The 576,716-nt window shown below is 45.6% G+C and overlaps 2 protein-coding genes across 6 annotated transcripts in view; both read right to left on the bottom strand.

The window, feature by feature from the left end:
- VPS54 (VPS54 subunit of GARP complex) overlaps positions 1 to 103,706 on the bottom strand; it is a 624,042-nt gene extending 520,336 nt beyond the window's left edge. Inside the window, exons 1-3 of one of the 2 annotated variants that reach the window (XM_078649430.1) lie at positions 103,415 to 103,706; positions 56,592 to 56,683; positions 22,819 to 22,980 (exon numbers count right to left, since the gene is read on the bottom strand). In XM_078649430.1, coding sequence (XP_078505556.1) covers positions 22,819 to 22,954 — 136 coding nt within the window. In that variant the 5' untranslated portion in view covers positions 22,955 to 22,980; positions 56,592 to 56,683; positions 103,415 to 103,706. The remainder of the gene's footprint in view (positions 1 to 22,818; positions 22,981 to 56,591; positions 56,684 to 103,414) is intronic. The other variant, XM_078649431.1, reaches the window with a different exon arrangement.
- A 180,196-nt stretch (positions 103,707 to 283,902) lies between these two features.
- On the bottom strand, positions 283,903 to 556,173 carry PELI1 (pellino E3 ubiquitin protein ligase 1). 4 transcript variants are annotated; one of them, XM_078649426.1, is made up of 8 exons: positions 556,036 to 556,173; positions 481,325 to 481,356; positions 352,635 to 352,777; positions 340,249 to 340,390; positions 320,544 to 320,645; positions 298,485 to 298,682; positions 298,201 to 298,389; positions 283,903 to 285,982 (listed from the first exon to the last, which is right to left on the bottom strand). In XM_078649426.1, the coding sequence occupies exons 3-8, from the start codon at positions 352,703 to 352,705 to the stop codon at positions 285,416 to 285,418; spliced, it is 1,269 nt and encodes a 422-aa protein (XP_078505552.1). In that variant the 5' UTR covers positions 352,706 to 352,777; positions 481,325 to 481,356; positions 556,036 to 556,173; the 3' UTR covers positions 283,903 to 285,415. The 4 variants fall into 4 exon arrangements, with proteins under 4 accessions (XP_078505552.1, XP_078505554.1, XP_078505553.1 ...); XM_078649428.1 differs by having other exon boundaries at positions 340,249 to 340,378; positions 556,036 to 556,165; XM_078649427.1 differs by lacking the exons at positions 481,325 to 481,356; positions 556,036 to 556,173 and adding an exon at positions 479,804 to 480,155.
- Between the last annotated feature and the right edge of the window lie 20,543 nt (positions 556,174 to 576,716).

Raw genomic sequence — 576,716 nt, 5'->3', positions numbered from 1 at the left:
CGTTCTTTAGCTCACTTCACCAGCCCAGTCCAGACACAGCTATATTCAAATCAGTCTTGACCCTGTGCCTCATAGGAACAGTCCAGCCCGAACTGCCAGGCCAGGTCTTCACTGGACCGGAAACAAGCATCCTTGATGTTTACAAACTGGGATGGCAAAGTGAGCTAAAGAACGATGATGGATTCAACCCATATCTGTGACTGGAGGCGAGTGTCAGAAAAGTTTCAGCATACCGTCTAGCATTTCCTTGTGTTTGCTTAGGATTGGGTAACATCTACTCAGAGGGTGAACAGTTTAGAACATAGCTGCTGCTCAATTAAATGAATAGAGATGAGCTAGGCATGGGAACACTGGTAGAAGTCCTGGCAAACTAATATGTGAGCTCACATAAGTTTCAAAAAGAAAATGTCTAGAGAATATGCAACTAAGCAACAACCTCTTCAGGGGAGAAACCACAAGGGCCATTCAAGAAATCTCCAACAAATAAGGATGTTTTTGAGTCTCCTGCGCCAGTCAAAAGATCATCATGGGTTTTAATTTTTTTTTCCTCCTTTTGAAGTGAGAAGTGGGTAATTTCCACCAATGTTTCTTCAGATTGAGCTCCTTTCTCCAAGCTGCACAAATGAGGACATAAAAAACCACCACAGGATTCCCCAACCAACCCAGTACTCACAATGCCCACTTTGCAGGTGGGAAAACTAATCTCAAATCAAAGGTTAAGGCAAAGTTAGTGTTTTCTACATTTCAGAATCTTCAGTTGCCAATATCTCAAAATGGTAACACCCTAAGAGACATCAATGCAAGGTGGCTGAAGCCACAATGGCACAGAAATGCCTAGACCCCTAAGGGTCGATTTGCAGCCAAGGGAGAGAAGGTAGCAATAAATGTAGAATCATGTACTAAAGCCCATCTAGTCAAATTCCTAGCAGGAGAATCTTCAAGAAGTAATCATATTGGTAATATCTTCAAAACCGGGTTCGAGAAGTGGCACAAACAAAAGAAAAAACAGCAGATTTAGGGACGCAGCACAAAAATATCACAAGCTAACCCTTTAAAGCAAATATATCTGTACTGGGATCTGACGCTGGCTTCATTGTAACATGCACACCTCACTACTGCGTTTTACAGAACAGTGCCTCTTCCAAAATCCGCCAATCACATATTCGTGACCTGCCCGCTTGAGCGGAAAAAGCCCAGAACAGTGTTGAACCTTGAGAAAAATGAGGAAAGCCCACACAGAAGAACTGGGTGCCAAAAATAAAGACCGCATTGGTGTGCTTAATCAGGGCAACAAATTTACAACTTGATCAGTGCTTCACAGTACATCAAAAGGATACAATGGATGCAAAGCATCATTTTCTGCTGCGAAAGACGGGAGTGGTAGCAAATGGGTTCCACTCTTTTGACTACATGGTTTTTGGACTTTTACTGTGAGCGAGTCTCACAACCAGAGTCCCACTCACTGTAAATTCATGGTAATTGGACTGAGCATGCTAACTACAAATGACAGCCTTTAAGATAAGGCTGCTGGTGTGCAACGACGGTAAGAAGCTCTATGCTTGTTACATGTGTTCACATGCATCTGTGGGTTGCATGTGTGAGTGGCCTGTTGCAGAAGTGACTCTTCAGAGATTGGTGCTGACCTGGGGTAGTGCTTTTAATGTGAGTAGGCATTCACAGTGTAGGTCTGTTGTGCTTTACTGAAAACCTGTGGTGCTTAGATTGTGCATGCGTTATAGGGGAAAATCAGCATGGAAGTATAGTCTCACTCTACGTAGGCCTACAAGATCCAGTGAGAGATCAGTCTGTGGTAAAACATGCACCCAAAGTATTAACTTTCAGGCTCCAACATTCCACATACACATCTTATGGCACTTTAAGATTTGTCATATTTACCTGGCACCTGTGAGAACTGGATTCCATGCCTTTGTTTCCTCTACTGGGCCACATTATTACCTCTGCTCCCTAGCAGAGGTATCAAAACCATTCACGCACAATAGAGCAAGTAGCAGTGCTTGACCCAGTTCCTGGGAAAATAAAGTGGCGGGTACAAAATCTGCATCGGTTAGTTTGTCACACTGCTTTTAGGCTGGGTTAGCCCAGGCCCACTGGAACAAAGGAGGAGGGCCCGACCTTTAGAACCAACACAAGAGGGGCTAGCATTTCACATTTTGGTAGGAAGGGGTCAGGCAGCTTCGTCGTCAAGGGGCAGAGCTGAGGCTCTCAGGCAAGCTCTTGCCGCAGACCACAGACAACAGGAAGTTGCCATTATGGATTGCCCCAGAATAATACAAAGGTGAAGTGTTGATGTTGCATCCTAGGATTGGCCAGGGGTGCACGGCTCCTTTCCACCCCCACTTAAAAACCTGCTCAGACAGTTGAGAAGACACTGGACCGGAAAGCGACTACAGCAGAAGGATGCCCAGCTGAAGTAGAAGTCCCCTGATGTCCTGCAAGGATTGGCTTTGACTCCAGCTGACCCCCAAAACCAGGATGGGTCTCTCCAGGGCCTGTGGTGCCAGCCCCCCACCCTTATGGCATCTGAGGAACAGCTGGGGAAAGGAATCTTCCGGGGTACCCTGGGTGGTTCCCCGAGGACTTCTGTGGACTGGACCTTGATCTGCTCACACACCAGTGCCTCTCAAGCAGCCAGGAAGCTCTAGGACCAGGGTAGCCAGAGGTACGGTGTTTTGCTGGTTAGTTGTGGAGGAGCTGTGCGAGATGTCCACACCAGCAGGATCTAACACTATGGCCCAAGCAGTGGACAGATCTAGAGCAGGGAGCCAGAAACACCCCTTTATATGCCAGGAGACTTGGACAAAATGCTCCTGGTGGCGAGGGCTGACAACCAGAAGTATAATAAGCAGAGGATCATCAAATCAGTCTGATAGGGCAAGAGATATGCCTACTTGAAGCTTTGACTCTTTTTTTAAAGAAGTGGTGCTCTGCCTGAATCCTTGAGAACACCCCCAGCATGGGCCAGGGTCCAGTGTTCGGCGCATCATTCTTTATTTAATTCATATGGAGAGGGGGTGTGATTGAGGCGCCGTCCTCAAGCCAACTTTAGGCCCTGGGGACCTCAACAACTAGGATATAGGGAAGAGGGAGGGGGAGAGAGAGCTAAAGAGAGAGAGAGGGGAGAGCCTGGCGGGTGGTCGCTACCCGGCGATAGTGCGCATGAGCGACAGCGGGAACTCCGAGTGCTCCGGAGGACCCACAGGCCACGAAAAGTCCAGTCTGTTCCTCCTGAGGCACTTGATAGTGGCGAGGGGTGGAGGATTGAGCCCCAGGGAGGCTTGATTGACATCCCCCCCAATTAGAATTGATGACTCCGGGGGTTTTATTTAGGTCCCTACGAGTAAGTTAAGGTAATCTGCCTGACCCTAAGATGGAGTCCGTATGATGGCGGTGTTGAAAGGGGGTTCAGAGAGGCTGCACAGCAGCACATCGATGTGAGTGGGGTTTTGAGGGAGACATGCGGAAACCCTATCCCACAAAATTGCAAGTAAGGGCAGCGATGCAGTAACCAACTAGAGATAACATTTTGCCTGACCCCAAGATGGCATCTGGAAAGCATTACTGAGACAGAGTGAAGACCCTGAGTTTGTGTTAAGAGTCTCTGCATCATACGGAGAAAGAGGGCGAAATCAAATGACAATTACAGTATTGGCGCGATCCTTGGGCTGAGTGATCACATTGCCCTTTTGTAAGTTTAGCAATACTGTGGCTGGCGTACTGGCCAAATGGAACAACAGGGGCAGAATTTCTCTTGCCTGACCCCAAGAAGGCTGCCACAGTGGTCTATTACCACGCTGATCATCAACTCTCACACTGATGAGATGACCCACAGACTTACTCCAAAGAAGTTTATAGGGAAGCGCATCAAGGAACGGAAAACTGGGCTGGTCAACCCAGACGTGCAGAGATGTCAGGGAACCTCTGGTAGAGGGTTGAGACTGCACATATGCAACCAAAAAGTCCACTGCCAAGGTATAAATCTACCTCTCACCCGCAGAGAAGAAACAAACACCCAAACAAGTGAGTGCTGTGATGAGGTTCAGGTTTCTATGCATAACTCCTCAACAGCCTCACGCACGCCAAAGAGGCAAGATCGATGGGTTGTCCCTCAATCTGCAGCCTTTGGAACTGTCCTTTCCCCCTCTCAACACTCTTGCCCTGGGAGTGAGCGGGATGACGAGGCGGACGGCGCTTCCCAGTAACACCGGATGCCTTCGATGGAACCATAATGATGCCCCCTGGGCGGATACCAAAACTGTTTGTACCTTCCACTGAGCCCGAGCAACCTTGGCCGATGCCCGGTGGAGCTGTCCAATGCCGCTACAGAGGAGTCTGGCTCTGATCACCCCAATGGCTGTTACCTACCCAGCGGTCCTCTGACATTGTTTTCCTCGTCTCCCCGTTTGTGTTTCCTTCCTTCCCTCCCCCTCCTCCTCCCTCTGTGATTCTTTGATTTTAATGATGTAACTATGTAACCTGTAACTCGCGGATCCTCCTGTAAAGAGCTCGGATACCTCCGGGTCTGGCCAGCGCCATATAAAAAACTTTGCAAATAAATAAAGGGGGAGAAATAAGAAAGAGTGAAATAACAGTACTTTTGCTTACTGAAAGAAAAAAGCGCTGACTGGTCAATGATTTATTGAGTGTGGTCATTGCATACCGCTGAATTGGGGTGATTAGCCCACATCACCTCCCCAGAATAGGTCTTGGACTGCTCTGTTTCACTACCCTGAGGGAGTCCAGTGCAACAATAGGATATCTGTTTACCAGTAAAAAGGAAATGGTAGATTTATTACTTTGCAACTAATAACTTAATTTTTTACAAGAGGGATTATAAAAGTCAAATTAGAAGTGAAAAAACGGCACCATTTTACAGCTCTCGGAGATTGAAAGTTGTAATCTTCAGTTGGGAAGATCTCAGATCTCGTCAGCAGATAGTCCAGTAGGTATATGCGGCTACTGCTGAGGTACATAAACTGTAGACCACGGGTGTGAATCTCTGCACTATGGAATGCAGGGATACTGGAGGAAGGAGCAGAAATACATGCCTGCATCTCCTCAGCAGATAGCCCAATGAGTGTATGCACCTGCGGTAGAGCCACATAAATTGCTTACCAAAGGTTTAAATTCCCAATAGGGCCCTGTCAAACCTTAATTAATTAGCTGTGCCTACTTACCTGGCTACTGGTTTAAAAGGCTGCTAACGAATAAAAATTTAAGTTACGTTGGCCGGAGTATATTTAAGAAATATAAAGGATGACCACTCCCCCTTCCAGAAGCAAAGTAATGTTCAATTCACAGACTAAGATTTTCAAAATTGAAACAATTTTAATTCTACTTAATCGCAACCAAATGATTGTTATTACTTAATAATCTGAAACTGCTAATAATTATCGGCAACACCAATAAGGGTGAATTCTTTTAGACATACGATCAATCTTATATAATATATATATATGGATAGAGTAACAGAAAACTCACAGAAAAGCACCCATATAAGTGTGATTGCTTTGATTTAATCATAAGAGAGTGTCACTCGAAGTGTCACACATTTGACAGTAGAACGTCACTCATACACAAGGGGGGCATTTTGAAAGCGGATCCTACCTGCCACAAGGTCCATCGCAGGGTGCTGGGGGGGCAACGCCGTCAGTTTACTCCCGCCGCCGGTGCCACCATCAAGCCCGACTGCGGTGGGGAGGAACTACGGTTCCCAGCGACCCCTGCGTCTGAATCCAGACGCCCACTTCCTGCTTTGCGCGCCCGGAGGCGCATAAACACTCGTGGCTCCCACTGAGGAGCGGGGGCATTTTGAAAGCGGATCCTACCTGCCACAAGGTCCATCGCAGGGTGCTGGGGGGGCAACGCCATCAGTTTACTCCCGCCGCGGTGCCACCATTAAGCCCGACCGCGGTGGGGAGGAACTACGGTTCCCAGCGACCCCTGCGTCTGAATCCAGACGCCCACTTCCTGCTTTGCGCGCCCGGAGGCGCATAAACACTCGTGGCTCCCTCCGCGTCGCGGACGCACGCGGACGTTGCCGGGCGGAGCCCGGGCAGAGGGCGGGCCGTCTGTGGCCGTCAGAGGCCAGAGGAGGCCGGGCCGGGCCATCCCCCTTGTTCCCGGCCAGATCCCGTGCAATGAGAAAACACTGACTGAAGGTACTTTGCCAACTGACTATATATTCCACGGGGTCATTGTTGCTCGAATCCTGATATTTGTTTGTGTTCTCATTGTTACAAGCTGTCACACTATGTCTGGCAAGGGGGTCTCTAGAAAACACTCCTTTGAGGGTGACCTGCTTAGGGGAAGAATGGACTATTATCTTAAAAGTGCTATATTGCCCATTGCCAGGGAATTGGAGAGACTAGAACGATTGCCAGTCTTGGACAGTCCACTTATTAAGGGTTCACCCTCACAGCCTGCTGATTCAGACCCGGCGATATCACTATTGGAAGAACTCAATCTAATGTGTAACACTTCGTATGCTCCTGTGAATATAGAAAATGCGTTAACACCTGTTTCAATCTCCCCCATAGCTATGAATAGTCCTGGTCCCAATCATCCTTCCCAACCAACTCAGACCTTACAGACCTTACAGGATACAACTCACCCAATATCATTTTCCCTACCCACCGCCTCTACCCAGGTGTCCTCGGTCAAAAGAAAGAGAGATAAAGCTAACCAAACGGGCAGTCAGGTCAAGAAACAAAAATTAATTCTACACCGGCCAGTACACAATACCCCAAGCACTGATACCCCGAAAGTACCTGTACAGGATTCCCTACTGCCCACGCTTGAAAAAATTATGAAATCTATTTTATCTCCATTGCTTGATAAAATAAGTAGCCTAGGGGATAGGCTCACGGGACTCGAAGAAGCAATAAAGGCTAATTCGCTACCTACAAAAACCTTGGGAGAACCAGCACAACAACAGCGCCTACCCCCTATAGAATCATTTGATTCTATTATACAAAACACAAACACCAGTAAACAAATAGCCGCCCTACCTATGAACAGCTTAACAAATTCTAAAGCAGCTATGATACCACAGCGCTCTAACCTCAGGGTTGGGCACAATAAAGAAACCCCATCTCAAAATAGATTAGTGGCCAGTCACAATACCATCCCATGTAAAACTAACCATCTTCATTTGCCTCCTGAAGCAGCTCCTATTGTGTCAGTCCTTGCAGGTATACCAGAACTCCCAAAGGGGAAACATGAAAAACAGCAGGATTTAAAGAACAAGGTAGTGTTCTGGCTAACCAAAAATAGGCCATTGCCCCCCAATATAGATGGCACTCTACTAAGCGTCAGAAGGGTGGGCTGGCTAGGACCTCTGGTAAAAAATACTGTGGGCGATTTGGTCCTTGTAAAATTCAGCAATAAATATGTCGTCCCATACCTCAAATCCTGGCAGCCGCAAATAGGCGATGGCCCTATATCGACTTGGAGTCTAAGCGATTTTTACCCTAGATCTTTATATGTCCCGTCGCACCGCTAAGTAACTCAGAGTAACTTCTGGCTAGAAGTGGTCCTGTACTGAATGGCCCCCTTTCTCCATATTTTTATTTGATTTGTCCTTTTCTGCTATCCTGTGATTAGCTGAATTCTTTTATTGATCTAATCATTTTTTCAAAATGTTCGCTAATTTCTTGTAAAATGAATTTTTTTTTTGTGTTGATGTGTATATATATATGCTGTTGCTGCTTTTATGATTTTTATTTCTTTGAAATCGAATAAAGCTAATCAAAGTCAAAGACTAAGATTTTCTAAATTGAAACAATTTTAATTCTACTTAATCGCAACCAAATGATTGTTATTACTTAATAATCTGAAACTGCTAATAATTATCGGCAACACCAATAAGGGTGAATTCTTTTAGACATACGATCAATCTTATGTGATATATATATATGGATAGAGTAACAGAAAACTCACAGAAAAGCACCCATGTAAGTGTGATTGCTTTGATTTAATCATAAGAGAGTGTCACTCGAAGTGTCACACATTTGACAGTAGAACGTCACTCATACACAACGGAAACCATAGAAATGTCACACCTAAGTAATCTGAAAACTTGGCAGGCATCAGTCTCTTGTACAACAATCTATGTTTGATTGCACAAGTATCATCGACATTTCATTATATACGGTACAATGTTAATCTGTAAAAATAATAAGGTCTAAATTACGTAGTACTGTTCCTTTGGGCCACTGTTAGAGCTTTTTTTAATTAGAAATATGTGTTTAATATTAGGAGTCATTTGCAATTGAAACGAAAATTTAAGTGATAAAACTGATTTCACGGCTAATGCTAGCTAGACTTGGACTACATCTTTATAAACATGGCTGCTGACTTTATAAAAATCATCATGTGTTTTTATTTCTCATTAACACCGCACGCAATAAAATGTGTCCCGATTGTTTTGTATAACATTGTTCTTGGGGAACTCTCTGGGGGAAACTTTTGTTACTTTCCAAGGCTCTTACTGCAGGACACTGAAATGCATTTAATCAGGACTCTCTTCTTTTTGGTCATGTAACTAGTTTGTTCTGACATCACCAGAAAACATATGGTCAGAAGGGCATATCGAAATCCATGTAGTGGTACGGTGTTGGGATGGTAGGGTCATATGATGTTTTAAAATGCTGAAATGTGATTTGTCATTTTCTATTTTGAAATTGGCCACATAAAACAGTCGAATTTGGGGGTGAGCTAGAGACTTTTTGTGCTTCTACTAGTGATGCTGGCCGATTCTGTAAGGATTTGCTGCACTTTTAGGACTTGATTTTTTTTCTCCAGATTTTGCTTAATGTTGTATGTTGAACAATCACAACAATTGAGTTCTACGAACTTTGCTTGATTCAATGAATTTTCATTTTTCAGCATTGCACTTCATATTTTATTAAACCTTCATGTTTTTTCTAAATTTACTGATCCGTAATTCACTATTGGCATGTATTCTAAATTGCTGTTTTGAAAGTAACTAGTTTGAATTAAGAGTTGGAATGACCACAACTGCCATAACATATTATAAACTATCCTTGAAAGGTAGAGTTAGATGTACACTTTTTGACTCAATGGAGCTCTGCGTACCAGCAAAGGAGAACAGTTATCACCCAGCAGGAACAAAGCCCAGACTCCAGATGTAGCTCTCACTTCGACTTAAGAAAAATAAGATAAAATACTCTGTTTGACGAGAACCAACCTGAGATGAAAATCTGCTTTTTCAGCTACTTTAAAGTGCTGCCTGGACAGAGGAACCTGGCCAAGACTGAACTCTGACCCTGCAAAATGTAACCCCAAAGAGAGCACTGTGAAAATGATAATCTTTTCCCAATCTCTCAATGAGAGAAAAATATGTTGCATGGCAGCAAAAGTGTGACGAGAACAGAGTCCAAAAACCTTTATGGTACCCGGTTATTTTCCTGTAGACCACCAAGGTGCTCATCCATCCTCTGCGACTATCGGTCCCCTTCGACTATCGGCCCCCTTAGTGGTCTCACAAACCTCGAGTTTACCAACTCTTTCCACTGCCAATGTATGGGAACCCAATGATTTAAACAACTCACAGATGCAATGGGTCACCTTGGGCTATATGATTGCTAAACGTGATATCGCACAGTTGTGGGGTGCGGAGCGGGCCCCCTCCCTTGAGGGGTGGGAAAATAATTTAGATTGGTGTATGTTCAGGGAGAAGACTACATATATTGCTAGGGGGCGCCATCGAAAATGGTCACAGATCTGGGGTCCTTGGAATAGCTACAGGGGAGAAATTTGAACGCCGCCCTTTGAGGTTGTATCTGTCGATTCCCCCTCTCCGTGAATTTCCGACATTTTTCTTGAACTTGGTTTATCCTGTCATCCCAGGACGCTTGCTCAGCTGCCGTAATTGACCCACTGTAATGTTTTATATGCTGATGTTTGTTTTAATAAAAAGAAATATATAAAAAAAAAAAAAGAAAGGCATCAAACGGTCCTGGCAGGTGTGGCAAGACAAGGGAGTTTAGGCACTAATAGCCCCTCCCAAAATTTTGGATATGGTGGGGGCAGCACTGGGGGAAGGGTCTCATTGCTGCCTTTCCTCCATCACGATTCCTCAGGTATCAGGCTAGGTAAGATGTCAGTTAGTGTACTTGATTCTCGTAACTCTTAATTGGAGGTCTCAAGTCTGGTTTCCAGTTCTTCTGAAACTTTTTTCCAGTTTTCCTATATTTCTTTCCTAGTTCCAAGAACATCTGAGAGGGCCATAACGGTATGCCACAAGCTGATGAATATTTACCATTACAAATGATGGCAATGTGGATTTCAAGGACCGTTGCCACATCCTGGAACATTCACATCTGCGTTCATTAACCAGACTTGGGGTGCCAGAACTCAGAAAAGGAAAAAATCCTTGGCATACACAGTGTGCATGGCATTTGAATTGGTATTTCGATCCAATGGGTATAGACAGGAGGACGCATGTAATAATAATCAAAATCTTTATTTAGATATAAACATATATCTTTAAAAGAAGTTACATAGTTCACAATGTACAGCGACTGTTAAAAACAAGAAGAAAGCATGTAGCAGTTAATATACGACAGTATAAAAGAAGAGGTAATCCAATCTTGGGCCTCCTTAATTCAGAACTGTTTAAAAGAAATATAAATACACAAGGCGAAAATGCTTTTCCCGTCAACCCTTTTATAAAATACCCGTTGCCCATGATGCCGTACATGCAGAACCACCATCAGTCCAATTTCAATGATAGGATTTCATTTTATCCCCCCTCAAGGTTAAAAGCTATTGTTAAGAATATCAGGATTAAAAAATAAGGGGGGGGGGGAGCGTTAGCTGGACCCGATTTGGTTAAGGTTGCGGTAGGCCAGCTGAATGAATTTTGTGAGTTTTATGTTTAAAGAGGTATTTTCGGGGTTCAAGGCCACTATGATCGCTTGCCTGCAAGATCGGACGGCCAGGTTGTCGTAATTTAGCAGCGATTAGATTAAGCATTAGCAGAAGACATCCTGTATTTAGAGACTATCTTGTCTTTTTATGGAATCCATTTTGTATTTGGCAGCCATTTTAGATGGCCATGTGCTCACCATGTACTCAGTCCTATCTTGCTGTTCTCTGCTCGGTATATTTAGCCTCTTCCTTCTACTTTGCACATGCTCAGTTGTGCTTGCAGCTGCTAATATTCTGTAACTGTCAGGATGTGCTTGCTAGCATTGGCAACACTGTTAGCTCCTCCTACTTGTCGACTGTGCATTTTCTGTATGACCATCTATGTGTGTAACTCTTCTTATGTGCACTTGTACTGCCCTTTTTAGCCCCTGTGAGGGTATATAAGAGATACTGTGGCCTTCAGTCCTCAGACCATCTCATACAGAGTGCTGCGGCTTCTGTGTGACATGGCCTCACTTGTTGTAATTTAATAAATATGTTTCTCTTGATTACAGATTCTGTGCCAACTTTTTCATGCTGCTTTAAAGGATCAGGTGTTAGTGCAAACCCCTGAGATGGGATTTTTGATTTCCCTCATTTGGCGCGCCAACTTGGGGCTCATCAGAGCGGTGTCTATCTGCAGGAGCGGTTTTTGGTCAGGAGACAGACATTTACTGAGGAAGACAAGGCAGGATTCTACTAAAGGAGGTACCAATTCTGGGGGTTCTTAGTCTCTGTAGCCCAGTCTACTTCTGATCTTACTGATTTTTAATCCTCCACATGATGGCACCCCTGACTGAGAACATTTCTGGCGTGAATATTTTAAAAGAAAAGACTGTTAGGTCATTCAAAACTTGGCAGATAGAATCTGGACGCTCGTGCTTGGTAAGAACCATTGTATGGTAATTACTGTGAGCTTATGGTAGCCAGTGACTCGCAAGGCAGTTTTAGGATACGCTTGCTGTGGCTTATGGATATGGATATGTATGGATGATCGATCATATTTATGATATGGATTATGTGATATATGCGTTGCAACACATGTAGGCAGGTAATGTGGAGATGTTTCTCCATTTATGGTTATGAGCGGCGCAATGATTAAGTGCCATTTTAGATTATGATAATGCATATTTTGCATTATGTTTGTTTGCATGCCTGTTCCAAACTCACATGTAAAATGTGTAGTTTTATGAGAGGTACCATAGTGAGATATGAATTGAATTAGCCGGCTTCCCCTAGAGGGAAAACTTAAAATAGGTTTTAGGTATGAAAACATATTTCTTCCTTGGTGAAATTTTTCCCCAGGGAATTTAAATATGCCCATAATACACATGAGGATCCTTTGTTCTGTGCAATTTTATGTATGAAGATATGCAGAGCGGTTTTTGGTGTTCTGCCAGCCTGAATTAGTGAATTGAGAGTATTTCTACTTCAGTTTTTAGAATACTGTTGAGAATAGGGTTTCTCCTTGTAAATATGACTTACAACTGGAATTTACATAGGTGGTTTGGATGCAGTCTGCGGGCTGTGTTTTGTTTCTGGCTTTAGTGTTGACCCATGGTTTAAAAGATGTGTTTAAATGTCTAGCTGGTTTGTGGGTTTTTTCCATTCATGTAACTTTTGCTTGTACATTGCGTCGTCGCTATTTACGAAACATGGCTAAAGCGCCCTGTATTGTGTGTCTTTTGTGTTTTACCCCTTTCTGTTTATGTCTGTACTGAGCTCAAATGCATTTTTGTGGTTATTTTTGATGTTTTCAGTCTGTTAAACATAATGTTAGATTAATTAATATTAGGGAAAAATTCGATAGAAATTCAGGAATGACCTATGTGATGTGCTAAACATAACTATATGTTTCTCCTTAAAGTTATAGGGTAAGGAATAGCGCACATGTACAATTGTTAAATGTTTAAGGGATAAACTTAAAATTCTTATTCACTAGGAATATTAAAGGCCTACAGCAGAAAAATGAAATGGTGTGTTTTTGTAGACAACACACTCATAGCATGTTTACTTAATATACATTGCATTAAGATGCTTACAGGCAAAACAGTTTAGCTGGAGTGAGTTTTTCTGAACTTAAAATGTGTATTCTTAAACACGCATTTCAAAGCTGGGAATGTCTGTTTTTAGTAAGGCTGCCTCCAGGGAATTTAACACTGGGTAGGGCCTGCCGTCAAGGACACAGCTGTTGTTTTCGCAGGCCATGTTTATTTAGCCAGGATTTCTTCCTTAGTTAAACGTGCAACTTTGCATTTCAGAGTGTTATTTTGAAAGCAAGGTTTACAAAAATAAGGTTAATTATTTGTATCACAGTCAGACATTTTAATTGCGATTTCCCTTCTCTTTTAGCATGTATGGCTCTGTTCCTAAAATCATTGTCCTTTTCAAACAAAAGTGGCGCGAAGTTGACGTGTATTTAAAATTGCGATTATATCCTTAGGCGAATGACTGCTCTAAAAAGATAAGCAAGGGGCAGATTTATAATAGGGATGCAGCTTGGTTTTAAGATATAGGATTATTACAAAAACGAAATATGGAGAGTAATTTTTTAATTATGACATAAAAAAATATTTTGAAAAAAAAATAAGTGCTTTTTAAAATCGTTTTTTGATATTCATAAAGCTTAATACTCATACTGTGACCTCCTAGCATTATAATTTAATTTAAGTTGTGCAGTACTGCATAATGAGGACATTTATGTATGGGACCTTCACTTGGCGCAGGCGTAAGAAGTCATTTTTTTTAAAGATTTATATGAGATATGTCTAAGTCTGATTTCTGCAATCTGTAAAGAACAATCTGAGGATGATTAATATGTAACACAAGTATAGGTTATTTATTTTTAAGTACCTCAAATTGCAAAAACGATATTGAGTTAAATAGACCATTTTAAAAGGCTTTCTTGCCATTTAAACTAGTTTTATAATGCCTTAGGCTTCAGTGAATGCATACATTCAAGTATAATACAAATGTGCACGTTTGCTTTTTCATAGCTTAGTGAGTTAATGTGCCCAGCGCAGAGGCTTATGTTTAATATCAGGGTTGAAAGTTTTGATTTCAGCGGGGCCTACTGAGCCATTTATTTATTTAAGGTTGATACAATATTGCATGGGATAGTGACACACATTTATTATGAAGCTGGTATGGTGTGTTGTTATGTTCAATAATTATTCACAGGCTCTGAGAATAAATAAATTGTAGTTCTCTAAAAGAAGTAATATATTTAAAATGTCTTTTTTTAAATAGGGTTGATTATTGCACAGACTTGCAGAGACTTATTGTCTTTGTCAGTTTCACAGTGAGGTTACAAGAAAGCTTGGTGCTCCAGCCAGATTTTGACCTTTAGGTCAGTGTGGTGGGGGCTTAGGAGTATGTGACAACAAATGGTGAAATGATTGCTTGGAAAAGCGTCACGCAAAGGAGCCATTCACGTCGACATTTGAAGAGTGCATTCCAGACACGGCTTTTTATAAACAGCAGGGCCTAACCTGGGGGGTTGGTGTAAGGGACACGCAGAGGCTGTGAAAGAGTTTTTGCTTAAGATATTTTGTACATTTACAAAAGCTGGGTGGTTCTACTTGAGATTTTGCGTGTTATGTGAAGTATTGGCTGTATGATGACACAAAGATGTGTTTTTATGACTTCTTTGAAATGAATTGTCTGTGCATTTTTATGTTTTTTGCATTTCTTCTATGAATTTTCCCTGCTTTTCCTGTGTGTCTGACGCGACACAGTAAGTTATATTTGACAGCTGATCTTCACTGACTGCTTGATCTGCTGTCAAAAGGGTGAGGATGGATTAAAAGAAGGTGTTATTTAAGTATAAGTCTGACAAAATTAAAATGGGCCCGAATGTTTTTTTTATGTTATTGGAGTGTTTATTGTGCAGAAAGTGCATGAAATGGTGTTGCATGCTATTGTGTTTTTTCTGTGCTTAGGTATACAGCAAAGTATATCTGATGGCTTGGCATGACATGTCCTATATTATGTATGTTTGTGATCCATGTTGGTGCTTTTGTAAGTTTTGCTGTGTTGTGAAGGGATGACATGACTATGTATATCCTTTGAGCAACAGTGGTTAAAACTTGTTAAGTGGTAAAACGTGCTGATACTAAATTATGATATATGATATTATTATATTGTGAGCAAGAACAGACAGCACTTCACCAAGTGCATGCCTATGTGGTTATAATATATACAGCAAAGTGTGTCACCTTTACTCACGTTACTGCTCTTTTCCCTTAAGGAAAAGGCAGCCTCACATTTATATTTCCTTGATTGGACCTAAGGAAGCAATTATAGATCTGTGACTCTTATGCAGGGTGACCTAATTTCTATATAGTATTAGTTAAATGATGTTCTGTCTTAAAAGGAAACCAGGTTTCATTTTCCCCGAGAAAGGAAGGAATGGGATCACTAGCTGAGATTACCGTAGATGGTGTAGTGGCCAGCGGTAGAGTTATAATATGTGTACTATTTTTGACTTTTTTGTATCACCCATGCTCTTGGCATTATGTCACAAACTTGACTATCACCCAAGTACTTTTTGTCCTTCCTATAGATTTTTCTTTTGCTGCTTCTCCCCTGATTGATGTCACATTGTGCCTAGTTTTTGGGGATTTTAGCTGTGTTCTAGTCCTATTTTCTTTTTCGTTTTTCTTTCACCATTTAGAGGTTTACATTTCCAGACTACAGCGATGTATCAGGTTCCTCTATAATATGTGTAATTCCCTTTTGTATGACCAAACTGGTTTTCAAAATTTCTTCAGGCCTACTCTGATGTTTTCTAGTCTGACTGTTAGGGTAGTGATAGATTATAGTAAGATCAGTTGTCCACCTCAATAGGAGATACTTTCACGTGTATTTAGTATGACAAATTCAAATGCCTATTCTAATTTGGTTTTTAGTTCTTTTTCCCTGCTGCTTTAATTTTTGGTGGGATCAGATGTGTCCTAATCATAGAAATACCAGGACTCTAGTTCTTGTCTGTTGTTTCTACATTGCTATTAGCTTTTGTATTGTATAGTCCACCTGACGCACAATTAGTCTACATGTCCCTGATAATCTGTATTATGTGATTTCTCTTTTTGAGGTGTTCTAGATAAGGAATTTAGGAACACCTGCACTTAATAATTGAGTAAAGTGTGCTTACCCCCTTAGACAATGCCACTATGTGTGAAGACATCCATTATGTAGTTGTCTACCTTTAGATGGTAGAGGGTATGCTCTCACATGGAAACCCAATTGAAGAGGCTAGAGGTGCTGTTTTACCTACTACCTTTTGTCTTTGTACTCTATGACAATGACAGTATTTTGTTTTAGATCACTATAGTCCCATGGTGTATGGCCACTCCTTTGAAGATTGCAGGCCACCTGCTTGCAAATCCCCTGCAATGAATTGTTTTTTGTATACTTGCCAATAGGTCCAGCCTGTGTTTTTCTTTACTCTCACATAGATAGATGGAAGTGGTTCTTGGGTGCCTTCCTAATATATGGGGCATCCCAAGACTAGGAAGTATTTTCTAACACTCTGTTGATAGACTGTTTCTGTGCCTTGTCTAAAGACAATTTGTTCTGTCCACCAATAGATATTTGCTGCTGTACAAACCACTACCAGAGGGGCCCGGACATCAGATTCAGCCTGGGGAGTCAGCGTCAGCACCAGTGCAGCTTGAAGCCAAAGTGAAGGTAACCAGCACAAGCATTGCTGGCAACTAGGACCTCAGTGAAGGCGGAAGCCCTGTGATTAAGTGTGTACCCCTGCCACTGTTTTGAGCGAAAGACGGGGTCACAAATCAGAAAGGAGAAATCGTGGATCATGCCTAGCTGAGAGTCACAGACCGACCAGAATGGCAAGGAGGTTTTGCTTGAGGTGACCCCTTCTGAAACAAGGGTTGCTTCAGAGATCCTAGAATCAGGCCTCTGATTTCTGGTCCTAAAGTGAATACAAGTTTGCACCTTTGTTTGTTGGTCAAGAGATACCTGGGTACACTGGATGCAAATGTGTAGCCCCAACGAATGAGCAGTGCGCCAGCAGAGCAATACAGGAGTTAGGGAAAGACTTGAGATTAGGGTTCAAGTTCTGTGTCTCTGGTGCCTGTTAGATTGAAGTGAAGAAAAGTGGTGCACTGTTTGAGACACTGGACAGGATCACTAAGAGCATTTGCCTGTTGGGTGACTGCCCTATCCTGAAAGAAGAGACTTTTTTCCTTGAAACTGGACTGTGATTCTTGAGTTGCGAGTTGTGCAGCTCCACCGTGGAAACAACAAAGAGCCTGCCTGTGAGGCTCAAACGGACACAGGGAGAAGACTCCCCCTCTGGTTGGTTGTACAGCGGCTTCAATTTCCCCAAGGACTTCCTCTTTTTTGTCAATAATGTATCCCTTTAATTGTCCCATTTTTGAAGAGCAGCCCTTTGCAGCTCTTGGTCCTAATTCCTATGGCCCTGTGTGGTCCTCCTGGTCCCAGATGTGCTTGATGTTCTAGCCATCATAAAAGGAAAATGTAACAGTCAATTGGAACATGTTTTTATTAGATATGAGCTGTTAGCTATTCTGAAATTTAAAATGAATAGTCACTGAAATGCATAGGAGCCCTGAAAATGTCTACTAGATGATTTTAGGATTTGCTTTAGCTTAGGCCAAGAAAAATTATAATTCTGTTTATAATAGTGGCCATTGCTTTCCCCTACTGTCTGTATGTTTATTATGATCCAATGCCCGTTTTTCTTGGATTCCTGCTGATACCCTTAGTGAAATGTTTAGACTGGAAAATGCTCCCCTAGCAATGAATTAGGATATTGATAAATTGTGAAATTGAATGTACAAATATTTTCTATGTTCTTACTGGATCATGGGAATGTCTTCAGCTAATGCTGAAAGGGTCGTCTGTCGTAATTTAGCAGCGATTAGATTAAGCATTAGCAGAAGACATCCTGTATTTAGAGACTATCTTGTCTTTTTATGGAATCCATTTTGTATTTGGCAGCCATTTTAGATGGCCATGTGCTCACCATGTACTCAGTCCTATCTTGCTGTTCTCTGCTCGGTATATTTAGCCTCTTCCTTCTACTTTGCACATGCTCAGTTGTGCTTGCAGCTGCTAATATTCTGTAACTGTCAGGATGTGCTTGCTAGCATTGGCAACACTGTTAGCTCCTCCTACTTGTCGACTGTGCATTTTCTGTATGACCATCTATGTGTGTAACTCTTCTTATGTGCACTTGTACTGCCCTTTTTAGCCCCTGTGAGGGTATATAAGAGATACTGTGGCCTTCAGTCCTCAGACCATCTCATACAGAGTGCTGCGGCTTCTGTGTGACATGGCCTCACTTGTTGTAATTTAATAAATATGTTTCTCTTGATTACAGATTCTGTGCCAACTTTTTCATGCTGCTTTAAAGGATCAGGTGTTAGTGCAAACCCCTGAGATGGGATTTTTGATTTCCCTCAAGGTTGTTCCAATCGGCTTTAAGTTTGGACCTGCGTTCGGAGTTAAAGGCTGGGCAGAGGCAGACCACGTGCGTCAGAGTTTCAGCTACTTTGCCACATCCTCTGCAAGTTGCGACCTCTGCCGTGCGTCGCCATGCAGATAAATCTTGCAGGAATCGCCAATTACCCATTCTAATAGCGGTAAAACTGCGTTTAAGATATAATGAGTATGTGCAGGCCAAGTAAGAGGCAGGGACTAACCGGCTGTATGAGTTTAACAGGGCACAAGCGTGGCTACATTTTGAAAAATGTGCTTTATCCATACTAAGATTTCGTTTTCACACATTTTTTAATACCCGTTTTAAAAGCTGTCTGACCGGGGTTAAGCGCCCATAGTTCGCTCGCTGAAAATTGCTGAATTGCGTCCTTGAAGAGGCGACCGAACGTTCCACCTGAGTTATTCCGGGAGATTTCTAACCAGACTAAGGATTCCAGTGTGCCTGGATCCGCCTGCCTCAGTTTATGGCAGAGGTTCAGGTATACCCCAGTGTCCGAGGCATCGTAATTCAGTAGACCCAACTCTAGTCTTATCTGAGCGGCAGAAGCGGACCTTGGCAACTGGAGGACCTTTTTATAGATTTTGGTCGTATGGCTGTTCAAGGCGGTGTTCAGTTTACCCCTGAATGTTTCCATGCCGTATGATAAGGTGGGGCCAATTTTAGCTCTCATTACTTCTAACAAGGGCATTAGAGTTGGACCTGAGAGTTTTTTAGAGAGCTTGCCTAGTGACACTGCTAAGGACGTGGCTTTAACTAAGATCTCTCGACGCTGCTTTAAGAGATTGCGTCTAGAGTCCAGATGGACACCTAGATATTTGTACGATTGGCCGATGACAAGGGGTACGTTGTTAAATGACCACCCACCGCCGGTGTAACATTTTTTGCCAAAGGGGACAACTTGCGTCTTCTTTAAATTTACCTCTAGCTGGTTCGTTTTCGTATAACTGAGCAGTTTGTCCAGGAGCCTTTGTAGCCCAACCCTCGTAAGGCTAAGTAGAACCAAGTCATCAGCATACAGTAGGTTGCTTAGCGATTGGCCTCCCACCTTTGGGAGGTGGCTATTTATCTCGTCCAAGGTTGTCGGGAGGTCAGCTATAAACACGTTCAAGAGAAGGGGGGCCAGAACACATCCCTGCTTCACGCCCCTAGTAGTCATTATTTTCCGCGAGAGATGTGTGCCGGACCCCAACTTCACCCGAACCCAGGTACGGGAGTGTAATTGGATAATGGCCTCTAACAAAGGCTCTGGAATCCGCCACTTCCTTAATTTTACCCATAAGGCAGCCCTGGGGACACTATCAAATGCTGCTTTGAAGTCGACAAAGCAGCTAAACACTGACCTGGATGTTAAAAAAGCTTTGTCGACAATGGTTGATACTACTAGCAGATTCGTCCTAGTCCCTGAGTTGACAGTGAACCCTGTTTGGGTCATCGGCATTAGGTTCTGGTCTTTTACCCATAATCTCAAGTGTTCCAAGAGTAGGCCTGCGTAATGCTCTGCCTCATTATCCAAAGGGGCGATGAGTCTATAGTTGTTGGGTGAGGCACGTGGTCCTGATTTATAAATTGGGTGGATAATGGCGCCCCGCCATGAATCAGGAATTGTGGATGTTCGCAGAGCGTAGTTGAAGAGGTTTGTTAGGGTACTTGACCAGAAGGGAATGTCCGATTTGAACAGGCTCTGTGGCAGTCCCTTAGGGCCTGGTGCACCATCGGCTCTTGCTTTTGTTATTGCTTTGGTAACCCCTTCTTGTTTCGCTTCTGGGTCCTCGTAAGCGGGGTGAGTGGACTTGGTTAGTATACTCCGCTTAATACAAGGGCCCGTATCAATATCGTTTGGGATGTTACTACCAATGAGCCCAGGATGTACAGGAGACTTAAAGTGGTCCGTTAGAAATGAGACCCAGTCTGATTCCTGGATGTTTGCAGATCCCAACATGGATGTACTGCCATTAGACCGATTGATTAGGGCCCGAAAATTTTCTGGAGTTTCTGCTCTTACTCTCCCATACCAACGTACACCAGAATTGGTTCTCGTGTAATCGTTTATCTTTTCTTCTAGCCGAATTGAACGATTTTTGGGCCATTTGATAGAGCATTAAACAGTCACTGTTCCCCGGGGATTTTGCCAATGCACGTAGGGCATTATTTCTGTGCTTCTTGAGTGACTTGGTTAGAGGTGAAATTGAAAACTGACGGGCGTGGGTTGCCCTTTGGGGATGTGATTTTGCCGGAAAGAGGTTAGTCAAGTGCGAGCAGAGCGTCGACCATGCTGCAGTAGGAGAAGCCTCTTGCTTGATTCCTTCACTTATAATGCCCATGTTTACGTGGAGGATGTCCGGGCTGATGGCTTCGCTCCACTTGATTGGCTGAGGCTTAGGCTTATGGTTATGCTGCAGGATCGCCTGAGGTAGCTGATGGAGCGCCGGCCTAACTCAGCTAGAGCTGTTGAGGGTCTGGGAAGCTTGCAATAGCCAGACACCGAGGCTCTGCTGAGGCTCTGCTGGGTCTGCTGGCTCCAATAGATCGTGAATTTCTGCCACTCCTGGGTCCCGGCTGGGCGACTGGTTGACCAATGCTGTGGTGCAGGTTTGTGGTACTTTGGCCAAGGGTTCTGCAACTCTCGCCGGTCGGCGACGCTTTAACGCTGCGGTGCAATCTTGCGGTGGCACCCCCCCCCGCTCTCTAATTAACCGACCCCAGATCACACACCAGCCAATACCTCACACCTCTCTGACCCTAACTGGGGGCTCGCTGTAAGCTGGAGTTGATGACCCAGGTGGAAGCGAGCAGCTTACTCCATGACTCAGCCGCTACCGCAGTCAATGGCCCTAGGCAGGAGCAGGCTGGCACTGTGGGCTGGTAGGTAGGAGGTAGAAAGCGGAGGGAGCAGCCCCAGAGCTGGAAAAAACAGCCGTAGCACCCCTACGGCCCTACGGCTCGACGGGCGAATGAAGCGGCGCAGGAACGCACAGCGACTGCCGGCACAGGGAAGACCGCTAAGAGCAAGACACAAGGGGGACCGAGGATAAACAGGGGTGCTGATGGTCCAAGCGGCAATGCGTGGTTCAACGTGGGTTGGCGAGGGAGGGGGACAGGGAGGCACAGACTTGCAACAGGGTCCTTCCCACACAGAGACACGCCTCTCCCCTCTCAACACCCGCACCCACACCAGAGCACACTCCAGCCGATTTACCAGATGCCTGCACTGCCACCGGAAATCCCTTCCAAGGCTCCCGGGCTGACGCGGTCCTGCACTCAAACCAGGGGAGCCGTGGGGAGCCACAGAGAGCCAAAGTTCCACTTGGTACCCGCTCGGTCTCCAGCTCCACGGCTACCTCAAGCTGCAGCACGGCTTGCTGAACGCAGCCCACCAGCCCCAACGCACATGCCTGCCTGACGTCCGGGGGAGTGACCGCAGTTTCCGTTAGTGAGGCAAGGCCAAGAACGTGATCAGGGAAAAAAAATGCGTCTGTAATGAGATGTAGGAGTACGCATGTGCTTTGTAGCAGTTGACAAAATGAAGCAAAGGATTACCGAATGGTTAAAAGCAGAGGTCAGCAATCTTGCACGTTATGCTACAGTAGTCGGATCCCTAGTAGGAGAACATTGGTGTGTACACTTTTGAAGGACAGAAGGTTGAGTAATCCTCTAAAAGGCAAATATAACCAGTTGGAGCATGTGAACAAAATGCTTGCATACAGTTGAGCACTGGGAATAATTATTTTGCACTAGAAAAGCAAATATGTTCAGAGTGGCAAACATGTCTTGTCGTATTATCTCAGTGGTGGTTTAATACGAAATGTTTTATCGGTCTCAATTTCTGCAAAATATAAAATGTATGGACTATACATGCCAAATTTGGTACCAAGTATTATGTTCTACTTCGTTAATAGCATGAGCTAACTTCCAGTATCAACCTAAGCAAAATAAAGTTTTGATAAACGGAGTACAGACAGAAATTATGGAAATCTAAGCATGTTAAAGATTTACTGACAAGAAGTGAAAATAAGAGAAACCCTATTTTATAAGATTTCAAAAGGCTATTACAGGAATTTCTCATTCACTGGAGTGCAAGGTAAAACAAAGAATGACTCATTATGACTAAACTTAGCCCACATCCAAAAACTACTTAGTTACTGTATTATTTTAGTAAGGGGTAAAACACCTGCACAACAGCTGTGCTTTTTATGGATTATAATACACTGCATTTACTTTCAAGAAAATGCACTTTGAATTCAAAATGTCAACCTACAAACTTTAGACAAAGTCAGCAATTAAGGACTGCATTGGGCTTCTAATCATGGGGGGGTCAAATTATTGACAAGTTATCTATATATGCCCACACACACCTCTTTGAAGACATTAATTACCTGTTGGCTCCTTAGGACACACATCAGGCAACGACAGCACTGATCTTAAACGTTTTCCAGAGTCAACCTCTTTTCTACAAAAATCATCTTTGTTGTTTGTGTGCGTCACTGCTGAAGAAGTGTGGCTTGAGGCCATTGCATGAACTCACCATTTGAAAAAGGCTAGAAATGAAAGAAAAAAGAAGAAAGAGTGAGACAGCAAAAATAGTAAACATTACATTAAAAGAGATTCTAGAGCTCTTAGTGTCCATTGCGAACTCCAGGAAGTGTTCAGGCGACTAATTAAAAAAGTGCTTCAAAAGTGCCTCCCTCTGCATGACCACACCACCTTGACTGCTGACTGTGCACCAATCTAATTCTCATAGATGAAACCAAAACTCCAACTGTTTACTCTACGATACAGATTTAGTGTGATTCTTGGTGCTGGGAGTGATCAGGTTGACTTAGTGTACTGGAGAATCCATTACTCACGTAGGTTTGTCTTTCTGCCATTTTGAACTCTTGGAAACAGATTGTAAAACACAATGAATCCAACGAAGAAGGCGAGCATATATGCAAAAGTCAATCTTCAATCCACTATGTCGCTAAGAACAGAATGGCCTACTTGCATCCTCTCTGGAGGTGGCATGCAGGAAATAAGGTTAGCAGGAGATAATCTGTTGACCAACATGGCTGTGCCTGCCCTGGGAATGTTCACTGGGTGGTACAGTTACCTAGGTTCAGGCAGGACAATTCAAGGTTTTAAAATACAGCTATAGTCTCACCTGGTTTTCAGACATTAGTGTGGGGCCATGTACAGTACTGGACTAGCACCCACAATGAAGTCCAATGAGGGGCTACCTAACTTTAGGGACCAGAATCTCAGATCTACTATTCCCAGCCAAAACAATTCAGTGGCCGGGGCTTCCATGGGTAAGGAGGTAGCAATGAAAACCCGAACTTCCACAGTTCCCACTAGGAACTGGACTCTATAGTAAGGGATCAACCATGACCATACAATAGCTATATCACTAAATTTAAGAGATAGTTCAAACGATTGCAGAAACAGGACAACCTTCCCCAGACAAAGGAACTTGGCCCCCTGTACCTGGTGTGTGAAGACATAAGTCCTCATGACTACTCTGAGACCAGGGAAGTGACAATATGGATAGTCGGGAATGGTTGGGTATGGGTTTGATTCTTTCTTGCATCTCTTGGTCAGCAAGGCAGCTGCCATCGCATGGCTCCTGGCCGGCACAGCAATGGTGCACAGAGTCCCCTGGAAGTTCATAGACTGCACATCTCAATTGACCAAGCGGTTCTTAGTGCTGCTTTTCAAATCTTGAAAAGTGCTCTCTCCTTCGTCACCTATTTCAGGGAATTCTTGAGCACGGAATCTCCAGTCAAACCATTCAGAAGCCTCAAGGTAGGGGATGAGGATTACACAAATCCTGAGTACAAAAGTAAGCAACATACTAAGGGTGGAGCCTCACCAGAGGAAGGCAAACTTACCCTAAAAAAAGATAGGAGATGGGAAGCCTCTGTAATCCAACAAGTAAGTCTGCTTTTGGGGAAGTGGCACTGTGCAGATGAGTATGCAGGATGTTTTGGGAACCTTGAACAAAAGAGAGCTTGCAGGGCAACCATCTAGTGCACACATGCAACTCATGCACCTGATGTGCTAGTGGAAAGCCAATGGGAAACATTATTCACACCAGTTACTGTGAAACACGTTCACACAACACATCATATGCTATTCACATAGATCCCCCTCCCCCACATGCGACAGCCACTTATAAGCAACTAGACTGATGCTCACAGGGGAAAGCAAGTAAGCAGTCTTCCATCAGGAGTACAGGTGAAAAGATCTGTGTCCCTCAATTAGAATCACACAGCCACTGCAAGATTCGAAGTGGCATGCTTCATCACAAAGTCCACTCCTCACTCTGGTTGGGGTTACACAATGTACAGCATAGGGCTCTGGGGTTACCAGGCTGATTCAAAGGGTATGGAAACTGGTGGGGGTCTATATATAGCCCAAAAGGCCAATAACAGGGCAACCCTGTAGGACACCACGGTCACCCATGTGTTCTCAGGGATAGGTTCTACACCTTGGCTGATGTCCGCATGTCAGGTGTGCTATGCGCTGAGGAAATTAAGACCCCAGGTGTCAATGCTCCAGGCCTGACGGGCAAGATTGAGATTGTACAACACCTGGCTGTCACTATCCGCTCTACCAAGCGCTCTGGCTGTAGAGTGAGACGCGCTGAGCATGCTCGACACGCGTTGTCCTCTTGTGATGGGAGGACCAGACCTCGAGAGCACCCAAGCGCGGAGGCGTGTACCAGTAATTACATTGGCCGGTGGATGAGTGGCAAGCGTTCCCGCGGCCGCGCCGTAAAGGAAAGATCAAATTAACTTTTTGGACACATATAAAGCCGCTTGAAACAGGTATAACGCAATAACGAAAAGGCCAAGAGGCCGGAGGCACTTATCTCGGCTGCTGGAGCAGCGAAGAAAGAGGAGGCAGCAACAGGAACTAAAGACTTTCAAGATGTCCCTGACACTTAATTGGACATTGACTTAATGTTGTACTGTTGACTTTTTCCAAGGGTTTTATGCGAAATAAACTCTTTGTAGTTGCTTAACATGACTGCTGTATAATAAAAAGTGAAGAAAGTTCAGCATAATCCTCGCCTTTGGTCCTAATCTAGAATCAGAATTGCTTTCATCTTGTAATCAGGAACCTAGGACTTTCAGAATCCATTGTGGATAAGCTCGGTCGAAAAATAAGCAGAATTAAGGCACTATGGTAGTGCCTAATGTCAGGCAGATCAAATCCAGAGAATTTTAGCTTGCTACTTAAAAATAGCATCTTACCTTCAGGGCGTTTAACTCATCTTAAATGTAACTGTTTTAACTTACAGTGTATAAATTGCTACAAGACAAACATAAGGAAGTCAGTACAGAAAGTTCTTGGCAACAAATGTATCTATGCAAACACAAGGAGATGATGGACGGAGCGCTGAAACTTTTCAGACACTCACCCCCAGTCACAGATATGGGTTGAATCCATCATTGATCTTTAGCTCACTTCGCCACCCCAGTTTAGAAACAGCTATACGCAAATCAGTCTTGACCCTGTGCCTCACGGGAACAGTCCAGCTCGTACTGCAAAGACATATCTTCCCTGGACCGGAAACAAGCATCCTAGGACGGGTTTCGTGCTGACAGCCCTCATCAGCCAGGCTAGCTTGAATCCAGTGGCAAAGTGAACAAGGGACCCACGTCTGGGAAAAACTCTGCCAACTTAGGGCGAACAGAGCTTTGCCACTGGATTCAAGCTATCCAGGGTGATGAAGGCTGTTAGCTTGTTTCCGGTCCAGGGAAGACATGGCTTGGCAGTTCGGGCTGGACTGATCCCATGAGGCACGGGATCAAGACTGATTTTCATATAGCTGTGTCTGAACTGGGGTGGCGAAGTGAGGTACAGAACCATGATGGATTCAACCCAGATCTGTTACTGGGGGTGAGTGTCTGAAAGGTTTCAGCGCTCCAGCTATCATCTCCTTGTGTTAACAAATGTATCTATACCATGTTGATTATGGTCCTCTAGTTGAGGCCCAGCTTATGTCATTTAGCGATAGTCAAATACATTTTCTTACATAATCTAGATGAGTTACATTAAGTCTGGGTATTTGTTTGATATTAAACCCAGGAACTTATTCTTGTCAGACTCCCAGCAAAATGGGATTTGGCTGCAATTTAATTTTTTTACCAATCTTTTTAATTTGGCATTAAAAGTATTTAATTACATTATTGATATAGCTTCAAACAACCTTCAGACTCGTTCAGAAAGAGCCTGCAGACAAATTAAAGGTTCATTCATTGTCAAGATCATATCAACTGAAAAGGAAACATTTCTATTCCTGTGAAAATAACTGAAGACAGTTGGTTTAGTCACTCAAGGTGAATTGCAAACGTTAGCCTTAATTTGGATATGCGTGTGCACATACAATGAGCTGAAGATGGAATGCGCCTTGGGCATGTTGATTAGACAAGCTAGTGCATTGTAAAATGGCAGCTGAACTTTGCTAGGCTGTATATGGAGGAAGCCTCATTACTCTTAAGGCTAGACACTGCTCAGTAACCATCAATGATTATATTTAACATCTTGTCCTCATTAAAGTCTGTAAATATACTTCAGAAACTGTGGCTTATGAAAGCCTTAGTGGTGTCTTTATTACTCAAACAATGGCAATACTCGAACAGTTTTTCGATTGACACCTGGTTGAGGCAGATATCTTCCAGATCTTTTAGAAATAACTTCACTCTTCCCTTCTAACAAATTGCACATTTAAAGAAGTATTTGGGGTTATTTTCTTGAAATATAGGACTAGCCCCATGTATTTTAACATACTTCACCACAAGGGACAGTTTATTCATACATATACATTTGTATTCGATGTCTCATCTTTGCGAGTTGAGAATTTTTTTGGACTGGAAAAGAAATTACTCTAATGACAGAGAGATCACTAGACCACTTACTGTTAGTCCCCAATTTTCATCCCTGTATCGCATCCATCCATCCCACATTCACCCCAAGACGCTTTCGAATTTTCGGCCTATCTCTTTGCTGCCTATGTTTTCAAAGATCTTGGAGAGGCACATCAACATACATCTTACCTCTCATGTGGAGACTACAGGATTCTTACACCAGTCCCAGTCGGGGTTTCGCACCCATTTCACCACTTAGACCACCCTCTTGGGGGTTACCGAGAACTTGCGTTCTCGCCTTGATCAGGGCGAAACCACGGCGCTTATTCTTTTAGATTTAAGCGCCACATTTGACACGGTTTCGCACCCTGTCCTTCTGAAAGCACTGAAGGGTGGTCGGACCTGCATTGGCTTGGTTGGCCTCTTTACTGAGTTTTCGAACATTTCAGGTTGTTTCTTCCAACTTTTCTTCTTCCGTCCGATCGTCTGCGCATGGGGTGCCTCAGGGGTCCTCACTGAGCCCTATGCTCTTTAATATCTATGTGAGGCCCCTGGCTACAATCGTGGAAAATGCTGGTCTTTTCCTTTACTCATACGGAGACGATACTCAAATTATCTACTCTCTTTCTTCGGCCAAGCTGTGTTCCCCGTCCGCTCTCAAACAGGGTCTTAGTCGAGTGGCGGAGTGGATGCAAGCAAACCTCTTAAAACTGAATGGGGACAAGACGGAGGTGGTTATTTTGGGCAAGCATAAACATCTCTGGGGCCCCCAACATTGGCCCCCGGAAATGGGCCCTCTACCCCTTCCTGTTGCGCAGGTACGAAACCTTGGTTTTGTTTTGGATGATTCGCTCTCCATGCGTCAACAAGTGGTTAGAGTGGCAGCCACCTGTTTTACCATCTTAGGGTGGCTTCGGAAAATCCTCTGGATGCTCCGGGACTCTACCAAGCGCACTGTAGTCCAGGCCCTGGTCATCTCTCGCCTGGACTATGGCAATGTGCTTTACCTTGGAGGAACTCAGGAGATCCAGAGGAAACTCCAGCTTGTTCAAAATTCTGCTGCCCGTCTCTTATGCAAAGTCCCACGGAGATCCTCCATCTCTCCATATCTCAAAGACTTACACTGGCTCCGCAGTGAAAGCCGAGTCAAATTTAAGGCCCTTTGCTTTATGTATAAGATTAAGCAGGGGTCAGCACCGGCCTATCTCCTGTCTCTCGTCCAGCAATATGTTCTTCCCCGTCCTCTCAGATCTTCATCTCAAGGGAATTGTCTGATTCCACATTTTAAATTGATGAGAATGGGCGGACGCTCCTTCTCCTGTCTGGCTCCTAAACTGTGGAATTCTCTTCCAGCTGCATTGAAATTTGAACCATCCTTGACGAAATTTCGCAGAGACCTGAAGACCTGGCTCTTCCCTCAATGATAACTTTGGACTCACTTTTGCATCACCTCTTGCGGCGCCGGGAGACCCCATTGTGGGTAGCAGTGCGCCTTATAAATGCAATTATAAATAAATAAATGAATAGCATGTGTCCGGGGACAGCCAAGTGCCCCATATACTGGTTTCTCCATTGTACAGCAAAAGTCTATACCTGCCCTCTCATCTTGCTTGTGTTGGCGGACTGGATTGTTGCAAACTCAGAGCAATGTCTCGCTTTCCAATCACAAGGCCCAATCATATCAGAGTCCTTTCCACGTGTGAGAAGCCCTCGTCATCTACTATATTTAGTAGGTCAGTTTTTGGGCTAAGATTGAGTGGTCTGCCCAGCGCAGTTCCCAGTGTATAACCAACAGTGTCCCAGAATGGTCCAAGTAACTCCAAGTGGTATGAAGGAATTCACCTTCCATCCCACCACATATAAGGCAATTGGGTCTATAATTCCTGTTAATGTTGTAGTCTTGGTGGGGGGTTCAGTACATACGATGGAAATACTTTAATTGGATCAGCTGGAACTAACCTAAGATCAAAGACTCACAAGAAGCCATCAGTGCTGCAGTCTAATTGAAATCTTCAAGGAGACGGAGATTACGTTTTTTTTTTTTTTTACTGAAGTTCTTTTTATTGATGATTACGATGAAAGACATGTACATAACAATGCTGTTTGGAGGAATTACATGCCAGTAGGAAGTTAAAGTGAGCTTTGGAGTAGCAATGTATACAGTCGCACTTTACATCCCATGATTGCGGGACTACTGCTAATACTCATAAATCTTAGTTTTAGGTAACCTCTCATGGTTCGGCAGCTTAAGCTCAGAATAGTACCGTCATATACGAACTTATATTGTAGAAATTTGGCCACATTCAGACGAGTGACACATTGTCAATGTAGCCTCCAAGGGAGTGAATTCTGGACAGATTTGCGGTTTCCAATGAGTAGGATATAAGTGTGCATGCCTGAGTTGCAGCTATGGGAAGATATGGAAAGAGTCGTGTCCTACTCCATTTAAACAGAAGACCTAAAAAACTCCAGAAGTTCTGATGAGTTCTTCATAATTACTGGTCCAGACTTTTAAGGCTGACCAACGTAGACGAGAAATTCATCAGGGAGACCTTGTCCTTATAAGACCTTTCAAAACTCTTGATAAGGCAGTCTGCCCTAATTAATTCGGAAAGGGTTCCACTGCCAGTGTCAATAATAATGGCGACAGTGGACACACCTATCTCGAGTCCCTCCAACAAGAAAGATTCAGATAGAGTCCCCCACCACCATAACCCAGGCCTGTGCTACTATGTAGAGGAGCTTAACATACAAGAAAATATGTAGGTCCAAAACCAAAGCGTTCTAATAAATAGAACAAGTACAGCCATGATAGGCTGTCAAAGGCTTTTTCAAAGTCACTTTGTATTCTGGCTGAAGGTTCCTGCAGCCGGGTGGCCATCATGACCAGGTAGTATACCCTACATATGTGATGTCTGGTTGAGGTATAAAAACTTTGATCTTTATGTACCATACAGGGAATTATGAATATCAGTCGTATAGATAAGATGTTGGCTAGTATTTTGACTTTACTATCAATCAGGGAGATCGGTCTGTAGGAGGCAGATATGTGCCGGCTTGTCAAGTTTAACCATTTGCATGCCAAGGACGTAATGGTTACCTCCTCTACTGCGGTGCTGCTGTGCCAAGGAAGTAACCATCATGTCCTCGGCAGAGCAGTCAGAAATCCCTCTGCTGTAAACAGCAGAGGGATCCCTTTTTTTCCAGCCTCTGGAGCTGGGGAAGTGCTTCCTGAAAGTGAAAGGGGTTGATCGGCTCATTTCACTTTCACTGCCTACATGCTTGCGGGGCTATCTCAGTCCCCCTGAGAGCGTAGGCAGATGGGAGAGGTATCATTGGGAAGGGAAGAATCTCCCTTTTCCCTGGTGGATCTCTGCTTGGGGGTCGTGGCAGGAGGGCCATCCCCAAGCAGGGATCCACCACTAGAAACCAAGGAGAGGAGAGAGACCCTCGGGCAGGGGCCTTTGCTCCCCCCCAAACCACTTTGGGCATTTCCAGTCTTTCTGCCCCCCCCCCCCCACTAGCCGCCAGGCATTATTTCTATTTCAATATGTAAGGTTGAAGGCTTTCCAAAATTGGCAAGCCAATGCCCCCACCGTCAAAAAATCTAAAAGGTTCAATAGCCCCTGATCCGCCCCCCAGAGAGGCAGAAAGCACACTAGGCACCAGGGATTATTTTGTTTTGAATATGTAGATGTGGGGGCTGCCCAACATGGGCATGCCAATGCCCCCACCCTCCAAAAAGCTAAAGGGACAGTCTTTCTGCTCCCCGCGGGTGGGGGAGCTGATGGGGGCAATAGTTTTGATATGGCGGTATCATTTTTATCGGGAGACGTACGGCAGTGCTGGGTGGTAGGAAATTTGTGCTTGTGCTGTGATCCCAGACAGAAATGTAAGGAAAATGTGATTTTTTTTCCTGCTAAATTATTAGGTTTGCAGAGGATTCTGGTTAGGAAAATGTTGGGGATCCACGCAAGTCACACCTCCCTGTACTCCCTCAGGTGACTAGTTTCAGAAATATATGGGTTTGGTAGGTTCCCCAGATGGCCGCCTAGCCTGGACCCAAAAACGCAGGTGCTCCTCTTTGCAAAAACAGGTCATATTGTGATACATAATTTTGATGTCTACACAATACGTTTTGGGCCCATCCCGGTCATGGGTACTTGGCCCATCCACACAAGTGAGGTACCATTTGTATCAGGAGACCTAGAGGAATGTTGAGTGGAGGAATTTTGTGTCTGCCTGGTAATCCCACAACTTTCTCACACAGAAATGTGAGGAAAATGTGATTTTTTAAAGCTAAATTTGAGGTTTGCAGGGGATTCTGGGTTAGAAAACATTGGGGATCCACGCAAGCCACACCTCCCTAGATTCCCCCTGTGGTCTTGTTTTCAGAAATGTCTGGGCTTGGTAGGTTTCCCTTGATAACTATCGAGCCCAGGACCAAATACGCAGGGGACTCCCTTGTAAAACCAGGTTGTTTGTTGATAAATAGTTTTGATGTCTCCACAATACGTTTTGGGCCATTTCCTGTTGCAGGCATTAGGCCTACTCACACAAGTGACGTACCGCTTTTAACGGCAGACGTGGGGGAATGCTGGGCGGGTGGAAGTTTGTGGCTCCCCACAGACTTCAGAACTGCCCATCACAGAAATGTGAGGAAAATGTGTTTTTTTTATGGTTTTTGCGTTTTATTGCTGTATTTCAATACGAACAAAAGGAAGGAGAACAAAAAGATTGCCAACAGTCGACCGGTCACAATTATGGGCTTACGCAGAGCCCGGATATAAAATCAAGGCATGCAACCTGTATCCTATAAATGAACGAAACCCCCAACACGCCCACCCTTCCTCCATTGAACCCTGTTCTGGGCTTGGAAAATTTCCAAATCTCTATACACCAATGCTACTCCAGGACCAGTGGCACCCCGTCCTCTGGTAACTGTAACAAGCGCAGATATCTGGAACACATGAGCTCATGGAACTCATGTGTCGATAGGGAAAAAAAGGGGAGCCAATCCTCACGAAAGTCTGTGCCTTTTCTGGTAAGTGTGTTATTTTTTCCATTCCCAGGATGTGCAATAAGCGGATTAACCAGCCCGTGTGTGTGGGAATTTGATGGGATCCTCAGTGAGCAAGGATGTTTTGCATGGTCGTACCCAATGCTATACCTATCAAACGCCCCCTCCGAGACTTCAGTGAGTAGGTCAATGAATCTGGTCCTCCCAACAAAATGTGTGCAGGAAATCTAAGTAGTGGAAACCCCAGGTGTTTGTCAATTTCATCCAGTACTTGGGTCCAGTAGTAATCAATTTGGGTACATTCCCATAGTAGGTGTACCAGTGTACCTTTCTTACCACAGCTTCTCAAGCAATCTGTGCTAGCTGGAGGGTTGATCTTGTGCATTCTCTCTGGTGTGTAATACCAGTAAATTGCCAATTTCGTGAGCATGTCTGTCAGGGCAATGTTGCTAGCAGTGTAGCGTGCTCTGTAACAGATGCCTTCACACTTCCTATTGCAGAGGGATCTGCCTATGTCTTGTTCCCATCTACCTCGTTCTGCGTTGTATGTATGTGTGTTTTGTGTATTCAGCATTTTGTACAAGTCAAAGATTATTCCCTGGTCTGTGGACTTTGACAGAAGCCATCTCTCATAAAAAGTGAGAGGTCGTTTTGCTGCATCTCTGTTGTGTGGCTGCAGGAAACAATGTTTAAGTTTTAAGTATCTTAAACGCTCTGGGATGCCATAATCTGTTTTGATTTGTTGGAACAAGAGTACCCTCTCAACATCAAAAAAGTGACCCATGGCGCGACACTCGGATTAGCTCCATGACATAAACTTTGTCTCCCCCACTCCTGGCTCAAAGTTCAGGTTGTCAAATAATGGGGTCAGAGGCGACGGGAACGTCGTGAGGTGGTATTTAATGTTGGTCTGGTCCCATGTTTGTCATTGTTGTCTGTGTGATGTCGGACACGTAAAGGCTCCGTGGTCTGTGGGCTTTTTAAGAAAGGAATTGTCATCAATGACGTACCCGCTACCGCCCGGTCCTGGAATAGCCAGTGTTTTCTGTTCGATTCCATTGTGTTTTGGTTTTTTTAACAAAGTTTGAGGTTTGTAATGGATTCTGGGTAACATAACCTAGTGAGAGCCACACAATTCACCCCAGCCTGGATTCACCAGGGTGTCTAGTTAAAAAAAATGTACAGGTTTGCTAGGTGTCCCTAAGTGCCAGCTGCGCTAGGGCTCAAAATCTACAGCTAGGCACATTACAAACAAGCATTTGCAATGCAATAGGTCACGCATTTACACGACTTTAAGCTATTGGCATTGTAAATGACAATGCCTTTTATTTATGTTTTGAAAACAAAAATAAAAAGGCATTGTTATTTTCAATGTTAATAGCTGATACTTGTTTAAATGCGAGACCTATTGCATTGCAAATGCTGGTTTCCTCTTTCAGATGAAAGCCGATGTCCACAAATATATTCCCCAAAAAGGGACAGTTCCGGTGCTTGCGCCCTGTTGCAGGTGGAGGCAAACCTCAAAGACCCCAGGAAAGTCCCATCCTTCCTCAGAAGGGAACCCTGGCATGTATGCCCCGTCCTCAGAAGGGTTCCAGTAAGACAGGGTGTCTTCTGTACTGGGTTCGTTTGAGTGTACTCAGAAAGGAGCGCGGTTTGAGTGTGGGTCCTCAAACGTCAATCGGGAGTGAGAGTGTGTGCCCTGAAACGTCAGCCATATGTTGCAGAAATATGCATCTACAGTGTGAAAGGCCCTTACAATTTTGAAATTGAATACGCCGATAAAAAAAACCTCAGTTGCTCTTACTGATATTCAGACCGTTAGTGCTACACCCTGGTCATTTGTATTACTACTATTAAAATAACACTGTGATGCATTCTCGATCTGGGGACCTCTTAGTGCTGTTTTTAACTGCCACCATTCATGTATGCTTGTTGGTCACATAAGGTTGGGAGAGTTTGTTCAGGGCTTAGTTTCAGAAGCACTTTGTGTTGTGTTAGTTTTATTTCCGTGATTGCATGAGGTGCCTTGGGGAGGCCAATGACTGTGCTGTTGGTTCCCACACGTGGGTCCAAGAGTCAAGGCTAGCATGAGTTGGGGATGACCATTAGTCATTATGACAAAAGTATACTCCCTGAACCACTCAGACAAGATCAATGTAGGACAGAGGGTGTGTTCCAAGTCCGGTAATGCGGAAGTAAAAGTCTAGCCCCGCCAGTGGACATAATGACAGCAGTTAAATTAGTTCACTCCCACTGTTTTGTGTGTAACCTGGAACTGCCTACCATATTTATCATCCTTCCCAGGCCGATAAACTAAGGAAGGATGAGCCTCGCAGCAGCATGTTATTTAACAGCAGGGCGAAAATGCCTCCTGTGGGGTGCAAAAAATAAATTGTTCAGTGTTATTCTTATTTCGGATCTCATCTTGGACAAATCGCTTGCCCCGGTCTCTCTTGAACTAAGTCGCTTGGAAAGGAATACAGAAAGATTCCTGCGTCCCATGTATCGCAGCTGTATGCCAGCTCTGTTTCTCCAAGAAACCCTCGGTACAGTATCCAGTTACAAATAGTTTTAATAAATCCTGTTCGCATATTACATGCACTTTCCACACCTGCTTAAAAGCTATGGATGAACATATTTTTGACCCAAGTTGCATATTTAAACTATTTTTGGTGCTAAAGGGTTTCACTTTTCTTTAGTTAATCAACAGAACGGGTCTTTTCTTTTTAGCCGCCCCCCTCACAAAGGTTCATGTCCTAAACAAGTACTTGCCGGAAATGGGTACAGCAGAAACTATGTGACTAGTCAAATAGTTAACGTGGGACGGGTAGGTTTTCAGTTATATATAAACAAAAATAAACTATACACGCAGCGCCGAATTTAGAAGGAATCAGTGCATAAAACAAGGTTTTTTTCTAGGATACCGAGTCTGAAATACAGACACTCCAATGCCAGAACCTCTTTTTCGACCAACCGAATATAATACACTGTAGCCGGTCAAGGCATATCCACACACTTAATTGACAATAACTCCTTCAAAAGGAACATCTTTAGGAGGTGTGAGACCCCAAGTGCTCACACATTGTACAGCCTTAACATACTCCCTCTAGCTACCCAATGCAGGCCAGAAACAAGGGAAGTAACCCCTAGAGAGAACATGCTTGACTGTACAGGCCAGGGTCTAGGTGCTATGCACACAACACAATACAAAGACACACGTACCTCCGAACAGGTGAGGCAAAAGGTGCAAAGGTAGCGATCCGATGAGCAGCCGGGGCACTCCGTGGACAGCAGCGGTGCAGTCCTTGCCCCCCCTCCTCGGGGGTGCTGCTGCCCGAGTCCTGAGAGCAGCTGCCGCCATCCCCGCTGCTGCTGTTGGACATGTTGAAGGAAGACTGGGCCCGGGAGCCACCGAGGTCCCGCTCGCGCCACCTCAGGCGCCCACCCCGTGCTCCTAGTCCTGGGTCCCTGGAGGGCATGCTGGGAGGCGGCGAAGGCCTTGGCGGAAGAGGACCCCTATTGTACACACCGGCCGGATTGCCGCAATGTAGGGCCCCAGAGCCCACGCGCTGCCGGCGGGCCGGTGGGTCTGGTTGCTGCTGGAGGGGATGTCCAAGCCCAAGTACGCCCTGGTGCACCCATCTGAGGCGGGAGTGCTGCTCTGTTTACCACCCATGTCCCTGCGCCTCGCTTCCGGCTTTCACGCCGCGAGGCTGCGGCGAGAAAGGGTTGTTTCTACAGGAACTTGCCTGTATATCTGTCAAGAAAGCACATGCTATTCCCAGTACAATAAAATATTCAGCCCACGGAGCCGTCACAAGTGCAGCGGGGGCATTGTTTGAGCACGCGAGACACTGTGTGCGTGCAAATCTGCTGTCCAGCCGCAAGCTGACATCGCCAGAGAAGAGACAGCATGAGCGTGAACATCGGCTGTTTGGGCAAGTGCACATCTCCTGTCCCCCTTCGCAAACCAAGTCGATGACAATAGATCTTGCCAAGCAGAGTAGCGCATGCGCTGCGTCGCTAGGCGAGATCTAAAAAAGGGTCCGTGTTCAGTGGAAAAATGTGATGTGCCCACGTTGCGTTTTTGCCCAGTTTTCTGTCACGGACACTTTGCCTACTCAGACAAGTGAGGTACCATTTTTAATGGTTTGTATAAACAGTAAATTATTAAAATAGGACAGCTGGCTAGGGAAAAATTCATAAAATACAGAAAATCATAAACATTATATGTAATCAATTAAAAGCACATCTGTTTCGTTTACTCAACATTTAATTTCTTTAAAAATAGGGGAAGAGAAAATACAAACATACATATTTGCACAGAAAAAATAACATCACAGTAATTATAAATGAAAAAAGGGACACAGTTCTTACACACTTTTTCTCAAAGTTCCTATCTCAAATAATATAGTTATATATATTCCCAGTTGGTGACAAACAAAATTGTCTCTACTTCAGCAATTTAAAATCAACCATATCACAATGAGTGGCAAAACGTAATCTTTTCGACGCGCGTTTCGGCGTTTCCACAAACGCCTTCTTCAGGAGCCACGAGTTTGTACTGAAACATATGTATAAAAAAGAAATATTTTACAAATAATTCATTCTATTTCAAAATATTCTAATCACATTAATTTTAACTATTAGAAAAAACATATATACATTCCCTTCTTTATCAATAGATCACCTAAAAATGCACAAGGCATAACATTTGTATGTTAAAAACCAGAAACAACTACAATTTGTTCACATTTCCCTAACTTTGCCTAGCTGTCTTTGTTGATAAACAGATAATTAAAAAAGGAGATCTCATCTCATGATAGAATTCTAGAGCAGTTGTTAGTTGAGTCTATGAGCAATGAGCAGGGGGGATGTTGAATAATTTTTATACTAACATCCTAAAGGGCCAAGATTTATTAGTGCAAAAGGCACTCAATTGCTGATATTCAAATTGCCTCAATCGGTTTTCCTTCAAAGAAATATATTGTCTCTATATTTTCTATATATTATACTTACTCAATTAAAAAGATCGATCTTCGTATAATCAGATTGCTTCATATCTATTTAGAAGGCATTCCATTTATAGTCGAACAGGGGTGGCAAATTTTTTTCTGCAATTATCAATAAAAATTGGTGTTACAAACAACGATCGTTTCAAAAATTCGGTATACAGATTTAAAACCCCTCTGTCTGGCAATCCATTGGTTCTGAATACAACCACTAGGAATATACTATCTTTTGTAAAGGTCAATAAAAGAGGACATAATATTCAGGCTCCTGTTATGTCCAAACTCTGAGAATTCCTAGCTGCCTCAGATGAAGCCAATATATCTCAACGGAGTTAGTTGCGCGAACATCATTTTAGAGCTACCTTTGAAGATAGACCGGGTCTATTCTACCAGTCATACTTTATAACGTAGGGGAAGTCTTAAAATTTTTTGATGACTAAAAGGCTCACCCTGGTAGGTTCAACAATTGTAGATCGCCTCTCTTCGATCTGTTTCTTTTCCTTTCAGCAATATCCGGTAAAAAGCTGTTGATACATTTACCAAAGTTGCTAAATAAGACTCATATAAAATGCTTGATAGTTACAGCATTGTAAGTATATCTCAGGATATTATTTTTACTTACTTTTCATATATATATTCCATTAACGTATTATATCACAGATTATAGCGTAGATATCGGACTTTACGTTCCCAGATATGGAGTAAAGTACTGTCAACTCTCTAATCTGGTTATTCCTTTATATTTCGGAATTACGCCGTTGTTTCCTGCAAAAACATAGTAACCCAGAGTCACGTTTTCTGTTATAAAAAGCGCCCATTCAAAGAACGTTTCGAACTGCTTATAGGTATCTAGAGTAACTCGGCAATTATCTATCGCGCTTCTTACCTCTAAAATGGATGTAAAGAGTCAGAAAAAGTCGAGCCGCGGGCAGGCAGGTTATAGCCGCTGGCGTCTTCCGACCGTTGAAAGCGATATCATCCGTGTACGGACAAGAAGTCCTTCTTTTAACGTATTCATGATCTGAATTGCACGTAGCTACGCACACATGTGACCCAATGAGGTCATGACGCAAGTAGTCCGAAAGAATGAGATTGGACATTTAAAGGCATATCAACAATATGTCCAATATGTAACATTTCGAGTAGACATGATTAAGGTAAACTGAACGCAGTCAGTGTAATGACATGTACGCGTCACTCACGATTCCCAAACCCTTTACATTTAAAGATTGTCAGTCCGTTACTTTTAAATTCCTAGTTCTAAATTATTTAAAGTGAGCAGATTATAAGACACGGACAGATGACATTCGTCATAAGTGACATATGTATATCTCTATTAGCTACAATAGTCTTTTAACGTATTCATAATCTGAGTTGCACGTAGCTACGCACACATGTGACCCAATGAGGTCATGACGCAAGTAGTCCGAAAAATATGAAGTTGGACATTTAAAGGCATATCAACAATATGTCCAATGTGTAACATTGCGAGTAGACGCGATTAAGGTAAAATTAACGCATTCAGTGTAATGACATGTACGCGTCACTTACGATTCCCAAACCTTTTACATCTAAAGGTTGTCAGTCCATTGCTTTTTAGTTCCTAATTCTAATCTATTTAAAGTGAGTAGATTATAAGACACGGACAGATGACATTCGTCATAAGTGCCATATATATATATCTCTATTAGCTGCAATAGTCTTCATGGACAAAGAAGTATTACATAATTTTTTTAAAACAAGGAAGCAAAGGGCCACATCATGGTGATATATCATGTATCTACTGTTTCCTTACATGATTGCGTTCTCCCAAGGGATATCGCAATTCAGCCCTTTCTTATATGTATTAAGAACAAAAATCCAGAAAACCTCCCTTTTCTTCCTAATGGCGCATCCCCCTTTACTGTCGGGAGTTCTAATTTTTTCAAGGATGCGCCATTGAAAGTCCTCGGGTTTGTGGTTTTCTTCAAGAAAGTGTTTGACCAATGGTGCTGTCACTTTTTGGGTCCTGATCGCGGACCTGTGTTCTGTTATGCGAACCTGGATGGACCTACAGGTTTCGCCGACATAACCCAGGCCACACATACATCTCAAAAAATAGATTACGTAATTCTCAGAGTTTGGACATAACAGGAGCCTGAATATTATGTCCTCTTTTATTGACCTTTACAAAAGATAGTATATTCCTAGTGGTTGTATTCAGAACCAATGGATTGCCAGACAGAGGGGTTTTAAATCTGTATACCGAATTTTTGAAACGATCGTTGTTTGTAACACCAATTTTTATTGATAATTGCAGAAAAAAATTTGACACCCCTGTTCGACTATAAATGGAATGCCTTCTAAATAGATATGAAGCAATCTGATTATACGAAGATCGATCTTTTTAATTGAGTAAGTATAATATATAGAAAATATAGAGACAATATATTTCTTTGAAGGAAAACCGATTGAGGCAATTTGAATATCAGCAATTGAGTGCCTTTTGCACTAATAAATCTTGGCCCTTTAGGATGTTAGTATAAAAATTATTCAACATCCCCCCTGCTCATTGCTCATAGACTCAACTAACAACTGCTCTAGAATTCTATCATGAGATGAGATCTCCTTTTTTAATTATCTGTTTATCAACAAAGACAGCTAGGCAAAGTTAGGGAAATGTGAACAAATTGTAGTTGTTTCTGGTTTTTAACATACGAATGTTATGCCTTGTGCATTTTTAGGTGATATATTGATAAAGAAGGGAATGTATATATGTTTTTTCTAATAGTTAAAATTAATGTGATAGAATATTTTGAAATAGAATGAATTGTTTGTAAAATATTTCTTTTTTATACATATGTTTCAGTACAAACTCATGGCTCCTGAAGAAGGCGTTTGTGGAAACGCCGAATCGCGCGTCGAAAAGATTAAGTTTTGCCACTCATTGTGATATGGTTGATTTTAAATTGCTGAAGTAGAGACAATTTTGTTTGTCACCAACTGGGAATATATATAACTATATTATTTGAGATAGGAACTTTGAGAAAAAGTGTGTAAGAACTGTGTCCCTTTTTTCATTTATAATTACTGTGATGTTATTTTTTCTGTGCAAATATGTATGTTTGTATTTTCTCTTCCCCTATTTTTAAAGAAATTAAATGTTGAGTAAACGAAACAGATGTGCTTTTAATTGATTACATATAATGTTTATGATTTTCTGTATTTTATGAATTTTTCCCTAGCCAGCTGTCCTATTTTAATAATTTACTGTTTATACAAAGTATTTGTCCCTGTCTTCTGGAACTTTTATATTCCAAATCAGGGGGTCCTTGTTTTTTGCACCAAAAAACCATTTTTAATGGTACCATTTTTAATCGGGAGACTTCGGGGAACACAGAATAGTAGAACAAGTGTTATTACCATGTGTCTTTCTATGCATTTCTGCCTTCCAAATGTAAGACAGACTAAAAAAAGGAGTAATTTTGAACAATACCCTCTAATTCACATGCTAATAACGGTACTCACAAATTCAGAAGAACAAATAACCACTGCTTCTAAACTCCATATCTTGTTTCCATTTCAGAAATACAGAATTTCCTTGATACCCATTTTTCACTCTTTATATTTTACCAACTGAATTGCTGTACACCTGGTACACAATGAAAAACCACTGCATGGTGCTAGGTGAACCTACAAGCGTCAAATATCACCGCAACCAGCAGGGTCACACGGGCGTAAAGGTATATGGCTTACAAAAATCTACCATAGTTAGAAGAAGTTAAAGGTGAAAATGTGGCCACAAATGGCTGTATTTTCAAACTAAATTTCAATATATTTTTATTTCACCTGTTACTTCCTATAGGAAAACCTTGAAGGATCTACACAAATGACCCCTTCCTGAATTCAGAATTCGGTCTACTTTTCAGAAATGTATAGCTTTCCGGGATCCATTATTGGCTTCATACCCATTCCTACCACTAACTGGTAGGAGGTTGAAAGCACAAAAAAATAGGATAGGTCCCAATAAAATGCCAAAACTGTGTTGAAAATGTTTTTTTACAAAAGTCTGCCTGTCCTGTAAGCTGATAAGATGGCGATTGTAGCACCACAAACCCTTTGTTGATACCAACAGACGCTTTCTCCTTCAGCACTTTTTTCCCAAAAACCCAACATTTAGCTGTATTTTGCCTAATTTCTCGGTCCCCTCCAGAGAAATCCACAAACTCTGGGTGACTTTAGAATTCTCAAGATGTTGGAAGAAATGGACACAAATTTTGACTTGGATACCTTATGTGGACAGAATGTTATGGGGGCCTAAGTGCGAGCTACCCCAAATAGCCAAAAAACAGCCTGGCACGGTGGGGGGTTTGGGGTGGGGGTGAGAGGGCCTAGCAGCTAAAGGGTTAAGTATGTTTGTAATGTGCATTTCTTCCAAATCCCTAGGGTGATGGCCTACAGTCCGGGCCTCTTCATAGAATTCTAGGAGAAGTTGGACTAGTATGTCTATCTGAAATTTAAAGAGCTCCAATGGGAGACCCTTGTGCCCTGAAGATTTATTAAACGAGAAGCTGGGAGATAGCTTACACTATTTCGTTCATTGTGATGGTCTCATCAAGTGCATTTTTTTGGTTGCAGGCAAGTCATGGACATTGGGGTGCTACCACAAATCCATGTAAGCTACTCGTCCATATGGATGGAAAGATTGTGTATACAGATGAGTAGTGTCGTGCTAGGGCCTTCATCATAGCATCTGGAGTCTTGTGAAGAATGTTTTCATCCTCACTTTGGGCTCTGTGTGTGTATTTATCGTTGCTTTGATTTCTTTTCGTTTGACAGTTATGTTGCAGGGTTCATAGAAACAGCAGAAAGAGGCCAGCCATATTTTCTTTGTTACATTTAGTTGAGTTTGCTTGAGTTCAAGCATGATCCCAACCACGTTACGGGTGGTTGGAGGGTGGGGTCAGGGATTTTGCCCAGCAAACGCGAGAGCCCCCGACCTCAAGGCGATTGGGTTTTTGCTTACAAATGTGTTATTCCTTTGAATGGGTAGAGTTAGAAATAACATACTTAATTTTCTAATAAGTATTTGACTGGACCTTTTTTTTATGGACAGTACTGGGTGCACTTGGAGTTATGTTGGGTTCACTCCCCTGTATCTACAATTCTCACCGAGGGAGCCTTTGAGTGCTCATCCACAGCTACCACTGGGAGTCAAGTGCACAAGAGGATAATTGGCTCAGTTGCTTAGGATCCATACTAGGTCGAGACCCGGGACATCAGGAGTAAAAGGCATCAACCACCATGTTGGACCCAGTAGCCGCGCATGCTCCCTGAAATGAGTCCTGACAGTCATCCATATACTCTTTGAATAACTCAAACCCCAGCACCAATCCCTGTGGAAGCCAGTTAGGCAGCTTATTTCGACCACACATAAGTAAGTTTACTGTATAATTTGCTATTCATCACTCATTCATTTCTCAAAGCCTACAAATGTATCTCTCAAAAAGTTATTCAACTTGTTTACATGTAACCTGTATAGTTTTATCTTAAACGTTCATTAAAGTGGAAGCAACTCACAAGCATCACAAAGAGCTTGACCCATTTCCCTGATCACTCAGTTAATGAATTTTATAAGAATTGTCGAGGTTAACTTTCCATTCTGCAACATCCCACTGCAGATCCTTTTGTTTTTGTAACAAAATGTTAATAGTTTTGAAATAAACAGTGTTTGCATTAAAAAAAATACACCCTCCTACAGTGTCCCCTCACTCCCAGCAGCACTGACCCACAGCACTAACATGATATTTAACTTTTGTAATATTTACAGAGTTCCATTGACAGTAATACGAGTCCCTTCATGGCTACGATGCACCCACTCTCAATTTCCTGGTGAGGTCTCAGGATTAGAGTTCATTCAGGGAACTCCAAGTGTTCTAGGAGATGATAGGCCAGGAATGTCACTTTAAAATCAGTCCAACAAAGGTTCCCAGACTGCAATAAAATGCTCCCTATTCTCTTGTAAATCGGGTCAAAGCATTTCCATTGCCATCAAGGACCAGAGTGTCCTGGAACATTTTGAGATATGAGGTGTTTCTGTCTTTTTCCTCTTTCACTGCCAGGAGCATCTGCGCTAGGACTACCCAATTCTTCGGATAGACTTTCCCATTTGTGACTGAAGGTTCCTGGAGAATCTACATTCTTAATGTGACTTAACATCTTCTTCGGGAAGGTTTCAACTTTTGGGAGTGATAGAGTGTGGGAACAAACATTCAAGATTTCTTAGTGTCAAGTACTAGTTACACATGATCTAGTACCATGATTCAGTCCCCTGGTCAGTACAGGATATTTACGGAATGTCTTTCTATAAACATTCACACCATTCCTGTGCAATCTAGGTTTCTAACATCTATTCCCTTTGTTACAAGTAGGGTCACCTATGGTTACCTGGCATAATTTTCAATGCTGCATAAATGTATGATAGATGGAAGCCCCATAGTGGTTTAGTAACTTTGATAGGTCATTTAAAGGTTGTTAGGTCTCAAATCCTCACCAAGTTATTCTCTAGTTAGATGGTCAAGTACCTAAATTGGAAATATCACTATTTTTCCTTAAGTCTAGGTTGCATTGCTGACAATCTTTTGGTTGATGAATAGGTTCCACAGCTAATACAATCTTCCCTAAGCCAACTTATAAACGGTTTATCATCCAAGGCTGGAGTGAAATGTGGATTGTTCTATAGTAGGGTGAAGGGATATGGGTGTCCCAGACTTTCACGAGTGGTATTATCACATCAGACAGATAGGCTACTGCAGATCTTGTCTGTTTAGGAAGCCAAAGAACCTCCCAAGGGTGTCTGCCCAGTATATGCAGTTCATTGATGGATTAATGCTATTCTCAATTGGGTAGCCATATAGAGCCTCACTACGTCAGAAAGTTCTAATCCTCCCAATCTACCACTGTATGTGGTATCCTTCTTGAGATCCAGGGTTCATAGTTTTGCCACGTAAACGTACTGCATGCCATCCGCAACTGCAGTCTATCACTTTGGGGTATCAACATGGGTAAGGCCTGAAAGAGGTAAAACTATCTGCGGAGTAGATTTACCAGACGTCAATGAGGTCCATGTCTAAGAGGCGAACTTGGATATCCTTTCTTTCTCCTGTGTATCTGTTCTGTGGATATCCGTCTAATGAGGGAGTGTAAACCAGGTTGAAATTTTCCCACCCATATTGCCTCTCCAGTGGCTCTATTCTTTAAACTTTTTTAAATATTAGATAGGTGTATTCCGTTCTGTGTATTTTGCACATAGGAAATTGTGACTTCTGTATTGTATATTTGACAGACGTTGATAGAATTAAGCCCTTCTCTTGTCCATAGCTGGCTTCGTCACTTCTATTGGCAGATGCCTGTGCAACACTACCATAATCCACCACGTTTTTGCCTTTGGGTGCAGCAAAAATCTGCATGGAGTACATTTTGTGAACATTAGACTTGAGTCTTTCAATAACAAATGAGATTTCAGTCTGCAGGCTTTGTGAGCTTTTTCACTTGGTATAACTCATCTCATTTTGTCTTTTGACTAGCGAGTTCAATCCCCTCGCATGCTGTGTTAGTGGTTCGAACCATGGAGATTCATTTTTTATTAGCCAATGTTCGTCAGAGGACTCTTTTTTTTTTTTTTTACACAAACCTTTTTTATTGGGTAAACAAAAACAGGGTAGGCCAAAACAAATGGGGACAAAGTGCAGTGCAATTCCCAGAATTTCAAACAATTTCCGTGCATTGGTACATTATTTGACATGATGTTACATTGGATCAATACTTCAAGCAAGTGTCTAATACAGTACTTCGTGATAGAGACATTATTCCTTCACATGGTCTACCAACTCTGGGGAGGTATCATCAAAGGGTGTGCATATCACCCCCTTACACATGTTCCATGCCTCCCAAATTATTGTCCATTTTTGTGGCCATCCTCTACTTTCGTATACCACCCTTTCTGCCTGCATGCACCAGTCCATATCGGACTCCCAGTAACAAAACTTGGGTTGAAGTATGCCCTTCCAGGTTCTCGCTATGTTGCGTTTCGCAACCATACAGCCGAGAGAGGCCTACACTCTCACGGTTCTTGACAGATCAGTTGCTTCCCAGATATTGAGGAGACACAAGCGGGGTGAAACATCAATGGTTTTGTGGCAGGTTGAGGACACTGCTGACGTGACCCTCCCCCAGTAGGTCTGAGAATCGGGCACTCCCACCATTGATGCAGGTATGTACCAATTTGGCTACATCCCCTGTGGCAGTCAGCGGAGCACAGGACACCCATTTTTACAAGCACTGAATTGGTGTAATAAGCTCTGTGTAGGTGTTTGACTTGGATGAGTTTAAATCGGGAGCGGATCGCCACCTCCCGGAGGAAGCTCGTCAGAGGACTCTTTTGATTTCAATATTTGAAAGCGGGGTGCTGGGATTCCGCAGTGATAGAATGTGGAATTCCAATACATGATGGAACATTGGGGAAAGACGACATTGGTTAGTGGGAGAGGCAGTTGTAGAAGTCGAGCGGGGAGAGAGGATGTATGCATGAACTCTAATAAAGCATACTTAATTACATTTCCATGTGAACGTGTCATCATTACCCACTGGTGTCAAGGTTGGGATGAATTCATTGCAAAGATTTTTTGTGTGGAAGATCATGCTCTTAAAGCAATATTCTACTGTAACTAGCTTCAAGTTCATTTGTAGGGTTATTAATTAGTTATTTAATTAATTATTTTATATTTATGTATGGATGTATGGCCCGGTCACTAATAGTCATTGAGAACTATGGAGTGTACTCTATTGTACTAGGGGTAAAGAGTGGTGTTGGGGTTCTGTAGTGATAGAATGTAGAACTCCAATACGTGTGATGGAAAGTTGGGGAAGACGACAATGGTTAGTGGGAGAGACAGTTGGAGAGGACTAATGGGGAGAGAGGATGTATGCCTGCCCTCTAATCAAACATACTTAATTACATTTCCTCATGAACGTGTCATCATTACAGAAGGCACTCTTCTTACTGTGTTGGCATATTACATAGGCCGTGGGAATTCCCCATCCTTAGAGCTAAGTTTGTTAGAAGCTACTGCAACACTAGGTATGTTTTAGCTGTAATGAAAAATATGAAGCGCTGGGTATGAATACAATCAAACTCACATCATCAGTCAATCCCTCCGGTCCCCAGTCTTTACAATGAATCCCCTAATGCATCTTACTGTGAAGCAAACAAGCACTACAATCAATTATTCTTGGCATATAATCTTAGGTATATAGTATGTTAATTTTGTTGATTTGCCTCTGCCAACTGTCCTGATGTAGATATCTTCCATCCTTTCTGAGCTGGAGTTTCATGTGTTGCTAGCCTTCAAGTTGCATATTTGTACTCGTCAATCCAAGGTATTCTCCACCATCCTCAATGATTTTGATCACTTGTTGTTTCTCATTGATCGTGCAGAGTGCGAATGGCATGCTCGTCTGTAGCTTAGATGTCTGTTTCTGAGCTCCATGGCAATTTCAGACATAGCCTTCCGCCTGGCTAATGTAGCTTGGGAGAAGTCTTGAAAGATCTATTGTGCATTTTTCCAAGGATTCCTGTGACTCCGAGAATTTCCTCTTTGGTTTCACAGGGGCTGAGATTTACCAGAAGTTCTCTTTGATGAGACTTGGGGACAAGCCTGCAAGATCCACTCTGTGTGCTCTGACTATACCAGTCTTGGAGCGACTGTCGCTGCCCTGGATGCATTTGAAAAGGTGTTTACGAAAAGATTTCACACTAGATCTTTCGATGGATTCTCTATCATTGAAGATGTGGATGATATCTATGTGTGATTTATATTCTAGAGTTTACATTTCCGCTTTATCGCCTCAATTTCGATGGATTTTAACTGCTCAGTCAATGATTTGGTAAGTTTATCTTGTATGTCTTGCAGGGAAATCATCCATCATCTTTAATCAGTCAGGGGTGGGAGGAGGGGGAGTGCAAGAGTGTGGTGATCACTTATTTTCAAGGAGGTCTTAGTGAAAGCTGGATTTTGGTTAGGAACTCAGAGTTCCAGCAAGATTTAAGGTCACGCTGGATTTTAGGCATACCTGCTTTACTCCAAGAACCTGCGATGGAAGAGCCTCTGATAAATATAGAAATGTTTTCTAGCTCGCACTTAGTAGCACAGAGGAGATTTCCTTAATCCGGCATTTTATATGCGAGTCATTCGAGGCTTAGGGTGTTGATGAGAGCCAAGCTTGCCCTGGATTCCATCAGCGTCAACAAAGTCTCTAGAGTAGGATTTGTTTTTACATCACCAACATTACATACAGAGGTCACACAGGGCAAACTACAATGCAGCCTTTGTCCTACCCAAGTCTCTGCTGGCAGTTCCCAGACAATAGAAGTATTGTTCTTTAGTTATTGTTCTTTAGTTGATTGTTACAACCAGGCTGTAAACAGGGCTTGTATTTCTGATCAAACTACAGCTTCTGGAGGCTCGAGTCTTGGTTTAATGAGCTTTATATGTTACCAATGAATGGGAAAAAGTGGGTTTCTTAATTTACCCCTGATCTGCCTCCATACTTTGTAGGCTGCTTGTACGATTTAAAATTTTTTTTTTTTTATAATAACTTGGTTTTAATAGCGTAATCAGGCAACTGTTAATATTGCTCCCCAAGACTAGTTCGAAAATAGTCAGTTTCTCTACATCGAGCATCTTTACTGGACCCCAGGAAATCAGGATATCCATATGTTGCAGCATGCAAGCCTAGCAATGACAAAGAAAGCTGGGGACTGCCCAGCCACTTCGCTGCCTTGGGAGAACTATCCATTTAGATTCCCTCCTGGGTTTCCGATACCCCCATAAAACCCTGTAGCATACCCGTTCCAGGCTCAACATCCAAGATGAGGACATTTCTAATGGGATAGTCCTGAAAACATAACACCTTAGGTAGAATCGACATCTTAAGCACATTACTCCTACTGAACAATGAAAGATGTAGATGATCCTGTCTTTCCAATTTTCTGCTAAAATTGTCGAAAATCTGAGCCATAGTCAAATCAACAATTTTAACAATGACAGCTGTAATTTGGACACATAGATAAAGAGCCTTAAAACCTACTAATGGATCTAGGCTCGGTAAATTTTCTGAGCATAAGATCTGAGTTTTATCTACATTTAGTTTGTATCCCGAACAAGCTCTGAACCGATCAGCTAAGGCCTTAATCTTCGGGAGTGCCGTACTCAGGTCCGTGGTGAGTACTGTTAGGTCTTCTGCATATGCAAATGCTCTGTACTCAAACCCACTCACTGCCACCGGTGTGATAACAGTATTTACCTCTAGTTTCCATAAAAAGAGGTCAATATATAGGGCAAATAGCAAAGAAGAACACGGGCATCCTTGCCTAGTACCCCTCATGATATCAATATCCATTGAAGGACTGCCCAGAAGAATTGCCATGAATCCCAAACGAACGCTTTCTCAGCATCGAACAGGATTACTCCTAATGGTAACTTTGTGGCCTGTACCCAGTCCAAAAGGACTATAGAGGATACCCCTAGCAACCTCTCCGAATTGGATGCCATTCCCCCGATTGACCATCCTAGGCTAGTTGAATTGATGACTCGGGTGAAATCTGGCTCACCAAATGACTGTTGTCCCCCTTACATCCTAAAGGACGTTTTCTCGGCATTACCACTTTGCATACTTCCCCTTCTTAATGAGTCACTAGCACAAGGTAGGGTTCCCATTACTTTAAAAAATGCAACGCTGGTTTCGCTCTTTAAAAAACCTGGGGCCGAGCCTGCCAATCTCTCTAATTATCGGCCTATATCCCTCCTCCCATTTGGAGCAAAGATCCTGGAAGCTCACGTGGCTAGATGTATTTCCAACTTCATCGAATCATCGGACTACCTGGAGCCTAATCAAGCCGGCTTTCGTCCGGCGCACTCAACTGAGGCCGTGATTCTTGTAGTCCGGGACACTATGAGATCTAATGCTGATAGGGGTATCCATCAGGCTCTAGTGCTCCTGGACTTGTCGGCGGCGTTCGACACGGTTGATCATACCATCTTACTGCACCGTGTCGAACAGGCTGGTCTGCGGGGCTCCGCTCTCAGCTGGGTGAACTCTTTCCTGATTGACCGCACTCAGGCAGTCAGGCTCGGGAATTTTACTGCGCCCAAATTGGTCACTACCTGCGGTGTCCCGCAAGGTTCGTCACTGTCTCCTCTCCTGTTTAATTTATATCTTAAACCCCTCTTAGACTCTTTAAAAAACAGGAAGGTCACTACTTTTAATTACGCTGACGACCTGCAGCTAATATTCTCACTGTACTCCCTGGATTCTGTCACGGAATTCCAGGCCACCATGTTGCACATCCAGCGGTGGATGGAGTTGAACCATCTAAAACTTAACCCAGGAAAGACAGAGCTGGTGCTCCCGGGCAAAAGTGCGGCCAGTTGGGGTCCCCACTTCTGGCCGTCAACAATGGGGTCACCTCCCTCTCCCTCTGTGAAAAGCCTCGGGATCACCATTAACTCAGATCTCTCTCTTAAAGGTCAGGTCGGAGCTGTGATCTCTTCCAGCTTCCATCAACTGCGCAAATTAAAAAAATGTGCCCATCTGCTTACCCACTCTGCGCTTATAGAAGTGGTGCTCACCCTGGTTTTGTCCTGTTTGCATTTCTCCAATTCTATCTACCTCGGACTACCCATATTTCTGTTTAAGCGCCTACAAATTGTCCAAAATCAAGCGGCCAGACTCATTTTTAAACATCGTAATTGGAGATCGGCAAGACCATTGCTGGCCGCCCTCCACTGGTTACCCATGGCCCAACGGGTGATATTTAAAGTAGAATGTCTGGCTTTTAAGGCCCTGCACGGGAAAAGCCCCATGTTCATTAACAGCCTGATTGCCAAGCATGAGCCCACCCGCAATCTTCGCTCAGCCCATCTCTCCCTTCTCACCTTACCCTCCTTCAAACGGAAGCGTCAGGGTGGGTGTCGATTTGCTTATCTTGCCCCGAAGGTTTGGAACACTCTTCCCTTGACGATCAGGAGTTGTACACACCTTATGGAGTTTCGGAGACCCTTGAAGATCTGGCTATTCAAGCAAGCATCCGGATAGGTTATCTGCAATCAATATTCCTCACTGCTCAGCGCCATGAAACCCATGGGTGCCCGTGCGCTTAAAAAATTCTGATTAACATAACATAACATAACAAAGGGATAATACCCAGCAGACGTGATCTGTAGTGTCTCTACCGGGAATAAACCCATTCTGACGCATTGAAACTAGAGCGATAATAATCTTGGCCAGGCAATTTGTGAATATCTTAGATCACAATAAATAAGAGATATTGCTCTGTATGAGCCTGGGCTCAATTCTGGTTTCTGTTTTTGTTTTTTTTAACACAACTATAGTGGTACTCTGCCACGAGGGAGGCACATGTCCAGTTTGAGCTTGCAGAAAGATTTGTAGCATGTCCTGTGGTAAAACCCGGGAAAATGTTCTATAAAATTCCAGAGGGATGCTATTGGGTCCAGAGGTCTTACTAGAAGCCAACAAGTGTATAGCCTCTTCCATCTCTTCCCTGTTTACTGGGGCCGCTAGCCTTTCACTTTGTTCATATGTGACCTTTGTTGTCTCAAGGGCTTCAAAAAAGTGTTTGAAGACCTCGACCCCTAATGAAGTTATTTCTTCATTATATAATTGCTTCTAGTACTATGTAAAAACACTCAGCACCCCCGGTGTTGACTCATGTACTCTGCCTAACTGATCTCTGATCTTAGGAATTCGATTGGTTACATCTTGCTGTCTTAAATGTTTTGCTAATAGCCGCCCAGTATTTTCCCCCCAACTCATAGGATTCAGTCCTATGTTGCACAAATTTCATTGCCCCCTCGGCCCCAACATATTGATAGATTTTGGATTTTAAAATTGCTATTGCCTGTTGAAACCCCTGAGTATCTTGAACCTTAGTCATTTTTCCTAGAAGTTCAATTGCTGCTGTTCTTAATTGCTCATACCATCCCCGGATCTCAACCTGCAACATCTGCTGAAGAGTGAAGCTCAGGGTTTCCCCTCGGACCCCGGCTTTAAAGGTTTTCTAAACTTGACTGAGGCCGACCCACTATTAATGTCAAAAAATTCTACCATGCACTTAGCCATGTGATCTTTGTATGCTTGATTAAATTAAAGTTTTCTCTTGAAAGTCCATGATGTTTAATCTATAGTGACTCTAACCATTGGAAATTCTAACTCCAAGGGATTATCATCTGAGAAAGCCTTTGGGAAACTCTCGAGCCTGAATTGCCCCGCTAATGTATTTGAAACAAAAAAAATAATCTAGCCTTACTAGTTTGTTATGGAGAGCTGAATAAAATGTAAAACCTGGGTTGGATACTGAACATTTATGCCAGATCTCTTCTAACCCCTGTTACCTTACCATACCTTGTAGAGCCTTAAACATCTTCAGCTTCCTGATATAGTTTATCCCCATTGAGATAGAATTGGCTATCTAAATGGATATTTAAATCTCCACAAAAGATTAAGGGGTATGGCATGATGCTAGCTCTGTGTTTAAGTAGTCCAGTACCCCAGGGTCACCTAGATTGGACCCATACACAGAACAGATCATCAGAGATGCATTACCAGTACCCAGCCCATATTCCGTGATAGCCCACCGCCCAGATTTATCTTCTCTTACACGCTTACAAGTGCCTATTCTTTTTTAGTAAAATTGCCACCCCTCTATATGTTGCCCCATGAAGAGTGCATGCTAGTATATCATACCTCAAATCTTTCAACCAAAAATCGCTTATTCCATGATATATGAGGTTCTTGGAGGCACACCAGATCAGCCTGCATGAATTGAAGGTTCTTGGCTATTTTGCCACTTCTGTTCTTTTCACTGAGGCCACAAACATTCATCGAACAAATCAGAATTTTACCATCCAATAGCCGTAATCTTTCAATACTGCACATCAGACTAATACTCTCTACAGTAACCATTTTCATGCTTCTTACAAAGCTGAGGTTGTTATGACTATCAATACTAAAGATACTGCAATATACTTCCCCCTCCCCCTCCCTACTACTCCTCTCAAACCCTTTCTCCCCTCCCCTTGAACCCACCAACTCACACAAAAAGTTGGACCAATCAGGTCCTGGGATGGAGTGTTACCCTTCTCGCCTTTCCACCCAACCATGACCCTAAAAGATAGTCTCCCTCACTGCTCCTACCCCCCCTGTGTAACAGAAGAAAGAAACACTTGCTTCTTCCCCAATCATACAACAGACTTATAGGAGAGTTTGCAAAAACTCTTTAGCCTTAATGTCTGATGTGAAACAAAATGAGGATTATCCCTCCAGACTACTTTTAGCTTAGCTGGATTCATAAGATAAACCTGAGTTCCTTTGCTCTGAAATGGTTAGATCAGCTGTTGTAACCGCCAGCGACATTCCACCGTGGAACGGCAGAAGTCAGGTCAAACAAAAAAGATATGACCGTTAAAGGAGCACTGCCGATCTGGTCACGCCCGATCAAAACTCTCCTGAAAAAGCAGAAAATTCCCGATATATATCAGGATTGCTCAAGGTTTATTCTCATCTGTTGCGGTAGACCGTTTCTGCTTAAATACCCAAGACCCTCAAGTTATTTAGTCTCAGTCTATTCTCAAAGTCTTTTAATTTCCATGGAGTGATTTTCTAGCGATGCTGTAATTTCTCTAGGTGATGGAGCCTCATTTTCCAGCATGACAACCTTATTCTCCACCTCAGTCATTTTCTCAGTAACCTCAGAACACATTTTAGAGACCTTGCGGATGGCCCCATGCATCTTCCTGCAGGCTGTCTGGACTCAACGGCTTTCCAAGTGTGTCTCTTCTCTGTTAGCCAATACTCTGACATATGGAATCAAGTGAGCCAATCTCCGCTCCTTCCTGTAGGGGTTTGCAAGTTATTGCGCCATGCCCTTCCAAAACTGGGAAGATAGAATAATCCCAGAAAAGCCCCGGAGCTCTTGTTTCATTTCTGTTTGCTTTTTCTTGTGAAGATAGTTATTTGCTCCTTTTCACTGTGGTCTGGTCCTTTGGGATATCATCTTGCTTCCCCTCTGCACTGCTGGATTCACTCTCATGACTATGACTCTCTGCATCTGACCAATCAGAGAAATTCTGATAGTGAGAAGAATTTATCCCCACACTCAGTGTCCTTCCCTTGTTTACCGCTGGATTTCCCACTGGGTGTGCCCTCCCTGCATATAAGACAAGGCGACTTATGCACCTTATGAGTCTCGGTTGAGGTCAGTTCAACTTCCCTATGCTGGGTGAAGATCTTGTCTTCCCTTCCTGGTTCCTCTGGCCCTTGTACCGCAGATCGGCATGGCAAATTTTCAGGATAAAGAGTTTTGTTCACCTCTTCTCCTGTGATTGCCAGCTAGAATTGTTCCTTGGAGAGCACTGAATCCAAATGCTGCGGGGAGCGACCCTTCGGGCCACAAATATCGCCTTCTTCGCCTTCTCCCAAAGTCCCCTGGGAGGATTGTTCAAGCACCGCAGCTGGTTTCCCAGCAGAAGCTTTTACACTATCTCTCGAGGTGCTTGGGGGCTTCTTCAATAGGTTTGACCAAGGTACCTCAGATTATATTGCAGCAGAGCCCTTCATTACGGTCCCAGGATCCACATTTACTTTAATTACAGGCTTCTTTGACAATACAACCGTTTCTGAGGGGGCGGGTCCTTCATGCCTCTGGTGGCCTTCATCTCTGCCCCCAACAGCAAGGCCGACCGCGAGGATAGCCAGTCACTGACCGAGCCGTCTCCAAACATGGTATTCCTGAAGCAGACGGGACGCAAATGCTCCAAAGAAATAGATCCGCAGTCCCAGAAGGTGCCCCTGCCCCTTCATCTCTTTTTCACAGGTAAGAAAGACCTTGTCATGGTTAGCAAGGCGGGCAGAACGGGAGAGTGCAAACAGCCGTACTCAGACGACCACTATCTTGCCAGCAATGCTCTCCACAAGGGTATCTACTGCATTTTTAGGTGAAGGGCGATAATACTGCTAAATCTCAAAGGGCAAAAAGGGAGTCCGAAACTGGAGTGCCGAATTCTCCAGCGTTGATCACTCCCCTATACCGCACACTTTTAAAAGTGTTTCCCTGTTATCTTCATTGCATAAATACCTCACTGATCAAAGCATTTTACATAAGTTTCTTTAATGGAACAAGTAATGCATAAAGCTTACATAAAAATTGTAGAGTAGATGAATGAAACATGTAAATCCTGTATGTTACAAAAACTTTGGTTCATTTACACTTATTTGACATCAGTCTCCCTAGATTCTCCTGCACAGGCATACAAACTATAACTTGGGTTGTTAATTGTAGGCTTGGGCAAACAAACAAAAAAACATGGTTTGCTGAGATTTGTGTATATTCAACAGGGATTTTGGAGCCATTTGTGAGGTTTTCTGTGCTTTTATTGCTAAAGCGACTTTTTTCTCAAGTTATGAATATACAGGGAATTATCTCAAAGATTATATTTCAAAGTAGAGATTCAATGGAAAAATATTGGAAAGGTAACATGAAAGAGCAAGGAATGCAGCAAAGAGCAAAGTTAATCTGTAAATGTTATCAGCACATTAAACCCTCCAAGTAGGTCAACACAGGACAAATCAAACCTTCATCTTGTGGAATCAATAAAATAAGTATCATTTGAGTGGATAATAGTGTATTTCCTAGGCAGGCCTAATCATATATACAGCCATTTGTGTGTGCTTTTTCAGACATCGTATCTCAGTAAAATTATTTATTTACTCATTTAGTTAATAAAGAGCTTGATAGCGTGGCAGTATATGAAGTTGGTTACTAAAGGGAGCAGTAAAAAGAAACTGAAAATTTGAGAAAGGGGTCAAATATAGATAGGTAGACTTCAAACAAAACCCAACAAAGACTCTCATATTTATTCTTAATACATATATGGGCTTTCCAGACTTGCATTATAAACAACAATCTGACAGCCAACTATAACTGCTAGTGATCTGGGAATGGTCTTGGAACTCTAAATACACGTTTTTCTTTGGTTCCATTACAACCCCATACCAGTCAATGTATTCACAGGTTACGCATGTGATAATGATTTTAACAGTTTAACAACAGCATCTTAACACCAATTTCTTGATGACAAATAAGATATGTTCCCTCCTTGGCCACTTTAACACCGGACATAAATAAAACATCATGAACTACTACCATTACATGCTACTAGCCAGTTTATTAAGGAGTATTATAATAATAATAGTAATGACTAAAAATTATACTCCTTCCCCTTCTATACATCCTTACGGATTGTGTTAAGTAAAAATAATTATTTTAGCCTATTTGCTCCATTAACATCCAAGGACTCCAGTCAATGCAGCATATCGATTTCTACTGTACTCATGTCTTCACCCACCCTGTCTTATATCCCATCTTCTCCCACTTCGGTCTCGGTCTATACAACAACCTATTTACTTGGAAGACAAATGATCATTCTGGCCAATTGAAGCGACCCCATGTGCTACTTCTTTTCACCACTTAACAGCTATGATGTTCAATTCATGAGAGCCCATGTGCTAGACTAATCTGTTGCTAAAACAAAATCACTCCGATACTTCACCATTAGGCACAGGAATGTGCCATTCAGGAACTGACACGTTTCATCCATGCCTGTAAATTCATATTACATTTGCTGTAACTATATTTTATTTCTGGAAAACTTAAAATGTATTAAGCTCAAAACAACCTTGAATGTACGGCCCCTAGAATGACACATTTTGTTTCTTTCAATTAGCTGGACATTAAGGTTCATGCACCTCTAATTTAGACTGACATCCCCCATTACACAATGGAACACGTTTTCAGGATTTAGAAGATTTAGAAGAATTGGTCTCAATCAAATATAGAGCACACCTTCCAACAACAGTAGGATTTCCCTGAACTTTCTGCACTACATAACATTTTTTGTTTATACTTCACATCATAATTATTGCACTATAAACCCTTGGTCATTATAAATGATCTTGTCAAAGTTTCAATTAAACAAACACATCAGTATATAAATAAATAACTATTTTTTAAACTGAACAGTTGTAAAAGGCTGCTAATTAATAATGTATCATCTAATTTTAAGCTACTTCTTACACAGAGGACATTCCATTAGTATTGGTTTGACTATTTTCAGAGTCTTACATCACTCAAAGTTTTGATTCCATACCTTGTGTGATCCTTTGCCTTCAATGGAACTTGTTCTTGTCTCAACTTTTTCTTACTCGAACACTGGAACTCTCAAGAACATCTTTGCATCAGCTGTTTATAAAAAACAGTAGGGATTTAATTATTATCTATTTCTTTAGTTTTCAAACCCAAACATACTTATATGGAAGTAATGCCCTGGAAAACCTGCTGCAAAGCAAAACCTATCCCACCCTCCTGTCCTGGCACAACTCCTCTGCCCCATCCCCTGAGATGGCAGCATGTACATTACTTGGATTTGTGGATCTTGATTTTAAAAATCATCAACCGATTCTTGAAAGTATATTAGAAACTAAGACTGCGTCTTAAGAATTCAAATAATGCTCAGGTGAATAGGCTCAATATTCTCACACTCAACGTATCCCTAGTTCACCTGAGAATAGGACACTCATCCCACCAGCAATCGAGCCATAAAATATTTAACATGCCCTGTGTCGCTAGTTAACTTGAGCCAAACACTAACAGAGAAAATACAAATATTTCCTGTTGCTAACTATCTTGCCGGTGGGTGGCTTTCAATTGAGCAGCTTTAGTCTCTCTGTTTGACCCACCTCAATGGTATTGGTTGCATTAATAGCGATTTTACTGTGATCTTTGAAAAGGCCAGCCAAAGTCTCTAGCTTTCAGAAATGCCTGGGGTTGCCATGGTTTCCTTCGTGCCAACAAATTCAGAACGCTAATGCTGCTGCCATTCATCAAGGAATCAGACAGGAAATTAGTTTTTTAGACGTGCTTGCACGAGATTCAGGGTACTGTATTGAATCTATACTAATATAATAAAGAGAGAGCCCAAACCTTTGAGGCGGGTAATCTCAGGAACCACAGCACCAATCACAACACCCAATAAAAGCATTGGAAAGAACAGTTGCAGCAGATGGACATAGGCTATACAGCTGGCCACCATATACATTCGAAGGGTAAAAGAACCTTAGGGGCAAAGTAGTCCCCTGTGGGCGTGGGCGTTCTGCTCGGGGCGTTCTGCTGGGGGCATGTGCGTGTGCGTTGTGCTGGGGGCGTGGCCATACAGCGATGGGCACGGCATTCGCTACGTGTCAGTACTTCCTTGTGGCCGTGTGCGTTGTGCTGGGGGCGGAAATCAGGTAAAACAAGCATTTACAGGGCTCAGTTGTGGGTATGTGGGGGCTTGGCAAACGCGACGTGTTAGTACTTCCTTGTGGCCTTGTGCGTTGTGCTGGGGGCGGAAATCTGGGGGCGGAAATCAGGTAAAACAAGCGTGTGCGTTGTGCTGGGACGGAAATCGGGTAAAACAAGCGTGTGCGTTGTGCTGGGGGCGGAAATCAGGTAAAACAAGCGTTTTCAGGGTTCCGGTTTGGGCATGTGGGGTTGTGGCCATACAGCAATCGGCGCAGCATTCAACGGGGCTCTGTTGTGGGCATGTGGGGACGTGGCCACATAGCAATCGGCGCGGCATTCAGCGGGCATTCGGCAAAAAGGGGGCGCGAAAATCCTGCAAAACAAGCGTTCACAGGACTCCGTTGTGGGCGTGTGTATACCCGGACAACGTCGGGACGGGCTGCTAGTTATTTATAAAGAGCTCATTATTACTTTTATGTAGGCCACTGAGGCACTTGCCTGCATAAACAGCATCCTACTCCATGCACGGTGTGTGGTTAGATGGGTGTTGTCTTTGTTTTGATCCTATGTGAGAAGTACATTATGGGATAAGTTCCTAACGAAACCCCTCTGGGTTACCCTGGGTCTCTATTTTTCAAATATGTCTGGAGTGGATACGTTTCACTGGGTGCCAACTGGTTCTGGGCTGAACTACTGCAACTACCCACACCACAATTATTGAGTTCCCCCGCCCCCAACCCAAATTTCTCGCTCTTTCTATTATTGATTTTTTGGCTTTTCCTATCCCAAGTGATAGTCCCACCAACACATGTGGGGGTTCCGTTTATATCATGAGATCTGTGGAAAGGTCAGGTGAAGAACTTTTGCCATTACCTACAAATTTAGCAGCTGTTCATAATAGGCATATTAGGAAAAGCGGTTTTCTTTTAACCACAATGTGGCATTTGAAAGAGATTATAGGCAGGAAAAAAGAACCAAGATCCACATAAGCCACACCACCCTGGAATCCCTGCATCACTAGTTTTCAGATTGGTCTGGGAATTATTTGTTTTTCTAGCTTCCCACCTACTAAGAGTGCGCAGAATCACTTAGCATTACAATAATCCAATGTGTTAAGGACCCCTTTCCCTAAATTCAGATTGAAGATATATTTAAATAATACGTAGATTTCTTTCATACCAAATTTTTAAGTGATGTGTGATCTGGAAAGGGAGTTTAGGGACTGAACGGGAAACTTTAAAATTAGTAACTAGTGCTGTGTGCATAAAACAGAGGAGGGTGTAAAAGACAGATTACTGATGGAAGTGTAGACCAAAAAACCATTAAAAGGACACTCAAAATTATAACTTGATTAATGGGAAATAAAAAGCACAACTGACTAAAAACAATATACTGAAAAACTGGACTGATCTAAATGATTCGATTATAAAACATTTAACTAAGAGTAGGACAGGTTGGGTGGACTGTTCGCTAATTAAATGATGTCTGAAACCGCTGGTTTGCACCAACAGTGCTTAGACAGAGCCAACTGAATTTAGTCTGCACTCAAACAGGTATAAAATATTTAAGAGACTACTATAGAGTTTTTAATAGTCACCACCCGGCTCCACCTCATAAAATAACTGTTAAACCAGTCACCCTCAGGGTGGTCTTTCCCCAATCTTTTTGCCTCCACCTTTTGCTGAATCCTTTTGTTGGCCTCAGTGTCAAAGTGAATGTGCTTTTCCCCCTAAACATGTGTGTAATTGGTGTATACCTGATTGACCTATTTAATCTACTTGTAAGTCCCTTGTAAGGTGGTATACCCCATAGGCAGGGCCTGTAAGCTGAATGCTAGTAGTGGGATGCAGCACAGATTGTGCCACTCACAGAATTACCCTTTCAAACTTGTCACAGGCTTGACACTGCCGTGTCTGTGTGTGCAGTTGACTGCCACTTCAAATGGGCATTTAATCACTTCGGGGAGTCGGACGGATGGGAGCCGTCAGACGCAGCAGTGCTCATGTGCGTCGGACACCATGGCACTGGAAATCCCTCTTGTACGGGCACCAGAAGGATTTCCTCCGCCCCCGACCCAAACAGCCTCTGGAGCTGGGTAAGAGCTCCCGAGGCTGTTTCTGTGGTTTCCCTGAGATGACTATCAGCGCACATGTTGCATAGAAACCGAAACTGAAATTAGCAGATAGGTTTCTATGCGCTCAGGGGGCTATCTCAGCTCCCCGAACCCCATAGAAAGACAGGAGAGGTATCATTGGAAAGAAAGGGGATCCACCCACTTGACACCAGGGAGGGGGGAGCAGCCCCCTGCGTAAGGGCCTTTGCTCCCCCTTAAATAAATTGGGAAAAATCATTTTTTCTGCCCCCAGCACATTAGGCACCAGGGATTTTTTTTATGTATATAGGGGTGGGCGCTGCCCAAAATGTGCAGCCAATGCCCTCAACCCCCCAAAAAAATTAAACAGTCTTTCTGCCCCTGGAGGTAAATGGGGGGCTATGGCCCTGATCTGCCCCCCCCTACCATTGAGAAGCCCAATAGGCAAGGGTCTCTCCCTTTTTTTTTAGGCACACATTTTGGCTGCTTCAGGGATATTTTTAATATCATCTACACCCAAGCTGGGGCAGAAAACCACTAGAAACCAGGGAGAGGTTGTGTGTGTGTGAACTTGAGTTTGGCTGATGGTCAGCATGTACTGACCTTTGGCTGGGATTTTGCTGCCAGACTGTGTAGACATGCACTTGGCTAATGGTGTGGGTGGACTTCGCTTGATGACGGTGTGTGTAGATTGGTGCTTGCCTGGTGGTGTGCGTGATGTAGTGCTTGGCTGGCGGTGTACGGGGGCTTATGCTTGGCTGGCTGCATGCATGGATGGTGCTTAGCTGCTGGGCTGTAGCGGGCCCCGGGCATTTCCCTGGTGGGCCACAGGGGAATGGGAAGATTTTCTGACCGTGGGAGCAGTTTTGTCACTGGGGGCAGGTTTTGCAGCAGGGGTGCAATATAGGGCCCCAGTAACAAAAGCGGGAGTGGTGCTTTTTTCTAGCACGCCTCCCGCCATCTAGGGAAACCTACCAAACCCACACATTTCTGAAAACCAGACACCCTGGGGAGTCCATGGAGGTATGGGTTGCATGGACCCCCCCTTCCCAAATTTTCTTACCCAGAATCCCCTGCAAACCTCAAATATATATAAAACAAAATAACATTTTCCTCAAATTTTTCTGAGGGAAAATTGTGGGATCACTGGGCTGACACAATTTTCCTACAATCCCAGCATTCCTCCAGGTCTCACAATAACAAGCATTGGCATAGCCAATAGGTCTCGCCTTTGGGACCTTATAAGTGTTTAGCCATGCAACAGTTAATGTTGTTGCACCAAGGATATTGTGCTGCATAGCTAAATACTTATGAGGTCCCAAAGGCCAGATCTATTGGCTATGCCAATGCTCGTTTTAATCCTAGTCTCCCTTTACCGCTCTCATCACCTGAAGTCTAAAATTACCATTGCCTCCTTTACCTCTATGCACTCCTTAACCATAAAATTGGCCTTCCCTCCCATTACTTCTACTAACCCCTAAACTAAGCCTTACCTCCTCTATCAATCCCAGACCAATATAAAGAAAAAAAGCACCCATGTCATTTAGAAGGCATGCACTTGCATGGTGCACACACATACAAAATGATGCAGGCAGCTCCATTATACGCTTTCCCATTCTTCTTTAGCTATGGTGTACAAGTTGAGGCCAAGATTTTGCCCCGGAGTTGTGTCACTTATTAGGCACAACTCCAAAGCAATATCGAATGTGTTAAATATTATAATCCGCTCAAATGTATTCATGATAGACCTACTAAACACCATGTGTGAGGTCTTAAGATCTGATGTCACTTCTTGTGATATCACTTCCTGTGAGATCAGGTGTTGTGATGCCACGACTGCATCTTACACAACAAACTCCATTTGCCTTCTCCGTCAAGAAACGTAGAAAATGTATTTCAAAATTTCGTGTGAGGAAAAGCAAAAATATAGCGCCACGCAGCGGTTATTTCAGCATCAAGTCGGTTTAATTAAAATAAGCCCACTCGGCAATAAAATGCCACATTTGTATGCTGGGTCCCGAATGTGCGCTCCTTACTGAACGTGTGTAACAGCCATGGCTTTAGTGAGGTTTATTACGGCGATATTCAAGAGTAAGGGCTTGAGAGGAGCTTCGCGCGCATCTGAGATGGCCGCGTGAGCACAGGGCTCCAGAGAACCCTCGCCGCCTCCCGCATTTATCCTGGACAATATCCTGATTTGACGGAAGATCATTGAAGACACAGCCCGGCTGATGTACTAGCAGGTTCCAGGATCAGAATCGGAATCGGACGTCGGGTCCCCGAGTTACGCCATCCTGAAGTTTGTGGCCTTCTCCATGGGACAGCCTGGGCCTTGAGTAGTGGCTTTACCCAGATTGTAATTCAACAACAACGGCTGGCGGGGATCAGTTCACAGCCTCACTTCACTTTCGGTTTCGTTTCTCCTGCACACCGTATCCGCTCTGCGGGTGAGGACTGGTCGGGCTGGCTCCTATGCCAGTTCATTGGGCTCGGAGCTAGCGACAGTTTGGCTGTGGATTCAAATTGACTCGTCTCTGCTTCTGGTATTCTTGAGGGTGAATTCTACGGAGCCATTTGGACCAGATCCCAAGCCTCCCTTCGGGGCACCTGGCTCGCCATGACGGGCAAGTCCGAGGATGAAAAACGGAAAGTCAAGACCACCTTCCGAGGAGGCTCAGCCCAGACGAATGTCATGGACCGCTACACACTTTCTAAAGGATCCCCCAGTGGCATACCTAAGACCCGGGAGGAGGCTGTCGATGATCCTGCGATGTCGGCGGACTTAACGCTGCAGGACGTAATGGGCGCCATTGCTGGTATCAAGACCTCTATTGGCCAACAGTATGAAGCCCTGGCTCTGAAGCTGGACACGGTGGCCATTGATGTCAACCTAATTAGAACTGATTTGGCCAAGACGAACGAGAGGGTGAAGTCACTTGATCTAAAGACATTCAGCCTCACAACGGATGTGTCCGACTTGCAAACAGAAGTGCGCAACCTTAGAACTGCTAATGAATTTTTTGCTCGTCGCTTGGAGGATTTTGAGGGCCGTGCCCAGCGCAACAACGTGCGTATTATTGGGGTCCCGGAAGACTCTAGTTCACTCTCTACTGATCTTCGAGTAGAAGACCTTATCCTCAATCATCTCGCACCTAAGGGCTTGAGCAAATTCTTTGCTATTGAACGTGCACACAGGGTGCCGGGGGTCAGGCAAAACCCGTTTTCCCCCCCCTTCTGATTATCGCACGAATCTTCAACTTCAGGGACCGCGACACCATCTTGCAGGCGGCACGGACAAGCGGTCCTACGCAGTTCGAGAATGCTGCTGTGAACTTTTATCCGGACTTTTCCCAGTCGGACCAGAAGCAACGAATGGGATTTCAAGGGGTGAAACGGAGGCTTAGAGACATGGAGTTGAAATACGCGATGTTGTTCCCGGCCCGACTGCGTGTTGAATACGACGATCGGACATTCTTTTTCGTCCGGCCTGAGGAAGCAAGTGATTGGCTGGATACTTTGCCCGCTCGCCGTGCTGGCCAGAACCACACTGGTGGCGCTGAGGGGGGCCTAATGGACCAAGAATGCCGATGGTGTCTGTGTCCGGAGTACTATTCACCGTGAACAGCTGTGGCTCACTGACTTCTTTGCTCGTTCCCTGCGTATCCTGGGAGGTAGCGGGGACGAAGGGACCCTTTCCTCCTCTGGGGTTTCTTTGTGTAGATTAGTTGTTGTTTTTTATTGTTAGGGCGACAGGCACACTGCAAATTGGGGTGGCTTTCGAGTCTGTGCAGGGGTGCAGGGTGGGGGGGGGGTGAGTTGTGTTGGGAACATTGGGGGGAGGCAGGGAAATGTGTTGGGGTTGTTTGTTTTTTCTTTTTCAAGGCAACAAACTATTACTATTTCGGACATTGGTGTGGTGCTCGTTCTGAGATGGGAGTTCGTCGTGGGTTTGGATGGGGGGCTGCGTAGGCGGGACCTAAAAATGGTACCTCACTCATGTGGGTAGCCCAAGTACCCGTGATGGGCAAGGGCCCAAAACGTATTGTGGAGACATCAAAATGACCCATCACAAAATGACCTGGTTTTGCAAAGTGGGGCACATAGGTTTTTGGTCCCGGGCTTTGTGGCCTTCTAGGGAACACTACCGAACCCACACATTTCTGAAAACTAGACACCATAGGGGGAGTTCAGGGAGATATGGCTTGCATGGACCCCCCCCCCACACACACACACACATTTTTTTACTCAGAATCCCTGCAAACATCAGATTTAGCTGGGGGGGGAAAAAAAATCACTTTTTCCACACATTTTGGTGAGGGATCACCGTGCCGGGACAAATGTCCTACCACACAGCATTCCCCTCAGTCTCCCGAGTAAAATGATACCTCACTTGTATGGGTGGGCCAATGGCTGGTGACTGGGAAAGGCCAAAACCTAGGAATTATGGGTATATCAAAGCAAATTCTAAGCGCTACATTTAAAAAAAAAAAAATTTGCCGATTATGCAGTGGACAGCCACACAAGTGAGGTGTCATTTTACTCAGGAGACCAAGGGGTACGCTGGGTGGTAGGACATGAGTGCCAGGACGGGGATCCCACACAAAAATGTGTGGAATAAGTGATTTGTTTCAGATAAATTTGAGGTTTGCAGGGAATTCTGGATAGGAAAATGTAGGGGATCCCTACAAGCCATACCTCCCTGGACTCCCCAGGGTGTCTAGTTTCCAGAAATGTGTGGTTTGGTAGGTTTCCCTAGATGGCCGCCGGGCCTGGGGCCAAAAACCTAGATCCCTCCTTTGCAAAACCAGGTCGTTTTGTGATAGGTAATTTTGAAGTCTTCACAACAAGTTTTGGGCCCTTGCCTGTCACGGGCCCTTGGCCCACCCACACGAGTAAGGTACAATTTTTATCAGAAGAACTGGGGGAATGCTGGGTGGTGTTAAATTTGTGTTAGTCCGGTGATCCCTCAACTTACATACACCGAAATTTGAGAAAAATGTGATTTGAGGTCTGCAGGGGATTCTGGGTAGGAAAACATTGGGGGCTACCATTTTTAATCTGGAGACTTTGGAGAATCCGGGATGGGTGGAAGTTTGAGGATCCACGTAGATTCCAGAACTTTCCATCACAGAAATGTGAGGAATTTCTTTTTCTGTTTCACAAAGTTTGAGGTTTGCAAGGGATTCTGGGTGACAGAACTAATATGAGCCACACAAGTTACCCCATCTTGGATTCCCCTGGGTTTCGAGTCTTCAAAAATGTATAGGTATGCTAGGTTTCCCTAGGTACCAGCAATGCTAGGGTTCAAAATCCACAGCAAGGCACTTAGCAAAAAAAAGTGTAATTTTTCACTGTAAAATGTGGTGTGTCCACGTTGCGTTTTGGCCCGTTTCCTGTTGCGGGCACTTGGCCAACTCACACAAGTGAGGTACCATTTTTATCTGAAGACCTTGGGGAATGCGAGGTGGGTGGAATTTTGTGGATCCACGCAGATTGCAGAACTTTTCATCACCAAAATGTGAGGAAATTGTTTTTTTTTTGTTGTTTTTTTTATAAGGTTTGAGGTTTGCAAGGAATTCTGGGTAACAGAACCTGGTGATAGCCAAACAATATTAATTAATCAATGGAGGGAGAGAGAAGCTGAGATCCACTGGGCTTCCAGGGAAGGTTACAAAATCATAAGGGAATGGATCACTTGTACCTGTATTACAACCAGGTCTGGTATATTAGCCGTCTTTAAAAAAACCTCATTCACGTACAGGCGTCGTGGAGCGGTATATCTTGATTATCCGCTTTTTGCGTGACGTGAAAGCATCATCATTGGGTCTTTTTTTTACAAAGTATGCTTTCCTCCACCCGGAGGTAGACCAATTGGTGACAACAGTAGTGACCAGAAATGTTAAAATTACCTATATCTAAGCAACGAGGAAATGTTTAATCGGTTGGAGATGGGGCAAGGTTAAAATCAGGGCAGTGCATACATAGAAAGTTACTATTCTATGGCACCTATTAGTCCATGTGAGTGGTCGACATGTTTCAGCAATTGGTTCGCCCAGATGGGTCGGGGGGCTTTTTTCGAGACAGTGCAAAACGGGTTGCCAATTGTGCAACACGCAAATGGTAGGTAAATCACTTACCCCTCCTCTCAATTGTCCGGTAACGAGTACCTGTAACTAGAAAGAGTCAGATCTCAGTGATCTAGTTTCTTGTTAGTACAAATTAGTAACAGTTTGTGCTAGAGAAATGAGGATGCTTACAGGAATTCATCTTATTGAACTAACTAGGTGTGGAAGGGGAGCACAACCTTAGCAAACTGAAAAATCGAGGACATAACACTGTTAAGGGCCTTATGTGTGTGGGATAGGGTGCTGTCATACATGTATGTGGTTGATTTGGTTACAACTGGAAACACAAGCGGGTAAGTACGTGTGCAAGGTACACCTTAATATCTGCAGGTAGCTAGATACAACATTTTACTGTGCTCGATGCGAACAATAAGTTAAGAAGTTGGTGTAGGTTTCTATGTACTGCATTGTGTCGGAAGCGCTAATAGGCTACGGTGAGAATGGTTAGGTTGGGCGACACGGATAGTGTATGAACTAAGAGGAAATAAAGACTGTTTTGATACTATGCGTTACAATTCGAATTTCGTAACAAGAGGTTGTTGAAATTATAACGGTCAACAATCTATAATACATGCGAGAGAGCGTGGGTGACCAGTCTTAGTGTCTCGTAAAAGGGCGCTGCGCCCAATGTCAATTTCAGTGCTGTTGCCACTTGGCTTGAAATCTACATGCGTATCACAGAAAGTGGCGCATAATTACCTTATGGTTCACATATCGGCTTACCAACCTGCTTTTAGATACAGAGGAAGAAGTAGTTAGCAGAAACGCGCATGGCTGCTTGCTCCTGAGGCCATCAGGCGGGTCCTCGCTGTGCAATACCAGTGGGAATCAGGTTGCAGACTTGTGCTCATTCCGTTCACGGTGACCCGGTAACGCGGGCTCGTGGTGAGCGTATTTTACTCCTGAGAGTTGATAGGCATAGTAGAGAGACTTGAGCCTTGTTTTACGATTACCTCATGTTTTTTTCTTTAGTAACGCTCTAAAATATAACACCAGTAGAGTGTAAAGTGTGGTAAGCAGAGTTGGCTCTTAATGATTTTACGTATAGGTTTTCCCACAAGTTGTCACTTGTTGACTATGTTGGGGCCTACAAGGTACTTGTTATAGGCATAGTGAAAAGACTCGGGCCTTATATAATCGCAACTTCGTGTGTCGTATAGGGTTTCACTGTGAGTTAAACAGTGATATAGTGATATAGTGACATAGTTCCAAAAGAGTGGAAGTCTCACTGGCTTATAAAACCATTGTATTATCGTGTCGCTCTCAATTGTATTTGGGCATAGAAGAATGCAGTAAATATCGTTGGTCCACATCATAATAGGATGGTATTATGTAAGTATGTTTAATTATCAGTGTGGGTCAAGAGAGGGCAGGTAAGTGAAAACCAGACAGTGTTGTGTGGCCTGAGTTCTTAATTTTTTTTTTTTTTTTTTGCAGAGCTTTATATAGGGCAAACTTGACCCGAATCGGGTATCAGAGCTCTTTACAAAACACCAGTTACGTTACATGAGGACACACATTCATTTTGGTTAGGCACGGGGAGATTAAGTGATTTGCCCAGAATCACAGGATGTTCAGCGTCATTGCCAAGACTCGAACCCAGTTACCCAGATTCGAGGTCGACAGCCCTACCCTTTAGGCCAACTCCTCTCCTACCCTCATCTTTCAGCATGATGCCATTCTTTGGCTAAAATTAGGGGTTCATAGACGCGTGCATTTGGACAGATGTGAGGTTGTGTGTATGTCTTTGTGTCTTGTCTTGTTGGCCACACTGTTATGCGATAGGAAGCCTCTATCGTGATGGCTCTCACATGGTGACTGATGTTTGTAGACAGATTCTTATTAGTTTGTATAGTAGTTAGACATATCTGATAAATTTGGGACCAATATTTAAAATGTTTAAGCAATGTAAATAGATAGTCCCAGTCAGAGTCAAACGTCTTCTGGAAATCTACCATCAGCAAAGCTTGATGGCCCAACAGATTGACAATCAGCTCTGTGGCTCTGTTGACCCTTCTAATTTTATGCGGGGTAGCTTGCCAAGCACGAGCACAAAATGATCTGGGTGAACCAGTTTCTCCATCACTTCCTATAGCCTGCTGACTAACACTTTAGCCCAAACCTTTACCACCACATTCAGAAAGGCTATCCGTCTGTATTCGTCATATTTGGTGTCTACAAGACAGAGCTTGAGAACCACTACTATGTCAGTCGCTCTAAGATCCCTGGGTGGCCTTACCTCCTCTAGGGCCACAAAAAACATCTTTAGTAAGTGAGAGCCAAATTGTGGCCACATGAGTTTCCAGAAACCTGTTCAGGCCTGGTGTTTTGACAGATGGGAGTGGCAATAAGGTTTCACCCAATTCCTCTAGAGTTACATTAGCCTCCAAGAATTCTCTGTCAGTGGAGTTCAAATAGATCACTGGGAAGTCATTAATTAATTGTTGGAAGTTTGTTCGTCTCTCATCATGATCGGAGCTATCCACTTTGAGATCATATTCTGCAAAGGTGTGTGCGATAGCCACGTTGCGTTTGACAGGTGAGTCACTGCTACTCTCAATAAAAGATATGGGTCCACCCATTGGTAGATCCAGCTACGAGTGGCCAGCCACGCCTCCTGGGCCTCTCGTGTGTGTGTTCTGTGTCCCTGCCTACCCAGACGCTCCTGTGCAGTGTCTAAGTATTGCCACCCTAGCTCTACTATACGGCATTCCAGGTCTGACACCACCTGCTGAGTAGCTCTTTTTTCTCCTAATGTAACGAATGATCTCACCTCTCAAGGTAACCCTAGAGCTTCCTAGAGGACACCCAGGGATTCGATCAATCCATAATTTTCTTGTAAGTATCTCTCCAACATACGCCGACATGACTCCCAAAACTCCCTATCCATGAACAACCGCTGGCTCGCCTTTTGGCGAATAGGCACCCAGCTAGACTGATCAACACCGGCAAATGACTACAAAAAGAAACAGACAATTCCCTTGCCAGAATTTGGACACAGAGTACTCTATGCCTTACGAGCTTGGGTATGAGGAAGTAGTTGAGGCATGAGAATGACCTATGCCCATTTGAGGAAAAGGTATAGCATTGTTCTACATGGTGATGTACCTGCCATACATCTATTAAAGACATATTATTCAGTAAGGCAGCCCAGGATTGTTGGGTGTGGTCTTGCTGAGGAGTGATCCATCTCATGGTCATTGATCCCATTGAGGTCTCCACCTATAGTCCACAGAGCCATCAGTAGTGCATGCAATCAAATTCGGATGTCAAGCGAGTGGGAGCATACACACCAATCAGGGATATCGGAGTGCCCTGCAGGGTCCCAGTCACCACAATGTATCACTCTAGTTGATCATGCCATACCTGGGTTACCATCAGCGGGACATGCTATCGGATTAAAATGGCTACGCCCCTCGATCCCATATGAAAGCTCAAGTGGTATGCCTTTGAGAATCCTTGTGGCACTAAAAAGGGCAGTGGTTATCCATCACATGTGTCTCTTGCAACAGGAGTATGTCAGGGTTGGTCCTATGCATTGACCTCAATTCTGCCCCCTTTTTAATTGGGTCTAGTAGGCCACTGATGTTCCACGAGAGAACAGCAAGTGTACCAATGGAACTGAGTTGTGGTGTGTCAGCCATTAGGTGGATGGAGTGTTGACAGAATCATCTGTGTCAGTAGTATGCGTTTGTGCACAGTGTGCAGGGCCATGTCAAATGATAATATCTGTGCCAGAAACAAATCAAAACAAAGAAACCCCCACCCCACATCCCACCCTGATAACTGTAAGTACCGGTTGTGATGCAACTAGGGGCAGTAGCCAACTGGACTAGCCGGAGATGTATACCTCCCCTTTTGTGAAACCTCCCCTTCCACACCAAACTAGAACCACACCCATAGAAAACCTGAAAAACAGCAAATAATAAAAAAAAAAAGAAAAATCAGGGTGTGAATCACCTTCCAACGCTTGTCGCTACTACGCATCATTATAGTAGGTAAACTGATACTTTAACAGTCAAGTAAGTGTGCTTCTAGCCAGAGGCTCCAGATTGTTCATAAGTGGGTCGACTGTATCAATTGCAGGCGGATGCTCTGTCTCCGCTGCCAGGGCCAACTTCCCCGCCAAGAGCCTTTCCATGTATTTCCAGGTAGGCTCTCCGATCTCTTCTTCGAGTCCTGCGTCTTGAGGCCGTGTTCCATTCTCCTGGGGCCCCCACCTCTGCCACCCCGCCCACTTCCCCTTCCACCCTCCATCTTTTACAGAGTGAGAGACTCAGCCACGCAGATTGGGTTGCTCATCCAGCCAGTTTCAGACAGCCTCTGGAATGTCAATGAAGAGGGTTGTGTCCTGAAAAATGACCTTTCATCGAGCGGGAAATAAATGCACATATTGGATGTTCGTGGCTCTCATTTTTTGTTTAACTTCCTGGAAGGATCATCTTTTCCACGGAACCTTTAAAGTGTAGTCTGGGAAAATCATCACTTGGGAGGATTGAAAGGTGAGAGTGCACAGCTGGCACAACACAGAGCACCATGTCACGGTCTGCATAGTTGAAGATGCGAGTGATAAGGGGACTTCGTGGAGAGCCAGCAGGGTGGGAGTTGCCCTACCGGAACCCAACTCTTTAGTCAGCCCGCGATGAATTTAGTCTGCACAGTGCCGTCTGCTTCCTCTGAAATGCATACAATTTGTAAGTTATTAGGTCATGATCTACTCTCCATGTCCTCCCCTGTGGCCTCTCCTTGCTTCACCACTCTTTGGAGGGATGAAAGCCAAGCCACCAGCGACTTCACCAAGACCTCAGTCTCTGACAATCTACCTTCCACCTCGGTAACTCTGTCGCTGGTGTTCCGCAAATCTTGCTAAATTCGGGATAGGTCCACTTTCAGCTCTATAGTTTTGTTCTCCATAGTGTCCTTGAGATCCTGGATAGCTTGTAGGACAGAAGCCGTATGTAACACCTCAGACACAAGCTTTCCCCCTCCCACCGCACCCGCCTCTTTTGCCGGCAGCGCGGTTTGGTGTATTTAATATTTCTTTGTTGGTCGGCTGAAGTGGAAGGCTTGTCTCGTGCTATTTTGTTAGGCCAGCATGTTTGAGCTCAGAGGTACATAGTGCATGCCTAGGGATGCTGAGTGCAGCTGCCCGGCCCAATACTGCTACTCACCTCAGTGTGGGCCACAAAGGTGCTGCCCTAGGTGGGCAAGGCAGCCCAGTCTCATATGAACACCCGCGTTAGACGTAGTCACTTTTTGGCTCGGGCTGCTGAGGGGGGAAATCAGGTCAATTCCCCAACAGGTGGCAGCGGACAGTCTCTAGTTTGGAAAACGGGGTGGGCTTCTTGCTGTGGTGCATTGCCCGTGACAGAAAGGCCACCGCTATGGCTGCGTCGCCTCAGTATATTTGTGCAGGTCAGTCAATTAGATGACGCCAGGTGCATAGGCCAATCAGCCTATACTGCGCAGTTCGAATATGCCTCAAAGTAATGCCCCCCCACCCTCGGGGAAACGTGGATGCTTTTCACCCTTCAGTTACTACTGCCAGATGGCTTTATGGGGCAATACACGGCACTCATCTCAGTTTATACATCGCCCACTCTCACACCACACTCAGGCTAGCAGCTTTAACAGTCTGTAGTCCTGTTTATTTGTCTTCATGCCAAGCAGACCGCCCAGTACTGTGTTTCTTTCAGGGGCCTCCTCCAGGCCCCAGCACGATCAAATCCTCTCTGCACAGGACCACAGACGTTGCTCCTCGTCTGACAGTATTCAGGCGTGTCCAAGAAGCTCATTCAATAAAGGCTGCTGCTCGTTTCCCCAGCAAGTGTGACTCCAGCTACAGCTAATATCAGGCCAGTCGGGGTTCCATGCACCTCACCCCACATGTGGAAAGGAGGGAGGAGGGGCTTCCCTGCCACTGACCTGCCACAGGGAGATGTCCACTCCCTCTCCACTTGTCTACCTTGCACAGGGTCTCTGAATCAGAACAGGTGTTTTAGACCAGCCGAGTACAGGCAATTTAATTTATGAGGGGGCACCGTCCAGCTATGGCCGCTCATCTCTCGCGGCCGCTGACTTCAATGGGTCAGTCTCATCGCCTCCTGCCTTGCTAACGGGAATGGGGGGGGTTCCTCGCTGTTGCCCAATGCCGCCACCAAGAGGCAACTACCCCCTTACAGGCATTACAAGGCTGACCACTTCTACGGCACTCTGCTTTCTCTCTCACCTAGGCCTAAGGCATCTGCTTCTCGCCGAGGTATTCCCGTAAGCCGAGCCTCCAGGGAGCTCACTGTTAACGCCGCTCGCAATAAGAGGATCTACCCAGGTTGTTTAAACATTGAGGATCAGCATTATTTTACGGCCCCCCACCCTGCTTTATTCTGCCCATCAAATTTAGAGTTTACCGCTGACTTGTGGTGAACTCTTTGTGATTGTATAAACTGCTGTTACAGCAGTTCATACAGAGCCATTTAAAAGTTTGGTGTGTATCGGTCATTGGTGGAACACACTTACCAAACCTTTAAAACTTTTTTATTTTCCAAAAACAAACTCCCAAAGCGGGAGAAAGGGGGGAGGGGGAATGGCCAGACAGCATGGGATTTTTCTCCCATGGTGTGTGAATCATTTATTACTTATTTTAACTGTCTCTCACGGTCAGGATATTCTAAATATTGTAAACAGCGGGTATGGTCAGATGACTTACCTCAGAGAGCCCACACTCCCTCTGAAGGTTTACGCCTCCTGAATGGATTTTACTCCGTCTGCATAAATCTAGCAGTCCATCGACTCCAAATCGGGTAGGCTGGCCGAGGCTTTGTCAGACAGGGTACTCTTGTTGCTGTTGTGATGGAGTACCCTGCCCACCACACTCTGGATTAAAACATGGTCTATGTATGGCTGAGAGCAGAAGAGAACCTAAGCATATTGCTTTTGTAAATAGGCCTTCCATGTAAAACGTTACAGGTAAAAAAAACTTGACATCTCATTTAGATTTTTCACCCACTTACATTTTTTATTTGTTTATTTCAATCAATGATTTTTTAGGGAAAAAGCGGAGCCAAATCACAAAAGTGATACTTTGCTTGATTCAATATTCGGTCTAGTTTTTAGAAATGTATGATGTTTGAAGTTCAGCCATGGGTTTTCATCTCTTTCCTTCGAAAACTGCTAACTATCAACCACAAAAATATTCAATAGTGACCATCATTTAGGAAATGGAAGTAACTGGGGAATTTTATTCCATATAGAGAAAAAGAAACCCACACTTTGCTGCACAGCACTTTCTCTCCATTTTTAGTTCAAAGCCCATCAGACAGTGCAGCAGTCTGGTCTGCTACTGACTTCTTGGGGACATTCTGAAAGCTTCCCTGGGAATGCATTCCGCCCGTTGCTTACCATTCATATGGCTTTATAACGTACATTTTCTTGTTTTCCATTTGCTGGCTTTATTTGTTTTAGACCGTCCCGCTTGTGTTTGTTCTTTCTGTGGAGCATAGCCTATTTACTGTATTCTTCCGCAAGTGCTCACTTTCTCTAAACAGGACTGTTAATCTTGTACTTGTCTTGTCACATTTGCAGTGCATTCAAAGACAGTGGTCAAATGATGAATCCACCCGATATGACATCCCACTAACCCCAAGTCAGAAACACATGGTCAGGCAGGACCTGTGACCTAGGCCTGAAGCAACTGATTGACAGATCATAGTTGGGGTGACAAGTAACCCTTAGGTAAACGTGTTAACGAGGAAACCCAGATTGATCCAATAGATTGACAGCAACACCACAGTGGTCTTTGGAGATTGGCCCCATTAAACACGTTTGGCAGGAGGAGCGTGCGTTCCCAAAACACCATAAAGTCCTGGCCGGGGTCCGACTCCCGCGTTGGCGCCTTAGCAAGTGCCGCCTGCTCTCAGCCAATCCAGACGCTGCTCCAGCATCAGCGCCAGGATTGGCTTGAGCAGTAATGCGCATGTTCTGATTAGGGCTTAACATGTTTTTGCGACCAGCCCGAACATGCGCACTAGGCTGCTCATTAGAAGAGCGGCATGGAACAACCCTCGCTCTTCTAATGAGAAGCCTAGTGTGCGCACGTTCAGGGCTGGTAGCAAAATGTTTAAGTCCTAAACAGAACATGCACACTCTTGCTGTGCGCTCCGCCGACGACCACCTGCTGGGATACGTCTTACTATCCTGTAGTGCTGCCCCGCTCCCTCCTAAGCCAACTGCCTCCGGCTCCTGTGGCCTGGGATACAGGGATTGCTGCCAGAGTTAAAGAGTGACGGCAACGCTCAGTGAGGCAACGCCCAGGCGCCCTAATGGATGCACCGCCCCTGCCCTCATCATTGAGCGGCTTGTGCTAGGAGCGGGCTAAGGTTTTTGGGACAAAATCATAATTTTTTCCTCTGTCCCTTTTTGTCTTCTATTTTCGTTATGGTTTTCAATAGATTCATTTTTCTTGATGTTGTGTTGCTGATAAATTATTACAACTGGGTTTCATGTTTAATATTATGTCTTGTTAACGTTTCTATGTGCTTATGAATAAATTGCCACATTTCATATTTGCTATTTTGCTGCTAAAATTACAATTCACAATGTTTTGAACTAATCACTGCACTTTTACAGGTTATTACTCTTCATATGCATTATTTTATGTATTGTGAAAGTTTGCTTAATGGATCTTCGTCCTAAAGCTGAGCTCGTAATTATTATTAGTTATTGCTGGCATAATCCTATGTACATATTTCCCCCCAGGTCAAAGTAGAATTTAGGATAATCTGAAAAGATTTGAGAAATTAGAAGTGCACCAAGTCCCTTAAAAGGTTCCCAACCCATCATGGAGCTGCCTTTGAACCACATGCAAACTAAATTCTCCACACAGGCTAAAAAGCTAGATACATTTTGCCGGGAATGGCACGCACACACTAAGGTGCATGCGTTCACCTGGCCAGAAGGGGGAACCTTCAACACCAACATAATAGAACACAAGATGGCACACATTCAGACCAAATATGTAGGGCAGAAAAAAACTAAAAGAGAGGCACTGTTAGAACTAAGGGCCATCTTCAAGGTGGCCTAGCCTAAAATTCTGTCCCAGAATCCGCAAGCAAGGCGTCTACACCTCCTTCACCGTGCATTGGTACAGAGGCGCTCTCTCCGATGCCGGCTAACCCAGCTGTCTTGCAATAGGTTACACCAACCTGCTGGCCGAGGGAACCGAAGTGCCCTCCACCGGGCAGTGAGCTTCTAGGGCTGGGAGGTTGCCTGACTGGCTAACCCAAGAGACTTCAGCCTCACTCCAGTTTGGTGCTAGAATCTCTCAAACCTCTCCCGTACGCTGTGTTTAGCCCACAAAAATACACTTCACGAGCGGCAGAGAACCTCATAATGGGCCTAAACACTAACACGACTAGCAATAGCGAGAAAGAGGACACCAGTCCCCTAGGAGCAACAGCAAGGGTGAAGAAGCAGCAATAGTCACACCTGAAAACCACATGACACCCAAAGACACACACACCCACCCACTACTGTCTGGCCCAGGCTGCCCTGAGGAGGACCCTGTGGTCACAATGCTGATATACAGGACACCTTACCACTTTTCCACCCCTTGAATTAAAAGGTCCAGAAGCGGCGGCAGACGTTTCTCACTTAATGCCAGAAAGCTGTGGAACATACTGTCACTCCAAATTCGGAAAGAGCCCAGTAATCTTGCCTTCCGAAAACAACTAAAACCCCTTCTGTTACCCTAATTTTTCCTCCGCCTGATCACTGGTCATGCCTAGCACTGATAGACCTCCGGGTAGCCATGCGCTTTACAAATGCCCTTTTCATTTCATTTGACTTCATTTGACAAGACACAGGGTGATGGTGTTGTGCTAACGGGAGGGGGCAGTTCCCTTATCAAACAGCACTGCAACCATGCAAGGGATCTCCAACCCAGATAGGGGGGGAAAAGGTGACGGAACAGTTGTTGTACTTTCCCTCCTCCCTGACTAGTATCTTAGGACAAGTTCTAATGTCCAAACTGAAAAGGTCAATTCAGTTTGCAGAGGAGAGGTATATAGACTACTCCTCCACTGGAGCTCCCCTCTCAGGGTACCAACCAGCAATACACTCCCACACCACACGGACGCCATCCAGGAGTCGGACCACCTTCCCGGGCAGTCCTGGAGTATACAGGAATCTTCTCTAACAATGCGAATTAGCTCGGCGGTGAGAATGCCATGCACATTACCTTTTAGTGGAGACTGCCAAAAGACGAAAAAACATTGTTAGCCAATAAGGTACACAAGGAGCAAGAGATGCGGAACCTCAACTTGTGCATGCCTGATGAGTCAGCTGAGGCCAGGTGGAGAGCCGGCCAAAGCGCATAAGGGCAATAACAGTGACAAACAGACCGCACGTACCCCTAGGATTACCAAGCTCAGTCTCCGTCGCCACTTTGGCACCTCCCGACTGAGGAAGTGGCACAGACAAGGTTGCCCGGCACTATGCCGCGCCCAAAGCCACCTACATTCTGCCGAATGCGGTACCCAAGCGAGTGCCCATTAGAGGGAACTCACAACACCCAACAAATGATACGCCACCAGAGGAAGTGCCCCTACCGGCTACATGGGTAAAGTCCGAGATCCGGGGGAGAGCAGGCCACCACCGCACCTCCCACACAATGGCCCACTAGGAAGGGCCCACTAGGAAGGGCCAAAACCAGGAGCAAGTCCAGAAAAACTCCACTAAACCGGGCACCCACAAATTGAGAAAAACCACCCCCAGGCATGAAAAGGGCACCAGCCTGAAAATGGACTCTACCGCAGAACCCCAGAGGGTTGCGGCCCAACTATTGAGGCAGAGGTCAAGAAGGCTGGCGACAGACAGACCCTAGAGAATGTTTCTACTGCCTCATGATGGGCCACTTGGCCGACCACTCCCACCTAAAGGCGTACCATGAGCGAGGATCAATAGGCCTGGGCAAGTCCCTGCAAATTCCCAATCCACAAAACCAAGCCCAGCATAACTCGAACATGCCATACATTCAGCCACAAGGAAATCAGTCAGCAGACACCACCGCAACAGCCCCTGCAAGCACAGGAGTCAGAACCACGCATGGGAGGGGTGGCTGTCTGGGGAGGCAATGACTTTTGACAATCGCCTAATCCAAATACGCAGTAAATCCAAACCCCCAATATGACACATCCACTTTGCACCAACTTCAGAAAACTCACCACAACAATAAAGACTAGTGACATGCCAACTGATCTGGGCAGCATACCCGTTTTTGGAGTTAGAACCAAGCACATTGTAATCTAGGTTTGGGTACAAGCACAATAGTTATGAAACACTTCTGTTTTTTGTCACCCTTTCTTAGGTTCCACTAAATCGTGGTAGGACCAATTGGCCAGCTACCAGTCACTTGTGGAAGGTAATACTTGTCCTTCCCCAATATGTGTAGGATAGTCTATATAGGTCCTGTTGAATTGCTAGTTTTAGCATGAAACATGTTGACCGCTAGGTAGAACACACGTCACCGGATCCTAGTACCTGTGTGTGTGCCTCCCTGCTCTGTTTTTTAATAAGGTAGCTAGCCACACTAATAAAAATCCCTGTGGACTTCCTAACCTTTTTTAATCCGCACTACTGCACTATCTTCTCACGCCTACACTTCACCTAAAACCCTCATACCCACATGCACCAACTGGCAGGAACAAAAGATCTCCGACAAAGAGCCCCTTCGCGGGTGCCAGTCAGACATTGCAGCGCCAGTCTGACGAGGAGCAGAACCCAGATGATGAAGCATGACACCTAGCTTGCTGGGTGTGTGAGGGTTTTAGTTCCGAAAGGGTGTTCCCCCCTCTTTCCACGGTTCTTGGTTCTTCCGTCTCTCCAACCTAGGGGGAACAGTGTATCCTTTTTGTTCTGACTAGTTCAGGGGCTTATACACTGGACCCCGGTAAATATCAGCCCCTCGAGTTCCCCTTTTTTGTTGTATATCGGGTAAGAAGTCCCTGATCCCCGCCAAGGGGGGCAGACCCAAATCTTCCTGGATCGAGGGAGAGAGGGGTGCCGGGAGGAAAAGAGGTTCTGTAGATTACCATCGCAGCCCCCACACATGGTGCACCGACACGCTCACCAACCGCACCCAACTTGTCGAATCGCATAACACTGTGCCTCATGAACATCGTCCATGGAAGCAATAAGCCCGATTACAGGCATTGCCACATCCGAATCACACAGGTCACAGATCACCTTTTCAACCCCCAACGGTTTGCCAAAATAAAATCAACAATACAGGAGACTTTAGGAAAGCACCCAATGACCTGCAGGAAGCAGCAATACAACAAAACTTCCAGAAAAAGGGTGTACTCAAAACACCCAACTGCATTAAAGAAAACCTTGTTACACGCCACATGGAGGAAGCAGAGGGGCATGCACGTGACCGCTGGACAGGTTGCAATTACCCACAAATACTAACTTGCAACATGCCCCCTTCCTTTCACATCGCAAATGTGTAGGTCAAAAGGTAAAGCCAAAGGTGGTGATGGACGGAGCGTTGACAATACAAGCACTCACCCCCAGTCAACTGATCTGGGTTTAATCCATCACTGTTCCTTAGCCCACTCTGCCACCCCATATCAGACATGGCCATATGCAAATCAGTCTGACCCTGTGCCTCATGGGAACAGTCCAGCCCGATCTGCCAGGCCATGCCTTCCCTGGACCGGAAACAAGCTTCCGAGGACCGGTTTCTGGCATTACATCCGTCTTCAGCCCGGCTTGCTTGAATCCAGTGGCAAAGTGAGCAAGGGACTCACGTCTGAGCATACCCTGCCAACTTATGGCGAACAAAGCAAAACCAAAGGTGGTGATGGACGGAGCGTTGACAATACAAGCACTCACCCCCAGTCAAATGATCTGGGTTTAATCCATCACTGTTCTTTAGCCCACTCTGCTACCCCAGTTCAGACATGGCCATATGCAAATCAGTCTGACCCTGTGCCTCATGGGAACAGTCCAGCCCGAACTACCAAGCCATGCCTTCCCTGGAAACAAGCTTCAGAGGACCGGTTTCTGGCATTACAGCCGTCTTCAGCCCGGCGTGCTTAAATCCAGTGGCAAAGGGGCTCACTTTTGGTTTTTCTTTGTTCGCCCTAGGTCAAAAGGTACCATCCACATTCATAAAACACCACACCCACAGAGCCGATAATGTCCATAAAATGATAGATAGTTGAAAAGAGTCATCCACAAACCCACTAAAACGCTCCCCTCTGCCAAGGCGAGGCAGGAGAACCAAAAGAACCACAAAATAAAACTCAGGCGACCTGTCATCAAAATCTCTCAAATTCCTAAAATGATGTCCAAAATAGGGCCCTCCATCCAGTACCTCGCCAAAGACTGTGTAAAGTTGATGTACTGAAATTTCTCAGTCCTTAGGGTGATCCCGCTGGTGTGTGAGTAATGTGCGACCCCACCCCCATTTGTAATGTTAAAGCTCCCTCGAGCAGTTGGCTGACGAGCCTGGGACCCCGCACCTGCGTGCCCGAGTGGTACTAAACCTGGCAATATTTGGCAGCCACCGGCAACCCCAGAACACGGCCTAATCCCTGCTGATGAGGGGTAAATACCCCGAAACACGTGTCCAGAGATGGCGAAGATAGCGAAGATAGCAGAGAATCGAAAGAAGATGCATCGCGGAACACGAACTAAACTTACCACAGTCCTTAGGGGCGATCCCACTGGTGTGTGAGTAGTGTGTGACCCCACCCCCATTTGTAATGTTAAAGCTCCCTCGAGCAGTTGGCTGACGAGTCTGCCTGGGACCCCGCACCTGCGCGCCCGAGTGGTACTAAACCTGGCAATATTTGGCAGCCACCGGCAACCCCAGAACACGGCCTAATCCCTGCTGATGAGGGGTAAATACCCCGAAACACGTGTCCAGGGATGGCGAAGATAGCAGAGAATCGAAAGAAGATGCATCGTGGAACATGAATTACACTTACCACAGTCCTTAGGGGCGATCCCGCTGGTGTGTGAGTAGTGTGCGACCCCACCCCCATTTGTAATGTCTCAAAAGGACATGCACAGGAATTTCAGAGGCTGCATAATGATGTATATTTTTCTAAAAGCTAACCTACTACCCACAGCTCTTATCCAACAGGTCTGCAATCAAGTCTTACGTGCACCACCTTCACTGCGATCCACCTCCCTCTTCAGTAGCAACCTGCGAAATCCCAACAAGGCCGGAGGATTCAAGGCAAAAAGACCATGGACTATTTTTTTATGATTTTTTTTTTTTTTTACAAACATACTCTTTACCTGTGCCAAGCAAAGATACCCCCAGACACCAGAAAACTGTAGCCGACTCCTCCAGACACCAACCCAAGACCTGCAATGTTCCAAAAGTTATGTATTGTTGCACCTTTGTACAAATCTGCTTAGCATAGGTGTGGTGGCATCCATCCGTAGCGAGAAATCTACCTAGTCACAGGAAGCCTACCTCCTCATTTCTACAGCGCTTGAATTGGGCTTTCACCCACCTCACTTACTCTGAGCTGAACACTAGTTTTCCCACACGCATTACACAGCGAAACTCTTACACAACACATGGTATCAGCACATGACCGATTTGGGTGCCCAAGCGTCGGCTAGGTTGTGCTATGTCTTCTCCCTGATATTCCATGCAGTGGGTGCAGACACATTTTACTTACTTCAAAAAATAGCTCCTGAAAAAGCAAAATGTCTTATACACCTGTACCTACGTAGGATTAGGGCCAAGATACTACCTAGTAGGGTGGAACCCCATAGAGCAGTAGTAAACGTCACCCGGCATGAGACTAACCCCACCACACTTTACAGTCTCACCAAGCCTAGCAATTTTCAAACCGAGCTAGACAGGATGCGCGGGGGGCACCATAGGGAAGGAAACGTTTGGCCCCAAATTTTCCAGAAAAGAGGTTTTTGGAGGTACCACAACCACCGCACCAGTGCACAAACCCCTCCACTCAAGCCTCCGTCTGTGGTCCCAGGCTGGCCCTTAGCGTATCTGGGGCAGTCTCCTTTAATGACAAATGGGCCCCAGGGATGGAGTTCCAGTGCAGGGCCATCTACCTCAATGAAACAAGGGAAATTAGTTTAGAAGGGAAAGATTGTATGCCAGCATAGATGCCACATGTCAGGAACTCTTGGACGCTGAGCTAGATAGGTACACATGTCTACAAGGGAAGGGGAAACCCCTAATTGTATGGAAAGTTATATTAAGTAGCGATGGCCCTTGGAGACACTGGGAAAGACAGGGGATTACTACACTGGGTCAAGTAATGGTAAAGGATGTATGTAGGCCCCTGGAACTTCTGAGGTCACGGTACTCATTACAAGGGAGTCAAGAGCTCAAGTATATACAGCTGGTAAATACAATTAAATCAAATAGGCCCTGCATAAATGTGTCCAAAGGATGTGCATTACTGGATTACATGAAGGGGGGTGGCTGTAGAATCAGGGAAATATACAGGCTATTCTTGGAAGTGCTCCCCGACGATATGGTTAAGACAGAGTCAGCTTGGGCCTCAAAACTGGGGGATCCAGATATTGACTTGGATAGAGCCATTTTAATGGATAAACGGTTCCTGCGATCTTCAAACCTAAGAGCGCAGCACTTCAAGACCCTATTTAATCTATATTACACACCGGCGAAATTATTCAATTGGGGTAAGAGGGCTGATAACAACTGCCATAGGTGTGGGAATGGGCCAGCCGATGTTATGCACATGTTTTGTAGTTGTGAAAAACTAGGGCCCATTAAAAAGGAGATTGAAGCGTTTTTAGAGGGGCTGCTAGATGCCAGAATAGATCTATCCCCGACACTTTTAATAATAGGTTGTGATGCCAAACTGGGTCTAAGTATAGAGATGGAGGCGCTCGTTTTTATATCAGTTGCTGTTTTTAGAATACTAATTGCTGCTGCCTGGAAGGATGTCGAGGCCCCAACCTTCCAAATGTGGATCTGTAGGATGCTAGGGATCCACAATATCGAGTCAGAACTGTATGCATTAAAGGGTGTTAAATCTAGAGAAATGGGGCTACGGATTTGGGCACCAGTGGCTACATGGAGGTTGTCGAGGGGTGGGGTCTCATAATGTTTTTAGGAGCCAGATTCCGATATGATTGCCATTCTCTTAATCTTTGCACCGTTTTTTTTATAATATTTTTTGCTACATTAATTGTTCTTGACTATATATCATGCGTATTTTTCCTATCTCTATATATATTATCTTGTCTAGTGTATATTGTATTGCTATGAACTTTCAATAAAAAAAAACAACAAAAAAAAAGGAAAGTTAGCCTGTATTCCTTGTGTTTCAGTGGTAAAGGAACGATCCTGCTAGGCATAAATGAAAATTGCTTAGCAATAGTGAACGTACCAGACACGCAACGGGCACCTCTGCTATGATGGATATCTATTGCCAATGTGGGAAGTTTCCCTACACTCAGCTTGCCCCCAGATGGCAGGGCATCTGCGCCCTCATAACCATGCACACCCCGACCCTGGTCATCCCTGGAGATGACCTCTCTGAGTTTTCAAACATCCGCTACAGAAGAAAACAACTCTTTTGCATAAGGCTCGAGACAATAGAACTGTTGATTATTTTGGCTGGGCTCAGTACAAGGACATTACTGTTTTCTGAAACTCAAGTAAACATAGGAGGGGTCCATACCTTTCTTCACCCTGCAAATAAAGGTGAGCACCCGCTGTTTACAAATAACGGGGTGGGAATTGCTGAAGATGATCAACAATACTGAGCTAGGCCTAAATGCTATCAAGGAAGAACTAAGAGCTATTCGCCTCATGGTGATGGAACATCGGTATGTGTTGGACTTGATGACTGCAATGGAGGGTGGGGGTGTGCCAAGATTGGTGCGTCCTGCTGTACTTTTATCCCTGGAAATGACATGGACAACGGGACGCTAACTCTTGCCATCCAAGCATTGCATCGTCTACAAGCGGACATGAAGGAGGGAGGTGCCCATGGGCAGGACTGGTTTATCAATTTGTTTTCCTGGCTCCCCGGTGGGTGACCAGACTGTGCATGTCATTGCTCCCGAATGTTATTTTTGTGCGGTTTTCCTACAAGTGGGGGTTTCTTACTGTAAAAACGCAGTCCTCAAATTAAATAGAATGCAAATAACTAGGGAGGTAGTAACAGACACAATACACATCGAATCTCAAATAATGTGACTGTCATGAAGTGTGGGGCAATTAATGTAATTGAAAATTCAACTGGGGGGATGTTAATTTTGATTAAAAAAAAAGTATTTTATTTTTTTAGTTTTTATTTTGTCAGCTGGAAGTTATTACAGAAACAGAAAACAATATACATGATATGTAAAAAAAAAATATATATATACCCATTAAATTTTACATCATTCAGAAATTATGCAATTGAACAAAGAAAAAATTAATTCTGTCAAAAAGAAAGACCTCCATATTGTCCTAAACTTTACCATTGAGCGAAGACCTCTAACTTTGGCCAATGCCTGTTCCATATCATATTTGTCTCACTAAAAGACACCAATCCATAACAGATGGCAGTTTTGGTGATATCCAGTTTCTGGCTATAATTAATCTTGCCGAAACCAGTAGTATGGAATATAAGCTATTATTCTTGAGATGTTCAGTACCATACCCCATCATGATCTCCAGAAGTGAAAGTGGAACCCCTATCCCCAACGTTTGAGAGAGAACCCTCCCAACATCCATCCAAAAAGTACTGGACACGTTACAAACATGTGTGTGATGTCAGCCACATATAATTTGCATCTGGGGCACTTTGTACGATCAGTAATCATGGTGTTATCAGCTGACCACTTAGCTATTCTCTTTGGGGTATAGTATAAAAGACACAGCGTACGGTGCTGCTGCAATCGCAGATTAGTAGAATAAACAGCCTTAGTCTATTATTCTAAAAGCTTGCGCTATAGTATTGCATGCTACTGTCTCTCCCAGCAGCCTACTCCATTGATCCGATAGTCTCCCCATGATCTATTCTAAAGCTATTTAGCCTTTTATACACCCTACTGATCAGTTTATTAGATTCTACTGCATATACAAAGTCCCATATCTCAGAATCTATTATATTTACCAATTTTACATCTTTTAAAAAATAGTCCAGAATCTGATAATATTTGAACAGCATATTATCAGGCAATTTATATTTAATCTGCAGTCCCTCAAATGAAATAAAGCCGTTGTGACCGTACAGATCCCTCAAACTTTTAACGCCACAGCTTTCCCATTTGCTGCCCGTTACATCCTGAAATATCCCTGGCAGGCCTGGGTTGTGCCACAGTGGATATTTACAATGATAGAAAGAAATATTTTTCCCCCAAGAATAATTGCACGCCATATATATATATATATATATATACATTGTCTCGTATTGTCTTAAATGTAACCCTTTTAAAGTAATTTGGGTCGTTGATTCTATACAGAAACATTCTAATCTCAGTAGATAATGTGAGCTCATGACAAAAGAGGGTACTTGCTGAGTTAATAAAACTCAGCAAACGAGTAAAACAAGCAGACCAAGAATACATTTTGAAGTCCGGAAATTCTAATCCCCCTTGCCTAAAGGGTAGTTGTAGCCGATCTATCGCTCGTTGCGCTTTCTTGTATCCCCATATAAAACTACTGAAAATTCCATCCAATCGCTTAAAAAATAAATTCGGAAACCGTAATGGAATGGAACGAAAAAAATAGAGAAAGTTAGGTAGAACCTTCATTTTTATAATATTAATTCTACCAATAATGCCTATAGGCAATGTATGCCGTTTTTTTTAAAGACTTAGCCGTTTCATTCAGTAGCTCTTCATAATTTAAAGAAAAAATTCGACCTATTTGTGCAGCTATTTTAACACCCAGATATGTGACCACGAGCAGACTCCCTGTAGAGGAGCTGTAGCTGTATAATTAAGAAGAACCTGGGTCTTATTTACATTTAGCTTATAGCCTGAAATAAAGCCAAACTTATTAGCTGCCGCTGTTATTGCTGGCAAAGCTTCTACTGGCTCTGTTGAAAAAACATCTATGTCGTCTGCATATGTTATAGCTTTAAGCGAGTTAGTTCCAGCGCCAAAAGCACGTATTTGCCGATTGTTTTGTAAAGCTTGGATAAATCGCTCTATATAAAGAGCAAATAATAAGGGTGAGAGAGGGCACCCCTGACGAGTGCCACAAAGTATTGGGAAAGCTGATGAATGCAGCCCTAAATATGTTAATTTAGCACACAGCTTATCATATAAGGCTTGTAAATTGGCCCTTATACCCGAAAGCAGACAATGTAGCCCATAGAAAGCTCCACCCCACTCGGTCAAACGCCTTCTCTGCGTCTAATAAAATCATACCGAGTGGGGTGGATCTAATATCTGCTGCATCAAAAGCAGTTACTGCCCTGCTGACATGGGCTGTTGTGTCCCTCCCTTGAATAAACCCATGCTGGTGGCAGGAGACCAGATTAAGCATTATAGGCGATGGCCGATTTGCAAGAATTTTCGCACATATTTTTACATCAGAATTTAAAAGTGAAATTGGCCTATATGAGCCACATTCCACCGATGGCTTATGTTTTTTCAGAAAAAAGATGACTTGAGTCTTATTCCATGAGTCAGGAATTGTGCCGTTATTACCAATAAACTCAATTACCTGATTGAGCGGTGCCAGCAAAACATCTTTAAAAGTCTTATAATATTCTTGGGGTATCGCATCTTCCCCTGCTGCCTTACCCGATGGTAATGCACTAATTGCCCTATCCAGTTCTTCACCTGAAATACTTTCATAAAGTAAGTCAGATGCCTCCTCCCCCATATTTTTCAGGGACCTATTCTGAATATAGCTAAGAATATCCTCTTGCTTAGGGTAAGATAATGGAGTATACAGACTTTGATAATACAGAACAAACTGTTCTAATATCTGTTGTGGTTGTTCATACAAAATACCGTTCGATGCCCTAATAGACTTTATATGAGCCTTGGCCCTGCCATCTTCTACCTTGTAAGCCACAATCTTACCAATATTCTCCCCAAATTCATATTATGTCCTACGATGTTTATTATAACTTGCTAAAACTTTTTCCCTCAATTTACTCTTCAATTTTGATCTAAGTTCAATTAGACTAAATCCCAGTTGTTCAAATTTTCCCAAATCCCTAGCCCCGCCCAAAGCTGCCTCTGCATGCTGATCTTCTGCAAACCGTATTGCCAGCATAGTCTCCTTAGCTTCTTTCCTCAAATCCTTATTTTGCTGCAAGATATATTGTTGAGTGTGGCCTCTAATAACAGCCTTACAAGTATCCCATATCACTATGGGACAGGCAGATCCTGCATTCTCCTTAAAGAAAGCTTCAAGATGTCCTCTAGCCTTGTCTACATACTCTTTGTCTAGCAATAGATACCTTGGAAACAAGAAGTTTCTGGGTGTTTTATTCTCGTCACAGATTTTTAATGTTAAAAGAATAGGGTTGTGATCTGAAGTCACTTTTGGGCATATTTCCATGTCTGTTGTCCACAAAATAGAAGCTGTGACCCAAGCCATATCTATCCGAGTATAAAGTTTGTGCGGGGCAGAATAATAAGTATAACCTGGAACCTTTGGCTATAGTGTCCGCCCCACATCCCTCATACACTGTAGTTGGCCAAGTTCTTTAATTGCAGCCCAGGTCTTTCGCATTCTATGAAATGCCCCAGCTTAGTTGTTTAAATTCCGTAATCCATAATACAATTAAAATCACCCATCACCACCCGCTCTCCCTCCCAATTCAACAATTCGACATTTATCATATCAAATATAGAAGGGTCGTCTATGTTAGGGCCATATACAACACAAAATACGTATTTTTCCCCCTTGATCATCATCTGAGCTATAGCCTACCTCCCATTTTTATCAGCCACTGTCTTAACCGTTTCTTCCATAAACGTTTTATATTTTAATATAGCCACCCCCGTATGGAAACACTTTGTGTTGTACTAACTACTACCTCGAATCCTAATTGTTTTAGCAATCCACGATCCTTATACGTAAAGTGTGTTTGTCAGCAAAACCATTTGTGCTTTATACATTTTTAATTCCTCTGCTACTAATTGCCTCTTAATCTTATTCTTCAGTCCTGCCACATTCCATGCTAAACAGTTAAACCATGCCATAGCAAAAATAACACACTACTGCCTATCGCTTCTATCTCTCATTTCAATGCCCTTTCCAACTTCTTTATTATCTTTTTTATTTCTTATTAACTTCCAGTTGACTTTTTTCATTTTTTTAAACCCCCTCCACCACCATCCCCACCCACCCCCCAAACCTCCATAAAAGGTTGACCCACCCCCCTGCATCTAAAAGGAGGAATCATCCTCTTTCAAAGCTGCCTTTGGATTGGCAGCTACCTGAGATCCAACCCCCCCGCGATAGCTCCCGATGCTCACACCCCATTCCTGACTTTTTTTTTTATACCCACTAACAAATGTTTTACCCCTAGCTGATCCTTAACAAACGCTATATCTGCCCCAAGCCCTTATTGCCTACCCCCCCCCCGAATTCTGCCATTCAAAAAACGTTCCTTCGCTTCCCTTTCAGACATAAAGAACTGTGAATGCCCTCCTCGTATTACTTTCAGGCATGCTGGTTCCTGTAAATACACTTGTGCCCCAGTATTTTTCAAGTGTGTTTGTCAGCAATACCATTTGTGCTTTATACATTTTTAATTGCTCTGCTACTAGTTGCCTCTTAATCTTATTATTCAGACCTGCCACATTCCATGCTAAACAGTTAAACCATGCCATAGCAAAAATAACACACTACTGCCTATCGCTTCTATCTCTGTCATTTCAATGCCCTTCCCAACTTCTTTATTATCTTTTTTATTTCTTATTAACTTCCAGTTGACTTTTCTCATTTTTTTAAACCCCCTCAACCACCATCCCCACCATCCCCACCCACCCCCCAAACCTCCATAGAAGGTTGACCCACCCCCCTGCATCTAGAAGGAGGAATCATCGTCTTTCAAAGCTGCCTTTGGATTGGCAGCTACCTGAGATCCAACCCCCCGCGATAGCTCCCGAAGCTCACACCCCATTCCTGACTTTTTTTTTATACCCACCAACAAATGTTTTACCCCTAGCTGATACTTAACAAACGCTATATCCGCCCCTAGCCCTTATTGCCTACCCCCCCCCCCGAATTCTGCCATTCAAAAAATGCTTCCTTCGCTTCCCTTTCAGACATAAAGAACTGTGAATGCCCTCCTCGTATTACTTTCAGGCATGCTGGTTCCTGTAAATACATTTGTGCCCCAGTATTTTTCAATGGGTCGATCAATTGTCTGAGCTACCAACGCCTGTCCATTGTTGTTCTACAAAAATCTAAAAATTATTGTAAATGAATCAACAGTAATGGGCGATCTAGGACCTGCCTTTAGAAAAACAGCTTGCCAGAGCAAAAAATTCCCAAAATAGATAAGAAATGGACATGGAAAGCGAGCATCTTGCCTTCGTTGCACAAGTGGGAGTCTATGGGCTCTTTGTATCTGACAGTCCCGAAGGTCCGGAAAAGCCCTCTGCAATATCTGTACTACGTACGCTCTAGAGTCAGACCCCTCGAGTCCTTCCGAAATCCCAAACAATTTCAAATTCTGCCTCCTTTGACGATTTTCCAAATCCTCTATCTTAAATTGCATTTTCTCCAGCATCTCATCATGTCGCTGAACCCTACTAGTTGTTTTGAGTGTTGTTTCTTCGCCTTCTGCAACTCTAGTCTGTAGATCTGTTACTTCATTTGTGAGAGTCACAACCTTTGAAGTTATCTTCTTCATTGTTTGCTGGATACCTTGATTATCAGCCCTGACTTGAGCAAAGAGTTCCTGTGTTTCCTCTCTTTGCTCGTTAAGAGATTGCAGAATTAATGCCAACATTGACTTTTTACTTACTTGGGGGTCCTCGTCCACATCGGATATCTCTCCCTCTTTCTTCCTAGCCGGTGTGCTCTCACCTTGCTGAAAGCATGCCTCTTCTGATATTTCCACAGGAGTCCCTTCAACTGAAAGTCTGAGAGCCCCACACACATCATCCACTAGGCCTGCATCCGATAGCCTAGATATCAGGGTTATAACTCCCTCTTTTGCTTGCACCCATCATCGCATAGGGCTCACAGTCCCTGAATTCTTAGATTCCGTCTTTTTCTGACTGCTAGATTGCTGACCTGACCCAGCAAGTGACTCCCTCTTCGCAGCCCTAGATGTCTTAGACTTGGACTTGACTCTTGGGTGCTTCTTCTTACCATCCAGAGGGTTTAAAATGTGCTTCTGTTTCACCCCTGTTACTGTTCCTATTGCATTCTGCAAGGAGTTTTGAGAGTTTTGTACCTTATCAACATTCTGCGGTTTAATATCATTGTCATTATTAACTATTAAAGACTCGTCCAGGAGATCTATAGCCGGAGTAGTACCACCAGTATTTTTCTTCTACTGAATTGGTAAAAGACTACCCTCTAAATCATGCCTGCTACTCGTTGCTAAACTCAAACCCTCAATCGCATCACTTCTTAAGTCCAGCGCCTCGGGTGTTAATGTTGATAGCCCTTCTTCATTTACTTTATTAAATGTATTAACATCTTCGAGTTCAGTATTAGTAGCATGTTCAGCAGTCAACTCGGTTACTATTTCAGCTTCTGGAAGAATATCTACTTCAACAAACACCTGATCCTGCCTTTCCTTACAGATGTCAGCAGAACAGTTTGTTTCCGCTCTCTTTAGGCATATACTGACTCCACTTTCACTATTTGCTTCCAAAAAGCCTAGGGACACTATGATACTACCAGCATTTGCTTCAATTGCCCCTGCCGTCATGAACAACTCCACCGACTGCTTCGTTTGCAAAAAGCGCAAAATCTGCTTCCCAAGCTTTCCAGTCCCCCTTAGTTGACCGGGAGCATCTGTTTTCTGAGTCCCATCGTTTAAATCACCCTCCACAAGGCCAGCAGCACTTACCAATCTCCGGTTCACTGCTCGGGTGCTCCTTGGCATGTTTTTGGGAGGTGCCATAGCCGCCAGGCACCAAGAAGCCTCCCGCTGTCGCAATCCACAACCGAGCGTGGACTGACAGCAAAATCCTAGCAGGGTCCGCCGAGCCGCCAAACACACAGCTACTCGGGAGTACGGCAAGCACTGAAGTCCAATTCGCGCTACTACCAGCATTCGGTAGAGATGTGTGATCACCGTACCGCGCTTGCTCCTTACTCCAGTGAGTCTCTTCTTTCAGCGGTCCGGCGTTGCTCACGGCACAGGAAGGCCGAGCGGTTAAGCATCCAGCGATAACTTTTTCAAAAAGAGGCAGTGATGGGTAGTTCAGAAGTATTAAAAAAAGAGGCACTCTAAACGCATACCATTTTTAGCGCTGAAGCCCAATTCGCGCTTGCTCCATGTGTCCGATGTGTCCGATGTGTCTCTTCTTTTCAGCGGTCCGGCGTGTCTCCCATAACACAAATGCCGAGCGGTTAAAGAGTCCAGCGATATCTTTTTCAAAAAAGGCAGTGATGGGTAGTTCAGAAGTGTTCAAAAAGAGGCACTCTAATCGCGCATCATTTTAGCAGGTATTTTCCTCGCATCTGCCTTATGTCAGCATCAAGCTTTCATTACAAAAAAACGCCTCGGGAGCTCCTCGCGTGCTGGTACTCAAAGACGGCGTCAACCCGCCATCCTTCTCCTAATATTGATAAATTCAATGTTGATGTACGCCATGATATTTGTACGTATAACAACAAACTCGCATTGCAGTTGTCGAATCCACCCGATACGACCTCCTCATCGAGTCCAAGTCAGAAATACTTGGTCAGGGCAGGCCCTGCGACCTAGGCTTGAAGCAAATGATTGACAGATCACAGGTGGGGTGACCCTCAGAAAATGCGAGAACAAGAAAACCGAGAACGATCCCACATACATGCAGCAACACCACAATGGTCTTAGGAGACTGGCCCCATTAAACACATCTGACCAGAGGAGCGCACATACCCAAGACACCATAAAGTCAGATACCACACCAAGTTAGGAACACTAAGCCAATCAGAATTCAGCATACACACTACAGGCAGTGATCATGCGCTCCCTATGCCGGACATCTGGATACATAGCCACTAGTCCACGCAAGGTCGGGACCCACCTGCATTTCTTATCAAATCACCAGATTTATGGCCCTGTGACTAGGCCCAGATTTCAGTCTCCAAAGGAATGTACAAATTGCTTTATAACGCTTCATGTAATGTAATGTATAAAAAGATGGCTGAAACCAATATGCTTTCAGACAGTCTTCAGACCACGACTCTGTTTCCTGTTCTCCCGGCTGCTGCGTTTAATTAAACCAACGGTTTCTGTTTTGCCAAACGCCTCTGGTCTTTCACTTTTTCAAAGTAAATTCATATTCAAGCAACACAAATATTTCAGAATATATAACAATTAGGAAAGCACAAATCAAACATTTGTTTTGTAATTCAAGTGTGGGGAAAAATATTTTAATACGATCAAAACAAATCAATACACGATATCATTTGTGAGCTGTATAGTTTCAGCAGTAAAGCAAAATTCCCCTTCATTCTCCTCCACTCCCCTACGCCATTCCACTCTATGCCCCGCCACTTAATGACACTCTATAACGACACTATGCAACTCCAGTCTATGCAACTCCCTCTATGCCACTTTACTACACTCTACGCTATCACACCCCTCTACTCTGTACTCTAAACCCATCCACAAAAAGACACTCCGCACCACTGTATGACCCTTATCTTGACGACGCTCCACTCGATTACATGCCCCTCTATGCTACTCCACAACACTCTACTTCACTCTTAGCCCCTCCACTCTACTCCCTACACAACATTCTATGCCACTCCACTCTATGCAACTCCCTCTACGCCACTTTACTCCACTCTATGCCACTTCACAACACTATATGCTCCTCCACTCTATGCAATTTACTCAACGCCACTTTACTATACTCGACAACACTCTATGCCACTCCACTCTACACCCCTCCAGTTTATTCCACTCTACTCCCTAGGTGAGTCTTATGGGCTTTGCCAATGCTTAATCCATATATTGGCTAATTTATCAGTGCCTTCCACTGCAAATCACAAACATTGCGTATCTTTGCGATCCAAGACGTGTGAAAGCAAATGTAGGAAAAAAAACGTTAGGGCTCAATAGCAAACATTATCAAATGAAAAAAAAAGCTCAGCATCAATAGAGGAGAAAACCCTGAGCTCAAGTGATAAGATAGATGATTACAAACTAAATTTTTCACTAAATCAGAATGATGATCAAATTGTAATGGTAGCAGGAATACAATTATGCACAATCAATGCCGCCAGAGCTCAATCTTTACAAAATAATAAAGTGGCGCATGATCACAATAGGCTCAAGGCTTTGAAAACGTCAAAACACTCACAAAACCTGAAAAAAACAGGACCAATTCACGTCAAAATGAAATTGAACAAGGAAAAAATATCAAATAAAAAGTATGTTTTGGAGTGTAAAAGCTAATATTGGATAGTTGAGCAGGCCTTACGGGTATGCATCAATTACCACACATCTCAGAATCATGATTTGCGTACAAACTCCATTTTGTGCATGAATTGAGATGTTCTAGCGACCCAAATAGGCACCTTTCTTTTTCTCTAAATACAAGACTATTGCCAAATTCACTTCAGATTTCTTAAAGCATAATAGAAAATAATAAGCTGCTTTAACATTTGAGTTATTAATCCAGAGTAATTCAATTGTGTTGATTATTATCCCCCCCCTCTAACTTCAGCCAGAAATTCGCAATAGCCCCTTTGGCTTCTTGCTGGTTGCTTCCCTAAATATTCTGGCACCATAGATCACTTCTTTATGGTGTCTGCTCTGGGTATTAACAACAATGAAAATCCTCTGCTGTGGTAATTACTCACTATAAATGGCAGTTATGGGCCAGAACGGAAGTTGCATTATGAGGGGAAAGGGCTATTAACACTTGTCAATGCACAGCAGCATGTGTGCACTTGCCCCACTAATTTCACCCTATAGATACAGATACACACTCACTGGCCCAGACCACGACATGTACTGTCCCACTGGTGTCCACTGCATCTACACTCCTCACTGATCTCCCACCAAAACAGTCTATAAAAGAAGACACACAAGAGGATTCTATTCACATCGTATATCTGCTTAGAAAGTGACATCACTTCCAGCCTTCGCCTGATTTCAAATCAACTATTCAGAGTTACCCATTACCCTGGTGGTCCCATCAAAGGATGGGAACAGACCAGGGCATTGCCGGTTAGCCCCTGTTCTACAGAAACTTAACAAGTAGGATAAAATTATGTTAATTACCAAGCATCACCACAGTGACAATTCCCACAATCATACCCAGATGTGCACAATCCAAACACATAGCATTTGCGCAACACATAGACCCAAGCTTGTAAGCACTAACTACCACACATCCAGAAACATAACAGCTAATGATCCTTAGCACTTCCTCTGCAGTAATCATTGCAAACCTCATCAACTATCACAAGCTTGACATCCTCTATCACAGAAACATGGTTAACGCCAATATCTTGGCACATTTTAGACATCCTTCTTCCAACAGGCTACAGCATTCCTTACTTGGACCATGCACATAAGAAGGAAGAAGGCGTCCGTGCCATCCATTAGTCCTCCTGGTCCTGCACCTTTGGCAAGATAGTAACACTCAACTGCACGAAGCTGCTGACATTCCATTTCCCACTCTCTGCAACTTAGAAGGCCACCTTCCATTTCATCTACAGATCTTCCGGGCAGAACAAGGAATTCACTGATAAATTCTCAGATCTCCTCACCATGTAATCCATCTGACATGCTCACATCATCCTCTTGGTTGACTTCAACCTCCCAGACAACACAAGCTAAAAAAAAAAACAACAACAAAAAAAGCCACCCTTTTTACCTTACTGATACATTTAACACAGTACAGCATGCCACACAAACAAAACAAATCAAATGCTGCTTTCTCAACTTTGCATTTTCAACATTACCAACAACCCAATGCAAATCACACATATCCCTGGAAAGGACTGACCACTTTGCCATTCCCATCTTACGGCTCAGCGTCCTACTAACAAAGCAAGGTAAACACATAGGAGAAGACCAAACCTTTGGCTCCATCACCACCTTTTCTATAGAAACCCTAATGCTTGAACTCATCTCTCTTCCTATCAACTCCACATCCGAAGCCAACATCCTTCCAAACAACTTCATACATTTTTTGGGAAGCTGTGTGACCATCCACACCCCAATCACAACATGCAGGTGGAAGACAAAGCCTTCAGCACCCTTGTACTCAAAAGACTTTGCTTACAATAAATTATCCATTTACAGACAAAAAAGACGATGTCAGAAAAACAGAAGCCCAAGGGCCTCTTGATACGAAAGTCCCTCCGCACCTCAAACCACCAAAAAGTGCAATACAATTTACCTATTCTTCAGTGGAAAAAATAATGAAGATTCAATAGCACGTCGACATTGACCCCACCAAGCCTCCTTTTTCTCTTACATAGAACCCTTTCCATAAAATCCTGCAATGCTCAGCTTTCAATGCACCGTTTCCCAGATCTCTCTGATATACTCTTCTCCCTCAAAGCCACTTTTTAGGAAGATGATGTCCTACTGTCATCCTTCATCAAAGCTCTCTCTGAGGATCCTCTCTTACTCATTCTTATCATTGTCAATGTCTCCCTCATTCATGACACCTTCCCATAAGCTCTGAAGACAGGCCAGATCCTTGCACTCCTAAAGAAATCTACACCAGACCGTGATGACCCCCAAACTACAGGAGCGTCACATGTGCCATTCATCTGCAAGATAATTCAAAAGGCAGTATATGTTCAGCTTCATCATCAAATCAACGTTAATCAGCTCCTTCACGCTGCGGAATGGAAACCATTACCTTACACATCAAAGTTGATAACCCCTCTTGACCACAGATGAAGTTGATCCCTGCCTCCTGATATTGCTAACTCTCTCAGTTGCATTCAACAGTCGAGCAATCTACTCTCATAGGTACCCTGGACTATTGAATCAATTCACAGTCAATTACCTTTACTAGTTCTCTTCCTACCTTTCCAACAGACACCAGTTTGTTCACATGGGCACCTCCAAATAACAGAAGATACATATTAACTGTGGAGTCACGCAGGGTTTGGTACTGTCTTCTGTCATCTTCACCCCTTACAGGGAGGCTCTTGATGTTCTGCTCATAGATAACAGCATCATGATTTACGAATGTGCCAATTAGACACACCTCTACGTGAAAATCTCCTCATCTACAGATATTCAACACCTCAAACACTGCGTGCACATCATCCAGACCTGAATGTCCATTGCCTACTTGAAGCTCAACCCTACCACTCCAAATTCCTGTTATTTACCAAGAACAACAAATAAACAAATAACACAAAGGAGGCTCAAAAAGATGAACAGTGACAGCTTTGAACCTTGACTTTCACCTAATGCCAAGTCACGTATATTCACCCTGAATACCAGCCTCATCCTCAAGGAACACATTGCCAAAAAACAAACCAAATGTGACTTAGTACCAGCTCTCTTTTCTAATAAAAAAGTCAATCAATTTCTTCCAGAAAGAGACTTAAAAACTGCTGTTCAAGCTCTTGATTGATTGATTGTACTCTTGCATCTGGATGGTGGAAATGGTCAACTCAATGGACTGCTAGGCTCCACACTAGCACCCTTGAGGGGCCTCCTATACACAGCAGTATGCCTCATTTAAAGCCTGGAGGAATATGATCACTCCGCACCATCCTAATGGGCCTCCATTAGCTCCTCTTCCAAGCCCACAAAATCTTCAAAGCTAGTTGCATCACTTACAAAATCATCACAATCAGCATCCCTGCTTAAGTTGAATACAACCTCGCCGTTTCTGGAACTTCCTGGCACACCTGCAGTCAGGGCCCTATCAGCCTGCATCCTAAGCAGCATAAAAAAGAAAAAAACAAGACAGTAGGCCATTTACACCTATGCACCCAGTATCTGGAACAACTTCCCTGTATACAGACGATCACCACAAAACTTCTGGAATTTTGGAAAGAGGTAAAGACCTGCCACTTTAAAAACTGCATTAACCATCCACAAACCAGCTTTCTCTTCTATTGTTAACTTTACGCAGGTCTTTCACCATGTACATAACCCTGCTGCCTTTCCGCTAGATTTGTGCTTTACAAATATCATATACATACTCTCACAAAATGTAGAATGCAACCAAAAAATAGCAATTAATGGCAGCATTCTCAGTGTTTCCATGGAGCACTCCAAGAGTTGACATTGTTGCTCCCCCCACTGCTCACCAGCAGGCATCTGACTGCCTGACACCCCAGCCTAGCATCTATCTCCTTTCATTCAAACAGTGGTTAATTTAAACTGTGTGTTTTTCATTTAAACTGTGTTGCTGTTATTTAGTCTTCTGTATTCTCCTGTCACTTAGGTTATGCTGCAACATTGTTGTTGTCTTTTGGGTCTCGCCTGAGCCAGCATGCATGCGCTGCTCCGCAATGCTTCTATTAAGGACTTCCAACTCGGACCACATGCTTGTGCGTGTTCTTTTTTTTCCCGCTCACATGCTATTGGCCTTTGCGTGCGTCTTTCTAAGAAAGACAGCACGCAATTGGCCAAAGGCGGGTGCATGTCCTGCCTTCTCTCTCCCCTGGCCTAGGGAGCTCGGGAGCGAGCAGCGGCCCCGCACTGTGCCTGCTGCATTCCTTAAATTCTTTGTAGTGCACCCGTGCACACCACTCGCACCACTCCTGGGCTTGTTATTTTTTCTTCCTAATGTGCTTTAACTATCTTTGTGTTTGTGCTTTATTTAAATGAGCTTTCACTTTTGTTCACGAGGCGCGTGCATGGGCCATCTGTTTTTTTTCTTCAGTGTTCCTAATGTGCTTTAACTAACTTTTGTGTTTGTTCTTTTTTTAATGAGCTTTCCTTTTTGTTCGTTAGCTTCACGTGCCATGGGTTGTTTTGCCCCATGAAGGGCAGCCGCCGGCTCCGAGGGTCCATCACATCTCAGAAGGCAGTCTATTATTGTTTGTTTGCTAATTCTGCCTCCCGGGCTCGATGTGCGAAGGAGCGTGCCTTTTTCTGCAGCCTCTCCGAGCTGTCCAGTCAGTCCCGCGAGGCACTGCAGTGAAGAAACCTGTTTAAATTAGAAGTAGCACAGCTAGCGCCTTGTCTTTGTAACCAGCGATGATTCAAGTCTTGCAGATTGTGAAAGAGCTGGTGTCACCGCCGAGGAGCCGAGCGGCTGTGGGAAATAAAGGTAGGCGCATCGCTAGCCTTCACTGGGCAAGAAGTGCAGCTTGATGCTTTTCGGTGAGGCATTATCACTGGTAGTTATTAAACTTTACCCAGTGCCTTGAGGTTCTAGGCAGCGCATAGAGGCACATCATTTTCCGTGTCCTCTTTGACTTTGGTAAGAATGTGTGTCACTTCTGCATGGAGGTGGTGCCAGTGACTGGCAGTCTTTAGAAGACTAATGATGCACTAGTGAATAATGGTCTTTTTATACAACTCCACTGCCAGTGTTCAGCACTGCAAGGTGCCCGGGGCTTAAATTCTGCCGGTGGTTAATTGGATGGGCACTAACACTTCGCTTTGGAGCCCGGGTCATTTTTTTTTCATGATCGGACTTTGACTCTCAGCTAGAGTGAGAAAAGCAGAAGGGGAAGACGGGATGAGTAAAAAACATAAAGGAAAACCGCGAAGAAGGAAGAAAACAGGGATGAAAAAGGTGCAAGAGAGAGATAAATAGCAAGTGAAGGGGGACACAATTTGGTATCAAGATCAGGCAAGAGGATCCACCACATAGATCGGACTGTGTTCAGGGAAATGTGTTACTGATCCTGATGTGGATGCACACAGTGTTTGCTTAAATACCCCTCACACAGCAAAAGGGTCCTTGGTGTTATGCTTCATCATAGGGGTCTTCCCGCCCCGCTGTGGGACGGGGCGTGCTACGACCTAAGACTACACAGGAGCACTGTTTTAACAATACTATGTTTAGTGATTGGGTAGTGAGAGGAGAGAACGGGAGTGAGTATGGGTAAGTGATTTAAAAAGGACCTGGCCTCATGGACTTAAAAACTTTAATAGGTCGTCGAGGCTGGACCTGTGGGAGTCAAGGTACAGTCGCATGAATTATTGAATTGTCTGAAAGTGAAATTTAACCCAATTTGCATTCCTTACTATGCACTAAAACAGCAACCGAAAAGGTGCAGGAGAGTAAAGAAGTGAGAGGTATAGTGGATCTAGGAAAATGTGACTGAATGAATCAATGAATGAAAATCTGAAAGGGTGAGTGAGTCAGTGATTGAGTGAACTGACAACTTCAGTGAGTCAACAACCAGACAACTGAGTGAGTCACTGAGAGTGGATCTGAACTAAACAACTATTCAACCTGTGAAAAAACGAAAGCACAAGTTGAACTAGAGAAAGTAAGTCACTGAATGAATGAGCTCATCACTTAATGAATTTCCAGCACCTATACGGAACCCCATCCTGCCTACCAATTGCAGTGAGCCCTGCAAAAACAGGGCCTCTATAGAGACTTGTGGACTTCATTTTCTCTGATCTCCATCAAAGTCACCGGAGATCCAAACTGCTTATCCTTTGACTATATCCTGGTTAAACCCGTACTAGGCCAATCCAATCTCTTACTGCAGTTTAGACCGGTCACCCCCTGCTTTATTGACATGAATAACACATATTAATTAGGGCCAGCTACATTGTTTTCCTAAGTGATGTAACTTTATGGGCAGATAATTCACCCAAGATGTGTGCAAATGAATCATTGCGTGTTTCCTGTCCAGGAAGGACCTGGCTTGGCAGTTCGGGATGGACTGTTCCCATAAGGCACAGGGTCAAGACTGATTTGCATATGGCTAGGTCTAAACTGGGGTGGCATGGTGAGCAAAAGAACGATGGATTTAACCCACATCTCTTGGCTGGGGGTGAATGTTTGCTTTTCCGTCCATCATTTGTGTGTCTTTTGCTTTCTTGCCATAAGTGCGTCAATATGCCCAGACGTGGGTCCGGACTCAGTGTGCCACTGGATTCAAGCTAGCCAGGCTGATGAGGGGTGATGGCCCGAAACCAATCCCAGGATGCTTGTTTCCGGACCATGTTGAATCACCATGCACCCCCAGAGGACCTTTCTCCTGCCAGTCCTGCTGCTTCACCAAAGCAACCAACAACGCCAGAGACTCCGCAAACATGACTGCTTCTCACCACGCTGACTGAGACCACCACGGCAAACCTCCAGTGCAGTCCGTTCAACGCTCGATTGCTCGGCAAACACACCACAGAGATCTGGCACAAGATCTCTTGCCTCACCACCGAAGTCATCTTGCTTACAGAGACCTGGATGAACCATTGTCACTCTCGAAGGCTAAAGGATAACACACTGGGACAGAACCAATAAAAACAGAGGTTGAATTGCCATCATCTACAAAGACACCATCCGCTGCATGACCTCCCCAGACAACTTTACCCTGATAATGGAGTATCTCAACTTTCCAACGCCACATGGATGGAAAAAAAACACCATCAGAGGCGCCCACGCTTGCAGACTACCAGGACCACACCCCAGCTTCTGCAACGCCATTACTGACCTCATAACCATTGACTCCGAGCACTACATCTTCCAAGGGTATCTCAACTTCCACCTAAATTACCCCAGCGACACCAACAAACTGACCTGCTGGAAAGCATAAGCAACACCTCATCGACCCTACCCACATCGCAGGACACATGCTCAATGCCATTTTTACGTCCAGAAACTGAGTCAAGTACAACCACGTTTCAGAGGTCCCCTGGACCGACCAGTACAGCATCCACTTAACCATCTCAGGACCAACCAACAGCATGCCCCCCAGCTCCACGTGCAGAAACAGGAAAAAGATATCAGAAGACCAATGGAACAATGCTCTCAACTCCCACTTCCCTGACATAACATTCAATCCAGATCAGGCTGTCAATAACTTCTCCCACTGAATCACAGAATTCACTAACACTATCGCCCCCGCAGGGACAGCCAAATCAAACAGCTGGTTCACCGTGGAGTTGAAATCCACCAAATGTCACTGCCAGCAACTAGAAAGGAAGTGTTGCACCAGCAAAGTGATGGGAGACCACACCATCTTCAAGACAACACTTAACCAGTAACATTGTCTCCTGAAAGAAGCAAAGAAGAACACCCTAGCAGACCACATAGAAGCCAGCACAAAGCGCAGCAATGATCTCTACGCCATTGTAAAGGAGTTCTTCTATGCCGCAGTCACAGAGAAAGACATCACCTCCTCCCAAGAACTATGCAACACCCTGGCAGACTTCTTCCATGACAAGATCTCAATCATCTATGAAAACTGCAAACCCCAATGCCCCTCGCCGCCAACAGCATCAGCCTGCTCACACCCATGAACATTAACCTCGAAATCCTGTTCATCCATTGGGACCCTCTCACTACTCAAGCCATGATTTCCATCATGAACTCCGTACACTCAGGAGCATCCAACAACCCCTGCCCCCACCACGTCTTCAACCTCGGGAGTAAGCTGATCGGAGACGAACTCAAGAAAGTCCTAAACACCTCTATCACCTGGCCTCCTTCTCAGAGAAAAGGAAACACACTAAGGTGAAGCCGCTCCTGAAGAAACCTTCTGCCAACCCAGCAGATCCGAAGAAATACCGGCCCATCTCCCTGCTTCCCTTTCCAGCAAAGGTTCTCGAGAAAGCAATCAACCAGCATCTCACTAAACTGGAACACAACAACTTCCTGGACCCTTCTCAATCTGGATTCTGAGCCAACTACAGCACCGAGACAGCCCTGACTGCAGCCACCGACCACATCTGGCATCTGGCAATCCTGGACCAAGGTGAAACAGCAGCTCTCATCCTTCTGGACCCGTCAGCCGCCTTCATTACAGACTCATATCAGATACTGATAAGCAGACTCCACCACATCGGAATCCAGGGAGATGCCCTCAAATGAATCACCTCATACCTCACCAGAAGAACCCACAGAATCTGTCTCCCACCGTTCACCTCAGAACCCAAGAGGATCATCTGTGGCATCCCCCAAGGGTCACCCCTCAGACCCACCCGCATCAACGCTTGCATGACCCCCTTGGCCAACATTGTCAGATCGCACAGACTCAACATAATCTCCTACGCCGACAACGCTCAGCTCATCCTCTTGCTGTCAGAAGACCCCTCCACCACCAGAGCCAACTTTCACGGATGTGTGGTGAACGTTGTGGAATGGATGAAGGACAAAAGCCTCAAGCTTACCTCAGGTAAGATGGAATTCCTCATCTTTGGGAACAACACCTTGCCATGAAATGAGCAAGGTGTTGAGCTTGACCCCTGCCCCACTCCAACAGACCACACCCGCAACCTCAGCATCATCCTGGACAGCGAGTTACCTATGAAAAAGCAGGTCAATGAGGTCTCATCCGTCTGCTTCCACACCCTTCCCATGCTCCACAAGAACTTCAGGTGGCACCCAGTCAACACCGGAAGGAACGTCATGCAGGCACTAGTTACCAGCAGGCTGAACTACGGAAGCACACTCAACGTAGGAATCACCACAAGCCTCCTGAAAGGACTACAGACAATACAAAACTCATGTAGACGAATCACACTCAACCGCTCCACATCACACTCCACCTCAAGTAGCTATAATGGCTCCTAATCCAGAAGAGATGCCAGTCCAAGTTGTTTACTCACGCATACAAATCACTGCACAATGAAAAACCAGCATGAATCAACCAACACCTGACCTTCCATCAACCGACCAGGCACCTACGATCCATCTCCCTCTTCCTCGCCGAAATGCCCCCCGAATCCGTTGAAGCAACAGCAGAGGAGGCTCCTTTTCACACCAGGAACGACCTTTCCCTGCACCTCAGGACAGCCTCATCACTCCAGCGATTCAGGAAAGAACTCAAGACCTGGCTGTTTGAATCAATAGATCATCACGAAACAGCTACCAAACCTGCGCGTTGTGAACCACTCAGGTGATTTGCTGCGCTCTATAAATCCCTGATTGAATGCCTGATCCTATTGCTTTTTTACATTGCAAAAGGACACAAGCTAATCATGACACTTTTAGAATCTGTATCTTAATAATTTGTCCCCACATTAAGAATAAGTCTCCAACTTTTCAAACACAAGCAGTTAACGTACATTGAACCAAAGAGCTTTATTTTGTCAATATTAACCGTTATTGAGTTTTCAGTTGAACATTTGGGTAACTGTTTAAGGAAGAACTGCAACTCCAATGATGTCCTTAATTACAATGAGCATATACTGATCATGTGCAATTATTTAACTTTGTAAGAAAGATGACCACACTGATCATTCAATGTCATTCTCGCTTTCTCCTTGATAACAATCATCATTCATGTCGGTGAAGAATTCGGCAACAGTGTCAAAATTCAATATGTATTCCCTTTACTACAGCGCTCCATAATCCACAGTAGCAAAATAACTTACTAATAGCAAACTTGAATAAAATTAAATATGAAAGTCTAAATAAGAACATGTAACGTTACTAATCTGCATAAAATATGTCTTGAGGTGCAAGACCACTACTACTTCGAGGGACAGAAAAACTACTAACACTGCAAGACTATGTTCTCATCTCCATAAGCAATAGGATGGCTGGAGTATGCAAGTTTATTTGCCCCTCATTGTTAAAGTCGCATCCTGCTTTTGTGACTCTTTGTATGCTGAATGTCCTCTCTTACATCCAAGCATTAATAAACACCTAATCTCATTACAGAGGGGTCAAGCAGACACGCCACAGTGCAAATATAACTGTATGGAGCAGCTGTAATCTTTGGCTAGGAGGGCAGTCAATAGGAGAGGTAGTAACACGGCCAGTGTCCGTGCTTGGAATCAGCAGGGTATGGCCAAAACAAGAAACAACAGGGGATCGTGAGCAAAAGAACCCACATACTTAACGTGGCGGTGAAGTTGGGGAAAGCAAGGGTTGGTGACAGTAACTAAATAAACCATATGGCACAAGCAATAAGGGTCAGCGGCGCAAGAGAAATGGGCAGCGATGAATGGAATATGGGGCAGCAGTGAAAGGGTAATAGTGTGAGCAGATAAAGGTGGTCACCAGGCGCAGTGACAGTCTACTGCCGGGGTGACAGAATACAGTGGCCGAGCTGTCATCGCCGGTGGGTCTGTGTGCAACAGCTGGCAGAACTGTGAGTCGGTAAGTGGAAGTACACGCCAGTGGCCGGCCAGTTAGAAGCCACTGTAACATCCAGGATAGGTGCCACTACTGCCTACACAACAAGCCACCCCCGCCCCCCTTGTCAAGCAGGAGATTACCGCACATGAGCCTTACCTGCAGTCTTGCCACAGAAGAGCTCCACCATAACCGTGCCTCTACACTGCTCCCAGCTTGGAAAAAACATTAATATGCGAAGACAAGAGCAGGTAATCAGAAAGCTAGTTTTAAACTGATTGACAGGCCACGGTTCGACAGTGGGAGGGTCTAGGCGGCTGTGCTTCTCAGTGAGTTTTGGGATTGGTTACAAAATAAACATACGTCCCGAAAAGACGGCCCACCCAGCTCCTAAGAAAACCTTGCGGCACCGGAAGCGAGCTACTGTAGATGCACCGGAAATGATCTCTGTGCTCCGGAAAATGATGGCCCAGCTGCACGTGAGCCGGCGCTGCTAGCTTTCATTATCCGTTTAAAGCGCTCCGAGTAAGTTCCAGTTTACGGTAGTTGTACTCTGGCTCACGAGAGAAGCCTGGCTTCCATAAAACACCAAATACCATGCAACACTGGCTGACGGCAACCTTAAGAGCTATCGGGCGATGACTGTAGTAATGTTTTGGATTGTGCTTTAACATATATGTAAATAGAACCGAGGAGCGATAGCTAGCACCCGTAAGTAGCCTCGCTGCAGAGTTCTGGGCAACCTGAAGTTGCCGAATAACCGAGACAGGGGCTCCTAAATAAAGCGCGTTCCCATAGTCCAGCCTAGATAGAATGAGGCACTGGACTATGGTTTTCTTGGTTTTTTCAGGTAGCTGAGGAAGGATTTTGCGGATTGTCTTCAGCAACCCAAAGCAAGTAGCTACTGTCTTCCTTGCCTGGGTTTTGAATGACAGCTCCGCATCCAGCCAAAATCCGAGGCTCCTAATCTCGGTCTTTGGAGTGGGCCCGGGCCCCATGCCGGAAGGCCAGAGTGTCAAGTTGTTAATTGCATAGCTGCCAAGTTTTCAGTGTCCCCGTGCGTGACCTTCTCATGTTTTTAGCGCGCTCATGTGTGTGACATCATACTACTACATTTTGTGTGACACTTTACCGGAGCAAAGGGGACAGGCAGGCAACTAGTGCCAAATTTCAGGGTGGGGGGGGCTGAAAAATATGTTGGGGGGGCTTATTCTTCCAACTAAAGACAGAGTGGCTGTAAGAAGTGGTGAACACACAACAAAAGCCTCATTTACAAGTAAATGGTATTTTAAAGACCTGTTAAGTACTCGGGTGCGGCTGCAATTAGATGCTCGCCAGACCGCGAAGCTGTCTCTGCCCGGGCTGACACACAGGATGGGGGGGGGCCTGAAGCCCCGTGAGCCCAATGGGTGTTGCGCGCCTGAAAGGGGAGAAACAGTATGAGAGGGACAGACAGCACAAGGCCAGAAAGAGAGAAGAGGTGGTACAGATCGAAGTGGACAAAGATATATGGATAGAACCCATTTGCGTGGGGGGGCAAAAGTGTGTCCATTGCATAAAGAACCGGGTAGGCGTGATTAGAAATTTTCCAGCAAATGCAACAAGAATTTTAGATTCTATTTAAGGACACTGAGGCGAGGATTATGCCTATTAATCTTTAATGCATAATTAACAGCAGCCAATGAAAAATTAAGTCACACATAAAAACACTACAAATCCCATGAGACTTTGAACCACGCCTCCTTCAAACACCAATCATATTAGTCCAATGTCTACAAAATCACTTAGCACCATCTTACTGACTCTGCACAAGCAGACTTATAAGTGAATCAAAACAGGATACAGTTCCAGCTCTCAACGGAGAGCAACTTCAAAACAACAGGTCCCAAAAGAGACAGCTTATCCATAAGGATGCGGAACGCCATCTGACCAAATTCCATATTCAGCTCTGTTTGGAATCCGTTCCTGAAATCTAAAAGAAGTTTGAGTATCATAGAACCCAAGAACCTTCTCATCTCAAGGGAGGGAAACACAACATGTCAAAATATCCAATGACATCATGGCAATTAAGAACTTTTTCTTACCTGTCCCACCGGGTGGGAGAATCCTCGCCTCTGTGTCCTTATAGAATCTAAAATTCTTGCTGCATATGCTGGAAAATGTTCTATTTTACGGCAGGACCAGAGGCTCAGATTATGCTGGTTCAAAGCTGACCAACAACAACAGAAGAAACATGTACAATTGGTTTATAATAAAATATTTTAAACAATAAGACAGACGACCAATCAGCTGCCTTAAAAATATCTTCTAACCTGGAACCCATGACAAAGGCCTTGGACGCCATAGCACCTCTAGTCGGATGAGTACCATATACAGACATATCTACACCAGCTTCAGCCATAACCCGGCGAGCTAACGTACTTGCTGAAACAGGACAAAAGGGTTTCTGAATAGATAAAAGCAAAGGTCCTAAATGGTCTGTTCTATGAGACAAAGTACATTCTTCATATGATTTTAAATGTTTTATTACACATAGTTTGTCATTATGTGGGAACGCAGAATAGTCAATTGAACGTGACATAATCTTAGTTCTTTTGGAAATAATGAATGATACACCCTGAGTTGAAAATAACCTACCTGCTAGATCTAGTGCACGAACATCTGACACTCTCTGACAGGAGATGAGACAAAAGCATACTAAGTTTTGCAGAAAGTTGTTTTTAATGTTAAATCTTTATTTTCAGGCCAAGATTCTAACAAAGACAACACAATAGAAACATCCCATAGAGTATTGTATCTGGGTTTCGGGGGGCTTGCGACCCTAATGTCTTTCAATAATTTGCAGACAACTGGATGAATTCCTGCCAGTTTCCCATCTATGTGATTATGTCCAGCAGACAGAGCAGATCTAAAATTGTTTACTGACATGTAACAAATTCCAGACTCTAGACTGGCTCAAGAAGGGTGACATACCCTGAAACCGGTCCCAGGATGCTTGTTTCCGGTCCAGGGAGGACCTGGCCTGGCAGTTCGGTCTGGACTGTTCCCATGAGGCACAGGGTCGAGTATGATTTGGTTATGGCTGGGTCCAAACTGGGGTGGCGTAGTGGGCAAAAGAACGATGGATTTAACCCAGATCTTTTGACTGGGTGAGAATGTTTGCGTTGTCAGCATTCCGTCTATCATTTGTTTGCTGTAACACTTTTCGCTCTAAGAAGGATGGTTATGTCCAGACGTGTGACCCTTGCTCACTGTGCCACTAGATTCAAGCTAGCCTGGCCGAAGAAGGGTGACATACCCTGAAACCGGTCCCATCATGCTTGTTTCCGGTCCAGGGAGGACCTGGCCTGGCAGTTCGATCTGGACTATTCCCATGAGGCACAGGGTCGAGACTGATTTGGTTATGGCTGGGTCCAAACTGGGGTGGCTTAGTGGGCAAAAGAACGATGGATTTAACCCAGATATTTTGACTAGGGGAGAATGTTTGTATTGTCAGCATTCCGTCCATCATTTGTTTGCTGTAACACTTTTCGCCCTAAGAGGGATGGGTGTGCCCAGACGTGGGTCCCTTGCTCGCTGTGCCACTGGATTCAAGCTAGCCTGGCTGAAGAAGGGTGACATACCCTGAAACCGGTCCCAGGATGCTTGTTTCTGGTCCAAGGAGGACCTGGCCTGGCAGTTCGGTCTGGACTGTTCCCATAAGGCACAGGGTCGAGACAGATTTGGTTATGGCTTGGTCCACACTGGGGTGGCGTAGTGGGCAAAAGAACAATAGATTTAACCCAGATCTTTTGACTGGGGGAAAATGTTTACATTGTCTGCATTCCGTCCATCATTTGTTTGCTGTAACACTTTTCACCCTAAGAGGGATGAGTATGCCCAGACGTGGGTCCCTTGCTCACTGTGCCACTGCATTCAAGCTAGCCTGGCTGAAGAAGGGTGACATAAACTGGTCCCAGCATGCTTGTTTCCTGTCCAGAGAGGACCTGGCCTGGCAGTTCGGTCTGGACTGTTCCCATGAGGCACAGGGTCGAGACTGATTTGGTTATGGCTGGATCCAATCTGGGGTGGCGTAGTGGGCAAAAGAACAATGGATTTAACCCAGATCTTTTGACTGAGGGAGAATGTTTGCATTGTCAGCATTCCGTCCATCATTTGTTTGCTGTAACACTTTTCGCCCTAAGAGGGATGGGTATGCCCAGACATGGGTCCCTTGCTCAGTGTGCCACTGAATTCAAGCTATCCTGGCTGAAGAAGGGTGACACACCCTGAAACCGATCCCAGGATGCTTGTTTCGGTCCAGGGAGGACCTGGCCTGGCAGTTACGGTCTGGACTGTTCCCATGAGGCACAGGGTCAAGACTGATTTGGTTATGGCTGGGTCCAAACTGGGGGGGCGTAGTGGGCAAAAGAACAATGGATTTAACCCAGATCTTTTCACTGGGGGAGAATGTTTGCTTTGTCAGCATTCCGTCCATCATTTGTTTGCTGTAACATATTCCATACTCTGCACACTCTGAGAGAAAATTCACGACATCTTTCAGATCGGCTACCACAGGATCCATCTCCTGTTGAAGGCACCATCCCACCCGATGGTTCAATGGAGCAGAATATCGTTTACGAGTGAAAGGAGCCCAAGCCTGCTGTATAAATTCGGCATATAGAAAAACCAATGTCCCAACAGGTAACAATTGAAAGGCAGTTTAGTTATGTATGCAAAGAGCATTACATTAGAAGGAAACAAGGAGGCTCAAATGGTTAGTGCATGGCTTGTAATTCACCAATTTGTTGAATTATTTACACATGGGAATACAGTTGGAAGCAGCACTGTACAAGAAAGTTCATGTGACAACCCAAAGGCACTTGGTGACAAAGTGATATATACAAGTGAAAAGTGACGACGCAAGTGATAGAGGTGAACAGCGTGAGCGTCGCAAGGTGACAAAGTTATGTACAATGGTGGCTCAATGATTAATAAGTTTTAGTCCTTTATAACACATTAAATCATAGTTATGAGCCAAACGCTATAGTGCGCTAAACAATTGTGCTGTAGTGTCCTGTTTTATATCACTGTAATAAATTCGGCAGCAGCTGATGAAAGGCCTTTAATCTGTTTATGTCTCCTGAGATTGTCCATACCATGAGTACCAGTTGGTCTTGAAGAAGGAACAGACGTGGGGACCCGACTGGTCCAGGAGTAGCTGTGGAAATACAGGCAGTTGAAAAGGTAGATCTACTGACAACTCCAGGAGCGGCGGAAACCACAATTGTGTCTTCCACACAGGAATGACCAACATCAATTATGCTGATTGACGGCAGACAGGGGCACTACTCTCTGGATCATTGTGAAGGGAGGAAAGGCGTAATTCGTCAGAGTTCCCCAAGAATGGAGAGAGACCTCTGTTCCCATCGCCAGCTGTAGAATTTGGGAAGCTGAGTGTTCAGACGCTAGGCGAAAAGATCTACGAGGCAAGGGCCTTGAATAGTCATGATATCTTGAAATATTGAAGGATGGATCTTCCAGTCGCTGAAGTCTCTCAGAAGCCCGGAATTCCAGTCCCCCCACTAAGTTGTCTTTGCCGGGAATGTATTCTGCTATGACCGTGATCTTCTGTGCTAGGTAGATATGCCAGAATTCTTGAGCTATGTTGGCTAACAGCCGGGATCTCGTCAATTCCTAGGCGATTTATGTACCGTACCGCTGACACATTGTCCATCCGGAGGAGGTTGCGTCAATTGCTCTTCAATGGTGAGATTGATTTGATGGCTAAGGAGCCAGCCAACAACTCCAGACAGTTGATGTGCATGTTCAATTCTTCTGTTGACCAGCGACTGCCGGTAGCGAAGTTTCCGCATCTTGCGCCCCATCCCCAATGACTGGCATCCGATTCGATGATTACATCGGGTAAAACTCAGAAAATAGCCTTTCCATTCTATGCCTACATGTGAGTTAGCCACCAAAGAAGCTCTCTTGTGCTTCCAGTGTCAGGGCAATGGAATGATCGTAGCTGAAATTCTATTGACAATAATGAATTTTTAGGCGTTGCAGCGCTCTGTAATGGAGGAGGCTAGTAGGCCGACAATCCTAGCTAGGGACCTCAAAGAAACCATCTGTTTCGATAATGTCATAATGTCGATTTGATTTCCCTCTTGATAGATTTTATCTTAGCTTGAGGAAGGAGTAATTGAGCTGACACTGAGTTGATCTGGAATCCCAGGAACTCTATCTGCTGAGAGGGACTCATCATAGATTTCTCTGATTTATCACAAAGCCCAGGTTTTGCAATAGAGATACTGTCCATTGTAGGTGTGTCGTTAGCGATTCTGTCCTAAAATAAGCATGTCATCTAGGTAAACGATCATGCAAACTCCCATTTCCCTTAATCATGTCACCACAGGTTTCAAGAGTTTGGTGAATACCCAAGGGGCAGAGGAGAGGCCCAAGTGTAGGTATTGATACTGGAACTACTGATCTTTCCATTGAAACTGGAGATAGCGTTGATGAGGTGGGTAGATCGTAACTGTCAGATAAGCGTCCTTTAGATCTAACGAACCATCCAATCCTGTTCTAATAACAAGTATCTCAGTAGATGGATGTCTTCCATCTTGAAGTAAAGATAGGTCACAAAGGGATTGAAAGCTCTGAGGTTTCAAACTATTCTCTGACCACCTCCTTTCTTTTGAACCAAAAAGACGTTGCTGCAAAAACCTCCTGTTTGGAGGGTTTGCTCAGCAATGGCCTGTTTTGTCAAAATATCTCTCAGCTCTGATTCTATAAAAGACTCCTCTTGTCGGGGAAAAATGGAGAGGAAGAGGGAGGAAAAGCTGGGTTGGTTGGGAGTTCAATTCTATTGGATACACTTGCTAGGTGTTCAGGACCCCTGTGTTTGAAGTGATCTTTAACCAATTGTGACCAATTGTGAATTAAATGCATCAGTCTGCCCCCCAAGGGAATCGAAGGGAGAAAAGGTTGAATCAATACCTGAGGACTGGGCATCCTTTTTGCAGAAGCCTCTGTTGACGCCTCTTGAAATGGCCCCTGAAGCCTCTGGATTGAGTTGGGTAGAAACAGGGTTAAGCCAGGTCTTGAGCATATCCCCTTCGTCTGTGGTTGTAGCCACGGTGAGGACCGTGCTGATTGAAGCAGCCAGTCCAGCGCCCTCTGCTTTGACCAGCCCTATTGACGTAAAGGTAATTACACATTTTGCGATGTCTTTCACAAAGCGGTCTCCGAACAGTTGCTCCTCTGCCAAGGGGCCAGGTTCTGAAGAAGCCAGCTCAGCTAATTGGGGGTCAATCCGTAGGAGAACCAATTTGCTTTTCTCAGAGGAAAGTGCGCAATTAGCATTGCCAAGGAGGCAAATCGCTCTTTGAATCCATCCTGCGAGGACTTCAGGGTGGATAGCTGCACCCGTCTCTTGAGCCTAAAGGGCCAGTTCTAGGAACTTGGCCAAAGGGCCAGACATATCCAAAAGTTTATCTTGGCATGCTCTCAGGGCTCTATTGATTCCCTTTTTAGGATACTTGCGGAATTTCTTAAGAAAGGTTTGCATGGACATGTCTATGTCAGGAGTGAGAGCGGTCTTGTTAGGAAGGTCTGGACGGGGACATTCAGACCTGAGGCGGGATCTGACTTCTTTGTCTAATCTTTTTCGCAGGTTGGTCTGCATATATTCAGCAATCTCTGGGGCTGGTGACCAGTCTGAAGATCTAGGTTGAACAATACTAGCTGGATCAAACGTGAATGAGGACTGAGTTGAAGGGGAAACAGGACGCTTGCGCTTCTTAGAGCGTTTACGTGGTCTTGACTCTTGGGAGGAAGAGGTACTATCAGTATCTGCGTGCTTAGTAGGGGATGGAAGGGGGAGAGAGGGTATCGGAGGGGCCAACGGGTCAGTATTATAGACATGATCCCTTGCTTTGTGCGTCACCTTAGTGTAGATGTTAACATGAGGCCAGGAATGGCTGGGGAGCTCTGAAGGTGGGAGAGGGAGGGTTGGAGGGTGTCGGGGATGGCTCTCTATCAACTAGTTTGTCAAGACGTTGGGTAATGGGGCAGAGGACAGAGCTTGGTCAAGTTTCTTATCAAGGGTTTTGTCAATCAGAATTTCCATATTTTCGTCATAATAAAAATCATCTTCGTCTTTTGGACCATAAACAGCTAGGTCATGCTCACACACCTCATAATCAGACATGGTGTAGTGAAGAGGGTACTTCCAAGATCAAAATCCCCAGAGGGAAGCCAAATTATTACAGCCCCAACACCAGTGAGGTAGGGCGTAGGTAAGGAGCAATGAACTGTGAGTCAAAAGTTCTGTACCCTAGCTCGTTCCCTAAGGTCTTAAAAGGGGGGTGAGTCCATATGCCTGGAAAGTAGCTAGAAGTTCTCAAAGGAGTTTCCCAAAATTATTTATGTCCAAACAGGATGATATTTACTCGAGGAAGTAGGGATGTCGCCGATTTAAGAAAATCTATTTTTGGCCTCGTACCGTGATCCAGAAGTTGAGGAAATACCCTGTTATCCAAGCCCAGGTGAGGCGTCACCAGCTCAGAGATCAGGAGGCTGCCGCTTGCACTCTTGCGTACAGGCTACCACGGTACGTACAAGCAACTCAATTGGGATGCTTACGCAACCTTGCTCCACGGAGGGGCCACTCCTGAGGGAACAGCGCAGCGCGTCCGACACAGCCCGCGCCCTTGAACTGCAGTTGTGGGCAGAAAATTTTCCAGGAATGAGGTGCAACATGCGCCGAAGGGGAGAAATAAATCACAGCGGGGGAAGCGGACACTATTGCGAGTATAAAAAAAACATGTTATATCGTACGTACCAAACAAATCAATGACTTCAGATAGCAATCCTAAGCATAAACATATATATCCTTCATTTTTTTGTTTGAAATATATTTTTATTGCAGATATACTATTACACATGTATGCCATTCAGCAACTTTGTAACCAACGTTTGTGGTCCTTGGAACAGAAATATTTGAAGTACACAGCCATTCAGCCCACAACCCAGGGGTCGGGCGGCAATTTTAAAAGTCTTAGCGCATGCATACGTTTCACAGTAATAGAACCAATTATGGCTGAGCGACGGAGGACTGCACCGCTTTTCTTTTCACCCCCCAAATTCCCAACAAACAAGCTAAAACTATCCCTGGAGCTATCACTAACAGTTCTACTTTGTTGCTCCCTTCAGCTCTCCCTTCCCTCCTGGTTCCCACCCCCCGAGCATGAGTGTTGGTGTGGGCGCTTACCAATCCGCTTGAAATATCTCAACTGATTTATCGCTGGGTCAGCAAAACTACGCTATAATGGTAACCATCACGCATATGTGAGATCTACCCCTCCTCCTCTGTCAGCTGGCTGTCCTTCAAGGATTGGACCATGGCCTCCCAAGACCGAGCTACCTCCAGCGCCTTCTCGTGACCTGAGCGGGTAGCCTGCCGGAGCCGCACCACACTCTCGCAACTAGCCCACTTGCAGAACTCCCCTCTCCATCTCTCAAATGACGGGCCCTTCTTCGTCTTCCAATGCCAGGTAGTTTTGCGTTTCGCCAGCAAAAGCCCTAAGTCAATAAATTTGCTGGTTACCTTGGTCTTGGCCGTGTGTTGAAACCAGTGCAGCAAGCAGGTGGCCATGTCATACTCTATGTGTCTATCTGTGATCATGTTCAGAAGCTCCCCTATTTCCTCCCAGTAGCTCCCCATGTGTGGGCAAAGCCATAGCATATGTTCTAGCTCAGTACCCTTTTCTTGACATCGCGGGCACGCTGCATTCTGGACTTGGAAGTATTTCCGGACCTTCCCCGGTGTTAGATAGGCCCTATGTAACACACAGTACTGAATTAGTTGGAAACGCGTGTTTCTCGTGCATTTCCATGCCCGTTGAAGGATTTGGGCCCAAGCGGTATCTGGTATCTGTCGACCTATAGTTGTTTCCCATTTCGCTTTAAGGGCATCCAAATGACGCATGCCCTCACGGAGCAACCGGGATTGGAGGCAGGTCACCGCCTTAACCGTGCCCGCCGCCATCACTACATATTGGCAAGCAAGGGTTTCCACTGGTTCCACATTCCCGGATTTCCAGTGCTTTTGAATCGCAGTCGTGACCGCAGCATGAAGCAAGAAGTCCCCCTCTGGTAGTCCAAACGTTTCCTGCAGCACCGAGAAAGGCACCAACTCCTGGTTCACATACAGGTCTCCCACCACCTGGACCCCCATCTGTTCCCAGTCCGCCAGCGGGGTCCAGTCCCCACTATGCGGCAGTGCTGTCAGCATGCCCAACGGTATGTCCGGTGCGTATGGGAGGGGAGTCCCTGCTCGTTTTTGCATCCTATTCCAGCAAAGTCTGAGGGTCCGTTCTTCCCCCGTCAAATCCCTCAGGTCCAGCTTTTGCTGCAGAACTATGTAGGCTTGCACATGACGAGGGATTCCCTTTCCCCATCCACTCTCCGTGCCCCGATATTCCCTCGCCACATTCTGCATTAAAACCTGCAATTGGGCCGCCAAATAATAGAGTTCAAAGTCCGGCACCCCCAGGCCCCCTTCCGACCTGGGCCTCATCAGTGTTGCCAGGGCTATGCGCCGCCTACCGCTGCCCCAAATGAAACCCCCCATCAACGACCTCAGTTCCCTGAAGATTCTCGTCGGGATCCAGATCGGCAGTGTACGAAAATAGTACAGGAGTCTGGGAAGCGCCACCATCTTAAGCAGTGCGATTCTGCCCATAACCGACAGAGGAAGCGTCGCCCAGAATTCCATGCAGTTTTTCAGAGCTCTAATACCCCGGCCCACATTACCCTCCAGTATATCTTGGTCTACATGATAAATTCGGACCCCCAAGTACGTGATACATGCTGGTTCCCACTTAATGGTACCAAGTTCAGCTGGCGGAGAGAGACTCCGTCGCACCGGAAAGAGGCATGTCTTGGACCAGTTCACCCTAAGACCGGAGACCCTCCCAAAGTTGGACAGCATAGAGGTCGCCCCGTGCAAGTCCTCTTCGGGCTCCCGGAGAGATAAAAGCAGATCATCAGCATACAACGAGATGTAGTGCGGGTCTCCCCGATGCATCAGTCCATTATAGGATCGCCCCATCCTCGCCTGTGTCGCCAGGGGTTCGATCGCCAATGCAAACAACAGGGGCGACAGCGAGCATCCCTGTCTTGTGCCTCTTTGAATCGAGTATTGGTCCAAAATCACCTCGCCCAGTCTCACCCTAGCTGTGGCCGAGGCGTACAACACCTTCGTCCATTTTACAAATCCATCACCCAGTCCGAATCTATCCAAGACTTTACAAAGGAAGGCCCACTCCAGGCTGTCAAACGCCTTCTCTATGTCCACCGAGAGCACCGCCGCAAAGCTCTCATCGGTCCGGTTATCAGCCATGACTCGAAGAAGACGGCGAATGTTCGAGGCTGTGTATCTCTTGGGGATAAAGCCCGCCTGGTCCGTGTGGACCAGCGACGTCATGTGTGGTAATAACCGGGACGCCAGTATACGGCTCAGGATTTTGTAATCCACCGACAGCATGTATAGGGGCCGATATGAGGCCACGTCCACCTCCAGCCGTCCGGGCTTCAGAAGTGGGACTATCAGGGCCTCGCGCATCGATCCCGGCAGGCGACCATCTGTCATCGCTTCTTGATAAACCTCCAACAAGGCGGGGGCCAGTACATCAATATAGTGAGCATAGAATTCGATAGGCAGCCCATCAGACCCCGGCGTCTTGTTCCTGGCCATGTGCTTAATTGCCACCTGTATTTCAGTCAGTGTGATGCCCTGACCCAACCCATCAGCATCATCTTCCTCTAAGCACGGTAGGCGGAGTTCTTCTAGATACTCCTCTATGTCCGCAATTGCTTCCCCCCTCCTGATGCTATATAGAGCTTCATAATAAGTAGCAAAGCGAGACAGCACCATCTCCTGTGAGTGGGCCAGGGCACCATCTTCCAGTGCTATCTGCATGACTGGCCCATTCCGCTGCACCGGGTCAGCCAGTTTAGTCAACAGCGTGCCAACCTTATCCCCCTCCGCATGCACTCTCGCCAGGTACTCTCTCTTGTCGAAACATCGCAACCGCTCCGTTTCAGCAGCCACTTTCTCTTTGGCCTCTAGTAGTTGCTCCTGTAAGGACGGCAACTCGGGCCTCCTCTGCTCCAGGTCTCTCAGGGTCTCGTCCGCCCTTCTTACAGCATCTATTACCGATTTCCTTGCTCCCGAGTACTTACTAATGCACAGCCCCCTGACAACCACCTTAAAGGCATCCCATTCCACTGCACTTGAGCTTGCTGTGCCCCAATTCTCCCGAAAGTAGTTGCCACTACCCTCACCCACCTCCGTCCGAAACACCTGGTCTTCCAGAGTCTCAGGGCGTAGGCGCCATGTCGGGATCGCCGTTCTCACCCTCTGCCAATCCACTGACATCAAGAGCGGGTTGTGGTCTGAGATAGTTCGAGCAAGGTACTCAGTGCGCCCTGCCATATGAGCCAACAGGGGGGAGCATAGTATAGCATCAATCCGTACATGTAGGTCATGCACAGAAGAGAAGAACGAATAGTCCCTATCATGAGGGTGCTGAGCCCGCCACACATCAATAAATCCCCAATGGTCTTGCCAATCGGATCTAGTTTTAGCTAATGCCCGAGCCGGTGCAGCCGTCAGAGGAGGGTGTGATCTATCCATGTCTACATTTGAGATAGCATTAAAATCCCCTCCCACAATGGCCGAGCCAGGCAGCATGGGGGCCAGCGTTCTAGACAGTGTATCCAGGAAACGAGCTTGCTCAGTGTTCGGGGCATATACACTACACAATACAACATCTCTTCCATATAACCTGCCCTCTACAGCTACAAAATAAACAGAACAAGATGGCTGGATAGGGAAAATTCATATCATTAGTAACAGCAACGCAGTCAATATGTACTACGTAGCCACAGTCTTATGTACTAAAACAAATTTATTTTCTTTTTATCTGGTTTTTCAAAGTTTCAAGAACACAAGGGCAAACCAAAGACTGTCACGACAGTGAATTCATGAGTACAATATCTACACATATACAAAAATACAAATATACAATATTTACAAAATGAATAAAGCACAACGAATAAGAACAAATGAAACTGACACACCAAAAACAGTGAAATAATTCAATATTCACAAATCAATTGCATGTTATATACAATGAAGAAGTTCGTGCGAAAAGCTAGGGCAAAGCCAGTCCTTGTAAATGTGAAACCAAGGGACAGGCGGAAGCAGATGGAATGGGACGCCTGCCTGCCTGACGGAGCTGTGGTTCAATATTTGTATTGGGTTGCACACCTAGGATCCCAAATGGTGGACAATTTCTTTTCCTAGATGCACCCTTTGGAGTAACCACAGGGTGGAAGTGTCGACGCGTTTCGAACCGGGCTATTAGAGGTTCTCTTCAGGACGGGGACTGGGAACAATGGTTCTGCACGTGGCAAGGAGTATGCCGTGGTGTCGGTAATTCGCAAAGGAATAGTGGTTTCTGTGGTTGGCCAAGTATAATTCTTGACGATATGCTGTCCGCCGCGCGGTACAAGCTCGGGGGGGAAGACTCACAAGCTGACTGTATTGATTTCAAAAGGCTTGGTAAGTAGCTTTATCAGAGTAGAACGTCTGATAGCGGAATCTCTCTCAGCCAGGAACACGCACAGTCTATCACATTGATAGACTGTGCGTGTTCCTGGCTGAGAGAGATTGAATCCTTGGAAACAAGTCCCGGCTGATTGAGACGCCGCCCGCCGGCTTAATATTGCCTTCCGCTATCAGATGTTCTACTCTGATAAAGCTACTTACCAAGCCTTTTGAAATCAATACAGTCAGCTTGTGAGTCTTCCCCCCCGAGCTTGTACCGCGCGGCGGACAGCATATCGTCAAGAATTATACTTGGCCAACCACAGAAACCACTATTCCTTTGCGAATTACCGACACCACGGCATACTCCTTGCCACGTGCAGAACCATTGTTCCCAGTCCCCGTCCTGAAGAGAACCTCTAATAGCCCGGTTCGAAACGCGTCGACACTTCCACCCTGTGGTTACTCCAAAGGGTGCATCTAGGAAAAGAAATTGTCCACCATTTGGGATCCTAGGTGTGCAACCCAATACAAATATTGAACCACAGCTCCGTCAGGCAGGCAGGCGTCCCATTCCATCTGCTTCCGCCTGTCCCTTGGTTTCACATTTACAAGGACTGGCTTTGCCCTAGCTTTTCGCACGAACTTCTTCATTGTATATAACATGCAATTGATTTGTGAATATTGAATTATTTCACTGTTTTTGGTGTGTCAGTTTCATTTGTTCTTATTCGTTGTGCTTTATTCATTTTGTAAATATTGTATATTTGTATTTTTGTATATGTGTAGATATTGTACTCATGAATTCACTGTCGTGACAGTCTTTGGTTTGCCCTTGTGTTCTTGAAACTTTGAAAAACCAGATAAAAAGAAAATAAATTTGTTTTAGTACATAAGACTGTGGCTACGTAGTACATATTGACTGCGTTGCTGTTACTAATGATATGAATTTTCCCTATCCAGCCATCTTGTTCTGTTTATTTTGTTGTTGAGATCCGGGCTGAGTTGATGTAGGATCCAAAACCTTTTCTGTTTTACACTCTACAGCTACAAAGCGGCCTTCCTGATCTAATACCTGTTTAGCGACCTGGAATGGGACCCCTGCCCGTATCCATATGAGTATCCCCCTGGCAAACGCAGAGTAAGCTGTGCTAAAGACTTGGCCCCTCCATCTCCATTGCAACGCCTGGCCCTCCACCTTGGTAAGATGGGTCTCCTGCAACAGAGCAATGTGCACCCCTCTTCGCAATAAATAAGCATGGACTTTATGACGTCTAGTCATAGTGTGTAGGCCTCTCACATTCCAAGTGATGCATTTCAACTCACATAACGTCCCCATCACTGTAGTTCTGCACCCCCTTCCCCACCAAAATAGCAGCGCCCACACCATTGTCAACCCTCAGGAACTCAACACCCCATAACGCCCCCTCTACCCACCCCCCCAGGACAGGACCCAAAAACTCAGACCCCATCCAAACAGTCACAACAAACACACTGTGATACCCTGCAGTAGTCACTACAGGTTGCCTTAAGGGCAATAGGGATATGGTTCAGCTCCGACGGGCAGCAACTCCCGCCCCCGCCTCCGGCCCTACAAACCCCAAACAGCAGCATGTGCGGTTATAGCAGTCTGATACGTTACCAGGGGCTCCTTCCCCTCAGAATGCAGGTCCTAGACATATTGTGTTATAGTTCGTCTACAAGTCATCCGCCGATCTTGGAGTCACCTCCGGTCCCATGGTGCTGTATACATCCGACAATTCAGCTCTTGATTGTCGTTTGTCCGTATCCGAGTCGGAACCTCTGTTCGAGTTCTCTCCCTGCGATACTGTTATTGCCGCCGTGGCCGCCAGCGCACCTTGCTTGTCCGCCGCCAGCTGCGCCTGTAGAAGGGCCTGTTGATTTTTGTTCAGTTTCCGTATATGTTGCGATTTGCGTACCCTTGGCGGCTTCGGTTGACCTCGGTCCCCCCGCCCCTGTCCCTGCGATCAGTGCCCGCCCTGTACGATTCCAGCCACGTCCAGGCTTCGTCAGAGGTCAGGAAGAAGTGGGTCGACCCATCCAGGATGATTCACAGTTTAGCTGGGAACAACAGCGAGTATTGGATGCCTTCTTCTCTTAGTTCCTTCTTTATGGCTAGAAAAGAGGCCCTATGACGCTGTACGTCCTGTGTATAATCCGGGAAAAGCGTGTCAGTGCCATTTTCCACCCGAAAGGGCCCCGTCGAGCGTGCATTCTGAATCAATAAGTCCCTATCTTTAAAATGAAGGACTCTAGCGACCACAGGTCGAGGTGGACGGCCCTGCAAGGGTGGCTTGGCCGGGACCCTGTGCGCTCGTTCTAGCGTGAAAAAAGGGGAAAGGCCCTCCGGGGCAACCTGCGTTCGGAACCAGTTCTCCAAGTATGCCACCATGTCCGACCCCTCCACTTTCTCCGGTAAGCCGACCACTCTCACGTTGTTCCGTCGATTGCGACTTTCCGCATCCTCGGTCCTCTTCTCCAGGGTCGTCAGGCACTTCAGGGCATCCTCCAATTTGCGTTCCACTGTCACCACTGCCGGCTTCAGGTCTTGAGTCACCAATTCCGTCTCTTTCACCCTGTCCACCAACTTCGAGTGGTCGGCTTTCAGGAGTCCCAGCCCCATCGCAACCTGTGATATGTCATTATGTAAGGACTCCTTGGATGCCGTAATCGCCTCCACGATTTTATCCAACCGTTCATTCAGCCTACGTTCAACTCCCGAGCCTTCATCGCTTCCTCCGCCGGCTTGTGCATCAGCCTGAGCGCCAGTATCTCCCGCTCCAGCTTTCGGTTTCATTATGGTCTATAGTAGAAGGAGGGAGAGGCGCAGGGAGACAGTAGCTGCAAAACGAACAGGAAGGCCGAACGGCGAGGTATGCATGCTCGAGAACCAGAGCTACGAGAAACAAAAAACAAAAATGAACAAAAGCTAAAAAACAGATACCATGTGATGAGGGCAGATATTAACAGCAGCAGGAAAGACCAAAAAATACAACAAAGGCAGAAAAGGAAAAGCGTCACTAATGCAAGGGGCAGATTTTAACAACAGCGGGAAAGATACAACATATACAATACAACAAATGACTGGAAAAGACAATCTGCACTACTGCAATGCGAGTGCTGAAAGGCAATGCTTGGTGAGAGAGTACAAACAGACCTAGCTGGCAGGCAGGCAGCAGGGAAACAAATGGCAGAGTCGGGAGACCTGCAGAGTGTGGGTAAGCAAGGACAAGGTTTGTTGCACAGCTGAGAAGGGCATACATAAGGACCTAAATAATTCTTCTGTCATCTGGTAACCAATTCAGAGCTACCTGCAGGAGCAACACAAAGAGCATGAAAAGAAACAAAAGTACTTTCCATAGCCTCAACGCAATTTTAAGTAAGCGAGTTTCAGAAAGCTGAGCCTCAATTGAGTGCATACTTAATTGGTGCTCTAATTATAGTTAATAGGCAGAGGGGCTGTGGGGCAGAGGGGCTATGAGTATAAGGCTGCAGCACCAGTGCTCTGTACCCTGGAGATGGCAGTCTAGGAGAAAGAACAATGTTAAGAATAATTCATGTCACTCAATACTATTACCTTACTCAAAATGGTAGCTGTCATGATACCTGTAGGGAACTAACCACTGTTATTGATTATTGGTCCCTTTTTTCAGCATGTGAGGCTCACTTTGTAATTTTCAGATCACACTTTATGGTTCAAATATCTTTATTGAATTTAAACACGCAAGTATTTCCATGTACAGTTAGCTGTCTTCAAACAAGATCGAAACAGCACCGCCAGGCAGTGCCAGCTGAGAGCGTGAGATCTGCGCTCGGGACAGTATCTTTCAATTGCCCGTACATAGAATAAAACTATAAGAATAAACGAGAAAAAAGAAAACATAAGGAACCCCTTTTCCCCAGGTACCCCCTCCCTCCTCCCGTCCAGTGCTCCCTGTCTCTTGCTAGCCCCCTATTCCTCCCCTCATCTATGCTAAGCCCTCAGAGACCTCCTTAACAGTCTGTCTTCCGAGGTTTTGTGAGGCGCAGCAGCCTAAGATATTGGGGACATGTGACTTCTCGGAATTCGGTGGCCAAGAGTGATAGAAATGGTTGCCACAGGTCATCCCTCTCCCGCCATAGTAAGTGACAGCTTCTCCATCCCGAGCACGTGCCATAATCGGCGAAGCCATCCTACAAAGGAGGGTATAGTGGGAGTATGCCAATGTGTAAGTATATTTTGAACCGCTGAGCCGAGTGCGATAGCCATCTGTCTGCCCCTGCGGGATTTTAGTGGGTAGGTTAGGGGATTAGGTAGACCTAGTAGCACATAAGCTGGGAAGCGCGGGATTTCCGTCTCGAAGTGCTTATCTATTTCATCTAACACTTGAGCCCAGTAGGACTGAATATGTAGGCATTCCCTCAATAAGTGCACCAGGTTGCCAGTCTGGCCACAGCCACGCCAACAAGTTGTCTCTCGGCTGCAGTCCATCGCATGTAATCTGTCTGGGGTATGATACCAATATGTGACAACTTTTGTGAATGTCTCCGTGAGCCCCATGTGGTATGCAGAGTGCCTGGCCCTATAGTAGATCTCCCCCCATTCTTTGTAACTGAGGGTCCTGCCCAATTCTCTTTCCCATCGCTCCCTACCGGGGTTATGAGTGTACACCAGCGTGGTCTGTAACATCTTGTATAGGTCGGAGATGAGTTTGGAATCTGTCGTGCGGGTGATGAGCCATCTTTCGTATGAGGATAAGTGTCTATCTGCGCTAGCGCGGACCTTCGGGTGTAACGCCCAATGCCTCACTTGCAGATACCTTAGTCGTTCAGTCTCTGGGAAGCCGTACTCCTACCTAAATTGGGAAAACGGAACAACCCCCTCAGCTCCATACATGTGGTACAAAAACTGGCAACCAGCAGGCCTCCAGTGTGCGAAAGCCACCCCTTCTGTGCCCGGGGTGAAGTCGGGGTTATCGACCAATGGGGTGAGGGGAGATGGGAAGGTTGTCAGGTCGTGCGCGATATTGGTGGCATCCCACACCTCAAGAGGAACACGGGTTATGTGCGAGGCATACAGGTTAGGGGGCCTGTGGGGCTTGCGCAGGAAAGGAATTTCCTGCAATGGTCGTGCCACCACCGCCTGATCTTGAAACAACCAATGTTTCTCTGATTCCCATCTGCTCCATTCACATACAGTTCGGAGCAAGCGTCACCAGTGATCTCCGCATTCGCAGCTTCCAGACATTCCAGATAAATTGGGCCAAGTCGGATTGCGTCTGGCAAATCCAACCAACGGGGGGTCGGAGAGGGAGGGTACGGAATAGGTAGAGGATCTGGGGCAAAATAGTCATTTTAACCGCCGCGATCCTGCCTAACCAAGAGAGAGGGTAGTGCTTCCACCGGCCAACCTCGCGTCCGATTTTCTCACGAAGGATGGTGTAATTGGTGGCAACCATAGCAGGGAGTGAGGAGGCCAACTGTATTCCCAGATATGGGACGGTATCCGCCGCCCATTGAATGGGGAACAGTCTCTGAAGATAGTCCCGGGTGGTAGGGGACAACGAGAGGTCCAAGGCTATCGACTTGTCCGTGTTTATTTTGAATCCGGCCACCCCAGCAAAGGCGTCCAGATCTCCCATACATGCTGGTAAGGCTGTCTTTGGGTTAGTTAGTGAGATCAGCACATCGTCAGCATATAAACTGATTTTGTGGGTATAGCCGCTGAACTTGATCCCTTCAATTGCCGGGTTCTGCCGCATTTTCTGGGCCAGGGGCTCCATATACAGGGCAAAGAGAAGGGGCGACAGTGGGCACCCCTGCCTTGTGCCCCTCTCAATGGTAAAACTAGCGGAGGTATATCCATTCAGTCTGACCGTGGCCATAGGGAATCTGTAGCAATTAAAAATAAAGGTGTGAAATTTCTCCCGTATCCCCACCCTCTCCAGTACTTGCTCCAAATAGGGCCAATGAACGCGATCAAACGCCTTTTTGGTATCTATGGCCAACATCATATATTCCCCGGGCACTCGAGTAGCTTTCTCTATAAGGTGGAGAATTTGCTTGGTGTTGTCTGATGTCTGGCGTTCACGTATAAAACCCGCCTAGTCCGGGTCAATGAGACTGGGCATATGAAGGGCTAGTCGAGTGGCCAGAATCCCTGTTTACAATTTGAGGTCAACATTGAGAAGGGAAATCGGGCGATATGCCCCGCATCTAGTTCTATCCTTCCCAGGTTTAGGGATGACTGCTATGGAGGCTCCTAAAAGGTCCCTTGGTATCGCTCCTTGTTCGTCAAAGGAGTTAAACAGACGGGTGAGAATTGGGACAAGCACCGCACAAAACGTCTTGTAGAAAATAGCGGAGAAGCCGTCCGGCCCTGGGGCCTTCGCTAACTTAAGGCGAGAAATAGCGGCGATGACCTCCTCCCTTTGGATGTTTCTTTCCAGGTATTCAGCCTGGGATGCCATCAGCGAGGGCAGGGAAACCGAGTCTAGAAAGGCAACTCCCGCAGAGCCATCCGCTGGGCTCCCAGCGTACAGAGTAGCGTAAAAATCGCTGAATTTTTCCGCAATCTCAACGTCCTCAGATACGATAGTCCCGTCAGTCCTGACTATCTCTTTGACCCCTTGTTGCTGCCGAACCTCCCGCAACCTATTGGCCAACAGGCGCCCGCACCTGTCCACCCCAGTATAGTAAGCATGTCGCAGTCGTAGGGCCGCATACTCTGCTCTATCCTGGTCGAGCACCATTAATTGGTGGCGCATAGTCTTAAGCTGTCGCCACACTCTCGGGGCTCCCGTCCTTTGGTGCATTTGCTCTAGTTCCCGAAGAAGTTGTGTAAGTTCATCGCGCTTGCGCTGGCATTCCCTGTTGTCGGCAGTCGAGAGGGTAATAAATGCCCATTGGACTGCAAGGGTCGTTTCTTGTGTTGCATTATAAGAAAGGTAGTCTGTAATGGTGTCTTGTATGTGCTTCACGACATCTGCCCTGTGTAAGAGAGTGTCCCTAAGACGCCATACCCTGGATGGGCGCGACATGGGTGGAAGGGTGGGAGTAGCGATTACCGGGGCATGGTCCGAAAGTGAGGCTACCCCCATCTCGACTTTGTTCTTAAACCCGCGTACAGAGGCCGAAGTCAGTAGATGGTTTAGTCTTGCGTAGGTCTTGTGGGCATTAGAGTAATAGGAGTATTCACTTTCCAGGGGGTGAAAACTACGCCAAAGGTCGTGGAGGCCTAAGTCATGCAGTCGCCCGAGTCCCTCTGCCGACAGTGCACCTACTTGGTGTGTGCGTTGACTGGATCTGTCCAAAAGGTTGTCAAACACCAGGTTTAAGTCGCCCCCTAGGATGATGTTACGGTCCGAAGTGGCTGTGGCTTCAGTAAGAGCGGTCTGTAGGAACTTCTCCTGGCCTTCATTTGGAGCGTATAGGGAGCCAACAGTGAACGTTAGACCGTCTAAGGCAAAGCAGTAGGCCAGAAGCCTCCCCTTAATCTCAGCACCTTTATGCAGTACCTCCCACTTAAACCACTGGGCCACCAAAATTGCCACCCCAGCTGTCTAGGTAGAGCAGGAGGAGAAGAACTTGGTGGGGAACATGCGGGACCGCAGCCTATAGAAATCGCGCGCTAGCAAATGGGTCTCCTGAAGTAAACCTAGGTCAGCCTGTGTGTTTTCTAAACAGGACAGCACCGCCCTGCGCTTTACTGGATTGCCAAGTCCCCTCACATTGAGGGTAAGAATCCTAAGGGTGGAAGCAGGCATACTCAATCATCAGCAGGGTCAGGTTTGTACCTGAGGGGCTACGCTTGGTGCCGCTAATGCAGGCAATCTCTAGACATGGGAAAGCAGCCCTTACACTCCTAGCTGCACTAGCCCTAGATAAAAAGCGAACGTGGAGCACTGGACACCCTCCCTCAACCCCCCCAACAATTCCCAAACTGCAAAACATGTATAGGAAACAAAAAAAGACAAAACCACATAGTCCATCAACCATGGTTGATCAGTGAAAGGATATCGGGGTGGTTCTCCAACAGGAATGTCCCTCCCTCCTGCCAACGGCCTGTGCCTTAGGAAATCAAACAATCGGCCCCAATATAGAGTCTAGAGTCAGCCGGGTTGGGTGCTGGGAAGATCCGTAGAAGCCGCCTCCAAAGCCAACCTCCTGCCTTCCATAACTTCTTTGGCTCGGGGTTTCCTGAGATGGCGCCTGCGGCCCTGTTGACGCAATGGGGTCTGGAACCATCAGCCTCCTCCTTAGAGTCCTCGTTCCCATCTTCCGACTCTGGCAGTTCCACTCCCAGCAACCTGCTGTCCTCCGACAGAGAAAGCAATTGGTACAGCTTATTATCCATGCGGAATAACAGTCGGAGCGGGTGGCCCCAGCTATAGGTGATGTTGCGCTGTTGGAGGTGCATAGTGATAGGTTTGAAGGTTCTCCTCTTCTGTAGGGTGAGGGCGGATAGATCTTGATAAAGTGCAGGGGATTGCCCCCGAAACTGCAGAGGCTGCAGCTGCCAGGCCTTTTGGAGGATGCCCTCTTTGGTACGAAAGTCTTGGACACAGACGAGTATATCTGGCGGCGGGGCCGACATTGCTCTTGGGAGCCCCACTCTGTGTGCCCGGTCCACTCTGAGCTCTGTCTCCAGTGGCCTGCCCAGGATATGATTGAAAAGTTCTCTGGAGTAGGAGAAGAGATCTTTCATACCCTCATCTACCCTCACCCCTCTGATGCGTATATTTTGGCGCCGGGACCTGTTTTCTAGGTCCTCGACGTGTTTGAAGGTCCACCTGTTGATCATGGATCCATAGAATCTCCTGTTGTAGGGCCGCTATCTCCACGTCTTTCCCGTCGCTTTTACCCTCCAGCTCAGCTACCCTCTCCCCAATGCCATCCACCTCTTGTCTGAACTCTCAAATCTCTGATGCCAACTCTTGCTTGAGGGCTTGAATGTCCTCTCTTAGCGCGACAAACATGGATTCGAGGAACGCCTTAGTGATGGGTTCCGACCCCTCCTCCTTCCCTGTCTTTGGGCCCTGGGACCCCATCGCTGTGGTGGAGGCCATTGGATCCGCTTGCACTTTAACAAACAAGTCTTTAATGGTCTTTTCTTTCCTGTTTCTGGAGGAGGACATGACACTCTCCGGATAAGTTCAATTAAATCGTGGAGGGAACCCCCTTGTCGCAGTCGCAAACACCCACTCGTCAGTTGACTTCCGTCGAGTACTCCTCCAGCCCCGAAGGAGGCCGTACGCCTGAGCGAACTAGGGATGTATGGGAGTCGTCGCCGGTCAAGGCCCGCAGCACCCAGGCTCCTCAAGGCTATGCCAGTTCTCGTGCCTCCAGCTAACCAGCGTTCTCACCCACCACGGTCAGGCTTCAAGAAGGGCACCGGTGGACCCAATAGGCCGCGTCACCAGAGGGCCGCACCCTGCACCGGCACATCAAGCCCATCAGATACGGCCCTCAAGCTGCGGCTGTGATTCCCGAAGTGCGCCCGCTCTCCTCCACCTCCAACACCACCACAGAGCCGCACTTCTGACCGCCAAACAGTCCTCCAGCCCCCAGCTAGGACTACATGGGGCCCCCCCACCTCCGGTCCTCCAGCCGCCCTGACCTGTAGATCAGTGAGAATCGGCACGCCAGTCTGTGCTGCAGCTCAGCCCCGCTCCGCCATCCGTAGCTCCACTCACCAGCAGTGCTGGCAGGTTCTTGCAAATGGGCTCCCCCACCGTCCTTTCCTGCCAACCGACAGGCTCGTTGATAGGCCCGTCCCCAGGTTCGCCGCTCACCAGCACTCCGGTGTGCCTTCACTCCTGCAGACTCGAGGTGCCGTCTCTGCCTCACCAAGGGCTCCAGGCCCCCCCAAGCAAGCGCCACTCTCCAGGCCCTCCGTCCGGTGACGTCTCCAATGGGCTCACTGCTGCACTCGCGCCAGGCCAGTCCCAGCAGTCTCCTCACAAAATGGCGGCTCTGCCCCATCTCTCCAGCACCGGGGGGCTGCCAATCGCTGCCACCAGACCAACACGGAGGGGGCCAGGCTCCGCCGGCGATCCTCTCCTCCCTCGAGCACACCAGGGACAGCGCGTCTCCGCGCGAGCCGCTCCCGCACCCGGCCACCTCCAGCACTCCGGGCCGTTTACAAGATGGCAGCCCGCCCGGGTGACCTGGCAGGAAGAAATACCGCCAAAAGACATTACAGAGCTTCCATTCACTGAAGCACTTTCTATTAAGTAGAAATTGTAGCCACGTAACCTCGTTCTATTAAATTTAAGGTTATTGTCAAACTTAAATAGATCTTGTTGTTGTTCTTTGTGTGGTTCATGACAGGTGATAGAAACAGTTGAACCTACAAGATAGTGATCAACCTGCGCCTAAACTATAAAGAACAGAAACAGATAGGTTAGAGCCGAATGTTCTGAGTGAAAGTAGAAGTATGTTTAGAAAGGAATTCATGGGAGTACGTTTTGGTTGGTTTACCTAAGGGACTGACAGGTTAGTACTTCAAACTGAAAAGCTGTTGTAGGAGTGTCCCCCTAAAGAATAATAGTAAAATGTGACATGTTTTCATTAAGAACAATGTTGTGTTTTGCAATAAAGTGTTCATAATATTACATATATTAATTTACAGGACACTCTGTGAGGTTTTCGATAATGTGATTGTTGTTTTATCTAATAAAATGTCAAAGCTGCAGTAACATGTTTGTAGTTTGTACTGATTTGTTTTGCATATATATATATATATATATATATATATATATATATATATATATATATATATATATATATATATATATTGTATGCGACAAAGTTTCCCACCGGATGAAGAGCACTCGAAAAAGCAGCATAAGGTTACAGCCCTTTATTCGGTTTGGCAGTGTTCAAACCGAATAAAGGGCTATGACCTTATGCTGCTTTTTCGAGTGCTACAATATATACATATATATATATATATATAGATATATATTCCAGGACACTTGACTCGGTTGAGTCAAAAAACGGCAAGCACTCCGGTATCCATTTACCAATTCTTTATTGCAAACCCCTCACCCCCGACAGACGCGTTTCGCTTTGCAGCTTCGTCAGTGTCGACACTGACGAAGCTGCAAAGCGAAACGCGTCTGTCGGGGGTGAGGGGTTTGCAATAAAGAATTGGTAAGTGGATACCTGAGTGTTTGCCGTTTTTTGACTCAACCGAGTCAAGTGTGCTGGAATCTGCAAGCGGCTCACCACCGCTGGACTTAAGCACCCGGGAATTGGAGGAGCGACGGCGGTGAAAGTCCTGTGCAACAAAAAAAAATATAAATATATATATATATATATATATATATATATATATATTTATTTATTTTCTTTAGATGTTTTATGACTGAGAGCATAACCAAGTGTAGTCTTGATAAAGAAGGTTCAAACAATATTATACCTTCGAAACGCGTCAAAGCCTGCTCACCACAAACCCAACGTTCTCAAACCTACCCCAAATTCTAATGAATTTTGACAGATTGTGGGGTTTGTGTACAGTCTTTGGTAGGGGATGTGGAAAATAATGACAAAAATGTAATGTCTTGTTGTATCTCTCTGACTGTTTTTAACGTATTATCTGTGTAACTATAGTGTTAGGTATTTCGTTTTCCTTGATGAAATGTTTTAAATTTTGTAGCCTTGTTTCAATAAAATCAAAATATTGATATATTTACTATACGTTTTTGTGCCAACACTCAGATCTATGGTATGGGATAGTGATTGCTCAGATTGAATGAAGAAAGATATTTTCTTTGGGTGAGTGGTGCTTGCATTTGTGATGAAAAAACTGTGGTAAGATTTTCAGAAATCCCCAGAGGACGCTCATTTTAGAATTTCTGTTTGAACCCTAGTCCTTTGGGTGTTAAAGGGTCCCTCTCTCTTTTTAGAAGTAAAAACAGGTATATACATTTTACACGAACGAGAGGTCCCAGATCCCCGGGTGGGATGCCCGAAGGTGCCGGGTGGATAGCATCCGGATAATCCAAGGTGTGGCAGTAATAGGAAGTAGAACAAAGTCGCTTAGGTGATTTACAGTTTCCCTGCCAATATTTTAGTGTTGATGCTATCAAACTGCCATCTGCTGAACTGGGGACTGAAACAACTTGCACACGCACAAATAAACGAAATTCGAGGGTAGGTATACAGAACATCACTCTTCTAAAATGTAAACTTTTTCTAAAATGAGCAGAGGGCGTTCAAAGCACCTGTTATTGTGAATCACATTCATGACATTGGCCTGATTGGAAGCGCCTGTTGACTTTAGTGAGAAGTGTCTCCTGGTGATGCTACATAACCGACAAAACCAGTAGAAAGATACAGACCCATCTTAAATAGTCGAAAGACACTTTTGCATAAGAAGAATCCCAAGGAACGGAGTTAACCCGTTGTGCTTTAGATCCATCTATACGGCAGCCCAAATAGGAAGTGGCATCAATTTATTTTATTTATTTTATATTCTTCTATAGCGCCTGAATAGACCCCCGAAGGGGTATCTCCGCGCTTTGCCAGTAAGAATATCCTCGGATGATTTATGGTAAGATAGAATGGTACATATTAACAGAGGGGGCTCAGTTGCTGGGGAAAAGGTGTGTTTTTAAAACCTTTCAGAAGGTCAGGTGACTGGTAAGTGATCTCATCTCCAGAGGTAAAGAGTTCCAAAGCTTTGGTCCCAGATGGGCTAGTGCTCGCCCTCCTTGTCTGGACTTTTTTATTCTGGGCACCTGCAGAAACTGCTGGTTGCCTGAGCGCAGGGTTCGTCCAGGGGCATATGGCTGGAAGATTTTGGCTAGATATTTTGGACCTTCGCCTATCACACTTTTGTGGATAGTGCACAGGGTCTTAAACTGCACTCGCCTCCGTATTGGTAACCAGTGGAGCCTGGTCAGCAGCGGGAGAGAGGGAGTCCTGGGGGGAGCATTAAGGATTACCCTTGCTGCTGTGTTTTGGATCACCTGTAACTTTTTAAACTGCCCTTCATTTGCTCCTAATAGAAGGCCGTTGCAGTAATCCACTCTGCTGATAATTAATGCCTGCACAAGTGTTTTCCTATGGCAGTCTGGCAGATAGGGAAACACTCTTCTTAGCATTCCAATGGCTCGGAAACAGGTGCTAGCCACCTGATTTACGTGGTCCTTGAAAGTGAGTGTCTGATCCAAAAGCACTCCAAGATTTTTCACCGTGCTTTTAGGGCTAGGAACAGGACCCAATTCCAAGGGCCACCATTCAGGCGTCCAATGTGCTGCTGCCTGTCCAAACAACATGACCTCCGTTTTCCCTATGTTGCATTGAAGACAGTTTGATGACATCCATGCAGATATTGCTCTCATTCCCTCTGCAAAAGATCTTTTTATTGCAGGTGTCAGGTCTTTAAAGGGAAAGAGAAGTTGGGTGTCGTCAGCGTACGACACCGGAGTAAACCCAAATGATCTTGCTAGGTTGGCCAAGGGAGCCACATACACGTTGAAGAGTGTCGGGCTTAAACAAGAACCCTGTGGCACTCCCTTATTGAGCTCCCTATAGGTTGATTTGTGGGAGCCCAGCCTAACCTCTTGAGAACGGCCTGACAGAAAACTTTCCATCCATGCCAAAGCCACACCTTCCAATCCTACATCCTTTAATCGCTCAAGAAGCACCTTGTGTGACACCGTATCAAAAGCGGCGGAGAGGTCCAACAGCACCAGAATCATAGAGCTACCTTCATCCAGTGCCATTCTGATGTTATTGGTCACCGTTTGAAGGGCTGATTCGGTGCTGTGGTTCGGCCTGAAACCAGATTGTGAATAGTCCAGGCCCTCCGTCGCTTCGAGATGTTGTGACAGATAGGTGTTCACATGCTTCTCAGCTATCTTGCTGATGTATGGCAGGAGTGAGATTGGGCGCAGGTTGGAGAGGTCGGTCCATGGGAAGGCCGCTTTCTTACGTATTGGGTTTACCACCGCCCTTTTCCAATCTGCTGGGACTTGTCCTTTAATAAGGGAGATGTTAATGACATTCTGTATGAGAGGCCCCAGGAGAGAAATCAGAGGGGGAACCATCTTGGCAGGGAGGAGGTCATTTGGAGATCCTGATTTGATAAGAGTAATAAGGTGAGAGAGCTCTGTACTTCCAATTAGAGGAAAGGATAATAGTGGATGTACATTATCCTTTAACAAAGTAGGGGATATGATCTTGTTGATATCACTTGTACTGTTATTGGCAGCCACTATTTTGTCATATATATTATTTATTTTACTCTCAAAGAAAGACGATATCTCGTCGCATAAAGTCTGTGAGAACTCATCAGAACTCTCACATGCGGCGGGTTTGACAAAGTTTTGAAGGATTTTAAAAAGCTCCTTGGGACAGTTAGCAGCTTCTTCTAGTTGTAGCATAAGGCGGTAATGTTGACTAAATATGCACTAATGTTGAAAGTTCAATCTAAATGTATTGTTGACAACATCACTTTCTTACAGACACCATGATAAATACGTTTTTGCTTGATTTCTTTGTGTGTGATTTTAAATGTTATAATATTTATTAAAATGATCAATTATAATAGCAGTTAAACAAAAGTGAACCCCAAGATGTATATCCAACACAATTTGTATCCCAATTATTAATCTAAAAAATAAGTTACGGTTCGCGGGCAGCTGGCTGTGGTTGAGTTGACAAGGACTTTTCTTTAAGAGTAAAATACCTCAGTACTTTAGTCCTTCGCCTCTGTGCCCTTGCCAGGGTCATAATCCGAGCACTGCTCATTATCACACCCTGCTACCTGCAGCCTGTGATCATAATGTAAAATAAACACAGCCTTCCTTTAACTTTAAAAAGATGTGACCCTGCGCCAGTTTAATAATGACATCAAGGCAGTGAGCTGCTCTGAAGGTGTCTAGGTACTACTGATATCTTGCAATCTTCTTATTGGAGACACCTGATTTAGTGTCATATATTTTTATTCAGCATCTATTGCGAGACTAGTGCTAATGCCCATTGCTACAATTCACCTAGTTTCGCAGTTTGGGTGATTTTTGTGTCAAGAATAACTCTGAGGGGCTTCTTTTTCATAGAAGGGGTTAATAAGAGCTTACTTTGCCAGAGTCTCGCCAATATTAAGTCATGAATATGTGAAAAGTTGTCGTTTTTAATTAACACACGTAAATAACTAATAGAAGGTTCCTCTTTGGCTTGGACTGCTTGGTGGAGATAACGCACTCCACTTGAAGTCATCAGGCTTTAATTAAACCTGCTATCCAACTTGGCCTAATCTCTCCGGATTGTCCTAGCCTGGCATTGTTCACTTTGTTTTGCCCCATGGACAACATTTCAAGCAGAATTAGGTATGAACTACTGAGCCTGCAAGATGGTCTTTATTGGAGATATTTTATTATTGTGAAATAATGACTACTAATTCTTAATGCTGCTCCACAGTTTTATGGCCCATCCGTTGATTTCAGTGTATTTAAATGTGCCATAAAAAGACTGGTAAAAAATGGTGAATACACAGTAAATTGAAACTAACTTATAGCTTCTTTTGTAAGCAATACAATCTGTTTTTCAGACACCATTGGCCATCAGCTATATATGCTGATTTAACCATGTTCAAACACTTGGGGGCGGTACACAAAAGTATTTATGGGTACAGGCAGTGGTACTACTGGAGTACTCTTTTTACGAAGCCCCTAGGCTGAATTCCCTAACAGTTCCTTATGTAGATTTTTAAAAATAGTTATCAAACTAATCTCATCCAATTGTATATGAACCCTGATTGCTAATTGGTTTGTAAGTCTATTAATTTGTTTATTTTTAATGTGTTGTGCAAATTAAATTGTATGTTGTGGTTTATTGTAAACCTTAATAAACATGTTTTTTTACAACGTCTGCTTTCCAGTTACGGTTTTACCACAGACCTGTCTGTCACTTGGAAAGTTCCCAGAAGTAAATACACTAATATATCAAGACTGGATCAATTTAAGGTGAATGATGTAGTTCAACCTTAACCTTTTCTTATGCAACTCTCCTCCCTTTTAAAAATTAACACATTCTTACCACAGGAGAAACATGCTGCTGTTGATTGCAATACGATCTAGTGTATGTAATTGCAGAGCAACCTTGCTATAGCTGTCAGTGCCAAAACACAGCATTCTAAAGTGTCATGTTCGACAAATGATAAGAAATGGCGCAGGCTTTCATTTTAATTTATGAGCATGAGAATGTGGTGGCGAATATGAAGGTATAAATTGTATGGTCACTTCAGTGACTGTAATGAAAGGAAAGAGCACAATTTACTGTCATGTAATGTTTCAAAATCTCATATCTAAATATGAAAAAGGCGAAGTAAAACATTTTTATTAACCACTTGATTCACCTTCAGGTGCATTAATAGAAGCCCTCCCGTTTTTTGCAAAAAAGAACCACTTGTATAATTTGTCATCTTTAGGACCTCATTTTTTTTTTTTTTTAAGTAATTTTTATTGTAAACACACTTTACACAGGCCAATAGTTACGCACATTTAGTATCAATCACAGTGCCACAGTCTGGTATGTCAACATCACGTGTACACAGCCTGCAGGCAATGGTTCCGCGCCCACATGCCTGGTGTTTCTTCTGCAGTAGTATTGTCTCGGATTTGTGTGTGTGCCTACTTTTCCATCCTCAACTAAGGAAACCCTGAACTCCCCCCCAACTCCCCTCCAGTTCAAAGATTCTAACCCCCCCCCTGTTCCCCCCCCCCAACCCACCATCCGCACAGGAGCCTCTTGAGGTGTACCTCTAACCTTGGACTTCAGGCTTTCCCTTCTACCGGTCCTCTTAACTCCAGTTTATTGTAATGTGCTGTTCCCGGCCACGTCTAGGTCCTCCCCATCATCCACCATTCCACTATCCCTGAGGCCTTGAACCATTACCTCCCAGGCCGTTGCTTGTTCTAGCGCACTGTCATTAGTAGTTCTGCGCGCCATCTGATATCTATGTGTGCTGTCGCTGGCCGCCCACTTCAGAAATTCGTTGTACCACCTCTTATGCGTCGGGCCCGTCCTTGCCTTCCAGTTTCTAGTTATCTCACGCTTGGCTACCATCAATCCCATATCTATGAATTTGCTTGAAAGCTTGTTTTTGGGGGTATGTGGGAACCAATGCAGGAGGCACGCCGCTGCATCATAGTCAACAGTCCGGCCCGTCACCTCGTTCATGGACCCACCCACGGACCGCCAATAGTCCGATAGGGCCGGGCACGACCAGAGCATATGCACCAGCTCTGCTCCTCCTGCCGCGCAGCGGGGGCATTTCGCATCAGTCGCGCCAAAGTATCTCAGGATTCTCCCAGGGGTCATGTATGCCCTGTGCAGTATATAATAATGAATAATTTGAAACCGAGCGTTCCTTGTGCTATTACGCGCCCTTCGCACCAGTTGTGCCCACGTCGTGTCCGGGATGGGCTTGCCCAGGTCAGTCTCCCACTTGAGTTTCAGCGCATCGAGGGGCGGCAAGTGCTCGTGGAGCATTCTGTTATATAAACAAGACACCGCTTTCACCGTTCCCGCCGCCATCATGGTGTATTGGCACGCCATGGCCGTCTCCGGCTCCGTCAATCCCAGTCCCCAGTGTTTCTGCATAGCTCTTATCACAGCTGCGTGAAGGAGATAACCCCCGCGTGGGAGATCAAATCGTTCCTGGAGGGCCAGGTACGGGAGGAGCTCCCCGTTGTCGAAAAGATCCCCTATCACCTGTATTCCCGCCTCCTCCCACTGCTGCAGGTGGGACCAATCGCCTCCATGGGGCAGGGCAGTCAACATGCCCAGTGGCATCTCCGGGGCGTAGGGGTGCGTAATCCCTGCCCGCTTCTGTGCTCGGTTCCAGCAGCGCCGAAATGTATCCTGTTCAAGGGATAAATCCCGGGCGGCGAGTTTCTGTCCTAGAGCGATGTAGGCTAGTATGTGCCGTGGCGTGCCCCGCAGTCGCCCATCTTCTGGGCCCCGGTAAACACGAGCTACCTCTTGCGTAAAGATCTGCAACTGGGCAGCGAGGTAATAGAGCTCATAATCAGGGAACGCCAAGCCTCCCTCATCTTTCGGGCGGGTGAGTGTCGCCAGCGCCACTCTACATCTGCCCGTCCCCCACAGGAAGGTAGTCAGCTGGGATCTAAGTCGACGGAAGAAGGAGCTGGGGATCCAGATCGGGAGCGTTCGAAAGTAATACAGCAGCCGCGGGAGGGCCACCATTTTTAACAGAGCTATCCTACCAGCTATGGACAGGGGAAGCGTGGCCCAGAATGCCATGCTGCCCTTCAGGCCTCTGACGCATCTCTCCACATTACCCTCGAACAAGGCCGTCGCTGTGTGATAAACGTAAACTCCAAGGTAATGGAGACAAGTCGGCTCCCAATGGAGTAGCGGTCTGTGTTCTGGGCGGGCCGCGTCCTCCTTCAATGGAAAGAGGCACGTTTTCTTCCAATTAACCCTCAGTCCCGACAGGTCGCCAAAACGTCCCAGCAATTCCTCCGCACCATCGAGCTCTATTGCGTCATTAGCAAGGAACAACAGGAGATCATCGGCGTACAGCGATATAAACTGTCGCCCGTCGCTAGCGAGCACGCCTGCGAAGTATCGCCCCCTGCGGGCTTCCACCGCCAGCGGTTCGATCGCTAATGCGAACAGTAATGGGGATAGGGAGCACCCCTGCCGGGTGCCCCTCTCTACTGGGTACTGTCGGGACACCAGGGACCCAACTCGCACTCTCGCCACTGCCGCTGTATAGAGCACTTTCGTCCAACGGATATAGCCTACGCCCAGCCCGAAGCGCTCCATGACTGCATATAAATAATCCCACTCTAGACTATCGAACGCTTTTTCTATATCGACCGAGAGGGCAAGCGGGGTTCCACTCCTCTCTCGCAGATCTTCCATAAGTCTGATAAGCCTTCTAATGTTTAACGTCGTGTTCCGGGTAGGGATAAAGCCGTTCTGGTCCACGTGGATCAGAGTGGTCATGTGCGGCAGGAGTCTCGATGCTAGAATAGAGCTTAAGATTTTATAGTCAGCTGTGAGCATCGAGAGCGGCCTATAGGAGGCCGGACTGCTGCCTTCTCTGCCAGGTTTCAGCAGCGGGATGACTATCGCTTCCCGCATCGATTGGGGGAGTCGACCCGTGGTTCCCGCTTCCTTGTACACAGCTAACAGCCGCGGCGCTAAGGCGTCCACAAATTTGCCGTAAAATTCAACGGGCAAACCATCTATACCTGGCGTCTTATTGCGGGCCATGGACTTAATAGCTCTTCTAATCTCCCCTAAGTCGATGTCTCTCCCCAAATCCTCCGCCTGCTCGTCCTCTAAGCACGGCAGGGTGAGGTCGTCCAGGAAAGCCTCTGCCTCCTTCCCTCAGTCGCCCGGGGTGCTACTATAAAGTTTCTCGTAGTATCTCTGAAAGCCGTCCACTATGGCCGACTGGGTGTAGGACAGACTTCCCTCCTCCTCGGCAATTTGCAAGATAGGGGAGCAGCGTTTCGCGGGGTTAGCAAGCCACGCCAACAAAGTGCCCGATCGGTCGCCTTCTACATGAGATCGCAGCGCGTATGCCCGATGATCATAAGCCCGTAGCCTCTCTACTTCAACCGCCACCGCTTCCCGGGCCGAGCAAACCGTTCCCTGCAGCTCCGGCCGGCCCGGTCGGTCTCTCTCCACTGCCCTCAGTTTGGCGTCTGCCCTCTCTAGGACCTGCGCAATGCACTGTCCCCTCACTACCACTTTGGAGGCGTCCCATTCCACTGCCCTAGAGGTCGCTGAACCCTCGTTATTGGCAAAGTATTGTGCCAACCCCTCCTCCAGTGCCGCCCCGAGTATCGGGTCTTCTAAAGTCTCCGGCCGGAGCCTCCAGGTTGGCACCCTAGGCTTTTCCGCCATCCAGTCTAAGTGAATTAAAAGCGGATTGTGGTCTGAGATCGTTCTCGTCAGATATTCCGACCAGGCAACCTGCGACAGCACTTCTCGTGTGCACAATATCGCGTCCAGTCTAACGTGGAGTTCATGCATCCCGGAGTAGAACGAGTAATCCCGGTCTGTTGAGTGCCGCGCCCTCCATGCATCAGTTAACCCCCAGCTCTCTTGCCAGTCCCGTCTACCCTTGGCTACACGGTGTACCGGGGAGTCTCTCAGGGGTGGGTGGGACCTATCTAATTGCACGTCCGCCATGGAGTTAAAGTCCCCTCCCATGAGTATCGGACCCACCAGGAAGTGCGCCAGCGTCCCCGATAGGTTTGCATAGAAGGTCAATTGGTCTATATTCGGGGCATATACACTGCATAGAACGATAGCCTTACCCCGCAATCTGCCCTCCACTACTACAAATCTCCCCTCTGGATCTATCAGCTGTCTAGTCATTTGAAAAGGCGTCCCCGCCCTCACCCAGATCAGAGCGCCCCTTGCGTAGGCCGAGTAAGAGGTGTGAAAAACCTGCCCCCGCCATCTCCTCTGTAACGCCACCCCTTCCTGCTTCGTAATGTGTGTCTCCTGTAAGAGCGCTATGTGGATCCCTCTCCGCTGTAGGTAGGCGTGCACTTTATGCCTGCGTTGCATCGTGTGTAGGCCCCTCACGTTCCAGGTCATGCATTTCAAAACATTCGAGTTAGCCATTGTCCCATAAGTCATGGTTCTCCTCCCCCTCCCTATATCCATTCCTGCGGAAGATGGTCCCTCCCCGTCCCCAAGCAGAACCCCCCAATTGCTCAGCCCCTAAGGAATTCAAGGTCTGTGTCTGCAAATCCCCCCCATCACCAAACCCCAACTGTGGTGTTCCCCCTCCCCCCAGAACAGGCCCCAATACCGAGATATCAGACCCCATCCAAACTCCCTTAACTCAGAACTCCCAAGTGTTTAGTTCACGGCCGTAGCCGCAAGTGCCTTAAGGGCGTGCGGAGCGAGGCCTCGCCCAAAAGGGGGCTACATGACCCAGGTCCGCTGCCATCCCCCCACTACTGAGAACAGCGCATAGCCAGTCACCCAGCGCTCATGCCTGGAATTAATACCTCCGTTAACCGGGTGAACCCCCTCAAGGCCCTCTCCCCCTACCCATCAGTCGCAAGTCAGATGTTCAGGATTTCTTCCGCTGTTTGCGGTGTCACCACCGGGTCCTTGGCACCGTGGACCCCCGACTGGTCCGACTCCGAGCCCGAGGCAGATACATGCGTCTCTGTGTCCGTGCCTCGTTTGGATTGAGAGCCCCCTTCTGTTCCAATTTCGATCACTGCTTGCAGCGCAGCCTTGCGCTCAGCCTCCGTTTGCGAAGCGGTTGGTCTCCCAGCTCCGCGACGACGCCTGCGCAGTCTTTGCGATTTGCGCGGACCCTCCGGCGCTCTTTCCCGCTCCTTTTCTCGCTCCTCTCGAACCTTGGCGCCATCCGTGCCCGCTTTGTAGGTTTCCCACCAGTCCCAAGCGTCTGCAGCCAGGTTGAAAAACATCGTTTTGTCGTCCACCACAATTCGAAGTCTGGCAGGGAATAGCAAGGAGTATTGGATGCCCTCTGTGCGTAGCTCCTTCTTGATCGTCAGAAAGGAAGCCCGCTGCTTCTGCGTCTCGAACGTGAAGTCCGGGAACAGCGTGACTTTACTGTTCGCGATTTGGAACGGGCCATCGTCCCGGGCTCTTTGCAGGAGCAGGTCCCTGTCCCTGTAGTGCAGCAGTTTAGCCACGATGGGTCTCGGTGGTAGGCCAAGTTTGGGTGGGCCGGATTGGACCCGATGCGCTCTCTCCAGGGCAAAGAAGGGCGACAGGCCCTCAGGTGCCACTACAGTTCTTAGCCAATTGTCACAGTAGGCCACCAAGTCCGTCCCCCCTTCGCTCTCCGGCAGGCCTACGATTCGCACGTTGCTGCGGCGGCTTCTATTTTCCGCGTCCTCTGCCCGTCGCTCCAATACCTGAATCCAGTCTAGAGCCTCCGTGAGTTTGCCCTCAAGAGTTTTGTGGGCAGGAGCCAGGACTTTCAGGGCCCCCTCAGTCTCTTTTACCCTGTCTTTCAATTTGTCGTGGTCGGCACGGAGCAGGCCGAGCCCTGACGCCACCTGCGCAATATCATTATGCAGCGCTTCCCTCGTTGCTGTGATGGCCTCCAGGATACGATCTTGTAGCCTCTTCAGGTCTGAGGGCTCCCCCATGTCTCCTTCCGCCGTCCCCGAGGCCGCCGCTTCCTCCTGCTTGCCTCTCGGCTTCCCCATCGTGGCCTGCGGGAGTTCTCAGGGCTCAGTCCAGCGCTCGCCCTTCACACTGCCTCTTCAGCGTCGTGCTAGCTCTCTCAAAGCAAGGTCAATCTCCCCTGTCCGGGCATCCAGCGTTTGCAGTTAGCGTCGCTGGGTAGGGGTCAGACACGGGGGGATACGGGCGTGTTGCCCCGGGCCGTGGGTGGTAGGGCACCGATGTCCTAATGTCGCCGAGATCAGGTTCACTCCCAGCGGCCGCCCGCCGCTATCCGGGGGTGAGGCTCACTAGCCCTCGTGGCGGGAGTCAGCCAGGGCCCCCCAGCTGGCAAGTACAGTCACTCCCTGGCGTGCTTGCCTCCGCCGTTAACAATCCAGGTAGTCCCCAAATGTTCGCCGCTCTCCCCCCGCCTCACTTCACCCCCCCTGTGGGCTGCTCGGTGTTACGGCTTACCGCGTAGTTCAGGGGGGGGAGGGGGGAGCGTTCAGGATCCCTCCGGCTCGCCGGGTCTCAGCCGCGCCAGTCTGGGCACAGGGTGTCCGCAGCGCACAGCGCTCTCCACGCAGCCTCCCCGGGGCTTTCACCAGCAGCCGCTTCGCTGCTCCGCGGAGCTTCTAGGAGAGGCCTCTACAGGGCCTCCGGGGGGGAGGGGGCACTTCTCCACCGGTTCCGACCCTCAGCGGGTCTCAGCTTCACCCCCAGGCGTCAGCCCTCGGTTCAAGCAGCCGGACGTTACAAGTCCGCCACTGCGGCCGCCATTTTGGGTGTTCTCCCGGCCCGGCTCTGGCTTCTCCGTGGTCCGGCGGAGGCCGGTCCTCCCAACGGCCCCCTGTCCGCTCCGCTCTCGCCCCACCAATGCCGGTGCCCGGATCGATGCTTTCCAGGCGCAGCGCTGGGCTCCCTGCAGCAGAAGACAGGATAATTGCGGGGAATAGGCGCGGAGCTCCGGGCTCACGCCGCCATCACCCTCGGCGTGCAAGCCACGCCCCCCTTTAGGACCTCATGGTAACATTTCATCTGGAATATACTTTAATTAAAAAAAAGAAATTCCACCCCACTTTCTTTGCAGGAGTGTTCTGTAAATTAGGGATTCTGCTCAGACACAGAACTGTGCACAGACACTCAGGACCTCAGTGAATTAGGGTGTGCCAAAAACTCACATTAGTACCAAAAATCCCCTACCAGACTAGCAATCAGTGGTACATTAGCTCCTCATCATATAGCAAAGAAATAAATGAATAGACAACCTAGAACATGCGACTTAGGACCATCTCAGGAATGGTGGGGAGTGAGAACACTCTTTTGTTATATTCTCATATCAGTCCACAACAGGAGTAAAAAAGAGACACGATAAGGTTAAAATATTTATTTTAACAACGTGATCTCAAGCGCGTATTTTAGTCAACATAACCATACATGTGATTAAAAATATTATGGTCAGCATGGTTACAACTCCATAAAATACAAAAGGAGGAATCATGTTACAATGATAGTGCAAACAGGTGATAAAAGCACCTAGTTTAATCATCCTCCCTATATAGGAACTATGTATTATAAAACTATAGAAGGTCTCTTGAACTTCATTAGGGGGACCCCATTTACCTGTCTGTTCAGTAAGTGTAAATTACATCAGGACCGGTTAGTCTCTCTGCATGCCTGGAATCTTCCAAGTGTGTCCAATTCTGGCAAGTGTACTATGATAAAGGCGCCAGAATCCTACACGGCTTGCAGCTGCCAAAATGTTGTGTCTAGAATATGCTACCCGGACACGCCGATAAACAGCCCCGCACGTTATAATAACCTAGGCGGTTCAGCACTCACTGTACCGACTGGGGGCACGATGTATGTCTAGAGATGTCTGACATTTCAGATCCATTTACTTAGTAACGAATAATGTAAGAGTTAATCAGGATCCCAGTCAAAAAAAGTTTTATTGACCGGGACCGCAGAGACGACATTGCTCAAGTTTGGATTACCTTTGTGACCTAATCTTCTATACAGTGCCTTGAAAAAGCCCTCGGCCAACGGGCCACTGGGTGACACACGTGTCGGCTTATGTTGTGGCTGCTGTCGGTGTTTTTTCATACACATTATCACTGATTCAATAAACAACTAAGAAATGGCAACCTTTAGCTTATGAGACAAGACTGTTGGAAATCATTATTCAGGAAATCTAAACTAAATATATGGGATACAAACCTCCAACATCAACCCAATTACCTTTTTGTAATGGCTTTTGGGTGTAGCAATTTGTGAGGCTTGTACCGTCGCTACATTGGGTCTCTATCACTGTAGCGTGATTCCCAGACTCACTCACCCTGCTAACCCATTAGGAGCAGAAAAGTCTGCTGCATAAAATTAAAGATGAGCAGAATCTTAGAATATAATATGTAGTGTCCTCACTGTATGTCGTTTGACTACACAAAACTGCTGAAGAGCTTGCTTAGTCTATAAGCATTGGTTATGTGGTTCTTGACATCTACTTCCTTTTTGATAAAAGTGTGATAATATACTGACTGCATTTGCAGTTTTCATACCGAAGTGAAGAAAATCATTTGTCAGCACTTGAGTGTTGAGCTTATTAGGAATCTTCAGAGACCAATACAGTTAATTTGATTTCTGGTGATGTTTAATTACTATTCACCCTAGCAATTTTCACTGCGAAGGCCTTTGTTCGTACCATAACACATTTTTGGGACTTAAAACACTGTGGACAAAGATGGTCAACTTCTGCCTATTCTAAGTAGGTGGGAGTAAGAAACATTGCAGCTGGAACCATAGCATCAGAAAATGAAGGACTTTAAGTCATATATCTCCTTGTCTGCTTTACGGTCAGGGTTTGGCTCGGTCTGGTTTACCTTGCGATCGAATGTTCCAACCGGATACCTCTATGTGAGATTCCCATGGGTTGGGGTGTACTTCATTTTGACCAATTGGGCAAAGTGTGATCATAAGTGATCACTGTTGACAGGGTTTCATTTTCCTGTGTTTTCTTTTAGACTTCTGGTAGTAGCAGCTTCTTAGGTTATCTTTGGGTGGTCGGTATTATTTTAAGGCTGTCACCCAGGGTGCCTTATGGCTGGTGTAATCTTCCTTTCCTTTTGCTCTATTTAAATTTTCTTTGATGTAAGTAACATGGGGCTAGTTTTCAGTTCCATGTTGTTCAATATGGATATATGGCGCACACACATATTTAGGTATAGATCTGCTGTATACAATGCGGCAAGATATGTATTAGATCTATGCAAATCTTACTATGATTTGAAGTCTGCTTCTCTCTTCACTATGGGCCAGATGTAGGTGGCTAAATACCGGTCGGTAACGCCGAAATTCGGTAAATTTCAGCGTTACCGACCGGTATTTAGTCATGTGCGATGTAGGTGACTTTAAACCTACTTGCAAAATAAGGAATCGCTAAATAGAGATTCCTTATTTTGCTCTTGCATTTAAGGAATCAGAAATACTGATTCCTTAAATGCAATGCAGGTAGCACTAAAAATAGTGCACCTCAGCCTTAAGGAATCGCTATTTAACACCAACTCCAAGTAGGCGGTAAGAAGCGATTTCCTTACAAAAAGCAATTTTTTGCTTTTTTAGGGCTCGGGCCTACGCCTCCACGAAGTGGGGGGCGGAGCTTCCGAGCTCTTATGTGTTAAAAAAAAAAGAATTCTGAAAGGGGTCCGGCTGGCACATTCTTTAGTGCGCGCCTCGTTTTTTCTGGCATCTGCCTAGTGATTCGTCTTCGCTGTGCTGTCTATTTAGTAGCCTTGACGTGATAGGCTATATTTACTTTTCGGCCGTCATTTTTTTCAGTTTCATGGCATAAAGTGTGCGGTTACGTGCCCGGCAGACTTATTAATCTTAATTAGGAGCTGTCAGAGTGCCCGTGTAATGCAATGCAGATGGTGGGAGCCCGTTCACCATTGCAGGAGCTGTCAGAGTGCCGCGTTCACGGCGGAGTTAATTGAAAGAAGTTTCCTGTAGCTTCAAGGGCAGTCACAGTACTTTTTAATAAACACGCGCAGAAGAATACATAAATCCTCAATTACCAGCTGTCCGAGGTGCCGGTAATTGAAGGCAGATGGAAATGAGATTTTAACCTTAGATTTTAGTTCAGTTCTAGTCTGGCTGTCTTCTGTTTCGAATTGCAGCTTCTTCTACAGATGTTTTGACTTTGTGTTATTTTGCAGCAACAGTGTCGTGTTTTCGTGTTGTTGGGTTAAATATTCGTATCATTAGCGTTTTTTTGTCAACTACATTTTATGTTACTATTATTGTTTTTTGCGTTGTATGCATTAGCAGAAGCTTTTTTTTACCTCTGGTCATTGGTTGTATACATTATGAGGGCAAGTCACACACAAATAAAATATCTGTACATGTTAAAGTACTGAGAATGGGTGCAGATGACTACTTTTTGGAATTTCAAACTTCTATTATATTATATTATAATTTCTATTATGTTGAAAATCTACTCCTTGTGCAGGATTGCAGGAATAATAACTGGGAATGCCAGGCCACATATCACCCCAGCTCCCATTTCTCCAATACATAATTCTACCTCAAGGTCAGCAGCTAGCTATGTGCTGGAAGGCACGCCTGCGCCCCTCCCCCCTCCATCCCAAAATGGTTGCAAGACTTGCACAGAGCCCTCACGGCCGAATAGGGCTTTTTTGGGGAGGGGGGACCAGCGGGAGGCTTGCCGTCTCGACTGGGCCCCACGCAGGCAGGACTGAGTAGCTCTTCCTATAAGACAGTCACGATTAGAAGCTAAACATTTCCCCACGCTATGTACCCAACCCTCGTGATACCCGAATTTACTAAGGATACCTCTGGTGCAATTAAGGTAACCACACTGTGATTGTGACCCCATGTCATTCTGAAGTCCCCTGCAACGGGCTGAGTGAATGGGGCGTGCAGTGACAGGGGTGGAACGAGAGTTATAATAAGGTAGAGATTTTGCTCATATCGCTCTTCCCCCGATTTTTACTTTTATTAATATGCTGAATATTGTTTCTGATGTTATAACAGATATATCAAGTAATATTGTAAAACGTGCGCAACCATCGCTGTAAGTTGTGATCACTGATGCACATATGACCGAGAAATTGCATACCGCGTGACTCCGGTACTATTACTAAACTTTTACATTGTTATACATTTGTAATGACAAGCGGAGACACTGTGCTATGTTGTTATGTCTCGTGTAATTGTATTTGTGGCGGATGCATACATTAGAAAAACTAATAAAGACAGCCCCCAAAAAGTACACTTCAGCACTGGGGAAATGATGCCCAAAGTGCAAAGGTAAATATTTTACTTTCCTGTTTTTTAAATGGAAATCCCTCCTCTCCGCATCGCCTCCAAGGTTGACCCATTCCCTCCCCATTTTCGGAAGGGAGTTACTCCAGCCCGCTACTCCGACCGTTTCCCGATCTCAAAATAGTCAGATTGAAGTTTGTGAATGCTTTCAAACATAAAACTCACAAGGCAAACCACCCCTTCGTCTATCCCCTCAACACCCCTTAAAGATAGTCACCACAGCACATTTCTTCACACTCGTGGCGGGTATATATATTCAGTGCCAAACCCGTTTACACGTGCCAAGATGCCTTTTGTGAATTCCTAGGCAGCATAGAGTACTAACCCAGCAATACAATTAACACCAAGTGGCATATTTACAAGGGGGATATCGCCACCCGAATGTCACTTTTAGCGCCGGTCTGGTGGTAATATCCTCCGTATATTACAAAGCAGCGTTAAGCCACTTAACTTGGCTTAATATCACCTTGTGAGTAGAAAGTAGAGTAGTGAGTGGAGAGTAGTGAGTAGTGAGTAGAGTAGTGAGTAGTGAGCAGAGTAGTGAGTAGTGAGTAGTGAGTGCAGAGTAGTGAGTAGTGAGTAGAGTAGTGAGTAGTGAGTAGAGTAGTGAGTAGTGAGTAGAGTAGTGAGTAGAGTAGTGAGTAGAGTAGTGAGTAGTGAGTAGAGTAGTGAGTAGTGAGTAGAGTAGTGAGTAGAAAGTAGAGTAGTGAGTAGTGAGTAGAGTAGTGAGTGGAGAGTAGTGAGTAGTGAGTAGAGTAGTGAGTGCAGAGTAGTGAGTGCAGAGTAGTGAGTAGTGAGTAGAGTAGTGAGTAGAGTAGTGAGTAGAGTAGTGAGTAGAGTATTAGAGTAGTGAGTAGAGTAGTGAGTAGAGTAGTGAGTAGAGTAGTGAGTAGTGAGTAGAGTAGTGAGTAGAGTAGTGAGTAGTGAGTGCAGAGTAGTGAGTGCAGAGTAGTGAGTAGAGTAGTGAGTAGAGTAGTGAGTAGTGAGTGCAGAGTAGTGAGTAGAGTAGTGAGTAGAGTAGAGTAGTGAGTAGGACATCACAGGCAGCAGCTGTGCAAGCTTCTTACACTCACAAGGAGACCACAGGCAGCTGAGGTGCAATCTTCTCCCACTCACAAGAACAACATCACAGGCAGCAGCAGTGCAAGCTTCTTACACTCACAAGGAGACCACAGGCAGCAGAGGTGCAAGCTTCTCACACTCACAAGAAGGACATCACAGGCAGTAACGGTGCAATATTCTCACACTCACAAGGAGATCACTGGCAGTACACACCACATGAACACACTCCATAACACATAGCAACAATACATTGGCATTTACAATGCCATTAGCTCAAACTCAAATAAATCCGAGCCCGATTGCATTTCTAATGCTTGTTTTATATGCCATGTGGCACACATCCATGTATATATTATGGGTATGGATCTATATATGTACGTTGGGCACGAACTATATACATTTGAGCATTTTTGATAATTATTTATGGCAGATTCAAATCTGCATAATTGCCATCTTTCTGTCTCTATGGGTTCTGTGCGTAGTGTGACCCTTGTGGAGGTTGTTTCATCTAATGACGTTTTCTTTAAGGACGAACTTTGAATTTCATCAGTCCTAGTACTTGGTTTGGTCTTTATGACCTTATGGTGAAGGCATTTATTCATCTGGGCTCTAATGGGGACATGTCCTGGGAGCTCTTTTTTGGATTAATTAGGACAGGTTCTTTTGAATACTTCCTTACTGGTGTAGGGAACTGTTGTTTACTTGGCATTCATTATTGCCTTTGTCTTTTCAAGTTCATGGGTTCATTTCACCCTTTAGGGGTCATGTACTACTGTCCTACTGTTGTCTTCCGACACAATTTTATTTTGCTGCCCTTGTGGCATGGTTTTTTCCAGGCCTGTAGGGTTGTTTTTAATTTCATTGCTTGTGGTCTTTGCCACAGTCTTTATAAGGAGCATGTGCTATTTTTCATCTAATTCCTACGTATGTCTGGTCTATTGGGAATTTTGTTCGGCTGGTTGTATCTGAGAACTGCTGTAGGATTAGTTCACAGACCCTCCTCCTTGTGGGTATAGCTATCTTATTTAATTCAAAAGTTAAGGAATCTGCAGCTAGATGTCTCTATCAGATGAACAAGTTACTTACCTTCAGTAACGCATTAACTAGTAGAGACTTACCGCCTGATTCATGAAAACCGAATTCTGCGAATTCTAAATTGCCATTGACAGCGAATCGCAATTTAGAATTCGCAGACCGGCATTCATCAAAATCTGCAAGAAAAAAAAGCGATTCGCACGCGGCCGCAAAAAGCGTTACCGAATTTCTAAAATCGCTGGAAAATCGCTATTTCCGTCAAAATCCGTGTAGGAATCAAAAATTAGCTAGCATTCGCGCCAAGAATTTTCAATTCTATTAAGGACACGGAGGCGAGGATTATGCTTCTCTTTCATTTACTGTAAACTCACAGCAGCCAATAAACATACAGTTTATCAAAGTTAAACTACATTAACCATCATGCTTGGCCCAAGCCACGCCTCCTTAGCCCTACAAGAGCCCTGGTAACAGTCCCAGCTTCCTCTTTCTTTGCACGAACATGCAGCATAAGTTCAGTATAAAAGTCTTATAGAAACTCCAACATGGAATAACACGGAATCACTTCCAACTTCAGAAAATCTCCAACGTGAGATAGTGGGGAACAGCGTTCCAACTGCAATCTTCAATAGTAGAGCCGTCACTCTTTTTTCTTGTCAGAACCTAGAACAAAGATAAAGAACCCGTAATGCCTGTATAAACAGAAGTAATCATAACAACGGGTGGGTAAGCATGATCATAACATGACATAGCCGGGTGGGATAATCCTCGCCTCCGTGTCCTTAATAGAATTGAAAATTCTTGGCGCGAATGCTAGCTAATTTTTGATTCTATTACAGGACCGGAGGCTTCAGATTATGCTAGTTTAACGCTGAATCAAAAACAACAGAAGTAATATCTCCCACCGGCTTATAGTAGAATTGTTTGAATGTCGACTCAGACGACCAATCAGCACAATGCATAATATCCTGAATATTTGCTCCCAATAAATATGACTTAGAAGCCATAGCACCCCTCACAGAGTGCGCCCCAAACCGTTGAACATCAACTCCCGACTCTTTCATGATAAACTTAAGCCATCTGGCAATGGTGGCAGAGGACACCGGCTTAAATGGTTTCTGCACTGCAATTAAAAGCTGCGTAACCCCAGTCGGTCTCAAGGAACGAGTACACTCCTCGTAAGCTTTCAAGCATTGGACAACACAGAGTTTAGCATTACTATGAAAGGCATTATATTCAATCATTCTAGACATAGTTTTTGTGCGGCCTGTAATAGTAAAGGAAACTCCTTCCGGAGTGAATACTCTACCTGCAATATCTAGTGCCCGCACATCCGAAGATCTCCTGCATGACGATAAACATAAAAGCATAGCGAGTTTTGCCGACAACTGCTTCCTAGAAAGCGAGTCATTAGAAGGCCAACTATCAAGTAGTTTGATAGCCATAGAAACATCCCACAGCCCCGAATACTTGGGTTTGGGAGGGTTCGCAACACGAATCCCTTTGAGGAGTTTGCACACAAGGGGGTGAACTCCCACAGGTTTCCCATCAATGTGGGAATGACCCGCGGAAATAGCAGACCGGAAGTTGTTCACCGATCTATAGGCTAAACCGCTGGTCGCCTTTTCAGACAAAAAATTTACGACATGTGAAAGGCCTGCCCCCACGGGATCCAGGTCCCGTTCCACGCACCAACATAACCATCCCTTCCAGGCTGAAGAATACCTTTTTCTCGTGGAAGGGGCCCAAGCCTGCTTGATGAATTCATTAGCCGTTCCTGAAACTCCAGGCAAACTCTTGCCTGAAAGCCTCCATGCCATCAACATGAGACGCTGTGACAGGATCAATGGATGTTGTTCCCGTAGAGGTCCCAGGAGAAGGGACTCTGACCAGGGCAACATCCTGGGAAGGTCGCAGCACATCCCCAACAAGGTCGGGAACCACGGTTGCGACTTCCAGAGAGGTGTTATCAGGATCACCTCCGCTTTCTGTTTGAGAATGTAAGACGCCACTCGTGGGATGAGAAGAAAGGGGGGAAACGCATAGTTCACTGCTCCCGTCCAGTCCTGTAGAAAGGCATCCGTTGCTGCCGCCGCTGGGTCCGGCCTCCAGCTGAAGAATCTGGGCAGCTGGCTGTTGAGCCTGGATGCAAACAAGTCGATCTGGCAAGGACCCCAGAGGTCCTGCAGCCAGTGAAACATCCGGGGAAGCAGCTGCCAATCGCTGTAATCCCTCAGGTGTCTCGAGTTCCAGTCCGCTACAACATTGGACTGACCCGGTATATATTCTGCAATAACCGTGATCTGACGGTTGAGGCAGTATTGCCAAAATTCCTTGGCTACCTGCACAAGCATGGACGATCTCGTCCCTCCCAACTTGTTTATATAGCGAACCGCCGAGACGTTGTCCATTCTGAGAAGAATGCAACACGAAGTCTGGTGCGGCGAGAGGGTTTTTATAGCGAACGATCCTGCTAGTAGTTCCAAACAATTTATGTGTAACTCTAGCTCTTGATGGGACCATCGTCCTCCTGTTGAAACAGCGCCACAGCGCGCTCCCCAACCCCAACGGCTGGCGTCGGATTCTATGACTACTTCGGGAAGAGAACCGAAAATGGCTCTGCCCGTTCCAAGCTTCTACCTGGTGCAACCACCATTGCATTTCGTCCCTGACCTCTTGTGACAACGGCACTAGGTCCGAATAGGCCAGCCCCCTCTGAAGGTGCTGTATCTTGAGACTCTGCAGGGCCCTGTAGTGAAGAGGCCCCGGGAATATCGCCTGTACTGACGACGCCAATAGACCTACTATCCTGGCGACTGTCCTGAGAGATACCATCTGACTGTTGAGGAGAGAACTGATCTCCTTCCTTATATCTTTCAGTTTCGACTTCGGAAGGCTCAACTGAGCCGTCTGTGAGCTGATCACAAACCCTAGAAAGTCCGTCACTTGCGACGGAATTAGAGCAGATTTCGTCTGATTTATCACAAATCCCAGATTCTGCAGCAACGCAACCGTTGTCTGCAGATGCTGCGACACTAGATCCGGGCTTTGAGCCATGATCAGGATGTCGTCCAGGTATATTATCAACCTTATGCCCTGTTCTCGGAGGTGCGAGACTACCGGCTTCATCACCTTGGTGAAACACCAAGGAGCCGAGGAAAGCCCGAAAGGAAGGGCCGAGTATTCGAACCATCGTCCGTTCCACTGAAATCGTAGGAATCGGCGATGGGGAGGGTAGATGGGAATAGATAGGTAGGCGTCCTTGAGATCCAAGCGGACCATCCAGTCGCCCTGCCGGAGCAGATCTGCCAACAGATGGATGCCCTCCATCTTGAAATGATTGTACACTAGGAAGTAGTTGAATTCCCTTAAATTCAACACAAGTCTGTGACCTCCTCCCTTCTTCTGAACTAGGAAGATATTGCTGCAAAACCCGTGTGGATCGTGATCGCACACCGCTATAGCATGTTTGTGAAGCAATTCTCCTATCTCGTTGTCTATAAAGGCTCTCTCTTGTTGGGAAAAATGGAGAGTCCTCGGACCTGCCGTCTGTGTAGGAGTCTGGTAGAAGTCTAGGTGAAAACCCCGTACTGTTTGTAAGACCCACGCATCCTGGGTCAGAAGAGCCCAATTGTGAACGAAGTGTCTCGTGCGACCCCCCAGTGGAAAGGCAAAACAATCGACTGTGCTCACCTGAAGAGTTCTGGGCGTGGAAGCCTGCTCTGTTGCCACCTCCTTGGAATCTGCCTCTGTTGAATCTGCCTCTGGTGGGATAGAAAGTACCACCTCTGGTCGAGTCCCAGTCTCCTCGACCTCTACCGAAATCGCCTCTGGGGGGACCTTGGTTGGCGAAGCGGCCTGGCGAGCGTCCCCGACCTCGTCCGGCCCTGTTGAAAACCTGTTGGTGGAACACCCGTTTGATTCCGGTCTGAGCTTTGTCTAGCGATGTGAAGGTCCCCACATATTTGGAGACGTCCTTCACAAAGCGATCTCCAAACAAATTACCCTCAGCTAAGGGACCCGGTTCCGCCGATGCCAATTCCGTCAAGTTTGAATCCATTCGCATAAGTAAAGATTTGCGCCGCTCTGTGGATAGCGCGCAATTGGCATTTCCTAATAAACAGATGGCCCGCTGGGTCCATCCAGCCAGGATATCGGGGTCCACGGGAACGTTTGATTCCTTGGCCTGAAGGGCCATTTCGAGGATCTTTGCCAGAGGGCCCACCACGTCCAACATTTTATCTTGGCAGCCGCGCCAGGCGCGGTCAATGCCTTTCTTGGGGTCCTTGGCGAACTTTTTCAAAAAGGTTAGAACGCTAACGTCAATTTCCGGAGTCTATGCCACCTTGTGGGCAAGGTCGGGACGAGGGCACTCCGAGCGTAGACGATTACGCACCTCTTTGTCAAACCCTTTCCTGAGGTTTTCCTGCAGGTAATCTGCCACGGCCGTGGCCGGGACCCAATCCGATGATCTGGGGTGGACTATTTCCGTAGGATTGAATGTAAATGGGGTAGTAACAATGGGGGCTGACGCCGAAGGGGCGGCCTTTTTTGCCTTTTTGTTCGGTGGAGCCTCCTCGTCCGTATCTGTGGTATCTGTACCAGTCGTGGTAGTAGTGTCAGTGTCTGTATAGTTTTGTTTGCTTTTGGGTTTGGCCCCAGTAGAATAGCCATGGTCCTGCCCCGATGTTGGCATGGGTTGCAAATCATGAACCTGCCCTGGTGCTGGTAGGGTTTGTAAAGCATCCGAATGTGGCCATTGTTCACTGCTGCCTGCCTGCGTAGCTGGTGGAGCTTTCCTAGTGGACTTATCTTTAGTGAAGCCATGTCGCTTTGCAAAATTTTCTAACTGTTTGGTAATAGGATTAAGAGCCTTCGCCAATGCTTGATGCACAGTAGAAGGCACTGTGCTCTCGACAGCCTTGTTGACTGAGGCCTGCACCGAAGCGTCCAAGGCCTCCACAATTTTATCCTCCACTGCAGCAGCCGGCTGCTCCTCGTAGGTTTCTTCCCCTGCCTCCTCATCAAAATACACCCATTCCTCCATCTTAGCACACAGTGGGTAGATACACCAAAGAATTGAGGTAGACACTAGGGGAGTAAGGAGGGGGGGTCAGCCCCACTGCACACAAAAATACACACCAATGTTTTGTACCAGACCCCCTCAGCAAAGCTGTATAAAGATTACTGCAGCCCAGGGGCGTCAGAGCCGATTAATACCTATATATGGAGCGTGTGCACCCTCCTAGTCAAGGCAACTGTTAATTACAGCCAGTTAGGCGTCTTTTCCACCAGCTCTAGCTAAAACACGGTGAAATGCGGTGGAAAAAACGAGCTCAAAACGTGTGCAGCCCAACCGAGTCCAAATCCTACTAGGAATAGCCCAATGGACGTGGCTTGGGCTGCACGCGCTTGCCGTGTGGTTCGCGGCTCTATTCGGGCGTTCGGGCGATTAGGGAGAGCCCTGCGCCTTCCTGCAGTCACCGGATGAGCCCGGCCGAGGAACAAGCAACCCGCAGGGTGGGCCGGTACAGATGCGCGAAGCACGGAGCATCGGCTCCAAGCACGAGTGCAACAGCGCTCCTAACGCGGCTGCCACCGCCGACCCTGAGGCGGGTCCCAGAGCGCGAAACGCGCGTCGCCCTGACAAAAGGGCAATTACACGGCAATATCGGCAAATAAACGGCCAAGCCGTATACAGATCACCAGAAAAGGTAAAACAAAGCAATCATGCACAAATGTCCAAATAAACTCTTGCCAATCAATAGTAGCAACATAAGAGTAATGGGAGCATAGCACTTATCTCTTGCTGTGAGCAGCAAAGAAAGAGGAAGATGGGACTGTTACCAGGGCTCTTGTAGGGCTAAGGAGGCGTGGCTTGGGCCAAGCATGATGGTTAATGTAGTTTAACTTTGATAAACTGTATGTTTATTGGCTGCTGTGAGTTTACAGTAAATGAAAGAGAAGCATAATCTGAAGCCTCCGGTCCTGTAATAGGATTGCGATATCGCTATTAGCGAGTTCGCTAAATGCGATCTCGCTAATAGCGAGATCGCTAAAACGGGAAATTGCTTTTCGAGCACAGTGATGACATCACAACCAGGAAGCAGGCAGTTCCCACCCCCATACAGAACAGTGAGGCAGATCTCGAGGCTGCATCTCACAGAGCTCCTTCCAGAACCCCTCCAAACTTCCAAATCCTCACTTTTGTGACTGCAGCAATGGCAGAGGATGCAGCACCAGGGCACAGTGACACCGGGCGCAAGCGGAAGCTCAAATTTAGTGAGCAGGAGTTGGAGCACCTGATAGAGGGATTGGTAGAAAACTACCCAAAACTATTTGGAAAGGACTCCAGGAGGGTGCCTGAAGCGGAGAAACGCCGACTGTGGCTGGGGATCGGCGCAAAAGTCAACGCTGTGGGCGTGACACACAGGTCACTTGAGGAGTTAAAAAAGAGGTGGTATGACCTCCGAGGTCGTGCCAAGGAGAGAGTGGCAGAGAGGCTGGGCGAGACCCTGGCTACTGGAGGTGGAGATCCTACAGTCCCTCCCAACACCCCCTTGGAGGACCGTGTGGAGGACACACTGGAGCCAGAGGCGTGTATAGGGGTCATCACTCTGGACTCATCCCGACCCACCCAAGACAGCCAAGGTAAGTGGCATGCGACTGCGATCCTGTCCCCAAAAGCATTGTGGGACATGTAGTCTACCAACAATGTACAAAACCCCCAATGCAGCCAGACATGTCCCAAAGTACGCAATGCCACAGCCAGTCAGGGAATGTCAGCCAGCATGCATGTAGCAACTGCACGTGCGACAGATACATGCAATTAATCTAGGTCCACTTCCCCTCACAGGTGGCGCTGACAACAACAGCAGCGACAGCGACAGGCTGCACATAGACGAGGCACCAGAGGATGCAGAGGAGGTGTCAACAGCCACACATCCTGCACCGTCAGGCGCTGCACCAATCCCTGCTGCCAGACCAGCACCATCTGCGCCAGCACCATCAGGCGCTGCACCAATCCCTGCTGCCAGACCAGCACCATCAGGCGCTGCACCATTGTCAACCGCAACACCACCACCAGCGGGACCCTCAACATCTGGTGCTGCTAGTGCGGAGACAGTGCGCACACCCACTGTGGCCAGGCAGCACAGCAGGCATGGCATGGGTCGCCAGCAGAGCACAGCACGCAGCGGCAGGAGGGGGATGGCTGTGCGCGTGCCAGGGCAGAGCATAGAGCACTGGATGCTGAGCATCCATCAACTGCAGGCCCGACGCCAAGGGGCAATGCAACTCCAGCTCCACAACATTGGCCGCAATGTAGGAAATGTGTCGGACAGGATAGAGCGGATGACAACTGCTATGGAGGCGAACACTGCGGCCATCATCTCGCAGCGCAACACCGCCCGCCGCCGCCACCGCCAGCTACTTACGCGGCTATCTGCCTACATGTGCTCGAACTATGTCATTGGTAATGCCACCTCCCAGCTCTCACGTCGGTGCCTAGCTATGCAGCTGCAGCTGGTGCAATGCTGCGAGGATGTGGCGCGAGTCTTGGAGCAGGTCACCAGTGCCGTACTGGCACTTCATCCAACCGGCCCAGCCAATGGTGGTGGGGACGACACTAGTGAGGGGGCCTCCAGTGTAACCAGCCTGTCTGCCTCACAGGTTGGTGTGCTACGCAGCAGCAGCAGACCCACTGCGGGTTCACGTGCCGTCCCAGAGGATGAGCCTGATAGGCGATTGGGTGCCGCACGCCGGAGGCGCACTTGACTTTACTGTCCATTGCCAGGGACATGCTGATAATAGAAGCATGTCCTGTGTATGATTTAGAGGAGTATGGCGCAATACTGCTCACATGTTAAGAATTGCAAAAAGTCATTATTATTGTGCCTTCAACAATAATATTTATTCTAGCATTGTACATCGGCCTCCTGTCATTATTTCCATTGGCATGCATTTGTGAATTGTGGGGTGAGGGGAGTGGGTGCACTAGAAACTGTTCATTGTGATGTGGTTGCGGCGTCTGTGTCCTTCAGCTGGATTCTCCCCGCGTGCTTGACGCACATATGCAGGTGGCCGGTCGTCCCCTTCCGACTCACTGCCAGAGATCTCTACAGGTATCCGGCGCTTGGTAGCAATGTTGTGTAGTATTGCACCCACAGCCACAATGCGGCAGCACACATCAGGACTGTAGTACATGGCCCCACCAGTCTTGTGCAGTATGCGGAATCTGCTCTTTAGTAGCCCAAATGTCCTCTCAATGCAATTCCTTGTGCGTATGTGTGCTACATTGTAACGCCGTTGCTGTGGTGTAGCAGGGTTGAGGTATGGGGTGAGGAGGTATTCACGGAGGGCGTAGCCACTGTCACCTGCATGAGAGGAGCAGAGGGTGAGTGCCTGTGCAGCACAGCTACTTCCTCACAGTGTAACATTGTGGGCCAAGTGTACTTACCAAGTAGGTGTCCTTCACCAAAGTCTCCCCTGGCCAGTCGTGTGTGGAGGCCGCTGTGCCGGAATATGAAGGAGTCATGTGTGCTCCCCGGGTACTGTGCCACTATGTCCGTGATGTATGTCTTAGCATTGCACACCATCTGGATGTTGAGGGAGTGGTAGGACTTGCGGTTGCGGTACATGTACTCCGTTTCAGCTGGTGGGCAGATGGCGATGTGGGTACAGTCAATGCATCCTATCACATGTGGGAAATGCGCAACATTGTAGAATTGATGCTTGGTCTCATCCAACTCCTGTTGGCTGGTGGGAAATTTGATGTGGTGGTGTAGCTGGGTCAGCATTGCATTTAGGAAACTCCTCAGGCAGTGGGACATGGTGGGCTGGGATATCCCCCCTGCAACAGCAACTATCCCCTGGAAGCTACCGGAGGCCAGAAGGTGCAGGCTGCACAATACCTGGACATGTGTGGGCACGGCATTGGTCCGCCTTGTTGGGTGCTGCATCAGGGGGTCAAGGTCCTGAATTAGCTTGATGATCATTGCCCCATTCAGGCGGTACTTTGCGTATATTTGCTCTCTGGTTTGGCCCAGCAGGGTGACCCGCTGGCGGAATATCCTCTCCTGGATCCTACGTCTCCTCCGTGCTGCTCGCTGTAGCCTTCGCCGCCTGACCACCATGTAGAGTCCTGGCATTGTGAGACTCCTAATGCTGCTGCTGCATCTCCGTAAGTGTGTTTGGTCAGGCCAGCACCTGTTCCTGATTGGGTAACGGTTTTTCCCCAAAAATTTTCATAGGCTTTGATGGTTACCACCTGCTTTGGGTTGTCCTTAAAATGCGCCTCGCAAATTGCAATTTACGGGTTTTTCGCAATTAGCGATTTTTCTTGAATAGCGATTGCGATTATATTGCGGTTTAGCAATATTTTTCGCTGTATCCGTGGTTCCTCGCTATTTCCGATTCGCTAATGGGCTACTGCCGGGATTCTGCGAATATTTTTGCGTATTCGTTATTCTGTGTTTGCGAATTCGCTATTTTCTTCATGAATACAGATTTTTACTATTGCGCTCGCGTTAGCTTTTTCGCAGCTATTGCGAGTGCAATTTCGGTTCATGAATCAGGCCGCTAGTCTAGCCACAGATTCCTTAACGCCCTACCCAGTCTCCTCGCTCTGTGAACGACCTGTAGAGTAAGGGTTATACCATTTTTCAGCACTGGTTTTATATACCAGTGTTCATCGTTTCATGGGGTCCATTTGATCTATCCTTATAGAACTTGACCATTCATTTCCCTTTTCTGGTTTTTGTTTCAAAGGTATATTGTTTTTCTTTTGGCCCACTGTTTCCACAGCCAGTTTCCATGGCAGCTCCGTGTTCTGGCATGGAAAGTTTCACAAAGAAACTGACGTCCACGTGCAGGAGGGGACTTATATGGCTCCACTGACATCACAACCAGAGTCGACATCATCATGGAGTCGTACAATGCTGTCCCCCGACACGCAGTGGTACAGCTGAAAAATTTACGGATCCAGTCTGACGCCTGGGGAAAATTCTAAAGTTAAGGAATCTGCGGCTAGACCACGTCTCTATTAGATAATGCGTTACTGAAGGTAAGTAACTTTTTCTTATAGACTTGTAGGACCTTTGATAATACATATGCATAATGGCAGGGGGTATGCAATATTCTGCGTATGTATGTAATAAATATTGATAATTAACAAATTTGTTTTAATTGAACATAATATAAAATACACTTTTATGCACCCTATCAATAAAACCCTTCGGTAGATTGACAGATTTTCACTTTCCCAATCCCTCAAATCTGCTTTCCCTGCCTCTTACAAAGGTCAGATATTCCCATAATCCTATTGTTTTTTGTTCAAAGTATTCAGAGAATAACAAGCTGTCATGTAAAGAAGCCTTTAAATTCTGATCAGTCGTACATCATTGTAATGAAAGGGATAGCTCTTTCTGTCAATTGACGGACACCTTGGCTGTCATAGAACTGAATCTTGACGATCTATGTAATTTGAGGGATACCTTGCTGTATGCGAACATGTATAATCATGTCATCTGAATTACAATTCTGCTGATTGCGGCCAGTGAATTCTGATTAACATGTGGCGTAGCACAGATGTCTGAGAGCTAAACCTCTATGACTAGTGCAACCTGAGGCATTGCTCCCCTACCTAAAGTCCAAACTTGTGAAATCTTCCTGAATAACTTAAGAAGTAAAAAATTCCTTAATCCCTTGTCTATCTAAAGTGCTTGGGCAAATACACCACAAATCTTTTTCAAATTGATAACATTATTACAAAACTGGTCCATTCTACTCTTTCATTGGTGGCCTCACAACATGTAAACAGACTTTTGACTGGAAAGTATATTATTCTCAGATTGGCTTCAAAAGTCTATAAAAGTGTACAGCTTTTTTCTGTGACCTTCCTAAAAATGTATTTTTTCCAATGCCTTCCAATGCAAAGCTAATGCTGGATCTACAATTTATGAAGGTGGATCTGACGTAGTTAAAATCTTTTTTGTATCTGGACAAATTGTATTCTTTCTGTCTATGCCCTGCTACAGTATTAGATGGGAATTCCCTAGTTTCCCTACTTTCCCCCTCTTCACTCCATGTGGCTATTTTTTTTATGTGTTTACTTATCCTCATCCCCCCACCCCATATAACCTGGACCATTACGTTAACATAGTGGATCTACTCTGTCGAGGAAATGGTCAGGTTGGGGTAATGGTCTCTGTCCTCTATGAAATATTTGTTTCCTGTGCACGTTATGGGTAACTCAATATTACCCTCTTGGGTGGAATTCTGCATATTATTTCTGGCGGATACTGGTAATACAGAAAAAACAAGGTAGTGGATGTGAGTGTCATCCACAACTGTGTCACTTCCTGCATTTTAGAGGAGGGAAAAAAGCAAACATGTCCACAGAAATGTAATCAAAAAAATTGCTAGGATATAATTATTGAGATCATGTATTAATTCCATAGTACCAATGGAGTGCTCAACAAAAAGTGAACACACAGTGAAACAAATGTGATACAGAGATGAGTGTGTATAGATATAAAATAAAAGGTTCCAGAATCAGGGGGATTCCAGGACAAGCACAAGTGTTGTCGTTGGGTGAATTCTGTTTATTTCTATCAGCCCTCCAGGTGGCATCGATCCCACATTGTAGAAGGAAAAAGGGGGGATGGGGGCTCAGTGGAGGTGTGGTAAAATACTTCTGATCACTAGTTTTTTGGCTAATAAAATATGAAACCGGTGTTTATGCACGGATTTCCACTCGTTTTTGCCCTTTGTTTCACCCACAGATGTTGGCTGCTGCTGGAAGGAGTAGTTTCTGTCCTGTAACTCCAGTTCTGTAGTAGGGGTATCTCTGTTATAGTCATAATCTAGTGAATAGTCCCGCCCATGTGCATGGACCCCGGAGCAATCAAAAATAATCTCTTACAGTGTCAAAAAATGCAGAAAAGCATAGACACTTAAGAGAGAATTTAAAGACAGATAATGCAGCCTAAAAAGCTACACTGTCCAGTACTTCAACTAGAAATTCCACCATAAAATCCACAAAACAGCAAAAAGCCTGTACAGATTTCCCTTGCTTTAACAGCAAACTCCCTCAGGAATGATAGAGAGAAGAACCTGGACAGACAAGACCCATAGGCTGCCATTATGTGGCTCAGAACAGGATACTGTGCCTTTAAGAGAATCTTCCAGAACCTTCTCCCAGTATCCCAGAATGCATAGCAGGTCCAACTTACTTTCAGTTCTTTTTGAAGGCGTAACACGCCAGACCTGTAGCATTCCTTAAAGGAATATGTCTCTCTCCACCGGGGAGGAGGGCGGGCGCTTATGACTATAACAGAGATACCCCTACTACAGAACTGGAGTTACAGGACAGAAACTACTCCTTCTGTAGTAGGGGATCTCTGTGCATAGTCATAATCTAGTGAATAGAATGGCAAGCCCATCCCCACACCAAAGCGGCGGTGGAGAAAAGAGAATCAACACCACTATTGTGCGAATAGATTTCGCAGCGAAGCCTGTCCAACCTGAGCATCCGCCCTAGCATCAGAGTCCAGGCAGTAATGCTTAGCAAAGGTATGAACCGACTTCCAAGTGGCCGCCTTGCTGATTTCTGCAATCGGAACACTACGGAGCAATGCTGTCGTGGCAGCCTTGCCCCGGGTGGAATGAGCCTTAGGCTTACCTCCTAAGGTCTTATTAGCTTTTTGGTAACACAATTGTATGCAGGACACAATCCACCGCGGGATGGACTGTTTAGAGGTAGCAAGACCCGTCCTGACTGATCCATAATTGATGAACAATTGGTCTGACCTACGAATATCCTTGGTTTTATCCAGATAAAATTTCAACACCCTCCTAACATCCAGGGAATGCAAAGACCTTTCCGCTGGAGAGGAAGGATTCTGAAAGAACGTAGGTAAAGTTATAGTCTGGTTGATATGAAAATCAGAAACAACCTTGGGAAGAAACTTAGGGTGAGTACGCATAACAACCTTAGCAGCATGAAATACAGTATAAGGTTCTTGGCAACACAACGCCTGAATTTCACTCACCCTGCGGGCCGATGTAATGGCCACGAGGAACGCCGCCTTCCAGGACAGGTGCTGCAACGAAGCCTTATGAACAGGTTCAAAAGGCTCCTTCATCAATCTGGACAGCACCACATTCAAGTCCCATGAAGGCGAAGGAAGCCTGACAGGAGGGAACACTTTCTTCAAGCCTTCCAAAAAATCCTTGATCACAGGGATCTGGAAGAAGGAAGTCTGTGAAGGGCATTTCCTGTAGGCAGTCAAAGCAGCCAGATGAACCTTAATGGAATGGACATTAAGGCCAGACTGCGCCAGATGTAGCAGATATGGAAGGATGACATCTTCCTTGCATGTCGTAGGCTCATAGTTCTTAGACTTGCACCAGATGCAAAACCTCTTCCACTTGTAAGCATAAGAAGTCCGAGTGGAAGGTCGCTTAGCCTCCTTCAGAATGTCCATACAATCCTCTGGGAGATTCAAATGGCCATATTGCACTATTTCAGGAGCCATGCCGCCAAACTCAAAGACGAGAGGTTGGGGTGCACCATCCGCCCCCCGAACTTCGCGAGAAGGTCCGGCCTGCACGGCAGCTTCATGTGAGGAAGGAGAGACCGGTGAAGCAGGTCCGTGAACCACCACTGTCTGGGCCATTCCGGGGCAATCAGAATCATCTTCGCCCTGGATTGGGAGAGCTTGATGAGAACCGCTGGAATCAGGGGAATGGGTGGAAAAGCGTACAGAAAGCTGTTCGACCAGTTGATCCATAACGCGTTCCCCAGCGTCCCTGGCTGGTAGTACCTGGAGGCGAAGTCTCGGCATTTGCTGTTTTCGGCGGTGGCGAACAGATCGATGTCTGGAGTGCCCCACCTTGCGAAGACTTCTCCTAGTACTTCGTCGTTTAGGACCCACACGTGGTTTTCCTGAATCAGTCTGCTCAGCTCGTCTGCCTGAACATTCTGCACACCTGGCAGATGAGTGGCCGTTATCGAGAGTCCTCGAGCCAGAAGCCAATGCCAGATCGCCTGCGCCTCCTGAGACAGAGTGCGTGATCTCGAGCCCCCCTGCTTGTTGAGGTAATACATCGTGGTCATATTGTCCGTCTGTACAAGCAGAGAGTTGGTCCGGAAGGACGGTTGAAAAGCCTTCAGCTCCAAGTGAACAGCCCTGAGTTCCAGGAAATTGATGTGGTACGTGGATTCTGACGGGGACCACTTCCCTTGAATCTGCAGGTCTCCGGAGTGCGCTCCCCAACCCAGGAGAGAAGCATCCATCACGATAGTCTGAGTGGGAATGTCCTTGTGGAAGGGAACCCCTCTGAGGAGATTCTCCGCTGAACACCACCACTTCAGAGACTGAAGAGCATGTAGAGACAGTCGTATCTTGTCGTCCCAAGATCCTCCCCTCTGGTCCCACTGATCTTCCAAGCATTCCTGCAGCGGTCTCATGTGCAGCCGCACATGCGGTGTCAGGAAGATGCAAGAGGCCATCAATCCCAGCAGAGAAGACACCGTCCTCACTGTCGTGGATGGAGTGGACATGAGAGCCTGAGCCTTCCGAAGGAGTGATAAACGTCACTCTTCCGAAGGAGACACGCTTGCTGACAGCGTATCGATGGAGGCTCCCAAGTACTGGATGCACTGGACCGGAGTCGGGACAGACTTGGACATGTTGATGTGCAACCCCAGCTTGTTCAAGATAACGCACGTCTTCTGGAAGTGTGCTTGAGCTTCCGAGAAGGAGGAGGCCTTGATCAACCAATCGTCCATGTACGGGTAGACAAACACCTTGTTCTTCCTCAGGTGTGCCGCCACCACTGCCATGCACTTCGAGAACGTCCGGGGCACAGACTTCAGCCCGAACGGAAGTACCGTGTACTGATAGTGATTGGTGCCGACTTGAAATCGCAGGAACTTCCTGTGTTTGTGTGCAATGGGCACATGGAAGTACGCATCCTGTAGGTCTATGGCGCAAAGCCAGTCTCCCCGCTGCAGCTGAGTATAAATCTGATGCAACGACAGCATGCAAACCTTTTCTCTGCGAATCCATTTGTTTGCCTGTCGCAAGTCCAGAATGGGTCTGAACTCGTTCTTGTCCTTCTTGCGGACCAGAAAGAACCGGGAGTACAGACCTCTTCCTCTTTGAGACAGAGGTACGTCTTCTATCGCCCTTTTCCTTAGAAGGATGTCGGCCTCTGCCTGGAGCTCGCGCAGTTGATACTGCGAGCTGACCGGAGGAATCGAGGGAGGAGGGCTGATGAACTGAAGACTGTATCCATTGCAAACAATATTCAGCACCCACTTGTCCTGAGTAATTTTTCTCCACTCTGCCAGAAAAAATTGAACGCTTCCCCCCACCGGAGCGGGTAACGGACGAAGGGGAAGTAACCGCTCAGGGTCGAGGCCCAGCCGGGCCCTTGTTCGCGGTAGAGGACTGCTGTCCACCTCTACCCTTCTGACGTTTCTGGAAGGGTCTTCTGTATTGCTGCTGTTGTTGCTGCTGCTGTTGTTGCCCAGAAGACTGTCCCCTTCCTCTACCCTGCGACCCGAACCGTCGTTGGAACTGGCGGTAGGGTTTCTTTTCTTTGGGCTTCTCCAAGCCCACAGCCGTCAGGGTTTCAGCCTCGGCCTTCATCCTGGCCATTTCGTCATCTGCGTGTTTCCCGAAGAGGGTGTTGCCGGAAAACGGCAGATTTGCCACTCGTTGTTGCGCTTCAGGCTTGAGCGACGTCAGCCGGAGCCAAGCATGGCGTCTCTGATTGATACCGTGGCAGTATCCATGCGCGGCCAGCAGGGAGATATCCGCCGCGGCGCTGATGGCCTGGTTCGAAACCAGCATCCCTTCCTGGACGATCTCCATGAAGTCCTCTTTCCTGTCGCGCGGGACAAGGTCCGCAAACTGTTCCATGGAATCCCACAGTGCACGGTCGTATCGTCCCAACAACGCCGAGTCACTGGAGGCCTTCATCGTCGTGGAAGACGTCCCACACGCCTTCCGTCCAGCTGAGTCAATCCAGCGGCTTTCCTTATCCGGAGGCACAGTGGAGGACGGGGAGGTAGCATGTAGTTTCCGAGCCGCCGTCACAATCAACGAATCAGGCACTGGGTCCTTCCGCAAGAAGGCCGGGTCCGACTCTGGAGCCCTGTACTTCTTGACGAGCCTGGAGGGAGCAGCTTTCACCACCGCCGGCGTAAGGAAGAGCTGTTCAGCAGGCTCAACCAGTCCTGGCACCAAGGGCAGTAGGGAGACAAGTGCTTCGTGTGCAAAGTCTCGAAGATCACAGAAGTTGTGGGCGTAGGGGCCGTCACCTTGATCCCCAACTTCGCAGCCCCTCTCAGGAGAACCTCCTGGAACGTGCCAATGTCATCTATCGGAGACACCCTCGTCTCCGGTGAATCCGACAATGTAGGCGAATATGAACGGGTCCCAGAGGCCGAACGGGACCTGGACCTATGCCTCCTATGGCGATGTCTGGATCTCGAGGAGGAACCGTGTCCACTCCTAGATCTATCTCTCCTCCCGGAGCGTGACCTCGATCTCCTGGGTCTGGGACGCTCTGCCGGCTTCCCCTGGCCGGACGTCTTGGGTTGAGGAGGAACCTTCGACTTAGGAGTCTTCTTCGGAGGTGTCGGAAGTCTGGGCATCGACACCGATCTCGGCGGAACCGGAGGAGGAACACCCGGTACCGGGGCCTGCGGTCCTGACGGAAGAGCAGGTAGAGGAGGTAATGGAGGAGGAGCCAAAGCCCTCGGAGGAGGACCTCCAGGCAAAGAAGTAGTAGGAGGCGGCTTAACAGTCTTCCTCGGGGTATACACCTCCGAGTACGCCGTTCCCGGCGAGCCACCATCCTGACCTGACTGAGGGGAGCCCCCCACAGTCCTCGGCCTGTCCTTACGACCCCCTGACGTCGACGACCGGTGTTCAGACGTCGACCGTGGTTCCTTCGACGTCGAGCGGCCCTTCGGCGTCGACCGTTCCACACGCTTCGGCGTCGACCGGCTTCTATGCCTCGACGTCGACCCCGACCAGATGGACGATCCACGAAACCTCGACGACGGGCGTTGACTCATCGACGGCGACCTCGACCGCCTCGACGACGACCTCTTCGATCGCCTCGACCTCTTCGATCGTCTCGACGTCGGCCTCTTCGATCGCCTCGACGTCGACTTCTTCAGCGCCGGAGACCTCTTCCGCCTCGACGGCGACCTCGCCTCCCTCGACGGCGGCCTCGATGACGAGGATCCCCTCGATGACGACGATGACCTCGCCCTCGACGGCGAACGGCGGTGTTGCCTCGACGGCGAGCGCCGACGCCGGGTCCTCCGATGTCGTCCACTCGACGCCGACGACGAAGAAATCGACACCGGGTTCGACGGCGGCCTGTGTAAGTCCCTCGACGTCGACGGGCGACGTTTTCTCACCCCAGAGCCCTGGGGAGACTGGGAACTGCCCGTGGACCTTCCTCTCGACGTCGTGGTCAGCGCAACCGACCCAGACGGAGACCTTGGACGTTTGCTGGACTTCCTGCCCCTGGGGAGCCCCTCAGAGGCCTCAGCATGGGCAGTAGAAGCCCCTCCAGACCCACCTCGAGCCTTCAGTCTTCTTTCTTCAAGTCCCTGAAGTCTGATCTTCCTCCTGTCCTTCAGGGTCCTGCCAGAGAAGCCTCTACAGATCACACACTCCTCTGGGATGTGGGAAGAGGGAAGGCAGAGGATACACACCTCATGGGGGTCTGACTTGGCCTTCTTCCTGGAGCACTCCGGCCATTTGTCAAATAATGCAGGCATTATGGACAACAAAAGAGTGCAGAAAACCAAGAAGAAAGTCACCAAAGTACTTTAAAAGTACACAAAATCGAATTTAGTGAAAAAACACCAACAAAACCCTTGAAAAGGGAGAGCTCAATGCTCCAGGGTCCTGCTTGCAGGAGCCGGAAAAAAGAACTGAAAGTAAGTTGGACCTGCTATGCATTCTGGGATACTGGGAGAAGGTTCTGGAAGATTCTCTTAAAGGCACAGTATCCTGTTCTGAGCCACATAATGGCAGCCTATGGGGCTTGTCTGTCCAGGTTCTTCTCTCTATCATTCCTGAGGGAGTTTGCTGTTAAAGCAAGGGAAATCTGTACAGGCTTTTTGCTGTTTTGTGGATTTTATGGTGGAATTTCTAGTTGAAGTACTGGACAGTGTAGCTTTTTAGGCTGCATTATCTGTCTTTAAATTCTCTCTTAAGTGTCTATGCTTTTCTGCATTTTTTGACACTGTAAGAGATTATTTTTGATTGCTCCGGGGTCCACGCACATGGGCGGGACTATTCACTAGATTATGACTATACACAGAGATCCCCTACTACAGAATTCTGTATTTCATAATCCCCATGTGGCTGGTTGCACTTGTAATGAGCCCCATAGGGAGTACCAGGCACTAAGAATTAGGTCCTATCTATATAAAGCTTTCTTGCTATTTCACAAAGCAGTATTGGATGATTGTGTCCACCACTATACAGACAGTTATACATTTATCTCTGCCCCATTTAACAGTAAAATCAGAAAATGCATTAATTAACAAATATAGATATGTATATACACACATAGCATAACAAAACTCACCTTACCCTTTTCACTCCTTAACTCAATGGTATGTTCAACACATTGCCTAGCTGGGGGACCTTTTCTCCAATTGTATAATACTTTCAGTTTCATGCTTCTTTTTTATATCAATAGATCCAATACCAATAGCCTGATCGGGTACAGTATTGCAATATCTCTTTTTCCTATAATATATGACATCAGTTGCACTATGTTTACACTTTTCCTGAGTTCATTCAGCAACACAGAGAAGTGATTTGCATCTAGTGGCGACCGCTACTTAACGGGGGTGGAGGGTTAAACAAAAGAAAATAAAAAAAATTAAAAGCACTTACCTGCAAGCCGGCTGCTGCCTCTCGTTCTTCTTCGTCTGCTTCCAGTGTCGGGAACCAGGAACAGGAAGCACCCAGGGCTTCCAGGCTCCCCCAGCCATATCACAATGCTGCTGATAGCAGCGTTGGGATTGGTATGAGCGCCGTGGTTCGGCGTTCAGAGAGGGACTGGGGGCCTGGGTATGTTCTTCACCCAGGCTGTAGCACAGCCTGGATGAAGAACATACAAAGTGCGCATGACTGTTTGGCCGACCCAAGAGAGCCGGCAAAACAGCCCTGCATACTTAAATGAGTGCCTTCCACTCCTCTCCTGTTAGAGCCATCCGTTCCGCGCCCCTAACCAGCTGGGCCACGAAGAAAAAAAATGACAATAACTCAATTCAATTAAAAAATTCTTTATTTCGGCCAGTTCGGCCATAAAAGAGTACAGGATAAAAAACAAGGGGAAAGGGAAGAGAAAGAAGGAATACAAGTAACATTAAAAATCATATATATACACATGGCAATATATTCATATAGGCAGAATAAAATCAATTCATCTTTCGCATATTTTAAAATAACTTCAGATTCTGGACAGTCATTCTAATGCTAGCAATAGATATCAATTAATGTACGCCGCTTGCACCACATGGCTAGCAAAAATTTGGAGAGTGCAAAAACAATAGGGCTCGATGTACTAGTTTTAAGAATTCTAAAGGCATTCAAGCAGTGTTTAAAACCCAAATTTCTGCACAATGGTGCCGCCCAATATTTTCTTGATGTGGAGTAAGCTGGGCAAAAGAAGAGAACATGAAGCTCATCTTCTATGTCGCAACTGCAGCCCGGGCAAGACTTATCTAAGGAGGCCGTCCACTTGTAGCGGCCTTCAGAGGTAAGGTGCCATGTCGCCACTGAATAAGAAGTTTTCGAGCTAAAATCGGGAAGACAACGTCCATGAAGTTCTCAAAGTAATAAGAATTTTTGAATTCTAAAAAAGAGTTGGTAAGGGTGCCTACATTAGGATCGGCAACTAGGTTTTCCAATTTCTTTCCTTTGTAGATTTTGGAAAACAATTTACGTGATACCTGACCACAGGCCCTCTCTGGATCTTCCCACATGGATTGTAAACCTATGTTTGACAGTTCATACTTCATAAATGAAAGCTAAGGGATTTTGCCTATGCATTTATAGCTAAGAATCTGTTTCAGTTCCTCCCTGTAGTTTAAAAGATCTGGGGTAGTCCATAACCTGTGCCAGAACCTTAGAGGCTTAACTTTCAACTCATTGGCAATAGGTGGCAGTCCCAAGTCTAGCCTGAGTGGTATTAGTGGGGTACTCTGAGGAAGCAACACCAATCGGCGTACAAATTTAGACTCAATGTCCCCAAAGCTCACCCCCATAGAGAGCGGCTGCCCTTGCTTGCGTCTTGTATACCTCCAGTGCAGGGCTCACTGACCTAAAGCTTGAGGAGTTTGAGACTTTTAAGATAGCACCTGACAACTGTGTGAGTTTCAAATGGGACTTCACCTCTTGTGGACCCCAAGACAAGTTTTCATGAATTAAGACACCCAAATACGTACATCGCCCAATGATGGATTTGCGCGAGTGGACGCTTGTGGGTTAAAAATCATGAATTTTGTCTTGTCGACGTTAATCTCAAGGCCTTTACTCCGACAAAAGTCCTCAAAGCCATTCAGTATCCTCTGGATCCCTATAGGAGATTTGGAGAGAATGAGGGTGTCGTCCGTGAACATAATCACCGGCACCCTCCTACCTGCAAGCCTAGGTGCATCCTTATCAGGGACGCTGTCCAGATGTGAGATCACCCCGTTGACATAGAGGCAAAACAGGGTCGGTGCCAAGACACAACCCTGTCTCACCCCCCTGCCAACGGGGAACCTTGGTGACAGCGTCCCATTCTTGCCACAGCGGACCTGGGCAAAGTTCCCCTCATGCAATCTTATGAGCAACACTAAAATCTGCTGCGGGACACCCAAATCCCGAAGAACAGCCCACAATTGCCCTCTAAGTACTAGATCAAACACGGACCGGAGGTCCACGAAGACCATGTAGAGGCTGCCACCCTCCACCTTTACCGTCTTCCAGTACAACAGGATCAGTCGGAAAATTTGGCTCATAGTGGACGTATTCCTCCTGAATCCCGCCTGGAAGGGGCTCAGTACATCGTGTTCCTCCATCCACATCAACAAGTGGTCCAAGACCAATCTCGCAAATATTTTTTGTTGTACGTCTATTAGGCTAATTGGCCTGTAGTTGACTGGGAGCAGAGGTGATCCCTTCTTAAAAAATCGGGACTATCTCTGCCCCCAGCCAAGTACTCGGAGTTTCCATTCCACTCAAAATTGCATTAAATACCACTAGGAGATAGGGGCCCCAGATTTCAGGTTGGTGTCTGAAAAGATCCCCCGGTAGTTTATCAAGTTCCGGATCTTTTCCTGTGGGGAGTTCCCCTATAACGCTTGTCACCTCCCCTAAGGTAAACTCCATGGGCTCCTGCTGATCTTCTGGGATTTGCAGATCAGATAAGCTGCAAAACGCAGATTCACCCCCATATAAGCTTTTAAAATGGGCCTCCCATACAGATGCCGCAATATGCGGCTCTATGGCGGATTTTGGTTCACCCGAACCATGATTAACCAATTACCAGAATCTGCGGGCGTCTTTTGAATCCAGGGCTTGCTTTCAAGTCATCCACCTTTCCATGTCCCATTCTTTCTTTGCATGGCCGGTGACCTCTTTATACTGCGATCCACATTCTCGGATCGCAATTCTGCTGTACCCAGCCTTGATTGCTGTAAGAAGATTACCTTTTGCTCTCCTGCATGCCGAGTTATACCAGGATGAGACAGGTTGTCTAGGCCTTCTTGTGGGTGCCTGAGGGTAGAAGACTTCAGCATGATTTTTTAACTAGATCTGAATGAATCCCACTAAGTTCACCATTAAAATCCGTTGGAAAGTCTTGGGAGATTAAAGTTTCGACCTCCAAGAGTCGTGGTAGGACTATATTATATGCTTTAGCTAAATTCTCTTCCGATCCTGCTATTCTCCCCCATTTTACCCTGCGCCTGTTACTTGTCATTGTCAGTCCAGTCACCTCGTCATCTCCTCCCCCATTGTTTTGATCTATTTCTTGTTGCCCTGGACACACCAGCTCCAGGCATAACGCATTATGGTCACTATCGGCTCTCTCGAGTACCCTGAAATCAGTAACCAACAACCACATCCGGGTTTCCACCATGATGTAATCGATTCGGGACTCATGCCCTTTCTTATTGTAAGTACACACTGACGGGCTGTCGGACGCTGAACGTCCCTTACACGCCCTAAGGGAATTATTTAATACAAGGGCTGTGATCTGAGTTGCCACCGGGGACCACACCTTGGGGCGTGGGGATTGACATTGGGGAATCGCCCAATAATCGTCCTCTCCCATAAGAGCACCTTCACTAGGTTCAAAAAACGGCTCATATTGGCAATTCACATCTCCTGCCACCAAGAGCCTATGTTCCCCGGTCAATGTACTCAAGAATTGGGATAGATCATCGATTGTGGATGACTCATGGCCCAGCCGTACTGGCCGCGAGTAGACATTCACAACCGCCAGCCAGAACCCGTTGGGCCATTTGAGCACTATACACTGCACATCCTCTGAGTATGTGAGCACGTTTTCCACCACACAACCCAGATGAAGGGCGACCCATATAGCCAGGCCCCCAGAAGGTCTTCCTCGCCCTCCCCACTTTGCAGGTACGTGAAAAGTGGCAAATCCCGCTCTTGAATGTTCCTACCTTGCCCAAGTCTCCTGATACAGACATAAGTCCATCTGGTCTACCAAGGAGCCCCACTCCGTACAGTGTAGCTTATGAGTTATGCCCACCACATTCCAGGATAATATTTTAAGTGGTTTCGGCGCAGCAGCAGCTTTAGTTGCCGCAGCACTTCCTATTGTTTCATCTGGATTTAGAGCCCCACAATTAAGTGGATCTCGATGCTGTGGCACTACACTATCCTGTGTCGCAAGCCCTTTAGCTATGTTTAGTTCCCGGGTCTGGATGAGTGAAGGGGATTTTACTGGGCTAGCCTCAGACTCTTCTACAATTTCAGTAGCCTCTTTGGGGTTCTTAAACTGTGGAATAGCCACCCTAGTCTCCCTATCCGCCTGAGGTCAATCCACCATCTCGAGGGAACTAAACCTATTCTGAGTTAGTGGGTAGTTTTGAGTGAATTGGTCTCTGTGGCCGCCCCTATTCGCCCCTCGGCCCCGCCTTTGCACCACCAGTGACCAATCCGATGCGCAATCTAAAAATACTGGCTGAGGGTAGAAGAAGGAGAGAGGATAGGGTTTGATCCTTGACCCTGCACTGTCGTGAGACCAGTTACAGATGTATTCTACTGTGCGCGGGTCCCTAAAATTGACAAGAACACAATCGCCTGTAATGTTTTTCCGACTATGACCCACCCAAGCAATCCTTCGTACCATCAATACCTCACTCCCAGCATTAAGCGGTAAGGGTCTATTGTAGTTAAGCCAGTGGGTTACTTTACTTTTTAGTGACATAAATGTTTCCTGGGCTGGGTTACTAATCTCAGGGATACCTGTGAGTACCACCACATACGGACTGGTTTCGGGCGGTAAATCAATTCTGGCCATAGCCTGAGATGTCGTATTGGATATAAACTGGCCCCCCTCTGTTGGTATCCCGGCTGAATCTATAGTGGGTATACTCAGATTGCCTGCCACTGCAGGCCCTACACTAGCTCCTACGCCCACAGTTGTCGTATAATCATTTAAAATAGGCACTCCCTTATAGTTTGGAGGTGTAGCACTGCCAGACAATCCCGTCGCTGTTCTGATTTTCCTGCGACCAGTCACTTTAGTTGCAGCCCGCTTCCTCTTATGTTTTGCCCCTCTCTGTTTTCTCCTTGGTGGATTTGCCGGAAGTTTCTCAGGCGAGGAGGGCAAAGATGGAACATCGGGGAGCGCTGTAGCCTTCTCGGTTCGGGATCCTATAATTGAAGAGATATGGTCAGCGTCCTGTGGAGCATGTACAAGGACTGGGGCGCTGGTAGAATTTACATAGTTATCATGTACAGGTATCCTAGCATCGGCAAAGTGGCCCATAGAAGATCGTTTGGCCATAGCAAGGTCCTGCGACACTCTGCGCTCCATGAGGATGATACCTTGGTTGATCACTGAATTTGCTCTGATAATGAAATTGTCTAGCTTACCAGTGATCAACCCTCTACTGGCCAATGTATTGCTCCTTGTTCCCCGAGCAGCCATATTAGTAAGTGCAAGTTCCCAGCGACAGTACTTACAATTGTGTTGGAGATAAAACGCCACAGATGAAAAAGGGATGGCCCGGTCCGGTCTCCCCCGGTCTCAAACGGGCTACAACGGGCCCGCCCTTGGCCCGGGCGCGTCCCGCAACGCAGGATGCGCAGATCGAAATATAGGGCGTAAAGGGGGCGGGAAGAGTCACCATCCTCAGGGCTGCTGGGGCTCGCAGTCCGCGCCAAAGCCAGGGAACGTCCTCAGGGGCCAAAAGCACCACCACACACCTCCGAGCGGCACACGCGGAGCGGGGGCCGCGAGGTGCTGTTTTAAAGCGTTCGGCGTAGAGGGGGCAGGAAGAGTCACCAGCCTCAGGGCTGCTGGAGCTCGCAGTCCGCGCCAAAGCTAGGGAACGTCCTCAGGGTCCAAAAGCACCACCACACACCTCCGAGTGGCTCCCGCGGAGCGGGGGCCGCGAGGCGCTTTTTTAAAGCGTCCGGCGTAGAGGGGGCGGGAAGAGTCACCAGCCTCAGGGCTGCTGGGGCTCGCAGTCCGCGCCAAAGCCAGGGAACATCCTCAGGGTTCAAAATCACCACCACACACCTCCGAGCGGCACTCGCGGAGCGGGGCCGCGAGGCGCTGTTTTAAAGCGTCCGGCGTAGAGTGGGCGGGAAGAGTCACCAGCCTCAGGGCTGCTGGGGCTCGCAGTCTGCGCCAAAGCCAGGGAACGTCCTCAGGGTCCAAAAGCACGACCACACACCTCCGAGCGTTCGTTATTAACATTTTATTTTTCCTTTTTCAATTGCTCACAGAGCAGTGGGGCAACGCTCCTCCGCCTTAGCGGAGGAGCCACCCTTGTGTGCATCATAGCTCTGAGCTTCTGATTGCTTTCCCATTGTTGCTTTTGCTAATTTAGTTGTCCTAGTGAGATGCCAATCATGTACAATAGAATAATTTCATCACATCATACTGGGCATAGGCATAATGATTTTTCAGTGTCACTGGAACTGGGTAGCCCAATATTTCATTGATGGTGTTTGAGACTTCCTTATGGAATATTCGTATGTTTCTTTCTGATTTACATAAGCCCTGCCTTATGTTCAGACTCCCTGAAGCATTCTGTATATACCAGAATATTGTTTTTAACTTCATTATGGTGTAATACTAGTTGCACAATATTTGGTAGTGGACGTTCTGATTCTACATATGATCCCACCTAAGTCAGAACACACTCTTTCTAATGGGTTCTCTGGCACTGGGCCCATTAGCACCATGTTCCTCTTTTTTTGTAAATGGCCATTTTATTTCCTATTCAGTAAGATGTTATCTCTGTGATCCTTAATATCTGGAAAAGTTGTAACAAATTTCGTGAAAGTATTGAGCATACTCATAACTGCTACTAAGTTCCTGTAACAGTAAGAAGTGCTGGGCATTAGCTTGCTGCTTCTTACAGACGGAACTCCCTTTTGCATTGATTAAAGATATTTTATATCTCCCCACAACAAGGCACAGGCCTGAAGTGACTAAAAATGTTGGGTATCGCCCCTGTTTAAAGTAGCAGAAGCTTTAAAGATTTAAGCTATTTCTCCCCAGTTTACCCTTCCTTGCAAAAATCCTAGAAAGCTGTGTAGCTGCCCAGTTCAGTCTGGCTTCAGACCAGTACATGTGCCCGAATGTCAATGCCTGTCTCGCAAAGATAAAGAAGCAGCAGCGTGACATTCCCCTAGAATTTTGACATTGCTGTGTGTCTCATAGCCAGGGCTTTGGTTTTTTGCGAGACCCTTGCCTCTTCTAACTCTCTACTATCCTTTTCAATCCAGCTAACAGATTCATGTCCTCAGCTCAAAATAATTTCATATTTCCTTATAATAAATCACCACTCCTGTTTTTTGGGTTCCGGTGTAGCGTGCTACTCACCAAAAAGCGCTTCAACGCTTCATTAGGGTTAACAAGCACTATATAGATGCAAACCATTTCCTCTTCTATTCCTCCATTGTCCTTTTTCAATCCAAATAACAGACTCACCTCCACCACCCAAATTAATTTCATATTTCCCTATACTAATTCATCACTAATCCTCTTTGTGTTCTGGAGTAGCGTGCATCTTGCCAAAAAGCAATTCAACACCTCATCGGGGTAGGAAGGGCCATATAAATGCAAATCGTTCGCTCTCTATCCCTTCACTATCCTTTTTCAATCCAAATAACAAACACACATGTCCACCGCTCATTTTTAGTATTTATTTCCCTATACTATTTCACCACTAATCCTTTTTGAGTTCCGGAGTAGCATGCTACTTGAGAAAAAGCGCTTTGACGCCCTTTCAGGGGCAGTAAGCGCTATATAAATGCAATTCCAACTCTGCGGGGCCTCACGCCTGCATACCTGTTCAAGCGCCTGGATACCCATAAGGGTGATAATAAGCGCTGTATACAGATCCCCATAAACATTTAAAACGTGTTCTGTCGTTGCTACACCACAGGCTACCACCAGATGTCAGCCTAAGACTATTATAGACAGTTCCACGAAACAAAGGAACGTCTGCCTGACCAATCTGTGTATGACCACAGGAAGTAATGTATTTCGGCTCTCGTGGCTTTGAGCAACATAGGGCTGAGGGAGTTGGCTTTGTGTCTGTAATTTGAAGTAGTTCAAGTGGTGGTTGAAGGTTACTAGGTTGAGACAGAGTGAGGGCAGAGGATGTACGTAGGTATACCTGGGCAATCTGGGTGGCTACACCACAGGGGCGCAACTAGGTCTTAATTTCGGGGGGGGCTAACATGGCAAATGAAGGGGCGTGGCTAATGTTAATCAATGGGGCGGGGCTAAAATGTCAGATAAACGGGATCGATTAATGCTCAGGTCAAGTGGAGAAAACATGCAACCCTAAAATTACCCCCTCGCAACCCAAAACCCATTACCACCCTGAACCCTGAAATCATCCACCTAGAACCCCAAACCCACGCCGATCCCTAAAATTACACCCTTACCCCCCAAAACCCATACCCACCCTGAACCCTAAAATTACCTCTGGCTCCCCAAAACCCATACCCGCACTGATCCCTAAAATTACACCCTTGCCCCCCCAAATCCATTACCACCCTGAACCCCAAAATTACCCCCAGGCACCCCAAAACCCATACCCACCCTGAACCCTAAAATTACCCCCTGGCACCCCAAAACCCATTACCACTCTGGACCCTAAAATCACCCCCTTGAAGCCCAGAAACTCATACCCGCGCTAATCCCTAAAATTACACCCTTGCCCCCCAAACCCATACCCACATTGAACCTTAAAATTACCCCTGGCACCCTAAAACCCATACCCATGCTGAACATTAAATTCTCCCCCTGGCACCCCAAAACCCTGTGGCGTCACTGGGGTTGGTGTCACCCGGTGCGGGTAACTCATGGTGTCACCCCCTCACGACTTACCGCATGGACCACCTCTGTCAGAAATGTACGGCGCTAGGTACTGTCTTACTCCCTCTAGCTCCTTCTCTCTGTCTAGCTCCCTCTCTCTGTCTTACTCCCTCTAGCTCCCTCTGGTTCCCTCTCTCTCTGTCTTACTCCCTCTAGCTCCCTCTCTCTCTCTCTTACTCCCTCTAGCCCCCTCTCTCTTACTCCCTCTAGCTCCCTCTCTCTCTCTCTTACTCCCTCTAGCTCCCTCTCCCTGTCTAGCGCCCTCTAGCTCTCTCTCACTCTGTCTTACTCCCTCTAGATCTCTCTCTCACTCTGTCTTACTCCCTCTAGATCTCTCTCTCTCTCTGTCTTGCTCCCTCTAGCTCCCTCTCTCTCTCTTACTCCCTCTAGCTCCCTCTCTCTGTCTAGCTCCATCTCTCTCTGTCTTACTCCCTCTAGCTCCCTCTGTCTCCCTCTGTCTCCCTCTCCCTTGCTCTCCCTAGCTTCCTCTCTCTCTGTCTTACTCCCTCTAGCTCCCTCTCTCTGTCTAGCTCCCTCTAGCTCTCTCTCTCTCTGTGTCTTACTCCCTCTAGCTCCCTCTCTCTCTCTGTCTAGCTCCCTCTAGCTCCCTCTCTCTGTCTAGCTCCCTCTAGCTCCCTCTCTCTCTGTCTTACTCCCTCTAGCTCCCTCTCTCTCTGTCTTACTCCCTCTAGCTCCCTCTCTCTCTGTCTAGCTCCCTCTCTCTCTCTGTCTTACTCCTTCTAGCTCCCTCTGTCTCCCTCTCTCACTGTCTTACTCCCTCTAGCTCCCTCTCTCTGTCTAGCTCCCTCTAGCTCCCTCTCTCTCTGTCTTACTCCCTCTAGCTCCCTCTCTCTGTCTAGCTCCCTCTAGCTCCCTCTCTCTCTGTATTACTCCCTCTAGCTCCCTCTCTCTCTGTCTTACTCCCTCTAGCTCCCTCTCTTTGTCTAGCTCCCTCTAGCTCCCTCTCTCTGTCTTACTCCCTCTGTCTCCCTCTCTCTGTGTCTTACTCCCTCTAGCTCCCTCTCTCTGTCTAGCTCCCTCTAGCTCCCTCTCTCTCTGTCTAGCTCCCTCTAGCTCCCTCTCTCTCTGTCTAGCTCCCTCTAGCTCCCTCTCTCTCTGTCTTACTCCCTCTAGCTCCCTCTCTCTCTGTCTTACTCCCTCTAGCTCCCTCTCTCTCTGTCTAGCTCCCTCTCTCTCTCTGTCTTACTCCTTCTAGCTCCCTCTGTCTCCCTCTCTCACTGTCTTACTCCCTCTAGCTCCCTCTCTCTGTCTAGCTCCCTCTAGCTCCCTCTCTCTCTGTCTTACTCCCTCTAGCTCCCTCTCTCTGTCTAGCTCCCTCTAGCTCCCTCTCTCTCTGTATTACTCCCTCTAGCTCCCTCTCTCTCTGTCTTACTCCCTCTAGCTCCCTCTCTCTGTCTAGCTCCCTCTAGCTCCCTCTCTCTGTCTTACTCCCTCTGTCTCCCTCTCTCTCTGTCTTACTCCCTCTAGCTCCCTCTCTCTGTCTAGCTCCCTCTAGCTCCCTCTCTCTCTGTCTTACTCCCTCTAGCTCACTCTCTCTGTCTAGCTCCCTCTAGCTCCCTCTCTCTCTGTATTACTCCCTCTAGCTCCCCTCTCTCTGTCTTACTCCCTCTAGCTCCCTCTCTCTGTCTAGCTCCCTCTAGCTCCCGCTCTCTGTCTTACTCCCTCTGTCTCCCTCTCTCACTGTCTTACTCCCTCTAGCTCCCTCTCTCTGTCTAGCTCCCTCTAGCTCCCTCTCTCTCTGTCTTACTCCCTCTAGCCCCCTCTCTCTGTCTAGCTCCCTCTAGCTCCCTCTCTCTGTCTTACTCCCTCTAGCGCCCTCTCTCTCTGTCTAGCTCCCTCTCCCTCTCTGTCTTGCTCCCTCTAGCTCCCTCTGTCTCCCTCTCTCTCTGTCTTAGTCCCTCTAGCTCCCTCTCTTCCGGTCTTTCTCACTCTAGCTCTCTCGCTCTCTGTCTTACTCCCTCTAGCTCCCTCTCTCTTTCTGTCTTACTCCTTTATCTCCCTCTCTCTCTGTCTTGCTCTCTCTAGCGCCCTCTCTCTGTATTACTCCCTCTAGCTCCCTCTGTCTCCCTCTCTCTCTTACTCCATCTGTCTTCCCTGGATTTGTATAAACAAGAGTGCGATCAACAGGTTGCACTGTAGTGAAAAGCAAGCTGAAATTTGGAACTGGTTCACTGAAAAACTGAAGACTGTGCAAGATACTGAAAAATAGGAAACCATGCACCCTCAGGTGAGCTAGGCTGCTATAGAGTTGCCTTGTGAGCAAAGAAAATTGTAGTCAAGAATTGCAGATCTCCTGCGAGACGCTGGCGAGTGTGAACAGCATGAGGAACAAGCTTGCACAGGGAGCGACAGTAAAGGTGAGAGCAGATGTGAGGCTGCAGTGCAGATTGGTGTCAGCCCATGTGTTGGTGTCACCCGGTGCGGTCCGCACCCCCCGCACCCACCTAGTGACGCCACTGCCAAAACCCATACCCACCCTGAACCCTAAAACTGCCCCCCTGCTCCCCTGACACTCGAAAACCCACACCCACCCTGAAACCTAAAATGTCCCCCCCTCACAAACCCAAAACCCATACCCGCACTGAACCCTAAAATGAACCCCATGGCACCCCAAAACCCATACCCACCCTGAATCCTAAAATTGCCCCCCTGACACCCGAAAACCCATACCCACCCTGAACCCTAAAATTAACTCCATAGCACCCCAAAACCCTTAACCACCCTAAACCTTAAAATTACACCCTGGCACCCCAAAACCCATACCCACCGTGAACCCTAAAATTGCCCCCTGACACCCGAAAACCACACCCACCCTAAACTCTAAAATGTCCACCCCCTCATACCCTAAAACTCATACCTGCCCTGAACCCTAACAACCCCATGGCCCCCTAAAACCCATTACCACCCTAAACCATAAAATTACCCCCTGGCACCCCAATTCCCATACCCACCCTGAACCCTAAAATTACCCCAGGAACCCCAAAACCCATGCCCTCCCTGAACACTAAAATTACACCTGGCACCCCAAAACCCATTACCACTCTGACCCCCAAAATTACCCCTGGAACCCTAAAATTACACCCTTGCCCAACAAAATCCATACCCACCCTGAACCCTAAAATTACCCCTGGCACCCCAAAACCCATACCCACGCTGCACCCTAATATTACCCCTGGTTCCCCAAAACCCATACCCACCCTGAAGCCTAAAATTACCCCTGGCACCCCAAAACCCACATCCACCCTGAACGCCTAAATTACCCCCTGGCCCCCATACCAGTCCTGAACCCTAAAATTGCCCCCTGGCACACCAAAACCCATTACTACCCTAAAATTATCCCTGGCACCCTAAAACCCATACCCACTCAGAATCCTACAATTACCCCCTGGCACCCCAATTCGTAACCCACCCTGAACCCTAAAATTACCCACTAGCACCCCAAAAAATGAACACTACAAACTTACACTACATATTCATATTCGGAGGGGACTCTCCTCTTTAGAGAAAGATACATGGCCCTGTTCACCATTTATCTGGTGAGGTGCGCTGTGGATGTGAATTCCCTACAAGTGCATGGACAGCAGGGGGAATGGGATGTCCAGTGCAAGTGAAGCTTTTCATTTGTAAATTAATTCCTTCTGGCGTCATAGCCCAGGGTTTGCGGTCTGTGCACTTGTATGGAATACACATCCATACAAGTGCACAGACAGCAAACCCTGGGATATGACACCAGCAGAAATTCCTTTACAAAGGAAAAGCGTCACCTGCACTGGCCAGCCCTTTCCCCCTGCTGTGTGCATCTTCCCACTCCCACCCCATGCTGAACACATCAAGTGCTTAGGTGAAATCCCTGCCTTCAGGCAAGGATATCACCTCGGCGCTAGTAAAGGAAAACAAGAGGGGGGGGGCAGGGGCTGGGGGTTTACTTGATACTGTTCAGAGGCTGGCTGGCTCGGGCTGCCGGGCCTCTCAGAATGCATCAATAACAATGACATTCTCAGCTCCGATGCGCAGTCATCTCAGTGCGTGTCAATTAGCCCGGGCTGAAGAAGACGACGGGGGGGGCTGAAGCCCGGTGAGCCCAATGGGTGTTGCGCGCCTGCTACACCACCATCTGGTTTAATTCTGCTACTCCACATATGCTAGCCAGGTTTGGAAGCCCCGCACAGAGCCAGAAGATAATCACACTACTCCCCCAACAGCATCTTCTCTTTTCAGTTTCAATTGGTGCAAAGTGAGTCTCCTGTAGGAGGGCTATGCCTACTTTTCTATTATTGAAATACTGTAAAATGTTGATATGTTTCACAAAGTTGCATAGCCCATTGACATTCAAGGATAAGTATGCAGCGGTCTGGTTTTTGCATGTCTTACATGACCCAGCTTAATAGGGCAGAAGCTTCTCCCAAATGAACGGACGAGTATACAGAAGTGTTTATGTAAATATGGAATCGAGCGGGTAGTTTGATTTAGTTGGCAACAGGATCAAGCACTAAGATCTGTGGATTTAAGTATTTATACATGGATGATTCAACTCACTCACACCGACAGACCCCCCCCCCCTTGATAGACTGCTGGAGCCTGCTAACCCCCCCCCCCCCAGCGCCTTGAGACCCTTATGGGTGAGTAGTCACGCTTAACAAACGCCTGATTGATATATTTATATGTATTGAGGAACACGAGCAGCAAGAAAAGCTATTGATGTTCAAGTCTCTGGGGTACCCTTTTCCTTTGAGCTGCAGGCCTTACTCCCCGGCCTGTCTGGCTAGAGAAGCCCTCTCCAGGGTGTTATAAAAGAGCTCGACTGGAAGAGGTGGGTATATGCAGAATGCATCAAACAGCATAGGGAAGCTTGTTCCTTAACTAGTTTTACTACATGTCATACGGTCTTTGGCGCTTTTACTATTTTTTTCTGATTCATCGTCTGGATGGGATGAATGAAAGACTAGCATACAATTGGGCTCTTTATTGGTTTATGAATGTGGTTCTACCAAGCCTGATACTCATACAAGTTGTGTATGAGGCTGTGCAGTACTGAGATGTCTTTTACTGATTTGCTTTGTTTCATGCAGCCTGATTGAGTTATGAGCGAGAGAGGAGTCCCTGTTCCTGTCAGGCTTCGATCGCTTTTCCAGAGTTTTCTCAAAGTATGAGTTAACCTTTGTTAGAATTGGGGGTCTCTGGTTGGCACAGGTGAATACTTGTGACAAGCAGGGACCCTCTCCTCTAGTCAGGGCAAGGGACTTACTCTAAAAATTAACCCCTGCTCACCCTCTAGGCAGTGTGGCGCGAGCAGACAAGGCTAAACTTCACTTATGGGTTAAGTATTTATGACCACACACAGTAATTAGATGACCCACCACAAATCGACACCAGTCTAGGTTTTCTTAAAAAATAGGTATTCTTTATGTATCAGAAAAGGCTTTGCACAAGATCCATATAACGTTTTAAATCAGGCCACAATACTTTTTAGGATTTCAAGAAGTCTTTAAAAATGCGTATTCCTTGCTGTGTGCGCAATGCGCACTCTTGTCCGACTCTCACGGGAAAACAAAGCAATGTCTGAAAGCTGGCACAGTCATTGCGGACCTTCTGACCCGAGGCGTACGCACTGGGGGTGTGACTCGTGAGGACAGTACCTTTAGTGGGTGAGGAGTCCGGCTCGTAGGCGGCGTACGGGACGCGAAGCAGACTCGGAGTGTTGGCGGCCCCTCTGCGCTGTGGTCCAGGCTCGTTGCGGCCTCACTGTGTGAGGCGTAGAGAGGGGGGGTCACAGGGAGGCGAGGCGGATGGTCCGGGTCTCTGCAGGGTCCACGATGTAGTGCGGCATTCGAGCCGTACCTTCGGTTCGGGGCTGCTTCCTGAAGCGGACAGCACAGCACGCAGCAGACAGTACGGGACGTACAGGCCGGCTCTTCAGTGCGGCGCGGCTTCAGAGGTCAGGAGCGCGGTGCGGCTGGTACGCTTCGAGCGTGTGGGCCGTACTTCGCTTTGTGGTGCGATTAGTCCATAGCGGCAGGGGCAGCGAGCGGTGCGGCTCAGACAGGGAGGAGGCGAAGCAGGATGCGGTGCGGCCCCGTTGTGATGCGGTGCGAGCTACGGCTTGTAGGAAAGCGGCGTCACATGGTGCGGGTCGGCAGTGGCACAGGCTTCAAGGCGGCAGGGTTTGCGAGGCGCACCTGGCTTACGGCTCCAGCGGTACAAGGACACAGGCAGGCCAGCAGCTCTTGGTGAAGCCAGGGGGAGATTCCAATAGTCCTGGGACTCTCTTCAGGGGGAAAGCTTACACACAAGCCCTTGGAGATTGTTTAAAAGGCACAAGTAGATAAAAGTTCCTTCAATCTTTTTCTCTCCTCTCGCAGCAAGGCACCCACCATAGACTCCCAGGTCAGACACAGTACTCCCCCTTGTAGCTTTTCCAGGTCCTTCTCGTCGAGCAGAGGTTCTTCTTGCTTCAAACAGGATCTGATTTGTTAGGAGCAGGGCTCCTATCTTTATACTGAAAATCCTTTGTTCTTTCAGGCCAGGGGGCCTGGGCCTAGTTCAGTCCAGTTTCTGAGCACTTTGTTGACATGCTGCAGGGTTCTTCTTTCAGGGAGCAGGGCAGAGACATCAGAGGCTCCGCAGGAGGTGGAGCTAGCATTGTGGTGGCAGAGCACAGCCCTATTCAGAGTCAAGGGGCACTCCTCCCACCCATCCTGGTGTAACCTTTCTATTCACCACCTGGCTGCCCAGCCTGTCTCCTGGAATTCCCCAGCCCTGTCACTCACAGAAACCAGACAGCAGATACACATAAGAGCAGAGGCGGGCTGAAATGGTTAGGCAAGCAAATACCAACTTTCGAAAAGTGGTATTTGCAAACACAGAACATTAAAATGTGGAGAAGTGTGGCTCAATGGTTAGAGCGGCAGACCCTGATGCAGAGGTCTAGCCCGGGACCAGGGTTCAATTCCCCGCCTCGGCGGGTCTTGGGCTAAAAAATTCCACGGACCTGATAATTCTCGCCTCGGTGCCTATTCCAATCATGGAGTCTCACTCTGCAACTCTGGGCAATAGCTTGCTTAATCTCCACAACGCTAAGGATGCCTGGCCTCCACCTTGGGGGTGCCCAGGAGTGGACACCTCACAGGGAAAGCCAGGATGGGTTCCACAGTGGTATTCGTACAAGCGCCTTGAGACCCTTGCGGGTGAGTAGTGCGCTATACAAGTATCAATTTACAATTTTTTTTTTTTATAAACTTTGCTAAAAGATGTATTTTATTATTCTGAGTTCAGGCATACCAAACTCGAATTTCTACCATGTTTCCTGAGCCTGATAGGATTATAGAGTGTAATAATTCCAGCAGCCCATTCTGGCCTAGGAGAACAGGTAGCCTTACAAAAGTGAAAAACGAAAATGGCTGTAATTCACTATTAGGACATGCCACACACATCAGGGCTTGTCCTACCTTAAGCTTACAATGCACCCTGCCCTTGGGCCTACCATAGGGGTGACTCACATGAAGTAAAGGGAAGGTTTAGGGGCTGGCAAGTGTGTGCACTTGCCCAGCCAGCATGACAGTACCAGACTGCACGCAGGTTCTGCAATGGCAGACCTTAGACACTTTTTACAAGGCTGCTTCTGTGGGTGGCACAACCAGTGTTGCAGGCCCACTAGCAGCATTTGGATTTACAAGCCCTGGCACTCCTGGTGCACTTTACTGGGGTCTGACAGTAAACCAAATAAGCTAATCATGGAAACCAATCACATATTCACTTTGTACAGGGAGCACTTGCACAGTAGCACTGATAGGCAGTGGCACAGTGCTCTGAGCAGCTAACACCAGCAAAACATATGAGGCACAGCAGCAAAAAGTGGAAGGGAGACTCACGCCAAGGTGCCAGGTCTAACAACCTTAATATACGGAGTCCCCACAGACAGAACTGTCAGCTGTGCTCTTCGAGAGGAAGATCCTCACCCCCTTATTTGTCTCTGGCCACTAATCTACCAGTTCAGTTTATTACGGCCTCCTCCTTTCCCAGTATAGTGCCAACGCCCTTTTGGGCCTTGGTTCACAGTTGAAGCTGCTGCCTAGGGCGGGTGGGGGTGAAGGGATGGGGGGTTGGAAATTAGGTAACAAAAAAGAAACCAATCACTTACCTCCCAGAAGGCCACCGCTGTCTCTCCTGTGTCCCCTCCTCTTCCTGGTTACTTGTGAGAAGCAGGAAGCACCAGGGCTCCTGCCCACCCCACAGCCAATCACAACTCTGCAATGCAGCATTGTGTTTGATCTGAGCGCTGTGACACAGCGCTCAGCCAGGGGCTGGAAGGATGGGCATTTTCTCTATGCAGGCTGTAATGCAACCTGCATGGAGAACAGGTAAGTGCGCATAACTGTTTTGGGCGGCCTGAGAGGGCCGACCAAACAGTCATAGCGTACGGGAGTGTTCTACCACTCCTCTGCTGCTATGCAGCCCTGCCCCGCACCCTCACGCACGCTGCCGCAGCAGGAGGACAAAATAAAATTACAATAGCGTTACGTTATTATAATTTATTTTTTCCTTTCTTTAGCTGCATTCTGGCAGTGGAGCGACGCTCCTCCGCCTTAGCGGAGGAGCCGCCACTGTTGGTTCAACTTCAGTTCCCTCTTGCCCCTGACTGACAACTCATGGGGTGTGAGCTCCTTGGCCCTCCAGCTCAGTTTGAGCCATATCTGCTACACACTGCATAGAGGCCCTCACTTCACAAGCCTCCCATAGGAAATTCAAACTCTACACCTCTTCCAACTGCACAGCAGGTTAATTTTTTCTACTGAGTACTCTGCACTGGGTAGGTTGCAGCTGTCTGGTTTGCTGAAGACATCTTGGAGACATTTAGAAAGTTGATCTTGCAATGCATTCGGCCCGTTGCTTACCATTGGCTTTGTGGTTTGTAACTCACGTTTTCTTGCTTTCCATTTCGTTCCATTGAGTTCGTACCTTCCCTTGCCCAAATTTCTTTTACAGAATGCTTCCAATTTTTCACTTTCTATAAACAGGCCTGTAAATCTTATCACATTTGTTGTGCATTCAAAGACCAAGGTCAAATGTCAGGCACTTGTTTACTTTTCTGTCTTACTTCAAAGTGAGAGGATTAATGTAACTATCGTGCTGGATACTGGGGGTAGGAAAGAGGTTTTTTCTAGCACACAAATGAATAAATGAACTCTGCAATTATTTCAGAATATATCATGATTAGCAAAACATAAACAAAGCACATTTTATTGTTATTTCTGAAGTGTGTTGGAAACAAATACTTTAAAATGATCAAAACAAATCATTGCACTAGATGATGCAATTTTCGTCCGTGCACTGTATAGTCTTATTAGTAAAACTGTATGTCTGTGCAAATGTAATGGTCATTTGAATTGAAAATGTGTTTGCCTATAATTGCAATGTGGTACCACACCATGAATACTCCACTCTACGTAACTCCACTGTACTCTGCCCCACTCAACTCTACACAACTCCTCGCCACAGCACTCAGCACTACTCCACTCTACGCCACACTAAGCCTCTCTACTCTACCCTGTACCACTCTAATGTATGCCATTGCTCTCTTTGCCACTCTAGTCTGCACCAGTGCACTGTACACAACTTCAGTCTAGGCCGCCCCAATCTACTCTGCAATAGTGTACTCTATGCCAATACATTCTACACCAAGGCACTTTACTCTGTAACACTCTACTCTATGCCCCTGTACTCTACACCAATTCACTTTATACCACTCTAATCTACTCTGCACCACTGCACTCTATACCACTTTACCCTACAACATTAAACTCTATGCTACTCCATTCTACCCTGCAGCACTCCGAAACAATCTACTCAACGCTGCTGCACTCTACGCCACTCTACTCTTTTTTTAAGTTTAGAAAGCTTTATTGAATATAATAGGCAGAGTAAAACATAAGTACAACCAAAAGATTAATAAACAATTGCAAGACAAATTGTATGAAAAAGTAAAATCCAAGCCAGAATATAAAGGCTATACAAATTACAAAAAGCATATTTGGGGATTTTTTGTTTTAGGAAGGATAAGGAAAAAGAGAAAGGAGGAAAAAGAAAGGGGAGGAAAGAGAGAGAGAGAGAAGAGGAAAGAAAGCAACATATCATATACATTCAAAGTGTAACAGTTGCAATATAGTGAATTTTCAAACAGCATGTCTGGAAAGAAAATCAGTAAGTGGGAACCATAACAAATCCTTTTCGATTAATAAAGGTAAAGTGGTGGCATAAGCACAATGAAGTCTGTGATGATGACATAGCAAATTCCACCAAGCATTATATGAGATTTTAGAAGTGTCCTTCCAGTTAGTTGTTATGATCTGAAAGGAAATAGCTATAAACAAATCTATAAACGTTCGTACAATGCATGAAACATTCCAAAGAGGTGAGGAGCCACTCAAGAAAATATGTACAATGTCAAAAGGTGTATCTGTATTTAAAATATCATTAAGCTTAGACCATACACGAGACCAAAGGGATTTAACTAGGGGGCCATAAAAAAAACTATGAAAGAAGTCACTATTAGCATGTGGGCAGGACCAACAAGTCCTGGAATCAATGAATTTAAATTTGTGAAGATCGGAACGGGTGAGAAAGAGTATTGTAGAAGAAATATAAAGTCTGTGTAGTGCTTGCAGAGCGAGAAACTGTGTGTGTTTTTAACCTGATAGAATCCCAGGTTGGGAAGGAGAATTCCTAAGTTGTTGTACAAAATCGGGGTCTGCAAGTGAGAGTCAATAGATAGAGTAAAGAAGCAAGACAGCGAGAGAGCAAGCGCTTTAGAATGTTTAAATAATGGGGTGATAAAATGTTTCGGGGGCTGACATAAACAAGTCGCAGTAAGAAATGAAAAGGGTGAGAGTTATGCCAGTTCAATTGAATTCCAAGCGGTTGAGGTAAGGCAAGGGGAGTCTGAAAGAAAAGGACAAATCTGTTTTTATGTAAAAGCGGAATGATATTGGCTAATATTAGGAAAATGAATTCCACCTAGATCTTTAGGTTGTTGAAGTCGGGACAAAGAAATCCTGGCTTTGCGATTATTCCATAAGAATTTTATAAAGATTCGAATTATGGTTCTGAAAAAAAAGAGCGGTAAAGAGATGGGAGCATGGAAAGATAAAAATTGACGATGGCGAGGAGCATCATTTTAACAGTTAAAAGTCGTCTCCACCAGGATAGAAAAAGGGGAGACCAACCATCAATGAGATTAGATAGCTTTTTCAGTATGTCTGCATGATTAATATTAATAGTTTCTCTAATAGTGTTTGCATAGAGCACACCTAAACATTTGATGTTTCTAGGATTCCATTGAAATCCAGAACCTTGAAACATGTGAGAGGCAAAATTTGTTTAAAGGTAAAACCTCAGATTTATCGATATTTAACTTGTAACCAGAAACTATAGAGTATTCATTTAGTAAGGAGAAAAGGGAAGGCAGGGAAGTAGACGGGTAGGAAATGTATAGAAGAATATCGTCAGCGTAGGCAGTATATTTAATATCAATATTCTGAAATTTAAAACCAGTATAAGAGGAGCGCCTAATTTTTTCTAGAAAAGGTTCAAATGCAAGGATGAAAAGAAGTGGGGAAAGGGGGCATTCCTGTCTGGTACCTCTGTGGAGAGAAAAGTAATTAGATTGAGAACCGTTGACCCAAATGGAAGTGGAGGGGGCAGACTATAGTAGTTGAATAAGCTAAATAATATGGAGACTAAAACCATGCCATCTTAATGCTCCAAACAAAGTCCCAGCTCACCCTATCGAATGTTTTCTCAGCATCTAATGTGATAGCTGCAACCGGAGAATCTATCTTTGAAGCAAGGTAAATGATGTTGAGAAAAGTTCTTGAATTGTCAGTGATTGATCTACCCTTAACAAACCCCGATTGGTAAATATTAATAAGATCAGGGATAACTTTATTAATGCGAATGGCAAGAATTTTAGCATAGATTTTACAATCAGTGTTAATTAAGGAGACGGGTCTATAATTTTTACACATGGAAGGATCTTTGTCTTTTTAGGTATCAAGCATAGGATTGCCGGAGTGAAAGAACCAGCAGATTTACCAGTAGTTAACAAATAATGAATCAGTGAGAGTAAATAGGGAATTAAAATTGATTTAAAGTGAAGATAAAAGCGAACGGTAAAGCCATCTGGGCCAGGAGTTTTATCCTTGGGCAACTGAGTAATAGCATTGACTATTTCTTTATCTGAAATAGGAGTATCTAGGGATGTGAGATCTATAGAAGTTTCGGGAGATTTAGGAATGGTTTGAAAAAAGGAATCAATTTGCGCAGATGACGGAATGGATTCTGGAGTGTATAGATTCTGGAGTGTATAGGGAGGTATAGTACTGAACAAAACAGTCAAGAATTACATCATTTGAAGAATGACAAACTCCCAAACTATCTTTAATAGTGATAATTTTGGATTTTTGCTTCTTAATTTTAAAAATAGTTTGCAAGAGATTTACCTGCCTTGTTCCTTCAACCATACATCTTTGCATTAAATCTGAGAAGATTATTACTGGCAGAATCCCATGAGTGTTTATTGTATTGCATTTTAGCTTTAATAAGAGAAAAAAGTGTGTCAGTGGAGTTTGTTGTGAAATATTCATGTTCAAGGTCTTTAATCTGTTTAAAGATAAGGGAAGGCTGCAAGAGCGCTTTCTTCTTCTTCTGGGATACATAAGCAGTGATAAATCCTCGTGCAGCAGCCTTAACGGCATCCCAAACAGAATGAAATTGAGGAGTAGAATGAAGATTTTTAAGGAAAAACTCGTTCATAAAGAGAGTAAATTGTTCAACAAATTGGGAATCTATGAGGAGGGAATTATTAAAGCGCCTGCGACGAGAGGTGGGAGGGGGTGAGGGGTAATCCATATCTAAAATGACAGGGGTGTGATCAGAAATGAAGATAGAGCCTATTTTTGAACTAGTCATGAATTGCAAGGCGTGTTGTGTAAGGAAAATGTAATCAATTCAGAAGTAAAATTTATGAACAGGGGAAAAGAAGGAAAATTCGAATGTATCGGGATGGAAAATTCTCCATGTGTCTATAAGGCCTCTAGAGGAAATGGCCCTATAGAGGGATTTTTGCATCTTATTAGGAACATATCTGGTTTGTGACGTACGATCTAAAAAGGGGTCCATGAGTTGGTTACAATCCCCACCTACAATTAAGCTATCAGCTGCATGTGAAGCGAGAACAGTAGAAAATGTTTTCCAAAAAGCTAAATCAATGCCATTAGGACCATAGAACATCACAAAAGGAAAGGTGTATATCATTAACAGTAGTATTTAAAAACAACCATCTACCATTTTTATCATGAAACTCATTTTGTAACTGAACATTTAACGATTTGTGAAACAAAATAACCACACCATTTTTATTATTCACTGCCGGAGAACAAAATATTTCTCCTACCCAATTTCTATGCAGTAAAGACAAATCTTGTAGTTTGAGGTGTGTTTCTTGCAACAATGCAATCTGACATTCCAATCTTGCCAAATGAGATAAAACGCGCTGTTTTTTAACAGGGTTGCGAATTCCTTTAACATTCCAGGAAATAACGCGAAGACCTTTCATGAGTACATATTAAGTAAAGGTAAGTGTAAGAATGAAGAAAGGTGAGCTAGAGAAGAGAGTAGAGAATAAATTAGCAAGGAAAGGACTGGAGAAACAAAAAGAGTAGAGAACAACCCAAGGAAAGGTATTCGTAAGAAATAATCGCAGCAGGAACAAGATAAGAGAAAAGTACAAAACCAAAGGTTGAGATAAAATAGAAGGAAAAAAGTTAGAAGAAAGTGAAGAAAAGGATAATGTTGCAAGAAAAACAATAGAGGGGAGGGAAAATGTGTGGAAGGAGCTAAAGAAGAAAATATGACAAAAAGCCAAGGGGCTTTAGTCATGACAACAAAATAAAAAAGAACAAGAAACATTTTTGAAGGGAGGGGACGGCAAAACCAGAACAGCCACACCACTGGGGGGGGCACTGAGAAACAAATATCACTAATACAAAATCAGACGAAAAGGAAGGGTAAAACATTCCAAAACGGAGAAAAAGAAAAACAATTATAACAAATGAGACACGGAAAATGGGTGCGTACCAGAGACAGGGGAACAAGTCGACCGGAGACATCAAACAAACAGACAAACGGATGGTATATGTGGGAATCTTCAGCCACAGCACTAGAAAACCTAACGGATAAAAGGAGAAATTAACAATGACAAACACCAAATGCAAAACCTAAGGATTGAAATAGAAGACATATTAAACAATCAATGTTTGCCAAGTTCCATGTGCTCCCCTCAATGTGTATGAATGAACTTCCGGAGATCAGCTGGATCCCCAAAAGAAAAAGTTCTTTCCTTATAGGTCACTTTAAAGAAACAGGGATGTATGAGGCCAAAACGGGCGTTCAAAAATTTTAATGCTGGCCGGAGGTCGAGAAATTCTTTGCGTCTGCTGGCAGTTCGTTTGGATACATCCTGACTGAAAAAAACCTTGTGACCTGACCAGTACATTTGTTTAAGTTGTTTGGCAGCAGTTAGGATTTCCATAAGATCAATCAGAGTATAACAGAAAATAGGCAATGATACCTCTTGGTTTGGTGGAGGAAAATGCATGTTGAGCCCTTAGTCTATGTGCTTTTTTAATATTAAAATCTGCTGATTTTGATAGGCCAACAATCTGCAAAACCTGAGTTTTCAGGGATGTGATCATGTCGGAGCCTTCAGAAAGTTCCGGAATACCATAAATTCGAAGATTATTGTGCTGGTTCCGATTTTCTAAATCCTCAGTAGATTTCTTAAGTTGATGAATCTCCTTGGTAAGGGTCTCAACTTTGGCTATGACATCCTGTGCGTCACACACCTTTTGGTCCACATTAGATAATCTCATATCAAGGCCGGACTATTTTTCTTCAATTCTTTGGAGGGTGGTGGTAGTGTCCGACATGAAGGGGCAGAAGAGACACAATTCGTCCATTATGTCCTCCAATGTGATGGGAAGAGGGGACTTAGTTGGAGAGGATGGGTCTTTTTTGAGGCGTTTACTGTTGTTGGCTGTAGAGTCCTTCCGACCTCCAGAAAACGTCCCGGCATTACCATGTGACTTATTAGAGAGCGCAAGATCCATGCTGAAGCTTTAAGCAAGAAAGTCCAAAACTAGGTGAGAAACACAATTACAAGTCAGCCCGAACAAAAAGCTGCGCTAAATCAAATATAGTACTCTTATAAGGGGAGCATTTTTGGAAAGCTCAGCGTGTTGTTGGTAGAATGCGCTGCATAACAGCTAAATACAGGAAGAAGCTAGTGCCAATACCATGACTGCCACAAAACTACTAACCATACTACTAATAGAGCTATGCAGAGTTAAATGCAAAGTTAAAATTGTTTATACAGTAGTATCAGCAGTAATATTGAATGGGATGCAGGGTCTTCTAGGTGTGTTCACAACAAAAGCCATGAGCTGAAGTAAAAGTGACTGTACTTGAATTAGTTCACATGCTGTGGGGAGACACCCCAGAAGAATAAGCTACAAAAGTGCACATTTGGTGATAACCGCCAAGCAAACAAGGAAATTAGGAGGATTTATTTGTATTGTGGAGGTTTTATTCTGTGCCAGTTACAATACTGGTCATTCTGAGGAGATTCACAGAGTGCCGCTGCCAGGGAGAGCAAAATGGCAGCTGCCGTATCGAGGAATGGCACGGCAATCCAAATTCCGTAGAAAACAGGTCAACGTGTCATTAGTACAAGTCAGAAACTCGCCTACTAGCTCCTGGTGGTTTTCACACTGCTAATAGAACTATACAGAATGAAATGCACAGCTAGCATTGTTCACACAGTAGCATCAGCAGTAACACTAAATGGGATGCAGAGTCCTCTAGGTGCACACACAGCAAAAGCGGAAAAAACTGAGGCAAAAGTGACTGCACCCGAATAAGACAACACGCTGTGGAGAGACACCTCAGAAGAATAAGCCACAGAGGTGCACATTTGGTGATAACCGCCAAGCAAACAAAGAGACTAGGCAAATTTACTTGTGTTGTGGAGGTCCCACTCTGTGCCAGTCACAATGCGGGTTATTCCGACGAAACACACGAAGCTCCGTTGCCAGCAGGAGCAAAATGGCGGCCACAGCATCGAGGAGTAGCAGGTCAAGCCAAATTCCAGAGAAAGCGGGTCACAGTATCGTCAATACGAGTCGGAAACTCGTCCACCAGCTCCTGGCGGTTTCTGACGAAAGCGCATATATTTATGGGCAGCTACGGCTCCGCTGAAGTGTCCCTTCATGAGGCAATGCTTCCCTGTGCTTCAGAGCTTCCTCAGGGTGCGGCCATCTTGCCGCCGCCGCGCACTTCCCACGCCACTCTACTCTTAACCACTGCACTCTAGACAATTGCACTCTGTCACTGCAGGCTAGTCAGCGTCACTGTACTCTATGCCATGACTCTCTCCACCACTGTAATCTGCACTATACTCTTCACTACTCTATGCCACTGAACTGACCCTCCATTCTGCAACACTGCAGTCTCAGCCACAGACTTCTATACCACTCTACTCTGCAATCTTCAGCACTATACTCTTCACCACTCTATGCCACTATATCCTGCAACACTCTATGCCACCACTGCTCTCTGCATCACTCAACTCTATGCCACTCAACTGTTATCTCTTCATCAGTCCACTCTACTCTATGCCACTCCAGTGTATGCCACTCTATGCGACTCCTCTCTGCCACTCCAATACATGACATTCTCTGCCACTCCATTCTACAACACTCTATTCCACTTTTCGCCATTCCACTCTACCACACTTCACACCACTCTCCTCTGCGCCACTAACTTTTAGCCATGCAGGTGTACAACATAGCTTAAACAAATTGACAAAGCCAATAGCTCTTGCATAGGCAGGAATCATTGGCTTTGCCAATGCTTGCTTCTCCAGCAAACGGGGCACCGTTATTCAAGTTTGTTGTATAATTTTGCTCAGTTTTGTTTCTCGCCCAGGGTTATTTTCATAGCCTCATTTCAGAGGAACATAGAGAGGGTGCTCAGTTCATCCTGAAATGTGAGCTTATCAAACATCGAATGAGGACAACATGGGCATCTCTGTGCTCAGAAATGCATGGTGTTTTTCTTAGTGCATTCGCTGTACCTGCATCTCCATTGATTGTGTCAATATAGAGTCCTTCTCACCTGCAGAGGCAATCCCAAATTGTCCAACTTGTTCCATGGCCAGCTCTGCCCGTCATAGAATTTTCCACCCTCCGGCAACTGTACTACAGGTAATACACTTTCTGGTGAAGCTATACACATCCTCCATATTATGCCATACTAGAACCAGAGCATAAAAAAGGATCCTACAGGCCACAATACTTCAGAATAGACTTCTTCCTGTCGCCAGCACTACTTAACATCGCCCTTTTAGGCTGATAAGAGAGAGCTTTTAGGATGCACAGTAACTCAAGACAAACCACAAATGGTCATAATCAAGTACAAACAGACCCTATCACACTCCAACATATGTCTAAGATCCAAAAATCTGGGTTTAATTGAATGTCCAACAACACTCTCTACTGAAGAGCTCCTCCTCTTCCTCCCTGTGCATAAGTCTGCCATCTAGTGGTTTAGTACAGAAGTGCTGTATAACTAAAAAAACTATTTTTCTACTCGTGGTGAGCGTCACCACGGGCAACGTCTGAATATGGTACGGACTGCAAGTCCAAAATGCCCCCTTATGCGACTATGTGCATAATTTTTATGCCACTATATATTGTATACTTATTGATTTGTGCACGAAAAGTACTGTACATGTGAATCATTCATATGTCTAAGACAAATTAGGTTTGTGTTTTATAAATGTTACAACGTTAAGTGTTTGTTTAACACTGCACCATAAAATATATACACAGCATGGTCTGATAAAAGGATTCACAGCAAGAAATGCATTTTTTGTCACAGTATTTTGATTGTTTATGACTGTTTATTTAATGTACATATGGCAGTTTTCACTAGGATATATGTATATATACATCACAAAGAAGACCACTCAGTAAAAGCGGACACAGCGGGGAGCGGAAAATCCTTGTAATTAACACCTCTTGGCATAATGCATTTCAGCATGAATTGCCTTCCTCAGATGCCTCGGACAACAGGTTATAGCCCCACCCTCCTTTTTCACTCCTGCGGCACTCCCATTTGTGGGAGTTCAGCTGTCCCCACTTCATTTGTTAAAGTCTCCACTGCAGTCTTGGGTCTTTGACTACAGTACCCAGCGTGCAACATAACCGGGTGAGTACTGCATGTGGGGACCAATGTTCCCTTGTTTGGGCGCTGTTATTCCTGGCAAAGATGGGCTTTGTTGTCGATGGTGAACCTGGGTAGGAGGGTGTCCTGGATTTCCTTAAGTCCCCAACGTCTGGCCCAGAAATATCACAAATACTGGAAAGTGAGGAGCAGTAGGGAGAACACCACAAGGAAACCAGGGGCCTTCATTGCCCATCTGGATACGAACATCTCGCGTGTCTCCAAAAGTAGAATATCGATCTATGCTGTAGGGGCTACCTTTTTAATATTTGACTATATTGATCTCCCCTCCATTGTAGTGTAGTTCCTATATTCTCAATAGGCTCTGCGCATTGGAATAATATATCCTGCAGCTTAGACGTAGGACTTAAGTTGACTAGGTCTCTGCCGAATATATTAGACTTAATTGTGAGTGCCAGCTAGCTCAGAGGTCACTAGAAACTTTCTCGAATAAACAAGAAGGGATTAGTTTCTGACAAGCATATAACATGACAACTTTGTTTCCCTAGAATGAAACGTATCTCTAGAGTCGCAGAAACAGTAGACGGCTATTTCACTCAGTCAGATGTGCATGCTTCGTTTCACCAGAGTTGCTTAGAAATAGAGAGACGAGCGTTTTCAATAAAAGTATTTATTGAACAGTCTTATTTCTTAAGCATAAGAAATGCACTGCTACAATTGAAATGTTAGTTAAGAAGTACAATGCATATAATACGAATAGTATTATAAAATAGTAATGTAAGAGCATGATATGGTTTCTAAGCCATAAACATAGAATACATAAAATGCATAAAATACATACAGTGATAAAATAGTGGCTAAAAGTACTCAACTGGTGCTTCTAAAATACGCCTACCCCGGTGTACCTAACCTAAGTCTAGTACGAGGGAGGAGTAAGTGTGGTGTAGCTTAAGTCTAGTAATTTTCTGCCAAGAATCTGTTCCAAGAATTCTCTAAGGGTCTAATCAGCTCCATACCTTGGTTTTAGAATGATAGAGGTCTTGTATCTCTCTCTCAGGACTCGATCTCCTAGCAACCTGCAAGGGTAGCCTGGAAACACCGGAGCTGGATTTCTCGGCAAGAGAAAAGACAGCGTCTTCTCAGTGCATCAGTTGGAGGGTCGGCTTCCTTCAGCACTTGCAGCAGCAGGGCATCGGGCAAGTAGTTAGTCGATTTGCTCCTAAACCACTGTGTGTTTGACTGGGTAAATGTAGGCATATTTATACTTTGAAGGTGCAGAGTTTGTTGTAAGATTGGACATACTATCGTCACTAGTGCCTCAGTTCCTTGAAAACTCCAGGAGTTCTTGGATAAATCAGTATTCAAGTAGGGGGAAGTCCCTGACTGCTGAAGGCTGGTTTTTCCAAGAAATCATTGTGGATTCTCAGAGTTTAGTGAAAGTAGCCATGCCGTATTTGGGCTGCACAGGCTAAGACTAAATAAGGCAATGATTCCTATGCCTATATAAGGACTGGGTGAATTATACCTATGTATGGGCATGAATCGGGAAAATTACACTAGGGTCCTAGATTCCCACGTAACACCCACTCCACGATTATTAAGTTCAATAACACCTAAGCACTGAACATATTTAAAGCAAAGTGTTCACAATCCCACCCCAAAATACGAATATGCATTTGAATAGGTTTGTTCACATGAAATGAATATATACTGTATGAAAAAGTTATAGGCGTCATATGAAATCAAGCAAAAAACATGAGCATATATTCTCTCATTAAATAAAACGAAAGTACATTCATCAATTGATACCTGAAATCTGTTCCATAGCATAAGTTTTTAACTGTGTTTGTATTCGAGGTTGAAGCCAAATATTGTCATTTAGGAAGTTCAAACACAAAATCTAGTTCTCTAAGAATAGTTCTACTTTAAGCAGATTACTCTGTGCCAAAAAGTTCTGTTTTTGAAAAAGTTCAAATCAGTGCATTGTTTTGAAAAAATGAAGGTCGAATTGCAGAGTTCAGGGAACGCTGTGTGAAATAATCAAAAGTTATTCTCAGGAGTTTCAGGAGAAAACATCAGATTGTCTAGGCTCGCAAAGAAACTGTCTACTGTGGTTGGTGAAAGTGGAACCACTTCTGTTAGCAGATCAAAAGAGCAGAAGTGTGGATCATCGCCGTCAGCGTTTGATGCATTAGCAATGTCCGTAGTAGATGGTACCTGTATGCCTGTAGTTTCTCGTATCTCACCCTCAGTTAGACTTGTCGGTGAGACCTCAATGAATGCCGTCATCAGAATTGGCAGCCGTTGGGGGCAACACGATGCATGAGCTGTTACTGGACCTAGCAAAGCGTCAACATCCAATGGCAGTACTGATGGAAGTGTAAGACAAAAGTCCAACACGCATTCCTGTCCGCAAAGCAGGCATCGAAGAACAGGTAAGATGCAATCTTGCCAGATTGGTCTGAACGATAGAAACCATTTTGTGTTCAGATCTCTTAAACGAGCCAAGCCAAGAAATCCTTTCAGAATATCTCATTGCAAGGAGGCATTGTTCCATGGTAGTTTCGGTGTTGCTGGTGACCGGACTTGCCATATCGGAGCAGAAGGAATAAAAATAGAATTCCTGCTACTAGTCCCAAGATGAGAGGCAGGCCGCCGAACACAGAGTGCACGAAATTTGGAAAAATGCCGAGAACTGCTTCAAATGGTGTTATCAGTCCCGAAAAAATCGTCTTAAATACATGTGCGATGCCGCTGGTATCAGACATGTTCGAGATTTGACTTAACATTTCTGCAAAATGTACTGGGCCGTTTGTTGATAATAATGCATGTATCTCTGCAGAAGACCTTGCTACTTGCAGATCATATGTTTCTCTAGACGAGGTCAGTGGCACATTGTTTTGTAAAATAATGGCTTTCATTCTGCTTAAAGTATCAATTCGGATAGAAGAGATATTCAGTGAAGGCCATAAATCCGTCTCCCTTTCTGTCTCGCTTTTTGGATACAATACTCGCATACAACAAGTGACCGTGGATGACAGTTACGAGATAACATTTTCCTGGCAACATGCCACAACAGCTGTGATCATTGAGCATAACGTAGCTGCCATTGGATAGCTGCCTGAAAATTGGTACTATCGCTGTGGAGGGGGATCCTTGCAGGTGGCATGAGAGGTTATTTGCAGAACCGTCGCAGGCTCCGTGCAAATTAATACCCTGGCACAAAAGTGTACCGCTCAGTGAGTTTTTACAATTCTTACCACTAAGGAATACTTCATGTCCCCTATTCCAACATCTGTGTGTGTATGGTAAAACCCAGGTCGACAATGTATTCTTTACCCAACCTTTCATACAGGCCCGCTGGTATATGCTCCAGACAATACTGAAACAGGAATGACGTCACTGGTATCGTAATGGTGCCATGAATTATCCTTTCAATGACAGTCTGCTCGTCTTTGTGCCAAAGAGATTTGTTTATCTGTAAGGTTAAATACAGAAAACAATGACGTGGTATTGATTAGATGCCATGGCACATAGCCTGAACGCAGATTTTGAAACGTCCAGCCCAGCAGCATGATAGAACGTAATTGAGACTGGCCATGTTGTAACATTAACAAGTCTTGTTCTATGATGTCAATGGCAGATGACACGATGTTGTCCAAAGAATTAATTCTGGAGGACAGAGTCGTTAACCCATTGTCCACTACAGAGAGGCTTCTTTCTAAATTTATACGATCAATTTCTCGTATTCTTTCTGAAGTTTCTATTTGCGTCACTTTCCATATTTCGTTGTATGCCGCATATATTCTGGCGTATATGAAACGTTTTTGCCGTGGTTTGCGAGGCCCCATTAAGAAATCTCGCAAATCATTGCTTTCTTTAAGTAAAGATAAGTGTTTTTGAATTTCTGGAAGTGTAGATTTTTTAAGCCACTCAAGGCACAGCTTCCCTTCTGTAAGTGGTTACTATCCCTGGATGTTGTCTCTGGGAATATCTTGGATTTGGCCTATTCATTTTGAAACCCTGTGTCTTGTTCAGGAATCTATCTTGACAGTTATTGGTGTCTGTGGGCCAGAGCAACCATTTTTTCCAATCAGGATTAGTTCTGTTCTGTTTAATGATATATGATACGTCTACCTCCTCTTCTGTAGCATTATCACTGTCAGATGTGGGTTTAGGTATAGACGGTTTATTTAAATCTTTTATCTTAGCTAGGCCAAGATAAGACGTCTGTTGAACAATGTCATTTAAAAACATAATTTGTTCTGGGATAGTCAGATGTGACATCATTGTAGACAGGCGTGTCTTGACAAACTGTTATTTGGGTTTCCAGAGGTATAAGTTCCATGGCTTTGTTGCATAGTCCTTCTTTTCTTACTGCAAGTTTATCAAAGGTGATAAGTCTTTCAGTTTGAACCTCTTGGATTGTAGCAAGATTTGGTCGTCTGCTACTTCTCGGGAGTCCACAGGGCTTACTACTTATTATCGGCCACATGATTGTGGTTTGACCAGGTCGATGGATACAACTCTGTTCTCCCCTTTACCAGCAAGGGGCGATAGTACTACTGATCTTGTTCCTTGGATTGCCAAGACAGGTACTGCTTTTCTGTAAGAAGGCCCAAATTCCTTCTTCACTGCGATTTTCTCTCTGACCAGATCCCCAATCTTTGGAATCCAGACAGGCCTTGCTGGGACAGGTGGTTTGTCTTCAGTGGTCGTTTGCTTCTGTATTGTATTACTCAGACTTCTTCTTGTTTCATTTAAGTCCTGTAAAACAGTCAAACGATCTTTGATATCAAAGGGTTTTTGTTCCACCACTGAAGTCTGACAATCGAGGTCTTCGATTATCATTCTAGTACCAAACACTAGTTCATACGGAGTGACTCCACCCAGAGAATTTCTTGGCAGATTGTTAAGACTACGTTGGACACTTATTAGATGTTTGACCCACCCATCACCCGAACCTTAGCTGTTATGGATTGCTTTATGTCACGGTTTTTTCTTTCCACTACCGCATTACCCTCAGGATGGAACGGACTAGAATACCGCAATGCAACGCCCAAGCTAACCATGGCCTCTTTGTAAGCTCGAGGTCTAAACGCAGGACCCTGGTCAGAATGTAGGGTGCCAATTGCGTATGTGTCGGTAAAGACTCGCAAATCCTATATAACAGTCCTGGTGTCAGCCGAGCGCTGGGGCCACTTCCAAATAAATCTTGTCCTTAGTAGATGTGGGACTGCATTTGTCCATTATGACGTTTGCAGGATAGATAGCCTAATGCTGTCTAGCAATGGTATCTGAACTGGGCTGGCTACTCTGTAGTCCGGTATCTGGTGGCTTTCGCTGCTGCGATTTCTGTTGCAGTTAGGGCAATAAGTTACGAAATTGTACACACCAACTGCCAGTCCCAGCCACCAGTACATTTTTTCTAATTTTATTATAGATTTAAAGATCCCTTGAGGTCTCAGACCCTCTCCCATATGTGCTTCGTGTACCAAAGCAGCTCTCCGATTCCTGTTTGGAATTACTCTGTCCCCCACTCAAGGGATTTGAGCAAAAGGAACGGAGTTTGCATCAATTATGTATGTATTTGTGAGTGGATAGTTTAGAGGTAACGCTGCATAGCTGCCTTCCATTGAGGTTTTTACTGCTAGTAGCGTTTCACCATCTATTATTCTTTTCGAATGAGTGATTGTAGCTACGGAAGCCGTTTGCACAGCTGCCTTCACGGCTTCATCAGCCAATGAATTCCCTGCAACGTGAACGCCATCACGCTGATGACTCAGTGTATGAATCACGCGAGTCTTTTGTAGTTCTTTCTGTAATAGAACTACTTGTTCCCAAAGCGTTTTATGCTCAATTGTGCCACCTTTTGTGTCCTTGAAACCGTTTTCAACCCAGTTCTGTAGATACTCATTGTAAGACTGGACGCAGTAATATGAATCGCACACTATGAGTATGGGGAATTCGCGATCAGTATTTTCAAGCGCCATCTTGAAAGCCTGTAGTTCAGCTCGCTGAGCTGTACAGTCTCCGAGTGATTGAGTTTTAGTGACCATAGGTCTAAATTTACCTTCGCGCCAACGACCTTTAATGATCGCGCATGCAGCACTATAAGCTTGTTTACCCCCAATTGCGGGTTGTGCTGATCCGTCTGTATATATTATACAGCCGTAATGTTCTAGAGGTAGAATTTCGGTCGGCAGAGGACATTCGTATTCGTATTGTAGGAATTCTTGTGTCTTCAAGTAGGGGTCAAAAACGTATTCAACGTCTGTTGCAGCAAGAGAATTAACCCATTGTATCCATCTCGGATGTAAAGCCTTAGCATTGGGAATGCTTGCTTTCGTCACTGCCTCTAAGGCAGGTACAGGTGTAATGATTATTATACGTTTACCCTGAGCAAGAGCTCTCTCTTTTGCTACTGCAGTTTGAACCGCTGTCAGAATTTTTTATGTTGAAGTAAACTTCATTTCAGCTTGTGTGTACAAGTCTGATTTGAATGCAATTGGTACCTTTTCTCCTTCATTAAAGGTCAGGTATGTGAATCCGCATTTGCCTGGGATGACACGGGTCACGAGATTGCGCGCATTGTTGCATGTATCTAATTGTGTTTTTGCTAACATGTCTGTTTGTACTGAACACAACATTTCTGTATGTTTCCGAGTCCAATTTGTTGGTTTGAAATCAGGTTTGATTAGTTTGTAGAGAGGTTTAACCCTTTCCTGCGTAATTTAGAACATAAGTTCTTCCAAAATTCAGGAAACCTAGAATTGACTACGTTTTTCAGCGTTTTTGGAGGTTGGAGCAGCGCACATTTCCAAGAAAGTTTGCTGCCAGGCTTTTGCCTTCACTTGACAACTCGTATCCTAAGAATAGGACGTTGAGGTGGGCAATTCGTGATTTCTTAAAATTGAATTTGTACCCCTCAGAAGCAAACCCAAGTATTATGGTGTTCACTCTTTTCAAGTGCACGTCCAAATCATCATCTGTAAGATAGATGTCATCGACATATGACAATGCCTCATCATCGTACATTTGTAGTATTTCTGTTACTCTGGCTGAAAATAACCCTGGACTATTCTTGAATCCCAGGGGGAGACGGCAAAATTGTCGCTGTGTCCCCAAGATTGAGAAAACGGTCAAGTGCCTATTTTCCGGTGCAATGTTTTGACAGAAAAACCCATTTGTAATGTCTAATGTGGTTTTATATTTTTTGCGCACAATGTTATTCATCAGTGCTGCACTATGTGAATTTTGTACTGCAAAATTTTGCAACAAGAGTTTAGGTGTCTGTAATCCAAAACTAGATGATATGAATTGTCTGGCTTGGAGACAGGAAACAAAGGATTGTTCATAGATGAGGTGCATGTTTCAATCACCCCCTGACATTCAAGTTGATCTAAGATCTCCCTGACTTGTTTTTTAGCTTCTTGCTTGACTGGATAATGCCTCAGAGCAGTAGGTTGATTTTTTTAACTGGATTTTGTGGTGAGGAGAATCCTCATCCCATCCTACGTGATTTTTATATAATGCTGGAGCTTGAGCTACTGCCCATTTCCTGGTATATGTATATTTTTTATGAATTGGAATGTGATTTGAGAAGGCTGGCATAATTATCTCTTCGCCGTGTGGGCAGTCCCTAACAACTGCAGGTGGCCAGTCTCTTTCAGCTAGAAGTATGTCATAACCCTTGGAAAGCTTGTCCCAAAAGAGAGCTTTTATTTTTCTAGTTATGTCCCCCTCCATCCGGAGTGTTACTTCATATAACTTGTGGGGTACACTAACCCTGGTGTCGGCAGTTTCAACCTGAATGCATTCATTCAAGTCCACTGTCTCCAGATGATCCTTCAGGATCTTGCGAACTATGGTCACTTCTGCTGCGCTGTCTAGCATTGTCTGAGCCCATTCCCCGTTCTTGAGTTGTGTCCTCAGAATCCTCGGCATGTCTTGATCTTTATGCTTGCTACCTTCTTTTTGGAAAATTGAGCTTTTTTACTTTGGTGAACGGGTTCTTTGTCTTTGGACTTGACACATTCTTCTTTGTGTTCTGACCATCCTCTTCTTTCCGATTTCTGCGAGGAAGTCTGAAAAGATCGAGAGGGACGTGTGTCATTATCTTGATATCTATCAGGTTTTCTTAAAGTATCCCTATTTCTAAGGTTATACCTTTTTTCAGAGGGCTCTCGTTGCGGACCTAACTCTCCTTTGGGGAGACCTTCCTCTGGACTGAGAACGCTTCTCTCTTAGAAGTGTCTGTTTACTGTTTTCCCACTTCTTTTTAGGAGTAGTGAGATTATTTTTTTATAAACATTTTTTCAGGATTCTCTGTTAGTTAATTCTGGCAAGATCAAATGGTTGCTGTCTGTTTCTTTTAATTTCTGGCGGATTGCCACTGCTGCTGCTTCACCTTTAATGTTGGCTAATAGTATAGCCGAGACCTGTTTGAAATCTTTCAGTAATTTCATACCTAGATTTAAAGCCGGTTCTGGACCGTATTCATTTTGAATCTGTCTTACAACATCTGGTATTACCGCCATGGACGGAACCCCATGTGTTTTAGTGTAGATTGAAGCAAAGACTGTGCCCCAAGTGTCACAATCCTCTATGTGTGGTGCAATCCCCATCGGTAAACAGATTGTTAGAATCCTGTGTTTCTCATGAGGTGTACTATTAGAAAATACTGCCTCTATTTCAGTAATTTTTTGTGCTAACCAGAACGGAATTTGTTCTTGTTTTGCTGGTAGTTTACCAATAACTGACTGTATAGTCTGTGGTGTGATTTTGTTTGTGTTCCCCTGGTGAGGGGTGTGCTGTGGAATTCTTACAGCTAGTTGGACTGTTAATGTCCGCATGACATTATTGAACCAATTGTCTATGTATTTTCATTAACTGTTTTAGTTGAGCTAATAATTCTGCATCTGACATTCTTTCAATGTCTGGATGTGGTGTATAGCTGGCTAGTACCGGCCATGTTGCTCCTGGTCTACCTAGTGGACCGAGCCTGGTAATGTGATTTTGATGTTGTAGGGCGCCTTTAAACCAGAGCTGATGCTCTTGGTAAGTTAATGGAATTTCAATGTCCTCGAAAGGAACGTATTCCACTGGAGGTTCCTCTGCTTTGTAGTAGTGGAACTATTGTGTTCCTGCATTTGTTGCTGGAAACTGAATCCATGAATAGAATACCTCTGTCTGCCGATATTCATGTGCCTCTATGACAAAGATTACTCTGCCACCTCTTGCTGATACCCCATTATTTATCAGTTTGTAAGTTATACTTTTCCTTACATTTACCGGGAGCAGTATAGCATCAGGGTCATTTTCTAGGACAGCATCGTCATCTAAGACCGCTTGAGCTGCTGCTGCAGCTCTCTCCAATTCGGTATCACTATCTGGCATTTTAGTCGGCCGAGAGTTTGCAGAACAAGTTTCAAGGAAACAAAGATAAGGTGCACAATATTTTGGAACACTGTATCCTTCAACGTTGAACAAACCAAAAACTAAAACATAGGATTTTTGTCCTACTCAGTTTTGGCGGATATTTAGCCTTTCACCCACTCCAGACGTCTTTTGGAGTTTTTTTGTTTTTTTTACGGGAAAAAAGGGGTCTGTGTGAAAAGCACGACTGAGTTACTCTAGTATCTAGCGTTAAATTATCGCCTTACCAAACGTTGGGCGCCATGTAGTGTAGTCCCTATATTCCCAATAGGCTCTGCGCATTGGAATAATATATCCTGCAGCTTAGACGTAGGACTTAACTCGACTAGGTCTCTGCCGAATATATTAGACTTAATTGTGAGTGCCAGCTAGCTCAGAGGTCACTGGAAACTTTCTTGAATAAACAAGAAGGGATTAGTTTCTGACAACCATATAATATGGCAACTTTATTTCCCTAGAATGAAACGTATCTCTAGAGTCGCGGAAACAGTAGAAGGCTATTTCACTCAGTCAGATGTGCATGCTTCGTTTCACCAGAGTTGCTTAGAAATAGAGAGACGGGCGTTTTCAATAAAAGTATTTATTGAACAATCTTATTTCTTAAGCACAAGAAATGCACTGCTACAATTGAAATGCTAGTTAAGAAGTACAATGCATATAATACGAATAGTATTATAAAATAGTACTGCAAGAGCATGATATGGTTTCTAAGCCATAAACATAGAATACATAAAATTTATAAAATTCATACAGTGATAAAATAGTGGCTAAAAGTACTCAACTGGTGCTTCTAAAATACGTCTACCCCGGTGTACCTAACCTAAGTCTAGTACGAGGGAGGAGTAAGTGTGGTGTAGCTTAAGTCTAGTAATTTTCTGCCAAGAATTTGTTCCAAGAATTCTCTAAGGGTCTAATCAGCTCCATACCTTGGTTTTAGAATGATAGAGGTCTTGTATCTCTCTCTCTCAGGACTCGATCTCCCAGCAACCCGCAAGGGTAGCCTGGAAACACTGGAGCTGGATTTCTCAGCAAGAGAAAAGACAGCGTCTTCTCAGTGCGTCAGTTGGAGGGTCGGCTTCCTTCGGCACTTGCAGCAGCAGGGCGTCGGGCAAGTAGTTAGTCGATCTGCTCCTAAACCACCGTGTGTTTGACTGGGCAAATGTAGGCATATTTATACTTTGAAGGTGCCGAGTTTGACGTAAGATTGGACATAATATCGTCACTAGTGCCTCAGTTCCTTGAAAACTCCAGGAGTTCTTGGATAAGTTAGTATTCAAGTAGGGGGAAGTCCCTGACTGCTGAAGGCTGTTTTTTCCAAGAAATCATTGTGGATGCTCGGAGTTTAGTGGAAGTATCCATGCCGTGTTTGGGCTGCACAGGCTAAGACTAAATAAGGCAATGATTCCTATGCCTATATAAGGACTGCGTGAATTATACCTATATATGGGCATGAATCGGAAAAATTACACTAGGGTCCTAGATTCCCACATAACACCATTACTTTAATTGGATCACTCTCCTTTGTTAGACAACTTTTAGAAGTTTGGCATTTTTATTTTACTTTAACCATTCTGTGCCTCTGTCTGTCTCTGAATACACATCTTGGTCAGGATGACAGGTTGGCTTTTTGTGCATTCACTCTAGACAGTCACACAGAAGGAGCCAAGGTGTGCCCTGTATATCTTGATGGCCCATTACCAAGCTGATGGGTCTTCTGAGCTAGAGTGATGGGAGGAGTTGACACTGACACCTGAATAGGGCTGTGCCTCTCCTCACACAAAGAAGTCCCCAACCCCTGCAGTATGCGTGGAGCTAGGGCAGGGAAAGGCATGGTCTTGTGCACTAAAAATAAAAAACAAAAACTTTTCGTTGAAGTTTCCTTACTTCAAAGGCTGAAATGGATATAAGTACTGGACCTGTGACACCACATACTCAGAACACATCAGGGTTGAGGACGTTCTATCTCGAAGAAGAACTGGATTGCTGTCAGGAGGGACTGCCACTTTGCTGTTGGCTTTGCTGTGTTGGCCTGCTGCTTCTATCCTGAGAGTGAAAGGAATGGGCTTTGCTATCTATATCCTACCTCCAAGGGCTTGAGTTGAGCTGGCCTCCTGGTAAGAAGTCTCAGGGTCATCCAAGACTTCAACTTCAGTCATCTGGACTCTGCTGCTGTAAGTCCTACTCTGTCAATGTGTGTATGTATGTATGTAAGGAATTTGTAGAGCGCAGGAATCACCCCCGTAGGGCTATCTCCGTGCTAGCATAGAAAACAGATCAGACAGGCACAAGTGGTGCCAAACCCAGTTCCTGGGCCCTTAGAAGTGATCTACGTATGTCATGAGGTTTGTGAAGGACATTTTCTGTAGGCAGTGAGAGCAGTCAAGTGGACTTGTATGGAAGAGAAATGCAAGCCAGATTTTGCCAAATGGAGAAGATAGAGAAGAATTATTATTTTTTCTCGGCAAGTAGTAGGATCTATGTTCTTGGAGGAACCACAGATGCAACATCTCTTCCACTTTAAGGCATATGCTGAACGGGTGGAAGCCATTTAGACTCTTTTCGGATGTCCATGCAGTCTTGTGGCAGATTCAAGTGACCATTCTGCTCTAGGTCAGGAGACATTTTTCTTTTTTTTTGGAAACCATTTTTATTATTTTCTCAAAATAACCGTAGGGCATACAGTAATTTTACAATGTATAGGCAGTGATCAGCATTAGTGACATGTGAATTGAGAATAAAACTGATAAGTATACATACAACCATGATAGCGGAATCACGCAGAACAGTATTATGGCTCCATCTGTTCCTGTCACCCTCACTCCGAGTCATCCTCACTCTCCAGCACCGGCGGTTCGCACAAATTACCCCTATATTCGTTCCATCCACCCCACAGTCGGACCCACTTCCGTGGACATCTCCGATTCAGGTACACAGCCCTCTCCGCCCTCATTGCGAAGTCTAAATCGCTGCACCAGTCTTTGGTCGCAGGCACCGTAGCTGATCCCCAGAGTTTGGCAAGGTTCCTTTTAGCATACATTATGCCCAGTGTCATCCAATCCTGTGTGAAGTGCGTTAAATCATTCGGTTCCCAGATATTCAGTAAACAGCACTTAGGTTCCGGAGTCACCAATACCTTTACCACCTGTGACATAGTCCTCATGACCTTGGCCCAATACTGGGCCACTAAGGGGCAATCCCAGATAGTGTGGAAGAATGACCCCTCCTCCCCACATCCCCTTAGACAATACTTGTGTGTGGCTCTTCCAATCGCGTGTAAAGTAACCCTAGTGTAATAGACACGATGCAATATCTTCAGTTGTATGAGCCTTAGTCTGGAGGGTATAGCGACTTCTCGGGGAGAAGAAAGCGCGGTCTGCCAAACTGCCTCATCTAACTCTCCCACCTCTTTGGCCCATGAGTCTTTTAATTTTAAGGTTGGGTCAGGTAAATTATTAATTATCTTGCGGTATACAAAGGAGGTCGCTTTTTTGGACATGTATTCCGTGAGAAGCCTATCCTCAAGTGGAGTGGACTCGGGCACATCATCACCAGGCCGGAGAAGTGACCCCAAGGTGTGGCGTATTTGCAGGTATTGAAATCGCTCCGTGGGAGCTAAGTCATACTGGGCCTGAAGTTGCTCAAATGTTAGAATGTTGCCCCGTATCCATAGATCCCCAACAGTGGAGATCCCAATCAGGTCCCATGCGCCAAAACCTTTAGTAGTGCACAGGTTACCCAGCCTGAGAGACGACCAAAGCGGCATCATTTGAGTAATTATGTCCGTACATTTAAGACGGGCCTGAGCCACGTACCAGAGTTTGACTGTGTGAGCCGTTGGTCCAATCAGGGCTGAGGCGCCTCTTCTATCATAGAGTGCGCCAAGCACATTCGTCTCCCCCAAATCGTACCTATCCGCTTGAAATGCCGGTTCTCCCTGAGGGGCGTGCAGCCACTGATTGATAATTTTTAGTTGGGCCGCCCAATAGTATAACTGGATATCCGGGAGGGCAATCCCTCCATCATACCAGCTCCTGACCAGTTTTTGACGAGGTATACGTGCCGGTTTGTTGCCCCAGAGGAGGCCAGAGATCAGTGCTTCTATTGACTTAAAATATTTCGAGGCGACCCAACAAGGGGTGTTCTCGAGGACGTACAGGAAGCGAGGCAATGCCATCATTTTATACAAAGCCGCTTTACCCAGAAGGGTCAGGGGCAGAGAATGCCAATGTTTAACATCTGCCCGAAAGCGATCAAGCAGAGGTTCCAAATTATGACAGAAGAAGGCGTTTTGATCAGGCGTTATCCAGATCCCTAGATACTTAAAGGGTTTGTCAGTAATTTTCAGGGGACAGTCCGTCGGAAGCCGAGGCGGTGAGCCCTTAAGGACAAACAGGACCGACTTTGACCAATTGATATTGTATCCCGAAACCCGCCCGAAAATTTCAAAAATATTAAGGAGCACAATAATGGAGCGTCTGGGGAGAGTCAAATGCAAAAGGATATCATCCGCATATAGTGATATGCGGTCTTCCCATGTTGCTGTCCAGCTGAGGCCCCTAACCATGGGGTCTCATCGGATCCAAGCAGCCAACGGCTCCAAAACCAGCGCAAAGAGCAAGGGCGACAGCGGGCACCCCTGGCGTGTGCCACGACTCAGTGAAAAATTCCTGTAAATGTGCCCGTTGGCCACCACGTGCGCCAACGGCTTAGTATAGAGAAGCTTCACCCACGCACAGAACCGATGCCCAAAGCCAAGGTGCCGGAGGACCGCGAAAAGATACGGCCATTCCACCATATCAAACGCCATCCGAGCGTCCAATGACAAAACAAATGCAGGTTCTGGGGGACTCGGTATTTGCGCCATCACTGCGTGTATCCGACGCAAATTAAGAGCGGTACTTCTGTTGGGCATGACCCCAGATTGATCCGGGTGTATTAGCGTCTCAAGATGAGGAGTAAGTCGATTTGCAATCATTTTAGCCAGAATCTTGGCCTCCGCGTTGAGTAGGGATATCGGACAATATGACGTACATTCGTCCGGCGGTTTGCCCGGTTTCGGTATTGTAATTATAGTAGCTATTCTTTGATCAAGTGGCAGCTCTCTCCTATTCAGACTGTCCTGGAACATTGCTTGGAGATATGGAACAGTGAGATCAGAGACGCGTTTATAGAATTCAATAGGGATCCCATTAGGTCCCATGGCCTTACCTGATTGTAGTGAATTGACTGCCACCAGCACTTCGTCCTTTGTGAAATCGGCTTCCAGAAGCAATGCTTCCTCATCCGATAAGGCAGTCATTTTTATGTCTTTAATGTAAGTCTGGGCCTCCTCCGTTGTTATGTGCGAGGTAGATGTGTAGACCTTTTCGTAGTAGTGAGCTAAAGTGTCTGTAATGTCTGACGGAGACGTGACTATTTCGTCTGATGAGGTACGGAGTTGCGCAATCGTCCTTTGTGCCCTTTCTTTCTTATCTAGCCATGCCAGCAGTCTGCCAGTCTTATCACCCTGTTCATAAATAGTGTGCCTAGTAGTTTGAAGTCGTAACTTGACTTCCATCTTTTGTAGTTCAGTTAGCTCACATTGTTTGAGGCGTAGATTTTGTGCTGTCTCTACAGTGGGGTCAGTCTCATGCAGCTTCTGAAGCTCCATTAGATCCGCCTCAAGAGCCTCTAGGTCGCCCTTCTGTGCCCTGAAATGGAAGAAATTGCTTGCCCTCGCAGCATCGTCTTGAAGGCCTCCCACAGTACGCTGGGGGACTGCACTGAACCTGAATTGTCCTGAAATTATTGCTTTGTGACCGTAACAACCTCTTTCCTAATCGCGGGGATCTGTAAATAACCCGGTGAAATGGGAAAAAATTGCTTACGCACTTTTATGTGAGAGGTATAGGTTAGACTAACCGGCGAGTGATCTAAGATACCCCTTGGCCGTATCTCCGTGCCAGTCAGATAGGGGAGACTGTCCGCGGAGACAAAGAAATAGTCAATGCGTGAAAGACTACCATGTACCCCCGACTGAAAAGTATAGCCACGTTCGCCGGGGTGTTTGTATCTCCATCCATCAGTAAGCCCCAATGCATTCAGGAACCCATTCATACGTGTGTTACCCGCCCCTACCGTTCTGCTTGGGTGGCGGTCAATTTCTCCATTCACTACCGAATTGAAGTCCCCCCCCCCACAATGAGTTCACCTTCTGGTAAATCCAATAAAAATGCGCTAAGAGCCGGAAAGGTCACGGAGTGGAGGGCAGGAGGAGCGTATACTGAGACAATATTGAACCGTCTTCCCTCCCATTGACACGCGATGGCAGCAAATCTCCCAAGGGTTTCCGTCCAAACCTGATGCACAATTAGGGGGAATCGTTTCCATACTAAGATACCGACCCCTCTGGAACCCGTGGAAAATTCTGAATGCGCTACCATTTGGTATCCCCATCGGTCTAGTGGCTAACAGGTCGGTCCCACCAGGTGCGTTTCTTGAAGTAATGCTATCGCCGGTGCAGCGCGTCTTATATATTGCAATACCAATCCCCGTTTAATCCTATCTCCTAGCCCATGTACATTCCAAGTAATTACAGTCAGAGGGGACACCGGGGTCATGGAGGGGGCGCCAACAGAGTCATCAGTGAACATCAATTCCGGGTTCTCCACCACCAGTACCGCAATTTTCTAAACCATTCTCACCATCACACATCTCGCCAATCTTAGCCAGCAATCGCAGCCCCAAACTGAAACTCAAAACAAAACTCAAAAACCCCCTACATTCCCGCCCCACAATACTCAAAACTACTAAACACCTTACCCGCAACTCCCGAAGGACCCCCCCCCCCCCACTCCCACTCACCTCCCTCCCTGCTCCCCTGCCTGTGGATGTAGAACGACTCACCCCCTGAAATGGCAGAGTGCCTTTACCCCCCCCCCCCCCAACCAAGCTTAATCGCAAAGGGGAACCGGGTCCCCCATCCATTGGCATTTTAAACTGTCAACAGTAAATCACAGCCCAAAAAACTGGGAGACGCCCTTGTAAAGCATCATAACATGTCTAGACATTCAATAAATCAAACACATTACACCCCGTTAGTACCCCAAAGCTAACCCCGCCTAGGGATCTTGTATAAGCAAATTCCTCTACTTCCTCCCCCTCCCACTCTACTTGCGTAATGCCAGACTGACATGTCCTGCAATCAATTGGGGAGCCGTTTCACTCTTGTTCGTCTAGGCCATTCGGTTCTGTTGCAGCTCCCTCCGCCATCATGTCGGGGTCACCACAGTTCCGTCGTCCCCCTCTGTCGCGACGATTCCCCCTCCGGTCCTCAACAGTAGTCCAGCCCTCCAGCCATTCCCAGGCCGCTACTGGTGAATCGAAGAACCAGGGTTTGCCATCCCGCTCCACTCTCAGCTTGGCCGGAAAGAGCATTGCATACTTCATGTCTCTACTCCGCAACTCCCGCTTGACTGCTTGGAAACTCCTCCTTTGCGCCTGGACTCTGGCCGTGAAGTCGGGGAAAAATGACACCTCGTAGTTATCAATTTTTAGTGGCGGGCCAGATCTGGAGCATTGCAAAATACTATCCCTATCTCTGAAATTAAAGACCCTGGCGATGATCGGGCGCGGTCGGGCCCCAGGCTTGGGCTGGCCGCCTGGCACCCTGTGTGCCCGCTCTATGGAAAAGTAGCTAGATAGCGCCTTGGGCTTTAGGTATTTAGTGACTAGGTCCTCGACATAGAGGTCAGCCGCGGGCTCCACCGTTTTCTCCAGAACGCCCAAAATCCGGATGTTGTTCCGGCGGGCCCTCCCTTCATAATCGTTCAGCTGTTGCGCCATTCTGACCTGCCGCTTCTCCATTTCCTCCATTTGACGTTGAAGCTCCGAAGTGTCATCTCGAAGTGCCGTCGTCGCTATCTTGAGTTCCTGTACTTTCTCGTTCATCTGTTTGAAGCCCGCTCGGAGCAGGGACACTTCTACTGTGACTGAGTCCACGGAGGTGCGCATTCCACCGATAGCCGCCAAGACGTCGTGAAGCGTCGGTTCCTGCTCGACTGGCCGGGTCTCCTCCGGCGTACCCTTGTCCGACCTTGGGGAGTTGCCTTTGTCTCCACCCTTGGTCCACGCAAATTTCGACAGCTGCTTCTGGGCATTGCTTCTAGAGCCCCTTCCCCCTTACGCCATTCTCTAGGCCGCCGTGTGTCAACGCACTGTCCCATAAAATATAGACGCAATGTATAAACCACTGCTCTCCAGTACTCCGCAGTAATGGAAGGGATCTTCACGGGTGGAGGGGTACCATCAGGGCAGTACCAAGTCTCGCCGGGCCTCTTATCAAGTCCCACAATTAATTCAACGCAGGCGGCAATCCACCGCGTGGTCCACAAAGTCCGGCCGCTCCCTCTCTGCCCCAAGCCGAGGAACGCCGCTAAGGTCCTGAGCGGACAGAGGAGGAGCAAAACAGCGCGCCCCACAATCAACTGCTGCACACTGGGGGGGGAAACCAATCCGGAGAGGCCCTTCCCAGGGGCCCCTCAAAGTGGTGCCGAGCCCCACAGGCGTCGGCCCAGTCAAACTCTCCGGCAGCCAGGCAATAAAAACAGGGGGGCCAAACCCAGCCTCCGCAGCGCCACTCCGCAGGGTTCCCCTACTCACTCTGCGTGCCCAGTCCCAGAGCTCACCGTTACCAAATCCGGGAAGTGTTCAGGGGGGTGTGGGGGGGGGGCCCGGGCCACATCCTCGTCACCATCGGAGCCTCTTCACCTCCCCGGCAGCAAGGGCAACAAGTCGAGTCAGTCTATAACAGTGGGGGGGGCCTCCTCTCACTGTTGCCTTCACAGCGGGGGCATCGATGAAGTCACGGTGCTCCCGCCGCACTCACTTTGCACTCGGGGGCGGGGGCCGCCCACCGCCAGCAGGCCCAGAAGCCGGGGCCTGGAGTTTAAAGGCGCCCCAGTTCAGGGCACCGTGCCCAATCTCACGTCGACGGGGGGAGGGTAGGGGGGGTCGCCTCCGCCGATCGCGGCACTTCTTCCACCGCCGCCGCTCTTTACTGGCCACCGCTGTCACCCTCCCAAGAGCGCCGCAGAACTGTAGCGTGACGGCGGGTCCGCTCGCACCCTCAGCCCGCACTTCAGACCAGCGCCGCCATCTCCGAATCGCCATCTCGGGAGCCGCCGCCTCACAGCTCCGCCGCCACAAGAGCAGGATCAGCTGCTGTCGGATCGCGCTGAAGCGGGGGGTACTCGGGCAGCTTCCTTTCCACTAATTGCGTCTATTCCTCCAAACTTGAGGGCTGTGGCATGGCTTTAGTGCCTTGGGTAGGGGAGAGCTCGGTCATTGTTGCCAGATCATTACTCTCGGCTGCTAGCCACGCCTCTCATTTTTTTTTTAAACAGACTTTGAGTTCTAAACATACATTTAATAAGGCACATCAATATTTTAAATTGGGTACATTCAAGTGTATTCTTCAATGAACTTCAGGTACATATCCAAGGTGGTCTGGAATGCCGTGCCTGTGGGCTAGGGTCCCTACCCCCGCTACCCACTTAATAAAAATTACAATTTACATCACATTCAGTCCTTCAGGGTCTCTGCTATTATCTAGGTTAGGAGCCATGCCGCTAAATTCAAAGGGGAAAGATGGAGTAGTTTCTGTCCTGTAACTCCAGTTCTGTAGTAGGGGTATCTCTGTTATAGTCATAATCTAGTGAATAGTCCCGCCCATGTGCGCGGACCCCGGAGCAATCAAAAATAATCTCTTAAGTTGTCCAAACCTGCAGAACTGCACAGACACTTAAGAGAGAATTTAAAGACAGATAATGCAGCCTATATCCACAGGCTACACTGTCCAGTACTTCGACTAGAAATTCCACCAAAAGTCCACAACCAGCACAGCCTGTCCAGGGTTTTCTTACAGAGAAAACCTTGCCTGTAACAGCAAAACCCTCTGGAATGATAGAGAGGAAGAAGTGGACAGACAAGCCCCATAGGCTGCCATTATGTGGCTCAAAACAGGATACTGTGCCTTTAAGAGAACTTTCCAGAAGCCTCACAGTATCCCAGAATGCACTGCAGGTCCCTTCCACCTTCAGTTCTTTTTGAAGGCGTAACACGCCAGACCTGTAGTATTTCTTACATGAATATGTCTCTCCACCGGGGAGGAGGGCGGGTGCTTATGACTATAACAGAGATACCCCTACTACAGAACTGGAGTTACAGGACAGAAACTACTCCTTCTGTAGTAGGGGATCTCTGTGTATAGTCATAATCTAGTGAATAGAATGGCAAGCCCATCCCCACACCAAAGCGGCGGTGGAGAAAAGAGAAATAACACCACTACTGTGCGAACAGATTTCGCAGCGAAGCCTGCCCAACCTGAGCATCTGCCCTGGCAACAGTGTCCAGACAGTAATGCTTAACAAAGGTATGGACCGAATTCCAAGTGGCTGCCCTGCAGATATCTGCAAGCGGAACACTACGGAGCAAAGCAGCCGTGGCAGCTTTGCCCCTGGTGGAATGAGCCTTAGGTTTACCCCCTAAGGTCTTATCAGCCTTTTGGTAACACAATTGTATACAGGACACAATCCACCTCGAGATGGACTGTTTAGAGGTAGCAAGACCGGTCCTGACTGATCCATAATTGATAAACAATTATTCTGACCTACGAATATCCTTGGTTTTATTCAGATAAAATTTCAACACCCTCCTAACATCCAGGGAACGCAGAGACCGTTCCGCTGGAGATGAAGGATCCTGAAAACTCGTAGGCAAAGTTATAGTCTGGTTAACATGGAAGTCCGATATAACCTTCAGAAGAACTTTTAGGGTGAGTACGCAGAACAACCTTAGCAGCATGAAATACAGTATAAGGTACCTGGCCACACAACGCCTGAATTTCCCTCACCCTGCGGGCCGATGTAATGGCCACGAGGAACGCCGCCTTCCAGGACAGGTGCTGCAATGAAGCCTTATGAATAGGTTCAAAAAGCCCATTCATCCATCAGGACAGCACCACGTTCAATTCCCATGAAGGCGAAGGAAGCCGGACAGCAGGGAACACTGTCTTCGAGCCTTCCAAAAAACACTTTGATCACAGGGACCTGAAAGAAGGAAGTCTGTGAAGGCCATGTCCTGTAGGCCGTCAGCGCAGCAAGATGAACCTCAATGCAATGGACATTAAGGCCAGATTGCGCCAGGTGTAGAAGATACGGAAGGATGACATCTTCCTTCTACGTCCGTAGGTCATAGTCCTTGAAGTTGCACCAGATGCAAAAACCTCTTCCACTTGTAAGCATAAGAAGCCCTAGTGGAAGGTCGCCTAGCCTCCTTCAGTATGTCCATACAAACTTCTGGTAGATTCAAATGGACATAACGCACTACTCAGGAGCCATGCCGCCAAACTCAAAGACGAGAGGTTGGGGTGCAACATCTGCCCCCCCGAACTTCGTGAGAAGATCCGGCCTGCACGGCAGCCGTATGTGAGGAAGGAGAGACCGGTGAAGCAGGTCCGTGAACCACCACTGGCTGGGCCATTTCAGGGCAATCAGGATCATCCGCGCCCTGGAGTGGGACAGTTTGATGAGTACCACCGGAATCAGGGGAATGGGCGGAAAAGCGTACAGACAGCTGTTCGACCAGTTAATCCATAACGCATACCCCAGCGTCCCCTGCTGGTAGTACCCGGAGGCGAAGTCTCAGCATTTGCTGCTTTCGGAGGTGGAGAACAGATCTACGTCTGGAGTCCCCCACCATGCGAAGACTTCTCCTAGTACTTCGTCGTTTATGACCCATTAGTGGTCTTCCTGAATCAGTCTGCTCAGTGCGACTGTCCGAACCTTCTGCACACCTAGCAGATGGGTAACCATGATCGTCAGTCCTCCGGCTAGAAGCCAGTGCCAGATCGCCTGCGCCTCCTGCGACAGAGTGCGCAATCTCGAACCCCCCTACTTGGTGAGGCAATACATCGTGGGCGTATTGTCCGTCTGTACAAGCAGAGATTTGGTCTGGAAGGACGTAAGAAACGCATTCAGTGCCAAGTGAACAGTTCTGAGTTCCAGGAAATTGATGTGATACGTGGACTCCAACGGGGACCACGTTCCTTGTATCCCTAAGTCTCCGGAATGTGCCCCCCCAGCCGTGGCGAGACGCATCCGTCACGATAGTGTGTGCGGGAATGTCCTTGTGAAAAGGAACCCCTCTGAGGAGATTCTCCGCCGAACACCACCACTTCAGAGACTGAAGCTCATGCAGAGACAGTCGTAACCTGTCGTCCCAAGATCCATTCCTCTGATCCCACTGATCCTCCAAGCACTCCTGCAGCGGTCTCATGTGCAGCCGTGTGTGTGGCGTGAGGAAGATACCAGAGGCCATCGACCCCAGTAGAGAAGACACCGTCCCCACTGTTGTAGATGAGCGGTCATAAGAGCCTAAGCCTTCCGAAGGAGCGATAATCATCTCTCCTCCGAAGGAGACACGCTTGCTGACAGCGTATCGATGGAGGCTCCCAAGTACTGTATGCACTGGACCGAAATCGGGACAGCCTTGGACATGTCGATGTGCAACCCCAGCTTGTTCAAAAGAACGCACGTCTTCTGGAAGCGTGCTAGAGCTTCCGAGAAAGAGGAGGCCTTGATCAACCAATCGTCCAGGTCCGGGTAGACAAACACCTCGTTTATCCTCAGGTGTGCAGCTACCACCGTCATGCACTTCGAGAATGTTCTGGGCACAGAGGGCAGCCCGACAGGCAGTACTGTGTACTGATAATGATTGGTGCCGACTCGGAATCGCCGGAAGTACGCAACCTGTCGACCTATGACAGAGCCAATCTCCCTGTTGCAGCTGAGGAGAAAACCTGATGCAACGATAGCATGCGAAATTCCTCTCTATGCGAATCCACTTGTTTGCTTGTCGCAAATCCAGAATGGACCTGAACTCCTTCTCGTCCTTCTTGCGAACCAGAGAGAACCGGGAGTACAGACCTCTTCCCCTTGAGACAGAGGCACATCTCCTATCGCCCTTTTCCTGAACAGGATATCGGCCTCCGCCTGTAGCTCGCGCAGCTGAAACTGCGAGCTGACCGGAGGAATAGCTGGAGAAGGGTTGACGAACCGAAGACTGACTTAGACCCGGCTGGCCTTTGTTCACCGAGGAGCATCAAGCTCTCCCGCGTATGCGCAAAATATACTTGTGAAGTATTAAAGGCGGTCCGGGGCCACAGACAAACCCTGGGAGGAAAAACGCCGCTAGAAAGGGAAGGAGGCCTCAAGCCGGTCTCCACGCCCCAAACCTACAGCCTTCCAAAAGTCTTGAGTCAGACTTATGCGGGCCACTCACTACCCCCATGGCAGCCCAAGGGTTGCCCAAAGAACGGGAGAGTAGAAGCACCCTGCTGAGTCGCAGGCTGCAGAGACGTCCGACGAAAACAAGTATGGCAACGTAGGACAAACCCACAATACTTGGGGGTCGGCAGGAGAGAAAACTCCGCTCCGACACCAATGCTTAGAACTGAAACCATCAGGTCTCTTGTAAGGCTTCAATCCACAATAAGATCCCTATACCTGGGACGATTAATGCATTTAACTGACATGAGTACATATCACTCAGGTTGTATTTTTCGAACATACCAGAGTGGACCCCCTACTATATATCGCAGTGGGGTATGAATTCTCTAATGTCTTATTGTCCCCATAATCTATTGTTCCAATCTAAAAAAGTGTCTAGGTCCTCAACTCAAACAATATCCAAAAAATGTCCAAAAAATGCCTGCCTTCTTCTCTGGCAGTACATATACCCACACTCAACCACATGTGCACAAAACTAAGAAAAAATGTGTGGTGGAATGGAAGGCACCTCACGGGCGAACAACCCTCGGGGATGTTGGCTGATGTTACCAACTCAATGCCCCTTTCTCATCATCGGTTGCCATTCCAATTCCAAAAGAAAACAAATTTGTTACAACACATAAAATGAAATGCGTGTGAAAGGTGCTACACAAAGAGTTTTACACCAATAACTCATAAATGTGACCAGAAGGACAGAGTGACATAAAATCAGCAGACACACCCACTCAATTACTTTATTCTTTGTATTAGTGTGAACTGATGAATTAAAAAGAGGTTGGTAGCTTAATCTCGCCTACCAGTACCTGATACCGACATGTTTCACTGCCCCAATAATTTCGGCAGATTCATCAGGGTATTCAACACTCGGTCACTGCACCAATTTTAGAACATCCTTTTTGGACACTGTTCAGTTGAGACACAAATAAAAACCCAGAGACAAACCCTGTAGTCAATCTGAATAGTTAGGTTTCCACAAGCGAGTAATGGTTACAAGTATAATTACCCCAGGCCAGCATTGACATCTCATACCGGCTGACCCAATCACACTCCGATTCATTTAAAGTCGATTGATATATCAATCTGTGGAGAGTAAAAAATGTATAGAGAACTTTTTGAATAAGAATTCAAATTAGTGCGGAAATGCTCATTTGTATCATTTGATATACACTCGTTTAGGAGCAGGGGGCAAGGAGCAACAAACACCGGATATTATCCCCCGGTAAAGCAAAGCTTCCCGGACGTATGCAGTAATAGCCTTTACTCACAAACCCAAATGCGTAGTATCATCAGAGTTTTATTTACAATTCGTAGGGCGCGGGACTCCAGAGAGAAGATCCCATCGCCTACCTACTCAATTTCTTAGACCGTCACTCGTAGCCACGTCACTGAATGTGACTGCCTACCCAACGCCCCTACTCCATGCGTCTATCTACACCTCCACTCCTCACCGTACATCGCGGTACCCGGACCATACATCATCCCAGGAACGCCGAGCATTCACTGGCGTCTGTATTTAAACCCTATTTTCCTTACACCGTTGCCGGCAATGTCCGGTCACATGTTGTATCGCGCATGCTCAGAGGGGTATATTCCTAGATGAAAAGGGAGCGCCATCTTGGAATGGTGCCGAGGCACAGATACATTACTTGACAATCAGTTCCAAGCTTTCACCCTAGAGCCGCCTTCCTACCACTGGGAACCAACCCGCATAGTTATTTAATGTATGATGTAATCAAGTATGCTATATAATTACAACTGGTTTGTTTGCCAATGAATACACGTGATAACAAGACAAGCATAAATGATATATTCATGGCGCCATCTCAAAGTGGAGTCACTAACCCAGAACTGAGGTCGGTAGTGCAGCCCTGGCGGAGCTTTTGTGTATGATGTAAATAATTACAAAAGGTCTGTTTGCCAATGAATTCGCACGATAACACGACAAGCCTAAGTACTATATTCACAGCGCCATCTCAAAATGGAGTCAATGACCCAGAAACGAGAACGGGAGTGCAACCCTGGCGGCCCTATATTTACAACCAGTCATACCTATAACAATAGTACTGGGGCAATACCCAACCCATGTGTGTGATTACGATGTTATAATTCAAAACTCTGTAGTCATGGGTAGACATTCAAAATAGAGCCAATCTTCACACATCAGAGCCTATGGGTACAACACTCTCTTGGATGGAGTTTGATAATTATATAACGTGGTAAATACCATGCAGGTGCATTCAAGACAGAAGACCACCAACGAAACACGGGAGTAACTCCGCAGCCCTTTAAATCCCTGGCCGGGCAGCAAGGAGCACCCCCATAAACTGGGTGGGGAAGAAAAGATACTATCCTCACTCCTCCCTGTAGCTGTATAACCCTTACAGATCTACTTCACTCGATTCCACTCAATAATTTCGTTTAGGCCAACGCTGTCGCTACGCTCTCTGTATATCCATCTTGCTTCCTTACTCAGCAACGCTGTTTCCATATTCTGTGGATTTCCTTTTATTACCTCTAGCACAGTCCATGTGAAATCATGTTTCTCTTTGTGGCAGTGTTGTACCAACTTGGTAGTCAGTTTACCCGCCCTGATCGTGCTAAGGTGTTCCTGGATGCGCACTTTGATTTTTCTCGTGGTTAAACCAATGTATTGGAGGCCACAGCAACATAGCAGTCTATATATCACATTCGTGGTGTTACAATTGCTAAAGTGGTTGAAAAACCACACCTTTCCTGTACTCAAGGTTACACTATTGCTCTTCTTAGTCAGGGGGCAGACCGAGCATGTCCCACAAGGATAGTGTCCCTTAGGCAAAGTAGTCAGATCTTTCTTTTGTGGCACCGGGGTGCGGGTGTGAACTAGTTTGTCTTTTAGGTTTCCTGCCCTTTTAAAAGCAAATCTGGGTGGTGGCATACGAAAGTCTTTCGTGGAGAGCAAATCCCAGTGTTTTCTAATAGACTGTCTAATTTTCGTTGCCATGGGGTCAAATGTCATAACCACCGGCAGACAGTCTCTTCTCTCCTTATTCGTATGTTCTAGTAGGGCACTCCGAGGTGTGTTTAGTGCCCTTTTTCTAGCGTTCTTAACTACTTTGCTGGGATAGCTGCGCTGCTCAAGTTTTTTTGTCAGGTCCTCTGATTGCTCCAGAAACCCACCCGTACTGGAGCAATTCCTCCTGTATCTAAGGAATTGGCCCACTGGAAGGTTATCGCTGAGGGCTCTAGGGTGGTACGAATTGTACATCAGGAGTGAGTTCCTGTCAGTGAGCTTTTGGTGCACCCTGGTATTCAGTCCACCATCCGAGCCAGACTCAATTTCCAGGTCCAGGTAAATAGCACTGGTGCGGCTATAGGTCCACGTAAATTTCAGGCTCTCGTCTTGCGAGTTGAGCCATGTCAGAAACTCCCCATGAGATTCTTTAGTGCCCGCCCAGATGCAGAGCACATCGTCTATATATCTCTTCCAGAGGCAAATGTGCCGCTGGAAGGGGTTGGTATCAGGATAGACGATGTGCTCCTCAAATCTACCCACATAAATGCATGCCAAGCTGGGGGCCATCGTGGCCCCCATAGATGTTCCAGAGGTTTGAAGGTAGATTTGGTCCTTGTATCCAAAGTAATTCCTTGTTAGTGCGAGCTCAACGCATTCCATAACGAATGATTGGGGAACATCATAGGGCCACTCGAGGTCCCCCAGTGCGCGCGCTGCTGCCACCAACGTTGCGTCCTGGGGGATGCTCGTGTACAAGGACTCAATATCGATGGTAACAAGGAACTGGGTACTTGAATCATATGGGGTCTTTTCCAGGATGTTCAACACGTCGGTTGTGTCCTTAATGAAGGACTGTTGATTCACCACCGACTCCCGAAGGAAGTAATCCGCATATTGTGAAAGGGGCTCCAACACTGATTGTATCCCCGACACAATGGGTCTGCCGGGCGGAGGGCGGGTAGGTTTGTGAATCTTCGGTAAGATATAAAAAGCCGGAGTCCTGGGGGTGTTATTCACTAGGAACTCCGCTTCTTTCACCGTTCGTCCCCGACTGCGGGTCACTCTGGGTGAGAATGTCTGCCATTGGGGTGTGGAATTGCCTCTCCCTCGGCCTCGCCCTGTGGCACCCCTCCCCCTGTTGTGGTTGGTTCTCTGACCCTGCTCTAAAAAATGACGAGAGAGGATTGGGAGGCAGTGAGAGGCCTAGAAAAAAACCTCTCGTTGACAATTAAGTCAGCGGATAAAGGGGGTGCGGTAGTGGTGCTCAACACTCAGGATTATGAGACAGAGGTGCTTCGCTTGTTGAATGTCCGCACTAACTACAAACCCCTTAGAAAAGATCCGGTGGATGAACTGCTCCAAACCATACGAGAAATGGTCAACAAAGCCAAAATTAACAAATGGATCTCGGTGAAAGAAGCGGAGTTCCTAGTGAATAACACCCCCAGGACTCCGGCTTTTTATATCTTACCGAAGATTCACAAACCTACCCGCCCTCCGCCCGGCAGACCCATTGTGTCGGGGATACAATCAGTGTTGGAGCCCCTTTCACAATATGCGGATTACTTCTTTCGGGAGTCGGTGGTGAATCAACAGTCCTTCATTAAGGACACAACCGACGTGTTGAACATCCTGGAAAAGACCCCATATGATTCAAGTACCCAGTTCCTTGTTACCATCGATATTGAGTCCTTGTACACGAGCATCCCCCAGGACGCAACGTTGGTGGCAGCAGCGCGCGCACTGGGGGACCTCGAGTGGCCCTATGATGTTCCCCAATCATTCGTTATGGAATGCGTTGAGCTCGCACTAACAAGGAATTACTTTGGATACAAGGACCAAATCTACCTTCAAACCTCTGGAACATCTATGGGGGCCACGATGGCCCCCAGCTTGGCATGCATTTATGTGGGTAGATTTGAGGAGCACATCGTCTATCCTGATACCAACCCCTTCCAGCGGCACATTTGCCTCTGGAAGAGATATATAGACGATGTGCTCTGCATCTGGGCAGGCACTGAAGAATCTCTAGGGGAGTTTCTGACATGGCTCAACTCGCAAGACGAGAGCCTGAAATTTACGTGGACCTATAGCCGCACCAGTGCTATTTACCTGGACCTGGAAATTGAGTCTGGCTCGGATGGTGGACTGAATACCAGGGTGCACCAAAAGCTCACTGACAGGAACTCACTCCTGATGTACAATTCGTACCACCCTAGAGCCCTCCGCGATAACCTTCCAGTGGGCCAATTCCTTAAATACAGGAGGAATTGCTCCAGTACGGGTGGGTTTCTGGAGCAATCAGAGGACCTGACAAAAAAACTTGAGCAGCGCAGCTATCCCAGCAAAGTAGTTAAGAACGCTAGAAAAAGGGCACTAAACACACCTCGGAGTGCCCTACTGGAACATACGAATAAGGAGAGAAGAGACTGTCTGCCGGTGGTTATGACATTTGACCCCATGGCAACGAAAATGAGACAGTCTATTAGAAAACACTGGGATTTGCTCTCCACGAAAGACTTTCGTATGCCACCACCCAGATTTGCTTTTAAAAGGGCAGGAAACCTAAAAGACAAACTAGTTCACACCCGCACCCCGGTGCCACAAAAGAAAGATCTGACTACTTTGCCTAAGGGACACTATCCTTGTGGGACATGCTCGGTCTGCCCCCTGACTAAGAAGAGCAATAGTGTAACCTTGAGTACAGGAAAGGTGTGGTTTTTCAACCACTTTAGCAATTGTAACACCACGAATGTGATATATAGACTGCTATGTTGCTGTGGCCTCCAATACATTGGTTTAACCACGAGAAAAATCAAAGTGCGCATCCAGGAACACCTTAGCACGATCAGGGCGGGTAAACTGACTACCAAGTTGGTACAACACTGCCACAAAGAGAAACATGATTTCACATGGACTGTGCTAGAGGTAATAAAAGGAAATCCACAGAATATGGAAACAGCGTTGCTGAGTAAGGAAGCAAGATGGATATACAGAGAGCGTAGCGACAGCGTTGGCCTAAACGAAATTATTGAGTGGAATCGAGTGAAGTAGATCTGTAAGGGTTATACAGCTACAGGGAGGAGTGAGGATAGTATCTTTTCTTCCCCACCCAGTTTATGGGGGTGCTCCTTGCTGCCCGGCCAGGGATTTAAAGGGCTGCGGAGTTACTCCCGTGTTTCGTTGGTGGTCTTCTGTCTTGAATGCACCTGCATGGTATTTACCACGTTATATAATTATCAAACTCCATCCAAGAGAGTGTTGTACCCATAGGCTCTGATGTGTGAAGATTGGCTCTATTTTGAATGTCTACCCATGACTACAGAGTTTTGAATTATAACATCGTAATCACACACATGGGTTGGGTATTGCCCCAGTACTATTGTTATAGGTATGACTGGTTGTAAATATAGGGCCGCCAGGGTTGCACTCCCGTTCTCGTTTCTGGGTCATTGACTCCATTTTGAGATGGCGCTGTGAATATAGTACTTAGGCTTGTCGTGTTATCGTGCGAATTCATTGGCAAACAGACCTTTTGTAATTATTTACATCATACACAAAAGCTCCGCCAGGGCTGCACTACCGACCTCAGTTCTGGGTTAGTGACTCCACTTTGAGATGGCGCCATGAATATATCATTTATGCTTGTCTTGTTATCACGTGTATTCATTGGCAAACAAACCAGTTGTAATTATATAGCATACTTGATTACATCATACATTAAATAACTATGCGGGTTGGTTCCCAGTGGTAGGAAGGCGGCTCTAGGGTGAAAGCTTGGAACTGATTGTCAAGTAACGTATCTGTGCCTCGGCACCATTCCAAGATGGCGCTCCCTTTTCATCTAGGAATATACCCCTCTGAGCATGCGCGATACAACATGTGACCGGACATTGCCGGCAACGGTGTAAGGAAAATAGGGTTTAAATACAGACGCCAGTGAATGCTCGGCGTTCCTGGGATGATGTATGGTCCGGGTACCGCGATGTACGGTGAGGAGTGGGGGTGTAGATAGACGCATGGAGTAGGGGCGTTGGGTAGGCAGTCACATTCAGTGACGTGGCTACGAGTGACGGTCTAAGAAATTGAGTAGGTAGGCGATGGGATCTTCTCTCTGGAGTCCCGCGCCCTACGAATTGTAAATAAAACTCTGATGATACTACGCATTTGGGTTTGTGAGTAAAGGCTATTACTGCATACGTCCGGGAAGCTTTGCTTTACCGGGGGATAATATCCGGTGTTTGTTGCTCCTTGCCCCCTGCTCCTAAACGAGTGTATATCAAATGATACAAATGAGCATTTCCGCACTAATTTGAATTCTTATTCAAAAAGTTCTCTATACATTTTTTACTCTCCACAGATTGATATATCAATCGACTTTAAATGAATCGGAGTGTGATTCGGTCAGCCGGTATGAGATGTCAATGCTGGCCTGGGGTAATTATACTTGTAACCATTACTCGCTTGTGGAAACCTAACTATTCAGATTGACTACAGGGTTTGTCTCTGGGTTTTTATTTGTGTCTCAACTCAACAGTGTCCAAAAAGGATGTTCTAAAATTGGTGCAGTGACCGAGTGTTGAATACCCTGATGAATCTGCCGAAATTATTGGGGCAGTGAAACATGTCGGTATCAGGTACTGGTAGGCGAGATTAAGCTACCAACCTCTTTTTAATTCATCAGTTCACACTAATACGAAGAATAAAGTAATTGAGTGGGTGTGTCTGCTGATTTTATGTCACTCTGTCCTTCTGGTCACATTTATGAGTTATTGTTGTAAAACTCTTTGTGTAGCACCTTTCACACGCATTTCATTTTATGTGTTGTAACAAATTTGTTTTCTTTTGGAATTGGAATGGCAACCGATGATGAGAAAGGGGCATTGAGTAGGTAACATCAGCCAACATCCCCGAGGGTTGTTCGCCCGTGAGGTGCCTTCCATTCCACCACACATTTTTTCTTAGTTTTGTGCACATGTGGTTGAGTGTGGGTATATGTACTGCCAGAGAAGAAGGCAGGCATTTTTTGGACATTTTTTGGATATTGTTTGAGTTGAGGACCTAGACACTTTTTTAGATTGGAACAATAGATTATGGGGACAATAAGACATTAGAGAATTCATACCCCACTGCGATATATAGTAGGGGGTCCACTCTGGTATGTTCGAAAAATACAACCTGAGCGATATGTACTCATGTCAGTTAAATGCATTAATCGTCCCAGGTATAGGGATCTTATTGTGGATTGATTGCTTAGAGTGGAGGGCGATCCCTTGTATACTTTTCCATTCCCTCTTGGCTCCTTTGTGTTTTTGCTCTTGTAAGGCTTCCCTTCTGTCTCTTGGCAGGGGAACCATAAATCGGTGAAGAAAACCCCCCCACACAGGGATCCTACCACAACCGCCCAGCAACAGCGGGCCACAGCATGACGTCTACGTGCCGCCACCCCTGCGACCAAGTCAGAAGTACATTTGAAGCCAGAACCTCCTGGCAGGTGGTAGCGGACCAAAGCTAAGTACCGCCAACCAGTTAAGAGTCGGAGAGGGACTCCCCGTACTCGAGGAAGACGCATCCCCGGCATCAAGGCACGGGGATTCGCGGATTGAGGGGCCAAAGGCCCCTGCCTAGCCGATGAGTAGGCATGCGAATACTCAAAACTAAGCAAAAAAGGACCAACGTCCCTCGCTTACACGTGGTGAGTAGCCACAGACTCCCCATCAGAAGGGTTCCTTGATGCCGGTCAACTGCTCGGCGTCGTGAGTGGACGGTGCCGGGAACACAAAGTCCCCTCCTACGAAGAGGGGCTCAACACGGAGCGAGGCCTGGAACAAGACCCAGGCCGCAAGCACCGGTAAGTGGTCCGCGGCTGCAACCCATGACGACGACTTCACTACGACGTCACCATCACTAAGACAGTGACTGTCTCTACGATAACCAACACTCCGACGTCAAAATGTCACCACGGTGGCAAACACCGAGACGCCTAGACATCCATAACCGTGACGTCTGGACCCAACGGAAGATAGCGGAGTCCAAGCGACCAATGCCCCAAAAGGAGCATCACTGCTCCCTGACGTCGAGCATCACTGCTCCCTGACGTCGAGCATCACTGCTCCATGACGTCGAGCATCCCTGCTCCATGACGTTGAGCATCCCTGCTCCATGACGTCGAGCATCACTGCTCCATGACGTCGAGCATCACTGCTCCATGACGTCGAGCATCACTGCTCCATGACGTCGAGCATCACTGCTCCATGACGTCGAGCATCACTGCCCCATCGACGTCGAGGCACCCCATCGATGTCGAGGCACCCCATCGACGTCGAGGCACTCCATCGACGTCGAGGAACCCCATCGACGTCGAGGCACTCCATCGACGTCGAGGCACTCCATCGACGTCGAGGCACCCCATCGACGTCGAGGCACCCCATCGACGTCGAGGCACTCCATCGACGTCGAGGCACTCCATCGACGTCGAGGCACTCCATCGACATCGAGGCACTCCATCGACATCGAGGCATCGAGGCATCTCCACGACGCCGAGGCATCTCCATGACGCTACACGTCCCTCAGACGTGCCTTTACCGGGGAGAACCCCAGGGGTTACACAGCATGGGACTCGGTAGAGGACCCACCCTCTCCTTACCCAGAGGCTGTAGATGCCTTCAAACTCCTCTGTTCTAAACCTGGGAGCCAAAGCTTCCCAGAAAAGAAGTCACAGAGAAGACAGGTGTCAAAAGACACAGGCAAACACAGAATACAAACCTGTGAGCTTCAGCTTTGGCCTTTAGTACAGCTGCAGACAAAGCACTTGTCAGACTAGAAGTAGTATAAGACAAGAATACTGCAGAAATTCTGCCAAAAAAACACAGCAGAATGTAGATAAAGGCCAAAGACGTCGAGTGAAGCTGTAAAAATTCAAATTTATCACAAAAATAATATAGAAAAAGCTCAAAGAAGAAGAGCTAATGCTCCAGGGTCCTGCTAGCATGAGCCGGAAAAAAGAACTGAAGGTGGAAGGGACCTGCAGTGCATTCTGGGATACTGTGAGGCTTCTGGAAAGTTCTCTTAAAGGCACAGTATCCTGTTTTGAGCTACATAATGGCAGCCTATGGGGCTTGTCTGTCCACTTCTTCCTCTCTATCATTCCAGAGGGTTTTGCTGTTACAGGCAAGGTTTTCTCTGCAAGAAAACCCTGGACAGGCTGTGCTGTTTGTGGACTTTTGGTGGAATTTCTAGTCGAAGTACTGGACAGTGTAGCCTGTGGATATAGGCTGCATTATCTGTCTTTAAATTCTCTCTTAAGTGTCTGTGCAGTTCTGCATGTTTGGACAACTTAAGAGATTATTTTTGATTGCTCCAGGGTCCGCGCACATGGGCGGGACTATTCACTAGATTATGACTATACACAGAGATCCCCTACTACAGAATGGGGTGCACCATCTGGCCTCCGAACTTGGTTAACAGGTCTGGGTGGCATGGTAACTTGAGATGTGGTGCTGTGACCGGTAAAGAAGGTCCATAAACCACCACTGACGTGGCAACACTCTCAGGATCAGTCTTGCTCTCGAGTAGGACAGCTTGAGGACTGCCGGGATCAGAGGTATTGGTGGAAAGGCATAAAGAAATTTGCCTGACCAGTCTATCCACAGGGCATTCCCCGGATTCACCGGTTGGAAGTACCCCGAAGGTGAACTCTTGCAATTTTTTGTTTCCTGCAGTGGCAAAAAGATCGAGTTTAATAGCCCCATTGCCAGCAGATGTCTTGCATGACGTCGTCGTTAAGGACCATTTTGTGATTTTACTCCAGAACACTGCTGAGTGCGTTTGTTTGCACATTTTGACCACCTGGGAGGTGGGGTTGCTGTGATCCGCAGGTTTTTGGCTATGAGCCATTTACAAATTGCCTGGGCTTTGCATGACAAAGGTCTGGACCTCGTCCTCCCCCCTTGTTTAGGTAATACATAGTGGTCGTCTTGTCCGTTTGAACAAGCAGGGAGTTGATCTTCAAAGATGGGTGAAATGCTTTCAGAGCCAGATGGACTGCTTAGAGCTCGAGGAGATTGATATCTCCTTTGGAGACCATGTGCCTTGAATTTGGAGATGATCCATGTGGGCTCCCTGGGCCATTAATAACTCATCCGTTTTATTGTTTGAGAGGAAGTCTATTGGTGGAAAGGCATCTCTTGAAGAAGATTGGTCGACGAGCACCACCATGCCAAAGATTGCTTTACATGAGAGGAAAGAATGATCTGGTCTTCCCCGTTGCCTGTCGCTTGATCCCACTTGTCTTCGAGACATTCCTGAATGGGACGCATTTGGAAGTGTGCATTTGGAGTGAAGAAAATACATGAGATCATTGAGCTGAGAAGGGAGGACACTGGCCTCCCTGTGCGACATGATGCTTTTATTGGAGAGCAACATTTCTGACGTACTGATGAAAATTCACCACCCCCTCCCCCGGGCCACTTTTGCAGGTTGTGTGTCATTGGTGACCCCAAGCATTGCGGAGTCTGAACCCATGCGGAGATCGACTTTGTGTGGTTGTTGTGAAGACCCAACCATTGAAGGACATAGCATGTCGAGTTGAAGTGTTGTTGGGCTTACTGAGAAACAGACGCCTTGATTAATCAATCATCTACATAGGGATGGAAGAAAATGTGTTGCCTCCTGAGATGGGCAGCAACTACTGCAATGCACTTCGAGAAGGTTCTGGGAGCTGACCGGAGGCTGAAAGGAAGAACCTGGTATTGGTAATGGTCTTGCCCCACTACAGACCTCAGGAACTTGCAATGTTTCTGGGCGAGACACACATGGAAATGTGCATCCTGAAGGTCTATGGAGCAAACTCAAACCCCCTGGTTTAGTTGGGGATAGATTTGATGTAATGCCAGCATCCAAAACTTCTCACCAAATCCATTTGTTGGTTATTTTTAGATAGAGAAGGGGGTCTGAATTCGTCCTCGTCTTTTTTCATCACCAGAAAGTAGCTGGCGTAGATGCCTGAGCCCCATTGTTTGTGGGAAACAACCTCAAACACATGCTTCTGTAGTAAGATGTTGACTTCCCCTTGAAGCGTATACAGATGATGGTTGGATTGTTTTGTTTGAATGGTCTCAGGCGGTTTGTGGAATCTGAGAGAATACCCATTTTGAACAATATTTAGAACACAGCCATCTTTTGTGATGTTCTGCCACTCTGCTAGAAAATAAGTGATGCCTCCCCCTACCATAGTGGGTAATGGAAGATGGGGAAGTGAAGATTCAGGGTGTGGCCCCAGGGGTGGGTTTACCCCCTTGGGCGGACTGCTGGGAAGAGGGTTCTCCGGATGGACATCACTGATGATATGGCTGCTACTGTTGTGGCTGTTGATGACTGATACCAATATGGGGTTTGAACTCTCTGAGGGCAATACATACGTTGGTAAGGCCTGTAGGCAGCCATTGATCTTTAGGTCTTTCCAGGCTGACAGCTTTAAGGGTCTCTATTTCAGGTTTCATTCGAGCCTTCTTGTCATCAGTGTGACTGCCAAAGAGGGTGGGAATCTGAAAAAGGGATAATTAAAATCATTAGCTGTGACTCTGGTTTCAACGAACTGAGACAGAGCCAGGAATGCGGTCTTCAGGCAATGCCATGGCAATTCTCATATGCCGCAAAGAGTAGTCCACTGCTGTGATGATTATTTGATTAGAAACCATAAGACCTTCATTCACAATGTCTAGGAAATCTTCTCATTTATTCCTAGGAAGATCATCTGCAAATTGTTGGATAGAGGGTGCTCTATCTTATCTACCCAGGTGTGCCATTGTACTGGCTGCTTTCATAGAAGTGGAGGTCGCATTACTAACTGTGGTGCCCACTGAGTTCAGTTTTTTGCTCTCCTTATCAGGAGGGACTGATGAAACTGGTGTTGTAGAATGCTCTTTCTTGACTGCTAAAATGACCACAGAACCAGGAGGTGGATCAAATCAGAGAAAAATAGAATCCGGCTCAGGTCGTCTATATTATTTCTGTAGCCTCGAATGTGCTGGTTTACTTGAGCCCAGCATCAGAAACGTTCCATTGCTGGCTCCAAAAGACCGGCATCAAATGGAAGCAGAGGTCTTGAGGCGGCCTACAGGTGTAGAGTTTCGAAGATAACAGATGTGGTTGATGTGGGTACCAGCATCTGTATGTTAAGCTTTGCAGCCCCTCAAACCAGAACTTCTTGAAAAGTGGTAATATCCTCCACCGAGAGATGCAAGGTGGTAGAGGATCAGAGTATTGTCCAGTAGACGAGGATGTTGAGTGCCTAGATCAATGTCTGGGTGATGTCCGAGTTCTGGACCGTGATCTATGACTGCGATGGCGAGAGCGCCTAGATGAATGTCTCGAATGAAATCCGTGATGACATGACCTATCATGCATTCTGGAGCACAATGTAGGCCTTGGTGGTGCTACAGGAGACACTGGCACTGCAAGAGGAGGTGGAGGAGGCGGCCGAGTTGGAGGCTGAGATGGCAGAGGCGAAAGAGGTGGAGGAGATGGAGAATGTGAGCACTATCGTGGAGGAAGGAGATTAGGCCTGAGTACTCTGAAGCTGGTGCGAAATAGATTCTCATTCTCCTCTGGAGTCCTCGACATCGAGATGGATTTTGACATTAACCAGTGTTGACAACTAGACGTCAACCTCCTCGACTGTGATCTCCTTCGACATCAAACTGCTCCTCAGAGAAGACGCCTCTCTCCGCCTTGATGTTGATCTTGCAGAATGTATCGACAGGACATGTCTACCTTGACTTGATGTCGATCTGCATCTCTTCCTCACCAGCAATCCAGTCCTGGACAACTAGCAAGTCTGTGCTATACCTGGTTTTGACGTCGAATCCCTTGATGTCGACAAGGAAACAGATTTTCTGGCTGGCATTCTTTTTAGACCTGCCTCAGAGGCAGATGCAAGAGCCCTGGAGGAGGACTGACCCTCTCCTCACTTCCTGCAGTGTTGGCACTGCTCAGAAACAGGTGAAGATGGAAGGCTGAGAATGCAGACATTGTGAGTGCCTGCTTTATCCCTCTTCCTACCACAGGCAGGACACTTATCAAACAGAGGAGGCATAATTCTGAAGAAAATGCCTCACATTTCTGTCAGAAAGGGCTGAAAAACAATGAAAGGATGATGAAAGACATCAAATGAAGCAAAGCAAACAAAATTTCACTACTGAATTTTGAAGAAAAAAAGCCTAAAAGGCTGAGCTCAGTTGTCCTTGATCCTGTCACCAGGTGCCGGAAAAAGAACTGAGGCAACTGCTATCTGCTAGGAATGGTGGGATACTGGTGATCTCTGAGCCCTTAAAGGAGTAGACACTGTTTTAAAGCTCACATAATGGCAGCCTATGGGGCCACACTCTCCTTCTATCCTACATCTTCTACTTTTACAAAAAAGGGCTTATGAAAGAGATTTAAGCTGTTTATGAAATTTTCACTTGAAAATTATTCATACTCTGGTATTTTAACCCTTTTGTAAATGCAAGCTGAAGAACTTCTCCAATGTAGCCAGTTTTCTAGGCTGCACAGTCTGGTCTTTACTAAGTGTTTCTGCAGGCCTTTCTGAAGAAAGGGAAACATCTACACTTAAGAAGATATTCTATGAACAATTGTTCCAGGATCCCCGTACGTGGACAGAACTATTCAAATGCTTATGACCCTCAATGGAGAATTCCTACAAGAGAATATGTTACAAAACTGATTGTCCCACCAACGCCTTTTTGTGTGTTTCTATGTCTATCCAATAGTGTCTCATGAATGTGTACTCTAAATGGTCTTGTGGCCAGCTTGCAGATGTCCTGTAGTGGACTTATCCATAAATGCTAGTGTATCCCTCTTATTCTTGGTTGAATGGCCATAGTGTTTATCTCCCATTAGATAGCATTGCTCTGTACTATCCATCTGGCAATGGTATTTTGGGTCATTTCTGTGCCCAGTGCCTGTAGGCTAATTTCTCGACCCCGAACTGGTGGCCATCAGGTCTGGGCATCCTCCCTAAACCCATGAGGAAGGCAAAAAATCTGGGTATAATGGTGGACGACAGACTGAACTTTGAGGACCAGATAAACGCCACGCCATCGGCCACCTTTCCTTCCCTTAAACTGCTAAAAAAGGTCAAACCTATCCTGCCAGAAGACAGTTTACAAACGGTCGTCTCATCCATTATCTTATCCCAGCTGGACTAATGCAAAGGCCTCTACTTAAATATCCCAGAGCGGCATCTAAATAGATTGCAGATCATGCAAATTGCGGCAGCAAGACTGGAGACAGGCACCCCCAAAAGACTACACTGGCTGCCCATTAGGAAATGGGTGCAATTTAAGTGTCTTTGTATTGTCTTTAAGGCACTACATGGTCAGGGTCCTGATTTCTTGATTCACTAGTTTCAATGGTACACTCCCAAAAGAACCTTAGGAACGACCCACTCACGAAGAAAGCCGGGGGGGGAGGGATTTGGTTGTAAAGTTTCATTACAGGTGGGGCCAAAGCATGGAATGCCCTCCCCTGGAGTTTGAGAAACTCCACTAACCTCCTTGCTTTCAGGAAACAACTCAAAACCTGGCTTTTTAATTTATAATTCTCTCCAGCTACACTTTCCGTGCTACCCTGTTCTCAGTAGAGTTGATCTACCAGCACCAGGACACCTCCGGGTAACCATGCGCTCTACAAATATAATTAGCATAACATAGGAGTGTCTCATAAAAGACTGCATTGCCTTTCTGATGTTATGGGCTTTTTACTGTTACTCTGCTTCTGGAAGAATGCTGCTAGGCTTATGGCCTGGATGACATGGAATGGTGAAACTACCTGTGGCAGGAATTTAGGATGGGTTTACATGGCACCCTCGACTTTGCTTATGTATGGTTCCTATCCTGTGAGTGCCTGCAACTCTTTTACTGGCTGTAGAGATGGAATGCTGTTTTGATGGTAAGATATCTTAAAGAAAACTCGTGTGGTGGCTCAAAGGGTGACGTCCTAAGCCCTGGCAGCAACAAATGTCTATTGTAGTCACATGATGTGAAGAAAAAGTTACTTACCTTCTGTAACTATCTTCTTGTGGTGGATACTCTCTACTTACAAATTCCTTATTGTAGTATTTTTCAGAAGCCAGACTGGATCGAGAAACCTGTAAGATAGCTCTCCTGCACCAGTATCACTAGAACAATATATGACCCTGACATAAGTTCAGTTGCACTTCAAGGCAGAGTTGAGGACCTTACATCATTTGTGGTATCAGTGCACTGCATAATCTAGATTGGCATCTTTACAGAGACCGATGACCGTCCTTCTGAATGGGGAAAAAGGTGGGATTGGTGAGGAATCTGGAGGAAGATGGATTATCCACCAGAAAGATAGTTACTAAAGGTAAGAAACCTTTTCTTCTGATGGATACTTCTACCTGCAGATTCCTCACCTTTTGAATAGATTCCCAAGGAGTACCCTCTCCAAGAGGCAGGTGTGAAGAAATGTCGAACCAAAACATCTTGGCGTGCAGAATATGCAAAATGGCCATCCCGTTTCTCCTTTGAGTCCGAACAATATTCCTTTTCAAAATTGTGAGGGAAAGTCCATGTCTCTGCTTGGCACATCTCAGCAACTGGAATGCCCCAGGCAAAAGCGGAGGTAGAAGATTTCACCTTAGTGAAATGAGTGCACAGTGCCTCAGGTGGCTCCTTCACAACGGCATAGCATATCATTTTGATCCGCAAAATTATCCAGCAGGACAAGGTCCTTTTCTGGACTGCCTTGCTCTTCCTGTTGCCACTGGATCTTACAAAAAAACTGGGCATCTGACCTTCAGTTTTTAGTGTAGTCGATGTAAAAGCTGACAGCTTGTTTTGGGTCCTAGCCATGCTAGCTCTCCTTCTCCTTGGAGGATGGCACAGAGGGTGGAAGAAAGGGAGCATAATTGACTGCTCCAGGAGAAAGGGGGTTATCACATTTGGAAAGAAGCTCCCCTTTAGCCTAAGGACCAACTTGTTCAGAAAGAAGCATGTAAACAGTGGGCTTATGCCTTTGCCTGCAATTTACTGAGACTTTGTTTTGAGGTAATTACAACCAGAACAATTGTTTTAAACTATAACAAGTGCAGCTGGCCACTGTGAAGGGGGTCAAATTGAACACCCACCCAAACAATTAGACTACATTCATTGGGGCATAACAAATGGAGTGGCTGGGTACAGATTTACAATCCCCTTCAGAAATCTATCCACTACTGATGACTTGAAGAGGGATGCCTGGGAGGCATAGGACAGCACCCACCACACACCCCTGTTAGAGTATTGAAAGCACAAACCGAAGTAGCTCAGAAAGGTTGCCTAAGACTCAACATCTTGCTCATCACACCAAGTGACAAACCTATTCCATCTCTCAAAGTACACAAGCTTGATGGTGGGACGAAGAGCTGTATGGATCAAGTCAACTTCCTCTGAAGGAGAGGAAGGGCATCTGATGTAACCACCCAATCTACAGACATGAAGGTGGGGGCTCTGGAGGTAGAGGTGCACAACCTGCCTCTCCGAATGGGAGAGAAGGTCCAACCTGAGTAGAAAGCAGATTTGGGGGGACATGGGAAGAGGCACAGGTCTGCACATCACACCCTTATAGATCAATCTGGGGCGATGAACGGGACTCTGGCCTGTCGGCCCTGGTTCAGAGAACCAACCAGACGGTTGGTGACTTTCAAATTGCTGAGGCTCTGGGTGCATCAGCATGGGGTTGGGTTAGAGAAGGTGAGACCTTACTCTTCTTTGCTTATTGACATTACACAGGGCCTTGGGTACTAGCTGAATCCTCTGTCAGTTCAAGCAGGTTGATGTGAAATACCTGCTCCTCTGAAGAACAAAGGCCTCGGATTTCCATTTTCTCCAGATGAGCACCTCATCCAAGGGTGGATGCATCTGTCACTACCCTGGTCATGGCTGGTGGAGGTTAGAATTACATCCCTAAGGACAAGTGCTTCTCCACTGACCACCAAACCTTAATTTGCAGCAGCATCTCAGAGCACAATGGTGTCCATCAGATCTCACCTCATACTGGAATCACTGCCTGTGGAGCACTACTCGTTCCAGTGTGACCAGGAGGATGCATTAAGCCAACAGATCCAGAAGGCAATTGTTAGACCTGTCAGCCCTTTGGGTGGTCCCTCCTATTAATTATTTATTTTGTCCCCTTTCTGCCTCCTAACCCTTGTCATTTTTTTTATGTCCACTGGAAATTTTTGGTGTTGTCCAGGAGGGGTTAGGTGCTGCTCTGTCCCTTTGAGTATTTTTTTTAGTTAGGCCTCATTTCCCTCATCACAATGTCGGTTACAGAATCACAAAATGGTGGCTTGTAACTGCCATAAACTTTACCTCAGGAGTTGAGGCCATGGGATTGCATGGGGGTGATTCTAGAACCTTCTGGCTGGTTCTGGTAGCCAGAGCCTAGGCTATATAAGGCCACAACCAGGGCGGCCATTTTAGTGGAGTTTGGAGTGACCAGAAGGCTGGTTAGGAACTGACACGGAGTGAGGCTATAGTGTGGGGAGGTAGACGCATTGGTTGGGGATTGACTGTCCCTTGGGCCGGCTGTTCTAACCTAATGACGTGTCCCCCTGCCTGTGGACCAAACCCTGGAGTGATTTGGTGGTGGATGTCCGACGACCTGAGAAGAACTTCTGGTCAGATGACCCTGCATTGCCCTTCTTAAGTTGTGGGCGATTGTTAGGTAGTCAAGTGGAAGGGGTGTCTAGTAACTGTCGCAAAACCTGATGCACCCTTGACCTGAGGAGAGAAGTTCTACATTGTGGAGCGGAGTAAAGTATTTAACAGAACCTAAGGTGGAACTCACCCGGAGTGTGCTGAGGTGACCGGCGGACCGCCGTTGATTCATCCTGGAGTGAGGGCCTGTGACGTGAGTACCCCGCTGCAAGAGCGAGGCGAGGGCTGGAGAGAGCGAGTCCACTGAGGTGTTTGGCGAGTTGTCGACATCGTTGCCTGGGGTGAGCCTCGGAGACGGGAGCTCTCCGCGGTGAAGGCAGAGGCTGAGGCGTATTCTTCCTGACAAGTACGTGGTTACGTCAGAGAAGGGGAGGAGAGCCGCCGGAGGTGGTCGGGCCTGGGTGGAGACTCCGTTGAGGAAAGCTGTCGTGGGAGGAGAAGCGGAAGCACTGACAAGCGTGTCTGGTGACCAGCTGTCGGAGGTGCCGAGAACAAGAAAGGAGACTGTCTTCTGTCTGAGACCCGAGTGGACACGCGTACGAACTGCCTGAGTCCCTGTTAGAACAAAGTAAGCTGGGCACTGAGTTGGTGGGCGGGGAGGATCGTCAACCAGCCTGCAATGGTGTCAGTTTCTTGGGCCTAGATAGAGTAACACACCGGCGGACATTACACCAAACCGGCTGAACTTACTTCAATCGGCGTGCCTGTCTGGCTGAACTGGCTGATTTAGGGTGTTCCTCTTCTGGGTGGAGACTGTCCTGGGACGGGGTGGAGAATCTACCAAGCACCTCATAGAACCCCATAGAGGGGAAACGGAACAGTGAAGTTTGATCAGAGATAAAACCTCTCAAAAGGGAGAGGGGGGGCCTGTGTTTACTCTGTTCTACCTAGGCCAGTGGAATTACTGTGGGAAACCAACCAAATAAGGGTACTATAGAGGAAGCTAACAAACTAAATGTACCAAATAACTAAACCTGCTTGTTTCTATCTAGTGATTTGGATGTATGGAGTAAATGTACCAGAGTAGAACTTGTGGAGAGGTGTAACAAGTAGCCGCAACCTCTAACTATTATTATCTCTGTGACCCTGAGGGTAAGGCACTGTTAGACCTGGGGTTACCAGACCTCATAGGTAGCTTGACACAGAGTAGCGAAGGCCCTTCCCAAGGCAAAAGTGTTAAGCTTGCGTCACACCCTCACAGGAGCCCAGCGTCCATCCACTCAAAAATGACACTACACCAGTTTGTAGAAAAATACGGATACCTTTTATAAAGAAATTCTCTCAGTTATCGTGTTCCTTCTGACATCAATTGTTTGAACACATCAAGCATTTCTTTTTCTGTTTGTCTGCATTGATAAAAGAACTTAACAATACATTCAGTTCAAACACCTTGTTCTATAGGCGAAGATGAATTCAATAATTCACTTAGTGTTTTAAAATTTCAGGCAGTACTTTTGTAGGTCAAATAACCTTAGCAGGAAGAAAACATTCTACATCAAATCAAAGAAGTAAGATTATGCACCACCCCAGTCTAGGGACCATTTTGCATATTCCTGTTTACAGTAACATTAGAGTATGTGAGGTCCTAGCAATTTCCAGAACTATTTTCCACTAGTAAAGTAAGATGAAGCATCAATTTCTCACAGGTTCATGTATTGGTTTTGGTAACCTGAATGGCTCTGGCTTCTGCTTAACTCTAGTAAAGAGCCAGCGGTATTTCTAGACAGGGCAGATCTCGGGGATTAGTTTGGCAGTCCTGACAATCCAAGCTCCCCTTGATCTATTCGTAAGCTTTAGATGAGGTTCCAGTAAGCTGTTCAACCACTAGGCCCAGCAGCGAGTTCGTTGTTTACATGTCCCGCTCCAGCCCCCAGATCCCTGCTTACTTGTGGTTTGAAGTCGGGTTTAAGAATTCAGATGTTACCGGCAATCGTCAGTCTCGCCATCAACTTCTGGCATATATTTCAAACCCCCTGAGCTGTGAGGCACACCCACCCTTCCGCTCTACTCGGGGCCGGAGGAGCCCTCACAGCCAGCTTGTAAAGATAAATCTGTTGTCTGTCCGGTTTCACGCCGTCGTCGCTCTGCCTCTCTCCGTCGTTGCCGAGTAACTCACTGGGCCTGCGTGAGAGGCGGGACACTGCAGCGCCGTTCCTCTGTCAGGCTTGCGCGGAATAGAGAACACTACAGGGCGGCTCCGCCTACCCGACGGTGACGTTCTTCCCTTCACTTGACCTGAGCAGGGGGAAGAACACTGCACACAGCCACGCTACCGCTGTAGGGCTCTCCTCAGTACGGCGGTCGTCTGATTGCCAATTTTCCCCCTTCTTCTTCGCAGAAATCGCAGAGTTTCACAGGAGGGCGCCCCAACTCGTGGACACGGCGCTCAACCTCTCTCCACAGCTGAGCCCCAATGGAACTGTTCCCAGGATTCTACGCCTGTCTATCTTCCCGGCGCTCCCCAGCACATGAGCTTTTGGGCAAGTAAGCGTTGTTTACAACCATTCAGATGCCCTGTCAATTCAGATGACACTGGTTAGGAAGGGAGGGTTCACTCTCCTCAAGTGGTGACGCCTGAGCTGGGTTCAGGAGGTGAATTGCCAAGGTGGGGCTAGATCTATAGGCAGGGGGGGTAACGACAGCAGGAAGAAGGCTATCCCTAAAAGAACTCGATCTCCCACAGCGCCCAATCCCCCTAACACTACAGCCTGTCCTCCAACCAGCCCAACAGTGTCCTAAAATGGCCGCCCAGGTTCTGGCCTTATATACCTTTGGTCCAGGTTACCAGAATGGGCCAGAAGGTTCTAGATCTCCCTAATATAAGTCTATGGGCCAGTCCCTGAGGTAGTCGGTTGTGGCAGTTACTAGCCACCATTTTGTGGGACTAAATTTTTCAGGAGAAAAGGGGAGACCTCTAGGCCTAAGAAGGCCTTAGAGGGTCAAGGACGCACCTAACCCCTAGGACAACACCAAAAAGTCAAGTGGACATAAAAATGGAAGGAATTGGAAGGCAGAAAGGGGACAAAAATAAATAAATAAATGCACAAGTTACTACTTGTGTAACGATATATCTGTAAGAGACATTAGTTAGTATTAGATTCCTTACCTTAGAATACCCCCAGGCGTCAGACTGGATCCGGAAATTTTTGCGTAGCAGTACCCTTGCACGTCGGTAGGCGTCGTCTGCGGCTCCGCGTCCGTCGTCGGCGTCGTGGGCGCCGTGATGACGTCGTCGGAGTACTTAGACGCCGCCTCCCCATGCTGACGTCAGTTCTTAGACACAGCTTTTCCGCACCAGAAACGCAGAGCCATGTTAAAAACCAACACTGGTGCCATTGAAACTAGGGCCCTGAAGGGGACAACCCTAACCCTAGATATTGGTTCGCAGAACGGGGAGGATGGGTGGGTCGGTAAGGAATCTAATACTAACTAATGTCTCTTACAGATATATCGTTACACAAGTAGTAAGTTGTGCATCTGAAAGAGACACGTTAGTATTAGATTCCTTACCATAGAATAGATACCCCAGCAATACCAACCCCGGTGGTGGGTCTGCGAACCAATAATCACACCAGAAAGTCCTGGAGGACGGAACGGCCAAAGAAGCCATCCCTCCGGACTTGACTGTCCAGGCAGTAGTGTCTTGCAAACGTGTGCAGCGATGCCCATGTAGCTGCCTGACAGATGTCTTGTAAGGGCACACCCCTGCCAAGGGCAGTGGTGGTCGCCGTCGCTCGAGTAGAATGAGCCCGCAGTCCAACCGGGGGCTCCTTCCTAGCCAAGGAGTAGCATGCCTGGATACACAGGATGATCCACTGGGAGATGGTCCTCTTGTGCACCGCTTTCCCCCTCTTAGCGCCCACATAACCAACAAAGAGTTGGTCATCCACCCGGAACTCGCGTGTGCGATCCAAATAGAATGAGAGCGCACGTTTTGGGTCCAGACGGTGGAGCCGCTCTTCCTCTTTAGAGGGATGCGGTGGCGGGAAGAAGGTAGGCAAGGTGATGGACTGCCCGATGTGAAAGGCCGTGACAACCTTGGGCAGGAAAGAAGGTTTGGTACGAAGCACCACTTTGTCCGGATGGACAGAAAGGAAAGGTGGAGTACAAGAAAGAGCCTGGAGCTCACCAACTCTCCTGGCAGAGGTGATGGCAACCAGGAAAGCAGTCTTCAAAGTCAGAAGGCGAAGAGGAGAAGGTGAAGGTGAAGTGGCTCAAAGGGAGCGCACATCAGGAATGTCAAAACCAGGTTCAAGTCCCACTGAGGCATCACAAACGGAACAGGAGGAAACGTGTGAGTGATGCCCTTAAGAAATCTGTTAACAATAGGGGACTTGAACAAAGAAGGCTGATCAGGTAGCCTGAGAAAGGCTGAAAGGGCAGAAAGGTAGCCCTTGATAGTGCCCAGAGCAGAGCCCTGCTGGGCAAGAGAAAGAAGGAAGAGAAGAACCTCAGAAAGAGGGGCAGAAAGAGGATCCACAGCCTTTGCTGTGCACCATGCCACAAATCTGTTCCACCTGCAGGCGTATACCGACTTTGTGGAGGGACGCCTGGCTGCCAGAATGATGTTACAGACTTCAGGAGGCAAGTCAAATGGCCTCAACTGTCGCCGCTCAATCTCCAAGCATGGAGGTGGAGACTGGACAGGTTCGGGTGGAGGACCGTCCCCTGCTGCTGCGACAGAAGGTCCTCCTGAAGAGGCAGACGAACCGGGGGATCGACTGACATACTGAGTAGCTCTGGATACCAGTACCTTCTGGCCCAGTCCGGAGCCACAAGGATGACTTGGGCCCGGTCGCGCTTGATCTTCTTCAGCACTCTGGGCAGAAGTGGTATAGGCGGAAAGGCGTACAACAGACCGCAACTCCACTCGCGACGAAAAGCGTCTCCGAGCGAGTGCCGCCTTGGAAATTCCAACGCGCAGAACCGATGACATTGCGCGTTCTCTTCGGTGGCGAATAGATCTAACCAAGGCTCTCCCCATCGCTGAAAGAGGCCTTGCGCCACGTCCGAGTTCAGACGCCATTCGTGATCCATCATGCACCGACGGCTGAGCTCGTCCGCCCTGGCGTTCAGAGAACCTGCCAGGTGTTGAGCCACCAGGGTCACGCCCTGGCGTTCCAGCCATTGCCAAAGGCGAAGAGCCTCTTGACAAAGGATCCACAACCCCACCCCGCCTTGTTTGTTGCAGTACCACATGGCGGTGGTGTTGTCCGTGAACACCTGCACTACACTCCCCCGGACAGAGGGTATGAATGCCTTTAGTGCCAGACGAATCGCCCTGAGCTCCAACAGGTTGATGTGGAGCCGGGTCTCCGCCGGAGACCAGAGGCCTCTGATCTCCGCCTCTCCCATGTGGCCTCCCCAGCCCTGGAGGGACGCGTCCATCACAACTACGTGCTCCGGTTGGGGAAGGGAGAGGGATCTGCCGCTGACCCAATCGCGGTCCGTAAGCCACCTCTGCAGCTGTCTCGCAGTGCCCTCCGAGATCAGGACGTGGTCGGATAGGTTGCCCTGATGCTGGGCCCACTGAAACTTCAGGTCCCACTGCAGAGCCCGCATCCGCCACCTGGCGTGATGCACCAGTAGGATGCAGGAGGCCATCAGCCCCAGAAGCCGCAGCGTCAACCTGACCGAAACCCGGGATAACGGCTGAAAGATGGGAATCAGAGCCTGAATATCCCGGACCCGCTGTTCAGGCGGATAAACCCGATACCGCGCCGAGTCCAGAACCGCTCCAATGAAGAGGAGCTTCTGAGAGGGACACAGGTGTGACTTCGGCACATTGATGGAGAACCCCAGCAGGTGCAGGAGGTCTGCCATCGTCTGGAGGTGGCTGACGACTGTCTGGGGCGAGCCCGCCTTCAACAACCAGTCGTCGAGGTAGGGGAAGACTGAAACCCCGAACCTGCGCAGATGAGCTGCGACCACCGCCACCACCTTCGTGAACACCCGTGGGGCGCTGGTAAGGCCGAAGGGGAGCACGGTAAACTGAAAGTGCTCGTGGCCCACCATGAACCGCAGGTAGCGCCGGTGGGCAGGCAGGACGGGGATATGAAAGTAAGCGTCCTGCAAGTCCAACGCTACCATCCAGTCTCCTGGGTCCAGGGCAGCCAGGACCTGAGCCAGTGTCAGCATCTTGAACTTCTCCTTCCGGAGGAAGCCGTTGACGTCCCGTAGGTCCAAGATAGGGCGTAGGCCCCCTTTGCCCTTCTTGGGTACCAGAAAGTAGTGGGAGTAGCAACCACACCCTACTTCTGGCCCAGGAACGCGCTCGATGGCCCCCTTGGCCAAGAGGGCCGTAACTTCCTCCTGCAGAAGTCGCAAGTGATCCCCCGATACACGGTGGTTCTGCGGTGGCATGGCTGGAGGAGTCGCCTCGAAGGGGAGGGAGTAGCCCCTTCGGACGATTTGCAGCACCCACCTGTCCGATGTGACAGTGCGCCAGTGGAGGTGGTGATGGCGAACCCTGCCCCCCACTGGCGTCACATGGGCCTGAAAGCACGGACTAGGAGGGTTTTGAGGCGGATGCTGCGGGGGAAGGTGTGGACTGACCACCTGGACGGCGGTTCCCACGGCCGCCACCGCGTTGGGTATTGCCCTGCGGTGCGTGGCTGGCGGCACGTGTGGGCGCACCCCTTCCGTGGCCACGAAAGGAGTGATAGGCAGCCGATTGCTGGCGCTGGCCCAAGAGGCCTAAGGACTTGGCCGTAGCCCTGGAGTCCTTAAAACGCTCAAGCGCATGGTCTGCCTTGTCGCCAAAGAGGCGACGGCCATCGAACGGCATGTCCATAAGCGTGTTCTGGACATCTGCCGAGAAGTTGGCGGACCTCAGCCAGGCGTGGCGTCTGACCGCCACCGTCGTTGCCATCGCTCTACCCAGCGAGTCAGTGGTATCCAGCCCACACCGGATGGAATACTTGGCTGCATCCCGGCCCTCCACAAGGGCTTGGCCGAGTTTGGCCCGTACCTCCAAAGGACACTCTGGCAGCACTTCCGCGACCTTATCCCACACAGAGTGGGTGTAACGTCCCAAGAGGCAGGCGGTGTTAGAAGACCGCAGGCAGAGGCTAAGTGATGAGAAGATCTTCTTCCCATATTGGTCATACCTCTTTGATTCCCGGTCCGGGGGGGTGGACGGGAATGCGGTCTGGGAATTGGAGGCCTGGATGACCAGGCTCTCGGGGGTAGGGTGGGAGGACAGGAAACATGGGTCGCCCGGGGCTGGGCGGTGGCGTCTGGCCACGTTCCTATCTACGGGCGAACCCGTAGCGGGCTTGGACCAAGTGCCCAACAGAACGTTGGTCAAGGCCTCATTAAAAGGCAGCAGAGGCTCGGCCAAGCTTGACTGCGGTTTAAGGACCTCAGTGAGGAGGATAGTCCTCACGGCCGCGACGGGGAGCTCAAGGCCCAAGGCTTTGGCAGCCCTCATCAGCACCACACTATAAGTTGCCCCCTCCTCCGATGCCACGGAAGGAGGGGAGACAAAACCAGTGTCTGGAGAGGTGTCCAGGCCACTGGCCTCCCCAAGGTCTCCTGTCCAGTCCTCATGAGACTGACACTCCCTGGTCAGAGGGTCCTCAGACCCTTCCCAGTCCTCTTCATCACCCATCTCCTGAAATTCAGGGTTCTCATCCAATGGAGCCTGCTCGTAGAGAGAGAACTCTCCAACCGGCGTCTGGAGCGGCACCCATCGGGGCCGTCCCGATGCCGGAACAGGAACGAAGGTGGAACCGGGGATGGCGCCGCCCGAGGCCGGCACCGGAGGCGACACCTGAGGGTCCGACGCCGGGGAGGTCGTCAGATCCACCGGCGACGAACCAGATCCCGAAGGAGGACCAGCGGCATCCTGCGGCGCCGGGCCCGAAGGCGCCAGCGGCGTCGGAACAACTGGACCCCTCGGCGCCGGGCCCAATGGCACCGGCGGTGTCGGGATAACGGGGACCTGCGGCGCCGGGCTCGAAGGCGTCGGCGGCGTCGGGGCCAAAGCACCCGACGGCGTCGGGGCCGGAGCCGCCGACCCGCTAGGGCCCCCAGACGGGTCCGCTGGGCCCGAAGGCGCCGCGGAGCCCGTCGGAGGAGAGAGTTTCCTCATGGCCATGAGGAAGCGCTCGACCTCCTCCGGCGTCGCGTTCAGCCCAGGGACCGGAGGGTGTGGAGCTGCACGCGGCGCCCGCGACTCAGACGGAGCCGCGTGGGCGGTGTCACCCGAACCCCCGGCCGCATGGGGGGAGTCCGAGGAGCGATGACGCTGCTTGGACTTCTTGTGCCTCTTACCTGACGACGACTTCGACCCGGAGGAGTGCGGCCTACTCTAGGAGCTGTGATGGCTCCGAGCCCGCGACCTGTCCCTCGACCTCCCATGGGATCGGGACCTCTCACGAGCGGGGCCAACTGCCGGAGTTCGAGGCGCCTACGGGACCGCTCCCGCCTGGCTTTCGAAGAGAGGGCCCGGCAGTCGGAGCAGGCCTTGTCGTCGTGGTCGACGCCCAAACACGACAAACAGACGCGGTGAGGATCCGTGACCGACATCAGCCGGTCACAATCGTCACGAGGTTTGAAGCCGGGCATCCCTAAAGGCACCGTGTCGGAGTCGAGAGACTCGAAATAGGATCAAAAAGGATCAAAAAAGTTAGTCAAAAAGTGACTAGGGTTACTGCTTTTTCCAGATCTGCACTTGCTGGCGCGGAAAAAAGAAGAACTGACGTCAGCACGCGGAGGCGGCGTCTAAGTACTCCGACGACGTCATCACGGCGCCCATGACGCCAACGACGGACGCGGAGCCGTAGACGACGCCTACCGACGCGCAAGGGTACTGCTACGCAAAAATTTCCGGATCCAGTCTGACGCCTGGGGATATTCTAAGGTAAGGAATCTAATACTAACGTGTCTCTTTCAGATAGGAGGGACCACCCAAAGGGCTGACAGGTCTAACACGCGTCCCCCCCAGCTGAAAGTGGGGAGAGCTACCCAACCCCTTGGGAGTTCTCATCACTAAGGCGGAAATACCTGGATAGACCGTCTGCATTGGCATGGTCCACTCCTGGTCGATGTTCCACCCGGAAGTCCATTCCCTGTAGGGAGATGGACCATCTCAACAGCTTGGGATTCTCCCCCTTCATTTGCATCAGCCAACGAAGGGGTCGATGGTCGGTCTGAACCAGGAAGTGCGAACCAAACAGGTATGGTCGCAACTTCTTCAGAGCCCATACCACTGCAAAGGCTTCCCGCTCAATTGCACTCCACTTCTGTTCCCGGAGAAGCCATCTCCTAAACAGGAAGACAACAGGTTGATCTGGACCCTCTTCATTGAGTTGCGATAACACTGCCCCAATGCCATGCTCTGATGCGTCTGTCTGGACAATGAATTCTTTGGAAAAATCCGGGGCCCTTAGAACTGGAGCAGCACACATTGCTTGTTTCAACTTATCAAAGGCTTGCTGACAAGCCTCCGACCAGACTACCCGTCGAGGTTGCTTCTTGGATGTGAGCTCAGTTAGGGGTGCCACAATAGTGCCATACCCCTTCACAAAGCGACGGTAGTAACCTGTGAGGCCCAGGAAGGCTCGGACCTCAGTTTGGGTCTTGGGGGGCTCCCAGGCCATGATAGCCTCAATCTTTGCGTGGAGGGGCTGCACCGCTCCCCTGCCCACCACGTGGCCTAGGTACACAACCGACCCCTGCCCGATCTGACATTTACTGGCCTTGATTGTCAAGCCAGCCTGTTTCAGGGCCTGAAGAACAGCTTGTAAGTGACACAAATGGTCCTCCCAACTGCTGCTGAAGACGGCTATGTCATCCAGATAAGCAGAGGAGAAAGCCTCCATTCCAGAGAGGACCTGGTTCACCAGCCGCTGAAAGGTGGCAGGGGCGTTCTTGAGCCCAAAGGGCATTACGCAGAACTGGTAGTGGCCCTCAGGCGTGGAGAAGGCTGACCTTTCCTTTGCTCCATCTGTAAGGGAGATCTGCCAGTACCCAGAACTAAGGTCAAAGGTACTCAAGTATTGGGCAGCTCCCAGACGGTCAATAAGTTCATCCGCCCTAGGGATTGGATGTGCATCAGTTTTGGTCACTGAATTCAGTCCCCGGTAATCCACACAGAACCTTAGTTCTGGAGTGGTGCCCGGTGGGGCAGCTTTTGGTACCAGAACCACCGGACTGGACCAGGGGCTGCTAGAAGGTTCAATTACTCCTAGCTCCAGCATCTTTGTAACTTCACTGTGGATGCTAGCCTTCACCTTATCTGACAGCCGGTAGGTCTTAGACTTCACTGGTGTGCTGTCTCCTGTGTCCACATCATGGGTACACAGGTGGGTCCTTCCCGGGACAAGGGAGAACAGTGAGGAGTACTGCTCCAGGACCTGGCGGCAGTCCCTCTGCTGTTCAGGAGTCAGGGATGATGAGAGAATCACTCCTTCCACCGACCCATCCTTTTCCTGAGATGAAAAAAGATCAGGGAGAGGCTCGCTTTCCGCTTCCTCTGCTCCATCAGTCACCATCATCAAGATGACCTCGGGCCTCTCGTGGTGGGGTTTGAGACGATTGGCATGAAGCACCCGTAGGGGCTGTCTGGGGGTTTTCAGATCCACTAAGTAAGTGGCCTTAGCCTTCTTCTCCATCACCTCAACTGGGCCTGTCCAGCGATCCTGGAGGGCACTAAGCTCTCCAGGTTCCATCACCCACACTTTCTGGCCAGGCTACAACTCCACAGGGTGAGCATTGTGGTCATACCACTCCTTTATCACTGCTTGGCTGGCTTCCAAGTTGTCTGAAGCTTGCTTCCACAACTTAGCCATTTGGCTCCGGAAGGCCAGCATGTAGCTCACCACATCCTGGGGAAGCTTCCTGGGAGACTTTTCCCATCCGTCTTTTACCAGGCTGAGGTGTCCACGCACAGGGTGCACGTATAGAAGCTCGAAGGGGCTGAAGCCCACTCCCTTCTGTGGAACCTCCCTGTAGGAAAACAACAGACAGGGTAGGAGGACATCCCATTTCCTCCGCAGGCTCTCAGGCAGACTTCTTATCATGCCTTTCAAGGTCTTATTGAACCTCTCCACTAGACCATTGGTCTGTGGGTGATAAGGAGTGGTAAACCGGTAGGTAACTCCACACTCCTTCCACATGGCCCGCATGTATTCTGACATGAAGTTGGTCCCCCTGTCGGACACAACCTCCTTGGGGAAACCCACTCGGGTAAAGATCCCCATCAGGGCCCTAGCCACTGCAGGTGCAGTAATGGTCCTCAGAGGAATTGCCTTTGGGTACCGTGTGGCGTGATCCACCAGTACCAGGATAAACCTGTGACCAGCTGTAGTTGGTGGATCCAATGGCCCCACAATGTCAATGCCCACCCTTTCAAAAGGGGTGCTAACGACAGGAAGTGGTTCCAGGGGAGCTTTCAGCTTCACCCCTGTTTTCCCACTGGCTTGGCAAGACACACATGTCCGACAGTACGTGTCGGATGCCACCCTCATCTGAGGCCAATAAAAGTGGGGGACAAGCCGGGCAAAGGTCTTGTCCTGTCCTAAGTGTCCTGTCAAGGGTACCTCATGAGCTAGTTCTAAAAGAAAGGCTCGGTAACGTTGTGGGACAACCAAGGCCTGTGATGAACCGTGCACGGGTGCCTTAGGCTCACTGTAGAGGAGTCCATCCTCCCAGTAAATATGGTAATTCCCAGTAACGTTCCCTGCTGCCTGGGCTTCGGCCTGTCGCCTCAGTCCCCGAAGGGTAGGGCACTCCTTCTGGCCCTTACAAAACTCCTCCCTGGTAGGCCCTCCTTCCACATGCCACTCAGCAGGGATAGGTAAATTCTCCAGGGAGACAACTTCCCCCTCTGTGGACTCCTGGTCCACCACCGCAGGTGGCCTATCTGTCTCATGGGGCGTGGAAGCCGAGGCAGGCTTCTCCTGTCCTTGGTTCTTTCCCTTTTTGGCAGCTGGCTGGGCCCTTGTTCCAGGCTCCAGTCCAAGCGAACTCCTCCTCCGGGTAGTCGCGGACCTTGTGCTAGCAGAGGCCCAGTCAGGTGTACCCAGCATCTCAGAATGAGTCTGGTATTCCACCTCCTTCCAAGCATTGTGCTCCATATCATTCCCCAACAGACAATCGACTGGCACGGCAGGGCTTACGGCAACTCACAGTGAACCTGCAACCCCTTCCCACTCAAATGGAACCTCGGCCACCGGGTAGTGGCCCAATCTGCCGTCAGCCATCGCGGCGGGGTGGAGTACATGTGGAATCACCTGCTCTGGAGACACCAGTTAACTCCTTACCATAGTCATACTGGCTCCTGTGTCTCTCAGAGCTTCCCCCTCTTTGGCCATTGATGGTGACCCATTGCCCATACTTAGTAGTATTTGAGGGCACCTGGATCTTAGGAACCATCTCCCGATCTCCCAGGGACACTAAGGTGACACCCGCCTACTCTCCCCCTTATCTAAGGGCAACTCCTCCCCGAGCACTACACTAGCTACTCCCGGGGCTTTTCCTCCAGTGGGAGGGGGTGGTCTCTTTGGGCACTTGACATCTCCCTTATAGTGTCCAACGCCACCACACAATTCAATTCAATTCATGAAGCTTTATTCGGTACATGATACATGACCATAAAAGCACATAAAAAACAGACAATCAAGACCACGATTACAAATTGTTGATTAAAACATGAATCAGAATAACAAATAAAAACAGATATCAATAGAGATACAGTCCAAATGATTAAAAAAGCATATTTTTCCTAGCGTAAATACACTTATTTAAAAAAGAGGCAGTATAAAAACAAATATAGGCGGAGTTCAAATTACACAGTAAGTTCATAGCCTGGTTAACTGTACAAACACCATATTTCAGAAACATAGGTTTCAGATAGGCAATGCGAAAGTTCGTGTACAGTTTACAAAATAATAAAAAGTGCAGAGTGCTCTGTTTAGACACTCCATCGCACAAACATGGCCCTATTGGATGTTTTTTCAGGGTTGGTAGGGCCACTAAATTATGTGCTACTCCAAACCTCAATCTTGTAAGCACATATTTATGTGACGGCCTAGTCACCATTGATAGATAAGATAGTAAACCTTCAGAGACAATAAATCTATTATAAAACTGGACGGTGGTCAAAGAACCTGCCGTTAACAACCGTTTCCTAGCTCTATAGGCCAAACATGTATTTTTCCGATCGGCTTTGGGTATCAGGCCTGCGGCACTAGGATCAATCAGGACATCAAGATTGAAGATTTCAGAATAGCAGTCAACAACATAACTTAACGAGGGAATTTTCTTATAGTGATCCAATGATAAACAGTCCTCAATAATTGTTCCATTAAAGGACTTCTCCTCCTGAATTATTATTATTATTATTGCGGGTTTATATAGCGCTAGGAATCGACTCCCGGAGGAGTATCTCCACGCTTCGACCGCTGGGGAACCCGTCCTGGCTCACCCTGAGAGATGGTCCCTGATGGGTATCTCCAAGGTGCGACCAAGCATCCCCGGCGGTCTGGGGGGGCCGTTGTGAAGATGAGGCAAGCTGATGCCCAGAGTTGCCGAGTGTGGTTTCTGACTAGAGTAGGCACCGAGGCGAGAATTATCGAGTCCGCTGACCCTGGTCCACGACCCTGCCGCGTCGGGAATCGAACCCTGGTCCCGGGCCGTTCTCTGCTTACGGGTCTGCCGCCTCTAACCAGTGAGCCACACTTCTCCAAGAAGCCAGATGGAACGCCAGATCAGGAGTGGCCTTAAAGATAATAGATCACTTAGATAACAAATGTCTAATTCCCGGTGAATCAACTCAGTTGAGGCAGTCTGGGGTAAACATAAGAGCTTTTTCAAAAAACAGTTTTCCTCCGTTTGTAAAACTTGAGAATATCTGTGACCCCACACACCTGCCCCATACAATGCTATTGTGGTGCATCTTGCCTGATAAATTTGGAGCATATCATTAGTGCGCCTATCTCCAACTTTAGCCGCAAATCTAAAAACACCATGGGCGTTTTTTGCCATTTTATTACCCACATTGTTAAATTCATCGTCCCATTTTCTGTCGCTTGAGAAGGTAATACCAAGGTAGCAAAATGTTCCCACATGTAGCACTTTTTCATGATCAATAAAAAGGAATTTGAAGATTTTTTCCAGCCCCGCAGGTCATGGTGTGCGTTTTCCCCTTATTGATAGACAGTTTCCTGTCTTGGATAAACTTACAGAATCTGTCAATTAGGCGCTGGAGCCCTAAGGGAGTTCTTGAGAGCAAAACGGCGTCATCAGCATATAGTAACACCGGTACGGAAACACCATTCATCTGGGGGGCATCAGCCATTCCATTCTTTAAAATTGCATCAACCTCATTATTAAAAAGTATAAAAAGAAGAGGGGCCAGGACACAACCCTGTCGAATCCCCCGTTTTACACTAAATTTGGGGGTGCACTCTCCTTTGGTGCCGTAACGCACACAGGTTTCAAGCTTTTCATACATCCTAGCCAAAAAGTAAACTATCCCCTCCGGGGCTCCTAGCTTCAACAAAATTGGCCATAAAATTGCATGGCTGACCATGTCAAAAGCACTGCTTAAGTCTGCAAAGCAGAGGTAAAGCAAACCTGTTTTTGCTTCAGTGTATTTGCTAATAATTAGATCTAAGTTTATACACTGGTCCATTGTGCCCCTACCCTTCCTAAAGCCATACTGGCTATCAGCCAAGATGGCCTCTTGCTCTGCCCATTCTTCTAGTCTTATTAGCATTACTCTACTCATGATCTTGACAGAGGAGTCAAGAAGAGAAATAGGGCGATAGTTTTTTACATCTGACCTACTGCCCTTCCTATGAATTGGGATGATAATAGATTCACCCCAGGTTTTAGGGGGCTCACTACAGACAGCAGCGTTAAATACGATAGTCAGGAGAGGGCTCCACAGCTCTGGGGCTGATTGGTAGACATCAATAGGGACCCCATCGGGTCCCAGGGCCTTCCCCCCCTTACTAGCATGTATTCCCTGGGCAACCTCCTGAACAGTGATATGAAGTGGTAATAAAGGCCAACTGCTAGGATTCAAAATCTCGCCACATTCAGATCCAAAAATTTTCAAAAAATGCGTGACCCAGTTTTCACTAGTGACGTTAGAGGATAGCTCAGGTATATGGTCTTCCTTAAGAAAAGGAGAGTTAACCGTGGCCCAAAAGAGTATATTATTAGATGTTTCAGACACTTGGTTTAGGGAATCCCAAGCCTCCTGCTGTAACTCGCTCTTCCTACGTTTCAGTGCTAGCTTATACAAAAGTCGGGATTTGATTATTTGGTCAGTGTCCCTAGGTTTTTTAGCAAGAGCACCCTTTAATTCTGATAGTAAGTTGGTGCATGCATGATCAAACCACCCCGGCCCATTGCGATGCTGATCTCTACTAGGTCTGGTAAACTTAACATTGATTAATCTGTTAATTTCATTAAAAGCAAATAAAACCTGAGCGGTGTTGGTCATATTATCAAATATAAGCGAAATGTCTGTCAGGCAATCCTTGACAATGGAACTGGTTAAGTCTTTAGCTTTTTCTCCCTTCCATCTCATTCTCACACCGTTTGGTCTGTGGGGTTCAATGTTAGTAATGATTCTATCATCTTCCACAGTGCACCCCCCCCCACAAAGTGCATTCTAATATAATACAATTATGATCACTAAGTGAAGTGACATCAATCCTAGGGGAGGCACAGTAGGGAATAATATTTGAAGAAACGATCACATGGTCGATTACTGAACTGGTGTAACGGTTCTTAAACGTGGGGATGGTTTGTCCATTTTCATCTTTAGAGAAACCCATAATTTCTAGGTCATAACGGCTCATGATTTTATGCAAAGTTTCTCCATATACGTTATGTTTAAAGTGTAAGTCATCTATACCAACATCATTAGTAACCCCACAAATTTTCTGGGTAGAAAACTCACATAACGGGATATTAAAATCACCCACCCAGATAAAATCGACATTCATTTCTGTACTTAGATTTTCCACAGCAATTGCCAAATTGTTAACTATTACCGTCCTGGAATTATCAAAAACATTGTTATAGTAATTTAACAACAGGATATTACGGCCCTCCTCATCAAGGAGCCAGAGAATTTGCGCGTGCACACCCACATAGGATTTGCCGTTTTATGGCAACTAATATTAGGAGACCACCTTTTGCTCTTCCCGATGCAGAACCCTGCGCCAGTAAATTATAAGAGGTAAACCCCTCATAGTTGATGTCTTCCCTGCACCAAGTTTCCTGGAAACAAATAATATCATGGGTATTCATAAAACTTATCCAGCCCAAAGCATCACCCTTAGATTTTATACCGGAGATATTCCAGCTGACGATGGTTATGCCTTTGGTGCTTTTGGAACCCCTCAAACTGGTTTTCTCCAATGGTGCTATTGTAATTGGACCATCCCCTAGACTCGGGTTTCCATTTGAGGTCTCCCCAATATCTTCATGTTAGATTTGACCAACAGGTTAGGTGCCAGGGCAATAGGCTTGTTATTAGACTCTATATCCTGACAATTAGTAGTCACACCCAACTGGGGCCCACCCGTCCAGGGGAGTCAATCATTTGCATCCAGGTTACTCAAAGCTTGATATCTATTTACTGTTGGCACTTCAAAAACTGGATGATGAATAGATGGTGGGGATATGACTATGATTATCTGGGGGTACCATGATGAGATGGCTATAAAAGTACCCAAGTGGGCGTGCACATACACTGTTCTCATCCTGGTTTAAAGAGACAGCTCTTAACAGGACGGTTGCGACGTGTTGAGGATGTTTAAAATTTACGATAAAACAGTAGCCCCTACACTTCTTCCTAGCATTACCAATCCAAGTTACCCTCCTGGTGGACAAGATTTGGTCCGAATAAGCTGGTGGAAAGCCACACTGCTTATGTAACCAGGAAACTGTTTTGTTTTTAAGGGATGCATGTGACTCGGTTTGATGCTGATTCAAAGGGGTTTCTATCGGTGGTACATTAGTTAAAACCACTGTGTAGGGAACACAATCGGGGGGGAGATTGATAGTCCCCCTGTATCTCGGTTCAAGTGAGCCCTTATTGTTCGCTGGGGATGGTAAGGTTACAGCTTGTTTTTTCTGGCTGCCTAATGGTACATTAGTAGGTGTGGGGTCTATCGGCACAGTTAACCCTACATTAGGTGGCTTTAATACTTCTTTACCTACTTCAGGGCCCTTTTCCACTACTACCCTAGGCCTCTCTGCCATATCTATATGGGTATCTAAAAGACCGCCCATCCTTTGTACTTCTGCAGTCATCAAATCAAGTTTTATTAATAGGGGGTTGATAATATTTGCAATCTGGGTATTGATGATGCTAGTCAGAAGATCAAATTGCTCGGTGTTCATTCTGACGGCTCCCTGCTTTTACCCTGGGTCTGCTCCAGCCATCATATTGTTAGGGGGTGAATCAACCTTTTTATTATTATTACGGGTACTACGGGTTCCCCCCCGTTTAACTTGAGCCTTCCTGCATGCCCTCGGTGCTCTCCGTGCCGGTGAACGCTGCACTGGCGAATCGTAGGGCACATTCTCAGAATCCTCTATAAGGTTCACTTGGTCAGGGACTGTTGTGAATAGAGTTTCGGAGTTATTAAGCAAACTGCTATTTTCAAGGGGGCACGATTGGTTAATAGGCGATGTGGGCTGTGGGGGTGATGTAGCGTGAAGACTGTCCCGACCTAAGGATAGACGTCGCTCCTTGTTTATCTTGTTAACCACTTTCACCAGATAGTTATCTAGTGTGGTTCCCACTAACGGGGTGTTTGCGGCTTTCTGTTTAGACATAATTCACCTAACGACCGTTTGTGCTCACAACTTACAAGAAGTAACAAATGCTACAAGTAAAAGATTAAAGCTATCATGAATTACTACACACTATAACAGACAATACATACAAAGTTCTTCGTAAATTTTCGCTTTGAGGGTTTAGTTGACAGAGCCAAGGTCCACGGCCCGGCCCTGCCCTGCCTCCTCCGGCCACAGACGGCCCGCCCTTTGCGCGACTCGCGGTGCGAGAGGCGTTCCTCGCTTATCAGGCGCCTCCGGGCGCGAAGGTGGCGTCAGGGACGTGACTCGGCCGCCTGGGCACCTGGGAGGTGGAGTTCAAACCCCCCGGTGGCTGCAGGCGTTGTGAGAGGCAGCCGTTCCCCTCACGGCACTTCCCCGGTCCAAGCAGCAGCAGCCGTTGCCCTCACGGTGGGTAAGTGTAAAAGTTAAATGTCCCCCTGAGCGCTCGGCGCTCCTCGCTTATCGCTCATCAGGCGCCTTCGGGCGCGAAGGTGGCGTCAGGGACGCGACTCGGCCGCCGGGGCACCTGGGAGGTGGAGTTCAAACCCCCGGTGGCTGCAGGCGTTGTGAGAGGCAGCCGTTCCCCTCACAGCGCTTCCCCGGTCCAAGCAGCAGCAGCCGTTGCCAAGTTAAATGTCCCCCACACTCAAAGCAGTGGACAACCCTTGGCTGCTGACTTTGGCCAGGAGGAGGGTTTCTGGGCGGGTTAGCCTTAGGGGTGAATCCTGTTCCCTTTCCCTGGAAATTGTTTTGGGGGCCTCTTGAAAACTCCCTCTTTTTATCTCCCCCTCTTTCTTCTGGGGGGAAGGAGGTGGAATACCGGACTCATACCGAGATGCTGGGTACACCTGACTGGGCCTGTGCCAGCACAAGGTCCGCGAATACCCGGAGGGGGAGTTTGCTTACGCTGGAGCCTGGAACAAAGGCACAGCCAGCTGCCAAAAAGGGAAAGGACCGAGGACAGGAGAAGCCTGCCTCAACATCCCAACCTTGTGAGATGGATAGGCCGCCTGCAGTGGTGGACCTGGAGTCCACAGAGGGGGATGTTACCTCACTGGAGAATCTACCCATCCCTGCTGAATGGCATGTGGAGGGAGGTACTACCAGGGAGGAGTTTTGTAAGGGCCAGAAGGAGTGCTCTACCCTTGAGGGACTGAGGCGACAGGCCGAAGCCCAGGCAGCAGGAAACGTTACTGGGAATTACCATATTTACTGGGAGGATGAACTCCTCTACAGTGAACGGTTCATCACGGGCCTTGGTTGTCCCACAACGTTACCGAGCCTTTCTTTCAGAACTGGCTCATGAGATACCCTTGGCAGGACACTTGGGTCAGGACAAGACCTTTGCCCGGCTTGTCCCCCACTTTTATTGGCCTCTGTTAAAGGTGGCGTCCGACAATTACTGCCGGACATGTGTGTCTTGCCAAGCCAGTGGGAAAACAGGGGTGAAGCTGAAAGCTCCCCTGGAACCACAACCCGTCGTTAGCACCCCCTTTGAAAGGGTGGGCATCGACATCGTGGGGCCATTGGATCCACCAACCTCAGCTGGTCACAGGTTTATCCTGGTGCTGGTGGATCACGCCACACGGTATCCAGAGGCAATCCCTCTGAGGACCATTACTGCACCTGCAGTGGAGAGGGCCCTGATGGGGATCTTTACCCGAGTGGGTTTCCCCAAGGCAGTTGTGTCCGACAGGGGGACCAACTTCATGTCAGCGTACATGCGGGCTATGTGGAAGGAGTGTGGGGTTACCTACCGGTCCACAACTCCTTACCACCCACAGACCAATGGTCTGGTGGAAAGGTTCAACAAAACCTTGAAAGGCATGATCAGAAGTCTGCCTGAGAGTCTGCGGAGGAAATGGGACGTCCTCCTACCCTATCTGTTGTTCTCCTACAGGGAAGTGCCACAGAAGGGAGTGGGCTTCAGCCCCTTCGAACTTCTGTATGGGCACCCTGTGCGTGGACCTCTCAGCCTGGTGAAAGACGGATGGGAAAAGACTCCCAGGAACCTTCCCCAGGATGTGGTGAGCTACATGCTGGCCTTCCGGAGCCAAATGGCTAAGTTGTGGAAGCAAGCTTCAGACAACTTGGAAGCCAGCCAAGCAGTGATGAAGGAGTGGTATGACCACAATGCTCACCCTGTGGAGTTGTAGCCTGGCCAGAAAGTGTGGGTGATGGAACCTAGAGAGCTTAGTGCCCTCCAGGATTGCTGGACAGGCCCCTTTGAGGTGATGGAGAAGAAGGGTAAGGCCACTTACTTAGTGGATCTGAAGACCCCCCGGCAGCCCCTGCGTGTGCTCCATGCTAATCGCCTCAAACCCCACCATGAGAGGCCCGAGGTCATCTTGATGATGGTGACTGATGGAGCAGAGGAAGAGGGAAGTGAACCTCTCCCTGATCTATTTTCGTCTCAGGAAAAGGATGGGTCGGTGGAGGGAGTGATTTTCTCCCCATCCCCAACTCCTGAACAGCGGGAGGACAGCCGCCAGGTCCTGGAGCAGTACTCCTCGCTGTTCTCCCTTATCCCGGGAAGGACCCACCTGTGTACCCATGATGTGGACACAGGAGACAGCCCACCAGTGAAGTCTAAGACCTACCGGCTGTCAGATAAGGTGAAGGCCAGCATCCACAGTGAAGTCACTAAAATGCTGGAGCTAGGAGTAATTGAACCTTCGAGTAGCCCCTGGTCCAGTCCGGTGGTTCTGATACCAAAAGCTGCCCCACCGGGCACCACTCCAGAACTAAGGTTCTGTGTGGATTACCGGGGACTGAATTTGGTGACCAAAACTGATGCTCATCCAATCCCTAGGGCGGATGAACTTATTGACTGGCTGGTAGCTGCTCAATACTTGAGTACCTTTGACCTCACTTCAGGGTACTGGCAGATCTCCCTTACAGATGGAGCAAAGGCAACGTCAGCCTTCTCCACGCCTGAGGGCCACTACCAGTTCTGCGTAATGCCCTTTGGGCTCAAGAACGCCCCCTGCCACCTTTCAGCGGCTGGTGAACCAGGTCCTCTCTGGGATGGAGGCCTTCTCCGCTGCTTATCTGGATGACATTGCCGTCTTCAGCAGCAGTTGGGAGGACCATTTGTGTCACCTACAAGCTGTTCTCCAGGCCCTGAAACAGGCTGGCTTGACAATCAAGGCCAGCAAATGTCAGATCGGGCAGGGGTCGGTTGTGTACCTAGGCCACTTGGTGGGCAGGGGAACAGTGAAGCCCCTCCAGGCGAAGATTGAGGCTATCATGGCCTGGGAGCCCCCAAGCCCCAAACCGAGGTCCGAGCTTTCCTGGGCCTCACAGGATACTACCATCGCTTTGTGAAGGGGTATGGCACAATTGTGGCACCTCTAACTGAACTCACTTCCAAGAAACAACCCCGACGGGTACTACATTATCCTCTGAGCACACAAAGTCAATTCTTGTTCGTAACTAGAATAAATTATAAGGCAAGAGTCACGTAAATCATCAATAAAAATGCAAATTGAAATGTCCATAAATCAAAAGTTGAAGTTCCTTGTTGTTTATTTTCTTTCTTCAATATTCAACAATGATGGTACAACAGCCAACACGTGTTTCGTCGTGTACAGTATAACACACGGACTTCTTCAGGGCTGTAACCAAATGGATATTGATCACAATTATTACACGTACTACGTGTGACTTAAGATAGAAGGCAAGTAAGTTCTAGCCACCTTCTCCATAGTAAAAGTAGCCCACTAAGTGTGTAGGATTCTAAGGTAAGAAAAGAAAATTGTCAGTTCCACTCCATTGGGAATTTTCACCCTTATTATGTGTAGGAAATTTAGACCCAAAACCAAGAAATAAAGTAGAAAAGTCTTATATATTGGGTTATATAACTTTAGATATTCACCTCCATAACCACAGTTTCTCAAAATATGAGGTTGTCCAATAAACAAGTTGAGTTGTATCTCTAAAAGAGAAACCTTAATATAAACAAATAATCCAATGTATCTAAATAACACAATAAATATTTGCGGAGTATCTGGATAAGAGGTACTCCCCCGGTTCCAGAAAAAAAGAGAAGAATACCCTATCAGTTTAATTTTCAAGCCTCACCAAATTGTATTCTAATAAAAAGGAAGAAAATTACCTATATTTACTTCTATTCATAAATTTCAATAACCGATTCTCTTTCGTTCCTTCCAATATCATGAGACAGCATAAGTCTGTAGATAAATATACATATCATTTGTACTATTGTCACATACCGTCAATGTAATATTTGAATTGTTAACTGCGAACACACTTGCCCAGTAATAAAAGAACTGGGTTCAATATATTGTCATCGTCATTATTTCGTTTGTCCTCATAACTGCAACAGTAAGTATTACTTATTATTTACTTACGAAGAATCTAATTAACTATATCTAAGTACCGTGAGTAAAGTGAAAGAGACTCACCATCCATATATATTATACTTAGCAGGGGAATATCATATATTATCCAATTTGTATCTTGCACTTCCTATGTAAAAACATAATATTCTTTTGACGTGGAGTAATCTGAGCTACATAATTTAGTCGTTACAATGGATTTTGTAACACTGCTTTACATTTTGAATAGGAGGAAAACTTATCTACAATTGGAGGTCGTGATGCTATTGAGATAACGGATCTTTGGTGAGCAGTACCGTATTTTAATTTAGATTGGAATATTTTTGCAATATGAGAAGGTACTGACTTAAGTTATTCCCTTTTATTATTCTTATAGTAGAAATTTGATATCAAGTGATACTAACGACCTCCGCAGCCGTAATTGTTACATTTTTACTGTGGGTGAGTGTATATAATTGACTTTATATTTTTTCTACATATTGGGAGGATGAATGTTTATAGCGACGTTTAACTGCATATTTTAGGGTAAGAACGTCTTGCTAATTACTTAAAAGAAGGGGACTCGTAGGTGAACAGAATTATCGAATAGGTGAGCTATTTCTACATATTAATGTGGAATTTAATTCGCGATAAGATAATGTAGAACTTGCCTAATATATACAATGTTTTTACATAGGAAGTGCAAGATACAAATTGGATAATATATGATATTCCCCTGCTAAGTATAATATATATGGATGGTGAGTCTCTTTCACTTTACTCACGGTACTTAGATATAGTTAATTAGATTCTTCGTAAGTAAATAATAAGTAATACTTACTGTTGCAGTTATGAGGACAAACGAAATAATGACGATGACAATATATTGAACCCAGTTCTTTTATTACTGGGCAAGTGTGTTCGCAGTTAACAATTCAAATATTACACTGACGGTATGTGACAATAGTACAAATGATATGTATATTTATCTACAGACGTATGCTGTCTCATGATATTGGAAGGAACGAAAGAGAATCGGTTATTGAAATTTATGAATAGAAGTAAATATAGGTAATTTTCTTCCTTTTTATTAGAATATAATTTGGTGAGGCTTAAAAATTAAACTGATAGGGTATTCTTCTCTTTTTTTTTTCTGGAACAGGGGGAGTACCTCTTATCCAGATACTCCGCAAATATTTATTGTGTTATTTAGATACATTGGATTATTTGTTTATATTAAGGTTTCTCTTTTAGAGATACAACTCAACTTGTTTATTGGACAACCTCATATTTTGAGAAACTGTGGTTATGGAGGTGAATATCTAAAGTTATATAACCCAATATATAAGACTTTTCTACTTTATTTCTTGGTTTTGGGTCTAAATTTCCTACACATAATAAGGGTGAAAATTCCCAATGGAGTGGAACTGACAATTTTCTTTTCTTACCTTGGAAACCTACACACTTAGTGGGCTACTTTTACTATGGAGAAGGTGGCTAGAACTTACTTGCCTTCTATCTTAAGTCACACGTAGTACGTGTAATAATTGCTATCAATATCCATTTGGTTACAGCCCTGAAGAAGTCAGTGTGTCATACTGTACGCGACGAAACACGTGTTGGCTGTTGTACCATCATTGTTGAATATTGAAGAAAGAAAATAAACAACAAGGAACTTCAACTTTTGATTTATGGACATTTCAATTTGCATTTTTATTGATGATTTACGTGACTCTTGCCTTATAATTTATTCTAGTTACGAACAAGAATTGACTGTGTGCTCAGAGGATAATGTAGAATTTGTCGCTTTCAACTGAGAGCTGTAGATGTTGGATACGCATCTTTCCTTTAGAGGCACCAATTTACTGTAACACTTATACTGTAACCCTGATACTAATTTGGTTGAGCGCCCGATAATCTGTTGGTATCCTATCGTTTATTGTACTGCACAGTTAGGAGCAGCCACCGCTAGGGTTTGGTTCATATAGACTTCCATGATGAATAGAGATCAGGAAGCGCAGGATCAATTTAGCAACCTGCAAGCTGGGAACAGACAAGGCAAGACTGTCAATGTATTATTACCTACTAAAAATGTAGGTTTAAGGGACAAATTTATGAAACTAGAGAATTTGAAGAGACAAGAGCTTAACAAACGGTGGGACGCTGTGACCCTTAAACAATATCTCACCCTGAACAGAATACCGAGGGGTTTAAGATCACAGATCATGCCTACATATGAAGACTTAGAGCCAGATTTACTAGCTAACTGGGAGCAAGAACTTACAACCTCTTCTAGAAACCTTATAAATATACTTATAGAAAATGCAGAGAGAAAGATTAAGAAGTTACTAGAAGAGATTCAAAAAATTGAGGATGAGATAAAGGAACTCAATTTACCAGAGGCAACAGTTAAAAACTATACAATTTTGGATAATTTTCTTGCAGATCTACAGGCAGATATAAAACGCAGAAAGGCAAGAAAACTGCAAAGAGATGAGAATGATTATAAAGCAGGACGCCTTTTCACGTTTGCTAAGCGTTTTGATTATTTGGTTAAACAATCCCGCGGTTCAAAACAAAAGATGACTACTACACTGAGCGCGAGTGCTAGTGATACGGAAGCTTCATCAATAGTTAGTAGTGAGAATGAAGAGGTTGATGTTGTGTCGGTAGCCGGGGTTGGGGCATCAGAGAATACTTTTTTAGAGGAAGTGAAATGACTCAGAATTGGGAATCGGGACTCCACAGTCAGAGGCAGAGGTGGTGGGGTTACAAGACCAGGAGAGGATCCAGGGGCAATGGGTCAACAGGGAGCCAGAAGGGGAATGAGAACAAGATCTTGGAAGGACTAACTAATACACAGGTTAATCCTGAAAGTGAAATTGAGATCATTAACTTGTCAAACTGTGTACGTACGTATGATATGGTCAACTTGTTGAAGAAGGGATTGGGCTTTTGTCCTAATGTAGTACCGGATTGGTACTTGACAAAAATAGATGTATACAAATTTGTAAGACTTCTAAAGATTAAAACGTTTTTTGTTCATGCACCTACTAAAGATATAAGCACTGGAAAAGTAAATCAAATGAGTGACTTGACTATAGAGGGGGCAAATGCCACGAGATTGCTACTGTCTCTGACTGAGAACGAAGATGATCCAATAACATTAGCCAAGCTATTGGAAGATTTAGAAATAAATAGATATCTCAGTGAGAGTAGTGGTCTCAAACTTAAATCGAAATGGACACCACAATTGGGAACGGGTAACACTATTGCTGTATTCCACAAATCTGTTGAACTGGATATTGATAGACTCATAGATAAGAGGTCCAAGGGTGGATATTATAGGAAATTGGACAATCTGACTCAGGGAATAAGAGTGGCACTGAGAATCTTGAAGACTAACGACGACATTACCATCCGGGTGGCAATGTTGTCGAAATGGACACTGAGAAATACAATGCTGAAATCTTGTCACAGTTAGATGATCTCAGGTACTACGAACCTTTGACTAGCAATCCATTAGAAATATTAAAGTCCACCATTAATGAGAAACTTAAAGTATGGTATGACATGACATTATTGGATGTTGACAAATACAATTATATGACTATAACGACATCTAAAGCTCCCTGCCTACATACCTTACCTAAGGTACATAAAAATAGAGACAATCCACCTGGAAGACCCATTATCTCGGGTATTGGGGGACCGACGGAGAAGATTTCAGAGTATATTGATATATTTATAAGACCATTTGTGGAAAGTTTGCCTTCCTATATCCAAGACACTAAACATGTACTTAATATAATGTCAGATGTTACTTGGCAGGAAGATATGTATTTTGTTACACTAGATGTAGTCTCTTTATACTCTAACATAGACCATACACTGGGGACAACAGCAGTGGAAACCTTCCTTAACAGGAGACCAGCTGAATTATTTGAACATACGAAGATGATACTGCATATGACACAACCTGTACTTAAAAATAATGTTTTTGTATTTAATCGAAAATGGTACATATAATGTCTTGGGACCGCGATGGGTTCCAGATTTGCTCCGTCTTTTGCCAACCTCTTTATGGGGTGGTTTGAGGTGGAGTGGATCTGGGGCCATCGCGGTCAGAAATGGAGTGAATACATACAGTATTGGGGTCGCTTTATTGACGACTGTCTCATGATCTGGACTGGCACCAATGAAGACCTTATGGGCTTCTTTGATTACCTAAACAGTAATGAAGTCAATTTACGGTTTACAACACATTATGATAAAAAGAAAATTACCTTTTTAGATGTGGAATTGTATATTCAGGATGATAAACTTTGCTCAAGAATGTACAGAAAGGAAACTAGTTGCAACTCAATCTTGCATGCAACTAGCTGCCACCCGAGCTTCCAGATCAAATCGATCCCTTACGGGGAGATGGTATGGGCAAGGAGGAATTGCTCTGAGGAAGTGGATTTTGTGAATAATATTGATGATATGTCTAGATTTGAAGCCAGGGGCTACAATAAGGATGTGATAGACAAAGCAAGGAGGCGAGTATCCAAACTAAGACGCTCTCATACCTTGATACAGAGAACTAGCATTGATAGACATGAACAGAAAGTGCGTCTAGTGACTTGTTACAACACAGAATCCAATAGATTTTATTCAATTATTAATCGCCATTGGCATCTACTTAAGGCAGATAAAGATCTGTAACCATATATTGGAGAGAGACCATCCATTACTTTCAGGAAAGGGAAGACCCTGGCAAATGATTTAAGTCCAAGTTACCCTATGAGAACTAGGAGTTTCTGGCCAAGGAATCAGATGAATGGTTTCCACAAATGTGGACGATGTAATTGTTGTAGATGGGCCAAAAAGAAAGTATTGAGTTTCAGTTATAATGACTCGGAGTTATATAAGATTGACACTTATATTAACTGTGAGACAACCTTTGTGGTGTATGTAATAACATGTACATGTGGACAGATTTATGTAGGCAGCACAATACGCAGACTTAGAGACCAGATGATGGAACATACAAGGGCATGGAAAAATGGAGACACAAGATATCCAATTGCTGCACACTATGTCCAAAACAGTGAAAATAAGGAAGCACACCATTTTTGCTACCATGCGATTGAACATGTTATACCAGATCCCAGGGGAGGCAATGGACTACTGAAACTTAGGCGCAAAGAGGTGATTTGGATCATGAAATTGAAAGCGGTCGAACGGGCCTCAATATAGATAATGAGTATCAATTTTTTCTAGGTAATGAATAGTTGGATTATGTACTTAGGATGAAGTATTTAATGTGAAGTAATGGAAGTCATTAGGGATATAAGTGCGACTTTAATATCCTAATAAGAATGTATAGATTGTATTTAAAATGATTGTTATTCATTGAAACAGTATACATTAGACCTTAATGTTGTCTATCACATGTATAATTTATGATGAATACGCTTACAGCTTGAATTGTGTAGTCGTAATATCTCCCTGATCTATAGAATGAGACCTGAGCATTTGGATAATAACGTGTGAATTTTACCTCTTACTCGTGGTGAACCGACTAACACCAACACTCTACCCTCTTACTATACCTCACCAAAATTACTAATATATTTGCTATTTTGTAATTTGCCACAATTAACCCTAATAATTATTTGAATTAACAACGTCTGTTATTACAGTATTTACTTACGTTCAAAGGCACGTATATTTGGCTGTCTAGGATAAGCAGTGTTGATTACAAATGTAGTTTAGAGTTTTGTGACGTGCTTCTCCACGTACTATATTTATTACTACAGACTTTAATAGGAGATAGTGTCTCAATAAGAAATATAGTGAATTGTGTAAAATATTACGATATACGGATTGGTCAAGGGGTACCCAAAACAGATAAAATTTGATACTCTAAGATGGCGCTGGTATAAGACGCCGGTGAAGGATACGACGTTTACGAACATGTTACAAGATGGCGCTCGTAATTGTTTAATACAAAAAGACACTCCAAGATGGCGTTGGTGCAAGACGCCGGGAGGAGAGAGCGTGGATAGTTGCTGCTCGTAACTGAGGTAGATAATATTCTTTTGACGTGGAGTAATCTGAGCTACATAATTTAGTCGTTACAATGGATTTTGTAACACTGCTTTACATTTTGAATAGGAGGAAAACGTATCTACAATTGGAGGTCGTGATGCTATTGAGATAACGGATCTTTGGTGAGCAGTACCGTATTTTAATTTAGATTGGAATGTTATTGCAATATGAGAAGGTACGGACTTAAGTTTTTCCCTTTTATTATTCTTATAGTTGAAATTTGATATCAAGTGATACTAATGACCTCCATAGCCGTAATTGTTACATATTTACTGTGGGTGAGTGTATATAATTGACTTTATATTTTTTCTACATATTGGAAGGATAAATGTTTATAGCGACATTTTACGGCATATTTTAGGGTAAGAACGTCTTGCTAATTACTTAAAAGAAGGGGACTCGTAGGTGAACAGAATTATCGAATAGGTGAGCTATTTCTACACATTAATGTGGAATTTAATTCGCGATAAGATAATGTAGAACTTGCCTAATATATACAATGTTTTTACATAGGAAGTGCAAGATACAAATTGGATAATATATGATATTCCCCTGCTAAGTATAATATATATGGTTGGTGAGTCTCTTTCACTTTACTCACGGTACTTAGATATAGTTAATTAGATTCTTCGTAAGTAAATAATAAGTAATACTTACTGTTGCAGTTATGAGGACAAACGAAATAATGACGATGACAATATATTGAACCCAGTTCTTTTATTACTGGGCAAGTGTGTTCGCAGTTAACAATTCAAATATTACACTGACGGTATGTGACAATAGTACAAATGATATGTATATTTATCTACAGACTTATGCTGTCTCATGATATTGGAAGGAACGAAAGAGAATCGGTTATTGAAATTTATGAATAGAAGTAAATATAGGTAATTTTCTTCCTTTTTATTAGAATATAATTTGGTGAGGCTTAAAAATTAAACTGATAGGGTATTCTTCTCTTTTTTGTCTGGAACCGGGGGCAGTACCTCTTATCCAGATACTCCGCAAATATTTATTGTGTTATTTAGATACATTGGATTATTTGTTTATATTAAGGTTTCTCGTTTAGAGATACAACTCAACTTATTTATTGGACAACCTCAGATTTTGAGAAACTGTGGATGTGGAGGTGAATATCTAAAGTTATATAACCCAATATACAAGACTTTTCTAATTTATTTCTTGATTTTGGGTCTAAATTTCCTACACATAATAAGGGTGAAAATTCCCAATGGAGTGGAACTGACAATTTTCTTTTCTTACCTTAGAAACCTACACACTTAGTGGGCTACTTTTACTATGGAGAAGGTGGCTAGAACTTACTTGCCTTCTATCTTAAGTCACACGTAGTACGTGTAATAATTGTGATCAATATCCATTTGGTTACAGCCCTGAAGAAGTCAGTGTGTTATACTGTACACGACGAAACACGTGTTGGCTGTTGTACCATCATTGTTGAATATTGAAGAAAGAAAATAAACAAGGAACTTCAACTTTTGATTTATGGACATTTCAATTAGCATTTTTATTGATGATTTACGTGACTCTTGCCTTATAATTTATTCTAGTTACGAACAAGAATTGACTTTGTGTGCTCAGAGGATAATGTAGAATTTGTCGCTTTCAACTGAGAGCTGTAGATGTTGGATACGCATCTTTCCTTTAGAGGCACCAATTTCCTGTAATACTTATACTGTAACCCTGATACTAATTTGGTTGAGCGCCCGATAATCTGTTGGTATCCTATCGTTTATAACCCCGACGGGTAGTCTGGACGGAGGCTTATCAGCAAGCCTTTGACAACTTGAAACAAGCAATGTGTGCAGCTCCAGTCTTAAGGGCCCCGGATTTTTCCAAGGAATTATTTGTACAAACAGACGCATCAGAACATGGCATTGGGGCAGTGTTATCGCAACTCAATGAAGAGGGTCTGGATCAACCTGTTGTCTTCTTGTCCAGGAGACTGCTTCTCTGGGAACAGAGGTGGAGTGTGATTGAGCGGGAAGCTTTTGCGGTGGTATGAGCTCTGAAGAAGCTGCGGCCATACCTGTTTGGCTCGCACTTCCTTCGTTGGCTGATGCAAATGAAGGGAGAGAATTCCAAACTGTTGAGATGGTCTATCTCCCTCCAGGGAATGGACTTCCGGGTGGAACATCGGCCTGGAGTGGACCACGCCAATGCAGACGGTCACTCTAGGTATTTCCGCCTTAGTGATGAGAACTCCCAAGGAGTTGGGTAGCTCTCCCCACTTTCAGCTGGGGGGGGCGCGTGTTAGACCTGTCAGCCCTTTGGGTGGTCCCTCCTATTAATTATTTATTTTGTCCCCTTTCTGCCTCCTAACCCTTGTCATTTTTTTATGTCCACTGGAAATTTTTGGTGTTGTCCAGGAGGGGTTAGGTGCTGCTCTGTCCCTTTGAGTATTTTTTTTAGTTAGGCATCATTTCCCTCATCACAATGTCGGTTACAGAATCACAAAATGGTGGCTTGTAACTGCTATAAACTTTACCTCAGGAGTTGAGGCCATAGGATTGCATGGGGATGATTATAGAACCTTCTGGCTGGTTCTGGTAGCCAGAGCCTAGGCTATATAAGGCCAGAACCAGGGCGGCCATTTTAGTGGAGTTTGGAGTGACCAGAAGGCTGGTTAGGAACTGACACGGAGTGAGGCTATAGTGTGGGGAGGTAGACGCATTGGTTGGGGATTGACTGTCCCTTGGGCCAGCTGTTCTAACCTAATGACGTGTCCCCCTGCCTGTGGACCAAACCCTGGAGTGATTTGGTCGTGGATGTCCGACGACCTGAGAAGAACTTCTGGTCGATGACCCTGCATTGCCCTTCTTAAGTTGTGGGCGATTGTTAGGTAGTCAAGTGGAAGGGGCGTCTAGTAACTGTCACAAAACCTGACGCACCCTTGACCTGAGGAGAGAAGTTCTACATTGTGGAGCGGAGTAAAGTATTTAACAGAACCTAAGGCGGAACTCACCCGGAGTGTGCTGAGGTGACCGGCGGAACGCTGTTGATTCATCCTGGAGTGAGGGCCTGTGACGCGAGTACCCCGCTGCGAGAGCGAGGCGAGGGCTGGAGAGAGCGAGTAGACTGAGGTGTTTGGCGAGTTGTCGACATCGTTGCCTGGGGTGAGCCTCGGAGACGGGAGCTCTCCGCGGTGAAGGCAGAGGCTGAGACGTCTTCTTCCTGACAAGTACGTGGTTACATCAGAGAAGGGGAGGAGAGCCGCCGGAGGAGGTCGGGCCTGGGTGGAGACTCCGCTGAGGAAAGCTGTCGTGGGAGGAGAAGCGGAAGCACTGGCAAGCGTGTCTGGTGACCAGCTGTTGGAGGTGCCGAGAACAAGAAAGGAGACCGTCTTCTGTCTGAGACCCGAGTGGACACGCGTACGAACAGCCTGAGTCCCTGTTGGAACAAAGTAAGCTGGGCACTGAGTTGGTTGGCGGGGAGGATCATCAACCAGTCTGCAATGGTGTCAGTTTCTTGGGCCTAGATAGAGTAACGCACCGGCGGACATTACACCAAACCGGCTGAACTTACTTCAATCGGCGTGCCTCTCTGGCTGAACTGGCTGATCTAGGGTGTTCCTCTTCTGGGTGGAGACTGTCCTGGGACGGGGTGGAGAATCTACCAAGCACCTCATAGAACCCCCATAGAGGGGAACGGAACAGTGAAGTTTGATCAGAGATAAAACCTCTCAAAAGGGAGAGGGGGGCCAGTGTTTACTCTGTTCTGCCTAGGCCAGTGGAATTACTGTGGGAAACTAACCAAATAAGGGTACTATAGAGGAAGCTAACAAACTAAATGTACCGAATAACTAAACCTGCTTGTTTCTATCTAGTGATTTGGATGTATGGAGTAAATGTACCAGAGTAGAACTTGTGGAGAGGTGCAACGAGTAGCCGCAACCTCTAACTATTATTATCTCTGTGACCCTGAGGGTAAGGCACGATTTAATTACAATACAGAAGGAACTGATCCTGTTGGTACACTGTTTACTCTGTGTTAAATGTACAAAGAGGGGGCAGAAGTTCCCATTGTAACTCTTTTGGCAGGAGAAGACAAAAAGCAACAATTAATGTACTTAAGGTTGTGTGGAATCTACTAATTGTATAAACAATGTACTGTGTTGAATTGGAAAACTGCTAAAAGTGAAAGATAAATTACAGAGCTTTTATAAAAGGAACCGGTATTTTTCTAAAAAGGTGTGGTGTCGAACAAGTTACTTACCTTCGGTAACGATATATCTGTAAGAAACAGTAGTTAGTATTAGATTCCTTACCTTAGAATATCCCCAGGCGTCAGTCTGGATCCGGAAACTTTTGCGTAGCAGTACCCCTGCGCGTCGGTAGGCGTCGTCTGCAGGCGTCCCCTGCGGCTCCGCGTGGTCGGCGTCGTGCGCCGTGATGACGTCGCTGGAGTATATAGACGCCGCCTCCGCGCCTGACGTCAGTTCTTTGCACACAGCTTTTCCGCGCCAGAACACGCAGAGCCATGTGAGAACCAACACTGGTGCCATGTGAAACTAGGGCCCTGAAAGGGATGTCCTTAACCCTAGGTATCAGTTCGCAGAACGGGGAGGATGGGCGGGGCGGTAAGGAATCTAATACTAACTACTGTTTCTTACAGATATATCGTTACCGAAGGTAAGTAACTTGTTCATCTGAAAGAAACAGGTTAGTATTAGATTCCTTACCTTAGAATAGATACCCCAGCAATACCAACCCCGGTGGCGGGTCTGCGAACCAATACAATCCTACACCAGAAAATCCTGGAGGACCGAACGGCCAAAGAAGCCGTCCCTCCGGACTTGACTGTCCAAGCAGTAATGCCTCGCAAAGGTGTGCAGCGAGGCCCACGTAGCCGCCTGGCAAATGTCCTGCAAAGGGACTCCCCGGCCCAGGGCAGTAGTAGCCGCCGTGGCCCGAGTGGAATGGGCCCTCAGCCCAACAGGAGGCTCCTTCCGAGCCAAAGAGTAGCATGCTTTGATGCACAGGACGACCCACCGAGAGATGGTTCGTTTCTGTACCGCCCTTCCCTTCTTCTCACCCACGTAGCCAACAAACAGTTGGTCATCCACCCGGAACTGGCGTGTGCGATCCATATAAAATGAAAGCGCACGTTTTGGGTCCAGACGATGGAGCCGCTCTTCATCTTTTGAAGGATGCGGAGGCGGGAAGAAGGAGGGTAAGGTGATGGACTGCTCAATGTGAAAAGCAGAAACCACTTTGGGCAGGAAAGAAGGTCTAGTCCTAAGAACCACCTTGTCAGGATGAACGGACAAGAAAGGAGGTTTAACAGAAAGAGCCTGGAGCTCACTCACTCTCCTGGCAGAGGTGATGGCAACCAGGAAGGCCGTCTTTAAAGTGAGAAGACGGAGAGGACAGGAATGAAGCGGCTCAAAGGGAGCACACATCAAGAATGTCAGAACCAGGTTCAAGTCCCACTGAGGCATCACGAACGGAGCAGGTGGATACATGTGCGTGATGCCTTTCAAGAATCTCAGTACAATAGGGGACTTGAATAAAGATGGCTGATCAGGTAGCCTTAAGAAGGCGGAAAGGGCAGAAAGATAGCCCTTGATAGTGCCCAGAGCAGAGCCCTGCTGGGCAAGGGAAAGAAGGAAGAGGAGAACCTCGAAAAGAGGGGCAGAAAGGGGATCCACAGCCTTTGCTGTGCACCATGCCACAAATCTGTTCCACCGGCAGGCGTATACCGACTTTGTGGAGGGACGCCTGGCTGCCAGAATCACATCACAGACTTCAGGAGGAAAGTCAAATGGCCTCAACTGTCGCCGCTCAATCTCCAAGCATGGAGGTGGAGACTGGACAGGTTCGGGTGGAGGACCGTCCCCTGCTGCTGCGACAGAATGTCCTCCTGAAGGGGCAGGCGGATCGAGGGACCGACTGACATGCTGAGTAGCTCGGGATACCAGTACCTTCGAGCCCAGTCCGGAGCCACAAGGATAACTTGGGCCCGGTCGCGCCTGATCTTCTTCAGCACTCTGGGCAGAAGTGGTATAGGCGGAAAGGCGTACAACAGACCGCAACTCCACTCGCGCCGAAAGGCGTCGCCGAGCGAGTGCCGTCTTGGAAACTCCAACGCGCAGAACTGATGACATTGTGCGTTCTCTTCTGTGGCGAATAGATCTAACCAAGGCTCTCCCCATTGCAGAAAGAGGCCTCTCGCCACGTCCGAGTTCAGACGCCATTCGTGATCCACCGAGCACCGACGGCTGAGTTCGTCCGCCCTGGCGTTCAGAGAACCTGCCAGGTGTTGAACCGTCAGAGTCACGCCCTGACGTTCCAGCCATTGCCAGAGACGCAGGGCCTCCTGGCAAAGGGTCCACGACCCCACACCGCCCTGTTTGTTGCAGTACCACATGGCGGTGGTGTTGTCCGTGAACACCTGCACTACACTCCCGTTGACAAAGGGGAGGAATGCCTTCAGTGCTAGGCGAATCGCCCGCAGCTCCAACATGTTGATATGGAGCCGGGACTCCGCCGGAGACCAGATGCCTCTGATCTCCGCCTCTCCCAAGTGGCCACCCCAGCCCTGGAGGGACGCGTCCGTCACAACCACGTGCTCCGGTTGGGGAAGGGAGAGGGATCTGCCTCTGACCCAATCGCGGTCCGTAAGCCACCACTGCAACTGTCTCGCAGTGCCCTCCGAGATCAGGACATGGTCGGAAAGGTTGCCCTGATGCTGGGCCCACTGAAACTTCAGGTCCCACATCCGCCATCTGGCGTGATGCACCAGAAGGATGCAGGAGGCCATCAGCCCCAGAAGCCGCAGCGTCAACCTGACCGAAACCCGGGATAACGGCTGAAAGATGGGAATCAAGGCCTGGATATCCCGGACCCGCCGTTCCGGAGGATAAACCCGAAACTGCGCCGAGTCGAGAACCGCTCCGATGAAAAGGAGCTTTTGAGAGGGACACATATGTGATTTCGGCACATTGATGGAAAACCCCAGCTCGTGCAGGAGGTCTGCCGTCATCTGGAGGTGGTGGACGACTGTGTGGGGGAGCCCGCCTTCAACAACCAGTCGTCGAGGTAGGGGAAGACTGAAACCCCTAACCGGCGCAGATGAGCTGCGACCACCGCCATCACCTTCGTGAACACCCGTGGGGCGCTGGTAAGGCCGAATGGGAGCACGATAAACTGAAAGTGCTCGTGGCCTACCGTGAACCGCAGGTAACGCCGGTGGGCCGGCAGGACGGGGATGTGAAAATACGCATCCTGCAAGTCCAACGCTACCATCCAGTCTTGCGGGTCTAGAGCAGCCAAGACCTGAGCCAAAGTCAACATCTTGAACTTCTCCTTCCGGAGGAAGCCGTTGACGTTCCGTAGGTCCAAGATAGGACGTAGGCCCCCTTTGTCCTTCTTGGGCACCAGAAAGTAGTGGGAGTAGCAACCACACCCTACTTCTGGCCCAGGAACGCGCTCGATGGCCCCCTTGGCCAAGAGGGCCGTAACTTCCTCCTGCAGAAGTGTCAAGTGGTCCCCCGACACACGGTGGTTCTGCGGTGGCATGGCTGGAGGAGTGGCCTCGAAGGGGAGGGAGTAGCCCCTTCGGACGAGCTGCAGCACCCACCTGTCCGATGTGATAGTGCGCCAGCGGGAGTGGTGATGGCGAACCCTGCCACCCACTGGTGTCACATGGGCCTGAAAGCTCGGACTAGGAGGATTTGGAGGCTGCTGCGGGGGGAGGTGTGGACTGACCTCGCCGCTGTCCCCGACCGCCACCACGGCAGAATCCACGGCCGCCACCGCGCTGAGGAGCGTTCTGCGGTGCGTGGCTGGCAGCACGTGTGGGACCGCCCCTTCCGTGGCCACGAAAGGAGCGAAACGAACCCGTTTGCTGGCGCTGGGTCGAGAGACCCAAGGACTTGGCCGTGACCCTGGAGTCCTTGAAGCGCTCAAGCGCGTTGTCCGCTTTGTCGCTGAACAGGCGACTGCCATCGAATGGCATGTCCATCAGGGCATTCTGGACATCCGGCGAGAAGTTGACGGATCTCAGCCAAGCATGGCGACGAATCGCCACCGTCGTGGACATTGCTCTGCCCAGCGAGTCGGTCGTGTCAAGACCACACCGTATGGAGTACCTCGCCGCGTCTCGGCCTTCAACCAAAGCCTGGCCGAGCTTGTCCCATACCTCCTGCGGGCATTGCGGCAGGCACTCTACGACCGTATCCCACAGAGAGTGGGTATAGCGGCCCAAGAGGCACGCGGTGTTGCAAGACCGCAGTCCCGCACTCAGGGACGAGAAGACCTTCTTGCCGTACTGATCATACCGCTTAGATTCCCGATCGGGCGGGGCCGTCGGGAATGCGGACTGGGAAGTGGAGGCCTGGATCACCAGACTCTCAGGGGAGGGATGGGTAGACAGGAAGGCAGGGTCGTCCGCACACGGACGGTGGCGCCTGGCAACGTTCCGATCAACAGGTGAACCGGAAGCGGGCCTGGACCACGTGCCCAAAAGGACATCCGTCAAGGCGTCATTAAATGGCAGCAGAGGCTCCTGTGGACATGACTGCGGTTTGAATACCTCGGTGAGGATGTTAGGCTTCACCTTAGCGACGGGGAGCTCAAGGCGCAAAGCCTTGGCAGCCCTCATCAGTACCACCGAATAGGCAGCCCCAGCCTCCGACGCCACAGTGGGGGGCGAGACAAACCCAGGGTTAGGCGATTCGTCCAGACCACTGGCCTCACCCAAGTCACCTACCCAGTCCACGTCGTACTGGCATGCTCGTGACAGAGGGTCCTCAGACCCCTCCCAACCCTCTCCATAATCGTCCTCATCGCCATAGTTTGAGTCAACGATATAGACCGGCTCCTCGGAGCCAATGGGCCCCAACGGCGCCGGACTCGGCGTCGGACGATGCCGGTCCGACTCCGCGTCCGGAGTCGGAGAGGGAATGGGGGTGGCGCCGTGCGGCGCCGGCGCTCCGACGCCGGCCGGAACCGGCGTCGGAGGCACGGCACCGCGCGGAGGCGGCACCACGGGTTGCCCCGATGGAATCGGCGCCGGAGAGGCCAGTTGACCAGCCGGCGACGACCCTGAAGGGCCCAGCGGCGCCGGGGCCGGAACCGCCGGCGGCGTCGGGGGAGGTGCACCCGAACCGCTCGGGCCCCCAGACGGGACCGACGGGCCCGCAGGCGCCGTAGGCCCCGCCGGAGGAGAAAGCGCCCTCATGGCCATGAGGAACTCTTCTACCTCTTCACGCGACGCGCCTTGCCCAGGGACCGGCGGGTATGGAGCAGGCGGCGTCGGCGACCCACGCGGGGCCGCGGCCACCCGAACCCCCGGCCGCATCGCACGGGCGTCGGGGGGAGTCGGGGGTATGATGGTGACGCCCCGACTTCTTGTGTCGCTTACCTGAGGAACCGGAGGAATGGTGACGACTTCCGGAGCGCTCGTGGCGGCTCCGCGACCGCTCCCTCGACCGCTCCCTCGACCTCCGTCCGGACCGGGACCGCTCTCGACGTGGGGCCGACACCCGGACCTCGAGCAGCTTGCGGGACCGCTCCCGTCTAGCCTTGCCCGTCAAGGCCCGGCAGTCGACGCAGGACTCCACGTCGTGGTCCGCGCCCAGACACCGGAGGCAGAGTCGATGGTGGTCGGTGACCGACATCAGGCGGTCGCACCCGTCGCAACTTTTAAAACCGGCCATCCTACCGGCACCTGAAAGAGTTATAGTTAAAAAAAACTTAGGTCAAAAGACTGGAGTACTGCTCTTCGGATCTGCGCTAACTGGCGCGGAAAAAAGAAGAACTGACGTCAGCGCGCGGAGGCGGCGTCTATATATTCCAGCGACGTCATCACGGCGCACGACGCGGAGCCGCAGGGGACGCCTGCAGACGACGCCTACCGACGCGCAGGGGTACTGCTACGCAAAAGTTTCCGGATCCAGACTGACGCCTGGGGATATTCTAAGGTAAGGAATCTAATACTAACCTGTTTCTTTCAGATATTTATTTTAGTGGTTGTAACACTGAGGTACTGTGAGTGAGATGCAAACACAACACAAGATGCCTAGGAGTTAGCCTTATCTGCTCTGTGCCAAGCTACCCCTATGTGGAATGGTGACCCCAGGTCCAACATAATTAGTGATCAGTGGTGTGACCCGGAGGATGCATTAAGCCAACAGATCCAGAAGGCAATGTACCACCAGGATTGGCTCTATCACAAAACATCAGACTCTTATCCTGAATATCTCTGACCCTCTTGAGAGGAGAAAAAGCTCTAAGAGAAGTGGTGTCTGTACTGCCCCCATGAACAGGAGGGGCTGAGAGGGCCTTACGGGAGACTTGGGCATATTGATGATAAAACCTAAGTCAAACAGCTGAGATTCTGAAGTATGCAGGTGGTGCAACATCATCTCTGATGAACCAGGTTTGAGCAGTCAGTTGCCCAGGTCTGGGATACAGTGATTCCCGACCTCCTAAGATGAGCTGTGACCACCACCATCACAGATAACTTATGGTGTCGATTTTAGCTTGATGGGAGGACCGTGAAATGGTAGAGAGTGATCCTTCTCACAAAGCGCAGGCACCTTCGAGACCAAAGGATTGGTATGTGAACATATATGGGGCCTGCAATTCGAGGGACTCCATTCAATGTGTGCAGATATTCTTTGTCTGAAACAACGGTTGGGTTGGGACGAGGGGAGGGGCTGGCTGGAAGGGCAGGGTATACCCCTTTCTGCAATTTGAAAGAGCAATTGTTTCAAAGTCATGCCTTCCTAGGCTTGCAGAAAGAAGGAAACCTGTCCAACTGGATGCAAATAGGACAGCCTAATGGGATATCCCAGTTGGTGCAGAAGTTGAGCCGGTGGAGGTAGAGGAGACCTGTTGAGACCGTAAGCCTCTTTCTTTGTCTGCGCCACCGTACTGTCCGATTGAGGGATTCTGTTGTTGATGCTGAGGCATTTGGGTGGCTTGATTGAAATCCATTGGAGAATCTGTGACACTTTCTGAGCTGCAGCGACTGACAACACAGGAAGAGATGAACTCCGTTGAATAGCATATCCATAATTGTGGCTTCTATGTATCCTGAAACGCTAGTTCATGTCAATCAGGCATGCCTGTGCCCAGAAATAGATGAGTCCATCAGTGGGCTTGCCAGGAGTTATCTCTACCAACCTGTATTGCTCTATCATTCTCTGAGCTGCCCTTTTTGAGCAGTGGACCTTAACTGGGCCTGTCAGTGACTCCTGCAGATTGGTTATTGATTGAAACTGCTGTGGAGTTAGAAGTGTCGGTATGAGCACAGGCGAACCAGCATAAGAACAGTTCCTAATTGAACAACGGTAGGACCCAGACAGGGCCCCATATGATCCCATAGGGCCAAAAGGTGCTTGTTAGAGAGACAAATCATGTCCCACATAGCTTGGAGGAAGTGTGTGAGATATGCTCCCTGTGCCGAGAACTTTGGGTAGTTCAGCATGTGTCTGCAGCAGCAGTCAGAGAAGCCCCTGAGACCAAGATTAGCATTGATGGTGCCAGTGGAGACTCTTGTGGTACAGTGATCTCCACCAACTCTAGCTCTGAAGACAAAGACTGCCGGAGTTGGAGAATGGTGAGGTGACGTACCTCAATTTTGATGCACATCTTGGTGACTCTGTCTGCTTGTTCTTTTTTTAGTCGTCTTTTTTTTTCCCCTTTGTCATTAGACTTGCATTGATACACACCAGGTACCTGTTCCATATCATTTGCAACACTCTGTAATGGATAGTTACACTTACCTCCCTAATGATAACAAGTGCTCTCTTTGGTACTTGTAAGTGGTTAAATTTAACTATTTCAAAAACCATCCCATCAATTCTAGTGTCCTTGGCTTATGGTGTAACACTTCCCTTTTTTGCCTATTGAGCTGAGAGCGTCTTTGTATAATTGTATTTTTATACAAATGCCCTTCGCATTGCGTGAGAGAACAGGCTTGACATGGCCACCAGAATCAAAATCATGTTGGATGCCCTAAACTTGAAGCTATTTAGAGGGATCAGTGGTACTAGAGGAAAATCATCCTGTAGCAGTTTATTGACAGCGCATTCTTCGGTTCACTTGTCTTATTCCTCATTGGTGGAATAGTGTCTTTACCAAAGAGTGTGTGAGTTTCCATTTGTGAGAACTGTTTCTTTGCCTAGGTACCTCAAGTGCATTAATTATTTTTACCCTTGACACATGATCAACTACCAGATGTATGGTCCTTGTGATTGCCCACTGGCAGATGATCTGTGCTTGCAGCAGAAGTGGTTAATTGGCACTCTTCCACTTGTTCAGATAGAACATTGTTATATGTATTTGTGTTGTCCATCAGGATTGAACTCTCCTGTTTTGGATTTGGTTCTAGAAGGCTTTCAATAGCAGATACATTTCCATTTTTAGGTAATTGATGTGCTTGGTCACTTCCTAAGCACATCACACTTCTCTTATCTTCAGCAGTTTTATATGTGCCTCCCACACCACATGATAGACCAGTGGTAGAGGGGTGGTGAATGTCCTCCCCGTCAACTTATTCATTTTGTCACACCATTTTATCTCCATGCTGATCTGGTCTGTTACTATTAGATACTTTCATTGTTTGCGACCACCGACTGCTTAAACACGATTCAAAAGGTCTTGTGTTATCACAAGTTTGGAATCCCATATATACACGAGGCTATCATACCTCATCAATGCCAGAGACTGAGACGTCTGGTAAAGGTGAGCCTGGTCCTGCAATATCTGGGCTCTCTCCAAGATTGCTTTAACTGTGTTCAGTTGATCTGCCATCAGGTAAATCTTTTCCATTTCTGAAATTGAGGAAGACTTTTCCAATTCACTGTAAATCCCAGCTGGTGTAGTAGGGTCAACCCTACTTCAACTAACTGGTCAACCACTGCCTGCTGACGGGCTAAAACCTTCACACAGGAGTGTTTGGCAAAAATGAGCTGTGTTGACCTGGTGACTCTTTGCTGTTATTTACTTAGTGGAATGCCCCCTAAGCAAGGTTGCCCCTTTCTTGGTACATTGGGCCCTGGGGGTACAAGTAGGACTATTTTAGCTTTGTAGTAGCAAGAATAGATGCACTTGACTATCCATCTTACTAAGCCTGCTTCAGAGAAGAGATGATCCTTGTAAGGTTTCAGATAGATTACAAAGAGCAGATCAGACTCGCAAAAGGGCTTAGTCCCGTCAATAATGACATGAGCGCTCTTATTATCTTGCATGTGTAAAAGCTCTTTCTGCTGCTAAATATGGCTGCAGAAAGACAACTGGGAGCTCTAGTGTCAGACCAAGGTGAAAGGGTGATACTATGTTTGTGAGAACCTTTGTGAACCTGAATGAACAGCCTGGGTAAAGTGAGTGCTTGCAATTCGGTAATGCACCCAAGGGACGTTATGGTCACTAAAAAAGCTATCTTCCAGTAAAGGAACTGTAAGTCACATGAGTATTAAGGTTGGAAGGCTGGCTCCAATGAACCTCATGAGGACTATAGTAAGGTATCACACGGGGGTGCAGGAGATATTCAAGGAGGTAGGACCTTCATAAGACCTTCCATGGCTGGGGGAGATAGGGGTGGGAGGCTCGGCACTTAGTCTCCTGGCTTCCTTCCTCCATCAAAGGGATCAGAGAGTCAAGCTGGGCAAGTTTCGGTCCCCTTCCAAGCCTGTGCAATGTGGGGTCCCGCAGGGTTCTTCCTTAAGGCCCTTATTGTTTAACATTTGTGACCCCCCTTGCCTCAGTTGTGAGATCCTTTGGGTTTGAGGTGTTATCATACGCTGATGATACCCAAATCTTGGTTTCCCTCACTCAATTGGTGGCCGACTCTGCCTCGATGTTTAGATCTTGTATGGAAGCAGTCTCTAAGTGGATGATCCGGAATTTTTTAAAACTCAACAGCGATAAAACAGAGATCCTGATTTTTGGAGGCAATCAGGATACCTGGTCCCAGTGACTGGTGGTCGGCTTCTCTTGGGGATTGTCCTGTCCCCTCTCGCCCAGCCAGAAATCTGGGGGTCCTGATTGATACCGCTCTTTCTTTTGACCTTCTAGTCAGTAGGACTGTGTCCACCTGTTGTGGTGTCATCAGGGTCCTCAGAAAGATCACTGCATACCTCTCTCTAGCTGCCCGGAAGCAAGCTACAGTTGCTCTAGTCTCTTCGAGACTAGACTACTGTAATGCTTTGTACGGGGGTATGAACAAGTCTTCTGTCCATCGCCTTCAGATGGTTCAGAATGCTGCGGCTAGGATCGTTCTGGATCTTCCTCGGCTTGCTTCAATATCACTGGCCCGGAAAAACCTTCACTAGCTCCCTGTCCAGTTTAGGATTTCTTACTTCTCTGTCTTGCCCATGGGGCTTTCTATTGCTCTGGTTCAGAAGGTCTCAGGTCCCTTCTTCAGCCCTACAGTCCGTAGTAGAATGCTGCGCTCCTCCTCCAAAAACCTTTTTCTTGTCCCGCGATTTGTAAAGGCTAGATGGGGAGGTAGAGCCTTTTCCACTCTGGCACCGAGGCTCTGGAACTCCCTCCCGGCAGAACTGGCTGCTCAATCCTCACCTGGGCTCTTTCGTAAACTAAAAACCTGGCTTTTTCTGGAGGCTTACCCGTAGACCCTTGATCTGGTGCTGCAAGATTCAGTGTTGTTTGTTTGTCATTTTCTTTTATTGTCAGCGCCTTGATGCCCTTGGGCTAAGTTGCGCCATACAAATCCCCCCCCCCCCCCCAAAAAAAAAATGAAAGCCCTGACTTTTGGGATCCTAAAAAGGATAAACATTCCTTGTTTTGCAGTTAAGCTACTGCAGCAGTGAGATGTGGGCATATTGACGTACAGGCAAGGCCAGACTTCTGCAGAAGCCAATGATTGCAGACAATTTTCTAAATGTTAGCCTTTGGTGGAAAGGGGGGGGGGGGGGGGGGGCGGTCAGCGAGGTAGAATTTTTTAAAGAAAGTAATAGGCAAACCTTTTCCACTTTGCTACATACCAGGGCTGTGTGGTGGGCTTACGCGCCTGCTAAAGAATGGCTATGTAAACCTCCCCCAGAAATGTATGCCCAAACTATAAGACCTCAGGTGCAAGATTGCTAGGTTGAGAGGTCTGGGAGTCTGATCTTCTGATCTGGCCTCGTCTCTGGGTGAGAAGTTCTGGCCTTCCTGTGGGGGCTGATGGACATTTTTAGAAGCATGTAGTACGAAGACTGTCTAGCCCAAATGAGCCACCAGGATGAGCATGAAGGACACCAGTCTAATTTTCCTCACCACGTACAGTGAGAGGAGGAAAATTATGACAAAAACTCTTGATCAGTTCATCCATAGGGCATTGCCCATGGACAGTGGGTGCGGGTACCTGGAGGTGAAGCTTTCACATGTTCAGCGTGGCAAACAGATCTATTTGTGGGGTGGCCAACTCTAGAAGTACTAGAGTAAGATTTGTGGGTGGAATTGTTCATGTGCCACACTGAAAAGGTCTTGTAAAGGAAACAGGAGTGTGACCCATATACCAAATCGGGATTGGGGTTCAAAGGTTTATACAGATACAGTATCCCAACAGGTGAAAATTAAAAAGACAATTGTTAAGGTATGCATGAAGCATTACACGAGCAAGTAAATAAGGAGACAATTATTCCAATGATTTGTATATAATAATTGCTTATATATTTGGTTCATAAGAGGGAGGACAAAGACAAAATAGAATATTTAGAACAGCACGAATTTCAAAAATGTCAAATGACAACCGAGAATATACTTGGTGCTCAAATATATACAAGTGATGGATGGCGACGCAAGTGAAGGGGTGAAACAGCGTGGGCGGCGCGATGTGAGCAAGGTGCAAATATTATACAGTGGGTGGCTCAGTGTGTGACATATTTAAGGTGACTTAGAATCACAAATCACAATTTCAGTAGAGCCACGCTGAATATTGCGCCTCAATTAGCACTGTGGGGTCGACGACGTTTCGGTCCCTGATCAATTGGGACCATCTTCAGGACGGGGTTGTCTCATTTTCAATGCTGTAGGAAAAACCGGAGGAGAGGTCCGGCGGGGTGACTTGAAAAGGATCCGGTAGGATCTGGGACAGTGCTGGAAGCGACGGGGCGCCTTGGCGCGGACGTCGGATCAATCAATGGAGTCAGGGTGCTGCGGTGGGCGCAACCCGTGGGAATCGAAGGGCAAGGGCGGAAACGTGTGCTCGTTAAAGGAGACGAGCTGCAATCACGTCTCTCCGGCGGGGCGATCTGGGTTAATCCATGAGCGTGGCAGGCATCAATCCGAGCAGGAGCCGGCGAAGTGTCTCGAGGCAGTAACTTACACGAAGTTACTTCCTCGAGACACTTCGCCGGCTCCTGCTCAGATTGACTCCTGCCACACTCATTGGCTTCCACTCTGCACCCTGCTTCCTGGTGGTTGTGGCCTACTGGAATCGTTATCGAGCAACGTCATGTTCCACCCGCACTTACCACGTCTTGTGCCACTTTAACTTCATCCTAAACGTCCTGGAGAACTTATGCCTGCTCCCTCTGACATACGTGTCCTCTACAGAGAACCCTGCGGTCCACGAGTTGGCCTTCATTGGGTTCATGATTTTCTCCCTCAGCCTCATGATTCTGAACTATCCCCCCTGGATGATGACTGGGTTAAACACTGTTAGTTCTGAACATCATCCTCCGCACCCAAGAACTTAATAGGAAAACATCTGGATTGCTGATGTGCAGCGTACTATAAACTTCTGTGAATTGTGAAAAAATAATTCAAATTACTAACTGTGTGCTTCTTGTCCTGGATGGCAACACTTCTGGAATGGCATGTGCTAGGCTTTTACCTTAGACATGGGGCAAACTCATGGCCACAGAGAGAAAACAGTCTGTCCCCAAACTGATGCTGTTTGTTCCCATTTACTACTCTGTCTTTCTTTGTCTACTTCCTTTCCTCTTATCCCCTCACCCGAATCTCTCGCCTTGCCTGCTACACCACCTAGCCCCCTGCCCTTGTGTGCCCTTTGACAAAGCACTTCTTCTCCTCTTGTTGGGGAAAGATCCAATATTTATACTCTGGTGTTTCAGCGAACCCCCTGAGAGAGTCCACAGCGTCAAGGGAGCCACTCACAGTTGAGGTATGGCATGGCACCCCTCCCAAAGCACTACCTCTCCCCTTTTTTGGGGAAGGATCCAGTATGTAGTCCTTGGAGTCTCATAGACCCCTCTGAGAGAGCCCACTGCGTATAGGGAGCCTCTCGGAACAGAGATGGGGAAAGGATACCACTTTCCCTGAGATCACAGCTTACTGGACTTTGGACGCAGCTTTGACTCGTCTACCGGTTTGTGTACCCGTCACCCTCCCCCTCCTCTTTCCAGGCTGTGTCTCTCACCCTCCCCTCCTTTCCCTCCTTCATTCTCGGTCTACTTCCCCTGCTCCTACCCCCTTCCCCTGAATCTCTCCCCTTGCCTGCTTTTTATCTTACGTATAGGTCCTTCTTGTTTGTCTCGACAAGTTGTTGTTCCACCAATGTGAGGAAACACTAGATCTTTTCAGTGAGCCCCTGCTTTTAACCTTCGCTCCTGCAAGGCATGCCGGTATGGTGTGCATGTGGAGCCAGGCGTGTGGTACGATAGAAAGGAACAAGACCATCATCCATAGAACACATATTACTGTTTTAAAAGCTGGGCAGAAAAAGAGGCAGTAGTTGGGGTAGGCTTTCCCTGTGATTGCATTCCACATATCCCAGGAATCCACATATCCCAGGAAGGTTGGATCTACTGAGGTTAGATATGGGACTTGATAGCATTTATGGGAAATCACTGCTCGAGTGAGTGCTAGGCATTGTTTTCTGCTACTCCTGTTTATCAGTCAACTATCAAAATAAGGGGAAGACATGCTTGCTACTTCACAGATGAACGGCCATCGCTGCTAGGTACTTTATGAACCGCCATGAAGACTTCTAAAGGAAGTACTTTAAACAGGTAGATATGCCTACTTACAACAAAGCAACCAGCGGTAGGCCGGGCGGATGCATATTTGGGAGTAGGCATCCTTGTGGTAGAGCGCAATCATATAATTGATTCATCAGAACAGAGGGTTCATATCCTCCTGGTTTGTCACCTGGAAAGGTACCAACAGGATGTACTTGTACTTCTTCAAAGACCTGAAGTTCATTGGTGTTCGACAACACAGGCTAACTTTTGACATTTCCTGAGTCCTATTGCGTTTGGCTCCAAAGATTTTCTTTCCGACACATTGTTTGCTTAGGCTTTTTTGGCACAGACATGGAGTTAACTCCTCTTTTAATGTGAAATGTGTTCTTGACATCAGCAATCTGGATGTGTTGCCTCTGTACCTTCCAGGATGTCAGATCCCTGCTTATCAGAATAAGACACATTCTGCCAACACATAGTGTACCCACTTTTATTTCTCTATGATCTTTAGAGTATTTGTTTAAAATGGACACAGGCCTTGAACTTATAGTCTTTTGGGAGACAAAAGAATGCACGCCTATTCATCAGTGCAAATTTTGAGTGGCACTTGGGGCAGAACTGAAAGATGTATTTTCCATGACTCTCAAAAAGGACCAAGAAGGTCCTGAGTGGAAGAGCACCACCAAAATGTGCATTCTCCAACCCTCGTACAGTCAAAGATTTCCCCCCGAAAAAACGGTTTCACTTTGTTCTGTTTTCGATGTCATCTACTTTTCAGATGCATACTATCCTGGTTGCGGATGTTCACCGCCAATACTTCTGTACATCACATTTTTGACTTGGATCACTCCATAATTATTCTCGCTTCTGAACCCAATGGAGAACAAGTACCTGGAAAAGTGGAGATACACTGAGGCAATGTAGGCTTACATTTGACATTATAGACTCATGGCTATGGCCAACACCCAAAAGAAAAAACTCTAAAATCAGAATTTGAAGACTAGATGGCAGGATAATGCAAAGTACGTGAAGCTAGAGAAGGTTCACACTGCACAATTACCTACCTGGACTGCAATGCAGAGGATCCTTTACTCTGCATGAGCAATGGACAGATGAAATTTCAACACAGAAGACCTTGGGCCCTTTAGCACATTAACTTGTATACAAGAATCAACAACAACCTCCCAAGACCAAACCCAAATGTAATTCCCATTGATTTACACAAACCACTTCTAAACAAAACACTCAACACACATTCTGGCTCACAATCAAACGCCAACCAAGTAGCATAAAACACGATTGATGGGTTTCCAGTTTCGCCTAAAAAGGGCCACTGTTGGGGAATGCACTATGAAACACTGACACTAAAATAGGGAACCAGACTATTTATTGGGACATATGGTAGAGAGCAGGTATTCTAATATTGAATCACTTATTCACATTAAAAGGTGAGATTAAAACGCTTCCGAAAGAATTTCAACTCCTAGCTCTCAAGAGGGGACATACTTACAACTAAAACAAGCTCTATTAAGCAGACATGGACCATATCCGTGGATGCTTAAGGATTCCCCAGTGTTATAATACTTAAATAATTGGGGGAAATTCAAAGGAGCAGTCTCTGGATTTTATAATATCATTGTGCGTACACTACACTCATTCCCATTACTATCACAACTCCATGTCAAATGGCAAGGGTTACTTAATGTAGCTTATTCTGATGAGGAAGGAATACGCAGATATTATTAACATAGAAAACAAATCAGAAAGGCCAGAATGAAATGTACTCTTTTCAAAATTCTTCATAACTGGTACTGGTCATGACAAAAACTCAAGACAGTAGGTTTACTACACCATTCTACCTGTTGGAGGCGTCCACATGAGGATTGCGATATACTACACATTTTATTCACATGTCACGTTTTGAAGGAATACTGATCTTCCATAACTGCATCGCTACACAGAGCTATACATATGTCCATTCCTTTCATGGAACAATTTGTTATATTACATGATGTTATTGATCTCCTAAATCTAATGAACCATACGAGGTGATTGATGGATATTGCACTCACTGTAGCAACACGTTGTATATTACGACATTGGAGAACACCACAACGTTCTACAGATGATGAATGACTTATTGAAATGTATAAAATGGCATATGAAAAGCTCATGTACAGATTGCAGGATAATATTGGAATTTTCATCCAAATTTGGACGCTTTCTATGTAATACATATTCTATTTCTGGGAATACTTACAATTGTTCCTCCTAATTAGAAAAGACAACAAAGGAGTCCCTTCCTTTTTTATTTCCTTCTCTCCGTATTAACTCGTTTTCATTATTATTTACAGTCATGCTCTTATTAAGACTGTTGAAGCTTTAGCCATTAATACTGTTATTTTAATTAGGACTTACTGTTCACCTATTGGACATTGTTGAATTAGCAGGAATATCTCCATTTGAAATTCTATATGTGTGGATTTGTAGGATAGTATCTCTACTATCTTCTAATTACCTAGAATATATGGTTTAATACATATTGCATAATATTTACATCATCCTTTCACCTGTCCACCTCACTACTTCTTTCATTCCAGGTTTCTTTCTAAGATCCAATTCACAGTCGGATGCATTATGATATGAATAATATCTCTGATATTGTATCTATTGATATCTGAATTCTGTTTGGTTTTTTTTGTATATAAAAATCTGAGAAGTTACCATTTCATAGTATTTTACAGAAAGAAGATAATGTGATTTATTGTTTAATTCTTTTTTTTTACTATTGTTTATATATTGACATGTACTTGTCAATAAAAATGTACAAAAAAAATAAAAAGAGAATGCACTGTGAAGCCATAGAAAGCCTAGTTTGAACAATACAAATTTGAATATTGTAATTTAAAACTACCCTGTCACTAAAAGAAGGGATCTATTAACTAGCCAAAAGATGGGCACTACAATTGGGCATTTAGGACCTGGGCATGCTCATTTGATTGTGGTTCTGGGTCCAGCTCCAGCCATACAATGAATCCCATTTATTTTAGGTTATGAATTAACTTAGAATAAAAGCAAACTGCAAAATAACTTTCCATGGCATCGGGTAGTGGTAGTCGATGTTTCCAACATTTCTCAACGTGTAAAACTTCTAATCAAGTCAATGTTACAGCTGGTAGCATGAAACAGCGGTACTGCAATCGAGTAATAAAGAACTAGTTTTGATATGCATATTTTTGCCATGTTTAACCATTGGAAATTCCACAATATTTGTCCACTGTGCAGAACCACACAGTGTGTGTATCTACAGGAAGAGAAAAAGACAAACCAGATAAACAGTTTGCAGTAGTTTCAGTAGGCACATAGAAAAAAGGTTTTGCAACCATTGCATGAGCAATGGCAGGGCACTGCAAACTGAGCGGCTTCAAAAATAATCTGCCTTTTAATAACAGTCTATATATCAATCATGTGACAAACTACTGACCATAGTCTGAAGCACACACAACATGCTGTTCCAGCCAACTGGTGAGCACGATGGAAAAAGCTACAAAGAACAGTGACCGGTTTAAAAAGCACTTTACCCATTGGACATACACAAAAACAATTGCACAACCCGGGAATGCTCAAACTCTCTAAGATATGGCGACAGCCTACCAATGTAACATGTTTAATAGTTTCATCATAACCAGGCACAATGTGGGGTTCCCAGAGATCGTGCTCTTCATTAGTCTGGCAATGCAGACGCTTGGATTCTTGTGCTTCCTCCCAGCAGACAAGAGAAAGTTAGCAACAGCTAATACTACAACTTTTTTTTAGTGCAGACGCCAGTGCACAGTAGGAAAAAACACTCAAGTTTCAGCTTATTTTGCAGTAAATATATTAAAACGGACATGCTTAATAGAATACTATGAAGAATGCTGAAAAAGAATATTCAATAGAATCTTTCAATCCAAAACAAATAGGACAAATGTACAATTTAGTCAATCTCAGCCCACCCACCCCCTTAATGTGCATAAACAAAACTTTTGCGGTAAATCTTTAACCAAATGATGTCTCTGAAAAGGGTTAACTCACATACTTTGAATAAATTATGTTGCAAATAAAAATGGCTATACTGTACAGTCTGAATATAAATGAGTAGAACAAATACGATAGAGGGCCTCTGCTCATTCCACTGCATAATGCACTGACAATTATATAAAAAAAAAATTACAAATCTGTCCGAGTCCTTTAAATTTTAGTAGCCATTCATGTAAGCTTTTCGGTTGCATACATTTCCTGAGTGTACCAAAACGAGAGAGAAAGACAACAATGAAGAACAACAAAGACATTTATGGACAAATTAAATATTCATTTTGGGATGTCTAGCCCGCATACGCCATTTGGACACAAGGAAGGTGCGCAACTGTGCTCTTCGCTGTGGATAACAGCTGAATTATTTTACAGGTTACCGATCTTCAATTTCTAATGTTCAGCGAAGTAAACTGCTTATTAATGCTCACATGTTCTAATGCCTAACTTGTTCTATTTGCGTCTAATATCGAGAATTTCAGCTGAGACAGGTAAACTACGTTTCTGGAGCTTATACAATGTAAGTGAACTTTCTGATGAGGCAAAACTTTGTTCCTGAGAAGGAAGTTGCAGTTGTTCAAAGGATTAAAATATAAACCCATGAAACGTTGTTTAAATTGGAACACTGGAGAACAAAGGGAGAAACGGACACTCGAGGTTAAGTTGCATAATGAATATTAAGGTTCAAATTTACAATAAAAAAAATCTTCCCTAGTGACCAACTTACGTATGAGTTAGCCTCTTTACAAATCACCTACTTTGCTGCTTTATCTACACTAGTTCTAAGCAGTTTGTTTGGTGAAACATACAAATTAGTGCTGATTCAATTGTAGATCAAAAACTATTTCCTTAAACTTGTCTACCTTCAAAAGCAATTCATTCAATGCACTACAGCTTGACAAACTAACCTGCCCAGTGAAACTTGATTTCCAATAAGAAAGATTGCTATAAAAGGTTGCAATTTAGGTTACTATAATTTACAAGGTGTGTCGTCTGAACAGTTAAACTAATGTAGTTTGAATTGACAGTATTTTCTTGAGTTACACAAATAACTGTTCAAATACTGATCTCAAGTCATTCAGAAATATTTTATGAAGGCATACAATGTTATGCTGCATAATCCCCTCAAATCGTTCATTCCCCAAAAACCACCAAGAATTAGTAATTTTTTTCTGCCTTGGTCTACTTTTAACGAGTAACAAAACAGAGAAATGTCTTCATTTTAACGCATACTCTCAGTCGTTTTAATACAAAGAATAAAGGGAAATTGCTCAGCTTGCAGAGTCATTGAGGAACGTTTTGCTAGTCAAGAGGTCCTTGGAAAATAAGTCTGATGTAACCTTGCTCTCCAGCCAATGAATGTGCACAGAAGGGGCAGGCTGCATGGAACGTATGAGTGCCATGTGGAAGCGGGATGTGAGACCAATACGCCGTTGTCTTTTCCGAGCACACATGCCCACATGGACTGAAAGCATGAGTTGGAGGTCCTGCATCAACATAAAATCCAGCTTCACAGCCAAGCCACAGCGGTACGTAGGGCCCAACTGACCTGCACATTGGACATTCCCTATCCTTCCCATCTCTTTGCTCTTTATTGCCCCAGTTATGGTAACCATGAACATGACCACAGGTCAGGTACACCCATGGCTGCTTTTCATCAACAACATCTTTTCTCTTCATACTAGGAAAGGCTAACGTGTTAAATCCAACAGGACACTGGGGTCTGGCTGCATTTATTTCCTGCCTCAGTGCTTCCAAATGCTTCACAGTGGGGGTGCGTGAAAGGCCTTCCGCAGTACGCCACAGCAATGCTGCCCCACAGAGATCTATTAGTGAACCATCTTGAAGTTCGTTTGTTTCGCTGTCAACCTGCAAAAGAAGAAATTGCACGGTTAGATAAGATTCTTGCACTCCAAGACTAACAACTGCATGATACATCTGTTACTACATGGTACGATATCCTATTTCATTAACATTCAACAAGTGGCTGTTTTGCTTTGTAGCTGCTTTGCAGATGTTAGCTATAGGATTATTGCCCATAAAAGTCATAGAAGCCCCGTTCTTACAGGGAGAGTAGGGTCTGGGAGGTATAGGCAAGGGTTCTTTTTGTCGAAGCATAACCGGTCTGTATGCACTTTACAAGCCAGTGTGTCACCCCTGACTCAGAATAAGCATGCCCCTTACGTGGTTTGGAAAAAGATACAAAGAGCCTTAAGCAAAGGCTTTGTTCTGTCAATTTAGTACAATAACACTATTGATATCCAAAGTAGGCAGAGCATGCTCTACTGCTAGAAATCTAAATTTATTGATACAGTGAATGTTCTTTGCCTAAATATTTTTTTCACAATGAAGGGTGGAAATGTTCTTGTGAATGATGTTTGGAATGCAGGATGAGTAGTATGTTCACCAACCTTAATTTTTATGAACGACTACAGTTCTGGGATCATTTGCCTTGTCTAAATATTCAGGTTGTGGAAAGCTATAGGTTAACAATTGTGTTTTAACAATGACACCAGAAAAATGTTCAGATTCCTTTGAAGATGTGGCGCACTTGTTCAATGATGTGTCTAAGACTATTATTGTGCCTTTTTAAAGGCTTTATCAAGCAGCATAATCAAGGTGCAATTCTGTAAGACCAAGCGGTAGGCAGATAACATTTGAAAATGTGTAAATTCCTATTTAGATTCCTGGTGTGCATCTTCCACAAAGTTGTCACCAGGTCAGTGGACAGATTAATCTTCTTTAAAGTCAGAGCTGTTTACTTAGACTGCGACCTGGTTTCACGTTTATGAACCTTTGCATAATACACAGTGTAAGAAATAAACCAACATTGTTGATAACTGTCTTCATGAATTCGCAGACGACTTATTTAGGAAACATGAGGCTAATACTTCAAGACTCGTGCTGTCAAATTACCATAGGTGAAATACTGCTGCATAGATTTGTTTTAATGGATGTGGAAAGAACACTGGTAGTTCTATTGTTTGATTGAGAGGAAAACTAGAAACCACTTTGGGTAGGAATCTGGGGTCAATCCTTAGGACTACAGTATCATGATGTATCTGGAAGAAAGGTTCTTCCAGGGTAAGAGCATGCAGTTCACTGAAACGCCGGATGGATGTGATGGCCACAAAGAAAGCCACATTCTAGGAGGGGAACGGAAAGGGACAAAAGTGAAGTGGTTCAAAAGGAGGGCCCATTAGTCAACTATGTTGAGGTTCCACACAGAAGCAGGCCATCTGTGGTGGTGTAGCCCTGCCATGAAAGCTTTGATAACAGGAAATTTGAGAAGCAAAGTATGTTCGCTATTTTGTTGGTAAGCAGCCACAGCAGCTAAATGAAGTCTGATAGCGGTATAGGCAAGACCCGATTTCTGCAGGTGAAGAATTTAACAAATAGTGTCCTGCACTGAGGCTGGGAGAGAGTCAATATGTTTAGGAAGTCAGTGGTGTATGAACCGTTTACACCTGTCCGCATAGCAGGCTCTAATCGTAGGCCTTCATGTTTCCTTCAGAATGGTCATGCATTCTGCGGGGAGATTGAGGTAGCCAAATTCTACAAAGACCTCAGGAGCCACATCACATGATCAAGCTGTCAGGTCAGGGGTTGGGTTGCCTGAGTGTGCCTTGATTTTGGGAGACAAGATCCGGTCGGTTGGGAAGCTTCTTATGAGGCACTAGAGCGAGATAGACAAAGATAATGAACCAGGGCTGGCGTGCCCACTAGAATGAGCGTGAGGGATGTTTATCTGAGTTTCTGAACCATGGATGGAAGAAGTGGGTGAGGCTAAAACCATGAGCAGATATCCATGACCAATTCATCCATTGTGCATTGCCCAGGAACTGTGGATGAGGAAGACTGAAGGAAAAGCTTGGGAATTTGAGTTTTCAGAAGCGTCAAACAAGTCTATCTGTGGGTACTCCCAATGGTGGAGGTACAGTATTAGAACTTGTGGGTGGAGTCCTCATTCATGGACGTCTTGATGCATCCTTCTGAGCAGGTCTGCCAAATTGTTGTCCATCCCGGGAAGGTACTGCATGAGGAGATGGACTCTGATGTATCACCCACCGCCAAATGTTCTAGGCTAAAGCAGACAACTTCAGTGAGTGCGTGCCCCTCTGTTTTGGTAGGTAAAACATGGCAGTTGTGTTGTCCATATGGACAAGGACTTCTTTATGTTGAATGCGAGGTAGGGGAGCCTTGATGGCTAACTGTATAGCTTTCAACTCCAGGTGGTTGATGTGGAGACCCACTGGGCAGATGCACTCCCCAGTCGGTGAGAGAGGCATCCATGGTGATGGTCTCTTGCAGAACAGGGTTGAGAAAGGGCCATCCCTGCAGCAGGTTGTTTGCATTCCACCACTGCAGAGAGGGACTAATACGGCCCCAGATCAACACTGAATCCTACAAATTACCCTCTATGTTTGACCATTATGCAGCTAGGGACTGCTGCAACAGAAGCATGTGTAACCCTGTCTGAGAAACTATGGTGATGCAGGATGCCATCATGTCGAATAAACACATAACCTTTCTGACCGTTACCTAGAGATCTGGCTACAACAGAGGTAATAGTGTTTGTAATGCATGTACCCTTGCTGGGCTGGAGTGAGCTTTCCTTACTCGAGAGTCAAGTATAGCCCTGAGGAAGGGCTGCACATGGAGGGGCTGGAGTTGGGATTTGTTTGCATGGACATTAAAGCCTAGGCTGTGAAGGAGATTTATGGTGGTGTCAGTGTGCGCTGGACATTTCTGTAGCGTGGCTCTCTTGATCAGCCAATTGTTCAGGTATGGGAAGACGAGAACGCAGTTTTTTTTGGAGGTGAGCAGCTACTACTGCAAGACATTTGTAAACATCCTGGGGGCTGTGGTTATACTGAAGGACAGCACTTAGATTTGATAATTCTGTCCACTTACCACAAACTGTAGGAATCTTCAAGGTGCAGTGTGGATGGGTATGTGGAAGTAGGCATCCTTCCGAATGAGGGTGGTCATAAGGTCACCTTGTTGTAGGGAAGGAATGATATCCTGGAGCGTCCCCATGTGTAAGTGCTCTGACAGGCTATTCTTGTTGAGGCGCCCCAAGTCGAGGTCGAAGACGGGCCTCAGGGACCCACCCTTTTGGGGATCAGAAAGTAGTACACCCCATTGCCATGATGTTGTGGCAACACCGGTTCCGTAACCCTTTTCTTAAGTAGTGCATGCATTTTCTCTTGGAGCAGACGCTGATGTTCCAGGGAGTGTGTATTTGCAGGGGGAATATTTAGTGGTGCTTCTGTGAGCTCTAAGGAATACCCCCTCCCTGTACGAGATCTATAACCCACTGGTCAGAGATAATCTCTGCCCAGCAGGGCAGAACCCCTGCAATCGTCCCAGACAAGTGTTATGTGGTAAGGGGGAATGATGAGAGCGTCACTGCTTGGCAGTGTGGAAAATGAAATTTTGCCTGACCAAGATGCCCCCTACGTATACCCTATGTTACATGTCATGTGCATGTCATCCATGCATATTCCCTTGTAGTGGCCTGAATCACTAGGCCTCTACATTCATGTCCTGCATTAGAAATGCCAGTCATCAAAGTCTCCCAAACGTTAAGGTAGCATAAGGCCCATGTATTTGCATTTTGCATTGTGCACTTTTAAATAAATATCGTACTGAACCCTTTTTTGTGGTTGAGCCTGAAACCACTTTCTGAATTAATGTTTTCATGACTCCTGACACACTGAAAGCCGCAAGAAGCCCAGTAAGGCCTGCCAAGACAGTATTATGAATAACAGTTATCTGTTTGCTTTACAGAATCACATTTCAGTCTGGTGAAGAAGGTACACAGAACCCATCTGCATAGATAGGGCCCAGCCATTCTGTCTCTGTTTAAGTGGATTACAGTGCTTGCATCCATAGAAAGCTCATGCAACGAACGAATAAATATGTCCTTTCTGTCATTTAGTGACGAGCAACCTTTGCTTCAGATAATACATCCCCTGACTCAAGATATCAGTTAGTACTAGATGTGCTGGTCGCCCTGACACAAGAGATCTCTCTTCTAGACTGAAAGTCAGCTCTCCTCCCAGTTACATGTCAATTGCACGTCATGCTCATGTTGCACACAAGTAGGACAAAGTTCGAGCTGGTCATGCAAACTCCTCCTCTAAGTACCCACCCACCTATGACACCTACCTATCACCTACCTATGACTCATCGAAGTACACACCCTCATGTACGCCCACATGCTCTTATCTCTTTCTTTCTTGCTCTGCCTGGAGCGCTCCGCCCTATGTACAAGGAGTAAAATGTATATATTCTGTTCATTGTTATTAATTGTTAGAAGACTCTTCCTGAACCTCAGTGGTGATGGAACATATTCTCCCATGACTCGAGTTATTGGAATAAAGCCCATTTTAACTCAGATACCACGGACTCTGCTTCTCACTTGATGCAGATTAGGGGCTGCAACCTTTCCCCTGCCATTGCTTCCCTTGTATCCTTCCCTGCAGTAACCACGCATGGGTGACTGTTGCTGCAGTTGCCTAGGGAAGGATACGAAAGCCTCAGGAATGTTGGTTTTGGATCCACCCCTATACTATGAGTGGCAAAAGGAGCCACGGGCAAATGGGATTTGAAGTGCGCCCATGGCTTTGGTTCATTCGGTGTGCTCCTTAATCTTTCCCAACATCTCGTCTACCTGCATGCCGAAGAGGTGCTTCGCATCAATAGGCATGTCAAGGAGAGGATGTTGTACCTCTTGTTTAAACCTAGGCACTCACAGCCAAGCTGTGTCGGCTGCATCCAAGGCACACCTAATGTTGGTGTTGGAAATGATCTTTCCTTCCATATCCAACAACTGGCCCAGTTTCATATTTTTGTGTGGGAGGTGTAGGATGAGGTCTTCCATCTGATCCCAGTGGGCCCGGTCCTACCTGGAGAGTAGGCCTATAGAATTGGTAATGCTCCAAGTAGGCCCATAGAATTGGTACTGAGCCAATGGGTGTCAGAATGTGCGGCAACATGTTTGCTTCCGGCATTAATATTTTTCATTTCCCAGTCTGGAGGTGGGTCATTTTCTGTGCCCTGGAAGTTAGCACGTTTTCTAGCTGTGTCCAAGACCAAGGAGTTGGGGTTAGCTGGTCCCGGATACAAGTTGGATCAGAGCGAGACGCTCTTTATTTTTTGTCCACACTTGGCAAGACGACTCGCGCCTTCATTGGTTCTTTATAGAGGTCCCTAGTGTGCTTAAGCATGTCTGTCAACATAGACCGGTACTGGAGTGACCTCTGTGTGGATGAGAGGATCTCCATGAGGAAGTCAACCTGGTCAGGCTTAACATAAATTTCCACCTTGTGGCAGGTGGCTGCCTGGTTTAAAATATCATAATATAAAGGTGCCTTCGTCAGGGGGTGAAGGCTTGGTGGGACATAGGGCTGGATCAGTGTCAACTGGGGGGGGGGGGGGGGGTGGTCTGTATCGTAGTAATACAATGGGTCGTCAGGGACATGGTGAACATATAGTGGGTCGTAAGGTTTTTATGACGAAACCAGATTAACCATCCTAGGAAAGGATATGAGGTTAAACTCAAAGTGAACGCTACTTGTGAGTCCAGTAATGTTATATATGCACTCAAATGCCCATGTGGCAAACTGTATGTCGGAAAAACCGAACGTCGTATCAAAATAAGACTTACTGAACACAAATCAAACATCCGTCTTAAAAACATGAAGTCATCATTGGCAACCCACTTTCTTGAAGAAAAACATAAAATTTCCCAAATGAAATTTATCATACTGGAAACCATCCATAAAGCAAAAGGAAGAGACAATATCAAATTTCTGCTGCAAAGAGAAAATGCTTGGATACAAAGACTCTCAACGCACAAGCCTTTTGGTTTAAATGACAGAATTGAACTATCATGTTACCTTTGAACAGGCCCCAAGGTCGACTTTGTAGTCCCTGTGACACTTTACTCTATTTTTTTCTATTTCGTTTGTTCCAAACGTTTATCATCTATGAACTACTGTCAATTGTACTGGGTTAACATACATTTCATTACTAATACCCTCTCCACTAACGTCAATAACCAGCTAGGATATAATAGCATGCCTCACTAAGACACTTGCGAGCCACGCTCATCCTACACGGTTCGATCCCCCAGAGTATGATACATTTATTCCTTTTTTCATTTTTAAATTTCAATTAAATTTTCCTACTTCAACACACACTGAGTAAGATTAGGTCATGAATATTTTAACACGAGGATAAAGTTAATTCATGCCGCATCAGTATGTAGGAATTTTTCTCCAGAATGGGAGCGTTACAGCAAGTCTGTTTTCAGTTATACTTATCACGTGATCGGAACTTTGAATTTGACTAAAACGTGGGCAATGGCGGACACGTCTAAACCAGCGTCCGTGAATGAAGAGCGTTCATGCAGATACCCTGACGAACCATCTAAACCACATCTTAAGGTTAGTCATCATAGTACACTGTTTAGTACTAGTAACTAATCCACCACGGTAGCAATATGGCTTTCAAATCTTACTTATATGGAGGCTGCCGACACATATATTCTCCCTATATTTTTTCCCCCACAGAAATTCCACAGAGCCAGTGACACGTAAGATGGCAGATAACTTTCTTTTAAAATACACGGGTATTTAGGTTTTCTTAAGGTGACACCATAAAATCTCCACTTGTCATCATCAACCCACATTTCTAAGAGCACCACACATGAAACTGTTTTCCTTGTTACATAAGAGATTCACTGACAGCAAGTTTACTTATGTTTTACTTTATAGTGTCTTTTCCCTGATGAAGGGCACAACTAATGGCCCGAAATGCATTGGATCTGTTTAACGGACTTTGTCACATGTTGAAACTTATGAAAGACCATAAAATGTTATATATGGTATACTTTTGAAAATTGATGGAAAAATAAAAAGAACAAATACTGAAACAAAAAAAAAAGCTTATTGGATCCTCTTTCAATAGGAGGAAAGATTGTGTGCACATAAGGATGGTACCAGTGGATCACTGGTTCCACACTTCAGGCCCGCCGAGAATACCACATGACGTCGAACCGGAACTCCCATAGACACGTCTGAACCCGGTAATGGTGAAAAAATAATCTAATAAAGTTGATGCCCATTTGCATTATCAGCAACCAGTGGAGTCACTATACCTTGTGATATGAAAAGACTTCTTAGAAGAAAAACAAGTTGCACATGTCCGAGCCCAACACTAGATGGTAGGAGCATGCACAGCATGAGCATCTACAGCTACAGACACCACAAACCGTTTATTCAGAAAAGATGGAAAAGCAACCCACAGCCCGCACAGTGTACAGGCTACAAAGGTAAATGTGTCATAGAGTCAGTCTAGGAACAACATGATGGAATTAACGTAGTGGGTATCTGGTGTTGCACTATAATAGTTTTGGTAGACTGCATTGCCAAAAAAAGCTATGACATTAAATGAGATGCTGATGATTAAAGGGGCAGCAGATTACTTTAAGATTATCTGTTGGATCGAGGTAATTTATATTCAAAAGGAAAGTGGTTGACAGTGCTACCAGTTTTTAACCTGCAGCAGTCACATTTTAAACAATGCACCCCATAACATAATACATAACCAACTGAGCAATCATAAAGCATTGCTCCACATTAATGTGTTATCACGTTACAGACACATCTTGAAAACATGTTGCAAAATTAAAAATCGAAAGGGCTGAAAAGTAATTAGAAGCACACAAAGTCCATACTTCTAATCACGGCTCAACAGGAAAGGCTTGGGTATGTGTCCACTGGCCTTTATACTTCTGAATACTGCAGAATGTATGGTCTTGACCACCAAGTAGCAGCATCCCCACTTGGTAACGTAAGTAAACCTTTGGACGAGGGGCATTAGAGCTACAGTACCACTAATCAGCAGTTTCAAATTAGCAAATATTGGACAGGGTGTTAACAGATTACCCCGAATGAGGACATATTATGTACTAATCTGTACCTGCTGGTTGGAAATATTATATTATATATATCCATCCACCAAACAAAACTTCCTTTGGAATATGTTCCTTTAACCCGTTCGGTGCTGATGACAGCTCCCGGCCGTCATGAGTTACGGTGGGCGTGTGCGGATGACAGCCGGGAGCCGTCATGACCACGCCCACGATCGCAATGTGCCGCACAGGCGCGGAATTCCGGCCGCAGCCAGGGGGTTAAGGATGGGTCTGTGTATAGAACAACTCCAAGTGACTTCGCACTGGCTGTCAAAGAGGGAACGAGGTGCTGGCTTCAAGATAGACAGGCGACCGGATGAGATTAATATTCAAAGCGTGAGACTGCGATTCATGCATGGTCGTGTGACAGCTGAGGAGTCCGGCCCTATGCACCACAACGGCAAGTTTCTGAGGACGGTCGCCTGAGCCGGACTGCGTCGTCTCGGCTAAAAACATTGTCAGAGGTCCAGTAGCCATTTTCTAATATTGACACTTGTAGTGACTTTGGTAGGTGTGAGAGCACCGAGTGGCACAGCTGGTGCCAGGAAAGATTATAAAAGCTCACTTTCCAGGGCCTGAGGATAACCCTTAAAACACAACAGTGTTTGAAACGCCTTGACCGGTTGCTTTTGTTGAAACCAGTATATTTGATACATTTTTAATATCAGGTCTACAGCATATTATGACAATCAATGAATCTGAGTTTCATATTACCTGAATACATAACGGTTTGGCCAGTCTTTTTCCATGGGTCTGTGTTACATCCTATATTACTATTGTGGTGTACTTTTTAAACTTTTCCCTTGGGTTTCTTTCATTTCTTTTTTTTCCTTTTCTAGTGTTGGATGGAATCGGAGCTTGCTCACATCCAGTAAAAATGCTTTTAACTGTGAAATGTAATGCACGGTTGTATTTGTAAAAATGTGTTATATGGTTACATTGTCCCTTGTGGTTCAAAAAAATGGTTGAAATGTTCATGGAAATAATAACATGAACTGGTTCTCTTTGAAATAATTCATTTAATAAGATTTAAAAAATACAAAGAGAAAAATAAAACACTGATTATTTTTTCCAATCACAATGAGAGTCACGTGTGATTGCTAAAGAGTGAAGTGTTGAATAATCATCAGTATTGGCAGTTGTGTTGTTGTATTGGTGAAAGAGGGAATGAGGCAATGTAGGTTCACAGATGTTAGCCGGATTAGATCAAGCTTTGTCTGGTGCTGCTGAGAGAACAAGGGGAATTAGGTCTTAATCTGTTTGAATTTTAGGTACAGCATCACGCATAGCTCTGAATTCACTTGAGACATGCTGTCAGTTGCTGAGCGCCCTCCAAAGAGGGTGTGAGGTAGTTAGTTGTGTTTCTTTAGGATATTAATTAATCTTGATAGTATGGGGCGTAAATATGGAACCAAGGGGTACCAAGTAGAGTCCTTGTCATGAGCTGGCTACTTTTCAGAGCAAGAGAAGATGACTACTCTAGCTCTTCTCAACAAAAAACACTTCACTTGATAGTATGATGGAAAGGATGTCGAATGAACCTGGATAATGTAAAGATCTGACCAAATCCTTAGTCAAAAATCAGGTGTGAAACCTAACCTGTCCTCTGAGATCCTATTCCCAGGAGCTGAAAAAATGAATTGGCTGTGAGGCAACTGTCAGTACGGAGTATAAAGGGAAGGGAAAGCTTCTGGAACTTTATATGAACAGGACACTTTTCCTAAGCTTTCAATATAAGCTTTCAATATAAGCTTTCAATATAAGCTGATGAGGCAGCATTTTCTCCTTTCCTTTCTATTGTACACTTTCATCCCACGTGCTACAATTCACATTTGAAACTACTCATTTGGTGTCCAATAGTCTGTATCCAGACAAAGAAAAAAAATGCCCAATAGGCTACTAAAGGGTGCTGTTCATCATATGGATACAGGCACCCTGTGTTATATTTCAATTGGCAATACACCTATGAAACGTGCACTGGGGCCCAAGCACGCAGCAGGAAAATATTCAAATGTTTATAGCGATCAATTAAGATCTTACGATTCTGAAGTAATGGCTCGCTACAGCCTTACCGCTGTTCTTTCCTGGTAATGCGGTGTACACAGGTCTCAACAATGCATTCATAAAGCAAGGTGTCTTGTCCAACCATATGACTGTTTGTATAGTGACATACAGTATGCATTTGTGATCTATGCAGGATACAAAATGGTTTACATGGTAGTAAGTTGCAAAGCATTTGGGAATACCACAATGGTAGCTCGGCAGGGTGTGGTGAGAATAGAGAGAAGAAGTGCTGACAGATCAAGTATGAAGTACTGACAGATTAAATTAAAAATTACACCCCGAAACAGAAGGGAGGGCAGTCTTGACCCGGATGCACAGACTGTATGCTATAAAGGTGTGTTCTTCTGCCCATGTAACTAGGGTGGGTTTTTCTGACTGGAACGGGTCGACATAAGGTGCCAGTGGGTAGGACAGCCAATGTTGAATGGGACTATGCCAACTATGCTTTATCTAGGACTGCAATTCCCCTAAAGATGAATAAAAGTGACATATGGTGACATCACACATCACCTTGAGATTAAGTAATTCTGATTCAGTTGTCAAGAGACATCACTGGATATTGATAAAGTATAGAGTGAATTTTAAGACGCCATCTCTAACCTGCAAATATGTTGTTTTTTTAAAGCAATTTTGCATTTCAGTTACAAGATCTGCCCTTATGTACCTGACTAAACCCGGAGTTCAAGTTCACTTGTCATCATTCAAGTTTCATTCAAGTAGAAAGGACAGTGTGCCTTGTGAACAAAGTACCTAGATTCTGAAATGAGCACCCCGAAGGAATATGTTCTGGTAGCACTTAGGTGAAATTTAAGGAAAAAAAAAATTGAGAAATTACTGAAAGCTTTCCACTTTCATCTGAGTTTTGCTGTTCCTTCACTGCAATGCTCCATTTCTTGTATGGAGAGTGTATTTAGACAGCACAGGATAGGACTAAAATAGACTTGGTGCCTAGTTGCATAATAAAATAAAAAGTCACCACTGCCCCAAGATTGTGGTGGTCAAGACTGAGTCTCTGAATAATCAAGGGAGAAGACTGGCCTAGGGATACTAGACTCTGGCTGGCACAGGCAGCAGATGTTGCGAAACGGAACATCGCCAGGCACTGGGGTGCACCCCTTCCCCGTCAGTGACAGAATGGGAGAACGATTTAGACTGGTGACAGCGAGCGGAAGAAGTAGTATCCAAAAACAGGGTGTGTGTGTGAAGAAATGATAATAAATATGGTCTCCATGGCGCGGATACAGAGGTACATAGGCCTGAAGCCCGCGATATTGTTCTACTTACTTTGCAATGTATGATAATGTATATGCTGTAACTTATCTCCTGGTCTTAGAAAGAACCTTAATATTAGGTTTATTCCTACGACGATTGTGTTTGTCCAATCCCCCCTACGTTATACTTTCATAATCAACCAACCGAGTGATGTACAATGCATATATGTTTCATAATGTACTGTCTTATGAGCTTGTCCAATAAAAAGAATTCTAAAAAAAAAAAAAAATACTGAGTCTCTCGAAGTATCCAACACTTTCTAATCAGACATGCAAGGTGCCCCTCTCTCAGTTTCTCGAACTACTGTGTCCCACAAGTACTATGCGCTTTGTCCAAAGTAGACCTGGTGCCATAAAGCAATTTGTGTGGGTGTCTTAATCAGTAAAAGCAATAGGGTGTGGAGGCAAAGGGTAAACCTTAAGAGAACCACATCTAAGGAAAAGGAAGCGGTCAGTGCCAGAAATATATGAAGAGTAACATTTAATCAGACATGGAAGATAAAAGGAAAAAATCTTTTACTTATGGTAACACAATAAATCTGCCCGGGGGAGTCACTAAACATTATGAGAACGACTGAACTATACAGATCTTTTAGAAGACAAGAACGTACAAAAGATATCTTCGGCCCAGATTCAAAGACAACAGCAACCCTTACCCTGCTCATCAGCACATGGAACAGTTTTACTGTAGCCTACATATTATACTCGCAGAATGGGGCCTTAAGTTCTCCTTCAGAACCGTATTGTTTAAAGAGATTATTACTTACCATTTTTCCTCTCTGCTGAGCCGATCTGGTATCTCGCAAGGTGAACACATTCCCACACACTGATATTTCTCTCCATACACCGGGCTTGGAGTCTTCAGTGAATCCATTGCGTGGATGCATAACAAGGACTCCATTTGTAGTTAAACCATCCATCTGTCCATCCGACGTCTTCCACTTGGCAGCCTTTTCCTGCAAGGAAGAACATCAAAGATGATAAAGCTTTCAACCAAAATTGAATCGCGGAGTGGCCTCTTACAACACTAGGCTAAAAACCTAATATTTACCCCAAGAAAGATGTTTTTTGATGAGTCAAAGCCTGCTGCATAGATCCTTGCTGTGAAGGGAGGATTTCGTTCACAAATGATTCTGCACGCAAACCTTGATATAGTACTTTGCACAGACTGCGTATCTGTATTGCTCTGGCTACCAGGGACAGTGTCCGTTACAACAAAGTCAATGGGACTTTCTGTTGACCGGCCAATCTAGAAGGGAAAAGCAAAAATAATTTAACATTCTAGTACATAAAGTCACCTTAAATCACTACAGTCTGAAATACATAAAAATGTTTCATTTTTTGCAAAGGTGCTTCTCATTGTAAATATTTCTATACACCGGTTGTTACTATTTGAATTTTCTTCTCTGAACGAGCGATCTAGAATAGGATAGCCAAAATTATAAATATTTTAAATAGGTATTGTGATTAAATTTTTATTTCAAGTCAATCAGAATGGCAATTTTAATTCCCAAGAAAGGACACAGTGATGTTCTGTGTCACAAATTCACGAATTATGCAACTTTAAAACAAACAATGCACAATCATTCACCAAGATATAGTTTAACATACACTTATAAACTACTCCATGGTTAGTCTTATATTGCTGTAATACACTTGATGGAACGATAGGTGTGAAATACACATTCCCATAATGGTTTCGCTCTCTTGATTTTTACACAGACACAAACTCTTCTACAAAGCTCTTGCTGTCAGATGTGCGTTTTTAATGCTGTAAATAAAAGGTTTCACAGTTACTGGATTCAGTGATCCGTATCGCCGACAGACTGATGAAAGGCTAGTGTGAGCCCTTCATCAGTAACCTGCTGATACGAACATAAGATACCTGTTAAAAAAATGCATTCCCCAAAAAACCTTCAGTTGAAGGGACTTTGTTACAATAAAAAAAACAAAAAAAACACAAACTCGCTAGTTATGAAAAACTGCACAACCATAATCACCCAAACACACTGCTTGTGACCATACACAAGCATTCACAGGGCTCAAGATCCGTGAATGGGAGAGAAGGGATATGGTTCCATAACGTTCAAATGCCCAAGGTCTAGCACCTTTGATGGGATTCAATTAAATATTTTTGCTTAAACTACTTTGCCTGATATCCAAAGGGTGCTTTCAAATTCATTAACAGTCCTCAATATATACTCATGGAACACAGAATCCTGTTACATGCCATCAGACATTCACAAATTTCTACTGAAGGGCGATTATGAAACTCAACTTTTTGGGAACAATGCTCAACTGTCTCTTATCCAACCATAAGAAACCACAAAGAAACAACAAACTCATTCGAGACATTATTGATCAAATGGTTTTCAAACGCAATATTAAAACTTAGGAGTTAAGCTGAAACCCTTCCAAACCTCACATGATCAGATTTTCAAATATTCAATCAAAGCATCTATAGTTTACTTTGGAGTGTGCAGACTACAGTAATCGTAACTAATATTATTGTGTTCTAGTAAACGGTTTCAGACCAAAAGTGATATTTTATCCCCCCCAAAACTCGGAAACACAGCAACCTGTTGTAGGAACAGCCATAGCCAGAAACATACAAGAATCTCTGCCAGTGACCAAGCTAGCTTGACCTCTGAAAGAAACAGGATAGCCACGGCTCGTCGCTTGAATAGATGCTACATGACGCATACTCTACTCTTTCTCACATACCTTTAACAAGCATTTGCAATGCAATCGGTCTCGCATTTGCGAGAGTTTATGCTATTGGCATTGTAAATGACAATGCCTTTGTCTGTTTTGATAATTACTACATAAATAAAAGGCATTGTCATTTACAATACCAAAATCTCAAACTTGTGTCAATGCGAGACCTCGACTGCCACGGACGGGCTGCTTGGAAAGTGAAAACGAGCTTGGCACGATGAACGTTGCAGGAAAGTATGTCATGCCTGCAGTAGGAGAAAGGCATTAAAGAAAATAGTGCTTACAGACTGTTGGAACTGGCCCTTCTTGCAGGGTCATCCTCAAACTTTTTGCTTCTTCCTCCCTTATTTTTCCTGACCCGTGGCTGTTGGCAATAGGACTCTGCGCACTTTACCACTGCTGATCAGTGCTAAAGTGCATATGCTCTCTATGTAAATTGTTATTCTGATTGGATATACATGTTTGGCATATTTGTATCACCATGAAGTCCCTAGTAAAGTGCACTGGGTGTGCCAGGGCTGGTGATGACAAATGCTACTAGTGGGCCTGCAGCACTGATTGTGCCACCCACAGGAGTAGCCCTAAAATGATGTCTCAGGCCTGCCACTGCAGTGCCTATGGGCAGTTTAGAACTGCCATGTCCTCCTGGTCAGTGTCCCCACTGACCAGGCCTAACCCTTCCCTTTTTGTGCACATCAGTCACCCCTATGGAAGGCCCAAGGTACCCCCCCCTGGGCAGGGTGCAGTGTATGTAAAAGGTAGAGCATGTACTAGTGCAGGTGACATGCTCTGGTAGTGAATGGCAGCCATTTTCGTTTTTCACTACTGTAAGGCTATCTTGCTCCATAGGTTAACATGGGGGATGCTGGCTACAGTGGTTAACAGCATTTCTTTCCATAGGAACAAGATAGGACGAAGTATCTAGTATCCCTGAACTCAGAATTTAATAACACATCTTTTAGGAAAGGTTGTTTTTAAATCCTGTGTTTGAGAACAGCACTTTTAGAAAGTTGCTGTTCTCATGTCTGACCCTTCTGTGTGCCTGGGCCTGTTTGTGTATTGATTGTCTGGTTCGAGAGTGACAGGGGCTGGGGAATTCCCCAGGAGGCTGGATGAGTCAGCACTATGCTGAATGACTGCATTTGCAACTGGAGTGGTGGGAGGAGTTAGCACCTGGGCTGAATAGGGCTGTGCCTGCCTTCCACAATGCTGGCTCCACCCCCCTGCTGGGCGGCTGAGGACCCTGCCCCTCACTCTGAAATGAAAGAAGCAGCCAGCAAAACAAAGTATTCAGGAAACCCCATAACTGGTTCAGACCGGGCTCAGGGCCCACATGCACAGAGAGAACAAAGACTTTAGGGGTATAAGTACAGGACCCCTGACAACAGAAAATTAGATCATCCTGGAAATCAAGAAGGAACCTCTGCCAAGGAGAAAGCTGAAACTGAAGAAGGAAGATTGTCCTGCTGTTGCTCTGCTGGACTGACCTGATGCTTTGCTGCCAAGGAGAGGGGAAGGACTTTGCTGCTGAGCTGTGTCCCCTGTCTTGAAGGAATCTCCAAGGGCCTGAGTAGAGCTGGCTCCCTGTTTTGAAGTCCCAGGAACAAAAGGACTTCACCCCCAGCTTCCCTGAACTCTGCTGAGAGAGTTCTGTCCTTCCTAGAGTGCTTGATCCAGTTGTGGGGCCTCTGGAAGTTGTACCTGAGCTGGGAAGCTTGAAACTAAGCTTGAGTGACTTTTGAACTTGAAAAGTGTCGCATCGCTCGCTTGCGGAGCGCATCCCTGACAGTGCAAGAAGTTTCCCGCCGCTACGGAGATCGAGATCGTCGCAGCGCCTGACGCCGCTGCCAGAGACGTCGCATCCTTCGTTTGCGGGACGCACCAGACCGGTGCGAGAGAATCGACCATCGCTGCGAGTATCGTCGCAGAGCCTGTCGTCGCTGGGTGAGATCGCCGCACCGCTTGCTTGCGGACCGCATCACGTCGCTGCGAGCATCGTCGCAGAATCAATGCATCGAGGAGCTGCGAGAGAGAGGATCCCCGCTGGACCGCGCATCGTCGCCCCGGAGATCGTCGCAGCCCCTACGAGATCGTCGCATCGTGCCTTTGCGAGAACAGACTTCCTACGGAACCTACGCACCGGAATCCATACAAGTGGCCTTCCTCCCCATACAGACCGGATTCGTCGCAACACGCCCGCTGCTGCAGCGGGGCTGTCGCATCGCCTCCCCAGGGTCTCAGGAGCAACGCATCGCTTGTTTTCCACCGCACCAGCTTCTGCTTTTGGAACTTTGTTGCAACTAAAAGGTACTGTGAGTAAACGTGACGCAACTGTGAACTTTTCACGCATCAGTAGAGAATTCTATCGCAACGTAGAGAATTCTATCGCAACCTAAGAATTTTAACGCAACCGTAAGAACTCCTTTTGAAACCATACTCTTGAACTGTGTATGTTGGATTTTTGTCGTTTTGGTCTTGTGTAGTTTAGATTAAAATACCTTTGTTTTTCTAAACTGTTGTGGAGTCAGTTTGTGGTGTTTTCACTGTGTTACTGTGAGTGTTGGTACAAATACTTTACGCACTGCCTCTGGTTAGCCTAGACTGCTCGTGCCAAGCTACCTAGAGGGTGAGCAGGGGTTATCTCAGAGGGTTATCTCCTTGCCCTGACTAGAAGCAAGGGTCCCTATTTGGACAGTGGTACCTACCTCTGCCAACTAGAGACCCCCAGATCTAACACAGACTAAATAAGACATACTGTGTAACAGATGTAAAAGGGCGAGTCCTCGTGAGAGGTTACAAACTAAGACAAGGCGGCATTAAGGAGGGACTAACAAGCCTATTAAGGAATCAGAAGTCAGCATTTACGAAGGACAATGACACAAGCCAATGACAAATATGGGTGGAGAGTGGGCGGGGCTTCAAGGCCATACTCTAATACAGCCTCACAGAGCAGCCATGCGCTGCCCAAGCTCGACCTAAAAATGAGCATGCTAACAGCAGCGACAAGTTCCAACCATACACAAAGTTTTGCCTGTAAACACTGTGGAGAGTCTGACGTACTATATGAATGCTACATAACATAACATCCACTGCTTTAAATTAGAACACCAAGGTCACATCTAACCAGGCAGAAAGGTAAAAGCTCAGGCACTAACAGAGAACAAAGAGTTTCTGCCACGTTACGTTCTTTAACATTACCTACCCGACTGCTAAGAAAGACAAGGGTTTGTCCAAATGTCCATATTAAACTAGATTGCAAAGCTCCATGAGGGGCGCATGTCGGCAAGACTGCTCCACAGATCTAATAACCAAGCCTTACACTGTAAGATAACCCAACATCTAAAATCTAAATTATTCATGATGCAGGAGCTGGTAAAGCAAAATGAGTGTCCACTGTGTGGTCCCTTTGGGATTAAGCAACACAGAATGCAGGTCATGCGCTTCTGCTCTAAACGCTACTCGTCTCTAAACACCATCCAATAAATGACATTCACAATATCACGTTTCCAATCTACGGGGTCCTAAAGGCATAAAAGACAATTTACATAGGATCTGAAAGCAAATGCAGTGCTTTGATGCACTGTTTTGACAGCAAACCTCTGGACACTTTTTGCCACAAATATATTACACACAAATGAGGCAGCAAGAGGAATTGCTTAAAGGCTGCAAAGAATTAATCCAAAGTTTCACTGATAAGAACGGCTTTGCATTGTTTTCCAGCTGGCACCAGGACTGAAGTAGGTCTGGGCTAGAAAGGGCAGCATTTCACAGCAGAAGACTGGGATTTTATTGAAGGATGTCGACCATGTACCTTTTGAAGGTTAAGCTTAGACAATCCAGGTTCTCACATTGATGTACTCCGGGTATCGTTCACTTTGGTATATTTGGGTTAGGGTTGAAACAGACTAAAAGACCTCTCCAATTTGAATAAAAACAGTTTTAGATACGAATGAGGAATCAGTGGCCTTTTCGGGACAGACTTTCAGATCCCATTAAAACGTAAATGATTGTCACAACTGCCATGGGCAGGTCTCTTTTAGATGCAAAGAATCAAGTAACCAACAATTTTCTTTTATCCTTGTGGTCTGAAAGAACAAAATCATTAATGGCAATTAGAGATTTGACCTGCCACCACATGGCAAACCTCTAGATTTATGAAAATGACCCAGCTATCAGACTAATGTTCACTTTAAGTGTAATCTGACTGCTTCGTCGCTATTCAACATCAACACATACAAAAATAAACCTTACAATCATTTTTGGGAGATTTTGTCACACTAAATACAAATCTATATTAGTAATTAAGTAAATCACTACCTTAACTTGAAAAACATAGCCCATCTTCGTACATTGCTGAAAATTTCTGCTACGGGCGTTAGTTCTTTTAGGTCATATAATAATGTCTAGAATCTAAAATTGCATTTTTCAATATGTAGGAATAAGCTAAAGAAAGATAAAATATAGATGAAGCCACATTCAAAAATACCCCAAAACTCGCAAACCACCGATGAATGCTACTACTATTTACCCAAAGTTGTCTTGTAATAGTTACCCATTGACCATCTAAACCAAATAGAGAGGGAGAGGGAGTGAGAAAGAGAGACCTCCCGCAATGCTGTGTTTAACTTTATTTTTTCAGTGAAGCTAAATAAACTATCAATAAAAGTGCTGTGAACAATAATTCACAGGTTTTTTTTGTCGAACTTTGAGACCACTGTCAAACATTCACCAAGAGGGCTTAACCATGCTATATTTTATAATATATAGTTATCTATCTATGAAATTGTGCTTGTGTGTATTGGGAGGGACTTTGCATACATAATACACAGTCACAAACAAACCTCATGAAACTTAACCCTAGTCCATAAATGTGTACTTTATGAAACCATGAATATGAAGGTTATTGTTCAAATAAGGCAGGACTAGCTAAAGATGAAAGGTATGGACTAAAGTTTATTACTATTTAACAGATTCTCTGGAGTGGCAGGAGAAGTTATGATTGGCATCACTGTATGTTTAGTGACCGCTTACTCATTCCAGGGGATCGACGATTATACAGGTAGCAGTCAAATACAGAAAATTAATTTTCAGTTTGAAAACAATGCATGCATCAGATGTTTGTTTAGCAACCTAATACACAATACTCTAGAAATAAACATCTTAGCAGGTAATTTTTCATTTTCAATACTAAATTCAGATGTGTGACAAACTCATTTGTCATGGTGACAAGATAATAAGACAAAAAATGCTTCAATACAAGAAGCAAAATTGCTGCCTCATTCCAAAAAGTAGGCTTAAAGTGCGTCCTTGTTAATGCAATTGACAAAGACACAATGCACATTTAAGCTCTGCAAATCGTTGGTAACAGAAAATAGCATTAATTTGTTAGGATGAAGTGATTTTTTTACTTGGGATGCAAGAATGACATACCTAGAGTTTGATTTCCCCACTGGAATACACAGCATGCATGAGTACCTAACAAGCAGCATCGTTTAGATATTAAATGGGGCAGCCAACACAAATGTGAAGGTGGGATTAGCAGGCCTGCCGCAAACAGGCAGGAAGGGCCAGTGTCACCTATGCTTATTACAAAAAAAAAAAAAAGTAATGAAATAAAGTACATTTTTCAAAATGTACTTCGTACTGCGAGTATGAGCACTGATGCTCAATTGTACAGACATGCAGGCGTTATTGACTATCGATGATCTGACATATATTTATGTATAGAGCCATGCAAAGCTTTTCTGAAAATCACAGCTAAGGGAGCCAATTTATATGTATAAGAGCTCCTGCGCCTCTCAGAGTGCAGCTGACAACAATGTTGCGACACCCATTGGTCGCAGCCTGTTTTTAGGCATTAATATAAATGTCCATCATAACTTTTTGGAACACTGCAGGATAAAAAATATATACAAATAAAGGACTTTCATTTAAACTATGATAGGTATTAAAATAAACTCTCTTGGAAAGCTGACAAATCTGAATAATGATTCCATTTATTTCTAAAAATTAGGCAAACACAACTGTAAAATATCAGTTTATAACGAACTACTGCTCAGTTCAGAGTGTCGCACAAAGCTTAGTTGGGAGACATTGTCTTAGGAAGTCATGAGACTCCTCTATAACGGCATACAAATAGACAACTGTATATGGTTACAGCAGGCATAAGTCAAACATTACTGCTGGCCAGCCAACTGGAAAACATCGTCCCCTAGAATAGAGCTGTACAACTCGAAAATGTAATTAGCAGAAACGAATTACAAACCGAATACCGATTACTAATATGTCTTAAAAATACTATTTAAAACTCTAGTCCATTTATCATATGTTAAAGTAAGAAAAACTGAATATAATTCCGGACATGCAAAAACCAAACCTACGATGTTGGTGATAACTTCCAAACATAATCCTTTAACTGCTTCAATCACACTGCTCTTCTACACAAACAATCGATAACAGCCAACTAACATTAGTCACATTATTACGCACCACCAACTTTTTTCAAGTACCCTCATGCACACTCTGTACTGTTCAAGACTTTGGTCAGCCAAACTAGCATAATGTGTACATGACAAACCAAGGCTCAGCAATAGACCAATACTAGCTAAAGATCCATATCTCAGATGTATGCTTACAGAGCCCCAGTGGTTTTACTGACTACACAAGCTGGATTTCAAGCACTAGATCACACCTTCACCAGACTTTGACATTGTTTTTCGTGACACCACCACTTCTGAAAACGTATAGAATTGCTGTGCCTGCCTTATTGCATGTATTAGAAGTAACAGATTATTTTCAAATAAAATTAAAACACCCAAAGCACCAACAAGACCTGCGGTGTTCTTTCCGTCAGTCCTGGAAAGACATTTGCGGCCTAGCTTACTGGTGCATGGGTTCTGAAATGGGATCACCGGGTTAAATTGTCATAAAATCAAATCGTTACTGAACCAAACTGTTCAATGAAGAGTGGTTAATTGTTTTTTTTCATTTCGTATAAAGTACTCCTTATTGGAAAAGCCTCTGTGGTAAATTAGAAGTGAATTTCCCATGCCAATCAATATGTGTACTTCATATCAGCACTCTTCTAAATGAAGCTTGCAGCCAGCAAAACCAACAAAAGGAACACGCCAACATTTTCCCCTCGGACCCTGCAAAACGATGTTCTTTGAAAGGCCACGAACCAAAGATGCTGGTGAAAGGTCTCAGATCAGAAATCCTCACCCGCTTGGTTTCGGGTTGGATATTCGTTAGTAGATGTCGGAACGTTAAGGGCCACTGCCAAGGAAAGGAAACCTCAGCTCGGGCCGCTTCCTTCCCTCGCACATAAACAACCAGCTTCAATCTACCTAATGACCACCCTGACACGGCAGCTCTCTGCTGAAATGCAGAAAGGGCTCGCGGCTGCAACTAAATCTCAGTCCTCCCATTTCCCCGGAGCACTGCACCACGCGCCAGCAGGCTCAGTGTCCGCGTGGCACGTGACGTCTGCGCAGTGCAGACCATCTCTACGCGCCTGCTGACCCGACAAAGCTACGCTGCGCAGTAACCGCAGCCGATCCGGGCGTTTTAAACTAACATGCCGAGGATGTCATGGCACACACCTGAAACGATTCCTCGATGGCCCCTTTGCGTTGGTATCTTTGTGCAGTATTGAGAACCGCTATGGTAGTTTTTGCAGCTATGATTTTCACACCACACATCGAGAAGCCAACTGCATACTTTACATTTCAAGTGGAAAAAAACACTATTTGGCCTGCTTTTTAGCAGCTCTCAATTACGGATTACTTTTTTTGTCCTCACCTAGTAGCGGTTTATGAGCACCTCTTAAAACCGACAGGCCCTTCGGCACCACTGTATACGATCCATACAGCCAGGGAACAGGTGCACAAGGGCATCCAGGGTGAACGGCTAGAGGTTTGCTTGTTTTCAATTCTACAGCGAACTCCATAATTGGAAGTGACATGCGTTGCCAGCACAGACACTCGTCTCCAAGCTACATGCTCTGACAAAGGGGGAGAGTCTTCCCTTGACCTCCTGGGCAGAGGGGGCCGAGAGACACTGTGTAGCCCCACATCATTAATCAGACATTACGCATCTTAGAAATTGTTGTTCCCCTACACTATGCAAACGGGGACGTTGTGTACACTGGGGTATGGCGAAGGAGCAAAGACTAGGGGCAATGCAAGGAACAGGAAACGTACACCGAGATAAATGTCATTCATTACTGAAAGGAAAACGGATCATAGGAACTCCGACGAGAACAAGTCATAGGAGGTCATCACGCTGTACAGACAGACAACAGTCAATCACCTTTTTAATTGGGATGCACATATTCACATAATGTAGCCGCACATTTGTGAGGACAAATTAGCCCTATTAAATGTCCAGTCATCCTTTAGGAATCCAGCACAGAGTGTACAAGAGGACAGAGAACTAACGAAAAAAAATGAGGTCTGCGCAACCTTTCTAGCTTTCGTAGGTACGGTGAAAGTAATGTACATTGAAAAAACTATTTTCGTTCATACCACAGAGTAAGTGTGGGAGTGGGTGGAAAGCGTGGCTAACAGCAGAGAAAACAGAAAAGGACCTTACCAAAACTAACTAACAGCCGACATGATCCAACAGAAGGAACAAGTATATGGAAAAAGTACAACAGAGGGTAAAAATCCCCTGCAAACAATTCAAAAGATCTGAGATCCAGAATGGGGTGCACAGTGCCATATATGAAAGCATATGTAGAACACACTCTAGCCCCCTTCGTATAGTGGCACCCTTCTGTTGAACCAATTTGGTACCTCAACTTTAAACAAAAGGAGAGCTAAAAGGTATTCCCAAATAGCACGCAAGTCTGGTCTTTGGAACTCATGATAAACTTCTTGCAATAACCTGAACAGACACATTCTAAACGTTTGTCATGTCTGAAGGTATATTGTGCCACTTGTAATGTAATAACTGCAGCATTCCCCAACAGAAGTGGTGGGAATAGAGAAGGGGTTTTGAGATAGCAGAAAGGAGTGAAAAGCTGGACAGACTGGAGGGGCAAAAAACCCTTGGACTCCATTGTCCGCATATTATGCACTTCCTTTCTACTAATTGCAACTGTGCTTACAAGCCAGATGGAGGACTAAACAATCTTAAGAGTGCGTCTACGGAATATGCATTTTTGTGGTATTTGAATAGCGAGAACACAGAAAGACGGCACCAGAGCACCCCACAGGAAAGCAGGGATACAATCAGACTGTGACTCGAGGCCTCCTGGCGGTGTGGCTGAGTAAGGCTGGACTATTTACTGTCTTGTGAAGAAGTGCTCTTTAAAGAGACAGGTCTTCTGCTTTCTTAAATTGAAGAGGGGTTGGCAGGAGTGTTTCTGATGGATATAGATATTGTTCCAGATCCTTTGTGTGCAGGCAGAAAAGACCTGTTGCTTAGTCTAGTTTTTTTTTTGCACCTGCTTGTCCTACAATCTGATTGTAATCTAGCTCTGAATATGCAGCGAGCCACTTGCGATGGTGAGCTTGCCAGCCAGATAGGCCTGGGCGCCGGTCGTGATGGCTTTGTGGATGAAGTAGATGACCTTAAAGTTGGTTGAGGCTACCACGGAGCAATGGGAGTTCACAGGATTGGGTGACCGGATCATATTTCTTTAGGCCGATATGCCATTGTGGACTGGGAGGCAATTAAATAAGTGAGCATGACCTGGTCTTTGCCCTTCACGTTATAATAAAATGGAGGGATCTGTCACAGCATACAAGTGCAGAACAGGTTCAGACTGCAAAATGTTCTCAAACAGCTTTATTTTGTGCTTCGGATGAAACAGGCTTATACTCCATCAAGGCAATGTTTGGATCCTTCTCTCAAGTCCGTATCGGTGCATAATCAAATCCTTTTTTAGAAAATAATCTAATCCAGTTCTTGCAACTTGGGCCCAAGCAGAAAATGTTTACCTCTCAGTAGAACTGGTGATATTTAGACTGGCAGGAGTTAATTTTCAAAGATGAGATTTTTCAGCGGAATAAACTGGATGGAATGATTTAAAAGGCAATGGGGCTATCAGGAAGAAAATGTAATGCATTTTTCTTTACATAGATGGAGACACGAAAGCATGCAGCAAATAATCAACAAAGAAGTCACAAATATTAAATTGAAACGGTCTTGGAATACAAGAAAGTAAGACCAGGGACACAGATGGGAACGTCAGAAATTAACTCCCCTGTTTTATATATTTGTGGTTGCTTTATGCCTTCAAGGTGTTCGACAAACTTGCCTGGAAGTACGACAAACTTGCCTGGAAGTTAAAGGGGTCAGAAAATTCACTCGAAAAGTTCATGAATCCCAGCAAAAATACACCTTCAATGGCGACCATGAGCCCCTCGTCTGGGTACATGGGTTTCCAAATCTAGCCCTTTACAAGTAAAAATCTGTAGTGCTGACAGATTTCTGCATCTTCATCCATTCAATTTACGTTTCAAAAGTTACATAATTTCTACTTGTAAACACAAAGTTTCACTTTGAGCGCTTCACTCGCCTCCAGGTGAGTGAGGGTTCTTGTCCTGAAAGCGGTTCTCCCCTGCATAACAATCAGAACTTTTTTGTTTCTCTGTTCGACACTTGGACTGCCAAAAGACAGCAGACAGTCTCACAGTTTTCGTATTTCATCAGACGTACTTCTGGTGTTAAAAAGACTTGCCATGGCAAACATCAAAAGGCCGCCAGGCACTTCATCAATAATGTAAGAAACATTTAATATGTATGAGATACAGATTTTCTAAACTCGCACTTAAATGGTTACACCCACAGAACTTTATAAACAGGCAAGGTTCAGGACAGTGCCCAGCACACATTCTTGGCAGGGGCTGGAATGCCAATGCCATAATTAGTCAAACAATGATATACACAGTGAGCAGGGGATGAACACACCTTAAAAAGGTTCACTGAAAGCAGACTGCGCCAAAAAGCAGCAGCTAGGATTCGAATAGCAACATTCTGTTCCATTTACCAAATGCCCTTCATTCCTCTGTATATTGGCGATTCCACTAATACAGCTGTCGCTGTAAACCAAGGTGCTCTGTATTTTACCAACACTTGATTTCAAAACAGGTCGATGCTGGGCATGTGGAACCAAGTGAGTGTTCTAATGGACTGATTATTTACATAAAACATAGCAGGGGCTAGAACACTTGATTGAGAACTGACACATTCCCCCTACTAATTACTGGAGTATTTTGTTCAACTTCAAAAAATGTGCCACACTCTTTAGATTCTAAAATGAAAGTATAAGCTGGTCCAAACATTCAAAGCTCGGGGAAGTGGTAGGCCTTTGTAATGGACATGTATAGAGGGCATTCCAAGTTACACAACATTAACTGCTGAAAAGAAAAGAGGAAATGGCCTGCCTTCAACTACACCTACGCTACTAGAAGAATCTCACTCTCAAATAGAAAGTGCTGCTTGCACATCAGTAGCTCCATCAGAGGAATTTAAAAATCACGCAAGCGCAGACCCTGACGCAACCCAAGATGTACACAGCCAATTCAATGCAACATCAAGTATTATGCTTGCCGGAAGTAAGCGCCCCAATGTCAAGCACACATACAGATGATCCTAAGAGGCTTGAATTCACATACTGTTCACAGCCATCCTAGAAAGTGCTGGTCACGGCAACCTGCCAATATAAACCTCTGCTTTATAGCATCAAAAGGATACACTTTTGCATGCGATACAGTGGAGAAATGTGGGAGACACAAGGCATTCAGACCAAAAAAAGCTACCAAAGGGAACACGCACTGGCAAAGGCAAAAAAAAACAAATCCGGGAGTTTTGAATACCACTAACTTGACCAAGGTTTCAGAGTGCCAATTGGGTTACACAAGGACACATTCATTTTTGTTAGGCACAAGGAGATTAAGTGATTTTCCCAGAATCACAGGCTGGTGAGCGTCATTGCCGAGACCTGAACCCGGTTACCTAGATTTGAGATAGAGAACCCCCTAGCCGTTAGGCCACATTCTAGTTGGCAGCAAGTGGGTTGGCTTTACCAATGCTTGTTTTTTTTATTTATTTTTTATTTTATTTTTTTCAACTATTGTTGTGAAAGAGGCCGGGCTCTAGTCATCCGGAAATGAAAAGAATTAAAGAAACAGGGGGGAAAAAATCCAAAATTAAAATGTGCAGCCTTGGCTGCTAACCTTTTGCTTGGTCAAGGCTTCATTTGTTTTGTCATTTATTTTTTTAAATCTCTTTATACAGAGGTTGCCGGTCAGTAGCATCCACAGGGTCTTCGTGAGCTGCTGGCTAGTGGGTTGCTTTCTGAACGGGCTGATATAACTCAGCCATGCCTTCAAAGCCAATTTCTAGTCACAGCCTTCTGCGAGGGTTTTGTTTTGTCATTTTTTTTGCAAAATGTTTATTGTTGGTTAAGCGGTCGGACTCTCGTCAATCTAAAATGGAAAAAAAAAACTGGCTAAAAGCAAAACAAAATGAATCTTAAAAAGCTCACATTCCCTTAATAGTTCTTGGCACTGAAGTGGACTACTTTAGGTGTGGATGTACTCCTTGTGAAAAGCCAAGAGGATGTCCCTCACAGTAAAGTTAGCCAATAGCTGAAGAGGGCTTACTTACTGCCCCCTACTGAATGCTGTGTTGGGCAGCAGAAAAATGTGAATGACAATAACAGACCAATGGATGAAGAAGGCTGGCTGAAAGCCCCCTATAAGTATACTACACGATTTAGAAAAATTAAAAGGCCTTGACTAATACCAGACATAAAAAGTCGATGCCATTTTACACTTCAGTTTGCGGGGGCACTGCTAATGGTAAAGGTATGAGACTGAATGTACACATGTGATATACAAGAAAGGTTGCAGCCCATTCTTTTATTCCAGTGCACCGGTGATGAATCAGAAAGACTGGATATGGAAAAAGTGCAGTCACGGGACACAAACGAACCTAAATACTAAATGCAAGGAGCAAGTCAGTGAATAAAGAGAATTGAACTAAATTACCTTGAACTATTTGTATCCACTCCACAGGCACATTTGGAGTTAATTAATGACTGAATCAGAAGGTGTAGTAGACAGTCAAGTTACCCCTCTAGAGTACGAGAAAATTTTGCGTTGTCAGTTTTAAAAACACAATTAAACTGACTGAACTATTCCTTTTCCCAGAAGCGCGAGACTTTAACAGCGTTACGTCACAAAAACAGCCACAAATACCTCGAAGAAGTAGCACAAATGTCAAATACGATTGAATGAAAATACGACAGGGCTGACGAATATCTCTGAATCGAATTAAAAACGCACAAGCTCCAGGTTGACTGGGTGACAGAGGCTAACTCCAACAGGGGCGACCAGGGGGTCCTCGTAGGCTGCTGGCTAAGTTGCCTTCTGATAGGGGCTGAAATAAGCCAACAATGCCGCCAGTGTGAATTTCTAGTCACAGCGTTCGGCAGTGCGGGGCTGGTTTGCTTTATTTTGAAACCGGCCCAGGGCTTCCACGCAGCAATAAGGTTGTAGCGGAGGTTGGCTGTGTAGTAAAGCACAATAAATGCGTCATGCTGCTCGAGAAATATGGATGTTGACGAGATTACAAAGGGAAGTTTTTTCCGGTGTCCAGCAGGTGCCTTTCTATTAAAGGCCACAAGAGGGAGCAAGTCGGATGAAATAGTGACTTTGGAAATGTAAATGTTTGCAGAACTGGAAACTCAGTGTTCGCTTTCTGCACACCTAAATTATGACGTGAAACAGAAAAAAAGAGTAACTCGGCACAGGAGGTGCAAATGTGTCTAACTCCGAATAGTTTCCCTTACAAACGTAATGTTCGGTAAACGGTCATTAAGGAGTCCTGTAAAATCCCGGGTTATAGACGTCAGTACCGGGAAATCCCGCTAATTATATATGTGCCCTGTTTTATTTCCAGAGAGTTTTGAAACAGTATTCACTATCGTATATATATAAAGCTTCTGCATCGACCCCTCTCTCAGAAGGTGGCGGCAGGGCTCTTTAAAAACGGGGTGACGTGTGCAGGTGCTGGGGTACACGAGAGAAACGCAGACCTCAAGTCTCGCACATTAAGAGTGAGACTCGAGTATTTGGAGTGTGGGTTCAGCTCTCAATCCCACCGGGTTCACCGCAGCCAACACCTGCTCAGAAGGGTTCGACCCTACATTTTAAACGCGCCTCTAGTCGGGGTTCTGCAGAGCAGCTACCGGGTGCTCTAGCTATGGAAACAATCCCACCCCAGGGGAGACCTCCAGCAGGGCTCTTCATTCATGCCCATTGGATACCTCAATGTGCTGCTCCACTGCTTGTGGAAGCTATGCGTTTACTTTCTTAAAGTTTGTGTCGTTTTATTCAAATGTGCTATCTTTTCTCTGGTGTTTTTTCAATGTTGTAATTGGTGTCGCAGTCTGAAGTGCTGCGCATTAGCTCGGACTAATAAAAGTTTTCTAAACTTGAAGTCTCTCTGGCTCGTCCTATTGCGCAGGGCCGGTGGTGATCATGCTGCACCCCAAGCAGGCCATTTACCTTCCAGGGGTGATAATACATTATAAACGTGCATTTAATGCTCTTGTGTTATTTACCACACAAGCTCCCATATTCGAACACTCGTCTCCTTCACCGGTTTCTGTTAACGAGTGGTCCTTCTGTGGACTGCGATCACTGCTAATGTCTAGTCCTACCTCTATGTTTATGGCCTGTCCCAGATTTTCATTTTGGGAATCTCTGCGCTGTTGGTCACGCCCGTGGAAGCCCGGGCACATCTAGTCAGGTGGGTACATACACGGAGGTGGAAGCGTGGAACCTGAAGACACCAGTTCCAATTCAGCACGACAGGTATATAAAATACAACTTCCCAAAAGTCTCTGGGGTTTTTTTCTCTTCCGAAACTTGAGGACAGTGCTGGAATGTCCCTAGCGTTTACGTTCTAGTGTTGCAGGGTGCACCAAACATGCTTCAGTGATTCTGAGAACGGAGCCGCTGCACCTTCCTGGCCTGCGAAAGCTGTGCTGCTGTGTAATCGCACCGTAGTGCCGGGCGCTTCGAGTGGCAGGCACCAAAGGTTGCTATATTTCCTCCTGTGGACGCTACTATTACCCACTGGTTAAAGCGCTGCGAATAGCAGAGGCTACGGATGTAACTTGTAAGGCCTTGAGGGATTTTTCGAATATGCCTCTCGCTGCGATTGGCTGCAGTGACATGGAGAGCCCAAGGAGGTTTCAGAGGTGGGGGTAGGGGTTGCTATATTGACTCTTACGGTAGAAACGCAGCAGCCTTGTAACCTCCTTCAAAGAGAAGGGAGCTGTACTACGGAAGCAATAATTCTGCACTGTGGCCCTTTCCTAATGGTGCGCCCCAGCGAGGATACGCTGACCCGGGTCAAAGCGAGCCAAGAGCGGGCTGGGAAGCACCCCAGACACTGGTGGTGAAGGACAAAAGAAACGTGAATGAAAAAACGGGGGCAAATCTAACAAGGTGTGCAACTGAACTCGGACCCATGGCGTCTTCCGTTGAAATCAGGCCAGGAAGACCAACGAGAAAAAGCTTCGGAAACAGGGGCATACATACAGAACAGATGGGGCTTTACAGCTCCAGCGCTTACATGGATCAAGAGTTTCTAGGGTAAACGTAGGTGGAAAAGCCACACTGGTCCTGAAGGATTGTTTTTCAATGCCAATCTTCCCCTGGCCTTCCAGAGAGGACTCTTTTTAATAGAATGCTCACCGAACAGAACCCGAACAGGAACACAAAGGTGCAAAATCGGCCTGCTCGGGAATTCCAAGTGCTACCTAATGGCGAGTAACTGTAATGAAAGGAAACTTAAAACATAAAAAATATAAAAATACAAACACATGAAACGAGCTCTTCACGTGATGCACGGAGAAAAAGTAAAGTAGGGTGTAATTATATATATATATATATATATATATATATATATATATATATATATATACACACACACATCTGCCACCCGTCTGAAAAGCACCGCGATCTGAAAGCTCCTGCCCTCCTCCCCTCTCCCCTGACATTTGTTTGCAGTACTTGAGAACAGTGGAAGGAACAGAGGTTAGACTCCAGGGGAAATTCGTCAAGATAAGAATGGAAGTGACCTTGGACTGGAGAGAGGAAAGCTGCTCCAGCAATGTAACGGAGCCATGTGGCTCCTGTTGATATTTGCATAATGTCCACTAAGATATGCAGCAATATCCGCTCCCACAGACTGGTAGTACCAGATTTACCTATGCGACATACATACGTATATGCCAGCAATGGCACAGCGAGTGAGGCAAGGGGTTGACATCTGATGTGACGCACAGGTCACACGTTCCCAACAAGGTCAAACGCCCTTCCCCCACAACTTTCATCCTCAAAAGGTGAAAACATCAGTCATTACATTTGGTAATGCTAAAGCGGTCAATGTACTACATTTTGGCAGGGACAATGGCCATGTGGATTGTTTTGATTCATGATGTACTTGGCAATTAAAATACATTACTGACTTTTGTTGGTCAGTTGGTACGTATATTGGGGCTGTGCTCGGTTTTTGGCTTTCGCGATTTTGCGTATGATTGCAAGACCATCCACGCATGGGTTTGCTTGCATAGCATTGCGCTATCCTCCATTAGTGAGTGTTGTTTTGCCGCCTTCTTTAGTATTTGTAGAAAAGAAGTAAATGGGAGATTCCGCTGCCAAAGGTATGCCATGTTAGTGATCTGTAAAGATGATTGAAGATACTCCTTGTAGGAGGACTGTGGATCGCCTTTTAGTGTGTTCGAGTGCATTGTTGATCTATTTTCACGATTGCACCAGACTTTATACCAGGTTTTTATTGTTACATGAGCAACCGAGATAAGGAACGAGGGGACCAGATCAGGCGAATGAAAAAGACAACAACTATTTATGGGTCTCCCCAAAGCATAAGCATCTCGCAAGGTGGAACTATGCATTGTGGATAGACAGAATTAGCTGTTTGAATAGCAGAAGGGAGGGGTCAGGTGAAAGACAGCGTAGTGGAACAGAGTAAATAAGGCGGTAGTACTGAGGTGGGGGCAAGAGGCAACAGGTTGGAAACACTGCAAGTTGAGATGTACTCTGGGACGCAGGAGGCTGCGTTTGGCCACTTACCCCAGTGTCAATGAGAACTCTCGCGCATACCTTTTCTAACCTATACATTTACCCATGTCGAAGCAGTTGGAGACAGAGCCAGGGAGGGTAATCAATGCATTAATTAAGAGCACAGACTTCAACACAGCAACAGGATAAGGAGTCCTCCTGAAGACAAAGCGATTGGCCTCAGCGTCCGCCTACTGTGACCTAGACTGGGCTTTGAGGGCCTCACCCTTCGTTGCCCAGGAGGCTGCGGCAGGGAGGACCCTAGTACTTTTAGCCAGTCCCCAGCTGAAGCAGGTATTTGGGACCCGTTATTGAGGCAGACTTTACAACCCTGCACCTTTGCTCCAAGATTTCAGGGACCACAGAATGAAGACACATACAGGACCTCAGTCTGACTGTTATTGGGCCCCTAGCATAACAGAGAATAGCGATCTCTGAAATAGATGTAAAGCACAACACTGGCAGCAGTATCATGAGGCGGAAGTAAAGCACAACACTGGCGGCAGAATCCGGAGCGGAAGTAAAGCACAACACTGGCGGCAGAATCCGGAGCGGAAGTAAAGCACAACACTGGCGGCAGTATCAGGAGGCGGAAGTAAAGCACAACACTGGCGGCAGTATCAGGAAGCGGAAGTAAAGCACAACACTGGCGGCAGGATCAGGAGGCGGAAGTAAAGCACAACACTGGCGGCAGGATCAGGAGGCGGAAGTAAAGCACAACACTGGCGGCAGTATCAGGAAGCGGAGGTAAAGCACAACACTGGCGGCAGTATCAGGAAGCGGAAGTAAAGCACAACACTGGCGGCAGGATCAGGAGGCGGAGGTAAAGCACAACACTGGCGGCAGTATCAGGAAGCGGAAGTAAAGCACAACACTGGCGGCAGGATCAGGAGGCGGAAGTAAAGCACAACACTGGCGGCAGTATCAGGAAGCGGAAGTAAAGCACAACACTGGCGGCAGGATCAGGAGGCGGAAGTAAAGCACAACACTGGCGGCAGGATCAGGAGGCGGAAGTAAAGCACAACACTGGCGGCAGTATCAGGAGGCGGAGGTAAAGCACAACACTGGCGGCAGTATCAGGAAGCGGAAGTAAAGCACAACACTGGCGGCAGGATCAGGAGGCGGAGGTAAAGCACAACACTGGCGGCAGTATCAGGAAGCGGAAGTAAAGCACAACACTGGCGGCAGGATCAGGAGGCGGAAGTAAAGCACAACACTGGTGCCAGTATCAGGAGGCGGTAGTAAAGCACAACACTGGCGGCAGTATCAGGAGGCGGAGGTAAAGCACAGCACTGGCGGCAGTATCAGGAGGCAGCAGTAAAGCACAGCACTGGCGGCAGTATCAGGAGGCGGCAGTAAAGCACAGCACTGGCGGCAGTATCAGGAGGTGGAGGTAAAACACAGCACTGGCGGCAGTATCAGAAGTAAAGCACAGCACTGGCGGCAGCATCAGGAGCGGAAGTAAAGCACAACACTGGCGGCAGTATCAGGAGCGGAAGTAAAGCACAGCACTGGCAGCAGCATCAGGAGCGGAAGTAAAGCGCAACACTGGCGGCAGTATCAGGAGCGGAAGTAAAGCACAACACTGGCGGCAGTATCAGGAGCGGAAGTAAAGCACAACATTGGCGGCAGTATCAGGAGTGAAGTAAAGCACAACACTGGCGGCAGTATCAGGAGCGGAAGTAAAGCACAGCACTGGCAGCAGCATCAGGAGCGGAAGTAAAGCACAACACTGGCGGCAGTATCAGGAGCGGAAGTAAAGCACAACACTGATGGCAGTATCAGGAGTGAAGTAAAGCACAACACTGTCGGCAGTATCAGGAGGTGGTAGTAAAGCACAACACTGGCGGCAGTATCAGGAGGCGGTAGTAAAGCACAACGCTGGCGGCAGTATCAGGAGTGAAGTAAAGCACAACACTGTTGTCATTATCAGGAGGCGGTAGTAAAGCACAGCACTGGCGGCAGTATCAGGAGGCGGAGGTAAAGCACAGCACTGACGGCAGTATCAGAAGTAAAGCACAGCACTGGCGGCAGTATCAGGAGCGGAAGTAAAGCACAGCACTGGCGGCAGCATCAGGAGCGGAAGTAAAGCACAACACTGGCGACAGCATCAGGCGCGGAAGTAAAGCACAATACTGGCGGCAGTAAAGCGCGGCAGTATCAGGAGGCGGAGGTAAAGCAAAGCACTGGCGGCAGTATCAGGAGCGGAAGTAAAGCATAGCACTGGCGGCAATATCAGGAGCAGAAGTAAAGCACAGCACTGGCGGCAATATCAGGAGCAGAAGTAAAGCACAGCACTGGCGGCAGTATCAGGAGCGGAAATAAAGCACAGCACTGGAGTGGAAGCATGACAGGGATGGCACAGGAAACAATAATAAGTATAAGATGTGCACATTTAAATGGAATATCGGGGCATTGATGTCGGAGTTGGGAAAATAGTTTGGGTGTGAGCCTTAGCTATATAGCAGGTGCATAAAGGGGAAGATTGTAGGCTACACAGGCACTCTTCACTGTTGTACCCTCTAATAAGACCACTGATATTATTTTCACCTTCCACGACAGACTGACAAATTAGCAACCAGAAATTGTTGAACTACATGAAAAGACAGGAAATCCAACTACAACCTTCACTCTTAGCCTGCTCGGCGATAATGCAATCCTAGACCCACCCAGTCCTACCAGAGCTCACAACAAATAAATATGGATTATTTTAAGAGGCAACTGATTTAGGAAAGATCACCTCAAATATTTAAAAGCAAAAAAGAGCAACATAAACGTTAATTATTAGCTCATAATAAATGAAATTCAAAATAATCCTGTCAAGATGAACAGAACAGGTCCTCTTGTGATATGAATTCAACTACACATTCAGTGCTTTGGTGATAGTCAAACTGAATTCATGAGGGTCAGTAATAATATAGGCACATTGAAAAATTCATGTGTTATCCAATGTTCAGTATACCACGCAAAATGCATTTCAATAATCAAAACATAAGTTTTGTACAAACAGTCTCTAATTCGAAAAGATGATGACTTTATGACAAAACGCTGTACTGAAACGAACACGGATGTTCTGTCCAAGGATAGCTCGGTTCCTACCATTGGCAAATTCAGATTGGCTCCCTGGGTTGACCATGCAACTCAATTCGCAGCTGCATACTGCACAAAATCTCATGCTCGTACATAATATCGTAGCATCGTGGTAACTTTGGGGACACTGCAACAAATGAGCTGAACACAAATGAAAGACACTCATTGCAGCCAAATTTCCTCCAGTTCCTTACCTGAAACATATCCGTGTTACTGTCATGCGTGTACTCCACCACTACAGTTTGGGCGCGAGACAGTGTGTATGATATGCTGTGTTGGTCCTTGTTACTTATTGCCTGCAGAAAAGGTGCAAAGCAGATGTTCATCATCAATTGTCCTTAGAAACATTTTTAGCAATGATCAAGAAGAACACAAACAATTGCACATTAATGGATACATCTGTAAGGTTTTTACCTGTCGGGAATTAAACATATTTTTTTTTACTTCACTTGGACAAAGGACTCAAACATGATAATTTTAAGGACAAGTGAACGATAGCGAGAAAAAAAACTAGGAGAAAAACTTAAAGGTGGGTGTATCAGAGTACCACACACAAGTGGTATGGAACATAACTGCAAAAATAAATGCATAAAATATAAAAAGGCTACCAACATAAAGGGCCAGACCCTACATAGAGTACACCAAATAAGTTGACAGGTTCTGATTAAATACGAAGCAAACTGGAGGCAGACTACATGATAAATATAACGTTTTTGAAACATTGCAGTGTGTGAAAGTGTCGTACCTGTCTCTGCACAGGTACGCTCCCTATCTGTAACTACGGGGTACCACAAAGTCAGTGTGGACGATTACTCCGCGTAGACCATCACTTGCTTCTGTCAAATCTAGTTCCTGCTTAGAGGGCATGTGTATGCAAGACATTTGCTTAACTGCTCCCAAATTCAGTTTGTTTTACTAGAACATACAAACTCATGGCAACAACGGCATGCTTATTGCTGTGAGTTTCATGAATAATGGCCAGGTTCTGATGAAGTTTAACAAACGCAGAGGGTATACTAGCTTGTTGTTTTTGCAACACTGAAAATAAATCTACAACAGTTGCATCACCAGAGTGGGATCATGGTTGTCTCACCAACCTCACGCATTCCCCAAAATGCCAGTAAAATGACCAGCACAACAAGCACTGGCAAAGGCAATAGAGCTCGTCTTTTTGTCCTACTGCTTTTACCAATTGGTTTTGGAAGTGTTGGATGTTTCAAAACAAAAGGTGCTATTGCGGGCGTGTCATTCCACTGATTTATTTGTGTCAGAACGTAGGCGCACATTTGCTTAGTGACTCGGGTGCCATTTATTTACATTTTTAATGACTGATCGAATATGGAAGTTGACATTCACAGCAATAGTAAACAAAAACAAGCATTGAAAATGCAATAGGTCTCGCAATAGAAGAGTTTAACTTTTTTCGTTTTGCAAATGGATGAGTGGCGTTGCGTGGATGAGTGGCGTTACGTGGATGAGTGGCGTTGCGTGGATGAGTGGCGTTGCGTGGATGAGTGGCGTTGCGTGGATGAGTGGCGTTGCGTGGATGAGTGGCGTTGCGTGGATGAGTGGCATTGCGTGGATGAGTGGCGTTGCGTGGATGAGTGGCGTTGCGTGGATGAGTGGCGTTGCGTGGATGAGTGGCGTTGCGTGGATGAGTGGCGTTGCGTGGATGAGTGGCGTTGCGTGTGTGAGTGGCGTTGCGTGTGTGAGTGGCGTTGCGTGTGTGAGTGCCGTTGCGTCGATGAGTGCCGTTGCGTGTGTGAGTGCCGTTGCGTCGATGAGTGGCGTTGCGTCGGTGAGTGGCGTTGCGTCGGTGAGTGGCGTTGCGTCGATGAGTGGCGTTGCGTGTGTGAGTGGCGTTGCGTGTGTGAGTGGCGTTGCGTGTGTGAGTGGCGTTGCGTGTGTGAGTGGCGTTGCGTGTGTGAGTGGCGTTGCGTGTGTGAGTGGCGTTGCGTGGATGAGTGGCGTTGCGTGGATGAGTGGCGTTGCGTGGATGAGTGGCGTTGCGTGGATGAGTGGCGTTGCGTGGATGAGTGGCGTTGCGTGGATGAGTGGCGTTGCGTGGATGAGTGGCGTTGCGTGGATGAGTGGCGTTGCGTGGATGAGTGGCGTTGCGTGGATGAGTGGCGTTGCGTGGATGAGTGGCGTTGCGTGGATGAGTGGCGTTGCGTGGATGAGTGGCGTTGCGTGGATGAGTGGCGTTGCGTGGATGAGTGGCGTTGCGTGGATGAGTGGCGTTGCGTGGATGAGTGGCGTTGCGTGTGTGAGTGGCGTTGCGTGTGTGAGTGGCGTTGCGTGTGTGAGTGGCGTTGCGTGTGTGAGTGGCGTTGCGTGTGTGAGTGGCGTTGCGTGTGTGAGTGGCGTTGCGTGTGTGAGTGGCGTTGCGTGTGTGAGTGGCGTTGCGTGTGTGAGTGGCATTGCGTGTGTGAGTGGCGTTGCGTGTGTGAGTGGCGTTGCGTGTGTGAGTGGCGTTGCGTGTGTGAGTGGCGTTGCGTGTGTGAGTGGCGTTGCGTGTGTGAGTGGCGTTGCGTGTGTGAGTGGGGTTGCGTGGATGAGTGGGGTTGCGTGGATGAGTGGGGTTGCGTGGATGAGTGGGGTTGCGTGGATGAGTGGGGTTGCGTGGATGAGTGGGGTTGCGTGGATGAGTGGGGTTGCGTGGATGAGTTGCGTGTGTGAGTGGCGTTGCGTGTGTGAGTGGCGTTGCGTGTGTGAGTGGCGTTGCGTGTGTGAGTGGCGTTGCGTGTGTGAGTGGCGTTGCGTGTGTGAGTGGCGTTGCATGTGTGAGTGGCATTGGGTGTGTGACTGTGCTGCCTGTGGCGAGTGCAAACTACAATCAATTGGCACAGAATAAAATAATATTTTTAAAACATGATTTTATTATGCCAAATCACCTATCCACAGCAATGTGGCCGTGCAACAAAATCTGCAATGCAGAAACTGTGATGGATGAATCACAGCTGCAGACTGGGGTTTGAACAGAGCGCCAAGACGCCAAGGAATTGGTGATCCCGCTGTATAAATATATAACAACATAATATAACACTACAGCAAACACTACACGAAACCATGGAAGGTGTCTGTCAAATCCAGGCATTTCTAGCACAAAAGTGAAGTGTATAAAAAGAGTGTGAAGATTTCCTTTGTACCCCTAACAACTCGCTGCTGATTTGTGAAATATCTTTTGGGGGAGAAAAAAAAAATGACGTTAAGTCGTCATTGACCTAAATCAGCAATGTCATGAATTAGACGAAGTGGCTTGATTGAAGAGATTACATTAAAATGCTTAACTTCCCTCAAATTGTCATCTTGTTATCGCCATCTACCATTTATTGTTTTGTTGATATGTGAATTGCGATTAGAACCAACAGTTCATTTAAGTTTCAATGAAATCTGCACCCATATATTTAACTACTTTTAAATGTAAAACTGATTATTGCCTTAGATTCATTTTCGACACCTCCTTATCGCTCATCTATTATCACTCATTATAATTTATTTCTCTTCTTTGTAAAGCATGTTAACGCCTTTTGGCAATGCTCACGCTTCATAAAGCCGCAAAAATAAATAAATAAATGACTCGAGAATACGATCACTAGCTCACGTTCGGAAGCTCAGTTCACACGCACTCGCTCTCTTTTCCGTTGAAACTTAACTGGGCATGCCACAAGCAAAGCAGTTGGTAAACTTTTAGAAATGGTTCATTTTTTTCTCCCAAACATGTCTTTCTGTGAATGATATGACGCATTTGTTTTCCAAGACAAGTCTTTCTATGAATGATGTGATGAATGATGTGACGCAACTGTGAATTGAACTGGCACTAGGGAGTTATTTAGCTCCGCTGGAGTCCCGTCCGCGGAACGAATCGGGTTGCAAGACGCTAGCTGTCTCTGCCCCTTTAAGAGATGCAAGGAATGCTGTCAGAGGGAGCGAGCCCGTATGACACGCTCTAAGAGGCACTATTTAGAAGAGGGTAGAGGCTGAAAGCAGAAGCCCTAGCAGCTAGACCTTATTTAAGAGGCAGCATAAGCAGCATGGAGGTAGTTCTACTTTTATTTTGTTTATTAACCGAAGGAAAACAAACCAAGTCAGCCTTTTAGAAACGCCAGCCTAGACGGGGACCCATAAAAACAAAACAGATGACAAGATTGTTTGCAGCTCCAAACAAGCTCTCGGCATTGCGTGGCGGGAGGGGGCGGGGGGAGGGTAGCTGTGCACGTCGAGTCGGAACAAAAAACAAGTGAAAGCGGGATGTAATTAGGGGGGAGGAGAAGTCTGGGCAGGCAGGATGACTCAGGGGAGGGGGCGGAGCGGGGCAGAGCGGCATGTGGGTGTGAAGAAGCCGGGCCTTTGAAGTGAAGCTAAGCTTCACTTCAAAGGTGTCGGAGGAATGCGGGCGGCTGTGCACGCGCTTTTAAGCTCAATGCACATGCGCATTGAGCTTAAAAGTCACGGGCACTGCAAGGAATCGCCACGATTCCTTGCTTCTTAGTTAAAGCTTGTTTAGGCCGCAATAGGCTCGCAAGCTCGATGCGCATGCGCATCGACAGGCGAGACCTAATAAAAGGGGGCACTGTTGTTGGTTGAAGTAATGAAGGAGCGAGTGGGGGGGGTAGAAGGTGAAAAGAAGTACATAAAGCACAAGAGGGTAGTGGACACCTCAGAAGCACAAGTGCAAACCAGTGAAACACGGGGGGGGGGGATGAAAGCGCACAGAGCAGTGCAGGGGAGAAGCAAAGGGGTTAGACATTAACAGAGAGCGAGGGGGGAAGAAAAGCACACCCAAGAGAAACGGGTGGAAAACACGTTCAGTCTCATCGAGTTTGCAATTGAAAAGAAAAAAGTTAGTTCCCTAATAAATAAGCAGTGGACGGACACAAGTAAATAGGATAAATGCTCAAGAGGAGGGACAACACAAGCTGGATAAGGCAAGCCATTGAATAAGAAGCAAGCAAATCAGAGTAATGAAAGCAGCCAATGTACGCAATGGGCAGTCCTTAAGCTCACTGTAAACTCTTGGTAGATTGATAATAGATCTTTTGCAACCAGATAGCTAGCACCTTCTAATAGGCTTGATCTTCAAAGCCTGTTTTCATTAATAAAGCAGGTTTGTGTTTCAGATTCTGGGGCCAGAAGAACAGATGTTAGAACCAAGACACCCTCGATCATTTAACAGAATAAGACCAGTCCAGCTGCGCCTCCCGCTGGGATTAGAAATCACCAGCCTGCTTATGCCTTTCTGAATCATTTGTCCTGACGACGCCTCGAGATGAATCAGACAAAGGTCTCGCGGAGGAAGGCGTGAGGGTGAATGCGTCACGCCGCCGGGTCTCTTCAGCGTGCTGCCCGAGCACACAAAGGCGGCTTCGAGACAGTCTCATTAGCCGTGCTACCGATGGCTGGTAGGGAGGCAATGCCAGCTAGCTCGAACAAAGGACACAGCCGTGCCTTCCTTGCCCCCTACTGTCTTCGAAGGGCCAGGAAGAGAGCTCCAATGAGACAAAGCTCGTGTATGCTAATGCTGCCAGGCTGCAAGCACATTTCACAGTCTGAACAACATATAAGAGGCAGCAGATATACTGTGTGCCATGCAAGTCAATCCACCTGATGACGGAGACCGCATTTGAATGTCCACATATGTTTTAGCATCATATACAAGTGTGAGGCAGCAATGTGGTGGCTCTCACAAACATTATTACAGGATAAGCCAACTGCTGAAATGTATAGTGCTTATGCTTCTTATGGCGTTGCTACAGCGAAGCACTGACCACCACTTCCCTAACAAAGCCCAGCTGCTCATAGCCCGGCAAAGAATATCGGGTTTAAAAATTGCAGTTCAGGACTAATGGGTAAAAATGACTTTCGGGAAAATACTAGAAACAGTTTGGCAGTTATCTTAGTTACTGTGATGTAAAAACATTGTAAATGTGCCTCCGTAAACAACCTAAAAACAGCACAACTTAACTACCAACGTGATATGGATAGGATAAACATTTACACGCGTTTATTTTATTCTAAAAATTCCTATTAAAAAGAAACTCTGCATGCTGCAGAACACCCGCTCCTGTTCCATGATAGGGTTCGGCACATATAAGTCACTTTGCGTAACCTTCGTGTGTTGACGTCATCTAGATGCCAACACCACATGAAGGACAACCTTCGTTCTGGTGGAGGGCAAACATCCAGAAACTAAGTTCTACTATTCCAGGCAAAACACACTGCACAGAATAAGTACCAAGTCACAAAACGAAATCATCCATACAGACATAAAAGACAGTTCTCGAGTTCCCCAGTTCCATGCATAAGTGGCTCATCCATTCAGTTTTTTTCTGTGCGAGCTCAGATTTGTAGGCCTATTGGTCCCATCATAAAATCAGGACTACAACACCCAGATGGCAAAGAAAAACGCCTGGATTTCATGATCTACTCTGGAACTGGGTAATTTGAGAGATCTGCAACAGAAGGATTCTACTCACCTCATCTCTCCATCCCACCCAGAACCTTAAATCTGTCCACATTAAAGGTGTGCTGTGGCTCACTCAAACATGAGGTACTATATGCATGAACTGAAATAAGTGCACCGGTCAGGACCCACTACTGCACTTTCAAATGTCTGACAGTGTTCAACATTCACCTCCAACTGGGTGAGTCAGAGTAGGAAACAAACCTACCTGAATGAAACCCCTCCAGCAATGGTTGACAGAGCATTCGTCGCTTAAAAGTAATAAAAAGAATATTCTTGGCTTAAAAGTAACAAAAAGGGAAATTCTGACAACCACTACCAATCTCACAAATAGTCTTCTGTACAAGAGGCAAAGGAGACTAAGAGCAACCCATCACCAGCTCAATCAGCTAAAAAAATCTCAGGATCTGTTTTAACAGAGATATCGCCTTCCTGCATCAGACCCTGGCTCTAGTCGTAAACAATGATAATACTTAGAAAAATCTCCCACCTGCGCCATGCAAGATACCAGAATAAACCCACCAGGCCATTGCACAGAGTGGATTAGTGAAATATTTTTTTTACAGTGGATCACCGAAGAGAGAAATCCTCAAATTACAGAGGATGTAAAACCTTTATCTTAGCCGGAAGTGGTCTGATCACAGGGCAGGACCGAGAGGCAAAAGTAGCCCTCACTGCATAGTCCGTCTCAGGCAACTCCGTTCGGCTCCACTAAGGCATGTATTTTCATTGCACTGCACTGCCTACAGTGAGAGCGGCCCAAAGGTGAAAATCGGCTAACTTAATTAAAATTCGCCCCCTGACCTTCAGCCTACCCGATGCCCGGTATGGCTAGTTCGGCCCGGTCTGATCACATGAAGCCAACTGCCAAATAACTTTGCCGACTCCCTCTGCTCCAGAGATTTACTTTAAAACTCCTCTAAAGTAAGGTTAACCCTGCAATATATGCACAGCCGCATCCCAATATTTGACAAAGAAAATTTAATTGTTGTCACTCAGAAGTTACTACCGGAATTCTAGGGTCCATCCTTGGAATTCACTTAGCCTGGACATGGGAAACCAACAAAATTCACAATCAGAAAATTACTCTAAAAGATGTCGTTTTCAGACATCTTTTGCCCGTCTCCGCATATGACACAGGGATCACTTTCAAAACTGATAGAGGTCAGGGCTTCACAAAGGACAAGACAATCTGTCACAGAGCTCAGCAACAAATGGACATGGGTGGACAACTCTCCAAAGCTACTGATATTTAGATCCATGTAGTATCAGGGATTAGACAAGGAAACGTAATCCATGACTTGAAAAGACCCAGATCTACAAAGTGGCATTTGTATCACAAGCAAGTGCTCTAAAGTCAACAGTATGAATAAATAAATAAATAGGAGCTGCGATTTTTAAAGCTACTACATCCCCTCCTTTCAAGAAGTCCCCACGGAACTGAACATTCTGTGTTCTGAAACCAAGAGCAAGCACAATCGGCTGAAGGCCCACCATACCGTACATGTGTGGACCGCTGACACTTCTGTCCCAGTGCCACTGCACTCATCCAATTTCTTTCAAGCTATTTTTCATCTGCCTTGCATTCTGTCCTACCTACTCTTATAAATTACGCTGACTGATCAACACATTGTGATCACCCTAGATGCAAGTGTAGGTTAGCAGTGCCAGGGTGGTTAGCAGATATCGCCTTAAAATTTACTCTGAAAAGTTGGAAATTATGTTTGTCTCTGACCGTCAATCTTTCCTCTCTCCTGAACTGTCTCTGACCCAATGTTTTGTGAGCGAGTCCAAGTTGGCTTTAAATGATGAGGTCCATCATCTGTCCTTGACATATTGTCGATTCTTGAGGCAGCTGAGAAAAATCCTCTCATATCTTCTAGCCAATACTCGTCCTTTACTGGCACAAGCCAACATTCTTAGTTGCTTAGAACCATGGCAACTCCTTTTTTCTGGGATGTACTGTGGGACAGATGAAGCGGCACTGTGGCCAGATTAAGGCAGCCAGACTGGCCCTTCTACTTCCCAGACACTCTTATGCAGCATTCAACTCTAAGCATTGGTTGTCAAGCCCCAAAAATTGGAATGTATTTAGTATTTAAAGCATTCAATAAACTAGGCCCCACCTATGTGCAGATAGGTTTAGTCATTATATACCATGCAACCACTTCGGTCTAGATTTGCCAACTTTCTTGTGATTCCTCGAGTCAAAAGGTCTGCGATGGAAGGCTGAGCTTGTTCAGTCAATGCTACAAAAGTCTGGAACTTGTTACAGCCACATTTACATTCCATACCATAGGTTGTGTCTTGCTCAAAGGCCCTGAAAACATGGCTCTATACACGTAATGGAAACCTTGATTAAAAGAGCATCCCCATGACTCTTCGAACAGCTAATTTTCAGGTAATCCTTAGTGGCAGTACGCCTTTGTAGGCAACAGAGGGATTTACAAGTTAATTTTACATTACAATACTCTTCTAAACACTCAAACATGCCCCGTTTTTACCTGTCTTCACAGTTGTTCCACTTATCTATGAAGGTAAAACGCCTTGAGTGAGAGTACATAGCCTGCCCCTTCTATCCTGGGGTCTCAGAAAGGTGTAGATTACCACTTACATGACAACATTGAAAAGGATACTGTGAAAGAAAGTGCTTATCACCTGCTTGGCACTAAAGTTTCATGTGTAAATGTCTATGTTAGAAGGTGGTTCTGACACTAGGGCCGCCCAGATTTTTTGCTTTTTGAGCACCTAATTATGGAGCTTTTACTGTGGGGGAGCCTCATAATCTGGGACTCATCCACAGTGAACTCATAATGAAGGAGACTGCATGGAGATTTTACTGGTGTCCGCCTGGCTTGACTAGGCCGCTGCGCAGCAGCTGGAGTATGGGACACCGTGCTGGTTACATGCAGACACGGGTGTACATGCGTGTGCACACGTGTAGGAGCTGCGCAGGGGAGATTCCTAGCACGCACAGTCCAGGAGCAGCTACAGAGTGAATGGTGTGGCAGGACTTCTGCAGAATTGGGTGGGACATGGAATAGGCTTTATACCCTGGGAAGGAACATGCCAGGGAAAGTCAGTGCGTTTTACTGTGTTTTCACTTCATTATTCCCCAATGGGGATGTGGGGCCCATGGCTAAAATGACTTCCACAAAGCCTACAGATTCCAGACATGCACTAAAGTTCATTGTAGAGTAGGTGAAAATAAGTATTCTGCAGAGTCCAAATTCATATTTGTACTGCTTTCGGGTCATACAGAACTGTCATATTTCTCTGAGCCAGCCATGACCAGACCCAGGCTGAGGGTTGACCTCAGCTGGATGGATTGATAACCTTTCTTCCACAAGCTAAGGCCTCCTCTCCACAAAGAAGAAGATGGGTGGGGCTACAGGCTCATCCATTAGCAGCTGTCACTGGGTGCCAGGCACCAGTTTGCACCCAGGAGAGAAGGCAGTGAAGGGGGGAAGGAGTTGGGTTTCAGAGGCCATGTGGCCAGAGACACTGGAGGACTCCATTTTGAACAAACCCAGAGGCTGGACAAGAAGGAGGGGGCAGGGGCAGGGAAGTGATGTGTCGCTGTTTGATAGGACCCACAGAGACTTTCTGCCAGCCCCCTACTCAACTTTTAAAAAGTACTTGCACAGGAAGAGAAGCTCTCTCTGGGGTGTGGTCTGCTGAGGTGGAAGGTGCTGGAGCCTGGCAATGGGCAGTTGGAAGGAGAGACCCCCTGACTGTCACCCAGGCCCCTAACAGCACCCGAAGAAGCGCCCAGGACCGGTGCGCAGAAGCAGGGGCCTCTGCGCAGGGAGAAGAGAGGCGCAGGAGGAGAGCCAGGCGAAAGGCTGGCGAAGGGAGCCAGTGCAGACCGCTCCCTGCAGAGTGCACCCTCTTGGAGACCCGGAGAGTGAAGGAGAGTGCTCCCAGTGGCTGGGGGTGCCGCCAGGAGCAAGAAGATGCGAAAATGGGGCAGATCGGACCTCCAGGGGCTGAGATATGGCCCCCAGAAGGTGAGCGACCGTGGACTTGTGGCCCCCTGGCGGTGAAGCGCGTGAGGCTCTGCCGCTGGTCCAGGAAAGGCCCCCGGGGTGGGTCAGGTCCCGGGGACTGCCCTCCAACGTGGAGAGCCTGCGGGGGTCCCGGGTGGGACCGGGGCCCCGAACAAGGAAGGAGGAGCCAGGGGCCCGAGTGGGACCGGGCCCCCGACCAAAGCGCGGAGCGGCCGGGTGTGGGCTCCCTGCGCCGCATACCCTTACCCGGGGGTCCAGGTGGGACCGGGCCCCCCACCGAGGCCCCAGAAAGCAGCAGGAGCTTGAAGCGCCGCATGATGCCTTGCAAGGCCCGAGGAATGGATTGTTTTTGGCGTTTTGGTGGCCCCCAGAGGAGAGGAGTCACCCTTGAGTGTGAAAAGGTGCTGGGGGGAGCTGCTGGAGCAGCGCAGTCTCTCCCCCAGCACAAAGCTAAGCCCCACCCTAAGTTTCTTGAGGATTTAAAAAGAATAACCCCTCAACTCTCAGCGAAGATTGCATCATCTCCTAGGCTGGAACTTTTGTTCTACAGCTGGGGGTTCATTGAGAAGTGCATCAAAGATTGAAGGGCTGAGTTGGAGATGTCTCGAGAAAGGCATCCCCTGGAGGTGAACTGGCGTAATTGCACTGAAATGCATTTATTAATGGTTATTTCTTTTAGAGGGACTGATGTTCAATGTGAAGTACTGGTGTAAGGTGATGTCACAAGCAAAGTGGATTTAAGTGGCTAGACACTCCTGCTAGGGTGTCTGACGGTATTTACAACTTAATCCTGTGATCATCTGTGATGCCTTTAGGGGCTGTAATTGCAATGCATTTTTAATGATATCCAAATGTGCTGAGTACTGTCATTCTAAAGTGTGCGTAAACATGTAGTCTTGCTGCTGCGCTTAGGTGAAGACCCCAGATTGTTAGCCCTTAAGATGTAGAGGTGTATACTTTAGGGTCAGTAGGAGATGCTTGGTCAGGGTCATGTGTCACCAAGGCAGGTGTATCCCTGTTTAATGCTTGTTGAAGTAATGGGAGGGGGACGCCATTGGGATGGTGCCAGTGCGCAGGGCCCTCGCTCCAGGATAGGTTCAACTAATTGCATTGGGGGCAAGATGATGTGCATACATGGGAGTGGTGGTACTAGACCCCACCCCCCCTGCTGGAGGGGTGGAGATGTTATGCAATGTCACAAAGTAATTCCAACAGCTTATGTATATTTGTAAACTGGTGTATAGTATTGAGTGATGTGTTTGTTTAATAAATGTACTCTTACTTTTATAAAGCAAAGTACAGACTGGACAATCAATTATTGAGTGTTATTTTTGCGCACCTGCAAATGGCGATTACTAGCCCACACCACCTCCCTTGAGTAAGCCTCAGACTGCTCTGCAACGCTACCCTCTGAGAGTCAGGCGCTGCCCTAGGGTGTTTGGTTCCCAGTGAAGGACAAATGTGTCATGTTATTTGTGCAGGCCTCACAGATGCTGCCTCGTTTTCCAACAGTCTAGAGGGCTGAATTGCCTCGCTTCTGCTGTGGTAGACTAATATCTTTCCAAAGTTGGTGAAGCTATGCCATATACCCCGTTGGAATTTATCTAGGCTGACATCTTTTTTCACCTACAGACTCTCTGGTCCGACAGCACCAGAACATTTTTGAGGAATTTTATAGCCCCTAGCTATACTGGCATGGGGTGTGACCAAATGTGTAGTCTTATCCATAGCTAAAGGTGGCAACTACTCCTTCATAACGGGCTAAAAGAAGGCCAATGGTGCAGGGCAGCCGACTGTAGTAAGTGATACAGGCCCCTTTACCTGCACGACCAGTGTGGTGGCAGCCTTCAAACCCACCCACCTCACAGAAAGAAAAAACAATCACCTAACTGGGGTTGTTTCTCCTCCCAACCCAGTGTGCAGTACAAATGACAGATGCATGCACTGGAAACCCTCTGATGTGCTTCACCATCTTCAGATTCTTTTTTCCCCTGGGGCAATCTTCTGGTATGTCTGGTTGCATCTTCTTATCTTTACAACGTAACTTTCCCATTTGCAAATTCACCTCATTTCGAGGAGGTGGGAAGGTCGAATGTGAATCTAGAAAACTTCATGCTGCAAAACTACTTCAACAGACAACAAACCATTTCGGTTTGCAGAGTGAAACTGCTCTGGATTCACATGCTGTGAATTGATGTTTTAGTGGTACCCTCCTTACTTGGGAGGCTGGGTTTGCAAACCGACTTTTTAATACTTTGTTCACCTGAGCCTCCTTATTAACATGTATGTTCACACAATGATGCTTTCTGAAGGTGTACACAGAAGACCAATGGGCAGACATGCAGATGTCACTTGAAGATACGTTAGCGATGAAGGGGACTGTTGGTCCCTTTTTCCTTGGAGTGTACCCTTGGCTTTTCTCCCAATGAAACTCCTCCAGATTTGTAACACATTTGGATTGGCTGTCCTACCCATCCTGTATTAGTTCCTTTAGTTACTAGGGAGCCGTTGCTTGCCTTGGAGAAAGAGATAAAAGGACCGGTTTCCCTTTTAGTGTTTTTTTCCCCTGTAATACAGAACAGCTCTTCTAAAATCCCATGTATGCAGGCCCTTCCCGCCTGTGTTTTAGGCTGCTAGAACACGGGTAAACGTATACCTTGGTTTACATGGAAGTGTGATGCCACTTTAGGGATACATTGTGGATTTGTTCTCATTATCGCATTGTCCTTTTATATCTATAGGTAAGTCTTCTACGTAGTCAGAGCCAGCAATGCACTAACTCTTTGTAGAGAAGTGATTGCAATTAGGAAAGTTGTCTTAATGGTTAGATATCAAAGTTCTACATTATGCATGGGTTCAAAGGGGGGGCTTCATGAGTTGTGTGAACATTAATTTACGGTTCCTCGTGTTTGTTGCAGCTGACCCTGGGAGGGTTGCAATTCTCTTTGCTCCATCCAGGAACCTTTCCATAACTGGTGTGGTGAAGAAACTGGTCTCTGTTACTCTCCTTGTATATGCCACTGAGGCTGGCAAGTGTACCTTCAGTGAAGCATAGGAGACTGTGTAGTAGATATGTAAGGTTCCAGACTACTGCAGTATCCTTTCCTGTTGCACCAATGTATGAATCTGTACCACTTCGCTATGTAACACGTTCTTGTAGTTGGCCTTCTGGCTTCTTCAAGTATTTAAATCGCTCTTGCAGTAGCTTTAAGTGGGCAAACTCAATGACCTTGAATACCATGCTGCTAGGCTCAAGGTGGCTGATGCTGAATAGAATACCTATCCCTCCCCCAGTACTGCCAAACACATTTTGGTCCACTTGTCAATCTCGGGACTCAGCCTTGTGCCATTTCCACCAAGCCAGAAAACCATGTTTTTCCGGCACACTAGGCTGCCTTCTAGATCAGGTCAGTCTTAGCTTGCGCCCACTTCTGCATCACCAGTGGCATTAACAATATTGGGGGAGAAGCATATGCAAATTTCCTTTACCAGTCCATCAATATGGCATTCCCTCTAGATAAGTGCTGTGGCTACTCAGATTTGAAGCTTCAGCACTTTGCGTTCTCCTGAGTTGCAAATAGGTCTATCTTTAGTCCAAAAGATGTTCTCCACCTGTGCAAACAGCCTGTCTGTCTCTGTGTTTTGTACCACAGGTAGGTGTATCGCCATGAGTTATCCTTCATTAGACAGCCCACTTCCATAGGTCCTGTGCTAATCTAGAAAGCATGTGAAATTAGTCCCCCTGTTATTTACATAGTGGCCATGTTGTCTATTTGAATTTGGACTGTTCTTTCCACACCCTGTGTCTGGAATGTCTTGAGGACTAAGACAATATTGAGAGCTAAGACACTGATGTGTTACCACCTCCTCTGGGCTTCATGGTCCTGATGGTTGGTTTCCCTAGGAGGACTCTCGCCACTCTTGGGGTGCATATGTTGTGATTGTTACAGAGACAGTCAGTAGTTTGAAGGGCCGGCTCACTGTAATGTCTGCAATCCACTGCTATATTTCCTTGTGTACTCTGTGATAACCACTAGATCCTTCCAACTCCAGATTGCCTGTGACCATTGCTGCTGTAGTACTCTTGAAGTGATTTTAGGTGGCGTGTTGAATGGGGAATAAGAGGAAAACAATATGCCATCAGGCCCATAATTTTCCCTACTGCTCTGTCAGAAGCTGACCCTTCTGGTAGAGGTAAGCTTGCTCTGTCAGTGGCTGAATGGTGTCTTACTGGGAAGGCCTTTTTGTTTATTATTTATTTTAATTTAGGAAATCTTCTGTCTCCCTGCACAGATAACTCATTTTGTCTATGTTGGAGAGTAAAGTCCAATCTAGAGTCCAATTTCCCCCTGAATGCCTACTTTTTAATTCCAATTCCATAGTGACCCCCCCCGAGTGATCAGACAGATGGGCATTCAAATAACCGATATCCAGGATTGCCTCTCTCAGGTTTAAGCGAACCAAGAAATAATCAATTTTAGATCTGTGACTGTACTTATTATTATTATAAGAAGCGCCTAGCGGGAGACCAGACCTATCTCTCCAGACATGACAGAGCCCAGTATGCTTCATCGTCGTCTGAAGATATATACGCGATTTGGGGTGGCCACAGCTCTACTATTTTTAGATTTATCCAGTTTTAAATCCAGTACTATATTAAAATCCCCAGCCATAATTATAGGTTCTGGGAAATCCGGCATATTGGTAAAAACTGCTTTTAGTGGCTCTGGTTTGTAACAATTCGTACCATAGTATCCCACCAAAGTAACTAGTTTACCCAGCAATTTAGTTTTAGCAATAACCCACCTACCACAATTATCCACTGCAGAATCTACTTCTTCATCCTACAAGTCAACTGAATATATGGGACTCTGTTAAGTCACTTTTTAGAGGGTCCTGACACTATCGGGCAGTTCCTCTTCATCTGGCCCTCCCTTGGAAGGAGAGTTGTGGTGGTGACCCATACTGCCATTGTGACAATGCACTTGTTGGTTGACCACTAAGCAGCGTGAAGGAGGCGTGTGAAGTTAAATGAACGCTGCCTGCCGCCCCTTGTGGGTGTTGTTCTCCTGGGGTTAATTGCTCTGTAAAAAAGCCATGCGTATTGTAAAGCCCCCATTGGTTTGACAGTCTCATCTTTCATTTTCATGTGCTCCAACGCATCGCCAACCATTCTGCAGAACAGGCTCTCCCGCCAAAGGACTTATTGATCGGAGGCTTGTACCGCTGGTTTAAAACCAGACACAGTCAGGTGTGTCTCCTCAGTTCTGGGTACACAAGTGAGGGCTTTAGGCAGGTGTTGGCAATGTTCTTGCGGTCTTGAATCACTGTCTTTGCCCTCTTATCTTTCTCTGGCAGATGTAGCAGGAGTTTCTCAATTTTGTCCAATTGCTGGGGGAATTTGGGAGGAGCATATCTGTTATCAGTGCACTGTGGTTTGCAAATGTTCCACACGTATCTGTTGCCCTCTTTATTATAGTATTGTAGGCTCAAATATAGTCAGGGGAGAGAAGAATGTGTTGGGTAGAGTTTTTGTCAGTCACCTGTAGGTTCTGATCCCTGGGAGGGTTCCTGCTCCACTAAGCCTTCCCCTGTTTTCTCTTCATACTCTAGGAATTCCACCTCAACCTCTTTCTGACGTTCTGGTGTAGCAAGAGGATCTAACTCTATAAGGCCGTGTTCGCTGACCCGCTCTTTCAATGTTTTCAGAGCAATTTGGTAAGGTTTCAGGGAATCGTCAAACTCCCTCCTTCTTTTCATCAGGGCCTCCATTTTGGCCGTGAGGCGTCACTTCTTTCCTTCAGCGTTGAGTTTTTCGGTCATTATTAACTGTAACAGGCTTTCTTTTCTGCGTGGAACACTCCCATTTGCGAGGCTATTTATCCCTCTCCAATGCTCTTTCTCAATCACCTTTTGGTGTAGAGGACAGTTCAGAGGGCCTGCCTCCTCCTGTGTCCTTATGCTTGCACCAGTGCAGCTCTTCCAGCTTCTACCTGCCTTTGATGATGTTTTCGGCGTCAAGGCTGATTTTGCATGCTTAAGAGTCTGAATGTTTCGGCTCTGCTCTGGTTGCTGCACCGTTGGTGTGTTACCCAGCTTATGTTGGAGTCTGCGTCCTTCAGCACACCCCCTTGACTTGTGATCTGTCAATAGGCAAATGTTGCAAATGTCATAATTGTCCTGCTGTGTGAATTGTGGTGACAGTGGGGTAAAGGGAGGGTCGGGGAGGGTCACGGAGGGCAGGGGGAACATCGAAAAAGGGTGTTCTCCGCACCCCATGATCATTCTCTGACCCATGTGTTTTTTTTTTGCTGTTCTTGAAACATCTCATTGTTATTTGGTTTTTCTCAGTGTTTTCCTGCTTTGATGTCAGTTGGTAATCCGATAAAAGATCTCTTAGATTTTTCAATGTAAAATATTGTTTTCTTACACTAGTAGCACCAGTGCTATAGACTGTGCTTCTCAGATAAACAATGAAAAAACAGTCTGTTGATGGCAACAAAGGCAAAGGGCTTCTGGGGCATATGCCAGACTTCATTCACGGAAGGAATGAATAAGTAGATGCTTAGAACAAACGAACAAAAAAAAAACAACTCAAAACAGGACAAGGGACAAAAGGAGATCGTTCTGGAGTCAAACAGTAGATGGAAGAATAATGCACAGCATGTGAATCCAGAAAAGATTGGTGCTGTAAAAAGTTAAGTATTTATAATTATTGGATTGGAGCAGATGGAGCTACTGCAGAATCCTGCATTTTACACACTATCATCTAGCGTTGGCTGCAGACATTGCAAGTTGTTTTTAACAGTAGTTCCTCTTTGGGCTGTGTCTGTTCTTCTTTGTGGTGTTAACATATCTGCTGCTGTTCCAGGGTCTGTGTCCTAGAGACCCAGTATGGGCCTCTGGTGGGTTTTGGAATACATATAGGCACAGTCCCAGAATTCTCCTTCCTTCATTGTTTTGTTATTCCTACTGTTGTGATGTGGTGTGGGGGGAAACTTGCCCGAAAGAGTCTGGTTTTGATCAAAAGGGAATCAACATAACTTAATTGGTTGCCACCCACTCTTACACTGCCTTCCCAGAAAGCCAGGAAAGATGTACTCCATGTGGACAGGATCTTTATTAACCGCATGCGCGCTGCGGCGATTTTCGCGCTACGCGGCTTTTTCAAAAAGCCGCGTTACATGACGAGCTCAGCTCGTCATCAGCGTGCGAGCGGCGCAACTGATGACGAGCTGAGCTTGTCATCAGCGCCGAAGGGGTTAAGAACTAAGCTTATAATCTGGTTTGCCCTGGCTTTCCATCAGGGCCCCCAAAGCAGTTTAAATACTGGTCTCATTTAATCTGCGGTATACTTCATCTCAACTTAGGAAACAGACTCTGCACCAATTCAGTCATTTTCCTGAATGAGGACAGTGGAAGTTGCACTGTCTCTTCTGTCAAAATTAGACCTAGGACTCCAAAGAAGCCCTGCTGCTGCAGCCGGACTTGGAAGAAGAGGAAGCTGCAGTGCTAAGTATGCACAAAGGAGCGTGCCCTCCTATGGAGGAAGAAGAGCAAGGTGCATTTGATTGAGGTCTCAGTGAAGGTGATTTCGAGGGAGTGAACCACTTGGGAGCCATAAAATCTTAACAAAACACCTTGGCTAGAATTGACTCAAGAGCATCTGTGTGACCAAGAAGTTTAAGTCTTGTATAGAAGCATTTTGGGAGTTGTGGGAAGTCTGCATCATTCCAACATCCCAGGTACCACCATAAACTTTGAGGGAGTCTATAATTGGCAACCGCCAGTCCTGGATGAATGGTAAGGTTTTTTCCTCTTAAATATACGATGTAGAATATTGTCCTGCTGGATGTGGCCACTCTTCATGATACCAGGACAGTCTGAGACCGTTTGTCTCTAAAATTCTGGAAAGGTTATTTGAAGACAGAAGTGCACCCTATCTCTATATCCCATTTGCCCAATCCCAAATAGTGGCCTACGTACCATGGGTACTCCCACCAACTGAAAGTCTTGGCCACAATCAGACAGGTTCAAAATACAGAACCCAAAATATTAATAATCTAGTGGGAAGAACTTTAGGTGTTGAGCCTAAGCATCAACACTGGGGAACTATGACAGCAAGGCCAGTTTGAACCTAAGCTGCTTAGCCCCGGAACCGTATCATGTGTGTAGAGAAAAACAATGAACCTCTGGTAGTCCTGTTAAAAAGAAATCTACTTTTCAAATTCAAACACAGGCACTCTAAAAATCACTTTGGATGTTGTGTGGGGTCCATGCTCATTTTGTGAGTCTTAAGGGTCACTTTAATTTTTGGCCTGTTCTAATGGATTTTCAGCCACTGGATCACAAACAAATTGAGCTCACAGACTTACACACAGGATTTACGAAACGAGAGCAGACTATCATAGTATTCAGCTTAAGACCTCTCCTTCTGGTCCACTGGTTGGCTGTAGTTAATAGTGCCCATTACATTATAATGGCTATATTGCCCGTTTGAATGTCAGTGTCTTACAACGCAATGTACTGCAACTGTTACCTCTCCTCTCCCTCCAATTGTAAAGCGCTCGGATATCCCCCGGGATCATGTTCGCGCTATATTAAACTTTATAAATAAAAATAAAATAAATACAATTATGTGTGTATTTAGTGAGGTACTTTTGTTCAAGAAGGTTCTAGGTCTATTTTTTGACTCTTATTTTTGACTGTCCTACGTTCCTCCCTGAAAATGTCTATTTTTTTCAAAACTAACAGATTGAACATTTAGTCTATGGATTGTGATTACTTATGTCATAGCATATACGTTTCAACCCTCTAACACCTACTGGAGTACACTTTAAATGCTCGAATTGCTGGACAATCTAATGTTTAAAGGGAGAACGTTGGTAATGAATTCTTACAGTACAGAGGATCGTGTTCCATTGTGCTCATTACACTTCCTAGCAACAAAATTCATGTTTACTGGGGACCTTCTTTCAAAAAGAAGCAATTTCGTAAGTCCTACTACTCACAGAACCATGCTGTGACTTGTCTAGCGAGGCAGGCAGATTGTTTCAGGGTAGGGGGAGATATTTTCTCTAAAAACAAAAATACAAGTGTCCTTACATGCCACTTCTGAAAATGAAAATTCAGAACTGTACCTGCCACTTAGTCCACACAAAAAATTATGTTTGGCTGCAATAGGAGTGTGGTAGCATTTGAATACAACATGATAAATCCATTAATGTAAAACACTTCTGAAAAAATCATTCAACAGTTTGGGTCTCGATTATGCTAGATATTCAAAAGTATTTGCATAAATTGGACTCCTAAACACTTTTCACAAAACCAGACAACCCACTCATTAGACATTAAAAATAAAACTCCGAACATTTTAATCAGTTTCACATAATAGCGAACCTCACATACAGAAAGTATAATTCATACCTTTGCTGCCTGAGGGGTGCAGGCAATGTGGACAGTGCTTGGCTTCACCCCATTTGCTTTGAGCCTTTTTAAGAGTGCAAACCTGCTTTTTCTTCGTCCTCGGTCTCCGTTTGGCAATGAGCCATTGTACCTGCAGGAGAGCCTGTGGTAGTTAAAACAGAATTCTAACATACTTAAGGTATAATTACACACAGTCGCTTAGTATTTACTGATCCACAAGAAACCCTGGAACATTCATACTTGGTTATTCTTAAACATTCTACAGCTTAAAGAAGAAAAGCAATGCATATCATATCACTTTACTGGAGCTCCTCAGTGGAAGACCCCAGCAGAAACACAAGGCCCTCGTCTTCACCCAAAGCAGGCCTACACGGACAACGTGCTAAAGTGGAATCTCAGAAATCAAGGTTAAGGAGCAGTGAGGATGAATCTGCTTCTTGCAGCCTAGTGTTATACAGCTCAATCATATTCTACGAGGCTCTGCAGCAACTGAATGAACCGTTAACTTTCTCTAAAGTAAATCCTTTCTGCTCCATCCCTCTTTTCAAGACAGGCACGCCTTCACATATAAACGTTGGCATTTCACCAGTAAGCAACTGAAAATGCCAAGAAGTTAGGGTTTCTAACTAGAAAACTAGGTTTTCATAGGATTTCCTTAAGGGGGCCAGGGTCTCCCCCACAATACTGAAACTGTATGCTCATATCGAGAGCAATCCTACCATGCTGAATAAACTGTTTGGAATTGGACTGAATCAAGATAGCAAACTTTAATACATGTTCCCACAGACTTCAATTCACTCCTTCAATGGAGTCAGTTTTTGATTTTATTAATTTTCAAGCAAGACTGAATTACAATCATCTATAGTGATTAATTCTATGCATCGCTGTAGTTTCAAACATTCCAATAACAAACTTTCCCTTGTCCCTTGTGAATATATTTCACAGCCCAGGGAAATCTCTGTCAACCGTACACAGAGTCTTTTCCAGGGAGCAGCTCAGTCACAGAGCCCTTGGTGCCCGCTGAGTGCTTGGATAGTTCTAATAGATGCGTCATTAGGGGGATAATTCTAAATTGGTTTTGTTGGCTTCAGATGTCGTGTGTTTGAGGGTGGCTCTTCAGTGAGGAGCACACGGAACAGATTGGGGCATGAGCACGAACGGTGTGTGTGCTCTGCCACTGCACAACTTGCTTAATTTCAGAAACATCAGTACAAAATACCAGCACGTATACAAGGTACTCTAAGCAACTTATGTAGTGACTGTGAACTGTTGGCCTTTGGAAAATCTGGAGATTTAAATATTGTTGTTTTACTATTGTGGAAACTTTCTGAATTTAGGAGTGGGGTTTACCAACAAGTATGAAAAATGCCAACTCCTGAGTGAACCAAAATAAATTTTAATTTGGTGGGTTCAATAGACTACACACTACCATGTAAATGTTAATGCATATGTAAAAAGATGCCAAAACGGTTTTTCCTTCTCTTGCACAGGACATAACTGTGCAGTTACTTGCCATCTAGGAATGCAGCACAATGTAAGAATCATTAAGGGTAAGAGCCTTTTTGGCACCTCGACCCCATCACAATATTCTCATCACTGCAATGTAGTCCTTTGAACATGGCACCTACAAGATGTAGAGTAAAACAATTTTACCAAGTATATAGAAGATACAAATGGAAAATAATGTCATGCATTTTCTTTCAACTGTAAAAAGGATGTAACCTAGCTGCAGCATTATTTTGTTTTTGCTTTTGCAATTTATGCCTTTCCTTTGTGGCAGCAAACCAGTTGGGGCTCATTGGATTACAAAATAGCAAAGCATAGGCCTGACACTTTTTCTTTTTTCGTATCACCTCAAATGCTACCCAAACTGCCTTTTCCAACTCTGAACCACTGAAAGGTAGTGGATGTTTCCAAAGGAGGTTGTTAGACCTGGCATCTTTTGGTGTCCTTTACCCAGCCTTCTTGCCTCTGACCTCCTGTTTGTGACTGTGTTGGATTTCGTTTTTGCTGGCATTAGGACTCTAGCACTGGTCATTCAGAGTAGTGAAATACTGCTAATTTCGTTTTTCACTACAGCAAGGCCTAATTCTCCCATAGGTTGGCACTGGAGCTGCCTTGTAACATCTTACAAGTGTATCTCCTAATCGGAAGTTGATAGAAAATGGGGGATTGAGGTCTATAGACTCACAATTTCAAAATACATCTTTTAGTGAAGTTGGTTTTTACATTACCGGTCGAAAAATGCCACTTTTAGAAAGTAGCAAAACACACAAGATGATGGACAGCCGTCTTCAGCCAGGATAGAGTGACTCCAGTGGCGTAGTGAGCACGGGGCCCACGTCTGGGCAAACCCTACCCACATAGGGTGAACAGCAAAAGACACAAGATGATGGACGGATTGTTGCAAAATGGCAAAACATTCACCCCCAGTCACAGATCTGGGTTTAATCCATTGTTATTTTGCTCACCAAGCCACCCCAGTTCAGACATGGCCATATGCAAATCAGTCTTGACCCTGTGCCTCATGGGAACAGTCCCATGAGGCACAGGGTCAGACTGATTTGCATATGGCCATGTCTGAACTGGGGTGGTGGAGTGAGCTAAAGCATGATGATGGATTAAACCCAGATCAGTTGACTGGGGGGGGGGGGGTGGGGGGGGGGGGAGTGTTTTATTTGCTCAAACGCTCCGTCCATCATCCCCTTTGGTATTACTTTTAGAAAGTAGGCATTTTCGTACTTAGCCATTCTGTGTCTCTGCCTGTCCCTAGAATACACATCTGGGTTGGATGGCAGTTGGGCATTGTGAATTCACGCTAGACAGCCACACACAAAGGGAGCTGAAGTGTGCCCTGCATATCCTGATGGCCCATCACCAGGCTGACCGGTCTTCCTAAACTAAAGGGGTGGGAGGAGTAGACAATTGCACCTGAACAGGGCTGTGTGTGTTCCTTCACAAAGCAGTCTCTCCCCCGCTCTATAGTGTGTCTGGAGCCAGGGGCAGGCAGGGCAGGGTCTTGTGCACTACAAAGATCATGATTTGAAGTTTGACTACTTGAAAGGCTGAATTGTGTAGAAGTACAGGACCCCTGACACCATATACTCGGAATACTTCTGGGCTGAGGGCATTCTGCTGGGAAGAAGAGCTGTGTTGCTGTCAGGAGGGATTGCCACTTTCCGTTTGCTTTGCTGTGCAGGCCTGCTGCCGCTTCTGTCCTGGGAGTGAAAGGACTGGAGTTTGCTTACTACGTCGTGCTTTCCAAGTTTCTCAAAGGGCTGGAGTTGAGCTCGCCTTCTGTTGGAAGTCTCAGGGCCATCGAATATTTCACCTGCACCATCTGGACTGTTCTGCTGCGAACACTACTCTGCCAAGTGGTGCCAAATCCAGTTCCTGGGCCCTTGGAAGTGAGTTTGCAGTGTTCAACAAGAAGAAACCAGCACATCGACTTAAGAGTGTGATTTCGGAGTCGGCGTCACTCCCAAACACTGCGCCGCTGCCTGCAATGGAGTCCTGGTCCCCGCAGAATGCAACAACTGCTACTTGCAACCCAGGACCTGATGCCGCTGCAGTGCCTCCGAAGAACCGCAACAGAGGGTGTCCAGAGTGCCGGGTGACCGAAGTTTGTGCGCCTGACTCTGCCGCCGCACCAGTGGCCCATGGTGACAGCGACATTGCAAAATCGACACCGTGTGGCTTGACTCTCAACACCTCATCGTCCCCGCACTGCCAGCGGAACCGGAGCATTGCCACATCCCCTCCCGTGTGTCTTTCAGACTCGAGATGAAAAAGACGGAGGAAAGGAGTCGGCCGGCTGGAGATGAAGAGGAAAGAGGAGAGGTGGCGGTCAACTGGCCGGCCATAGCCAGGTGTATCTTTTTGTTTTTTTTATCTTTTTCATCCACCTCCCTCCCAAGCACTCCTGTACAGTAGCAGCCACTACTGGGTTGAGGGAGAGGGAGAGGGATATATAGATATATATATATATATATATACACCCACTTTAGACATTTCCTCTGAGGATAAGCCTAACTGCTCTTGCAAAGCTACCAAGTGGGTGATTGTGGGTTATTCGGATAGTGTAATTTACTTATCCTGACTCAAGTGAGTGTCCCTGCTTAGACAAAGTATAAACTGCTAGAAAGAGACCCCATTCCTAATACAGGTCAAGTTTTGCAACCAGTGATATATAGGGGAAAAAGCCAAGTAAAGTTACCTCAGGCTTTTCCATGTTGACCACACCTACACACAAAAAAAAAAAGATTCTACTACAAATTATTTTGTAACTGGTTTCAATGTTAGACTTATCATTTAATGCAATTTGGAAGGTTGCGACACAGGCTCCAAAGCAGCTTTCATACACGATCTGCCTCAAAGCAAGAGGAAATGCAACACCACTCGCTGTTATCGGAGCCACCTCTGCAGGGGATAAATATCTTGCAGTAAATGACATCAGAATATATATGGACTTATTTACAGTATTTTGTAGTAGAGACAACATTCCTGGAGCATACAGCAAAGGCATACAAAAATTAAAGCGTACAATAAAAAAAAACATAATTGCTTCCCGAATATGCAAGTGTATCCATATATGTACCCTATGTATACTCTTCTTAAGGTATTTAAAATGTCCAACCATAACTAATCAGAGCCATGAGCTAGGTTTCAACTATTCTGAGAATAGCTCCATCAATGCTTGATCTTAATTTAAAGGGTGGTTCAAAATAGTTAGCCACAAGACTGCTATATCATTCCAAGAAAAGAAAACCAATTGTCCCTTTGTATAGCAAGGGCTCAAGCGATTCCTCACCCAGACTTGCTATGAGGTGGTGTGAGAAAACTGCTAACTAATCCTACATATTTTCTAATTATTCAAAGATATCAGGACACGTGCGTTACTACTGGACTTGAATGGTGAAGAATTACTTATCTAGCCCATCACATTGTAAATATGTCAATGATTACAAAACAAGAAATTAAGTAAATGTAGTGACAATAGCCAGCATGGATCAGGCAAAAATTATGGACAAAAATGCTCGGGCTAACGTCTCTTTTGCACCGCAATTTCTTTGGGGTACCACTGCATTCATTGGTTGGTCCATCTGAACAATTACAGAATGCGGTCAGTGTCAAACATTATTATTATTATTATCTGGCTCTGTGCCAGGCCACATCACCTTCAATTATCAACAAAACAAAAAGACCTCAGGACAAGTGTTTGAAGACACCTCTCTCTCACGTAGGAAGGCTGGGCGAGTCAAGAAGAAATTGTTGGCTGGAAATACATGCATTTAACACGCTATAGGTCGCCTATTCCACTTTGGAAGAGGACAAAAACACATAAAAACTGGTCCTATGCCTTCTGCTTTGTAGCTCGTCCCCAGATATCAGACCCCAGAGGGCATATTGGAGTAAGGCGTAGAGCAAAAGGCAAGCAAATGAAGACTATGATGGGTATAAATATTTACAGCATACTATACGTTATAAATCCTGTTAAACTTAAGGTCTACTACTAGAAGCGCTCAATGAAATGATAAAATAACTAACATCTTATGGACCTGCGTACTCCAGAAGCCCTCAACATACACGGCATCCCTTCACAAGAACTGTGAAACAGTCTTTACATTTAAAAAAAAAAACACAACAACAGAAAAGTTTCTATCCATAAAGATGTAGATCAACTTCCTTTACCTAGCACATAGAACTAAATCCACCTTCACAGCAGCTATATTTCAGACCCTTCAAACTCCTTTACATCTTTCATTGGAAACTTTCCAAACCTTTGTTAAATTAAGTGTAGATGGTCTGCCTGGGTGCATTTGTATTTATATAGTGCAACTATCACTCTAAGGCAGGGTCTTCAAACTGTGGGGCGCGACCCCCAGGTGGGGCGTGGAGTGTTACAAAGGGGGTCGCGCATTCCCAGTCAAACTTCTTCCCAGGCCCATAGAACTACAAGGGCTTCAGCCCCCCCCTCCCCCCACCTCCTCCTCGTCTGTGTTTCAGCCCGGGCTGCTGCAGTGCAGCTTGAACTGGGCAGTGTCTGGAGTCTTATCTCCAGCACACCCGAGTATTTGACAGGTCGTTAAAGACCATTTGCATATTTACAGGCCTTTGTAAACTGGTTACAGAGGCTTTGTTTTTTTTCCTGGTTCCAGTACCCCCTGGGCCCCCACTCTGCCTATTCCTTACATTTAAACCGTTTTATCAAGCAGTAGCTGTGAATAAAACTCCAGGAAGTTAAGAATGTCACAGGTGAACAACAAATGAAATTAACCAAGAACAGAAAAGACATTCATACATCTTAAAAGGTTTTTTTCTGTACACCAAGGGGCGGATTTACAAGCCGCTTGCACCACTTTTGCGTCACTTTTCCCATGTTAAAAGTGATGCAAAAGTGGCGCAAGGGGCTTGTAAATCTGCCCCAAAATGTTTTTCACTTTTGCCAATTACTATTATAAGAATAATGTATCTTATAAAAACATTATATACAAATCCCATTACATCTCGGCACTCGTGAGAATTTGGTCCTGTGGATGTGCTGGAGTTGTAAAAATTTTAAAGAACTTCAGGGCAGATTTACAACAAGTAACGCAGCACGGTGCAGCAAGTCATTTTGCTGCACCCTGCTCTGTTAGTTTGGAAAGCACAGAGGTGCGACATATTTACAAGAAAATGTTGCATCTCTGTCCTTTGCCTGCCCTGGCGCACAAGCTTCAGCCATGCGCCGGCACAGGCACCCTTGCACCATGGTGCAATGATGCCTGCGTCGTGGGGAGATTGTTTTTGTGCAGGAAGGGGTATCTTCCTGCACAAAAACAATCACTACAGGCATTTTCCTCTTTCAATGCGTGCTGTATAATGCAGCACGCATTAAAAGAGGAAAAAATTAGGAGAAATGAAAACATTTCTCCTCGTTGCGCCTCACTCCGCCACCTTTAGGGTGGTGTAGCATTCAAACGCATCTCCAGATTTACGATTTCTTGTAAATATTGAGATGTGTCTTGTTCAATGGATGTTGCGTGGGAACACCCACAGCAACACCCATGGAACTCCCCTTCCACGCACAGTGCTGCATGTAAAGGGGCCATATTTACAAGGAGAGGAAAAGGCTCGCAGGATGGCTTTTCATCTCCTTGTAAATATGGAGGGGCCCCCTGCGCCACCAATACGTCACAAAAAGTGACGTAGTGGTGGCACAGGGGGCTTGTAAATCTGCCCCTGAGTATGTAGGCTTAGGAAACCGTTTGTTAATCAGGGGGTCCTTACACCTGAAAATGTCGACAGGGCGGTCTCGGCATCCAAAAGTTTGAAGACCTCTGCTCTAAGGTATTGAGGCCCTTCATACATCTCTAGGAAAGCAGATTTACTAAGACAGAGAGAGTGACATCTGTAAAGCTGCTGGGAAAAGTTATGTCTTCAGATGTTGTATGAATATTTTCAGAGATTCGCCATATAGATTTCTTGGTAGCAGTTCCACAGCTCAAATGCCACCACTAAGAATGCTTTTCCACACAGTGGAACGATGGAATCTAGGCAGGTGGCCAAAAATGCTTTTTCTGATCTAATGTGACATTTTAGTTTATACATCACAAGCTTCCTTGACATAGGGCTCTAAACACTGCTATGAATAGCCTTATGAACTAAATTGAGTGTTTTAACGGTAAATCAGCTGAACTGGCAACCAGTGCTGCTTGGGTAATATAGATGGGGTAGAATCAAACCTTTTTAAGTTGAAAATTAGTCTTGTAGCTGCATTTTGTACAAACTGTTTTCTACCTTGGTGTTTGCAGGAAAGATACAATAGGCAGTACTGCAATAGTCCAGTTTAGCTGATATAAAATAATTTACAGTTGGAATTATTTATGGTATAGAAAAGAGGTGTACAGTGCTCTTCAAGGTGCATAACTGAAATATGCAGAGTCTTACTGCAATATTTACTTGCTCAGTCACAACAAGCTGCTTATCAAACTGAACCTTTAGGTTCTTCACATTAGGGTAGGTTTTTCTCCCAATGACTACGGCCATGAAGAAAGATCCCACACTGGAACTCTTTGTATCTGGTTAGGGAGTCTGTTTTGCTTCCATTGAGCTTAAGATGATTCCAGGCCATCCATCCCTCAACTCTTTGGAGGCCGTCAGGGACCCTCTACAACTAGAAAAACAATTTGGGTATCCTCTGTGTACATGAGGTGTATGCTTTGTGATCATCTAAGAAAAACAGAAACTAGAGACTGCGAATCCTCAAGCTAATCAATTAGCTTCTATGTGCCAGTATTACAGTAGGAATTTAAAAACTGAAGAAACTACCAATGGATGGTTCATACCCAGTCAGTTACAGGCTTATTTCGAAGGTACTTACCGAGACAAACGTCTAGAAAGGGTGGTCACAAATGAACTGCAGCCAATCACAGAAAATAATCTTCAGCATATAGTATAGACTTCATTCAGACTTTAAATGGAGATTTAGTCGGCAGAGAGTTCCAATTATTGACCAACACACAAGGTATGATCAGGCAAACCCCATTGCTTGGGAACATACAGGGCTTTCATTCACATGTGATATTTTGAGCCATTTCAGCCTGCCTAAGCTGCTTAAGTGCCTAGCCCAACTAGGGTTTCAAAGATCGCTTTTTTGTCTACTGCAGCTCCTATCCATCAGACTCTTCTTCTGGTGTCATTTCTCCATGCTACTCTCTTAACTGCGGGAAACCACACAGTTTGTCAAGAATTATGTTAATGATCCTTAGATCTCTGTAGAATTGTCTACCGTCAGGAAACATACAGGACCATTTCAGATTGTATTGAGACCATCATGATTAAAAATCGGAAATCTGATCAAATATTGATCAAATTTAAACTTTTGCGGTTGACTCACAACTTTAATCGTCAGTCAGCCTTCACCTCTATGGCTTCCCAACCTTGGGAGATTGTGCTTGCTCAGCAAAATAGGGAATCGTGTCAGATCAAAAACTCTCCCGGACTATGCTATAAAGATGTACCTGGGATTAGTCTCTTATTGAGGAGCCTTCAGAACACTGATGCAGGTCTTTTGCAAGACTAAGATAAGAGAAAACATTTTGCTCCAGCCTTAAGTGCCCTTCACTGCCTTTGTTGGCTCAGTGCAGGATTGAACTTGCTTTGCATAACTCACTAGGTATTTTAAAAAGAGGGCCCTCTAGTCTAACAGAAAAAACACACAGGTTGAACCATCTTCAGAATTTTACGAAACCAAAACGCCTTACTACTGAAGGTCTTCAGAATGATGAAAGCACATAGAGGTTTCTTTTTAGCTCTAGTCCCTACTGTGCAGAATTATGTTCCTCTACAGCTTAGAAGTTCTCAGGACAAATTAGGTTTGTGCTGAGGATTAAAAACTTGTCCTTTTTCTAAATAATAACTTAAGAAATAGTCATTTTTTCAGAACGCTACAGTATTAGTGAAGTAGAAGTTCACTGATCGTTCATGTTCTTACCTCTGGTGTAACAGGTGCAAGAGACCATGTGAACTCTGAATAAATAACGCAAAATAACATAACCCAGCCTAAGCCACTGCTTCAAAGAGGTCAATGGGCTTTGGACAGCAACAAAAGTAGTGTTTGCTCCGAGTGGAGAAGCCTTCAAGACAAACCGGAATTTACAAATGCAGGGCAAACTCCAGAAGACCACAGACACCTTGAAGTCATTCCCCATTAGGTTAATTGAGAGGGAGAACATATAGTAGTCTTCGAATGAGCGCACCCTGAAGGACATTTGGATGGCAGATTTTCTGGTTCGCAACTTGGGGATTTATGAGGCAAGAATTCTAAACATTACTTTGATTCAAAACCTAATTACCTTTCTATTTAAGCTAAGGTGACTGCAATTAGAAATACATTCTTGCAAACATCCAGATGAACACTTCCAAGGACTGATACTGAAGTTTCAACTTTATTTAAGACAGTATTTCCAAACCTCTGCAGTTGCAAGACTCTCCAGTGGAACAAAAACAAGAGCCATTAAACTTGGGCTTCACTGTTTCAATGGACAGCGAACAAATCATTCCATAGTACACTGGCTTGGCGAGAGAGGTTCTTCTCATGCCTACAGACAGTGTGTAAAGAACTAGAGGAATGATGACTGCCTGGCTACCAGCAGGAGTGATTCAAACAACACCACTAGACAGAGCTTGGAGAACAAAGCCCTTAATGTCAGAAATTGTCCGCGGTTTCTTCTGAGTAACTGCATCTACCTGCCATTGCCAAATGCTTACAAATTTGTAGAAGTGGTTTTGGAGAGTAGATTTTTTCTGTATTCACATATTGTGCATCATTAGGCCATATAGTGGTTGGGTCTGGAATGGTCTTTGTAGACTATTATTGGGTTATTTTTTTTGTAACATGGGCACAGTTGCCCATTTTCTGTCCTGTCTATTCCTCAGCGATGTCGGACGTCTACTCCAGAAGCACCTTTGCGTGGTTGCTATATTGAGATTTTTTTCCCTCTTGGTGACTTGTTTTTGTCGAGGATACCTAATCTTTCAATGTCTTTCTTGGATATTTTTGCTCAGCACCCTCCTCATTTCTGGGGATGTGGTAGGGTCGCACAGAATTCAGAAAATCCTTCGAGCTTCATAACTACTCCTACAAGAAAATAGCTTTTCACTTTAAAGCATGAATGTTGTCTGTATTCACATGCTGTGCATCGTTTATGTAGAGACATTCTCCCTTCCCGGGAGGCTGGGTTGAAATGAGTTTGCAAACAGATTCTTTAGTGTCCTCTGTCCAATCTGTGCTTTTTTGCTTGCTTCAGACAGTGAGCTTCCTAAAACATTTTTTCTCTGAGGAAATTGTTCACTTGAAGTCAGTGCTCTACCTTTCAACTTCCTTCAGTATTATCCTTGTCTGAATGATGATTCTTTGACAAAAACTCAAAACTTTCTTCAATATCTTGTGAGTTCCCGCAATGTTTCCAGACCCAATGGCGTATAGTAATAAAAAAAAAAAAAGAACAATTAGAAGATGATAGAATAATGCACAGCATGTGAATGCAGAAAAGGTTCTTACTGCAAATTAGTGTTTATTTCCACTTGGGAACAATTAAGATCCCAAAAAGGAACCTACTGGACATGAACATGTTGCTGACCTTGGAAATATGACAACATAACACTCGGGCAGAAAGATGTCACAAAGAGAGCCCTGGCCAATCTTGACCATACACCCTACAATACAGGGGGGACACCGAAATCCCCTGGAGTCGTGGGGTACATCTAGATTTTCAAAAAACAGTGTTCCTTGGGTCAGAGTTGTTTAGCCAAAACAAGGATGATTTTTCTCTGCAGCAGAACCAATTATTCTCACAAGAGTCCTGAACGAATGCAAAATCCTATTATACTTTTACTTAAGAAGGAAATGCATGAACCAGAAATCTTTACGCTAGTGTAAAGTGAATACATGGCAAGCTATGGAGAAGGAGCGGAGGCAATGAAATTGAAGAACAGTGTCAGAAAGTCAAAGTCACTCTTATTTTTAAATTGTTATAATACTTATTACTCGTACACTGCTCTGTACAGAACGAACAACTCTCACCAAGAAAACTTGTTTCCACAAGCGTCTTTAGCATATGGCTGCCGGGTCTGAGCAGCATGGCTTCTGCAGTAGTAAGCATGTTAAGGTTTCATGGGCAAGCTTCGTTTGGCTCAGCTTGATGTTGGGCTGGAGCAGTGTGTCACTCTGGGATGATTCTTCACAATTTGGAGATTCTACATAGGAATAAGCTTTTCAAAACCAGTACCTCGAACGGCTTGCTGCTGAAGCTAATATTAGGAGGAAACAAATCACCAGTTCCTAAGGACTCTTTTGATGCACACATAAGGAGGACGTCCACACCACCCTAACAAAATCAGTACCAAGTATAAATAAAACAGTGGACTTGATTTGTTCACTAGTTATGCAGAAAGAAAATATACTCGAGAACTGAGCCTAGACTGGTTTCACTGTTTATGTCCGCTGGAGATCTTAACAGAAGCGTTTATTTCACATTGACATTATACAAGGTATCAGAATCCAAGAAGATCTGTTGATCTGTGGACATGGGAAACAGAAGGTAAGCTGGATGAAGTTGCAACAGAAGAATCCCAGGTTCCACAAAATTCCACCGGGAGTAAGAAACATGACCTGGTTTGCTGAGAAGGTACGGAGGCAAAGGAAGTGCATCAAATGCTCAGGCACTCAAATGCACAGAATAATGGATTAAGAAAGAAAATACTACCCCTTCCTAAAAACGTCAATGTAAGACAACAGAGTCAGTCTATGGACGAACAGGTATCTATGTTAGGAAAGGAGGGAACTGTATGCTAATTGCAGACACTGTGTTTCATTCATATATAGTTGAGAAGAATGCACTTACCCTAGTACAATGAGTTCACCATATTTTACTGGTGCTTTGGAAGGGTGATTTTCTTGATCAGGAGAAAACATGAGCGTGGTTGTCACTTTCACTGCAAGCAACGTCTGATCAAGAGGCTTGGCCTGATTTTTTCATCATTTCTTCTGAAATTTCAAACAATAAAATATGATTAGCCAAGTCAGAAAATACAAGAATATATTACAGCAACCAAATGAATAAAGCATTTTTCCAGAGCCCCACAACAATATTTCGATTTAACCCCTTCGGTGCTGATGACGGCTCCCGGTCGTCATAAGTTACGGAGGGCGTGTGCTGATGACGGACAGGAGCAGTCATGACCACGCCCGCAACCGGAATGTGCCGCACAGGCGCAGAATTCCGGCCGCAGCCAGGGGGTTAAACCAGCAAAATGGGTGTTATTTTTTATTTCACCAAGATAGGAAACTCCGTTATACCGCCCTGTGAGAGGTAATAAAGGGCCCTCACCTGCCTGCGTATGGAAAGTACAGAACTACTAGAATTTTATTTTTTTTAAACTTTAGTATGCAATGTCAACAGCCAATCTAAAAGACGCAGAAAACAAAATAGGAATTTACCAGAATTAATCTACTCAGTATCAATTATTACCAAAAACCAATCGAAGACCATATACAATCATAGACCCAATAAAAGTCAAAGCGGTCTCTATATATATATATATTTTTTTTTTTCTTAAAACAACCTGGAGCAGGGCTGGGATTGACTGCACCTACTGCAATATGGGGCGAAGGTAGCAGGATTTATACTAACAAGTCATCGTTTTGGTTACTTTAATCTTTCTGAAACTGGTGAGAACTCAAAATCTATCACCTCAACTTCCTATAAGTAGACAGGAAAAACTAAGACCACTGGCAGTGCTGAATGATAAAAAAAATTACAATGTTTACATCTGGCTAGCTGATAGGACAGGACAGACAGATCACATGTATCTAGGTTGTGTCCTGTATACTCACTGGTATGTGTGTGTATGTGATGGAGCTACCAGGAAATAAATCCTTTTAGGACAAGAACACTTACTCACCCAAGGGTGACATGCTTCATCATTGAGTTCCCTCCTCACACCCATGCTGCAAGGTTCATGGTGTGGGCTATGACTCCCCAAAAAAATCAATGGGCAAATCGAAGTATTTCTGCTCCACAATCTGAGTGTTCATAAATTATGGAATGCATGCAAGCTTCCCCACCGTTTAATTTCAATATTCCAACTACTCATGCGTCTACTGTGAGTGCAACTTCTATTTTATTTCACATTTAATCATCAAGAGGAAATTGAGTTGGTGGCCTGCTCATTTAAAAGGTCAAAATGACATCAGAATTAACTATAGGTGTCATTTTCTTAAATTTACATTTTCAAGGATCAACATTAAACACCTTCCGATTCCCTAATAAAAACTCCTTTTTAGGGAGACACTAGGGGAAATCAACTAGACTAGCACGGGTAAAAAAAAAAACTTAAAATGTATTGCATTAAAAGTAAGCGTCAGGCAAAATAATTTAAAATGCTGAAGTTTATGGTAGAAATGCCTCAAGAGTGCAGTATAACCTTCCTGTCGGTCGTAGATCATAAAATGTTTCGTGGTAGAAGTCACTCAGATAAAATGCTGATGATAAAATATTCAGTCAGTGTGTAAGAGATGGCATACCGTGTTCTGCAGGAGTCAGAACTACATTTCGTGATTAAAACCCGACTGAATAGGATACAACAGAATGAAATGAAAAATACAACAACACTACAAGGTGCAGAGTGAAATATTGTTGTAAATCACAAAATCATAATGCAATGAAATCCTTCAACTTAAAGTCTATTATTTTTCACATTAAACATTCTTTGGGAAAACGCATTATATGTGAAGGTAAAGACACTGGTGTTATTAAACTCATGATACTATATACACCAACGTTTTGTGAGCGTGGCATACTTTGTCGTTCACTGAGGCTCCCATTTCCCATTGGGCAGCGACCCACGCAGCATGAACTCGTTAAGCAAATCGTTAAGTGGGGAAATCACCACGCGACAGCCGATGTATTGACAGGAGACTTTATTTGATAACTCGTCGACTGAACAGTGAGCCCACCACGGCTTCCCTCGCCTCCTCGGTGTCTGTCAAACGGAGAGCCGTTCCACAGAGCACCGGGACGGAGCAAGAAGAGTACAAGACAGACATAAAATATATGTACATTCTGTGTCCCGTGCTTGTTATTAATTTTAACCCAATATGTAATTTCTATACCTATATTTATTTTTAATATATTAACCATTTAATATATTTAAATAGAAGACAAACAGAGTCCTTATCTCTTGTTTGAGCAGCAACAAAAGAGGAAGATGGCTGCTTGACATGGTGTTTTATACATGTTCTAAGTTCTAGAATGTTTGGAGATATTCTAAATCTCTGATGTTGTTGCTGCTGTGTTTGGGCAGTAATAAAAGGGATATGCATAATGTTGGCCTCCGGGCCATTGACATAAAATCCATCCTTCCCTTATGACAATTGACAAGCCTCACTCAGTCACCCGAGTTGGGGTGATCGAAAAGTTGTGAGGGGCTGAGCTTCAGCACATACTCGAGAAATCCTGAAAACCTCTGTAGTACAGAATTATTAGTAATAAAGAGAACATTCATCCGCCTACTGCCTATCTGCCCAGAGACAGCAGCGGGAACGTACACGCTGCTGAGTGCCAACTGCAGATTGCTCCGCTGAACGACGAGGAATGTGATGCAGTTCATGTTTTGCTGCTGCACCATGTTGGAAAACACAGGAGTTATTGTTGGCAAGGGTGGAGGATGTGAAAGAATCTACAGATGAAAAACTGGTGCCAAAAATGTGCTGCAAGAGTCAAAATGGGAAAAAAACAGCAAAGCGAGAAATACATTCCTCCAACTGCAACATCAGCTTATGTTCCTGGCTTGTAAAGCGCTTTACACCACTTTAAGGTCGTTGGAGTCAGGGTGAGTGAGGCGTGGCTGAAAGGAATCCGGTAATAAAAGAGTTCCAAATTATGGTATACAGATAACGAGGCTGTCCAAAGAGCGCCCCGCCGGTCTGTCTAAACACCAGTCAGCAACTCCTCAAGATGAAGCCTCGCCCTAAAAGTTGCGTCTACCAGTGCGCGCACCGCAGAGGAATGTTCGACCTCTACTGCGCCTGAAAGCAGTCTTTCGATATCGGTAAACATTCCGCTGCCACAGAAATGCAAACCAGGAGGGTGTCTGTGTCGTGCTACCTCCACGGAAGCATGCATGAGGTTTCTGCATAGAGTAAACCTATCCAAAAGGCAGAAGAGCGCTGCAGAGGGGAAAAGGAAAACGAGGAACACGAGCCGTGCCAAAGCCAATAAATATATGCCCTTCTCGGAGTCCACATGGACGCAGCTTGCATTTATGGCTTCCTGTGTGCAGTTTTTGTAAGATTGTTCTTATAAAAGCATTCTTGCTGTATTACTTTTTGGAATATAACATTCTGAAACCGTTCTCCCTTATGTTAGGCCATAAAACAAGGACTCATGTAAGGGGCGTGGCCTGTGTAACGAAGGTGTGTGGCCTAATAGTGTGGTCTAGAATCATGTGTTGCACATGGACAACGGGAGGGAGAAGGCACGGACAAAAGGAGAGAGGGCAGGGTGGGGGCACGGAGAATGGAGGGGGGAGGCACACAACAGGAGGGAGGGCTGGTGGACAAGAAGGCATGGACAACGGGAGGGCAGGAGGAAGGAGAAGGCACGGACAATGGGAAGGGGGGGGGGGGGGGGGGGTAACAGGGCACAAGTCCTAAAAAAAGAAGTGGGGGGACTAACCTAGTTAATCAGTATGCAGGTGACATCATGGCGTGTGACACCAAGGCGTGTGACATCGCAGGACGTGGAGCCATAAGAAGTGACATCAGATCTTAAGCCCCACATATATGTTTAGAATGTTTATCATGAGTACATTAAAGCACATTTCGAGTATACAGGTAAACCCTCTTGATTTAGGCATACGATTCACACTTTTCTAAGCTATCCATTAAACAATGTTGCCTTTTGTCAGCGTAATCTTCCTCTACCCATAGTGCTGCACAAGAAAAAAATAGTGATATTTAATTTATTACAACATCTCCTCAGGGGTAGTAAGCACTATATAAATGTTATTTGTGTTGTGTAAATACTGGAAAGGACCAACACATCTGACAATCTTACAATGCACGCATATCTCCAAAACAGAGCCAGAACAAAGTGAAAAGCCTTCTCTCAAGTATGAGTGGAGGCTAATACAGAGTGAACCTTTGTTTCCCCGCAGCTTCTTTGCTTCTAGGTGCGAGGCTCCTGACTGCTGCCAGCCAGGAGACTCCAACAAAAAAAGAGGCCCGATGACCCCTTAGATTGGGCCTTTGTTATGAAGCCCAGCAGGAATCTGCACTAAGAAAGCCCCCTCCCCGCCTACACGTTGTTGCAATCGAGAGCAGACGACAACGTGCAGGCGCTGCTCAATGTGTCTCGGTGTATGCAAATTAAACCGGGACGCATTTGGCATATTTTTCAGTGGGGCCCAACTTCTTGGCAGGGTGGAAGGTGTCCACCCTGTGAAAATAGTGGGTGGACGGCGTGTACCCCGGGGAACAAGGGTCAACAACAGGAAAGGGGGGGGGGTAGAAGGCACCAAAGCATGTCGTGCCTGAAGTAGGAGAACCTCATTAAAGAAAATAGTGCTCACAGTCTAAACAACACATACCGTGTAACAACCAAAGTAAAGGGTCCAGTCCCCATAGGAGATGGCAAATGAAGAGAAGGCTGTACTAAGGAGGGATTAACAAGCCTATTGACGAATCAGAAGTCAGCATTTAGGACGGACAATGACAATTCAATGGCAAATAGGGGCGGAGAGCGGGCGGGGCTTTTATTCCCTACTCCTCTACAATAAGTCTTGCAGAACAGCGCATGCACGCTGCTCTAGGCTCGACCTAAAAAAAACTTTTAAAAAACTACTCTGAGCTTTGCATCAGTTGCCAAGAACACTGTCCCAGTAACTGCGAGAAATAATTTTTTTCTCTATTTCATATCTCTTTTGTAGGATCAGCTAAAAGGATACAGACATTCACCTCCTCTTTTTTCCTCTTCCTGGACAGGGCTGCTATTTGTGCCCTGACAATTTTGAAGATTGTTGTAATGCTCCATTAGGAACTTTAAATCAAACGCTTTGGGAAATATTGACTTAGCATTTCTCATGGGCTTGAAAAAACGCATAGAAGCTGCTAAAAACTGGGCAGCAACAGCAGCGTTATTAGCCGATAACTGCATACATGTTACACCAGAGCCTGTGCTCTGCCCACCACCCCTCCTGCACCCCCCCCCCCTTTAGGGATTCCCTCAGCCTGTGCTTTTAGATAAATATCAGGCGATTATAGCTATTGCGATAGTGGATCCATACATAACGAAGCAGTCTCCTCGAAGTTCCATCACAGGCTGGGGAGAGTCAGCACCCGGATTTGAAGACTACCAGTGCTGAGCACCAACAAGACCCAGCCCACTTAAAGCTTCTTGGAAAGGTGATGGTGTATAAGTTTGTAAAAAAAAAATATAGGAGTGTGAACAATTTGTCGTTTTACGCGCATTTTATACCATGAACTGCAATGGCAAACAATTGTGTCCGTGTTGCATTAACACTACTGCAAATATACACAACTTATCACTTATCTTTGGCTAACAATTTTTGTTTTGATACTATCCGCATGTTATAAGGAATCAAAATTAGTCTTAGAATATATCTGAATTCCCAAGTGTTGCTTTTTCGCGTATTCTCTCCGTTATAAACTTGGCCCGTTAAGAATTACGCTGCTCCAGGGGCGCTGCAAGGATGAATTCTCAGCATGAAATTACTTATTGGGTATTTAATCATAAATGATTTAAGAATATTCCAGACTTGGTTACATTGATTTTGGGCTGAGCATTGATCACCGAGAATACTTGGGGATGTGAAATGCCTGACATGAGCTGGGGTCATTGGTAAATGTCCTAATGTTATGGCTATCTCAGCAAGTAGGACCTGAACAATACCTTGAAAATGCTATAATTTAAAATTGCACTCCAGGCACCAACATTTACCATCGAAGTCCGTGGAACTGATACAAGGGTACGTAGAATGTGTGCAGAAACCTTTGTTATTGTCGTTTTAGTCTAGTCCCAGGAGACATTAATGGGTATAACAATGCATATAAAGCCCTTTGTCCTGCCTCCCAACCTGGTCCTACTTACGGACGTAAGTCTGCGCATTTTATTTTAGCTTTATACACGTTCTTGTCCCCAATATACTCCAGGACAGGAGTGGTAATCAAAATTGGATGAACCCTAGAGTCTTGGGTGAGGAATGAAGGGAAACCAAGGTCCATGCGACCAGCCCATGTGGGAAAGGAGTGTTCCAGTGTTCGCTCGGAGGGTGTACTGCAGTGGAGTGAAATCTTACCACCCTCCACCAAACCCATGTAAGCTGTGCTGTTCAATTCACGAGTTTGTGGTATTGTGGAACCTCATATTTTATGTTACTTTATCTCTTAGGTGTTTGTAGGTATGATTGGGTGAAAGTGGCCACTTTCCTGGATATTAAGCTGGTCAGGTTGCTTAGTAGATGGCTTTGTTTAGTTCTATAAAGTAGGTTTAACTATGGTGTGAGCATACATTACTAATGGAACATTTCAGTGTTGTTCTTGGAGAAGTTTTTTTTTTTTTTTTTTTTGAAGACCTTTATTGTAATTACAGAGGTAAAACACAGCTTTTGTGCCTACAACCCAACGTGTCAGGCCGGCAGCAATAGTACTTAGTTTGAGCATGAGTCCGGACCTTGGGCACAATGCCAGTTACTTACACAGCTTGTCGCCTACAACCCACTTGGGCCGGCCGCGATAATTGTTATATAAAGCTGTAGATTAAAGCGTAGTACTGCAAGCAACCTAACTGTCAATGTCAATTCGCACTTTCGTGAGGTCTAATTTTAACTTTTCGTTGCACTTTAAACTTTAACAACAACTCGTAACAGTACCCAGGAGGTCAGTCCCATTTCCTAGTGAGTTCCCCATCGGGGGTGTGTGGTAATGAGGTTCACCGGACTCCATGTCCGATGTGATGTGGCTCTGAGCAGTAGAGTGAGTGTGCGTGTGGTTGCATACCTTGGTGAACGGTCAGTCATGTGCTTCCCGCTGGGGGTGGGGGCGCGGAGGGGGGGGGGGCACGTGTATAGCCTGTGCCTGTCCCCTGCTATGGGGGCGATGTTCCCCCTAAATGCCAAGACATGTGAATGCGCGGGGGAGGACAGGAGGGGGGGGGGGGTAGGGGGGGGGGGGGGTAGGGGAGGGGGGGAGGGAAGTGGAGGGAGGATGAGGGAGGGGGGGAGGAGGGGGGAGAATTGCCGGGCCAAATCACTCCGCAAGTGGTTCACAGCACCAACATTCATGTACCCCAGGAATGGACTGAGGGCTACCCCATACATCCCCCCCGGTGGCTCTAGGAATCGCGCGTAGAGGAGCATTGTAGGCAACAAATCCCAGCTAGGCACCCTCTAGCAGGCGGGTGGCAGGAGCGCAGTGTCTTGTCCTCACACCTGAGGGGAACCGTCGTGCAGTCCGCCAGACTGCCCAACGTGCCCAGTTTCCTCCTGGTCTTCAATACTCGCTTCAGCAGTAGACTGGGCGCGGAGTAGATAGGCGGCGAGCGGGCCCCATAGGTCCTTGGGTCGCGATTTGTGTGGCAGCATATCAGCATAACTGTGTAGCTGGTCTTGCCAGGTTGACATTGTTGCCAGCCATAATTTGAATTTGGGGGCACGACCTCGGCCCCATCTGCACGCCACGTGGCGCTTCGCAAGTAGAAAGCCCATTGCGGTAAATTTCCGGAATCTGTTATTTGCTGCAGCGGGTAGCCCCAGCAGTGCAACCCTGGGACAGGTGTCTAATTCCATCCCCATCATTGTGGACATGGCCTCGGTCACCTGCGTCTAGTACAGCGCGACCTCTGGGCATGACCACGCTAAGTGCATAAAGTCAGCTCCCGCTTGTCTACATCTGGCGCATCTATCGTCCTCTCGAAGACCAAATCGGTAGAGCTTGGCGGGGGTGTAATAGAGGCGGTGGAGAAATTTATAGTGGATCAATCTAAGGCGGGCATTTCCCGTCACCGATACTGTATGTGAGCAGCTGTCTTCCCATTGTTCGTCAGTAAGGGGAGGATCTAGGTCCGCGGCCCAGTCTTTTCTGGCACGCAGTTCTGGGGGAGCGGAGGAAGCATACGTGTGCTTGTAGAGCGTAGAAACAACGTGTTTCGGGGTGTCCTGTTGTAGCAGTGCATGCAGGGGTGCGAAGGTTTCTGGCTCGTCCGGGAACTCCAGTGTGACAGATTTGATATTCTGTCGAAGTCGCGTGTATAGGAATGTGTCCATAATAGAGGGCGTTTGTTCCCCGAAAAATTGAGCCTGTGTACGGAACTGGCCGGTTACGTATAAATCACCCCACTTGCAAAGGGCCAGCTTGGAGAGCAGTTTACGGCCTATTTCTTCTCGGGCAATACTCACTCTAGGGTCATGTGCCAGAATCATTCTGGGGGAATACATAAGGGTCACCCCCATACGCTCCGCAATCCTGCGCCATGCCCGCACTGTACAGTCTACCGTGGACGGGTCCCGATCTGTTACACTAACCTCCGTATAAAGGTACCCCGACGGTTTTTCTGGCCTCATATATCCGTCCTCCACAGCGAGGTGCGCCATGAATGGCGGGGGGTGAAGCCAGTAGGACGCGAAATGGCCCTGTGCGCAATCGTAGTACAATCGGAAGTTCGGCACTTCAAAGCCGCCTTGGTGGTAAGGCAACATTAGCGTCGCCAGTTTTAGCCGGGCTTGCTTCCCCCCCCATATAAGTCTGGAGAGCTGGGACTCCAGCGCCTTAAAGAAATGCGGGCCTGGACTATAGGGAATATTGGTGAATAGGTAAAGCAGCTTAGGAAGAATGACCATTTTGATCATGGAAACTCGCCCTGCCATGGACAACGGCAGATGAATCCATTTCGTTATGCTGTCCGCTAATTTATCTAGGACCGTACCATAGTTCGCCCTAATCAGTGCATCCCGGTTCCTAGTCACGATGACCCCCAGGTATTTTATCTCATCTTGTGCCCATTCGAGCGGGAAGTCAAGGGGGAACTGGGGAGTGTTGTCAGTGAGGGGAAACAAGGCTGATTTGGACCAATTGATTTGTACCCCCGCTATCGCTCCAAACTTGGTAATTTCGCGCAGTAGGGGATTGAGGTTATCTCGCGGTTTATGTACGTATAAGGTCATATCATCCGCGTATAAGGAGATGAGCAGCTGTCGTTCCGGGTAAATCAGGGACCTATGGTTATGATGCTGGCGAAGTTTGGCCGCTAGGGGTTCGATTGCTATCGCAAACAATACTGGAGATAATGGGCAACCCTGACGGGTTCCTCTGTGTATCTCGAATGGTGCGGAGCGGGACCCGTTTAGGAGTACCGAAGCTCGTGGTTTGGTGTACAGTAGTTTGATCCAATCCAAAAAGCTGAATGGAGTACCCATCCTTTCCAGTAACTCCAAGAGGTAGTCCCATTCCAGGGAATCGAATGCTTTGGTAGCATCTAAAAATATTGCTGCTGCCTCACAGTTGGGATTTATATCTTGCATGACCGCCTGTAGGGTACGAAGATTGTGCGAAGTCGCACGATTCGGGACAAACCCAGCCTGATCTGGGAGGACCAGCCTTTCCATTAGAAGATTCAGGCGAGTCGCGAGTACTTTAGCCAGTATTTTAACGTCAGTATTTAAAAGCAACAGGGGTCTGTAGGAGTCACATAGCTCCGGGGGTTTACCTGGCTTAAGCAGCGACGCTATCAATGCTTCTCTCATACTGTCGGGCAGTGTTCCTTCCTCGAGAGCTGAGTAATATACCCGCTTCAATATGGGGGCAAGTAGGTGGATGTAAGTTTTATAGAAATCTATCGGCAGCCCGTCTGATCCTGGGGATTTGCCAGATTTCATGGACATAATGGCGTCCTTTATCTCATCGAGCTCAAGCTGTAAGAATTTCTGTTGCGTCGGGCCCAACCATGCGATAGCCGTATCTGCAAGGTATGTATGGAGCACCAGGGGCTCTCGCCTTTGTGAGGAGTACAGCGCCCTGTAGTGGTTCGTAAGCACCCGGAGCTGTCCAGGTAAGTCCCTCTGAGGCACCTGGTGTTCGTCGCACAGGGAAGTTACATAACCACTATGTCTAGGGGGTTTTACAGCCGTGGCTAGGGCCTTTCCCGGCCTGTCTCCCTCCCCATATATTCGCGCCATGTAGGGTTTGCCTCTGAATTTACATTCTCTTTCCGCCGCTTCCGAATACTCACTGATCTTTTCCCTGAGCTGAGCCAGTTTCCCGTATTCCTCCGTGCCGCAAGCTACATCCCTCTCAATTGTGCGTATCTCGGACTCCAACTTGCGGAGCTCTCCCCGCAGGGATTTGAGTACACCCCCTCCTTTGGAAATACACCAGCCCCTAACGGTGACTTTGAAAGCCTCCCAAACAGTAGTTAGGCTGCTAACAGAGTCAATATTGCGGTCAAAGAAGTCTTGAATGTCCAGCTCCAGTTCTGACTTAAAGGCTGAGTCTGCAAGGTGTGCGGGGTTGAGGCGCCAGCTTAAATAAGGGGAGACATCATGGGGGACGCGCAGAGTAAGGAGGACAGGCGAGTGGTCTGAAAAAGTACGGGCCAGGTGCATGGTGTTAATTACCCAGGGTGTGAGGCCTGCCGTAAGGAAAATGTAGTCTATGCGTGCCCAGGTAGAGTGAACTGCAGAGTAGTGAGTACCTTGGCGCGTGGCGGGGTGCGTATGTCTCCAGGCGTCAACTAAACGGTGATCTTCCAATATGCCCAGTAAGGAGCGTTGGGTGTTTGTGTAATGTGCCGATTGCGGGTGTGATCTGTCGAGAACAGGCTTTACGGCTGTGTTGAAGTCCCCCCCAAGTATTACATGAGCTATGCCCAGAGTTTGAATTTTGCCCCACATCGTGAGCAGTGTAGACGGGTCATCTGTGTTCGGGCCGTAATAGCATGCAATAATCACCGTGTGAGAGTACAGTTTCCCCCAGACAATGCAGTATCTCCCCCCACTGTCCATGTCCGTGCCTGCTGGGGTAAAGCCCACCCCTCTACGCACAAGGATCGTGACCCTTCTCGCATAACTGGAGAAAGACGATTTGGATGCGAATAGGGGGGTCCCATTCGGCATGAGATGAGACTCCTGCAGAAGAGCTATAGCCACTCCATGTCTGTCCAGGTACCCCAAAATTTGCCTTTTCTTTCTAGGGTTATTGAGCCCTCGCACATTCCATGACAATACCTGGAGCTGTAGCCCAGGTGGCGAATCTGTTACGTCCCCCATCCCCGCAATGACATATAAACTAAGCCAGTAGGTGTAGCAACAAGCATCGAACAAGTAATTGCAGAATGACAACTTAGGACATTACCCAGCCCCCCGCCCAGGGGCCTCCCCCTCCCGGGGCTCACCTTCAATAGGCCAAAAACATTGTAAGGAACTAGTCGACCTCCCAATCTATTCCTCCCTCCGGTAACCCCAACTGACCGGATTAACATCCACCCCGCAACACTGAAAGGACCGCCTCCCACTAGAGTTTCAAGTGGACTGATAATCTCTGAGGCAGTGCTGACGTTCCACCCTCCCACTCCGGCTTCCCCAACTTGCCGGGCATTCAGAAACCCTCCCCCCTCCCACATTTCAAATAGAACCAAAATCAACATCAGAACTACAGTAACCCTGACCCCAGAAGGGGGAAAGGTGTTATGGGGATTGCCCATTGGAGGCGTAGTCTAAGAGGCGCCAGACCTGCCCACCACCTCCTTACTTGCACCCACTGGCATCCGGGACAAGGCCCAGACTTCGGCCGTGGGACGGAGGTGGGTGATCCGGCACTTGACAATGTTGTAGATCGGTAACAGATAAAATCTGCAGTGGTACCACACCAGAGAGTGTTGCATCTAGTCCAGCAGAGGGTTGCTACCGGCGGTGGTACTTCGATGAGTACTGGGCTGTCTTGATCAGTCTTGTTGGGATAATGGAGATTGTGACCTGGACCGACGCTCCTCTCTCTCTTCTCGGAGTCTTTCCTTCCTTTGCTGCTTGAGAAAGTCTTCCACCTGTTGCGGGTTGGTGAAGAAGTGGGGAGTGCCACGATGAGTGATCTTTAGCTTCGCCGGATAAAGCATGGCATATGGGATTTCATGGGTTTGTAGTTTCTTTTTAACTGCGGCGAATTTGCGTCTTGCATCTTGTACTGAGGGGGTAAAATCAGGAAAGAAGGACAGCGTTGCCATAGGTTACTGTGCCCAGCTCCCTTGCGCGTCGAAGAACTGCATCTCTGTCCCTGTAATTCAGGAAGCGGGCGATGATAGGGCGCGGGGGCAGCCCAAGAGGAGGAGGCGCAGCAAGCGAACGATGTGCCCGTTCCACTATTAGGTGTGGGGAGAAGGAGTCTTTCCCGAACAGTTCCACCACCAGTTTTTCCATGAAGATCTCCAGTTTGCCAGTGTTCGTTGTTTCTGCAAGGCCCAGGACGCGGATGTTGTTGCGCCTGGACCTCGCTTCTAAATCTTCCTTTTTATCCGCAATTACCTTGAGCAGTTTATCCATTTGCGAAACTTGCTTGGTGGTCGACGTCGCCCCGTCTTCCAGCGTAGAGATCCTGTCCTCTGCCTCTTTGATACGGGTGTCATGCTGTTCCAGTCTCGTCACGACACTATCCATACGGGTGTTAATGGTGTCAATCTTGGCGTCAATGGTCGATAGGCTCTGCTTCATGCCAAGTAGGAGCGTCTTCCAATCATCATCTTGGGGGGTTGGCGCGGCGGGACTCCCCTCCGCATCCGGCATCCCTTTTGCAGGTTTTTTAGATTCAAACGGAATCTTGGATTGCCTGGCATCGTTGCGCCCCATGTCGCGTCTCGGAGTCCGGGCCGCCGCCAGTGAAGAGGCCGCCAGTATTCCAGGTATAGGAGATGGGTATATGGTAGGTGCAGGCAGGCACTCGCTAGCAGCAGTCTGCTGGGGCTTGTTATAGGGGTGACCAGCGTGCTATGGAGCCTCTCTCCCGTCTATTTTGTCTTCCAGAGGATATCCCCCAGCACAGGGACAGAAGGCGTTAGGGCTGACCGGTCAATGTTCACTGGACCTCTCTGGAGGGGGGGGGGGGGGGGGGGGTCCGGTGCTTCCCAGGCTGGGAACCGATTCAGCGTGGTAGATTGGTCTCTGTCACCTCAGGGGCACAAGGCCTGTACACAGTTGGCGGCGACACGAGGGCCTGCGGGTGCTCCGGCTAGGCCAGAGAGTTTCGCGCCTTCAATGGTTTTGCAGCGCGGGACCAGGCCAAACGTAGGAGTGTGTGACTGGGGGACGAGGGGCTAAGTTCGTTGAGCAAGTCTCCTCCACAGCTCCGGCCAAGCTGATGCAGGTTCCGCAGTCTTAATGGGGGCGTTGCGGTGTTCTAGCAGGGTGTGGACGCGAGATTCCCTAGGCCGGGCCGCCCACCGGGAGTTAATGCAGCATGAAACGTGACTGCTCTCACCCCTTCTGCGTCCATACGTGCCACTGCAGCGCCACTCGCCCCAACGGTCCGGTCCCTCCTCCGTGAAAGAAGCAGCCCGAAGCGCGCAGCCCGCACCTCCTCACCGTCTGTCTGCTCCGCTGCTCCCAGGTGCCAGAAACAGACAGCGCTGCCCTCGGCCCAAAGGAAAACCGTCAGTCGTGTCCTCCGCCGGCACCACACACCGGGGTCTCCTCCGCAGTGTTTTTCAAGGTCGGTCACTGGGGGGGAGGGGAGGGGGGGACCAGGGCCCAGACCGCAGGTCACTGTCCACCGGCGCTGTTAGAGAGGCCTCAGATCCCCGGTCTGTCCCAGTCAGCAGATCCAGCCGGCAGCCTCCTACGCAGCGTCACCTCCTCCCGCTCACAGATCGCCGGCGTCTCTCCAGGCAAGCCGCTGCGTAACACGAGCGAATTTTACACCGTTGAATGCAGGACGCTGCAACGGAGCTAGATTAGAGGGTGTCGGTCCAATATTACCGATCAGGATACTATAGGATAATGAATAGTGCCAGGTCGGGCGGGAGCCTCACTCCAGTGCGGCCATCTTGGTTTGGCGCCACCTAGCGCCGTTCTTGGAGAAGTTATCATAATAACCTAACTTATCAGTGTCATCAAGCTCTTGGACTAGCTTAATAAGGTGATCCAGGAAATTGTCCACTTACACCCAGTCATACCTTCAAACATCCACCCCAATCTCAATGATGCTGGTTCCTAAAATGTTTAACAGTTTCCTGAACCATTTGGGCCAAAGCGAAATTAGCTACTTATTCTACTTTCAGGAAGACAAAGCAGTCTGTATGGTTGGGTGATGGTTGACTGTGACAGACTGCAGAGCAATTATGAGCTGCAGAATAGATACATTATTTTTGTATGGAGTGCTGTTGGGTGGTGTGTTCAGCAGTTGATATGTGCGAGTTTTGGTGTGGTTATTGGTGAGGAGGGATGTAAACTCATTTCATGCCAAGATTGAGATGTTTAGGACGAAGTCCTGCTACTCGAGATGCTTTATAAGGTTGTGCATTGGGTCTGTGATGGTGGTTTATGTTCTCATATGTGTAGTAAAATGTATGGATTGGGTGGTATGTCACGATTAATATCCTGTAATGACACTTCCTACGAGCAAGAGTTGTGTGTAGGTCTGCTTTGTGGAGGGTCATGGTGATGCTTTTGGATGTCTAGAATGATGGGCCATATTGTTGACTAGTTGATGTCAGTTCATGGCTCGACTGCAGTTGTAGGATGGAGTCTAGTGGTGTGATGTGGGTGCTGTGTGGTTGCATAGTGAAGGAGGTATAGTTTGGGAAAGTGTGGTGCAGACCAGACACTATGGTTGAGGTAATTCAGGTGCTATTGAGGGTAAAGTGATTGAGGCTTGATGGCATGAGTTGTGGAGTTAGGTGTTGAGTGAGTGCTGTGTGAGCAGACTATGGTGTGAGGGGTGTTCATTTCCTCCCAGATGTGTGCTTAAGTAATTGATGAAGAGGCTTCTGAAGTGTACAGCTGTAAAGCAATGCAAGAGTGGGTATGATTGTTGGTATATAAAGCAGGGCGTAGAATCAGGATGCTAAGGTGTGTTGGTGTAATGTGCACAGAGGCAGAAAGGAGAGGGAGTGGAGAACATGGGGAGATGAGAGATTGGTAGGATATGGAGAAAGGAGGCCACAAGAAGGGGATGAATGGGAGTGTAGGTTGAGGTAGAGGAGAAGGATGCTAAAGCGGTAGCAGGTAGATGAGGGAGGGGGGCTTGCACTGCTGATTCTTATGTGGAACAACTATTCAGTGAGCCAGGGAAGTCAGCACCATTGATATCCATGTGGCTCATGTTTCACATGCGTGAGGGATGCTTGTATGACTGATGCATGAGTTTAACAGTTGTGGAAAATCTAGTGCCTATTGTGTAGTTTGAAATTTCCCATATGGCACAATGGCAAATAAGGAGCTAGACACCAAACAATTTATACCACTGACTAGACAACGTTTGCGTCCTGCTGTACAGGAGATTCAAACCCTTTGCACCTCCTACTGTAAGCCATGAATACTCTACTTCACTACCCCTGGAGGCAAGACCAAAGCAAGTAGCTTGACTATCCTAAAGGAGCGCATTAGCGGCTCTAGAATCACAGTCTGTAATTGGTCACTTTTGTGCCAGAAATCCTCATAACTATGCCCCATCTACTCAACAAAAGTACTAACAAATTGCACATCACAAGAAGAATTGGCAAAGCCAACCAAGCTCATCTTTTCGATCTATTGGCTTTTCTATTGGTTTTTGAAGATGCTGAAAAACAAAATGAAAAAAGGCGCCATGTTGTATAGGTCTGTATGCTTAACAACACGTCATGAAACGGATGGCCCAGCGTGATGACAAAAGCGTGCATGAGCACACATCTGTGCGCCTACTAGCATAATGTGGCCGCCTTTTTATTTTCAGTTCAGCAGTAAATAAAAATAAAAAAATTGTATATGTACGTGAAAGTGCTTTTTGAAAAACGGAGTGGCCCAACATCAAATGTCAGCTGCCGAACCCTCCAAAAAGTTGATTAAATAAAAATGGTTTTGTGGCATGAGGAGTGGGGTGGAGGAGCGAATGATAGGGAAGTGAATGAGAGGAGAGCAATGGAATGTGGATTGGTAGTGCTTGAGACCAGGGTAGGTAGTTAAAAAAATATTCAATGAAACTATGGATGAGTTGTTGGTGGAGTGAGGAGGGCGCAACAAGAGCAATGCTGGAGAGACTGGTATTTCACAAAGGGAAGCTGCACATGAGGGAGAGAGGTTGAAAGCATGCACTTTTGAATGTGTGCTTAAAGTAAAACAAACAAGAATTGGCCAAGCCAATAGGGGTTGCCTTTATATTGAGAGTCCAAGCAGTGGGCTTTGCCAAGGATTGTCCAATCGACCGACCGAGCTAGAGCATTTTGGCACGTTTATTTTGTGCATATGCTAATGAAGTTTGAAACAAAAAGTCAGTACCATAAATCTAAATTTTAAACTATCTTTATTAACTTTTTTTTAATCCTTTTAATGTTTTCCACTAACTTTTAAACAGTATTTAAATGCACCTACCGTTTTTCACTCATTATGTATGTATGTATGCATGTCACTCTTAAATCATAATGTATACAGGATTTCTATTGCACACTGCTTATTGTGCCCATTTTTATCAATTGAAACAATAGACTGCTTAATCAAGGTTTGTCTGTAAAGTATAGTTTAAGAAAAGTAAAAGAAAAAACATTTACAAATACTGGACTAAAAGTAAATATCGTGTGGTATTTCAAAATTTTTGATAGAATTCAAGTTTTTAATCTTTATAAACCACAATTTATTTTTCAAATACTTTTCCCTCGGGAAGCTTTGAACACAATTAAAAAAAAGAATAATTGTCAGAATGTAAAGTAAAACACTTGTCAAGGTCTTATTTACTTTTCACTAGATTCTGTCATTTGGGCCTACGTAGTTGCACAGGGAGCAGAGTTATGGCCTCCAGCAGAAGCGTATACTAAGTACTCCTTTTGCCTCAGACACCAGCTGAGTCCAGCAGAGAGCCTTTCCCCTTGCACCATAAAAACCTTTGTGTGGAAAATCTTGCGCTTTAATGTTACATCTGGTATGCGGGGGATAAATCAAAAAACCTCAACAACTGCTTTACAACCAGAGCCCAGCAAAAAACTGGGACCCTGATGCTGTGCTTTTACAGACGGGGTGGGCGGGGGATGTCGGGGGAATTCAGAAGCGAGCAAGATAGCACTGGTGTATTGATGAGAGGGTAGTAGCACATGTAGAAGGAAAAAACAAGAAAACACATGCATTCTCATGAAGTACTGAACGGAAAAGAAACAAGCATTTCCAATGCAATAGGTCTCGCATTTACATGAGTTTTGTAAATGCGAGACCTATTGCATCACAAATGCTAGTTTGTAAAACCGCCCTTGCAGCGATTTAACATCGACCGCGTCCCTTACTTTAGACGAGCCATGTCTAAAGAAAGGGGTGTGGCCGCCATTAAAATAAAAGTGTGGCATGGGGGGCTTTTACAAAAAAAAAAAAAGTGTCTGTCTAGTAAAAGCACCCCACGGCCGCGGTTTCACTTTAATGGCAGCCACGCCCCTTTCCTTAAATTGCTTGTTTAAGGAAAGGGTTGCGGCCGACAGAGTGCAAGAGCAGCATGGGGCAATTTAAAAATAAATTGTTTTAAAAAAAACATGCAGCCACGTTTAGTGCCGCAAGGAAAGCAAAGGCACGGCCGCCACCATCAGCGTGGCATGCTATGTAAAAAAAAAAAAAAAGAATAAAGCTGTTGCGAGAGAGCGTGTCCTGCCTGCAACAGCAGGCATGCAAAAACTATTTAACAAAATAGTGCTTGGTGGCTGTAATTAAATCCTAACCGAGCAACACTTGAGCGGGTCTTCAAGTGCATATTCCAATACAACATGCCTCACAGAGCAGCGCATGAGCTGCCCAGGCTCGACCTAAAAAGTGACTGTAATTAATGTGAATAGTGGGAGGATACAAGTTCGCTATTTAAAAGGATCAAAAACGGGCTATGTTCCAGGGGAGGAAAAAAAGCACAAGAAGATGTAGGCATGTCAGTAAATAAGAAGCAACCAAAAGAGACTATAAACCCAACTAATAGTGAGCCATAAATAGACTATAAGCCTAGGGTAAGTTCACACTAGGTCTTTCGCAACCAAATAGCTTGCTCTGGCTAAAAAGCAGATCCCTGAACGTGGGCAAAGGAAGGATGGCAAATAACTATGCTCGAGGAGAACAGAAGCAAGCTAACTAGAGAGACATGAATACAGACCAATTATAAACAAATGTCTGGCAAACAGCGCACCGTTTCTGTATGATCCCCAATTGTTTTTTTGACAATCCAATTCTTCGTGTTATGCAGAATAACGGACCCCTATTAAACATTGTAGGGATATCACAAGTCACTTCAAATAATCATACATACACAATAGCAGAGAATGTGAAAATTGCAAGAAATGATATAATGTATGGCTAAGATATATGATAGATCTACGTGGTACATTCTTAACAGTTCTAAAGGCATACGTGTTTAGCATATTCTAGAGCAAGCGGGGGAAACCCATGGGGGGGGGGGGGGGGGGCGAGTCTACAACTCTGCATCTGTGCTCAACTTTCTAAAAACTTTCAGATGCATCAAACCACACACAGCAATTATGGGCGAGAAGGCAAGTCCAGATCTATGAGCAGTACACAATACAGTTAATAATTCATGGACTACAGCTATAATGCAGAGGAAATTTCATCCGGTCCGGCGATCAGGATCGCATGACACCACACACCTCTGTGCGGCTTCACTCTTCAGAAACACTTTGCTTCATCGCCCTTAACTGTAGTATCTGTATCTCTCCAGGACAGACATGAAAACCTTTAATCACTATTATCAAAAGAGTGTCTGGAAAATGAACAATCAAACGGGGACCATGGTTTCGTTAGACAGACTATACTTTCAACAGCACAAATTCACACAGTCTCCTCAAGACATTGCCAAGCATATGCGGTATGCATTCAAGAGTCGTTGAGTGCATTTGAAATACTTTGGAATTTATCAAGCACCTCAATAATAGGTTTCTCTCTCCTGATGAGCATTTAGTATTCATCCACTCACGCACCAAAAGTCAACAGTATTAAAAACAAAAAAAGCTTAAAATAAATAAAAAGCATGCTTCATGCATGCGCAAAAGCATCTTTGGACTCAAAAAGTCTAACCAAAATGAAAGCAGCAGTGTGCCCAACCAAATAAGTTACCTGTAACAGCAGAATTGAGTTGGTATGCTGAATATACTCGAATGTGCATAATTCAGTTTCTCATTTACTTGCAGGCTTTCCTCTATATTAGCAAACTGGATGCTAACCACAGGCATGTCGAGAATTGCTCATTAGAACGTTCACACAAAGACTGTACTGTCTCTCGCCTGAACTTTGTTGAGACTGCATTTATTATCCATGGCACTGTAGTATACTAGGTAGGTAAATGAGAGAAGTAAATTGTACTATACTGAGTGCAGATACATACATATGATTCACAAGCTACTATTAGTTTATCTGGGGATAGCGTGTGTCATGTTTACATAAATGGATGCGTCCTGCAATACTACACTTACAGCTAGCCATTATTTTTCCTTTTGCAGAATGAATCAGTTTTAGATTCACAGGATATGCCACTGGTGGCACGCCACGCCTTTTTTTAGCTTTAGATGTTTAAAGCTAAAGCGCTGCATGCCGCCATTGCCACAAAAGTGAATAAATTAAAAAAACGGCAGCTGCACAGCTTTTATTTACTTTTGTAGAAATACAGTTGCGTGAGCTGGGCACAACAAAACAAACCACGGGTGGCCAAGCAGCACGATAATACAACGGAAACAAGACTGCGGCTGCTATTGTTAACATTTAAGCGTGGCGTTCGGAAACTGCGGTTGGGAGTGTGTAGCTGTTCTGCCTGCAACACCAGCAGACCAATAGTCATTAACAAAATAGTGCAAACTGTGAAAACAACATCCCAAGTAAATTACAATTAATAGGGCCAGACCTTATAGGAGGCTACAAAAGTAGAAAGGGAGGGACTAAGGAGGGGCTACTGAACAAATTAAACAATGAGAGAAAAACATTTACAAAAGACAGCCTAAGACGCTGATTGAAAACATGGGTGGAGCTTAAAGCCCATATCCTGAACACAGAATGTCTCAGAGACAGCACAAGCGCAGCCTAGGTGAGACCTAAAAACAAAAATTGGATAGTTGCCTCTCCAGGAACTAGTGATAGGAATAGGTGAATGGCTGGTATTAACTTTTGATCACTGTGTCACTACAAGGTCCAATAGACTGAACAGCAATCTCTCTCGCTGGGATTGTTCCCTCCCGTTGCACTGCTTCTTTGTTGGTGCCAAATGGCCTTCAGTATATTACTTCTTCCGTGGGTAACAATAACTAATCTCACACATTACTCATGGTATCCAATGTTCATTACGTAATAATGTATTTTTTCATGTACATATGCAATTCATCATCAATTCTGTACATAGGGTGTGTAATATCGCAAATGCATTATAGGCTGAAATTGGCCCCTCGTCAGGAGGTGGTCCTCATAACATGTTGCTCCTGTGCCCCTGTGCCTCTTCCCCATGCGTAAAGAACCTGCCTCAGTGTTGACTACAATGTCCAGCTGTTCCTAAACCCTATGGGCCCTTGTCTGTCCCTAGAAAAAACACCTATCAGGAAAACCCAACTTTGTTTGTATGGATGAAACATGTAGACCACAGATCGAGAATCAGATAATTAATATACTCCACTGGTAAATAATATTTGTTTATATCCTTGTTTAAGGGCCGTGGGAATAAAATACTAGATATTGGGTATTCCTTTAGGCAATTCTAACCAAGAACCTTATAGATCTCCATCAAACCAATTTTCAAAGTGTTCCCTCCTTCACAGAGGTTGATGAGCCTGTACAGATGTATTTTCTTCTGGACAAGGATACAATAATGAAGCATGCCACAAAGTTACTATGGGTGAGAGTCCTGAGAGTCCTTTTAAAAGAGGCTTAACATCTTTTCTGAGGGACAGACTTCTTCATTGATGAGCACGGACCTTGATAATTATTAACGGTCATGGCTAAGGGAATGATCACACATTTTAACTGAAGATAAAGAGTGAGCTGCCCTATTGATTTGATTTACAGGAAAACACTATTATCAACAGATAGGTTGTGTCCTGGGCATACCACCCATGTGCATTGTGGTAATTACATCAGTGAGACCACACATAATGAAGTTCCAAGTAGATTTATTGCAGAGAAAAGACAGCTTATACATCCACGGCAGGCAGGTAATCTCCAACTGACCATTCCTGCTTATACACATTCTACATGACATACCAAACACTCTACATGACCTATGATCATTCTAGGAATGATCTAATACAGGGATATAACACACCTCCCCCCTTAAAGAAACAAAAAAAACAACAACAAAAAATAAAGGAAAACCCTACAGGAAAAAAAAACAACAAAAACAAAATTACATATCCAGTATGATTTGTTCTCAACTCATTTTTCCTTTTTTTTTTTTTTTTAAGAACATACAAAATCTTTGAATTTCTCAGGAAAATGTTTCACCCTAGAACTGCTGCGTACTATAGGTTCCACATTATGATCAAGAATACATTCATCAGAAATGACTTCATCCACAGAAGAAGCAGCCTGAGGAAAAACATTGCTGTTAATATGGGGAACAGCTGCATTGGAAGGCTGCAGACTATCAAAAACTGCATGTGAACCAGGAAAACCAGAATCAATCTCAGTCAATAGTGTATTTCCTTGAGACTTCACACCTGAGTAACCATTCTTTTGTTGTTCTGAAATATCAGATTTGCAAACTGATATGCGCCTAAAATTCCAGATTTTCCCGCCTTCCACTCTAACAGCTTTAGTGAAACTTCAGTGACTTTAACTGGAGTGGACCACCTGGAAACACCCTTCGGAATAATACCACCAAACTTCACTCTAACTAGATCACCTACAGATATCTTGGACGAAACATTCTTCTGAGGAAAATTCTGTAACATCTTTTCTTGGTATTTACCAACTCGATCCCTAACTTCCTTCTTATCTAATTCTAAATACCCAGAATCCTTCGCCTTCAACCACCAAGGAAAAACTTTAGTGCCCGGCTTCCTACACCGCAAAATCTCAAAAGGAGATAATCCTGTAACAGAATTAGGAGACATCCGATAAGTAAACAAAGTAGCTTGTAACGCTCTTTTCCATTTCAGACCACTTCGCAAGGCTAATTGGCAAGATTCCTTAATTACTCGGTTGAAACGTTCTACCTGGCCATTGGATTGTGGAGAATAATTGGAGACCCTCTTATGTTGGATACCACAGGTTTTCAGAAATGAAACAAAAACTTCACTAACAAACTGTGGTCCATTATCAGAAACCACTTCTTCCGGCAAACCTTCTCTACAGAAGACCTCATTCAAAAATTCCACAATAATTTCAGAATTGACCTTTTCAACAATTTTTAATTCGGGCCATTTTGAGAAATAATCCACAAGAACAATTCCAAACATATCCTTCCCTGATTGATAATTGAAAGGACCAATAATGTCGATTCCTAACTTCCTCCAAGGTCCAGGAGCAAATTCAATGGGAGAAATACCAACAGAGATGGGTTTCACAGACTTATCACTCAATGAACAAGGAGAGCAGTTTCTAACCAATCTGTCAATCATGGCATCCATACTGGGCCACCAGTAAAATTCTCTGATCCTTCTCTTAGTGGTGGACATCCCCATATGGCCCTCATGGGCCAGACCACAAATAGAGTCTCTAATACCACTCGGAGGAACAATTTTATCTTCTCTATATATCATACCATTAATTTCCATTAATTCGTCCTTTACCTTATAAAAGGAAGCTAAATCACCGCTCATTCTCTTCTCTTCAGGCCAACCATTTTTCAAAAAGATTTTAACTTTCTCAAGAGCCATATCTTGACCCATGGCGGTAGCCCAACTACTCTCGGTTATAAGGTTTTCATGATCTTTCCCAGCTATTAAGTTAATATCATACAAGGTGAATGCCACATCACACTCATCAGAGTTATTCTTGTCAGAAGAATTACTAATGGGAAAACGTGACATGCAATCTGCATGCACGTTAGAGCGTCCAGGAACATAAACCACCTCACATCGATATTCTTGCAATTTGGCAGCAAGACGTGCAAGACGAGCAGTGAGGGTTCTTCCACCCCCAGCTGACAACATATTTACAAGTGGTTTGTGATCTGTTCTCAATGTAAATTTTGTTCCCCAAAGAAATTGGCGAAAATGCTGAGTCGCCCAAGTGCAAGCGAGAAGCTCTTTTTCTATTGTGGAATAGTTAAATTCAGCATCTCGCAATGTTCTGGATGCATAAGATACTACACATTCACCTAAATGATCCTTTTGCATCAACACCGCACCCAGGCCCACATTACTCGCATCCACACAAACTATACACTCATTGTGGACTGAAAAAGGTTTCAGGAAGGGAGCATTGATGATTTTACTCTTTAAAGTGTCAAAGGAGGACTGCTGTTCTTTACCCCATATAAATTTAGCTTGCTTTTTTAACAAGGACCGTAAAGGGTGTACAATTGTAGAATAATCCTTAACAAATTTTCCATAAAACTCAGTAAGTCCTAAGAAGGACAATAATTGCTCTTTAGAAGAAGGAATAGGAGCATCAGTAATGCTTTTAACGTGATTAAACTTTGGTTTGATGCCATCTTTAGAAATCTCGTGCCCAAGATACTCCACTTTTGGTTGTCTAAACTTACACTTATTGAATTTTAAAGTAAGACCTTTTCTTCGGACGTTGGATAATACACAATGTAGATTGTGATCATGTTCTTTAAGATCTTTACCGAAAATTAGTATATCGTCTTGGAACGCGACAGCTCCATTACAGTCGGCAAGAACTTCTTTCATTAAACGCTGAAAGACAGAGGCAGCACTGGCAAGTCCAAAAGGCATCCTTAGGTATTGAAACATGCCTTCTGGAGTCACAAAAGCTGTTAATTTCCTCGATTCTTCGTGCAATTCAACCTGGTGGTAGGCACTGGCCAAATCAATCGTGGAAAATACAGTGGCACCAATGAGTGAGGAAATCAGTTCATGAATGTTTGGGAGAGGGTGTTTATCAATCCATATTTCTTTATTTAAACTGCGGAGATCCACATATAGGCGGAGCTCACCAGAACTCTTAAGGGATAAAACTACGGGAGAAACCCAAGGGGAGGACTCTATTGGCTCTATGATATGTTTAGACACTAGATCTCCCAATATTTCCTTAAGTTTCTCACGATATGCTAGGGGAACATTCCTGACTCTGTGTCTGACTGAAACAGCATCCTCGTTAAGAATAATCTTGTGTTTGAAATCTGTAAATTTTCCTAGAGAATCACTAAAAACTTCAGGAAAATTTTTTTTAGTGTCTTCTACAAAGATGGTATTATCACCTAAATCACTAATGCTTAGTATGGATGGATCACCCAAATACACTGGAGGATTGGCATTGGGGTAGAGTTTGATCCCCAATAACCCCTGATGTGGCCACCCTAGGATAGCGACACCTTTGGTAGCTACGTATACTTTCCCTTTGGTGTACCTATCTTCTACTTGAATATCAGCCCAAAAGAAACCTTCAATATTTATTTTCTGCCCAGAATAGCCACCTGGAGAAATGTCAGGATATGATAATTTTCTATCTCCCCAAAAGCTTTTGAAAAGACTCAGACCAATAATGGAATACCATGAACAAGAATCCATCATTAAAAGAATGGGTTGATTATCGATTAAAATAGTGTAAGAGGGAAATTCTTTTTGTTCCGATTCATCAACAGACAGAATACAATTGAAACTCTGTAAAACTTCTTCCTCTTCTTGAGAAATGTAGTTAACTCTTTGGGAAGAACGACACACATTGGCAAAATGACCTTTTCTTTTACATTTAACACATACTCTGTCCCACGCTGGACATCCTCGGTAATTCCCTAAATGGTTTGAACTGCCACATCTATAACAAGATATATTTCTCCTGTAAGAAAACTTATTATCTGTAACACTCCTATTATCTGGAAATTTCTTTTCATTGTCTTTCTTGGAGGGAAATTTATTAGGACCAGATGAAGAAGGTTGACCTTTTACTAATGCAACTTCAGTCTCAGGGACTTGTGATTTAGATGTTTGGCCCCTAATCTCAGAAACAAACAGTTCTGATTGTTCAATTCCCTTCGCAATGTTAACGACAGCACTTAGGGAAGATTCCGTGCCCAGCCAAAGTCTCTCCTGAATTTTCTTACTTTTTGTGCGCATCATTATTTGATCTCGTAGAACTTGTTCGTAAGAAATGGTCTCAAATGCGCAAGAACAAGCTAATGAACGTAAAGCAGAAACATAGTCTTCGATCGATTCATCTAGTTTTTGGACGCGGGAATAAAACTTAAAACGTTCCATGACTGTGTTTATTTTCCTGCCAAAACGGATTTTCATTTGTCTAGAAGCTTTTTCAAATACATCAATATCTCCAGCACCATCAATGGGCGGAAGATTATCAAATTCTTTGATACCTGCCCCACCAAGGCAGTGTCTAAGGAGTGCTAATTTGCGCTTTGCTGAACACCCATCTTTTTCCAGTACATCAACATAGGCTAGGAACATCGGATACCATAGATCCCACTCAATACTAGGTTCACCAGCAGTTTGTAAAAAATGGGGTGGGGCAGCAATATTGGACATTGTAATTATCAAGAAAGAAATTTAAAATTTGTTGTTATTTTTTTTTTTTTTTTTTTTTTTTTAAACTATTACCTTGTAGACTGTTGATAAAAATAGTCGATACCTGCTAAAAATAATTTTCTGTAGAATGTGCTGACCAAGTTGTTTTGTTTTGAACAAACGCTCCGTGAAAAAGCTCCCTGTGAAGAAACACGAAGAAAATCCACAAAATGGCGGCACGTTGCTGACGTCAGACGTCAGTAGGGTGAAAGGGTACTTCCCAGGATGCACTCCGTTCGTCCGCCGGAGAAATGCTCACAGACGCGGAATGGAGTCTTTGGTGTGTTGCTAAGACACACGAAGATTCAGTGCTGTGGCGGGTGCGCAGGGTTATGCTGCCGTTTAAATGATGCACCATCCAACGGTAAGATGCACTAAATGCGGCTGAAAAGACAGATTTGTTCAAAATAGTAACTTTTCACTCACGGTTGTAGTCTCGTTATCAGTTTGCTCCACAGAAGTGTTTCCTGTCGGCGGCAGCCTTTCTGAATTGCTGTAATTGGTATTCTTGTTGTCCTTTAAGTTTTGAGTAGCAAAGTTAGAAAAGTAAACGTTGTTATATAATCATATAGCGCGGCAACGATTTTACCGCGAATAAGGTGCAGGCAAACAGGTTTCCTTGAAAAGAAATTTTATCTTGACTTGAAGTAAACCTTCCTTAATAGTGAGCGCTGTCTTGAACTCCTCTACAGTCGGTGGTTTTGTTCTCCCGATCGTCGCCAGTAATTATGTGGTAATTACATCAGTGAGACCACACATAATGAAGTTCCAAGTAGATTTATTGCAGAGAAAAGACAGCTTATACATCCACGGTAGGCAGGTAATCTCCAACTGACCATTCCTGCTTATACACATTCTACATGACATACCAAACACTCTACATGACCTATGATCATTCTAGGAATGATCTAATACAGGGATATAACATGCATCAGTAAGAAGTGTTCCTTGATTATTAGAGACAGAAATTCATATCCAAGCTTGAATGCAGTAAACTAGGAAGAGGCGGCTTTACATGTTACTTCAATTTACTAGGAAATGTGTGCATAGATTTCAACTGCAATGAGAATAATCATAATGCAATATACTGGCCAAGATTTCATTCTGCGAACGACAGTACAGGGCTTATATGGGCTCTCTACACTTGTGTTGTCCATGACTAAATAGCAATACCACTTCATTGTGAGCTTGAAAATATTGATGATAAACAGTTGAAGATGACTATATGTATTATTAAGAAGAATTAAACAATCGAATAGGCCACAGCAGAGATCACTTACTAGGGCACATATATAGTCATACTTCATGTAGTATTGTTAGGGGAATAAGAAACACAGTTTGTTGTCACACGCCCTGAAAAAGCCTTATTTGGGGCGGACACGTGTTGGCTGATTTTCAAGTACTTAGTTGAAGAGTGTAAACACAATAAAGATGACAAAAATAGATCACATAACCTTGGACTTATGGACTGATTTTTCTGGTTACTTGTCCTTAAACTGTGTCATTTAAACAAATTGTTGGAGTGCTCCAGCGTGCTGTTTTATGATTTAGTGGTTTGTTATTCACCATCATTGCCATGGGTGTACACTGTGCTAGCAAAAGTCTTTGAATTAGTATTCTTTCTGTATATTCTACCTTGACTAGCAGAGTACTAGGATATCTTTTACCTATTGTCACAGCTACCGATCTATATTTAACATGCAATGAAAATAATGTTTATTAACACTTCTTTTTATTTTTGATAAAATGTGTCATACCACATCTAGGGCAGTTTCTAAGTGATAGTATTATTTGCACAACATTCATATCCAATAGTGGTGGTGATAGTCTATGTGGTGGAATAAACATTTCAGTCCTTGTTGCAAAGTGCCAATGATGGAACTTTGGAATAAAGATGCCCGATTTATTTTCCCCAGTTAAGCTGCCAAGTCTCACAAAAATGGCTAAAAAACACACATGCACTAACCCCTTATTTAGAAATTGCGATATTGATTGCAAAATACCTTTTAGATTGACCTGGAATTTGCTTGTCTGAACACAAAGCGCTGCCGCACTGCTGCGCAATAATCTACTAGGATACGGTCTTGCCTCTGAGGACTGAAGTATACAAAAAGTGATTGATAGAATGCATGGATTAAACGTAACCACTGGTAATTACTCGGGCCGGTTCTCAGTCCATCATTATTTTTGCCACATGAGTTTGGACCCAGCAATTTGCAAATCAGCCTTGACCCGTCTTCAAGCCTAGCCCGAACTGTCAGGCCAAGTCCTCCCATAAACAGAACATAGACATCTAAGGACTGGCCCAAGTAATTACCAGTGGTAGATTAATTAAAGCATTGCATCTTGTCACTTTTTTTGTATACTTTAGACTGTCACCCTAAGTGAGATGAGTAAGCTGTGACGTGGGTCCTGTGCAAACTGTCAATGGAACCAGGCTGTACCTGGCTGATGAGCCCCAACTAGGGCGAAACTGGTTTCTTGTGTTACGGTTCATTGAGGACCTGGCCTTGCAGTTAGGGCTGAACAGTTAACTTTGGAGCAGGGTCAAGACTGTTTTTCATATGGCTGGGTCCAAACTGAGATAACAGTGTGCAAAATCACGATGGACTGGGATGTGGCTGCGAGTAATTACCAATGGCTGAGATTAATTCAAGCATTCAATTCATCACTTTAGTGAGTCTCAGAGGACTGCCTTTGATCATTGTAAATAATCAGATGCTAATCTCAGGATATAGGCTATGAAGTGCAGTGGCCTGGGTTCTGGATGTGTTCTTGTTCCTGAACACAACATTAATGTGATACCATGGAGTCACCGTTTAGAATGAGCAGGTACTGATAACTATTCAGTTTGATATTTGTGCCTGCCTGATCCATGTTAGTAAAACAACCATCCTCAACACAGATTGGTCTGACTGCGTTTGTGCTAGAATGTGTCATCTTGGCATTTGTTTTCTCCAGAGTTTCCATTCCTGAAAATTCTGGCACACAGCTTCCACACAGTATTTCACAAATGTAGGCTGCCTGATCGTTTCTGCTGACATGCTCTGCCAGTATATCTTTGTTTCTTAGCTGTGCCAACTCTCTTGAGCTGAAGGGAACGCAAGGTGATCCCTCTTCAAGACAGAGCACATTGTTGTTGTGCTAAGCACTCAGATCATTGCTATCTATTCACAGTAGAGAGCTTGAAGCCCCATTCCCAACTTATTAGGCTTTAACACTTTCATATACAGAATGCCGTTAAGCAGACTAGCTTTAAACAGTCATATCCAACTCAAGTACTCCTAAGCCCACCATGGAGCCATCAATTAATTACTTAAGCGTTAATATGGCACCAGCAAGTCGCCTTCCGGCCACTCCGCTGCACTTCAAAGATAGGTCTGAAGGGCCAAGTGAAAACGTTGTGACGAAATCATTTCGCACCTATAAATATCAAAAGAATCTCTTGCTCTCCTGATTTGGAAGCGGATGATTGGTTCTTAGTCAATGACCACCCGCAGAAAGGGATCTGAGAACGTTCTACTCTGGCGAAAATTCTTGGAACTGAATCTTCTCGTAGTCAACCTAATTATATACTCCAGATTCCCCAGACTTTGACTGTTGACCATTGAGCTACTGTTGCTGAGCACTCAAATGAAGTGTCCTTTGAAACAAAAACAGCATTAGCCCAGTAAATTCTGCTTGCTAGGGAGTAGCAAGTCTAGTAAATTATAATCTGAATACGGAAATTCACCACTGACTTGCATGCTTAGCCTAAAACCTGTACTAAAACTGTATCTGCACCTAATCAGAGGGAAAAGACGCAGGTTGCCCTCCACTCAACTTTTTTTCACAAAAAACCTGCTCTATATTCTTGGGATAAAATATCATGAACATGCACCACACCCCTTATTGGAGAGAATACTTAAAAGTACTGGCTACACTTTGCTGTACTATCAGGGTGTCCCTATCCCCTTCTTTTTAAAAAACAGACCGATATCAGTCGGTATCTATTTACTCCAGAAACTATCCTGTGTAGGTTTCTTACTTTCCACAATTACTCCCTACCAACCACCAAAAAAGTGTGTGAAAAGTGAGGAGCCACCTCACGGAAACAACCGCCAGGGAACTACTGATAAGTACTCATCAGTGTGCTCCACTTATCATCGGTAGCCTCCCCACTAAAATAAATGTGAAAAATTGAGCACAACTAAATTGAAACATAAATAAGTGAAAAACCTGACTCCCGAGTAAGAGCAATCAAAAACACATTTCTAGCTCTTACCCTGTAAAAACAAGCTAAACAATCACTGGCCCTATTTCCAACTTTAATTACTGCTGTGGGTTTGCTCACATTAAAAACAAGACCTACTGTCGTGCTTCGTCATTTTCATACAAGAAGCCAACATGTTTCATTGCCTATTAATACTTATCAGCAACTTCTTCAGGGCTAGGGGTCAGTCCTCGCCACACTGTGAACTCACAGCCTGATACCTGTGGAACATAGACACAGACAACACATACACAAAAAGCGCTGAGTAACACACATCAGAGTTGCTCTGCATACTGCATGAAACTTCTTATTGTTACTGCTCAATAGACCGGAATACACAGATATTTACCAGGTGTTTGCCCCCTTGTTGGCATACCTACAGCCACCTACTGGGGAAATAGTGTATGAGTCCACATATCCCCAATATCTTTATGCCAGTTCCTCTGCGTCAACCTACAAATAAAATACATATTTATGTACCCCTTCTGAAACAACTCGGGCATCTCTAGCCATTTCGAGTCAGAGGAGTTTTCTACAACATGTGCATGCACTTTGCATTCAAAACGGGGTAATGTGGCTTGACTCTTTCCCAGCACTAGCCCACAGCTCACATGATCTACTCTCATGTGTTCCCAAGGAGATATATGTCGGTTCTCACCCATATTGTCCATATCTGTCACACCCCTGACTCTTACAACTAAGTGTTGGTCACTCCTTACAAACACTACCTGCCGCTTAGGGTCTATCGTGGTGCAGCCATTCATTCCTTCAGACTCCCACTTACCGGACCTCTACTGAAAGGGTGGGTTAACTCGTTCCCCGCTCGTTTGCCTTCCATTAGACAGCATATTTAAATGTTCTAACGTGGGCGTAAGAACACGCCCATCCAATTCCAATGAGCTCCGATCACGTGATCCTCACTTTAGGTGCCATCTTAGAGTGGTGTTTTCTATTTCTTTTCTACGGATCGAATGGCATCAACGATATTACGGAGGCTAAAAACACAACAGATGTGAAACCCCAAGGACTTTGACTAAAAAAAGGGGAGTAGAGAATAAGATTTTTTTTTCAAAACGAGTGTTTTAAAACACATCTTTATTGTGCTTTATACAAATTGATCCCCATCAGATCTTACAACCAAGATGTTCTTTCCTATATGTTATATTTATACCACAATTTTCATCACACTTAGCATGGACTATAGCCACCATGTAAGATCACTCCATCTAATACTGGTGCCTTTATGGTAGTTACTTATTGCAACCACGCTCATCTGCATGACGAATAGCGTCACAAGATTGACCCCACCATCAGAGTGGTCTACAAGGATGTGCACATGGTACTTGTCACTCAGTTCCTGTATCTATGTGTGTGCTACTACCTTATTCCACTCAATAACCTAATTCAGACCCTGTTGGTCGGCCCGTTCCGGATAGATCCAACATGCCTCCTTAGTAATCAGTCTATTCTCAATGCTAAGTGCGTCTCCCCATACTTTTTCTAAAACAACCCAATTGATGTCTATATGATGATGTTTCTATTCTCGATAATGCCTCACCAAGTGGGTAGTCAATTTACCGGCTTTGATGGTACTTAGGTGTTCCTGAATCCTGATCTTAATCTTTGGGTTGTCAAACCAATATAGTGAAGCCCGCAAGGGCATGTCAATCGGTATATAACGTTAGTGATGTTACAGTTGGAAAATGTGTTCAAATACCACGTTCTCCCGTTCACCAATTGTACAGTACTCATTGTCCCGGTCAGGTCACATACAGAGCATCCACCGCATTGATGATCTGCGGGGAGTCCTGTAGTCTTCATCTCCTGCCTTGGCGAGTATGTACCAGCTGATCTCGCAGGTTTCTAGAGCTTTAAAAGCAAACCACATACCAGACAGATTTTGGTGTGCGCCCCACACTGCAGAATTATTATTCTAAGAGTTTCCTTGCGTAAACCAGCAGCTAGCAGAGCTGAACACTTGGTAAACACTCTTGAAGCAGATTATACGCCCAGTGGCAACATTGTGAATGGTAAATGTTGTCACTTAATAACAAACTGGTAAAGGTGTGCTTATGGTGCATTAGTACATGCATGTAGAGGCCTTTGTCCAAAGCATAAGAGGGTGAATCTCCTAAAAATAATAAGATTCAAATGTTTAACATGCCTGGAATCGAGTGAGGCTAGAGAAGTGGGGAGCTGGGATGGAATATGGTGAGAATCAACTCCCTTGGACTAGAAAATGTGTACTGCCATGCAAATTCTACTTCTCACAGGATCAGGTTTCTGATCATAGGCTCAACGTTAGAAATTCAAAATCCTTCCATTCAGTCTCAGTTTAATATTTTAGAAGTGGTCTAATGGAGGTCCTGGAATAAGGGGTACACATCGAAAGACGGTAATTCATGAGGCCAGTCTTAAGGTTGTCTATTTATGTATTTATTGGCAGTTGTGTAACCTTCAGCTGAAATGGGAATAACTTGGACACAAAAAGGGGTAGAAGCGCGGACTCTTTCGGACAGGTGTATGCCTTAACTTTAAACAGATACAACATGAGTTAAGTGGCTCCAGTGGGTCCCTAATGTTATGATAGTGTGCGTTTTAATATTCCCACCTGAAACTTGAACTTGTTGGGATGTTTCTCCCTTTCAAAGGTGTCAGATGCGATACACGGTCTGGGATCTTCAGCATATCGCAACAGGTCAGTAGAGCTTGAACTTGGCTGGCCTACAAGAAGACCCAATTCAACAACGTTCTTTTCTCTCGTCTCCAAGTGGCAGCCACACCAGATGTTTTGGCAACCCTTCCAGTTTCATATGGTGTGCAGCATTTTGACGCTTTCTCAATGCAAGTGCAATCACTCCAATTCTAAAATATGTCCCTTACAATAGACCAAGAAGCTCCTTGGCAAAACAGAAAACATCACTCCTATTTTAAAAGGAGGCAGACCATTGGTTAAGCGCAGAGAGATTTTCTGAAATGGGGGAAACTCACGCTCTTGCTAAGAGGCAGGATACAGATGGCAAAAATGTTAGTGAGTCCTCAATTCAATTATGTACTTGGAAAGCCCTTTATCACTCTACCCAACTCGGACACAAGACCTAGATCGACAGATGAAAATCCTACATATGGCAGACCAAGGGCCGATATGGTCTCTGTCATAACTCCATACAGCGTCTTCAGCTGGCAGCCTGCGCCAGCCAAAACTAAAACTGTATTATCTAGTGCAACACCTTTCCCAAGTGGTATATCACTTCAACAAAGAATTGAAGATTCTGGACTGTGAATCGTATTCAAGAAGGCACTCATGGACCCCAAAATATATATAGAGAAGAGTGGTACCTCAGCCTAAGGAGATTAATCCAATCATAGATTAGTCCATTAAAGATTTGCCTCATTGCCAAAGGATTTTGGAATCTGCAAGCTCCTGTTTGGTACAGGCGCTACCCTGTCAATCCATAGAAATTAGTAAACCGGCCTAAATGGAAAGCAAAAGCATATTAACTACAGGGTAGCTACTGAAGGCAGACTTTAAAATCCTTCCCAAACCTCTACAATGGATTCAATGTGAATCATAAAAGAAACTGGCTTTATATACAACTTATAACTTGCTTAATGAAGATGCTGGGGAAACAATCCTTTAACATACAATCTTCGACCTTGCACTTTTACTTAGTGAAACGGGGATGCACTAAGAAATGGATATCTGGCATTTATGAGACTGACAAACTATGTTCAAAACTGACACCCAGGCTTTTTTTTTACCGTAAGTGGCAGCCGCTCTTTATAAGCAATACCTGGAAGAAGACTGGCATGACTTACCAGCTACTCACAACAAAGGACGCAGAGTCCTGGTTGAAGGTCAGCTACTTCAAAGTCTTACAAGCATGGGTCACAGAATAAGACTACGCCAGGCTACACTCATATCAAACTTCACCTGTTGGAAATATCCTGTTGATATGTCCTAACAGAGCTCATACTGAGTCTTCCTCTGGAACCAAATAAAATCCACAAGTTTTACTCACTCAACAGAGCTAGCCATTCTTCATTACACTTAGGATATTCTAGGAATCACCAAGCATAAAACATGTTGGATTGCCTCTGACTTGGCAGTGGCTAAAATCTGTAACTTGAGGCATTTTGGAAATCCTCACTACCTCCGTCTTCAGAAGAATGATCAGAATGTCCACGGAACAAATGACAGTTCAATAATGTTTGATTTACAAACTGAATCATCTATTAGCACTTCGAGGATATTTGGGAACCACATTTTAATACAGGAGCCTTAAATATCTTACCTAAACTATAAATCTCTAGGAAAGTTGACAGAATAGTGGAATTAGGTTAAGGGGTATATGGATGGATCTTCAGGAAGGAGTAGTTTCTGTCCTGTAACTCCAGTTCTGTAGTAGGGGTATCTCTGTTATAGTCATAATCTAGTGAATAGTCCTGCCCATGTGCGTGGACCCCGGAGCAATCAAAAATAATCTCACAGTGTCAAAAAATGCAGAAAAGCATAGACACTTAAGAGAGAATTTAAAGACAGATAATGCAGCCTAAAAAGCTACACTGTCCAGTACTTCAACTAGAAATTCCACCATAAAATCCACAAAACAGCAAAAAGCCTGTACAGATTTCCCTTGCTTCAACAGCAAACTCCCTCAGGAATGATAGAGAGAAGAACCTGGACAGACAAGCCCCATAGGCTGCCAATATGTGGCTCAGAACAGGATACTGTGCCTTTAAGAGAATCTTCCAGAACCTTCTCCCAGTATCCCAGAATGCATAGCAGGTCCAACTTACTTTCAGTTCTTTTTGAAGGCGTAACACGCCAGACCTGTAGCATTCCTTAAAGGAATATGTCTCTCTCCACCGGGGAGGAGGGTGGGCGCTTATGACTATAACAGAGATACCCTTACTACAGAACTGGAGATACAGGACAGAAACTACTCCTTCTGTAGTAGGGGATCTCTGTGTATAGTCATAATCTAGTGAATAGAATGGCAAGCCCATCCCCACACCAAAGCGGCGGTGGAGAAAAGAGAAACAACACCACTACTGTGCGAAAAGATTTCGCAGCGAAGCCTGTCCAACCTGAGCATCCGCCCTAGCATCAGAGTCCAGGCAGTAATGCTTAGCAAAGGTATGAACCGACTTTCAAGTGGCCGCCTTGCAGATTTCTGCAATCGGAACATTACGGAGCAATGCTGTCGTGGCAGCCTTGCCCCTGGTGGAATGAGCCTTAGGCTTACCTCCTAAGGTCTTATTAGCTTTTTGGTAACACAATTGTATGCAGGACACAATCCACCGCGAGATGGACTGTTTAGAGGTAGCAAGACCCCTCCTGACTGATCCATAATTGATGAACAATTGGTCTGACCTACGAATATCTTTGGTTTTATCCAGATAAAATTTCAACACCCTCCTAACATCCAGGGAATGCAAAGACCTTTCCGCTGGAGAGGAAGGATTCTGAAAGAACGTAGGTAAAGTTATAGTCTGGTTGATATGAAAATCAGAAACAACCTTGGGAAGAAACTTAGGGTGAGTACGCATAACAACCGTAGCAGCATGAAATACAGTATAAGGTTCTTGGCAACACAACGCCTGAATTTCACTCACCCTGCGGGCCGATGTAATGGCCACGAGGAACCCCGCCTTCCAGGACAGGTGCTGCAACGAAGCCTTATGAATAGGTTCAAAAGGCTCCTTCATCATTCTGGACAGCACCACATTCAAGTCCCATGAAGGCGAAGGAAGCCTGACAGGAGGGAACACTTTCAAGCCTTCCAAAAAATCCTTGATCACAGGGATCTGGAAGAAGGAAGTCTGTGAAGGGCATTTCCTGTAGGCAGTCAAAGCAGCCAGATGAACCTTAATGGAATGGACATTAAGGCCAGACTGCGCCAGATGTAGCAGATATGGAAGGATGACATCTTCCTTGCATGTCGTAGGGTCATAGTTCTTAGACTTGCACCAGATGCAAAACCTCTTCCACTTGTAAGCATAGGAAGTCCGAGTGGAAGGTCGCTTAGCCTCCTTCAGTATGTCCATACAATCCTCTGGGAGATTCAAATGGCCATATTGCACTATTTCAGGAGCCATGCCGCCAAACTCAAAGACGAGAGGTTGGGGTGCACCATCCGCCCCCCGAACTTCGCGAGAAGGTCCGGCCTGCACGGCAGCTTCATGTGAGGAAGGAGAGACCGGTGAAGCAGGTCCGTGAACCACCACTGTCTTGGCCATTCCGGGGCAATCAGAATCATCTTCGCCCTGGATTGGGAGAGCTTGATGAGAACCGCTGGAATCAGGGGAATGGGTGGAAAAGCGTACAGAAAGCTGTTCGACCAGTTGATCCATAACGCGTTCCCCAGCGTCCCCGGCTGGTAGTACCTGGAGGCGAAGTCTCGGCATTTGCTGTTTTCGACGGTGGCGAACAGATCGATGTCTGGAGTGCCCCACCTTGCGAAGACTTCTCCTAGTACTTCGTCGTTTAGAACCCACTCGTGGTTTTCCTGAATCAGTCTGCTCAGCTCGTCTGCCTGAACATTCTGCACACCTGGCAGATGAGTGGCCGTTATCGAGAGTCCTCGAGCCAGAAGCCAATGCCAGATCGCCTGCGCATCCTGAGACAGAGTGCGTGATCTCGAGCCCCCCTGCTTGTTGATGTAATACATCGTGGTCGTATTGTCCGTCTGTACAAGCAGAGAGTTGGTCCGGAAGGACGGTTGAAAAGCCTTCAGCGCCAAGTAAACAGCACTGAGTTCCAGGAAATTGATGTGGTACGTGGATTCCGACGGGGACCACTTCCCTTGAATCTGCAGGTCTCCGGAGTGCGCTCCCCAACCCAGGAGAGAAGCATCCGTCACGATAGTCTGAGTGGGAATGTCCTTGTGGAAGGGAGCCCCTCTGAGGAGATTCTCCGCTGAACACCACCACTTCAGAGACTGAAGAGCATGTAGAGACAGTCGTATCTTGTCGTCCCAAGATCATCTCCTCTGGTCCCACTGATCTTCCAAGCACTCCTGCAGCGGTCTCATGTGCAGCCGCGCATGCGGTGTCAGGAAGATGCAAGAGGCCATCGATCCCAGCAGAGAAGACACCGTCCTCACTGTCGTGGATGGAGTGGACATGAGAGCCTGAGCCTTCCGAAGGAGTGATAAACGTCGCTCTTCCGAAGGAGACACGCTTGCTGACAGCGTATCGATGGAGGCTCCCAAGTACTGGATGCACTGGACCGGAGTCGGGACAGACTTGGACATGTTGATGTGCAACCCCAGCTTGTTCAAGAGAACGCACGTCTTCTGGAAGTGTGCTTGAGCTTCCGAGAAGGAGGAGGCCTTGATCAACCAATCGTCCAGGAACGGGTAGACAAACACCTTGTTCTTCCTCAGGTGTGCCGCTACCACTGCCATGCACTTCGAGAACGTCCGGGGCGCAGACTTCAGCCCGAACGGAAGTACCGTGTACTGATAGTGATTGGTGCCGACTTGAAATCGCAGGAACTTCCTGTGTTTGTGTGCAATGGGCACATGGAAGTACGCATCCTGTAGGTCTATGGCGCAAAGCCAGTCTCCCCGCTGCAACTGAAGATAAATCTGATGCAACGACAGCATGCAGAACTTTTCTCTGCGAATCCATTTGTTTGCCTGTCGCAAGTCCAGAATGGGCCTGAACTCGTTCTTGTCCTTCTTGCGGACCAGAAAGAACCGGGAGTACAGACCTGTTCCTCTTTGAGACAGAGGTACATCTTCTATCGCCCTTTTCCTTAGAAGGACGTCGGCCTCCGCCTGGAGCTCGCGCAGTTGATACTGCGAGCTGACCGGAGGAATCGATGGAGGAGGGCTGATGAACCGAAGACTGTATCCATTGCAAACAATATTCAGCACCCACTTGTCCTGAGTAATTTTTCTCCACTCTGCCAGAAAAAATTGAACGCTTCCCCCCACCGGAGCGGGTAACGGACGAAGGGGAAGTAACCGCTCAGGGTCGAGGCCCAGTCGGGCCCTTGTTCGCGGTAGAGGACTGCTGTCCACCTCTACCCCGCTGACGTTTCTGGAAGGGTCTTCTGTACTGCTGCTGTTGTTGCTGCTGCTGTTGCTGCCCAGAAGACTGTCCCCTTCCTCTACCCTGCGACCCGAACCGTCGTTGGAACTGGCGGTAGGGTTTCTTCTCTTTGGGCTTCTCCAAGCCCACAGCCGTCAGGGTTTCAGCCTCGGCCTTCATCCTGGCCATTTCGTCATCCGCGTGTTTCCCGAAGAGGGTGTCGCCGGAAAACGGCAGATTCGCCACCCGTTGTTGCGCTTCAGGCTTGAGCGACGTCAGCCGGAGCCAAGCATGGCGTCTCCGATTGATACCGTGGCAGTATCCATGCGCGGACAGCAGGGAGATATCCGCCGCGGCGCTGATGGCCTGGTTCGAAACCAGCATCCCTTCCTGGACGATCTCCCTGAAGTCCTCTTTCCTGTCGCGCGGGACAAGGTCCGCAAACTGTTCCATGGAATACCACAGTGCACGGTCGTATCGTCCCAACAACGCCGAGTCACTGGAGGCCTTCATCGTCGTGGAAGACGTCCCACACGCCTTCCGTCCAGCTGAGTCAATCCAGCGGCTCTCCTTATCCGGAGGCACAGTGGAGGACGGGGAGGTAGCATGTAGCTTCCGAGCTGCCGTCACAATCACTGAATCAGGCACTGGGTCCTTCCGCAAGAAGGCCGGGTCCAACTCCGGAGCCCTGTACTTCTTGACGAGCCTGGAGGGAGCAGCTTTCACCACCGCCGGCGTAAGGAAGAGCTGTTCAGCAGGCTCAACCAGTCCTGGCACCAAAGGCAGTAGGGGGCGAGACAGGTGCTTCGTGTGCAGAGTCTCGAAGATCACAGAAGTTGTGGGCGTAGGGGCCGTCACCTTGATCCCCAACTTCGCCGCCCCTCTCAGGAGAACCTCCTGGAACGTGCCAATGTCATCTATCGGAGACACCCTCGTCTCCGGTGAATCCGACAATGTAGGTGAATATGAACGGGTCCCAGAGGCCGAACGGGACCTGGACCTATGCCTCCTATGGCGATGTCTGGATCTCGAGGAGGAACCGTGTCCACTCCTAGATCTGTCTCTCTTCCCGGAGCGTGACCTCGATCTCCTGGGCCTGGGACGCTCCGCCGGCTTCCCCGGGTCAGACGTCTTGGGCTGAGGAGGAACCTTCGACTTAGGAGTCTTCTTCGGCGGTGTCGGAAGTCTGGGCATCGACACCGATCTCGGTGGAACCGGAGGAGGAGCACCCGGCACCGGGGCCTGCGGTCCTGACGGAAGAGCAGGTAGAGGAGGCAATGGAGGAGGAGTCGAAGCCCTCGGAGGAGGACCTCTAGGCAAAGGAGGATGAGGAGGCGGTGTAACAGTCTTCTTCGGGGTATACACCTCTGAGTACGCCGTTCCCGGCGAGCCACCATCCTGTCCTGAATGAGGGGAGCCCCCCACAGTCCTCGGCCTGTCCTTACAACCCCCTGACGTCGAAGACCGGTGTTCGGACGTCGACCGTGGTCCCTTCGACGTCGAGAGGCCCTTCGGCGTCGACCGTTTCACACTCCTCGGCGTCGACCGGCTTCTATGCCTCGACGTCGACCCCGACCAGATGGACGAACCTCTAAACCTCGACGACGGGCGCTGACGCCTCGACGGCGACCTCGATCGCCTCGACGTCTACCTCTTCGATCGCCTCGACGTCGACCTCTACGATCGCCTCGACGTCGACTTCTTCAGTGCCGGAGACCTCTTCCGCCTCGACGGCGACCTCGCCGTCCTCGACGGCGGCCTCGACGGCGAGGATCCCCTCGACGACGACGATGTCCTCGACGGCGAACGGCGGTGTCGCCTCGACGGCGAGCGCCGACGCCGGGCCCTCCGATGCCGTCCACTCGACGCCGACGATGAAGAAATCGACACCGGGTTCGGCGGCGGCCTGTGGAAGTCCCTCGACGTCGACGGGCGAGGTTTTCTCAACCCAGAGCCCTGGGGAGACCGGGAACTGGCCGTGGACCCTCCTCTCGACGTCGTGGTCATAGCAACTGACCCAGACGGAGACCTTGGACGTTTGCTGGACTTCCTGCCCCTGGGGAGCCCCCCAGAGGCCTCAGCATGGGCAGTAGAAGCCCCTCCAGACCCACCTTGAGCCTTCAGTCTTCTTTCTTCAAGTCCCTGAAGTCTGATCTTCCTCCTGTCCTTCAGGGTCCTGCCAGAGAAGCCTCTACAGATCACACACTCCTCTGGGATGTGGGAAGAGGGAAGGCAGAGGATACACACCCCATGGGGGTCTGACTTGGCCTTCTTCCTGGAGCACTCCGGGCATTTGTCAAATAATGCAGGCATTATGGACAACAAAAGAGTGCAGAAAACCAAGAAGAAAGTCACCAAAGTACTTTAAAAGTACACAAAATCGAATTTAGTGAAAAAACACCAACAAAACCCTTGAAAAGGGAGAGCTCAATGCTCCAGGGTCCTGCTTGCAGGAGCCGGAAAAAAGAACTGAAAGTAAGTTGGACCTGCTATGCATTCTGGGATACTGGGAGAAGGTTCTGGAAGATTCTCTTAAAGGCACAGTATCCTGTTCTGAGCCACATAATGGCAGCCTATGGGGCTTGTCTGTCCAGGTTCTTCTCTCTATCATTCCTGAGGGAGTTTGCTGTTGAAGCAAGGGAAATCTGTACAGGCTTTTTGCTGTTTTGTGGATTTTATGGTGGAATTTCTAGTTGAAGTACTGGACAGCGTAGCTTTTTAGGCTGCATTATCGGTCTTTAAATTCTCTCTTAAGTGTCTATGCTTTTCTGCATTTTTTGACACTGTAAGAGATTATTTTTGATTGCTCCGGGGTCCACGCACATGGGCGGGACTATTCACTAGATTATGACTATACACAGAGATCCCCTACTACAGAAGAGGTTATCTTTTAATTTTTTCTTTACCTTCTCCGTACAATATATTGCGGGATGTTAAAAGGACTGACAAATGGAGGAGGCAAGCATAGACACCAGGCTACTAATAGATCATGGATCGCCTGGCCAAGGAACTGCTGCAGGGATGACGGGTGGCTGGCAGGACAAGAGCACTGTACAGGTGACTCAGAGGTAAAAGAAGGCTTCATGAGTTGTACACCATAGAGGCGGGTGCAGAGCTGTGGGGTCCGACTACTGTAGTACAGCATTGCTATTCTGCTGTGGGAGGACCAAGGGGAGCCACGGGACATGTTGCCATGGATGAGTCCAACATCCTAAGCATATGGAAGCTACAGTTAAGGACAACCCTGTCTTTTTTGTTACTGGCATAGTGTGCCTGCGCTAGGCACTAATTCCCTTCACTGAAAAGGCAAAAATCCACAGCATAGTGCCACATTATATTTAACGGGTATGGCATTTGCGCATGCTGCTTCCTCGTAAATCTACATATGTACATTTAATGCCTTAGACATTTATTTAATTCTTCTGCGTTTCTAGAACTGGACCATATGCAGTAGTGGGTATATGCGGTGTTGAGGGATTTAGAGACATGGGTGAGCTGCACTGCCCTGGACAGGAAGTGCGAAGGGAGCAGGAGAATGCAGGGTTGGATTGGGATAAAAAAATATAAGCCCAGGCACCTTAAAAAAAAATAAAAAGTGCCCCACATTTGCGGACTGCGCTTTTTTGCAAAACACTGCTTCAGTATTTTAAGTATTACGAAAAGAGGCATGTTTTCTTCACTTCACTGGGATGAAAAGCATATGCAAATGTTGCCAGGACTCTTTGTGCACGAATTAGTTCACAATGGTGAACCACAACTGAATATGTGAGGCCATTTATGCTTAGGCCCCCTGCTAAATCTGCATATATTAATGGACTGGCCCAGAGATAGACCGGGAATGACATCTCTGCTCCCTTGATAAAAGAGATAACAGAGGCCTATCTGACTCTGGAAAGGCCGCTTATGCCCCCACTGGGCCACTGGTAGCATCTGAACAGCACAGACACAGCCCAAATCGGCCACCACGCTGCCCAAAACAGTGGCCCACAGATGCAGCTCAGATACCGGCACATCGTGCGATTGATGCCTAACCAATCCGGCCCTGAGACGGGATGAAACAGATCAGCAATGGATGTGGGAAGAGGGGCAGCATCTGGAATTATGTTGTCTGCATTCCTATGGTTCGAGGGTGGAGAGCAGGCACTGAACGTGAAACAATGGCAACAGGCTCCCCTAAGAAATACGAGGACCTTACTAGTAAGGAGGGGCTGCTGATTACTTGAGTTTCCTTAGCATTGTATGCTTGGTAGGTGGGAAATGTGTGAGTTGCATTGTGATTTCTATTGCTCTGGTGTGGGAGATTCTAGGCAGTTCCTCTCCTTTGTGCAGTGCCTAATTTGTAAAATATCAACTGTCAGGGCTCTGACCAGGAGGCCATTGCAACTTGCACCACCCATCGCACCTGCCATCTCTGCCAAAACAACTACTGACCATCTCTCTCATGTGAATATGAGAGTTCAGATTATTCCAGGTCCCCAAAAGCTAAAGGAAGGGCTGGGGAGGCAGGTATTAGTACTTTTGTATGTGTATTGTTTTCCTAAACAACTGTTTACTGCTCATCTCTAAATTACGTGAGCTGCGCCACCTTGTGGCGGACTACCCTTAGTGTGGTCTTGACAATTAGGTGCCAGTGCCGAGCACCGGAAACCAATTAAATGCCGGTACTCAGCACCGGAAAGCTCCGGCCGAAATTAAGCACTGCCTTTGTGTGTCTCATTACTGCTACAGGAAGACTGAATGACAGCCTATAACCTCACAGTTCATTGTGCTTATGTTGTGGGTACTTCAGATCGGAGACAGCCCTAGTGTTACCTTTTATGAGAAGTAGTACTTCCCACAAATTCACTAAAAGAGACACTGACCTCCTTCAACCTGATCGGATCAGAGGGAACGGGAGGAGCATTTCTAGCGCAAACATTTAAAGCACAACATTACCGTTTCAGTGGTGTCCTTCCATTGGATTCTATAGGGAAATTAACCCACATTTTTAAATTGTATTTACCTGTGTGCGATGACTGTGTGTGGATGTTTGTGTTGTTACAGCAAACAGTGGAATTGTAGCACATGCAAATAATGTTTCTATCTACAGTCCTGAATGCTACCTCACAGTGCCCTCCACACTCAACCATATAGAAGCGGGAGTAAATAAATGCATGGTCTGGCTTTCCTTGAGAGCGCAACATTAATCCCAAAATGCAACAATAAATGGGAGGGATAATAACGACTCTGGGTTCCAGAGAAGCGTGTTGTCCTGCGTAAAGTAATGTAGCATTTCATATGGGTAGGAAGCACTATTGAATATGCTACTTACCAGTATGCATCTGTTCTTGGCATGTAGGGCTGCTGACATTCATATCTATAGCATAGATCGCCGCCTAGTGTTGGGTCCGGATGATTGCACATTGTTGTCCTGGAAGAGTCTTCGAAGTATCACGAGATAGGCGGCTCCTCCCCTGGACTACGGTGCGCATGGGCATCGACTCCATCCCCAGATTGTTTTTAGCCATTGTGGCGAAGATGGAGTGTAACAGTGTGAGCGATGACCATGCTAAGAATAAGTTTAAATTCTGCAGCCGCTACAGGCGCCGGGGAGGAGGGCGGGTGATATGAATGTCAGCAGCCCTACATGCCAAGAACAGATGCATACTGGTAAGTAGCATATTCAGTTCGAGGCATGTGGGCTGCTGAATTCATATCTATAGCATAGAATAAATAGCAGTCCCTCCATTAACGGCGGCCGCCTGTGCCAGCTGCAGATGTTTGAAAAAGTGTCTTTAGAACAGCCTGCCCTACAGCTGCTTGGAGTGCACATCTACACAGTAGTGTTTAGTAAATGTGTGTGGGGTAGACCATGTGGCTGCTCTACAAATGTCTTCCAAAGGGATATTACCAAGGAAAGCCATGGAGGCCCCCAACTTGCGGGTGGAGTGGGCTCTAGGGGGGACCGTTAAAGTGCGCTTAGCCTTGTGATAGCAAATCTAAATACACTTAACGATCCACCTGGCTATCCCTGCCTTGGAAATGGGGTTGCCTTTGTGCTGGGCTGAAAAGGTGACAAAGAGTTGTTGTGTCTTCCTAAAATCCTTTGTCCTATCGATGTAGTACTTCAAAGCTCGTTTGACATCAAGAGTGTGGAGCATTCTTTCTGCCACTGTCTCTGGGTTTTGAAAGAACGCGGGCAGCTCAATGGTCTGATTGACATGGAACTGCAAAACCACTTTAGGAAGAAATTTAGGGTTAGCGAGGAGTGAATCTGTATGAATGGCTCTTGTACAGTGAGCGCCTGCAGCTCACTAACACGTCGCAGAGACGTAATGGCAATGAGAAACGCCACTTTCCATGTTAAGAACTGAATCTCACAGGAATGCAGAGGCTCAAAAGGTGGGCCCATCAACCTGGTGAGGACCACATTGAGGTTCCATAAGGAGCTGGAGGGGTCCTGGGAGGTGTGGAAAAGTAAATTTTGTCATGTTCTGTGTCCCTACGTGTCATCCATCATATGTTATGTGTGCATGACCAATATGCATATGTTATTCCCCATGTCTGATTAATGACGCAATTATAGTTGTGTCCACCTCTAGTATGCCAGTTTCCAGGCCTCGTGAATACTACGGATATCAGGCCTATGTAAAATAATGTTGCCACGTTTCTCAGTGTGCACGTTATTCCATTATAAAGTCCCCGTTTCTAGGCCTCAAAAGGGCCTGGACATCAGATTCAGCTCCTGTCTCCTGAAGCCTCGCTGAGGAGCGATGCAGCCCCCACCTGTATCCTCGACCTTTCACTTACTTCCTGCCTCGCAGTGCCCGGTGCAGCTTGGCTCTGCCTCGGAGTCTGCCAAAAGTATGTTATAGTTCCAGTTATCAGTTCAGTCCTCCTTCTCTGCATTCCTAAGCTACTGAACTGCATCAATAGTTTCCGTCATTGTCTAGCCTTCAGGACTCCATGTTAGAGAATACTGTATTTAATGGTCATTTAATATTCTTCATCACGCACTACATGTAGAATAATGCATGGTCCAGTCTTAGAGTCAGTTAGCCTTTCCCCTCTTGACTTCTAGTTTATATCAACATGTTCTCTAAACATCAGATACTAGATAGGGTTTAGGTACATGTCGCTCCGACCCTCCAGACTTTAGTCTCTGCTCCTAGCACAGAGTTCATAGCCCCCAGCTTCTCCTAGTAACACGTCATTGCCAGTTTGCGCGCACTACCAGGTTAGAGGTCCCGGCTCCTTAGGTAGCCCCCTCCAATGTTTCCGCCCCATTCATGACATATTCTGTTACGTCTGCACCACATGTCTATGTATACGCCCAGTTACACCTACTTTTACTCTTATCTTTCGCGACTGCTACGCGTCACGCCTTCTGCTCCACCCACTGCTACGCCTACTGCAATGTAATGCTATGTGTTTGCGTTATGTATATATGCTCTTGTATTGTTATTAAAAAGCTAGCGCGCTCATCCCAGATCCTGGCCCCCGGCAGCTGCCATCCTATTCCCGTGCAGGTTGTCCTGTTCCTGTCCTTATGCTGTATTAAACCTGCAAAAAACTCCTACTACCTCGAATCTTGACTCTTATTTATTGAGCTATCTGTTATGATATATGTCTAGTCAAAAATAGGGTATTATTTATTTATTTACCACATAATGGCGCCCGAACAGGGACTTGCCCTTTCCCCACGCGTCGGTGAAGCCACGCCGACCCCCTGACCCTCTGCAGCCGTGACGGAACCATACCGGCCACGTGCAGATATTTCTGCTTCAAGTATCCCTCAGGCCCACGGAGGAGACGGAGGAGGCGGTCCAGCATCCAAACGAGACGGTGGAGGAACGCGGCGAGTCCCGACCAGAGCCCAAGCCAAGAGTCCAAGGTCCGAGGTATCCGGAGGCCCACCCGTAACCGAAGTCCGAAGTTCGTCGTCCGTCGTCGTAGCAGTCCAGTCCAGTCCGAAGCTTTCCGTTCTTGCTGCCCGGTGAGTACCATTACTGGGGTAGTATCTAGACAGGGTCAATCTAAATTGACTCTGGTCCGTGGGTTGGTGGTACCCAGGCCCACAAACGAAGTGTTCACCTAGGTGGATACGGGTCTTGATGCGTCCCTTTATGGGACCGGTATGTTCCGTACTGTTTCAGCAGTGCATCCAGTAACTCTAGTCTGTTCCGTTCTCGAGAAATTCTTGTGTTTCTGTTCTCAGTATTCCAGGTAATATTTCTGTCCGAACTGTAATGTTATGATGTTGTTCAATGTATTTCCAATGTCGTGGTATGCCTGAATTGTTTTCCCAATTGTTATTGTTCCTCGTCTATTGTATTGTGTTCCGATTCAAGTTTACAATGTCTCTCTTTTCGAGATTACGTCAGTTAAAAACTAGAAAGGGTTTGTTAGAAGAAGCAGTTCCTGTTCCGCCTAGGGACAGTCCAGGTCACTTTATGTATCAGAAACATGGCATAAGCGCCATATTGTATCTAGATTTATGGGTAGATTATACCAAACAGTTAGAAGAAAAGTATAGATGGCCCGTATCGGGTACATGGGATGCCGAATGCATCATGCGAGTAGAAGAAGCATTATGGAAAAAGAAAGCCAGACAGTCACAGAAAGATGCCATCGAGTTATGGCGCAAAGAAGCTCATAAAAGAACCGAAAAAGAAATCAGAAAGTCAGAACTAAGTAGAGAATCCCAAGAACGAGCCCAAGAAAGAGAATTAATCGAGATAGGTGAACGAGTTAGAACTGAGCAATCAGACAGACAGAGGCATGCCCTTAATAAGGGTATGTATCCTCTTCTTGCTGAGGGCTTGCCAAAAGCGACCCCAGAGGCATCCAGTAATTTCCCGCCACCATTAGTTCCGACCAAGCTACGTCACAAACCGACCGCAGCTGATATTTTTATTTCGTCCTATCTGGACGACACAGTCCCCGAATATGCAAATCCTGTTCGCGCTCCGCCAGTCCCTGTAAATCAGGTAATTCCTGCTCCTCCAGACACCGGGGTGCCCTTAACAGCCCCCCCGGGTCAGCCCGCCATACAAGTCCAGCCCACGTTACAATTACCGACCCTGCCAGGACGAAAAGCATCAGTTGATGATTCTAGTTTAGGGGCCGCAGGGGGAGGTCTTCCTCAAACCCCGCCGCCATACAAGCGTTTATCAGCACTCGAATTACATGCTCAAGCATCACAGCGTACTCCTAAAAGTAATAAGTCTGTTGCAGAAATCAGGCAAACCCTTGGCGAATGTGTCTATGACCCAGTTCCAGGCGAATTTAATATGGTTTTATATTCCGTACGCATAAGGAGGGTGACCGAGTATCTAGTCACCTTGCCGAATATGAAAGAAGATCTAGACAGAATATATCGTTTCATCCGTACAGGGGATGATCCAGAAAGTATTAGTAATGCCATGTCTCAAAGGAAAGCCGAGATTCAGCGCATGATATTAAAGTTCTTAATTAACTGTCTAATAAGAGAACAAGATTACCCGTCTAAAGATCCAGCCGAAATGAAAATCCTGACAAAGTGGAGTGATAATATAGCCGAAGGAAAGCACAATACCATTAGTGCCATGGAAAGTATGTACAAGAAAATCCGTAGAGAAATAATAAAGATACACGAACAGCGTAAAGCAGCACAAGTAAGCGAGAAAGAAAGTACCTCCGATCCTGAAGAGGAAGACGACGAGAATACTGCCAGAATAGCGTATGTAGGGAAACCTAGATTTCCAGATCGCCATTTACGTCTAGAACCCAAGTCTACTTTCCATCATCCAGCACCAGAACATGGTTCCCTAGAACAAGTATTTCAAGCTACCGATCACATTCTGAAATTACGAATCGGTTATAGTGAGTTAAGTACTATGCATGAACAGGAATTAGTGCGATCAGCAGTCCGATGGATTACTGATTCTACCACTTTTCCAGACGAAATAGTGGCACAAATGTTTCTGAAATTGCCCCCAGCCGAGCAGCGACTGGTGGGTATGTATATGATTCAGTACCTCATTACTCTGTATGAGGGTCAGCACTCTGATCCAGGTCCGTTACATGATATCCTGAACGAGTTACTCCAGTATAAATGGAGAGGTCTAGGTACCGATTTAATTAGTGTCATTCTAGAACAGCGTCACAAATATAGAACATTCTTGAACCCGCATTTTGTTCATGTCTCACCCCCAGAAAGTAAATCATTCTACATAGACAGACAGAATCCGTTACGAGAAGTCCACCCAGTTAAAGGAACGGGTGGCGAAATGCAGCGAGTGTTTGTATACACTCCAATCACAAAGATGGAACTCCTTGAAATGAAGAAATTAATTCCCTGTCATGACAAAGATCCAGCAGGGTTCCATCGAGAATTAAAAGACATGCTCCGTATGGGAGAATACACATACCCAGATATCATTAAAATGTTAAAGGTTCTGCTACCCGCAGGGGTGTATGAAAAGGTAAAAGAAAAAGAATGGGAGGTGGGAGAGAAAAAGATAGATTGGGCAGTCCTAGAAGCAGAAGATAAGATACGTGTACCAGGTACTGGTCTAGGAGAGAAATGTAAAGAATTACCAGAATTATTAATTCAAGTTTTACCCAGATTATTAACAACGAGAAAAGAAGACTGGGATGCAATCTCAGCCTGTAAACAGAAACAAGATGAAGATATTAGTGATTTTTATTCTAGATTTGAAAAATGTTTCAGTATCAACAGTGGTCTCAAGACAAGTAGTGAGTCATACCCTCACCTTTTTGTTACTAAATTAGTCGAGAATTCAAGTCCACCAATTAAAAACCGAGTTCTGAAAGTCGAAAGCACCTGGCAAGCTAATACTCCGTCCCAGATGCTCCAGATGCTCCAGTATCACCAGAATAGAATCAGGGAAGAGCAAGAACACGAAAGAAAACGTATGAAAGACACGAAAATGAAAGTGCTAGTTGCACAATCTGTTCCTCAAGACAGTCAGAAGAGGGGTCCGAAACAAGCCAGTCATCCTGCAGCTCCCGTTAAAGGGAACTGCAATTATTGTAAACAGCCAGGTCATTTTATAAATGAGTGTGCAGTTCTGAAACACAACATAGCTACTGGTAAGACTAAAGAAAGACCACGTCCGCCTAGACAAGAACAAGTTTCACAGATTCCTCAGCCACAGAATGCACCACAGACAGTTACAGTACCGCAGCCTATCGCTGCAACACAGCACGTTACATCGCAGATGTACCAGTATGCACAGTCTGAGTATCCAGAGTACCAGCCATATTCATGAAACAGCCTAGAGAGGGAGGTAGGCTTGCCTCTCATCGAGATACCTGTAGATCAAGAAGGTCCCTATGTTCACAGTCAAGTATTAGGGAAAGACAGAAAGTTTTTGATTGATACAGGGGCAAGTAGGACCACAATTAGTCACGCCGAAGTTCCAGGGGCTCCGCTCTCAGGCTCAAGAAATGTTTCCCTTGGATTTTCAGGAAAGCCTATCGTTAATGAGATTTCAAAGCCAGTCACTCTAGAAGTAGGTCCATTGTCCCGCACTACTGATCTGTTACTTACTAAGTCATGTCCAGAAAACCTATTAGGCATTAAAACACTGAAAGAGTTAGGTGCAGTTATATGTTGTTCCCCAGAGGGAATACGTCTGTTCCTACGTGACTTTAAGGGTCACTATGTATTACGAGATTTTGATTCCAGACTGTCTAATGTCCCGCAGCATTTATGGGCGCAAGGTCCAACTGATGTAGGTTACATGCAAATCACACCCTATCGTGTGACTCTCAAACCAGGTGTAGTGTTACCACGAATCAGACAGTACAGATTGCCACCTGAGGCTGTAGCAGCCTTATCCAAAATTATAGACGAGCTCATCGCTCAAGGAGTAGTTGTAGAAACTGACTCCAATGTATGTAACTCTCCGATCATTCCAGTCATGAAACGTACTGATCCAAATGCACCCCCAGTATATCGATTAGTGATTGACCTACGAGAACTTAACAAATGTATTATTCCGCAGTACCCAGTTGTCCCAGACATCTCTTCCCTATTGACAGCCATTGATTCCGAAGCCACGTTCTTTACAGTAATAGACCTCAAGAATGCATTTTTTAGTGTTCCTATTCATCCAGACAGCCAGTTTCTTTTCGGATTTTGTTTAAATGGAAGGAGCTATATGTTCACACGAGCTCCTCAAGGTTTCACAGAAAGCCCTAGTATTTACAGTCAAGCACTCAAGAGACAACTAGACAACATTCACATGCCAACTGACACTGCCCTGCTCCAGTATGTCGATGATCTACTGATCACAGCCCGTTCTGAACGTGACTGCGAGCGAGCGTCACTCACGGTTTTGTATTTCCTAGCCGAGATGGGGCACAAGGTGTCACCTTCGAAGCTTCAATTCTGTGTCCAGCAAGTGGTATACTTAGGACACTTACTGTCCAAGAGGGGTAGGCAGTTGACACCAGACCGTATCCAGTTAATAGCGAGTCTTCCCCAGCCCAGGACCCAGAAGGAGGTACGTGCCTTTATCGGCCTCACTTCTTACTGCAGACAATGGATTCCTCAGTATGCATTTCTAGCCAAGCCACTGATACAGTTAACGACACAGGAGGCAGCCGTATCGACTGTTCTCCCTTGGACATCTGAACATACACTTAGTTTCAACGAGTTAAAGAAAGCCCTATGCCAAGCTCCAGTTCTAGCTACACCGAACTACAGTAAGCCTTTTACACTTTTTGTCACTGAACGTGAAGGTACAGCATTATCTGTTCTCACACAAGATCAAGCAGGACAATACAAGCCCTGTGCTTATTTTTCGAGCACACTAGATCCAGTCGCCCAGGCGTTGCCTGCGTGCCTCAAGTCAGTTGCAGCCACAGCACTAGCTATCAGACAAAGTGATTCCATAGTTTTAGGACATACTTTGACAGTACAAGTCCCACACTCCGTGGAAGTTCTTTTAAACCGAACACAAACTCAGCACTTGACAATTGCACGTTTAACAGGTTATGAATTGACACTGTTCCAGCCACACATAGTAATTAGACGCTGCAACATCCTGAATCCTGCTACACTGTTACCATCAGTTAGTTCAAATTCTGCCACACACGACTGTGTGGAAGTAGTCAACATTACGACAAAGCCAAGACAGGACCTGACAGACATTCCGTTACCAGACTCCGACCTGACACTTTATGTGGATGGTTCATGTATGAGAACTAGTACAGGAGAACTAGTCGCCGCGTATGCAGTAACTACTGACACCGAAGTTATTGAAACACACTGTATTGACACTCTGTCCGCTCAAACAGCAGAGCTAGTTGCTCTGACACAAGCCTGCATACACGCCAAGAACCTGAAAGTTAATGTTTACACAGATTCACGTTACGCATTTGGAGTTGTACACGACTTCGGAGTGCTCTGGCAGGAGAGAGGTTTCATGACTTCTCATGGAACCAAGATTCAGCATGGTCTCCTTATTCAAGCTCTGTTAGATGCCATACATTTACCGACATCCATTGCTATCATGAAATGCAAAGCACATACGAAAGTCACTGACATTATTTCTCAAGGTAATGATCTAGCAGATCGCACAGCCAAGCTTACAGCACAGACTCTAGACATTCCAGTTAACCTGACACACACTCCAGATCCGATTACATGTATGACAGTTAAGGACCCTACTGAAGATGTCATAGATATCCAGTTACATGCTACTCCTGAAGAAATCAAGAAATGGTCCGAACAAGGAGGGGTCCAGACAGATCAAGGATGGTTAACGAAGGGTAGAGCCACATGGTTTCTCCCCGACTCTATGGTTCAAGTCATCATTAATACCGCACATAGTCCAGCACATTTAGGAGAAAAAGCTATGTTAGACAGTATCCAGAACATTTGGTTCAACAAACATTTACGAGCTGCAGCCAAGCAGAAAGTCCGTACCTGTATGATATGTTGTCAGTTTAATCCAGGTAAAAGTGTCCCGGTGGAACAAGGTGGTTTCCAGCCTCCTGACCACCCCTTTGAAGTCCTCCAGATGGATTATATTCAGATGGAGCGATGTCGAGGTTTCAAGTATGTCCTTGTAGTTGTATGCGCTTTGTCCAGATGGACAGAAGCATATCCAGTCCCAGATTACACAGCCGCGACCACTGCCAAGCAGTTGGTTCGTGAGTTCTTCCCTCGATATGGACTCCCTAGAGTCGTATATTCTGATAACGGTCAGCCATTCTCATCTGAGTTGATGAAGCACGTTTCCCTGTTGTTAGGGTACCAGTGGAAGTTCCATTGTGTACGCCATCCCGAAGCAGCCGGTCTAGTCGAGAGACATAATCAGACTCTGAAAATTCGAATTGCAAAAATATGTAAAGATAAGGGTGTGGACTGGCTAGTAGCTCTGCCAGTCGCTTTGTTTTATATGCGCATGGTCGCACATTCCAGATCAGGTCTGTCCCCGTATGAGGTCGTATTCGGCCGCCCCCCTAACATGTGGGGTACTCCTAGACCCCGAAGTATTACTGATGTTTCATGTAATATGCTGACAGATTACCTAGCTTCCTTGATGTCTGCCCTCAACTCATGTCGTTCACAGGTTGCTGCCGCATTTCCAGACAATACCGAGGTGGCACCGCATGAAATCGTTCCAGGTTCCATGGTGATGGTCCGGAACTTTGACAGATCAAGTCCGCTGGAGCCACGTTGGAAAGAGCCCCGTCAGGTCCTCCTCACCACCCGTACAGCCGTGAAATTGGAAGGACGCCGCGGCTGGGTGCACCTTTCGCACGTCAAAAAATTCTACGGATTGAAACCGGTCTCTAAAAACATTTTCCAGGATATCAAGACTTGTCAAAACATTGTTCCTAAGGACTGTCCCGCAAATGACATTGATACAACCCCTCCCTTGGTAGAGAAAACTCCGCAGCAGGAGTATAAGCAAAAACTCCGGTCTAGTAAAATAAGTCAGTCAGTTTGATTGTATAAGTCCTCCCCTAGGTGAAACGGTTAGACTGTTTCTGACATGTATAAAATAGACCCCCATAGTGAGAGAGTTAGTAAAAACTCAATTCAATGTATCGTTTTTCTAAGTTTCATATTATTCATCAGCATTATGATTTCCTGCACCAGTTATGCCTTTTTCCTATATTTCCCAGTTCTTCATGTAAATAAGTCTGCTAATGCTACAGTAGAGCACACGTTTAGTGATCTGCCTCCTCACGAATATTCATACCGCCTCGCTATGCGTAATAACTCATTTATCCGCATGTTACATTACTCACACCAGACCAGCAATGCCACTAATTGTTGGGTGTGTGGTCGACTCCCCCCTTTCCAGACACCGAAGGGAGTTCTGCCACTCTTTCCTTATCCATTTTCACATAATGGTTCGTGTGGAGCATGGTCCACGTTAACGTCATCCTCAACAGATATGTCTTTTCTTAACAGTACATGTTTCCCAGACAAGCAAGGTCTCCCCCACCGAACAGGTTTAGATCTAGAAAATGAAGTATATAATTTAGGTAATTATTCGTCGAATTTTATGGTCCTGAATGTTCAGTCTGATACTACTCCAGACTCACCTGCTATTTCAGTACTACCAGTCAAAGGCGAATTATGTGTCCGAAATAAGGGTTCCGTACACGTAGGACATAGTGATTGTACTACTATTGTCAAGTATAGTGACAGTGGGAAATCTATTTTTAAAGCTTCACGTCATTCTTATTTTGTTTGTGGTCAAACCGCATATGTTCGTCTGCCCCTCGATTGGGAGGGAACTTGTTACATTGCTTTCCTACTGCCACCAGTTTTTCTAGCCCCACCTGACTACCATAGGAATTCCTTCCTAGTACACACTAGACACAAGAGAAACCTCCCGATTGTCGATTATACTGAAACTGCTGCAGAACAATTCATTGATATTGATAAAGGTGTGTTCCCTTATTTAGGTACAGTTGTAAACAGTAAGCTAATCCGTAGGTTAACAAGAACCCTTGAAGCAGTAGTAGATGAGACTGCCTCCGCTCTAGGTAACTTAACCGAAGAGCAATCCTTTATGAGAATTGTTGTGCTCCAGAATCGTCTCGTCCTTGACGTCATACTGGCCGATAGGGGCGGGGCCTGTAGAGTCCTCGGATCCAGTTGTTGCATTTTCATTCCAAATAACGCGCCGTCTGTTTATTCAGCTATAACCAGACTTCATAAAATTGTCCATCTGTTACACCAAGATCCAGGCACCTGGACATGGTCCGGTTGGTTCTGGAATATAATTTCCGCATGGGGATGGAAAATATTGTCCTTTCTAGGTATCGCAGTAGCGATCATATTCAGCTGCTGCCTCTGTATACAATGTGGCCCTGCGATTTGCGGCATGTGTGCTACCTCTTGTATTCCTAGTCCCAAGCCCCGTTCTAAAACCCGTTCCAGGATAATTCGAGACGAGCAAATGATACTATATGAAATGATAGATGGTATCATGAATATTGATGTTTCCTGATGGAAACGTAGTGACAAGGAGGGAATGTGGAAAAGTAAATTTTGTCATGTTCTGTGTCCCTACGTGTCATCCATCATATGTTATGTGTGCATGACCAATATGCATATGTTATTCCCCATGTCTGATTAATGACGCAATTATAGTTGTGTCCACCTCTAGTATGCCAGTTTCCAGGCCTCGTGAATACTACGGATATCAGGCCTATGTAAAATAATGTTGCCACGTTTCTCAGTGTGCACGTTATTCCATTATAAAGTCCCCGTTTCTAGGCCTCAAAAGGGCCTGGACATCAGATTCAGCTCCTGTCTCCTGAAGCCTCGCTGAGGAGCGATGCAGCCCCCACCTGTATCCTCGACCTTTCACTTACTTCCTGCCTCGCAGTGCCCGGTGCAGCTTGGCTCTGCCTCTGAGTCTGCCAAAAGTATGTTATAGTTCCAGTTATCAGTTCAGTCCTCCTTCTCTGCATTCCTAAGCTACTGAACTGCATCAATAGTTTCCGTCATTGTCTAGCCTTCAGGACTCCATGTTAGAGAATACTGTATTTAATGGTCATTTAATATTCTTCATCACGCACTACATGTAGAATAATGCATGGTCCAGTCTTAGAGTCAGTTAGCCTTTCCCCTCTTGACTTCTAGTTTATATCAACATGTTCTCTAAACATCAGATACTAGATAGGGTTTAGGTACATGTCGCTCCGACCCTCCAGACTTTAGTCTCTGCTCCTAGCACAGAGTTCATAGCCCCCAGCTTCTCCTAGTAACACGTCATTGCCAGTTTGCGCGCACTACCAGGTTAGAGGTCCCGGCTCCTTAGGTAGCCCCCTCCAATGTTTCCGCCCCATTCATGACATATTCTGTTACGTCTGCACCACATGTCTATGTATACGCCCAGTTACACCTACTTTTACTCTTATCTTTCGCGACTGCTACGCGTCACGCCTTCTGCTCCACCCACTGCTACGCCTACTGCAATGTAATGCTATGTGTTTGCGTTATGTATATATGCTCTTGTATTGTTATTAAAAAGCTAGCGCGCTCATCCCAGATCCTGGCCCCCGGCAGCTGCCATCCTATTCCCGTGCAGGTTGTCCTGTTCCTGTCCTTATGCTGTATTAAACCTGCAAAAAACTCCTACTACCTCGAATCTTGACTCTTATTTATTGAGCTATCTGTTATGATATATGTCTAGTCAAAAATAGGGTATTATTTATTTATTTACCACAGAGGGATGACCCGTTTAAGTCCTTCTAGGAAGGCTTTGATGGCAGGCAAACGGAGAGGTTCTGCCTGTTTTGGAGATAAGCCGCTATGGCGGATAAGTGTATCCGAATGGAAGCATCTGCTAGATTGCATTTGTAAAGATGTAACAAATAACAGATGATGTTGGGAATGGATGCATCTAGCGGGTTGATGTAGTGTTCAGTACAGTAAATGACAAACCGCTTCCATTTCGCTGCATAGCAGGCCCTGTTGGTGGGCTTTCTAGCTTCTCGTATAATGTCCATGCATTCAGGAGGCAAGTCAAGGTAGCCAAACTCTAAGACTTCAGGAGCCAGATCACCAGGTTGAGCTGTTGCGGGTCTGGATGCTGAATGTCGCCACGGCTCTGCGTCAAAAGCCTGGGTGTGAGGTGCAGCCTTTGATGCGGTACCACGGAGAGTTCTAGAAACGTGGTGTACCATGGTTGGCGTGCCTACGTTGGAGCAACCAGGATGAGTGTCAGCGAGTGTTGCTTTAGCTTTCGTGCCACCAGCGGTATGAGAGGTGCTGGGGGAAAAGCGTACGCAAATCTGCCTGACCAGTTCATCCATATCGCATTGCCCTGCGACTGTGGGTGAGGGAACCTGGCGGCAAAGCTTTGGCATTTTGCGTTTTCCCTTGTGGCAAACAGGTCTATCTCTGGATGACCCCACTGCTGGAAGTACGGGCGGAGTACTGATGGATGTATCTCCCACTCGTGCATCTGGTGGCTGTACCTGCTGAGCAGATCCGCCATCTGCTTGTCCTTGCCCGGGAGGTGTTCCGCCATGAGGAAGATGTTCCTCTGAATGGCCCACTTCCACATGCTCTGAGCTAGATGAGACAACTGCGGAGAGTGCGTACCTCCCTGCTTTTGAATGTAGTACATGGCCGTCATGTTGTCCGTCCGGATCAACTCGACTTTGTTGCACAGATGTACTTTGAATGCCTTCAATGCCATGAAGATTGCCATCAGTTCTAGGTAGTTGATGTGCATCTTCTTCTGCTGCGTTGTCCATAGTCCCTGCACTGTGTAGTGGAGAGATGCGTCTGTTGTCAGGATAATCTGTGGCACAGGCTCTTGGAACGGTCGGCCCTTGCAAAGGTTGTGTGGATTCCACCAATGCAGAGAGCTGTATGCCCGACCGGTCACCAACACTAGGTCGTTCAACTTTCCCTGAGCCTGAGTCCAGTGATGAGCCAAGCATTCTTGGAGCGGACGCATATGTACTCTCGCGTGCGGGACTATGAAGATGCAGGAGGCCATCATGCCTATCAACTGCATGAACACTCTTGCTGGAAGCGAGTGTTGCGGGTTGAACTTCTGGATCAGCGACTGAATGCTGTCGATCCTCACAGAAGTCGGCTGAGCCGTGGCTGCCAGAGTATTGATCGTCGCACCCAGATATTGCCGCACATGGGCCGGTTGAAGGTGCGACTTGGGATAATTTAGTGAGAATCCCAGATCGTGAAGGAGGTGAATGGTGTGGGACATGTTGGCGGCGCACTGCTGGGCCGACTTCGCTTGGACAAGCCAGTCGTCCAGATAAGGGTAAACGTGAACGTTCTGCCTCCTGAGGTGCGCAGCTACCGTCGCCAGACATTTTGTGAACACCCTGGGTGCTGTGGTCACCCCGAAAGGCAGGACCTTGAACTGATAATGCAGACCCTGAATAGTGAACCGGAGGTATTTTCTGTGTGATGGATGCAGTGGAATGTGGAAATAGGCATCCTTGAGATCCAAGGTTGCGAGGAAGTCTCCCTGGTTGAGCAACGGGAGAACTTGCTGCAGTGTGAGCATATGAAAGTGTCCTGATAGAATGTACTGATTCAGGGGTCTGAGGTCCAGTATGGGTCGGAGGGATCCGTCCTTTTTTGGGATTAAGAAGTACAGGGAGTACACTCCCGTGCCTTCTTCCTCCACCGGCACGAGCTCGATTGCCCCTTTTTGCAGCATGACGAGTACCTCCTGCTGCAATAAGTGCAAAAGCTCTGTGGACATAGGACGGTGTTTTGGTGGCATGTTGGGTGGAGTGGATGTTAACTCCAAACAATAACCGAACTGGATAAGTTTCCTGACCCACATGTCTGTGGTGATGGATTTCCAGATGGGCAGGAACCGCTGGAGTCTCCCCCCGACAGGTGTAGTATGGTCGGGGGGCAGCGACAGGGCGTCACCGTTTGGTGGTGGCGGAGGAGCGGGAGTTGTTGTTTCCACGACCTCTGCCCTTGGTGCTGTTGCCCCGATAGCCGCCTCTACTCTGCTTGGTGTAAGAGGATTGCGCCCCACCTTTATTGTATTGCGTTTGCTGGGACATCTGGCCTCTGGAAACACCTCTATTGCCTGAGCGACGAAAAGTGCTGCCCCGAAACTGCTGGGACTGGAGAGCCCCCATGGATTTAGCAGTTTCGGTATCCTTTTTTATCTTTTCCAAGGTTGTATCCACCTCAGGACCAAATAACCTATCGGGGTTTACTGGCTGATTGAGGATGGTAGTTTGTATCTCCGGCTTGAAACCGGAGATCCTGAGCCAGGCCTGACGTCTCAACATGACACTGGTGTTAATGGCTCTGGCCGCGGTGTCCGCCACGTCCAGTGCACACTTAATGGAAGCGTTGGAGATAAGCTTCCCTTCCTGAATAAGCATCTCAGCTGCCTCTTTATACTGATCTGGAAGATGTTGCAACAGGGTCTCTAGTGTGTCATAGTGCGCCCTGTCATATCTGGCTAGTAGCGCCTGAGTGTTAGAGATAAGCCAGATATTGGCCGCTTGAGCTGCCACCCTCTTCCCTGATGCCTCCAGCACTTTAGATTCCTTGTCGGGGGGAGGAGCATCACCAGTGGTTTGTGAGTTCGCCCTCTTCCGGGCATTAGAGACGACCACAGAGTCCAATGGCAACTGGCCTCTGATGTAGGTGGGGTCGCCAGGCGCCGGCCTATATTTTTCAATCCTAGGGTTGACCACCCTGGCCCGTGGGGGTTCCTTAAAAATGTCTGCAGCATGTTTGAGAACCCCCTTCAGCATGGGGAGAGTCTTGACAGTCTTTTCTGCAGTGGAAAAGGTATCAAAAAGGAAGTCCACTTCGATAGGGTCAGTGTGGAGGTCCACGTCGTACTTTTTAGCCGCCCTCTCAATTAGAGCATTAAATGCAGCTGAATCCTCGGTAGGAGAGGTCTTGACAGCGTACACTTGAGGGTCCTGGGCAGTGTGCTGATCCCCTGGGTCACCTGCAACTGTCCATGAGTCGTTGTGATCCTCAGGATCAGTGTTGGCAGGAAAGCCATACTCCTCGTCATCACCATCCCCACCCTCCACATCCGAATAAGTGGGTGAGGGTGTTGCCACTCGTGGAGTCGGTGTAGCAAGAGGCTCCACCAGAACAGGGGATTCCGCAGCAGGCTTCTTGCGCTTCAAAGGAATCTGTAGGACTCCAAAGGCTGGGTTGCCGTGATCTTCCTCTTGTAGAGGGAGAGTTTCCCGGTGTCGGCGTCGATATAGTGTTCCGACTGCTCGACTTTTCAAGCTGCCAAGCGGCTGCGAAGGCTTCTGCGCCGTGGATACTGGGACGGGCACTTCGGTGACCGACCGTGGAGCGAAGGCCTTCGGTGCCACCTTTGGCGGCAACGTAAACAGGAGTGGTGCCGAAGACTTTGGCGTCGTGGCAGCTGGCTTTGCGGCGGAAGCATCCTTCGGTGCGGACGCGGAAGCCTTGTTCCTGATGCGTTTAAGAGAATCAGACACCTGCTTCGTAAAGAAAGCGGACGGTTTCGTCGATCCGACAGACGTCTTCGGTCCACCAGCGAGTGAAGACTCGAGCGTCGATGCCTTATGTTTATCCGGGACCGGATCAGCCTGTGTCTGCGCGCTGCGTCCCCCTGCCGGTCCGACGGCCTTCTGGCGTCGACGGCTTCGTGCTGGCGGCCTTGACTACGGGGTGCGGGGCCCCAGTCTTCGGTTCGACGCCCTTAGCCGATTTTGGGTCGACGGCCTTGACCGACTTCGACTCGGCGCCCTTGACCGACTTCGGTTCGGCGCCCATGACCGACTTCCCCGGGTCGACAGCCTTCTTCGGCTGCCCCGACGTGTCCGAAGACGAGGAGGCGGCCGGGGTGGCAGACGTCTTCAGTTTCTATGGCGTCTCAATTACTTTCGCTTTCGTCGACACCGAAGGTTTCGGTTTCGTTTTGACCAACGTCGGCTCCGCAGAAGTGTCCGTAGCCGGGCCCATAGGCGAGGCCGTGCATCTGGGTGGAAGGTCTTGGGTAAGGCCACGTGGCGATCCCTCGACCTGAGCCGTAGTAGTTGTTAGTTCGGGGCCTAGCTCTTCACACGAGCTATCTTCCGTGGCCCCGTAGGCCTCATTGTCGTCTCCTACCTCGTCGACGACTTCTGCTGCCTCTACCACCTCGACGTCTGCGTCGTATCCGTAGTCTATCTCCTCCGTTGGAGGGGAAACTTGCAGATGAACCTCTTGCTTGTCTGCTTCTTCTCTGTCAAAGATATCCACCGGTGCCGGGGCCAACTGCCGGGCCTCCTGGCGCGCCACGCGCCGAAGTCGAATCGTCTTCTTCGATCGAAACCTGGAACAAGCCATACAGTTGGCTTCATCGCGGTCCGGCGACAGGCACTTGTTGCACACAGGGTGGACGTCGATGTGCGGGTACTTAGATCCGCACACGGGACATTTCTTAAACGGACTCCGTTCCATGATGTCGTCGTAAGTCTTGCTGCGTCGACTGGGCCCCGAGTACCGAAGAGCCACGCGACTCCTCTGTACGTCCGACTCGGGAACTGAGCCGGAACAGAGTTGGGACCGAACGCAAACAATACAGACGGTTAAGATAAGGCCTTCGGGCCGTAAGAAAAGTCTATATCGATTCCGAACTGGAGATGTCGAATATACATCCGAACCCAATGGCGGAAAAAAACAATCTGGGGATGGAGTCGATGCCCATGCGCACTGTAGTCCAGGGGAGGAGCCACCTATCTCGTGATACTTTGAAGACTCTTCCAGGACAACAATGTGCAATCATCCGGACCCAACACTAGGCGGCGATCTATGCTATAGATATGAATTCAGCAGCCCACATGCCTCGAACATAAATTCACTTACAATACAAATACAGTATATAACTCACACTAATAGTAATATCATTACACTCAGCGGTTGGGCAATCGATTGTAGTTCATACAGGCTGCATAATAATTCCCTTTACTACTTACCACTCACTCATTCATTCATGCAAGACAAAACTGCTAATGGTCATGTCCATCACCCAGTAGGACTGTACCAGTCCACACCAGATGAATCATCCAACACCAACTGAATAGACTTCTAGTAACTGAAGAGATCTGCCACATGCTGCTACACAACAGAGGATATTAATTTAGTTCACCACTGCAGGTCCCAACTAGCTACATGCCACAACTGCTTCTTGATATCTCACAATGAGAATCAGCTATGGAATGATATTAAATGTCATCCCAGCACACGTCTGAACCATTTCCCCTGTCAACTATGCCTGCTCTGGACATTTAACTTTAAAACACAATATTTCAGAAAGGACAACCCAGTGAAGTAAGCAGCTAAGTGGACTATGAATATAAAAAATACCATAAAGGGGCCTGCAGAGTTGGCCAAAGCTGCCAGCTTACTGAAAAACATACGCTACGCCCAGCTTTCACGCTCCTTTTCTATCACGCTGCTAAGCGCTGCGGCCCATAACAAGATGTGCTGCAGCTCATAACAAGATGCGCTGCGGCTCATAACAAAATAACCACACCCTGGTGGTCGTCACACACCACATGGGAACACTTCCCATATAGGATCAAAACAAAGATGACACCCCACATGGTGAAACATGCTACCCACGTAGGCAAGTCCTTCAGCGCCCCCCAGATGGGTAGTAAGCACTATAAATAGTACAATACTACCATTCAGACTAGCTGTTTAACACATTAATGCCATCTCCATATGTACCATGCTTGTGGCTCTTCATAGTTGTAAATGAATATAACAATATTTCAGTGATGCGAGTTACAAACTGGAATGCTGCACTAAGGTCCTCATGTATGAAAGGGTTTTGTGCAAGCTCTTTCTATGAGGAATGTGTTGATACATAGGGGACTACGGTTTGAAGAGATAACGTGTATAAAAGTGTAAAGGTTAACTTCGGAGGTTGTACACCTTTTGTAATTCTTAAAACTGAATAAATATTCAAACACTAAGAAGGCTGTCATTGGCAAACACTCTTGTTTTGTACCAGGTTTGGTCTCGTCGCCATCTGAATCAGTACATAATTTTGAGGTGGTCCCACGGCCTCATAATATACCCCGAAACATCTCAAATAATTTTAACTTTAAAAGCAAAAAGTGGACAAATTCTGTCTTATAAGCAACTTCAAGATAGGCTTGAGAGTCGAGTGCTACTTGTGATGACCTAGAGCAAACCTCTAAAGGCAGATTACTACTCAATCACGAACTGAGAGGTTACATTGTCATGCTTTGATGTAGGGGAGAAGGTCCTCCTTTATGATATCTTGGTCTCACTTCGTGTCTGTCAAGGCAATTATATTTGAGCACATTTGACACTTTGGAAAACCTGCCCAGCAGCAAATGGGTCATATATGCAAATTAACATGAACCATATTGTCTTCAAAATATTTCTACTGCTGAAACATTAATGTTGGGCAGTGTTGTCGAGCCTAGTACATGAACTTAAGCTCCTTCTCTCTGTATGGGTGTTGTCTTGAGAGGTTCTAGAGTGTGGATTGATTGACAGCTCAGGAGAAGAGAAGATATTTACTGACTTAAGTTTTTTCTTGCCAGCACGAGTACTTTCAAAGGATCGTATAACTATCACCATATTTCTGAGTGCTGTCCGAGAGTCCAGTTCTGAGGCACAGATGTCCATCAAAGAGGTGCTGTCTGGTACCACACAATGCTCACACTGAAGCAGTCATTTCATCAGCCTATAGCTGGAGAGGCGCCATCAAAGAGGCACTGTATTTACTGTAAATTCCTGGACAATTTTATTCTCAGGGTTGCCAATCATTACAAGATAAACAGCTAGTTTGTATTCATTTCGTTTTTGAGGCACTGTATTATCTGATTTTACTCAGTCCTTTGTCTTTACTACAATGTTTATGAATATGCCTCCTGTAGATATACAAGGCTTCTTTTATTCTCTATGCAGCTCTGCACACATTATCATATTTCCATCATTCGCAAAACAAGTCAAAGACCTTCTAGTGGCATACCCAATCTACGACAATGGCAGCTGCAGTAGTCAAGGCTGCCCACTTGCACGATCATTTTTTATTTACATTCCTCCTCTAAATGTTCTTGACTAAATAAGAATCAGCAGGATCATAAAACATTGCCTCTGTTAAACAGCCAAATGCTCCTACACAGCAGCTGTAGTTTTGTAGCAGGATAAAGAGATACGCCACAGTCACACATTTACAAAATGTTATGGTTGGACGAAACCACAAGGCCCATATCAAATCTTAGTTTCACAATATACTTCTGAACTTTAGTTTTACCCTGGCAGGTCCTATATTCTCACTACCATTTGAAGGAAAGGGCTTTTTAATGAGTTTCTTTGCCACTAACCATTTTACATAATGCACAGGTTCACACAAATACAAACTTCGAGTTCTCTTCTTTGGTAATAAGAGGAAAATTCCAAGCAGAGCCTTTGCACCAATAGCTCTCTTTCTATAACATCCAATGCCTCCAAAAGCAGATATGCTGCTTCCGCAGGAGTCTTCAAATGCTAACCCTAAATGTAGAGGGAATGAGGGAGCGGGGGTGTCAGATATGAAGAAAACTAGGTCTGAGTGGCCAAGCGACCTATTCTTTAAGGGAGGGGGATTAAATCAAGATTTTTTGACCCACCTACTGACCATCCACAAGGTGGAGTGCTGCAGTCGGAACAACCAGTTGGCTAAAAGGACGTGAACCAGGAAGGAACATTAATTTCTATAATAAAACCAGCACTGGCAAAGCCAATAGGTCTGGCAGTGGCTGCCAGCCTTCTGGCGTTGTCCAGGCTTGTTTTGTCAAGGCATCATACAATGAGTTTGTTTAGGGAGTTGCAGCGTCAAAGAAAATATCAATTTAAAAAACAGAAAACATCTCAAAGTAAAAATATTTTCCAGCCCCAAAAAGGACAATTTCTAGTCCTGAAGGACTATTACTTGGTTGCTGAAGTGCTCCTTGTGAAACAGAAGAACGCTGCCACTCACAGTAAAGTTAGTCATTGGCTGAAGCAGACTGACCCATTGTTTCATGCTACATACTGAAGTGTGGGAAGAAAAATGTGACCAACACAGTAACAGACCAATAGATGAAAAAGGCTGGCGAAAGTCCGCATCAGCATATTATATGCATAATTTTTGTAAAATCAAAAGGCCTTGGCTCACGCCGCACCAAACAAAAAAGGGGGTTTGGGGGGTAAATGGTTCACGTTACAGCCCTATTTTCCACATAAAATGACAAAGGTTCAATTGATGCGGTCAACTGCTTAACAATTAAAGTCTTTAGTCCAAGAAGGCACTGGGTTCCTTGCCTTAAACAGTGTGGTAAGCAGTCAGAGCTCGATAAAATGTGATAACTTGCGACAAGCAAAGGTTGTGGAATGAGAGGACACTCTTATTTGCTGCTTCATTTTCAGCCTTACCTACTCAGGCCGCAAAGGGCGAACTATTTATTTGGATGGGCACCTTCCATCTCCTAAGGATGCTGTAAATCAGAGGTGTACCAGAGTATCCACATAACCATACAAACATCCCCAGTTGTCCATTAATTAAATGCATTACTCATCCTAAAAGCGTTGTTGGGAAACATTCTTGCCAAACCTCCCCGAAACTCCATTTTGTTTTCTACTTGCCCAGTCAGTGTAAGGATTGAACAGACGCAATTTCTGGGAGATAGTGCATAAAATATATATGTGTGGTTAACTGTATACGACACACACACTTGCGCAAGCTGGCATTAGTCCAAAACGGATGCCTAGAATTAAAGAGCATTTATATGCAGGGGAGTGTGTGTGTGTGCGTGTGTGTGTGGGGGGGGTGGGGGTGGTAGAGGGGGGAGATTGAAAATCTTATATTTGGGCACATTCTTATCCAAGAGAAGATTCAAATAACATGCAGCACATTACACCTGTCAGAGGTTGGAAATAACTTTAGGCGGCAGATAGGGAGAGCAGAATGCGTGCGGCCTGAGTTGATGCTCGGGCAGTTTAATTTGGCGGCATGTTTTCTAATTTGGCGGCATGTTTTCTAACAGTTACTGCGCTACTTGTTTATGTACTTTTAGAAGCTGGAAACTCTGCAGATCACTCACATTTAATAACTTGAAGCAGCCTGGAATTTAAAAATATGTATAATGCGCTATCCATAGGAGTAATGTAGATTTGCGAGTAAAGTGAACTGATGTCACTTCTGATACATACCACTATGATTTTGGTGGAATAAGACCCGACACTGCACGGACAACTTAGTAATACTTTCTGCCAGTAAATCCTCTGGATTAAGTACTTGGTTTAGAGACCAATTTATGAAGGCCAAACTGGGCACAGCACAATCCTGTAAATCGCCGTGAAATGAAAGCAGGCACAGGAGTTTGAAGTATTGAAGGCCCCCTCAATCCTCTGAAGATTCGGCGCGGAACCACAAACCTAGTACCATTTCAATGAGGTGGGTAATCGTTCAGGATTAAAGAAGAACACAAAAACTCCGGAGTGTTTACTGTTTTCCTAATACAAATGCACTTGTTATGCTTGTTGGTGTGAACTTTTGATACAGAGTACATACTCTGCAACTGAATATAGGCGTGCACAGGCCTTCAGTAATCTAGTACCACTTCAATTAGGTTTTTTAATGAGTTTCCTGTCAGAGGCTTGCACTGCACCAAGTGGCAAAGCACGGTGGAAGAAACTGCAACTAAATAACAAACCAAAGGCTTAATCAATGTTGTACTGTAAGCTAAGCATGCCAAAATAAAAGCGAATAAAAGTCTTTGTAGTAAACATTAACATTTTCTGAACACGCGCGCACAGAGCCGCCATTATCGGTCTCCTCAACAGTAGTTAGTGTCCGACTTGCTCTAAAAAGGCTATACGTTACAACAAAGAGGTACACAGTATATCCATTGAGGAGGGATTTTTCACAGATAAAAACGCCACGTTCACACTAGGCAGCGCCTCAGGGTGGAATATTCGCTCATTTGCGTGCATTCACCGGGCAGCCTCATCAAGCTCCCTTTTGATTGCACTGCACGGACAGCGCTTGGCACGAGAAGGCAGCGCGCGCTCCGGCTGCATCTAAACGGGGAGCCTCGGCAGTGCACGTGACGCCCTGATGGTGCTGGGCTCCACAGCTGGCGGGTGTTCGTTAATTCCAGCCTTGTTCTCAGCAGAGCTTCCCCTAGCTCTGCTGCCGCCACGTCACGGCATTCATTGGCAGGCTTCCTTTCCATGGACAGATGCAGATTATGTGCCGGGCACAGTCCCAGCCATTCATAGCTCAAGCCTATCTATGCCTTGCTGTGCGCTGCATGTAGAAACTACGTTATACCGCTGTATTCATGCACTCGTGTTAATTTATAACGCAACTGATTTTACGGCAATACTGGAAGCTCCAAGGATGCTTCCATTTCTGGTTTATTAAGTCTGGCATAATGAGAGCTATATTCGCTATCCTCCTGTATTAAAAAAAGAATAATAATGATATACTTACATAGATGGTCTTTGGGTCAGCCCGGTTTACCCTTATGTCTGTTAAATGGTCATTCACGTTTTGTTTCCTTCCACCTCTACATACAGCATAGGAAAATGAATCCGCACACTTCCTGTCACTGGCTCTACAGCACATGAGAAACAGCATTTTGCTTATCGTAGGTGCACCTCCACCTAATAAGACGTGCATGTCCCTGTTAAGGGTTGAGGCACAATCTCTCCTTTCCTATAATTCTTCTTTTTTTAACATCTTGCGTTACTTCTAGTTTCTATTCTATATGCTTGCAAAATAATTGCTCTTTCCATAAGCATACTTATTGGTTTTGCCAATGTCTGTTAAGCGAGCTGCAGAGTTAAAACAATCAGAACAATAACACAGGCCATAATCGTCCTGTGGGCTAATCAATAAACGTAACACAATATCAAATTATTTTCCTGCTCCAGTCACTGAGAGGTGTGGATGGCCCGGGAGAGAAATCAGCCAGGCAAGGCCACGCCCAAAAGATCAGCAAACCGCAGGACCCCCATGCACATGTGGCCCCTTCAAGGTTGCTGTGTCCACCCCAGAGGAGGGGCGGGGGTCATGAGAATAAAACCAAAAGCAGGATATCAGGCTAGCCCTGGACAGGGAGATGGCAAGTTGAGCGTTGGAGGCTTCGGTGCTGTGGATTAAAAATAGGGACCCTGGCCCGGTGACAAGGGGCATGGACGGCCCGGGAGAGAGCGTCCGTGTGAAACTCACCCAGGGTGAGGTAGAGACCCTCAGGGGCCCAGTGTTGATGCACCCCTCTTGGGTCTCCTGTACCGGCTCCAGAGGGTGTGGGAAACCAATCGAGGAGTCCAGACTGGCTCTGGTCTGGGAGGGGCTCGGGAGACAGCAGGGACGAGTAGGAAGGAGGACATGCAGCCTACCCCGGTCCTCCGGAGTCACTCTTCTCAGGAAAATCATACTGGTGCCAGGGAAGTGCATCTTGTAATCGACCGGAGCAACCCAAGTGCCCCGCCAATTATTCAAGAGAAGCTTCTAGAAGGGAGACAGGCTGCTTATGCCCCAAAGAGCTTGGAGGCCTAGCGGGCCATGGTGGCTGAGTGCCACTAGTTGAGGGGCAAAGAACGAGGACACCAGAAAAGATTCCCCTCTATACAAGAGAAAAAGGGCATGAGGAATCTCTCCACCCGTTGACCAATGCGATTCTTCAGGCCATAGAATTGTCCTGGAAGGCTCTAGAAATTGAAATTGGAGATTACCTTCTGGGATGCAGCGGGTCACATAGCCACACCAGAAGGGTCAATCCAGGTGCTCCAACAGATGGTGCAAAAACTAAAAGGACAAATATCAAATTTGCAGCTCAGGCAGAAGATGCAGAGGGTCGCTTAAGGTGCAACAATTTACTCTCTGTTGAGTTCCCAGAAGACAGGGAGGGATCCCTTCCGGAACAATTATTTGAACAGTGGATGCGCACCTGTGTGCCATCAGAGCGGATTCCCTCTCCCCCTGGTTTCCTCACTGGGCGGGCCCATCATGCCCTGGTAAAGAAGCCTTCGCTGGGAGAGACACCCACAGAGACTATAGCTAGATTCTTGAACTACAGAGACAGGGACCTTCTTCTGCGTACATTCAGAAGTAGGGGAAGAGACACTCCGTGGTCCACAAAAGATTTAAATTTTCCTGGACTATACGAGACTGGTACAACAGCAATGTAAATCATTGGATCTGGTGAAGCAAAAATTGCGAGTCATTAAGGTGCAATATCTGCTACTATGTCCCACTAAACTCTGGGTCGTTTGCCAAGGGAAAGATTTCTACTTTGAGAACTTTGACCTGGCATGGAACTGGGTCCAGGAAGGGCCCTGGACTGCAGCCAAAAGGATAACTCGAGAACCTGAGCAACCTGCAAGTGGAAAGCAGCGACGTACCCGTCAGGGCACACAGTGGTGATCAACATAGCAACAGATGGGGATCAACTCCGGCAACAGGGAAAGATACTGCTGAGGACTGATTCACTGACACAAACACCAGAGGGGACCAGGAAACTGACAGGGGACAAGGGACAGGGCGAACAGACAAGTCAGAGTCTGACTAACCAGCATGGGCTGAACTACTGATTACAAGGTGCAATAATGTGGTTGGATAGGTGGTGGAACCAAGGTAGAAGAGGGTTTATTGGCCTTAAAGCTAATGTATGGGTAGGATCGGGGTGGGGGAGGGGCAACAGACCTTTCAGCGGTTGGGGATGTGGGTAGTTCAAAGCCCACATATAGGAAAAGTTGGGTGGGGGGGAGGTTACAGAGAATAAAGTTTCATGTAATATACTGAAGGCACTGCATATGCCTAGGATACTGCGACAAGAGAAGTGGATGGAATTACGAGGGACGGAGGGCGACAAGGGAACCTATCTTTACAACAAAGCGAAACCAATTAAAAGTTCTTTCCGGAATGTAAATGGACTGGGCTGCAAAATTAAAAGGGGAGTGGTAGCGCAACAACTTTGGCGACACTCCTCAGATATAGTGCAGCTATATGAAACACATCAGCTGGAAAATAACTGTAAATGCCTGCATAGGGACAGGTCCGCCACCTTGCTGGAGCACGCAGGCTTCACTGGAGGATCAAAAGCCGTGGTGGTATTATTCAAGTAGCATCCTCCCCTCCAAGTAATTAAACAACGAATAGACCCAGATGAATGTTTCGGGCGATACAGGGGAACCCGCACAGGAGAGGCATCCTTATATATAATATCTATACACCCCCTAAGCTACAGAGCAAAGCTTGGACAAACTGGGATCCTTCTATTAGGATCCAATATGGACATATTTGTAGTAGGTGGGAAGTTTAATGAGGTAATGCACAGGCAATAGGACAGATGCCCACCAAGTACACAGCTGCCCGAATCACAGGAGGGGGCCTAGGTGTGTTTCGCACATGCTATGGGCCCGACAGACAGACTATATTCATTTTTTATCAGGGACCCACGGGTCATAGTTGCGTTTATACTATGTGTTCCTGTCAGCAGATGAGACGCACTAGGTGATACAGTCAGAAGACCTAGCTAGTGGTATATCACATCAATCTCCACTGCAAATCACCCTATGGGCATGTAAACACTACTCAGCATTCCTGTGGAGATTAGGTACTTCAAGCTAAAGAAATTGTTAGTACCCTACAGGTTGCCACTCAGTTTTACTATAAAGAGAATGAAGGGTCCGAAGACTCCCTGGCAACATTGTAGGAAGTCTACAAAACAGTGATTATAGATACAGCTCAGTACATAGTGGCACTAAAGCAGAAAAATACGGAACAAGAACGTGACCTAGGCAGACAACTTACAATACTGGAATGGCTGGGAACAAGGACCCTAGAGGGTTATGGAGGGGGTGGGGGCGTGGGACTGGATAAAACCCGGGAGCAGCTCAGCAACTTTACACTGAACGAGGCTTGAGAACATCATATCTTGATGGAGAGTAGGTCGTATGGAACAGGTGATAAGGCAGGCCTCCTATTGGCTTGATTAGGTAGGAAGGAAGAAGATGCAAGATGGATGGCAGAACTATGGACAGAAGAGGGTATACAGGTCCACATAGACCGAGACATAGCACATGAGTTTGCATAGTACTCTCATAAGCTCTATACAGCAAACACAGCGCGGTCAGGGCAAAACAAAGATTTCCTCTGAGAAATAAGGGTCCCAAGGCTAGTTGAGGTAGACTGTGAGGCACTAGAGGCAGACTTACCCATTGAAGAGAGAGAGGCCCTGGCGACCATAACAGCTGGGAAAACACCAGGGGTGAATAAGCCATTCACCCAGTGGAAATGTTTAAGTGCCTGGCCCAATACTTAAACCACAACTGAGAAATGTATTCCACGCTGCCAGATAAGAGAGGAAACTCCTGCCAGACCTAGATCATGCACTCATAGTGGTAATTCATGAGACAGGCACCCCTCAAGATCGTTGTGCCCCGTATAGGCCAATCTCACTGTTGAGTACAAAGAGTAAAATACTGGCCAAGATACTGGCAATGAGGTTGGGTCATGTAATTTCATCATTAGTACACAAAGCTCAGACGGGATTTATGCCAGGAAGGGGCACTCGCCTCAACCACAGATGGCTACAGGCGTGATTAGCTGACACAAAAAACAAAAACAACTGGGAGCCCAGGGCCATTCTTTCATGAGACGCAGGAAAAGCGTTTGGCATTATAGTCTGGACATGCATACATTTCAGTTTGAAAAACTTTGGGGGTGGGCCGAAATTCTGCCAGTGGGTAGCTCCGGTATACAATGCCCCAGCGACAGTCGTAAGTGTCAACGGCCCATTCTCAGACAAATTCAAGCTGGGTCAAGGGACTATACAGGAATGCCTGCTCTCCCCCTTATTGTTTGCGCTCTGTCAGGAGCCCCTGGCGTCCTGGGTACCAGAGGTGATCAGTGAACCAGAAAAAATAGCACTAATTTGTGAGCAGATGCACCATCTACCTTTAATGGTTCTGGAACAGGCTGCGCTATACAAGATGATCTCCCTACCTAAACGCCTGTATATGCTACAAAACTCACTTTGTGAGGAGCCAAAGACTTATTTTCATAAAATAGACAACGTTTTACGGAGGCTGCTCTAGAATGATGAAGCTCCATGGATAGCACGGCAGACACTATATAGGTCAAGTTACAACAGAGGCACTGCCCTCCCGGATCTTAGAGCACACTATAAGGGTGCACAACTTCAGTTAATTAACGAATGGGGCTTTGTGCCACATAAAGCACCAACAACCAAGTCAGGATGACACCAACCATATACCTACCTTATCTATATGGGAGAGCAGACAGGAATCCTTTGTTTACCTCAACCAAGGTCACACTGTAAGCACGCTTATAAGGCCCGTGGATAGCGTGGGACAATAACATTAGCGATGCTGTTGTGGAAAGTAAAGGCATTTAAAGAAATCCGTAAACTGTTGAGTTTCCCTCAGTGGGATCTCGTGAGAACAGACACATTGGTCAATAGAGGAGAATTAAAGACTCCCTCCCAATTGTACAAGTTTATCCAACTGACCCACGCTTTGAGGTCTGAAAAACTGATATCCCAGAACACAGCCACCTAAAGAACTGGGCAATGGGTGGTGAGATTACTCAAAAGCCAGTCTCGTAACTCTACTGCACCATCATTAATAATCCACCTTATAACCTCAAACACCTGCGGGCCAGATGGGAGAGGGTGGTAGAGGCCCTGGAAGATGTAGATTGGGAGACAGCCTTGATGCACCCAAGTGAGGTGGCTATCATAGCACGGCTGAGGTGTGTCCTGCTGAAAATATTTTACCTAAACTATTTTAAAGAAAGTCAACTTTTTTTTATGGGGCGATCCGCCAGCCCAACTGCATAACATGTGTTACCGAGGAGGACACCTCTCAAACACTAATACACACACACACAAACAATGGGGGATGCTAGACTCACAGCATACTGGGAGGCAGTACTATCGAACTGGAGGCGGTTTGCGAACTGGAGATCCCCAGCCACACAGACATACCTAGGGCTGCACTGACTTGTATGTTGAGCTTTATTGTGGCAAAGAGGGATGTGGCACAACTGTGGGAAAAGCAGAAATTCCCCCCAAAAAACAAATGTAAGTTGTGAATATGTGCATGGAAGCAGAAAGGGTGGTCTAGGAGGGTATAGGTTGCACCCAAATGTTCAACAAAGTGTGGGGGAGGTGGAAAGCATATCAGGGTCTGGATGTGGAATCAGACGATCCCAGTGAGGTTGAATTTTTTGAGTAACCGCTGTCAGAGGACCAGGGCAAGAGACTTTGGGCAAGGGTGAAACATAGGCATGAAGAAACTCCGGCATTTGACATTGAATACAATACCATCGGACACGCTAACAATGTGTTGTGCTATTTAAGAGAAATAAAAATATATATTTTTAGAAAAAAGTGGGAAGAGTGCTGATCGACAATGTAAGTAAAGTTTATACTTCGTGGCTGTGAAACATCTTCATGTGCATAGAGGGATGTACAAAACTTGCTTCCAGTCTTTAATGATAATCAGGATTTTTTTCAAAACAGTCTAATTACGATAAAGTATACAAGGGGAGGCTCTTTCTGTTTAAAGAATACCCACTTCAGAAGTGGAATCCTGCTACTCGTTCCCCCGTTTTATATAAAATCCGGACTTTCCCCATTTTTTCCAATTTAGGGAAAATTTCCATTTAGCATAAAAACGAATCGGGCCTACCGGAAGATATCAAGATAGCAAAGATCAATATCACTCTGAAGTGTACATACAACTTTCGGAGGCTTTTAAAACAAAATGCTAAGTACAAGCACAATGTTTTAGCATGATCATTTCCAACATTAATTTGACAATGTTTCTCTGAATATAGAAGCATGAATGTCGGAAGAACACTGGCTCTTGCATTTGAATCAAAGATGACTAGCTTAAAACATACCTGTTCAGGAGTAAGACTTCAGGGTACACTTGTGGTAAGGAAACCAAACTAAAATGGCCCAATAGACAGGTGATACCCTAAGTCAGGCGGGTATCTCATGCATGCTGCACCAAAGGACTCAAACTGCTTCGCAATGAGGAGGCTCAACAAGTAGGAAATACGTCAGAGGCGTTAGTGTTCCCTTATAGACCACACATGGTCAAGCAGTTAGGGGAGGACGGTCGCTACTGGGACCAGCTAAAGGCGATTTGCATCCATCTGTGGTGCCCAAGGACATGGATTGGAGCGCGGACTGTAGTAATTACCGCTGGTTGAGATTAGCCCCGGTACTGCGATCATCCGGTTTTATTAGAAGGCAGTTTGAGACAGCAATAATGTAGTCAGTTTAAAAAACAAACATAAAAAAGGGTATGCTGTTGTGGTTAATATATCCCAATAAGTAGTAGAGCATTTTAAGCCACATGTAGACGTTAACAGGGCAGTTTCACAGCCACCAGTAACGGAAACCAGGCAGGCTGCTTCATTGTGAATTTTAAAGTTTTGCCACATGTTTTGACGACGTGCCCTACGTGCATTATGTGAATGCAGTCAAAAGCCACAGGAATCCCTGCAGGAAATGGGGAACAAATGTAGCAATGCCAGAAGACGTAGAGGACCAACTTTCGGACGAAATCCATTTCAGAAGAATTATGTAAACTAAAATAATTTCTTGGAACGACAAATGTACTTAATGTACAGTTCATTAATTACTTTCCTTGAAGCTGGAAGGCACACATGCAAACCACTAGCTGCAGAGGCTTGAGGTAGAAAAAAAGAGGTTGGTATGCGAGAGCTCGCCTCCACAGACCCTTAACTACACATGACCTATCTTGGAAGAGAGATGTTATCAGAGAACGGGAATATACATCATTCGTCCGACTGGAGACAGCACACAAGCGCTCACACATGTACCTATGAAAAAAGAAATGGTCCTCATGCTGGAATTCCGGAAATACCAGTAAAACCTCATGAAAGAGGAGTTACGTTTGAAAAAGGGACAATCTGATTAAACGAGATACATACAAATACTTTCAGGTATCTTCTAATTGTTCATCTGATGCTTTTTATGGCTCAACTCCATTGGTTAATGCCTTTTTTAATATAAACGGACGTTTGTTAGCGTGGAGTGCATCGTTTTACTGTGCAAATAATCTGGGTTAGGAGTAAATGGAGTTCTGCTCAATAATATTATTTCTGATCAGGAGTGGTTTCCCAAAACAAGTGAATTAAACTTACAGAGAGGGATCGAGGCTGAGTGACAAGAGTAGGTTGCTTCCAGGTATGCCAAAGGGTACGCTAAACGGGTTTCTTTTACATTCAGTGGGATTTCACTCCATCCGCTGAAAGGTCAAACGGGAACCCTGGGTCTCAAGAAGTCCATTCCCCATGGATGCAGGCTTGAAAGCCAAGCACAGCTGAGAGCCACCAGTACTCAACAGAGTGCTCTACATTGCCCTGTGGCACCATAGTAGGGGAACCAGTCAGATGTATACCAGGAACTCGCCCACTGACGGCAGTGTTTGAGTGTGATAATTTATCCATATGAAGAAGATTGATCATTTAGTTGCTTGGGACTGACGCCTAGATCTCAGTGAGAAACAAAATGGTTACTTACCAGTAGGAGTAGATTTGCAGCTTGCAGAGTTTTCTGGATTCACATGCTGTGCATTATTCCACCATCTGTTTTTTTTTTCTCTTTGGGGCATTGCCGACCACCAATTGGTCATAGGTCCATCCCTTGTGTGACGTCAGACAGCGCCCTGGAAGTTCCTATGTGTGGTAGCCATCTTTGGATTCTTTTTTCCCCTTTTCCTTACTAGGTAAAATAGGGTGTCTTAAATCTTGTTGTCTTTCGTTGTTAATTCTTTATTTACATGATCTTCTTTCCCCACCTGTTTGCATTACTCATCTGGGGGGTGGGGGGTGGGGGGGGGGGGGGGGGAATGGATCGCATGTGAATTCAGAAAACTCTTACGGCTGCAAAACGACTCCTACTGGTTAAGTAAGAATTTGGTTTTGCAGCATGGATCCCTTTCTGGATTATGTAGCGGTTTACCCCTCCCTTGGGGTGATTTTGGCAAGATGGGGAAGATTTTGCAAAACAGGTGTTGAAGCACCTTTTACCCCACTTGAGCTTCCTTAGTCATCTGTATATCCACACAGTAATGTTTAGTGAAGGTGTTTGGGGATGCCTATATTGCCGCAGAACATAGGCATCCCCACACTATTGGCACATTGGCCATGAAGGCCAGGGTTAAAAAAAAAATCCTCGAGTGGGCTTTGGGCCACAAGTTTAGAGCTTTTCCTGCTGAGGCATAGCAAATTTGAATTGCCTCTACAATCCAACGTGCAATTGTCCCCTTTGTCACAGGTGCTCCTTTATTGGACTTTGAGTGAGAGACAATGGATACCCTTTACAGAATTTTTTTTTCTCCTGTAGATAGTATAGTAAAACCCTTCTTAACACCAGGGTATGAAAGCTTATCTCTAGTCGTTTTTGTGGGTTTAGGAAGACTGCTTTGGTTCATGTGGAATTTGCTTACTACCTTAGGTAGGAATTGGGCGCCGACATACATCCTTTGCGGTGTCCGTGTGTTCCTATGAGAAACACTCGATCCTTTTTTATTGAAAACTATACGCAAGAAGTGATATCATTCACTAACTGCTACGGAACGCGAGCAACCATCATTTGCAGCGTTCAGCTATAATACAAGCCACATGCAGTTTCTTTAACGCACCATTACGTCTAGCACTATTACGTGTGAACGGAAGCCTTTTTGGAAAGGTCATTTTAAATTAATACAACCACGGGATGTCATCGACTATCTTTTGAAGTACCCGATCGCGAGAAAGATATTATCTTTTTCTTTTTCTATTGGTTTTAAGATTTAGACCCATTACATGTGAATAACTTTCGAGTTTAACCTTTGGATTGTGAATAAAAGCAACCCTCGAAACTTTTTTAACGAATCGAGAAATTTAAAGAAAAACGTGATCATTGAAACATCAGATTTCATAAGAATTAATACTTGATAGATTCTGTGGCTCCTGAAGAAGGCGTCTCCAGCAAACGCCGAAACGCGCGTAGAAAAACATTGACTGCCACTGTTTTACAATAACTTCTTTTAATTGATTACACTGTATGAAAAATGTACAATTATGTGTTTTTTTGTAATTCTTTTTGTATTTATGTTTATTTAGTGTTTGGTTTTTAAAATGTATGTATCTATTAAATGAAACAAAGGTTTTTTAATTACTTATATTTGTGGTCCCCCACTTCTTTATACTTACCTCTCAGATTTCTTGTCAGTATTATGCCATGATTTTTACATTGTGTCCTCAATAGTTAATGCCTGTAGTTCACTTACTCTACGCAGAGATGTTTTAGCTATTAGAAGGCAGTCTTTCTAGTGATTGATCGGAGTTCTGCTTTGTGCATGGGCTCCAATTGTTTGGTCATTAGTTGCATTAGAACTGTGTGTGGAGCCTTCCTTGGGAGTGCAATCTTTGTGGACCCTTCCAGGAATCTTTTGATGACTGGCGCTGTGATGAAACCTTTACACAAATCTCTCCTGGTGTAGGCTAGAATTGCTTCCACGTGGACCTTGAGGCTTGAGTAGTTATGTTGCTGTCAAGCAAGTGTGTAAGATATATGAACACGGTTTCTTGTTTGGAAATTGAATTCGTTGTACCGTTTCCATTTTGTTGCGTAGCATTGTCTTGTGGTTTGCTTTCTTGCCTACTTTAGTATCTCCATTGTTCTTTGTGCTAAGTTTAATGTTGGAACTCTATGTATTCAGGCACCAGGCTGCTAGGCTGAGGGTCGCTGGTTCCGGTTGAAAAATCTGACCTCTTTGCATTGTGAGAAGATTCTTCTCTGCCTTGAATTTGATCCTCTGCCCCCTGGACAGTTCGAGTAGCTGTGAGTACCATGTCGGTCTTACCCATTGAGGATTAGATTTGTTCTTGGTTGCCTCGCTTTTTCCAGTACTTTTTGTAACGGAGGAAAAGCATATGCAAATGTCCCTGACCAGTTTAGCAATAGGGCATTCCCTCTTGATAGGTGGTGGTGAAACCTGGAGGCGAAGAATTGGAACTTTGGAACTCCGTTGTTGCACATAGGTCTATTTCTGGTGTTCCCAGAAGTTGAAGACCTGTTCTAGGCTCCTTTGCTTTTCTGCCATTTGTGTGAGCTGCTGTTCGGTCTGCTGAGTTGATCTGCTTTGGTGTTGTCCTTAACTGGCAGGTGAATTGTCTGTAGGCTGATTCTCCTTGAATTGGCCCATTTCCATATTTTCTAAGCTAGTTTGCTAAGGGCAAATGATTTTGTTCCTCCCTGTTTATTGAGGTAAAAGATAGTCATGGTATTGTCCGTCTGCATCAATACGGTCTTCCCTCGTATGTGGGATTGGAATGCCTTTAGTACCAGGAACACCATCTTCATCTCTAGGAAGTTGATGCGCTTTATGGAGCCTGCATCGTTCCACTGACCCTCAGGTTTCCTGAATGTGCTCCCCAACTCTTGTTGGCACAGCTGTTGTGATGGTCACCGAGGGAGTTGGTGATTTGAAAAGGATGCCTAGTGTTATGTTCTTGGATGCCCACCATTGTATCTCCATCTGTACCTTTTCTATTACAACCACTAGATCCTCCTAAATCCCTGTGGTTTGAGACCAACTGTTGCATAGCAACTCTTGTAGAAGGCTCATTTGGAGACGTGCATGGGTAATGAGGGAAATGCGTGATACTATCATGCCCATGAGTTTCATGATTGTCCTCACTGTCAGAGCCTGACCCTGAGTTTGCTATTAGTTAGCTTGTATTCTCCTTTGGGTTAGGTGTGCCCGTGCAATCTTGGAGTTTAATCTTGCTCCTAGGAAGGTGTTTTTCTTGTTCTGGTTTGGTTGATGACTTTTTGTGGTTTATCCAAACACCCAGTTCTTGCAGCATTGTGATCATAAGATGAACGTCTGTGTAGCATCTTTGCTTTGAATTTGCCATCACCAGCCAGTCATCTAGGTAGAGATAGATGTAGATTCCTCTCCATCTTAAAGATGCTGCTACCGCTGCTAGGCACTTTGTGAAGACTCTTGGTGCTGATTTTATTCCGAAAGGCAAGAACTTGAATTGGTAGTGAGTGTCCTCATGAGTGAACCTGAGGTATCTCTTGTGTGCTTGGTTCATGGGGATGTGCAGATAGGAGTCCTTTAGATCAATTGTTGTCATGAAATCCCCTTATTCTAGCTGTGGGGTTACTTCCTGTAGTGTTGACATCTTGAAAAGCTGCGTGCGGATGCATTGGTTTATAAATCTGAGAACTAAGGTAGGTCTCAGCATGAGATCTTGCTTTGGTACCAAGAAGTAAAGCGAGTAATTTCCTTTGTTGTGTTCCCTTTTGGTACCCTCTCTACAGCTTGTTTTTGTGAGAGTTCCTTCATTTCCTGTCTTAATTGTAAGAATTCTGTTCTTTGGAACCTCTTCTTCCTAGGTAGGGGGTTTGTTTAGTTCTATACAATAGCTGTGGTGTACCACATTTAAAACCCAACTGTCAGTGGTGATGTTTTGCCATTAAAGTAGGTGATGTGCTGTTCTGCCTCCCACTGGTGTTGTGTGGGGGTCTTCCCTTGTGGGCAAGTCACTGAGTGTGCTCCTTGTCCTCTTGATGATTGTCCCCTGGCTCTTCGTCTGCCATGAAAGGAGTGCCTCAGTTGGTCCTACCAGACTTGGTATCCGGACTGCTGGTTTCATTGCTGTCCGCTGCCCCGTGTTTGATGTTGTTGACCTGTTGAGAAGACCCCCTTCCCGTGGGTCTTCGGAGGTTAAAACCTCCTCTTCTGAAGGTGCCCCTCTGTTCAATGACTCCCATGGACCTGGCTCGCTCATTGTCCTGTTATATTTGTTGTAGGGATTCATCTACCTCACTTCCAAACAGGTCTCCAGTGAACGGTTTGTTAATTATGGAGGTTTGGACTTCTTACTTGAATCCTGAAATTCGGAGCAAGGCATGCCCTCTCAACATTGTGCCTGTGCACATTTGTCTGCTGGCTGCATCGGCTATGCCTAGAGCCGATTTCAGGCAGGTGTTTGCTAGGTTTCTTCCCACCGGTAGGATGGATTTTTCTCTTTTCTTATCCTCTTCTGGAAGCTTGTTCATCAGTTCTTTGATGTCGTCCCATTGTTGGTGGCCATACCTACTGAGGAGGGCATTAGAATTTGCAATGTACCATTGCGTTCCTGCCTCTTTTTAATCTTTCCTCCCACCATGCCCATTCTTTTACTTTATCACTCTGGAGGTGGGCCAGTGGAGGAGTGAGCATTGCTTTTCCTTCTTGCTGTGGTGACAAAAATAGAGTCTACCACTGTGTTCCCCTGAATGTATTTAGTGTCCTTTGTGGGGGGTTTGTATTTTTTCCTCAACCATTGGGGTTACCCCCTTTGCTGAGGCAGGCTCCTCGAAAGCCTCCTTGCCTTGGTCAAGAACGCTTGGCACCTTTGGAAGGTATTGTGGTCCCTTGGTGGATAGTACTAATGTTTCTAGGAGGAAGCAAGAGTCTTCTTTCTCCTGCTCCAAGGGGACTCCGAAGGTATCGTCTGATTTCTTGCTGAGACAGTTGTAGAAGGCTATGTCGTCTGGTGGCAAAGCCTTCTGGGGATAGCAACAGACCTCTTCTTCTGGGCTTTCTGTGTCAAGGTCATTCCATTCTTCCTCAAAAGTTCCAGAGGTCCACAAGAGCCTGGGTGGCTGAACTCAACAAATGCACAATTGTAGAAAAAGAAGCATACAAATCTAGAGGCTGCCCTAAGAAGTGGGATAGGAGATGGAGTGGGTGGAATGTGCATCGTGGAGATTTATGTATATCCCCAACTGTAGAAATGGAACTGTCTAGGGAAAAACATCTTTTTGGCTGCAATATCTGACTGTGTAATCAATGGCTATTTCAATAAGTGCACTTGATATTATATTGCTGTAATGTTTGCATACTGATGGCTGTGATTATATGCAGTTTGTTATCAATAAAAAGAAATAAAAAAAATAGTTCCATAGGCTTCGTCCTCTTCTGGAGCGTTGAGTTCTTCTTCGACGTCCTCTTTGTGAGGTTCTGGGGTTGCCGGAGCTTCGAGGGTAATCTCTTCCTCGGCATCTGCGTTAGCGGTGGGTTTGGTCGGGATTCTGAATTCCTTCAGCGTCTCCTTGATCTCCTTTCGTTGAAGGAGTGAGGCCATTTCTACCTCCAGACGTCTTTTCTATTTCTCCACCTCAAGGACCCTTTCAGTGTCTGAAGCCAGGAAGATTCTCTTCTAGAGTGTGGTGGATTCTGCCTCAGAGGGTATGATTTTTTCCCTTCATGGCCTCTCACTTGACACCGGTCTTCATTGATTTTGACAATCTTCCCTCGTCTGTGGGTTTCTTTCGGTCACCGCTAACCCTTTGTCATGGTTTTCTTCGATGCCTGGACTGCCTTTTGGGCCTAATTTTCGAGGCCCTTGGTTTACAAAGGGTGAGGGTTTTTTACCTTGTCTGTTTTCTTCTCTACATCCATTGTCTTTTTGACAGTATGCCTCCTCTCTGCATCCCCTTAGAGGATCTCAACGTCCGACCATCATGTGTGTTGGTTCTGCGGCCACCAGGTTGTCATCACTTGAGGCCCAAGTCCCTCAGCGATGTCTGTTGCTTCGGACTTTGGAGCATTCTTGCGTAATGGTCCTCCCTCTGCTTTCGACGGGCCGTGAGTCTCTTCAACACGAAAACCATGCAGTCCTTATCCTTGTGATCCCTCAGCAGGCTGAGGTTACAAACGTCCTGTGGATTGCGTTGTGCAAACTTGTGGTGGCAATGTGGGCAAAATATGAAAGGGGTATTTTTTATGGCCCCCTACCTTGCCTTATTTCCATCTATCTGAGTCATTGGTCCGTCGGGATACCCTGACTGGGAAAGGTGACCGGTGATCTTTTCTTCCTCTCCGGTGTCATCTCAATCGATGTTTTTTTCTCTCCAATTCCTTTTTTTCCAGGGATTTTGTTGAAAACTTCAGAGTGCCTCCCTTTTCTTCCAGACTCAACGGTCGAAAAAAGAATCTGATGATGGCTACCACGCACAGGAACTTCCGGGGCGCCCTCTGACGTCACACAAGGGATGGACCTAGCACCGAATGGTGGTTGATGTTGCCCCAAAGAGTAAAAACAACACAGACAATTCCGGACCCAACCACTAGATGGTGAAATAATGCACATCATGTGAATCTAGAAAAGGATTCATGCTGCAGTATTTTAAGGGAGAAGCCTATTTGGAGGATCAATGCACTGCAAAAGTGACCCAGCATTACTATGGTTGAGAATACTCATGCTTGGATATCCACTCAAGAAGAATATGGGTGACAGATATTTTAAAGAAGAGGGGCAGCCACATAGCAGATGCCATGATAGCACTAGCACATCAAGACCAGTCTGCTGGAGCCGAAATATGAAACCAATATATGAGAAAATTATGCTAAAATTAACTTAAATAAAGCTAGAAGAAAACGACAAATACTGATACCGAAATATTACGCCCCTTCTCAAAGGCATTCCCCTTATAAAAGAAACATCAAAAGCTATAAGGTTATTTCAACTGGGGGGGGGGGGGGACACTGTACTATACATGTATGGTATTCACTCAGAGATACAGTAGGGAGAGGGGGAGGGTAAGAGTATGAGCAGTGAGCATATTTCTGCTGATGAAAAGCAGACCGGGCCATGCCCGCGCCGGAAAATCCTTTCCCATTTCACGTTTGATGGATTAGACTCCGAGTTTAAAGCTTCCCGAGAGAGATATTATGCGGTCTAAAAGGTGTTAAGCTCCAGTAACCAAGCGAGGTTTCCTTTCTGGCTGTGCTTTCCAGGACGAGGCTGCGCGTGTCAACGTTTCCTTTCTTTCAAGAGAGACCATCTTTCAGCTGCGTGAGGTTTGTTGTCGCTGTGTTGAGGAAACACCCTGCAAGTCTGAGATTCCTGGCTTGTACTCGCCCAGTTGTCAATGCTCCAAAGACCACCAACAAGCCCTTGGTGCCCCGTTCTACTTCCCACACAATGTGCGAGCGACAGATTCTGAACCAGGACAGCAGGGCACCGACACTACCAGGGGCCTAGCTTAAGAAGTGAGATTCGGCGAGTGTGAATCGTACATTTCCCAAACACAGTATGCCGAAGGGTGGAGGGACAACCACTGCTTGAGATGCACTGTTCCTATGAGGAAGAGGTTCAAAACTGATTTACATTTGGTGGGTCCCTGTCTAAGGTCCTGAGTAAAAAACAACACGTTAAGACCTTTTACTCAAATGAGGACGACGAGAAAATCCAACAAAGGCATAGGAGACCCGACTCAGGGCCCCCAGACTCAACTGTCAAGCCTAGAATGCATTTATTCTTGGGGGTGGGGGTTGGGGAGGAAGGGTTGGGGAGGGGGACAGGGGGAGGGGGGTTGGAAGGGGCAAGATAAGGGTGGCACACCCCAAAACACCCCTCGCTGAAGATATGCCACTTGAAACTACCAAAGAAAAAACTACTCCTGGTAGGAATAGGAGCATCATCTTGGATATTAAATCAAACAGCTCTCACTAGAACGACGTTCCACACATAGCGCAATATCGACCTTTAAAGCACATAAAAAGGTTCACACACTTGGAGAAGCTATGACTTTAGTTTACGTGGCGCTGACACAAGGGATTCGCGAAACTGTGACCATGTTTGAAAGTCACAAGATCACTGACAGAACAAAGACCGCAGAGAAAGCGAAGAAGAAAGGGCTTGGATCAGTATTAAGAACTAGCTAGCAATCTGCATTCTTTTCATAACTTATTAGCTTTTCTGTGCAGCATTCAAGGAAACCAAGCATATGCTAAAACGGTCTTGTATTGCTTGCATTCCTATATGCTGGTTAGGGGTGGTGGTGGTGGGGGAAATCTCGCAATCCGGAATGGACTTTTTCCTATTGGAGCAGGACTAAAGATGATTGGTGCGTGGTTGGTCACAATCTATATTTACGCAGCGAGGCAAAAACACAATGGACTGGAATACAATTCAGCATAATTACTGATGGCAGACATTCATTCACACACGTCACCCATCACTTTTTGTCTTTCACTTTGAGAACAAAGCAATGCCAATCTGCAAATATTTAAACATGAGGTTGGCCCATTGCAATCATACATTGTAAACTGACCATTACCTCCTGGTCTGTCTTTTTTGCCACCGTAATCACAGAATGAACTATACTGTTGCGAGGAAGATTAGAACGCTGAGAAATTAAGATTACTGGTAAGTAACTGGGGCATTAACACTTCTTGCCCTTGAGCGAAAGTTATGCATGGCAGTGACGCATGCGTAGATTACGAAGGTAATCGCACAAAAGGCACTCCTGCAAAATAGAGAAAACAGTGATCTAGTAAAATGGTGTATGTGGGGGTGGTGAAGGAGCAGGAGCTGGGATTTCGAAAAACGTTGCAACTGGCAACTGCCAACACCACAATAGTAGAGCCATAGAAATAAAAAGGTTATGAGCCAAGCAGTAACCACTAGATGTGTGTGGATGCCATGCATACTTATGCCAGAGAATATTAAGAGACCGCTCTATTGCAATATACATTTATAAATCCTCTAACAAAAAATATTCTCTGTACCCTCCCTAGTGAGATGCTGAGTGTAACTGTGATTGAGCAGAGTTAACGTATAGTCCAGAAATGATGAAGGGGTTAAAGGCATGAGGGATTTGTAGCAAAACTGAGATTTGGAACTATTCATAAGTATGGGCAAATCATTTTAGCGTCCGTTTTCCCCAAAACACACAGTCTGCATTCATTCTGACTCTTACCTTCTCAGCATCAAGAGAAAAAGAAAGAACTACTGGGAAAAAAGTGCAACACCTCCCAACCACCTCACCTCAAAGGGGATGCCTTTAACATGTGCAGCAGTGATGCAAACATTGCACTACATGCTGCTTTAACGTGTCAGAATCTGGTGTTTAAATCCTAGAGCCTATAACAGGTTGCCTGGCAAACAGGCATTCGTGTGGCAGACTACACCGAGACAGTACACAGGGCAGAGTGGTTTCTTAAGACACATTCAGTCTGGACCAGATCGGAGCCCAGGGGCTGGCAAGGAGAAAAAAAAGCTTTTAAGTGTAGAAGCGCAGACAATGTTGCAGGCCTTCTCATCTTCATTTTAGATAGGTCCTAAAAATGCCACCGTAAACACCTTGCCAATGAAATTGTTCTTCCAGACAACGGGTAGTATAACAGTACTGATTTGACGGGCTCTTTAACACCACATAGACCGTTTTTGTTTCAAGATAAAGCGCACATGGCTGTGGAGTTTGATGTACCGATTGCGGAGGCAAAAACAGAGGGGCTTATGGAAAGCAAGGAAAAATGAAACATTACATTTTAATTGGTGGATCCAGAGAAAAAGCACTGGAATAAAAAAATTAAAAAATCACACGTTTAGCGGCTCACCAGACAAGGATATATAGCCAGACCATTGACTCAAAATAGTCTTGTAAAAAACCTGAACACAAATCTGGATTATTTCTTAAATCGAGACAGAAGGCAGTCTACATTCTCCGACCAGGATGCGTTTTAAGAACATTGTTGAAACCGTTGTATTTAAGGTACACAGGGCACTGCTAAATATAGCTTTTGTGCATGACTGAACACATTAGCCTTACTATGTCCAACATGAATTCATCAAGGGCGTCTCTCAAATACATATAACTGCTTACAGCTATGCAAAGCGAGGTGATCTGCTGTACTTGGACCAAGTTTGCTGTGCACTCCTTCAGGGAGTGCTAGAGGACAATACACTACCACACACTGCTAGCCATGCAGAAACAGCACTAGTGTACAGCAGTAAAAGTGGAGGATTTGGGAAGATTTGCAGCTGATACACACCTTTAACACCTTCACATATTCTGTGGCACCATAGACAAATTAAAGTCCACATTGGTCATCAAATTTAGCCCTATCAAACACACTACATAGAAGAGGGTCTAAGGGCTAGTTTAAAGACTCACTACTAGATACACGCCCCTAACAAAGACATGAAATACACAAGAAGTATCTAGGAGTCAAAGGAAAGAGCTCTAAACACAGAAAACCTTTTTGACATGTCCTTTGACTCCTAGATACTTCTTGTGTATTTCAAATCAAATGTAGCCAACTCCTTGCTTACATTTGCTATTGAAGGCACAAATGCCACCTGTCCCTTTCAAAATATCATGCAAAATACAATCAGGAAGGAAGGTAAACAAAGTACAAAAATACAAGATTACAGAGATAGGAGTAGTTTTGATTGGGATAGGAGAGCTAAGAATAACTATTATCAGAATAGAGATGAGCATTTAACTTTCTGCTTATGTTAATTCTTAATAGTGAGGGGATCCAACTTTTAAAATTCTTTAAAGTACTGCAGTACATCATTTGATCCCCTCAGTACAAAGCAATGCAGTACAGCTGAGGCATCTCCACGACTGCGACTTTTAGAACCAATTGGAGGGGCAGTGAAAATCAATACTGGGAGGTTGACAGCTGTAAATGTGGTACCGTGTAATATTGGTTGGACACGTTTAACAGTCTTTAAAGTGTTTATTTACATATTCATTAAAAGAACTAGGTGTTTTAAAAAGCTCAAACAAAAAAGTGGAGAAGATTGACAGATAGCGCTATACTAGTATTGAAATGCCCAAGGGGTATTCAGACGTCCATTGCTATAAACCAGGCAATCTAGTCTACCTTCAGTCAAATGTGCCACCAACAGCAGAGTATCAGTCCGTATATTATCATTTGGTTCAAAATAGAACTTTCTATTAAACAGAGCCAGTTCATTGGGGGTATGATGGCTGCAAGGCATCCAGCTTGTGCCTTCCATTATTGCCCTGCAGTTGCCTTGGCATATCAGAAGCACAGTTCATTTTCTCGGTCTATCCTGTTTGCCCCTTTATTCTTCTCAGCAATAAGGACTAACCCTTCCAGATCCCCTATCCCCATTTGTTGACCCCCAATCTACTCCAATCAATCAATGAATCAATCACGACATTTATAGAGCGCACTACTCACCCGTAGGGTCTCAAGGCGCTGGGAGGGGGGGTGCCGTTACTGCTCGAACAGCCAGGTCTTGAGCTTCTTCCTGAAGGCGAGGTGGTCTTGGGTCAGGCGCAGGTCGGTCGGGAGGGAGTTCCAGGTCTTGGCGGCCAGGTAGGAGAAGGACCTTCCTCCTGTTGTCGCTCTTCGGATGCGTGGGACATCGGCGAGGGCGTGGCTGGTTGATCTGAGGTGGCGCTTGGGAGCGTAGAAGTTGATTCGGTTGTTGAGGTAGCTCGGGCCTTGGTCGTGTAGGGCTTTGTGTGCGTGGGTGAGGAGGCGGAAGGTGATTCTTTTCTTGACGGGGAGCCAGTGCAGGTCTCTCAGATGTCCGGAGATGTGGCTGTTTCGTGGGAGGTCGAGGATGAGTCTGGCTGAGGCGTTCTGTATCCGCTGGAGTCTCTTCTGGAGCTTGGCGGTGGTTCCGGCGTAGAGGGCGTTGCCGTAGTCCAGTCGGCTGGTGACGAGGGCCTGGGTGACGGTCTTCCTGGTCTCGGTGGGTAGTTTATATATACATCATGTAAGTCCCCTTCTACCAATCCTAAGATGCTCTCCTGTTTCAAAACAACCCCACAGAAGTCCATTCTTCTCACACCATCACTTTCAGACAGAACTTCCACTCGGCGCCATGCACTGAGGGAAAGGATCTGCCTGCCACCATAGTGTACCTAGTGTATGACCTCTTCAGAACAACTAACATCTTCTCAAGCCACCAGCAGATCTCAATTCCTTTCGCTGGATCCATCCGACTCAACCACTAAAATACAAATCAATGGCTTCCGTTTTCACCTGGGTTATGCAGGAACCCATAAACAATATTGCCAGGGATACTCCACAAGGCTTATAAAACAAAAACGCTACTAAGTAAACATATAGCTAACCTGACAAATTCTTAAACCCAACCTTGTGTCAGAAATTCATTAGGTCCATGAAGTGACAATGCAAACAACTTTTTTCTTCTACAGTTCTCAATCTAAACAGAATCCCATTCAGACACATACAATTTGAGCCAATAAGAGAACTAAAGTACAGATGTGGAATTCATTTTCCCAAAGAAATACAATTTGTGGGATGTCAAGATCTGAAACCAATTTAGCTGGTCCCAGTCAACAACTTGACCAATAAACCGCTATCTGTTGCCTGAGATGCTACTCACAGTTCTCATTTAAATGGGAACTTTATTTTTTTCAAGCAGTTTATAAATGGAGAAAAGAGCTATTGTAACAGGCATTAGCAAAACCAAATAGGTTTACCATATGTGAAATCTATTGGCCTAGTCATTGTGTTTTTACATGCTGCACAGCAGCGCTAGCTGCTGTAAAACATGGCTTGAAGGAAAGAAATAAAAGAGCAATGAAAACGCCAGTGTTGACTGCGTCATGTCGTCTTGATCCTTGGAGTCAGGTTGCACAGCAGACTGCTCCGATATGCAACATGTAAAAAAAAAAAGTTTTAAAAGAGGGCAGTGGGCAATACATCGCAGAGCAGGAGAAGGGTGGGGTGTGGGTGAAAACAGGGAACGGCAGGAGTAGTAGAGGAAACATGGGTGGATGAAAGTTACTTTTGGACATGCACTCAATAAAAGTGCATGTTCAAAAGTAACAGAGTATCTGCAGGAGCTGGCAGCCAGTGGAAGATCACTGGCCACAAGATCCTCTACTTAGTCCATGCTCCACGGCACCAACAAAAACTCAAACTTCAGGAGGAAATATGAGGCAAAAAGGAGGAGCTTACCAATGCCACGTAAAGAAACTAGAGTGACGTGGGAGCCAAGCAATACTAAATAAAGGTAAGTAACAGGCAAGCTGAAAGACCTTTAAAGATTTTTTTAGAATTATTATTAACAATAGCTTTTGCTGATAGGTGAAACCTAAAAAGGCGTGACCAGAAGAAACGTTACTCAGAAGCACAGGTGTTAACAGGTCACATGAGGCTAAATCTTGGTAGTAAGCCTGCAAGGGCATGCATGGTGCCAGTCTTCTGCAGTGTAAAATTAAGATAGGTCTGAACAAAATAAGTGCACTGGGGGGAAAAACTGGATAAGAGTGCGGGTTAACGCACGGGACAGACATGGGAGGAGGAACCAATCATTCATTGGGGAACAAGCCTGGTTGGTAGAGTAGGCTGGGAGACCATTTCTCTCTACTGCTGTAAAGGGGAAGAGTGGCTATGACAAAAACGACAGTCTTGATACATATTCCAAATATGTCACAGCACTTTAAAGCACTGGAAAAAAAAATACTTTTCTGGAACAATGCATTAAATTAGGTGCATCCTGCCGGACCCCAGTTGCAGCAGCTACTTCTGAGCCGGATCTGCGATCCGGCAGATCTAGTGAAATATTCTGACTGTTCTGCTGTCATTTTCCAACACCAGGACACAATTCAGCAGGGACTGTGTGTTGTCTATTTGGAGCAGCAACCTACATGTTATGAGGGCCCATAATTATTTTCTCTTCCAGCGGGGTCCAAAACAAAGGCCTGTTATTGAAGGGACATCACTCCTCCCTTTGTTCAAGTATCATACTGGCTCGGAGCAATTGGGAGCCTATCACCTAGACACGGCAGAAACTGCATCTGGAGGCAGACATGCATTCAATGTGAGAATGCTGAATGTATTGGTGTTTATAAGTTTTTACATAAATAATTATTTAAATAACACAAACCTGTTTTTTAAATTATTTTATAGCACGACTACTCATACCGTCAGAGTGATTTACAACATACAGACAATAAATCATATAAATGTGTAAATCAATGTATAGGAAATGTTTTAAGACAATGAGGGTTCTAAGGTCTAGAAGTCCCATATCATTCATACCAGTTGACATCAGTTGAGTGCATGTCAGGAGAAACACTAAATCAGGATTTAAAACATAAGATGTGGTTTAGGCTGTCTGTACTAGCAAGGCTACTACCTAAAGGAACCCTTCTTTGCAAACTTAGGCTAACAGAATGAGAAAAAAAAAACGGATCTAAACCCATGACTTGCAGTTTGCATGCAGCTCCTTGGTGCCAGTTAATAGCACACTGTATAATATTGGAAGGACTGCAACTTATGAACTGGAAGTAACAGAAGGATTTGTGTGTAAAAAGCAGGAACCCACGTACATATCTACACAAAATGAAAACGTGTGACCTGCATGTTACACGTGTGTGTGCTTTGCAGCAAGCGCTCTAACTCTATATGGTACTTTGAGTCAAAGTCTAACTCGACGAAACCGCGATCTCTCCGGCTGAACACAATGGTAGCACAGAGTAAGCTGGATCTTCGAACAGGGAAAGAAAAGAACAAGAAATCTAAACACAATAGCGTGAAAGTTAATGAAAAAAGCGCACCCGAGGCGAGGAGGTGTGAAGAGGGAGGGAGGCCTGGGACAATAAGCACTCAGGAAGGAGGAGGGGGTAATGATAGGTTAAGGATCGCAGGAGGTGTGGGGGAAGTGGAAGGGTGTTAGTGCGCGCACACAGTTCATAGTCCGGGATCCTTGGCTACATACCAGCCAGGCTTAGACTACAATGGCTGCTTTACGAGGCAAGTGTTACATCGTGAGCACTTGTCCCGGCGTAATCTTTACACTGATGACACGTTTGAATGCGTGAACATCAAGGAGCAAGGTTTACATCATTAAAATAAAACGCTTCCTCACAGCAAAGACCCACATTGCAAATTATAATTAATTACGCGTTGTCTGCATTATGTCTCTATTAGTTTTACGCTAAAACGCAATAAAACAGTTTGGAGTGCGCCTTTAGAATCCTAGTCATTTTTGTATATTACTTAATGTGGAAATAGGATTGCCTCCTTTTACTGGCCTACTTTGCAGTCAACTAACATTCCTTTGTTGGCAGCCGACTATGAACAACTGCTAAACTCTGACGCCCCCCGAAGTCGTTCGAATCCGCACACGGGAGGCTACTACCATTCGGACAAAACGCGCAGGCCACCCACAACAGATGGAATAACGTTTAGCCTGGGAGTCACACAGGTGCAAACACACGACCACACAAGGAGACCCACAAACCAAACCGCTTTCTTTTAACTGCTAGCAGGGATGTGTGTGGAATCCTACCACAGTAAAAACGGAGCCAAGCGTAGGATTACATGCATTCAAATACACGTGCTCAAGTGACGCATAGAGACTTTGGCCTGATGTAGTAATCAAAATACAAACGGGTATTTACCAAACCAGCTCTACAGCCACATACAGGGGGTCACAGCAGAAAGAAGACATTGAACGCCTAAGCAGCATACTGACTGTGGGTCAGAGTTGCAAAGACTTATTGGGAAGACATTGGCAAATTCCCATAATCTTAAATTGATAAAAGGCTTCTTGTACAATATCCTTAAAATAGGCAATGGAGCCAATTTGAAGAGGCCTAGAGCAGCATCAAGGTACACTCATGCTCGTGTGCTCAGGGAATCTTTAGAATCTGTGAACATGGACGCCAGCGTAAAGTGTAAGGCGTAATCAGCGACAGCACATTTATTTTTTCCAGAACCAGACTGAAAGAGCTCTATGTGAAAGATACTATGGGAAACTTTTCATTCGGACACCGTGTGTTAAACGAGGAAAATTGTTGAATAGTGTACGATAGACACCAAAGGGACTGCAGCTGCATATATGATACGACCAATGAAAACATACATCTGTGTTGAAGTTAGAGATTTAACATCAGACAAACTGCACAAAGTGAGTAGCAAGTTTACATTACCGCACATAAAGATACATTCTTTTAAAGGTGAAAAACAAGCTTCTCTGATACTAACAAGAGATCTTTGTGCTCTCAAATTATAGCAAAATTGCTACTAATTGTTGGTTGAGTTAGCAGAAAAAAAGATTTTCAATGCTCGTTCTTTCCGATAAACCACTGTGAAAATAGAATTAGTTTGTCACATGGTAACTACCACTTCAGATATTTACTAGCATGTTAGTAAACCCTAACAGAATAGTGTTAATGACGTGCTTATATGGCTTACATTGACTTTTGCGCGGCTTCCTGAATCTGCCTATACATTTTACTAGGACAATGAACTGTAGTCGCAACACTCATCCTTTCTATTTTGTGTCAAGACTTTTACCTCCACTTCTCTGGCATGAGACATTTCCAGTTCCAGACAATCTCCCCACTAGTGTTCTGCATCCATGGGGGAGGGCCAGCATCAGGCTACAGGAGGTTTTAAAACATTCCAGAAGTATGTAGTCTATTACAAACCAATGAAGCTAGATTAGAGAAAGTTTACAAGACAATCAGTGTGGAAGAGATGTAAAAGAGGAGAGCAACTGAAATCAATTAACATAATTGCAAAGTGGATGAGCAGAGGTCTTCAGAGCGGGCAAGTGCTTCAAGCAAAAAGGCCTAGATTATCGCCTGGAAGAAAATACGGTCACAGGAAGGAAGTCAAATGTAGCTTGAAGGAAAAAGCGAACACTAACCATCTGAATTTAAATAGATAAAAAGAGGGCCAACCGCATAAGACAAGTGTTTATTCTCACAGTTCAATTTAAATAAACAAGGTTATAGAATGAAGACAATAACTAGAGATACGGTATGAGAAGTGGTCTACAAACCTAGAGGTTCGAGTCTTCTACCTTCACCAAATGACTAACCTTGGGCACATCACTTAATTTCCCCATACCACAGAAAGAATCTGCCAACACAGGAAAATCAAGCCGTTGGCTAATCCCCAGCATTAAGCAGTACGTGGACATGCCTGTTCCATTTGAATCAATGTTGAGGAGTTCAAGTTTATGTTATGTGCTAGCAACCTGAATAAAGAGCCATATGCTTTAAGCAGAGAATCAAGTTTGAGCGCGAAGTCCAAGTAGGGTTATCGTCACTTCACTAGCATAACAATACACAACAGAGGGGCAAAGAAGCATTCCCTCTGGAATCCATTTTTAGGCTCTTTCAAACAGAAAGAACACTGCTTCTTGAAAGCAGGGCATGAAGCCCCACTTCCTTGCTTAAACCTGCACAACACACTCTTTTTGTGGTTATTAGATCGAACAGCCAATCCCCACTATCTTCGGTGTCTATCAATGCAAAGGTCAGGAACAGGGTTGGAATTCATAGTGCAAGCATCCCATTTTTAGTTTCCAGTCTATGCCTTTTAGTTCGCAGCATGGATTTCCGAGCTAAAATTATGCCATCTGAGTAGCCTCAGTGGGCAGAGGTACATGTGACAGGGAGCGGAAAAATACTAAGACATTAAAGAGCATCATATTGTTTGGGCAAAGGGGTGGGGCAGGGGTGGTAAGAAGTAGGATGGTGGTCAGTGCTCAACATCTAATGGACGAAAGAGAGAGCAAAGTAGCTACATCTAGTTATGACTGGAAAAGCACTACTACTGGCAGCGAGGAGCCTTAATTCATCAACATGATAATGGTGGGGAGAGGGGCGATGCATCACACAAAGTACACAGTGGGTCTACACAGATTAAGTTGTTCATAAATTCCCCTTGCCACCCGCCCTTCCCTAAAGCACCATCTGAGTAGAAATGGGTGGAATGCTGGTAAAGTGCTCTTGTGGCAGAATTACCAGATAGGGCTGGTCGAGTAGAGACCCAGACTTTATCAGTGAGTTGCCTTGGTAGAAAGTACAACATGGGAAACTTATGTTGCCCGATTATACATAATGAATACAGATGTCTCTTACACCAGCTTCAACAGTGCTACACTCGACCAACTCTGCAGAGCCACTGCTATGCCATAGCTCCATTGGGACTAAGGCCACTGCCCTAGAAGAGATCATTGCTGAAGGAAGACGCAATGGTTCTCCAGGGCCAAAAGGCTTGCCCAGAGCAATCTTTAAAGCAAACCCTCAATTCTGGATCAAAGCAATGAGCAGTGTATTTGATAACATTCTTTTAACCAGCCTGATCCTCCATCCTGGCAGGGGTCGTACATGGTCTTCATTTACAAAAATGGGAGCAGGGACGATGCAGCAAATGATCAATTGACAGCCCTGCTTGATGTGGATGCTAAATTTTTTGCTTAATTGATTTTCCAAGATTTGCAAAACTAGGCTTTTCAGGCAAACATAATTCCTTGATTCCATCCTGGGTTCCGTAAAAAATACCGGAACCACTGACATGGCACTTGTCCATCTAATCCACAAAACATTGGCCAACAAACGAGCCCTGTACACATGTTTTATTGACTATAAAAAAAATATTTTATAGTATCAATAGGTTCAGGTTATGGCAGAAACTGAGTAATTGGGGTCTTGTGACAAAAATAAAATACAAAATGCCATCATCCCCCCTTTATTCTAACAATTGGGCTCTAGTCAAACTAAACAGAGATGGCGCTTTCTACAATAGAGTATTCACCAATAAAAGGCGAAAAGCAAGGCTGTGTTCTGACCATATTTTCAACAAATTCACTGCCAATATATAACCTGAAGTATAGAAATATGTCTCCCGAGATGTAACAATGAAGCATTGCCCAATTATGTAATATGCCAACAATACAGTAATGTTGGATTTTTTTCGGCCTTAGGGCTGCAAACCTAGCTTAGCAACTTGACCACCTACTGCAACATCAATTGTCTAGAAATCAACCTGGGAAAAAAAACAAAATTGTCACTATTACAAGGATCTGCAACCGCACTCTTGGTCATGAAAATATGGAGATCATTCGATTGAGAAGACCTATTCCTATAAATACCTTGGCATCGAACACCTGGCCTCAGGTGCTTCAAGTCTTCATATGGAAGCTCTTTGCAAAAAAGGTTTGTAGGGATAGCAGCAAGTCTATGTAAAGTAGCCACCATCCTCTATTACCACTACTTCAAGTCAGAAAAGCTACATTTTTGCTCTCACTAGTATACGGCCTAGAAGCCATCCCAGACAAATTTGGGATTGTGGGGTTAAATCCACATCAATCAAGGCTTTTTAATCAAGTATACAGACTCAAAAATACTAGCAGGGAATCACAGATTCGACTGGAATTCGGACTCATAGACCAACACTAGCTCAGAGGATCACTTTGGAGCAGCACAAGGTGGCGAGCAGCTCATGGCGGCGAGCAGCACCTTAAAACTCAATTCAGTGGGCAGGTATTTTGTGGGGAGAGGAAACACAGAGGAGATGGATGGAAAACACATGCACCAGTATGGAATAATTAACAAAAAGAGAATAGTAGTTCCCTAAGAGTTTGCAGTGGAAGGATAGGTCAGTCAATCAAAAGGAGTGTTAAGAGGGAATGCTTCAGTAGTGGGACGAACGGAAGAGGGGGAAGGCAAGCCATCTGATAAGAAGTAAGATAACGAAACTGACAAAGTTAAACAATGGTAAGCAATGGGTGAGCTGTAATGCAAGTCCAATGTGTGATTTTGGAAAACCCACATAAGATGTTTCGCCACTAAAGAGTAAGGGTGGGTCTGGTAGGCGGGCGAGACCTTAAACTAAATAACATTCAAACTATTTATTTTTTACTGTTATTACCATTTTAGTGAAGGGCTAAGGGGGTACCAAGAAAGAATAGTGTAAGAGACAGCTTTAGGTTTAGTCAGGGCCACTGAATTATGAAAATGTGACCCATTATGCTGCAAAATTTGCCTTTTGTTACTGCATAATTTGGTCAACTCTGCTGCTTAATTTGGCCCTCCCCTGGCACATAATTCTACTGGCCCTGGGTTTAATGTAAAGACAGGGTAGGAATTTGGGCTAAGGTTAGTCTAGGTGAACGGAAAAGGAACCTTTTCCATATAATGGACAAGTTACTTACCTTCGGTAACGCCTTATCTGCTAGAGACATGATGTAGCCGCCGATTCAACTTCCAGGTGTCAGGCTGGATCTGGAAGATTTTTCTCAGCAGTACCCCTGCCCGCCGGTAGGTGGAGTTGGTTGACTCAGCTTGATGTTGTTGGCGTCGTGTTAGTCTAGGCGTGACGTCCGCGTCGTCCATATAACCGCCACTCATGTGCGCTGATGTCAGTACTTTTCACGACTTTCCACGCCAGAAGCGCAAAGCCATGAAGTGACTGACCATGGTGTATTAAAAAATGAACAACTAGGCCCCTGAAGGGGGAACATCCCTGACACTTAAAAGCAATTCCGCAGTGCGTGGAGGATGAATGGGTAGGTACGAAATCTGCGGCTAGATCATGTCTCTACCAGATAAGGCGTATCTTGTCCATCTGATAGAGACATCCAGCCGTGGATTCCTTACCTTTGAACAGCTACCCAAGCAATACCATCCCCGGAGGAGGAACAGCAGAATGTTTTAGACCAGAAAAGCCTGTAAAACAGAGCTACCAAACAGGCCTTCTCTGTGGACCTGGGAATCCAGGCAGTAGTGTCTGGCGAAAGTGTGTAGATATGCCCATGTGGCAGCTTGGCATATGTCAAGAGACTGGAACACCATGCTGGAGATCTGTGGTCGCTGCCTTCGCCTTGGTGGAATGGTCTCTATGGCCTTCAGGGGGATCCTTCTTCGTTAAGGCGTAACAAATTTTGATAGAGGATGACCCATTGGGATATAGTCCTCTTCTGGACAGCACAGCCTTTCTTTGCTCCACTTACCCAATAAAGAGTTGGTCATCCATCCGGAACTCTTTGGTTCGATCAAGGTAGAACCGTAACGCTCTTTTTGGGTCCAGATGATGGAGACGTTCCTCTTCCTTGGAAGGATGCGGGGGTGCATAGAAGGTGGGAAGCGTAACCAAGTGTCCTAGATGGCAGGGTGTTACCACCTAGGCAGAAAGGATGCCCTAGCTTGGAGTACTACCAAGTGCAGAAAGATAGTCCGGTAAGGAGGCTGAGAGGAAAGGACCTGCAGTTCGCTTACTCTCCTGGCAGAGGTTATAGCCAACAAAAAAAGCTGTCTTTATGGTGCGCAGCCACAGAGGACAGTTATACAGCGGCTCAAATGATTCACTCATCAGAAAAGTGAGCATCAAATTAAGGTCCCAATGTGGCATGATGAAGGGTGAAGGAGGAAACAAATGGGTTAACCCCTTCAAAAACCTCTGCACTAGAGGAGATTTGAATAGAGAGGGCTGATCAGGCAGCCGAAGAAATTAAAAAAGGGCCGAAAGGTAGCCCTTCTAAGTGACCAGAGCAGAGCCTTGCTGGGCTAAAGAAAGTATAAACAGAAGCAAATAAGGGAGCAGATAACGAGGCAATAGACCTGTCTGTACAATATCTATAAAATTTGTCCCACTGGCAGGCGTATACCGATTTTGTGGAGGGACGCCTGGTTGCCAAAATAACCTCACAAACTTCAGGAGGGAGGTTAAAAGCTGTCAATTGTCACTGCTCAATTTCATGCAAGGAGGCGCAGAGTAGATGGGTTCGGGTGGAGAACCCTCCCCTGCTGCTTCAACAGAAGATCCCCCCGAAGAGGCAGCCTGACAGGAGGATCGATGCTCATGTCTAGAAGCTCCAGATACCAAACTCTCCATGCCGGGTCCAGAGCCACAAGAATGACTGGTGCCTGGTCGCTCCTGATTTACTTGAGCACTCTGGGCAGAAGTGGTATGGGCGGAAAGGCGTATAGGAGGCCAGAGCTCTACTCGCAACAAAAAGCGTCGCTGAGTGAGTGCTACCTGGAAACTCCAACACGCAAAACAGCTGACATTGTGCGTTCTCTTCGGAGTCTAATAGATCTGACCAAGGCTCCCCCCACTCCGGAAGGAGATGCCATTCGTGATCCACAAGGCATCTTCGGCTGAGCTTGTCGACCCTGGCAAACTAACCAGGAGTTGAACCACCAGGGAAATACCCTGATGTTTCAGCCAAGTCCAGAGACGCAGGGCCTCTTGACAGAGTCCACGACCCCACCCCACCCAGTTTGGTGCAGTACCACATGGCGGTAGTGTCGTCCATGAACACCTGCATAAGCCTTCCCTTTATTAATGATAAAAAGGCTTTTAGTGCCAGCCGGATCACCCAAAGCTTGGTTGATATGGAGCTTGGCTTCTGCTGGAGACCAGAGTCCTCTGATCTCCCTCTCACCCAGATGGCAAACCCATCCCAGAAGGGACACATTTGTCTCTTCTAAGATATCTGGGTGGGAAAGGGAGAGGGGTGTGCCCTTGAACCAATCGCGGTTCGTTAGCCACCACTGCAGGTCGTTCGCAGTGCCTTCTGAAATCTGGACCAGGTCGGTGAGATTTTGCCAATGCTGTGCCCATTGCAACCTCAAGTTCCACTGCAGAGCCCGCATGTGCCACTGTGCATGGATTACTAGCAGGATGCAGGTGGCCATGAGGCCCAACAGCCTCAGAGTCATTCTCACTGGGATCGACAATAGAGGCTGAAACATCGGTATCCTAGCCTAAATATCTTGGACTCGCCATTCGGGAGGATAGGCCCGAGACCGCACAGTGTCCAGAACCACCCCAATGAAAGGCAGCGTCTGAGAGGGAGTCAAGTTGGCTGCGAACATCGCCATCACCTTTGTGAACACGGGAGGGGCGCTGCTGAGGCCAAAGGGGAGCACCGCAAATTGAAAGTGCTCGCGACCCACGGTGATCTGCAAGTAGCAAAGATGGGCTGCCAGGATGGGGATATGAAAGTAGTCATCCTTCAAGTCCAGCGCTACCATCCTGTCTCCTGGCTCCAAGGCAGACAGGACCGGAGCAAGAGCAGGCATCTTGAATTTCTGCTCCTTGAGGAAGTAATGGAGGGCCCAGAGGTCTAGGATAGGAAGAAGGCCTCCGTCCTTCTTTGGGACCAGGAAGTAGCAGGAATAGCAACCACTGCCTACTTTGGGCCCGGGAACCCGCTCTATAGCTCCCTTGGACAAGAGAGTTGAGACTTTCTCGCAGAGCAAGGCATGGCGATCTTCGGTAGGCTGATCGTGCACTGGAGGCATGGATGGAGGGGTAGTCTCGAAGGGTAGGAAGTAGCCCCTTCGGACTATTTGCAACACTCACCTGTCCGATGTAATGTTTTGCCAGTGGTGGAGATGGCGTATTCTGCCACTAACTGGCAGAGAGTGATCCTGGGGGATCGGAATAGGAAGGTTTTGCTGTGGAGGACGGGCTGGTTGCTTGGCTCGACTTCTGGTTGCTTGACCAACAAGGCTGCGTCCACGGCCCAGCAGAGGTTGCTGAAATTGCGGGGCCATCAGGCCGGAATAGGGTTGGCGCTGCTCATAGCCACTTCCGTGGCCACGAAAAAGGAGCAAAAATTGGATGAAGCCCTGGGGGGTGATAGTGAGGCCCAAAGACTTGGCTGTGGCCTACGAATTTTTAAAGCACTCAAGGGCAGCAGTTGCCTGGTCACCAAAGACGCCAGCAATCAAAGGGCATGTCCAAAAGTTTAGTCTGGACATCCCCCCAAAAAACAGACATTCTCATCCAGGCGTGGCGAGGAACGGCTACCGTAGTGGAAATCATCTACCCAGCGAGTCAGTCATGTCCAAGCCACATCTGATGGCGAACTTAGCTGCGTCCCTCCAGTCTGATATAGCTTGGGAGAGTAGAGCCTGGTCCTCCTCCGAGACTCTAGGCAGCACTTGCGCTACCTTATCCCATATGGAATGGGAGTAACGGCCCAAGAGGCATGCAGTGTTCACCAACTGCAATGCAAGGCTGGCAGAAGAAAACATTTTCTAACCAAAGTTTTCCAGCCTCTTGGGTTTTCTGTCCAGGGGTGCAGAAGGGAAAGCGCCCCGAGAAGTGGCAGCCTGGACCACCAAGCTTTGGGGAGTGGGGTGGGTGGTGAGATAAAAAATGTGGGTAGTCCGGTGCAGGGCGATGGCGGCGGGCAATCGTCCTATTCGCAGAAGCACCTATGCTGGGTTTGGACCATGTCCCCAGAAGGACGTCTGTCAAGGCCTCATTGAAAGGCAGTAGGGGTTCCGAACTCGAGATCACAGGCTGCAGGACCTCTGTCAAGACATTTGTCTTGACCGCCAGTGTGGGAAGGACTTCCACAGCCCTACGCACCACCACAGCGAAAGAAGCTCCCTCCTCCATAGCCAGGGTAAGAGGGGAAAGCATACCAGAGTCAGGGGCGGTGTCCAAAACCCTGGCCTCACCCAATTCCTCATACCAGTCCAAATCTTGTTGCTGCGGGATTTCTAAGGGATCCTGTTCCCCCCTCCTAATCTTCTTACTACATCCCTAATCCTTCAGAATAGGGAAGAGAGAACCGCATGGAGCCGTACGGCTCAGTTGGCGCCGATCTCAGCATCGGAGAACACCCAACCGGCTCTGTATCGTTGGGAATAAGGATCCGGGAGACGCCACCGGTGGGCGACAGAGAGGACCTCAGTGCCGGATGCGATGCCATGGAAGGTCGCTGTGGAAGGTTGCCGTGGAGGTGTGACAGGCATCGGTCCAGATCTGGGAACGGGTCCACTCGAAGGCAAGCAGGGGAACTGCCGAGAAAAATCTTCCGGATCCAGCCTGACGCCTGGAAGTTCAAAGGTAAGGAATCTGCAGTTAGAGGTCTCCGTCAGATTGAAATTGTAGCAACTCACTTGTTAAGAACATTTTTAATTTCTTTATAGAGAGTTCTCCATAACAATTTTTTACAACGTTATGCTCCATAATTATGTATCTCTTCTCAAGATGGAATCATACCAATGTGTTAACATTTAGAAAGTAAAAACAGATAGAAGCGTTAACTGAACAGGTGCTGTCAATTAGCTTAACTGCCTACACACTGGGTATTTGAAAGCACAGTAAGTCATGTCTGCCTTTTTGAGCTGCGACACCTGTGTCTGGCCTTGCGGTTTGGGAGTTGGTAACATGTAAATGAATCTCTATAAAGCATCCGGCAGTCTCAGTTGCAGCTCTTCCAAGAACATGTTGCTTGTATATGCAAAACAAATCTCATCTTCACACAAACTAAAGGCTCATTTGTTTATCAAACTTTTAACCAGAATAAAAGTAAATAATTCCGGATTTTTTTAAAGCCTAATAGCATAACTCTGCAAAAGCTAGTGTTACCAATAATTTTAAATACGCATAGGGAAATTGCAGACTGTATTCAAAAAGCAGTTTAGCATGCACGGTTTAAGAAAACAAAAACAAATATAATTCTGATAGCTTGGAAAACAAGCCATAAACCTACAACTGTAACAATGATTTTGAAAATGGCAATGCTAAAAAAGGTAAGTTAAAAATCGAAACTGACATGTTTGAGGTTTGTGAACATTTTGTACAACTTCTTTGAAAACTCTTCAACTAATTGTATTGAAATCCACTCAATCGGGGTTCTAGATGAAACTTCTTCCGCCCACAGTTTTTGTTTGTACCATTTCAACTAGCAGCCATTACATGTCCAATGAAGAGGCCAAAGAATAAGGCCCCCAGGTAGCACACAGGAATCGGGCCCAAAAAGTCATTTTCTACAGCAACGATTACAGCATTAATCATTCAGATTTTAAGCAAGAAACTAGTGCTTTAGTGTGATAGGCTTTGGCAGCTTTCTGTTTTTTTTCTTTTTTTTTGTACACTTTGAATGGGATATGGTTCCCTTGAAATATTAAACAAGAGTATCTCGATCCGGGTAGTAACTGGCACCCATATGGCCAGTGGCACAAGCGCAACTCCATCAGACCCGGGTTAATGCATCCTGATGGCAGTCTGTGGAAGCTGAACTCTATCTAACCACATACCTAAATTCTGAAAAGCATCTAAGCAGTGACCAAGTTAGCTGAGGGATGTCTATATGCATCTAAAAAAAACAACGTTTTTTTTTTCCCAAGTCAGCAGCTCCACCTAATAAGTGTTTTAAATTAAATATATCTTTTTGCGGAAAGAAAAGTTCATCCATTGACAATTGACAATTTATATTTAGAAACTTCTTTCCATCACGGAAGTGAGGAAGCGTGCCGGTGCAGGATCCCAGGAACGCATTTACACTTGCAGGCCTCATGATCCTGGCAAGGCTTCACATTTCTATATAAGGACAGACAAAAAGGTGAGGTCTCAATAGCAAACAAGAACCTGCAACAGTGCGAACCGGTGACACAGCAGAGTGGCTTCTGCTAGGAGACACTCAAGAGCGTGGGGAAGGAGCACATATACTGGGGCCTGGAAAACTGACACACAAGGATCTGGATCAAGGACTGCATATGCATTCCTGTGGCAGAATGGATTATCTTTAAAGCGGTCAGCATAAATGTCAACTTTCCAACAATGAAGACATTTTAGCAATTGATCTTCAAGCCAAAGAACTGCACTTATATAGACTTTTTTCAGTTGTATCGCAGACAAAAACAAGTTGGATCACAATAGGCAATGCAACCGATCTGCTGGGACAGGGCCACATAGTTCACGTCCGCTATTGAACATGCAACACACCGCAATGAGGGAGGGTGGTCTTGAGCAACGACTGCGGAAGTGGTCACATTTGGAAGAGGCCACTTTTCTTTTCCTAATTCCACTTATGCGAAATACAGTTTGTTCCCCATTTACAGAGGTAAACAACTTCTAGTCTGTGGAGGCTTCTGAACATTAAACAGCTGATCAGTCTCCCCAGAGACGACAATAAATGTAGTTGCGTGTGGGAGGTTGAGCACGTTTGTCTTTTCCACCCTTTCACGGATATACTTCAAACCAAAACTAATGTTGGACAAGCATTATGTGATCCAACAAATGTGCAAAAATCTTCCACATAGTTAATATTCACATTTCCACCGTAAGAAAATGTATGGTTGTCGGAGAGACAGATAAAGAACAGGCAGTCGCTGCAGTGCAAGCTTCCTTCACATGCACAGAGGAGCCTCACTGCCCCTTCCATCACTTCCTAAGAAAGTGCTCCCCAGTGACAAAGTGGCATAATGAACGAACACCTACCGCTTTGCACTATGCAGCCTTGATAAAGTCAGTCTGACTTGTGAACGGAACATGTTGACAAACTATGAATCAAAAATAAAGATTTTATGAACTTCGTGCATCCTTCTCCCCCCTGCCAAAGGTAAATAGAGGGCATAGTGCGGTGCTCCATGTTTCATTTGCAGTGTGTCAATGTCCTTTTCAGCATTCACAAATCCTCTTGTGCAGCTGTTCAGTGGATGAGAGTTCTTGAGGCCCAGGGGTTTATTGTGTTTTCGGAGGCATTCCCATATTGTGCTCAACTGCACCACTGATTGTTTGCTGTGCCAACCTTTTATCTCTCCTTTCTCTCCTCTCTTAAATGTATTGCCTATTTTTTGATGCATTGTGTAATTGTTGATCTTTTTCTGTTACATTGTTGATTCTCATGTAAAGCGCTCTGATACCTTCGGGTCTAGCCAGCACTATATAAAACTCTTTAAATAAAATAAATAATAATTTTACACAGGAATTGGACCTTTCCTTTTAAAAAGGAAGTTTAATAATTTGGATTTGCAGTTGGCGCTTGAATTATAAAACTCAAATACTGCATCTTAATGCACTTTCATGCCACTACGCGAATACACAAAAACCATCTGCAACTCTAAACGTGAGGCAATCTACAAATGGAGACCATTATTCTTCGTTTTCTTCCTCCTACTGCGGCGGTAATTTATTCATTCACACTGCAGCCATTCAACATACCAAACGGACAAATACATTATTTTATGTCTAGAAAAGGGGTGAGCAGGTCAGGGGTATAGCCATGATCATCAGGATTGTCCTATAAGCCCCGCTCTGGTACCATCATGAACCAGGGTTCAAACACCGAAAAGAACAGATGGGCAGACGAATCACATCACTTCAATTATAGACACATAATTCACAGCAGGCTACATGAATAATAAAGTGCCACATTTCTTAAAAAACAGAGATGCCACTATTTCATGCTGCAATTTATCAAGCTGTGGGTTATCAGAAGTCGTTTACCAGAGGGAAGTTAAATCTGGGGCACTCAGCCGCAGTTGCTAGTATTTATTTTTGGGATAGCCTGAAGCTTTGGAGGCTCTTGTGCTCCCCTTTCTCCCACTGTCTGGAGCAAATTATCAAGTACCGAGAAACGCACATGCGTCCCAGAAAGCACCTCTCTAGCAGCTTATGGCAAACAGGCATGCCAAAGCTCTGGTACATCCAAATTGCTAACGGTGTGAACTTAGGATATAGCAGGCAAGATGGCATCCATTTACTTCATACTTGGTCCCACACATCTGTGACATGTCACAGACGTAACCCCCTTTCTCTTTTTTTTATGTTACCTTTTATTTCTGCACAGGAGTGAAAGTTTATCTTTAGCCCAATAGCATGAAGATGTATCTGCATTCTTCACAGTGTAGAGCTGGTGGATGATAGGATTATATAAAACCTAGTGGGCTTAATGAATACCCAGATCTTTTGAGTGGTATACAGTGTCTTAGCTTAGCAGATTCTCTCTAGTTATTGCTGAGAATCTTCACTGTAGGGTGGTAAATAAATCTGGTCAATTTTAAGATGTGCTCTGAAAGTGTAATTTTCGCAAGTCTATCTACTTGTCAACTGAAGGGGATGCTGCGTCTCACTTGATCCATCAAAGGCAAATTGTCACGAATGAGACAAAGTCCTTAGCATTTATATCGTCCAGGTCCAGACTAAAAAGAGAATTCCTGTACAAATAAAAGAACCTTGAAGTTCAGCAAATCAATGCAGAGTACTCATTTAGTCTTCTTTCTTCAGAGGCGACCATTGTGTCTTTTGGATGGCGGCACTAGGATCTGAAACCCAACATTGTAAATTGAACAAACTTTCCATTCTTATGGCACTCAGGAAAGCTCTGAAGTCTTTTCCATTTCACAAGACACTTTGTGGTCCACTTCAACAAAACTTCCTGTGTCTATATACAATTACGTTTGCTAAACACAGATTAAATCTAGAGGAGCTCAGTGAGGAAGCTTCAATTAATCAGTTGTCTTTTTCAGTTAGACAAATCATCTAGTAGTTTAATGATATGGTACAGGTTCATGAAGATCACAGGCGGATCACTTGTACAGTCCCCAAATCACAGAGTAAATGTAGGAACATACAGTGCTATAAAAAAAGCACCCTTTTTAAAAATGCTTCAACATAGTCCTCCTTGTTGCTATGAAGGCTTACTTTTCTATTTAAAATTGCTCCCATGCTCCTTTCTCTTTACGGTGAGAAAGCGTTCGATAGGGTGGATTGGGCCTTCTAAGAGCGATTTTGCAGAAGATTGGACTTGGGTCGGTCATGGTCTCCTGGATTATGCAATCCTACGTTTCCCCCTCGGTGTGAATTAGGATCAATGAACTCCTTGCTCCCCCAGTACATATTCGCAGGGACATCCGGCAGGGATGCCCGCAATCCTCTCTACTTTTTGCCCTTGCAGTAGAACCACTTGCAATAGTCATCCATCCATCCATCTACCACAATTCAAGGCATTCCCTTTGGTGGGGAGGACCACAAGGTCGCTTTATTCGCAGATGACCTACTACTTACTGTGACCAGCCCCAGAGACTCCCTCCTGGCACTAATCTCCCTCCTCCATAGGTTTGAGCCCTTCTCGGGCTTCAAAATTAATATAGCAGTTGCAGGTGTTAAATCTAACACTCCCTTCACAAGAGGTCCTAGAGTTATCCTCCCTCCCCCCGTTACAATGAGCTATTCACGCGATCCGATATCTGGGCCTTAAGGTTACCTACTCGCTATCCTCGTGGTCTCAAGCCAATTGGCCGGAATTCTGTCCAGGAGGAATTAAGACGCTGGAAATCTCTTCGGATATCATGGCTAGGCAGACTAGACGCAGTGAAAAGTCTCCTCTACCTCTCCAAACCCTCCCCACGCCTACCCCCCAAGCAGATATTGTTAATCTCCAGAGGGAAGTAAACTCCTTCATTTGGGGGCAAGGGCAAACTGCGATTCTCTAGTAAAATGTTAATGCTGCCCAAAGATCGGGGGGGGGGTGGTGCGGGGGTGCTACATATCAGAGTGGGTAGTCCGCGAGATTGAGAAGCATTGGTTTCACATGAATAGAGTGGTGGCATGCAGGCCTCTGTGGGACTTGGCCTGGTTGCCAAGGCGCTCATGGCCAAGAAGTGCCGATATCGCTACTCCCACAAGAACTGTCCTGGACAGATGGGAAAAACTGGCTGAAATTAGGGGCCTCACCTCCTTTCCCTCCTCCAATACCTCACTGGCCCAGAACCCCAGCTTCCTTCCAGCCTTGCAACCCAACTCTTTTCCAGCTTGGGTGGTGGGGGAGTGCCGCAAGATTAGCGACCTTTGGGGGGGGGGGGGTTGTGGACACTTAAGTCTTTTGACCAGTGCAGGCAAGATTTCCACCTTCCTGCCACGGCACAGTTGCAGTACCATCAGCTTCGACATTGACTGCACATGCCCACTGGAATATATGGGGCCATGCGCCAGCTTACCTCCTTCGAGACATTGCCACGTGCCATCGGGTACGTGCTCGTTGGGGCTGATTTCACTTACATACAGAGTCCTGCAACACTCCACTTGCTACCCCTTCTTCTACATCAGCGGCAATGGCTTTCTGATTCCGCGGATGATATCTCCCCCCCCCCAGAGCAATGGGAGCACATGTGGACATACAGAAGCATTGCGTAGCGGGAGACGGCTTACAAAGTGAAGCTAGACTTCAGAAGATGTTCCCTTCCTCCTCACCCATGTGTGGGCACTGCGGCTCTGACAGAGGCTCTTACGTTCACATCTAGTGGTGTTGCCCCATGTAAACACTTTTTGGAAAGAGGTGTTGAGCCACATCAAAGATACGGTTGGTTTCCCAATCCCGAACACATCATAGGTCACCATCTTAGGGATTCGACCCCAAACTCTCAAAGGCATGACTCACTCCGATTGTGGCCAAAATGTACACGTTTGGGGCAGCCAAACAGGTTATTGCTCTGCACTGGAAGAAGCCTATGACCACCCCCCACTTCCCCCCCCCCACCCCGGCGTTGTTGTGGATCACTCACCTGTGGCACACCAAGGCGATGGAACTCTTAACTAGTCGTATCACACATACAGACGCTCACTCCACATGAGTTCGGCAACCCCTAATACAACATCTATCTAAAACAGAGCACTGCCGCTCCCTCCCCAATGCTTGCTTGCTTTCCAGCTCTTTGAAGACGCTCTGCTACTACGAAGAGAGGCACTCTCCGAATGAAGCCTCACATGTGGCTTTTGATGAGAGATCCTTTATCTAGCCGCCCTCCCCACCATCACACTAGTCTTATATCTCTTAGTCCCTGACTACACACCCTTGAAGTCTACTGGTTACAGCCTTGTACTAAGTAATGACACCCAAGCCCCCATCCCCCTGCCCTCCTTCCTCTTGTTTTCTTCAGTTAATAAAAGTTTTTTATGGACACTGGTGAACATATACTTGTGTGGCGAATCATCCTCTGTTACCGGGGCTGTCTACCCATAACAGGCACGGTATACTGTGCAATGTCCCAAATGCGCAAGTATGTGAAATTGGGCACCGGCCCCATGGGCTTCCTTGCCGCGCCAGAAGCGTATTTCTTGATCCGCCAGAGTGTTACCAGTCCATACGGTTGATATTAGCACTATATGTATTGTATGTGTGTGCAGTTTTATGAAAACAATAAAACAGATTTAAACAAAATCGCTCCCTTGTGCATTCACATAAAGCAGCACCACATAATTCTAGGACGGGTCAACAATTAGTATGTGCACATTAACTTACAATAGTGATAAAATTGAAAAGCACCTGTAACAGTAAAAACTTGGAGAACAGCCCATGTACAAGAAAAGCTAAGTACCGTACTCTAGTTATGGCCAGCCTTCCATCATTGGATAATTTTGCTTCCGTCACGCTCCCTGATATGCCCCCCTGGATACCAGGCTACAAAGCCGGCCCAACAGCACGTCCGAACAGTTCCCGGAAGGTAGCTTTACCCATCAGATACTCTCAACTCATTGTTTTTCCTGGTAGCACGAGTATTTCTTACAAGAGGTGTCTGGTGGTCACCTTTAAATGGTGCATTTCTCATTTGAATCCTTGCTTTTGTTTTTTCATATCCTTTCACATCTTTCTTTTGGATCAATTTTGAGTTACCAGTCGCTGTCCTTTCAAAAGAGAGCTGTTGAAAGACAGTAGGGGTTGCTGGACACTGGTTATGCTTATCTTGCCCATGCTATTGTTTTAAATCTCACCTTCGTAGCACGTTCCATCACGCCCAATGACACACCCTTCTGGATGCCTGGCTACAGGGCCATGTCAAAAGCGCGTCCATGTAGCTCCAGGAAGGTAGCTTTACCCATCTGATACCCTCGATTTTTTCATTTCCTTTTAGCAAGAGCATGCATTCTGGGAGGTGCTTGGCTCCCTGGTCGCCATCTTTATATGGTGCATTTCTCTTTTAATATTTTGTTTTCTATGTTTTTTCACATCGTTCTTTTGGTTAGATTTTGAGTTGCCATGGACAGTCCTTTTAAAAGAGAGCTCGAAAGACAGTAGGGGTTACTGGACACTGGTTATGCTCATTTTACCTGTGCTATTGTTTTTAATCTCACCTTCGACGCGCTGAGTAACACCTTCCATCACGCCTCTTGATACGCCTCCGGATGCCGGGTTATAAAACTGGCTCACAGTGCGTCCGCACTCAGCGGGCGCGCCAAAGGCAAGCCCATCTGCACCCATCCTCATTAGTACCGCACCTGCCGGTTAAACCTTAACCCTTCAGGTATGAATTGTCCAGTCCCCATATTATATCAGTCGAGTGCCACAGGCACACCTACTTGTCAGACTTGTAAGCTTGCACTGACAGATGGCAAAATTAATTCTTTGAACTTTCCTAGATCCCCCTCCTTCTAAGTCTGCTAACTTCCCTGCTTACTACCCCTGCAGTCATTAACGCAAGATCTTTGATCAAGAATGTCATGGAATTTGCAGATTCTTCAGATGCCCACTCGCTGGACATAACCTTAGTCACAGAGACCTGGGTTGACACTGCCTCCAATCCTGATCTTATTTCTGCAACCCCTGCAGGTCACTCCATTTTCAGGCTAGACCAAATCGGTAAAAGGGGTGGAGGACTAACTATTATTTATCGTAAACACCTCAATGCAGCCTTTGTACCGCTCCCTGTAAACCCCGACTGCAAATCACTTTAATTCAAAACGGAACTCACTAAACATTATTCCTTCAATGGGGAACGTATCCAGGTCCTAGGACAACATTTGTACACAACTTTGGTCTCCTTCTGGAAACCAAAGCAAATTCCTCAGACTTCACCGTACTTGGGGCCTTTAGTTTCCATCTAGAAAACTCGCTAGAGAACAATTGGGCTGACCTCATCGACCATATTTAACCCAACTGGTCAAGGGACCCTCTCATTCAGCGGGCCACCTACTTGATGGAATTTTTTAAGCTAATCCCCACCTCCAAGCAACAACCTCTCTTCCTCTTATATGGCGGGATCATTTTGCAGTGGGGTTTGATTTTGAACTGACAACTAATAGCCCTAATTCAAACTATCTGCCTTCTCGGATGTCCTGCCGACCTTGGCACAAGAACAACTCTAGCCCAAACCATGCCTGGAACCATTGTATATCTGGACACTGCTACTAGCAATCCTCATCAGTGGATTGACTCAACTCTTAACCACTTTGCTCCACTTAAAGTTTATAAAGATTACAGAGTCACTCCCTCAGAACCTTGGTTCAAAGAAAAACAGAATACAAAAACAAGGTTGTTGGAGGTTAGAAAAAAAAATGGTGCATCACCAAGACCCCATAGCAAAAGAATCCTATAAACGGGCCATTTTGGCCTACTAGGATATTATCTCAAAAGTAAAAATCTAGCCATTTTACCTCCAGAATTGAATGTTCTTTAAATGCCCCATAAAAACTCTTTGCCACAGAGAAATAACTGAGCAAGCTCTCTGAAACCAAAATAAATACGGCCAAACAAGCTTTGTAATTTCTTAGCCTCCTTCTTAGACTTTCAGAATATGGTCAGAGCTGCTTACAAGGTTTTCAGCTAACCATGCATCTACCTGACAACTTGAGTAGAAGGACAAGCTAGACTGCCTGGAACCAGCTAGAATAATCTCCTCCAGGAAAACTGCCTTGGTAGTTGGTAGGCAATTCAACCGCTCACTGCCCCACTTTTGTAGAGCTCCTCCTTTTCAGGCAACGCGGTTCAGACTACTTTTTCCTCCGTTAACCACGGATCTTGTTCAGACCCTATTAAGCCAAATTACATCAGGCTCACTTATAGACCCCAGCCCTCCCAGAATTCTTCACCTTGCACCTGCTATTTTCCTTACGTATGGGAAAAAGCCTCTGTTCTCTTCCTAAAAAAACCCAACTTGGATCCCAATGAGCACAATAGCTATCAACCCATCTCGTGTATTCCCTTCCCTGCTAAGATCACAGAGAAGCCCATTAACTCTGAACTTTCCTCCTTCATTAGCAACAACGGGCTTCTGGATGCCACTCAGTTCGGTTTCAGAAGCCAGCACAGCACCAAACTGTCTCCAATTACAGCCTCAGAGGATATCAGACAAAATTTAGACACAGGAGGCAATGCAGCCTTGATTTTATTAGACTTCTTGGCAGCATTCAACGCGGTTAACCATGGTCTACTTATCGACTGTCTCTCTGCCTCTGGAATCAGGGGCAGCGCTCTTAAGCTCCTGAAATCTTTCCTCACAGACCGGAAGCGGATTGTCGTGCTGAATGAGTTCAAGTCCCGTTTGCCTTGTGGTGTACCTCAGGGCTCTTTATTGAGCCCTACTGTTTTCAACCTTTATGTGACCCCCCCCCTTGGCCAACCTGATCAAATCTTCTGGTTTCGCAGTGGTACCCTACACAGACGACACCCAGATCGTGGTGTCAGTGGCCTGCAATTCTGAGGACACCGCCATCAGATTTCACAACTGTATGCTTCAGGGAGGGAGCTGGATGTCCCACATCTGTTTAATATTGAACTCTGGTAGAACCGAGGTTTTGGTATTCGGTATAAACACGTTGTTCTGCTCTCGTAGGTGGTGGCTGCAGGAACCTGGAGGGGCTACCCACTTACATAACTAAAGTTAAGAATTGAAGGTTCTACTTTGTCACCAAACTCTTTTGAAAGCCACATTAACTATCACTTCCTGAGCTTTCTTCATGTTAAAGACTCTCAGGAAAGTCCTTCCATTCATTCCGTGTAATTTACAGAAAACCTTGGTCTCTACGGATTATTTCCAAAATAGACTACTGCAAGGCACTTTTCACCAATTTACAGAAAAGTTTCCTACATAAATTAAAATTTCTACAGAATGCGGATGCTCAGTTACTTTTGGGCTTTCCCAAATATCAATCAGTTTCTCACGCTCTTTTCCAGCTTCCTTGGCTTCCCTTTAAAAAACTGATAAGTATTTAAGGCCCTCTGGATCGCTATCACAGCTTTGCACAACTCCGGACTCGATTATCTCAAACACTTCCAATGGTACACCCCCAAAAGGTCCCTCCGCTCCTCTTCCGATCATTCAGAGGCTGGCTTGAACTTCTAGGGATAGATTTGTTGGTTGGAGGGGACTGGGAAGTTGTTTGAACACAAGCATGCAGACGGGAGAATGTTATGTCCAGTTCCATTGGTAAATTCACGACCGAAAAGCTTACACATACTAAACAGACAGTGAGCAACCACTGCATAACGTAAATGCATGTTAACAATAATGCCATACGAATTAAGAATGCATTCATGTTAAGAGAAATGGTTATTAATGCAGAAGAAGCACACAAATTAAGCTGACAGGGAACAAAAAACATCCAACAAGTGACTTCTTTGGTGATACCGGAGGTTGCACGACACTTTAGTACGAGTGTTCATTTTCAAACTTACTTCCAACAGAGTGCCACCTCATTTCGCACACAACAAAAAAAGCCAACATTTTTCGATGCTACCTCCAGCCACATTTTTTGAGGCCACTGGATAACATACTCGACACCTCCCCTTGTTAACGTTTCAAGGCCCTTTCAAATGAGCTTTGAAGTCAGGGGAAACGCGCCTTCCTGTTAAAAGGAGCACAGGGCTAAACAAAGGCCTCCAAATGTTAAGTTGCTGAGGCTGCAGACCTTGGAATTCCTTTGCTGGAGTTCAATGCACTTGGTGTGGAACCACGTGTATTCTAAAAAGTCGCTAGCCAATGCCATGACATTGATCCTGCATAGCCAAGCATTTATGTCCCCATGGGTTATAGTAGGCAGTGGCTTTTAGGATTCTGGAAGGAAGTAGGCGGTGCAAGTTTATTTTCAGCCACAAGAGACCCAGGTGGGGGTAGTCAATCAGGCAGTCATTTAACACACGTAGGCTGACTAAATTAAAGACCACCCAGAGATTGACAGATGTGAAGAGTTAAAATAAGCAGACTATGATTCCTGAGCAAACAAAAGCACCTTGGTATTCTGCTGCTTCAAGAGAAACATTTCAAATTTTTAGATCGTGCCCAGTTTCACAAGCCCAATTCCAGACAATCCTACTCCTGCATTTAACAAGTTGTTAGTATACCTTACAAATAGCCAGTTATTGCTCCTAAACCCTACAGTTGGGGTATAGAGACCTAAACTTATTAGTTGATTGCATTATACTCTGTTGAGACATGCTGTCTTAGGGTCGTGCTGTAGTTGTCTAGCAGTCATGCAAACAAATGAATCCAAGAAGAAAGGAAACGCAAGTGCGCCGCATGGCACAGCCTTTCATTTTGTTCTCATGGGGTTCACAGCTGTCCGCAACCCACCCTCTAAAACAGATTAGGACTTGTTGCCGAGATTCAGAAGGCTAGGTTTCCTAGTATCTCCTCACTTCCAGTGGAACAAAGAAAATAGCTCAGTAGGTCAGCATGTCTGCAGCAGAAGCCTGTGTGCATCCTATAGGAGGCCTATCCAAAACACAGCAATTAATCGATTAATCCTTGATGGGTGATAAAGCAAGTATCTGAGTTTTGCATTACCAATGAAGTATTCGCTGCACGAGACTTTAGGAGAAAGCACAATCAAACTGCAACAAGCACTGGCAGTGCCAATAGGTCTGGTTTATAACTGGCTTACAACTGAAACTGCTCCTTCAGTCAAGGTTGAGTTTAGCCATTCAATTTAAGTCGTCATTCTTGCACTCTGTTATTCAGAGTATATGTACATAAAGATGTGTAAAAATTACATGCGGCAAAACATATGCCCAGGGCCACTGGAATTATGTGATTGTGCGGCTGCAGCGATTTTTGCATAATTACAGATTTTAAGCATTTGCCACAGAATCCATCATCGGCTGCCTAATCTGTAGGTTTTAACCAAAACAAATATGTTTCTAGCTCAAACGGGTCAAAAGTTACTGAAAACAAAGATGTGTTGCCACGCAGTGGAAGGCCTCTTTCAAAGGTTACTGGTCACCTCTATGTTGCTTATTGCTACATTTGGATGTTAAACTGGTACTGACGAGGTGCCCAACTCCCCAGACAGGGTTAAGTGTAAAAAGCACAAAATAATGATTACTATAAAAAAAATTAGCTGCATTACCTTGCATAATTTGGCTTTTCTTGCTGCATTGTTTACTCAGCCTTGTTGCATAATGTGGCCCTCCCCTGCCACTTAATTCCAGTAGCCCTGCATATACTCCTCCAAAAATGGTCCAAAAAGGATTATCAAATTGCTAATATTCACCTCAAAGTGTTTGTCATATGGGTAACCAACATCAAAACCTTTTTCTCTATGGCAATCTGTGAGATTCCATGCAACACTTCTCACGATCGATAGGCTTACTGTCTTTGTTTGAACTTTTCATAATAAACTTATCAGGCCTATGACATAAATTTTCACAAAGAACTAATCCGGTCTATAACCTTTATCATTAGCTTGTTGCCGTAACAAACTCAGGCCTACCGAGTATTGCATAAACTGTCCCACAAGGCAACTATGAGACATACAACTAGAAAATAAGTATATAGAAAATTACAGATGGCAAAACATTCAACCCCTCCCAAAAGGTTTAACAAGGATTATCACGTGCGCATCTTCTAACTGCAAGGTTTACTTAAAAGGGAAAATCAGAGGGGGACCCAAATTCATGCCCAATATAGTAATTTGTGAGAATCCATGTAAAATGACCAATCCACAGGCTTTAAGACAGTGTAAAAATGCACATTTAAAGACCTATTCGTTTTAGCACATGATTTTCACAATAAATAAGTTAGACTTACTGCCTTTGTCAAACATTTTTAATAATAAACAGATCAGATGACTAGCCTTGTTCATAGCTTGTCACCATAACTCGCTCAGCTCTGTTGTACTGAGGATGCATAAACTCTCCTAGAAGGCAACGGCTGGAATAGAAGCCCTCTTTCTGCAAAAGCACAAAACGTCAGTCCAATCGAAATCTGTGCTTAAGAAAATTGGCATGTGGTAGAGCCAAAAGACATTCTCTCAGAACTGCTCATTGCTGTTTTTTTTCTGTTGTTTACATAAGACTCAGCTGAAGACAAACTGTAAAGAAATATCTAAAAACTGCACATCATTCCTTTAATCTACTATTTACTGCTCTGAGCCTGGTGTGCTGGCCTCAAATTTGGGTCCAGAGAAAGAAAAAAAATGTCTAATAAGTGTTGGGAGACATATAGTACTTTTGTTTTTTCATTGGATAATACACAAAAGTGTTGAAGTTACAATTACAAAATAATGGGAAAATGAAAGCAAAAAGAATTTTTTTCCAAATATTTGCGACCAGAAAACAATCAACTTTTTTAGACTATCAACATACTTAAGATAAGAGGCCATAGCCTGAATATAGCAAAGCGAAGCCCAAAGGCAGCCACATAAGCCCACACCACCATGTTCCCTTCGGACGGGTTCAGGAAGGAAAAGCACAGGGCAAAGGACCCAACATCTTACGTTTTGCTCATGACAGGCTTCTGAACATTATTTCGCAATGATAAAAAAAAAAACGAATAACATTCCAGAAACCATTTGAACAGCTGCAGTAACAATTCCGTAATTGACGAGCTACAACACACAACATTTCGACATGTCCATGAAACACAGTTGAAGTGCTCAAGAGGAGAGAAGACCCAGCGGTCACCACTCACGGGGAAGAAGGACAATTTCAAATGTTAGTAACAAAACAGATGGCAGCTAAAAACAATAAATGAGCAATGGCATTCTATATAAGGAATTCTGCACATGCACCGAGATCGTTCAGTATGTTCCTGGTTGCTTTTCACATTGTTCCCGCCTGTGCAAATGGCGTGCGACATTAATGTGTTTCATAACAAAACACTTCAAAAAGCAAAGAGCCGTGGTGTACCCAGGAAGAAACAGAACAACATGTACAAAGGAGCCCCTTTACCATCATTATTTCTGTGCGCAGCAAGAACACTGAAAGCATCGTATTCTGCAGAGAAGCTGCTTTCAATTTCCGCGCAGAGTAGCACTACTTTTTCTTTCCTTTTTCTTGTCACAACGCACCTCACGCCACTGACAGACGCCTCGCACAGGTGGGCGAGAGTCCGAGAGACCCTGAAGGCTCGAGCCAGATGCTTGGCTCGGGCTCAGCTCGAGGTTCTTCCGGAATTTCGAACTAAAAACAAACCGAGCCTTCGTGTGCCTTGATCTCAGTCACCATTTTCTAAAATTATTCTTGTTTTATGTAATATATGTGTACATTAAAAGAATTAAAGACAAAGCATTTGGACAGGGACGCAGGGGGTGAGGGGGTGTTTGGGGCGTTAAAACCAGTGGCAGCTCCTCTGCCAAAGCAAAAAAAATAAAAAGGTATTAAGACGTTATTATCTTTTTCTTTTTCTGTGCAGACTCGGAGCCGTGGCGGGGCTGGCGAGAGTAGAGTGAGGAGCGGTTTGCACTCTCCTAAGTACGCATGACGGTTTGGACAGTCCTCTTGGTCCAGCCAAAATGTCATGGGCACTTAGCATGTTCTCCACCTGGCTGTGTCCATAGCCTGGTGGAGACCATGCCCAGACGCCCAGTCCCTGTCTGGCCAATCAGCAAGCTACTAATCCAGCATGGTGATTGGCTGGAGAGTCTAGGAGCCTGGGTGCTTCAGCTCAGTGCTGCCAGTGGCGAGACTGAGGATGGAGGAGAGGCGACTGCATTGGCGTTCTAAATTAAGTTTATTTTCTGCATTTTGTTATATCTCCCGCCTCACCACCCCTGTTCCAAGGCAGCAGACACTGGTTTCAACCCCCTAAAATTGTATTATGTAGCAAATAGTTGAGTACAGGTCCTTTCAGCCGTGTATGGCAAGAAGTATGTCAGATTTCACCCAGGATTTTTACATACCTGCAATGACAATCTCTCGCTCGTCTCTGCCTTATACTTGTTTAGGTGGAAAACAACTGTTTTAAGTACTCCAACAATCTGCACTCCTCTTTCTTTCCACTGCCTCTTAAGCACCCCTAGAGTCCTGCTTTGCATAATATATTTTAACAAGATATACCAGTGTGATTGCTGAGAAATCTGAAGCATACCTTACCCCTCCCCCAATCTTACTGACCAAGCTACGCCCCTGCATTTAGCTTTGACGTAAATGGGGCGAAAGTAAGGCACTAAGCTAGTAGCTTGACTGTACTATCAGGAAACAAAACCACTGCTTCCCTGCTGGACCAAACTGCACGCGCCAAGGCAACTGCCTTTTTTCTCTGTGCCTCTTATCGTGGGACGACATGACCTTGAAATGTATCAGTTAAGTATGTACGCTGTACATAAACCTCTTGTATAGGGTTAGATGGACTGCAATGCTGCTCCATCTACACTACAAGCCTGGGAGACAGATAGGGTATACATGACATTGGCTCGCCTCTTGCTTCACTTAGGGGATCGCTTTCAGGGGGGTGGAGGGAAGGGTAAGAGCAGGCCTTCATGAGGCCGAGCCCTGCCGTTGCTCAGCACGGTTAGTTCTAAAAAGAAGGTGCTGAGACGGGTCCTTTCCTTATCGGGCTCTCCATTTTTGCCCCATGCCTCACTCTCAGGGCAGAAAAAAATCTTATCTTTATGGCAGTACTACTCTTAACTGTCTTTGATGTAACCTCAAAGATACTCGTTCTAGTTCTTTCATTCTCATCATTTCAGAACTGAACCATTTTCAATATTATATTAAAAAAAGCCATAGTTGCTGCTAATTTATCATATGCAACTAACAACCATTGACAAAGCCAATAGTTCCAGCTTGTTGTAGGCGTAATGAACAAGTTACTTACCTTCGGTAACGATATATCTGTAAGAAACAGTAGTTAGTATTAGATTCCTTACCTTAGAATATCCCCAGGCGTCAGTCTGGATCCGGAAACTTTTGCGTAGCAGTACCCCTGCGCGTCGGTAGGCGTCGTCTGCAGGCGTCCCCTGCGGCTCCGCGTCCGTCGTCGGCGTCGTGGGCCGTGATGACGTCGCTGGAGTATATAGACGCCGCCTCCGCGCGCTGACGTCAGTTCTTTGCACACAGCTTTTCCGCGCCAGAACACGCAGAGCCATGTGAGAACTAACACTGGTGCCATTTGAAACTAGGGCCCTGAAAGGGATGTCCTTAACCCTAGGTATCAGTTCGCAGAACGGGGAGGATGGGTGGGGCGGTAAGGAATCTAATACTAACTACTGTTTCTTACAGATATATCGTTACCGAAGGTAAGTAACTTGTTCATCTGAAAGAAACAGGTTAGTATTAGATTCCATACCTTAGAATAGATACCCCAGCAATACCAACCCCGGTGGTGGGTCTGCGAACCAATACAAACCTACACCAGAAAGTCCTGGAGGACCGAACGGCCAAAGAAGCCATCCCTCCGGACTTGACTGTCCAGGCAGTAGTGCCTCGCAAAGGTGTGCAGCGAGGCCCACGTAGCCGCCTGGCAAATGTCCTGCAAAGGGACTCCCCGGCCCAGGGCAGTAGTAGCCGCTGTGGCCCGAGTGGAATGGGCCCGCAGCCCAACAAGAGGCTCCTTCCGAGCCAAAGAGTAGCATGCTTTGATGCACAGGACGACCCACCGAGAGATGGTTCGTTTCTGTACCGCCCTTCCCTTCTTCTCACCCACGTAGCCAACAAACAGTTGGTCATCCACCCGGAACTGGCGTGTGCGATCCATATAAAATGAAAGCGCACGTTTTGGGTCCAGACGATGGAGCCGCTCTTCATCCTTTGAAGGATGCGGAGGCGGGAAGAAGGAGGGTAAGGTGATGGACTGCCCGATGTGAAAAGCAGAAACTACTTTGGGCAGGAAAGAAGGCCTAGTCCTAAGAACCACCTTGTCAGGATGGACGGACAAGAAAGGAGGTTTAACAGAAAGAGCCTGGAGCTCACTCACTCTCCTGGCAGAGGTGATGGCAACCAGGAAGGCCGTCTTTAAAGTGAGAAGACGGAGAGGACAGGAATGAAGCGGCTCAAAGGGAGCACACATCAAGAATGTCAGAACCAGGTTCAAGTCCCACTGAGGCATCACGAACGGAACAGGTGGGTACATGTGCGTGATGCCTTTCAAGAACCTCAGTACAATAGGGGACTTGAATAAAGATGGCTGATCAGGTAGCCTTAAGAAGGCGGAAAGGGCAGAAAGGTAGCCCTTGATAGTGCCCAGAGCAGAGCCATGCTGGGCAAGAGAAAGAAGGAAGAGGAGAACCTCGGAAAGAGGGGCAGAAAGGGGATCCACAGCCTTTGCTGTGCACCATGCCACAAATCTGTTCCACCGGCAGGCGTATACCGACTTTGTGGAGGGACGCCTGGCTGCCAGAATCACATCACAGACTTCAGGAGGCAAGTCGAATGGCCTCAACTGTCGCCGCTCAATCTCCACGCATGGAGGTGGAGGCTGGACAGGTTCGGGTGGAGGACCGTCCCCTGCTGCTGCGACAGAAGGTCCTCCTGAAGGGGCAGGCGGATCGAGGGACCGACTGACATGCTGAGTAGCTCGGGATACCAGTACCTTCGAGCCCAGTCCGGAGCCACAAGGATAACTTGGGCCCGGTCGCGCCTGATCTTCTTCAGCACTCTGGGCAGAAGTGGTATAGGCGGAAAGGCGTACAACAGACCGCAGCTCCACTCGCGCCGAAAGGCGTCGCCGAGCGAGTGCCGTCTTGGAAACTCCAACGCGCAGAACTGATGACATTGCGCGTTCTCTTCTGTGGCGAATAGATCTAACCACGGCTCTCCCCATTGCTGAAAGAGGCCGTTCGCCACGTCCGAGTTCAGACGCCATTCGTGATCCACCGGGCACCGACGGCTGAGTTCGTCCGCCCTGGCGTTCAGAGAACCTGCCAGGTGTTGAACCGTCAGAGTCACACCCTGACGTTCCAGCCATTGCCAGAGGCGCAGAGCCTCCTGGCAAAGGGTCCACGACCCCACTCTGCCGTGTTTGTTGCAGTACCACATGGCGGTGGTGTTGTCCGTGAACACCTGCACTACACTCCCGTTGACAAAGGGGAGGAATGCCTTCAGTGCTAGGCGAATCGCCCGCAGCTCCAACAGGTTGATATGGAGCCGGGACTCCGCCGGAGACCAGATGCCTCTGATCTCCGCCTCTCCCAAGTGGCCACCCCAGCCCTGGAGGGACGCGTCCGTCACAACCACGTGCTCCGGTTGGGGAAGGGAGAGGGATCTGCCTCTGACCCAATCGCGGTCCGTAAGCCACCACTGCAACTGTCTCGCAGTGCCCTCCGAGATCAGGACATGGTCGGATAGGTTGCCCTGATGCTGGGCCCACTGAAACTTCAGGTCCCACTGCAGAGCCCGCATCCGCCACCTGGCGTGATGCACCAGTAGGATGCAGGAGGCCATCAGCCCCAGAAGCCGTAGCGTCAACCTGACCGAAACCCGGGATAACGGCTGAAAGATGGGAATCAGAGCCTGAATATCCCGAACCCGCCGTTCCGGAGGATAAACCCGAAACTGCGCCGAGTCGAGAACCGCTCCGATGAAAAGGAGCTTTTGAGAGGGACACAGGTGTGATTTCGGCACATTGATGGAAAACCCCAGCTCGTGCAGGAGGTCTGCCGTCATCTGAAGGTGGTGGACGACTGTTTGGGGCGAGCCCGCCTTCAACAAGCAGTCGTCGAGGTAGGGGAAGACTGAAACCCCTAACCGGCGCAGATGAGCTGCGACCACCGCCATCACTTTCGTGAACACCCGTGGGGCGCTGGTAAGGCCGAATGGGAGCACGATAAACTGAAAGTGCTCCTGGCCTACCGTGAACCGCAGGTAACGCCGGTGGGCCGGCAGGACGGGGATGTGAAAATACGCATCCTGCAAGTCCAACGGTACCATCCAGTCTTGTGGGTCTAGAGCAGCCAAGACCTGAGCCAAAGTCAACATCTTGAACTTCTCCTTCCGGAGGAAGCCGTTGACATCCCTGAGGTCCAAGATAGGACGGAGGCCTCCTTTGTCCTTCTTGGGCACCAGAAAGTAGTGGGAGTAGCAACCACACCCTACTTCTGGCCCAGGAACGCGCTCGATGGCCCCCTTGGCCAAGAGGGCCGTAACTTCCTCCTGCAGAAGTGTCAAGTGGTCCCCCGACACACGGTGGTTCTGCGGTGGCATGGCTGGAGGAGTGGACTCGAAGGGGAGGGAGTAGCCCCTTCGGACGAGCTGCAGCACCCACCTGTCCGATGTAATCGCGCGCCAGCGGGAGTGGTGATGGCGAACCCTGCCACCCACTGGCGTCACGTGAGCCCGAAAGCTCGGACTAGGAAGATTTGGAGGCTGCAGCGGGGGGAGGTGTAGACGGACCTCGCCGCTGCCCTCTACCGCCACCACGGAGGAATCCACGGCCGCCACCGCGCTGGGGAGCGTTCTGCGGCGCGTGGCTGGCAGCACGTGTGGGACCGCCCCTTCCTTGGCCACGAAAGGGGCGAAACGAACCCGTCTGCTGGCGCTGGGTCGAAAGACCCAAGGACTTGGCCGTGACCCTGGAGTCCTTGAAGCGCTCCAGCGCGTTGTCCGCCTTGTCACCGAACAGGCGACTGCCATCAAATGGCATGTCCATGAGGGCATTCTGGACGTCCGGCGAGAAGTTGGCAGATCTCAGCCACGCATGGCGACGAATCGCCACCGTCGTGGACATAGCCCGTCCCAGCGAGTCGGTCGTGTCAAGACCACACCTGATCGAGTACCTCGCCGCGTCCCGGCCTTCAACCAAAGCCTGGTTGAGCTTGTCCCGCACTTCCTGCGGGCATTGCGGCAAACACTCTGCGACCGTATCCCACAGGGAGTGGGTGTAGCGGCCCAAAAGGCACGCGGTATTACAAGACCGCAGTCCAGCGCTCAAAGAGGAAAAGACCTTTTTTCCAAATTGGTAATACCGCTTTGACTCCCGATCGGGCGGGGCCGATGGGAATGCGGACTGTGAAGTGGAGGCCTGGATCACCAGACTCTCCGGGGAGGGATGGGTGGCGAGGAAGGCAGGATCGTCCGAGCACGGACGGTGACGCCTGGCAACGTTCCGGTCAACTGGTGCACCGGAAGCGGGCCTGGACCAGGTGCCCAAAAGGACATCCGTCAGGGCCTCATTAAACGGCAGCAGAGGCTCCTGAGGGCATGACTGCGGTTTAAACACTTCGGTCAGAATGTTAGGTTTGACCTTAGCGACGGGGAGCTTAAGGCGCAAGGCCTTGGCAGCCCTCATCAGGACCACCGAATAGGCAGCCCCCGCCTCTGACGCCACAGGGGAAGGCGAGACAAACCCAGGGTTGGGCGACTCGTCCAGACCACTGGCATCACCCAAGTCACCTACCCAGTCCACGTCATACTGGCAGGCACGGGATAAAGGGTCTTCAGACCCCTCCCAACCCTCTCCATACTCGTCCTCATCGCCGTAATCTGGGTCGACGATATAGACTGGCTCCTCGGAGCCAACGGCCCCCAACGGCGCCGGACTCGGCGTCGGACGATGCCGGTCCGACTCCGCGTCAGGAGTCAGAGTGGGAATGGGGGTGGCGCCGCGCGGCGCCGGGGACCCGACGCCGGCCGGAACCGACGGCAGAGCCACGGCGTCGCGCGGAGGCGGCACCACGGGTTGGCCCAATGGAATCGGCGCCGGAGAGGCCGGTAGACCAGCCGGCGACGAACCTGAGGGACCCAGCGGCGCCGGGGCCGGAGCCGTCGGCGGCGTCGGGGCAGGAGCACCCGAACCGCTCGGGCCCCCAGACGGGACCGACGGGCCCGCAGGCGCCGTAGGCCCCGCCGGAGGAGATATCGCCCTCATAGCCATGAGGAACTCCTCAATCTCCTCGCGCGACGCGCCTTCCCCAGGGACCGACGGGTATGGGGGCGTCGGCGACTCACGCGGGGCCACCCGAACCCCCGGCCGCATCACGCGGGCGTCGGGGGTATGATGACGATGCCCCGACTTCTTGTGACGCTTACCTGACGAACCGGAGGAATGGCGGCGACTCCCGGAGCGCTCATGGCGGCTCCACGATCTCTCCCTCGACCGCTCCCTCGACCTCCGACCGGACCGGGACCGCTCTCGACGCGGGGCCGACACTCGGAGCTCGAGCAGCTTGCGGGACCGCTCCCGTCTAGCTTTGCTAGTCAAGGCCCGGCAGTCGACGCAGGACTCCACGTCGTGGTCCGCGCCCAGGCACCGGAGGCAGAGTCGATGGTGGTCGGTGACCGACATCAGGCGGTCGCACCCGTCGCAACTCTTGAAACCGGGCATCCTACCGGCACCGTAGAAGAATTAGGAATTAATCAAAAACTTGGTCAAAAAGACCGGAGTACTGCTCTTCGGATCTGCGCTAACTGGCGCGGAAAAAAGAAGAAGAACTGACGTCAGCGCGCGGAGGCGGCGTCTATATACTCCAGCGACATCATCACGGCGCACGACGCCGACGACGGACGCGGAGCCGCAGGGGACGCCTGCAGACGACGCCTACCGACGCGCAGGGGTACTGCTACGCAAAAGTTTCCGGATCCAGACTGACGCCTGGGGATATTCTAAGGTAAGGAATCTAATACTAACCTGTTTCTTTCAGATGTTACTTGTTGCATTATATATCTGGATGCAATGAAAAACAGCAAAATACCAGTTGGGCGGCACACTATGTTAAGCACAGATTTTTAGCTTCCGTGTTAAGCCACGCCCTTAATTACAATGGTCACGCCCCTTTGGGAGACCCCCATTTTTTTCATCCCACTTAAAGCCCTGGATACGAGGTTTCCAAGTTCATGTTTAGAAACATTCCTTCGGATATGTGCAATGCAATGCAGCAATACAATCTAATGCTCTAAAGCGAAACTCCTACGGAAGTTTAAAAAGTACACTTGTTTGAAGTTTGATAAGCCTTTATCTTAGTTTTTGCATGACATTGTTGCCACTTTTAATGCCAAACTATGTTGACGGGCCAGCTCATGTTACAGATTTTAGATTTAGAGCCAAGTTAGACTTTTCGCTCGGTTTTCCTCATTAATTTGCTGGTTTGCCATCATCCATCCAAGTCCTCGTAGCACAACGGTGCCTAGCATTACCTAATACGATGGTAGTTCGTGTGCGACCGTTGCAAAGAAAAGGGACGGAGATATGACTATCAGGACTAAAACTGATTATTTTCAGATTTAGGACAATACTACAGTGGAGTTAAAGCTGACAGCCAGAGGAATAAGTGGCATTCACAAAGCCTAGCTCGTCAAACCACTTTGCAATATTGTTTCTACAGCTATAGCCACATAAGAATTGTAACGTGTGAATGTAGAATCGGAATTAAACTTTTCTTCAAATCAAAGGGCCACACTCACACACCACAACACACAACCAAACACACACACTTTTCATGTTACTAGCTCAGCTAGTGTGTAGCACACATCTAAAATTTCTCTGGCTCCTTAGCTCTGTGGATTGTGCGACTTGTATGTTTCCACGTGTTCTGATGATTTCCTTACAAAACAAGCGCGAGTCATCACAAGATGATGTTTCTCAGTTAAAAAGTCAAAGACTTGTGATCAACATGTGATGCAAGGGTTGAGCACAGCGGTCGACTGCAGGGGCCCATAAGGGGTAAAAGTTGGGTGCTATTTTCTTTTTCACCAAGATGTAAGTGCAGTGGTGGCTGCTGGCAACAAAGTGGTGGGGCAGAGCAGGGGTAAATTATAATAATAAACACTTACCTGCCGCTGCCACTCCCGGCCACCTCGTTGCTCCTCTGCTCCTGGCGGCCACACAGCACAAGCTCCCAGGCTCCCCACCCACAGTGTAGTAACACAGGCCCGCAGTGCGGGAGGAGGGCGAGCTATAGGGGGGCCCCATCAGCACAGTACTCTGGCCTGAGAGCTCCTGATTAAATCTGGAGTGCAGGTCCCTCAAGTTTTGTTAAGCCACTGCCCACCCAATCCCAGCATGAAAGCAGCGACAGGATTGGCATGAGCGATTAGTGTGCAGTACTGGTTGTACAGGATATGCACCAAATGAAGTTCCAATGGAGGAGGGCAGATGGTGGTATTTTCAGATGTACTTCTGCTTAGCGTACCTTGGTGTTGGGATGGTGTGGTAGCCCACAGTATGACAAGTATGGATTGTTCAGGGCCAGAGCAGAAAATCTTCAGTGCTTGCAATGTCACACTTCTATTTCTGTGCCTCTGCTGTATGAGACTGCTCAGTGGCGACTTAACCCTCTAAGGTGGGGGGCGCCGCCCCACTGCATTTTTTGCAGTGGAAAAAAGAGACACAAAATGATAACACTAAGCTATTATCATTTTATTTTCCCTTTGTCATGCAGCTCTATTGGGAGGGGCGGGGCGAGGCTTGGCTGTTGTCACAGCCAGCAAGTGGAGAAATAGTGGGCACTTAAAGGAGCATGACGGTTTGTCTGGCCCTCTTGGGTTGGCCAAACAGTCCTGCGCACTATGCATGTTCCCCACCAGGCTGCATTACACAGCCTGGTGGGGAACATGCACATGCTCTCATTAACTGTCTTGAGTGCTGATCAGTGGCTCTCGAACCAATCACAACATTTCTGCGTTGTGATTGGCTTAGGGGAGGGAGCCTGTGCTTCCTGCTTCAGAGGACGATGTGAGGTGGCGGCACAGCAGCAAGTTAAGCCTATGTTAATTTATTCTTCAATCCCCCCCCCCCGCCGCCCCCTCTGCGCTACTCGGCGGCAGCAGTCACTGTTAAGGCTCCAATGAACTATTTGTATTGGATTGTTCTCTCTTCCTTGTTATTTCTCTGCTTATTGAGTTCCAACCCTTATTTCTCGTCCTTGACACATTAATACCCAAATCTCATAATACATCTTCAAGCACTTCATATACTTATGCAAGTGGAATGGCTCGAGACTTCATATACTTATGCAGGTGGGATGGCTCGAGTATGTTTAAAAGGCTTGGAGTACCGCCATCAGGTCTGTTTTTAGTGTTTGCGACTGTTTAGGCCTTGGAGTGAACTGCCTCTCTTCAGGGTCACTTACCAACTCCATCCTCACTAGGTCCCTCTCTAACTCACCAGACAGCTTAAGACAGGATAACTCTGTTCATTAACATGGCCTGAAAGGCACAGAATGAAAGACACCACCCTTACAGAACGTAAACAAATCTCCCCTACTGATGGTTAGCACAACCATTTGTGCCACCATCTTTCACTGCATGCCTTCGTACACTTACACGATTGCAGCGACACAATATGAGCAGCCCTGTCACATGCACGGCACTAACACACTTTACTCATAAATATGTACTACATAACAAAACATATGCCACATTGCATTCTCACACCTCTCCAACCACACACTTCGCGCCTCATAAGCTTAAAAGTTCCATCTCACACCCCTTATGCTCATGGTATAGACATGCTAAGCACACAACCTCAAAACACTTCCCACACTGCCCACATAAAAGACAGATTCTTCCATCGAAGTTCGCCGACAGAGTAGCATGTTGCTCATCTGCAAATGTTCCTCAATAACTCACAAGGGTTATGAAGCAATATACAAATGCAACCACAATACAACAGTTGGGATGTCAACACTTCTGCAAGCTGGTTACTTAAGTCAAACATATTCTGTAACCGAATAAATGTTTGGCCATACGCTACAGGCTAACTGAGCAGTCGAAGATGAACTCAAGAGTTTCAAGGCTGCGACTTTATTCTGAATTTGAACTTGGTCCATCAGATGCAAGGATTCGAGCTGCCAATTTGGTATAACCAACCATAAACCATTACAAACTGATATAATGAGCAAATCTACTGTCCCTACCATACACCTCCACAAAAACACACTCTGGTGTGTGATGGAAGTTTTTGAAAAAGTGTTGCCTCCGACTACCAAAAAGCGCATCAAAGTCTTTCTAATGGCAGATTGTGAGCTAGGCAAGTACCAATTAACAATAACAATATGGGTAAATTGGAGTGTAGACCGCAAGATTAAGAATGTGCTCTTTAGGTGTAAGTGCCATTTCCCCATGCCTACCTGCTCTGTATGTTGAACCACGCAATTTTCTCATCACAGCCCCTGGTACCTTTGTTGTTTCACGCCATACCAAACAGCCTTGCTGCATTTTAGAAAAGTGCCTAGATATTTCTCATGCCCTCAAACGTTCCTTCCATGTTTTTTTGTCCAAAAACAATTCCTCTGTGGATTCCCCTGTAACTTATACTGCCCCACTGCCCTCTCACTCACCACACCCTCAAAAAAATGTAGAACTATTTTCTGCATGCTCATGATCTCATATAAACCTTCCTTTCATGTCATTCCCACAATCCTTCACAACCAAAAGAAGAATGTTAAAAACACCACAGAGCCCTCTCTCGTCCTCCACCACCCTCAAACCTCCGCCAACAGAAGGGTTAATTAAACGGTAATGTATTTAGCAGTGAATTAATTGGCTATTAAAATAGATAGGGGGCTAAGGGGCTCGCAATACAGCGCCTTCCTCAAGCACCAAATACATACCCTAAAACAGGACTGGCAGGACAGCTAGAAACAATGTTAATGGGTTCCATCCAGAAATCGTGTATGTAAGAGGCATTTTTATGCCGATATCCTGAAAACTTGTCGTGGAACCAAGTTCTCCTGTACATAAGCTGGATAATTGCAATGCACCCACCCAACTGTACAGATCGTATACTGTAGAAAAAAAACTCTTGCCGTGCTCTTTTCCATCATTTGTCTGCCTGCCCCCTGTGAATAGAGATGCATTCCCTCCAGCGTCCTGACTCAACTCCAAGGTGCAGGCCTTTTTAGACAAACACTCCGCCTCAGTAACCTTAAAAAGGTAAGCTAGCTACAAGCATGTAGTTAAACATGTCTTAGGGAGGAGGGACCGAGTTTTGCCAGCGTAACGGTGCCCACAGCAGAGCGGAAAGGAGGTGAGGTGTCCTTGTGTGAGGACTGTGAAGCTCCAAAGTGAAGACGGTGAAACTAGAATATCGAAATCTAACCCCAGGCCGCCTCCCCCGGGGTAATTAATGCATCAGTCCCTGCGCTCAGTCCACTTATTCTCCACCACTGAGGGCGCTTACAGCAGACTGCACGCCAATAAAAGAACGATAGAAGATTGTTATGATAAATACGGAAGCCATTCAAGGTCGCGGTCTCCATCGGACAGAACTACCGCCAAAGACAGAAACCTCATTCTCCTGACCTGGAAACACCGAGGCAACACTTCACAAACTTGGCACACTGGGGATCTGAAAACAGGCTCCCGGAACAACAGGCGTTCCCACTACCTGATAAGATCCCACTGCACCGCTTCATTTGTTTTCATTCAGACAGTGCCACCCAAACAAGCAGAGCGGCAGACTACAAACCCGGAAGTAAGCCGCACTGCTCCTTTCATCTTTTAAAGTAGAGCAGGTATGAAAAGGGGAGGGGATGGAGGGGCTCTGGGGACAGGACGAATAATTCCTGGCACTGCTCGAAAGTACAGTAAACATTTCTCTCGATACCAAAAGAAGTCCGACAGAGTTCAATGTCGGAATATCGATTCAGAAGCCGAAACTGTCCTCGTATAAAACAACTCCCTCTTACCTCCATTCCCCCACTGAACAATCAGCCTTTTGACGTGAAATAATCCACAGAAGTGCAGAAAGTCTCCTGAAAGCCGAGCAGCTCGCGCAGGACTGCGCGCTCCCACCTTCCGCGTCGTATTTTTCCCTTCAAACCCCAGCCGCCTGGTAAGTCGCGCTGACTCAACGAGGGTGGGAAGGTGTTATGCAAAGAGTAAACAGTGCATCACTGCGGCGCCATTGGTTCAGCCTGACTCATGCCTTCCTCCTCACGTTCAGGGCTGCCTTAAAATGGAAGGGACGGAGGTGGAGGGGGTGGCACGACGCACAGAAGCAGTGCCCCCGCCTGACGGCTCCCTCCGCAGGTGCGCGCCTCCCTGGCTCAGGCAGCGGAGGGAACTGTCCCTGCCATTCACACACCCAGTCTCGCCACATTCAAAAGAAGCCACAAGCTGCACCTGGCCCCACACAGAGAGGGTATCTTTAGAGAGGGGTTAGTTTCAGTGATAAGGAGTCCATACCGGAGATGAACAATTAAGGAATATGCTCATTCACTTTTTACGTCGTGGAGGTAAAAAAACCTTACCTCTACATCTGCCTTAAGGCAGGGGTTTTCCCAAATGTCCCCACTAAGGAAATGGAGTTTGTGGGTGATCACTGCGAAAATGTGGGGCCACCCGCAGGAACAACAAACATACAAGTTATCCACTTTCACCATACTGCAGAGATTTCAATAATAATTGCATGTTGTAACAGTAAAATTAAGGTTGTAGCATTTATTCTCGCAGAAGGTTTTTATTGAGCCTATATAGAAGGTACAGCACAACACTTTCTTGAATTGGGAAGAATGAGAGAAAATAAGGTAGCTGAGGGACCTGCCTGTATTTCGCTGTGTACTGTAGCAAATTGTCAGCAGTCATCCTGAGATTGAAGTCATCAGATCATGATGAATAGCCCCTCTAGTCCCCCCCCCCCGAGATCTGAGTTTGGTGGATATCTGCTTGTCAGATACACCTAAATGATGACCTTGTTTACTTCTTATGTAGTATGAATAAATACACCATTTGGATGCTTGGTAATAAACAATAACTGTGCTCATGTCTAATGGAATGAATTAGAAGCCTGGTCACCCCTAAATACATACAGCACCCAATGTCATCTCCACCTAACCCTCCCGCGCCCCACAACTACTTTTAATATACCATTTTGATATATGGTCATACAAGTATTTTCATATGATGCATAACAGTCCGGGAGCAATGTAAAAGCTAAACCCATACACCTGCCAGCAGGTTGGACCCCCGGCGACCATGCTGCCACTGATTTCAGGTCAGAAGGGCTGCAAAATACAAAATGTAGACAAACAGTTTGCCCGACGACAAGAAAGGTCAGCATTAACATCTTTTAGGGGCAGTTTTGTAAAGGAAATACGTTTTAGCCAGTTTGCAAGACATTCACAAAGATCACAAACAGGTATTAGCACACAGGGCAGTCTAAGATGGATTAATTGACAAGGAAACCCACGCTTCTTTTATTAACTTACCTCTACAAACAGGATTGCATTAACCCGAAGACCTAAAAAAGAAAAAATAATTGGGTTAAGTAAAATGAACCGATACTACTTGTACTTGTGTCTACAAATTCTAGCTCAAATGCATGGTTTTGCATTACTAAGATCAGGAGAGAAGGGCAATAGATTATCAAAAATTGTTTGAATAATCACCTAATTTAATACTACATCCATGTACCTTATGACGGAATATGGCAATGCAAAATAGATAAATGCAGTGGGTAATTGCGCTTTAAGTGCAATGCATAGCAGATTTATTTAATCTAGTAATCGCTTTATAGGCTTTGGCCACTTAAAAGTTCTGAAAAAAACTGGAATAACTTTTACTCCCCTACAAGACGGTTTACAAACTTACACATCTGTAGTACAAGTAAAGGATTACACTTTTTTTGTACATGATGTTGAACTAGCAGTATATTATTCTGTGTTTAACATTGTAAGTTCCCTTTAATACATTATGAAGAACAGGTGGTGACAGGTTTCCTGTTTGCCCACCATCCCCTCCCCTTGTGATGTCCCTTCACCTACACTAACTCTAACAATATGGGATCCAGAGAAGCAAATCCTGGCTTTTGACGGCCTTCTATGCTAGACCACCGCTACGGCGCACCAGGAATTGGTGGAACCATGGCAGGATAACTAAAGATGGAGACAGAAAGCAAGCAGCTGTGCAGGAGTTCAATTAAATAAGTCCTCCACCATGCCGGCTTATATAATGCTCCTCCTAAAAACATAATTTAAAATCATAAAACAATTGGTGGTACTGCTCCTTCCTAATGAGTAGGCACTGGCTTGAAAGGGGAGAATTTCAATCAAAACTTGCATCAAAGTTGGTGGAGAAATACTGAAATTAGGACGTGGCAAAAGGAAGAACTATTGTTTGGTGTAAGTAAAGTTATCCAAATAAGCATGTTCTGTGGAGACTCTTGGTTTTCATAAGGTTTTAAAGGATAATGCAAGTCTTAGCAGACAATAAAAACCTGTTATTGAGAAGTACCCGAGCTTCAATCAGCTGCCTCAAGATCCATCAATACGAGAGACAAACAACGGGCCACCCAAGTGGTGTCACTCAAACGTAGCTTCATAGCCCATGACCGGCAACCTAAGTCTAGCCAACATAATCAACTGCCTGCAAACTCAAAATACCATCAAAAAGTCCACAATCCACTAAGCCTCACTAGGGGCCTTACATATCACAGCAGAACTGTTGAATGCAGGAATAAAGTGTGGCAATTGCACTCCAAGGCAAGACTGATGGAATAAGGGAAGCAAGTCGAAGTAAAAGAGCAACATGGTCAAAGAAGAGGCCATCATTATCAGTTTAAAGGGACTTCAAGACACAGAAAGCAATTAAATTGTTATATGACATGAATTGCCCACTTTGTGGAAGAGCATACATTTGTTTGAGCAATCTCTCAATGCATCTGCTTACAAGTACCTGTGACATGGCCTTCCACTAAAACAGAAAAGCTATGTTACCTTCTCACTCCTCCCCAGTCACACCAATCTCTTTAATTAAGAAGTCCAACAAGACTAGCCGACCGCTCATCTCAATAACTCAGATACCGCTCCAGGGTGGCTCTGATCCAGCCTGATACAAAATAATCAGCAAATGACAGCTGTCAAACCAACGACACAAGGAAACGATGCCTTGGGACCTTCCACTTCCACCCCTTCTCGGCCCACCATTTCCTATTTCACACTCATCTGTCCTCCACAAAGCACTATGGAGCATAGAACTTTTTATTTTGGATAGGCTATAGCTAATCTCTGTTACAGGATGAAGAAACTCAATGGAGTACAAAGCTCACTATATATGAATTGCCTAGATAAACCACCTACCTAGAAATAAGTATGAAAATCAGAAAACTTGGAAGGAAAAACAGTAAAGTGGGAGCGTTACACTAGTAAAAGCACGATTTCATGGCAATAATGACAGTTCTGGAGCTCCAATGTCCTGTAAGCCTGTCTTCTCATACTTAGAAAGGTGTAATCTCCAACAGCAGACAAACAGGAAGTGCTAAATGAGGTTTGTGGTATGCACACAAAATGACAGGTAGCTACAGCCAGCCTTTTTGTTCCTTTTCACGTTTTAGGAATGACGTCTGAGCCAAATGCATCCGCCTGAGTAATGTTGAGTAACAAGCAGAGACGGGTCATCGATAGAAAATGTACAACCACACCTGTCCTCTAACTCCAGCTGTAAACAAGTTCACTGTGGCAGGTTGCATGGACATCACTCAAGGATTTGTTTTCATCTATTTCTCTCATCCAAAGCTGCCAGCAGTGAGGGACATTTATGGCCCTGCAGCCCACTTGCAGACAAGTAAGAGGAAGTACCAACCTGTCAATAGGCACAATATGTAACCAAGTGATGTGCGAGACCACTATTCAATATGTTAGAAGGAAGGACCTCTGCCCCCAACACACCTGTGGGTGGGAAGCAGTTTCCTGCCCGCTACCAGACCCAACATGTTAACAGTTCTGCAAAGTGAGGAGCAGGTGTGATCCACAAACTGTCGACATGTTTAATATTGACATTTCTTATACCTAAACCGTGAACTCTGTTTAAAACATGGATCGCTCAGTAACAACTTGCTTGAAATAAAGTGGCAATTTCTGAACTCCAAAGCAACATTCTTAAAAAATACATACCTTCACTTTGAATGGAAATAATTTATTTCTTGACACAAATAAAAACAATCTATTTACAGAAAATTATTGCTGGGTTTTATTTCTGTTGGAATTAAAAATTGAGCCCAACGTTCATATCAGTTAAGCTAGTTACTCATTATGTAAACCATCTCAAATATGCAACGTATTGCTTTTTGCAACACGTCTCAGACAATCTAAGAATGGAGTGTGCATTCTCAAGGTCTTTCTTGACCATCACTAGTAGCAGTGGATGTCGTGAAAAGTTCACCAGAGTTAGGATCATGATTTGTCTTAAAGTCAGGAGAATTGATTCCTGGCCCATCAGGAAGCACTCTGAGATTATTGTGCTGCTCATCCCGAGAGGTATAGTTTCAGAATCAAAATAGTAGCAAACAGCCAGGACGAAGAGCAGCAGTTGAAAAGGGCACTAGTTTCAACAACTGGAGGTTGAACATATCTCAAAAGATGAGGACACTACCAGCGACGGAGGTTAGAAGCCAGAGGCTCTATAGTTCCCTCAAGACCTTATTTCACATATTGATCAAGACACAGCCTCGTGTGGGGAGAGGGCTAAGGACCAACAGTGGAGAAGTGGTGAAGAAGGATCAAAGAAGAGCTTGGAGGAGTGGATGATGCAGCACTGTCTCAGGGATGAAAGGGATCATTACAACTTAAATTACATTTGCAAGCACAAAACCTATAAAAACAGCTCTACTCGCGAGTATACACCTAAACTGGCAAACTGTAGAACTTTGACTCTTAGTAACCTCAACGACTCCGATGAAGAATTCATAGCATATAAATTATGCATTTTAAATTAAAATATTCTTCAGTAGTCCATCCGCTTCTCTAGTAACATCATGTATCAGCTTGTCTTGTAAGTACTTGTAAATTCCCTGAAAAATATTTTTTAAAAGCATGCGATATATACAGAAAAAACGGAACAAAATGAGTGTCCTGTAATTTGAGGAGTGCTGCATTCAAACATTCATTCGTTATTTTGCACACTACGCCACCCCAGTTTGGACCCAGTCCTATGAAAATCAGTCGTAACCCTGCTCCTATGGGAACAGTCCAGTCGAAATGGCAAGCTGGGTCCTCCCTGGACCAGAAATAAGCATATTGGGACTGGTTTTGGGGTAACATCCTTTATCAGCCAGGCCAGCTTGAATCCAGTGGCACTGCGAGCAAGGAGCCACGTCTAGGCATAACAATCCCACTTGGAGCTTGCTCGCAGTGCCACTGGAATCAAGCTAGCCTGGATGATTGTGTGAGAGGGGGGTGTTTGGGGGCGGGAATTGTTACCCCAAAACCGGTCCCAGCTTGCTTGTTTCCGGTCCAAGGAGGACCCGGCTTGGCAGTTCGTGCTTCACTGTTCCCATGACTGATTTGCATATGGCTGGGTCCAAATTGGGGTGGTGTGTTGAACAAAAGAACAATGGATTTAACCTAGATCTCTTGACTGGGTGAATGTTTGATTCATTTAGAATTCTGTCCATTTTTTTGCTGTAGCACGTTATAAGAGGAGGCTATGATACTGCTACGGGCGGGACCGCTCGATGTCTACAGCATATTAGGCATGGCACTACAGAGGTGCAATACATACTAGTACTTCATGGCATGTATGCTACACCAGTACTGAAGACAGTAAATATCCGAAAAGCAAGCAAAACATGGCCATTCGCCCGACACAATGTTACAAGTAAATATTATCAATGAGAGCAGGGTACAGGTTTTACTAGTGCCTCATTAAAAGGTACATGTTCGTTCAGGGGATAATGAGGACTGCATGGTTTCACTTCTAGTGTAACAAGGAGTGCAAAAAGTTCCTTTTCTACACTTATGTCAACAAAATATATATTTTTCTTTTATTAAACTATCCAGAAATAAACCACTGTGGTTTTGTAGATCTTCCCCCTCTGCAATTCTCTTACTAACCAAGACACAACATACCAGTTTCACAACAACCTAGAATAGGGCCGGTCAAATAATAGAAGTCACCAAGTCAAAAGGATGGTAAAGAGGCTATGCTCCAGGGGAGGGAAAAATACAAGGAGAAAGGCAAATCCGTTCATTGAATGAGGAGCAAGTGAACTAAAGCGAAAATAAAACCAACCAAGGGAGACCAATAGGCGTGCCATAACAGCACTATAGGTCTTTTGCAACCAGACAGTTTGCATTGTTTGCTAGGCAAGACCTAAAAAGCAATTGTGCATTTGAGTTCTACACAGGAATCCAACCACTCAGCTTTTTTAATTGCTTTATATTGAATCTGTGCACAATTTCTATGCTTTTTGTTAATTTAATTTCTGGGAAATTACAGATATATTTTGTGAAAATACTTAAGGGTATCTTGAGTGAAAATTGTAGACTAGGGCATACCTCATGTTGAAAAAGCACTCAACAGGGACTGGTTTGCAGAAAAACGTATTTGCTCGTACTAGTCTTCAGCAAGAGACTTTCTGATCGAATTAGCCCCTACAGCAATAGATTGTGTCATATTTCATGCTCGAATAATTTGTGTAATTATGCATAAATTGACTAACGCTAAATTGTGTGATTTACGTGAGCAAAGGAACTTTCACAGAGGCCAAGTCTTAATCCTGTTGAGTTTCCTTTTGTTTCTAATAGTGCAAAACAGAAATACAGTGATAAAAGGGAACACGTTTGAACCCTTTCCCTCATTCCTTTAATTTCACAAACCTCAAATAGCTGATACCCCAAACAGTAAGATGCTCGAAACTATTTCTACTCAGGGGCTGCAGTTACATGCTGCCAAAAGCAACAGAAGCCCTTACCAGACTGACACATTGAAAGCGCTCAATTTCCCACTTGAGAGACAATGATTTATTCATTTCAAATGGCACAAATCCATGAAAGGACACACGAAAAACATACACCAGGTGGAACTCTGTGCAGGAAGAAAAACACAGCTAAAAGCACTTCTCAACCATCTTTGAGGCCTCCTATTTAAACCGGCCCAGGCTGCATGTGGTTTGGGAAGGAGGAGCAAGCTGACAGGGCTTAGAGGAGCAAGAGGACAGGTAGGCCGTGGATGTAGGCCTCCTCACTCTATCTATGCATTTTTAATACAACAAGTGAGGAGTAAACATCTCAATGCCCATTAGATTCCCCATGTTAGACTAATGTTCTGATTTGTTACCTTTGCCTCAAATTGTAAAGCGCTCTGATATCCTTCGGGATCAAGTTTGCGCTATATAAAACTTTATAAATAAATAAAATGGTAATTCGTTTTCAGAAAGCTCACTGCCCTGTATGGAAGCTTGAAGTTATGGTGCAGACTCATCCGCAGTGTCTCAGCCTGCCTCCACACCATAGACAGCTGAAAATGTTGAAGAAAAAAAATAATCGAGAAGAGGACAGTTGAAAAAGTTAAAACTCCTTTTTGAAATGGCATCCAGAGGAAACTCAAAAGAAAGAGGACCAATTTCAGGACTCAAAGCTGGGACAGTCCACTATAAGCAGCAGGAAAAGCCACATAATATAGGTATCAAGTAAGGTTTGTTCTTGCCCCACACCCAACAGGTCTATGCCATGCCACACCCTACCAACCAAAGGTGAGATGGATCACACGCAGAGCAATCGAAAGTAATGTGAGGAATATCAGAATGCAGAAAAAAGTTACCCTTCAATATCACATAGTTAGAAATTTAGCAGACGAACGATTAACACTTGAGTTTAGAAGAGCTTTCATCTGAACAAAATTTGAATTGTTCACTTAATTGACAGTAATCACATTAAGTTGTATGCATACAACACATTCAAGTTTCACAGAAAAAGAACAATGGAATAAATCAGTTAGTTCGTTGCGAGTCTCTTGCCAATCCTGGTTCTTTCGGTCAACAGATCACTACACCTTGGGAGACTTAAAACAGATTTTATTTTTTAAACTGTTTGTGTGGCCAGCTAAGCAGCTGTGCGAGTACTTTAAACGGATTTTCTGCAGTTTAGTAGGCAGACTATAGAGGAAAAAGAATGAGACAATCGAGGAGGAGGCAGCTTAAGCTTTTCTATCTTGCTGTTTGACACTATGGATTGAAGTGGACTGGTTTTAAAAAACATACTCCAACTTGACCAAACAAATCAGTAAAAGAAACTAACACAACCTCACAATACAACATCGCTGAGGGTCAAGGAGAAAAGTAAAACAGACATCGGCAAAGAAGAGTGGTCTGTTGTTGGCTGCCAGCCTTTTAGCTTTTTAAATGATTCTTTTTGCAATTGTTTTAATAAAACATTGTCGTGGGAGCAGGTAGGTCCTCATCAATATTACCAAAAAGTTGACAAAAAACAAAAAACATTTGGTCTCAAAAAGCATACATTATCATTGTACTACTTGACATGAAGGGGAAATACTTTGTATGAAGATGTGCTCCTTGTGAAGGAGCAGAATGCAGTAACTCAGAGTAAAGTTAGCCAATAGCTAAAACAAGCATTGTCAAAGCCAATAGGTTTTGCCTATGCAAAAGCTACTGACTTTGTCAATGTGTTGTAGCCAAGTTGTACACCAGCGTGGCTGCTGTTCAGAATGGCTAAGTTAGTGTCATGGAGTGTCGTGTCGTAGTTTTCCAGTGTCATAGAGTGTCGTGACGTAGAGGGGGAGTGGAGTGTTGTGGAGTGGCGTATGTAAGTTGTGGTAGCTAACTGCCAGTGCAAACAACACATTTTCAATTGAAATGACCATTATTTGCACAGGCATACAGTTTTATTTATAAAAGTATACAGCACAAAAAAGATAATTTGCAAATGTCATCACCTAGTGCATTGATAGTGTTAAACTATTTGCTTCCACCACTTCAGAATTACCAAAAAATGGTCATCATTTGTGCTTTCCTAATTCGGATATATTCTGAAATTTATGCACAGTTCCTTTGGATTTGAATTTTGAAAGAAGCATCTGCTTCAACAACAAGATTGTCACATACCTTTCCCTTTGAATGCACAGCGAATGTGACAAGATAAGAATACAATTTACAGCCCCGTTTACAGAAAGCGAGCACTTGTGGAAGAATACTGTGAAGAGGCTATTCTCCACAGGGAGGGACAAACTCGAGCTGGACAACCTAAAACAAATAAAGCCAGCAAATAGAAAGCAAGCACATGTGAGCTACAAAACACGAAGCCAATCGTAAGCAATGGGATTCTCAGAGAAACATTCAGAATGTCCCCAAGAAGTCATTAGCATGTCAGACAGCTACGATGTCTTGTAGGCTTAGGTCTAAAGAGTGGACCTACTGCCTCATGTAGAATGCGGTAGTGGGTGGAAAGATTATGTGAATGAAAACAGATCAATAGATGGCGAGGGCTTGCTGAAAGACCCTATATATACATTATTTTTTTTTAAATGAAAAACAAAAGCTGTTGATTAATACAATTATAAAAAAAGTACAAAAACATTTAAAAAAAGGAGTGCGGTTTGGGTCTTAGGCTTCAGGTTGGTGTATGAAAAGTTGCTATGGAAAGAAATTGAAGGCTAACAAAAAAGTTTAACCTTTTGCGGTCTTTGGCAATAACAGGGTGCCCATACAGCAACAGTAAAATTTTCTTGACAAAGTCAGCTCATTTGCATTAGTGCCATTTTGCCATCTTCATACCTTATTAATGCATTTTGAAGGTTTTGCTGTCCAATACTTCGCTTTATAAAGTGAGAGATATTATGAAAACGACTTTTACACCGATCACATTTTTAACAGTCTGGCAAATAATAAGGAATGGATGGATGGAGAAGACTCGTGGTTGAACACCAAGATTTGTGATCTCTCTGTGGACATTCGGGTTCCCAACGCGACATGTAACTTCATTTAAGAAATTCACACAAATTATCCAATGTAATGTGCAGGAGAAATGCATGAATACAAACTAGGCTTCTCTTTTTTTGCCTATCTTTGGCATGCTAATACTAGGAATTTTCGCGCAAGAAACATTACTGACAAAATGGAACTGTACAAACATTTACGAAAGAACAGCCAACATTTTGATCATAAATTATTTGAACACTTTAAATACAGTTCATCATCCAGTACCCAACCACCTCACCAAACTAGACCATTTCTTCAGTTAGTGATCTATGTGCCATGCAGAGGCAGCTGTAGAGGGTAGAGGCCTTTAGGGTCAGCAGAGAACACAAAGGACAGGTGTCTTCAATCTAAAGACGAATGAATGTTCCAGACAAAAAGAGGCTAGGGCACGGTGTGTGACTGAAGATTCGGTTCATAACTCAGCTGTATGGCTAAGCTGTGCAAGACAGACTTCTGGAATCAATACCACAACGCCTCATCCACCAGCCTCCCCCAATGTTATTCTTGTAATTAGTCATTAGTCATGAGTGTCAACTAGAAGCCGCAAGTTGGAGACATACAAAAAAAACCTTCAAAGTTGGGCCACAACAGAAGGACCAATAGTAACATAATTTTAATAAAAGTGTAGGTCACTTCGAAACAAAGTGTATAGACGAAAAAAGTAAGGTGCTCTGTATAATAGTCCCAGGCAGGCGCTCGTCAATACTTATGTCAACTCAATTCATCTTTGAATACGTTGTCAAAATGTTTGGAAAAATTTGCCAAAAAAAATTCAACATAACATTGACGTAGTAACTCAGATTTTTCAGGCTATGACTGTGCAAATACGGATACAATTGACATACAAAAAGAACTTTGATCTATAATCAAGCGAGCCACCTACATTAGAAGTAACCAAGCATCGTGGTTGCCTAGCGAATGTTCAGAGGACTACACAAAATTACTCTTAATTTAACTCCAACAAAAAAAACCTTATACTTTAAGTGGTCATCTCATCTGAGCTACCAAGAAACAGATTTGCAAGTCACATGCTGGGTATAGCTGAATCATAAGTCTTATCTGCTGATTTTAAGTTTTATTTTTCTCCATTATAAAATCAGAACCACAAGTACCAGAACTTTAACAAACGCAACCCAGGAATGGGTGAATTAACGACCCATTCTAAAATACAAAATCAAAGTCTCTTTAAAATCGTCCTAGTAGATCACAGGCTAAAGAGAAAATGGCAAATAAGCGAGGAGCCCGTGCTGATGGTCATTATTGTCAAATATCAATTCGTACACATAACCATATATGTATGTCTCATTTATGGAATAAAGGACAAAATGCAACAATGTTCAATTGATGCATAAATCCCCTGGACCTATAACTATAAAGTACAAAATTAGAATTGTGAATCCAGAATAGGAAAAAAAAAAAAAAAAAAACAGTAAAATTTATGAAGGATGGTTGCAAAAATCTCCTTAACTTTACGCAACATTATATTGCCGTGAATAATAATATAATGGAACTGATCACTGAAAGCCTAGCTATGCTAACGCTAGGCCTCCCTTTAACTTGATTAGGAGTGAGCGGTGATCTTCAGACAATAAATACATTGTAAGGTGAGGAGAATAAGGCAAGAACAGGAGAGTGCCATTTTGACCACATCAAGTGCAATTTTTGATTGTCTGAAATCGCTGCTACTCCGACATTTGAAAGTCTGCATCTGCTTTGCATATTGTCACGATGTTCTGAGGCTGACTCCTACCTGAATTCCAAGAACAGCCACAAATAGCAATAACTAGGCATGCAGACTGTTTAACACGTTAGTACAGAAAGAACAGAGAACACTGGCCTTACCATTGCACTTCTGAATATTATAGCTTGCATGGTCTGTTTTGACTTAAAATTCGCACAAATTGACTTAGAACATTGCATCGATTAATTAAACAAAAAAAATGTACATCATTCTAACCCAGACATGTGACAAAAGGGTGCACTTTTTGCATAATCGAGAAGTGTGGATTGACGATTTCACCAACAACAACAAAAAGTAGGCCTCGAGACATCTCAGGAGCATAGTAAGAGAGAATACGATTGTACTGGAGTTCAACACCAGTATTCACCCACTAATAAAAGAAGGTGCTTACACATCAACTAATGTGATCATGTTATAACCTTCCTTTAACCATATTGATGCCCCATATCTGGTGGCAGAAATCGGAGAACTTCACTAAGTATTCCTCATTATGCATTTCAATCTCGGCACAACATTTGGTTGTCCCATTCAAACATAATAAGCTATTCCCTCATTTCCTCAGAGGCAAGCATACATGCTGTTTATAGAGAAAAAAAAGGGAACAATAATTTTCTCTTGCTAAGCTTCTCCATCGCACGTGTCGCACGCCCTTATCTCTCTCCCAACTCCCCAGTTTCGATGCTTTCTTCACACCCTTTCACCCCCTTGTTCCCTCGCCCTTTATTGCCCTCTCAGTGAAGAGCCTCTAGTGTTGCCAGTGAAAGGACTGCCAAGCCCCCTCCCTATGCCAAGGTCTACACGCCAACACAAAGCCACGTAGTCAAAGTGCAAAGTAAGATTTACAGCTCTGTGGTCAGCTTTAAGTCACTCTCACTTTCCTCCCTGGGAACAAGGAAAGTGTTACCTTTTTGGAGTCCATGGAAGGGTATGGTAAGGGTACTCAAATTGTATAGGGGACTTGGCATTGTAAGAGTTCCATACATCAGAGGATTTATTCCAGAGGTGCAATAAACGTTAAGTATTGTAATCTCTTGCCTGTGCCCCACCTCTGCACTGTTCCATACCTCGCTTCTTTGCTATCAGCTTGCGCTCCTTGTAGTCAAATGCGCTCCTGCACGTTAAACGCCACTGTCCTACCGACTGGAAAGTTGCTTGTCCACACTAACTTATGAAAATAGTTCTATTAGCAAAACTGATTTTCTCTTGGAGAGCACTGTGCACTGCTCAGCTGTTTATAGTTACTACTGCTTATTTTCCTGCCTCTCCGGACTTTGCTTGAGGTCAACAAGTCATGAGACCCCCCATTAGTGATCAGCTCATCTGCCTCTCTGGTGAGGCCACCCAGGGCTTTGAAAACCCAGGGTGCTGGGGGGTTGGGGTGGTGGGTTTTAGGTGTGTCTAAAGGAGGTAGGGAAAGGGCTCTCTAGGGCTAGGTATCGGTTTGACTGGGTAGCCTCTAGGGCTGGGTATCAGCTTGCTTGACTAGGTGTGAGGTAATCAACAATTGGGAGGACTGTGGGCATGGTACCTGAAAAGCACTGAGAGATGATAGGCACCATAGTGATCTGTGTGTGGGGGGGTGGAGGTGTGGCATAAGAAAGTGGAACATGGTGCCATACTCTGCTGAAGGTACTGGTCTCTAAGAGTTGGAGCCAATTTACAACTCTGTAAGATTAAGGCTGTTGAAAAGAAAGTGAATGGTGAATAGCGGAGTCAGTGAGCGAACATGATACTGTGCCTGCAGGGTGGGGGTACACATGGCTTTTGCGAAGCAGAAACCCAAACCAAATATATATAAACTTTAATATTGGTATGGATTTGAGAAAACAGAAGTTGTGACCAATGGTTATCTGCCAACCAGTATAGAGCACAAGTGACCAGTGGGTATAGATCACTACAGCCCCTGCATAAGCATTCATATTAAAATGATATCCACGTTTTAAGGTGGCGAGGCACAAGTTCTATTTATGAGGAGAAAAAGTGTGATAACATTTGGTCCCCAAGATGGTCCTAATGGTAGACAAAATAATTCACAGGAATGGATACTACCGAAAAAAGTTAGAGAAAAAAATACGAAAATAATGAAAAAACACTGAAAATTCTAAATTCTGTATTATTAAAATAAGAGAATCAAACAAGATTAGGAAAAATAACAAAAAATTAACTTATGAAAGATTTAAAGAGGTTAGATGGCATATTGGTAAACCGGGACACACGCAGAAATGGGAAAGGAGACCAGACAATCTTATAAAAACAAATTGACTGGATGAGAATAATGCAGCCTGATATAGCTAGTAAGAATGTAGAAGAGAACAGTGACGTAACACAAGTACAACTAGAAAAAAAGACTTATACCCACCTACAAAGAAAGTACAAGTCATATGATTATTCCTCCTGAACAAGCGATAAAATCAGCTATATACCTTACACATAAGTTTTATGAAATATCCTGCAACAATAACTGCAACAGTATCAGTAAAGTGAATACAAACAATGAAAATGACCAGGGAAAGCTAGCACTGCAGGACAGGAAGAAATCAAAAAGGAGGTCAAAGATAGCTATTTCTGCCTAAATATATCCTTAAAATAGAACCCAACAAGGTTTTAATGCTAGCTATATCCAACAGTGAGATCTGATTTCAACTCTTGAATTCCCTTACTTAAAACCAAAAAAAAAAAAAAAAATAACGCCAGAACCGTGTGTTGACTTACATTTTCTCAGTGGAAATATAATCAGATGACCCACAAAAAGAGTAAAACGTGATGCCTTTGTGCTATCAGGAAAGCTACACACATTAAAAAACAATACTAATTCAGCAGCGAAGTTGTCGGGAAGTAACATAGGAAATGGACACTTCCCTGATACAACAATGAAGAAAAAAAAATAAAGATTGCCATGCCTTTTCTAATGTCTTCTCTGAGAACTAAATAAAACTGGAGGAGTCTTTCTTACCAGTCATAAACTTTATAAAGTGTATTGCCAAAAAAAATAAGGTATACTGTATAATAGTCCCAGGCATGTGCTCTTCAATACTAATGACAACTCAATTCATCTTAGAATCCATGCCAAAATGAATTGAAAAATGTACCAAAAAACAACATAGCTGTGCAAATATGGATACAATTGACATTGTCATACAAACAGAACATTTATCTATAATTAAGAGAGTCCCCAATGAACAGTTAGACAGTTCTATTTTTGACTAGTAAAACGCAAGAACTAAGAGTTTCTATTAATAATGATGATCTGGTTTTGAGATTGCCAGAGTGTGTAGTAAGGATGAAGGAAATACAGAGGCCAAGCTAAAAAAAACAAAAATGAGATGTTCAGATTTTTTTTAACCAATAAGGTAATCAAGGAAAGAGGAAAAAAGAGGGAGAGTAATAAATTAAACAAAAAAAGAAAAAACAAAATGCAGAACATATCCAAAAAGGGCCACGCGTATTGAGAGTCTAACACAACATATCAGAATTTGAGTAAACTGATGCAAACCACTAAATCCATTATCAATTCATATTGTTTGGCTGGTGACTGGAAATTAAAAGAGGTTCAATGTTGCTTTCTCACTTAGGATAATGGAGTAGTGGGAAGACAGCAGAAGCACCAATGATTGCCCAAAATTTGAGGAAGGGCACTTGGGCCAGTGTGAGCTTTCAGACTCAACAACTGTAGTTTTAGGACACGTACATTGCCTAAAATCTGGCTGTCTATGAACTCCTCTTCCTTGCAAAGTACAGATTGTTGTAGTTATTTGCTAGCCAGATAGTGTCCACCTTCCCATCACAACAAGGGATGTGGCTTGCTCATTTTTCCAGAGTGCCTGCATTTGTCAAGTCTCTTTGGTGATATTCCTCTGAACTCAGTATTAGTGCCCCCTCTGGAGCTCTGGAACAGCTTACAGCCAGTCTCAATAGTCCTGACACAAGATGTTGCTGGGCTTGCCTTTCAACATTTGGTAGTGTTTTGCCTTAAATTCTACAGGCCAAAGGGCATGGCATCCAGAAACCCTAACCACCAAGGAAAACATGAACATGCCCGTAGCCCACAATTACACCAGCTTGTACCGGAGGCGCACTCTCCCACTTATGACCAAGAGAAAAATCTATGCCTAGGTCCCCCTCACATCGTCCTCTAACACAGCTCTCTGGAGGGAAGCCCATTTGTTTGGCAGCCCAGCCAATGTCGTATCCCCCACTGCTTCTCCTAATTAGATCCTAGTCTCTGTACTGTTCAGATACTGCGTGACAATGCTCTGCTACCTTTACAGCTGAAGAGTTACACAGATACAGATAGACGCTGCTAAAGGTCAAAGAGATTGCCTGGTCACTTGGCGAGTGGAGATCTACGTGGAAAAAAGGGCGGGGAGGCTCTAACCCAGGGTGGAGAGGCAAGAACTTCACCACCTTTGCCTAGTCCACTCCTATAGACCCCACCAACCATGATATATAGAGTTTAACTATATAGAAAACACCATGCAGCATTAGCCCTTTCCATGCATCGGACAGCCCGGCGTGGAATTTGCCCGCACCGCGGGGGAATTCCACACCCGTTCAAGGGGTTAATAGTAAAAATCTCAAGAAAAAGGCGGATGTAAAATAGGTATTTCTACAGCTCATTGAGACCACAATTCCTAAATGGTGATGTAAGGTGCAGTCCATCCCCAAATTAATGATAGAATCACAGAAGCAGGTATTGGACTATACATTTCAATAAAGGAGCAAAGTCTAATACCCAATCTTTTATTTAGCACTTTGAAACAGCGGTTATCCAGCACAATATACAAAATCCTTCAATTAATATAAGCATACAATGTGCACTATATTGGAAGAGGCAGCACTTCTCCAAATTGTGCTACAAGCAATGAAAGTATTTCTTATTTTAACACTAATATATGGGATAGAAAAACATAAGGTAACTTATGTGCAGCATAAGTTCCAAAATATCACAAGTCCTACTGAAACGAAGATCCAAGTCAATCCTCTCTAAGAGAAGATCAATATAACAAGATTAAATCGGTGTGGAGGTTGCATAAATCAATGTCCATAATATTAAATTATGATTACATATCCATTTCGAGTATGGGGTAGATCCAGATATGGTGTACAGTAACAAAATGACTGAAGTTACTGGTTTCGTTCCTCCAGAACTTTTTCAAGCCTTATTCTTAATAATTAAGCATTAAACCAACAAGAAGCGTCAATAGAATTAGCTGTGGTAGTAATAGCCGGTGGTAACCGTTCAGTAGTAGGAAGTACCTCAAGATGAAATTCTGATTCCTTGTGTCGTAATGTAGATTTGGTGATTTTGTTCTCCAGCCATGAGTCGATTTGGCTTCCCCATAGGTGGAACACATTCTATTGGTGGAAAGAGATCCATCTCCTTGCAAAAACTGTCCAGCGTTGGCTGACCTATGCCGTACCTAGTAGAAGCAGCTTCTGAACTTAAGAATGAGTGGGCTTTCTTGTTTATTGAAGAATGCGCTGCTGTTACTGATTCCAACGTAGGTCATCAGTCACCAGAGGGCAGCCTGTGCCACACTTCATTGATCTGTGTACCAATCTCAAGTTTTGGTATTGGTTCGTAGAATGTGCCCGTGATGGACTGTGCAGTCCACTATTCATGTGCGATGCAAAGCTACATTCACAAGAGTTTAAATTCGCTTTAAAGTTCTAACCTTAATGTTACTTTTCCAATTTCACACGTTTTACACACAACAACAGCATACAATTAGAAATGAGAAGGCTGTGCACAACGGATCTCATAAGAAATATCGTCCTGCATTAGTGCCGACATAATTTTGTACCTGTGGATAGCATGGGGTATACAAACAAATGTGCCACATCTCTCAAAAGAAGCATAAACTGGTGCGAGGGTACACGCGATTTCATTGGAAATAGTCTTGACGCAAATACTCTGCTTACATTACCTTAAAATGCAGTGCAAGGAGGGTTTTTGGGATTTATAGGTGCATTAAAGAATGCGACCAATAAGCCTTCCAGTTACTCAGCGCATCAGCTACTGTGATCATTATTCACGACGAACGATTACTTCACTTCAGCTGGGCCTATGACAACACAGGCAGTAAAGTGGTTTGCCTCATTCATGGAACACGCCATCAAATAACTGAAAATCCATCTGTTTCGCCCAGCTTGCAAAGATTCAGAACTCTGAATGCCACACAGGCACTGATCAGTTTACCTACGTTTATTCTATCTCCGAGTCTCCAAAAAGTAAAACTTAGGCTGTGAGGTAGCTACATAAATATAATAGTTAATACTAATAACAAGCGTTAAATAATTACAGTACTCCGAGGTTTCCTAAACACGTGCCTTACTGGAGTGCAGGGACGATGAATACACATGAAGAAGCAAGTATCCTCACTGGCATGCATTTTTTATGCTCCTCTAAAACATAATCAATTCTAAAATTCATTGCTGTACAGAAAAATAAAAATCTGTATTTGTACAGACTGCACCATACTTTGCAGAGAACCCAATGGAAATGAAAAAAAAAGTATTTCAAAAGATGCAAAGAAACAGTTTATTTCTCATTGTTAAATGACTGATCATAGATGCGTACATATAAAGCACCAAATAACTGCACACTATTCGAATATAAAATTCTCCTGTTCTTAGTTCAGTTTATCCAGCACTATCAAACTCCAGAAGTTTGAGTGAACTAAAGTAAAAAGTGTACTACTTTTTAGGGAGATGTACACGTGATCAGACACTACCCGATAGTCTTTACCCCCTCATTCACAAGTTCAGAAGCTGCTTTTAATAGGTGCAGCTCAGGTCACCTGACGCAGGACAATTTTTGCAACCAGATGGCTCTCTCTCCACCAACAGAATGCGTTCCACATACGGAGAAGCCACATCGACTATGACTGGCAAACAAAAGCACCAAATCTAAGTTACTACACTAGGAATCTGAAATTAATCGGTTAACGCGTAATTATTACGGATAAGGCTTAAAACAAGTTTACAGAAACGAAACGCGCATCTTCAGTCCTTTTGCTGCTACACACCCAATCACAGTGCAAGACAGCAAATAGCTTAAGTGGTCTGACCCATGCTATTTGGAAAACAAGCGCAAAACCCAAAGTGCCCCTAAGCACGTATTCGTATATTCATAAATATAATTTTTAGGTCTAGCATCGGCCAAGACCTTTTGTGTTTAATACATATACATCTATATACATACATATGCACACACACACACATACACGCAAACATACTCGCACATATACACTATAAATGTATTAACACAGGCACTCACGGTCTGTCATCTTCATTCATTGTCAAGCTGTAGTGTCACTCACATTTTGCTTCCATGAATAAGATCTTACAGCATGGGACACCGACTCAGCTTGCTTCAGCCACTGGCTTACCCGACTGCGAATGGCTGCATTATACTCTTACACAATGTGTATATCTGCACATTAAGTAATTCTCTTCAGTGCCAGGGACTACTGTGCAATCCGCACTTTCACATACAAATATTTAGCTTTTTAGCCAATGCCACTGTTAGTTTGACAAGGGACTGCCTGCTGCTCCAACACTGCTACTGGGACAGTGTCACAGGTCTTAGTACAAAAATCTTACACAAACAAAATAGGCACTGTCAAAACCAAAAGGTCAGCAACCACTGCCGGACATACTGGCTTAGACGAGGCTTGTTTAACACAACACCGGAGAAGCAGCTACAGCAATCTTTAGGCCAGACTTAATAAAGCAGATACCATACATCAACCAAAACCTTTAAAGAATACCACGTCTGAAACATCCATAAGGGTTTGGTTATTCAGCCATTTCAAAAGGTAACATATGTTAACTGCGCTATTAATGTTGTTGTGGAACTCTTCAAACTACCCACAAAGGAGACTAATGACAAAGACATTTCAGAGTACATGAAGTAATACTGCTGTAGTACTCTTAAATGCCTTTCCAAATTGGCCCAAAATATTTAGGAAACAGTCAAGTACAATTAGTATAAGAAGAAAGGACTGTGTTTTTACTAATAGGAAGTGGACAATTTAGAGGATAGGCATGTACGTGAATAGATTCTCTCCAACAAAAATAGGATTTATACTATATGGCCACACAATTACAACACGCTGTGCATTGGATAGACGAGAACAATAACTGGGAGAAACAGCTGCTAGCAGGTACACACCGAGGGGTTTCCTTGCCGAAGCTCCTTATAATGGGGGCTGGGTGCCCGGATCATAGCCATACATTATTCAACATGTTGCAGCAGTATGGGAAACAGCAGTAAAAAAGGTAGTTCGACATGCACCCTATGCACCAGATATGCCATTATGGGTGGTGAAACCCATCAAAAAGATAGCGAATTTCATGCCCGTTAAAAGATGTACGGAAGGGGGATGTTACACATTGGATGATTTATATAGTAAAGAACAATATATAAGGAGGGAGGAAGCTGAGAATACATTTGCATTGGGAAAAGGGCAATTTTTGCAATATGCAAAGATCTCAGCAACTGCTCATGAAATATGGCCCACATTCCCATTACATTGTCACTACGGGTACTGCCTGACCGGAGGCCGCAGACTTGTCTCACATATATATAGGGCATTGCGAGACGACCTTTCCCAAAAACTCCTTCCAGTTCAAATGAGATGGGATGACCGGTTAGCTGAACCCTTGGCGGATAACGAATAGGCAAAGATACATCAGGGAGTTAAACGGGTCAGCTCAAACATGAGATTTACTCCTACAATATAATATTATACATCAAACCTATCTGACCCGCAAATTTAAATTAGAATATACCTGGACGGCAGTAACAAATGCCCAAGATGCAGACAAGCAGAAGTACACTTCATCCACTTGATATGGGCTTGTCCAACACCGACACAATACTGGGGAGACGTAGTAGATCAGGAACAACTGCCACAGGGTGGGAAATCTCCAAAACAATCCAGGTAGTTATACTGGGACTGCTCCCTATGCCAAAATCCAAAACGCTTAGAAGATTTGTCCTACTGGGGTTGGTGTTGGCAAAAAAAAAAAAAAAAAAAAAAAAAAAAAAAAAAGAATAGCAATACGATGTCTCAGTACGGACCACTCCCCACCCCCCACCTCCACACTGGAGGTATGGCTAAAAGACCTGAGCGAATGGGCAAGTGCAGAGCTATTGTTAGAATGAAAAATGTCCGAAGGGATGAAAAGTTAGAAAAGGATGCATGCCCCTGGACCCTCATGCTGGCAGACATAAAAGATCCCAGCCCCCTCCTCCCCCTCCCCCCCCCCCCCCCCGGCCTCAGGTGGGGAACCAATGGAGGAATGAACGGAGAGGTCGGAAGTAGAGGGACTGACCAGATGAGGAAACAAGAGAATGTACTAGATGCAAGATAGCACCTGGGAAGATTGCCTTGTTATTTTTTCAGAGATCTGACAACAATGGGGGGGGGGGGATATTGTTTTTCATTATTAAACTGGCATAATAATCTGAAGTTTATATGTATAAGAATGAATATTTTAGGATTTCAAGTGTGAAGATGTAGATATACAAATACAAGGACACGAAGAGATGAGACATGTCAGTATATAAGATAACTGTAAATGTGTATTGTTACTATGCAAACATGCCAATAATAAAAAAAAAATATATATATATATATTTTTTTTTTTAAAGAGCATGTGAAAGAGCATTCCTTTAGTACTGTTACTTTTATATAAGCTTTCTGAATCTGCCCTAAGTCTTTGACTGTCTAATCCACCACTCTATCCACCTCAACTAATGTTGCCATGATGCATACAAGTTCACACTTGAAAGGTAAATAAAGAAAAAAATCTTTGCAGCAAGATCCGGCGACAAACCCCCTTCAGATACAAAGCAGATACTAACAAATACATACTTAAGCTGTAAACGTATAAGTACAGCGGTTTTTGGAAGCACCAAAATTACATTTTAGACTAGATAATACTTGTCGCAATTAAGACGTACAGTCCCCAAAGTAAATAAACAATAGTGCGCCTTTTGGTCAATGACAATGAGAACCAGTTAATTAAGCCTTCAAAGATGACCCTTTAGAAATTCATTGAGTAGGATATTTAGATTCCCTGTTACACAACACAACCCGTTTTTAGGGCTCGGACTCCTCCCCAGTGAAACTGGGAGGAGTTTCGAGAACTAATGTTAAAGGAGAAAAAAAAGAAGTATCTCCTAGGGCCTTGGTGAGAGGAATTCCACACATTCCTTAGGGTTTTCTGTCATCTGGCCAGTGATTCGTCTTCCTTGTGTTTTCGTTTTAATAGGCTTGAAGTGATAGGGTAAATGTAGTTTTGTTCCGCCGTTTTGGGCATATTTCGTTCGTGCTCGCGCAAAGAAGTACATAAATTATAATTAGGAGCTGTCAGGGTGCCTCCGTTAGTGAATCCAGATGGCCGGGCGCGTTCACAATTCTGCAGCGCTCAGCGCGCAGCTTCCTTGTTTTGTTAGGCACGGTGAGATTAAGTGATTTGTCCAGAATCACGGATGTTGAGCGTCGTTGCCGAGACACGAACCCCGTTCTTGTTTTGAATGGGACGAGCAATTAGAGGGTGGAATATTATTGTGATCTTAACGAGGCTCGTTAGAGCTAAGGAGCTGCAGGGGGTGCCGTGTGTACGGGGGTAGATAAATGGGCACCACTGGAATATACACGCCGGGATAAAAGCCCCCTGGCTGAGGCAGTTTACACATGACTTGCACGTACTTTCACTTCATTCTGCCCATCTGAGCATTAATAGTGTCGGGGAAGAAAGGAGAGATGAGATCATTTGGAAGCTGCCTCCCGGAGCCGGCGACCCCGGTGTCTGCGTGCGCGCGGCGGACCCCGGGGTGGCAGAGGGCACCGCTCTGCCCCTGCTGGGAGCTCGCAGGCGCCCCTGCACTCAGCGCAGGACACCCCTCCCCGCTGTTTGGTTTAACCCGTTGGTGTCCCGCGCCGCCCATGCCCTTTTTGGCCACCAGTGGGGCTGACAGTGTTGATCTTAGCGTGATGTCTCTTTCCAGCTCTGTCAGCTGGCAGTGCCGTGTGTCTGTGCGCGCTACGCCGACGCCTCTCCCAGCGCTCAGCCCTCACTACAGCTCAGCTCAGAGTTACACTTTTAGTTTGTTTTAGCCGCTGCTGCTGGAGTTGTTTTCGTTGCATACGTGCAGCCAGCTCCAGCGTCTCGGCGTTTAAGGACCGGCGGCTTAGAATCGGGCTGAGACGACTCTAGCGGAGGCAGAGACTTCATAGCACGCAAATAGTTACATGTGGATGAAGTGTGGCTAGCAGACACGTGCACACCTTCTTTATAAACACCCCAGATCTTTCCATCACACACAGTACCCATACCGCACACATTCAGAATCAGGGACGCATGCACCCCTCCCCCCCACACACACACACACATACACAGGGAGACCCACACATGCGCACACAAACAGAAACATACAAAAACACAGCCACACACTGGCCCACACAGGTGTCCACAAATACGCAAACATCGACACTGTAACAACTCAGGCAAACATCCACCCCCACGCACACAGATGCCCACACATGCCGAAACTCACAGACGCAGAAATTTAGGCACACACAAACACGCTGACAGACACACAAGCCCTTAACACAAGGGGGCCGATAAACAAACACACGGAGCCAAACAAACATGCATCCACACGCAAACCCGACAACCACCCACACAAACGGTCAGACACACACAAACACGTGCCCTACACAGTCTGACTGCCCGCTTGACTTCGCTGCCATGCAACTCTTTTTGCCAGGAGGTATGCCGCTTGTAAGCAGACTTAATCAGCCGCTCGGGCCGGCAGCCCTTTGTCGGGTTTCTGTGGCTGTGGGGGTGTGATGTGCAGAGATTTGCACGGGTCAGGAGCGCCTTTCCAGCCGCACCGTGTATACATACACCACACACACATAACGCACACACAAACCACACACCTCTGTCTCTCAACACCACACACTTGTCACCACTCAACACAACACACTCACCACCACACTCACTCCCCAGGCTCACCCCCACAGACTCACCACCACACACTCACCAGCACACAGAAAACAACACACACAACAACACACCCCCAGCCGTCAATTAATGCTTTCACCATGCACAAACACCAACAACCATCATCCATCTGTGCACGCTTTTACCAAGCACACACCCACCAGCCGTCAGTGCACCCTTCCACCAGGCACACACACCTCCAGCCGGCAGTGCACTTTTCCACCAAGCAATCGCAGTATGGTACACTTTACTTTTAAACATATTCATATAAAGCACAGCATGCCACCATTGGTAAAATTACAATTCAACAAACATACTTCCACTACACACCACATGCAGACACTCCATAACACATGGCAAAAAGACATTGGCATTTACAATGCCATTAGCTCAAACTCAAATAAATCCGAGCCCGATTGCATTTCTAATGCTTGTTGTATTAAGCATCCAACATGCCTGTAAGGAAGGATGCAGGATAAATTGTCTGTTGTGGTAGGCCCAATACTCTCGGTGTCGCCATCATGGATAATGGTGAAATATATAGTAGTTGACGATGACCATCCCTGTTGAAGCAAATTTTCTCCATCAGCAAAAAAAACTATTTCACTTGCTTAATTATAGCCACCTGTTTCGGAGACTAATCGCTGTCAATTTATTTACTTTTTGTATTTAAAAAAAAAGCCCCCGCCCTTATTTAAAATAAACTGGCCTACAGATTGTAGTATATTCAAGGCTCATATTAATTTCCTGTGCAAGGCTGAGGAAGGAGACGCATAATCAGCACTTTATGAAGCACAACACCGAGCTGGATGGTGAGGAAGACACAGGATATGAAACTAAAGATCGAGATTACCAGCACCCTCGGGTTACAGCCTACCTCAGCTTCGACAATGATGAATACAGAAGGGGCTATACATTCAGGAACGCAAAGGTTCCTTTGAAATACCAGTGAAACAACTGCAGAGGTCGAAGGAGAGAGGGAAGGATTCGCATACGTTCACAGTAGGCTAAATAGAAGGAACACTGTGAGGGACTGTACACACCTGAGAAGTATATACCTCAGGAGACAGGGCCATGGTTGCGCCAGCTAAGGAGCTCTGATCTATTTCCTCAAATAAAACAGATGCCTGCAACAATCGAAGTCCAGGAGCTAGAGTGAACAAAATAAATATATGACTGGCCCTACAGTCTGCCTACAAACATTCTGTGCTTGGAAAAAAAACTCTCCTGAAAGGCAGCTCATCAGGTGATTTCGCGCTCTTCACAGACCTGTCTGCAACAGGCAGGTCTGGGGACAGCTTAGGTTGTCACCCCAGTCGAGATAAAATCAGTGTGTGAAAACTGATTCATTGGCTAGTCCGGTTCGGGCCACTGAAAAGAACTAGCCTCTTAATTTAATGCATATGTTTATATAACCCTTTATCCAATGAATTGTCTGTAGGCTCTCATGTCAGGTGTATTTTTCCCAAATCAGTGGTCCTTCGAATGCGGCAGATGAGCAGAGCATTTCAGGATTCAAACTGAAGTAGCTCATTTCGACAGAGAATATTGCCATAACATAGGCAAAGAAACTTGGTAAATGAGATGGTGGTGTAACTAGGCAGCGAAGACTGGCTCGCAGAGTGCAGAAGAGTGACCTAAATCACTTGACAATTCATTCCACTAATAGAACAAGAGAGGGAGGGTCATAGGGATATTTAAAGACCTGCCCAAATTCATATCCCCATTACACTACAATGCCAAACACAAAAAGAACCGGGGGTCTAGTGACCAACACTGTAGCCAAAAGTCTACAACTCCTCACAGATGCAGTCAAAGCATGGGTTAACTAGAAGCCCACAACGAACAATCAGTAAGTCGAGGAAGGAAAAGAACAGAAAAGTAGAAAAGAGAGAAAAAATTCGAGTGAATAATAGTAAGATCTAAAGAAAGCTCAATGGATTCCCATCAAACTGTCGCTGTGATCAATATTCTCATTTGGTCATCCATCTAGCGGGATGGCTTGTCTCCTGATCATCGAGACTTATCGCATTCCCAATGCAAATCAGCTGGACTGGATCAAACCTTTTATCACTAGAGCCAGAGAATATGTTGCTTGATAGTGAATCGCAAAATATCAGTGCAGTGCAAAAACAATGTGGTGATTAAAATAGGGTGATGCGGTGAGAAACAAGAGACATTTATTTAGAAACAGACTCACCCCCTAATTAAAAACAGAACAGTGCAAGGGGCAGACTAAACAAATAACTGCAAATAAAAGGCCAACATGTTTCAGCCTATAGGGAATCAAATCCCTCGGCTTTCTTCAGGGCCTCTGCTCTATAACTTTGCTACTGCAAAAATCAAGTGTGAGCCAATGTGCCGTGAGTAATTATCTAAAGGCAAAAAGGTCAAAACGGTGGAAGGTTAGTAACCATACAACCTATTATAACTGCTCCTCCATGTCAAGGGATGCAGCGGTCATCTAAAGAAAATGAAATGTACATCTTGTTACTCAAATAAGCGCTCTCTCAAATATTTCTTCTATAAAGATAGTATCTGTGTAAAACAATTCTGTATGCTCAACCAAATCGACAGGGGACTGGATCTCACCTCACCTGGACCATGCTCAGGAATAGGAGGCCCTGCTCTGTGAATGGGAATACAGGATGAGGACTTTCGCCCACTCATCCTCTGATACTGCCGTTGGAGTAGGAAGGGCCTCAAGAACGCTAGGCATGCTATCTAGTATTGACTGGTAAACCGTGTCATCATAGGCTAATCCACTGATTTCAGCCATCTTAAATGAGTAGTATGTGTGAGAGAGTAAAGAAGCAAAGAAATAGCCAGAAAGTGACAATCAAGAATCAGCAATACTGCAAAAACCTCCATGTTTTAGGCAGTTTAATATAGACTATCACACAAAGAGCGATCTATTGGCACGTCCACTGATTGTTCTTCATAATGATTTTTAATGGCATGATCAATATAGAATGTAAACCAATTGGAAGTGTGTATGGAGTGTAGTAAGTTTTGGATAAGTCACGTGATGGTTTTCTATTGGCACATTCGGAGTAGGTTTGACAAAAAAATGGCCCTTAGAACAGAGTATGAGAAGAACTGCAGATGTTAGTTCTCCCATATTGCTCTATGGTTTCCCTCTGCTTTACCTTCAGAGCGGGGCCTCCTATTCCTGAGCATGGTCCAGGTGAGGTGAGGTCCAGTCCCCTGTCAAGTTGGGTGAGCATACAGAATTGTTTTACACCGATACTATCTTTATAGAAGAAATATTTGAGAGAGCGCTTATTTGAGTAACAAGATGTACATTTAATTTTCTTTAGATGACAGCTGCATCCCTTGACGTGGAGGAGCAGTTATAATAGGTTGTATGGTTACTAACCTTCCACCGGTTTGACCTTTTTGCCTTTAGGTAATTACTCATGGCACATTGGCACACACTTGATCTTTGCAGTAGCAAAGTTATAGAGCAGAGGCCCTGAAGAAAGCCGAGGGATTGGATTCCCGATAGGCTGAAACATGTTGGCCTTTTATTTGCAGTTATTGGTTTAGTCTGCCCCTTGCACTGTTCTGTTTTTAATTAGGGGGTGAGTCGGTTTCTAAATAAATGTCTCTTGTTTCTCGCCGCATCACCCTATTTTAATCACCACATTGTTTTTGCACTGCACGGATATATTGCGATACACTATCAAGCAACATATTCTCTGGCTCTCGTGATAAAAGGTTTGATCCAATCCAGCTTATTTGTATCGGGAATGCAATAAGTCTCGATGATCAGGAGACAAGCCATCCTGCTAGATGGATGACCAAATGAGAATATTGATCACAGCGACAGTTTGATGGGAATCCATTGAGCTTTCTTTGGATCTTACTATTATTCACTCGAATTTTTGCTCTCTTTTCTACTTTTCTGTTCTTTTCCTTCCTCTATGTACTGATTGGTCGTTGTGGGCTTCTAGTTAACCCATGCTTTGACTCCCTCTGTGAGGAGATGTAGACTTTTGGCTACAGTGTTAGCCACTAGACCCCCAGTTCTTTTTGTGTTTGGCAATTCACTCCACTAGACACAACAAGCCCCAGTTAGAGAGTTACCAGCACACAATGTCCAAGTCCTAATCCAGGGTCAGGATGGTTATCAGCATGGCGGACAGGGCAGAAGACCAGTAAAAGCTACGGGGAAGATCGATGCTCCCCATCACTGGAGAAATGCGATGCACTGTTGCTGGAGAGTACATGTTTTAATATGGCGGTGCCGCAAAGGACTCATACCCTAGCGTGGCATAACAGTCACTACACAGGACTAGACAAGGGTTCAAGGATTACATAACCACAATCAACAACATTCTATCAGCCTTGGATTTTGATTGTAAACACGCTTGGCTTGCTGGCTTTCTTATCAATTTCACGGACGTCTTGCTGACCAGTCCATCAAAGTAGATGGACTGGAAACATCAGCCAAGCTACAGACTAAGTCGGCCAGAGCATGCCCAACAGCCCCCTATTAGAGGTTGATTGACACAACCACACATACCTTTTCCATGCATTCCTACCCCCTGTTAGAGGTTGTATGACACAACCACGCATTCCTTTTCTATGTATTCCTTAACAACGCAGGCGGTACAATGAATGCGTCCGAACCACGCATTCCATTTACAACGTAAGTCGTTACAACGACTTGCCTTAGAGGGATGCTGGGCTTTGGAATAGTATAATTTAATATTCCAACTCTAGTCACCGCAAAAGTAGGCCACTTGACCCAACGCATATCAGAACGACTTGCGTTGTAAATGTAATACTTGGTTCAGACGCATTTGTTTTTTCGCCTGCGTTGCAAAGGCAAGACGTTGTTCAGGGGTATTTGTTTTTTCTGTTACCCCATATTAGAAGCTGCTTTCGACAACCACCATTGGCTGGGTCCTCCACACAGTTTTACAGTCCACATTAAAAAAAAACTTTTCGGCAATGCTGTACAGCAAAGGTAAAAAGCAAAATGCTTTACGATGGAAAGTGCCATGCCACGAAGCATGAGTATTATAATAATGCTACTGGCGCCGAACATTCAGTAGGTGTAGGTGTGCACATGCTTGATGAGATATGTAGGTTAGTTTTAATTTACATATCCAAGATGGCAGGCTCCGCCTAGTGCGGTAAATAATAAAGTTTCTCAATTGCGATAAAGCACATTTTAGCAAGCAGAGTGGCTCAGCAGCAAATGCGAACCGGTGGCCCATCCAAGAAACACTTTTTTTTTTTTTTTTAAACAAGGGGTTTGGGGCAGTAGTTAGTAGGGAAGCAACGCAGAATGGCGGGTAGGGAATTAAAACAAAGCTGGGTTGGTGGTGGGAAAGCAATAAAGTAATAAAGGAGATAAAAAAGCAGCACGTCAGAGAGCAATATAAGCAGGGGGTTTGGAGAACTTGGAGGGGAGAAGCACATTAGGGAGAGAGCAGGAAAACATGCACTCAAGGAATGTGCAACGAAAAAGAAAGGAGTAGGGCAATAAAACTGGGCAGTTAAAGGATACAGGCCATCAATCAAAACCACAGTAAAGAGGCTATGCTTCATGGGAGGGATAAACAAAAAAGAAGGAAATAAAACCACTGAATAAGAGGCAAGGAAATAAGAGTGACAATAACTAACCAATGAAACAATGTGCGTTCTCTACTCCACTAAGTTTTTAGGATAACCCAAAAAAGAGCCCTTTTGCAATCTGACACTTAAAGTAGACTGGTAAGAGAGACCTAAATAGGCACTTTTGTTGAGAGCCCGGGAATATGAGCTATTGCAAGGTCATGAAATACTCACACTCTCGGTTAGTGAGCAAGCTGGAAGTGCCAGGTATGAATCTGCTACTTAATGCACTACTCTAGAATGTGAAAGGCAGCAGATCTAGATTAGCAGAAGACGACCTGACATTTCCTGTGATTCGTGAGCAGCCAAGTCATACAACTGGAAATAAAATTGCATTAAAAGGAGTGGCCATCCAAGTGGATGTGATCCATCAAGGCTCCGCTGCCCAACACAAAACAGTTACATCAATTCTTTTTTTTTTTTTTTTTTTTTTTTTTTAGTCCTCATATGCCGTAAGGATATTCTCAAAGTCAGTGTTTCCAACCACCCTCTGCAAGAATGCAGAGGGGTCCCTTTTTAGACTCTGACGATCCTTATAGGTGCGCTTTCTGCAGATACCCAAGTGCGTCCATAGCAAAACTGCACTATACCGGCTCAATTCAGTTCTACCGAGTATCGAGGCCCATGAACTGATCTTAGGGTAACTCCGTCTGCAAAAAGGCATAATCATTGGACAAGGTTATTTACATCCTATCCAACCAATTAATACATAGGTTCCAGAAATGCTTCCTTCTTTTCCATACAACCTTATCTAAATTAAGTGTATGTCTGATTGCCCTGATCCAATCAATATACAAAGGTGATTTATCACTCACCCAAAGTTTACATATTTCTCTGCGAGCAAGAATTATTAAATAAAGAGACAGTTTGTTGGTATCTTGAGAGAGTTCATCATAATTACCAAATAATCCAAAGAAAACTAGTAATATACTGACCTGTATATCAAAATTAAAAAGTGATTTCATACCTTCTTCAATCTCGGCCCAAAAAATCTTTAAATTAGGACAGGTTAAAAACATATGGAGATCATCCGCCTTCTCCAACTTACACTTTGGACAGCATGGAATAGAGCCTTTAGAAAACTTAGCCAATCTAGCCGGAGACCAATAGACTCTATGAAGGGAAAAGAGATGGTTTCGCTTTAAATTGGCAGGTGAGACTGTCAGATATAGTAAGTCAAAAGATACTTGCCATATAGTCTGCAAGTCGACATCTAGGTCATGATTTTTCCAAAGATGCTCCGGTAGGCTAAACTCCCCATCCTCTGCTTCTAAGATTGTCCAATAAAGCACCGATGTTTTAATTTTCCTTGCTTTATTCAATAAGAGTTCTTCCAAAGGAGAGTTTACACCAATCTGAGTCAACTTATCCTGAGCCCAACTTTTGATTTGTAAGTATTTAAACTTGGATAAGTTATTGTCAGTAAGCGTGAGGATCTCCTCCCAACTCAAAAGAACTCCTTCCGGAATTATCTGGCCCCATGCATTCAAATCAGCTGCCCGTAGAGGCAATGCTAAAGAATCTTTAGTCCATTCTGGCGAGCCTGGTGAATCCCAGTTTGGAGCCATCGCAGAGTAATATGAAATATTCAACGCCCTTCTCATTCTTGCCCATACATAGGCCATATCTCTAAGGACTTTTAACCGAACTTTTTTGAAAAAACGGACATCACCGAACTTAAACAAAAATCCATGAGTTCCTTCCTGGAGCTCAGAAAGCATAATCTGGAACATATTATCTGTTTCTGTCATTGTTGGAGAGTCGAATAGCCTGATTCCTGCCTTGATCAGTAAAGTCCAGGAATAGAGTTTCAGATCCGGTGCACATAGTCCGCCTTTACATTTACGTCTACGTAACTTCTTCCATGCGATTCTTATGCCCTTTGAGGCCCAAATAAAAGTGTTCCATTTAGCTTGAATTTTATTTAGCTGGGCTTCACTAAAGGCAAGTGGAACGTTCTGAAAAATAAAGATTAATTTAGGTAACAACATCATTTTGATCAAATTAACCCTACCAATCAAGGTCAAAGGAAGAAGTGCCCAACCTTTCAATGCTTCCTCACATTCCCGCTCTACTTTTATAAGATTTTTTTCCGCTATTAGGTTTATATCCTGCGTAATTTGAATTCCCAAATATCTTATTTCCTGCTTTAAAATTGGAATATTTGGTAAAGTTCTGACATTCCAAAACATGCATTCTGTTTTGGCCTGATTGATTTGATAACCTGAAATTTGACCAAAATGAGACGCGGCACTATAAATAAAAGAAATAGCATTAATTGGATCTGCTGTATATATCATCATATCGTCAGCATATAAAGAAACTTTTTTTCCCAATTATTAAATTTAAATGGTAAGATGCGCTGGTCTTGTCTTATATTTTCTGCCAATGACTCAATATATAGGTCAAAAAGCAAGGGTGAAAGCGGACAACCCTGTCTTGTGCCTCTGTTAATTTTTATGGGAGAAGATAGATTTCCATTAATTAATACTCTAGCAGTTGGTGCTTGATAGAATGCCGCAATAGATCTACAAAAATTCCTACCTAAATTGCACCTTTCTAAGACCCTAGTCAGGAAAACCCAATTGACACGATCAAACGCCTTAGTAGCATCTAATGTTATGACCGCAAGTGGGATTTTGTGCAAAGTAGCGAGATCGATTGAACCTACTAGTGCTTGGGTTAAGTCTTGTATAGATCGCCCTCTAACAAATCCCTTTTGGTCAACGTGTAACAGGCTAGCTGCTACCCCATTTAATCTCTCTGCCAGTATTTTCGCCATCAATTTGTAATCAGAATTGAGCAGAGAGATGGGTCTATACGAATCACACTGTGATGGTACCTTCAATGGTTTGAGAATAAGCACAACTGTAGCCTCATTCCATGAAGGAGGAATTTGACCCCCTTCCTCAAAAATATACGTAAAGAGCTTTTGTAGAACGGGAGTAATTATGGGAGCCAAGATCTTATATACCTCCGCCGGCAATCCATCCGGACCTGAAGCCTTACTTTTTTTGGCGGAGTTTATTGCCAACATTATTTCATTTGAGCTAATTCCCCTATTTAAATTCTCCGATCTCTGATCATCTATCTGACGAAGAGCATATTTATCCATCCATGCCCGAATATCTTCATGATCAGGGTTTAAGTCCTCATTATACACTGTGCAAAAATGTTGATAAAAGGCCTGTTCGATATCTGTGCTGTTTTCTGTGACCTCAGCCATGGTATCTATCTGAACTCCCTTGATAGTGTTCCTCTTCTGCTCTTTCTTAGCTTTCCAAGCAAGCAGCTTGCCGCTGGTCTCCCCATACTCAAAGTGGGCCAGAGAACTAGCCTGCCAACGTTGTCTAAGCCTCTCATCCAAAACCTGTTCAAGTTGTAATTTACAAGCAATCAACTCTTCCTTAATATTATCTGAAGTTGCAGAGCTTGGATCAAATAGCCGAGATTCTAAAGCTTTAATATTAATCTCAATCTGGGTAATCTTTGCTCTATATATTTTATATTTAGCAGATTGCAGAGCTAATAATAGTCCTCTTAAAAAAGCTTTATATGTGTCCCAAACTATGGGGATCGTAGCTGTTTCTAAGTTAGTTTTAAAAAACTCGTCTGATTCAAAAAGCAAAGTCGCTACTATTTCTTCATCCAAAAGAATGCTCCTATCTACAGTATATCTTCTAACCTTCTGTGTGTCTGGTAATTTGAGAGATAGAGAAACAGCCGAATGATCTGAGATATGGGCACCAACGTGTTTAACCTCTTTGACAGACTGACAGAGTTGCTGTGCTACTAAGAAAAAATCTAATCTAGATTTGTGCCGAAGCTTCTTGTTATGAAAGGTGTATTCCTTATATTTGCCTGCTCTCTTCCTCCATATATCTTTCCAGCCATACTGTTTTATTGCATTTAATAATAATAGTCTCGTTTTAGGATTATGCAAATATTTAAGTTTATGGGATTTATCTAAGTGTGGGTCTAAGACAAAATTAAAATCCCCTGCAAAAATTAAAGGATCGTCAAAATCTAAGAGCTCCACCAAAAGTTCTTTCAAAGGGAGTGTATCATCTAAATTTGGCCCATAATATCCTACAACTGTGAAATTATGTGTGTTATATTTGATCTTAACTATCACCCACCTCCCTTTACTATCCACTCTTGACTTTATTAAGGATATATCCAGATTCGCCTTAATCAATATAGCAACTCCCTTATTTGTAGTCTGCTGTGTGGTCGTTATCACATGCTGGATCCATTTCCTATTACTACACATATCTCTCAGCTCCTTTTCAGTAGAATGTGTCTCTTGTAGAATAAAGACATGTTCCGGCGCATCCTTTAAATATTGAAAAATCCTCTCCCTTCTATATTTAACTCTCAACCCATTCAGATTCCATGACAAGAACTTGATATATGCTGACGAAGTAACTCTATCCTGAGACATTTTGCCCTAATGAAAATAAAGAGTTAATTATCCTATTTGGCATACTTGGAACTTTTTTTTTGTTTTTTTCCCAAATGCTCCCCACCCGGTGCCCCTTCCTCCCCCGCCCCTGTCTAGATCCACTCCCTCCCGTGCTCCCCTGGAGAACCCCCCTCCTTTTCCTTGGCCAACTCCTGGCCATTGAGACTCCATCTCCGATGTCCGGACGCCCGTAGTTTATTAATTTATATCCTCAGGCATAGCATAATGATTGTTAAGTCTTGAATAGTTCATTGTTCGCCCGGTGTGCTTTTACTGTCCTGTATAACTAGTTGGAGATACTCTTCAGCCTCATCAACCCTTTTGAAGATTCTCATTTTGTTTTTGTACATCACTTTCAATGACGCAGGAAACTTTAATTGAGCTGTGGCGCCTAGCTGCTTAAAAGGATCCAATAATTTGCCAAGCTCCCATTGCCTAGATGCTGTAATCGAGGACACATCTGATCTAATCTGGAAAGTGCTTCCTTCCGCTGACAATGAATTTGCTTTCAATGCTCTATTAAGAATCTCCTCTTTTATCGTATATGTCAGAAAATGAACTAATATTTTCCGAGGCCTGGTCTTGTTGGGATTTTGTCTGAAAGGGTCTCTGTGTACTCGTTGAATATCTCTTGAAAGTTCCTCTTCTGAAATCTCGATTTGGGTTGCTTGTTTTATCAATTTGACAACGAACTCTTTTATATTTCCCCCTTCTGCCCCTTCGGGAACTTTTAGTAAGCGCAAATTATTTCTTCTTTGCGCGTTTTCAAGCGACTCCAGTTTATCTTGATATGCTAATTCACCATGAGTAAGAGCATCAATTTTTTTGGTGTGCTGTATTGCAAGTAATTTAAGATCTGACACAGTGCTCTCCAGATCTGCTGTTCGTGTTGCCAATGCATCAAACTTCCCTTCCAGTTTTTCGAAATATACTTTTATATCTTGCTGATTTTTTTGAGACTCAAGGAAACCACATTTAACCTCATGATTTAAGGCCTGTAGCATCAATAAAACAGACTGATCAGAATTGTCTAATCCCCCGATTTCTGGAGGCGTAGCATTTAAGTCCTCCCTGCTGCTACTTCTTACAATATTAGCCCCTTCTGTCTCCTTACTGACCTCTTCATCATTTCCCTTGTTCCCCACCTTCCCCAGAGTCTCCATCTTGGTGAGCTCTGAAACGTCTGGCTGTTCCAGCCCAAGATCCTCTTCTAAGTTTTCCAAAGGATAGTATCTATTAGATGTCTGGAGGGCTCCTGCAGTTCCTTGTAAAGAGAGCTCACCTGGATGCTTAAGTTCCAACACGGTGGGGACCGTCTTAAAGTACGTTTTCAGTGAAGGTATAGACTTGACCTTTATCACTGCCTTCTGTGCCTTAGAGGTGTTCTTTTTCCCAGCCTTTTTAGAAAGTTTCGCCTTAGACTTTGCCCCTATCAATGATGAAGAATCTGCGGCTGCAGTTGCAGTAAGAGTAGCAGTGGCTGGCTTCCCCCTTTTACTCCTTAAAGTATATCCGGAAGCCAGGCTTCCTTGTGCCTCACTGCTAGACATACGCAGATCTGGTACCGTAGGTATTCTCCTAGCATTTGCTAAACAAGCCGCTTTATTTTGATGTTGGTAAAACACATTTCGTGGCCCAATGCATTGTGGTTCATGTAGTTTTATATTAAGCTGGTTGCCTGACGCCCTCCAAAAGTTTAAAATCCTGTATCCAAGCCTTCTTCCTCTTTTCACCTCCCGAGCCGCCTTAGTCCAACGAATTAAGCCCCCAGAGGTCTTATAGTTGTCCCCATTTATATTAGTATCAAAAAAGTACCTGACTTCAGTGGCAGCGGTAGCTCCCGCCGTATCTGCTTGATATAACTCCTCCAGAATGGATACTGTTGTGGTTTATACTACGAGGGAAGACAACTCAGCTGTCAGAAAAAAAAAAACAAAAAAAAAAAAAACGCACCATCAGGAACAGGAGCAGAAGTGAAAGGCAAACGTCGTTTCTTCCAAAGCTCTTGCAGGAGTTTAAAGGGCATTAAGCCAGGTCCCATAAACTGCGTCCGCTGTTTATAATCCCTTCAGTATGACAGACCCAGGCTGACAAATGTCTGATTAAGCGGTGTCTGACCGCACGAACAGCCTGAATCAGCGCTACCACTGCCGGAGCCGCTTCTGCTACCGCTACCGCTACCGCTGAGTGACTGAAGCTGCCCCGCCCCGCCTGCTCTCCGAGCTCGCACACCAAGTTCAATCGTGCTCTCGCCGTTTCTCCCGAATTCCAGGAAGCATTGCCATGAGCTGAGCCGAATCAATCATCTTGAGTGCACCAGAGATCCGCCACAAAGTAAACACACGAAAATTAAAGCTGAGACATCGAGTTGAGCGATGTCAGAACCGCCCGAACACCGGAGCTTCCTGGAGCCTGCGACTAGCCGCGTCCGCTAGCCGCCATGTTCTCCTCAAAAAAAAAACAGTTACATCAATTCTGCACCTGAAGATGAATTTAACAACTTAAAAAGGCATGCAAAGGAAGCAGGGAGGAATGATGACACCCCCCAAGTCAACAATTAAGGCAGAATCGCACCAGATGACGCCTGATGCAGCACGGGCCTCTGTTATGACAATGCGACGCACCGGCAGCACTGTGAAACCTGCACCGGTGCCTGACTTTGCTTTGAGCTAAACCAAGATCTAATTCACCCTGTAAAAGTTGCCTCACTGAACCTAGTGTCAGAGCTGGAGCAGGTACCTATAAGCCCAAGAGACTTTGGTGAGTGTGGCATTGTGGTCCTGGGCCCCGTGAGTACTACGGTCGGCGATTCCCCATCCGGGACAGCTGGTGTATGGCTGTCTTGTCGATAAACAGATCTCGGGGGAGCAGAGGCTGGTGTTTGTGGGGAAACCCCACCCTAAGGGAAGGATTCTGGTGATGGCAGGGAGGGGGTGCCACTGGAGGCCTTGTGGTCCTCCTTGCCCGACTCCAAAATGGCAGCCCTTAAGAACAAATTGCTGCACAATGCTTAATTAATAGCTCCCCTGGCCGGACTTTAAAATGGCAGCCCATGTACACAGACTGCTGCATACTGCTTATTAAATATCTCCCCTTGGCCCCGCACCTCCAATTAGCCAAATCTGCATACCAGAAAGGACTCCTCATATCTAAAAATATAGCCTTCACAAAACGACCATTGTTATACAAGACAGTGATGCTTATATGATTGATCCTTGCTAAATGAGCACTACACACGGGACTGCTCCAATTGCTGAGACAGTGCTAGGCCCAAACGACTACCATTAGGATATATCTAACGATCCTGTGTGGTGCGGATTAATCTGCTGGCGAGGCCAATGTTGTTGGCTGCAGGATACGGGGTCACAAGGGCCCTATTGAACCACACACGAGAAGCTTTGTATTTCTACTCCTAGAGCCCCATTGCACACAACACTGCAAACCTTTTCAGCAATGCCAGGGACTCAATGCCAAGAGTGGAGAACTAATGTGGGACAGAGTACGCATACTGCTTAACCCCTTCCAGGGCAGAAGAGACCAGTCATAGCAATATAGAAGTTATCTGCACCTTCCCTAAGCAATGAAGAGTGATATTAGTTGGCTCATGGCAAAGCACCAAATCTTACCATATAAGACCAGCTCTTTTTACACCCTGACAGACTGCTACATACACTGCATGTGGTCACTATCATCAAAGGTCGATGCTTCCCTTGTGATGGCTCTGTGCCCCTGCTAAAGGCCCACATCATATACTAGATACACTAACAGCCAGATCTAACAGTAACAAGCGGACAACATAGCTGTCTTTATGTCGCCGGAGAAGTAAGAACTCAAAATAGTTTCTAGCTATTTCCCACCAGCAGTAACATAAGATCCCGCACCTGCAACACTAACTAGTGACACCTTGTCTCTTATTAAGATAGACTTGCTTACCTCCCTGCAAGACTTTTAAAAGGAACTCAAATAAGAGTTCAAGACAGATTTGGCTTCCTCCCTAGAGTTTATCAAGACTGATCTCAACACTAAGCTCATTTCTCTACAAAATACATAGACTCAGTAGGCACCAGGATGGTGGATCTTGACGCAAAGATGCTCGACTTTTAACGATGCACTGGCCAGGTAGAAGATCTAACCCAAACCATTCGCTCACAGCTGCAGGCATCTCTTCTGAAATGTGAAGATCTCGAAAATAGATCTTGACGCAAGAACATACGATTCAGATCTGGAAGAGGGGGCGGAAGGCCCAGACTTGGAAGCCTTTGTAACAGGCCTATCTCAAAGCTACTCTGAGGCACGAATGTAAAGGTCAAGATAGACAGAGTCCATTGAGTGAGCCAGCAAGCATCTAGTGAAAGGAGGCACTGTAGGATATACTAGCTAAACTACACTCCTACAAGGTAAAGGAGGCCATCTCACAAGTAGCCCAAAAGGCAGACACGATCACATTACACAGTTCCACCTACAACCTCTACCAAGACATCGCCCCTGCTACACTAGCTTGACGTCAACATTTTTATTCAGTGACAGGTAAATCAAGATGTGAACACATCAAATATTGTTGGACCTTTCCTTTCGGAATGGTCTTTGATCTACGCAATAGAACATATCATATCACCGACCTAACTGAAGCCATGACTTTTGTGGACATTCAAACTCCCTAAGCTCCACGGCCCAAGGAAGACCCACGGACTTCTGGAAGTTGCGCAAAGGATCCAAGACAACGGGCCACTGGCTCTCACAGCATACTCCTCTAATAGGCTTTGCAGAAACACAGATTATGGGGGACTGGCTTTCTAAGACATGTGCGACACAGAGTCCTTAAAGGATGGTCCTCTATTGAGGGTGGGGAACGAGGTGACAAAGCCCTGCGACCTGCATAATGCAAAGGCTTTTGTGCAATTGAGGATCCGATTGTCACATCTGTTAGGTTTGAGGCTTTTTGGTTGCATGATTGGCAATTTTTAACCGCTACCGCGCTAGTGGGTTTTCCCGCTGTGCGCTGAAATTTAAAAATCGCGCGGTTTGTGACAAAGCCAGCTCGTCATCCGCGTAGCACAGGTAACGCCGATGATGAGTTGGCTTTGTCATCCGCGTCGAAGGGGTTAATAATGATGGGGCGAGGGGACACGGAGGTACTAAATACATAGGACCTCAAGACAGGAGGGATGATTGGGTTAATCAAGGTGGAAGAAACGAGTGAGGGTCAGAAAGGGATTTCTCAAGGAGAAAACGGACGATACTCCTTGACTTTACTATGCCATGGTAATCACAACAATCACATGGAATCTTAAGGACTTAAACTCTCCCACCAAACACCACAAATTATGGTAATATCTTCTTGAGCAACACCACGATGTAGTAATGCTATAAGAGTTTCATCTCAAACGAGATGAAGACCATAGACTGAGACAAAAAACGTCCCCCTCCCCATGTATAAATCCTCAGCCTCATCAAAGCATAATGGTGTGGCACTTCTGAGCCACACCTCGCTGAAATTCCAGCCAGAAGGCTACAAAACAGATAAGGAGGGGGAAGATTGTACTAGTTAATGGTCAACTTGCAGGGAGACTGTGCAGCTTGGCTTCTATTTATGCTTCGAATTCGAACCAACTCTCATTTATACAGGCATTATTGATCTTGCTAGGGGGATTCGCAAAGAGCAAGATCCTTTCAATGGGAAATTTTCCTCTTACCTGGAATTTAAGTATTGAAAGTACACCCCACCCCCCACCAGATTGAGTGCTTTGGAAAAGCTTCCTGTGGTCAAACAGGGGAACAAACATTGGGACAAATAGATGCCTGGAGGTCACTTCACCCGTATACTTGTGATTACACTTTCTTCTCCCACACGCGTCATATATATTCTCGACTGGACTACTTGTTTATTAGTCAACCCATTAGCCAAGATATAACAGTGGCTTTGATCCACCCAATTACCATATCTCACCACACACCTGTATCAATAACACTGGATTGGGGTATCCCGCCGCCAAGGTACTGCCAATGGTTTTTCCCTCACTACCTACACTACCTTAGAGCATCTATTTAGGGATGACCTACAAAAGGCCATTCGAGAATTTTTTTCAATTAAATTAACCCTGTGACACTACTCCCTCTAATAACTGAGACACTTTCAAAGAAGTTATACATGGGAAATGTATTGTCCTGATTTCCACGCTTAACAAGCAGAGAGCTAAAGACAGATTGGCACTCGAGCGGGAAAGGAAACAGCAAGAACAGAACCACAAAGCCACTCCAACCTTAGCCCAACAGTGGACGGTCACCACAATATGGGGGAAACTGAAGGTAATTTATATCAATAAAGCAGAACTCACACTCTTTACACCTTAAACACACATTCTACGAAGAGGGCAACATGGTGGGTTCCCATTTGGCATGACAGCTTAGGGTCAAGCAAGAAAGGGAATAGATAGATGACATCCTACGAGATTCAGGCGACCCAGACAGCTCAGATTGCGAGAAGGCCTGTATCTTTGGCAACTTTTATAAAAAAAACTATACAGCTGATCAGATCAATACTTGGGCCTAACTCACCCACCTCCAAGACGTATCTCCCATGGGTGACACCAGCCCAAACTGAGATACTAGGTAAACCTATCAGCGAAGAAGGTGTCCAAAAAACTATTAAACTTCATAAATCACCAGGACCAGATGGTCTCGGCACAATTCGATAAGACAATCAGCTCTGACTTAGTGCCATATTGACTTCCATTTTAACTACATAGCTGAGACAGGCACAGTCTCTCCCACCGTGAGCGAAGCTCTAGTATGTCATCGCAAAATCAAGTAAAGACCTTCTCTCCTGTGATTACCACCGGCCTATCGCACTACTTAATCTTGATGCCAAGCTTTACTCAAAAGGTCCTGGCCTCCAGAATAGAGGTTATGATACCATAACTGATCCACCTGGATCAGTCTGGCTTCAAGGGCAGACACACGTATGATAATTTATGAAGGGTACTGCACTTAATCGAAAAAGCCACCAATAAACAGATACCCAAAGTACTACTAGGTCTGGATGCTGAGAAGGCAATTGATCGAGTGGAGTAGCCCTTTTTATTTTACACTCTGAAGCGTTTCCGTTTTGAGGTCCATTGTTAACAATGAATCGAGCCAAACTGTGCCACACCATGATCTAGAGTCCTGATCAACGGGGTAAGCTCTGACCTTTTCCAGTTGGGGAGGGGAATGAGACAGTAGTGCCCCCCCCCCTCGCCACTATCATTTGCACTAAATATAGAATACTAGGTAGCCACAGTACGCTCAACACCGAACATCCGTGGCCTCACATTTGGCGCCATGGAACACAAAATCTCTTTAATTTGCTGACTACGTGCTTTTAACCCTCATCTTTCCCCAAGCTTCTCTAACAACTCTCCAAGATGCACTGCTCCGATATGAACAAGTGGTGTAAACCTTGACAAATCCTTTCTTCTCAATTTGACGCTGTCCAATACACACATGGAAAGCCTGGTGGACTCTACCCTCTTCCAATGGGCTCAAAAAATACATCACCTATCCCTGCATTAAAATCAGCACCGGCTGTCAAAATTGTACTGTGCCAATTACCCACCACTTTTGCAACAATTGTAAGCAGACCTCGAACAATATGTATATATTGTGGCTTGGACGTATACATGACATAAAGCGGACAGTCTTACCCAGGATATTATACATTTTCCAGAGTCTTACCATTAAATAAGACCGATTTCTTATAGACTTCACGTACACTATTCACATGACTTATCTGGCAGAGCTGTAGAGCATGGTTGCCATTTAAATTGCTCAGACTTCCAAAAGATTGTCAGGTTAGCTCTCCCCGACTTTCTACTTGAATATAAAGCCGCACATCTATGGGTTATCCCGGAACATTCGCTACACGAATCGGATAAACATTGGTTACAGACAGACAGGGCAATAATGTTTAGGGTCATATGGGATGCCCTATGAAAGCCTAGAGTAGACTGTCCTCCCAATGCATATTGGGAGTACCCCCTACAAAAACAACTGTAAAAATAGTGGGACGAGGTGAATAAGACTGCGGAAGGACCTCCCATCCCTTTCCCCTTCACATCAATACTTTATAATCCAGCATTTCCCCCTGCTATTCTGTCACGCCCGTTTGATGGTCCGTTTGATGCCTGAAGAGAGAGGGGCTGTCTTGTCTCACACTCTCCGATCTCTTTCATAATTGGGATATTTTAACATTAGGACACTGCAAATGAACTTTTGCCTTTCAAATACTGAACATTACCGCTATACACAAATGAAAAACTGGGCTCTCCAACTGGACGTTAGACTAGCTGCCAATAGAGACCTCATCCCTATTGAATAATTTGCTAGGAGGGCTGGATCCTCCAGTGGAACCATCTTCTTTTTATACTCCTTACTACTCACCACACTTCACATTCCAAGGCCACGACATATGACTTTCTGGGAGGATATTTTCAAAGAGGTAATTCCTGAGGCAAAGAGGAGGAGACTCAGACATTCTGAAATGCAACCACTCTATAGGTAATAAAAACGACTCTATGTCTGGAACCTCTATCCCACTAAGCTGAAAAACATGATTCTCAACACCTCTGATTTATGCTGGAGGGGATGTGGGCTTTTGTGGGCCTCATGCAACATTTGGTGGGACTGCCCAACATTCTGTCCATTTTGGTCATGAATTCCAGCACACATTAAGGACATCCTGGGATACCCACTCCCTGATACCCCAAGCTTTGCATTGTTAGGGCTGAGAGACGACACACTGAAACGCCAAACTAAAGGCGACGGAGCAAGAAGGTGGCTATGTCTGGGTGCAACTAAGCTGGCAGTGGCTGCGGCATGGAAAGAAGCTCCAGCGTTAACACAATGGCACCCTAGTTTGCGTCAGGCTCTAACCATGGAAAGGATGGCAGACATATTCAGAGAGGATTTCAACAAATTTTGAATTTACTTGGGGGGGGGGGCGCCTTTGGTGTCCTATCTCTCCAAGGGCCTACCATTGGTCGCATGCCAGGAACACGTGCGAGTGCTCCACCTCTTTCAATTTCAATAAGAATGTTTGAGACCACCATCTCTATTAAAGTGCCACCCCCACCCGCATGTTCATACTGCTTCTACGATGCGATTACAGACACACAGATCAAACTGAATGATTTCCACGCACTAACTTTTTTCTTCTAGGTTTTATTTCTCCTTTTCCTTTCTTTATACTGCCTGACTGATTTAGGGTATCTTGGGGAGGGGAACTGTGGGGAAAGTATTGCATTTGACCCGCTAACATATGATAGCAATTTCGATATGCACCTAGATTTTCAATATTACTCGCCTGCATTATAGACACTGTTTAACACAAAAGTTCATTTGTCACCATTGAAGGGGGGGCTATTCCAGGTTCTGCAATTATTGGATATATGTAAAACTCAAAGAATGGTTGGCAGACTCTTGAATGTATGACTCAGTGCACCTACGTGTCCTGCGGGAGTTCCAGCCTAAGAGGTGGGAGTGCATTATAGGAAACAATCATCTTCCAATTGGCTGGACAACCTTTAAAACTACCTTCTCAAAGAGCCCAGCAGTCATCTCGATGTATGCAGCATTTAACACTTTAACAAACACCAATGTCCACCAAGAGACTTCCACCGAAAAATAATTTCAAGTATAAGTGCTGGAAGACCTATTATGGGAGAAAGAGAACTCACAGGGGTGGAGGAGAAATTCACAAACGTGCCAAGCACTCAGGTCAGTTGGATCGCCTGTTCAGAAACTGAAAACACCCACTAATCAGCGAATGTGCCTGCCTACTCCATTCATTGCTGTGTGCCATGGGTTGTACAACAACATTTTGTAGCGGTTGGTGGGTTTGACCGGCAGTCCCAATCAGACCCCTGAAAGTGTGAATCAACAGAGGGTACAATTTTGCCGCAGAGTTAACACCAATATATGCGTCACTAAATTTAATTATCTAACTATACTACACCCACCACTCAGCTGATAGCGCTGCAAACTTATATTAGGGGGCCAGAGACAGTAAAAGAGAAATGCAAAACAAAACATTTTCACAACAAAAACTATATGTGAGATAACAGTTTCCTTTGTAGATGTGTTATGTTATATGTTACATGTCAGAGTGCAGCAACTAACAGCTGAAGCGTGACTAGTTAACTGTTACAGTGTATTTTAATTGCTACGCTAATTGAAAATGTGTTGCTGAAAGTTGGGTAACATCCATAATACTACTATTCTGATACGGTATATATTAGACTTTTTTTCATTTTATTAGGGATTCAGCCACTTTGTCAGGTCTGTTAAGATGCAGCTTTCCAAAAGGCTGCCAGCCTCTTATTTTGACTCCGGTTAAGTTACAACGAGCCTTGACTTTATAAAAGTGTGAGCGAGGGCTTTTAGAGCACAACCTGAAGATGCACTATACAGGCTATATTGGTATTGCAGTATGTTACACACTATAAAATATCACCAGGCAGGGCAGAAGAGCCCAAGGGCCCGCCAGCTTCATACTTCCTTTAAACTCCCAAACGCAGATCTTAAGGCTTCCCAGAAGTAATCCTTGACTAAAAGAGGAGTTTAGACAGGCTCAATGATTTAACTCAGTCACAGTCTCTGGGGGAGGCACAATCAAGATCATGTTATATCCAGGTAGAAGGATTTATAGAACTATGGTTTCTAGTGTTAAAAATATATAAATGAATGTGCTACGGCCTAGAAAAATGGACTCGAATGGTTCAATAGATCAATAGGGCAGGACCATAACACAGACAATGGGCATTTACATTTACTCCAAATAAGTTGTGGCCAATCCAGCAGCACTTCACTCAACAAGATGTTTGCTGAAGCCTCCACAGGTTGCGTTGAGCATAAGCTTAGAGTTAAGATGGGTTTGCAGAAAGTCACATATGCTCTAAATTGGATCAACCAGCTGAGACTGGACTTGCTTAGTATTTAAAACAGACATAAAAAGGTTTAAACTTAGTGATGCTGGTGCGCTCTACTGCAAATTACTTTAGGGGGTTTTCAAATCTCAACACCGGAATCCTACAAAATATTTTCCTTTTGTCACAAGACATAGCACGTCAATACATTGGTATTGTGGTAACTCACAGCTGTGCACCACGCTCCCCACAGGTATACAGCAATATGTTAAAATTGGTTTCTATGCTTTGGGGGCTTCTCTATCAGGCTATTTCGGAAAACACATCAGTGCTATGCAGCCTCTTCCACAGACCTCTTTTCATGGGTGAACACCTCAGCCAGTTCTTCCTTTCAGGACCTCTTTGGAGGATAGCATGAGTCAAGAAGCATGGAGATCAAAGTTAAGAATAGCAGATTGCCCAATACTCCAACTGGGATCTAAGGTTGTCTTGCCCAGCTTGGAACACTTTCAACGATGCCATCTTATCAAATAATCTACAGATAAAGTGCCTATGTAGGATCGGGCAGAGATTGTCCTCAAGAAAATATGAGGAAATGTGATCCTATAGAGATTGGAATTGTTGACAAATCATATAACTTAGTTCTTGAAACAGATAATGTTAGGAAACATGAGGCAAAACTATGGATAATTGGTAATGATCAGGGCTTTAAGTGGGCCGGGTCTCACCGGTGCTGAGCACTGGCAGTTTTTTTATAGGGGCCTAGAAACGGGTCCCTATCAGGTTCTGCTTGGTGTCCTGGCACTGGGGGCCCTTTTTTTCCCGCACTGCAGTGACAGCAGGAACATCGATGGGCGCTACTCACACTGCTCACCTGTGGAGAAGTTACAGCATGACGTCATGCCAGGTGAGCATTGTAGGGGAAGGGAAATCCTTTAAAGAGTCTTTTTCTCTATGGATTTCCCTTCTCTTTTTGAAACTCAGAAGCAGCAACATTGTCGTGGTGTCACCAGGGCTGTGAGTGGAAGCTTTTTCAATACTATATACAAGCCATAGTTGCTGTTTTTTTATCGTATGCAACTAACAACCATTGACAAAGCCAATGGTCCTGGGTCATTGTATGTATGAGGTTACTTTTATCATTCATCTGGATGCAATGACAGAAACAGCAAAATACAAGTCGGGTGGCACACTATGCTAAGCACACATTTTAAGCTTCCATGTTTTAAGCCACGCCCTTAATTACATGAACCACCCCCCCTTTATGAGACCCTCCAGTTTTTTCATCCCACTTAAAGTCCTGGTTATGCAACAATACCCAACACCATCCCCCTGAATGAATAATGATTAGTCAGCTCTTGCCCTAATGTCACTGTTTTACGTGTAACAAGATGTGTACTGTCGCATCCAATGAGAGCCTTTTGTAAAGAAAGGGCTCACCGAGCTGAAGGTGGGAAGAAACTTGAACAGTAACAATTGAGAGGAAACCTTCCTCTGGAGCCTACAAAGAACATCTGATTATTAATAAATCATAATACATATTACATTCAATAATATTTCAGTGCACATTTTGCTGCATGTGGAAATAGTAAGAGTAAAACATGCCAACGTTTTAAAATCCAAAATGGAGTCTGTGCCTAACATGGCAAATCGAAGGAAACAATTCTGTAGAATGCAATGTATTCATTTGTTCCAAATGAAAATCGCTCATTTCAATAAATATTTTTTAAACGTTTGCTCTATCGCGGTTATCAGAAAAAATTGTTATTGGACAGGGGGACAAGTTGATACAAGATGGCTATAAAACTTTATAAATAAAACAGGAGCGACACTTTATATTTAAAACTGGAATATTTGTGGGAATATTTCCAAGCTCTAAAGGCCTCACCTTCTGAAACAGTGGGACTTCACAGCTAAGGGATAAATTAGTTGCCAGCATTCAAAACCTTGTACCCTGGTAGCACCATCCATCTTACTCATCGGTCCAGATTTTTTCTTTATGAGAACACTAATGGAGTAGGACTATGTGCTTGTGAAGAAGGCAGGTCGAAAGGAGGGTGCGTCTATGGTCAGTTCTATATTCATCCTTGCACGAGGAAATTATTGGTCAATTATCGTTCACCCACAACAGGTACCTCTAATTAAAAGTGAATTTGGGAGAAGCTCGAATGTATGGGCTACAGACACCAGGCTAGCCAAAATGAAAAACTCGATAACAAAAATCTGAACCCGATCTCTGAAAACTATTTCGACATATTCAGATGTAGCCAGTTAATCGCTAAGCAAATTAGGTCCAAAAAAACACTCATCCCACCTTTTAAGATGTGCAAGCATAGTGATGTCACTCAGCAAAGTGCAAAAGAGGCTATTGCTACATGTGCCTCACACCTGTGAAACAGTTATCACGGGCATAATTGCAGGTTTGGAGTTAAAAGAAAAGCAATGAAAATATTTTTCAACTGCCAGTGAAAACTTCCAACGAGGTTGTTTAAGTTAAACATAAATCAAAATACATGAAAATAACGTAACAGAACCTGTTTAATGAACGCTTATTCTAAACACATGCGCTTGGTTCACAACAAGATATTTTTACGTGGACCTGGAATCCACATAACTACAGCCAGCCACTATGGCAGCCACTGCAATACACCGCAGGCTAGCCTTTAGTGTCCAGTGCTCAACGACAGCCAGAGCTACTTACCCACTACTGCAACCAGTAGACACACTGTTGCAGTGAGCAGGGGAAATGACCAGAGCAGCCAAAAAGAATATACATTATAATGTCTGGACAGATATAAAGCACTTAGCCGAGGTTAAATACAAACACTGTCAAACTCCAGAAGTTGGCCTCAGTAGGTCTGCATTTTTTGTTAATACGCATTAGAATTTACAAATAAAAAAGTCAAAAATGCACCTCAGAAATATTTAAAGAAGCCATCACAAAACATAACATGTAAGCAGAGATTGGCCCATCAGCCTCGGCACTGAAAGATACTACTTTTCTGGCAGATATGCAGAAACTACTTTTCTGGCAGATATGCAGAAACAAAACGTTATCACTCGCAGTGAACATAGCCAATGGCTTAAGTCGGCTGACCCTTAGCCCCACTGGAGAATGACGTCGTAGGCAGAAGCCAAATATGAATCACGCTTGAACAGACTAACGGATGAAGTGCCTGCTTGAATACACATACATATGTACTTTTATTGTGAATTTTGGGGAATGGAGCTAAGCTATAGCTAAATATGTGTATAGGCCAGACCCTAAAAAGTGCAGATCCAGGCAAAAAGATGCTTTTGAGGCATCACAGCACTTAATGATTTTAAATATGGGACAATATAGAAAGCTCCGTCTACCATTTGTTCTATTTATCTAACTAATCACTGAATAGTTTTGTGAGCTAGATGTTTACAGGAAGCATTTATGTGGCTACATAGGTACCCATAGGTTTTAGGTTTACTTTATACCTCGGGCCAGGGGTGTTTTGATCCTTTTACTAGATAGGCATCCTTGCCCTTGCCCTCCTTGCCTCTTCAGCCCTTGGTCTTGTGCTCCTTCAAATGCTGAATATTCCTCTAATGCAGATACGTAGATGAAAATTGGAATACTTTCTGCTGATGAAAAACGATCACAAAGTAACTCATTTCGTGTGGCGACAAAGTGTATAAGCAGGCCAGTATAGCCTCAGAGATGGCTTGTTGCCAGCATACACCATTGGAATCATTCAAATGTATTTCTGCTCTTATGTCTTGGACTGCAATAGGACACTAAACAAAATGGCCATTTTAAAAAATAAAATAAACGTCGTGCTGATTTTGAGACGGTTTACATGAAAGGATTCTGAAAAGAGATCCCTTTTACATGCGTAATTAGCGCAGTTTACATTGTGCCAAGGGAGCTGTTTGAACACTAAATTGGCTGTAGAAGTAGGGGCTGCATGTCAAAATTATACCTTATTAAGAGCCAGATGTACTATACAATTTTGAGGTTGCAAACCCTGCAATTTTCCTGAGATTTCCAAAGTCACAGAGTTTGCAAGAGTAAAATGGTGTGGAGTCATGCGCTAACCCCTTTAAAGAGTCGGTAAAGAATTGGAATGCGTCCTATTAGTACATAAGTGACTTTTGAAAATTGCATACCCATTCTCAAAACAGTTTGTGTGCAAATTGAATGTCGTTGCTTAATGCCCTTGCTTAAGAATTAGCTCAATAGGTCTCAGCACAACCCAAGTAAGTAGTTGTGATGTCGTTTTTATCAACGGTGAGCGGTAGCGACAGATCGAGAATTGCCTTAAATTAATGATGAGGTCTTATGTATTATGTTCCTCACCCTGACTCAGAACACTTGTATGCAGGAAGGTCTTATTAGGGCATATGCTTGTTAGGCAGATGGAGGGAGACATATAGATTAACAAATGCATGTGGCCCAAGCCATTTGTAAATGATAAACAGCCAATCCTCTCATATTCCGTACCATAGAATTCTGCAGTATGCACACAATGATGGGAGACTGCTGTAGGCGAAAGCACTTGTTACACGTTCAGTATTTGTTCAAAGAAAATAGCATAGAAATAAATAACACGTTTGGCCACTCAGAGCGGAAAATGAATTACTTTGATAAATTAAAACAACATTTCGTGGAAGAAAAACAAACTATACACAAAACGTTTTAAAAGAAACAAAATCATTTAAGAAACCTCTAAATCGCAGAAATTTATTTGGCTGAATTTTAACACCAGGTCGGAGAAATGTCCTCTATCAACGCAGCCAAAAGGGGACATTTGAGGAGATCTTTCCACAATTCTCCTCATTATTATATCCAGACTGTCTGTGTCAGGAACCAGGTTATAGAAATCCAATGTGCACGAGTTCACACATCATCAAGAAGAAAGCGGCAGACAGGACTTTCTTTGGTTTTAAACTCTCCACAGACAAAACAAGCATTTGCAATGCAAAAGGTCTTGAATTTGCGAGAGTTTAAGCTATTGGCATTGTAAATGACAATGCCTTTTATTTATCTGTTTTGATAATTAACACATAAATAAAAGGCATTGTCATTTGCAATGCCAATAACTCAAACTCTTGTAAATGCAAGACCTATTTCACTTCAAAGAAGCAGCCGCCATTGTCTCAGGCTGCTTGGAAAGTGAAAGCGCGCATGGCGCGCTAAATGTTGCAGGAAAGCATTTCATGCAGGCAGTAGGAGAAACTAATTAAAGAAAATTGTGTTTACAGACTAAATAAGACATACCATGTAACAACAGAAGTAAAAGGGCCAGTTCCCCATGGGAGGTTACAAACGAAGACCAGGCGGTACTAAGGTGGGACTAACAAGCTTATTAACGAATCATAAGTCAGAATTTATAAAGGACAATGACACAAGCCAATGAAAAATATGGGCAGAGAGTGGGCGGAGCTTCAAGTCCATACTCGAATATAGCATGCCTCTTAGAGCATAACATGTGCAGCCCAGGCTTGACCAAAAAAAACTGACCTGAGGAAAGTGTTCATATGAAAGTCCTGGTAGTGACCTGAACCTGCTCCGAGCGAGAAACGTGAACAACAAGCAATTAATGGCAAAGCAAACAGATTCTGGCTTGCATTTTGATTTCTGATTAAAATAATAAAAAGCCTGCTGCAAAAATGATAACTTTCTGAATTGAAGGCAGCTATGCAAAATTAAACAGTCATGGTTTAGTGCACTTTTGTGATATAGTCCCTTATGCATCCAAAGCAAGCAATCCATTAGAGACGGAAGGATACACAATAGCATACAGTGAGAAAGAAATACTTCTTTGGTTAGAGACAATTTTAAAGAATTAGTACCAATAGATACTGTATACAGATGCGCTGGCAAGCTGGAGCTACACATCTTAAACAGGGCCTGTAAGCAGCAGGCAAAGTGAACAGTAAATGAAAGTCACAGCATTTTAGTCACCCAATGCCAAAAATAAAAACTATGCCCAAGAACAATTCAGAATGAACTTGTTTAAGCCAACACTGGTAAAATCTGATCAGTGTTCACCTTAGTATAAACCTCCTCCGGTAAACAAGCTTAGCTCTGCCATCACGTGCACAGGAAGCCCCGAGGATAGATATTTAACTTCACAAACATTAGGAAGAACCAGCTGCAAAACATTCACTCGGCAGTTACTGAGCACCCAAATGGTACCAGGGAGCAAATGACACGAACTCAAAGCCTACAGAGGCCATGTTGGAAGGCAGTTTTATAATGTGCAGATTCAAACATCTGCAGGCATTTGTTGCTCTCCGTCTCTACCGAACTATGCCCCCAGGGTGGAGTACTGCACATAATAGGTCAGCCTGTTAAAGAAATGTAGCTCCTTCACTCGAAGTACGTTGTAGTGACGCTACTCTACTGAAGGGAGGAGAGAACAAATGGCACCCGACTTGCCTCTGAGAATCTGCAGGAAGTAAAAAATAAGAACAAGAAAGAAGTGTGGGGCTGCAGCCATCGGCTGACATGTCAGTGGAGCCGCACACCCGTGTGAAAAGCAGGTCACATCTTTGGTGGCTGCTTGAAATAGGAGAGTAAGAGGCGTGCCGCCCTTGGAGTCAGTGTGACATTTCAGAGAGGCACGTCAGTCACACAGGACAGGTTCCCTGACGGGGTGCAGCACAGTGGGCATAGCTCACAGGTATGCCGCAGGCATGCAATTTAAACACGGTTATATTTAAACAAGATTACTGTCATAGAAGTCTGTGACCGTCTTAAAGATTTAACGCCACCCGGTAACATTCTCCTGGTCTTTTCCTCATGTTCACGGTGGACCCGGGAGGCCGCAACTATAACCGGGGTATCATCACTTGACCAAACAGTGTGATCTTCGGTATAACTTTGTAGGCCTTGGCGCTCGTACACACCAAAACCAGGAACAAATGAAAGTATGGCTACAACCGCATTACTCGCTATATACCGTCCTTCGAAGATTTGACATTTCAGGATGAGATTTAATTAGGATAGTGTCTTGTTGGCTTCTTCGCCGACCCCTGCAGACTCTTTGTTGCGCTCTGGTACCACCCTTCACGAGGGCCCCATTCAGCCTGTGAATATCTATGACCCAAGTGAATCTCAAGGGCCACATCCATTTGGGTTACGTCCCGGACTACAAACAAACATAGCACTCGCTGGCTCTGGCCTATTATATGCATTAGCGTGGAATGGCGCGGGTGGGGTAGTGGGGAAGGATATGAAACTGGATTTCAATAAAAAGTACATAATGTGACGCTCTGCACGACTGCGAAATGAGGTCTGTTTTTCGGGGCACTAAGAACATGCAGTGCTGTAAACCTGGCCAAAACCAAGTGAAATATTAACAACTTGCACAGAAACATCTGCCGAGCAGGAAAAAAAAACAGCACAGACTTTCAGTAAGAGCTTGTGATTGTTTCCACATGTACCATTCTCCACCCTCTCACTTCCCCAGAGTCCTGCTCCCTGATTGGACGGCTCAGAGGATCACAGCAGGTTGTCCAGGGGTAGCGGCACATACTTTCCAGAAGCCAATAAACTCGAGGCTCCTAACGATTTATGGAGAAGAATCGAGCGTGGTTTGTGGGTCACAGATGGAAATTGTTTTAATCTTGAAAAGGAGTGGCGAAGAAAAAACAAACGAAAGCATCTTCTTTAGAAACAGAATACACCACCCGTCTCCCGAAGAATTTCTATCCCCAAGTTTGCTCCCCGCCCAGCTTACTTGCACTGTCGGTCAAAAGCCATGGCTGTGTTTTCCAGCCTCTTCAGCCAATTATCACTACGTGCAGACTGCCGAGCCAAACTGCTTAAATAGAGTCCCACAGTGAGAAATATGCTCAGCAGATGCTCTGCTAGCCCTCGCTTAAAAAAATAAAATAGAAATTCTCATAAACAGAACTTCAAACGTGGCCGCGACGCAATCCACCCCTTTTGGAGCTACAGGGATACATGTTTTAGGTTTTCCCTTGAGTAAGGAAGAGGGGTGGGGAGACTGAGTCAAGCAGGCTAGGTGAAATTATCTTGGCAGACACTTGGCACATGCACAGCAGAAACCTCCCCCCACTTGTGCAATCTGCATCACCTTGTGGCAGATTAAGCATATTCACGTCACTGTTTTGCTGTCTAATCAGAACCACTGGCAGTTACTCTGGGCACATTACATTCTACCCAGGCAAGTAAAAGTGTGTTCATCAATTTGGCCTTGCCTCACGCAAGAGGTATGCTACGACCCCCACCCCCCTAATATAGGAGGAAGCAACCCCGAACATGCTTCAGCTTTATTAGGAAGTAGGGGGGTCATTACTTTATTGTATTGCTAAAAATCATTCGCAAACAAATTAATATGAGGCAATATCAGCTGAGATCAAAGTTAAAATGCAACAAGATATTATCTAAAAATGATTGTACATCTAAAAATCAGTCTTCAACAAGTAGATCATGTTCAATCGCCAATAGACAGGCAACCGCTTGTCTCAGAAACAAAGTAAAGCTTCCTAGAACTTTGTTGATTTCGCAGCTAAAAAACCACGGAGTCACATGCCGCCCTATATCCAGCTTAAAAAACATACTGCAGGTAGCAGTTTTCAATAAGAATAACTAATGCCTTTGCTATACAAATGCAAAAAGAATAATTGATGGACAGAATGCTGCACAATGTCAAACATTCACCCCAGTACAGAGATCTGAGCCTAAATCCATAGTTTTTTTGCTCCCCATGCCATTCCAGATCAGACCCAGCCATATGCAAATTAGTCTTGACCCTGTTCCCCCATGGGAACAGTCAAGCCCGAACTGCCAGGGCAGGTCCTCCCATGTTCCCATGAGGCACAAGGTCAAGACTGATTTGCATATTGCTGTATCTTAACTGGGGTGGCATAGTGAGCAAAAGAACAAGGGATTTAACCCAGATCTACTGATTGGTGGAGAATGTTTGATTTGCTCTGCATCCCGTCCACCATCTGTGTGTCTTTTGCTTTTTCGCCCTAAGAGTGCAGCGTATGCCCAGACGTAGGTCCTGGGTTCACTGTGCCACTGGATTTAAGCTAGCCTGGCTGATGAGGAGTGATCGCCCGAAACCAGTCCCAGAATGCTCGTTTCTGGTGCAGGGAGGAACTGGCTTGGCAGTTCGGTCTGGACTGTTTCCATGAGGCACAGGATCAAGACTGATATGCATATTGCTGGGTCTCAACTGGTGTGGCGTGGTGAGCAAAAAAACGATGGATTTAACACAGATCTACTGATTGGGGAGAATGTTTGATAAGCTCTGCATTCCGGCCATCATCTGTGTGTCTTTTGATGCGCTATACAAATGACATGTTCCATTGTTTGCATATTGAGATGTAAAAGTAGTCTTAACGCATAATTTTCTTTTTTATATCCCACAAGTCAAATTAGAATCAAGAGATAGTTGCCCTTTGCTTGAAAAGTATGTTGGGTATAATTAGAATACTTGCAGCATAACAATAGATCTATGTCAGGTTGATACACCGGACGTTAACAACAGGTTTCAAAACTACTTGTGTAAGGACATTGACAGATCAAAAGATGACAAGTGATGTTCTCTAATAATAGATTTAATGTTTTTTACAAGCCTAGAACTATCATTTGATAAGAAACTTTCTTATTAATTAATGACCTGAGAGTATCATGATCAGCTCTAAAACGATTACAAAAGCAATTAAATAGCTAAAGTTCATGTAAGGAAACTAAATCAGTAAGTCCCGATTCTAGATGCCATCTGCAGTGATGAGTTGCAGACGTTAACTTAAGTAGCATGCAAACTGAGAGCAAGGTCAAGGGGATATATTTTCTTAGGAAGGAGAACTATGGATCCAAGTAGTCACCAGACACCTCCGCTCCGCCCAACTATTCCTGGCCACCATCCCACGGATCCGCAAAACCAGAATGAGAGGAAGATCCTTCTACTACCTCGCCACCAAGAGCTGGAATACTCTGCCTCTCCACCGCAGGCAATCCCCGTCGTTGCCTGACCGAATTCAGGAAGAATCTCAAGACCTGGCTCGTTGACTGAACTCCAGCACCCAGACGAATCAGCAGCAGCCCCCCCCCGCCCACCCTCCCAGCGCCTTGAGGAGACCCTTGTGTGTGAGTAGCCACACTTTACAAACCCTTGATTGATTTAGTAGTGCTGTAACAAGTTTGTGCGTAGTTACAGCAATCAAATGCCCCATATCTCTGCTGCCATATTTATTAAAACATTTCAATAGTAGTGACCGTTTCTCAACTCACAGGCGTAAGAGCAGCTAGATGTAAGTTCAAGTTCAGATATTAAAATCGACGATTAAAACCAAATATGGATGTCTTGTTACATGGTCTAAAATCAATTCTCTTAGGAAACCAGGCTTTTGACAACCAATGCACATAATCTTGCTTCTCAAAAGATTAATTATTATTCATTTAGTTATATTACTTAAGTCTAGTTCGTTGGCACTGTACACCTATTTGAGTCATTGATAAAATTGCCAAGTCATCTGCATATACCAAGTTATTTACTGTTACTTCGCCAGTTTCGAAGATGACCCATCTTCATGACCAAAGAAGTCAGCGAGGTCTGCTATATATATTGAGAATAAAAGAGGGAAAAAATACAACTTTGCTCAAACCATTTGCAGTACTAATTTTAGGGGAGAATCACTTTCCACTAGATATTATTATTTGTACCCAAGTGTTTATATGAAATTCGACCAGGAAGTGTAATAGGTGATTTTAACTTACACCACTGGAACTTAAACCCTGGATTTTAACTTAAACCATAAGAGATTTGAGTCGAATACCCAACATGCAGCAAGCAACAACTACGACTGGGAATACCGGTGTCATCTTGAAGGAGACAGCTGTTCATTTCGCAACCATCTCCGAATACCAGTCTCCTCCTTTACCAACACTACACTACCTCTGTTCCAGATGTTTCAACACAAATGTACTGTTTGACTCGATCATTTGTGCAAAGCTGCAAATTCATCATTCCTTTCCTGTTTGTAAAGCATTTATCAAGACAACTAATGATTTTCTACCCTATTCCGCCGCCATTCTCATCCCCACCTTTCTCCCACCAAAGCGTTCAATGCCTGATCTGAAATGGGGTAATCATCCTAAGTGTTGTTGACAATAGTCTTAAAGTAGTCTAGCCCCTTCATCGCATTACACGCCTGGTGCTTCAGCAACAGGGGGGGCCTCCTGCTGGTGCAATGACGAGACATGAGACTGGTGGGACAGGGCTAAACAGCTTTGTCCCCAACCACCCCAGGGTGATCACTCCTTTACACACTCCCTGCCGTTTCTCAGGAATAAATGCAAGGCTCAGCCCTTTAAATCTGCCCTGTACTAATTAGACAGCATATATAGCGGCCACTTATATTTCAGCTCTTCCCAACACCTCACCTCCTAATCTTTATACTACACCTTCTTCAAGTTTGCACTAACAGTCCACGCTGGATAACGTGTGGAGGTACTGCTGTATTTATCGCGGAAAATAAAAAAAGATTACGCTTGGATTCTCTACCCAATTAGTATGCAAAACAGAGTACAGAAAGAATCTCTAAGGTTCCAAACTCCTACATAAGTATTAATAGCTACTGTCATGCTCTCTGTTTGAGCATTGCTCAGAAGAGTTTCCACGAAACTGAGGCCAAAGGAGAGAAAAAACCAGAATACCATGTATGGTGGGAAAATGAGGAAATCGCATATTTTTAGGATAAGCAATAGGTCCCAAGAGGTTCATAACAAATGGGAATGCGCTGGACATTCTAGGAAAGGAAGTGATAAAACTGTACGTGTAAAGAGCGTTCTTTATCACACACTAAACAAGAGCTGTTCATATGTGTGTGACTGGGCATTCAGTCCACCCTAAACTACAGGCAATACACAAAACGCACCACAATGTTGGTATGAGTGACGCCAGGGACAGAAAACAAGAAGTTACCCAACGCCTCACACTAACAGATAAAGCTCACGGTTATGCCACATTTATACAGAGGACAAAGATCATATCATTTCCAAACTTGAAAGGCAGGGAAGCATCAAAGTCCCCGTCTGGTGTGCATCTGGTGGCTGCACAGCTTTCAATGTCATGTGAGCTCATAAAAGCAGATGGCCCACTGTACGGTTTAAAAACACAACACATGCCCAGACCACAATCTCCGCCATTGGAAGCAGTGCTCAGCTGGGGAATAATCACTATGGGATAATCTGCGTGTGGGGGACACAGGGGCTCTTTCAGCCACCTTAAAGCCCATGGCCTGGCACGCAACCGATAACAATGCATGCTGCCTGGAGGGAACATGCCGTTTGCTGCAGCAAAAAAACGCAAGCACTACCCTCTTTGTGAAGACACCCAAACCATAATCCTAACTCATTACTGGCCCCTATATTAAACTTAACCTAGACACAATTCTAACTCTGCCCCTTATGATTACTGTGAGAATCTGCCCTCCTTGTCCATGGCCCAAACGGATACCTCTACCCATGAAACCTCACTCTAATAAAAGACCCAGTCTGTCCTCTTACCCTAATCCTTTTGGTATTAAAGCGGCCTTTCTTGTTCAAACTCAGACAACGGCCTAATGGAGGTAGTAAAACCGAATCCTGATCACAGTACTGTGGACCGGTAATGTGAATATAAATGGGGTGGGTTTGGCTGGATGGAATTGGCAATGTCTGAAATGAGAGCTGGAATGATAAGCAGGGAAGGCATTCTTTGGGTTAAGCCATCCACTCACTGTGTGCACACAGAGGACTAGCTGCTCAAATCCCGCTTGCATGCCCAGTGCACGGAGCAGGTTCGACTCATTACAATTCTGGCCACACTGAAGGTGGAGTTAGAAAGGACTATCGGCCGCAATACCAAAAACCAAAGGGCTTCTGGGTGAAGTTGCTCTAGGCAGCAACCAGGCACCTTACCTCTACACCTTACATTCTTGCCTGTAAACTAAGGCCTGCTTCTCCCCACACCTTCGAAGGCCTCTCTGCAGAGACTTGCTTCTATCTGTTAGCCCACAGCTGCAATGCCACACAAACCAGATTATTGTGAACTTCAACAGACCAAAACGGATTTTCACCTACCGTTGTAAAAATCAAGGATCTCAAACACGACACGATGGGCTAGGATAGGACGAATCGAAAGTATCTGTAAGATGCTGAGGCCAAGGACGCATTTAACATACCACGCCACAGATCAAACCGGGACAGGCGATTTTTCTTCCAGGCACCTAGGCTGAAATTATTAACCACTTGGAAAAATCAATACGGCCTTGCAGGGAGAAGATATTGTCGCCGCGATGCACTATTCATTCCCCCGGGGTCAGTTTCCCGGTAGGCGCAGCCCACATTTGCTGTATGTGCGCATTTTGCCACAAATGAGAACCATATAATCTTTCAATAATCAATGCCACGGGGCACTGCTCCGCCACAGGCGCTCGCGCCGGATGGGCGCCGACACGGTCTCCCGCCACTGTATGCCCGTGTAACACAATCTTTACAGCACGCAATAAAGCTGATCAATCCCCACCCAGGGGTGAAAGGTTATTCCAAGGTGCCACAAAATAAGTAAAATAAGGAAATACTACAAAAAGGCTATGCCACAACTGAACGTCCGCCTGGGTATGTGTAAAACAGCAGTACAGAAGGCTACGCCTTTCCTGTCACAACAGAACACAACACCGACACCAGGATAAGTAGACAACCCCTATCATCATCAGGAGCACAACATGGCTCGAAGCCATGTAGAAGCTAAACGATTGGCGACTTAATGTTACACCCTTTTAAAGTTATATGGACAAGTCTCTTCCCTCTCAATGTATATATAAACCATGCGGAAGAAATCTTAACCACATCACAGCTGCATACACACTCCAGCAGAACACCACAAACTGCAAAATCTTTCACCACATCCATCCATGGACAGAATTCTGTATACAGACTCGAAGCATAATTTAGACAATCGTTAGCCAAAATAACCCATCACTGAACACTTCATTCATTAGCATACTCCAACATTTCCGGACAGCCTTCAATGACTCGCCACAAAGCTATACCACAAGCAGCCAACCGCAATATTAACAGGCCGCCTTCCCTCCGGGCAACGAGTATCAAAGAACCTTAAGGCCAGTTTCGGAGCTATGCAAATGCTAGCAATGTGCTGGATATCTGCTCCTCTCTAAACCAGTTCGCACCAGTACAGTCATTGAGCCATACTAGCCACAAAGATTTGTGCAAGGTGTTTGTTTCCTCGCACAATACTAGCCATGCGCAATGTCCGTCATGACATTTTTCCACCCGCGGGCCTGAAGTATGTTTTCCTACCACCGTACCGGTGCGTCCTCTATCCGTTCTTCCTAACGCCTTTACCATCAAACCTTTAGCATTCTCTGGGCAACTTCACTCCTCCAACCCCCTTCTACGGGGGAGGGGGGGGTTTAAGGTGTGGCACACTCTTCCATTTATTTTGTTTACTTATGTGCCAAATTCCCACCCCTCTCAAGTCAGCAGTATACAGATAAAGTAGTCTATTTGTGTTTTATAGGTCTTGCCCGACAGCACAGCTGGCTGCGTGGCCTTTTGTTACCATTTCTTTGAAATTTTCATGAAGTGGGCTTCGCCTGTAGGAGTATTTCTCTCACCGTATGCTACTATTTGTTAAGGTGCCAAACATGGAGAGGATCTGGCCTGCGATAGCTCCTTGGAGCGCCCCAGCTTGAGGATGTCAGCTAGCGGCTTGCCGTCTTCCTGGAGGATGGTGACCGTCAGTTTGGAGGAGTACCATCCTTGAATTATCGGTCCTCGAATTTCCTCCTGTTCATCACGGAATCCACACGTGCTGGTCAACTCCTTCAGTCTCCCGTGGAAGGCGCCCAATGACTCCTCTGCTTCTTGCTTAGCCTGGCGGAAGATGAACCTCTCATAGTCTTTACTTGCCATGGGTTGAAAGTGCGCGTTTAAGGCGTTGAGGAGGGTATGGTACGTCTTCGGCGTGGCTTCCACAATCGTTTTGTATATACGGTGGATATCCTTTCCTCCCAGGTAAAGAAGTAGTGCTCTGCGCTTCTCCCGGGCCGTGCCCGCTCCTTCGAAGTAGATCTGGAGACGATCAACCCAGTCCCTTCATCGTGGAGCGAGGGACGACGGAGCTCCGTCAATGACAAACGGCTCTATGGCGGGAATCAGCGCCATTTTGGAGCGTGCGTGGTGCGCTCGGCGGCACGTGTGCTGCTCACCCACCTCACAGGCGCGTTGGCGGGCGTCTGGCCGGGGTCGGTGGTGACTGTGTCGGGTGGAGCTCGAGTGGCCGGTCCTCCCTCCCTTCTTCTCAGATGGTCGCCTGCTTGGTGCACAGCCCTGGCCTCAACGGTGGACTCACGTTGCACTCCAGAGTGGGCTGGCTGCAGGGTATGGTGATGGTGTGCTCCTGGTGGCGGTCGCAGCTTTTTTTTTTTTTTCGACGAAGGCAGGCACTAATGGGGCTGCACAGGCCCTCTGGTAGCAGCGTGCAGTACCATGAGCCAGCAGTAGGTTCACACAAGGCCCTCGTGGTCTCACTGGGCCTGAACACTATAGCTCATGAAACAGGCACAAATATCCATCAGAGGGGGGGGGGGGGTGACACCCAGCACAGCATGGGGTCGATAAGCCCCTCGTTGCCAATGTGGTGTCCTGATTAGCGCTAGCGCCGGAACATTAAAGAACACACGGAGCCGGTTTCTACTTTGACTTGCGGCTCCGAACAGCTGCCTCGGCCACGCCCCTTTATTTTTATAGCGGGCACGTGATGACACGTGTCCTCGCAGGTGCGGGTAGGCTAGAGCGCTACCCTAGCCGCAGGACACTACATCTGGCACGCCGCACCTATGGCAGTTGTGCCGGTCCCGAAGCCAATGGAGGGGCGTGGTTGTGGGCATTTGTGACGTGGCCGACACCCGCCCCACCTCTTGCCCTGCTTGGGTGGCATGATTTTTGACCTGGAAGCGCATAAGGGGGCAAGTCCAAAGCAGGATATGGGGGGGGGATTAAAAGGGGCTGTGGAGCGGCAGGACGGTCTTTTCCATAATATTGAGGGCATATGAGGTTCCCCGGGGGATAGAACCTTCTGGGGAACTGGGCTTCCTGCTCAAGGTCACTCCAGTAGGAGGGTGGGACCTAGCATGTTGTTGGACCAATCATGACCTTGCCCGTAGGCTCAATCCAGGATACACAGAAAAGCAATAATGTATATCCATTCGTTTATGACAGGAATGGCTATGTATTAGATAACATGTTAAAATTAGCCATGTGAAATAATGTAAAAATTAATGTATACAAATGTAGGTGTACTGTTGTAGTGGATTGATGGACGTGTCTTTTCTGCATATTGTAAATGTATGAAAATGTTAAGTTGTTTTCTATGTTCTGAATAAAATACGGCCATGGCTTTACGACCCCTAACACAAGATATTGTTTTAATGTGCATGTGCATTTATGCCTCGGGGGAGAGCGCCGGAGGTTGGGACCCCTAGGGCGGGGGAGGGGCAGGTTTTAGAAAGACTGGAGAGGGGACTCTGCAATATCTGGCCATACGACGGATCACTCCGCCTGCAAGAATCCTCACATCAAATTCTGTACTTCATGTATGCATTCTATAGGGAAAGCTCCCCTTTGTTCTTTTGATTTTTCAGTGCCCCAAGCTTTTTTAAAGTTATTAAGAAATTGTGTGAGTCTCTCTCTCGCTCTCTCTCACACACACACAAAACCAGCTGCTTAAAACAAAACGGGCACTGGCAAATGCCAATATTTCAAGCACTTTTGTTGTAGTAAAAGGAAACATAAGATATAAAAAGCAGTTTGCATGCATCTACATCTCCTCCAGTCTGAATATTGTGTTTCTAACGCAAATCCACTCCCCCACTTCTTCTGTTGCAAATGGATTTTAAATATTGAGTCTGCATTTTTTCAGTCAACTAGGGTAGCTACTTTTCGTCTATTCAGACGAAGCGTCTGTCCAACGGCAGAGAGTCGGGGTAAGGGGATAGTCCCTATAGTGATTGCCCTGTGTGGGCCTGGGCCCAAACACTGCTTTACTGCACATCTAATGGATGTCTCTTAAATAAGATGACCTGTAGTAATAAATGTTATGCAAATGATCTGTCTATGTAGAGCGTGATGCCCTTTCTTTGTCTACTAATGCCTTTTTCTACAGCTAGCCATAACATTTTGCCTTGAATTGCAGCTCCTTCAATCTCTGACTGGGTTGGCCCAATATATCACGCCTGCCTATATTATTTATAAACAGTAAATTATGATCATGCTACATGTCCCCGCATTAGTTCAAAAGGAGACAAACCAATGAATCATAGGACATCATGCACTGTCTAAATATTTAATTATATGGATGTATCACCCGCCGAATTACATTCATTTTGAAATTCTGTACGTGCCACAAAGATGATTAATGTGCACAATGATGAATTATATAAAACTAGGTGAATATTCACTGTTTTAAGATGGCAGGATATTAGAACTGCCCATTTACCTGGTTCAATGAGTTGAATTGAAATAAAAGAGGCAGAAATGTGGAGGCCGCCAAAATTGAGGAAGGCACATCGCCGAAACGCGTTTGTTGCGAGAAGTACGAATAAATCCTAAAGCAGGTTTAACTTTCCTGTGAGCACTAATATATATATTTCAAGTGTCTGCACAAAGCTAAACCTCTCTAAAGAGCTATAAATGATTGCAAAACAAGTGTTAGGGTTACTTTTATTCATTCCAGGTTGGCTTGGATGGTACTTTACCAATCCAAAGCTGTAATACTGTGCCTGTCGTGGTAGAAGGCTTTTGTCATTTTACAGCTCGGTGTGGATGGCCCTGTGCTAAATGCTATGCTTAAAGACTTAGCTGTAGAAATGGCAAAAGACTTTGTCGCTCTCTATCTCGGTGTGAATGGCACTGGCTAATCCTATGCCTAAAAACTTTGATTAAAAAAGCTGACATTGAAGGTGAGCAAATTTAGAGTGTCGCTGGTGGTGTAAGGTGCACCATACAGGAGCTGCTCTCCACCTAAATAGGGAACTACCCCGAGTACGATTTTTGCAGTCTGGCTCAACAGTGCAGCTGTGGCCCGACCATATGGAATTGACAACAAAAGAGCATTCAGAGTACTACGGAGAGATAGGCTTAGGTCTCCAACCATATGTTCTGATCTGTTTGGGCCGAATGTATGTGCTTCCTCAAAAAGACTACTTATATTGTACTTTTGGCGTGTAGAAAAACCAATACTCCATGTAGCAGGATTGAGTTGATCATGTTAAGTATCATAAAATGCACTAGGCCAACATTCATTGTGAAAAGCATATGTATGTTAAAGTCACCAAGCATTTAAGTGTGGATACTATATTCTGTTTGACTCATTTGCATTGCTACCACAAATCTGAAAATACTAACTTAATTTTAGCTTCCAATTTCAAATTCTTGTGCGTTTACAGACCGTTTTAAAATGTTCCAATTGTTGAATTGCTTCTTTATTTACCTAGAAATTATTGATCTGTTAATACTGTTTAATTTTCTAATCAGTCGAGGACTGTCACGCCTGCCAGTCTGCCGAACAGCACACGTACTTTACACGCCCGTTTTGCGAGGAGGAGGAGCAAAGGCGCATGCGTGAGTGGATCGGGCCAGACATAAAAGCCTAACCTCCCCGCATCAATACGCTTCGCGCTGTAGTGGTTTCGTCGCCGTGTCGATGCGTCACTTCCGCCTGGCCGCTTCGGATCATTGTTTCCTGTTGAAGGCTTCTTGCCGGAACTTTCCTGACCCTGATTACTTGTTGTTCCTGCAAGCCCACTTGCTCTACTTGTGGACTTACTCGTCCTTCTCCTCATTACGATTCTAGTATTTGGGGCTAATCTCTCGGCTTTCCGTATTTCTTTGCTAGCGGTAAACGCTGAGGTTCTCCGTCCACTTTCTTGTGGTCAGTTTCGTTTTGCCCGCTATCAGCTTTCCGCATTCCTTTGGGGGGGTTTCGGATCATCTCACCCACGGTTCCGCCTCTCGGCCGGACTAAGGTTCCGTCGAGTGGCCGGACTTGCGGGGAGTTTGAATTTGGGCTTCCTGGGGGATTCTGGGAGTTGTGGTCCGCATTTTTTTTCCACTTTCCTTTTATTTTATTATCCCTTGGTGTAGCTGGATTTCATTTGGCGCTGGCAGTTGATACAGTACTAAGAAGAGAAGATCGGGTAATGCGCTTGTAGCGCACTTTATTTACCATTCAATCCACTTACAGAAGGTGTTAATGCTTATGCCCACTCTTACATTACAGATACTCCCTTTTTGTCGTATACATATCGTGCTGTTATCCTTCCACAGTTGTGCTGTTAGTCATATACAGTTGAGCCTGTGGTGTCTAGGGTAAGCCTGATGCTGATATCCATAATTATCGATGTGGGAGTTGAGCATTAGATGGTTAAATGCCTTATATCATAAACAGGCATTCCAAGGTCTCTAGACGCTGTGAAGATTCAACACCCATGTTCTTCTAAGTTTTGGTCACCTCTGGTACCCGAAACCAGGTACATAGATAAAATTCAGAAGGTATTATTACATGCTTGTTGATTGTTGTTGTGCTAACCAAACCATTCCTTTTAGTGCCAGCTTCCACCAGAGAGGGAGATTCGTCCAAGAAATCCAGTGTCTCCAGTGTCTCTTCCCCTTCTTTTGTTCCCTCCTTTCCCTCCATATCACCGTTGTGTTCTAGTGTTTGATAGACATAACTGGTGTACGAGGGACGGGCTGGCTCTGACTTCGGGACCTGGCACTCCTGCGGAAACGGCTCTCGGTTCTTCACAAGGACCCCCCGAGTAGGCCATGCAGACCTTCGGGGATCCCCAGTGCACACTGTGCTAGAATAAAGCCTGCAGGTAAGCTAAATACCCAATTGGTGCACTGGGAAAGGTTAGGTCTAATGCCATAAATCTGGTCTATTTATTATGATATGGTATTACAAGAGACAGTAGGCCAGTCTTATTTATTGTGAAACGTACATGGTAAAGCCAATAGGCATTTAAGAATAGATTTTTTTACATTTTGTCAAAGGCTATAGAAAGGTATTTGCTTATATGTAATTTCACAGATTACCATACTAAGCAAGGGTTCAGGTGTGGTCACTCACACCAACAAACCCTGGGAGTAGAATTTCCCTGTGGGGATTCTCGTTAGACCCTACCGAGAAGGGTTTTAAATAATTTGCCAACTGTAATTACGTACATATTTTCAATTTTATAAATATATTCCTGATTATTGCCAGTTTATGTGCACTTTAGAAGGTCTGAGTTGTATATACTGTCAAGCCATTGGTAATTGTTCACTAAGAAACGAAATATCAGATTCTGTTTATAATGAAAAGATATGATAAAGCAAGTAGGCTTTTCTTATTGTGAAAAGCATGTGTTAAAAGCAATAGGCTTTCATGGGGAATTGTTATAACACTGTGCTAAAGCCTGTAGGCAGGTATTTTGTTACATGAAATATCGCAGATTAGCATAGCAGGCAATGGTTTTGGTGTAGGTGACCCACCAAAACAAACCATAAGAATAAACAGGTTGTACTATGATAATCCTTAGCAGGCTCTATTAGTGGCAATGTAATATTGTTTTCACCACTGAATTTTTTTGTACATGTTTAAGTGTATTATGGCATACCGAACAGTTGCTTGTAGGAAGTTTTATGAAAAACACAGTGGGTGTGAGTTTGTTAAGGTGGCACGTCAACAATTAACGTTAAAAGCTGTAGAGTTTATAATGAAAAGTTATGATAAAGGTTGTAAGGCTGACACATTGATTGTGAAAAAGTCAATAGGCCTTTATGGGTAGATTGTTACTACAGTGTTTTAAAGCACACAACTAAGTATGTTGTTATATGGAATCTCAGATTACTATAGTAGACAAGGGTTTTGGTGCTGGTTACCTCCTATGACAAATTGTGGGTAAAGAAGAATTGAACTATCATAATCCTAGTTATTCCCTCTTAGGAGAAAGTATATAAAATTACATGAAGAAACTAAACCACTTTTTTAGTGTCTTCACACACAAACGCTGAGTCTTGATGTCAGTTTGCAATGCTCGTTTAATGATCCTTTTTTAGGAAAAACCAGCCAACGCATTTCGTTCTGAAAACAGAACTTCTTCAGGGCGAAATCGTTGTTCCATAAAGTATTGGATTCCAATCTTAGGATGGTAACGGAGGAATGAAAGGAAGCGTAATATCCTTTATACTTCTTTTCTTTAGTAATCACTTTCACCAAATCAAGCTCCGAGATATAAGACTTATATGTGTCCCACACTGGTATTATTCCTTATATTATAGCATAGATATGCCCGAGGTCCGTTAATTTCCAAGAATCTATATTATATTATTGTGTGTATTTAATAGACAGTATCTGAAGCGCAGAAGTCCATCCTATGCCTTGTGGGATATATTTCTTTATAGTCCAAAGATAATGATGAATATTCGTACGGCAGTCACCTGAAATAGTTGATCACGATGCATCAACTCTGCGGCGTATCGTTGATTCAAACCGCCGCCATCTCAGATACCCGTATCTGCCGTACGAATATTCATCATTATCTTTGGACTATAAAGAAATATATCCCACAAGGCATAGGATGGACTTCTGCGCTTAAGATACTGTCTATTAAATACATACAATAATATAATATAAATTCTTGAAAATTAACGGACTTCGGGCCTATCTATGCTATAATATACGGAATAATACCAGTGTGGGACACATATAAGTCTTATATCTCGGAGCTTGATTTGGTGAAAGTGATTACTAAAGAAAAGAAGTATAAAGGATATTACGCTTCCTTTCATTCCTCCGTTACCATCCTAAGATTGGAATCCAATACTTTATGGAACAACGATTTCGCCCTGAAGAAGTTCTGTTTTCAGAACGAAACGCGTTGGCTGGTTTTTCCTAAAAAAGGATCATTAAACGAGCATTGCAAACTGACATCAAGACTCAGCGTTTGTGTGTGAAGACACTAAAAAAGTGGTTTAGTTTCTTCAAGCAGGACTTGTAAAGTGGTGCTTTTCCATATTGGACAAATAATTGACTGTTGACCCCAGGTTTGGGTGATGCTCTTAGGACAGGGAGCATTTGGAAAGAGCACGCTAGGATTGGAAAATTAATTTGTCTGGTGATTTAAGGATTGGTGCCTTTTTCTTTGAGCGGTCCACTGTCCAAAGTGTGGTTGTATAAATATATAAAATTACAGTTGGCAAAGCAAAATACTATGCAAATTTATGATTGCATGCCTATGGTTGATTAGTGGGAAAGATAACACTCAGTATGGGCGCCTCTGAACAGAATGATCACACCAAGAGGCATGTCTGGCTCACTAGGAAACTATTTATGATATCAAATGTGTAAACTGTTCATTGTGAAAAGTTATTATATACACAGTAGACCAGACTTACCGATTGTGAAAAACATATGCTAAAGTCAATAAATAAAGCACTTAAAGGATGCTAGTTCTCTGTATTAAAGTATACTTCTTGCTAGAATCTCTCATCTGCCACAATCTTGTAATTAAAAAAAATTAAATATGTATACCCATGTAGGTAAATGTATATCAAAAAAGATATGTCAGCTCTGTTCTGACATTGATGGGAGCATCATTTACACTATGCTTCCATCCACGACAGTGTCCTGCATAGGGGAATAGTTCAGTTCACACCAGTCATTGGCTCCCTTGCCATGTAAAAGATAGCATTTTCTGATTGCATTAGTTCATTCAACTGAAAAGGAGTGTGCTCCAATGTCAGGCTAGTTTTTTAGTTTTCATTTTTCTCCTTTTATAGTTTCCTTTTCGAGTCCTTACTTCTCTTCATTTTATTTAAATGTTTTCGTGGATACTACAGCTTTCCAAGCAGTAGTAACGAGTCATTTGCTTGCCACCATTTTCACCTGCAGCGTATCACATGGCCACTTCCTCTAAACCAGGAAACCAATATGGAATGCCATTGTTTTACCATTGCAAGATGACCAACACGTTAATAGTGATAGACTACGTACATTAAATTACAAGGCAGACAACCCAGTTAGGGGTAGTTTCGTTATTTCCAACATATCCTCACAGTATTTAAACTGCTGCATAATTAAATTTTTCTACTTGAACAATTTAATTTAGAGTATGTTGTTGAGTGTGTGTGAGTCTTATTGTGGTTGTGTCAGAGGATGAATAGGTGTATGAGCAAGGAAGTGCTTGTTGATGACTTGAGTGCCTAAACTCATCAATAACACATAATGCACTTTCATTCATAAACCAGACCTATTGGAATTGCCAATGAATGTTTTGCTACTTTGCTCCACTCCCTTCTTTTTCAGCTACCCTAGTTTTCAGTGGCCTGCATTTAGACAAGCTACACAAATATATGGATGCAGAATAATTCAGTTGCCACTAAAAATCATTATATTCCTCACCAAGGGTTTGGGTAGCTACCATCATTTATCCACGCAAAAAGTGGAACGGAACTGTGTGGGTTTGAATAATTGCCAGCTACCACTAGACAGTCATCTTAATTATCTAGTTGCGCATGTCCTCAGAAAAATCACAGATTCAGTTACATAGTTATGTACCCCTGAACTGTGTGTTCCTCCCAAGAGGTGGAGGCTCAGGGAGCACTGTATTCCTCATGTGGGTGGACCATACAACGGATACTTCCTCTGAAGTAATTTCAGCACCTGATTTCATGAAGGACTTCCATGGCCATGGTCCTTCACAGGATGTTCCTCGAATGTTCAAATTAAAGCAGCCCCTCCGCTTCTTCCTCCATTAGATGGCTTGGTTTTTTCCCCACCTCCGAGCAGTGTCCTCCACCAAACTCGTGTTGATTTCGCCAATTACCCCAGAGAGTGGGGTACCTGGCCTCCAGGCACAACATGACTGGCCTTGGGAGCACTGAGCGCTACATTCCTGGTCACAGTCCAGAAGCATAATGCCAAATGAACACACAAACAGCACCGATAGACTCAAGGAATCGCACCAAAGTAATACAAAGTTAGTACTGTTTACATAGTTGTCAAAGAACAGTCAACCACTCAACAGAAGAGATGCAATACCTCTAAATCAAACATAGCACAGCTATGTCATATGTTAGCATGGACGTTACCTCCACCACTGTAGTGTAGGCCACACAACCAAACAGAATATCTTGAGGTAAAAAATGAATCAGCCATACCATTAGAACAACTGTAATGTCATTCCCAACACCACTAGTCGCCAAACCATGCCACACAAGCTCAATAGAACAAACATATTAAATCTCTCAGTAAATTTACGCTGAAGAAAAAGTAGCACACTTTACGGCACTTCAGTTGTGTAGGTTGGATGCGACGTTTCTATAACCACTCTTTACTGCGCTAACTACTATGAAGCCAACAAAATTAAAGGTTAGTTACACAGAGGTGCCTTTTTGTAGAGAGGCCTTGGCTTTTGAATTGGACCACTGCTCTGATTGATCTGAAAAGAGCTTTTTAAAGGGAAACTTGCATTTGGGCACATAGACTAACTCCAGAAGGCCCTGTAGTATCAGACATTCACATTATGTGCCTTTTGGGAAGACCTGAGTGGATATCCAGGAAGGCCTGCCCACACAACCTTTGCGCAACTACGGTTTTATTCATAAGGAGGCTCACTGCTGTTGAATGAAGGCTTAAAGCACGCATGGGTTTACAAGGTCGCTTCTGAAAGTAAGCTTCAAGCTTGCTGCGCCGACCCGGAACTTCATGCTGTTGTCACTTTACTGGTAGACACTTACATTCATATGGCACTGGGCCTAGGCAACAGGCTTAAGATGGGGTGGGAGTAGAGGTCAGCAGGAGTCTGGGTTATAGAAGGCTGACTTCCACTAGCATAACCCAATAGTAGTGCCTATTATTTCCCAATCTAATAACCAAGATACAGAGGTTCCCCGAAGTTACCGAAGCAAAAGCGCACCTATCTTGGGGGCGGTATTACTAAGAGACTCAACCGGTATACACTGTAACATTAACCGTGAGACATTTTTAATACAAAAAAGAAGCTTTATGATTGGATGCATTAACCACTCAGTCTATGTTCAAGCCACATGATAGTACATGATTAGATTGTGCCCCCACTAAACACGCACCACGTCCAACACCATTGCCAGAAGTTAGCTTATAACGGTCGTAAATCAAAGTGTCACCACCAGGGCAAGGTGAAATTTCGATTATGGCAAATTCCTGAAAGTGCGCCATTAGGCACCGGTCCGAGGATACTAGTTTCCAGTCTGGGGAGGACTGGTCTGTTCCCATTGGGCACAGGGTCAAAACTGATTTGCATATGGCTGGGTTCAAACTGGAACGGTGAGCAAAAAAACGATGGATTTAGTCCCAGATCTCCGTACTGGGGAGACTGTATGACATTGTTCTGCATTCTGTCCACCAATCGTTCTTATTGCAGTTGTCGACGAAAGCACCCTATAATGCTTAGTTCTCGGCACACACAAAAAAAAAACATTTGTGTGAGCGCACGGGAACTTGGGCAGCTGCCATTTGCGTTGCTTGTGTGTTTTTGCATGTTTTTTTTTTAATATCACATGCATCCATATTGACAAGATGACGCATTGCGTGCTGACAGACAGCCGGAAGTAGCACATGAGAGTGCAGCTGACAGACGCCAAGACCACAAGCGCCCAGCACGCGGAAACACTGCAAAGAGTTAAACACAGCTGCTTTTTGTGAAATTTGTATTTGTTTTGTACATATTAGCTCAGGAGGAGGATGGGGGGAAAAAAAAGAGATCAGAACAAAGTGATTTCACACAACATAGCTCTTGCATTCTGGCAAAACAGCGAAACGAATCCCAATTATTGGCATTCACAATGTAGCGACACAAGAAATGCGTAAATATTGTTAAAGGTGCGCAGTCAACATATGCTTGGATGACGTGTATTATGTATATTGTGGCTGGGCATCGCGTGCTGCGTCAGGAGACGCACAGTAGTAGTTTGTGTGCTTCTAGGAGACGTTCCAGGTTCCAGCTCCAGCTCTTCAGAGGACGGTTGGAGTGAGTCAAGCCGTTGCCCTGGACGTGCAGGGACCTGGTCGTGGGCTCCTGTGAATAATGAGACAATAAACGTGTCTCCAACCTGATCCTGCCGTGGTCTCGTTTTGTGATTCCCTGCAACAGGAAGATACTTTCATTTCTTGCTTTATTGTGTTCGCTACAAGCCTAATCATTCGATGCACGTGTGCTATCAGGCGCAAATGATTAAATCGGCACCGGGATTTATTGCTTTAATTGCGCTTTACAGAAAACACAAAGACACTCTCTAAATGAGTAGTTAGGACTTGGAGGCATTCCTGTCAAATATCAATAGTTTACTAGCACCCCTTCTCCCCTCCCCCAACTTCAAACACAGAATTTTGCCCGCAAGTATTTAGTAATATGTAAAGTACTTAATGACTTGTATTAAGATTCTCATTCTACCCCTGCCAGCTCAGAAGTGCAGGTACTCCGTACCGGCCCATGTTAAGCACTGGCTGACCTTCAAGTAGAATTATAAGAGGAATATAACGCTGCAGCCACAACTGGAAGAGAAAGGGCACACGAGTCGTGCTGCTCATTCGAGCCTCTGCTTATTACAATATGTGCACATACAAGACTTGATTATTCTGTGGTACTTGCGCCCTTACACCATTGCATCGCTGATGTATGTACAATAGACTGCATATTCATCGAGCTCAAGTATAATGAATTCATGCTTTCCAAAGGTCAGCTGTGACTCGAGGGTGACCGACCGAAGGCTGCACAGTGCATTAAGTGCTTTAGGGTTTCCAGTTACAGCTTAACATAGTTGTCATAATTTTTTTTAAAGCGACTTTGAAAGAGAATTACGTGATGCCCTGGACTTCACCTCTCTCTAGTATTTCCCCAGTGGTTGCTCACTGAAGCAGGAAGAAGTTTTCCAGAAGTCCCTGCCGGTTTCACATTGAAGGCTTGAAGCTACGCCTCGCCAGGAGCCAGTTGTGAGGTCTCACCACAGATGTACTCCTGCCAAGCACCAAGGGAAAATAAAATAAGTGGCAACGAAGGACGGTTTAGAGCACACATTACAACCCTCCCCCGCTACTCGACTCGAGAAGATATGTTTGGGATCGACAAAGCCTTGTTTACTGCTGGACAAGAGGTTCGTGTTGGGGGGGAATAAGCCACGTTATCGGTTCTTAACATGTTTTGGTGCGAGCACCCTTGCTGCAGCCGTAAGTTTTCGATGCACCGAGTCTACTTTTGGAAGCAAATGTGTAAAACGTGGGTATAAAGTGGTGAGGAATAGGTTAATAAAACTAGGTGTTGTGGCTTGCATGTGGGTGCTTGGCAGCACACAGCCTGGTCATAAGACTGAAACCAGCAGTAGAACCCGGAAGGGGTGGCAAGCTACATGTAGCACCAGATAACAACGTCAACAAACAGGCAATGCTCCCGTCGACTACTTTTCTGGTTGCTGAACTCAAACAGGAGTGGAAAGTAACCTGGAAAAAAAAAAACTGGGAGGGTAAATATCAACATTGGAGACGGAAATTGGGATAGTGAATCACAGTAATTAATTCTTCATATTGCTGTCCTCGCATATAAAGCCCACCCTGCTGCAATATCAATTATATGGCGTCAAACAATTAAATTACTGGCACCTTAAGGAGCCAAGGCAAGATTTCATAGTGTCTGCTCACAACAGTGCAGCCCAAACGTCTACCATCCAAGCGAACAGGCTGATGATGGTAATAGGAACAGTCGCTGTCAGACATATCTTTGCCAGTCTTGCAAACCTCTGGAGCTCCAATGCCTTTAGCAGAAATAGAATAATGTATATTAAATGCACAGTGAACCAAAGTATCACTGGGACTTAGAACACAAACACGAGCACTTATAAAGTATTTGTCATAGTGGAGAAGTGTGGCTCAATGGAGTGGAGAAGTGTGGCTCAATGGTTAGAGCGGCAGACCCTGATGCAGAGGTCTAGCCCGGGACCAGGGATCAATTCCCCGCCTCGGCGGGTCTTAGGCTCAAAAATTCCACGGACCTGATAATTCTCGCCTCGGTGCCTATTCCAATCATGGAGTCCCACTCCGCAACTCTGGGCAATAGCTTGCTTAATCTCCACAACGGCCCCCACAACGCTAAGGATGCCTGGCCTCCACCTTGGGGGTGCCCAGGAGTGGACACCTCAGAGGGAAAGCCAGGATGGGTTCCACAGCGGTATTCGTACAAGCGCCTTGAGACCCTTGCGGGTGATTAGTGCACTATACAAGTATCAATTTACATTGAAATCACGACTAGTACAGTGCATGAGAAAATATAACAAGATTTTATTTTTTAATTTTCTTTCTTCAGTTAGTCCACCCTATCATTGGAACCTAGGTAATGTTCAATGGAGCTCTCATCATTCCAATTGTCTAATAAATGTTACTTTCAAAATGAATACACTCGGAAATAAGTACGCCAAGCCCGCTCAGATTTCGAACACACTAAGTATGCGGCAGCAGGGCCTAGTACCACTGGACCAACTTCCCATGACAGGTCAGCACAGACACTTCTCGGGGCAATGCTGCCACAGCAAGACAGAAAGATTCTTCACTTCTTTTCTTCGCTCATTTCAAGTGCGGTGGACCCAATTCCGAAATGGTACAAATTGGAGAAAGAAGGGTATGTCGGAATAAGTTACCCATTAAACAAGCAAATTAACACAGCACACCAGAGGACACCAATCCAGCAAGATACCCTTGACAATAATACAGCTTTACTCAAGTATTGCCCATTATATCCACATCTACAGTATTTACCAGGTAAAATTACATAAGCTGTAAACTTGCTTAAAAGAAATATATCAAAACCAGCTGTTTATCCTTGAACAGAACAATAGGTGCTGGGGCTAGGTTGGCACTGGTCTTATTTTAAAATCGACGCATTTAACCGGTCCAATACTGCATGCAATAAGTAATTATTACAAAACTATACAGCAAGAGGTCATTAATCAACAGAGCACTCCTTGCAGAAGCAGCAGAATACGAAAACATCCCTGTAGAATACAATTTGATCAACATTCCAAAATACATTTATTTGAGATGGCCTCGGTCCATAGGGCACTGCTGCACTCCCATCCAAATATTTACAGGCAACAGAACTACATTTCCTTCTCGAAGTCCGCGTAGAACAAAGGCTGTTTTCATGTTTGGATTGCTTTGAAAACCAACGATAATGAGTGCTTCTAGTTACAAACATACCTGCAATTACTGGATCTTTCCTTTACTCCCATGTAATCCCTGCTACTGATGCTTTAACCGTTTAACGTGTAATTTTGAAATCCCCTTCTTACCTCCGCAATAAGGCGTGTGTGCGTTCTCATATAGTAGGAAATACAGCAGGGCGAACTGACTCCCCTTGCCTTTTGCCTCATTTAAATAAAAAAAAGGGGGCATGCAATGCAAATCAGTGCACATGAACTTGGCAAACAAAGCAGATCAGACAGGAAGGGGGGGGGGGCAGGTGGCTATCAATACAATAGAAAAAACAACATGCCATTTTGAGACCCTGAGATCTTCCTCCTGACTGCACATAAACGGTCTATAGGAAATCAATATTCCAATTTTGACAGCTGTGCTCAAACGCTGGGATCTTACCCTGCAGTCTGCCGAGTTTAAATGGGATTAAAAGCCCTTCTTTGCAGCTTTGTTGCATACGTGCTCATGGGGGGTATCAGATGGAAACAAAGCACAGCACACTGACGCTTCGTGTATACAGGAAACGTGCCCTGCCCCCTCCTGAGAGGCCTAAACAAAACTACAAAGGGTTTCAAGTAGGAGTCCTGCTCCATGGTTTTGGTTTCCGCTGAACGTTACACGTGTGAAACACACTAATACGCTCATAACAAACGGCAATCTGTACTGGTTGCCACATATATAAAACTTAGAACCGCTGGAGGAGAACATGACGACAATGAAGAGATTTCAACATGTTAAAAAAAATAAAAAGTATTTAGTCCGCCAGAGGCTGAAGCTACGTTATCATCAAAATGTAAGGATATTTTATATGGTTTAGTTCACTACAATCTCAGGTCGCAGTTGACAGACAGTATCAGGTGACAAAACACAATATTCGAGAACTTCACTATAGCTAGTACAACTGTGTGCGCCTGGCAGCGGGTGACATTACAGGTACCCAACATTAATTCCCTTCTGAATACATCGAGAAGCAGGGGCATCGCCTTCACATGACAGGTCTATTCTTTAAATCCAAGTACATGTTCTTCGTTTAGAAGTCGTTTAGAAACAGCCAAAGCAGCGTCTGCTTCAGAACACTCCAAGATCACTCAAAAGCTGCCAAAACAATAAATTAACAGCTGTTGCCTAAAACACAATATTCGAGAACTTCACTATAGCTAGTACAACTGTGTGCGCCTGGCAGCGGGTGACATTACAGGTACCCACCATTAATTCCCATCTGAATGCATCGAGAAGCAGGGGCATCGCCTTCACATGACAGGTCTATTCTTTAAATCCAAGTACATGTTCTTCGTTTAGAAGTCGTTTAGAAACAGCCAAAGCAGCGTCTGCTTCAGAACACACCAAGATCACTCAAAAGCTGCCAAAACAATAAATTAACAGCTGTTGCCTAAAACACAATATTCGAGAACTTCACTATAGCTAGTACAACTGTGTGCGCCTGGCAGCGGGTGACATTACAGGTACCCACCATTAATTCCCATCTGAATGCATCGAGAAGCAGGGGCATCGCCTTCACATGACAGGTCTATTCTTTAAATCCAAGTACATGTTCTTCGTTTAGAAGTCGTTTAGAAACAGCCAAAGCAGCGTCTGCTTCAGAACACACCAAGATTACTCAAAAGCTGCCAAAACAATAAATTAACAGCTGTTGCCTAAAACACAATAGCATATGCATAACTGCTGCCCGTGCTCCGTGCATAGTACAGACACACACAAACCCCGGCTACTATGACAAAAGAAAATGAATAGGCATCTCATTATCCCACACACAACGACTAAGAAGCACAGAGGCTTCAGCAGCTCCATTACAAAGGGTACCCCCTCCAGGCACACAACTGTGCAGAAGGCCGTGCACGCTCCCAGCGTGTAATATAGTGCCCAATACTGGCTGCACTGTCTCTACAACCGGTGTTCAGACCATTCCCGTACGCTCATTATGTTTGTAAATAAAGGAAAGAAGGTTTTGGAACATGCGCCCAGGATCACACTTCGTGGTTGTCGGACGGAGCTGGGATTATAAACCAGGTCTCCTGGAAATACAGCCAAAATTGTGGTCAACAGAAATCTCCTCATTGTCACTGAGTCCAAAATGAAAGCATAGAATGACGAGTAAGCATAGATGTAAACAGAGCCGAGGCAGAAGATGGCTCCCTGTCCAGCACTCACGCATTCCACGCTGCACGTCGCTCCTGCTCCACTCTTCAACTTCTACTCTTGCTGCCTGCGAAGCCCCCAGCAACAATGCGCGAGAACCGGTTCGGACTAGTTTTCTTGTTCAGTACAACCCACCGACCCCCGTCACGTGACATGTTCCGGGCTGGATTCAGGCATATGGTGTCCCCGGAAGAGCTGGAAGATACACAAACGGACGAACAGCACAGAGCACGCGCACTGGAAAAAACAACTAGACAGACGCCCAAAATCCATGTCGAATACAGGGAAGAATGGTAGCCATCGTGAATCTTTGGCTCCCACCTAGGCTCCTACATTTATTTTCTGGAAGACCATGACAAACTCAAGTGGCAATGCACATGCTCGTTTGAGCTTTCATAACGTAGCTTCCACTGATATCTGGAAAGAAATATCTGTGACATTTTTATTTGTAATTTACAGATCGTGCTAACTAGCTCACATTTACGTATATCATGCAGGTGTACATTGTGCTATAATGAAGCTCGAATTCCTGTTGACTAAATCCGTAACGTTTTTATTGTATTTCTGAGTTAGATGTTTATTTAATGTTTAGATGTTTAATGTTTGTTTAGATGTTTATTTAATGTTTAATGTTATTTTTAATGTTTATTTTTAATGTTTATTTAATGTTAGGTAGGATTGATGGTCTTTAGGTAGGTAGGAGTGTAGGATTGTTGCTGTGTTTTTTTACATGTCTTGAGTCTTTTTTTAAGTCTTTTTTAGGGCTCGCCTGCTGATGCGCATGCGCATAGCTGGCGAGCTCTATTGTGGCTTAACTAGAGTTTAACCACTGGCGATTTGATGCAGTGCACGTGAGCGCGTGCACAATGCCACCAGCCTTCCTCCCACAAGCTTGCCCCAGGCCTTGTCTGCATTTGTCCTCCCCTAATTATTCACGCGCTTCTGTAGTGCCTCGCTTTCCCCATATGCTTGAAGGCAATCTGCTTCCCCGCACCCCTGGTGTTTATGGCTTTTCTCACTTGTCTATTTGATTAAGCACTCTGTGATAGTGGATACGTTTTCCAGCTGTCTCCTTTGTGTGCTTGTCTTCATCCTGTGCTTCAGGTTGCTCTATGGAACTATGCATGTTTGCTACTTTTTAAGTGAGTTCTTCTTGTTTTTGCGTTTCAAACTTTATGCCTCAAAGACTCGTTTTAACTAGTGTTACCGTACTTTTATTTGAATATAACACACTTTTATCATTTCAGGGGGCTTTCTGTAACTTTACATGGCTGTGATCATTTGCAGGCATATTTTCACTCAGCGTCCTACTTTGCCTAATACTTTCTAACTAGTAAGCTTTCTTTCTGCGTGCATTTCAAGCATGGTGGGAAGTTGCATACTTTTATCTTGAAACAATGAGTGTGGGATGCAACCGATGCAGCCACCACACAGCTCCCCCGAGGCACCCACCACACAGCTCCACAGATGCACCCACCACACAGCTCCACAGATGCACCCACCACACAACTCCACAGATGCACCCACCACCCAGCCCCACCGATGCACCCACCACACAGCTCCACCGATGCACCCACCACACAGTTCCACCGAGGCACCCACCATACAGCTCCACCGATGCACCCACCACACAGCTCCACCGATGCACCCACCACACAGCTCCACCGATGCACCCACCACACAGCTCCACTGATGCACCCACCACAGAGCTCCACCGATGCACCCACCACAGAGCTCCACCTATGCCCCCACCACAGAGCTCCACCGATGCACCAACCACAGAGCTCCACAAATGCCCCCACCACACAGCTCCACCAAGGCACCCACCACACAGCTCCACCGAGGCACCCACCACACAGCTCCACTGAGTCACCTACCACACAGCTCCACCGATGCACCCACCACACAGCTCCACCTATGCACCCACCACACAGCTCCACCGAGGCACCCACCACACAGCTCCACCGATGCACCCACCACACAGCTCCACTGATGCACCCACCACAGAGCTCCACCGATACACCCACCACAGAGCTCCACCTATGCCCCCACCACAGAGCTCCACCGATGCAGCCACCACACAGCTCCACCGACACAGCTCCACCGATGCACCCACCACACAGCTCCACCGATGCAGCCACCACACAGCTCCACCGACACAGCTCCACCGATGCACCCACCACACAGCTCCACCGATGCACCCACCACCCAGCTCCACTGATGCAACTACCACACAGCTCCACCGATGCACCCACCACACAGCTCCACCAATGCACCCACCACACAGCTCCACAGAGGCACCCACCACACAGCTCCACAGATGCACCCACCACACAGCTCCACAGATGCACCCACCACACAGCTCCACAGATGCACCCACCTCCCAGCTCCACCGATGCACCCACCACACAGCTCCACCGATACACCCACCACACAGCTCCACCGAGGCACCCACCATACAGCCCCACCGATGCACCCACCACACAGTTCCACAGATGCACCCACCACACAGCTCCACCGATGCACCCACCACACAGCTCCACTGATGCACCCACCACAGAGCTCCACCGATGCACCCACCACAGAGTTCCACCTATGCCCCCACCACAGAGCTCCACCGATGCACCGACCACAGAGCTCCACAAATGCCCCCACCACACAGCTCCACCGAGGCACCCACCACACAGCTCCACCGAGGCACCCACCATACAGCTCCACCGAGGCACCCACCAAACAGCTCCACCGATGCACCCACCACACAGCTCCACCGATGCACCCACCACACAGCTCCACCGATGCACCCACCACACAGCTCCACCAAGGCACCCACCATACAGCTCCACCGATGCACACACCACACAGCTCCACCGATGCACCCACCACACAGCTCCACCGAGTCACCCACCACACAGCTCCACCGATGCACCCACCACACAGCTCCACTTACACAGCTCCACCGATGCACCCACCACACAGCTCCACCGATGCACCCACCACACAGCTCCACGGAGGCACCCACCACACAGCTCCACCGATGCACCCACCACACAGTTCCACCGATGCACCCACCACACAGCTCCACTGATGCAGCCACCACACAGCTCCACCGACACAGCTACACCGATGCACCCACCACCCAGCTCCACCGATGCACCCACCACACAGCTCCACCGACACAGCTCCACTGATGCACCCACCACACAGCTCCACCGATGCACCCACCACACAGCTCCACCGAGGCACCCACCATACAGCTCCACCAAGGCACCCACCACACAGCTCCACCGATGCACCCACCACACAGCTCCACCGAGGCACCCACCACTCAGCTCCACAGATGCACCCACCACACAGCTCCACCGATGCAGCCACCACACAGCTCCACCGATGCAGCCACCACACAGCTCCACCGATGCACTCACCACCCAGCTCCACCGATGACCATACAGCTCCACCGATGCACCCACCACACAGCTCCACCGAGGCACCCACCACACAGCTCCACAGATGCACCCACCACACATCTCCACCGATGCACCCACCACACAGCTCCACCGATGCAGCCACCACACAGCTCCACCGACACAGCTCCACTGATGCACCCACCACCCAGCTCCACCGATGCACCCGCCACGCAGCTCCACCGACACAGCTCCACCAATGCACCCACCACACAGCTGCACCAATGCACTCACCACACAGCTCCACCGAGGCACCCACCATACAGCTCCACCAAGGCACCCACCACACAGCTCCACCGATGCACCCACCACACAGCTCCACCGAGGCACCCACCACACAATTCCACAGATGCACCCACCACACAGCTCCACAGATGCACCCACCACACAGCTCCACAGATGCACCCACCACACAGCTCCACAGATGCACCCACCACACAGTTCCACCGAAGCACCCACCACACAGCTCCACCGATGCACTCACCACACAGCTCCTCCGATACACCCACCACACAGCTCCACCAACGCACCCACTAAGCTCCACCGATGCACACACCTCTCAGCGCAACCACAGCATCACTTAGCGCAACCACAGCATCACTCAGCACCACCACAGCATCACTCGACGCAACCACAGCATCACTGGTTCAAATATGTTCTTTCAATGTTTCAAGCTGTTTTCAAGCTTTCACGCTTTATTACAAATCACAAAAAGATGTTAATATTTCACTTCTGTTCTTGGATTTTCGTTACAATAAAAAATACTGAACATAATCTTCACAAAAGTTATTTACAAAAGTTTAAGCTATTGCCACATTACAAAATAAATAAATTATTTAAGTATTAATTATTTAAAAAAATTAAAAGCCATTGTTATTTGTAATATCAATACATCTAAGTCACGTAAATACAAAACATGTTGCATTACAAATGCTATAGGTGTCACATTTGCGAAAGTTATAACTATTGGCATTGTAAATGACAAAGTTATTAATTTAGCTATTTTAAAAAATAACACATAAATAAAAAAAATTCATTTATAAGACCAATAGCTCAAACTTTTCTAATGCGAGCCCTATTGCATTTCCAATGCTTGTTTTTACATGTCTTGAGTCTTCGCCGTAAGTGAGTTACATAACTTAGCAGCTCAAACTGAAAAATAAGTGTCTTTGTCACTGAATAGTGTGATAAGTTCATAATTCGGACACAGTGAGTTTGATGAAAGATCCTATATTTAAGTACAGGAGACGACGAGAGCGTACTCTTCCAAGCAGGAGAAAGGAGTCTAACTGACATGGAACAGAACGTCAAGTCAGGGGGAAACATAGCATAGGAATTCTCAAGCAATTACATTCTGATAAAGACTAGACTGTGTATTACACATCTTCTTCCTTTCCAAAAGCAAAATTAAACACACGTTAAAGAAGAAAAGAGAAAAAAAAACACACACACATTAACAGACAAAATCTTTAAGCTTCATAGGTGGTTTCCAGCATCTCAGAGGGCAGAAAGAGCCAGTGCTCTCTGAACTAGGGATAGAAATTTGGTAAGAAGTTACAGGAATGAGAGAATCACCCCCGCCTAGAGTTGTACCTGAAATTCCAGGGAGAGAGGCATCCACCGGATCCTGTGCTAAAACATAACCACTATTAATGAGAGGACTCACATGCCTACTTTACTCATGATAGCCACTGTTCTTCTGATATAGGGCTACATGGCGATCACCATTGTTTAACATGACACAATGATCAAGCACCTTTTTGACAGTGAATGGTAATTTAAACTTAGAAAGACCTCTCTCAATTCTGCCTGTTTTGATCTTAACTTGATCACCTATGTTAAAGCGACAGCCAATGCTCACAGGTTTCTGTGGTGGAAACTGAATCTCACAAAAAGTGACTAACTGTTTCAGCCACGGAGGACCCAGCTTAGAGCCAGGGGACCTGCCCCATATCAATTCAAAAGGAGACCCTGGGGATTATAGAGAGAGGTGCGGTGGTGAGATATTCCACAATTTTTAAAAAGGTTTGCGTTTCTTTAGATACCAATTGTGTGCCATTATCTGTAATGAGAACGGAGGGAATACCCTTGTCCCTGAAAAGTTAGCCTAAGAACTTGATAGTGCTCTCAGTGGTAATGTCATTGGTAAATTCAACCACAAGCCATTTAGAAAAAACATCCACCACCACGATCCCAAACCTGTCACTTTCATGCAACTCACCCATGGGACCGATGAAATCTAGGCAAGTGCAGTGCCAGGGTAAACCAGGGTTCACAATATGAGCACTGTCAGATTTGCAACACACATTGAGTCTTTTTACCCCTTCCTTGCAATCTGAATAGTTTTCAACCCAATCCACTATGTGGGCATCAAGGCCCGGCCACCAAAAGTCATTTTTAATGCGTTGTTGAATGAGAGTTGCCCCTCGTGTGCTATAGTTAAGAGCTTTCTCCTGATGCCAAACTGGAGAATAAACGTCTCACCTTTAACTAGAACGTTATCGCTGCATAAGGACAGTTCATCTAGAATTTTGACATAGGGGCGAACAGGAACAGGAAGACAACTCTCTCTTCTTGGGCTGGACTTTAAAAGTTTGATTACATCTTGTAAAGTGTGGTCATTGACCATCTCACGTTCCCATTCATTGGCATTGAACACACCCTCACCAACAAAAACTGCATCATCTATGGAAGCCAATGCAATGCCCTCATCAGCCTGTGAAAAGGCAGATTCAGAAACAGAGCGCCAAACAACCGACAAGCTGGAAAGACAATCGGCTTGAATATTCTTCCAACCTTGGATGTGTTCAACTTGGTATTGGAAACTCTGGAGCTTAGCTGCTAATTTGGCAAGTCTCGCAGACCCGTTACCTGTACCACCAGGAGACAATACTTTAATAAAAGGCTTGTGATCAGTTCTGAGAAGAAATTTTGTGACCCATTGATAAGTTCGAAAATATTCAACAGCCCATGATGCCGCAAGTGCTTCCCTCTCAATAACAGAATACATTTTTTTCTGCATCTGTTAGAGTCCTGGAGGCAAAAGCTACTGGTTTTTCACAACCAGATTTATGTTGAGATAACATTGCACCCAATCCAGTCGAGCTGGCATGAACAGTGAGAATGGTTTGCAGTTGACATCAATAGGAGAGAGAACATTTGCATCACAAATTGCTTTCTTGATATGTTCAAAACATTCTTGGTGTTGAGGATTTCAAACAAAACTTACGCCCTTCTTAAGTAATGAACGCAAGCACGCAGTTTTGTCGGAAAAGTTTCTTACAAACTTCGAGTAATACTCTATAAGACCCATGAAAGAGCAAAGCTGGTCTTTAGCAACAGGAGAAGGGGCTAAGCTTATTGCACTGCACTGATCTTTTTTTGGCATTGATGGTGTAGCTTAGGTAATCTATCTGATCAATCAGAAATTTGCACTTATCTTTATGGAGTGTGAGACCTGATTTGGACAGTCTATGTAAGACAAGCCTGAGTATGGAGTTGTGTTCTTCAACGGATTGACCATGAATTAATATGTCGTCCTGGAAGTATATGGTGTTGTCAACCCCACTAAAAATGTCAGAGAGCATGCGTTGAAAAATGCTGGTGGCTGAATTTAACCCAAAGGGCAAACAAGTGAATTGAAATGTGTCCTCTGGGGTAATGAAGGCAGTGAGATGCTTGGAATCTTTGTGTAGTTTGATCTGGTGGTATGCGCTCTTAAGATCGATCTTTGAGAAGACCTTGGTACCCTTGAGTGTGGTGACCAGTTCGCTAATGTTGGGGAGTGGAAAGGTATCTGCAACAACACACTGGTTTAAGGAGCGCAAGTCTACACAGAATCTCAACCTGCCATTCGCCTTCTTAGTAATTACAACAGGAGAAATCCAAGGGGGAGCTTCCACAGGCTCTGTCACTCCTGCGTCCAGCATCTCTTTGATGAGATTTTTAATCTCATCTTTTACTACAATGGGTACACGCCTGACTTTATGTTGGACAGGAATCAAATCTGTTTTAAGTAGTATGCGATGAGCATATCCTTTGAGTAGGCCAAGTTCTTCTCTGAAGACTGCATGTGCCCCTTCGAGAATATTGTCAAAACTCTTTTCTTCAATGACCATGACTTGCATGGGGGCTCTCGGATGGACAATGATATGTAAGTCTTATTTGTGTACCCACCCCAAAATGGCTGGGCCATGTTCAGAATCATATAGCTTTCCCTGAATGTCTCTATGAGAAAAATAAATGTGAACCTCAAAATACCCTAGAATGTCAATTGGCTCACCCCGATAACCACCAGGAGAAATGTCTTTAGGAAGAAGTGGTTTGTTGCTCCACTTCTCGTTAAAAAGACATTTGGGAATGATGGTGAATTTAGACCCAGTATCGACCATTAAAGAAACATCACGACCATCAATGGAGAAAACAGCTTTGGGCCTGTTTCTTCTCTTGTCGTCTTCACTTTGTACATCATCAGAATCAACAACTAAAATCTTATCACCATCAAATACATCCCCTTTCTCAACATCATGTACACTAGCAAAACTAGAGCGAAATTTGCCTCTACATACACGGCATAATGGCCCATAAGGCCACATTTAAGACATTCCTGCTTGGAAGCAAAATAAAACTTCGAGTCAGAAGTGTGTGCTCTGCTGCCACAGCTATTGCACATTCTAATACAAGAACATTTCTGGTTGGCACCCACAGGTTTGGAGTTGAAGGGGTTCTTCACAGATTTTTCTCTGTTTGTAATAGCAGCAATGGTGCCAGGTTCGTCATCATCATGGCAGAAGTCACAATGCTCCTGTAAAGAAATCTCGTTCATTTCAGGGTTGAGATTTCTTTTCTCTAATTCCTTCATGCATCCTTCGGATTGTTCTACTACTTTGGCACGGTCAATGGCAGTCTTGAGGTTGGGGTTCTTTGCTGCCCATAGACGCACTTGGATTTTCTTGTTGTCGCATTGGACGATGAATTGATCTCTAATCAACTCATCCGTCATTGCTCCAAATTTACATTTTATTGACATTTCTCTTAGTCTTGAGATAAACTCATCGAAAGACTCCCCTGTTTTCTGGTGTTGGGTGTAAAATTTGTATCTATTCATTACTAAGTTTGCTTCTTTGCATATCTCACCTCTAACCTACAAATGGCCTCCTTGTACTCATCGGGCATCGCTTGGCCGTTAGCTTGGAGTGCTTGGGGAAGGTAGCGAAACATTTGCTGTCCTTCTTTACCCAATGTGCTTAAAAGAAAGGCTTTCGTCTTCTTGGCTGAAAAGTCTTAACCATCAAGGGCATCTAAATAATTTTCAAACATGAGGATCCCATCCTCCTAAGGGATACTAGGTGGACCAGGTTGTGCCAAGAAATTGGCGTGTGGAACAACAGAAATGTGAGAAGCAGCCATAATGAGGAAGAAAACCCACAAGTAAAGAGGTTGAATATGCCCAATGTAATACAGAGAACAACAGAAGTCAAGAGAGCAACTGATTAGAAGTAGGTGAGGATAATGCCAAAAGAAACACTGTAAGTTGAGAGCGTGTGTTTCGCTGAAGAAAAGATGAGGATACATGGAACAGGTTTGTGAGGTTGAAGGAGTACACCCAAGTAAATAACTGTAGAAACACTTAATAAGTGTAATAAATATAAGTGTAGAACGATATACAACAGGCGTGTTTATCGCCTTGGAGCAAAGACAAAATGAAAAGCAGTACCTTAAATAATCTAGATCTTTAAACAATCTAGCAACAGCTGTGACTTGCGCCGAAAATAATTTGCCCTCTAACCAAAGAAGCGCATAAGTTGTTATGGAGACTGACTCAATAGGAACGAAGATGGCCGCCGACGTCCTCAGGTTGACAAGTTGAGTCACAACGTGAGTATTGAGAGATGTGATATACCGTAGGCGTGTATATCGCCGTGAATAAAGGGTAAAATACTGAGAAGTACCTTTAAATGTGAAGAGGATCCGCAAGTTGAAGCAATACACAGTAGGCGTGTGTATCGCCGCTGTTCAATGTTGAAGGTTTCGGCCAAGAAATGCGCTGTCGGACAGAAAGCGCGTCGGTTGCTATGGAAACCACACAGCTGGACCACAGAAAATGGCCGCCGACGCCCTCACTCTGACGTGTAGCATAGCTGATGGTCTCACGCTGACGTGTTGCGTCCCAGATGATGCGTCGTGGAGGCGTCATCAAGGAAGGACGTTGCCAGGATACCGTCGTTGGGTGTCTGTTTTTCTTGGAGACACTGACGTAGTGACAATGCGTCATGCAGCATAGGCCGGGTTACCTGACATCTGGTAGGCTGAACTTTAGCATAGTGGAGAAAACATTGCGGAGGAAGGAATCACCCGAAACAAGCTGGCCAAGATGAGAAACAGGACTGTTTTCGCCGTGACCTCCACTTTCTGCTGGGCACTCTGGACAAGGGTGGAAACTGGAGAAGGAAGGCTCTGCATGAGAGGGGAACATGGCGGCTGCTGACTAGATGCTCGCGGGTGCCATTGCGGGGGGAGCGTTAGCGGAGGTGAATGGCAGTTACCTGGCCAAATCCGCGTAAAAATACGTTTTTTAACTTACTGAATCCCTGGATCCCGGTATGATCCTGAAACGCTGCGTTCATGAGCCTGAAAGGGATTAGAGGCTGATTTGTGGACCCCCATGGGCGCGCTGGAGTGAGGCGGCGAGAGAGCTCCGGCGAGCCTGGAAGGCCGGAATCAGATCGGGTGGCAGACAGAACAAGTCAAGCTTTCCTGCAGTATACAGAGGAAGCGAGAAACGAGGAGGGGGACCTGAGCAGAGCGGCAGGGGAGTGGAAGCGGGAAAAGCTGAGTAGGAGGGGGGCAGCACCCGCATATGGAGACAGGCGAGACTAAGGAAGGTGAGGCACCCTCCAGGTACACATTGAGGACCAGGAACATTGGAGGTAAGGCAAATCTCCTTCCTATCTCACCGCACTCATTGCCAGAATCATTGCAAGGAGCAAAAATTATTGTAAAGGCAAAACGGGGGCGACAAGGAGGGAGTCTCCAAAGCAGGGGATTAGGAAAGCCTCCAGTAGGGAAGATAAGTGAGGCAAAAGCACAAAAAAAACCTGTCATTTTACCCTCTAAAGTAAAAATCACCCCCTCACTCGAATCTTTTCCCCGAGTACTACTGAGTATGCAGAAAGATGGCATAGGTGGTTCAAGCCCCAGTATAGAATAACATGCATCAGATACATCTGGTAATAGGGCCAATTTAGAGGATACTGTAATCAATACGAAAAGGGTGGAAATAGTGCTGGTGGTTTGGTAGAAATTAATGACCTGTATGTTAAAACAGTGCACTCCCAGCCACCATTTTGTGTTCACAAGCCAGTGAAACCAGCCCCCTGCCTCCCCCACCCCAGCAACAGGATTTTTTCTGCATCAGAGGGTGCTTCTCTGAGCTGTTTAAACTGTCTTTTACTAGGGCCTGTGCACTTCGTTTTTTGGCCAGCAGGGGGAGTAACGTTTTATTCAAACAGTATTGTTAGATTTCAAGTTAGTGAGGCCCTTACCTGCTGAAGTCCAATGTGTGGATTGAGCCTGTCTGTCCCCTAGGAGATTCTGAACAGGAGAAGCAGCTGCCCAGCCCCACCCCCAGGCCAGCAGACCATTAGCTATTCAGCTACCAGGCAAGTCTGAGCCCTCCTCTCACAACTCCCCAGGCCCCTTAAGGCCTTGCTGGGTGCACCCCAAATCATTTTCCTCCATCTTGTGAGTTGCAGTCTACATGTGCCCCAGATTGCAGTGAGCAGAGTCCAGGAAGTGGTAAGGTGACGATTTTCACGTTCTGTGTTTACTGTCTATGCCTGTGGTTGTTACAGTTAATTGTAGTTTTAGCCTGCCTGTAATTGCATATTTTATCACCTGTGTTGTGTTTTCAATTTGTGGTTTTCCCTGCCCATGATTTCCTCCATTTAGTGTGTTGAATTGTGGGATTTGCAGTCCAACCTCTGTAGTTTGTCCCTCTCATTCCTTGGTGACAATTTCTGTTTTGCCTCCAAATTTCTCCTTTGCTCTGTGCTAAGACCTGTATGTTAAAACAGTGCACTCCCAGCCACCATTTTGTGTTCACAAGCCAGTGAAACCAGCCCCCCTGCCCCCCCCCCCCAGCAACAGGGATTTTTCTACATCAGAGGGTGCTTCTGTGAGCTGTTTAAACTGTCTTTAACTAGGGCCTGTGCACATCGTTTTTTGGTCAGCAGGGGAGGTAAAGTTTTATTCAAACAGTATTGTTAGATTTAAAGTTAGTGAAGCCCTTACCTGCTGAAGTCCAAAGTGTGGATTGAGCCTGTCTGTCTCCTAGGAGATTCTGAACAGGAGAAGCAGCTGACCAGCCCCCACCCCCAGGCCAGCAGACCGTTGGCTATTCAGCAATCAGGCAAGTCTGAGCCCTCCTCTCTCACCTGCCCAGGCACCTTAAGGCCTTGCTGGGTGCACCCCAAATCATTCTCCTCCATCTTGTGAGTTGCAGCCTACCTGTGCCCCAGATTGCAGTGAGCAGAGTCCAGGAAGTGGTAAGGAGACAGACTAGTGCTGTCTCTTCCCAAAACAAAAAGTTGTTTAAAAAACGATTTTCACTTTCTGTGTTTACTGTCTATGCCTGTGGTTGTTACAGTTAAACATTGTAGTTTTAGCCTGCCTGTAATTTCATATTTTATCACCTGTGTTGTGTTTTAAATTTGTGGTTTTCCCTGCCCATGATCGCCTCCATTTAGTGTGTTGAATTGTGGGATTTGCAGTCCAACCTCTGTAGTTTGTCCCTCTCATTCCTCGGTGACAAGTTCTGTTTTCCCTCCAAATTTCTCCTTTGCTCTGTGCTAAGACCTGTATGTTGAAACAGTGCACTCACAGCCACCATTTTGTGTTCATAAGCCAGTGAAAACAGCCCCCCAGCCTCCCCCCCCCCCAGCAACAGGGATTTTTCTACATCAGATGGTGCTTCTGTGTGCTGTTTAAACTGTGTTTTACTAGGCCTGTGCACTTCATTTTTTGGCCAGCAGGGGGAGTAAAGTTTTATTCAAACAGTATTGTTAGATTTCAAGTTAGTGAGGCCCTTACCTGCTGAAGTCCAAAGTGTAGATTGAGTCTGTCTGTCTCATAGGAGATTCTGAACAGGAGAAGCAGCTTCCAACTCCCTAGCCAGCAAACCTTGTCTGAGGTCGCTGAGACCTTATATGGTCTGCTATTGGTAGGTACATGTCTACACTGATTGGTGGTTGTATCTGGTGTTTCTATTGGATTAGGGTTAATGTCCTCATTGGTTGGGTATTTAAGGGTTCTGATTGGTGTCTGGGTCTGTGATTCACTCATTGTAGGGTTGGGACTAGGGCTAGGGTTAGGATTTCTATTGGAAGTAGGGACTATGGCTTCCTATGTTATTGGTTGTTGGGAGTAGGGTGAGATTAGGGCTAGGGTTAGACCTTTAATTGGAAGTAGCGATTAGGGCTTCTGGTGTGATTGATTGCTGGACTAGGTGTGGGACTTAGAGTAGGGTTAGGCGTTCTATTGGAAGTAGGGACTAGGGCTACCTGTACCATTGGTTGCATGGACTTGTTTTGGGACTACTGGTAGGGCTAGGGCCTTTATTGGACATAGAGATAAGGGTTTTTGAACTGATTGGGTGCTTGGACTAGGGCTAAGATTGGCTGTAAGGTCCTGGTCTCCTATTGGTTCTAGATTTTAGGGCTAGTGTTGTGATTGGATAGTGTTAGGGCTAGGGTTCCCATTGGCTGAAGGGGTCACCTGATTACTAGGGCTATAAAAAAGGCCAGGCTTAGGGCGTCTCAGCCCGGGCGTCGAGGCTAAGGGCAGAGAGGACAAGGGCAGTTTCTTGTTTGAGCCTCTAAAGGGCAGAGAGGGCATGGGCAGTTTTTTGTTTGAGCCTGTTAAGGGCAGAGAGGACAAGGGCAGTTTCCTGTTTGAGCCTGTTCGAGACTGGTCGGGACTAGGGCCAGAAATGCTGCCCTTTTTCTCATTTAGCAATACCCAGCCCACACCATCCACATCCTCAAACAGAGCAACACACTCACACCAAATGCACACCACGCACAACACTAGGCACAGATTAATGTACCAGCCTGCACTACAAACCCAACCAAACCACATCTACACACCCTACTATCCCAACTACCACACATATCCACCATCACCTACAAACAGTACATAACTCTATCCTATACCACTAACCAATACACTCATCACTAACACAACGCCAATCAACACCATACATAACTACATCCCATTCAGACACACTCTCCCTGCTGTAATTACACCTAACAGACCCCCTTTTATAACTAACAAACGTATAATCATCCTTCCATCAGTTGTCCAACAAACACCCTCCTCTCCCTTCTACCATAATAACACTAATGCACAACACACACTGCACACCACCACACTTTGTGACTCTTGCAACAAACCAGTCTAAGATAAACACTCTCACCTCTACTTCATTTACTCCTACACACAACATACACTCTACTCATAAACACATCACAACCCCCTCTACGTCACACCCTCCTCTCACAAACAATACTACACAACCAAATCCATTGCATGAAACATATACATCAGCACCCTTTTTCACTACTCCTCAAAAGCAAAACATATCACACACACCAGCACAGGAAGATCTTCAAAGTGCAACACCTCATAATACTTACCATCACAAAATACAAACAAATACCCACCTTTCAAACCACACAAAGGAACAAACTCCAATGCTAAGCTTTCACTCTTCCACCACACCTAACACAGATACAGCAATACAGCACCTCTCTTCTAACTGCCTCTCATCCATTGGACAATTTAGAACATTACTACATGACCCACATGTTGCACCACCTCCCCAACTTTTCTGACTCATCTCAAACTTCTTCTACTACTCCTTCCAATGCACTACCCTATCTCTCATCCTATAAATCTATCAATATATCCTCTACATCCACTCTCTCATTTATTCCAAACCCCATACCACTACTATGATTGCCAAAATAACCCTTTTCGAGACTCTCTCCTACTCTACCCCCTCCTTGCATCATCTGACACCTCTTTTACTATACCGATCCCCTAAAACAAACCTTTCTAAACTTTCCTCTGAGTCCTCCCCTCCAAAACTCCTTTTTACTCATTCAAAAGACTCCTCCTATTGCTAAGACCTAAAATAAAAATAGTGTTTCACTCTTTTATCCCTCCACTATCCTTTCCAATCGAAATTAACAGACTAACATGTTCACTTCTCAAATTCCATATTAAACTATACTAATATACTACCCAAATAACTGAATAACATATCCACTACTCAAATGACTTCACATTTTTTACTATACTCATTTTCAACAGTAATCCTTTATGGGTTCCGGAGAGGCGTGCTACTCGCCAGAAAAGCGATTCAACACCCATCAGGGGTAACTAGTGCTATATGAATGCAAATCTTTCTTCCCCTTTTATCCCTCCGCTATCCTTCTCAGTCCAAGTAACTGACTAATATCCACCACAGAAATTTCTTCATATTTCACCATATTAATTCACCACTAATTGTAGGCTTCCTGAATAGCGTGCATCAACAAGCGCTATATAAATACAAACCTTTGTCCTCCTCTATCCTTCTGCTACCATTCCAAATCCAAATAACTGACTAACCTATCCACCACTTAAAATGTACTGGCATGTTTCAAAAATACTAATTCAACACTAATCCTCTATGGGTCCCGGAGTAGCGTGCTACTCGCCGAAAAAGCGCTTCGATGCCTCGTCAGGGGTAGTAAGCGCTATATAAATGCAATTACAATACAATACAATACAATTATTGGGCCTTAAAAATGATATAATGAATTGCTTTGAGGTCTTAGAAGCAAATCAGCTAGGCATACAAGCCTCTTGTTTGGAGCTAACACAGAAGTTGGATGAAGTAACTCTTCGCACAAAGTTGGAGGAAGAGGTGGATGCAGTGAAACAGGACATGGAGAAGAATGCATCTGAGATTTCTAAGTTAGAAAGGCAAAATCAAACCGTAAGAGAAGATATGGAGAGAGTGCAGAACCATTACCGCATAAATAACATACGGTTCTTGAATGTCCCGAAACCGAGGAAGGATCGGATATGAAGGCCTTTATAAGCTCGCTGCTATGGAATACGATTTTGAAAGACAGGGAAGAGATTAACCTTCAACATGAAGTCCAGAGGATGCATAGAGAGCCTTTTCGTCGTAACCTGAAAAGAACTAAACCTAGGAACAACCTGGTGAACTTTCTTTCATATAACACTAAAGAAGAGATACTCAGCAGGGCGCTGAAAAATTGTCCTTATTTAGTAGATGGGTATTCCCTTCTTGTCAGATCAGATCTGTGTAAGGCTACAGAACAGAGGCAGTGGGAGTTAGGAGGCAAGATGGAGGAGCTCCGGAAGTTGGGAGCAAAGGTCCAGCTAAAATTCCCTGCAATGTTGCGCATTATGTGGAACAATGAAATGCATAATCTCCGGAGTAGAAGACGTAGAATCGTTAATTGACAGGATCAGAAAGGGAGATACTGCAAAATGACCATTTCGGATTACAGGATAGGTCGCTCTCCTAATTCTAAATACTTTAGTGAAAAATGCCCCCAATGGTGCGCCCATAGGCATAGTTAGGAAGGGTTCCCCAGGGTTAGTGTAGGAGAGTGGGTCAGAAAGATAGTGGTGGGTGTGGGCATGGTGGGGAGCAGTGGGATAAAAAAACAAAAAAAGTCCTCAGAACCTTTTATGCAGGGGAAATTCAACAATGCAGTAACAAAGCAAGAAATAGAGTTTTTTAGGAAGCATCTTGGCTAAAATTCCGAGTATTGATATTCTCACCTGGAATGTGAATAGTCTCAGGTCTAAACCTAGACAGAGGAAAGTGATGGAATATTTAAAAAATGGACAGGCACAAATTATGATTTTACAGGAGATGAACTTATTAGCAAATGAAAGCAAGGAGTTGTTTGGTAGGTGTGGATGGGTCCTAAAATGTCATCGCTTCTGATCAAGCACAATGTTGTAAGGGAGTCGTAATTCTAATTAGGAGCGGAAGCGGCATAGAACTCAAAGCATCGAGCATGGATAGTTCGGGTAGATGGGCTTCAGCTCGCTTAAAATGGGCGGACAGTGACTTTATATGTTTTGGCACCAAAGAGCAGGGTTTTCGTATTTAGGAAGAAATGGCGCTCTGCCTATTAACGTCAGTGTGTATGTGATTCTAACAAATTAGTATGGTGCTAACTGGGAAGGGGAAACCCTAATAACCCCTTAATTTGTGCAGGGAAACCCTACCACATGACATAGATCAACAATCCCGTGCACACATACAATATTAAAACAAGCAATGCAAATGTGTATAAAGAGCAAATGGAGCAAAATCCAACGGAGATATCTTGGTATTCTTTAATTGGTTGTTAACAAAGCAGCCAGCTGACACGTGTTTTATCAGAGAGACAGTGGTCTCTGACTCTTCGAGCTTTATGGTCTGATCCAAGCTCGGTGTACTCCCTGATCCGGTGATAATTCCAACCCGGTGGGGCACAAATCAGTCTACACAGAAAATTCTGTTACACTAGAATAAAGATGACTGTTGGGTGCAGGCCACAGATGGCGTAAACGTGATGTCGGTGATAATTCCAAACCGGCAACACGTTGTTCAGTCAACCTGTGTTTGTTGGAAAGACAGGGCAGTCTTTAAAAAGAGAATGCCGCTATGGAAGATCACGCCAGTACAGTCACAACCTGGGACAAAATCCTCCTGTGAATTGTGGTCCTAATATGTGTTCACTAAGTTGGAAAAGAGTCAATCAAGGTGAGACACGTGTGTTGTGACCGCTAAATTCACTTGAGTAATATGAGTTCAACACGACCTGGCGGCTCCACAACAATCCTGGGTTTTATGGACCCAACAAGGATGATCCACAGTATATCATAGATTTAGAATTGAGACTGGCGGATATTTCAGCTCCTGCAATTGTGGGTGGGGACTTTACTGATCTGATGGATCCTGTATTGGACCGTTCAACGAGGAGGGAGAGTGCTTATGTCCCCAGAATGAGGAATGCATTGAAAAGTATGATTAGGTACCTTGATTTATTAGATGTGTGGAGACACTTGAGTGGGAAGATGAGGGGGTACACGTAGCACAGTAAAAAGCACCATCACTTTTCAAGATTAGATTATTTTTTAGTTGATAGATGCTTTGCAACTAATATTAAAAAGATTGAGCATCACCCAGCTCATATTTCGGACCATTCAGCTGTAATGATAACCTTACAGGCTTTAGGACTGCAACCTCCTAAGAGATGGGCCCTAAAGTGTGCCCTGCTTCTAGAAGGGGGGGAAAGGGTGGGTTGAGACAGCTTTGAACAAAGCGGCAGCTGAATACTTTGTTAATAATAGAGATACTGCCTCCCCAGGAATAGTATGGGATGTCTTCAAGGCATATATGCGAGGGGTCCTGAAAAGCCTTACCTGTGCAAAAAATAGAGAAGATAGGGCAAAACTAATAAACATGGAAAAGGAAGTCGGGATCCTTGAGGAGCCCTTGCATAACATAAGTGTGGGAGAGGAAAGGGAGAGGATGGAAAGGAGGTTAGAAGAAGTCCAGCTAAAATGTAAAATCAGGTTAGAAGTGTAAGGCAAGATGTCAAGCAGCGAATATGAAGGAATTAGAGTGTAGAGAGAAAGCAGGAGCATTGTTAGCCTGGAAGGCAAGAGTAGAAAGATCTTGAAACAAGATAAAGGAGTTTAGGAGTGATTCAGGGGAGATGCTGTACAGCTCGGAAACTATGCAGGAATATATTGTGCCACTTTTCTCACAGCTCTATTAGGAAGATACCGTTCCTGATCTCCAAAAGTTAAGAAGCTGGCTTATCTCGCTTGGCCTCTCTGTAATGAATAAGGAAGGGGGAAATGATGGAAGCCCCAATCATTCAAGAAGAGATCAGGGGAGCAATTAAATGATCTAAAAATGGGAAGGCTGTGGGGTTAGATGCTGTTTCTTCAGAAATATATAAAATGGTAATCGAGGAAGTAGTGCCTGTATGGGAAAGTCTGTTTAATATGATATATATGGACGAGGCACAGGTCCCAGAATCGTGGAGGGTGGCCTCTATAGTCCCGATATTAAAACCTGCTAAGGACCCGAAAAAAGCAGAATCGTATCGGCCGATATCCCTGCTGAATGCAGATTATAAGATCTTTATCAGCATTTTAGCAGGGAGGTTGCCCAATGTTAGGGTTTGAAGAGTCCACTCTCTGTTTTTCCTACCTTTTTTGGCGCTGCATGCATGGTCAGGTATACTTGCGGGAACATTTTGGCATGTAGGCGGATGGTATTTAAGCCGCCGCCAGCAGGAGTTCAGTGCTTGGTTTCTCTTTGGGCTCTGGCATCCAGAAGGACTTTGCAGACGCTCTCCAGCCTTGTAAAGTCATCTTTCTAGTTGATTTTCCTCGTGGGATCTCCGTCCTCTGGATTTGGATAGAATTTCTATGAGACTTTGTTTTTCCTTCAATTCCCTTCACTTCTACCCGAATCCTGCAGTATTGAAGACTCTTAGCTGCCTTGCTAAAGGATTATCTGGAGAAGATTATGCGGCTGCGTACCCGTTTTCCCTGCCCTTACTTCCAGATCTTTAGTAAACTATCGAGGTCGTTTTGATCTTTTGGGTGTTTTTTACGAGGATTCCCTATTTGGGGTCTATGACTCCTAGTTTAGCGTTATTTTAACATCTTTTTTGTGGCATTTCTTGTCTGTGCCAGACTTTTTCCCTGTGGGTTAACCTTTTATATTGAAGGTATTTTTTTTTATGGGTACAATGATACAAGCCTTAAAGACTATTGGCTCTAGGAAATTATCGGCCTCCCCTTATTCCCTGGAAGTTGCGGACATTGAGCCCTTTACAGACTAACATCGTTTTGCCTACTCAAGGGGGTAAGAGACAGCTTGTGTCTGCGATAAATGTATACCTGATCATGCATGTATGTGAATGAGATATATTGTTGCTAATCTATCTTTCTGCCTTCTTCTTTTAAAAAGGTGAGACAAACTTCTTTTCTTCAGTAGCAGACAGTGAGGGAAGCCTTGCCCGATTGACGTTTCCTCTTGGTTTCCTTGTTACCCCCACCTTCTCCCGATGCCTTTGTTGCCATTCCCTTGTACATGACTAGGTGGTGGCTGCCAGGTTAAGGATAGAGGATCATGGTTGACAACAGGAGTTAAATACCTTAAGGGCTAGAGATCGGGTATGGGGTGTGGGTAGGGGACCCCTCACAGAAGGTCAAGGACCTGTAGTACAACCCGCCACATTTCAGTTTGATAGGACAACAAGTCAAGGGGCTAGTGGTAGTACTCCTGTAGCAATCAGGGTCACCACACCTGTTCCTGTCCCTTTGGCTGTACCGGAAATATTTACTGGTGATTGTATTAAGTTCGGGGTATTCATGAATCAATGCCACTTGCACTTTATCTGTCGGCCCACTGCTTTTCCGGATGATTCCGCTAAGGTAGCCTTTGTTATCTCCTATTTGGCTGGTACAGCTACGTGGGCTGTTGCATTGGTGGATAGTGATGACCATGTTTTGTATAGTTGAAACCACCGCAATGGAGCGCACACCGCTAGCCCCTCCTCCGGATCGCCCCTCGGGACTCTGGCACTTGTAGTTCAATAGTGGATCACCCAGGTGGGTGCAAGTCGGTCCTTGTTGGACTGATGAATCTCTAGACCCGATACATGTCCCGGGTTTTTGGGTATCGCCCGAGACATGGCTCGGGTTTCGGGATAACTTCCCTCATCAGTAGAGAAATGGTTAGGGGTGGAGGAGAAGGCCGCCAAACAACCGTCAATGGCCTCGATGCCCGAACCGGCACGCAGGGCAGCATCCAGGAGCCCGTCGGCTCAAGCTCAAGGGAGCCAATTAGTAGAAACCACCGCAATGGAGCGCACACCGCTAACCCCTCCTCCGGATCGCCCCTCGAGACTCTGGCACTTGTAGTTCAATAGTGGATCACCCAGGTGGGTGCAAGTCGGTACTTGTTGGACTGATGAATCTCTAGACCCGATACATGTCCCGGGTTTTTGGGTATCGCCCGAGACATGGCTCGGGTTTCAGGATAACTTCCCTCATCAGTAGAGAAATGGTTAGGGGTGGAGGAGAAGGCCGCCAAACAACCGTCAATGGCCTCGATGCCCGAACCGGCAC

Source organism: Lissotriton helveticus, chromosome 6, assembly GCF_964261635.1.
Source record: "Lissotriton helveticus chromosome 6, aLisHel1.1, whole genome shotgun sequence".
NCBI classification, from domain to species: domain Eukaryota; kingdom Metazoa; phylum Chordata; class Amphibia; order Caudata; family Salamandridae; genus Lissotriton; species Lissotriton helveticus.
The sequence above is the reverse complement of the archived record's forward strand: the minus strand, read 5'-3'. Positions and strand labels throughout refer to the sequence as shown.

Bases quoted from the DNA above. Each gene is read 5' to 3' on its own strand.
- PELI1 (XM_078649426.1), bottom strand. From the start codon at position 352,705: ATGTTTTCTCCTGATCAAGAAAATCACCCTTCCAAAGCACCAGTAAAA. The intron at 340,391-352,634 runs GTAAGTGCATTC...TAACTACCACAG, and splicing joins GGTGAACTCATTGTACTAGG to GCTCTCCTGCAGGTACAATG. The intron at 298,390-298,484 runs GTAAATATTAGG...TCTTCCTTGCAG, and splicing joins CAAAAAACATCTTTCTTGGG to GAAAAGGCTGCCAAGTGGAA.